We start from the raw sequence: 573454 nt of genomic DNA, 5'->3' as shown, positions 1-573454 counted from the left end.
GGGAGGGGAAATGAGGAAACTGGAGAAATCTGAGTTCATCCCTTGTGGTTGGAGGGTTCCCAGGCGGAAGATGAGGCGCTCTTCCTCCAACCGTCGTGTTGTTATGTTCTGCCGATGGAGGAGTCCAAGGACCTGCATGTCCTCGGTCGTTGAACAGTTCATCAACTTTACTAACACCTTCCATCCCGACCTCAAATTCACCTGGACTGTCTCAGACTCCTCCCTCCCCTTCCTAGACCTTTCCATTTCTATCTCGGGTGACTGACTCAACACAGACATCTACTATAAACCGACTGACTCCCACAGCTACCTGGACTACACCTCCTCCCACCCTGCCCCCTGTAAAAACGCCATCCCATATTCCCAATTCCTTTGTCTCCGCCGCATCTGCTCCCAGGAAGACCAGTTCCAATACCGTACAGCCCAGATGGCCCCCTTCTTCAGGGACCGCAGATTCCCCCCAGACGTGATCGACGATGCCCTCTACCACATCTCCTCCACTTCCTGCTCCTCTGCCCTTGAGTCCCGCTCCTCCAACCGCCACAAGACAGAACCCCACCCCACCTATATTCTGGAATTCCTTCCCTGCATCTTTCTTTGAGAAAGCTCCTAAAAAAAAGTCTCTCTTTGATCAAATTTTTGGCCACCTTTGTATGGTAAAGTTGAAGCATTCATAACAATTTCATTTAGGCAGGCTGAGTGGATGATCTACCTCAAAAGGTGACCAGCATCACAGACGTCAGTTTTCAGCCAGTTTGATTCGCTCCATGTAATATAAACAAATAATTAAAGGCACTGATACTGGAAAAACTACAGCCCCTAACTATACTTAAGCAATAAAACTGAAGACTTATGCTCCAAGACTTGCTGCACCATTCGCCAAGCTGTTCTTGTATGGCATCTACCTGACAATGTGAAAATCGCCCATGTATGTCCTGTGCACACAAGCAGGGTAAATCCAAGCTGGCCAATTACTGCCCCATCAGTCTACTCTTAATCATCAGTAGAAGTTTGGAAGGTATCAGCAACAGTGTTGTCAAGCAGCACCTGTTCAGTAATATCCACGGTAGTGTCCATCTTCAGCTCCTTCATCAATGACCTTCCCTCTGGCATGAGGTCAGAAGTGGGGATATTTGCCAATGATTGTGGAATGTTCAGCACTATTCATGACTCCTCAGATACTGAAGCTGTTCATGTCTCAATGCACAAAGATCTGGTGTGAAAAGTGGCAAGTAATATTTGTGTGAGCAAGCCAATGACCATCTCCAATAAGAGACGATCTAACCATCACTCCTTGACATTAAGTGGTGATATCATCACTCAATCCCTCACTATTAGCATCTGGGGTTACCATTGACAGAAACTCAACAGGACTCCCCACATAAATACAGTGACTACAAGAGCATTCAGAGACTATGAATACCGCAATGAGTAACTCCCCTCTTGATTCCTGAAAGCCTTTCCACTATCTGCAAGACAGAAGCAAGGACTATGATGGAATACTCCCCACTTGCCTGGATGGGTATAGCTTCAACAATGTACAAGATGCACGGCAGAAATTCTTCAGAGATCCTGAGACAGAATGTTCTAAACCCATGACCATTGCTAGCTGGAAGAGTATCAGCAGCAGATACAAGGAACACCCACGACTTCCAAGTTCCCCTCCTGCAGTGACGTGGAGTCAAAATTGTGTAATTTCTTTCCTAATGACAGTATGGGTCTACCTACTGCAAATGGATTCAACTGGCTCAAGAAGTCAGTTCAGCATCACCTTCTCAAGGGTAACTAGGGTCAGAAATAAATGCTAGTCCAGCCAACAGGGCCCACGTGAATAAGAAATAGTAGCAAGCTGTCAAATTTGTTTTCTGACGCTCCTGGCTTGGGCATTTTAACAATGTTATATTAATACAAGTTGTTACGTATGACTCTAATTCTGATCTCAATCTTCCAATTGAGAATTTGCACCTGTTTCTGTGCTAAGGGTTAATGAACACAAAATATGTTGAGGCTAATTTCATGGATAATTTTTAAATTCATGAGCGAGCATGTTTGCACATGCTCGTGACTGGTACTAGATTGGGATATAGACTAACAGTCCTTTCTAGAGGCACTGATAAAAGGTACTTGTACATAAATATTTTTCTCCCCTAGAAGTTGGAAGAACTGCAGAAGGTATGGCAAATCAGTGGTGACAAAATGTGATGAGCCCATTCACAATGTAGTAAAGTGCTAGAAAAAAAACTTGGAGCTTTGTGTCTGTGCCAGGAATGAAGTTGCTACATAAGCCCTATAGTATTTATTAAAGGGAATTATACTTAACTAATGTGCACAGCAAGTAAAAGTAGCAATGTATTACAGTTCTGAATTCAGTTGCAGCTGATTAGCCCCTCGGTCTTCCCTAGTTATTCTTAGAATGTATCTCTTTTAATCCTCCAGCTTAAAGCATTATGTAATGTTCCCAGCCAGGCACAGTGCAGCTTAGATATAAAGTAGAACTCTGAGGACACTGCCTGATAAAATATTCCATGGCAGGTACAGCAAGGGTTAAACTGCATTGTTCCAGCAGTGTGTCCTATCATAGTTTGAGAAGAGTGTTCACTTTTCAGACCTATTCCAATTTTTCTCTCACCCACTGTTCTTTGGTTCCTGAGAGAATTACCAGTTGGTTTGATGTAGGATCAAAATTTGTACTCTCAGGAATGGATTGACAGTTCCAACTCTCAAAATCTCCAAATCCCTTACTGAAAATAACAAATATCTTGGCAATGTAGACTGGATTTAAATAGAGGATTGAAAGGCCACTATCTAATCAATTACAGATTTTGTAAATAACACCTGATTACAACATGGAAATATAGGAAATGTACACACCAAGGGGTATGATATGATGAGAAAACAGGCAATATCTTCACCAACTAAAACAGTTTGAGTAAAACATTGCAATTATGCCATGGCAAAGCTCATAGAGCAAATAAAGTTACTTGTAATGAAGGGCTTTTGCCTGAAAAGTTGATTCTCCTGCTCCTCTGGTGCTACCTGACCTGCTGTGTTTTTCCAGCACCACACTCTTGACTCTCATTTCCAGCATCTGCAGTCCTCACTTTTGCCTGTGATCAGTATGCACGTGATCACTTCATTACAAATCACATATGATGTTGCAATAACCATATTCTGCCAGAAGATGTCAGTTATTCACATTTCTTTGCTACTATCAGATATTTATTGGTACAAATAAAGCCAAATCACTTGTAAGTTTCTTGCCTCGTTGCATACTGTACTAACTCTTGATATCTCATTTATATGATACATGAATATATTACGCTGATTACCCCTTCTAAACCAAAAGTATTTTGTTTGCTTCAAGAACAAACCATACTTTCTTTCCTGTGCTTTGTTTTGATGCATTTTCAAATGGCTATGAGGTATGTGTAAAGCAAATCCCTTTATTCTTTAAAAATAGGCACCTTATGCCATGCAATTTTTGTTCTGTTCTTTAATTATGTTCAGGAGAATTTTCTAGCACAATACGGTCCAATGAGATAGGAGACATTGCTAGATTTGATTCTTAGGAATGAGGTGGGTCAAGTAGATCAGGTCCTTGTAAAGAGCAAAGAATGGTCCACAGAATGAATAATTACCTGGGGAATAGCCAACTTTGATGGGCAAGAACAGAGCTGGGCAGACTAGAGTGGAACTAAAGGTTGGCAAGGAAAACTGTAGCTGAACAAAGAAATGATAGGGGTTCGGGCATAACCGAGGCGTAGACTTTCAAAAGGGGAAGGTAATCCAAACAAATCCAAAGTTATCTGGTTGAAAACAAAGATGGAAATTAAAATTAAAAGATAGAAAATACAACTGAGAACCTAGCTGAATACAAAAGGTTCAGAAGGGAGGTGAAATAAAGAACATAAGCAAAAATAGATTATGAAAAGAGACTGTCAGTAGACATAAAAGAGAATCTGAAAGTCTTCTATAGGCACATAAATAGAAAAAGGTTCTAAAAGATGGAGTAGGGCTGATCAGGGTTTAAAAAGGGATGTACATATGAAAACAAAGGGTGGTAGGGTATAGCTAAGGTATTTGCATTGGTCTTTACTCAGGAAGCAGAAGCTACCCAAGCCATGGTGATCTAGGAGAATTCAGTCACTGGAAGTATTCAAAATTGATAAGAAAGGGATATTAGGTCTGTAGTACTTAAGGTTGACAAGATATCTGGACTGGGTGAGATGCACCCAAAGATGTCGAAGCATGTAAGACTGGAAATTGTGTCAGCAAGGTCTGTGGATGGTACAAAACTTAAAATTTTTGTAAACTGTGAAAAGAACAGTGTAGAACTTCAAAAGGACAGACATGTTGGTGGAGTTGCCAGATGAGTTTAATGCAAAAAAATGAGAACTGATGTATTTTGGTAGAAAAAAACAGGTGACACTTTAAAATCAAGGGTACTATTGTAAAGTGTGTACAGGATCAGAGCTATATTTGTACATAAGTCATTAGAAGTAACAGGACAAATTGAAAAAGCAGTTAATAGTGCATAAACTATCGTAGGATTTATTAAAGGGGGATTACAGTGCAGAAGCAAGGAGAGTTCTGCTGAACTTGTATGAGATATTAGTTACACACAGCTGCATTACTGTCCTGGGTTGCACAGTTCAGGTAGGATGTGAATACATTAGAGACAGTGAAGAAAAGATTTAAATGTTATGACAAGTTAGAACTGAGATGGTAAGAAGGGAGGTTTGGTATAAATTTTCAATATCATAAGGGGTCTGGATGGGGTTGATAGAGAGAAACTGTTCCCACTTGTAAAAAGATTGATAAAGGGCTACACATTTAAAGTCATTAGCAAAAGAATCAAATGCAATGTGAGAAAAACTTCTTTCTTTCAGTGAGTAGTTGGGTCTGGACCGTACTACCTGGAAGTGTGCTAGGGGGCGGGTTCAACTGAGGCTTCAAGAGGGTATTTAATCATTGCTTCTATTCAAATAATGTGCACTGATATGGGTAAAAGGCAGGAGAATAATACTAAGTAATAATGTTCATTCAGAGAGTCTGTACAGACACAATGGATTGAATGGCCTCCTTCTGCACCTTAACAATTCTGTGATACACCCAATAACTATACTTTATAATCTGAGCTCATAGGAACAGTGGACAATTCAAGATCTAAAATGAAACTTGGCTTAGCAGATTGTGTTATTATTGCAATTTGCTTACGGTGATGATCAGTCATTGAGCATACTCAGATGAGGCTGCCAATGTACTTTTAGCAATGGAGCATACGTTTCTTACAGAAAAGAAAAAAATCGACAATTTGAAAATATGTTATCATAAAACAAATAGAAGGATTTAGACCATTTCCCAGCAATATCCTTTAGATGGAATGCCAGTGAAGTATAACTCCTATCTTCAATTTTTAATTTTTTTACTCAATTGCTGATGTTTCTTTTCAGTAACCTTTTGCATATTTACTAGATGTGATTCTCTTTGTAAATGTCTGTCCATGAGACACACAGGTACAGGATAACTCAGTGATTTTTCCTCACAGAATTCTAAGAAAAGTTCACAGTTTTCCCAGTTGTGTCTCGTAGACTGGTAAAGGTTCTCAAGGCTTCTCTCCAGCTGTGTTGGCCCAGAGACTGCATTGTGTGACTGCTATCTGAGCTGAGTAGTTCAGCTGTTTCTTTAGGGCAGCTGGATCTCTCCAACTCTTGGTTACCTTTAACGTTTTCAAGCTCCCTTTAGAAACACAGAAATTAGGAACTAGTTGGTCCTTTGAGCTTGTGATCATGGCCAATCCTCCCCATCAATGGCATATTCCCCCTTTCTCCTTGTAGCCCTTAATGCCATTAAAATCTAAGAAATATCTGTTGTTGTGGTTCTGTTTGCCGAGCTGGGAATTTGTGTTGCAGAAGTTTCGACCCCTGTCTAGGTGACATCCTCAGTGCTTGGGAGCCTCCTGTGAAGTGCTTCTGTGATGTTTCCTCTGGCATTTACAGTGGTTTGTCTCTGCCGCTTCCAGTTGTCAGTTCCAGCTGTCCGCTGCAGTGGCTGGTATCAAGGCCACTGCAGAGGCTCCCAAGCACTGAGGATGTCACCTAGACAGGGGACGAAATGTTTGCAACACAAATTCCCAGCTCAGCAAACACAACCACAACGAGCACCCAAGCTACAAATCTTCTCCCAAACTTTGAAGAAATATCTGTCTCTTTTTTTGAATATACTCTGTGACTTGATCTCCAAAACCTTCTGTGGTAGAGAATTCCATAGATTTACTACCCTTTGAGTGAAGAATTCATTCCTCATGTCAGTCCTGCATCCTGAGACTGTGTCCCCTGGTTCTAGACTCCCAACCAGGGAAAACATCTACCCTGTTTTAGACTACCCAGCCCTCTTAGAAATTTACATGTTTCTCAACTTTCTAAACTCGAGTGAATACAGGATCAGTCAAACCAATCTCTCTTCATAGAACAGTTCCCAGTGTCAGCGTTGTAACCCTCCATTGCACTTCATCTATGGCAATATATCCTTTCTTAGGTAGAATGACCATAATGAACTGACCCGACCAAGACCACCAGGCCTCAGACACATCCTGAGGTGAAAACCAGACCCACAAAACCACCAGAAAGTAAAGAAAACTAGGTACTTACCCAATAGATCCAATACACACCCTATCACATCAGCAGACTCAACCCAAACTGAATAGCCTCCGCCGTCTGAAGTCTTCATCCAGGCTCCCGAACAGCCAGGAATATTTCAAAATGATGCTTTCCTCAGGGATGAGCTGAAACTCCTGAGACCCTCAAATTTCCAACCTAGCTAGCAGGGAGTGGAAGGAGGGTGATGCCGGTGCATTGGGACCCCAAAGCTAGGAATTCTGATTAAAGTTTCTGTAATTAAAACTATTGTTTTTAGCTTCTAATAGTGTTTAATCTAGCCAATTTAGTAATGTCCTGTGTGCAGTTGATTGTGTCAATTTCCCTGTTTATTACATTTACCTATATTTCTTGCATTATTATTACCTTTTGTATTTTAAATAAATTCAGAGATTCTTTTGCCCTGAAAACACCATCTACTGCCTTTTTCACTTCACATTCCCTAAATGAGTGCAGAAGCTCGAGGTGTGAGACTTAAAAAGCAGGAATAACTGCAACCCAGAACCCTATACCACCATTTGCTATAAAATGTGACATGAAAATCTGAACAATTAATAATGTATTAACCACACTGCAGCTTCAGCAAAGAACTGAATGCATGTGGAACTAAGGGAATCAGAGATCAGAAGGACTTGAAAGTGACACCAAATTGAATCCTGTGGACTGGTGTGAGTGAACTGTTTCCCTCGACTATTTGCCTCCCTCCCTAACATCTATGTTTGTTTGTCTGCAACTGCCTGGATGGGTATCAAGGGATTTAGGAAGGAGATATATCTTAAGATAACAGAGTTATAAGTGAGGATCTAAAATTTGAATTTAGGCTGTTGTCAGAAGCAACAAGTATATGTATTTTTTTATTAACCACAAAATGGCTTTTCAATTTAAAATAACACAACAAAATGGCTGAAAGTAATGATTTGACTCTGTGAATTTGTGTTGCTGCTTTGCTGAGCTAAACTAAATAGAAGATAAGAGAATACAATGGATTTTTCATAATATGAATTATAAGACAGTGATTTGGTATTTGAACTACCTTGAACAAGTAAACATAGGGTAATTCTGTGTGTATAACAATCTGTTTCCCAGGAAATATCATTGGATTAGTCTGTTGCCAATAATGCCACCTTATTATATGTGATTGGTCTTTTCTCGTAATTAAGGCTGTACTATTTCTTAAAAAATATATAAATACTGTGTAATTTTCAAATGTAATTGTACCATTTCTCACAGAACACAGAAGCTTTTAACATCCATGTTGCTGGACAAATCTGCGCCAGGCTGCCTTAATTTACTAAACTGGGTAACCTTGCTTTAAACAGACTCCTAGTGATTCTTTTGACCGATCTCGAACCAAGGAGGCCCCTCTGGAGGTGTCCAGATCTTCATAAGTTCATTCATATTTGTTTTCCTGTGGTTAGAGCTGATGCTTTGTAATAAATAAGCACAGGGACATGGTCAGTATTTTCTGTTAACCTGAATCTGTCAGGCAGTAGACTGTTTTGTGATGACCCCGGAATAGTGAGTCTTGAGCATCAAATGTGTCATGATACTGTAACAGTTTAGTGGTGAAATGTACCTCCAACTTTATTGCTTTGAAAGACATATCTTTTGCCTTTTGGGAACAAGAAGGTTATTTGTTTTGCCATACTAAGGCTAAGTTCAATTAGCAAAATTGTTTTTTTGTGTGTTCAAGGATAGCCTCATTACCTCATGATGTTGGCCTTCAAGTTATAATGCCCAAAATGTTCTTAGCTCTAAAGAAGAGTCCATTCTTTCATTAACCGAATGGTTTTGGAGCGCTCTCAAACGTGCCACCAGTTAGCCTTGTTGATGATTTACAAACCCTTCATACAGTGAGACTTCCATGCACACATAATGTAGATGAGGAGCAAAGATGATTCAACAGAAATATTTACAGTAAAATGTGGTGATAAGTTAGTTGAAGAGGAACAAATTCATCTAAAAGCAGTGTAGTTTGCAGTTAAAACACACTGGTATACATGCACACTAATGCACCAGTGTAGCTACCTTTAGTGCACGCTAATGCACTAGGCTACCTTTAGAAATTCTGCTTTAGCTGAACATAGACAGAGGTTGAATTACCTGGATAAATCAGGTTTCAAGATGAAGCTTACATTTTTTTGGCTATGTCTGAATTACATCAAGATTTTTAGAGAGTTTCTCGCTGTGACACCTCTTGCCAAAGCTCACGTCATTAATTACCCATCATGCTCCAATGGCATTTTTCACATCTGATTTCCATCCTACCTTACCACATACTGCTCCTGGAGTAACTCACCACTCAGCAGATATCCACCAAACAAACAACAGCTTCCCTGAGTCTGTTCCATCTTTGAAATTCAATAGGACACCTGCACAGCACTTTCAATCCAGAGCTGCCCTGCATGGTTCCTAACATTTACCATCGACATGGCAGATCATGGAATCATAGAACCCCTACAGTGTGGAAGCTGGCCATTCAGCCCATTGAGTCTTGAGCATCAAATGTGTCATGATACTGTAACAGTTTAGTGGTGAAATGTACCTCCAAAGAGCGTCCCACTCAGACCCACCCTCTACTCTATTCCTGTAACCCTGCATTTCCCACAGAATCACCTAGCCTGCACATCCCTGGACACTATGAAGCAATTCAGTACAGCCAATCCACCTAACCTGCAAATCTTTGGACTATGGGAGGAAATCAGAGCACTTGAAGGACACCCACGCAGATATCGAAAGAATATGCAAACTCCACACAGGTAGTTGCTCAAGGCTGGAATCGAACACAAGGCCCTGGTGCTAACCACTGAGCCACCATGCCACAGATAGTGGGGGAGATCTGTATCCACTTCATTAGTAGGGTCTTGGAGGTCCTGCTGAACAGGTGGTGTACATACGGATCTTTCTCCTCTCCCCGGATCAGTAGTGGAGACCACAACCAGACCATGTCAGTGTAGTCTGAAGCTGCCACGTAGATTAAAGTGAAGAATGCCCACACTGTAGGAAGAAGGTCAATGACCTTCTCCATGCTGCCAATGTATGTGCCACCATCCTCTCTTTGATACCTCCCAATCTCTCTATCGCTGCTCCTGTAGCCTTTGCACCTATGCTCATGCTCTACCAGTTTCTCTATTGCCTGCAACACCTACCTCAGTCTCCCCAACACCAACAGCACTGCTCTCTGTGCTGCCTATCCACTTGCTCAGGACACCTCCCCATCTGCACCAAAAGTAATAGCTGTGCCACCCGCTGTCATCTTTCATATTATTTGTCTCTCTCAGGAGGTAAAGAGTCCAGGGTAGGATAGAAATAGTCAAGACAGCTGGTGGGTTGCCTGACAATTGGTTCCTGACCTCTTAGTTGGAGAAGATCCTAACTCAAATCATCCTGAGAAGGCCATGGACTGGCATCGGAGTCTGCCCTTGACTTCCCTCCTGAGTAAAGGCTATCTCCCTTAGTTTAACTGATTACTGCTGATAACATAACAATATTCCTGGTTTTGTATCTATGCTTCACAGCACCGCAGGACAGCCAGAGTAAGAGGCGGTATCTCTGGTTGAAGGGGCAAGGCAACACGAGGCAGGGGAGCTGTGAGCACCCAGGTAAGCTTAGAGTGAGTGTGCACTACTACAGTAAGTGAAGAGCCCATGGTGCAGCCTGGTACAGTCCAGGAGCTGGGTGTGTGCCCCCAATCATAGTGCCCTTGTTGTGGCACTATAAAGACAGTTGCTGGTGCAGCATCAAGATGCAGAAGTGTGAGCCTGGCACATGTTAAATGCCAATGTCCATGGATGTGGGATGTGTGTTAGTTGATGCTTATGGACTGTGCCCATAGATGTTGATACCCAGTTTCCAACATGGAGATTGTTCAGAGCAACTGTCTTGAGTTTTCCAGTCATCAAGTTTATTCGGCGAGTGTGGTAAGATGGGAGGCTGAATATTAGTAAGACCGGATGAGCTGTAAGCGAGGTGTTTTACAAACAATGATCATCATCAATTGGCAACCCACCATTGGCTGGTGAAAAACTCAGCATGTCGCTTGTGAAGAAACAGAAAATATGTTGTGAAAACCTCCCAATGTCAAAATGGGGCTCACCTCACCTCTTGTTAGATTCTGCTACACACCTCACCACAGCATACGTCACTCAGACCATATAAGATTCTATCTTTATCTTTTCTGCATTAGGCCTTAACCTGTTACACCACGGTTGCTTGTTGATGCTAGTATTACTTGCTGAAAATGTGTTGCTGGTTAAAGCGCAGCAGGTCAGGCAGCATCCAAGGAACAGGAAATTCGACGTTTCGGGCATAAGCCCTTCATCAGGATTCCTGATGAAGGGCTTATGCCCGAAACGTCGAATTTCCTGTTCCTTGGATGCTGCCTGACCTGCTGTGCTTTAACCAGCAACACATTTTCAGCTCTGATCTCCAGCATCTGCAGACCTCACTTTTTACCCGCTAATATTACTTGTGCAGGAAAGTGGAATGGAGGTAAACAGTGAGCCATGACTTTATTGAATGGTGGAGCAGTCCCCCAGGGCCAAATGACCTACTCCTTCTCCTATTTTTTATTGTTTTTCTCATTTCAAATTGACTGTCATGTTTTCTGTGTATGATACATTATATTACATCACTGGCTGCAAACATCTTTAAGATACCAAAGGTGATGAAAACCACCATACAACTGGAAATTACAAAAGTTCCGTTCAATTCAAATCATTAACTCTACTTTTTTATTCCACAGATGCTGTCAGTTCTGTTAAGTTCGCTCCAGCAATTTCTGGAAAAGTAAACTCTTTTGCTATTTTCTGGTCTGTATTGCCTTTAGAGTCATAAAGATGTACAGCATGGAAACAGACCCTTCGGTCCAACCTGTCCATGCCGACCATATATCCCAACCCAATCTAGTCCCACCTGCCATCACCTGGCCCATATCCCTCCAAACCCTTCCTATTCATATACCCATCCAAATGCCTCTTAAACGTTGCATTTGTACCAGCCTCCACCACATCCTCTGGCAGCTCATTCCATACACGTACCACCCTCTGCATGGAAAAGTTGCTCATTAGATCTCTTTTATATCATTCCCTTCTCACCCTAAAGCTATGCCCTCTAGTTCTGGACGCTCCGAACCCCAGGGAAAAGACTTTGTCTAATTATCCTATCCATGCCCCTCATAATTTTGTAAACCTCTATAAGGTCACCCCCCCAGCCTCCGACGCACCAGGGAAAACAGCCCCAGCCAGTTCAGTCTTGCCTTTGTTGAGCTACAGTAGTTTTCAGAGCCCCTTAGTCTGGCAGGGGATAAAATAAGTGCTAAGTCTTGTCAGGGATAACTGTCCAGTGATTGATGTACATACGTGTATGTCCAGATGTATCACCCTCTCCAGACATCCCCAACAGTACCCTTCCACCGACACTCTCATTCGTTTGGCTGAACTGGTCCTCACCCTTAACAATTTCTCCTTTGAATACTCCCACTTCCTCCAGACCAAAGGGGTAGCCATGGGCACACGTATGGGCCCCAGCTATGCCAGTCTCTTTGTTGGCTACGTAGAACAGTTGATCTTCCGTAATTACACCGGCACCACTCCCCACCTCTTCCTCCACTACATTGATGACTGCATTGGCGCCACCTCGTGCTCCCGCGAGGAGGTTGAGCAATTCATCAACTTCACCAACACATTCCACCCTGACCTTAAATTTACCTGGACCATCTCTGACACCTCCCTCCCCTTCCTGGACCTCTCCATCTCCATTAATGATGACCGACTTGACACTGACATTTTTTACAAACCCACCGACTCCCACAGCTACCTGGATTACACCTCTTCCCACCCTATCTCTTGCAAAAATCCCATTCCGTATTTCCAATTCCTCCGCCTCTGCCGTACCTGCTCCCAGGAGGACCAGTTCCACCATAGAACACACAAGATGGCCTCCTTCTTTAGAGACCGCAATTTCCCTTCCCACGTGGTTAAAGATGCCCTCCAACACATCTCATCCACATCCCGCACCTCTGCCCTCAGACCACATCCCTCCAACAGTAACAAGGACAGAACACCCCTGGTGCTCACCTTCCACCCTACCAACCTTCGCATAAACCAAATCATCCACCGACATTTCCGCCACCTCCAAAAAGACCCCACCACCAGGAATATATTTCCCTCCCCACCCCTTTCCTCCTTCCGCAAAGACCGTTCCCTCCGTGACTACCTGGTCAGGTCCATGCTCCCCTACGACCCACCCTCCCATCCTGGCACTTTCCCCTGCCACCGCAGGAACTGTAAAACCTGTGCCCATACCTCCTCCCTCACCTCTATCCAAGGCCCTAAAGGAGCCTTCCACATCCATCAAAGTTTTACCTGCACATCCACTAATATCATTTATTGTATCCATTGCTCCCGATGCGGTCTCCTCTACATTGGGGAGACTGGGCGCCTCCTAGCAGAGCGCTTTAGGGAACATCTCCAAGATACCCGCACCAATCAACCACACCGCCCCGTGGCCCAACATTTCAATTCCCCCTCCCACTCTGCTGAGGACATGGAGGTCCTGGGCCTCCTTCACCGCCGCTCCCTCACCACCAGACACCTGGAGGAAGAAAGCCTCATCTTCCTCCTCGGAACACTTCAACCCCAGGGCATCAATGTGGACTTCAACAGCTTCCTCATTTCCCCTTCCCCCACCTCATCCTAGTTTCAAACTTCCAACTCAGCACTGTCACCATGACTTATCCGGACTGATCCAACGCCTATCTTCTTTTCCACTCCACCCTCTCCTCCCTGACCTATCACCTTCCTCTCCTCCCCCACTCACCCATTGTACTCTATGCTACTGTCTCCCCACCCCACCCCCCTCTAGCTTATCTCTCCATGCTTCAGGCTCACTGCCTTTATTCCTGATGAAGGGCTTTTGCCCAAAACATCGATTTCGCTGCTCGTTGGATGCTGCCTGAACTGCTGTGCTCTTCCAGCACCACTAATCCAGAATCTGGTTTCCAGCATCTGCAGTCATTGTTTTTACCCAGATGATTGATACATTTATTTATTGTCACATATTTATTAAAGTGCTGTCACCACTATTCAGCACCATCTTAAAAACATAGAAAATAAACCAAAATGTAGAATATAAAGGTAAAATAAGACATAAAGTTAAAAAGTTCAATATTACAGTTCTTCTTGTTAAAATATTTTATCTTACACTCATCAGACAATTCACAAACACATCAATGCAAAGGGGAACAACATGCTAACACTGTATGAGAAGAAAGTGCTGTTGAATATAAGAACATAAGAACCAGGAGCAGGAGTAGGCCGTCTGGCCCTTCGAACCTGCTCTGCCACTCAGTAAGATCATGGCTAATCTTTTTGTGGTCTCAGCTCCACTTACCCGCCCTCTCACTATATCCCTTAATTCCTTTATTGTTCAAAAAAAGCTATCTTAGCTTTAAAAATGTTTTCTGAACTAGCATCGACTACTTCACTGAGCAGGTAATTCCATAGATTTACAAGTCTCTGGGTGAAGAAGTTCTTTCTCAATTCAGTCCTAAATCTGCTCCCCCTAATTTTGAGGCTATGCCCTCTTGACCTAGCTTCACCTGTCAGTGGAAACATCCTCTCTACTTCTATCTTACCTATTCCCTTCATAATTCTATATGTTCGTATAAGATCTCCCCCCTCATTCTTCTAAATTCCAATGAGTATAATCCCAGTCTACTCAGTGTCTCCTCATAAGCCAACCCCCTCAACTCCAGAATCAACCTAGTGAACCTCCTCTGCACCCCCTCTAGTGCCAACACATCATTTCTCAAGTAAGGAGATCAAAACTGCACACAGTACTCCAGGTGTGACCTCACCAGCACCTTGTACAGCTATAAGATTACCTCCCTGCTTTTAAGCTTAATCCCTTTAGCAATGAAGGACAAAATTTCATTTGTCTTCCGAATTACATGAATTACTGATCAACCTTCTGTAATTCATGCACAAGGACATCCAGGTTCCTCTGCATAGCAGCATGCTGCAACTTTTTACCATTCAAGTAATAATCCTTTTATTGTTACTCCTCCCAAAATGGATGACTTCACATTTATTAACATTGTATTCCATCTGCCAGACCTTTGCCCACTCAATTAAAGTATCTATGTTCCTCTGGTTAGCAAGTGGACACAATTGATACATAGCAGATCAGGTTGTGTGTGCAGTACCCTGACTGTGTTTTATACAGTCTTACAGTAACCCCTCTACTGCTATAGTATATGCATCAACCATTAAAGGAAATAATATCGACCTGTCATGCTACCCTCAGGGACTTGTGAATATGCACTACCATTTCTGCCCACCCGACCAGTCCACTGATATCTTCAAGATTGATGTCTTCAGGGTCTTCCATTATTTCTCAGTCGGGAAAGCCAGGAGCTGTTAACTGAACAGTGATGAGCTTTGTCTTAATTTTACATTTTTCTTATTATTATGTATGACTTCTGTCATTGATGTAGTTGCCATGTTGTGGTGACTTATAAAACTTTTCACTGTATTTTTCATTGTAAACGTACACGTGACAATAAATTTCTATTCTATCTTCTTGCAGTTGACAGCTTTATTCCTCATTATTAGCCACACAGCAATTTTTATGTCATCTGCAAAATTCTTAATCCTCCCCCCCCCCATATTAAGAATGTATATTTGATATCAATCACAAAACTGACGTGAACCAGTACTAACCCCATGGGACCCTACTGCAAACAACTTTTCAGCCAAATAAACACCTATCAACCATAAATAAAGGATAACAAGGGAGAAGATAGGACCACTCAAGGATAAAAGAGGGAACTTGTGCTTGAAGGCAGAGGATGTGGAAGAGATCCTAAATGAATACTTTGCATTGGTATTCATCCAGGAAATGGATATGGAGAATAGTAAGATTTGTGTGGAGCATGCTAATAGTTAGGGCAATTTGAGATCAAGAAAGAAGTGGTGTTGGATCTCTTGAAGACCATTAAGGTAGATGAGTCCCCAGCACCTGATGGTATCTACCTCAGACTATTGAGAGAGGTAAGAGAAGAGATTGCTGGGGTCTTGACTAAGATCTTTGTATCTTCACTAGCCACTGGAAAGGTGAGTAGCTAATGTTGTTCCTCTGTTCAAGAATGGAAATAGGGATAATCCAGGAAACTATTGACTAGTGAGTCTCAAATTGGTGGTTGGGAAGCTATTGGAGAGAATTCTTAGGGAAAGGATATATGCACACTTGGAAAAATATGGCCTAATTAGGGATAGTCAGCATGGCTTTGTGCAGGCAGGTCATATCTTACTAACTTGATTAAATGTTTCAAGGAGGTGACAAAGGTGGTCAATGAGGGTAGAGCAGTAGATGCTGTTTACCTGGATTTGGGTAACAATTTCAACAAGGCCCCTCATGGTAGGCTCATCCAGAAGATTAAGATGCATGGAATCCACAGTGACATGGCCACCTGGTTTCAGAATTGGCTTGCCCATAGAAGAGAGTCATGGTGGAATGGTGTTTTTCAGGCTATGACTAGCGGTGTTCTGCAGTGGTCTGTACTGGGATCTCTGTTGTTTGTGATATATATAAATGACCTAGAGATGAAAATGTAGATAGGGTGGTCTTAGTAAGTTTGCAGATAATACAAAGATCAGTGGAGTTGTGGATAGTGTAAAAGGTTGTTAAAGGATACAGCAGGATATAGATCACTTGTAGATATGGGTGGAGAAATGGCAGATGGAGCCTAATCCAGGTCAGTGTGAGGTGCTGCACTTTGGGCGATCAAATGTTAAAGAAAAGTATACAGTTACTGGCAGCCCTCTGAACAATATTGATGTACAGAAGGATCTTGGGGTTCAAGTCCATAGTTCCCTGAAAGTGGCCACGCAAGCAGATTGAGAGGTAAAGAAGATGTATGGTATGCTTGCCTTTAGTGGTCAGGGAATGAGTGCAAGAGTCAGGATGTCATGTTGCAGCTTTAGTAGAATTTGGTATGGCCATACTTAGAGAATTGCATTCAGTTCTGGTTGCCACATTACAAGAAAGATATCGAGAGAGTGCAGAAGAGATTTACCAGGATGCTGCTTAGATTAGAGAGTATAAGCTATAAGGAAAGACTAGAAAAATGCAAATTGTTTTCTCTTAAGCAGTGGAGACTGAGGGGAGACTTGACAGAAGTTTATAAAATGATGAGATGCATAGGTAGGATTGACGGTCAGAATCTTTATCCCAGAGTTGAAACGTCTAATATGCATTTAAGGTGAGTAGGGGCAAGTTCAAAGGAGTTGTAAGGGCCAGATTTATTACACAGACAGTGGTAGGAGTCTGGAATGAGCTGATGGTGGAGGCAGATACAATAAGGGCATTTAAGGGACTTTTAGGTTAGCACATGAATATGCAAGGAATGGAGGGATATCGACCAAGGGCAGGCAAAAGGAATTGGTTTCATTTGGTGTAATGCTCTTCACAACATCAAGGGTCAAAGAGCCCTTTCTTGTGCTGTACAGTTCAATTATCCATCTTCTAAATTCTTGCTTCAGGATCACAAGCAGAATGATTAATTTCCTATGGCACAACTATAACTGACTATTTCATCAATGGCCTCTCTTCATTAGGAGTAAGACTGCTGATTGCATGATATATCAACTCCATTCACAATTCCTTAGAAGTACAGTGAGCTCACACAAATGGTTGAGTTCAGTGAATGCACCAAAAGACCAAATTCCATCAATTACATCAGCACCCTCAAAATCCATTCAATTCACACTCACTTACCAAAGCGTTCTATAAAACAGGACTGATAACTGACCTTTATATGTTTTACGTTACTCACATGGACCCCTGTTGCAAGCCACACACTCATCTCACAACCCACATACACTTCCAGCTATTCTGCTGCAACAGCCATATCACCCAAACAGATTGTATGACACTTACCGACAGAAATCCATACTGACACGTAGACACTGAATGTTGTTTTGGTCCTTGCAAGGCACTGGAAACACTCAAAACTGCCAGCACACAGAGCTCAAATTTGTACATTTAATGTCTAATCAAGAGTGGTTATGTCAAGATTGGAGCTATATTATGTACCACTTCTGTTCCCAGGCAGATGGTATGACATTCCTCAGCTCTAAAGACCTAACTTGTTTACTTCTAATATCTTCCTATCTACCTCAGTGTCATATTTTGTTTTATAACATTCTTGTAAAACACCTTGGGACATTTTATGACACCAGATGCACTCTATAAATATAAATTGTCAATGTCCTTTCCTGCTCTGTTTCTGCACTAGATGCTATTTCAAGTGTATTTTCAGTCACAAAATCAAATTGAACAAACTTTCATAGTTAACAGCTTTACAGTTTCTTTCCTTATTAGGCAATGTGTGTGGTGTCACTTTCTGACTTGGCTGTTGATCAAGTCATTCAGTATCATGGAATAACAGAAGATTCTTCACTCACAGCAGATGCAGGTAGTTTGGCCATCTGTATACCCATTCCACTTTCATTTCTAATAGTCAGTGATAACAGCACCTCCTTATCTAATATTGACCTCATGATGTGATTAACTTTTGAATGTAATGGTCTTTTTTCCCCATTAGCAGTTCTTCTAGGATGAAGCAGGGTCAATTTGGATATAAAGGAGACGGTTGCTTGACAGATTGTGAGAAGATACAAAATGTCACCAAAGGGATTGATTAATAGTGATAGGTGGAGTATAATGTGGGAAAATATGCACGAAAAACAAAAAAGCAGAATATTTCTGAAAAGGAGAGGGATTGCAGGGTCCTGCAGTATAGAGGAACCTGCATGTTCTTGTACTTGAATCACAAATGCACATGCAACAAATAATTAAGAAGTGAAAATGGCAAGTTAGCCTTTTCATAAGAGGATGGAGTATAACGTTAGGGAAAACAAGTGCACAGGATATTGGTGAGACCACACTATAGTGCAGTTTTGGCTTAAGGAGTGTTCAGGACTGAAAAGCATTGTGGGTTGAAAAGCACCTCACACTTACCCGGATTAAACTCCATCTGCCATTTGTCCACCCTGCAGCTCAGCAGCACCTCTCAAGGACAACTATCCAGCAATTTCCAAGTCCTATGAATGATTTAACATATTGCACTTGCACTGGAAACAGGTTCACAAGGCTGATTCCTGGGGTAAGGGGTTTGTCTCATAAGGAAAGCTTGAGCACCAATAGGCTTAAACTTAGTGGAATTTGGAAGAATGAGAGGTGATTGAATTGAAATGTATAAAATCTTGAATGGGCTTGAGAGGGTAGATAGGATTATCCCACTCATGGGAGAATCTAGAAATCAGAAAGCTGTAGCATGAGGGTCATTAAGTACAGATGGACACAGTGTCAACTTGGGAATTCAGGGAGTAATGGAATTTTAACGGGTTTTGAATTGTTAGGAAAAATTAATCTCTCTCTAACATCGCAACAACTTTGTGCTTAGCATTAACCTACCATTTACTGTTAAAATTAATTTCCTCTCAGTTGAAATCTAGGATAAACAAGTTTCATTCTCTAAGGGTTGCTGCAGTTAGTTAATTAGTTAGCCAGTCATAATTGTCCAGCCACAGATGATTAGATTAGATTACTTACAGTGTGGAAACAGGCCCTTCGGCCCAACAAGTCCACACCAACCCGCCGAAGCGCAACCCACCCATACCCCTACATTTACTCCTTACCTAACACTACGGGCAATTTAGTATGGCCAATTCACCTAACCCACACATCTTTGGACTGTGGGAGGAAACCGGAGCACCCGGAGGAAACCCACGCAGACACGGGGAGAACGTGCAAACTCCACACAGTCAGTCGCCTGAGTCGGGAATTGAACCCAGGTCTCAGGCGCTGTGAGGCAGCAGTGCTAACCACTGTGCCACCGTGCCGCCCAACTAGATGCTGCTAGAAGAAAATATAGGTATACAGGGGTTATAAATGCAAAATAACAGAATCATTAACATAAGCTGCTATCTTAAAAAGTCACAGCAGAAGTTATGACTTGAGCTATTTGAAACTTAACAGGATTAAAAAGCTCAGAGGAATCACAACTATAGCACCAACAAAAGTAAGAAATACTTTTTAAAAGTCTGGAGGAATCTATCGGTGTTAAATTCTTTTCTTCCAATCTATTCAGTTCTTTGGACAAGACAGACCTGTTGGCAGAATAAGGTCTAGAATATTCTATTTAAAATCAAAGGTCATTTGCAGTGAGGGTGGGGGAGTAACCACTGTTGTCGTCAATCTCAATGCCTTTCAGAGGACAAATGCCAGGTGCCTCCTGGGGGAAGTCCAGAATTGGTCTGAGGATATGAAACAAGCTATTTAAACAGCTTTCATCAGGCATGTCACAGATACTGAAGGAGGGAAGGAGAGAGAAGAAGCATCTTGTGCCAACATTTTGATGATTCCAGCTGTCTGTAAATGACTTTGATGTGACATCACGTTGAGCTGAAAGAGACTTAAAAATGTTTAGGTCTTCAGCTTAATCCTGCTGTGAGGGCTGGCTGGTTCAACCTTTTGAAATGTGTTTCCATACTACAAGATTTCCTGGGACATGTATATTTGAACCCGATGGTCTGTGCAGTTTTGAACATGTTAGCCTTTGAGAAAACATTCCATATATCAGAGTTCAGAGAGTGCAGGAACTTGGATTCAATGCTCCCAAGTTGTAAGGAGAGATCCACAGAATTGAACTGATTCTAGAGAATAGATGGATGATGGAGACATGATCCCAGTTATTTTGGTATATGAGAAGAATGTGAATGCAAGTAAATGATTTAACTGGGTCTCTGAGCACAAAGCAAGAGAACAGATTCTAAAATTAACAAGCACTAAATATAGCATGAAGATTAGAAGGCCTTTTCTGTCCCCACAGACCAACAAATGGAACAGACTCTCAGATAAACTAGTCATTACCATGTCAGTTAACAATTTCAGTGAAAGATCTAGATTTGCATCTAATTAGTAATTGATGGCATAAGAAGAATACAAACAAAAATGCTTAAATATCGTGCAGAACATGTACTTTGGTGGCAAATGTTCCTTGAGCAGTTTCCTATGCAAAACCTTGAGAAGTTTCAATATGCCAGAGGTACTTCTTAATTGCAAATTTTTGTTGCTCTCCTTGTTACTGCTTGGAAGATAAAGATGTTGAGTCAAAAGCAAGAGTCGATCCAAGGTAAATCATACAGGCTGCAAAGTTAGATTGGCATCCTGAAGTTATGCTTGACCTGAATTATTTTGCCACTCTTCACTGTCACTGGGACGAAATCCTGAATAGCTTTCCAAACAGCTCTGTGGTTGTGCACGTATAGTGGTTCATAAGACAATACACTGCACCTTCTCAGGAGAATTAGGAAAATGCTGGCTTGGCAAGCAACTTTCACCTTTCAAGAATAAATTTTAAAATGATTCTCTGGAGTTTTGCAGAATCTTCCTTATGAGCAACAATAGGTTGTCATAGCATCCAGAACATTGCAGGTAACCTGTGGAATAATTAACTTATCAATATTTCTGTAATTTAAGCTTCATTCTATGTTGCTTAAAATACTGCCTCTGTTTGTCAGCAAATTTGGAAATCTGTCTTTCTTTTCCATCATCTAAGTCATTTTTAAATGTGGTGAACAGCTGAAGCCTCAACTCTGTCAATGAAAGTACCTGCCTTATATGGCTCCTCTGCTCAGGATAGCTATATATCTGGACTAGAAATCCAGAGCTATTGGCTAATACTTTAGGGATGCTGGTTCAAATCCCACCACAACAAATGGTGAAATTTGAATTGTTACTAAATTTGGAATCAGAAAAGCTAATCTGATTGTCACCATGCAGCTACTGTTAATTGTTGTAAAAGTCCATCAGGTTAATCTGGGACATTTGGCTTGGTCTGACCTACGTGTGATGTCATAGAGATTTACAGCACAGGAAAAATGTCCTTCAGCCCATCATGTCGGTGATCGTCAAACCAAAGCACCTAGCTGTTCTAGTTGCAATTTCCAGAACGTGGCCCATAGCCTTGACATTGCATATAGAACAGTACAGCACAGTACAGGCCCTTCAGCCCATGATGTTGTGCTGACCATTTATCTTAATCAAAGATCAACCTAACCTAGACACCCCTCAACTTATTGCCATCCATGTGCTTGTCCAGCAGTCGTTTAAATGTTCCTAATGTCTCTGACTCTACTATCACTGCTGGCGGTGCATTCCATGCGCCCACCACTCTCTGCGTAAAGAACTTACCTCTGACATCTCCCCTATATCTTCCTCCAATCACCTTAAAATTATGACCCCTTGTGACAGCCATTTCTGCCCTGGGGAAAAGTCTCTGGCTATCTACTCTATCTATGCCTCTCATTATCTTGTTCACGTCTATTAAGTCACCTCTCTTCCTTCTTCTCTCCACTGTGAAAAGCCCAAGCTCAGTCAACCTCTCTTAATAAGACAAGCCCTCCAATCCAGGCAACATCCTGGTAAATCTCCTCTGCACCCTCTCTAAAGCATCTACATCCTTCCTATAATGAGGCAACTAGAACTGGACACAATATTCCAAGGGTGGTCTAACCAGGGTTTTACAGAGCTATAGCAAAACCTCATGGCTATAAACTCAATCCCTCTGTTAATGAAAGCCAAAACACCATACGGCTTCCTAATAACCCTATCAGTTTGGGTTCTAAACTTTTCTTAAATGTTGCAAGGGACTTTGCCTCTATCAAGGCAGCAAGTTCTAGATTCCCCCCACCCTGTTTTTCCTCACATCTCCTCTAGACCCTCTGCGTCTTACTTTAAATTGATACCATCAATCACTGATCCCTCCATCAAGAGGAAAGGATTCTTCCTGTATACCCTATTTACGCCTGTCATAGATATACATCTCAGTTATGTCCTCTCTCAATTGGGAGTTGGTTAGCTCAATTGGTTGGATGGCTGGTTTACAATAAAGCACACTGCCACCAGTGTGTGTTCAATTCCCATGAAGGACTCTCCTTCAAAACCTCTCCCCTCGCCTGAAACCTGGTGTCACTTGGGTTAAGCCACCACCAGTCTATTGGATAGCTTTCTTCTATGGTGATATTACTTAGGGGTGGCATAGTGGCTCAGTGAGTAGCACTGCTGCCCCAGAGCACCAAGCACCCAGGTTTGATTCCAGCCTCAGATGACTGTGTGAAATTTGCACATTCTCCCTGTGTCTTCATGGGTTCCTCAGGGTGCTCTGACGTCCTCCCATAGTCCAAAGCTGTGCAGGTTAGGAGGATTAGCCATGGAAAATGCAGAGTAACAGGGGTAGGGTGGGGGTTGGGATGCTCTTAAGAGGGTAGGTATGGACTCAATGGTCCATATGGTCTGATTCTACAATAATTCTGTGGTAATTACTCTTCTCAATCTCCTCTCCTCGAAGGAAAATAACCCCAGTCTGTCCAACCTGTCTTCATTACAGAAACTGTCTATCCCAGTAAATGTCCTTTACCCTCTTCAGTGCAGTTACATCCTTCCTAAAGTATAAATTCCAGAACTGCACACAATATTCTATCTCAGGCCTACACATTTTATACACTCCTAGAAGAACCTCTCTGCTCTTAAACTTTATGCCTCAGTCAATAAAGGCAAATATTCCATATGCCTTCTTAACCACTTTGTCCACCTGTCTTGAAACTTTAAGAGATGAGTTTACATGCACACCAAGGTCCATCCGATCCTCAGTGTTTCCTACGGTCCTATTGTTCACCATATATTCCTTTGCCTGCCCAAAAACATCACCTCACATTTATCTGGGTCAAATTCCTTTTGCCACTGATCAGCCCCCACACTGCTGATGAATCAGTACTCCTCCGAATTGAACACTGTTGTAGGAAGCACTGAGGTGGTGGGAAGAGCATATAATATACTCAAGGTGGAGGACTTTAAGCCATCACCAAGAGTGGCTTAATAGTATCCCTACTAACTGAGCTGTTCTAAAAGATGCAGCTATGAGACTGGGTCTGCAGCAGATGCTGAGGAAACCAAAAAGAAATAAAATCTACTTGACCTCATCCTCATCATCTACCTACTGCAGATGAGGCTGTCCATGACAGTATTAATGGATGTAACCACTGCACAGTCCTTGTGGAAGCTCTCTCCTCATATTGCTCTGTTACAAAATGGAGCTTTACCACTGCACTCAATATTATAGATTTCAAATAGATCTTAAGCTGGGCTTTTATGAGGTGCTGTGTGCTATCAGCAATAGCAGCACTGTATTCAAGCACAATCTATAATCTCATGGCCCACCATTTCCCCTGCTCTACAATTACCATCATGCTAGAGAACCATCAACCTTCATTCAATGAAGTGTGCAGGAGGGCATGCCAAAAGGAGCACCAACTACATCCGGGTTCAATTCCCGCCTCAGGCGACTGACTGTGTGGAGTTTGCACGTTCTCCCCGTGTCTGCGTGAGTTTCCTCCGGGTGCTCCGGTTTCCTCCGACAGTCCAAAGATGTGCAGGTCAGGTGAATTGGCCATGCTAAATTGCCTGTAGTGTTAGGTAAGGGGTAAATGTAGGGGTATGTGTGGGTTGCGCTTCGGCGGGTCGGTGTGGACTTGTTGGGCCGAAGGGCCTGTTTCCACACTGTAAGTAATCTAATCTATACTAAAAAATGAGATGACAATCTGATGAAGCCACAATACAGGATGACAAGCGTGCCAAACAGTGTAAACAGCATGCAATCTACAGATTAAACAATCTCACAGTCAATGGATCAGATCTATCATCTGCAGTTCTACCACATCCACTCCAAAATGGTGATAGAGAATTAACAACTAACCAGAGGTGGCCTCTATAAATGTCTCCATCCTCCATGATGGGGGAACTCAGCACGTCAGTGCAAAAGACAAGGTTAAAGCATTTTGCATCCATCTTCTGCTAGAAATGATGACCGGATGATCCATCACAGCCTCATCCTGAGGTCCCCAACATCACACAAGCCAGCCTTGTCCCAGTTCAATTCATTCCACCTGGTAACAAGAAACAGCAAATGTATGCATTTGTGATAGTTCATTGAACAGTGGGACTTGATTATCAATCTTCCTGATTAGGGCTGTGACATGCTGAGAAATTAACTGGACTGTAACTCCTTGGTTTCCTAACCCTTGTGTTCCTTAAAGAGTAGAGTGATACTCACAACTATCCAATCTATACCAATGGTTCCCAAATCAAGAGAACTTTGGAAGATTTTAGTTATACTGTCTATGATGTTCTTACCTACTCGCTTTAAATCCTTGTCACACTTTGGTTCCATCTGTTATTCTCAGTACATTTACATCATTTATGTCAATTTTGGTGTATGCCTATCTCTCTTTCAATATTAGTTCTCATCTGTTGAATGGCATGCACACCTGTTTCCAAAACCAGGAATACAAATGCAATGTCTAAAATTATACAGCATGTATAAAATTATATAGCATGTACATGGTTTGATGAAGCAGCTGAAAATGGTTAGAAAATGGTAGAACAGTACCCTGATGAACTCCTGCAGAAATGTCTTGGACCTGAGATGACTGACTTCCAACAATCACAATCATCTTTCCACGTGCCAGGTATGACTCCAACCAGTGGAGCGTTTCCCCTGATTCCCATTGACACTAGTTTTGTTAGGGCTTCTTCATGTCACACTCAGTCAAAGGTTGACATGATGTCAAGAGCATCATTCTAACCTTACCTATTGAGTCCGGCTATTTTCCCCATGTTTGGACCAAGACTGCGATGAGGTCAGAAGCTGAGTGGCTAGTTTTCCTTGGGAAATGCTTCTTGATATTACTATCAACAATCCCTTTGTTGGTGGTCAATGATTGGCTGATGGGGCAGAAATTGGTTAAATTGGATTTGTCATACTTTTTGTCACCTTTCCACATTGTGAATATTCACTTAGCCAGATAGGTACCGGTGTTGTAGCTGGTTTGGAATAGTTTGCTTAGGGGCGTACCTTGTTCTGGAGCGCAAGTCTTCACTATTGCAGTTGGGGTGTTGTCAGGAACCCTAGCCTTTGCAGTATCCAAAGCCATCACACAGTTCTTTAGTCAGTGTGAATCAAACTGGCTAAAGACTGGCATCTGTGATCTGAAGGATCTCGGGAGGAGACTGAGATGGATCATCTGCTCAGAACCTCCAGCTTAAAATGGCTGCAAATTATTCAGCCTTGTCTTTTGCACCTGATCGCCAACCCATCATTGAGGGTACAGATATTTTCAGCCTTATACTCTGGTGGTTTTTTTTTATTCACCTCATAGGCCTGTGCCAACATTTATTGCCAATTCTGAGATGCCCTTGGGAAAGTGGTGGTGAGCTGCTGCAGTCCATATGCTCCACAATGCCCTTAGGGGGGAATTCCAGGATTTTGACCAAGTGACAAGGAAGGAATAACGATATATATATTTGCAGGTCAGGATAGTTCATGGTTTGGAGAAAAACTTGCAGGTGGTGATATTCCCATGTTGTCTGCTGCTCTTGTCTTTCTAGATTGAAATTATTGTGGGTTTGAAATATCTGTGGTGCATCTTGTAGATAGTACACACTGCAGCTACTGACTATTGGCGATGGAGGGAATGGATGCTTGTGGATGCAGTGCCAATCAAGTAGGCTACTTTAGGGAAATGGGTGAGATTAAATGGACCTATCGTTCCCAAAGCACTGCATCAGAAAGTTTCCTCACCTCGTGACTGGATCTGGAAACAAAAGCAATTATTATTAGTCAACTTCTCCAATATCTTTTTATCATGTCACTAACTAGGACATCAAGTAAAGAAAAATTTATATTTCTAAGAATAGTTATTTTCATCATCACTGGATGTTTCAACACACTTTACAGTCAATACCATAATATGTATTCACTTGTTGTAATACAGAACACACTTACTTTCCACAAAGGAACTCCCAAAACAATAACCAGATGATGACCAGATAATGACTAGATGATCTTTTATTATGATGTCAATTGAGGGGAAAGTGTTGGCAAGGGCACCAAGGGTCAGTCCCATCTCTTTTTCAAAATCATGACATAGAATTGTTCACATCCACCACAAAAGACAAACTGTGCTTTGGCGTAACATCTCATCTGAAAGGTAACACCTCCAACAATGCAGCACACACTCAATATAGTTTTTGAGTGCCAGCCTTGAATGTAGTGCTCAAACCTTGTGAATCATGGGCAGGAGAGCTGACAGATGAACTAGATAGACCTTGATCAATTTTCACCTTGGAATTCCTTTCTTCCTATTGGAGTATCGTTAAGTAGGACAAAGGAAGAGGAGGCTCTCCAGTTTAGTCAGTCTGTGCTGGTTATTGTGAACAGCGATCCTATCAATCCCATTCTCATTCTTTTTCCAGTTGCTGTAACTTTTTTTCTCTTCGAAGGAAACTCTTGAATCTATATCTATGATCAATGTATTCGAAATCTGAGCCACTCATTGTGTAAACAATTTTTTCTTCATGTTGCTTCTGGTTGTTTTGTAAATCCCTTAGGTTTGCACTCTCTTGTCCTTCAACCAGTGAAAACATTTTCAATTATTTCCCCTGTTTAAGGCCATCACGATTTTAAACACCTCCATCCAGTCTCCTCTCAACTTTGTCTGTTCTGAAGAGAACACCTGCAGTTTCTTCACACATGTAACTTCGCTGTGGGCGGCACGGTGTCACAGTGGTTAGCACTGCTGTCTCACAGCGCCTGAGACCCGGGTTCAATTCCCAACTCAGGCGACTGACTGCATGGAGTTTGCACGTTCTCCCCGTGTCTGCGTGGGTTTCCTCCGGGTGCTCCGGTTTCCTCCCACAGTCCAAAGATGTGTGGGTCAGGTGAATTGGCCATGCTAAATTGCCCGTAGTGTTAGGTAAGAGGTAAATGTAGGGGTATGGGTGGGTTGCGCTTCGGAGGGTCGGTGTGGACTTGTTGGGCCGAAGGGCCTGTTTCCACACTGTAAGTCTAATCTAATCTAATCTAATCTAATCTAATCTAACAGCTGCTTTCCAAGCAAACCTGGTATCAGTCTGCCCTTGGTGAAAGGGAAGGAGCATATAGACAAAATTGTGAGGCAGCCTGAGTCATGCGGTGGAACAAATAGATTTAGGGCAGTCTGAGTGAACTGCTATAAAAGTAAAAGGTGGGCACAGTCTAAGAGAGCAGCTGATACTAATGAACCCTAGAAGGGTATCAACAGTAGAAGTAAATTCGGAATCATTTTATACAACATGCAGTGAATTCTGTAACATAACTAAAGGCAGTGGTAATTTATGGACAACAAGATCCCATAAATTGCACTAAATTGATTTTTTAAAAAAATAATTCAAGAGATTTGGGCGATGCTGGCTGGGTGGTATTTTATTGTTCATCCCTACTTGCCTTTGAGGAGGTGGCAGTTTTTCCTTGAAGTATTGCAGACCATCGAGTGTAAGAATGACCACAGTGCTCTTATAGAGGGAGTTGCAGAGTTTTGACCCAGCGATACCGAAGGAAAGGTGATACGTTTTCAAGTCTGGATAGTGGTCTACTTGGAGAGGAACTTGCAAGTGGTAATGTTCCCATGACTCTGCTGCATGCCCTTCCAAATGGTGAACTAAATGTTTGTGGATGTGTTGCTAATCAAGTGGGCTGCTTTGTCCTGGATGATGTGCAGCTTCTTTGTGTTGCTGGAGGCTGCACCATCCAGGCAAGAAAGGAGTATTCCAAAGCACTCCTGACTTGTGCCTTTCAGATGGTGGGCAAGTTTGGAGTGAGTATGTTGCTGCAGGATTCCTAGCCTCTGATCTGCTTTTGGTAGCTACTCTTTATATGGCTAGTCCAGTTCATTTTATAGTCAATGGTAACCTCAGGATATTGATAATGGAGGAGTCAATGATGGTAATGTCATTGAATGTCAAAAGTTAGTTTCTGTCATGTTGCAGATAATCATTGCCTGGCACTTGTATGACTCAAATGATTCTAAGACTGGAAATCATCCATTTGGATATGGATTGCTTCAGTACTTGATACATGCAATCATCAGTGGACTTTCCATTTCTGGAGAGAAGGTCATTGCTGAAGCACCTGAAGATGGTTAGGCCTAGGACACTACTTTGAGGAACTCCTGCAGAGATGTCCTGGAGCTAAGATGACTCACTCCCAACCACCACAACCATCTTCCTATGTACCAAGTATGACTGAAAACAATGAAGAGTTTCCCCCCTCATTCCCTTTGACTCCAGTTTTGCTAGAGGACCTTGATGCCACATTCGGTCAAATGTGGCCTTAATGTCAAGACCAGTCCCTCTCACCTCACCTCTGGAATTAAGCATTTTTGTCAATGTTTGAACCAAGGTTCTAATGAGGTCAGGAGCTGAGTGGCACTAGTAGAACTCAAACTGAGCATTGATGAGTAAGTTATTGCTCAGTAAGTCTTACTCGATAGCAGTATTGATGACATATTTCATCACTTTACTGATGATCAAGAGTATATTGACAGGGTGATAATTGGTTGGGACAATTGGCAACTCCTACAGAGATGTCCTGGAGCTGAGATAAATGATCTTGAACAACTATAACCATCTTTCTCTGTGCCAGATCTGACCCCAACCAGCATAGAGTTTGTCCCCTGATTCAGATTGATTCAAATTTTGCTTGGGCCCCTTGATGCTGCAGTCAGTCAAGTGTGACCTTGATGCCATGATAAACTCCCCTCTGGAGATCAGCTCTTTTGTCCATGAAGTGAACCCAGGCAAGTATGCGAGAGGTAGTACCACTGTGATATCAGTAATGCTGCATTGGTAGCTGCTATGAAGTGACAGATATTGATAGCACATAAAACATTTAATGGAAAATCTTGGTTTGGAACTGTCTGCATGACAGTCTTGTGCAGTGGCAACCTTACTACGCTGATTCACACTCAGAATAATGTGAAGCATTGAGTAGACACTGGCAGATACCCTGGAAGAGACCATGATCATTTATCCTCTTGTACCTGGAATAATGTTCTCTTGAATCATCCACCTCTGCTGTCCAGGCTGCATTTGTCAGTTGGGTTGGCTTCATGTAGCCATCCACATAGAAGAGAGTTTCCCTTCTCCTGGATAGCCTTCAGGAGGCATTGTTAAAATGTGTTGTTGTTTTTTGGACTGATCTCTAACATCTCCGGTTTAGGGTGGTGGTGATGAATAGAGGTTGAGTGATGCTCCTGCAATGCAGAAAGTGAGGTGCTACAGGTGCCTTCTAAGTATAGTACCTGGATGTTGGAGACTAGAAAGTCCCTGCCCAAAACACTTGGCCAATTACCACATACAAATATAAAGAGCTGAGAACACAAAACGTGCAGGAAAACCCGTCATGTCCTTGTGTGGAATTCCTTCCCATTTTTACACATACCTCAACACAATCTCAAAGAAAAGTTCCACTGACAGTATCCCCAAAGGATGGCAATTTGAGAGCTCAAACTCCCTAAGTATCAGAATTGCTAACCTAGATTATGTAATTAATTCCTGGAATCAGATTTAACCCCACAACCTTTTATGCAGAGAGGTGAATATTATAAACCAAGCTAATCCTCATTGTTTAGTCTTACCTGAAATGTATGACCAGAAAATACCAGAAAAGGACTGTTTGAACTGTGGAATTGTACCCTACTGTCTATCAGAAGAGGAGGGGACAAAAAGATTTTTTTAAAAACATATGTTATTTTGTCATGGTTGCTGTTTGTTAAATCTAGTGGGATCGGAAGAGACTGTTGTAACGATCTGGATTGGGACTTTGTCATCTCTGCGATTTGCCGACTCAAAGTCTTTTCTGTCCTGAGACTGATCAGTAACAATGCAAAGTCTAGCTGCTTTTTATAGCAACAGATGCTTTTTCCATTTATAGTGAAGGCTTCATTGTCAGGCCTGGAATGTATGGAGAAATGATACCGTGGCATGCCTGAGACAGCTGACCAGAGATAAAAGATCTCTGTTCCAGGCATCGTGTGCCCATTCTCTACTCAACCTCTGTTCCTTCCCCTTGTGGTCTTCCATCTCTGACTGACACTCAAACATGGCACCCAAGAAACCTGACCCTAAAAAAGAGGAACCAAAGAAGGAGATGAAGCCTGTGGAGCCAGAGGTTCCCAAAGAGCCAGAGTTTGACCCCAAGAAAGTAACTGTGAGTACACCTCCACCTTCGACATGACATGTCTTGGGACTGACAAGGGAAAGTTACAACAAAGAATGAAAAATTTAAGCATGTTTAACATCTGAAATTAATGATAATGAAACTTTCAGGGAGAGGTTTTTTTCGTTTGGGTGATATGCTTTATTGCAAAGGTTGGAAGGGGCCAGGTTACAAGATTAGGATAAGGTTGGCGTGGTGGATTGGTAGTAGGAGAACTTACTGAGGAGTGGTAGCGGTAATGTTTAGTGGGTAATATAGTAGGGCAGCTACGGTATTGAACTAACTGGAACTGAATATAAGAAATTGGATAACTTGTAATAGTAAGATGGACTTTTGATCTTCTCGTTTAATATTTCCTTTGCTGTGAATTTAGACCTGAAAAACATATCATTAGGTCTGTCAGAATGTTGTGACCTAGCAGGGAGGGGAACCATGTGACAGAGAGCTCCAGTTACGGGTTTTAACAACAGCAGTGATGAAATAGTGGCAGAACTTTGCAGGGTTGGAAATACTATGTGGTTTTCTATTACTATAGTGTAATGTGAGTTCTCAGGGCACTCCATTACTTCTTCTATCAGGCAGCACAACTGTGAGTTACATAAGGACTTATCAGCAAAGAATAGATATTCACGTTGGCTAGACTCCCTATAATATCTAAGTTGTTGTAGCAATTTGTACATCAAACCTAGGACGAACTGATTTGTTTGATGCTATGTGCTAATTTTAAAGGAACATTCCAAAACTACACATGCTAATGTGGTGGCAGCATTAGCCACAAACAAAGTCTTAAAAGTAAAGTCTGTCTTGAACAAATCATGAGAAATTTGAATGCTAAAGCAGTACTAAATAACTATTCGTGCCCCTTGCTCTTCCTGTTAGTTACTTTGGAATGTTTTATTACAAGGTTTAATCAAAAGTGTGGCAAGGCCTATAGCATTTGATGGGTTGATGCCAGGGGATCTTTATTCAGAATCTAACTTGTACTATATCTGACCTGACAATATTTGCTAGAGCAGTATGGAGAAAGCTTATCCTGTTACCAACACTTCCAGTTATGTTTTAGGAGAGTTTAGTGCTGCCATGAATCAGATATGTTCATATGCTTCTGTTTGTGAAATGTAACAGCTAGACCCTGGTGAGCTTCCGCAAGTGACAATGGTTTCAGATGGGGTACTGCAAAGCTGTCTGGTGAGGAGGGAGGAACTGGCTCCCTTTCTTTATTCAACAAACCCTTTCATTGGTCAGAACACAGTGAAGTTATTAGTTATTAAATGTGAGATGAAATAATAATGCAACACATATAGCCCAGATTTGAAATTAGAATTGAATACAAAGAAAAGACAGAAGTTGAAAAGAAATGGATCATTCTCTGAGTCATTCATGAAGAGTAGTTAGTGAACACTGACTGTTACAGTGGATGTTACTGCTAGCCTTGATGTTATGGTTAAACTTTGCAGGTTGATTGAAATTCCTTTGTCCTGGTTTCTCTCATCAGTGGTTGACTGACAGCAGTCAGACTGAGAGAGTCCTTTTTCATACTGTTATTTTCTCATTTTCATTTTCCATTCTGTTTTCCCTTTATCTGACTTGCTAGCTCGCTGGTTACGAGCACTCAAAGTAAGTGACAAACTTCCCTTTCTTTACCTGCATTGTAGGTATGTTAACTGGCTATTCTCAAAGCAGTGATCTTCACAGTGTACTAGGATATGAAGCTGCTAACACATAGAGACCAGAGTCGAAACTCACTGTGTATTCTTGAAAGAGAAATTTGTGTCCTGCTGTCCTTTTCAATCATGATATTTACTGTCCGAGATATGCAGAGGGCATTACAGTTCAGTTTACAGTAGGTTTTGTTTCCTATATAAACTCCATCCCTTTGAAGTTTTCTTGACATTTCAGGGCTCCTCTCTTTCCAAACAGCATCTGAATTTCCATCTGCAGTCATTTTGGCTGTATTAATTCTCTTTCAAAAAGCACACTTTTAAATTAAAGTTCATTGTATCCTTAAGTAATCCAGCGTCATAATCCATGGCCTTGGCAGAAGCAGAAAATCGACTTAAAACCTACTTTGAACTAACCAACAGATTTAGTTTTATTTTACTCTTTAACTGAAACAGCTAATTAATTCATCACCAATTTAACTTCTCTCCAATTATAAACAACAGCTTGCACATATACAGTACCCTTAATACAGTAAAATGTGCTAAGGCACTTTATTTGACCATTATCAAGTAAGATTTGGCATCAAACTGCATAAGTAGACATTGGGTGAGGTGACCAAATAAAAGGCCAAAAGCTGGACATTGAGGATGATGTCAAAGGAGGACAAAGGGAAAGAGACATGAGGGAGTTTCCAAAACTTGTTGTGCTGGTAGTGGGGGTAGATGAAACAATTCACATATTAGTAACAAATTCAGATACATAGCTGGTGAGATCGGAAGGATTTTGAAGTCTTTATTAAGATTGAATTGAGAACCTTATGTTGAAAGATATTGCATTTTTTAAAAAGCACTTTATAGCAAATTCATCAGATTTTCAAGATTTGTCATATATATTCAAATGTCTCAGCCAACCTGTGTACAGCAAGATCCCAAAAAGTTTATTTGATATCCCGTATTGATCACTCTTTGTATGAGATAGTTTTTTCTGAAATTATACGTAAGATTGTTTCACAACTTTGAGTTGCATCCTCCTGACCTACTTTCACGATCTACTTTAAAGTGATTATGTGAATAATCACCTTTTCCATTCCCTGAAATATCTTGTCTACCTCTATATAATGACCTCCTTTCTGAATTGAGAATGGGAACATGATTAGGCCATTTAACCCACTCAATGAGATAAATTGCGACCTGTATTACTCCTTAGGGCTGATTCTTCTGCTTTTTTTTTCATGAAGTGCCAGTTTTGAAAATTTTTTGGAGGGTTTGTTTTCAGAAGGTCTAGCAGGTTTCTTGCTATATCTCACCAACATCATCTCATTAACTACCCAACCCTCTTGTCCAATTATCGCCCTGTCTTATCAAATGTCATTCCAGGAACAAGGTTTGTGAAGGTTTGTAGCTCAGGTTGAGGTTTAGGGTGTAGGTTTGCTCGCTGAGCTATAGGTTTGATATCCAGACGTTTTATTACCTGGCTAGGTAACACCATCAGTGGCAACCTCCAAGTGAAGCGAAGCTGTTGTATCCTGCTTTCTATTTATATGTTTGTCCTGGATGGAACCCCAGGAACCCCATCCAGGACAAACATATTAATAGAAAGCAGGAGACAACAGCTTCGTTTCACTTGGAGGTCACCACTGATGGTGTTACCTAGCCAGGTAATGAAACGTCTGGGTATCAAACCTACAGCTCAGCGAGCAAACCTACATCCTATTCCAGGAACAATTCACCAATCTTGGAATTGACTAGCATTCCTGGCTTCAGTGACACTTTTAAAAGGTCATTGTGTACCTGGACAAACACTGCCAGTTTGGAAGTGCCCTGCACAGTTCCTGACATTTGCCCTGAACGTGGCAAATAATGATTTGGTGCCCTGCTTTGCCGGCCAGGATCTGGAAGTCCTGCTGGCCTGGCTCATGCACACGCAGCAGGTCCTCTTCCCACAGGGCGGGTAGTGGAGGCCATGGCACCTGAGTGTGCCAACCCGGGCTAAGGTTACTACTCAGGTCAGTGCAATCTCAATCATCTGGATAAATGCCCAGCACTGTAGGAAGAAAATTCAATGAAAAACCTCCCACTGCCCCCCCTCCTCCAAAACCCTGCCGCAGCAAGTGCCACCATCTTCTCTCCAACATCTCACACTCACTCATTCTCTCTCTCTCTCTCTGTGTGCTCCAATACCCACCTCCCGTCAAAGGCTTAAGCTCTACCATTCTCATCATTGCCTGCAACATCTTCCCTCCCTCTCTATGACCCATCTCAACACACTGACAGCAGTGACCTCCGAGCAGCCTACTCACTCACTCAGGACACCTCTACATTGCTGTGCCACCCACTTTCATCTTCTTTAATACCTTCCTCTCTAATTCCATGAGGGAAACAGACTGCCATACCGCAGAAAGAGTTAAGATGCTGGTGGGTTGCTTTGGGTCCTCATGCCCTCTATCTGAAAGGGATCTTGGCTCTGATTGCCCCCAACTGGCTGACTGACCATGACCAAGCCCCTGGGCTGGTTTCGGAAGCTGCCCTTGGTTTACCCCCTGAGTAAAGGCTTGACTTGACTGAGGACCACAAACAACAATGACAAGCTTCTTGGATTAGTACCTAACTAAATGGCAAGGCAAGACAGCAATACTATGAGCGTGGCACCTTTGGTGGAGGTGACAGAGAAGAAAAAAAGATAAGGCAAGGCAGAGATGCTGTGAGCATCCAGGTGGGCTCAGAGTGAGCGAGCATTTTGACAGCAAGTGAATACTTGAGACAAATCCTTGCAGGACAAAACAAAAATCTCTCCATCCTTTCCTCATAACTCAGAAACCTGACAGAGAGTAGGGCATTGGGAGAAGTGGGTTTGCTGCTGGAGCAGGGAAGATTGTGAAAGAGCAAAGAAAGCAGTCAACCTTACAAATTCATCTCTTTAAGAACTTGAGAAATAGAAGCAGGTATAGGCAATTCTGTCCTTTGAACTTGCTCTCCCAGTCAATAAGATTATAGCTGATCTTTTTCGAGAACTCTACTTTCCTACCCTATTCCCATCTTTCTTGATCCTCTTTGCATTCAAAAATCAATCTATAGCTTCTCTGTTTCTTGTTGACCCACTGCCCAAGAAGTTAGTGTTGAGGGCCACAAGAAGGAAGACATTATGGGGAAAAAGATTACAAGGTAAATTAGGCAGAGGGGAGGATGGCACACAGGTGTATGTATTGAAACCCAGAAAACAATTCAAAAGCTAAGAAGTTCTTTTCAGTTGACAATTGGGAGATGCTGAAGCCATGCCTTAACGTACAGTCTTCTCATCTCCCTGCCTCACTGCTTGTAGATATAAAAGTTTGAATTCACTTAAGAACTGATTCAACAATGGCTCCTTCCCTGTTGCTATCAGACTTTTGCATGGACCTCTCAAACATTAATTCTGATCTCCCCCTCTCTGCATTTTCTCTGTGTCTGTAACTCTGTATCCTGCCCTCTGTTCTGCTACCCTGTTGCACTTTGTATGATACAATCTAATGGTACAACATGTAAAACAACACTTTTCGCTGTATCTTGGTACATGTGACAACAACAGATCAATCAATCAGTCAATCCAAATCAAGCAGCCATGAATTCGAGCCTTATTTAAGATTGGAACATGTGAGCTTGATTAACACTTGAGTGCAATTCCAAAGGACTGCTGAACTGTCGAAGAGGTGCTGCGATCAGCTGCTAAACCAAGGCATTGGTATGTCTTACGTGGCTCAGTATCAAATGTTATTTGGATGGTTTATTACATTACAGGCATTAAATTAACATAGTTGTTGTTATGAGTCCAAGACAAAGAATACCATTGTGGTTTTTCTGATGTTTCTCATTTTTATAAAAGGTTGACTTTTGGAGAAATTTCTACCTGACACGTATATTTTCTTTCCATTCCAGCTTGAATTCACTGCTGATCAGATTGAAGGTAAGGATGTAAACAATATCAAGCCCGTAAGACCATAAGACATAGAAGCAGAAATTAGGCCATTCAGTCCATCGAGTCTGCTATCCCATTCAATCATGGCTGATGTGTTTCTCAACCCCATTTCCTGTCTTGTCCTATAACTCTTGATTACCATACTGTTTAAAAATCTGTCAATCTCAGCCTTGAATATATGTAACCACTTAACAGCCCTCTGCAGTAAAGAATCCCAGAGATTCACTGTCATCTAAAAGAGGAAATTCCTCCATGTCTCTGTCTGAAATAGTGACCCTTTACTCTGAGATTATGCCCCCTATCCTTGACTCTCCTATTAGGGGATATAACCTCGCAGTTTCTCAGCCCCCTGAGAATCTAATAAACTACAATAGGGTCTCCTCTTACTCTTTGAAACTTCAATGAGTACAGGCAAATCTACTCAACCTCATCTCTTCAGAAAAATCTCTCTGTACTGGGATCATCTAATGAATATTCTATAGACTACCTCCAATGCCAGCATACCTTTCCTTAGACAAGGAGACCAAAGTATTCTATTTTAGTGAGTTTAATTAGTACCTTGCCTAGGTTTAGCAAGTTGACCCTGTTTTCAGACTCTATTCTATTTGTAGATAAGTGCTTGATGACTGGTACAGTCACAATGGGCTGAAGGGCCCCTTACCATTCTGTAAAATTCGATCACAATGACTCTATGACTAATTTTACCTTCCCCCAACGTTGACAAGGAACTGACTTTGAACCATTGGCATTTTGCATCAACATGGCTAAAATGAGTATCTCGGAGGTGAACAGGAAATCAGAAGGTTTCACAAAATGTTTTCACGTGGCATTTCTTCCCATTCTTTTTCTTTCAGATTTCAAGGAGGCATTCACCCTGTTTGACAGGACACCCAATTCAGAGATGAAGATCACTTATGGCCAGTGCGGTGATGTTATGCGCGCTCTAGGTCAGAACCCAACCAATGCAGAAGTTATGAAGGTCTTAGGAAGACCCAAACAAGACGGTAAGTGAGTGAAAGGAAGAGCATAGATAGACACAGAAAAGCAAAATAACCCTGTTTGGTAAAAGAACAATCATTGTTCTTTTTGAGGAGGGTGAGAATGATTACATTAAGCTCAAATTTGACTAAATATGGCACTAAAGTGTTCATTCAAAATTGAATTCAATGGGAATTGAGGGGAGGTGAGGAACAGTTACTCCTTTCATTACTAGTTACACCACGGCTGTAATTTGTAATATGTAACTGCTGCAGTCCATATGACAAGAGATTCCCACAGTATTGATCATAGTCCTGTTCATTAAAAATGTATTAATCACACATAAAGTTAGAACATTCTCTGCTGGAATGGATTCTATAATGATATGAGCATTTATACATCCTCCAACCTCAGTTAAATGCCAATGTTTTAGCTTGAGCTGCCACTTAACAATCAACAATGGACAATATATCATTTAGACAACTGGCTAGGTTTAGAATGGACTAGATGTGGAGTGGCTGGTGTTGCATTGGGGTGGACAAAGTTAAAAATTACACAACACCACGTTATAGTCCAACAGGTTTATTTGGAAGTACAAGCTTTCGCAGCGCTGCTCCTTCATCAGGTAGCTAGTGGGGCAGGATCAGAGGACACAGAATTTATAGTAAAACATCAAAGTGTCACGCAACTAATGCGATGTATTGATCAAACCCAGATTGCTGTTAAGTCTTTAATCACTTAGAATGAGGTTGCAGGTTTTAATTCATTAATATGTAAATCCCAGAACTTCTTTCAAGGCACAGTCTTGAGATAACTTAAGATTTTATAAAAAACAGACATCTCGCTCAGAAAATGTATTAAAGATGTGAGGTTAGTGTTTATCTGTACCCTAACCTTGAATCAGACTGGTTTTATTTCCAAAGTAGGAATTGATAAGATGCCACATGGACTGACTGCCTACAGATTGTGTGCTTTTTGAACAAAATGGAAGGTATTTGCAAATACAGATTCATCCCATAGACTTACATGTGTGTGCGCATGTGAGGGAGAGAGAGTGAGAGTGTGTCTGTGTGTGGGAGAGAGGGAGAGAATGTGTAAATGTGTCTGTGAGAATGTGTGTGCTTGACAGAGTGCATGCGAATGTGACAGAGTATATGCCTGTGAGAGGGCAGGCGCGTGAGTGTGAGTGTAGCTGTGTCTGAGAGTGCGTGTATGAGACAAGGTCTGTGTGAGTGTGATCATGTGTAAGCGTGTGTGAATGTTTGCTTGTGTGTGTGAAGTTTATAGTGTAGTGGGGTCACCTGTAGCGTGACATGAACCCAAGATCCTGGTTGAGGCCATCCTCATGGGTACTGAACTTGGCTATCAGCCTCTGCTCAGTGACTCTGCGTTGTTGCATCGCATCAGTTGTACAACAGTTCAATTTTTTACAATAAATTCTGTCGTATGATCCTGCCCCACTAGCTACCTGATGAAGGAGCAGCACTTCAAGAGCTAGTACTTCCAAATAAACCTGTTGGAATATAACCTGATGTTGTCTGATTTTTAACTAGAATGGACCGTTAAAGCAGCATTAGAGGGCTGTATGTGAAGTAGTCTGAATCTTAATGAAGTAAGGATTACCATTTAATGTTGAGTGTTTCAGCTACTCAATGACTAATTCAACCTCAAAACTAGCCAGGAGATTGTTAGCTAACTGTACATCTGTGGAGGAAAACATCAGTTGTGTCTGATGCTGTTCAATAAGAGCTTAGATTTGCTGAATAAGCAGCGATATAGAATCCAGTTAGGAGGCAAAAAGTTATTCAGCATCATTAGGAATGTCTCAATGTGGGCTGAAAATCAAGATTTGGAATGGCCCTGAGTTTAAGGGAAGATAGAATGAAAGCAGAGGTATCTGTCCGTGGGAAACCCAGAAATATGGAGAAATATTAGATATCCTGTCAGCTTCATTGGGAGGATCTGATTAGAATATTTTAGATTGAGTTATTGATCTTGAAGTAAAAGGAACTAGCCGAGGGCCATTTGGAATGGTTTGTGACAACCAAGAAGATTGAGGATTGTGGAGACTGAAGGGGTGAGTCCTCAAAACGTGACAGAGAGGCAGGAAGGAGCGATCATAGTGTTTTTGTAAGAAATCACAATAAAGAAAAGATCATAGAGGGTTTCAGGGTTGATTGGGAAAGCGATCATGAGGATATAGCATAGAGGAAGATGTAGCCAGGCGGAATTGATCCAAACAGGCAGATCAGGAAAAGGGAAGAGGCCAAAGGGGCAAGTTAACAGGAAGTGTTTTGGAAGGAGACTGCTTTTAAATACAGGGAGGAGAGATCAGGAATGGATTGATTGCATCGATAGATAAATCTCTGGAAGGGTGCTTCCAGGAGGTGATTGTGTTGGAAAGATCGTAGGAATATAGGGCTTACAAGTAGAAGTAGGCCATTCAGCCTTTCAAGCCTGCGCCATCATTCATAAGGTGGTAGTTATGGTTCCAGTTGTACTTTCCTGTTTTTCCTTATAACCCTTGATTCCCTTGATAGTCAGAAATGTATTTAATTAAATCTTAAGTAAGTTGAATGACCCAGCTTCCACTGCTCATTGGGGAAGTGAATTGTACATATTAACAATCCTCAGAGATAAGAAAATCTCAATTCCATTTTTAAAATGAGACATCTTATTCTTTTTTTTAATAGATATTTTTAGTGAAAATTTAACATTTTTATAAGTTTACAAAATTAAAAAAACCCAAGTATAAACATTGATATACAATTAAATCTTAAATAAATAATAACCAAAATTTAAGAAAAGAAAAATACCGAGAAAAAAAAACTGTACTAACTACTAATCTAACCTACAACTAACCAGAGTGTATAATTAAGTCTCTTACATTATTTAAATAAGAGAAAGAGAAAAAAAAACAACGGATAACACAGAAATTGGGTAGTGAGATATCTGCTCAGAATGTATGAACATCAAATGTAACAAAACCCGTATTCGTGCGGGATTCCTCTCCCAAGTGGCCCCGGACCAGCCAGGTTCGCCATCTCTATTAAGTAAAAGCCCTTGTTAGGATGGCCGAAATATCTGTATTTATATAATTCAAGAAGGGCTGCCATATTTTATGGAATAATTCGCCTTTTGGTGCACCATATTTGTAAGAGAGTCAAGGGGAATATATTCCATAATTAATCTGTGCCAATTTGAAAGTCCAAGGGGGCCCTCAGCCACCCAGTTCACCAAAATATTTTTCCTTGCACAGAAAAAGAGAATAGAAAGTAATCTCTTCCCGTGCATATCCAGAGAGGGTAAGTTCGAAAAGCCCAAAAGGAGAGATACAGGGTCCACTCTAATTTCCGTTCCTAAGATTTCTGTCAGGGTACTTGCTTCTTTAGTCCAAAATCTACGGATCTTATGACAGGTCCATAGGCAATGTACAAGAGTGCCCACCTCTATTTTACATTTGGGACACATTGGAGATGCTCCTGCCTTAAATTTTGCTATTCGGTGCTATATGGGCCCTATGAAGTATCTTCAGCTGAATAGCTTGAGTTCTGTTGCAGATGGTGATTCTTCTGGCATTTTCCCAAATATCATTCCACGTTTCCATAGAGATTTCCAGTCCCAAATCCTGATCCCATGTTTTAAGCAGATTGTCCATATCTCCTCATACTTCATCATGTAGTAAATGATAAATAGTACTGTCAGAAGATATCCCCATTGGCCGTAGCACTCTACATTTTCTATTTGATTTATAAAGACTATCTAGTAACGTAGTCTTCTTCTGTATGTAATCTCAAATTTGGAAATATCGAAAGAGGTCTCCATTAGGTAATCCGAATTTTTGACGCAGCTGTTCAAAAGACATCAGGACCCCTTCTTTAAATAGATCCCCTAAACAAGAGATACTCCTGGATCTCCAGAGTTTGAAAGTGGCATCTGTAAACCCCAATTGAAATCCCCATGCTCCCACTATCGGAGCATGGGGGATGCTTATGTGGGTTGTCCTCACTTTGCCACATTATATTCCAAGCTTTAATTGTGTTTAGTGTTATAGGGTTTTTACAGTGATCTGTGATGATTTTCCTCTTGTCTGAAAATAAAAGGTTAATAAGTGGGCATTTTACTTGAGAAGCCTCTATGTCCAGCCAGATTGATTGTGGGTCAGACAAGACCCAATCAGCTATGTAACTTAATAGGGAACTTAACTGATATTTCCTAAAATCTGGGAAGTCCAATCCTCCCCTCACCTGTGGAAGCTGTAGCTTCTTCAGCTTAATGAGGGGCCGTCTATGATTCCAGATAAAGGAACCGAACCAGCCATATAATTTACGTAGAGCCATCCTCGGCAGCATCACCGGAAGCAGTCTCATAGGGTATAGGAGACGGGGCAGGACATTCATTTTAATTAGTGCTATTCTACCCAGCCAGGAAATTGGAAGGTCTCCCCATTGCTGGAGGTCCTGCCTTATCCTTTCTAGTAAATACACAAAGTTAGCCTTGTATAACTGACCAAATACTGGGGTAATAAAAATGCCTAAATATAAGAAACCCTCCAGGGACCACCGAAAGGGAAAGTGGGATCCGTCCACTAAGTGGGGTATCCTAGCAAGGCCACCCATTGCATAGCCTCCGATTTTGAGAAATTAATTTTATAGCCTGAAAATGCACTAAATGTTTTAATAACTAGGATTAAGCAAGGCACGGAAATCAGAGGATTACTGAGAAATAGAAGAACATAATCTGCATAAAGGATAATTTTATGTTTACCTATACCAATCCTTGGGGCTGTTATATTAGGATCAGCCCATATAGCTTCTGCTAGTGGCTCAATTATTAGCGTAAATAACAATGGTGAGAGAGGACATCCCTGATGGCAGCCCTATCCACACTGAAGCTATCCGAGCCTAATCCATTGGTAACCACAACTGCCTTGGGATTACTATATAATGGTGAGACCCATTTGGTAAACACCTTTCCAATGCCAAACCTTTCCAATGTGTAAAACAAATGTGACCATTCAACCCCATCGAATGCCTTTTCCGCGTCTAATGAGACTACTACGCCTGGTATCTTTCCCTGATACAGGCCTGAATCATATTCAAAATCCTTCTAACATTATTGGATGATCCAAGGCCCTTAATAAATCTCGTCTGATCCTCCTTTATGATATGTGGCAATACCCTTTCTAGCCTCAATGCTAACGTTTTAGAGAGGATTTTAAAATCTACATTTAGCAAGGATATTGGTCTGTATGACGCACAATCTTCTGGATCCTTTCCTTTTTTTAAGGATAAGAGAGATATTTGCCTCTCAGCGAAGGCGGGAGACAGCCCTGACTGTATGAATAGTTATACATGTCCATAAGTGGACCAGCCAATATTCCTGTAAATTCTTTATAGAATTCAGCTTGAAAGCCATCTGGGTCAGGTGCCTTACCGCTCTGAAGTTGCCTGATTGTGTCAAGTGTTTCTTGGATTGTTAGGGGAACATTCAAGACCGATACCTGTTCCGGAGTTAGGTCCGGAAAGGTCAAATTTTTAAAAAATGATTGCATCCTCCTAGTCCTGTCTTCACAATCCTGCGATTTATATAAATCAGAATAAAATTTTCTAAAGATTGCGTTAATCCTTTTATGATCATGAGTCAAAATACCCGTACTTTCCTTGATAGACGTGTTGGTCTGAGGGGCCTCCTTTTTCTTTGCAAGAAATGCTAAGTTTCTACCAGGTTTATCGCCAAATTCATATAACCTTTGTTTTGCAAATAATATTTTCCTCTTAGCCATTTGGGTAAGCGTGGTGTTTAGCGTTGTCCTAAGGGCCGTAATCCTTTGCAATTTGACAATAGAAGATCTGTCAGCGTATGCTGTTTCAGCCGCTTTTAAGCGAGCTTCAAGCAGACGCTGTTGTTATCGCTTTAATTTTTTCTGGGTTGCTGAGTAGGAGATGATCAAACCTCACGTATAAGCTTTGATGGTCTCCTACATCACTGATGGGTTGCTAGCTGTACCTAAATTAATTTCTAAAAAAGTTTTAAATTCTTGAGAGAAGTACTTTACAAATTTACTATCTTTCATCAGGAAGGGGTCCATATGCCAATGCTGGGGGCATGTCTCATTGTTCCTCGCCTTGATTTCCATATATACAACAGCGAGATCGGAAACTGCTATACTACCTATTTTACAGGATGACATGGAATTTTTAAAAATCGAGGGGGCAAAAACATATCAATTCTGGTATGGCATTTATGTGGATAGGACTAAATAGAAAAATCTCTGTCCTGTGGATGAAGACATCTCCATACATCTATAATCCTAATTCTTTGTTCAAATCCACCAATTGTCTAGATCTGGGAGATACTCCTGCAGTACTCTTGGGAATCCTATCTATTTCCGGATCCATAATACAATTCAAGTCTCCCCCTATAATTGTATGATGGGCACCGAGAGCCATCAATTTAGAGAAGACTTCCGTTATAAATTTAAAAGGATGGGTGCCGGGGGGCAATACAAATTTAAAATCCCATATTCCTCTCCATTTATAAGGGCTTTAATCAGAATATATCGTCTAGATTCATCTTTTATCTAATTTAGGATGTTGAAAGGGAAATTCTTCAGAATAAGAATAATAATTCCCCTGCTTTTTGAGCTAAAAGAAGAAAAAAAGGCCTGATCAAATCCATCCTGTCGTAATTTCAAGTGTTCTTTATCCAATAAGTGTGTCTCCTGTAGGAGAGCTATATCAACCCTTTCTTTCTTGAGGTTTGATAATATTTTCTTCCTTTTGACTGGCAAATTACTCCCCTTGACATTCCAGGTGCACCACTTAACCGACTGATCAACCATAATTGTCTGAGCAAATCCAAGGCCCCTCAGGAGGGGAAACCCTAACCAGAACATCCCGAGCATAGAGCATATAAAATTCACAAAAATAAGGGCTCTGTAATATAATAAAAAACTATTTCTAAAAAAAACAATATAAAATGTATTTAAATGGAGATGTTCCCCCTCATTCCCAGGGGGTATCACTTCCTTTCCAAAAGTCCAGCATATCCTCTCCCAACCAGTGCCCCACCCTTGACCCAGGCGCTCCTCAATAGGATGAGGGTAATTCAAATATACTACAGAGCTAGAGTTAACAGTGAGCACCCTACCTCCCCACCCACACTAACACCTGGATATATTTGGTAATGTTAATACCATGTATAAGCATATATAACTATAAAACTACAGCCTCAACAAGTAATAATTCAATATAATAATACAAAATAACAAGGGAAAACAACCCCTGCTCCTAGAGACAGAGATAAAATAGGATAAAGTAACCACCTCCCCCCACCAACATTAACTAGATCCCTCGGTCTATATATATATCGGGGGGGAGAAAATCATTAAGTAGAGAACAAATAAATAAATCCCTCTCCCCACCCCCCCCAGATAATATTAAACAGTAAGGTAAAAAAAGGGGGGAGGGGGGGATGTAAACCAGGGTGGGGGGAAAGCAAACCGACATCAATTATCTCTTACAATTTATCTAAGAGTGTCCAAAAATTCCTTGGCCTTTTCCAGCGATCTGAAGTTATACACGGATCCTTCATGGTTAAAGCATAGTGTTGCTGGGTAGCGCAGGGAGTACTGAATATTTAAATCCCTTAAACACTTCTTCTCCTCATCAAAAGCCTTCCTCTTTCAGACCAGAGCTGGGGAAAAGTCCTGGAATAACATGATCTTGGATCCTTTATAGATATGTCTTAGGGATCTTTTCCAAGATTTCTGGAGGCTTCTAAGAGTATCTGCCTCTCCTTGTAGCTCTGCAGCCGGAACAGGACCGGGCGGAGACGCTGGTTCGAGCCGGGCCCACGTATTGTAACCTGGTAGGCCCATTCCACCATTACCTGGCCTGATCCAGCCTCCAGATTTAAAAGCTGTGGAAGCCACTGTTCAAGGAACGTTATAAGCTGGCCTTCCTCTTCCCGTTCGGGAAGGCCCAGCAAACAAATACTTTTTCGACGACCTCGATTCCTGAGGTCGTCAATGTGATTCTCTAAGGTCCAGACTTGCTGTTCGAGAGTTCAGACCCAATCCACGGCTGATTGTGCTGTAGTTTCGGAGATTGCGGCCTTTAGCTCTGCCCCTCCAACTCTGTGCTCGATTTCTTTGATGTCTCGGTCGTGCTTTTGCAGCGCAGCCGAGAGTGAGTCCCATCAGCTTTGGGATTCTTCAATAAAAGCGTCGATCTTCATATCCAGTTTGGAGATTATTTCCACAAGGCTCGCCACTGTAGTTAAGACCCCCAGGGCGGTTGCACTCGCCTCTGCTACAGCTGGAGAGGGTGGGGGAGGGGTTCGTGCTTGCTGAGAGCTGCGGGCTCCCTTCCCTTTAGTCATTTTTACTGTAGATTAAATTGTTTAAATTCAATACTAAACAACTAATTAAATTAAACAGCTACTTTAAATGATTTGGTGAGTGTGGTGGGAGTGGGTGACCCACTTTGTCCAAGTCTTGGGAGGAGCACTGTAGACTCAGACTTGCTGGGTCGCCGCCATCTTGGATCCCCCGAGACATCTTATTCTTAAATAGTTCTTTAGTTCTAGTCTCACACATAACAGTGTCCAAGTCTCCTTAGGATCTATTATGTTTTGATGAAATCACTTGTCATTCTTCTAAACTCCACTGGATATAGGTCTAAACCTCCCAATCTGTTTTTCATGAGATAAGCCTTTCATCCCAGGAATACATTCAGTGAACCTTCTCTAGATTGTTTCTAATGTAATGACATACTTTTCAAATAATGAGGCCAAAATTGTATACAGTACTCAAAACATGGTCTTATCACAGCCCTAAAGTGTTGCATTAAAACTTCCCAACTTTCAGCTCCATTCCCCTTGCTGTAAAAAGTCAACATATTGTTTGCCTTCCTGACCACTTGCTGTAGCTGCATGCTGTATGTGATTTGCAAGGACAATGAAATTGCAAGATGGAGGGGAGTCTAAGGAAGGATGTTTTTGCCGTATTGGAAGATATTGCAAAGAAGGGAAGATCAAGGAGAAAGAAATCATAGAGAGAGAGATCTGGGGGGAGATTGCAGAGAAGGACAAAATTGCATGGAGAAGGAATCAGTCCAAAAGTTTTCAGGAGAAGAAGAGAGCAAGAGAATACAGGGAAGAGAGATCACAGATTGAGAATAACTGGATTAGATATCATAGGAAATGATTGGAGGTGGAGAGATTGCAAGAAGAGAGATCACAGGCTTAATGACATCACAGGGAAGGTGAGATCATCTGGAGAGTTGATCAAATGAGGAAACATCACAGATTTGTTAAGGTCACGGGAAAGAGGGAGCACAAAGAGTCAGAAATCAATGGGAGAGGTGGATCACAGTAGATAGCAAGTACACATTGTACGAAGAGATTGCTAAATGGGAGAGATGGGGGTGTGGGCAGAGATCGCAGACAAGAAAATAATGCAGGCGAGTGCCCACAGGAAACGATTGAGGAGGAGATGGGCAATATTAGGGATGGTGATCTGGCAGAGTTGGATAGATAACCAGTGCATTTCAGCAGGCTCATGTAGCAGAAATTACAGGATCAGAGAGATCAAAGTAATATCGAGATTGAAGAAGGAGAGATCAAAAGGGAGAGATGACATGGATGGAGTGATTGGATTCATGAAGGGAAAAAATGTAGCAGATTTGTTTAAGGGCCTATGCATGAAATTTCTTTTCCCTTAGTCTATAAGCAAATCAAGTTAAAATCTTGGAACTTTCTCCCTGACTGTATTGTGGGTGTACCTATACCAAATAGACTGCAATGATTCAAGAAGGAAGCTCATTGCCACTTTCTCAAAGGCACAAAGGCAACTAGGGATGGGCACCAAATGCTGGCCCAGCCAGCAATACCCACATGCTATGAGTGAATAAGGAAAAGGAACTCTGGGAGCTTCTGACCCTAATTTGGCTGATGTTTAAGTCTGAGGCACAGAAGCCATTTAAATTGATGATGACCAACTTATCTTTGTCAGAAGTCATACAACACCAGGTTACCCTTGAGAATATGGTGCTGGAAAAGCACAGCAGGTCAGGTTGCATCCAAGAAGTAGGCATAAGTCCTTCATCAGCTCATTCCTGATGAAGGGCTTGTGCCTGAAACGTAGATTCTCCTGCTCCTCAGATGCTGCCTGACCAGCTGTGCTTTTCCAGTGCCACACTCTCGACTCTGACCTCCAGCATCTGCGGTCCTCACTAACTCCAGGTTACAGTCCAACAAGTTATTTAAAATCACAAGTGTTGCTCCTTCATTAGGTGAAGTCACTTCAGCTGACAAAGGAGCAGCACACCGAAAGCTTGTGATTTAAAATTAACCTGTTGGACTGTAACCTTGTGTCATGTGACTTCTGACATTGTCCATCCCAGTCCAACACTGGCACCTCCACATCATTGCTACCAACCTATCTTTGCACAGATAGTTACTCACCAAACAATAAACTCCGTGTGGTTAAACTCAATATAGACATGGTCATGGCACGATGAGTTTGAGCTTCACATTTTTCAAATTTAACTTTGCCCTGGCCTTTGCCCACCTGTTATCGGGAGGAGGCGGAGTCCAAAACTTAACCACAGAGTATCTAGTTCTCAGAGATGTGCAATGCCTTCCCAAGACATTTTCAGGGTTTCAAGTAACTGGGTGTGGAAAGTTTGAGTTATAAAGAAAGGCTAGGAATTTTTGCACTGGAGTGTAGGAGGTTGAGAGGTGACCTGATAGAAGTTTATAAAATAATGGGAGGTATTAAGATGGGGAATTTTAAGACAAAGGGGAATATTTTTAAGGTGAGAGGAGAGAGATTTAAACAAGACATATGTGGCAAAGCTCTTACACAGAGGGAGATTTGAGTGTGGAACGAACATCCTCAGGCATTGGTGGATGTGGGTAATATTACAACATTTAAAAAACATTTGAATGGATACATGAATAGGAAAGGTTTGGAGGGATATGGGCCGGGAGCAGGCAGGTAGGGCTGGTTTAATTTGTGATTATGTTGGGCATGGACTAGTTAGACAAAAGGGTTTGATTCCGTGCTGTGTGACTCTAAGACTCTGTGTAACATTGATTTTTTAAAAAAAACATCCATATGGCTACCACATGGTACCTGTATTCTCTCTGTATTGAAAGCATAGGTCAACCCTCCTGGTTAGAACTTTTGAGTCAAATCTAATCAAACAGCATTGGTCTGATTATATAGTTAATGACAACTGATTTGTTCCAGCTCAGATCCATGACATTTCTCCTTTGCAACATTTTGGATGAACATACAGCATCAGACATTGATTGCTCAGTTTACCAATTCACGTGATTTGACATGCAAGTTGCACCCAGTTATGCATTGTTCTTGTAATTACTTTTAAAATAAAAAGTACTTTTAACTTACTTTATTTTCCAGAGATGAACTCAAAGATGTTGGACTTTGACACCTTTCTGCCAATGCATCAACATATTTGCAAGGTTAAGGACCAGGGCACATTTGAAGACTTCGTTGAAGGTCTGAGAGTGTTCGACAAGGAAGGAAATGGCAAAGTAATGGGGGCAGAACTTCGCCACGTCTTAGCTACATTGGGTGTGTATCTCAGTACCAATTGAGTTCTGGTTAAGTGTCAAAAAGTGTAAGTTCAAAGCCACTTGCCTCATGAAATTCAGAGGCAACAACACAATATTGATTGTCCCTGAACTGGAGTCCTCCAGATCTTAAACCTGTTGCCCATTATTTGTTTGCCACTATTTATTATATTTTCCTTTTGGCAGGATGGGTGAAGAGAGCAGTTAATAAAGCAAACAGTGTTGAATTTGATTATGATGGGTATAGAGTACAAGAGCAAGGAGATAAAGTTGAACTTGTTAAGACTGGAGTATTGTTTACAGTTCTGGTGATACACTGCAGTAGGGATATATACAAACGAGAGAGAATTCAGAAGTAATTTGCAAGAATGGTTCCAGGGATGAGACAGATCAATTCTAAGGACAATTTGGGAGAGGCTAGGACTATCCCTCTTGGAGAAAAAGAAGGCCAAGAGGAGATCTTGGCTATGAGGGGTGGATTGAGTAGATAGGTAGAAACTGTTCCCTCTTGTAAAATAATCAAGAATGAGAGGGCTCAAGCTCAAGTGATTTGCAAAACAAGGGTGGTCACATTGAATGGTTCAAGTCTGGAATGCTCTGCCAGCAAGTATGGTGGAGGCAGGTTCAGTTGAAGCATTTAAGAGGATACTGGATAATTATGAGACTGAACAATGTGCCAAAGTATAGGGAAAAGGTGGAAGAGTGACACAAAGACGTTTTGAGAGCTGGTGCAAACACAATGAGTCAAAAATCCTTGTTCCGCACTATAGCACATTTTTGTTCATTGATGCCAAGTGGTACTTGTCTTTTGAAAGTCTATCAGACATTGGCTATAATTCTCTTGTCAAATCTTTCTGTTACTTCATTATCTTAACAGTTGTTCTATTTGAGCAAGGTAAAATGAGATCTCTGTCAGTTATTAGACCAAAACAAATATCTGAATCGCATAGAAAAGTTGATTATCTTTTTTAGCGTTTTCCACACTCCAATCATTATTCATACACAGCCGATAAAAGAAATATCCCCTTCAGTGTCTTAGGTTAATTTATTAAGTTGTTGTGGTTCTGTTCGCCGAGCTGCGAACTTGTGTTGCAGACGTTTCGTCCCCTGTCTACGTGACATCCTCAGTGCTTGGGAGCTTCCTGTGAAGTGCTTCTGTGATCTTTCCTCCAGCATTTGTAGTGGTTTGAATCTGCCGCTTCCGGTTGTCAGTTCCAGCTGTCCGTTGCAGTGGTCGGTATATTGGGTCCAGGTCGATGTGCTTGTTGATTGAATCAGTGGATGAGTGCCATGCCTCTAGGAATTCCCTGGCTGTTGTCTGCTTGGCTTGTCCTGTAATTGTAGTGTTGTGCCAGTCGAATTCATGTTGCTTGTCATCTGCGTGTGTGGCAAGGACTGCACAAAACACTACACAGGACAAACAGGAAGACAGCTAATGATCCACATCCATGAACACCAACTAGCCACAAAACGACACAACCAGCTATCCTTAGTAGCCACACACACACATGACAAGCAACATGAGTTCGACTGGGACAACACCACTATTATAGGACAAGCCAAACAGAGAACAGCCAGGGAATTCCTAGAGGCATGGCACTCATCCACAGATTCAATCAATAAGCACATCGACCTGGACCTAATATACCGGCCACTGCAATGGACAGCTGGAACTGACAACCGGAAGTGGCAGATTCAAATCACTACAAATGGCGGAGGAAAGATCACAGAAGTGCTTCACTGGAGGCGCCCAAGCACTGAGGATGTCACCTAGACAGGGGACAAAACGTCTGCAACACAAATTCCCAGCTCAGTGAACAGAACCACAACAACGAGCACCCGAGCTACAAATCTTTTCACAAACTTTGAATAATTTATTAAGTTCTTTCATTCAGTCAGGAGTAAATAATCAATCTCACCCTAGATGTTGCTGCCTTTATCAGCTTCTGTCCTATATCTCCTCCCAAGTCTTTCTGAGAATGTTTTCATTAATATTGTCTCCTGCTTACAAGGTGCCTACTGACACTAGCCTGAAGTTGCTTTTAGTATGAAGATATAATTTGTCCCCTACAGTCTAAATGTCACTGCCAACATCATAAGTCTTGCCTCCCCCTGCCCTTAATCCCCCCACTTCTCCCTTTGACGGTATAGCCTGTGAAGGTCCTTCTTCTGACAGTGACCCTGAACTCGAACCACAGGCCTTCACCTGGTGGCAAAAGTAGGTCAGTGCAGGAACTGTACAGCTCCTTGTACTGACCACCTTCTGCCACTAGACAGAGCGTGGTCAACCCAAATATACGGTGAGTGGATTTTTATCTCCTGGATTGCAGAGAGGATAATGGTATGTTGTACAGTATTTCTTTTAAAAGTAATAAGGTGTTCTCTTTTGTAAGTTATTTCAGCTAGGAACGCTGTAATGTATTGTTTGATCTTTCAACTTGTACATTTTTTTCTAAAGACAAAAAGATGTGGAAAATACATTTACATCTGAATGATTCACTTATTTGAGTTTCAGGGACACAGTGACAACTTTAAGTAAGAATTGACTGTAGCTAGATCATATGCTAAAGATGGAATTGCCCTCACTCCAGCATAAATTTCAGGAGCAAGTTCTTCTCTGCTTAGTTGAGTTGCTCCACTTTAACTTTTCAGGCGATGACCCACGAATAAATAGGAAGTGAGGATGAGTGCCCTTCTCCAGGAGCAGGTAGGAGGTTGGAGGGACACAGCAAGCCAGGCAGCATCAGGAGGTGGAGAAGTCAACGTTTCAGGTGTAACCCTTCTTCAGGACAGGAGTAGGAGCAGGTTAGTCAATTGGCTGCACCTCTATACTAGCCACAGGCAATAGGGAGGAAGTGAAAGGAAGAAGAACAGTGAATGTCCCAAAACTCAGATAATTATGTCCGAGATCTTGCCAGGACCAGGTAGACAAGTCCCAGCGAATGATGGAAGTGCATCTTGCTCATGGGCATAGGATTTTATAAGTTTCTATGAGATCCCCCTCTCCCATTCTTCTAAATTCCAGCATGTATAAGCCCAGTCAATCCAGTCAGGCCTGGAGAACTCCAGCCTCTGTGGAGTTATTTCACATTCTAGATTAGAGTGGTGCTGGAAAAGCGCAGCAGGTCAGGCAGCATCCGAGGAGCAGCAAAATCGACATTTTGGGCCCTTCCCTTTGCACGAAACGTCGATTTCGCTGCCTCTCAGATGCTGCCTGAACTGCTGTGCTTTTCCAGCACCACTCTAATCTAGAATTTGGTCTCCAGCATCTGCAGTCATTGTTTTTATGGAGTCATTTCACAGTTCACCAGGGTTTGTGTTGTCCCAGTTTTTCTCTGTTTTCCCACCCTTCCACCTTTTCACTATGTTCCTTTTCAAATACTTGTTGAACTCACCTCTAAATAGCACTATAGATATTTTTCTCAAGGTGCAGATCAGAGAGTTCAGGACTGTTTCTGGGTCAAAATCCTGCCCCCATCTGTGTGGGGGAACTGTCACTCACTTGTTTTGCCTCAGTAATCATTTATGGTTAAACTTTAGTGGGCGGCACGGTGGCACAGTGGTTAGCACTGCTGCCTCACAGCGCCTGAAGACCCGGGTTCAATTCCTGACTCAGGCGACTGACTGTGTGGAGTTTGCACGTTCTCCCCGTGTCTGCGTGGGTTTGCTCCGGTTTCCTCCCACAGTCCAAAGATGTGCGGGTCAGGTGAATTGGCCATGCTATATTGCCCGTAGTGTTAGGTAAGGGGTAATGTAGGGGTATGGGTGGGTTTCGCTTCGGCGGGTCGGTGTGGACTTGTTGGGCCGAAGGGCCTGTTTCCACACTGTAAGTCTAATCTAATCCATTACCATTTAACGAGATGAAATGTAGAATGCAGGTGGATGAACTAAGTTGGGCTGAAAGACCTTATTCATTGTTTGCAACTCAAAAAGTGGCCATTGGATGCATCAGCCTGAATTTTAACTCCTAGTAAGGTTGGTTGTATGGATAGTGAACTGAGTACTATCACTCTAATGCATAGAGCCCAAGAGAGTTTAGTTCCTGGGATTACTCTGCAGGAATGCCATTGATCTGTGGATCCCAGCTTAGGCCTTAGCACCTTTAAGGATTTGGATCTACTCGCTAACAGGTCAATGTCATTTGGGTGCTGTTTCGAAAGGAGGTTTCAAGGAAAAAGCACAACAGTTTCATCTGAGCATCCTCAGACTAAAATTACTGGAGTGCCACGCTATCATCCTCAGAGACTGAGCCGCACATTTTTTTTAAAAAAGCTGCTATTTTAATCAGGTGTCTGGTCCACCTGCTTAAAGGGACAGGGACAAAATGGCAACCCATGGGTCGAGCAGGGTAAGTTGTTGCTTCCGTTTTAACTGCTTATCCATACAAGTCAAAATCAATCCTATTGTGCCAATGTAACTCTCTGCTACAGTCTGAATGTTACTTTAAAAAAGATACGAGTCAAAAGTAAATTTAGAATAGATTCAGAAATAGTTTATTCATGCAAACACTGATAAATGACTGGAAACTCCTGCCTCCTAAGGAAATTGAGGAAGATATTAACATCCGCAAAGGATGCTTGGTTTTGATGGACTTGTCATGGACTTGATTACCTTTTCATGGAAAGGAACTGAGGGAAACAAAACTAATCGGAAGTAGTTAAGAGGCAAATTTGGTCTGTATCACAGTGAGAGACTGGATTCTGTTCCAGGCATCCAAGGGTTTTTCTGAGAGTTTAGCTCATTCAAAAAAAAATCCCCACGACCGTCGAGCAACATACATACTTTAATACGCCCTTGAATGGGCTGAGGGGGGTGCTGTCTCATTCTCTGCACCTGCCTGGGACATTTGCCGACTTACTGGTGGAGAGGGAGGGATGAAGGACAAAAGATGTTTTGGGAATTAGATCAGAAAAACTAAAATAGAAACAGACGTTAAGACAAAGTGACCTCCAACATCATGGATAGGGTGAGAACGGCGGGGGGAATGGGGAGGGGGCTAAGATATTTAATGACTGATCTGACCTTCTCAAATGTTTGGTGAACAGCAGGAGGGTTATGCTTATCAAAAACAGTTTGCTGCAAATGTCATTTTTATTTCCCTCTACCCTACTAAGTTCTAGCAATGTAATAGATTCCAGTATAAGAATACTTCTTTTTAAGGAGAAGAAAATGCTATTGAGTTCAACAAACCTGAGCTTTTCTGATAGATCATTGCCACCAAATCCTTTCTCACTATATTCCTCAATGATTTGTCTTCAGAAACACACTTAATTACCTACTGCCTCCGGCACATTTGGTGCAGCAATAACTTTCACAATCTGACCCCCTTTGCATAGGAAGACTGTTATTTGAAAAGTAACAATGTGCACAGTTACAAGGAGGAGGCAGGTGGATGGCATTAAGTGCGATGCTCATTGAGAGAGCGAGTGCTGACACGATGGGATGAATCTCCTTCCGTGATTTAATAATTCTGAGATTCTGTAGTAAATACAGCAAGGCTTGTCATGTATAAAGCATCCAATGAGTTTTTTTTTCAATGACAGCCTTTTTAACAGACTCCACTGGATCTGAAATGGGATGTAAGAAGCCACTGTGTAAATAATTATTCTATTTTCCTCAGACTGGGATGGGAGCAGGTCTTCCTCCTCAAGTAAAACCCAAAGAATGGTGAGAACATGGAACTCATAGCTCCAGGAAATGGTTGAAATAAATAGTATAGATGCATTTAAGGAGCAACTAGCCAAACACATGAGGCAGAAGGGAGCAGCTGGTTATGAAATATTTCAATGAGCAAAAATGGGAAGAAGTTCAAGTGAAGCTTGAACACCAGCATGGACAGGGTTGGCTGAATGGTCTATTTCTGTGCTTTAAAGCACATGTAACCTGATGTAAATTTACAGTAGGAGCCCGATTATATCTTCAAACTCCAATCTGCTACTAGAGATATTACTATTACCAGCTTCAGGTGGGTAGGTTACAACCTGAGACCCACTTGGATATCGTTTAGTCAATTTCAATTGCCCGATGCCCCTTCAGTGTCAGCAGCTAATTTGATCACAGAGAAGAACCTAATTCCTTCCTGAATCCACACCTGCATATGACCCCATTTTCTAATAAGTCTCATGAGAGTGTGGTTAGGAGCAGAAACCTTCGCCCAAAGGTGCTTAGACCAGTTGTAGCACCATAGTTATTATTCACCATCAGAGAATAGCTGGCTCAGCACACACTAAACCATTTCCCAGTTCACATTATGAACACATGAAGTGTTTGGAGTCAAAACCTTGTGTAATGTCTAAAAGATTTATCCTGCTATGCTCCGCTCTCACTGTTACCAGTATTACTCTGACAATGGTTCATCCTTCATCTTATTCTGCTCAGTATCCATCAGACCTCAGTCAGTGGAAATAATAGACAATAAATCCCGCAAAATCACCATATATTGTTGGCCTAAAATGTGTAAGGGTGTCCAGAAATGTATATACCGCATATCTCTGACTTGAATCACAGCCAGTGAATTACCTCAATGAAGTACAGTCAGCATTGTTCCCTTGTTAAAAACAGCAATGAAATGTATTCTGATGTTCCACAAATAGAAAATGGATGAATGACCTGATAATCAGCAGTTTTTTTTGTTACTTTGGTAAGATTTATGGAGAAATCTCGGCCATGACATGGGAGAATTCCTTTCCTTCAAACAGTGCCAGAAGATAAGTCAACCTGCAAAGACATCAAAAGAGTTTGTCTTTAACGGTGAACTAAACTCCGCGATGAATTAATATTTCAGGCCAGAATGTGTACTCAGTCCATGCTGTTCTTCTACAAAACTTTTAGTTTTGGTTCTGCTTTTAAAGTCTGATGTTTCCAAATTACTTTTGGACTGCTGAAGAAAATGCACCCTATTTGGTCATTTCTTTACAAATCATAAGCCTAAATTTAATGTAGAGGGTTGAATAGAGGGAAATGCAGTCTAAAAAAAAATCCAGACTCTTGCTATAACTCTAAGAGAACACCCCAGAACTGCATATCGTGAGTTCCTGCCAACTCTGGAAGTTCTTGTTTGGCCGTGGATCAATGTGTCAGGCTGAAGTCATCCTATCACTGCTGGAACCATATACCTACTCAGCAGAGCAGATGTCAAGATTCTTAGTGACCTGCTGCATCATGCAAACTCTCACCACTATGAAAGGACAGGGCCTGCCTCCAGCGATACTCTGAATGGCTGAGCAGTAGACAGAGAAGGGAAAATGCAACCTGGATAGCTCCTTTCTATCTAAGCTCTCCTTGACTAACTCACCTGAGTGTGATAACAGTAACCACAATGCCAACTTCCCCATTAACCAACAGGCCCACATTCTCTCTGACCACCACAGTGATCACAGTGCAAAGAGAAAACCCTCCGCAAAATAAACATGCTGAACCTATATATATTCACATATGTAAGAAGTCAACACCTAGAGAGTCATTTTTGAGGTCAGAAGTTAAAGGACAGTTTTTACACAATAATGAGTGGTTGAAATGTAGGCTCATTGGCTGATTGAGGTTATGGGTTTCATTGCAGTGTTTTCATTTATTGCTCATACCTTTTTTTTATTTCAAAAATATACTTTATTCATAAAATAATTTGATGGTCTGTACAGTTGGTCATGCCTTACATATGTAAACATTTACATACAGAGATCAGAATTTATCATTTTTATACAGGTCTGTACATTTCTCGCTCATATGCCCATATATTGAGCTGAGGTGTCAGCAGAGCCCAAATGGCTGCATGGGCCCCCTGATCTTCTTTAGACAGGCAGATGTTACACGGTGGTCTTTCCCCACAGCGCCTTGGCGGCAGCTGCCCCAAGCTTCAGCGCGTCCCTCAACACGTAGTCCTGGACCTTGGAATGTGCCAGTTTGCAACACTCAGTCGGGGTCAACTCCTTCAGCTGGAAGAGCAACAGGTTTCGGACCACCCAGAGAGCGTCCTTCACCGAGTTGATGATCCTCCAGACACAGTTGATGTTTGTCTCGGTGTGCGTCCCGGTGAACAGGCTGTAGAGCACGGAGTCCCGCGTCACAGCGCTGCTCGGGACGAACCTCAACAAACACCACTGCATTCCTCTCCAGACTTCTTCTGCGTAGGCACATTCCAGAAGGAGGTGTGTGACAGTCCCGTCCCCCACGCGGCCACTTCGAGGTCAGCGTGCGGTGCGGCTGAGAGTCCGGGCGTGCATAAATGATCTCACAGGCAGAGCCCTTCTCACCACCAGCCAAGCCATGTCTTGGTGCTTGTTGGAAAGTTCTGGCAATGAGGCATTCTGCCAAATGGCTTTGACAGTCTGCTCAGGGAACCGCTTGATAGGATCCACCCTCTCCTTTTCCCAAAGGGTCTCGAGGACACTATGTGCTGACCACTTCCTGATAGACTTGTGGTCAAAGGTGTTTTTCTTCATAAACTTCTCCATGAAGGACAGGTGATGCAGAACGGTCCAACTACTCGGAGCGTTCCGCGGCAGCGAGGCCAGGCCCATCCTTCACAACACTGGGGACAGGTAGAACCTCAGTACGTAGTGACACTTGGTGTTTGCGTACCGGGGATCCACGCACAGCTTGATGCAGCCACACACAAAGGTGGCCATCAGGGTGAGGGTGGCATTGGGTGTATTTTTTCCCCCGTTGCCCAGATCTTTGTACAGCGAGTCCTTTCGGACCCGGTCCATCTTTGATCTCCATATAAACTGGAAGATGGCCCGGGTGACTGCAGCAGCACAGGTTCTGGGAATTGGCCAGACCTGTGCCACATATAATAGCAATGACAGTGCCTCACACCTGATGACCAGGTTTTTTCCTGCGATGGAGAGTGACCATAGCTTCCATCTGCCCAATTTCTGCCTCACTTTGCTGATACGCTCCTCCCAAGACTTGGCGCACACCCCAGTCCCCCCGAACCAAATACCCAGCACCTTCAGGTGGTCGGTCCTGACGGTGAAGGGGATCGAGGATTGGTCGACCCAGTTCCCAAAGAGCATGGCCTCGCTCTTGCCTCGGTTTACCTTGGCCCCCGAGGCCCGTTCGAACTGGTCACAAATGCACATAGTCTGCGCTTGGACAGCGGATCCGAGCAGAAAACGTCGACGTCATCCATGTACAGGGAGGCCTTAACCTGCAGGCCCCCGCTGCCCGGAATAGTCACCCCTCTCAGGCTCGCATCCTTCCTGATGGACTCGGCAAATGGCTCTATGCAGCACACAAACAAGGAAGAGAGAGAGGGCAGCCCTGCCTGACTCCAGATCTGACTGGGAAGCTATCTGATTCCCACCCATTGATTGAGACTGCACTGAGGATGTTGGTGTAGAGCAGTCTGATCCAATTGCAGATTCCCTTCCCAAAGCCCATTTTGGAGAGAACATCTCTCATATACCTGTGTGATATCCTGTCAAAGGCTTTCTCCTGGTCCAGGCTGATCAGGCAGGTCCAACCCTCTGTCCTACACATAGGCAATCATATCCCTGAGGAGTGCGAGACTCTCAGTGATCTTCCTGCCCGGCACAGCACAGGTTTGGTCAGGGTGAATCACCGACCCCAGAGCAGACCTGACCCGGTTGGCGATTATCTTTGACAGGATTTTGTAATCCGCATTCAACAGTGAAATTGGTCTCCAATTTTTGAGTTCCTCCCTCTCCCCCTTCCGCTTGTAGGTGAGGGTGATGATGCCTTTCCTCATGGATTCACTCATGGTACCTGCCCAAAGCATATTGACATACATCTCCAGCAGGTCCTGGCCAATCAAGTCCCACAGACAGAATAGAGCTCGACCGGTAAGCCATCGCTTCTGGGAGTTTTATTCTTTTCAAAGGACTCAAGGGCCTTGGTCAGCTCGTCCAGAGATAACAGCTGGTCCAGCCTCTCGCGTGTTCTGTCGTCTAAGACCTCCGTGATAGAGGACAGGAACGACTGGGAGGCCGCGCAGTCGGTCCACTTCGCGTCATACAGACTGGCATAGAAGGATTTACTGATCCTCATGACGTCAGCCTGAGATGACGTTATCGAGCCGTCTTCTTCCTTCAGGCTGCTGAGCACAGAGCTCTCTTTGTGCACTTTCTGGAAGAAGAAACGTGAGCACGTCTCGTCCTGCTCCACCGAGCGGACCCTGGACCGGGAGATTATCTTGGAGGCCTCCGAGGAAAAGAGCGAGGCTTGCTGGCCCTTCACCTCCTTGAGGTCCTCCGTGACATCGACCCCTATTGCTCATACCTAGGTTTTTTTTATTTCAAAATATACTTTATTCATTGAAATAAATCTTTGGTACCTGTACAATTTGTCATGTCGTTCATAGATATATACATTGCATGTCTTAACATTACAAAAGAACAAATTGAATTAATCGAATTTACAGTTGTCCTATTTATAGTTCCCTTTATTAACCATCCTGTCTCTTATTATTTAGCTGTGGCTTCAGCGGAACCCACCTAGTGAGTGGGTGCCCTGTTACACGATAGCAAAGGAACCTTCTTTAACCCCCAGTTTATGGTGTTACCATTGTCCATTTGACTGTCCTGTCTCTGGGGTAGCTGTCTGCATCCCCATGGTGAGCTTGAACTGCGGGACCTTCGCTGGGCTGAGGTAGCTATCCAGCTCCTCACTGGGGTCATTTACCCGCTCTGGTGTCATTGAGCCAAGGCAAGGGTCCGCACCGTCCAGTTCTGTGTCTGACAATGGGACTGTCAGAGGATCACAGCTTTCAGTTACCTGTAGTTGTGGGGCAGTGGGTACCCCCTGGTTCTCACTGGGTGGAGGGTGGACTTCGGGGGGTCCGTTGTTTCCTGGTTGGGAGGAAATGCCATCCTCTTTATCTACGGCTCTCTGTCTCTTCTTCTGGTGGTGATGACCTTCTTTGCGCCCGTCTTCCCCATCCGAAGAGCTGGCCTTCTCTCCCTCGTGCAGCTGTCTTTTCCCCCTTCTCTGGGAGACTTTGGGGGGCCATTGCTCATACCTAGTTGCTTGCTACAGTGTTTTAAAAGGAGCCACCACTGTGTCACATTTTGGCCTACATCTGTACCCAGTGAATGTTTTATGATAATCTTTTATTTCATTGTGACTTTTATTGATAGCAGCTTTTATATCTTAAATCTTAAACTCTATTCAACTTCTTAAAATATTATGGTGTGATATCACAATCAGGACAAGAGGCCCACCAATAAAAACGCTTGAGACACACATTCACTTTTCTCCTCTTTGTTTACTTCTGTCCCTCTGCGGCTAATAGGTCAGGTTCCTGAATTAACCGTAGGTATTTCCTCTTCACTTACTGGGAACCAAAGGATGTCAGGGACACTTCCCACAAACTCTAATCAACAACTTCCCTCTCAACTGGATCATAGTTCAGGAATAATGAAACAGGGTGTAAAGGAAGAATAAAAGATAAAGGATTGAGTTGGATCCTCCAGCTGTTATTCAAGATGAGAGTTTACTTTTGTTCTTGATGCTAACATCACCATTCATGGCTTTTCAAAGGTGAGAAAATGACAGAGGATGAAGTGGAACAGCTGATGGCTGGACAGGAAGATGCTAATGGATGCATCAGTTACGAAGGTGGGTTTGGTAAAATCAGTGTCAAAAGCTGATGCAATGGATAAAAGCAGTGGCCCTTTTGATCAGAGTCATTCTGTACAGGAAAATCGCTGGTTTACACACCAGGAGTTTGTATTTAGTTGGGAGACTACATTTGATTTCAACACCTTTGGATGATGTAGGGACAAACATTGCCCAGATTCTCAGGTCTGAGTGCTATTGGCAACTCCTGCTGGAAAATGTACTTGTGTGAATCAGGTTTGGCAGTGAAGCTGCTGACATGTCCCATTTTTGTTCACTACAAAAATATCTGCAATCTCAGAATAATGAATATTCATTGTAAATAGTTCATCCATTAAGCCACACTTTTGCTTTTTCTATAAAAAAAGTCGGCGGAAGAAAGAATTCCTCTTTTATAATCTTCGATCAGCTACCACCACAAGGTAGGTGGACCCCCTTTGAGAGTAAAGTAGTTTTCACAAGACATTTGGGAGCTCAGTACTATCCATGAGGCTTGGTTTCCTGTAAAGCTCACTGCTAGCTTTATGGCTATCAATGTCCCTCCAGAAGCTTATGGCCTTACTAGTGAAATAATTAATGTAGGCAGTGTTTAAAATATTGTAACTCCTGACAGATTGGGTACTGATATTGATCAACTGAAAACTAAGACTGTAATCTGATTTCAAGCTAAATTTTCAACATTATTAATCAATTTTTTATTACTTTGCAGCGTTTGTAAAGCACATCATGGCTGGCTGAAGACTAGAAGTGATAGGTAAGCATGTTTCCTTTCCTTCAAATGTCTATTTAATATTGGCTTTGCTGCTGAGGTTGATAACTTGATCCATGGGTTTGGGATTAAATGTCACAGAGTGATCTGGCTTGTTGTTGAAGTTCCCCAAAGGGCATGTAACGGCTAAAGTTTCAACCTCCTGTAAACAAAGCCATTCTCAGCAGAAACTGGGTGGTTACTCTCAATACCGGAATTTCCCAACTCTCACTGGGACCGCCATTTCTTGGACAACAGTACAGTTGGTATAGCTAAATGGTGAAAATGGACAAATCTCCTGAGATTGTTGCCTAGTTTTCCTTACCTGCCTGAAGAAATAAAGGAATTTCTGACCATAACCAATTAGTCTAAGTAAGATACCAGATTGACATCAATTATTTGACTCTAAATGGCTCTTTGAAATGGTCTAGAAACTTCTCATTGTCAACAAGGCTCGCTCACAATTACCAGTGCCAGTGGAATATTTAAATTCAACCTACTTGCAATTGTCCCCGTGGATTTTTAACTTCCTGGAGCAAGCCGAGCTGAAGCTTTCTTTTTATCTTTCAATAATGAGAAGTAAATTTCTCCACAGTGACATTTAAGCTCATTCATGAGACTATAAATCGAGTTGCATAACCATTACACTATTGTAGCCCCCAGCTGTTAGCTAGAAACTGTTTTAGGAAATTGATATTAAAATATAACTTGATCATAATCGTCCTTCAGGAAAGGAAACCAGCTGTCAATGTCTGGTCTGATCTATCCTTCACTCCAGTTTCACATAATTTAGTTAACTCCTAGGGACGTTTCACATGGCTTGTGAAGCTCCCTATTTGAAAAGCAGTAACAAAAAGAAGATCCGTAGACACTTATAGAGGCAAAAGGAGACAAGAATTAAATATAATGCTATCAGTATGGGTCATGACCTTTGAATAAAAATAATAATAATAATAATAATAAAGTCACAAATAGGAAACATACAGAATAAGAGGCATCAATGGACATAAAAGCATTTGGGGAAGCCAAAGCAACTTGGCATCCTGTCCACTGATTTAAACATCCACTCCCTCCCCTATCATTAGGTATTACTGCGACTGCAGTGTGCATTAATTACATGATGCAAAGGGCATAGTCTCAGAATAAGGGGACACCTGACAAAGATGAGGAGAAATATCTTCTCTCAGGGGCTAGTGAATTTGTCGAATTTTTTATCATGAAAAGCTGTTGCAATCTGTTTATAAGTATTTTCAAGGCTGTGATAGAAAAATCTTTAATCACTAAAAGAATCAAGGGTTATGAGGAAAAGGCCAAAATGTGGAGTCGAGGATTACCAGAACCAATCATTGAATGGTGCAGAATATTCAGTGGGCTAAATGGTCTACTTCTGCTCCTAAGTCTTAAGAATGCATTACAACAACTTATCAAGAATTCTTCAACTGCTTTTCCCAATCCTATGACTTCTGTTAACCATAAGGACCACAGCTGTAGGTGCATGGGAATGCCATCACTCCCAAGTTCCACACAAATTGCTAATCATTAAAAGATGATCAGAGAGAGCCAATCCTTTGTCATCCATAGGTTAATATTCTGGAACTGCCAACATAGTGACTTCAGAAAAGTGCCTTGTTGCATGAACTGCAATTGTTCAAGAAGCTTTCACTGTTCCTCAGAGTTTAGATTTCCTACAGTATGGAAACAGGCCACTTGACCCTACAAGTCCACACCAACGCTCCAAAGAGTAACCCACCCAGACCCACTCCCCTACGGTATATTTACCATGACCCAACGGTATATTTACCCTACGGTATATTTACATGCACCCAACCTCAGCATGGCGAAGTCACGTGACCTGCACATCCTTGAATTGTCAAAGGAAACCAGAGAACCCAGAGGAAACCCACACAGACATGATGAGAATGTGTAAACTCCAAGCAGGCAGTTGCATGAGGTGGGAATTGAACCCGTGTCACTGTCATTGTGAGGCAGTAGTGCTAGCCACTGAGCCACCATACTGCCCCAAAGTTAGCTAAGGACAGACACTAAATAACAATGTTACCAGGGTCCCTATATCCCAAGGATTAATCTAAAGAAAGGATTTCCCAAATAGTGAACGAAATTCTTCAACTACAAAAATCACTAAGATTCAAAGTAATTTATTGTATGTGATCATGTTTCTGAAAAAGCTGTATTTCTTTCCATTTTCCTTGTAGTCCATTGACATTTTGCGGATTTGTTTTGTTGTCTTTGTCTTTCTTTATAACAGCAATATCTCTCTTTATTTAATTTTTCAGAACTGCTCCAGCCTCTCACTGAATTCCCTCCTTTTGAATGACAGGACTGTCACCCAATGAAACTGTTCTCTCTTACAGCGTTTGGTGATTCCAAACAGCTCTCAAATCCCATGCAACATTTATATATTTAAAATGTTTTGCTCTCTCTCTATCTGTCTGTCTCTGTAATCCTGTTCAGTAACTAATATCAAGGATTTCCTTGTAACGGCCCAAACGTAATTATTTTCTGAGTAATAAAATCAACCTCTGAAATGGTTTAATGAGATCAGTCATTATTTAAGATGCTTTCAGTCCAAAATGATGTGTTAAAAATAACATACTTGAGGCTAGAAGCTTTTTCTGGGAAGCTGAATAGACAGGTGCACAGTGACAGCATGGAAGAAGGTCCCTCAGCTCTTTATGTCCATGCTAGCTGTCTGTACGGACAACTCAGCCAGACCTATACTCTCACCTTTTCATTGTAGCCTGTATATTTTCTTCTTTCCAATGGTTCCAGTAATTATCCAAAAGTCATCACTGAATCAGTCTCCATCACCCTTTCAGGCAATACATTCCGGATGCTCACCATTTACTGTGTGAAAAATGTGTTTGTCCTCCAGTTTCCTTTTATCCACGTGGTATTCACCTTTAATACATGTCCTTTGGGTGGCAACTTTCAGGTAACTGAAGTCACTCAACAGAGGCCAATATCCCATCACCAAGTTACCCTTTATTTACATGTGCACAGTACATTGGTTCTGACTAGCTTGCTCAAAGAATGAGGAGACTCTGAATCTCTGGCTTATATCTGTCAGCCAGGGCTCCCTGATTGACCCAGGTTAACAACTCAAATCAAAGATCTTGCAGTCAATGAGATCCACCTGCTCCTAGTTCTAATCATTACATTGCGTTACTATTCGTGGTGTAAGCTGTCTGTCCTAACATACCACCTTCAACTCTTGTCTAATATCTTAAATCTTTGTCCCTTTTCAAATAATGGGAATTTTTTTTCTGATTCCTGATGAAGGGCTCTGGCCCGAAACATCGAATTTCCTGTTTCTTGGATGCTGCCTGACCTGCTGTGCTTTAACCAGCAACACATTTACAGCTCTGATCTCCAGCATCTGCAGACCTCACTTTTTACTCGAATTTTTTTTCTTGTCTACCTTATCCAAACCTGCCATTATTTTATACAAATCCATCGTTTCAATATCCTTTGCTCCAAGGAAAACTATCTCAGCTTTTCCAACCTAACTAAATTATCTCATCCCTGGAACTATTCTGGTCAGTCTCTTCTGTTTCTTTTCAAGAGGCTTCATATCTTCCCTAAAGTGTGGTGACCAGATGGAAACCATTTTAAATTTTTGGCATTGCTTGCCTCATTGTCTCTATTTATGAAGCCAAAGATCCCATATGTTTTGTTAGCTACTCTTTCAATATGTCCTGTCACCTTCAAAGACACATATATCCTCAATCCTTCTATTTCTACACACTTGTTATAACTGCACCATTTAATCTATATTGCCTAACCTTTCTGCCAAAATATATCACATTACATTTCTCAGATCAAGTTCCATTTGGCCTCTCGTTCTGCCCACCTGTGCCAGATTGTAAGCAATTGGATCATCCTCACCATTTGCTCCTCCTTCATGTTTCACATCACCAGCAAGTTTTGAAATTCTAATCATTGATCCAAGATCCAAATCACTTATATGTAGCACAAAGAAAATGTAAGATATTAGTACTGATCCTTGGGGAGCACCACTATTTTCAATCTGAAAAATAACCATTTACCACAATGCATTGGATCTGCCTTTAAACCAATTTTTAAAAATTATAATAATTGGGCATGGACTTTCCTGTTCCAGGAGCCTCAGTTTTGTTTATTTTGAGGAATTTTGTCAAATATTTCTTAAAATACAGATAGACAATATCCACCACATTCTCTTTATCAACTTTCTCTATTACACCCCTCTCAATTTTCACTATATCCATTGCACCTAATTATTCTGCTTCTGTTAATATTTTTGTCAACTTCTTTCTTAATAAACATGGATACAAATTACTTATTAACTATTCTAGTCTTGTCCATCATATAAGCATAAATATCAGCTCTTTGCAAATGTAAGACTGCCTATCACCATGATAACATCCGTTTGCATGGACAGTGGTCAGAATGCTAGATCATGCAAATATGACTGCATGGTACAATTATTACTTTGGACAAATCCAGTTATTGATCCAGTATGATGGAAAAGAGGGATAGTTTTAATGGGAGCTGGCATCCCATGTTAACTCCCAGACATTGTACTTGGCATTGACAGTGAAAATCAAATGGGTTTTGTGAATTGCCTCAATGGTCATTTTTGCAGCTATTCCTCACGATCTCCCATCTCTTTTCCTTTGAACACATGATTAGATTATATAGCCTTCCCAAAATTTTGCCCAATAGTACAACATGCAGCTACATGGTGAACAGAAAGTGATATCTAGTGTTCCAGGACAGGAGGCCAATTCGGCTATCATGTTTGCCTGACCTTCCAAATGAGCATAATGATGTAATGCCATTTTGTGCTGCATTTTCCCCAAATTCTTGTACATTGTTTCTATTCAAATAAAATATCTAATAGCATCTTGATTCAATTGAACATGTCTCCACCACAATGGCAGCACCTGCATTCCAGATCTAAACCACTTGTCACATGCAAGTGGCTTCTTTTGAATATCATTCTAAATCTATAGCCCCTCATTCTCAATGTTTCATGAAACGGCTTCACCTTACCTACTCAATCCAGATCTCCATAAATATTGAAAATTTCTGTTAAATACTCACTTAGCCTTTTCCTTTCCTAATTCTCCACTCAATCCTCATAGCTGAAGTTTCTAATCCGTGAAACCATTCTTGTAAATATCTTCGGCCTCTCTCCGATGTGTCCACATCTTCCTATAATGGGGTGCCCAGGACCTTATGCATGAATTGTACAAATTGGGAGCAAAAGTCAGCAATTTGGCGCGTCAATCTGGTTCCACTAGATAATAAGATCTGTTTGTGTTCTGAATTCCACATTCCCAATCACTCCCAATAACCTGTGATTCCCCAACCTAACAAGAATCAATCTACCTCCATATTAAAAATATCCAATAATCCACTGCTCACTGAAGCAGAGTTCCAACTGTCCCAAAAAGGTAACCCTTAATTTTAAAACAGTGGCCTATAGTTCTGCATTAGCCATCAAGTGTAAACATTCTTTCTATATTCACTTTAAACTTCAATCAAATCATCCCTCGCTCTTTAGAACCTGAGTGAAAATAAGCAGTGGTTAGCACTGCTGCCTCACAGCGCCAGGGACCTGGGTTCAATTCCCGCCTCAGGCGACTGACTGTGTGGAGTTTGCACGTTCTCCCCGTGTTTGCGTGGGTTTCCTCCGGGTGCTCCGGTTTCCTCCCACAGTCACAAAGATGTGTGGGTCAGGTGAATTGGCCATGCTAAATTGCCCGTAGTGTTAGGTAAGGGGTAAATGCGGGGGTATGGGTGGGTTGCGCTTCGGCGGGTCGGTGTGGACTTGTTGGGCCGAAGGGCCTGTTTCCACACTGTAAGTAATCTAATCTAATCTAATCTAAGCCCAGCCTGTCCAGTCTTTCTTCAAAAGTCAATCTGCTCATTCCAGGTGTCAATATAGTTAACCACCTCTGAAATGTTTCCAATGCATTTACACCCATCCTTACATAAAGCGATGATAACTGCACACAGTATTCAAGATGTGGTCTCACTAGTACCTCAAATAATTGCAGCATAATATCTTTACATTTATGTTCAATTCCTCTTGTAATAAAGGGTGGCATCCAATTAGCTTCTTCATTGTTGGTCATATCTGCACATTAACCTTTTATAACTCATGCACGAGAACACCCAGATCCTGCAGCCATTTTTAAATTCTGCAGCCATTTTTTATTTTACTACCATGCTTCTTTACTCATTCTGTCAAAATAAACAACTTCACATTTTCCTGCCTTGGACTTCACCTATCAAATTTTTCCTCACTTGCTTAATGTTACTATATTGGTCTGTATCTTCTTTATGTCATCTTCAAATGTAGCCATATAATCTTCAATCCTCTATCTAAATCATTGACATACATTGCAAAAATTTGAATGCCTAGCACAGACCTCACTTGACACATGCTGCCAACTTAAAATCCCATTTAAGCGTATTCTGTTCTCTGATGACCAGCCAATCTTCTTAACATATTACTACTGACATGATGAATTCCTAGTTTGCACAATAACTTTTTAAGTGGAATCTTGTCAAATGCCTTCTGGAAACCAAGTACAGTACATTAATGGGACCTTCCCTTTATTCACAGTTCGTGTTGCTCCTTCAAAGAATTTCAGTGAATTGGTTAAACATGCTATCCCTTTCTGAAAGCTATGTGGACTCTTCCCAAATGCCTCAGCTTTTCAGGAGCCTCGTTATAACAACCTTAATAATTTTGTTGCAATAGATGTCAAGCTAACTGGCCCATAGTTTCTGTTTTTCTGCCATCTTCCTCTTTTGAATAGAGGGATTATATTTGCTATATCCCAGTATAATGGAACCTTTCCAGAATTCATCACATTTAAAAAATTAATATTAATGCATCTACTACCTTATTATCCACTACTTTTAAGACTCTGCGATGAAGTGCATTAGGATCTGGAGATTTATCAACCTGCAGCTCCATCAGATTGCTTAATGCCAATTCCTTTAAGGTATTATACTTTTATCTTAATGATTATCCATAATTAATGAGTTATGAATACTACATTTACCTCTAATTTGGTTCATTCCACCATTTCTTACTAGCCACTTACTATTCATGAGCCAGTAGAAGATTCTTGGGTTACCTTTTATGTTAACTGCCGTTCTAGTTTCATTTTCCTCATCATCTTCCCTCTCAATCTATTGTATCTGACCTTGTTCTTAGAATTCATCTGACATGCATCTCACACTCTCTTTATTCCTTATAATTTTCATCTCCCTTTCCATTTTCATCCCTAAATGTCCTGAATTATAACAGTGGCTACACTTCCAAAGTACTTCATTAGCTGTACAGTAGAAACATTGAATATTCTGTAGAAATAGGCCATCCAGCCCTTTGAGCCTGTCCATATTTAATGTAATCATGGCTGATCATCCAACTCAGTACTACGTTCCCATTTTCTCCCCATATCCTTTGATCCCTTTAGCCCGAAGAAATACATTTAATTTCTTCTTGAAAACTGGTTTTATTGGAACTGGTGTTGAAAAAAGTCGTATCAAAAGGAACTCTTTCTTTTATCTCTGCAGGTTTCTTTCCAGATGTCTATTCCCACATAACCGTGCCATTAATATCTTGTTGGTTTGGTTGAAATTTGGCATAGGAGTGGAGGCACTTTGATTTTCGAGTCAATAAAATACTTCTGAATGTAGCTGCCAATTTTCACACAGCAAGCATCCACAAATATTAATAGTTACTAGATAATCTGTTTTAGTGATGGTGGTTAGCGATGTTAGTTAAGAGATAAATTTGTCAGAAAATTACTGCTTTCATTCTTGAAAATGGAGCTGTGCGATCTTGTAAATCTAACTGTGCATGCAGCTGGTATCTAATCTGAAAGATTGCACCTCCAACAACACAACATTCATTCAGTTTGGGACTGAATTGGTAGATGTGATTATGTTTTCAAATCTGTACCATAGAACAAAAGACATAGAAACATAAAAGACAGGAGCAAGCGGAGGCCATTCGGCCCTTTAAGCCTGCTCTGCCATTCATCATGATCATGGCCAATACAGTCATAGAGTCATAGAGAAGTACAGCACAGAAACAGATCCTTCGGTCCAACTCATCCATGCCAAACAGATATCCTAACCTAATCTCGTCCCATTTGCCAGTTCTTGGCCCATATCCATCCAAACCCTTCCTATTCATATGCCCAGATGATGCAATTGTACCAATCTCCAGAGGCATAGATAGAGTCGATAGCCAGAGACTATTTCCCAGGGCAGAAATGGCTAACATGAGGGGTCATAGTTTTAAGCTGGTTGGAGGAAAGTTTAAAGGGGATGTCAGAGGCTAGTTCTTTACACAGAGAGTTGTGAGGGAGTCCTGATTGTGAAAGTAAGCTCGGAGGCAGAGACAGCGAAAGAAGTGTTCGACGTCATGGTGTGTATTAAATTCTTTGATGCGTGGGCGGAGAGGCTTGAAGGTGAGCCCTTTGCTGAGGACTGATCATTCGTCCTCAGTGAGGGGGAGGTCTGGAGGGATGGTGAAGACTTGGCAGGGCTGGGAGCTGGGATCTGGTGTGGGTGTGGTGCTTGGAGTGGGGGAGCAGAGCCTGTAACTGGAGTGGGTGTGGTGGTGGGGGGAATGGGGGTAGCGTCAAGGGGTGGTGTTCCCCTCAGGGTTCTGGGGGGCGGGGATGGTGACAGTGGGATCTGTGGGGAGCATGTCAGCAGAATGCAGGTGAGTGGCGCTGGTGGGGGTGGAAGTGGTGGCAAACACGGCAGTATGGGGGGGGCGGATGTCACTGAACATGTGATATCAGTGATGATGTGAGGGCGGATGTGATGTCATGTGTGGTGCATGAGGAATTGCGAGGGGCGGAAGTAAGGTCATCAATCAGCGTGGTGATGTTGGCTGCACCATCCGCATGGCTAATGGCATCCGAGCAGTTGATGGTGGCTGCACCAGCCACATGGCTAATGGCATCCAGTCCTCCAATGCATCTCATCCACATCCCGCACCTCCGCCCTCAGACCCCACCCCTCAAACCATAACAAGGACTAAACAACTCTGGTGCTCACCTTACACCCTACCAACCTCCGCATAAACCAAATTACCCGCCGACATTTCCGCCACCTCCAAACGGACCATCAGGGATATATTTCCCTCCCCAGCCCTTTCCACCTTCCACAAAGACCATTCCCTTCATGACTACCTGGTCAGGTTCCACGCCCCCCGACAACCACCTTCCCGTCCTGGCACCTTCCCCTGCCACTGCAGGAATTGCAAAACCCGTGCCCACACCTCCTCCCTCACCTCCATCCAAGGCCCCAAAGGAGCCTTCCACATCCATCAAATCCATCAAATTTTACTTGCACATCCACTAATATCATTTATTGTATTCTTTGCTCCCGACGTGGTCTCCTCCACGTTGGGGAGACTGGATGCCTCCTAGCAGAGCGGTTTAGGGAACATCTTTGGGACACCCGCACCAATCAACCACACCGCCCTGTGGCCCAACATTTCAACTCCCCCCCCAACTCTGCCAAGGACTTGGAGGTCCTGGGCCTCCTTCACCGTCGCTCCCACACCACTAGATGCCTGGAGGAAGGACGCCTCATCTTCCACCTCGGAACACTTCAACCCCAGGGCATCAATGTGGACTTCAACAGTTTCCTCATTTCCCTATTCCCCCACCTCACCCCAGTTCCAAACTTCCAGCTCAGCACTGTCCCCATGACTTGTCCTACCTGCCAATCTTCCTTTCCACCGATCCACTCCACCCTCCTCTCTGACCTATCATCTTCATCCCACCCCCAACCACCCATTGTACTCTTTGCTACCTTCCCCCACTCTCCTCCCTGACCTATCACCTTCATCCTCACCCCCACTCACCTATTGTTCCCTATGCTACTTTCTCTCCACCCCTACCCTCCTCTCATTTATCTCTCCACCCTTCAGGCACTCTGCCTGTATTTCTGATTAAGGGCTTTTGCCCAAAACGTCGATTTTACTGCTCCTTGGATACTGTCTGAACTGCTGTGCTTTTCCAGCACCACTAATCCAGAATCCCTAGCATTAAGTGTATGAATCCTGCTCTGATTTGCTTTTCCAAAACACAGCACCTCACATTTATTTAAATTAAACTCCATCTGCCACTCCTCAGCTCATTGGCCCAACGGATCAAGATCCTGGTGTATTCTGAGGTATCCCTCTTCACTGTCCACTACAGCTCCAATTTTGGTATCATCTGCAAACTTATTAAATATACCTCCTATGTTCACATCCAAATCACTTATATAAATGATGAAAAACAGTGAACCTAGCACCAATCCTTGTGGCACTCCACTGGTCACAGACCTCCAGTCTAAAAAGCAACCCTTTACCACCACCCTCTGTCTTCTACCTTTGAGCCAGTTCTGTATCCAAAAGGCTAGTTCTTGTATTCCATGAGGTCGCTGATTGTCCAACTCAATAGCCTAATCCTGTTTCCTCCCCATAACCTTTGATCCCATTCATTCCAAGTGTTATATCTAGCCACCTCTTGAATACATCCAGTGTTTTGGCATCAACTACTCCCTGTGGTAATGAATTCTACAGGCTCACCACTCTGGGTGACGAAATGTCTCCTCAGCTCTATCCTAAATGGTCCACCCAAATCCCCAGACTATGACCCCTGGTTCTGGATGCACCCACCATCAGGAACATCCTGCATCTACCCTGTCTAGTCCTGTTAGAATTTTATAAGTCTCTGAGATTTCCCCTCACTTGTCTGAACTCCAGTAAATACAATCCTAACCTAGTCAATACGTCAGTCCCACCATCCCTGGAATCAGCCTGGTAAACCTTCACTGGACTCTCTCGAGAGCAAGAACATCCTTCCTCAAAACTGCACACAATATTCTAGGTGTGGCCTCACCAAGGCACTGTATAACTGCAACAACAGATCCCTGCTCCTGTACTCGAAACCTCTCACAATGAAGGCTAACAGACCATTTGCCTTCTTTACTACCTGTTGCACCTGCATAGGTATCTTCAGTGACAGGTGCACAAGGACACCCAGGTTCTGCTGAACAATCCCCTTTCCCAATTTACAACCTGTCGGGTAGTAATCTGGCTTCTTCCTTTTATTTCCAAAGTGAATCGCCTTGCGTTTACCCAAATTATATTGTATAGGCCATTGATTTGCCCACTCATCCAAGTTGTCCAGATCATGCTGAAGGATCTCTGCAGTTCACCCTCCCACTCAACTTGGTGTAATCTGCAAACTTTGAGATGTTACATTTTGATCCCTCATCCAAATCATTACTATATATTGTGAAAAGTTGGGATCCAAACACCGATCCCTGTGGCACCCCATTAGTTACTGCCTGCCAATTTGAAAAGGACCCATTAGTTCATTCTCTTTGTTTCTTCTCTGCCAAATAGTTTTCTATCCGTCTCAATACACTTCCTCCATCCCATGTATTTTAATCTTGCATATAATCTCTTATGCGGGATTCTGTCAAACACTTCCTGAAACTCCAAATATACCACATCAACTGGCTCCCCCTTGTCAACCCTACGAGTTACACCTTCATAGAATTTGAACAGGTTCGTCAAGCATAATTTCCTCTCCATAAATACATGCTAACTCTGTCTGATTCTGCCACTGCTTTCTAAAAGCTCCATTGTGGAGTCCTTGATAATGGGTTCAAGAATGTTTCCCACTTCCGAATTTAGGCTTACTGGTCCATAATTCCCTGGGTTCTCTCTGGAGTAACATTAGCTATCTTCCAATCTGCAGTGATTCTTCCAGATCTATGGAATCATGGGAGATGACCACCAATGCATCCATTATTTCTAGAGCCACTTCCTTAAGTATTCTGGGATGTAGATTATCAGGCCCATGGTATTTATCCACCTTCAATCCCCTCAATTTTCCTAGCAGCATTTCTGTACTAATATTGATTTCTCTCAGTTCTTTCCTATCACTAAATCTTTCATTCTCCAACATTTTTGGTATCTTACTTGTGTCCTGTTTTGTGAAGAGAGAATCAAAGTATGTATTCAGTTGCTCAGCCATTCCTTTGTCCCCTATTATACAATCCCCCATGTCTGTCTGAAGGGGACCCACATTTGTCTTCGCTAATCTCTTTCTCTTCATGTACTTATAGAAACTCATCGTGTCAGCCTTTATATTCCCTGAAAGCTTACTTTTGTACTGTATTTTCTCCAACTTAATCAATCTCTTATTCCTTCTTTGATGAATTCTGAACTGCTCCCAATCCTCAGACCTATTGTTTTTCTTGACCAATCTGTATGCTTCTTCCTTCGATCAGATACTTTCTGACAAGTACATTACCACTGAAATAGAAGTTAGGAGTGTGATGGAATACTTCCCACTTGCCTAATGAGTGCAGTTTCAACAACATTCGAGAAGCTTGACAATATCCGGGACAATACAGTCCGCTTGATTGACAACACATCCACAAACATTAATTCCTTCTCCCACTGACACTGTAGCAGCAGCATGCACTATTTAAAGATGTACTGAAAAAATTCACCAAGATTCCTTTGACAGTGCCTTCCAAACTCAAGACCACTCCTATCTAGAAGAACAAGGCTCGCAGATACATGGGAATACCACCACCTGCAAGTTTTTCTCAAAGCAACTCAGCTTCCCAACTTGAAAATATATCATTGTCACTTTACTGTTACTGTGTCAAACTGTAATGGTTCAAGATGGCAGCTCACCACCACCTTCTCAAGGAAATAAGTCCACATTCCATGAATGAATTTTTTTAAAAACCCGGAACTCCTGGTTCTTACAACTCTGGTCTTTTGTTCATCTTCCAACACGTCCTTCCCTCCACTGACTAAGCTTTCAGTCATAGAGTCATAGAGATATACAACATGGAAACAGACCCTTCGGACCAACCCGTCCATGCCGACCAGATATCCCAACCCAAACTAGTCCCACCTGCCAGCACCCGGCCCATATCCCTCCAAGCCCTTCCTATTCATGTACCCATCCAGATGCCTTTTAAATGTTGCAATTGTACCAGCCTCCACCACTTCCTCTGGCAGCTCATTCCATACACGTACCACCCTTTGTGTGAAAACGTCCCTATGTCTCTTTTATATCTTTCCCCTCTCACCCTAAACCTGTGCCCTCTAGTTCTGCACTCCCCCACCCCAGGGAAAAGACTTTGTCTACTTATCCTATCCATGCCCCTCAAGATTTTGTAAACCTCTATAAGGTCATCTAAGCCTGATGTGCGGATATGTTTTCACTGAATATCTTCTTTTTAAGATTCTCCTCAAAATCTACTCCTTTGGCTTGTCTTAGTATATGCCACTGAACTGACTTGGATGTTTTAAGTTCTATCAAAATCCATTTAGTTCATTTAAAAATTAAATTGTTTTGTATCTTTTTCCCCACCAGGTGGCATTTGTGACCCATAATTCAATTGGGTCGATGACACGTACTGAATAGGATCATTTATACAGCAGGTCTATTCACTAGTGTAATGTCTCCAATGCAAAACATTATTCTAGAGCATAGATTAATTCACAGCCACTGCTCCCAGACCTAAGTTAAGATTTTATTTTCATGAGAAACTACAAACATTGGCAGGTATTAGATGGAAAAAATGGAAAGGACTGTTTATGTTAGTTTTCTGTGACAGTTCATGATCAGGAAAGTCACTGGCAGGTAGACAGAGTCCCAGGAAAAGCCATAAGAATTGGCCATTACACTTTTTATCTGACAGTTTGCCCATCTTCTGCTGAAGGTATGGCTGGAGATTAAACTCCATGGAGGTATAGGGGTCACTGTTTAAATTTGCACCTTCATTTAAATAAATTAGCCCCAAATATGATGAAAAATAAACTCAATTTCCAATGAGTAACTGAAGAGAATCACAGAACAAGATTTAAAGTCTTAAGGATTTTACTGCACATGGCAGTAGGCAACAAATACCCCAAACTACAGGAAATACATGTCTTGTCTGCATTTTAATGTACTCAAAAAACATGGGTGACATTTCTGCTTTACAGCTCGTGCCCCATAGAATTGCAATCTTTAAAGGAAACACTCCAAATAAGTCACCAATGAGCTCAACTCTCCTTGTTTCACCAAGTTATAAGATCCAACGACTGTCAGAGATTCTTTCCCTTTGTCTTCTCAACCCAACTTCCATCAGCAAGACTAACCCCAGTGATACCTTCTCCTGGTCTTGATAAGGTAAATCTTCCATTATCTGTAATTTTCTACTGGTCCCTTCCATTTTACGGGAGAACCAGCTTCCACCAGCCTAGCAACTAGCAGAGAACAGTTTAATTCCCCTTTGCTCATTTCTCTCTGTCTTTTTGCCCAGGTAATTTTTAAAAAATCAGATTACCTGGGAGTCTCTTGGTCTGCACAAAGCAAGAAGATCTTCCACTTTGTGTTCAGGTGTGAAAATATGGCAATATTTTCAGTAAGTCTTGACCTGGGCTCCCTGTCCCGATGGTGATTGATATCTTGCTTGTTGTCTGACAGAGTATAATACAAGTCACACCATCCCCTTTTTCAAATGCATCCTGTTTACCTTAAATTAAATGACACGGTCCAAAACTAAACTTTTATAAGGTCTTGCATTTATAACAACACCAGATGTATGTCGGCTAGAAATTAGGGCGCACGTCCCCTAACTCACACAAAGTCCAAGTGTCTTAGAATATTACAGTATGTCAAAGGTATTATAAGAATGCAAGTTGTTGTTGATTTGTTGCCATTGAATGACCATCTGTTTACTGCTTCACGATTCAGTGAACTGTTTCTAAATATTTTATCCAGACACATTTAGCAGCCTCTGGTTATAATAACAGTAGTAGAGCCATTCAGGCTTATCAGGAACACAGTAATTACACCATAACATTAAATAGTAGAGCTGGACAGTGGCCAAAGTTCCTTCTTAGCCTGAATGGGTTTGAATACAATTAAGATGGAGAGAGTTCAATCAAACCGCTGATATATATTTAAAAATAGGTAGTGTGCCTCACATCAGAGATGGACAGAGAATAATAAACAATCCTTTAAATAATCTTGTCATCCTTTGTAAGCTACCAACAGAACCAGCTCTGAACCCAGTATCTAATAATAATAATCCGCTGTTTGACCATTGTCTCTATTTGTGAGTCATGCCAGAGTGTTCTGCATGATCAGTTCAATTGGTTAGACCACTTTTGGCATATTGTGTGCAATTCTGGTCTCCTTCCTAAAGGAAGGGTATTGTGAAACTTGAAAGGGTTCAGAAAAGATTTACAAGGATGTTGCCAGGGTTGTAGGGTTTGAACTACAGGGAGAGGCTGGGGCTTTTTTCTCTGGAGTGTCAGAGGCTGAGGGGTGACCTTAGAAAAGTTTATAAAATCATGAAAGGCGTGGATACAGTAAATAGATAAGGTCTTTTCCCTGGGTTGGAGGAGTCCAGAACGAGAGGGCATAAGTTTAGGTTGAGAGGGGAAAGATATAAAAGGGACCTAAGGGGCGATGTTTTCACGCAAAGGGTGGTGCGTGTATGGAATGAGCTGCCAGAGGAAGTGGTGGAGGCTGGTACAATTACAACATTAAAAGGCATCTGGATGGGTATATGAATAGGAAGGGTTTGGAGGGATTTGGGCCAAGTGCTGTCAAATGAGACTAGATTAATTTCGGATAGCTGGTCAGCATGGACAAGTTGGACCAAAGTGTCTGTTTCTGTGCTGTACATCTCTATCACTCTATGAATCTATAATAAATTCAGTTATCAATTTTCCGTTTGTCAAGAGAACTGAAAAGACTGTTTGATAGTGTCAATTGGGTTAGAATATTGTCCTTTCAGGATTTTTAAGGTTGTTTATCAGATATAGGCATTGCTGGCTAGGATAGAATTTATTGGTCAGAGGGCATTTAAAACTAAACCACATTGCTGTAAAGTCACATGTATGCAAGACCAGGTAAAGGTAGCAGATTCCCTTCCCTAAATCCTAGAATCATAGAATCCCTACAGTGCAGTAAGGGACAATTCAGCCCATCAGGTCCACACTGATCCTCCAAAAAACATCCCACACAGATCCAACCCTTCACCCAATCCCTGTGACCCCACATTTAGCATGGCTAATCCAACAAGTTTACACATCCCTGGACACTATGGACAATTTAACATGGCCAATCCACTTAGCCTGCACATCCTTTGACTGTGGGAGAAAGCCCATGGAGACAAAGAGCAACAAAGAACAATACAGCACAGGAACATGCCTTTCGGCCTTGTAAGCCTATACTGACACATTTTGCCCTTTTATACTGAAACTGTCTTCACTTATAGGATCTATATCCCTCTATTCCCTTCCTATTCATGTGTTTGTCCAGATGTTTTCTGAATGCTACTATTGTATCTACTTCCACCACCTCCTCTGGTAGTGCATTCCAGGGAAAAGACCTTATCTATTTACTATACCCATGCCTTTCATGATTTTATAAACCTCTATCGAGTCAACCCTCAGCCTCTGATGCCCTTTATGTGAAAAATCTGCTTCTCACATCTCTTTTAAATTTCTCCCCCTACACCTTTAATCCGTATTGCTAGTAATTGACCCCTCCACTCTGGGGAAAAAAGCCTTATACTTTCCACTTTATCCATGCTATTCACAATCTTATAAACTTCTATCAGGTCACTCATCAACCTCGCATACTGCAGTGAAAACAAACTCAGTCTATCCAAGCTTTCTTCATAGCTAAAATCCCCCATATCAGGCAACGTCCTGGTAAACCTTTTCTGTACCTTCTCCAATTCATTCACATTCTTCTTCTACTGTGGTGACCAGAACTGTACACATTATTCCAAGTGAAGCCTAACTAATGTTCTTTAAAGTTGCAGCATAATTTGCCCATCCTTATACTCATGGATCCTTCCAATGCAGGCAGCCTTTTCTCCAATTTATCCACCTGCACTGCCACCTTCAGGGATCTGTGGACCTGCACAACTAGATCCCTTTGTATATCAATACTCCTAAGGATTCTGCCATTCGCTGCATAATTTCCCCTGTACTTGACCTTCTAGAATGCATCACTTCATATTTGTTCAGATTAAACTATCTGCCATTTTTCTGCCCATGCCTCCAACTGAACTATATCCTGCTGTATCCTCTGACAATCCTCCTCACTATCCCCAACTCCATCAATCTTTGTATCGTCCGCAAACTTACTAATTAGACCAGCTACAATTTCCTCCAAATCATTTCTATAGACCACAAACAGCAGAGGTCCCAGGATTGATCCCTATGGAACACCACTAGTCACAAACTTCCATTCTGAAAAGTATCCTTCCAAGAATTCCTGAACACCATCAAAGATACCAAGATAGAAGAGGATGAAATGGTCTCCTTTGGTGTTACAGTCCTATTCACATCAATTAACATTGACCTGGCCAAAGAAACACTGGCATCACCACAAGGAAATCCAGGACCACAAACACCAGACAGCACCAACTTCATCAGCAAAGACAACATCCTCAAGCTAGTGGACCTGTGCCTCACCACCCACTTCACTTTCAAGAACAAAACGTACAAACAAGTCAACGGAACATCTATGGCATCACCAGTTTCAGGGCTCATAGCGGAAGCAGTAATGCAGAGACTTGAACAAGCTGCCCTCCCATTATCCAACCCAAACTTTGAGTATGCTACATAGATGACATCTTTGTCATCATAAAACAGAACAAATTAGAGGAAACGTACAATACCATCAACAATATCCTCACAGGCATAAAATTCACAACAGAGGAGGAGAACAACAACAGACTCCCACTCCTAGAGGTGACAGTTCAACATACAGTTAATGGAGAGCTTCAAACCAGTGTCTACATAAAATCAACAAACACAGACCAAATACTTAACGTCAGAAGCAATCATCCCAAAACCCACCAACGGAGCTGCGTAAAGACATTATTTCAATGAGCTACATCACACTGCAGCACCCAAGAATTATAAAAAGCAGAAGAAAACTATCTATAAAATGTTTTCAAGAAAAATGGATACCCAATAAACACAATCCAGCGATTTCTCAGAAACAAATCCAAACAAGCAGACACAACACAACCAAAAACGATAGCCACATTACCGTATGTCAGACATATCAGAAATGACTTCCAGACTACTCAGACTCCTTGGCATCATGGTAGCCCACAAGCCTACCAACACACTTAAACGGGGACTAATCAACCTCAAGGATCCATTTGATACTGCCAGCAAAACTAACATCATTTACAAGATACCATGCAAGAACTGTAAAAAACACTACATCGGACAAACTAGCAGGAAACTTGCCACCAGGACACATAAACACCAACTGACCATCAAAAGTCATGACCCACTATCACTCGTTTATATATAGATACAGACAAAGAAGCACACCGCTTTGACTGGGGCAACACACACATCCTAGAACAGGCGAAACAAAGACACGTATAAGAATTTTTAGAGGCATGGCATTCTAACCAGAACTCCAACAATAAACATATTGATTTAGATCCTATCTATCTTCTCTTAAAAACAAGAACTGGAAATGATATCATCCAAGACATATAAATAGAGAGGCGGGGCTTACCACCAGCGCTTCACTGGAGACTCTCACTGATGATATTACCCAGTGTGATGACGAAACGAATGAAAACAAACCTGCCTGCTCAGCGAACTAAATTACATACTTATCATCAACCTGAGGTACAAATCTTCTCAAAAAAATGTTTATTTTTCACCTTGGCAACTTGTGACCAGTGGGATTCTACAGGGATCAGTGTTGGGAATGCAACCGTTTACAATATGTATTAATGACTTTAGAGAGGGTAGCAAGTGTGGCCAAATTTACACTAATATAGGTGAAAAGGTAGGTTGTAAGAGGGATACAAACAATTTACAGAGAGATATTGATTGGTTAAAAAAGTGGGTGAAAGTTGGTAAGTGGCGTAATATGGTCACTTTGGAAGGGAGAACAAAAGAACATAATATTACTTAAATAGAGAAAAACTGCAGAAAGCTGCAACACAAAGGGATTTGGGAATACTTGTGGTAAAACATAGAAAGCTAGAACACAGTGCATCAGATAATCAGGAAGACCAATGGAATGTTGGCCTTTATTTCAAGAGGATTGGAGTATAAGAGTAAGAAAGTCTTACTGCAACTGTTCAAGATACTGTGAGATCACATCTGAAATACTATGAACATATTTGGTTTCAATATATTTTTTCACTGGAGGCCATTCAAACAAGGTTCACGAGGAAGATCCTCTGTTTAGAGGGATTAACTTACAGGTTGGGACTCCACACATTGAAATTTAGGAGAATGAGAGAGGTTTCACTGAAACGTACAGGATTCTTAAGGGCTTGAAGGGTAAGTGCTGCGAAGATGTTTCCCCTCACGGAAGAATCTAGCACCAGACAGCGTAATCTCAGAATTGTGGAGTGCCAATTTAAGGAGTTTCTTCTCTCAGAGGGTTGTGAGTCTTTGGAACGTCTTGCCAAAGGGTGCTATGGAGGCAGAGTCCTTGTGTATATGTAAGCCTGAGATAGATAGATTCTTGATCATTAAGGGAATTAAGGGTCATGGGGAAAGTGGAGAAAGGTGGATATGAGTAGTGTTGGATCAGCCATGGTCCTTTAGAATAGTGGTGCAGGTACTGGAGTCCAAATGGCCTACTCCTGTTCCTATTTATTGTGGTCTTATGGTCTTAAACAATACAAAGGTGTAGGAAATTGATATAAACTGCTTTGGTGTAAAATAAGGTACTCTTCTCAGGTTGAAACTGAAGTAAATTATTGGGGTAGAGAGGCTGGAATTTTACACTACATCTAATTCATATTGACCTGAATTGGCAATGTTTGATGAGGAAGTACAGAGACAGTGTTGTTAATTTCAAAGCTAACATGCGTTGAACATTACCATGGCATTTTGGTAGAATTGTGTGCAGGGGTTTTTACTCTATATCTTAGCAATGCGGTACCAAACCTGGAGATGTCAACCAAACCCAGAAACTGGAGGACAAAATCTAAGTTGACACTTCAGCATTGTCAAATATATCAGATGAGATGTTAATTCAAGGCATCTCTTAGGGTGCAGCAGTTCATATGGTAGCAGCCACAGTTCTTTCATTCTGCAGCAGTTTTCTGTTAGACTTGCATTTGAACCATGACAGCAAGCCAAAGGGTAGCTAGTGAGTGACATGGATAGCTCCCCTCATGACATAGTTCCCTTCTCTGGTCAGGAAACCATTCATGCAGATGTAGATAGTAGTCATAAAGTGACAGTCATGCTGCCACAAGGAATATTATATAGCACAGTTCTGGAATCATGAAGCAACCTTTCTGTGATCTGGAATGCCCTTCAATACTTAACTAAGTGGGTATTAAGCTTGTGGTAATACATTGCATATGCAGAATCTTTCCATAATGAAGAAACATATCTTACAACCTTCAGCAGAAAGGCCTCAGACAATGGTCTTTCCCCACTGCACCTTGGCAGCTGCCCCAAGCTTTAGAGCATTTCTCAGTATTTGTTGTGGTTCTGTTCGCCGAGCTGGGAATTTGTGTTGCAGACATTTCATCCCCTGTCTAGGTGACATCCTCAGTGCTTGGGAGCCTTCTGTGAAGCACTTCTGTGATCTTTCCTCCGGCATTTGTGGTGGTTTGAATCTGCTGCTTTCAATTGTCAGTTCCAGCTGTCCATTGCAGTGGTCAGTATATTGGGTCCAGGTTGATGTGCTGGAGCACCCGAGCTACAAGTCTTCTCACAAACTTAGAATCCCTCAGTATGTAGTTCTGGACCTTGGAACATGTCAGTCTCCAACATTCAGTTGGGGTCAACTCCTGTACTGGAAGACCAACCAGTTTTGGGCAGACCAAAGAACGTCCTTCATTGAATTGATTGTCCTCCAGGTCCATTTGATGTTTGTCTCGGTGTGCATCCTGCAGAAAAAGTCATAGAGCACAGCATCCTGCATCATGGAGCTACTCAGAATGAACCTCGACAAAACCACTGCATCTTTCTCTAGACTTCTTTTGCAAACACACATTCCAGCAGGAGATGTATGACAGTCTCAACCACCTTGCAGCTGCTTCAAGTGTAGTGTGCAGTGGTGCAGACTGACTAGGTGCACAAGAAGGATCTCGTCACCAGCCAAGCGAAGTCTTGGTGCTTGTTGTAAAGTTCTGCTGATGAGGCATTCTGCCAAATGACTTTGGCAGTTTGCTCAGGAAACCACCCAACAGAATCCATTCCTCTCCTTCTCCCTCAGGGTCTCAAGGATATTACGTGCTGACCAATTCCTGACGGACTGGTGATTGAGGAGGAAGCAGCACAACAGACAATGGAGGAACAGGAAAGAAAACTGTACTTAAATAGCCCCTTTTTATTGCATATGATCAAATTTTTCTTAAGCAATGCCATTAAGCTAAATAGCACATCACAATTCACCAAGGATCCACAGTCCATATCTTTTTTTGATCTTCAACCATATTTGTCTTCTTTTTGATAACAGAACAATGAAACCTACCTAAAAATGCACATTCAAACCCAATGTGTAAGCTTCCTAAATAATGCATACAAAGATAAACTAACAACTCTTGTGCATTCTCTTGGTATTTGATTTACAAGCCTTTGCTGTCCTAGTGCTTCTACAAGGTGTTTCTACAGTGGATGCAGCTTGAATATTGGAATAATTGAATATTGCTGACATTAAGTTGAGGAAAATGCAGAAAGCAATGGAAAATGACCTCAAGTAGCCTTCCAGACAGCACCACTTTGATGTGGGCTACAGCATTCAGGGCTGGCTAGCAGGCTGAAATACTATAACACTGAGCTAGGTCAGCACAGTGCTACTGCCACAGCCTGAGAAAACACCTCCTGCTGTTTTGCTGGGAACAAATTCAAGAACATTGCAGAGTAATTGAAAAATCAATTGGCAGTATTGATTAATAATTTTAATCTTGTTGCATCATCTGACTGCCAGAATAATAGAACTGGAACTGGATGGATCATAGTCTTTTTATATTTGGCAATCCTTATGAATCAATGTTAAGATCTTAGCCAAAGCAGTCATTGGGGTACTGCGACCAGCTTCTTCACCATTGGTAAGAGGTTAGGAAACATCTGCCAGGACTTAGTTCTAGCTGATAAAACCCAGTGAAATATTCAAGTGTATAAGATCGGGTCTACTTGCTATAGGAAACTTGAAAGGACGTAGAAAAGACTTACAAGGATATTGCCAGGGTTGGAGGGTTTGCGCTATAGGGAGAGGCTGAATAGGCTGGGGCTACTTTCCCTGGAGATTTGGAGGCTGAGGGGTGACATTACAAAGTTTATAAAATCATGAGGGGCATGGATAGGGTGAATAGCCAAGGTCTTTTCCTCAGGGTAGTAGAATCCAAAACTAGAGAGCATAGGTTTAAGGTGAGAGGGGAAACATTTAAAAGGGACCTGAGGGTCACATTTTTCATGCAAAAGGTGGTGCGTGTATGGAATGAGAGTATAATAAAAACATTAAAAAGGCATCTAGACAGTTACATGAATAGGAAGGACTTTGAAGGATATGGGCCAAATGCTGGCAAATGGAACTAGATCAATTTAGAATATCTGGTCATCATGGATGAGATGGACCGAAAGGTCTGATTGCCTGCTGTACAACTCTATGATTCTGTGACTCTATATTAGGATCAGCAGTGATGACCCAGAAGTCAAATAATTTGCTAACATTTGTTGCCTGTTGTGCTCAGCAAGAGTATACTGTGCTTATTTAGGAAAGGAGCTGAAATGGAACAGATTAAAAATATGAAGGCATTATGTGTGTCTATGGGAAGCCACCAGGAAAATTCAGTAAGCAGAGGGCAGACTGGTGCTCCTGTGCCTCAGTTTATTTTATATTTCAATCATTTTGATTGAATTATTATTAGCCTGAAGGGAATGTGTGGCTTTAAGCCTGTTTTTGTCAAGTGAAGAGCATTAACAATGGCGAATGCTCTCTGCAAACAAGGACAACATTTCTACTGAGTTTATTCTGCAAAGAAATGGTCACTAGGAACCAACTGCTTTGCAATCCAGCAGTCTAGAGCAGTAAAACTTTTAAATGATCAATGTTTATTATTGTGCAGTGAAGTTTAATGCAAATGTACATGGGCACTGCTTAAACATTGCTCCCATGGGAAGCTCTCAGCATGTTTTATTCAAGCAGAAAATACTGAAAACACTCAGTAAATGAGGCAGCATCTGTAGAGGTACAGCATAATTGACATTTTTTAACTTAATCATGGGACATGGGCATACTTAGCTGGGCCAGAATTTATTGTCCGAACCTAGTTGTCATTGAGAAGGTGTTGGTGAGCTGTCCTCTTGCACTACTGCAGTCCATGTGCTGTAGGTAGATCCATAATGCCATTAGTCACATGACATCAGGTTACAGTCCAACAGATTTATTTGAAAGCACAAGCTTTCAGAGCACTGCTCCTTTCTGAGGTGAAAGCTTGTGATTTCAAGTAAACCTGTTGTACTATAATCTGGTGTCATGTGACTTCTGACTTCGGCACCTCCACATCATAATGCCATTAGAGAGAGATTCCAGGATTTTGATTCATCAACACTGAAGGAATGGGAGCATATTTTCAAATTTGAATATTTAGTGACTTAGAGGGGAACTTGCAGGTGGTGGTGTTCCCAAGTTCCCAAACACCCTCAACATTCATTTCCTTCTTCACCCATTTCCTGTGCCAACAGTTTGTCCCACCTACAGCACATACATCACTAAATTTCCTTAGCAGCACCTTCCAAACACACAACTTCTACCACCCAGAAGACAAGGGCCACAGATACATTGAGCACATCACTGCCTGCAAGTTTCTTTCCAAGCCACATACCATCCTGACTGCACCATTCTGACATGGCCTGCGGCAATTTAAGAAGACAGCTCACCACCACCCTCTCCAGGGAAATTAGGGATATGCAATAAATGCTGGCACAGCCTGCAATGCCCACATCCTGTGAATTGATAGATTAAAAGTAACTTGAACATATAATCTAGGCTGAATTTGAAGTTCCGGAATGAACAAGTTATATTTGTAGATGAGACATTAAACCAACATCTTGCTTGCCTATACCGTGGTACAGAGGAGAAAGTGAGGTCTGCAGATGCTGGAGATCAGAGCTGAAAATGTGTTGCTGGAAAAGCGCAGCAGGTCAGGCAGCATCCAAGGAACAGGAGATTTGATGTTTCGGGCATTAGAAGGGCTGCTTTTCCAGCAACACATTTTCAGCTCTATACCATGGTACAGGCAACTTTTTAAGATTCACAGTTTGTAAATGAAGAGCAGAAGGAATCTGACTTTTTCTGTGGCTGACTTGCAACCTCTTTGACTATCACTGAGTGGAAACTGGTTGCAGACTCAGGGTTAGATCATAGTGGTGGAACTCTCTGTTAAGTCAAGCTAACCCATTGCTGTTTTTAAAGTAAGACTGCAGCAGATTATGACATGTTTACTTGAATAAATATCAATCCATAATTGAACAGTATTCTCTCAGTACTCAAACATGATGGAGCTGACAAATCTTCATTTTCCCCAACACCTGCGGAAAATCCTAAGAGAAAGCTAACTTCAATCTCCACCCAGTTTCAATTTATAAATCTGCAGCATAAAATTATACCTTTGTAACACTATTGCTCATCTCCATTATAACAAATTTAGTAAAATGCAATTAATCGCATTCATTAATAAAAATCATAGCGTTATTTCTGACATTTGAAAATTGTTAAAAGATAGGCACATTTTGTGAAAGCTTTATCATCTTACACTATTAAGGGCAATCACAAGAAATACTAAAGTAAATGAAAAGCAGCTTTTATACAAGGCTTGAGAAGAATATATTGATTTTGGCATGTGGACTCTGATCGGTAGAGATTTAGCCCTGAAGAATGAAGCAGTTAAATGATGAATGACAGTTAATTACTGAGCTTGTTTAAATTTAAACCAGGTAGATTGACTGTGATTGGTCAAGGCATTGCTCTGGGTACGGCCAGTGCCTTGTTTTTTGTAAACATCCAAAGGGATATGCTATTTGATATGATATATACTAGTCTAGGAATTCACAGTTTGCCTTCTTAGCATCATTCTGGCACTCAATTTCATAGACTGCGTTACTCATTTGTGTGATAGGTGGGACATCATTTTAGCTTGATGGCAGCATTTTGTTATTGGCAAATACCATTTGTTTTTCTCAATCATGTGTTTCTAAAATCTTTGAGATACCTTTCCCTAGTCTGACATAGACAGGACAAAAATGGCAGCCTGAGACCTGTTCATAAGTTTGTATGATTGAGAAACAATCTGACCAAGATAGCCATTACCTCACTGGATAGATTTGATGTGCTCTATTTCAAAATCTAACTTGCATGGTGAACTAATGACGTACGCCTTATTTATGAGTTTGCCAAGAAAACTAATCTTGTACAAATTGGAACCTTAGGAATCCCAATGTGTTGACCAGCTGTTTCATATAGTAGCAATAGCAGTCCAAGCCATGTTCACCATCAACAGGGTGCAGTTGTTAAACCAAAAAAAATGTTCTGACTAAAACATATGTAAGTAATATGATATGTGAACTTGAGTGGTGATGTGGTGTATGTAGATTGTTCCAATGACTTGTAGATCATATCAAACTGTATATCATTTTGGCTATTCATACCAAGCTAGATACTGACTGTATCTAACTAGCATGTGTGAGCAAAACTCAAAGCACTGCTCCAACATTAGATAAAATTCTGTGATTAGACAGCATTCGCGAAACAATATGAAGGTTTTATAAATTGTGCTGACTAGTAAGTTAAGATTATTAATTGGGCTCACACTTGTGCATAATCGATGTTACATATTTTAGTACTCAAGACCTTGCTCTTTGCAGACTGAAAAGACATGTACACACATTGCATCTGTTTCAACTCAACAATCTAGATGTTAGCCATTCTCTGGTTTATTTCTCAGAGCAATACCATGACCAATCAGAGTCAATTTTCCTGGCTTAAATTTAATCAGCTTGGTAGTTAACTGTAAGTCATCATCTAATTTTGTATTCCCCATGGAAAACCCTCTACCATTTAGAGACCACTAGCCAACCATTTACCACTCTCTTCTCATAAAGGTGTGGTTTTACCATCACATTAGTATTTCTTCCAAATTATCCTGATAAGTGTAACATGAATGAAGTTTTGATGAAGGAAACATTACCTGTTTTCCTCTCTACAGATGCTGCCAGACCTGTTGAGTTTCTTGCTTTTTTTTGTTTCAGATTTCCAGCATCTGCAATTCTTTACCTTTATTTAACAAAATCTGTTTTGTGCTACAAAATGACCATATATACAGCTACAATATATCCACAATATATCTACATGCTTCAAATGAGATGTTTATGCAAGGTGGTGTCTTCCAGTTCATGTAATGGGTTTTTCGGATTCCTGTAAATCAGGAGGTAATTAAAGATCCTATCGTATATATGAAGAAGACCAGATACTTTTCTGCCTTCAACTAACATAATCAAAGGCAGAGTAATTGATCTGACGCTACATTTCTTTGGCATCTTGCTATATTTAGCTGTAAAATACAATTGATTAGTTGTGTGCTAAGTTATTTAGAATATTTCTGAGAAATGTTATACAAATGCAAGTGTTTACTTTAAATTTAGGAAAAGGTCCACAACTTCTTTCTGTGAGATTAAGACAAAATCCATACTGCCCCAATATGGCAAGATTTAGGACGTTCCAAAAAGAAATTTCGTCTTCCAAACAGCCCTTTTGATTTGTGACTCATATGAATAATTTATAGCTCTAATTGAGTTTAGGACCCTTTCCCCCAGAATTGCTGATCGCCCTGAGAACTTATCTGTTTACCAACTCCTTTCAACTTCTTTCATCTGGAATCACATAAACAAGTTAAATCTATAATTTTGATAATAAAGGACATATTGGCATTAATAAGAGGTTCAACGATGAGTTATCTATTGTTTAAGTTTTCTCATTTGCACCTGTAATTTTATAAAGAAACACTGATTGTGTTTTAACTTTAATTAGTGCAGACTTATTTGATTTTTCATTACTGTTCCTCATTTCATCATTTATATTTGGAGAATACAAGAGGTATGGATGGTAAATTTGTGGAATGTAACAAAAACTGGTTATATAGTGGACAGTGAAGAAAGTTTTCTAAGAGCACAATGGGATCTTGATCAACTGGGCCAGTGGGCTGAAGAGTGGCAGAAGGAGTTTAATTCAAATTGCAGTTTGGTAAGACAAACCAGGGCAGTGCTTGCACAGATAATGATAGGGTCCTGGGGAGTGTTGTCAAACAGAGAGACCTAGGGGTGCAGATATGTAGGTCCTTTAAAGTGATGTCACAAGTAGACGAGGTTGTGAAGAAGGTATTTGGCACACTTGCCTTCATCAGTTAGAGCATTGAGTACACAAGTTGGAATGCTGTGTTACAACTGTACAAAACATTAGTAAGGCCGTATTTGGAGTAATGCATACAATTCTGGTTGCCCTGCTATAGGAAGAATGTACTAAACTGGAAAAGGTGTAATAATTATTTACAAGGATGTTTCCAAGACTGAAAGCATTGAGTTATAAGGGAGGCTGGATAAGCTGGAATATTTTTCCTTGGAAAGTAGGAGGCTGAGGGGTGACCGTATAAAGCTTTATAAAATCATGAGGGGCATAGATAAGGTGAGTAGCTAAGTTATTTTCCCCAGCGTAGGGGAGTCCAAAACTAGAGGATATAGGTTTAATGTGAGAGGTGAAAGATTTAAAAGAGACCCATGAGGCAACTTTTTCACACAGAAGGTGAGTGCATGTATGGAACAAGCTGCCAGAGGAAGTGGTAGAGGTGGGCACAATTACAACATTTAAAAGACATCTGTACAAGTACATGGATAGAAAATGTTTAAAGGGATATGGGCAAATAGGACTTTAGAAAACTGGGTCAACACGGACAAGTTATATCTTGTTTCATGCTTGCTTCATGACTCTATGAATTAACTGTTTCAATTTATCTTACATTTAACATTTAATTTCCAACCAAAGTGTTTTATTTATATAACTAAACATTATACCTTTAAATCATGTGGATGATGGATTTAAATATTTGGAGCAAGTTTTGTTGGAATGTTTCTGAAAAATATGATAAGTTATTGAATATGTCACTTTTATCCCTGTTTAATCTAGAAATGCCAAGTAATTAAGAACTTTGATAGTTAAAAAAGAGTCTTTTATGTTTTCAGGGTGTTCCAAAGTACTTAATTATCTACAAAGTGTAATTAACGTTAGACAATTTGTGCACAGTGGGTTCCTGTAAACAGCAATGAGAAGAATGACTGCATTATTTATTTTAGTGAGTGACATTGGCTTTATGATAGCTGTTAGGACATAAAAGAACGCCTCTGAGTAGACAGTTTAATGCGTCATCTCAAAGACCAAAATCCCCAAGTGCTATATTGAAATACTATGGACAGTTGTTGTACCTCAAATATAGTAAGTGGGTCATTACATTGACAAAGTCTTTTTTATGAAGACATATAAAAAAGCTAGGTTCACAATTACTATTTGTTGGCGATATATCCAGATTTAGCAGAGGCTAGTAGAGCCAGTACAAAGTCATTTGAGGATTTTTGGTAGAGTATATTTAGAAGGTTATCATAGCTAAATGCAAAGAGTCCTGGGAAACTTGAGTTTATGTTAGAAGTATGAGTTTAGTGTAGAATATTGACCAAGTCTGTAAATGTTTATCACAATATGAGCTAACTTTTGCAAATATGTAAATATTGAACATTGATGTGATGTCCAGGTGTTGTACTAATGTTACACAGCTGTCTACACAAATACCAAGTCACAATTGTGGTTTCCTCCTCATAGTTTAATGATGCTCTGCTCAAAGCTAATGTAATGTATAGAATGCTAAATACAGATAATTCTTGGATAATGCGCATTTTGGCTGCACAATTTGCTTATAACTTTGCTAAGGAATTAAGGAACAGTATTTTCGAGAATAGCGGTGATCAATTTGCATGTTTTGTTCTACGCATGTGCCGAAATCTCCGTGCCAGCCTGCATATGTGCCAATGTCAGCTGCTGACACTGCACCTTTCTGTGAGAGGTACTGTACAATGATATATATTGAGCAGCTTCCTGTGAAAGGTACACTAGGCAAAGGGACAAGAATGTTAGCAAGAAGTGTCCTGGTGATAAAATTGCAGATGGTGAACACAAAAGAAAGGCAGTAAAACTGGAAGAGAAGCTAGATATTGTAAAGTATTTTGAGCATAAGGAGAGAATGTGTGATATAGTTCACTTAACAGGAATGAGGAATTTACCTTATGCAACGTGATCACCCTCTGACACTGCATTAATGATATTTTTCAGATGTCGTGTGTCAAATTTAGTTTTGTTTTGTTGATAAATTTGATTTATACCTTCATTCAGGCAGTGCTATACTTTGTGTTGGACTTTTGGATGATTTTTTGAGCGATAGTAAATAATATTTTTTTGCTGGTCTACCCCAACTCCACTTTTCCCATTGGCCCATTATTTCTGTTAAGCAACTTCCTTTTAAGCGAGGTTTAACTTGAATACAACTACAGTGTTATAAGAGAACTACCTGTAGGATTTAAGCTACTCCTTTGCAGTGGTTGCATGGTGAATCCGGACACACCAGGAAGTGTGGGGCCACATACTACCATGTGAACTAGGAGACGAAGACAGGATATGAATCTGCATGTACACTAGAACAGAGCCCAGAACAGAAAGTAAACAGATCTGGAAGGAAGTGTGTTTCTGGAAAAGCACAGCCAGTCAGGCAGCATCTGAGGAACAGGAGAATTGACATTTCAGTCCAGAGCCTTTCATCAGGATGCTGCCTGCCCTGCTGTGCTTTTCCAACAACACACTCTCGACTCTGACTTCCAGAATCTGCAGACCTCACTTTCTCCTAGATATGGAAGGAATATGGCCTGTTGCTGCTGGGACCTTTCTGATATATTTCCAAATCTGGATAGTGAGTGTCTTGGAGGGGAACATGCAGACTGTGGTGTTTCCATGTATTGCTGCCATTGTTCTTCTCAATGATGATGGTCATGGGTTTGGAAGGTGCTAAGGAGCCTTGGTGCTGCTATTGGGTGTCAACAGTGGAGGGTCTGAATAATTGTGGATGTGATGCCAGCAGAGTGAGCACTTTGTAATGAATGGTGTCCTGCACTCATCCAGGCAAGTGGAGGGAATTCCATCACATTTCTGACTTGTGCCTTGTAGATCGTGGGCAGGATTTGGGAAGTCAGGAGTTGAATTGTTCACCGAAAGATTCCTAGCTTTCTACCTGGCCTTCCAGTCACAGTGCTTATATGACTAATCCAGTCCAGATTCTGGTCAATGGTAACCTCCAGGATGTTGATAGTGGGTGATTCCATGATGGTAATTGAATATCATGGGGTAATGGTTAGATTCTCTCTGAGATAGTCACTGCCTGGCATTTGTGTACACAAATGTTACTTGCCACTCTTCAGCCCAAACTTGGATATTTTTTTCTTCAGGTTTCTTGCATTTGAATATGGACAGCTTTGGTATGTGAAGAGTTGCGAATGGTGAATATTGTGCAATCAACAGAGAACCTCCTACTTCTGACCTTATGGTGGAGGGAAGGTCATTGATGAAGCAGCTGAAGTTGGTTGAGCCAAATACACTACCCTGAGGACTCCTGCAGAGATATCCTGGGGCTGAGATGTCTGATCTCCAACCACCGTAACCATCTTCCTATATGCCAAATATGACTGCAAACAATGGAGAGTTTTCCTTCTCATTCCCATTGACTCCAGTTTTGCTGGAGGTCCTTGATGCCACATTCAATCAAATGTGGTCTTGATGTGAATAGCAGTCACTCTCACCTCACCTCTGGAATCCAGCTCTTTTGTCCATCTTTGAACCAAAGATCTAATGAGTTCAGGAGCTAAGTGGCTCTGGTGGAATACAAACTAAGCATCAGTGAGCAGCTTGTTGTGAAATAAGTGCTGCTTGATAGCACTGTTGATGTCATGTTCCATCACTTTACTGATGACGAAGAGTATATTGATGGGGTGATAATTGACTGTGTTGAATTTATCCTGCTTTTTGTGTACAGGATATATCTGGGTAATTTTCCACATTGTTGGGCAGATGCCAGTATTGTAGCTGTATCGAAACAAATTGGCTCGGAGTGCACCAAGTTCTGGAGCACACTTCTTCAGGACTACTTCTGGAATCTTGTCAGGGCCTGTAACATTTGCAGTATCTAGTACCTCCAACATTTCTTTGTATCACATGGATTGAATCAAATTGGCTGAATACTGACATCTGTAATGAAGGGAACCTTTGGAGGAGACTGTGATGGACCATCCAATCGGCACTTTGGCAGAAGATGGCTGCAAATGCTTCAGTCTTACCATTTGCATTGATTTGTTGGGCTCCCTATTATTAAGGTTGGAAATATTTGCAGAGCTTTCTCATTCAATGATTTATTTAATTATCCACGACCATTCATGACTGGATGTGGCAATACTGCAGAGTTTAGATTCAATCTGTTAGTTGTGGAAATTCTTAGCTTTGTCTATGATGGGCTGCTTATGCTGATTGATGGGTTCATCAGGTTGAAACCTCATTTTTTGATATGCTGATCCTGGCATGCCTCCTACACTCTTCATTGAAGTAGGGTTGGTCCCCTGGTGTGATGCTAATGGCAGAGTGGAGAATAGGCCAGTCTGTGAGGTTGCAAATTGAGTCGGAATACAATTCTGTTACAGATGGCCCATAACACATCCTAAATGCCCAGTATTGAGTTGCTCAATCTACTTGAAATCTATCCCATATAGTACTATGGTAGTACCACACAACACAATTAAGTATATTCTTAATATGAATATGGGATTTTGTCTCCACACAAACTATGCAGTGGGAACTCTTACTGATACTGTCATGGACAGATTCATGTGCAGTGGGCAGATTGATGAGGATGAAGGTCAATTATATTCTTCTCTTTCATTAATTCTATCACCACTTACTGAGACCCAGTTTAACAGATACATCCTTTTGGACTAGACCAGCTTGATCAGTAGTGGTGCTGCCAAGCTATTCTTGGTGATGACTAGTGCCAAAATTAGGAGATCTGTTTCATAGACTAGGCAAAAGTGAGGACTGCAGATGCTGGAAATTAGAGTCTACATTAGAGTGGTGCTGGAAAAGCACAGCCGGTCAGGCAGCATCCGAGGAGCAGGAAAATCGATATTTCGGGCAAAAACCCTTCTTCAGGAATGAAAGGCTTTTGCCCGAAACATTGATTTTCCTGCTCCTTAGATACTGCCTGACTGGCTGTGCTTTTCCAGCACCACTCTAATGTAGACTCTGTTTCATAGACGAGTCAAGCAACAGTCAACATAGTTATACTATCTGAATCATATCTAACGAGATGCTAGACAACACCATTACCACCCTTGTGCATGTCCTGTCCCACTGATAGACCCAGAAGAGGTCTTGGCATTAACCAGAAACTGAACTAAATTAGCTATATCAATATAGTAGCTATGAGGGCAGATCAAAAGCTAGGAATCCTGCAGTGAGTAATTCACTTCCTGACTCCCAAAGTCTGTCCACTATCTTCAAGGCACAAATCAGACATGCAACGGAATACTCCTCACTTGCCTGAATCAGTGCAGCTCTGACAACACTTCAGAAGGTTCAATAGATGCAGGACAGAGCAGGCTCAATTGTTTGGCACCACATCACAATCATTCATTCCCTCTACCACCAATGTTCAATAGCTGCAGTATATACTATCCATCAAGACTATTGGAGTGCACTTTCTAAGCCCACGACCATGACCATCTCAGAGGACAATGGCAGAAGACAGGGCAACACCAAGCCATTCACTATCACAACCCTGAATTGTATTGTCATTTTTTCACTGTTGCAGAATCAAAATTCTAAAACCCATTCCATACCAGCTCTGTGGGTGTACCGGCATCAAATGGACTGCAGCAGTCAAGGAGGCAGATCACCACCAATTTTTCCAAGGCATATAGAGATGGCAAATAAATGTAGGCCCAGCCAGTGATGCTCATATCTTTTGAATAAATAAAAGTACTCAGTTACAGGCTGGAATTGGCAGACACTTTAGAGTTTTGTCACCTGTCCTGTCAGTCTATAATAAAAAGCAACACTGAGAAAGAGAGAGAGAGAACAAGAAAAACAGAGAGAGAGACATAAAAGAAATTAGAGAAAGTTGTCACGATAATGATTTAACAATTCTGCAAGAACTATTAAACTAATACCACCTATTTTACTAATGGAGCTTTAAGAAAGTACTTTTTTAAATAAGTTTCAAAGTGGATCTTTGGTGCCTGTTGAGAGAATCCCAGAGTATCTGGGCAGCTACCAGTTCTTTCCAGTTTGTCATTAGATGTTTGTACCATGTTGCATGCACCCATTCACCAGCATGTTATTTCTGTGCTCTATGCTAATAAATATCATATGTAGTGATAACATTGCTTTATTTTTGGAGCTGACGCTGTCTTTCTGAATTTAGGGCGGGAGGTCTGTACTAATGTTCTTGAGACTATCAGGAGTGTATTAATCTTTGTAGGATCCCAATCCTAACTCAAACTGCAGAAATGTTTGAAAAAAAATCATTGTGCAGATGTGAGTTGAAAACAAGATTAGGCTCAGCTGTTTTTGGCAACTGCTCTGAAAGGCTTGTTAGAAACTCAATGTCAACGCTCAAAATACCACCAGCACATTTGAGAGAGGAGTGGTGCAATTAGCAAAGTTAATCTCAGCCTTTTTTGAATATCACTGTAATCAAACTTCTGTGCAGCTTTGTCTGTCAAAATTTAGCATCTCTTTGACATTTTCATTTAATAAAAAGGATAAATCCACTATCCAAAGTAACATTGACACATATCCAAAGCTGGGAGTTTCCACTTTGGATTCACGTCTATGTAAATTACCTTTGCAATGTCTGAGTGTGTAGAAAGGACGGCCCATGGTCTGTATTCATACATGGGAAGACCATTTCACTGAGTAGCAGGTGATAGCAGTCACATAAGCTCTTGCTCAGCTAAACTAAATCATTTAGGTGCCCACTCAGTAGTCTGGATGGAGGCATTGGAGTAGGCCATTCAATCTCTTATTTTGTTTCTCCTGGTTAAGTGAAATTTCACAGAACTGTTAAAGTGCAAAAGAGGTCATCACGTCACACTAGCTCTCCAAATCAGTAATTCACCTAATACCCTGCTTTCTCTCTGTAATCCTGCACATTCTTCTTGCACTCCTGCACAGTGTAATTCAGGATCCTGGCAGCCTATTGCATGAAAAAAGGTTTTCCTTCGGTCAGTTCTGTTTCTTTTATCAATTACTTTAAATCTGTGCTGTCTCATTCTTGATCCTTTCACAATTCTGTGTCTGTGTGCTTCCCTTTACTTCAGCTGATGAAGGAGCTGTACTCCAAAAGTTTGAGATTCCAAAAAAACCTGTTGGACTATCATCTGGTGTCATGTGACTTCTGACTTTGTCCACCCCAGTCCCACACCGGCACCCCCACATCATGGCTACCACAAACTGCCGGCTCAAAGTGGAGAGGATCTCCAAGAAGATTGAGCATATTGACACAGACATCAAGTTCCTGCAGAGAAGATCGTGAAAAGACTACAGATCACAAACCCACTCAACTCAACCTACAAAAGAGACTTCACTGAGAGACTCTGCCATCGTAACACTCACACACTCCTTAACCATCTCGTACACCAGCTCTACAGCAGATGCTGTAACCTTAAAATTGAGATAGAATCCATATTCTCAGCGAGCACTCAGGACATAGCAAATTAACTATGAGACACTGCCAAGCAGACAAAGCAACGGAACTACACCACCTACGAGCATACCAAGAGCAGGAAACTTGAGAAACTTGGCATCACCACCAGCAGTAACCAAGCATTCCCAGATACCATGGCTGAAACTGGTACCACCACAGGGGAGTCCAGCGTCAACTTGCCTAACTGCAGCCTTTAACTAGACGAAATCAAAATTCTCAGCCGTGGTCTCAGTTTCTGCTCCACCACCAAAATAGAGCTCATTGGTCTCACTGCAGGCACAGAGGAATTCATCAGGTGAATGAGTCTCCAGGAATTCTTCCACAAACCCCAAAATATCAGTAACGAGTTCAATGAGACAACCAATGAACTGGAACAGTTGACAGAAAGATCCACAGTGCAGCAAACAAAGAAAAAAGTGTCAAATTGGACCCCTCACCTTTTCACACAGAGGGTGGTATGTGTATGGAATGAGCTGCCAGAGAAAGTGGTAGAGGCTGGTACAATTGTAACGTTTAAGAGGCATTTGGATGGGTATATGAATAGGAAGGGTTTGGAGGGACATGAGCTGGGTGCTGGCAAGTGGGACTAAATTGGGTTGGGGTGTATGATCAGCATGGATGGGTTGGACCAAAGGGTCTGTTTCCATGCTATACATCTCTATGACTCTATGACGATGACACTGCCCTAGACTCGACATGTACACTCAAGTCATCAGTGGATGCATCAATGCCAGATTCATCAGCTGCACTCACAAGATAGCCCAGAATGTCACCCAAATACAACACAATACCATCCATGCTCTCAAAATCAACCACAACATCGTCGTCAAACCAGCAGACAAAGAGCCATTGTCAAATTCTGTGCCTGTGTGCTTCCCTCCACTTCACCAAACAAAGGAGCAGCACTTCAAAAGTTTGTGAAAACAAATAAACCTGTTTGTCTATAACCTGGTGTCGTGTGACCTCTGACTTTGTCAACCCCAGACCAACACCAGCACCTCCACATTATGGCTTTAGCAAGTGGGAACAATTTCTCCACATGTACACTGACCAGAACCTTCATAATTTTAAATGAGTCTATCAAATCTTCTTTCAACTTACTCTACTTAAGAGAAAACAGATTGGAGAGATTAGGACTACCTTCATAACTGAAGCTCCTCTTCCCTGGAATCATTCTCATGAACCTGCTCTGTCCAACTCTTCATAAATGTACTGAGGTTCATCACCCAGATCTAGATGCAATAGTTTAGCTGAGGCCAAACTAGTATTTTACATAGAAGTTTGACATAATCTCGTTGCTTGTCCTCTGTGTCCCTGAAATGGACTTGCTCTGATTTTTTGGTTTGAGGACTGTGCTTCATAACTTGCTCAGATCAGTAGGAATTGAGGTTGCCAGTATGTGAGATTAGAATAGCTAACCTGGGGATTCAAGAAGGCAGCGACCCAGCAAGTCTGAGTCTACAGTGCTCCTCCCAAGACTTGGACAAAGTGGGTCACCCACCCCCACCACACTCACCAAATCATTTAAAATAGCTTTTACTTAATGTAATTAGTTGCTCAGTACTGAATTTAAACAGTCTAGTTTCCTGTAAAAATGACTAAAGGGAAGGGAGCCCGCAGCTCTCAGCAGGCAGGAACCCCTTCCCTACCCTCTCCAGCTGCAGCAGAGACGTCCGCAGCTGCCCCGTGGGACTTCCCTACGGTGGAGAGCCTCATGGAAATAATCTCCAAACTTGACACAAAGATCGACGCCTTCATTGAAGAGTCCCGCAGCAGATGGAATTCACTCTCGGACGCGCTACAAAAGCACGACCGAGACATCAAGGAAATCGAGTGTCGAGTCGGAGGGGCGGAGCTAAAGGCCGCGACCTCCGAGACTATAGCAGAATTGGCCGTGGATTCATCCAGGTATTGGTGTGGGTGGGGGGTAGATGGGGGTAAAGTACTCACTGTTAACTCTAGCTCTGTAGTATATTTGAATTTTCTTTATCATATTGTGGGATGCCTCAGTCAAGGGTGGGGCACTGCTTGGGAGAGGATATGATGGGCTTTTGGATTTTCGAGGTCGTCGAAAAAATATTAGTTTGCTGGGCCTTCCCGAATGGGAAGAGGAAGGCCAGCTTACAGTGTTCCTTGAACAGTGGCTTCCACAGCTTTTAAATCTGGAGGCTGGATCGGTCCAGGTAAGGGGGGAATGGGCCTACCAGGTTGCAATACGCGGGCCCGGCTCGAACCAGCGTCTCCGCCCGGTCCTGTTCCGGCTGCAGAGCTACAAGGAGAGGCAGATGCTCTTAGAAACTTCCAGAAAATTTGGGAAAGATCCCCAAGCCATGATTTAAAAAGGATCCAAGATTATGTTATTCCAGACTTTTCCCCAGTTTTGGTCTGAAAGAGGAAGGCGTTTGGCGAAGCGAAGAAGCGTTTAAGGAACTTAAACATTCAGTACTCCTTGCGCTACCCAGCAACGTTAAAGTTTAGCCATGAAGGGTCCGTGTACTACTTCGGATCGGCAGAGAAGGCCAAGGAATTTTTGGACTCTCTTAGATAAATTGTAAGGGTTAATTGATGTTGTTTTGCCCTCGTGCCACCCCAGTTTACCCCCTCCCTTTTTTTTATCCCTTTCATTACCTTACTGTTTAATATTATCTCTGGGGGGTGGGGAGAGGGGGTTTTATTTATTTGTTCTTCACTTAGCGATTTTCTCCCCCACCTTTTCTTTATATATGTATAAGGCGGGGGTAGGTGATTACCTTATCCTATTTTATTTCTGTCTTTAGGAACAGGGTTGTTTTCCCCTGTTATTTTGTATTACCATATTTAATTATTATTTGTTGAAACTGTAATTTTATAGTTATATATGTTCATACATCGTACTAACATTACCAAATATATCCAGGTGTGGGTCTGGGTGGGTGGGTAAATGGGTTGGGATAGGGTACTTACCGTTAACTCCAGCTCTGTAGTATATTTAAATTTTCTTTATCCTATCGTGGGGTGCCTCAGTCAAGGTGGGGCACTATTTGGGAGAGGATATGATGGGCTTTTGGAAAGGAAGTGACGGCCCCTGGGAATAAGAGGGAACATCTCCATTTAAATACGTTTTACATTGTTTGTACTTAGAAATAGTCTTTTCTTATATTGATGTGAGTGTATTAAAGAGCCTTTATTTTTGTGAATTTTATATGCTCTATGCTTGGGATGTTTTGGATAGGGTTTCTTCTCCCGAGGGGTCTCGGACTTGCCAGGATGATTATGGTTAATCAGTTGGTTAAATGGTGCACCTGGAATGTTAAGGGGAGTAATTCACCAATCAAAAGGAAGAAAATATTATCAAACCTCAAGAAAGAAACGGTTGATATAGCTCTCCTCCAGAAGACACAATTGTTGGGTAAAGAACACTTGAAATTACGACAGGGTGGATTTGATCAGGCCTTCTTTTCTTCTTTTAGCTCAAAAAGCAGGGGAGTTGTTATTCTTATTCTGAAGAATTTCGCTTTCAAAATCCTATATATGATAAAAGACGAATCTGGACAATATATTCTGATTAAAGCCCTTATAAATGGAGAGGAATATGGGATTTTAAATTTGCATTGCCCCCTGGCACATTCTTTTAAATTTATAACAGAAGTCTTCTCTAAATTGATGGCTCTCGGTGCCCGTCATACAATTATAGGGGGAGACTTGAATTGTATTATGGATCCGGAAATAAATAGAATTCCCAAGGGTACTGCAGGAGTATCTCCCAGATATAGACAATTGGCAGATTTGAACAAAGAATTAGGATTATAGATGTATGGAGATGTCTTCATCCACAGGGCAGAGATTTTTCTTTTTACTCCTATCCACATAAATGCCATACCAGAATTGATATGTTTTTTGCCCCCTCGAATTTTTAAAATTCCATGTCATCCTGTAAAATAGGCAGTATAGCAATTTCCAATCACGCTGCTGTATATATGGAAATCAAGGTGAGGAACAATGGGACATCCCATCGGCATTAGCGTATGGACCCCTTCCTGATGAAAGATAGTAAATTTGTAAAGTACTTCTCTCAAAAATTTAAAACTTTTTTAGAAATTAATTTAGGTACAGCTAGCAACCCATCAATGATGTGGGAGACCATCAAAGCTTACACGTGAGGTTTGATCATCTCATACTCAACAACCCAGAAAAATTAATGGGTGAACAATAGCGTCTGCTTGAAGCTCGCTTAAAAGCGGCTGAAACAGCATACGCTAACAGACCTTCTATTATCAAATTGCAAAGGATTACGGCCCTTAGGACAGCTCTAAACACCACGCTTACCCAAATGGCTAAGAGGGAAATATTATTTGCAAAACAAAGGCTACATGAATTTGGCGACAAACCGGGTTTCTTGCAAAGAAAAAGAAGGCCCCTCAAACTATCATGTCTATCAAGGAAAGTACGGGTGTTTTGACTCATGATCATAAAAGGATTAAGGCAATCTTTAGGCAACTTCAGAGCGGTAAGTCACCTGGTCCAGATGGCTTTCAAGTTGAATTCTATGAAGAATTTATAGGAATATTGGCTGGTCCACTTATGGATATGTATAACTATTCATACAGTCAAGGCTGTCTCCCACCTTCGCTGAGAGGCAAATATCTCTCTTATCCTTAAAAAAGGAAGATTGCACATCTTTCAAATAAGAGAAAAAGGGAAGATTGCGCGTCAAACAGACCAATATCCTTGCTAAATGTAGATTTTAAAATCCTTTCTAAAACGTTAGCATTGAGACTAGAAAGAGTATTGCCACATATCATAAAGGAGGATCAGAAGAGATTTATTAAGAGCTATAGATCATCCAATAATATTGGAAGGGTTTTGAGTATGATTCAAGCCTGCCATCAGGGAAAGATATCAGGAGTAGAAGTCTCATGAGACGCGGAAAAGGCATTCGATGGAGTTGAATGGTCATATTTGTTTTACACATTGGAAAGGTTTGGCTTTGGAAAGTTGTTTACCAAATGGGTCTCAACATTGTATAGTGATCCCAAAACAGTTGTGATTACCAATGGATGAGGCTCAGATAGCTTCAGTGTGGGTAGGGGCTGCCATCAGGGATGTCCTCTCTTGCCATTGTTATTTATGCTAATAATTGAACCACTAGCAGAAGCTATATGGGCTGACCCTAATTTAACAGCCCCGAGGATTGGTACAGGTGAACATAAAATTACCCTTTATGCAGATGATGTTCTTCTATTCCTCAGTAATCCTCTGATTTCCGTGCCTTGCTTCATCCAAGTTATTTATATATTTAGTGCATTCTCAGGCTATAAAATCAATTTCTCAAAATCGGAGGCTATGCCAATGGGTGGCCCTGCTAAGATACCCCACTTAGTGGACGGATCCCACTTTCCCTTTCGGTGGTCCCTGGAGGGTTTCTTATATTTAGGCATTTTTATTACCCCAGTATTTGGTCAGTTATACAAGGCTAACTTTGTGCATTTACTGGAGAGGATAAGGCAGGACCTCCAGCAATGGGGAGACCTTCCAATTTCCTGGCTGGGTAGAATAGCACTAATTAAAATGAATGTCCTGCCCAGTCTCCTATACCCTATGAGAATGCTTCCGGTGATGCTGCCGAGGCTGGCACTATGTAAATTATATGGCTGGTTGGGTTCCTTTTTCTGGAATCATAGACGGCCCCTCATTAAGCTGAAGAAGCTACAGCTTCCACAGGCAAGGGGAGGATTGGACTTCCCAGATTTTAGGAAATATCAGTTAAGTTCCCTATTAAGTTACATAGCTGATTGATGGCAGGCCAGACAAGACCCAATCCGGCTGGACATCAAAGCTTCTCAAGTAAAATGCCCACTTATTAACTTTTTATTTTCAGACAAGAGGGAAATCATTACGGATCACTGTAAAAACCTTATAATACTAAATACAATTAAAGCTTGGAATATAATGCGGCAAAATGAGGGCAACTCACATAAAACATCCCCTTATGCTCTGATAGTGGGAGCATGAGGATTTCAATCGGGGTTTACAGATGCCATTTTTAAACTCTGGAGATGCAAAGGTATCTCATGTTTAGGGGACCTATTTAAAGTAAGGGTCCTGATGTCTTTTGAACAGCTGCGTCAGAAATTCAGATTACCTAATGGAGACCTCTTTTGATACTTCCAAATTTGAGATGACATACGGAAGAAGACTACATTATTAGATAGTCTTTATAAATCAGACAGAGAATGTAGAGAGTTACGGCCAATGGGGGTATCTTCCGTCAGTACTATTTATCATTTACTACATGATGAAGTATCGGGAGATATGGACAATCTGCTTAAAACATGGGATCAGGATTTGGGACTAGAAATCTCTATAGAAACGTGGAATGACATTTGGGAAAATGCCAGAAGAATCACCATCTGCAACAGAACTCACGCTATCCAGCTGAAGATACTTCATAGGGCCCATATAGCACTGGATCGATTGGCAAAATTTAAGACAATTCACATGAAACATCCCCCTATGCTCCGATAGTGGGAGCATGGGGGTTTCAACTGGGGTTTACAGATGCCACTTTCAAACTCTGGAGATCCAGGGGTATCTCATGTTTAGGGGATATGTTTAAAGAAGGGGTCCTGATGACTTTTGAACATCTGCATCAGAAATTTGGATTACCTAATGGCGATCTCTTTTGATACTTCCAAGTTCGAGATTACATATAGAAGAAGACTACGCTATTAGGGGATAGTCTTTATAAATCAGACAGAGAACGTAGAGTGTTATGGCCAATGTGGGTATCTTCGGTCAGCACTATTTATCATTTATTACATGATGATGTATCGGAAGATATGGACAATCTGCTTAAAACATGGAATGAGGATTTGGGGCTGGAAATCTCTATAGAAATGTGGAATTACATTTGGGAAAATGCCAGAAAAATCTCCATCTGCAACGGAACTCAGGCCATCCAAGTTGAAGATACTTCATAGGGCCCATATAGCACCAGACTGATTGGCAAAATTTAAGGCAGGAGCGTCTCTAATGTGTCCTAAATGTAAAATAGAGGTGGGCACTCTTGTACATTGCCGAGGGACCTGTCATAAGATCCATAGATATTGGACTAAAGTAGCAAATGCTCTGACAGAGATCTTAGGAACGGAAATTAGAGTGGACCCTGTATTTCTCCATTTGGGTTTTTCGAACTTACCCTCCCTGGATATGCACAGGAAGAGATTATTTTCTATTCTCTTTCTATGCAAGGGAAAATATTTTGGTAAACTGGGTGGCTGAGGGTCCCCCTGGACTTTTGAGTTGGCACAGATTAATCATGGAATATATTCCCCTTGACTTCCTTACAAATATGGTGCATCAAAATACCAAATTATTCCATAAAATATGGCAGCCCTTCTTGAATTACACAAATGCAGATATTTCGGCCATCCTAACAAGGGCTTTTATTTAATTGAGATGGTGAACCTGGCTGGTCCGGGGCCCTTTGGGAGAGGAATCCCGCACGAATACGGGTTTTGTTAATTCCGAGCATGTATCTCACTATCCAATTTCTGTGTTATCCGTCGTTTTTTTCCCCCAAATAATGTAAGAGATTTAATTATACACTCTGGTTAGATTAGTAGTTAGATGAGTTTTGTTTTTTTTTCTCGGTATCTCTTTTCTCTATTTGATAGATTTTGGTTATTATTTATTTAAAATTTAATTTTATATCAATGTTTATACTTGGGTTTTTTTATTTGTAAACTTATAAAAACATGTTAAATTTTCAATAAAAATATCCATATGAAAAAAAGAATAGCTAGCCCATTACCCCAATTTTAGCATGCCCACAAGTGGCTTTCACTTTGCCCCAGTCTTCAAAGTGCTGCCTTCTCTGCAGATTGCAGAGAATGGCACAGCACTGTGAAGAATCTATATGCTCCAAATATTCTTCCCTTCTTCATTGCTGCTTCCATAAAATGGGAAGTTGCAGCAATGTATTGCAGGCTACTGATTAATCATTTCATGACTGCATTCGAGGAGAATGAAGGCATCTGTGAATCACATCTTATGTCCATCTCACCATCCATTGCTCACATTGCTCTAGGACTTAGGTTTCCCTTCAGAAAAGTGAATAAATGCCAAAGTGTTGGTAAATGAGATAGATTAAGGCTATACAAAGTCCAATTGAAGTCTGACTTGTCTCAACTGATGGTAGTTGGGGTAATTATGAATTTACTTGTGGAAGAAGTTGATTTAGCCCTGTAAGTTATATCTACACATATAGTCACAGGAATTCCAGATTTTGGTTATTTTTCCATTGTGTATGGTGTCCAGAGCAATGCTAAACAAAATCCATCATCTGAGGTCACAGAAGTATTGCAAAGAAATGTCAGGGTAGCTAAAACTCTATTTAAGAATGAGGATAGTTCAAAAGAAGTATTTAACACACCTTCATTAGATAAGGCTCATGAAGCAGATACAAATCTAAGTACATTAGCGCAGACAACACTGAAGTTGAGGCTGAAAGAGTTCCAGAGTGCTATTACATCAAAAATGGAGTTGTGACGAGGAAGTGGACCTGCAGATGAAGAATGGACAGTTGTTCATCAAATAATGGAGCTGCTCAGATATCGCAGGGAGATATTGGAAGTAGTACATGAAATTTTTATAATGGGACATATTGGAATACGGAAAAGGCATGCATTAATCAACAGGCCAAGAGTTCATAAAGACACAGAGCAGTTCTGTAAACATATCATTTATGTCAGGCTGTAGGAAAACCCAGCATACAATTAAAACCAACATGTTTGATATTCATATAATACTGTGAACTTTGCATCAGCCTTCATGTTGGAAGATATCAATAGCATGCCACACCTTCATCAGTCAGCCTCATCTCAGCAAACCTATAGCTGTTGGAAATGGTAGGTACTTCAGCCAAGCACTTGTTGGCAATATGCCTCTCGTGCAGGAAGTGAACCACAAAAGGAGGAACACCAAAAGGATTATTAGAAGACCAGTTTCCCTCAGCACCCTTGAGAAGATGGCATCTATGAGCACCAGTACTGCATAGCCAGTAGCATCCAACTATGCCAAGGCTATCCAGGATGAAGGCAAGTTGTTGACTAATGCATCTTCTCTAATCACTCCTCGCCTTATTCTGAAAGACGCAATGAAATGACATCTCCAGATGGAATGATTCTGGGCCCGATGTTTTTCCTACCACCCTCCCTTCATCCTGGGAATTGTCAGCTGCTCAGTCACTCCAGGCAAGAGCAATAGAAGATATTAGAAAAAGAAGCACCACAATTTGTTTTGACACTCGTAGCCACCAGCTCAGATGCTGGAACTGCATAGATGTTAGAGGCTAGTATAGAATTAGCATCTGCATATGGTCAATCAATGTGCTGTAGTTAGGAGAAGTATAGGTCAGCTTGAGAGTGAACTGCCTGGAGGGAATAAGTTATATGTAGGGAAACATTCTCTGCAAACCAAAGGAATATGTTCAAGCCTTGTTCTTCTTTTGAATTATGCTGGAGCTAGTTGAGTTTATCATTTTCCCTTGCTTTCTTCATGGCAATGCATCAGCCAATCAGAGTCAACCTGCCCAATAATAAGCACCTTTGCTTCCCGTTATAAACTATAGATTGCATGAAACGTGTCATTAATACATTTCTCTCTGATGAGCTCCAGATAAAAAGCTTCAGCAACATGCTTCTCTTCTCAGCAATGGGCTGTCACAGAATTATTACAGTGCAGAAGGAAGCCATTCTTCCATTTGTGCCAGCAGCATCAGGTCTATTATCTACTGCCAATCTCCAGCCTTTCTCCCCCCCATATACCAGGGCAGGATTTGAACCTAGGTCCCTAGAACATTACCAGGGTCTCTCAATTAGTAGATCAACAAAAATATCACTAGGCCACTACCTCCCCTGAAACGAATTTGAAAGGATTAAAGCAAAGTAATTTTGATTGGTGGATATGAGCATTAGAGGGTGGAACCACATTAAAACTCTTAGAGAAACTATTCTCTTAGAGAAATTTAAAAACTCATCACCATGCATAATAAGAACCCACGTAGAGGACTAAAAAATTGCAATTGCTAGATGGACAGCATTAATAAGACCATAGGACCATAAGACATAGGAGTGGAAGTAAGGCCATTCGGCCCATCGAGTCAACTCCGCCATTCAATCATGGTTGATGGGCATTTCAACTCCACTTACCAGCATTCTCCCCATAGCCCTTAATTCCTCGAGACAACAAGAATCTATCAATCTCTGCCTTGAAGACATTTAGTGTCCTGGCCTCCACTGCACTCTGCGGCAATGAATTCCACAGGCCCACCACCCTCTGGCTGAAGAAATGTCTCCGCATTTCTGTTCTGAATTGACCCCCTCTAATTCTAAGGCTGTGTCCACGGGTCACAGTCTCCTCGCCTAATGGAAACAATTTCCTAGCGTCCACCCTTTCCAAGCCATGTATTATCTTGTACGTCTCTATTAAGTCTCCCCTTAATCTTCTAAACTCCAATGAATACAATCCCAAGATCCTTAGCCGTTCCTCATATGTTAGACCTACCATTCCATTGGCTGATGATTATGAGCTAATCCATAAAACTAATTTTTTTTTTCTGTTATACTCATAAATTTGAAAGAGATAGAAAATATGAGAGTGAAAGGAAGGTAAGTAGTCAGTGTAAAGAATGGATAGCTGGATTGTTCCAAGACTATGACTTGAGATCATAGAGCTAGGTTCTGAGGTGGATGTGAAAATTGGAAGCCAATGTGTTTCCATTGTAATAAGGTGAGAACATTTGAACAGAATGCTGAACATTACAAAGGAAACCCATGAGACTTATTGGAGCTCATAAGAATGATTCCAAAAGGAAAACTGAAAAAGAAAAGGCCTTTAGTCAAATGCAGCTTTAACAACAAATGAGAGACTGGAGGTAAACTCTGCTGTGAGTACAGAAGTACATGGAGTAGATGAAAGATATGAAGGGTTTTTCTCTAAAGGAAAGATAATCTGCTTTTCATCAAATGGAGCATCCAAGCCATTACTATATTAAGCGGTAAAGGATCCATTCAAAATTTCTTGTTGGAGAGGGACTTAGGTTTCCCTTCAGAAAAGTGAAAAAAACCCCAAAAATTTGGTAAATGGGATAGGTGGAGACTACACCCTGAGGCCATTGTACAAAGTCCAATTGAAGTGTGACTTATTGTTTAGACGAATAGTAGTAGTCATGAATTACTTGTGAAAGGAGTTGATTTAGTCCTGGTGAATGATTTAGTGAATTGAAAGTTATACCTACACCTATAGTCACAAGTTCATAAGATCATAACACATAGGACCAGAAATTCAGCCCATCGAGTCTGCTCCACCATTCAACCATGGTTGCTAAGTTTCTCAACCCTATTCTCCCATAACTTTTCATCCCCTTGACAATCAAGAACCTATTTATCTCCATCTTAAATGTACTCAATGACCTGGCCTCCACAGCCTTCTGTGGCAGTGAATTCCATAGATTCACCACCCTTTGGCTGAAGAAGTTTCTCCTAATCCCGGTTCTAAAAGGTCTTCCCTTTACTCTAAGGCTGTGTCCTCGGGTCCTAGCCTCTTCTACAAATGGAAGCATTTTCCCAACATCCACTCTGTCAAGGCCATTCGGTATTTGTCCAGATTTTGCTATTTTTCCAACACGCGTAGTGACCAGAGCAATGTTAAACAAAGTCCATCATCCAATGTCACAGAAATATCACAAAAAATGTTAGGGTATTTGAAACTCTAAGAGTGAAGATAGTTCAAAAGAAGTGTTTAACATGTCTTTATTAATTAAGGTTCATGAATCAGATGCAAAGCTAAGTACATTAGCGCAGACAGTTCACACTGAAATTGAAGCTGAAAGAGTTCCAGAGTGCTATCACATCAAGAATAGAATTCTGATGAGGAAGTGAACCTGCAAATGAAGAATGGACAGTCGTTCATCAAAGAATGGAACCACTCAGATATTGTAGTGAGATATTGGAAGTAGCATATGAAATTTCTATACTGGGACATATAGTAATATGGAAAAGGCAGACATCAAGCCCAAAACCTCGATTTTGCTGCACTTTGGATGCTGCCTGAACTGCTGTGCTCTTCCAGCATCACTGATCCAGAATCAACTAAAAGGCCAAGACATCATAAAGATACAGAACGGTTCTGTAAACATGTCATTCATGTCAGGTAGTAGGAAAACCCCAACATGTAATTAAAACCAACAAATATGATATCTATTTGATACTTTGATACTTTGCATTAGTCTTCACATTGGCATACCAGAACTTCAAGAGAAAAGGTGTAGTGCCCATCATTAAGGAGAAGGAGAAGCTGAAAAGTCTGGAGTTGGATAAATCACCCAGACTGAATAGATTACAGCCCTGAAATGGATAGCTGAGGAGATTTTGGAGGTATTGATGGTGATCTTTCAGAAATTACTGAAGTCAGATGGGGCTGGAGGGGAGGTGGGGGAAGTGTGTTGGATTCCAGATGACTAGAAAGTAGCTAACACTACATTACAGCTTAAGGTTAGCCTGACCTCGGTCACTGGTAAGATTTTAGAATCCTTTATTCAGGATGAGATTGCAGAGTACTTGGAAGCCTCTGGTAACATAGGACTGAGTCAGCATGACTTCATCAAGGGGGTGTCATTCCTGCCAAATCTGTTAGAATTCTTTGAGGAGATAATGAGCAAGTTATCCAAAGGAGAGCCAGGGACATGATTTATTTATATTTCAAGAAGGCCTTTGACAAGGTGCCGTATAGGAGACTACTCGATAAAATAAGAGTCCATGGTGGTATGGGCAAGGTACTGGCATGGAGAGAGGATTGGCTGACTGGCAGAAGGCAGGTAATGGATATAAAGGAGTATTTTTCAGAATGGCAGTGGAGTTGTGCAAGGGTTAATGTTGGGTCCACAACTATTCATATTATTATTGAGGGCGGCATGGTGGCACAGTGGTTAGCACTGCTGCCTCACAGCGCCAGGGACCTGGGTTCGATTCCCACCTCAGGCGACTGACTGTGTGGAGTTTGCACGTTCTCCCCGTGTCTGCGTGGGTTTCCTCCAGGTGCTCCGGTTTCCTCCCACAGTCCAAAGATGTGCGGGTCAGGTGAATTGGCCATGCTAAATTGCCCGTAGTGTTAGGTAAGGGGTATATATAGGGGTATGGGTGGGTTGCGCTTCGGCGGGTCGGTGTGGACTTGTTGGGCCGAAGGGCCTGTTTCCACACTGTAAGTCTAATCTAATCTAAAAAATTATTTGGACGAAGGGACAGAAGGCACTGTTGGTAAGTTTGCCGATGACACAAAGATAGGTGGAGCGACAGGCAGTGTTGAGGAGATAGGGAAGCTCCAGAAGGACTTGGACACGGTAATTGAGTGGACAATGAAGTGGCAGATGGAATACCATGTGGGAAAATGAGAGTTTATATACTTTGGTTGGAAGAAAAATGTAAAGATTATTTTCCAATTAGGGAAAAACTTCAGAAATCTGAAGCACAAAGGAACTTATAAGTCCTGGTTCCGGATTCTCTTAAGATTAACAAATAAGTTCAGTTGTCAGGTAGAAGGCAAACAAAATAATAGCAGTTATTTTGAGATGGCTAAAATACCAGGGCAGGGGTGTACTGTTGATGCTGGATAAGGCACTGGTTAGCCCGTTTCGGAATTTGGTGAGTTTTGGGCCCCGTATCTAAAGAAGGATATGCTCGCCTTGGATGCAGTCCAGAGGAGGTTTACAAGAATGATTCAGCATGAAGGGCTTATTATATGAGGAGCTGTTAAAGATCTGGGTCTGTAATTGTTAGAGTTTAAATGGATGAGAGGCTATCTCTCTGAAACTTACAGAATACTGAGAGGTCGGACAGAGTGGATGTGGAGAAGATTTTTCAACTGTAGGAGAGACCAGGATGTGAAGGCACAGTCTCAGAGTGAAGGAATGACTCTTTAGAACTGAAATGAGGAGGGATTTCTTCATCTTGAAGGTGGTGAATCTGTGGAACTCATTGCCACAGAAAGCTATGGAGGTCAGAATGTATTTAAGACTTGATTAGTAAGGCGATCGAAGGTTATGGGATTGAGAAACATATCTTCCACGATTGAATGGTGGAGCAGAATCAATGGGCTGAATGGCCTAATTCTGCTCCTATATCTTATGATCTTACGGTTATTACAGTTTTGGAAGAACTGTTCAGTTGAGTGTTAGTAGATTGTGAAGGACCATTCCAAGGACCATCAGTGGTCTATATAAATTAGTTAGGAGGGTTATTAAAATTACTTTTCTGATCAATTTTTCTGATTATTGGAGGAAGAATTGGTTATGTCTCATCAACAGATTGAAAAGGTGTCATCATTTGGAAGGGAATAAAGAGAAACAAATGTGTCAGGTAATAAAAGTAATGGAGAACGAGAGATAATAAGTGTGAGGTGGAAAGAGAGACAGATAGTTTTCCAAGTGAATCTCCTAATATTCAGTGAACTAACATAGAAATTACTGGTACAGTTAGACACTGAGTTCTCATATTTAGAGAAAGAACAACAGGAGGATCTTGTCATTTAGAATGTACAAGATAATCTGTAGCGATATACTGGATATACTATGCTATGGAATCACAGAGGTCCACTGTACATAAAAAGGACTTTTGTGCCATTCAGTCTACACTGGTAAAAAATAACCATCCGACTATTCTGATCCCATTTTCCAACATTTGACCCATAGCCTTCTATGTCTTGGTATGGCAAGTGTACATCTCAATATGTCCTAAATGTTATTAGGATGTCTGTTTCTACCTATGTCAGGCATAACGTGGAGAGTCAAGACTGATTAAACAGCATTGTCATTGGTTGTCCAGAAAACCAAGCTCAATGGAAAGAGAGGTTCAATACATGCTGGAAAACTATTTGATTTATCCCAGTTACAACAGTTAGAGCTCACCATTAATATTAGCTCCTAAATTGGATGGATCAACCAGATTCTGTATAGATTATAAATGTTATCACAAAGACAGAATTGCACATTTAGAAGACTGTATTGATAGGCTCACCAGTATTTCACTCTTTTCCAAGTTTGATTTATTGAAGGCATACTGGCAAGCACCATTAAAGCAAAGGCAAATTGATTATACAAATGTTGAGGGATGCCAGTTGGATTAAAGGATATAACAGGTACATTCCAGCAGCTTATGAATCAAGTCATAGCTGAGATCCATAACTATGTAACTTATTTAGATAAGTCGTATTACATGAGAAGAACATATGAGACAAGCAGAAGACCTTTTTACATTTAGCTAGCTTACTAATAAATATAGCCAAAAATGAATTTGGAAAGGTAAGAAGAATTTGCCTCGGATACTTGTGTAGGACAAGAACAAGTGTTAGCAAGACCAACAAAAGTGAAGACTCTAATTCCCTGTTCCTAACACTGGACAAAAAATCATGAGCTTTTTAGCAATATATGGGTTTTGCCACAAAAGTGTGCATAATGTCAGCCCAACAGCTATACTTTTAGTAAATTTGTCAAAGGAACAAACAAATGGAGTATGGTTAGCAGAATGCTATTTAGCTTTTGAGAATCTGAAGGCATCCTAATAAATGAACCAGTACTGATCAACCCCAATTTTCTAGATCTTTCAAAATGGAATTGATGTTATTGACTGGTAGGAGCAGTCTTGTTTCAGTTAAATGAGTTAGGAATAGAGAAGGAAGTGGGGTACTTCTTTAAGGAATGAGCATCAAATTTGGAAGATGTACACTACCTTGGAAGAGAAGCATTTGAGACTGTCGTTGGCTCTTCAGCATTTTGAAATCTCTGTTTGACATAGGAACAAGGAGACATTGTTTTAAACTTTAGTAATCCAATGGCATTAATTGAAAAGTTTTAAAACTCAAAATGCAAGATTATTCGGATGGAAACTTTTGTTTCAACCATTTCAAGTAAAGGTTATTTACATGGATGGAAAAGATAATATCGTTGCAGATGCATTGTCCTCAGCATAAAATATTGGGATAACTTTAAGGTTTAAGAAATATTAAGAAATAAGATTGTATAAGGGAGAAGGTTAAATGAATGTGAGCCTTGTGTTTTGTTATTTACATATTTGTGATGAAATGTACTTCTGAAATTTCATTTTATAAGGGTAGAGACATGTAAATACCATAGCTTTTATTTTTCTGTATTTTTAATTGTACACTGAAATTGGAAGAGGATATTGGAGGGACTGCAACAAAGGCTTACCAGTACTTCTTGGGATGGCAGGAATGAAATGTGAAGAGACGAACTGGATCAGTTAGAACAATATTAAGACAATAATTTAAATGATTGGGCATGGGGATCAGGCAGGGAGAGCAATTTCATAGAAACCATCTGCTACTGACAGAAATTCACATTCTTTATTTAGCTATTCTGTTACAATTTGATTCAACTGAGTTATTGCTAGGATTTTTCAGAGAACAGTTCAAAGTTAACCACACTTTGATTTGCTACCTTTTTTGTGGTCAACAAAACTCTCCAAACTCCTCCTGTAACTTTTATGTGTAGCTTTATCATAAAAAGAAATCAACTACAAATTGAGTGATATTTAATCAACAGAACACTCCCATCTTATTTTGTAGCATTTACCTCAGTTGATTTACTTATGTCAGAGATGCAAATCCTTCAAGCCAAACTATTACCTTGTAATTTGCTGAGTTTAAAGTGAATAGTTTGCTATTTGATCTGTAGAGGGGGACACTCCTACCTAATATAAGGCATTGTTTCTATGACTCCACAAGTCCATAGTAGTCCATACTGAAACCCGAAAATGGAATTGACTACAAAGTGGCCTTTGCCTGATCCTTGTAGGGTTTACTCTCACCATGGTACTTCAAAAACCTTTCATTCAATGTATGAGGTTTGTCATAAGAATTTGTGATTTCTCATCCCTTGATTCAAAGGATGTCTCCTGACAGATTACTTAGCAGATTTGCTTCATATTAACACCAAGATGGATAATGAGTTGCAGGTGAATGATGGAGTGCTAAATGAAGTGCAGCACAGATGGTTTCATTCAATTTGAGGGTTTTTGTAAATTGGTGATGTGTGCTAAGGATGTTTGTGAGGAGTAGAAGCCAGAGGAGAGGATTCCAATGATGGTACACATTTTTGCATTTAGTAGTCCAAAAGATATGTGTGTATTAGCTTTTTCCAGCCAAGCCTACGGTAGTCTGCTAAAAACTAGGATTGAAGTGAAACAGGATAGCCTGAATCTACAAAAGGGAACATTAAGGGTATGAAATGCAAGTTGGCACTGATGGTTTGGGGAACCTTACTCAAGGGCTGGCAGTGTATAGACAATGACCAATATCTAGGCAACGTATTCAAGAATTACAATAATTATTCAATCCTGTCTGGTGCAAAAACAGGAAATGTAGCTCAACAATGGCTTACAAAAGAAATTTAGAGATATTATTAGATCCAAGGAGGAGCATAAAAAAATGCCAGAGAAAAAAGCAGCAAGTTTGAGGACTGGGAGTGATTTAAAATTCAGCTCAAGGGGACAAGAAGATTGATCAAGAGGGAGCAAACAAAGTATAAGTGTGAACTTGCAAGGAGCAGTAACAAATGGCAATACAACTTCTACAAATATGTAAAGAGAAAAAGATTATTGATGACAAATGGAGGCCGCTTACAATCAAATACAAAATTAAAATTGGGAACAAAAAAAGGGAGGAGAATTCACAAGAGGACACAAGCAATTTTCCAGAGGGAACCAAGGGTCTAATAAGAGGGAGGAACTGAAGAAAATCTGAATTAGTAAAACAAAATTGGTAATCGGGGAAACTAATGGGGTTAAAGGCTTACATCGCCAAGGGCCTGATAATTTGTATCTGAGAGTATTGAAGGAGGTAGCTCTGAAAATATGAGATACATTGGTGGTCATCTTCCAAAATTCTATAGACTCTGTAGTGATTCCTGCAGATTAGAAAGTGACAAATGTAACCCCACTATTTGAAAAAGGAAGGAGCAAAGAAATAAACAAAATTACAGACCTGTTAGCTTAAAACTTGTATTGGGAAAAATACTAGAGTCAATTGTAAAAAGTATCACAGTTGAACACTTGTAAAGCATCAGTGGGATTAGACAAGATCAGCATGGGTGTATGAAAGGAAAGTTATGCTTAGTTAATCTACTGGAGTTTTTTGAGAATATAACTAATTGAATAGACAAAGGGACACCAATGGATGTGGTGCATTTAGATTTCAGGAGGCTTTTGATAAGGTTCTGTGTAAGTGGTTAGTGGGAAAAGTTAAAACATTCAGGATACAAGCAAGGATTAAGAATTGATTGACAGGCAGCCAAGTATGAATGAAGGATTTTTTTTCCAGGTGGCAGGCAGTAACTAATAGTGTATTGCAGGGATCAGTGATTAGACCTCAGCTATTCATGTTATATGAAAATTAATCTTATGAATAAACCAAATGAAATATTTCTAAGGTTTATGATTGCACAAAACCAGGTAAGATTGAGAGTTGTGAGGAGGATACAAAGAGGCTTCAGCATGATCAATACAAGTTGACTGTGTGGGCAAACAGGCAGCAGTATAATATTGACAAATGTGAACTTATATGCATTGATGTAAAACAAAGACAAAGTATTATTTAAATGGTGATATATTGGGAATGTGAATGCACAAAGGAACCTATGTGTCCTTTGAATACCAGTTAATTAAAGTAAAGAGGCAGGTGCATTAAACAATTAGGAAAGCAAACGGTATGTTGACCTATTCTTCAGATTGAGTTTAGAAGTAGGGATGTATTATTGCAGTAATTCTGGGCCTTAGTGAAGCTGGGCCTTGGGTAGTATGTATAGTTTTGGTCTCCATATCTAAGAGAAGATATATTTAACATGGAGTGCAGCAAAAGTTCACTAGGCTGATACGAGGAATGTCAGGTCTGTCGTATGAAGAGATTTTGGCTTTGGTGAGCCTGAATTCACTAGAGCTTAGAAGAATGAGAAGGGATCTTTATACAAGATTCTAACAGGGCTAGATGTACTAGATACAGAGAGGATATGGACGAGTTGGAGTGAAGGGTCTGTTTCCGAGCTGTACATCTCTATGACTCTATGTTTTCCTGGCTGGGGAGTTTAGAATCAGGAGTCACAGTCTCAGGATTTGGGGTTGGTCATTTAGCCCTGGGATGAGGAAGGATTTCTTCATTCAGAGGATGGACAACCTTTGGAACCCGATACTACAGAAAGCTGTAGAGGCCAGGTCAAGGAAGAGATTGATACATTTTTATATATTAAAGCATTAAAAGGGCACAGAGAGAAATCAAGAGTATAGCATTGAGATAGAGGATCAACCATGATTATGTAGCATTACGTAGAGGCATTGAAAGACCAATGGAATACTGCTGCTAGTTTATACGCTGAGCTGCAGGGTGTAATGGCAATAGCATCACATGTGGATTCGGCAAGTTTGTTAGTAGATCATTTCTAGGTTTTGACCTTTGCTATTTTCTTCAGATATTCAGGGAAGGACAAAGTCATTTTTGGAGTCACTCCCAAATATGTTGGGTTGGGGGTCATTCTTTAATCTCTGGCCATCTGCATAGATATGCAATTCTTTCTTTTAGTATTGTCGGGGTAGAATATACAGGGTATGATTTGGAGAGATTTGTTGTGAGCTGTCACTGTTATAACAGTTAGTTAACTGTGTAACATCTTTATTAAGTGTCTGGTGCAGAGAACTTGAATGGCATAACAGATGTGATCAGCATTGATGAACTTTCCAGTGTGTGCTTGTTACCAGATCAATCATATATATGTTTCATGAATGAATAAGAAAGACCTTGACTAATTTTGCTATCTAATAATACTCAGGTCAGGCACCATCTGTGGAGAGATTTAGCATTTGATACAGATGATTTGATATTTTATTTTGGTTTAGCATCTGATTCCAACAACATCATGACAATACACTTTCAAGGTCTTCCAGGGCACTGGGGACATGCCTGCTAACTGTTTGTGGCAGTGTTATGTAAATGAACATTGTATCCAAGTTTTAATTAGAACATATTGTTTTTGCTGCATGCATTCCTAAACTTAAACATCTACTGATTATATCACTAATATCAGAAGATGTGTAGTTACCTGATACCTGAGTCTTGCATTATGGGGGGCGGGGCGGGGGGTTCCTAATATCCTGGGTGGGAAATTTGCTGGTGCTATTCAGGTAGGGTTAAATTAGCTCAGCAGGGGGATGGGAACCTGTGGTGCAGCTCCAGTGCAAAGCAGGATGAGAGTAGAGAGGACATGGACAGAATTTCCTGGTCACAGGAGTGTGCTGGCAGACAGCAAGCTGATTTGAAGTGTGTCTATTGCAACGCCAGGAGTATCAGAACAAGGTAGATGAGCTTGAAGCATGGATAGGTACCTGGAACTTCGATGTTGTGGCCATTTTGGAGACATGGATAGAGCAGGGTCAGGAATGGATGTTGCAGGTTCCAGGGTTTAGATCTTTTGTTAAGATCAGGGAATGTGGTAAAAGAGGGGAAGGTGTGGGTTTGTTAGTTAAGGACAGTACAACAGTGGCTGAAAGAACTTTTGACGAGGACTCGTCTACTGAGGTGTTTATGGGTTGAGGTTAGAAACAGGAGAGGAGAGGTCACACTGCTGGGAGTTTTTTATAGGCCTCCACATCCAGGGATGTGGAGGTGAAGATTGGCAAAACGATTCTGGGTAGGAGTGAAAGGAACAGGGTGGTCATTGTGGTGGACTTTAACTTCCCCAACATTGACTGGAAATGCTATAATTCTAGTATGTCGGGCGGATCACTTTTTGTTCAATATGTGCAGAAGGGTTTCCTGACGCAGTATGTTGAAGGGCTGACAAGAGGGGAGGCCACACTAGATCTGGTACTTGGTAATGAACCAGCCAAGTACTTGATTTAGTGGTAGGTGAGCACATTGGAAAGAGTGATCATAGTTCGGTTTCATGTAGTTTAGCGATGGAAAAGGATAGGTACATGTGGGCAAAGGCGAGGATGCTGGAGATTAGAGTTGGGAGTGTGGTGCTAGAAAAGCACAGCAGGTCAGGTAGCATCCGAGGAGCAGAAAAATTGACGTTTTGGGGAAAAGCCCTTCATCAGGAACGAGACTGGGGGCCTTGGGGGTGGAGAAATAAATGGGGTGGGGTGGGGCTTCAGGGAGGTAGCTGAGAGTGCGATTGGTGGATAGAGATGGGATAATGGTGATAGGTCAGAGGAGAGGGTGGAGTGGGAAGGAAGATTGACAGGTAGGTCAGGTCTTAGGGTGGTGGTGTGCTGGAAGGTTGGAGCTGGGATAAGGTGGGGGGAGGGGAAATGAGGAAACTGGTGAACTCTGCTTTGATACCATGGGTTTGGAGAGTCCCAAGGCGGAATATGAGGTGTTCTTCCTCCAGGCATTGGGTGGTAAGGGAGTAGCGATGGAGTAGGCCCAGGACCTGTATGTCCTCAACGGAGTGGGAGTTGAAGTGTTAGGCCACGGGGCAGTGGGTTTGGTTGGTGCGGGTGTCTGATGTTCTCTGAAGTGCTCTGTGAGTAGGCATCCTGTCTCCCCTAATGTAGGGGAGTCCGCACTGGGAGCAATGGATAAAGTAAATGACGTGGGGAAGTGCAGGTAAAACTTTGATGGATGTGGAAGGTTCCTTTTGGCCTTGGACAGAGGTGAGGGTGGAGGTGTTGGTGCAGGTTTTGCAATTCCTGCGGTGGTAAGGGAAGGTGCTGGAAGGGGAGGGTGGGTTGCTGGGGGGGCGTGGACCTGATGAGGTATGTGATGAGGGATAGGTACTTGCCACAGGGCAAGAGTTATAGATTGGGGAAGGGCAATTATAATGCAAATAGTCAAGACTTAGGCATAGAATGAGGTAGCAAAATGCGGGGGATGGTGACGATCGAAATCTGGAGCTGGTTAAGGAACATATATTGTGTGTCTTTGATCGGTATATACCTATCAGGCAGGGAGGAAGTGATAAGGTAAGGGAACTGTGGTTTACTAATGAAATTGTATCTCTTGTTAAGCGGAAGAGTTCTGTGCCGCTCAGATGAGGTGATGGAGAGTTACAGATTAGCTAGGAAGGAGAGAGAGTTAAAGAGAGAGAGTTAAAAAGAGCAAGGAGGGGACATGAGCAGTCTTTACCAGGTAGAATAAAAGAGAACCCTAAAGCTTTCTATAGGTATGTGAGGAATAAAAGGATGACTAAGGTAGAAATAGAGCCAGTCAAAGACAGAAGTGGAAAGTTTTGTGTGGACACTGTGAAGATCAGAGAGGTGCTAAATGAATATTTCTCATCTGTTTTCACTCAGGAAAAGGGGAATATCGTAGAGGAGAAGACTGAGATACGGGCAATTAGACTAGAAATAATTGCGGTTAGTAAGAAGGAGACATTATCAATCCTAGAAGGTGTGAAAGTAGCTAAGTCCCCTGAGCCAGATGGGATTTATCAGAGGATTCTCTGGAAAGCTAGGAAGGAGATGGCAGAGCCTTTGGCCTTGATCTTTGCGTCATCATTGTCTACAAGTTTAGTACCAGAGGACTGGAGGATTGCAAATGTTGTGCCCTTGTTCAAGAAGGACAGTAGAGATGACTCAGGTAATTATAGATCAGTGAGCCTTGCGTCTGTTGTAGGAAAAATTTTGGAAAGGATTATAAAGTAACAATTTGACTGGGGATAGTCAACATGATTTTATCAAGAGCAGGTTGTCTCACAAACCTCATTAACTTTTTTGACAAGGTGACCAAGCATGTGGATGAGGGTAGGGCAGTTGACGTGGTGTACATGGACTTCAGTAAAGCCTTTGATAAGGTTCCACATGGTAGGCTTTTGGAGAAAATGCAGAGTTATGGGATTGAGGGTGATTTAGCAATTTGGATTAGAAACTGGCTTTCTGTAAGAAGGCAGTGAATGGTGGTTGATGGAAAATATTCAGCCTGGAGTCCAGTTACTACTGGTATGTCACAAGGATCTGTTAGGGACCACTGCTGTTTGTCACTTTTAGTAAATGACTTGGATGCAGGCATAGGTGGATGGATTAGTAAATTTGCAGATGACACCAAAGTCAGTGGAATGGTGAACAGTGTGGAAGAATGTTGCAGGTTGCAGTGGGCTTAGATAAACTGCAGAATTGGCAAATACAGTTCAATGTAAATAAATGTGAGGTGATTCACTTTGGGGAGAATAACAGGAAGGCAGAATACTGAGTCAATGGAAAGATTCTTGTTAGTGTGGATGTGCAGAGGTGTCCATGTACATAGATCCTTGAAAGTTGCCACCCAGGTTCATAGTGTTAGTAAGAAGGCATACGGTGTGTTAGGTTTTATTGGTAGAGAGATTGAGTTCCGGAGCCATGGTGTCATGCTGCAACTTTACAAAACGCTAGTGCGGCCTCACTTGGAATATTGTGTACAGTTCTGGTCGCCCCATTACAGGAAGGATGTGAAAGCATTGGAAAAGGTGCAGAGGAAATTTGCCAGGATGTTGCCTGGTCTGCAGCAAAGGTCTTATGAAGAAAGACCAAGGGATTGGGTCTGTTCTCATTGGAGAGAAGAAGGCTAAGAGGGGATTTAATAGATACATACAAGACGATTAGATAGGGTGGACTGTAAGAGTCTTTTTTTCTCTAGGATGTCGGCTTGTATGAAATTTGTATGAAAACTGCAAATTGAGGGGTGATAGATTTAAGACAGATGTCAGAGACAGGTTCTTTACTCAGAGAGTGTTAAGGGCGTGGAATGCCCTGCCTGCCAAAGTAGTTAACTCATCCACATTAGGGACATTTAAACAGTCTTTGGATTAGCATTTGGATGATGTTAGGATGGTATAGGGGGATGGGCTTAGCTTAGTTCACAGGTCGGAGCAATTTTGAGGTCTGAAGGACCTATTCTGCACTGTATTGTTCTATGTTCTACTACATTATATATCAAGCCAAATCCATGCCTTAATTCACTTGTTGTTCTTAAGGATTGGAATAATGGACATATCTTATGTGCCCCATATGTTCTGTTAATCATTTATTCACTCTTAGATTTACTGTGTGGATTTTCTCCTTGGCCCTATCTACCCTTTTTGGAGAAATGTTAGGTGAAGTTGGTTGGGCGGGACATAGAGATTTCTAGGAGGGTTTGAGACTTTTATGATCTATTGAATACATATAAACTATTAATCTTTCAACTTTCTGGCCTGTTTAAAATTCAAACCAAGTAATTCGGTTGGATACAAATCAAAAAAATGCTCTGAAAAGGAAACTGAGCTATAGAATACATCTCCACCCTAGAAAAACAAATTAAAAATAACTAGTACTGATACAGTACTGCCTTTGTATGTTGTATACTATTTTTATGCAAAAATCATTATTTATACAGCTTATCCTGTTTATTATTTTAACTCTTTACTTTTTAAAAATTATATTAATTATAAAGGAAAGGTTGCTGCACCACAAAATATTAAAGTGCCCTTAAGGACTGATGTAGTGCAACAAGCAATGTTGAACGTTTGAATGTACCAGGTACTGCTAATCAAGTATTTCCTTCAATAATTCATTTTAAAAATAAACAGGATGCTTTGCTGTTGCTTATTTGACAAATGTACTGTTTAGCGTCAAACTGGGGAATACAGAGCAGAAGGTTGTTCCATTTGATTGACGGTCAGGTTGAGTTAATTGATTGCAACCAAGATGCTACAAATGAACTTTGCAGCAGGAATCAGTGAGGATAAGGAACATTAGTCAGGTTGTCATAGACTCATAGAATCATACAGCATGGAAACAGACCCTTTGGTCCAACCAATCCATGCCAACCATCCCAAACGAAACTAGTCCCACCTGCCTGTGCTAGGCACATATCCCTCCAAACATTTTTTTTTAATCCATGTACTTATTCAAATGTCTTTAAAACATTGTAACATGTACCTGCTTTCATCATTTCCTCTGGAAGTTCATTCCACACACGAACCACTCTGTGTAAAAAAAAGTTGCCTGTTTTGCCATCTTAAACTCTTTTTCTCCTCTCTCCTTAAAAATATGCCCTGCAGTTTTGAAATCCCCAAATCTAGGGAAAAGACACCTGCCAGTCACCATATCTATACTTCTCATGATTTTATAAACTTCTATGAGGTCACCCCATAACCACATATGCTCCAGTGAAAAAAGTCTCAGCCCACACACACTCCCCTTATAAGTCAAACCTTCCACTCCCAAGAACATCCTGGTAAGTCTCTTCTGAACCCTCTCCAGCTTACTAATATCCTTCCTGTAAGAGGGAGACCAGAACTAGACACACTACTTCAGAAAAGGCCTCACCAATGTCTGATTCAACCTCAACAGACTTCTCAACTCCAATACTCAAAGGTCTGAGCAATGAAGGCAAGCAAGCTAAACACCTTCTTCACCATCCTGCCTATATGTTACTCAAACATCAAAGAATTATCTACCTGAACCCTGAGGTCTTTCTGTTCCACAACACTTTCATTTGTTATTGTTAAGGTCTCAAAAAGCCCTGTTTGTCCACCATCAAGTCGAATGAGTGGTTACTGTGCATTCATCTTGCTTACTATTTGATGAACCCAGTTAGAAAATGCATATGATGTTACGGTTGAATGAATGTGGCTACGTTTTTCTCCACAGTAAATAGCTGGCTAACATTCTTTATGTACCTTCAGATATAACATAGCCATTGGAGTAGATGCTGGAGGTGGCGTGGCACGTGAAAAAGAAGCATTTTATCTAAAAACAAATAAAGGAAAAGTGAGGTGATCACAATTTTTTCATATCATTAATAAAGCAAGGCCTTTCTTTTTGCTTTATCATATTATGTAGAGAGGCTGGAAAGTGTTCAACTTCAAAGGCATTCGGGTGTCTTTGTTCCCAAGACACTGAAAGTTGACATGTTGGTACAGCAAGCAATTAAGAAGGCAAATTATGTGATGGCCTTTATTACAGGAGGGTTTGAGAATCAAAGCAAATACATTTTCCTAAAATTATATAAAATCTGGGCAAGACCACAGTTGGAGTATTGTATATAGGTTTGGTCTTACTTATAGAAAGATGTATTTGCCATAGAACAAGTGAACATTCACAAACTGATTCATAGGATAGAAGGATTATCCACTGAGAAATTATTAAATAGTCTGGACCTATATTCTCAGGAGTTAGGATTGAGTCATGATATCATTCAAACATACAAACTTTTTACAGGGCTCAACAGAATTAATGCAAGGGTGTTTCCTCTGACATGGGAAAGTTGGGAGGGATGCTCCTTTGGGTACAATATCAGGATAAATAGTATCATTTGGGACTGACCCAAGGAAGAATTTAGTCAAAGGATAATGAATCTTTGGCATACTCTGTCAGTTGTGAAAATGTTGTGAATATTTTCACAACTGAGTTTGACAGACGTTTATGTATTTAAAAAGAAAAGCAAGGGATATAGAGACAGTACAAGGAAATAGATGAGCCATGATCTCATTGAATGGTGGAGGGGTTCTAAACAGCTTACTCCTGCTCTTATTTCTTATCTTCTCAGGAAACATCTTAAAACATGTAGATTGTAGTCATCAGAGGATTACTAACCATTATAGCACAAGATAGCATACCCCGAGTTCTCAGATGTTTTAGAGATTTGGCACATTCTGTTAGTATTATTTTGCAAAACACTCAAGCCATCTCACAAACTGTCCCCTCAACCCTACACCTAAAAAAAATCACAGTTTTAAATGCAGTGATTGTTATGTAAACGGGTATAATCGCTGCTTACTGTACATGGGATGATCTCATAATGAAGTATTTGTGGAACACTTTTTATTTTCTGTGGCTCCAAAACCAAGACTCCTTCAAGTAATTCTTTAAGATTCTGAGTAGGCTCGTGAAATAAAAATTTGAACAAAATGCCACAAACCAACAGTATTTTCCATGTTGGATCTATTTTGATTTCTCTTTTTGTTCAATTGTTTGATGGAATGTACTATTATGCAACTATATATTTTCCAATTTTCATCCCACATTCTGTGACAATGACTCATGTTGTGGTATGGTTCCACCATTACATTGATAGCTCTTGTTTACATGGAAAACTACATAGGTCTGTGTAAAAATCAGTATTGGTATTACGGTTACAGGGAAAATGGATAAATCAGGGTACTTTTTAAATGGTCCGAAGTTAATTATAGTGGATGTCCGAAGAGACTTGGGTGTTCAATGCAGATCTTTAAATGTCACAAACAAGTGCAGAAAATAATGGAATGCTGGCCTATATTTTGAGAGGACTGCGAGTATAAGTGTGGAATTCGCTACCCCCAAGTGCAGTGAGTAAATTTAAGAAGGAGTCAGACAGATTCTTAATTGGTAATGGGTCGTAGCGTTATGGGGAGAAGGCAGGAAAATGGGAGGAAGGAACATATCAGCCATGATCAAATGGCAGAGCAGATTCGATGGGCTGAATGGCCCAATTCTGCTCCTGTATCTTATGAACTCATAAGGATGTAAAAGATATGCTGCAATTATACAACACTCTGGTTCAACCCTACTTGGACTATAGCCTATCTCGGCACCATATTTTAGAAAGGATTATATTGGCTTGGAGGGAGTACAATGTAGGTTTACAAGATTGATATCTGTACTTCGGGGTTATGAGGCGAGATACCAACTATGCCTGTTTTCCCTAAAATTTAGGAAGTTGGGAGTGATCTGATTGATGTTTTCATGATATTAACAGGAAAAGATAGCAGATAAACTATTTCCACTGTTTGGAGATTCCAGAAATAGGGGCTTAGACTGAGATGAGGAGAAATTTCTTCACCCGGACACCAGCCAGTCTGTGGAATTCACTGCCACAAATGGTTGAGGCCAAAACATCACATATTTTCATGATGGAGGTAGATATAGCTCTTATGGCTAAAGGGTTCAAGGGATCCTGGGGAGAGGACAGGATTAAAGTAGTGACCTCAATGATCAGCTATGATTATTATTGAAGGGCAGAATAGGGTCAAGGGGTCAAATGGCCTACAGCAGCTCCTAATGTCAATGTTTCTATGGAAATTAGGGCCAGAATGTTCATAAGAGATATTAGGATAAACGTCTACACCCAAAGGGTGATAGATGTTTGGAATGCTCTTTCACAAACTGCAATGGTTGCTGGATAAGTTGTTAATTGTCAATCTGAGGTATACATTTTTGTTAAACAAAGGTAGGCCACAGAACAGCCATGATCTCATTGAATGGCAGAACAAGCTCAAGGGGCTAAATGGCCTACCCCTATTCTTAGGTTCATATCACTTGAGGCTAATTGTATTCTCTTGTCTACACATACACACAAATGAGAACAAGCTTTTGTGGATTAAATAGGTTTCTTTATTTCACCTTTGTTTTTTTGATTTACATTTAATGTAGCCAAACTAAACAGAGTAGTGTAGGTGCAATAAGTCTGAAACGAAAACAGAAATTACTAGAGAAACTCAACAGATCTGGCAGCATGTGTGGACAGAAAGCAGAGTTAATGTTTCGAGCCCAGGGTCATTAAACTTGAAATGTCAACTTTGCTTTCTCTCCACAAATGCTGCCAGACTTGTTGAGTTTCTCCAATATTTTCTGTTACTGTTCCAACAGTCTTTTATTTTACTATTGGAGATTGGTGATTGAAAGTGCTGCTATACCAATGACTTAAACCAATCACTAGTTGATTTAGACATGTGATTTGATATTATATCCATGACCACATTCCTTTTACATGAAGCAAATGATGTACTGTTTATTTCACAAGATGAACACAAATGACAAATCCTGCCCAAGCATCTGGTCACTGTATCCCACAATTTCTTATAGGATTCCAGAATTTTACCTCCAACTCTTTGCTTAGAAGTCCATTTGAAATTTGAATTCTCTGACTGAAGAATAACGCTGATGTTGTCTCCAAACTTATGTCTCAAATACCATTAATTACTAATACCATATAATGAAGCAAATACATTTCACAGATTGTCTGTTGTATAAGAAACCACTTTAAAGCAACTTTCTCTGTATAATGTGAATTGTTAATATATCAAAATTTATCAGTTACGGGTCAACTTGAACAACTTGAATACATTTCATGGGATCCAGAATGAATTTTGATTGCTTCCTTGGCAATGCCTTCCTGATAATATAATTCAGTGTCCCTATTTGGCTGGGAAGTGGCCAATAAATGGTTAAAGGAACAATACTTAGGTGAGGATAGACAGGCTGCCCAAAGTCTCATCTGCTTCCCAACCCACACAGCCAATGAGTTGTAGCCAAGTGGAAAAGTAGCTGAAAGATCTTGTGGAAAATCTGACAAGTTTCTTCACCAGCAAACCAGACAGCAAGTACCAGTAAATCCTTTTAGTCCCAGTAGACTCACCACCTCTTGCTATTCACATGTTGGTAGAAGATGTTTTTGGATTCCTTTTCATATTATCATTCTGTTATCATATTCTATACCAGTCCTTTTTAACCCTTCACTTCCCCTCAACTATGATATTTGATCTGGTTTTCACTTCAAACACTTATGCAATACTAATCATTTACGTTTTATATCCTCATTCTCTACATTCCTCATCAGTCAAAGTGCTCTGGCTTAGGTTTCCCTCCCTTTCACCTCACTTCTACCCAAAATATCTCCTCCTCAAAGAACACCCACTGTTCTATGAAATGTTCCTGTCTGCCTTTGGCTCCAATTTACCATCAATACAACCCTTCTAATTCTATACAAATCAGTCTTCTTCCATTTCAAATGTTCTACTTCGATTACTCCATGCACTAAAAACTATCTTTCTTCTTGACATCTGCATTGCTGCACCTGAACTCCCCCAAGGACTTGATTTTTGGCCCTTCACCTGCTGCAGTCACAGATCATGCTCCATTCTAAGGTCGAAACAAAGTGGAACAGCTCTACATCTACATAATGTTTTTAAGCTGAGGGTTGGAACATTAATTAATTACATTTGGATGTCCCTCTCTGGTTACATTAATTTCTTCAGCTCTATCTGATGTATCCCTGACTTTTAATATCTTGTCTCTCTTACTGAATACAATAATTTTGTGCCAGTAATCAAAAGATGGCCAAAACACCACAACTCATCTATAAATAAAACCAGAAAATGTGAATGTGTTCCACAGGCCATGCAGCATCTGCTTTGTTAAAAGTTGGTTGACCGGATACATTAATGGTATTTCTCTCTGCAAATGTTGCTTGGCATGCTGAGTGTTTCAGAATATCCTGTTTTCACTTCGGGTCTCCAGAGTAGTTTGGTTTGGTTCTATAACTCATCTGCAAATAGTTCTTATGCAGTTATAGCCAGTTAATTCATCAGCAAAACCAGTGCTGCTCATTTGTTTTTTTTCCCCAAGTACCATGCTGAACGCCCTAGTGGAGATGAATTAATGAACGTGTCATCCAGAGGCCAAGGAATCAAATTGCTAGTCATAGAGATGCACAGCATGGCAACAGACCCTGCTAAATAGTCAAAATCTTCTTTTTATTTGAAGCTATGTCTCTGTCCTCCTGAAATTTCCATGGTTGCTAGAGATAAATCAATTTTATATTTCTTCCTTGATATTCACCACCCCAGGAAAAACATGCTGATTCTTTCGTGTAGAGAATTGGAATTTTTACTAAAGAAAGGAGATGTGGGCAATGGGAGCCATGGTTTGGAGGTGCTGGTGTTGGACTGGGGTGTACAAAGTTTTAAAATAAATCACACAACATCAAGGTATATTTAGAAGTGCTAGCTTTCGGAGTGCTGCTCCTTCATCAGGTGGGTTGTGGAGTGTAAAATCGTAGGGCTTGAGAGCAAAATAGAAGAATTTATAGCAACAGTTTAGTGTGATATAACAGAAATGATATATTGAAAAAGACCTGGATTGTTTGTCGGGAGAGATCGTAAAATCAGGCCCAACTTCACAAACAGAAGGGGCAAGGAAGGAATCTTGATTTAAAACAAACGGACTTCAAAGTTATAAGACAGACTAGTGAATGAATTTATAATGTGATTTAATCTCTCTCATTATGTGCTGCAAATGGTTGGACTTGCCACTCTGATGGATGTCTATTTTCCCTCTGAACCTAATTTGCTGCAGCTTCAGCCTGAAGCCCCGCCCCTCTCCCGCTGCTCGGTGCAAACCTCTCGACGCAATTGGCCACCCCGCATCACAATCCGGCATCACCAAACCCTGACGCAGGAAGCAATTGGTCAGAGGTCCTGGCAATCAAACCCTGCGTCATCGTATTAGGTTGAGGAGAGGACCTTTAGCGGTCGCACAGATTCAATTTCCAAGGCTGAAAACGACAGTAAGGAGAGACATTAAAAGAAAGTTGTAGGACAAAAAGAGTTTTACAAATATACAGTAGCAAGATTTCCAGTCATCAAAACGTAAGTCGATTTCGATAAAATAACAACTTTGTTGGCGGAGGAGGGGGGGTTTGGTATGTGGGGTAAAGAAATTCCCTCAGCAGCGATTCGGGGTGGTGCCTTTCCCGTCAACATAACCTGTTAGCGGAAGTCATGCCTTTTTAACCTATTGGCACGACGTCGGGCACGGATTGGATGTGAGGCGCGAGCTTATGTGCCATTCCCTGCACCGATTGGCTGATTGGCCTGTCCATCAGGCGAAGTAGAGGCGGGAGAAGGTGGCGACGGTTGATCAGGTTTGGTTGAGATTGCCCCACCCCCTTTCATCAAGCTGACTAACTTTGCAGCGTTGACTTGTCTGTTTGGTTTTACCCGTATATTTTAGAGTTCATTATATAGCTATAAAGGTTATAGCTGTAATTACCGACTTTAGCACAATAGTTACAGGAACTGAAACCGAAATCAGGTAAAAGGACAAAGAAGCTCTTCAAATAATTCGCTAATTTCTTTTAAATGTGTCGCTTGGGGCATTATATGAGGGCGTGATGTTGTGTTAGTGATCTGTCAAAATGTGTGAGTGCATCTTTCAATTCAGTTAACTTCATCACAAAACGTTTTTAAAAAAGTACATGTAGCCTTTTCCCCCCCCCCAAAGCCCATAATATACATCACTTTCGAATTGGGATGCTTTCGTAGGCTGATGTTTATTTATTGTATTATGTTTGTTTGTTATATTTGTTGTAACTTTAGACTTATGAGAATGTGCAGTGGTTGTAATGGGATGGGTGTGGCAACACAAGCATGGTGCTCGGCCATCTAGCGTAGACTAATGAATCAAGTGTACCAATTCAGTGGATTAAGGTGAATGTTATGGAGGAGATGCTGAAATAATCCACTTTTCTTTTGTGAAGTCATGGAAGTGTGAGTAATTTAAGAAATGTAGAAATAAAAGTGGAAGGTGAGTAGAGGTGAAAGTGGCCACCCATTGTTTCACCTTGAGTTGTGCTTGTGTGTCTCAGATCAATTTGCTTTCCCTTTTTCATCAAATTTTAATTTTACACATGAATCTGCATGGAGAGAGTTGAATAAATCTGATTTTCATGAATGTTTCAAATTGTATTCATGTTGGTGTTTGCTTTGTTGTAGTAGAATTGTTTCTGTGGCTTTGTTCCTTCAGAGTGTGGGTGTTACTGGCTTGGCCAGCATTTATTGCCCAGTTCCTCTTGCCCTTAAGAAGGAAGTAGTCAACTTTCCTGAGCTACTGCACTCTATGTTCTGTAGATAGACTTTAAATACCAATAGGGAGGGTGTTCCAGAATATTAAATCAGTAACACAAAGGAATGATATATTTTCAAATCAAAATGGTGAATGGCTTGGAGGAGAACTTGTAGATTGTGTAGCCATGAGTCTTGTCCTTCCAATTGGAAGTTGCTGTGATTTGGAAGATTTTATCCACGATACCTTGGTGCAGTGCATCTTGTAGATGGAATACACTTCTACTGAGTGCTGGCGGTGAAGGAGTGGATGTGGTGCCAGTTAAACTGGATGCTTTGTCCTGGATTATGGACAAAGAAACTGCAGATGCTGGAAGCCAAAGTAGACAGACAGGAGGCTGGAAGAACATAGAAAGCCAGGCAGCATCATGAGGTGGAGAAGTCGATGTTTCTGGTGTAACCCTTCTTCAGGACTGGGGTGGGTGTAGGGAGAGCAGCAGATAAAATGGGTGAAGCAGCTGGGTGGTGAAGTGGGGATAGGTGAAGACAGGTAGAGGGTACGATCTGGTTGATTTAATGGGAGGAATGAATCAGTTGATAGCAGGGAGGAGTGGAAGGGAGGGAGAGGGGATGGGAAGGGAGGTTCTGTGAAACTGGAAAACTCAATATTGAGTCCTCTGGGCTGTAGGCTGCCCAGGTGGAAGATGAGGTATTGCTCCTCCAATTTGCGGTGTGGTTCAGTTCATTGTGGCAATGAAGGAGGCCAAGGATGGTCATGTTGGAAAGGGGAGTTAAAATGGGCAGTGACTGGGAGGTCCGGTCAGATGATTGCATTGGTTCAGTGTCCTGCACCCAGGCTGAACTGAAGCAGTTCATTGACTTGGCCCACAACTTCCACTCCGCCCTCATTCACTTGGTCCCTCTCAGACACCTCCCTCCCCTTTCTTGACTTCTCCATTTCCATCTCCAGTGACAGTTTACTACAAACTCTCAGATTCCCATACTACCTGGACTACACCACCTTCTACTCAGTATCCTACAAGAATCCACCCCATTCTCCCAATTTCTCTGCCGCTTCTGCTCAGACAATGAGACATTCCACTCGCGAGCATCCCAACTATTTCAAACAGTGTGCTTTTCCTCCCTCTGTCTCCAGACAGCCTTCCACTGTACCACATCCATTCCACTGTTCTAAACGGCCTCCCCAGTGTAATAAAGACAGAGTACCCCTTACCCTCGCCTACCGCCCCACCATTCTCTGCATCCAACGCATCACCCTTAAACACTTCCACTGACTCAACATACACCTCATCACCAAGAACGTCAACCCCCCCCCCCCCCCCCCCAACTTTCTCTGCCTTCTGCAAGGAGTATTCCCTTTGACAGTCTTTGGTTTGTCCCACTCTCCCCACCAACCCCCCCCCATGAACCTTTGGTACCTTCCCCTGCAACCAGAAAAGATGCAAAACCTGCTGGTACACCACCCCCCTCACATTCTTACCCAAACAGTCCTTCCAGGTGAGACAAAGGTTTACCTGCCTCTCTTCCAACCTAGTTTACTGCATCGGGTGCTCCTGGGAAACCAAACGTAAGCTTAGGGAACAGTTTGCTGAGCATCTCAGCCAGGCCCACAGAGGCTGACTGGACCTCCCATTTTAATTCCCCTTCCAACTCCCTTTCTGACATGACCATCCTTGGCCTCCTTATTGCCACAATGAACCACACTGCAAATAGGAGGAACATCTTCTCATCTTATGCCTGGGCAGCCTACAGCCTGGAGGTCTCAACATTGAGTTTACCACTTTCACAGAACCTCCCTTCCCAGTCCCTCCCTCTCCCTGCCACCAACCAGATTCATTCCTCTCTTTGACCAACCAGGTCGTAACTTATACCTGTCTTCACCTGTCCCCACTTCAACCTGCCCTTGCCATTCCCTTTATCTGCAGCTCCCCCTACACCCACCCCCAGTCCTGAAGAAGGGTTGCACCCAAAATGTCAACTTCTCCACCTCTTGATGCTGCCTGGCTTGCTGTGTTCTTCCAACCTCTCCTCTCTACTTTGTCCTGGATTATGTCATATTTCTTGAATGTTGAAGCTGGGTTTATTCAGGCAAGTGGGAAGTATTAATCACCCTCCTGACTTCTGCCTTTGTAGATTGTGGATGTGATTTGGGGAGTCAGGAGGTGAGTTATTTGCAACAGGATTCCTGGCCCCTGATTTCCTCCTGTAACCATTTTACTTGTATGACTAGTCCCATTCAGTTTCTGGTGAATGTTAATTCCCAGGATGTTGTTAGTGGGGGAATTCACGAATGGTAATGCTGTTGAATGTCGAGGGACAATTGTCAGATTCCCTGTTGTTAGAGATGGTCATTGCTTGAAACTTGTCACATGAATGTTACTTGCCACTTTTTAGCACCAACCTGTAGATTGTCCAGGTTATGTTGTTTGCTGATGGATTGCTTCAATATTTATCTGAGACGTCACAAATAGCACTGATCATTGTGCAAACATCTCTACTTCTGAATTTATGATGGAAGAAAGGTAATTGAAGCAGCTGGGTATTTTTCAGACTGAGGATACTACTTCTACAGTGATGTCCAGAGGTGTGCTCACTGACCTTCAACAGGATTATCATTGTTTGTACTAGGTATGGCTCTAACCAGTAGAGTTTTCTTTTGACTTCTCTTATGCCTTGTGATTTAGTTTGTTTTACCTCTTATTTAAAAAAATTGCCTTGCATAGCTTGATGATATCCCATTGTTCTAGTTGAAACTTAAAGTTAGTATTTAGGAAAACCACAAGGATGAATTAGTAGGATTGTATTATATCCTTCCCATATAATCTTCATACTAAGAAAGCAGGTGCCCACTGTAGCATTTGGGAAGGTTGCAACTATAGGTTATTCAGTGCTGCTCCAACATGTTGAATTAATTTTCTGATGCTGATTGATGGGTGAATGTTACCCTGGGTGTTCTGTTTGATTCATGACAGTCATTGAACCACTTGTGTGCAACTATTAACAAGCAGTTCTGAAGTGATTTTTTTGGCAGAGGTGTAATGCAGGCCTTCAGTCAATTTCAATCTGAGAAGAGGAATAGTAGGAGTAGTGAAAGAGGAAGCAAGAACCAAACAAATAAGGCATTGTGTATGTAGAGGTTAAGGTTACAACTGAGTAGTCTATAATGTAATGTGTGGTGGAATAGTAACTAGCATTTTAAAACACAATTGCTCATGATTGCAGCTGTTAAAAGGATAGAGGGGTAGTGGTGCTGCTGCTTGTAACTCTTGAAGTATGTCTCATACCATGACTAAATGTACTCAAAATGGCACTCTTGGTTTTTCCCAAAATTATTGTTACACTTATTATGTCGAGTGTCATGTTGTTCTGCCTTGTGGTGGGAAGTGTGTGAGCAGCATAAAAGGCGGAAATACACTGGACTTGAGGATCTTAACCCTTCTGTGCCACATGGAATCCTAGGCTGCATTTTGTCCAGATGTTTCATCAACTGAATTGTACTTATTATTTATTAAATCATATATCACTCAAATAGTGAAAAGTGACTTGTCACCATAACCCGTTACCATTTTGAGTTTCAAAAAAGAATAAAAACAAATTACATCGATAGAATTAATCTTTTATATAAGGAGTCTTCAAACACAGCTCCAGTGTTTCTGCAAGATGTCCTGGGCCTCTGAGTCTCTGTGTTTCGTGTTTACTGCAGCTAGGATTCCTTGCTCCCGGCACTATCTCCACCACAGCAACCCGCTGCTAAGAGCCCACTACTCTGGGCAACACCACTGCTGAAGATATGACCTGTTGAGTCCATGCTTCTGGCCTACTGCAGCCAGGAGTCCTTACATCAGGCACTGCTGCCAGTGCAATCGAAGACCCGTCAAACTCATACTCCAGGTCTACTGTATCACCGTCACTGCCAAGTCTATGCTCTGGGCCTCACACAGCTAGGAATCCTTGCTCCAGGTTCTGCCACTGCTCTGGCTTCCATGTGACATCAGAAGATGAAGAAAAGGGGAGAGAGAAGGATGCAGATGGGCTCAGGAGCCCAAACACTACCACTGCTGTCATCTTGGAGACATTGTACTATTTACACGATTTCTGCTCAATTTAAGAGTACTCCAGGCATACTCGTACTTAAATAGATACAAAATGCATATCAAGCTGTGAAAGGTGTATAATTATGTAAAATAACTAGTTTCTGCTTGTATAGGGTCACTTGTAAAGACAACTTTTTTTTTAACTTGTGAAACTCACTGATAACTAAAGCACTGACCACTGCTTTTCAGCGAGAATTCATTTTTGCAAGAATTTAAGGCATAGAAACAACCCACTTGGCTCAATTTATCTGTATTATATAAGGCACTTCACACTCTACTTTATCTAACACTAAGGCTATGCTCTTCTCTTTCTTTCACCTTTCATATACCTGTCTAGCTTTTCCTTGAATGCATTTATGCTGTTTAGCACAATTGGCCCCTATGGTAGCAAACTTCAGATTCTAATCACTCTTGGAAAAATGTTTCTTTTGCATTAGACACACGTGAATAACTTAGCTCTAGATTAATCCGTCCTCCTGTTTAGCTTTGTGTGGTTGGTGTATAGTTCTACAGGTGGATTGTTTCCAGTTGGTTCAGACAAGTCTTTTAATGTTCAAGTGTGTCTGAATGACAAGAGACTCCTTCTGAACCATTACCTCTCTTGGCCTAATAAAACTACAGTACTGGAGAAGCAAGGTGGGCCTGGCAGCATCTGTGGTGAGCACATCTATCCCCATCCTCAATGATTAAGAGCCTAACACATCAGTGAAAACTTTAAGGCAGAAGCATTGTAGCAGTCTTCAGCCTGAAGTGTTGAATGGATGACCCATTGCAGCCTTCTCCACTAGTTCCCAGCATCAAACATGCCAGTCCTCAGCCAATTCAGTTCACTCCATGTGATATCAAATTAATTGGAGACACTGGATAGTACAAAGGCTGTGGCCCCTGTTGATATTTCTGCAATAGGCTTTAAGACTTGTTCTCCAGAACTCGCTGCTCCCTACGCCAGTATAGTTACAACATTGGCATCTAACCAACATGGTGGAAAATTGCCCAGGTATGTCAAATCCAACTGAGCAAAATACTGCCCCATCAGTCTATTTTTGATGATCCAATGAATTGATGAAAGGTGTCCATCAGCAGTGCTATCAAGCAGCACCTGCTCACTGAAGTCATGTTTTGGTTCTGCCAGCTACTAACCTCATTACAGACTTGGTTCAAACATGGACAAAAGAGCTGAATTCCAAAGGTGAGGCAAGAATGACAGCCTTTGCCATCAAGGCCACTTTTGACTGCATGTGGCATCAAAGAGCCTTAGCAAAACTTGAATCATTGAGTATTGGGGCAAACTCTCTCTGCTGGTTGGGGTTGTACCTAGCATGTAAGATGATGGTTATGGTTGTTTTGTATGTTACTCATTTCTGCTCCAGGGCAGGAGTTATTTTGGTCAATCTGCTTGGACAGATGTGACACACTTGGGCATGTGGGATTTGAATTCCTACCTCCTGGGTCAGAGATAGGGATGTTAACACTGCACCACAAGAATTGAACTTCCCTCATGCATCCGTCTTTCTCTCCTTTTCTCCTTTCTTCTGCTGATGTTGTGGGCAAGCCAGAACAGTGCTTGGTGGGTTATTGGTTACAGTAGTGGTGGAACCCAGAGTGAAGACTCATGGCAGCAACAGGCCCAACTATTTTCAGCTGCTTCATCAAATACCTTTTTGTCAGTCATGGAGTCAGAAGCAGGGATGTTCGCCGATGATTGCTGAGGATTGCACATGTACGACCCTTCATACCGAAGTAGTCTTGTTCAAGTGCAACATGATCTAGATACTAGTCAGGCTGGGGCTGACGCGGGGCAAGTCACATTTGTGTCTCTCAAGTGCCTGGCAAGCAAACAATCTAATCGCTGCCTCTTGATATTTCAGTAATGTTACTGTCACTGAATTCCCCCATTCTCCATATCCTTGGGGTTACCATTTGACCAGAAACTCAACAACTTGCAACCAAAGCAGTTCAGAGGCTAGGAATGCAGTGGTGAGTAACTCTCTCCTGCCCACCCCCACCCCCACCCCCAAACCTATGTATCATGTACAAGACACAAGTCAGGAGTGTGATTGAGTACTTCCCACTTGCCTGGTTAGGTACAGCTCCAACAACTCAAGAAACTTGGCTTCATCCAGGACAGCAACCTGAATAGGCACCACATCTACAAACATCCACACTCTCTATGCTCAGCAGCATAAGTGTCTACTGTCTACAAAAAATAATTATAAATTTCCCAAAGATCCTTATCTGTACCTTCCATCTAGAAGGGCAAAGACAACAGATACATGGGAATACCAACACCTGCAAGTTCACTTCCAAGCCACTCGCCATCCTGACTTGAAAATATGTTGCTGTCCCTTCTCTCTTGCTGGTTCAAAATTCTAGAATTATTTCCCTAATACCATTGTGGGTCAACCAATAGCACATGGATTTTAGTGGTTCAAGAAGGCAGCTCACCATCACCTTGAGCAACTAGGAGCACGCACAAAGAAAGCTGACCAGCTAGCAATGCCCACTTTCCATGATGTGGGAAGAAGGAAAATCTCAGGAAAGTTTGCTGATTCTCAAGCCCCACTAACCAGTGTTTTAACACAAGTTAATGATTGAATCAAAGCACATAAAGTCCCAATTTACCTGTCTGATGGACACATTTTATAGAATTTTTTACAGCATCCCTACAGTATGGGAACAGGCCATTTGGCCCTACCTAGCTGATGGACTAGGGTGAACAGAAAACACTGACCAGATTCTTGTACTTAACAAGATTGGCAGTTTACTTATTTGTAATAAATCACAGCTATAAACAATCAACCTATTATTCTAATTAAAATCACATTCCCATTCTTAAAAAAAATCTGCACACCTATAGTCAGACAGGATAAATTAGTGGAGGAAAAGTAACTGGGGGACTGCAGTTCAATGGCACTAGTCTACAAGCAAAGATACTCATTTCCTTCTTTTAACCATCTCTTTTGAAGTCCCTTTTTCCAGATTTTCTGTTCTTTGCCAGAGATACAAGATGTATAAGCTGTTGCCTCTAACTAGTGTACATCAAATAAACAGAACGACCGATGTCTTTGATCCCAAAACAAAAAATGCTAGAGAAATACAAAGGTCTGGCAACATCTGTAGAGATGTAGGGTCACTGGACTCAGTATAATTCTGCTTTTCTATCTATAAATGCTGCCAGACAAGTATTTTTTGTTTCAGCTTACAGAAAATGGTGGAAGAGAATAAATGACTGCCTTAAGACCTGAGTGTGATATCGAGCAAGCCTGTTGCTTCCAATCTGGAAAATCTTCTCCCATTGCCACATTTGATTTACATAGGTTCTGAGACAGCTCAACAGCTTATCGGAGTTGTTGTCAGGCTTGTGACCTTTTTGATTTGTGCAGTTGTATCCATTTAGAATGCCAGTCCACACTCTATTTCCAGCTGAATCTCACGTTGAAGATTCACATCCAGTTTTCTGTCTAAATCTTACCTCTCCCACTCAATGAGTTTTAGTAACTTTTGGAAAGTGAAGCAATTACTTCGATAGTCATTGATTTTAAAACAATAATTTTCCTATTTTAGACCACAATCAAAAATACAGAAAAATAAAGATGTGGACTTGAGTCCAAAATGACTCTTTGGAAGAAAAGTCATAATGAACTCAATAGTAACTCTGCTTCTGTGTCTGCAGATGTATCAATATCTGAGTTTCTCCACTTTTATTTCGGTCTGCTGTACCTGTCTACCTTTTTTTAATTGACTGTTCATTTTTTCAGATGAAATTACAACTGATGCAAAACCAATTTTCCTTGTCTCCGTCCTGAAGCCTGGATGTAGTATTTATTATACTTTTTGATTACTAATTTTTTTGCTTTGTTAACACAACCAAATATTAAAGTTTGTAGATGATGTTGATAATGTGTAAATTGTGTGAATGGGAGTATGAAATTTGAAGAATTATTGGTAGTTTGAGAGGTATCAACATTTCTAGTTTTGCTAGGGTTATTCCATAGCAATCTCCTATTTCTCATTATCTTTTGCCCTTTTGTGTAACATTTAAAAACAAAACTGATAGAACTGTTGTCACTTATTTTGATTTATGGGAGTAAAGGTTGAAAGGTCTCCAGACCTGGTAGTCTGCATCCTTGGGTTCTGATTAAAGTGATTGCAGAGATAGAAAATGCATTGGTGGTACTCCTAACTAACATATTCTCCAACTTCTGGAATAATCTCAGCAAATTATAAATGCCACATTTGTAACACCACCCTTCAAGAAAAGAGGGAAGCAAAGTAGGATAATGGGCTATCTAACCTAACATCTATTATTGAGCAAATGGCATATCCCATACTCTTCCATGACTTTCAAGCCAGAAGACGACTATGGCTCGCTGAAAAGTACAGGAAGGCATGCCAGGGTTAGCAACTTGATGAATTTCACATAAGCAATTTCATAATCAACAGATTAGCTCTAAGCTGTGTAATTCTGCTGCATCCTGAATGGTGGTGGACGAGTAAACTAATTGTAGATGCTGTAAAGAGCTTTGAACCATGACACAATTGTAGCCATGGCACTAACAACTTGTGCAACAGAACTTGCCATGTCTCTAGCCAAACTGTCCAGCACAGCTACAATATTGGTCTCTACCAGACAATGTGGAAATTTGCTCAGCTACGCCCTGATCACACACATCAGGACACATCCGACCCAGCCCCATCTGTCTGCTCTTGGTCATCAGTAAAGTGATGGAAGATGTCATCCATGCTTTCAACAGCATTTGTTTTGTAATAACCTGTTCATTGAGTTCCACCATGATCACTTGGCTTCTGACCTTGTTACAACCTTGGTTTAAAAATTGACGAAAGAGCTGAATTCCAGAGATGATGTGAGAGTGACTGCTCTTGATGTTAATGATGCATTTTTACCATAGAAACCTGGAATCATAAGGTCAGAAGGGGCAATGTTCATTGTGAGCAGTTAATGTTCAGCATCATTCACAACTCCTTGTAGCAGTCTGTCAATGCTACAAGACCCACCATAGTATCCCAGGTTTGGTCAAACGAGTAGCAAGTAATATTCGTGCCACAAGTGCCAGGCAATGACTATTTCCAACAAGAGAATCCAACTGTTGCTCCTTGACCTTCAGTGGTATTACTGGCACTGCATCCCCAAGTATCTATATCTTGGACTTACTATTGACCAGAAATTGATCTGGTCTGCCAAATAAATACTCTAGCTACTACAGCAGGTCAGAGGCTAGGAATCCTACAGAGAATAAGTCATCACCTGACTCCCAAAGTTTGTCCACAATCTGTAAGATACAAGTCAGGAGTGTGATGGATTAATCTCTACCTGCCTGGATGAGTTCAGTTACAAGAAAACTGAAAAAGCTTCAGGCTATCCATGCCAAAGCAGTCTGCTTGTTTAACATCGGGTCCACAAACATTGACTTCCTTGTTCACTGATGCTTAGTAATAACGATATGCATTATCTATCATATAGTCTTCATCTTAAGACAGCATCTTCCACCTGGTAACCACTACCATATAGAAGGACTGGGCAGCAGCTACGAGGGAATACCACAACCTTCAAGTTTCTCTTTACATACTGTCAAACTTGAAATAAGGTTCCTCTCTTCCTATGTCACTGGATTAGAACCCTTGAATTCCATCTGTAATGGCATTGTGGATGTATCTTAAAAATGGTGATGATGGACTGCACCAATTTAAGGGCACATCCATGACCATTTTGAGGGCACAAAGGGAATGGAAGTAAATGCTGGCTGGCTCAATGAATAATGCCCTGTCCTTTCAATGTATTTTTAAAAATTGATCTGTAAATCCCCAAATCTCTGACTAGATTCTAATGCAAAGTTTCCTACTCAGGTTCAGCCCTGAGCTTTTCGCTTCATTGGGGTAGCATGCTGAAAATCAAACCCCACTATTTATGAAATCATGAAAGTTTTTAAAGATTTTGGAAATAACTCTGATTTCCTCTATTTACCTGTCTTTGAGTCCGGTTGATTAGGCTTGTATCAAATTTCTGAACTTAACAAGAATTGCAATTTTGTTAAAATAGACTGTGTAGCTGCAGGTGAACAGTTTATGAACTGTCAGCATATAATGCCCCCCCCCCAAAAAAAAAATAATGTAGGAATTCCTATCTTTGTTTTGCGTCACCTTTACTTCATTGTCATCCCTCTCATTTCCTTTTCTTATATAACCACCTATAAACCTCTGTTTATTTTGCTTTCCAAGTCTGGACTTTAATGCATCCCTGTTGCTTCTGTTGCTTAAGCCCCCTCAAGCTCTGATTCTCTCCTAAAGTTGTCTCAGCCCTTTTTTCCTTAAGACACTTCTATTTGACTAGGCTATTGATCACCACCTATCCTTCCTATATATCTGCTTATGTGGTTTAGTACAAATGTGTTGGAAGATTCTATCGTATGAAGGTTCGTTATAATATTGAATTTGGCTTCTAAGATGGGAAAACACGTGGCTTGATTTTTTTTTTGTTTTTGGTAATGGAGAGAGTATATTCTTAGTTTCATTTCACATTTGTTGCAGAGTTGTGTGTAGTGTCTGGAGATTTGTTTGCATGCATTTTAATGAGATCTTTAAAGCCCTTGAGCTGAACAGTTCAGTGCATCAGCAGAGAAGCAATGGAAAGAAGTTTTAAAAATGCAGTTGCCTAGGGACAGGAGTCTAGTGAGACAAAGTGAAGCTTCAAAGAGAAGAGGTCGTTCATAGCAGATATGCTGTTCTCAGTAATCCATACAATTGGGGCGAGGCAAACAAAAAACCAAAGCTCCTTTTTTAAGTTCCAGAAACACAGCCTGTGAAGATATTGGAGGAAGGATATGAGTTAGTTCAAGCAACCATGTCAGCCACTATGAGCCAAGTTTGTACCTTAAGGTGAAGGTAGAAAATAGCATCAAATGAATACATCAGTTTGCTTAAAAGGTAACTGTGAAAGCTTTCTCAGCCGAACAAGAAGTTTAAGATGGATGACAGTTCACTGAGGTGCCTGTAGAATTGAATGGAATCAGATTCTTTCTGATACTTGAAACACATCTGTTTCAAATGTGTCTTGTATTGTTAACATTAGTTTTGTTTTCTTTAGTTTGTTGAAAGTGCTTTGACAGCCTTGTGAATATTGTCAGGTGACTTAGGTGCTAAGAAAAAGTAAAGCTTACGATCCGTCAAGCTTCATTTTGGGATCTGACTTGTCCGTTACTAGCATCAGTTGGATCATCACAATCCTCACTGAAGCCTGTGAACACAGAATACAGTACTTGGCTGTGATACTAAGGAAGTGACTTATTATTGTAGTGATTTCCTTTTTAGAAAAGCTGTAAAGTTCCCACCTGCTTGCTGAAGTTGTTAAAAGTTGTAAGGTGCCATCTAAAGAAGAGTAAGATGTTCTTTTGGCCAAAGCCTTTAATTCAGATTAGCCACCTATCCTGTTTGTAATCTTGCTATACATAAAATCTGATTTTTTTTTTAACTTGCAAAATAACAGTTGGTGTTAATTTGTATATTAAATTGTATTTATTAGATATATTCAAGTATTGGACATGAACTGGAGTTGCACTTCTAGCAGATTGAAACAATGATTTTTGGGTTTTCAGTGCATGTTTTTAATGTAAAAATAATGATTAAATAAAAACCCATTCTGTTCTTGTCTGATGTTAAATGTGCTGTCCAGCAGTGATGAGAGGATATTCACGAAGGAGTAACTGTTTGTGCATTAACTAATGGAAGAAATGTGAAGGTGCTTTTCTTGTTTATTGGATTTGTGTTCATTTGGCAATGTAAATCAATTTAGAGCTGATTGTCCAGCCCTCCTTTGGAAATGGTATTTCTTCAATGTGCTAATTTTCCCTTTGCCTCATGTTCCTTTTCTGCTCCAATTTTTTATGTAGAAGTTGCCTAGGTGAGCTGTTGCTAATTACCATGAATTAGAAGAATAACTCGTTATTCCATATCTTAGCTATGCTTTTTTCAAAAAAAACATTAAGGCCATATTTTAGCTCAGCATCAACCTGATGCAGAGGAGTTCAGTAATATCTCTTAACAGGTTGAGAAAAATATTTCCAAATGCATTTTTGTGTAGTTATTGTCTTGAAAGCTTACCTTCGCCACCACCACAGTTAACCTAAATCTGTGCCTGCAAGTACTGATGTCCTATCTCAGTTTAGAATAATATCATGTTCATGTAATCAATAATCATTTAATATATTGATAGCTTCCTTTCCTATTGCTAGTCCACATTCTAAAACTATAGTGCTAGAATTTATTCTAATCTATCCTTTATCTTTTTCCTTTGAGGTTTCAGAGAATATCAATTATAATGTAACTGTATCAGTTTTCGAGGTACAGTAATGAAAAGTCTACACAGTAAACTGACCTAAAGTTCAGTCAGGTGCAACACTGTTAGAGGAATGCAGAACAGACTACATAACCAGATTATTGATCTAATTGTGTATCCAATGCTTTAAACAGAACAGTACAGAATTTGTTTATTCTATTGCTTCTACCTTGACATTTTAACAGAGAATCTACAAGGTGCCATGCAAGATTATTGCGGAAAGTAGAAACTCTTGGTGTGGTGGGAGAAAGTGAGGACTGCAGATGCTCGATAGCAGAATCAAAAGTGTGATACTGAAATAGCACAGCCAGCTAGGCAGCATCCGAGGAGGAGGTGTAGTCCAGGTAGCTGTGGGAATCTACCCGGTTCAACCCCCCCCCCCCCCCCCGAAGTCCAGGAACTCCCCACATATGTTCAGGAGACCACGCATGTCTCCCCCCCCCCCCCCCCCCCCCCCCAATAACTTTTGTTTCCCTGGCCCCCAATGTCTCACCTTTACCATGGACATCCAGACCCTATACACATCTATCCACCATGACGAAGGCCTCCAAGCCCTCCATTTCTTCCTCTCCTGTCATCCCCACCAGTACCGTTACACTGTCACTCATTCATTTTGCTGAACTGGTCCTCCCCCCTCAGTAATTTCTCCTTTGAATCCTCCCACTTCCTCCAGCCCAAAGGGATAGCCATGGGCAACTGCATGGGCCCCAGCTATGCCTATTTGTTTGTTGGGTACTTGGAACAGTCCATCTTCTGTAGCTACACTGGCACCATTCCCCACATTTTACATGGCTACATTGACTGTATCAGCACTACGTTGTGCTCCGGTGAAGAGGTTGAACAGTTCATCAACTTCACAAACGTGTTCCACTTTTATGTTAAGTTCATGTGGATCATCTCGGACGCCTGCCTTCCCTTCCTGGACCTCTCCATCTCTATCAATGGTGACCGACTTGACCTCTACAAACCTACCGACTCCCACAGCTACCTTGATTAGAACACTTCCCACCGTGCCTCCTGTAAAATGCTATCCCTTGATCCCAATTCTCCCACCTCTGCCACGTTAGCTCCCAGAAGGACCAATTCTACCACAGAACGTACCAGATGGCCTCCTGTTTCAAAGACCGCAATTTCCCCTCCCACAGTCTGTCTTCCAGCGCATTTCCTTCCCTTCCAGCTCCTCTGCCCTCAAACCCTACCCTACCAATCACAAGGACAGAACCCACTTACCTCCGGATACATTGCATCATCATTCACTGCTATTTTCGCCACCTACAAACAGACCCACAACCAAAGATATATTTCCCCTCCCCGTCCCTATCCACAGTCTGTAAAGCCCATTCCCTCTGCAGATCTGACAAGACTGTCACAACTCACAATTCCCATTCCCTGGCACCTTGTCCTGCCACCGCAATAATTGTAAAATCTGCACCCACACCCCCCTCCCCCTTACCTCTATCCAAGGTCCCAAAAGAGCCTTCCACATTCATCAGAGATTTACCTGCACTTCCACACGCCATTTACTGTATCCATTGCTCTTGATGTGGACCTCTCTACTTTTGTGAAGACAGGACGCATACTTGTGGAATGCTTCAGAGAACATCTCTGGGACACCTGCACCAACCAACCCCACTGCCCTGTGGGTGAACGTTTTAACTCTCCCTCCCACTCCCCCTAAGGACATTGTAGATCCTGGACCACCTCCATTGCCAAACTCTTATCTCCTGGCGCCTGAATAAAGATCACCTTATCTTCGGTGTTGGGACTGTCCAACCACACAGGATCAATTTGGATTTCACCAGTTTCCTCACTTCCCCTCCCTCCATCTTATCCCAGCTCCAACCTTCCAACTTGACACCACCTTCTTAAACTGTCCATCATCTTTCCCATCTATCTGCTCCACCCTTTTTCTCTGACCTATCACCTTCATCCCCACCTTCATCTACCTATTGCATTCTCAGCTACCTGCCCCACCTCCCTCCTGTTTATCTCTCAATCTCCTTGACCCAAAAACCTCATTCCTGATGAAGAGCTATGCTCAAAATATATATTCTCCTGCTCCTTGGATGCTGCCTGACTGGCTGTGCTTTTCCGGTACAACCCTCTTGACTTTTGGTGTTGTGGCCACCTTACTTGCATAGAAGATTGGCTGGAAGAAAGAATGTGCATGGATAAGTTTTTGTGGTAGAGTTCTCAATATTTTATGATTTTTATCATTGAATTGGATGAGGGAACAAAAGTACGGTGGCTGAATTTACAGATGACCAAGACTGGAAAGAATGTTGTGAAGGGGGCATGAGGATGCAGACAGATATGGACTCAGCAAGTGTGCAAGCATCTGGCAGATTGATGTAATATGTTAAGTTCAATTTTTTTGGCAGGACACTGACAAATTACTAAATGGAAAACAAGTGCAGAATTGAGTTATGAAGGGATTGTAGTATAATGCATGAGACAAAAAGTTACTGTGCAGATACAGAATATAGCTGAAAATGTGTTGCTGGTTAAAGCGCAGCAGTTCAGGCAGCATCCAAGGAACAGGAAATTCGACGTTTTGGGCAAAAGCCCTTCACGATGAAGGGCTTTTACCCGAAACGTCGAATTTCCTGTTCCTTGGATGCTGCCTGACCTGCTGCGCTTTAACCAGCAACACATTTTCAGCTCTGATCTTCAGCATCTGCAGACCTCACCTTTTTACTCGAAGATACAGAATATAGTTGAGAAACATAGCCTGCTTCTGCTCCCAGTTTCTATCAGTCTTGTGAGCCCGCTTTGCCATTCAATATGACCACAGCTAATCCATTCAACTCACCAATTTGTTCCCACTCTTTCTTCCCATACCCTTTTTGATTCCTTTAACCTTCGGAACTTATACACACTTTTTTTTCCAACATTTTGTTCTGTTGCGTAGAGTTCATTTTGTCGTTTTGCTTGTAAAAGGCACTTTCTACAATAATGGGAGTTGCTATTAAATTATTGTGGCAGAAATAAACTTTCTGCCAATCTAAAAATTAGTACAGTACTGAACCTTTCAGTGTGACAGTTTTCTGATGATCTTATGACTGGGTACACATCTTCAAATGTATTGGTAATCTCTCACTGACTCAAAATGTAGAAACAAATGACAATGTCTGTCAATGTGCTCTCCTAAACAACTTAATATCACATATCCACCCACAAGCATTTATGTTCAAGGCCATTGAGTTTCCTCTAAAATTGGAATAAATATGGTTCTGTTCGCTGAGCTGGGAGTTTTTGTTGCAAACGTTTCGTCCCCTTTCTAGGTGACATCTTCATGCTGGCGGAATCAGCACAGAAGCGCTTCACAGGAGGCTCCCAAGCACTGAAGATTTCACCTAGAAAGGGGACGAAACGTTTGCATCAAAAACTCCCAGCTCGGCGAACAGAACCACAACAACGAGCACCCAAGCTACAAATCTTCTCACAAACTTTGGAATAAATATGATTTGCTGTATCATTTTGTTTTCTCTCATTTGACTTTAATTTCCTAAGGTTTGAGGTCTCATCCTTTCTTATTTGATGGTCTCTTATATTGTAAAGAGCGTTTGTTTTGGACTATGAAATAAAATATAGAAAAAGAAATAGGGTAACAAAGAAAATGTACTTTTAAGGCTAGTACTGGAACTCTGAGTTATATCTACAGTGTCGCCTTATTTAAGCAGTAGGAGAGGGTGCTAGACACATCATCTGTAGGTATATGAGACAGTGATAAACAGATTGGTTTTGCAATTAACCAGTTGAGAATTCAAGAGAACAACTTTATTGTTTCCCATGAAAGTGGCAACAACCTTTGTAGGTGGGCAATAAGGCAAGCTTCTAGCCTCCGAACAGGACACATCAAAATCTCTATTTTTAATTTCTTCTGTGTTGAAGTAACAGAACATCTCCTGGTAGCTGTTTTCACTTTCCAAATTTTTGTTAACCAAGCTCTTTGCAGTTGTTTGTTGAAAGGAAAAAGAAAATAACTCTTCAGCGATAATTGGAGGGAAAAATTTTCAAGTAATAGTGAATGAAAGACCACGTCAGTGTGCAACCTCATGTCTTCAGCAGAGAACTGAAAAAGGAAAAGGGAGGAACCAAAGAAAGCAATTCACTTCTGTGGTCAGATTTGTGTTCCAGAACTGTTTCTCCCTTTTATTCCATCCTTAATATCATTTGTCTGTTTTGTAAATGTAGGAACTTTCCAAAAGGTTGGTTTGTAGATTACAGTTATAGATTAGACATTCCTGTTTCTTTCATTGTAATAAGAAAACTTCAATCAATAAATTGTTATTTTCTTAATGAAAAATCTGGAATGCAAATTTTCTTGAATGGAGTTAGATAAGTAAAATTGGTGTGTTAAATCAGATTTTCATCTTTTTATGACTCTGGGGATAGTGAGGTTTGATTTCCAACGTGCTACCCCTGGAGATTGTGGAATTGAAGTTCACTTTATCATCCAATTTTCCACTTCCTTTGTTGTTTTTCTTATTCCCAGCATATTTTATGTACAGCTCTGGTCTGCCTACTCTTGCACACTGAAGTGTAAGGTTGCAGTCTTACATTTTCTTGCACATAAATGTAATAGAAGGCAAATTAACTTCTGGGTTCATTTCCTGCTCCTTCTCGTTCTTATTATCTTTGGTTGAAAGTTCTATTATCTAACTATGCTATTTGGTTTATGTTCTAGTTTTGGTATTCTTAGCCATGGTGTCTTGAATTTTGAGTCTTGCCCTACCACTTGATTTATTAATCCCTTTAGACTGTAAACTGCTTGACACTACTTTTAGTGCACTCTTGTCTTCAATCTAAATCTCGACTGTTTGAAATCCAAGAAGAAAATGACATCGACCTTGCTTGTGGAATTTCAGCATATAGATGATGTCATCTCAGCTTTCTTGGAAGAAAATCTTGAAGCCCCTCAAAATCTTTACAGAAACATACCGAAGAATTGGTCTCCACCTCCAATCTCAAGACTCTAGTACTTAACCAGTTTGTCCTTGGGCAAGTCCTGGTCCTCCCCTCCATTTAAGATCAATGGAGAAATCCTCCCAAATGTGAAATATTTTCCCTATCTGGGAGTCACCTCTCACCTAAAGGCTGACATTTCGATGTGGAGATCCAACACCTCACGTATTCTGCAAATGGCACATTTAGGTGCCTAAGGGCCCACTCTTAGACTGTCATGTTCATGTAGCTTCCAAGAACCTTGGGCGCAAGGCTGTCTAACTAACATCAGCATCCTTGAAGGAGCCACTAGCACCATTGTAAAGGTCATGATTGTCCAAAACTAAATCTGCTGGACCAGCTGTGAACTTGGGATATCTGAATTCTGACTACCAAAGCAAATCATCTTCACCAAGCTTCAGGTACGCAAACAAGACACCAGACTTTCAAAAATTCTGAAGGTTTCCCTCAAATGCTGCATAGATGTCAACATGTGGGAAATTTCTGTTCAGAAGAAACATGTTTGAAAGAACCTTGTATATGAAGCGTCACTGGTTAGCAAGAGTACAAAAAAGGCCTGGAGAAAGGAATGCTAGTGATGTCAAGGCCATAGGACCAGTTCCACCTTCTGGAAACAGCTGTTTCCAGATTTAGTTGGAGATGCAGTTCTAGGATTGGGCTCATTGTCCCATAGAACATATGACCACTGGCACAAAATTTTACTAGGTGAACAACCAAGCTCATTAGCAAATGATTGTGGGCCACTTATTTTTTTTCTTCCTTTCCACCAGTGGTCCATTTTATATCTTTGTACAAATGGGTTTACTTCAACTGAACAGGCACTCAGTGGGCAGATTGTGTGTGTCATTCATTTGTCTGTCTTTATGTATAATTCAGCAATGGAGTGATAGTTTATAAAGAGGCCTATCATTTTGTATAAAAATTTGCAGATGACAAGTTGTCGGTTCCAAGTTTTTCTGGTTTGTTAAATTGCTTTAATAGAAATTGTCACACTTTTTTGTATTCTGAAAGGAACCTTCTAAAGAGAAATTGCTGCATTTATGCCAAAATATTGCATTGGCTTCCTGGCCATCCAAGACATTGGATACTGAAGCAGTCAGTGTTCAGGTGCAGCGATCTAGATGATATCGAGGCTTGGCCTTACGAGTGGGGGCACATAACATTTGCATCATATAAATGCCAGGCAATTAACATCTTCAATAAGAGACCATCTGACCATTGTCCTTTTGGCATTTAATGGTTTTGTTACTATCGCTGAATCCCACTATCAGCATACTGGGGGTTGCCCTTTTGACTACAAACTCAACTGGACTCTCCCCTTAAAGACGGTGGCTACAAAATCAGGTCAGAGGCTAGGAGTACTGCGGTGGGTGACTGTCTCCACCTGACTCCTCAAAACGCATCCATTACTTACAAGGCACAAATTAGGAGTATGATGATGTTCCTCACTTGTCTGGATGGATGCAGCTCCAACAATACTCAAAGCTTATCACCAGGATAAAGCAGCACTTGATTGGCACTGCATCCACTCCCTCCATTGACATTCAGTAGCAGCAGTGTATGTTAGCTACAAGAAGCACTGAAGAAATTTCCCAAAGATCCTTAGTACGTTCCAAGCCCCATTACCACTTTCATTAGAAGGACGCAGGCAGCAGATACATGGGAACACCATCACCTTCAAGCTAAAACCTAAACTCCAGTTTTCAGACTGGTTGCATGTTTAATTAACTTGTAGATATTATCAATGTCTGCTAATTATGTCATTAGAAACTTGGAAACAGAAGCAGGAATTGGATAATTAGTATGCAGGTACAACAGGTAATATGGAAAGTAATTGGAATTTTTTTAGCATTTATATACTCTTCGTAATAAAAGTAGGAAAGTGTTGCCCCAAGTGTATAGTCTTGCTAATGCCTCATACAGAATGTTCCAGACACAATGTTTTGGTCCCCTTACTCAAGGAATATAGTTGTTTTGAAGGCAATCCAGAGGAGGTTCACCTAGATATGATTCCAGAGATTAGGGGTTTGACTTGTGAAAGATTGAACAGTTTAGGTCTACACTGGCTGGAGTTTAGAAGAAGGAGAGATGTAATCGAGGTATATCAGATGCTAAATGGGATTGACAAAATAAACATAGAAAGGATGGCTGGCTAGAAATGAAAGGGTATTTTGCAAGAGGGATAGCAGATTTAAAACATGAGAAATTCACTTCTCTTAAAGGGTTGTGAATCTGTGGACTTCACTACCCAGGTTGTGAAGAATGCTGGGACATTGAGTAAATTTGAGGAGAGAGCCAGATTTTTACTTGGAGATGGGTCATGGAGATCGAGCAAGAAAGTGGAGTTGAGACTGAGATGAGATCAGCTATGATGGCAGAGCAGGCTTGGGGTTGAATTGACTACTCCTAGTTCTGTTCTTGTGGTTTTGTGCTGTTGTTTGCCCTATTAAGCCTGCTTCACCACTCAATATGGTCATGTCTGTTATAATGCTTGACTTTTTTCTCCTTTCTTTTCTTTCTTTTCTTTTCTTTCTTTCTTTCTTTTCTTCTCTCTTTTCTTTTCTTTCCTTTTCTTTCTTTCTTTCTTTCTTTCTTTCCTTTCTTTCTTTCTTTCTTTCTTTCTTTCTTTCTTTCTTTCTTTCTTTCTTTCCTTTCTTTTCTTTCTTTCTTTCTTTCTTTCTTTCTTTCTTTCTTTCTTTCTTTCTTTCTTTCTTTCTTTCTTTCTTTCTTTCTTTCTTTCTTTCTTTCTTTCTTTCTTTCTTTCTTTCTCTCTCTCTCTCTCTCTCTCTCTCTCTCTCTCTCTTCTCTCTCTCTCTCTCTCTCTCTCTCTCTCTCCCCCATACCCCTAATATCTTCTATCTATACAAATGTGTCTAAGTATTTCTTAAATACCACTGACTTGTGCTTCAGCTATTCAGGGAACTGGAGACACCACTCCTGGAGTACCGTGCACAGAATTGGTCATCTTTCTTAAGAAAAGATGTACATGTGTTGGAGGCAGTTTACGAAGGTTTTCTATTCCAATACCTGAAATAGGGGTTGTTTTTACGAGGTGAGGATTGAATTTGTTTGACATTTGAAGAGTAGGGTGTGACTTGATTGAATCATGCAAAATACTGGGGGATCTGGATGTTTCTTTAAAAAAAAAAGTCATCTATTTGATGTGTTTTTAATTGTTTACCAGAGGGTTGGTATTTTTTTGAACTCCACCTTTCTGAAAAGGTGGTGGAAGCAGCATTCTCAAATGTTTTTAAGCCAGAAGTCGATAGACAGATAGCTGTTAAGGCAGGGAATGAAGTTATCGAGAATGCAGATTTTAGGAAACAATTTGATCAGCCATTATCTTAATGAATAGAAGGGCAGGTTTGATTGGATGAATGGCCTAATACTCTTCAGTTCCTATATCATAGAATTCCTACAGTGTGGAAACAGGCCCTTTGGCCCAGCAAGTCCACACCGACCCTCTGAAGAGTAATCCATCCACATCTATTTCCCAATTACTTTGCATTTATCCCTGACTAATGCATTTAAACTGCTCCTCCCTGAACACTGTATGGGCAATTAACAGGCCAGTTCACCTAACCTGCACATCTTTTGGACTGTGGGAGGAAACCAAAACACCTGGAGGAAACCCATGCAGACATGGTGGGGGGGAGGGAAATGTGCAAACTCCACACAGTCGCCCGAGATGAGAATTGAACCTGGGTCTCTGGCGCTGAGAGGCAACAGTGCTAATCCCTGAGCCACCATGCCAACCATGTTCAAAAGATAGAAAATTTCACAAGTTCACTGCCATAAGTGAAGATCTTGACTTCTTGGCTCAGTCCTAAAATGATCTGCCTCATACTGAGAATGTGGCCCCTGTTCTAAACCTCCAAGACAGGAGAAACATCATTCAATTAATTTAGTCTGTCCATCCTGGCTAGATTTTTTTTAAACTGGAGATTCCATCTTTTTAAACTGCAGGCCTAGTTAACATAATCTGTCCCCTTAACAATTCTGCCATCCCAAAATAGTTTTTGGTGAACCTTTTGTTTGTGCACCCTCTGTGGGAAGTATATCCTTTTCTTCAAGGACACCAAAACAGCACTGTTTCAGGTGTGTCTTGTCAGACATCCTCTCTCCTGCATTCACATTCTCTTGTGATAAAGGTCACCATAGCCTCTGCCTTCCTAACTGCTTACTGAACCTGCATGCTTGCTTTCAGTAACTGATGAATAAGAACACTTGAGTCCCTTTTTTCTTAAATATTTCCCAATTTATCACCCAGTTTAAGTTATACTTTGCTATTCTGTTTTCCTATAGAATGGGCAACCTCTTAGTTGCCCATGTTATATTGTATCTATGATGTGTTTGCACACTTGCTTAATTTGTCTACATTGTCTGAAGCCTTTTTCATCATCCTCAGCACTCTAATCCTGTGTGTCTGTGTTGTTGTTGGAAATGTTACATTTTATTTTCTCAATCAAATTATTGACATGTTATTGTAAATGTCTAAGGTCTAAGTAGTGATCCCTGCAGTACTTGCTAATTATTGCTTTCTGCTCTGCAGGCACCCATTTATTCCTAATGCTTACAGTCTACTAACTACTCCTCAGTCCACACCAATATATTACCCCCAATTTCATATGCTTTAATTATGCTCATGCAACCTCTTTTATGTGGAACTTTAAAACTCTTTGAAAATACAAATGCAGCACATCCATGGTCTCCCTTAATTAATTCTTCTAAATATTTGCTCAAAACTCTAAGTTTGTTGAATATCGTTTCCCTTTCATAAAACCATATTAACTTTGTCTAATTCCATTGATATTTCCCAAGTGCTTTTAATCATAACTTTTATAATACTCTCCTCATTTCCTTTAATGTGGACATTAGGCTATCCAATCTGAAACTTCCTGTTTTCTCCGTTCTCTAATTTTTATAAATAGTGGGTTTACATTTGGCACCCTCTAATCTGCTGGGACTGTTTTTTAAAAAATTCTGAAAGATGACAGCCAGTCCATCTATTATTTCTACCTGGCCATTTGCTTTAGTAGTCTTGGATGTAGATAATCAAGCCCTGGGAACTTTTCAGCCTACTAGCTTCTTCAGCACTTTATTGAAATAATACTAGTATTATACCATATAAAATCCCTCAATTACGAAACAATTGCCTCCTGCCATTCTATTGTATTCACTGCTTAAAGTCTCCAAAGGAATGAAACTGGACAGGCCATCTGGCATCAATTTAAGGTACCAGAAATGACAATGGCAAACTCAGCCCTGACTTTACAAAACATTACAACAGATGGGCCAATGGGCTGAGAAGTGGCAGATGGAGTTTAATTCAGATAAATGGGAGGTGCTGCATTTTGGGATAGCAAATCTTAGCAGGACTTATACACTTAATGGTAAGGTCCTAGGGAGTATTGCTAAACAAAGAGACCTTGGAGTGCAGGTTCATAGCTCCTTGAAAGTGGAATTGCAGGTAGATAGGATAGTGAAGAAGGCGTTTGGTATGCTTTCCTTTATTAGTCAGAGTATCGAGTACAGGAGTTGGGAGGTCATGTTGCAGCTGTGCAGGACATTGGTTAGGTCACTGTTGGAATATTGCGTGCAGTTCTGGTCTCCATCCTATCGGAAAGATGTTGTGAAACTTGAAAGGGTTCATAAAAGATTTACAAGGATGTTGCCAGGGTTGGAGGATTTGAGCTATAGGGAGAGGTTGAACAAACTGGGCCTCTTTTTTCCCTGGAGTGTCTGAGGCTGAGGAGTGACCTTATATAAGTTTATGAAATCATGAGGGGCATGGATAGGGTAAATGGACCAAGTTTTTCTTCCTGGGGTGGGGGAGTCCAGAACTAGAGGGCAAAGGTTTCGTGTGAGAGGGGAATGATATAAAAGGGACCTAGGGGCAACTTTTTCATGCAGAGGGTGGTATGTGTATGGAATGAGCTGCCAGAGGAAGTGGTGAAGGCTAGTGTAGTTGCAACATTTAAAAGGTATTTGGATGGGTATTTGAATAGGAAGGGTTTGGAGTCATATGGGCTGGGTGCTGGCAGGTGGGACTAGATTGGGTTGGGATACCTGGCTGGCATGGATGGGTTGGACTGAAGGGTCTGTTTCTGTGCTGTGCATCTCTAGTACTCTATCTGTGGGCTAATGCCAAAATTGGAAGCACTGTCTCAGACTAGTTGTGCAGCAGCTTGGCATATTCATACAATCAGAATCAAAGCTTACAATGTCACAGATGCCACCATCCCCATCCCTGGTTCTATTGTGTTCCAACAGCAGGACAGATCCAATAGCAGTGGTGGCATCGTGCTCTACATTTGGGAGGGACTTGCACTGGGAGTCATCAGCATTGACTTTTGCCCTGAATTGACATGGACCTGCTGATTTACCATATACCATCCCCATCTCAGCTGATTAATCAGTACACTGATAAACACCACCTAGAAGAAAGTGAGGATGCAGAATACATGAGGTGAGGCACTTCACTATCTGTCTCCAAGAGTTTTAGCAGCATCTCTAATGACTGAACTGGTAGAGACCTGAAGGATGCAGTTGCTAGACTGGGTCTGTAGCAGAAGATGAAGGAATCAACAAGGGGAAAATATGCTTGCCCTCGTCCTTCCTAATCTATATAATCTGTGATAGTATTGATAAGGGTAACCACAGCGCAGTCCTTGTAAAGACACAGCTCTAGGAGATAACCCTACTCATCTTGTGTGACACTCACTAGACTTGCTTGTGCTTTTTCAAACTCCACTCTATCCCCCATTGCCATACTTGGAACAAATCTAGTAACTCATTAGGCATCAATGGGTTGCTGTGGGGCATCAACAGAATTGTACTCAACAAAAACTGCAATTTTGAGATCTGGCATATCCCCCTACTCTGACCTTACCATCAAGTAAGGGGGATGCTGGGTCAGTGAGTATAGCTGGGTATGCCAGCAGCAGCATTAGGCTGAGCTGTCAACATGTGAAACTATAAAATTTGTATTTTGGATTAGTGGTGCTGGAAGAGCACAGCAGTTCAGGCAGCATCCAACGAGCAGCGAAATCGACGTTTCGGGCAAAAGCCCTTCATCAGGAATAAAGGCAGAGAGCCTGAAGCGTGGAGAGATAAGCTAGAGGAGGGTGGGGATAGGGAGAAAGTAGCATAGAATACAATAAGTGAGTGGGGGAGGGGATGAAGGTGATAGGTCAGGGTGGAGTGGATAGGTGGAAAAGGTGGTAGGCAGGTAGGACAAGTCATGGGGACAGTGCTGAGCTGGAAGTTTGGAAGTAGGGTGAGGTGGGGGAAGGGGAAATGAGGAAACTGTTGAAGTCCACATTGATGCCCTGGGGTTGAAGTGTTCCGAGGCGGAAGATGAGGTGTTCTTCCTCCCAGGCGTCTGGAGGTGAGGGAGCGGCGGTGAAGGAGGCCCAGGACCTCCGTGTCCTCAGCAGAGTGGGAGGGGGAGTTGAAATGTTGGGCCACGGGGCGGTGTGGTTGATTGGTGCGTGTGTCCCAGAGATGTTCCCTAAAGCGCTCTGCTAGGAGGCACCCAGTCTCCCCAATGTAGAGGAGACCGCATCGGGAGCAACGGATACAATAAATGGTATTAGTGGATTTGCAGGTAAAACTTTGGATGTGGAAGGCTCTTTTAGGGCCTTGGATAGGGGTGAGGGAGGAGGTATGGGCGCAGGTTTTACAGTTCCTGTGGTGGCAGGGGAAGGTGCCTGGATGGGAGGGTGGATTGTAGGGGGGCGTGGACCTGACCAGGTAGTCATGGTGGGAACAGTCTTTGCGGAAGGTGGAAAGGGGTGGGGAGGGAAATATATGCCTGGTGGTGGGGTCTTTTTGGAGGCGGCGGAAATGTCGGCGGATGATTTGGTTTATGCGAAGGGTGGTAGGTGAGAACCAGGAGTGTTCCGTCCTTGTTACGGTTGGAGGGGTGGGGTCTGAGGGCGGAGGTGCGGGATGTGGACGAGATGCGTTGGAGGGCATCTTTAACCACGTGGGAAGGGAACTTGCGGTCTCTAAAGAAGGAGGCCATCTGGTGTGTTCTGTGGTGGAACTGGTCCTCCTGGAAGCAGATACGGCCTAGGTGGATGAATTGGGAATATGGGATGGCATTTTTGCAAGAGGTAGGGTGGGAAGAGGTGTAATCCAGGTAGCTGTGGGATTCGGTGGGTTTGTAAAAAAAAAAAGTCAGTGTCAAGTCGGTCGTCATTAATGGAGATGGAGATATCCAGGAAGGAGAGGGAGGTGTCGGAGATGGTCCAGGTAAATTTAAGGTCAGGGTGGGATGCATTGGTGAAGTTGATGAATTGCTCAGCCTCCTCGAGGGCGCCAATGCAGTCATCAATGTAGCGGAGGAAGAGGTGGGGAGTGGTGCCGGTGTAATTATGGAAGATCAACTGTTCTGCGTAGCCGACAAAGAGACAGGCATAGCTGGGGCCCATACGTGTGCCCTGTTAAGGGTGAGGACCAGTTCGGCCAAACGAATTAGTGTGTCGGTTGAAGGGTATTGTTGGGGACGTCTGGAGAGGAAAAAACGGAGGGCTTGGAGGCCCTGGTCATGGCGGATGGAGGTGTTGAGGGATTGGATATCCATGGTGAAGATGAGGCATTGGGGGCTGGGGAAATGGAAGTCTTGGAGGAGGTGGAGGGCATGGGTGGTGTCTTGAATGTATGTGGGAGTTCCTGCACTAGGGGGGATAGGACATGGTCGAGGTAGAGAGGAGTTCAGTGGGAGAGGAGCATGCTGAGACAATGGGTCGGCCAGGGTGGTCAGGCTTGTGGATCTTGGGAAGGAAGTGGAACCAAGCAGTGTGGGGTTCCTGGACTATGAGGTTGGAAGCTGTGGGTGGGAGATCTCCTGAGGTGATGAGGTTCTGTATGGTCTGGGAGATGATGGTTTGGTGATGGGGGTTGGGATCGTGGTCGAGGGGGCAGTAGGAAGAGGTGTCCTCGTTGGCGTTTGGCTTCAGCGGTGTAGAGGTCAGTGCGCCAGATTACCAGAGCGCCCTCTTTATCCGCTGGCCTGATGGTGAGGTTGGGATTGGAGCAGAGAGGATGGTGACATCCCCAACAGTACCCTTCCACCGACACACACTCATTCGTTTGGCCGAACTGGTCCTCACCCTTAATTCGATTTTCTCTTCGAATCGTCCCACTTCCTCCAGATCATGGGTAGCCATGGGCTCATGTATGAGCCCCAGCTATGCCTGTCTCTTTGGCTACGTAGAACAGTTGGTCTTCCATAATTACACTGGCACCAACCCCCACATCTTCCTCCGCTACATTTGATGACTGCATTGGCGCCACCTGGTGCTCCCGCGAGGAGGTTGAGCAATTCATCAACTTCACCAACACATTCCACCCTGACCTTAAATTTACCTGGACCATCTCCGACACCTCCCTTCCCTTCCTGGACCTCTCCATCTCCATTAATGACGACCGACTTGACACTGACTTTTTTTACACACCCACCGACTCCCACAGCTAACTGGATTACACCTCTTCCAACCCTACCTCTGGCAAAAATGCCATCCTGTATTCCCAATTCCTCCACCTCCGCCGTATCTGCTCCCAGGAGGACCAGTTCCACCACAGAACACACCAGATGGCCTCCTTTAGAGACCGCAAGTTCCCTTCCCACGTGGTTAAAGATGTCCTTCAACGCATCTCGTCCAAATCCCGCACCCCCTGCCCTCAGACCCCACCCCTCCAACCGTAACAAGGACAGAACGCCCCTGGTGCTCACCTTCCACCCTTCCAACTTTTGCATAAGCCAAATCATCCGCCGACACTTCCGCCACCTCCAAAAAGACCCCACCACCAGGCATATATTTCCCTCCCCACCCCTTTCCGCCTTCAGCAAAGACCGTTCCCTCCGTGACTACCTGGTCAGGTCCACGCCCCTCTACAACCAACCCTCCCATCCTGGCACCTTCCCCTGCCACTGCAGGAACTGTAAAACCTGTGCCCACACCTCCTCCCTCACCTCTATCCAAGTCCCTAAAGGAGCCTTCCACATCCATCAAAGTTTTACCTGCACATCCACCAATATCATTTATTGTTTCCGTTGCTCCTGATGCGGTCTCCTCTACACTGGGGAGACTGGGCGCCTCCTAGCAGAGCGCTTTAGGGAACATCTCTGGGACACCCGCCCCAATCAACTACATCGCCCCGTGGCCCAACATTTCAACTCCCCCTCTCACTCTGCCGAGGACATGGAGGTCCTGGGCCTCCTTCACTGCCGCTCCCTCACCTCCAGAAGCCTGGAGGAAGAACGCCTCATCTTCTTCCGCCTCAGAACACTTCAACCCCAGGGCATCAATGTGGACTTCAACAATTTCCTCATTTTCCCCTTCCCCCACCTCATCCTAGTTCCAAACTTCCAAATCAGCACTATCCCCATGACTTGTCCGGACTTGACCTACCTGCCTATCTCCTTTTTCCCCCCTATCCACTCCACTCTCTCTTCCCTGACCAATCACCTTCATCCCCTCCCCCATTCACCTATTGTACTCTATGCTACTTTCTCTCCACCCCCACCCTCCTCTCCTTTATCTCTCCACCCTTCAGTCACTCTGCCTGTATTCCTGATGAAGGGCTTTTGTCTGAAACATCGATTTCACTGCTCCTTGGATGCTGCCTGAACTGCTGTGCTCTTCCAGCACCACTGATCCAGAATCTGGTTTCCAGCATCTGCAGTCATTGTTTTTACCTATAAAATTTATATGCTAAATAGCAAGTGATAGACCGGGCTAAGCAATTCCATAGCTAATGGATCAGATCTAAGCTCTGCAGTCATGTCACCTTTAGCTGTGCGAGTGGACAATTAAACTGCTGTAAATCGGAAACAAAAATAGTTTGCTGAAAAGCTCAGCAGGTCTGGCAGCATCCATGGAAAGAAATTAGAGTTAATGTTTTTAGTTGGAGTTCTAAGGATCACTCGACTCAAAACGTTAACTCTGATTTCTCTCGATGGACAATTAAACAATTCTGCTGGAGGTGGCTCAAATGTGGAGTGATCTCCATCATCTCAGATACCATACTTCAGCCAATTTGATTCACTTTACATGGTTCCAAGGCAGGAGGCACTGGGTACTGCAACAGCCTGAAAAGTCCTGATAATAGTACCATTGATGAATGCTCCAGAGCTGGCCAGGCTGTTCCAGTATAGCTACAGTGTATTTTTCCAACAATGTGGAAAACTGCCTAGTTATGTCCTATATACATAAAGCCAGACAAGCCAACGAGGTCTATTGGTCTGCTCTCTATTGTCAGTAAAGTGATTGGGTCTTGACTTCATTATAGCTTTGGTTCAAATGTGAATGAAAGGTGATGGAAATGTAACCTTAACATCAAGGCTACACTTCACCAAGTGTGGCGTCAAGGAGCTCTAGTTAAACTAGCCAATGAAATTGGCAGAAACCTCACAGCTGTTTGGAGCTATACTTGGCCCAAAGGAAGATGTTTGTCAGTTGTTGGAGGTCAGTCATCTCCGCTCCAGAGCATCTCTGTAGTTGTTCCTAAGAGTAGATATTTTCTAATTGGCCTGTTCAGAGATAGTATGAATCCTCTGGAGCATTGGGATATGAATCCGGGTCTCCTGGCTCAGAGGTAGGGACTTTACCACAACTTCTTGTGAACTCCTAGTTCCACAGGGTAGATATTTTCTGATCAACATGTTCAGAGATGTTATTACACACATCTGGAGCAGGTGGAACTTGAACACTGGCCTCTTGGCGCAGAGGTAGAACAACACAAGCCCTTGCTTCCTTGGAATAGTGTCACTGCCTCAACCATCTTCAACTGCTTTATCAATAGCCTTCCCTCCGTTGGAAGTTCAGAAGTGGGGCATGTTCACTGTAATTCTCAGTAGCATTTTTAATTCCTGAAGCTGTCAATGTCCAAATGCAGCAAGACCTGGACAATATTCAGACTTGGGCTGACTAGTGGCAAGTAACATTCACACTACACAAGTCCCAAGCAATGATCATCTCTGACCAGATTGAATCTAACCATCACATCACCCCTTGACATTCAATCCCCTGTTATTAATATCCTAGGTGCTGACATTAATCAGAAATTGAACTGGGTTAGCACTATAAATACAGTAGCAACAAGAGCAAATGAAATACAAGGAACCCTGTAGTGAGTAACTTGCTTCCTGACTCCCTGAAGTTTATCCCCCATCTGCAAAGCACTAGTCAGGAATGTGATTGAATAATTCCAATTGTTTCCTGGATCAGTGCAGATCCCACTATACTCCAGAAGCTTGATGCCGTAAAGATCAAAACCTACTTGTTTGGTACCACCTTCAACCCCGCCCCCCATTCAGCAGTAGTGTGTGTCATCTATAAGATGCCCGCAGAAAATCTCTAAGACTCCTCAGACTGCAACTTCCCAGATCATGGCTATTACTACATAGTAGGGTGAGTGCAGTAGATATATGCAGTAGCTACCACTTGCATGTTTCCATCTAAATCACTCACCATGCTGACTTGGGAATATATCACTGTTTCAATGTTAAGTTCTTTTTCTTGAGATTCTTACACACTTGATGTAACTGCAACATGCTAACTTCTGTGAACAACCAAAATTTTATTAAGCACAGTACAGTAAATCATCCCTTATTAATGGTCAAATCTTTCTTTATAACTATAGGGTGCAGACAGAATTTTAGTTGCAATGTTCTAATTTATTCTAAATAAGTGATGATGCAAATAGCTCTGAATGGCAAGGGATGACTATGTAAATTCACTTGCATTCGATCTGTAGAACAGAGACATCCTACCCCGCCCCTGGGGCATTCAATTTCTTGCAGGCCAGCAGTGCAAATTAACTTTTAATATCTCACCATCACTGTTATTGGGTCTATATCCTTCCCTAATGGCATTTTGGTATACCTACAGTGAATGCACAGTCAAGGTTCACGAATGTAGATCGTTACCACTTCAAGTGCAACTGGGGACGTGCAATAAATGCTGGCCCAGCCAGTGATGTTTATATCCCATGAATGAACTTAAAGCATTGTGCTCCGCTTTGGTGAGACCAAGCCTGAATACTCTGATAGAAAGATGTACTTACCTTGTAAATCTTAGCTGTAGTGTCTCATAGTCCTTGTGATGAAAGGACTGAGTAAATTGTATTCATATTCTCTGAAGTTTAGAAGAATGAGAATTTTTTTATAAGGCCAATATCATAATCTGGAATACCTTAATAAGGCAGGTATTCATATTTAATTACCCTGGTGGGAAATTCTAAAAGTGGGAGCGAGACCTGATCAGGTGTATCCCAGAAGCAAGGGAAAGGTTGTGGGGCCCTTTGCAGAGATAATTGTATCATCAATAGTCATGGGTGAGGTGTCAGAAGACTGGATGGTGGCTAACCTTTCACTCTTGTTTTAAGAAAAGCTGCAAGGAAAAGCCAGAGAACTATGGACTGGTGAGTCTATCCCAGTGGGTGTGTTGTTGGAGGAGGATTCTGAGATAGAAGGGATTTTCATGCATTTGAAAAGTCACGGATGAATTGGGATAGTCAGCAAAGCTTTGTGTGGGAAATTACGTCTCTCAAATGGAGTTTTTTGTTTGAAGTTACCAAGAAGACAGATGAAAGCAGAGTGCAAAATGGTCTTCAGCAAGGCCTTTAATGAAATCTTGTATGGTGGACTGGTTAGTAAAGTTAGAGCACATGGGTTTCAGGAAGTGAGAGCCAGTTGGATACAGAATTAGCGTGGTGGTGGAGGAGGAGGAAGAGCGGGGTTTATTTACAAGTGGTGTGCCACAAGGATCGGTTCTGGGTCCACTGTTTGTCATTTATATCAAGGATTTGGATAAGCATAAAAGGAGGCACGGTTAGCAAGTTTGTAGATGACACCAAAATTGATATTTTAGTGTATTGTGAGAGAGGCTATCTCAGAACACAACAGGACCTTGATCAGATGAGCCAATTGGTTGAGGAGTGGCAATTGGAGTTTAATGCAGATAAATTAGGAAATGCGTTTCAGTGAGTCAAGCTAGGACAAGACCTAAGGAGTTAATGGAGACCTGGGGAGTGTTGTTCGACAGAGGGGCCTAGGTTGCAGGTAGACAGTGTGGTGAAGAAGGCATTTTGCACACCAGCCTTATTAGAGTATTGATCAGAAAAGATTTACAAGGATGTTGCTAGGGTTGGAGGATTTGAGCTATAGGGAGAGGCTGAACAGGTTGGGGCTATTTTCCCTGGAGTGTTGGAGGCTGAGGGGTGACCTTATAGAGGTTTAGAAAACTGAGGGGCATGGATATGGTAAATAGGCAAAGTCTTTTCCTTGGAGTGGGGGAGTCCAGAACCAGAGGGCATAGGTTTAGGGTGAGAGGGGAAAGATGTAAGAGACCTAAGGGGCAACTTTTTCACACGCAGGGTAGTACGTGTATGGAATGAGTTGCTAGAGGAAGTGGTGGAGGTTGGTACAATTGCACCATTTAAGAGGCATTTGGATGGGTATATGAATAGAAGAGGTGTGGAAGGATATGGGCTGGGTGCTGGCAGGAGGGACTAGATTGGGTTGGGATATCTGGAGGCATAGACTGGTTGGACCGAAGGGTCTGTTTCCATGCTGTACATCTCCTATGACTCATAAGAGTTAGGATACCATGTTGTTGAGGCTACTTTAGAATACTGTGTAAAATTCTGGTCGCCCTGGTATAGGAAAGAAGTTCATAATCTAGAAAGGTACAAAAAACGTTTTGTAAGTACGTTGCTGGAATTGGAGAGCTTGAGTTATAAGGAGAGGCTGGATAGGAGCGGGCTTTTATCCCCAGAGTGTTGGAGGCTGAGGAGTGACCTTTTTATGGAGGCTTATAAAATCTGGAGGGCCACATATAAGGTAAACAGCTACGGTTTCTTCCCTAGGGTGGGGGAGTGCAAAACTAGAGGTTTAAGGTGAGAGAAGAAAGATTTAAAGGGACCCAAGGGGCAACATTTTCAGAGGGGTGGTATTTGGAACACGCTGCCAGAGGATGTGGTAAAGATAGGTACTGGTTTTTTTTTTAGATTTAGATTAGACTTACAGTGTGGAAACAGGCCCTTCGGCCCAACAAGTCCACACCGACCCGCCGAAGCGAAACCCACCCATACCCCTACATTACCCCTTACCTAACACTACGGGCAATTTAGCATGGCCAATTCACCTGACCCGCACATCTTTGGACTGTGGGAGGAAACCGGAGCACCCGGAGGAAACCCACGCAGACACTGGGAGAACGTGCAAACTCCACACAGTCAGTCGCCTGAGTCGGGAATTGAACCCGGGTCTTCAGGCGCTGTGAGGCAGCAGTGCTAACCACTGTGCCACCGTGCCGCCCAATTGTTGAGTTCATTTTCCTGAGATTCTTACACACTTGATTCAATTGTAATGCACCAACTTCTGTGAACAACAACCAAATTTTATTAAACTAATACAGTACAAGCTGTGGAGAAACTCTTAGCAATGCTTGTGAAGCGTGCCGAGAGATCTCCCTGAACAAAGGAAACAGACCTTCCTTTATACAGTACAAGAGTTTCACCTTACAGTTAGTAACACCCACAAGACAACCCTCAGCAATTACCCCACAGGCATATGCCACTCAAAACGCATTGTAGTGATCATATAATTTCTAGAAATAACATAATGTAAATCATCTCTTAATGATCAAATCTGTTGTGAATCATTTTTAACTACAAAGGAGTCCTAATTCCAACTGTATTATTCTTATTGATTTTTGAATAGGGGACGATGTAAGTAGTAGGAGATGACAATGTAAATTGGCTTCTGAATAACTAGGAAATGGTCATGCAACTGGCTCTGAATGGCAAGAGATGGGAATGTAATTTCCTTACGTTCTACCTGTAGAACAGAGACATCCAGCCCTAGCCTTGGGACAATCAATTCCCAGCAGGTCATCAGAGCAAGTTAACCCTATAATATCTCTCAGGGAGGTCATGTTGTGGCTGTACAAGAAATCAGTTATGTCACTATTGGAATATTGCGTGCAATTGTGGTTTCCCTGCTATAGGAATGATGTTGTGGGACTTGAAAGGGTTCAGAAAAGATTTACAAGGATGTTGCTAGGGTTAGACGACATGAGCTATAGGGAGAGGCTGAATAAGCAGGGGCTGTTTTCCCTGGAGCGTTGGAGGCTGAGGGGTGACCTTTATAGAAGTTTATAAAACAGAGGGTCATGGATAGGGTAATCGACAAGGTCTTCTACCCTGGGGAGCCTAAAACTAGAGGGTGTAGGTTTAAGGTGAGGGGAAAGATTTGAAAAGGAACTAAGGGGTAACTTTTTCACATGCAGGGTGGTGCATGCATGATACGAGCTGCTAGAAGTGCAGACTCGCATCATTTTTAAAAAGCAACTGGATGGGTATTTTAATAGGAAGGGTTTGGAGGGGTATGAGCCAAATGCTAGCAAATGGGGCTACCTTGGTTTAAGATATTTGGTCGGTATGGATGAGTTAGACTGAAGGGTTTGTCTCAGTGCTGCATATCTGTGACACTCTGACGCTGTTACAACATTTACATGCATTTGGACAGGTATATGAACTGAAAGGGTTTAGAAAGATAAGGGCCAAACAGGCAAATGAAACTTTTCAGTTTAGGATACCTGATCAGAATGAACGAGTTGGACTGAAAGGTCTGTTTCCATGCTATATGATGCTATGGGTAAAGCTTCAAGATTTCTCCACCCAAAATTTTGTGAAACATTTGGAATTTTCTAGCCCAGAGTAAGGATGTGCCCATTATTGAGTATTATGCCCATTTCTGGGCAACATACTTTCCTTTTTAAATTGGAGGATGCAAATGGTTTAACGACCGGGAATGATTTTCCGGTTGACTGCATTCATTTACCCTGAGATTGGACAAGCTAGAGTTGTTTTCCTTGGAGGAATGAGATTTAATTGAATTGCTCAGTCATGGTGGGTCTCGACAGCGTAGATGAAGCAAAACTTCCAATTTGCAATTGCTTGAGAATTACATGGCACCAATTTTCAAGTGATTGGTGAAAGAGCCAAAGTTATTGAAGGAAAGCCTTTTATGGTGAGTGGTTAGGATGGTGCAGGCTTGTTAAACCACTGCTTTCAAAGGGAATTGGATATATATCTGATGTGGTGCAGAGCTTGTGGAAAAGACCATATAATTTGCCCCAGCTAGGAGTAGGTTCTTATTTGGAAAGAGCTGGCATTGACATGATTGATTAATTAGTTGCTTTCTATGTCAGGACCCTTTATGATTCTTCTCATTGATATTGTGTGAACTGACCTAACTAAGGAGCGTTGGACGATAAAATCTCCAAAGTGAGACATCCAATCCCTACTTCAGTGGTGATGTTAGTCTAATTGTTAAATCTTTATAGCAATCCCTAACAAACGGTATAAGGAAACAAATGGCAAATAATTATTTAACGGAGCTGAGCTAATAAATATAGGATGCTAAGGTGTGTGATAATCAGTGGCAGCTGAGTTTTTTTTGGTAGAATGTTGAAGTAAATAACTTTTTTTTTCCTTCTGCATTGAGGTTGTTAATTTCTTCCTGTATTGATGCTATGAACATTTTTTTAAAAAAGTCAGTTCCCTCATGGTATATGCCAGTGGAACCTGAAGAGGAATATGCCTCCAAGTTATGGAAAATAGGGGCAGTAAGTTAATAGAATAGTGAAAGAAACTAGAGATTTTGTCATTTTAAATACTAATTAAAGAGTGAATTTTCACATGGCTAGCTGTGTTCAGTGTCCATTAATTGAATATTAGTGTACATATGAGCACACTAAAGCAACTTAGGTTCTGAAAAGATGTTACAGGAGGATTTATAGTTTTTTTTTGCATGAAGTGTGTAAGTATTGTTAGGGCAATTATATTCAAAGTTTTTGATGAGGAAGTGTGAATTTTTCACTAGCTTCACTAGATTTTATGATCATCTGGCACCACTCTTTCATCATACTTAGAGTTCCAGAGATCTTTAGCATAGAAACAGACCCTTTGGTCCAACTTGTCCACAATAGCCAGGTACCCTAAATTCATCTAGTCCCATTTGCCAGCACTTGGCCCATATCCCTCTAAACTCTTCCTATTCTTAAAAGGCATCTAGATGTTTTTTAAATGTTGTAAGCCTCCACCACTTCCACTGGCAGCTCATTCCATACATGCACCACCCTATGTGTGGAAGAAATTGCCCCTTAGGTCCCTTTTAAATCTTTTCCCCTCTCATCCTAAATGTATGCCCTCTAGTTTTCGACTGCTCTACCCCAGGGAAAAGACCTTGTCTATTTACCCTTTCAATGACCCTCGTGATTTTATAAACCTCTATAAGATCACCCCTCGGCCTCTGATGCTCCAGGGAAAATAGCCCCATCCTCTCCCTACAGCTCAAACCCTCTAACCTTGGCAACATCTTTGTAAATCTTTTCTGAACTCTCTCAAGTTTCACAATATCCTTTCTATAGGATGGAGACCAAAATTTATTACTATACACTGTCACTATGCTGCAATGAAATAGTGCTTAAGCTAGTTAAAATACTTTATCCTTCAATAGCACTCCATAACACTGCACAACTGTATTTCCACCAGTGGTATTTCACTTTATTGCACTGTTGTAGTTGTATTTTCAGACATGACTAGGTTTGAAAAAACAAAATCTGTAATTGTACATATTTGTAAGGAATATTCATTAGTTATGATATGGATATAAATACTTCGTATGAAATGATAATTGCTGTTCAGTGGGTGGACCAGTGACACTTTGCACACTGGATCTTGCAGACTATACCAACTCCTTTCAATTATTAAGAAAATAATGGTACTAAAGTTTGATATCCCTGAGCCAAATGCTGTATGCGTCAAAGAATGTTAATAATTTGTGAATACTTAACTGAAATTTTCTAAAGTTCTCTTGGTCTGACAACTGTACCTTTTAAACATTGGAAAATTTTCTTATACGTAAGATGAGAAAGGAAATTGTACACTAGTTGCCAAACATCTGTTGCCAGGAAATTGATTTGGTGAAAGTTGAAGCTCATGGAATTAAAAGCAATTACTTGATTAAAGGGAGGCAGCGTTGAGATGCTGATTGGCACACATGACACATGTGATGGACCATGATCCTATTGCATGGTGGAACAAAGTTGAAGGGCTGAATGGCTGCTACTCCTGTTATTATGTTTTGCCTTTGTCCAACTTGAGAGTATAGGTGGTTCTTCTATAACATGATGGTTGTGTTCTTTTGCAACCCCACATTATAGAAAAATTGTGTTTTAGAAACCGCATTAATAGTGTTACAGCCAGCATGTTTTAGAAGTTTGTGCTTCAGAAACATCATCCCCGATTCATCGATCACGCTACAGCAAATTCACATTAACGAAATGCGCATTAGAGCAGAACAACTTGGAGTAGTGAGTCAACTTTGTGGGTGTGGAACCAGCATCCCATGGATATGACAGACCTGGAAAAGATCGGAAGCTTCCTTTCCTATTAGATACTTGTAATGCAGATGGTTTAAGCCCATCTGATACCTTTTTTTTAATGGTCAAATTTTAAAAATTGGTATCCTCTTTTTAATTTCCAGTTTCTAAAATTAACATTCTTAAATGGCAGTGGAGGTAATTTCAAAATGAAGGTTACATCTACCAGCTTTGTTTCCTTTTTTTTAAAGTCATTTTCAAAGAATCCCTCTGAAGAATGCTATCCTTTGAGATCTGAGATTTCCTAGAGCAGTGAAACTCCGTCCTGTTCTCTTGTTTCTTAGTCTACTCATAACTACTGAATAATTTTGCCCCGACCAAGCATGTGAATTGTTTCCTTTCAGACATTTCTCGTGCCCATTTTTACATGGGCATTAGAATTGTCATTCAGGATACAGATGAAATGGGATTACAACTTAAATTGTAACGTTTTCTTTGCTGCTGACAACTGACTTGACAGTTTTACTACCTAATGTTTCTGCATCATAAGCAGTAAGTGAAGTTGAAAGTAACTTTTATTGGAAGTTTAATGCTCAGTTTGTTTTAAACATTTCTATACAATTCATTTAAAACTTGACACTTTAGCCCAGGTAACAGCAACCTAACGGGTGCGTTACAGGTATATGAAATGTATGAATAGGCTTTTTTTTAAAAAACGAGGCCCATTATTCTCCATACTAATCTTGTTTTCCCAAGCTTTTTGAATTTGAATAAAGTAGATGTGGGGGATTCCCCTTTTTTGTTCTTTATTGAAGGTAAAATTCAACTGTGTGAAAACCTTTTACTACTTGGTTGTAGCAGCCAAGCTTTTTGCCAGGTATATGGGCAGATAACTGGTTGAGGATAAGATATTAAAGAATTAATTTGCTCTGTTGACCTGAAATAAATTGAGTGCCCAGGGATAGAGTGGTATGTCTCTGTCTAACAGATTGAATGTAAGGAACTTACATTGTCATCCCTTGCCATTCAGAGCTATTTGTATGGTCATTTCCTAGTTATTTACATTGATACTGAATGGCAGGAGATGACTATGAGAACATTGCAACTAAAATTCTGACCACATCCCATAGTTTTAAAATAAAATTCACAACAGATCTAGCCGTTAAGGGATGATTTATGTTACATTGTTTCTAGAGATGATCATGCTTTGAGTGTCATGTGACTGTGGAGGAGTGGCTGGGGTTGTCTTATGGGCATTACTGACTGTGATGTAAAGATTTTGTATGAAGGAAGAACTGGTCCCTTTGTTCAGAGAGACCTCCTGACAAGGCTTTGCAAGCAAGGGTTTCTCCACAGCTTGTACTTAATAAATTTTGGCTGTTCACAGAAGTTGGCATATTGTAGTTGCATCAAGTATGTAAGTGTTATGAAGATATGGGTGTACTATTCATTTCATTTTAAAAGAATAAAAATGGCACCAAGTGTTCTCTATAAGATACAATGTAACATGTGTTCCAGATACTGGGGTAGCTAGTTGCCTGGAAATGACAAAATAGATTCCAATTAGGCCAGTCAATTTAAATTCTACTCTGAAAAATACCAAATACCAATCAAGTTTGAATTGAATATTTTATAATCTTTAAAAACCAATGACGCAACCTAATGCTTTGGGGTATAAGACTGGGGAAAATTGAACAGTTGAGAGGAGAACTGCCATCAGGCCAACATCTGTAGACTGCTATTCAGAATTCTGAGGGGTGTCTGTCTAGAGAAGGATTTTGCACAGAAAAACCTCAACACTGACCTGGAGAGCCAAATAACTGACTAAGATAAAGAGAAGATTCGATTGCTGGCTGGCTTTAAAATTTGGATTTTTCTGTAAATCTTAATTCGGAGCTTTATTGGACCAATACTATAGAAGAGAAGGTAAAAGATTAGAGGAAGGAATTGTAAGTAGTTGTTCATTAACTTTATTTCTTAAAATAGGAATAATTTTTACTTAGCTCTTGGCCAATGTTTACAGATTACTGCATGGGATAAATCTTTACTGTGATGCTGGTTTTAAATTTAAGCAGTAAAATTTTGAGAAAGAACCTAACAAGGAATCCACCTGTGCTCATTGGTCAGTTAGCTACTTCATATCCAATTCTAGAGCAATTTTATATAGCTTTCGAATAATATCTTTGCATAAATGTGAAATTGACCACTGAAAAGACTTTGAAATGAGAAATTAGTATAGAGAAAGAAAAATCAGAGATTGCCTAATTGTTTCTAATAGATTTATACAGCATGGAAACAGATTCCTCGATCCAACCAGACAATTGCAAGAACTAATTCAAATGTCTTTTAAATGTTGTAATTATATCCGTATCTACCACATTCTCTGTTCGTTCCAGACACAAACCACTGTGTAAATTTTAAAAAAAACTTGCCTATCATGTTCCTTTAAATGGTGAGAGGAGAAAGATTTAATATGGTCTCTAGTTCTGAAGTCCTCCACCATCACTAACCCCTCCTCTCTCCCTCCCCTTTCATGCCTCAACCCTAGCGAAAAGCTCAATGCATGTGAAAATGTTTCATACAAAGCATGGGTGGTTCAAGACAGTTGACAACACTTTTGTGTTCAATGGTGGGATGTAATCCGTATTCTCTACACGACATGTTTCATAGGAACATTATACTTGGGAGCAGAAATAAACCACTCAGTACCTCAAGCCTGCTTTGGCATTTGATACGATGATGGCTCATATCCTTGTGGTCTCCACTCCATCCCTCATCTTAATTTTAGATTGGAGAGCCCTTATAGAGTCATAGAGACATACAGCATGAAAACAGACCTTTTGGTCCAACCCATCAGCCTCTCCTGTAAGTGAAAACATGCTGTCACCATCCACCCTGTCAAGTCATTTTAGGATCTTCTGTATTTCAACCAGATTACCATTTTCAAACCCCAATGGGATAAGGATCACCTTTCTTTATAAGCAGGGACAAAGGGCTTATTTGATCTTTTTAGATAGAAGGATAGGGCTAGAAAGAGGTTCAGTTCAGAAGAAAAGATCCATACCAGCAAAAAAAAAACCTATTTAGCCTTTTAAAAGTTGCCTGGAAAAAAGCCTTTTTGTTTTCTTTTTGGGGTTCAGATCTGAGAGCCTGTGTCTATATCCCAGGGATACGTTATAATGGCGCAATTCATATTTGGTCAATGTGCAGAAGTTTGCCAAAAGGACAGTTCAAAACCTCAACAATAACACAAACTCAGCAGGTCTGGCAGAATCTGTGGAGCGAAAGCAGTCAATGTTTTGGACCCTGTAATCTATCTTCAGCACTATTCTGAAGAATGGTCACTGAACCTGAAGCAATGTTTCTGCTTTCTTTCCATAGATGCTGTCAGACCTGCTGGGTTTCTCCAGCAATTTGTTCTTGTTTCAGATTTCCAACATCTGCAGTTTTGTTTTTTTTTCTGTTTGGCAACCTTGAGTTGAATTTTAAAAAAATTTAAATGAAAAATAAGAGTGGCATTTAGTCGATTCTGTCTCAGTAAAGAATATTGCAGGAGGGAAAAGGGTTGAATCTCTCGTTGTTTGAGAAAAGCCTCTTCAAAATGTCTATAGTTTTGGTTGTGTTCTTTTGTTCAAAATACATTTGCAGCCTTCTGTGAATTGTGTTCAGTGATTCACCATCCTAATGACCAAATTGTGAAAAATGAAACTCCTGGCCAGTCAAGGTGGATTTCACTTTGGGATCTGACTTGTCCAAGGTTCTGATGTAGCTGAGATCCTAATGCCCCCTTGTGTAGGACATGTTTTTTTTTAAAAAAGTGACACCGAAATTGTTTGCAGTGATGATGAGGGTGGCAACTGGTGTAGGGTGTCGTATTCTAAGTATGTGGTGGTTCTATATTTCATTGCCTTGAAGATGAAGATGGAATTAACTTTTTATGTAATGAAAGGTAGTTTATCTTGAAGAGCTTGCAGGTGATCTAATAGATGTCTGCGAATTACTTCCCTGGCAGCTTAAAAGTTGGTACTGTATAATTTCATTTCAACAAATTAACTCTTCATCCAGCAGGGGCAAGTCAGACTCTTAAGTGAAGGCTTATCTGAGCCAGGATAGGGATATACTGGTATTAGTTTACATTTGAGCATTATTCTATATTTAGCTGAAAGGACAAATGTCACTGTTCAAGCTGTGCTGCTTGTACTGGAACATAAAGTGGCATCTGCTTGACTGTTCACTTTGGTTGCTGCTAAGATGAGCAAGTCAATGTGCATGTGCTGTTCTTGGTAGATCCAGGCATCTGTACCCTAGCTGCTTTACATACATAAGGTGATTGGATTTGGTATCATGATATTGCAGGAACCTGAGAAATTTTGTTTTTTTTTTGTTGTAGTAATGAGGGAGGATGGTGATAGAGATGGAAAGCATGGCTTAGAGGAGTAAAGCAGGAGCAGACTTTGTGAACTGTGATTTGATTTTGGTTACAGCATTGAATGTCACCTTTAGGGGAGGCTTGGAGTTCACTTTTCCCTGCTGTATAATTTCTAAACAAATAAGCGCACATTTGGTGTTTGGAATGAATTAACAATTCACTTTTTTAATGCTGCTGTTCAGTAGCATTTTATAAAAGTTGAAGGCCCCCTCCCCACCCCCCCACCCCACCAATTGTGTATTAGTCAGTCAATTATTGCATGGACAGAGACAGTTTTGCCAACTGTTAAGTCTATTTGCATTTCGTTGACTACCACTTAATGTAAACTAAGATTTTTGTCTTTTTAAAGCCCATCCTGATTGGCCTTGTGAAGGATATAACTACTTCCCTTGGTATTGCTGTAAAATTGTATACAGGTCAGTGAAATGTGTTGCATCCGAAAGGTGGGCAGGAAAGCCATGTCAGTACTTTTGGTTTGAGATTGCTATCACCTCGTGTATCCAGACATATCGATGTAATAGCGATTTTGTTTTGAGAAGATTTGTAGCTCCAATTGATAAGCATGTAAGTTAACTTGCTGAGCTTAAAGGTTTTGTTTTCAGGCATTTCATCATACTAGGTAACATCAGGTGAGAGCTGCAAATGTGTTGCTGGTCAGAGCACAGCAGGCCAGGCAGCATCTCAGGAATAGAGAATTCGACGTTTCGAGCATAAGCCCTTCATCAGGAATGAGAGAACGTCGAATTCTCTATTCCTGAGATGCTGCCTGGCCTGCTGTGCTCTGACCAGCAACACATTTGCAGCTGTGATCTCCAGCATCTGCAGACCTCATTTTTTACTCTAACATCAGGTGAGAGTCTCTGGTGAAAATGCTGGTGTGTTTTACATGTGAGTTTGAAGGTTGCAGTATCAAACGAAGGCTTGATTGTGTAATCAATGCGACATTTGTTTGGAGGTTTTTGTTCTTGGACGTGCTGTGCTGGACAAAATAAATCTGTCTACCTGTTCCAAAGACCAAGTTCTCCCAGTAGATCAACCTCTTACCCCTCTTCCCCCGTCGCTGTCTATTTGCCATGAATTAAAGCTAAAATCTCTTCCCACTTAATAACTATTTGCACCGAAGTCCAAGTTCAATATTTATACAGTAACTTCATATCTAGAAAGACTCTACAAGTATAGTGAACACTACCTACCACTGCTCAAAAATTGCACTGTAAATTGTGTGTATACTCATTTCATGTTTAAAGACTGGTTACTTAGGTGGAATAGTAGAAGAGATTCCAGTGATGCACGCACAAATTGGAATTGGAGCAATTGTAACTCTAAACATTTTTTTAGTGTAATGAAATTAATTGGCTGTGAAAACTTAATAGATGCTAATAAGATATGATTCCTGTTGGTGATCTAGCTGACCCCATAGGCGTTAACGTTGTTTACTATGCTTAGTCAGATTTGTTGTAACTAAATACCTACTTCTGTCAGAAATGAGAGACAGCATGTCAGTTGTGTACTTAATCCCTCAAGGACTTGTTGCTGAGAATACCGTGATGATAGTTTTACTTAGTGTGAGGTTTTATTCATTGCTTTGGGACGTGGATGTTACTGACGCAACAACCTTTTTTTTTCTAAGCTCATTCTTAATGGAAATTAATGGTATGCTTGGGCTGTTAGGGATGGGATAAACTACATTGTGTGAGGTTCAATCAAATAGATGTGAAACTGCTGTTCCAGGAATTATTGTGTAATACGGGTGTGAAAGCCTCTGGGTATTTTTATTGAACTCTGAGCTCAATTCACGAGCATTGTTTTGGCATCCACTTGTAAATGCGAAGAGAGAATAATTTTAAAGATGAGTTAAACCTCTTGTCATAGCCAGATGGCCAGTAGTGGAGAGGATGTTGGCTTAAGTAGATGCTGTATCTTGGGTATTGAGCAGGTACATCAGTTGGGTTCCTGGCTAGAATCCTGCCTGAAAATTAAGGAACTGGATTATCTTGGCTGTAATTACTGTGGATAGGTAGCTTGCTAGCCTCTCAAGACTGACAGGAAAAATAACTGTTAGTGCTGTGACCATCATAAGTTGGTGTCATTAGAAGAATGGACTAAATTTTGAGTTTAGAAGCCGGTCGAGAGAGTGTGCGTGCCCTTGCAAACGAGGATTTTGTGTGCAATGCCTTTGAGAATTATGCTTCGTCCGAGAACTTTAGTAACATGACCTAACTGTCAATTACTTGCATTACCCAGAGCTTGGAAACAGACTCTGGATGAGCTCCAGTAATTGTACAAATGAGTTACTGAGTTGAGTCCATCCTGAAGTGAGCATATTCTGACACTGACTTATACTCGCTGCTATTTGTTAGCACAGGCAGGAAGTTCATGGTGCCAGCATTTTAGAAACCGCTTCTGACGCGTATTACTTTTATAGAGTTGAGACTTTAGCTGTTGGAGCAAGGAATCTTTGTCCTAATTTTAAGGTTTAGTGTTTTTGCTTGAAGGCCTTTTTGTATCAATTTTGTTAAAATCCAAACTTCTCCAGTACAATGCAAGTCCACTTCAAGTATATTTTATTCTAATGGTAAATTAGAGGTAGTGCAAAAGAAACATTTCACTTCTGATCTTTAAAGATATGCCCTCTGATTCCACTGTCCTGTTTCCTTAAGTTTTATTTGTTGGGATATGAATATTGCTGGCTAGTCCAGTTTTTATTGCCAATCCTAGTTGTCAGAGTGAAGTTAGGAGTGAATCTCATTGTGCTTTGAGTCATGTGTAGCTAAGGATGGAGATTTCCTTCCCTGAAGAACATTAATTATCTAGGTGGTTCTTATGTGAGTCAACATGGTTTCCATTTAAGCCAGGTATTTTCTTTCCAGGTTTTTATTGAATTTAAATTTTAGCCTCTGTGATGGTGGATTTGAACTTGCAGATTTGCCTGGATATTACCACTACAACACTGCTTCCTCCAAATTTCCATGATTAAAACATGGGAACATAAGAACAGGGGTAGGCTACTCCTCCTAACAAGCCTGCTCTGTCATTTAAAATTATAATAGCTGATTGAACACTTCATTGTCTCTTTTACTGACACTATCCTCACAATTCTTTAGACCATTTGTAATCAGAAATCTGTCAATCTGTACTTTTAAATATACTTGAAGCCTGTGAAACCTCAGTCTTTCTGGATGGAGAATTTGAGTTCACCACCATTTGAATAAAATGTCCCATCTTAGTTTCAAATGGCTTCCCCCTTATTTTTAAATTGTAACTCCTGGTTTTAAACCACCCACCTAGAGGGAGCAACTTACCTGCATCTACTACTACTATCTGTTTTTTAATTATTTTGAACATTTCAATGAGATCACGTCTTTTTGTTTTCATTTTTTAAAAATCCAGTTAACACTGGCCCAGTTAGCCCAATCTCTGTTTCTGTAGAACAGGCCCACCACACCAGGAACAACCACGGTGAATCTTTGTTACACTCCCTCTATGGCAATAATATCCTTTTTTGGAGTAAGGAGACCACACAATGCACATAATCTAGTTGGGTCCTTGTCAAACTGCTCTAATTAACCAACCACTCCAATGAACATTTCAACTGACCTGACTGGTAACTTTTTTAAAAAGATTATTTGTTCCTCTTAGAATAAGTATAAAAGAATAAGGGCTTTTGTCGCACAGTGGTATTGTCACTGCCTGGTTCAAGTTCCACAAGCATGTCCTAGCATGTCTGAGAAGGTAGTTCCTTTACTTAAAAAAAACCCCCTGAAATTGCTATTTTAAAAAAACTATGAAATTTACTTGGATTCATAGATATACAACATGGAAACAGACCCTTTAATCCAACTCGTCTGTGCCAGATATCCTAAATTAGTCTAGTCCCATTTGCCAGCACTTGGCCCATATCCCTCTTAAACCCTTTCTATTCATGTATCCATCCAGATGCTTTTTAAATTCTTTCCCCCTTTCACCTTATACCTATGCCCTCTAATTGTGGACTCCCCCACCCCAGGGAAAAGATCTTGTCTATTTATTCTTATCCATGCCCCTCCATGATTTTATAAGCCTCTGTAAGGTCACCCTTCAGACTCCAATGCTCCAGGGAAAAGAGCCCCAGCCTATTCAGCCTCTCCCTGTAATCTGAGGTAACCTTCTACGCTGTCCACTACACCACCAATTTTGGATGTTGTCTGCAAACGTACTAACTATACCTGCTATGTTCTCATCCAGATCATTTATAGAAATGACGACCAGCACCAATCCTTGTGGCACACCACTGGTCACAGGCCTCCAGTCTGAAAAACAACCCTCTGTCTTCTACCTTCGAGCCAGTTCTGTATCCAAATGGCTAGTTCTCCTTTGTATTCCATGTGAGCTAACCTCACTAACAGGTCTACCATGACGAACCTTACCTTCAGCCTTACTGAAGTCCATATAGATGACATCCACTGCTCTGCCCTCATCAACCCTCTTTTGTTACTGCTAAAAGAAACTCAATCAAGTTAATGAGACATTATTTCGCACTCAAAAGCCATGCTGACTATCCCTTGCCTTGCCAAATACATGTAAAACCTGTACCTTGGGATTCCCTCCAACATCTTGTCCATCATTGATGTCAGACTCACTGGTCTATAGTTCCTTGGCTTTTCCTTACCACTTTTCTTTAAATAGTGGCACCACGTTAGCCAACCTCCAGTCTTCTGCACCACCTTTGACTATCGATGATACAAATATCTCAGCAAGGGATCCAACAATCGCTTCCCACAGACTTCTAGGGTACATCTGATCAGGCCCTGGGGATTTATCTACCTTTATGCATTTTAAGATATCCAGAACCAACACCTCTGCAGTATGGGCATTTTAAGATGTCATAGGGAGAAAGTGAGGACTGCAAATGCCGCAGATTAGAGTCCAAAAGTGTGGCGTTTGAAGACGACAGCAGGTCAGGCAGCATCTGAGGAGCAGGAGAGTCGATGTTTCGAGCATAAGCTCTTCATCAGGAATGTGGTGGTGTTGGGGGAGGGATGTGAGGCAAGGAGGCTGAGTGAAAAATGAGAGGAGTGTGGGGCTGGGAGGGAAGGAAGCTAGGAATGCGATAGATAGATGAAGATGGGGGTGATGGTGATGGGTTGGAGTGGAGGGTGGAGCAGTTAGGTGGGAAGGAAGATGGACAGGTAGGACAGTTCAAGAGGGCAGTGCCGAGTTGGAGGGTTAGATCTAGGATAAGTTGTGGGGTGGGAGATAAAACTGGTGAAATTGACTTTGATTCCATGTGGTTGGAGGGTCCCAAGGAGGAAGAAGAGTTGTTCTTCCTCCAGGCATTAGGTGGCTAGGATTTGGCAGTGGAGGAGGCCAGGACTTGCATGTCCTTTGAGTGGGAGGGGGGTGTTGAAGTTGTCAGCCACAGGGCAGTAGGGTTATTTAGTGCGTGTCCTGGAGATGTTCTCTGAAATGTTCTGCAAGCTGGTGTCCTGTCTCCCCAGTGTAGAGGAGACCACATTAAGAACAACGGACACAGTAGATGAAGTGTTTGGATGTGGAAGAAAATCTCCACCGAATGTGGAAGGATCCTTTTAGGGATTTGGATGGAGGCAAGGGGGGAGGTGTGGGCGCAGGATTTATGCCTCGTTCACCATCTGTTTCCCCACAGTCTATATTTTCTAAATCCTTCTCCACAGAAAACATTGCAAAATACTCACTTAGTATCTCCCCCATCTCCCAGCAGTTCCATGCATAGGGTGTCTTGTTGATCTTTGAGGGGTTGTTTTCTTTCTCTAGTTACCCTTTTGTTGTTAATGTATTTATAAAATCACTCTTGATTCTCCTTAACTTGGGTGGAGGAGGGAAATCTATATTACAATCCCTTTTCTTATTTCAATTCCAACCAAATAACTTCCATGGACTTACTCACAGGAATATCCTTCCTAAGTACAGCTGTAATGTTATCCCTTATCAAAAACGCCACTCCCCTTCCTCTCTTAGCCCTTTCTATCCTTCCTCTACAGCATTTGTATCCTGGAACATTAAGCTGCTAGTCCTGTCCATCCCTGAGCCACCTTTCAGTAATTATTATGATATCCCAGTTGCATGTTCCCTAACCATGCCCTGAGTTCATCTGCCTTCCCTGTTAGGCCTCTTGTGTTGAAATAAATGCAATTTAATTTAAGTTCTACCTCCTTTCTCTGCTTTGTTCCTGCCTGCCCTGATTGTTTGTTTGACATACTCCTTTTCCCAACTGTATCAATCTGAGACTGATCTGTTTTCTCAGTTATCTCCCTGTGTTCCAATCTCCCCTTTATTAGTTTAACACTTTTTCCGAGCAGCTCTAGCAAATCTCGCTGCTGCTATATTAGTCTCCTTCCAATTTGGGTACAATCTGTCCTTTTATACAGGTTGCTTCTACCCCAGAAGAGTTTCCAGTGATCCAAACATGTGAATCCTACTCCCATACACCAGCTTCTCAGCTACTTATTCATCTGCTCTATTGTCCTATTCCTGCCCTCACTAGCTCGTAGCACCGGAAGTAATTCAAATGTTATTACCCTCAAGGACTTCCTTTTTTTAAATTCCTGCCTAACCTTCTGTATTCTCCTTTCAGAATCTCATCCTTTTCTAGTCCAGTATGTACAACGAACTCCTGCTGGTCCCTCTCCCATTTTGAATGTTCCGTGCACTGAGATATATCCTTGATCCTGACACCAGGAAGGCAACACATCATTCTGGTTTCTCGCTGTCTGTGCCTCTCCCTAGAGAGACCCTTATCACAATCGATTGCTAGAAACCTGATGTACCCCTTCATTACATTAGAACTAGTCTTGGTATCAGAAACCTGGCTGCTCGTGCTACATTCCGTTGAGAGTCCATCACCCTCTACGTTTTCCAAACCAGCATACTTGTTCGAGATGGGGGTAGCCACAGGAGATCCTGCACTTCCTTCCTGCCTACCTTCCTTCCCTACCTTTTCCTGGACATAACTGTCTACCTGACTGGTTGTTCACTCTTTCAATAACTGCCATCCATCACATCCCCAGCTCCTGTAAATTCCTCATTGCCTTTAACTGCTGCTTCAACCTATCCGTGTGATCTGATAGGATTCACAACCAAACACACATGAGGATATAATGGTCAGTAACATGGAAACTTCTGCTTAATCTTCCACATCTGACAGTAGGAACACATCACTCTACTAAAGACCATCTCCACACTTGAAAAATCTACAGGCCCAGAAAATAGCACAGTCTTTGCTTATATATATATATATATATATATAAAATCACTGCTCCAGGCTAACTTTTTAGTTTTATATTTTTAAAATTTAAACAAGAAACAGATCTCAACAAAACGTGTAATCAAAAGTGAACCCATTCTACTTACTAATATTGGTTTACAAAGAAGCACACTAAGATTACACTTAAAACTATGTACTTAGCTGCTCCTTTGCTGTGAGCTATCCCACTTCAGGTTCCTCCAAGGTCAGCTGTGAATTTTGTGATTTGTTAATTTTATTTAGACTCACTCTGATATCCAGATATACTTTAGTCATCAAAGACAGTCGCTCTGCAGATTCACTGCTGTGTCAGACAGCACTGTAGGTTTCTTTCCCGTTTTGATTTGCTGACTGTGTAGCCTCTGCCTTTGTCTTTCTTTTTCCTCCTTTTTAAAGTGCTGTTGTTTTGATCTTCTTTTCCCCCCCAAAGTTCCAAACAATGCAACAGCTTATAAAACAGTACCTACTGCTCCTGGAATTCGAGGAAATCCGCTCCAACACCCAAGATACCTTTTTTTTTAAAAAAAAAAGCAACTCTTGCAGCCACAATCTTTTTTCTATCCTCCACCTTGGATTACCCAAAATCCTTTTGCTTGCATTAACTTTATTTCCTTTTTGCATATTTTATTATTTTGTTTTCGCTTGATTTAACTTTGTTTCCATTCTGGTTATGTTCCTTATTTAAATCCAAGAGCCCATGGGATCCAAGGAAGTTTAGAAAATTGAAACCAGAATTGGCTGATTGGCAGGCAGCAAAGAGTGATGAATGAAGGGTGCTTTTATGATGAGAAGTATGTGGCCAATGGGGTTCTGCAGAGATCAATGATCAAACCTTGCTGTTTGTGTTTCATATAAAAGATTTAGGCTTGAATGCAGGAGTGTTGATCATTAAATTTGCAGATAAGAGAATTGGTGGAATGGTAAATAATGAGAGGGATAGCTTTTGATTACAAGGAAATATAGGTAGGCTGGTCAAATGGGCTGATCAGTGGCGAATGGAATTCAATCTGGCTAAGTGAGAGATGATGCACTTGGGCAGGGCAAACAAGGCAAGGGAATACACAATGAACAGCCAGACCCTGAGGAGTATTAAAGATCAAAGGATCTTTTTGGTCTGCATGCGTATCAGTCCTTAAGAAAGCAGGATGTAAGCATTTTGATTAGCACACTATAGTAGAAACCAGTTTTTTCTCAAAAAAAATTAAGTCTTTTGTTTCATATTCAATTCTACTAAATAATGCTTGCTTAGCATTAACTTACTGCTCTGGGTTATGCCAGTTTCCCAGTTCCTGACCACACTGCAACCGAGGTTCAAACATAAGCAAATGAGCTGAATCCAATATGCAGTAACAGATACTGACTTAAGAGAGCATTCACCAAGCTTCTTCTAAAAAAAATCATGGGATGTGGGTATCACTGGCTGGACTTGTATGTATTGCCTGCTGCCTGTTTGAACTGCAGTCCATTGTGGAAAAAAGTCCAGGATTTTCACCAAGTGAACTGATGGAATGGCAAGATATTTTGAAATCAGGACGATGAATGGTTTGTAGGTGACGTTTATGTGGTGTAGCATCCCTACACCTGCTATTGGGTCCTCCTCGATTGTAGTGGTCATGTGTTTGGAAAGTGCTGTTTTAGGATAGTGTTTTCTGGATCCTTGAGGGGGAGGGGGAGCAGTCCCAAGTCATGATCCACATAGGCACCAGCGACGTAGGTAGGAAGAGCAATGGGGATTTAAAGCAGAAAGCAGAGCTAGGATGGAAGCTTAGAGCTAGAACAAACAGACAAACTTGTCTCTGGTTTGTTGCCCATCTCACGTGCTAGCGAGACAATGGAGAGGGAGAAGTTGAACATATGGCTGCAGGGATGGTGCAGGAGAGAGGGATTTGGATTGCTGGATAATTGGGGCTCTTTCTGGGGTAGGTGGGATCTCTACAAACAGGATGGTCTTCACCAGAAACAGAGGGGTACCAATATCTTGTGGTGGCGGGGGGGGGGGGTGTTTGGTGGGGAAGAGACATCTGCTAATGCTCTTCAGATGGGTTTAAACTAATTCAGCAGGGGGATGGGAACCAAATTGTAGTTTGAGTACTTCAGGCTGAGGTTAGAAACGGGAAGAGAGGTCACCATGTTGGGAGTTTTCTGAGGAGGTTGAGAGTAGTGAGGTCAGAAATAGGGTTTCAAGGTTGCAAGTGGGCACTGGCAAGCAAGAAAATGGTTTGAAGTGTGTTTACTTCAATGATAGGAGCATTCGGAATAAGATGGCTGAACTTGCCGCAAGGTTTGGTACCTGGGATTTCTATGTTGTGGCCATTTCGGAGACCTGGCTAGAGGAGAGACAGGAATGGGTGTTGCAGGTTCCAGGATTTAAATGTTTCAGTATGAACAGGGAAGATGGAAAAGAGGGGTGATGTGGCATTGTTAGTCAAGTACAGTATTACAGTTATAGAAAGGATGTTTGAGGACTCCTAAACTGAGGTAGTATGGGCTGAGGCTAGAAATGGGAAAGGAGAAGTCACCCTGTTGGGAGTTTTCTATTGGCCTCTGAATAGTTCCAGAGATGTAGAGGAAAGAATATCAAAGATGACTTTTGATAGGAGCAAGAGTGACAGGGTAGTTGTTGTGGGGACCTTTACCTTTCCAAATATTGACTGGGAATACTAGAGTTCAAGTAGTTTAGATGGGTCTGTTTTTGTCCAACATGTGTAGGAGGGTTTCCTGACACAATGTAGCCAAGCCAACAAGAGGCGAGGCCACACTAGGCTTGGTACTGGGTATTGAACCCGGCCAAGTGTTAGATTTGGAGGTAGGTGAGCACTTTGGTGATAAGGACCGCAGTTCGGTTATATTTACTTTAGCGTAGGTATATACCACAGGGCAAGAGTTATAGTTGGAGGAAAGGCAATTATAATGAGATTAGGCAAGATTTAGAATGCGTAGGATGGGGAAGGGAACTGCAGGGGATGGGCACAACTGAAATGTGGAGCTTATTCCAGGAACAGCTACTGCCGGTCCTTGATAGGTACGTGCCTGTCAGTCTGGGAGGAAGTTGGTGAGCACGGAAGCCATGGTTTACTAAGGAAGTTAAATCTCTTGTCAAGACGCTTATGATTGGATGAGATGTGAAGGCTTAGGGTGTGTGAGAGTTGAAAGATAGCCAGGAAAGACCTAATGAGTGAACTAAGAAGAGCCAGGAGGGAATATGAGAATTCATTGGTGGATAGGATCAAGGAAAACCCCAAGACTTTCTATAAGTATGTCAGGCATAAAAGAATGACAAGTAAGATTAGGACCAATCCAGGATAGTAGTGGGAAATTGCTCAAGGAGACCGAGGAGGTAAGGAAAGCACTAAATGAATATTTTTCCTCCGTATTCGCACTAGAAAATGACAATGTTGTTGAAGAGAATACTGAGGTACAGGCTACTAGAATAGATGGGATTGAGGTGCACAAGGAGGTGTTAGCAATTCTGGAAAGTGTGAAAGTAGATAAACCCACTGGGCTGGATGGGATTTAAACTGGGATTGTCTGGGAAGCTAGGGAGGAGATTGCCGAGCCTTTGACTTTGATCTTTGTCATCATTGTTTACAGGAATAGTGCCAGAAGACTGGAGGATAGCAAGTGTTGTTCCCTTCTTCAAGAAGGGGAATAGAGACAACCCTGCCAATTATAGATCAGTGAGCCTTCCTTCGGTTGTGGGCAAAGTGTTGGACAAGGTTTTAAGATACAGGATTTATAATAATCAACTTAATCCTTTCTAGGTAAGGGATAGTCAACATGGTTTTGTGAAGGGAAGGTCATGCCTCATAAACCTTATTGAGTTCTTTGAGATGGTAACCAAACAGGTGGATGAGGGTAAAGCGGTTGATGTGGTGTATTATAGGTTTCAATAAAATGTCTGATAAGGTTCTCCACGGCAGGTTGTTGCACAAAGTACGGAGGCATGGGATCGAGAGTGATCTTCGTGGTTTGGATCAGAAATTGGTTAGTTGAAAGAAGACCGAGGGTTGTGATTGATGGGAAATGTCCATCCAAGAGTTCAGTTACGAGTGATGTACCGCAAGGATCTGTTTTTGAGTCCACTGCTGCAGGTCATTTTTATAAATGGCCTGGATGAGGGCGTAGAAAGATGGGTTAGTAAATTTGTGGATGATACAAAGGTTGGTAGAGTTGTGGATAGTGAGGAAGGATGGTGGAGTGCCAGTGGTCTTGAACTTAAAATACTCCTTCCTGGAGCTGTACTCAAAGACAAACGAAGAAGATTGCATGGCACATATCAGATTAGATATGTGATAGAACAATGATGAGTCACTCGTGTGCCTTGAATGCTATTTACCATTTATGAAGATTGAATGTTATTGAAATCTGAGTGCATTGACTACTTCAGTTTCTGAAGTAATGAATAGGATTGAATGCTGCATCTCCATTTCTCATGATTGAAGGGTCGTCATTGAAATAGCTTAAAATACCACCCTGAGGAACACCTGCATTAGTTACTGTTAGGTCTGAGGTGCTTGGCCTTAAGCATGATCCACCATCCTTTGTCTCCAACCAGCTGTTATTTATTTGAAGTCAATGGGTATAATAAGTACACTAGGACTGCTGAATTCCATATTCTGTAAAATGCTGTCTTGATGTCAAAGGTAGTGAACTCTACCACGCCTCAGTGCTGGAATTTAGTTCATTACTCTGATTGAACCAAGCCATGAGATCTACAACTAAGTAACCCTTGGGGTAAACCAAACTGAGCATGTTAGAACATATTGCTGAGTAGGTGTTGCTTGATAACACTTTGATATGTTCATCATTTTGAAAGTAGGTGTACTGATATTTGTATACATCTACTGGATAATTTTCCACTTTTCGCCAATGATTTAGCCATATTGGATCTGGTTGGTTGAGGTGTGATTAGTTTATAAGAAATAGCATGAGAACATAGTGAATCAATGCTATTTCTTATAACTAAGGTACTTTGAGATATGAATGCTAGCTTGAAAATCTGATCTTTTAAGGGAAAGTAAATACTGCTTTTTCATGATTTTTATCCTGTAGTAGCTGCTAAGTGTTCGAAGGTAATAAATAAATGAGCAGGTATATGATTAGCAAGTTTGAAGATGTTCGCTACATGAGAGCAATTGTTTGTACTAATATAGAAAGGTTTGTGTATTGCAACTGATCTCTGAAGAAGGGTCACCAGATCTGAAACATTAACTCTGCTTTCTTTCCAACAGATGCTGGCAGACTTGAGTTTTTACTGTAATTTTGTTTTTGAGTTACAGCATCCACTTTTGTAAATGTTGCATTTTGTTTATTAACAAACTATATAACTAGAAATAGCAAACTAGAAAAATGTTGTGGTTTTGTTCGCCATTTGTGTTGCAGACGTTTCGTCCCCTGTCTAGGTGACATCCTCAGTGCTTGGGAGCCTCCTGTGAAGTGCTTCTGTGATGTTTCTTCCGGCATTTATAGTGGTTTGTCTCTGTCGCTTCCGGTTGTCAGTTCCAGCTGTCCGTTGCAGTGGTCGGTATATTGAGTCCAGGTCGATGTGCTTATCAATTGAATCTGTGGATGAATGCCATGCCTCTAGGAATTCCCTGGCTGTTCTCTGGCTTGTCCTTTTAATAGTAGTGTTGTCCCAGTCGAACTCATGTTGCTTGTCAACTGCGTGTGTGGCTACTAAGGATAGTTGGTCGTGTCGTTTCGTGGCTAGTTGGTGTTCGTTCTTCTCACAAACTTTGAAAACTAGAAAAATGTAACCACTGTTAGTTGTATTAGTGTTAAATTTTGGGGGCTAGAGGCACCAGTGAATGAGGTAAGAGTAGGGGGGAAATTACAGAATTAAAAGCTCTTTATCTGAACTTGTGCAATTTTCATAACCAGAAGAATCTATAGCACAACTAGAAATGAATTAGTGTTTTTTTGTGTTTGCGGGCTGTGCGAGTCACTGGCTCGGTCAGCCTTTATTGTCCATCCTAATTGCGCAGAGGGCAGGTAAGAGTTAATCATATTACTGTGCTTGTGGAGTCACTTGTAAGTCAGCCCAAACAAGCATAACAGATTTCCTTCCCTCAGAGATTAGTGAACTAGATGGGTGAACTTGCAGTGTGATGTGACTATTGCTGAGACACACACATAAAGGAAATTAACATTTTACAGAGACAGGAAGTTGGGAGTGGATTCTGTTTAATGGAGGATGAAATCAAGTAGAGTAGTGAGAAATCATCTTTATTCAGAGGATCAAATATGGAATCAGTTTGGGTGAAGATGATAAATAGCAAAGGAAAGAAATTACTGGTGGGAGTCATTTATATGTCTCTGATTCCTACACTGGAGGGCAGAATATTAATCAAATAACTGGGGCTAGTAAGGAAGGTGCTACAAAACTGAATCAAATTGGTGAGCTGAGCCTGGAAAATTAACTCATCAATATAATTTGGGGCAGCTTCCTGGAACAATAGATTCTGGAACCAGTGATGGAGCAGGCTACTTTGGAACTGTAATGTGTAATGATGCAGGATTAGTAAATGATGTAAAGGATGCTGTAATAAAGAATCACCATGCATGATAGGATGTTGCATTCCGTTTGAGGGTGAGAAATTTTAGGTTGGAAACTGGTGACTTTGAAGTTGAATAAAACTAATTACATGTGATAAATGTTTGATCTGGTTAAAGTGTGCTGGAAAAATAGATTAAAAGGTTCAACAGTAAAGAAACAGTGGTAGGCCTTGAGAAAGCTACTTCATCTTTCTCAGCAAAGGCATGCACTATCCATGGGTAATTACAAAAAAAGGATGATAACATTGAAAAGGTATGCAGTGCTGCAAAGATATTAGTGGTAACCCAGAAGATTGTGAAAAGTTTAGAAACCAACAAGAGATGACACCGACTAAAAGATGGAACAATTAGAATATTGAGGTCTAAAGCTGGCAAGAAGTATGAAATGGACAATAAAACCTTCTAAATAGATACAACAAGGAAAGGAATGCCCCAAAATGAACGTTTGATTCCTTAGTTAAAAAAGCTGAAATTGCTGGGAAATCTCCAAATCTGGTTGCATTGGTGGAGAGAAATCAGTTAATGTTTCGGGTTCCAAAGACACTTTCAGAACTTCAGATCCAGTGATTTCTGTTTATGCTCCTGATTTCCAGCATTTGCAGTTCTTTCGGCTTGTTATACGAAGGAATCAAATGTTCGTTTTGGGGTATTCACTTCGTTATTGTGTATATTTAGAATCCTTTATTGTCCATTTCGTATTTCTTCCCAGCTTTAAACATCAATATTCTGATTCCTTAGAACTGAAATTGTGATTTAAGAATGAGAAACAAGGATGTTGCAGATTTGAAGAAATAATATCACCTTAGTAGGAAACACAAAACCATCCCAATAGTGATTGTAAAGGCTGGAGCAAATGTAAATGAAAATAATTGCAATCACTTGGGGAAAAAAAACTTGGGAAGACTCAAAGGGCTAAACATTTGTCAAGAACCCTGGATCTGATGATGTGCATTTTGGGGTCTTAAAAGAAGTGCCACCTTAAAAACTTCCTTCGATTCTGGAAAGGTACTAGCAGAAAATAAGCCATAGAACAACATTATACAAGAGTGAGATATATTATTTGGTCTATAATTTCCTGCATTCTAACAACTGTCATCGACCATAAAACGTAGAAGCATTAGTAGACCATTCAGCCCATCACATCTGCTCTGTCATTCAGTGAGATCATGGCTGATCTGATGATCCCACCTTTACTTTACTACCATTTCACTATTGCTTTTGATTCCCTGACAGACTTCAAACTCTACCTCATCCTTGAAAATGCTAAATAACCCAGTCCTTTACAGCCTTCTGCAGTAAGGAATTCCAATGAATCTCTATCCTTTGAAGAGAATAAACTCTTCCTTATCTCCCTAATGTTGTGACCCCCTTTGGCCTTTGTTTCGCCCTGTGGGAAAATCTATCTCTATGTACCCTGTCAAGTCCCCTAAGAATTTTGTAGGTTTCAATAAGGTTGCCTCTCGTTCTTCTAAATTTCAGTGGGTAAAAGTTCAACCTCTCATCATGAGATAAACCATTTATATCTGGTATCAGCCAAGTAAACCTCTGGGCTGCCTCCTATGCCAGTACATCTTTTTCAGTAAATAAGAGGCCCAAAATTCTTTGCAGATTAGAAAAGAGCAGTTTGTTCAATGCACCATGACATGATGTTTCAGTATGGGTATGACTAGTGCCTTGTATAGTTCTTAGCAAAACATCCTATTTTTTACTGTATTCCCTTGGAAAAATAAAGGTTAACAATCCATATGCCTTCCCTATTACCCACTGAATGTGGAGGTTTTTTTTGTGGTTTTGTACATGAGGTCTTCCAAAGCACTTTGTTCTGTATCTTTCTGCAATCTTTTTCCATTTTGAAATTATATTTCATTACTGTATTCTTCCTGCTGTCAAAATGCACGGCCATACATTTCCTGGGATTATTTTCTGTCTGCCAAGTTTTTACCTACTTTAATCTGTTCTTCTGCAGACAGTCATCCTCACCACTTGCAGTCTAGCCTTTGTTTGTCATTTGCAAATATGGCAATAATGCATTCACATTCCTGATCTACGTCATTGAAAGCTTTGTAAATTATTGTGGCCACATTGAAAATTGGGGACAATATATTGGAAAATAGAGTAATTTCTTTAAGAGGCAGGGCATTCGGATGGCCATAATATAATCAAGCACTGTGGTTTTATGAAAGGCAAATTTTGACTTTATTGGCGTTCTTTGAGAATATAACGAGTGTGGATTACTACTAGTGCCACATGCTAGTCTGAGTAGAAATAGCAGGATGTGTCGGATGAATATATGGCTGGGGAGATGATACTAGGGGGTAAGATTTCAGATTCTAGGGACATTGAAGGAGATGGGGCCAGAACCAATTGGAAAGAAGTATTTGCTAATGCAGTTAGGGATGGTTTTAAATTAAAATGGCAGGCAGATACGAACTTATGCAGGAAGACCAAGGGAAATGAGGGCAAAACAAAAGACAAAATAAGAAAAGTGATAGGCTTGAAGTGTCTGCCTTAGTACAAAGTAATGTGAACTGTACTGAAAATCTTGAGAATAAGACTAGAGGCCATGTGCCCTAACATAGAAAAATTGAAAAATAGGGGCAGGAGTAGGTCATTAGAACCTTTTTTTTGAACTTGCACCATCATTCAATACGATCATGGCTGATCATGCAATCTCAGCATCCCATTCCTGCCCTCCCCCATTCTCCTTAATCCCTTTAGCCGCAAGGGCCACATCTAGTTCCCCTTGAATATATCTAATGAAGTCGCCCCAATAGCTTCACTCGGCAGAGAGTTCCACAGGTTCCCAACTCTGAAGAAATTCTTCCTTATTCAGTCCTGAGCGGTTTACACCCTGTTCTTAACTGGACCCCTTATTCTGGACTTCACCAACATTGGGAACATGCTTCCTGCGTGTAGCCTGTCCACTTCCATCAGAATTTTATATGTTTCTGAATAAGACAGCTCGATGGTGAATTTATACTCCTTGCAGGGAAAAAAAACAGGCCATGTGTTGCCCAGATGTCAAAATGTATCAGCAATGCGTTTGCTCTGGTGTGGTCAGTTCAAATCACATTAAGCAGGCCGAAACTAATTGCATCACCTGAGAAAATCGAAAGGGGACAAAAAGCCATTAGCACTCAGCCTTGCCTTCTCTGAGGATTGAACTCAGGACCTTCAGATTGAGACTGACGTATTGCCTATGGTGCTGAGAAGGCAACTGCTTGCAACGCTGCCACACAGCATATCCAAATAGGCTGGTTTTTAAGGTACTGCAAACCACAGTGCAACCATTGTCAGAAAGCTGCAGCTCAGGAGAGGGCAGGATATCTGCTTCCAATCCACAGTCACGCACATCACCCGTTAAATCGTGGGCTCTGGCCCGTGCAGAGACATAGCTGGCTGATTTGTGGTGCCTTGGGATCTGTGACATGGAAGTTGGCAAAGCATTTCATTGCTTTATCTTGATGGCTTAGCTGCTGGAGCACCACACCATAGCACACAAAGATCCTTTGCTCAGCACTTGCAGACAAGAAGGGATGTGTTTTCTTTTACAAAAAGAGGTGGTTCCAAGCAACATGTTGCTGAAAAGCAGTGCTGTAAAATTGTTGGATTGCCATGTCAGGGTCAAGGTGAAGGAGCCCTCCTTTCCTGTCTGAAAATTACTTGTGGACGTCTCTTCTTTCCTTCATGAAATTCAACCTGCACGGGGTGTGCCATTTCCACAGTTGCACATGTTGAACAGCAACACATCCAAGCAGGGCAGCACGGAGTTGAGTGAAAGAAGTGTCCTTCTGGTCAGACAGGGCCTGTGAGTGCTCCTTCTGATTTGTGGCGACTGCTATTTGTGTGTCTCCTTGCTTGGTGTCTGCATGTGATGGCTCGTATCTGAAAGCAGCACTTTGCTGAACCTGACTGTGGGGCTGCAGCTTAGGAGGAGGATGGGAAAGCCTTTATCTTGTCTCAGAACAGCCTGAAGAGTTCTCTTTCTCCAAAATATATTTTCTTCAGCAAATTGTGCCTCTCCCCATTGTGTGACATGGCCAGATTTGATCCAGTCTTTCCTTGTATGTCAATCCTACCATCCCAGTAATCACTCTGGTGAACCTTTTCCGGTGGTAAGAAGTATTTCTTAAAATTCATTCATCCAATAGCAAGAATGTCCTTCCTCAGACTAGGAGACCAAAACTGCACACGATACTCTGGATGTGGCCTTACCAAGGACATGTACAACTGCAGCAAGACATTCTTACTCCAATCCTCTCGCTGTGAAGGAGAACATGTGATTAGCTTTCCTCACCACCTGCTGGACCTGCATACCAACCTTCAGTGATTGTTCCACCATGACACCCAGGTCTCATTGCACCTCACCTTTTTTCCCAAACTACTATCATTCAGATAATCTGCCTTCCAGTTTTTTTGTGACCAAAGTGGATAACCTCCCATTTATCCACATTATGTTGCATTTGCCAAGAATTTGCCCAGTCAGTCAGTAAGTCTGAACAGATCACCTTACAGCCTCTTAGCATCCTCCTCACAGCACATACTGCCACCCATCTTTGTGTCATCTACAAAGTTGGAGATATTGTGTTCAATCCCTTTATCCAAGTTGTTGATGTATATTGTGAACAGATGGGGTCCTAGCAGTGAACCCTGAGGCACCCCACTCGTCATTGCCTACCACCCTGAAACAGACCTGTTTATTCCAACTCTCTGCTTCCTGTCTGCTCACCAGTTCCCTATATCCATGCCAATACATTACCTCTGATACCTTGAACTTTAATTTTCCTTACTAATCTCTTGTGTGGAACCTTGTCAAAATCTTTTGAAAGTCCTGTTATACAATGTCTGATTCACCCTTGACCACTCTACTGGTCACATCCTCAAAAAAAAAACTCCAGAAGATTTGCCAAGCATAATTTTCTCTTTAGTGAATCCATGCTGACTAGGACCGATTCTGTCCCTGCTTTGAGTTATTGCATCCTTAATGATTTGACTCCATCATTGATGTCAGGCTAACTGGATTATAATTCCTTTTTTTTCTCTCAATCCTTTTTTTTTGTAAAAAGGAGTGGGTACAAGAGTAAGCTTGTGTGTAGTATACCTATAGAAACTTTCATTATTAGTTTGTATATGAAGAGGAAAAGGTTGCTGGAGACAAATATAATCCCCTTACAATCAGAAAAACAAAAAGTTATTAAGGGGAAAGAAGATGGCAGCTGAGTTAAATACACATTTTGATTCTGTCGTGACAACCCTTGACATTAATATTGCATTTTACTGTGTGGCATCAGAGCCTTAGCAAAACTGGAATCATTGAGCACTGGGGGCAAACTCTGTGCTGTTAGGAGTTATACTTGGCACATAGGAAGATGGTTGTGGTTGTTCATAGGCAAGTCATCCAGGAAATCCGCAAGAATTCATCAATAGTTATTTTGATCTTTCTGCTCGGACAAGCTATGATGCACTGGGGCTGATGGAAATTGAACTCCTGCCTTTCTGAGTCAGAGGTAGGGACTCTACCACTGCACTACAAGAATCTCAGTTCCTCAGAGTAGTGTCCTAGACCTAATCATCAGCTGCTTCATCAATGATCTTCCCTCTATCGGATCAGAAGGGGGAATGGTTGCTGATTGCTTATTGTTCAACACCATTCACAACTCCTTAGACTGAAGCAGTTTGTATTCAAATGCAATACGATCTGGATAATTTCTAGGCTAGGACTGACAATGGCAAGTCACATTCACAGAGCACACATTCCAGCCATCTCCAAAAAGAGTTCATCTAACCACAGTCCCTTGACATTCAGTGATGTTAGCATTTACTGAATCTCCCCACTATCAACATCCTGGGGGGTTACCAATGACCAGAATTTCAACTGGATTTGCCACATAAACACAGTGGCTACAAGAACCGGTAGTTAAGAAAGTGGCTGTATAAATAGTGGATGCATTGGTCATCTTTCAAGGTCCTCCAGACTCTGAAGCAGTTCCCTTAGCTTGGTGGGTAGCTACTGTAATGCCACTATTTAAGAAAGAAGGCAGAGTGAATAGTATTATAAATCAGTTAACCTGACTTTAGATTAGATTACTTACAGTGTGGAAACAGGCCCTTCAGCCCAACAAGTCCACACCGACCCGCCAAAGCGCAACCCACCCATACCCCTACATTTACCCCTTACCTAACACTATGGGCAATTTAGCATGGCCAATTCACCTGACCCGCACATCTTTGGACTGTGGGAGGAAACCGGAGCACCCGGAGGAAACCCACGCAGACACGGGGAGAACGTGCAAACTCCACACAGTCTGTCGCCTGAGTCGGGAATTGAACCCAGGTCTCAGGCACTGTGAGGCAGCAGTGCTAACCACTGTGCCACCAAGGCCCCCTTTAGTAGTGGGGAAAACGCTAGAGTCAATTATTAAGCATCTAATAGTAGAGGACTTGAAAAAAGCCCTTAATTGACAAATTCATTGGAATTTTTCAAGGATGCAATGAGTAAAGTTGATTAGGGAGAACCAGTGGATGTGGTTTACTTTTGAGAAGGTGTTTGATAAGGTCCCGCAAGAGGTTAGCATGGAAAATTTAAAGCACCTGGGATTGAGGGTAATCTACTGACAGAGAATGGTTGGCAGACAAGAAACAGGAATACACTGATCATCTTCCAAGAGGCAGCTAGTGACCAGTAGGGTACCATGAGGTCGTTGGTTGGGCTCCAGCTATTCACAATGTTATATTTAGTTCCCTAAACTAAAATCATTAAATATCTCCAAATTTGCCAGGACTGCAAAGTTTGGTAGAGAGTGAACATGTAAGACAGATGCTGAGATTCTTCAGTGTGAATGAGTTGAGTGACTGGGCAAAAGCATGGCAGATAAAGTATAATGTGGAGAAATGAGGTTGCCCACTTTGGTAGCAAAAACAAGAAGGCTGAATGTTGATAGATTGGGCAAGGTAGAGGTGCAGTGTCCTTGTACACCAGTTACTGAAAGTAAACATACAGGCTGTAAAAGTTGCAAATGTTGGCCTTTCATTTTAAAAAAAAAATTGAATCTAGGAACAAGATAGTTTGCTGCAGTTGTACGGGGAGAAAGTGAGGTCTGCAGATGCTGGAGATCAGAGCTGAAAATGTGTTGTTGGAAAAGCGCAGCAGGTCAGGCAGCATCCAAGGAACAGGAAATTCGACGTTTCGGTCATAAGCCCTTCTTCAGGAATGAGGAAAATGTGTCCAGCAGGCTAAGATAAAAGGTAGGGAGGAGGGACTTGTGGGAGGGGCGATGGAGATGTGATAGGTGGAAGGAGGTCAAGGTGAGGGTGATAGGCCGGAGTGGGGTGGGGGTGGAGAGGTCAGGAAGAAGATTGCAGGTTAGGAAGGTGGTGCTGAGTTCGAGGGATTCGACTGAGACAAGGTTGGGGGAGGGGAAAATGAGGAACTCGGATTTTTCCTTTTTCACCTCCTTGTTCATAGTATAATGATGCGGTGGGAGAATGTTAATAATCTGCTTTCCGTGGCTTTTTTGCAATTGAAAAGCATTTGACAGAAGATCCCGGGTGCAAAGAATGAGGGTAACGATTGACTTAGGATTTAGTTGGACTGGCAGTGTGGTACGTTTATCTACTAGCAGTTCCATGTACTAATACACAGGACGCGGGGTCCTTCATTTCTGCTGCTGCCCACATCCCCGTTCTTCCAAATTCCAATGAATGCAATCCTGACTGACTTGATCTCTACTCGTACATTAGTCCAGCCATCCTGGAAATCAATATAGTAAACCATCTCTGCACTCTTGATAGCAAGAACATCCTTCCTCCAATTAGGGAGACCAGAACTCTGCACTATATTAGAGGTGTGGCCTTACCAATGTCCTGTATAATAGCAACAATGCATTCTTGTTCCTGAGCTTGAAGGCCTGTCGTAACTGTGTCCCTTCGTTACTGCCTACTGTATCTGTGAATTTATTTTCATTAACTGGTGTCCTTGTACACTAGTTATTGTTGAACATTCTCTTCTCTCTATTTAAAGCCAGTCAAGTAATCGTCTGCCTTTTTATTTTTGCTACCAAGTGGATAACCTCTCACTTATCAACATTATACTGCATCTGTCATGCATTTACCACTCTCTTAGCCAGTCAAAAGCACACTGCAACATTTCTGAATCCTCCTCACACCTCACCCTTTCAGCCAGCTTTGCAAAATATTCATATTTGGAGATATTGCATTTAGTTCCCTCCTTTAAATCATTAACATATGAATAGCTGGGGTCCTAATACTGGTCCTTGCAACATCCCATTTGTCACTACTTGCCATTCAGAAAAAGACCCATTTATTACTACTTAGTTTCCTGTTTGCTAAATAGTTTTCCATCCGTCTCTGTACACTATCCAATGCGAATTCCATGCACTTCAATTTTACACATTCATACCTTGTGTGGTACTTTGTCAAAAGCCTTCTGAATGTCCAAATGAAACCACATCCCTTGGCTCCCCATTCAACTCTAAGTTACATCCTTGAATTCTAGTAGATTTGTCAAATATTGATAATTTTCCCCCTCTTTTAAAATCTCCATGTTAACTATGTCTGATTCACATTAAGTACTCTGCTGTAAAATCCTTGAAAATGGACTTTGGCATCTTCACTGCTAACGTCAGACTCACTGATCTATAATTCCTGGTTTTCTTTATCTCCCTCTTTTTTTTAATAGAAGGTTACACTTGGCTACCAATCTATAGGAGCTGTTCCAGAGTGTAAAGAATCTTGGAAGGTGATCAACAATCAATCAACTTGCCAATCAATCCACATTCTGCTTTCATGTGTTTATAATTGGTATTCTTATGAATTCTCCTTTTGAGTGCATGACAAAATGTTGGCCTTTTCAGCTAAACTAAACCTGTATTGGGAGGTGGTTGTTATTGTGCCTTTATAGCTTATGTAAAAAAATTTTCTGACAACCCCCCGCCCCCAATAAAACCCAGCACTCTGTTCTCATGTTTATGAACAATGGCTAAACAAAGCAGTTGACCACAAGCATTTTTAAATGACCAAAAGAATCTCTGAGTCCCTCTCCCACTGAACTCCCAGGTCATTTCTTCTGCCCTGAAGCTCTTCAACCATGTCGTGAAACAAACTTGCTACCACAGTCACATTTGCTGCCTCAGTGCCTGCATCCGTAACCAATTCATCCCACACGGACTCCGGACCACCTTTAAACCAGCAGAGTTTGGACCTGAACAGGACAAACAGTACAGACTACAGATTCAAAAACACCAGCAACAGTTCTCCTTCAAGATCCTCTGCTCCATGCTCGCAGCAATGCACTGGCACCTAACCTCTCTACAGTCATCCCTGCCTTAGCTGAGGGCCACACTCTCTCAGAATTGCAAAGGACCCACTCTGTACTACATCCTCAAGAAAATTCATACTCTCAACAAACAGTATTTCAACTCCATCTCAAACATCCAAAACTGTAAGTATACAAACTTTTATCTACCCACCTCCATAACCAGCGCTCCTCAAACATTCCAGAAGATCCCCCTGGCCTTGGAAACTACTCAGATGCCATTAGCCATGCGGCTCATGCAGCTGCCACCCCCACGCTGATTGATGATGTCACTCGCACCCCCATCATGGCCACTCCCACAACCACTTCCACCCCCCCCTCAATTCCTCATACATCATACGTGACATCACTTCCGCCCCTCTCATCATCGCTGATGTCACATGCTCAGTGACTTCCACCACCCCTACTGCCGTGGTCACCACCCCCATCAGCGCCACTCACCTGCATTCTGCTGACATGCCCCCCACAGACTCCACTGTCACTATCCTCACACCCCCCAGAACCCCGAGGGGAACACTACCCCTGCTCATGACTCCACCCCCATTCCCCACACCACGCCCACTCCAGTTACAGGTTCCGGTCCCACTCCCAGCTCCCAGCCCTGCCGAGTTTTCACCATCCCTCCAGACTTCTCACTGAGGACAAACAATCAGTCCTCAGCAAAGGACTCACCTTCATCCCCCTCCGTCCACGCATCAATGAATTTAATACACACCGTGACGTCGAACAATTCTTCCTCTGCCTCTGAGCTTGCTTTCACAATCAGGATTCCTGCCCATCTTCCGAGGAACCCTTTGCCCACCTCCAACACACTGCATCCACCTCGACACCCCGAGCTAGCCTATTACCTGCCCTTGACCTCTTCATTTCCAACTGCTGCCGGGATATTAACCGCCTCAGCCTGTCTACCCTCCTCTCCCCACTCCAACCCCTCACCCTCACAATGCACAGCCCTCCAATCCCTCTGCTCCAATCCCAACCTCACCATCAAGCCAGCGGATAGAGGGGGCGCAGTGGTAGTCTGGCGCATTGACCTCTACGCTGCTGAAGCCAAATGCCAACTTGAGGACACCTCTTCCTACTGCCCCCTCAACCATGATTCCACCCCCCATCACCAAACCATCATCTCCCAGACCATACAGAACCTCATCACCTCAGGAGATCTCCCAACCACAACTTCTAACCTCATAGTCCGGGAACCCCACACTGCCTGGTTCTACCTCCTCCCCAAGATCCACAAGCCTGACCACCCTGGCCGACCCCTTGTCTCAGCATGCTGCTGCCCCACTGAACTCCCCTCTACCTACCTCGACACTGTCCTATCCCCCTTAGTCCAGGAACTCCCCACGTTCGTTCGAGACACCGCCCATGCCCTCCACCACCTCCCAAGACTTCAGTTTCCCTGGCCCCCAACACCTCATCTTCACCATGGATATCCAATCCCTCTACACCTCCATCCGCCATGACCAGGGCCTCCAAGCCCTCCATTTTTCCCTCTGCACACGTCCCCAACAGTACCCTTCCACTGACACACTCATTCATTTGGCCGAACTGGTCCTCACCCTTAACAATTTCTCCTTCGAATCCTCCCACTTCCTCCAGACCAAAGGGGTACCATGGGCACACGTATGTGCCCCAGCTATGCCTGTCTCTTTGGCTACGTAAAATAGTTGATCTTTCGTAATTACACCAGCACCACTCCCCACCTCTTCCTCTGCCACCTGGTGCTCCCGCGAGGAGGTTGAGCAATTCATCAACTTCACCAACACATTCCACCCTGACCTTTAAATTTACCTGGACCATCTCTGACACCTCCCTCCCCTTCCTGGACCTCTCCATCTCCATTAATGATGACTGACTTCACACTGACATCTTTTACAAACCCACCGACTCCCACAGCTACCTGGATTGCACCTCTTCCTACCCTACCTCTGGCAAAAATGCCATCCTGTATTCCCAATTCCTCCGCCTGCACCGTATCTGCTCCCAGGAGGACCAGTTCCACCATTTAAAATCTGATTGAAGATTTGTAGCTCGGGTATCCGTTGTTGTGGTTCTGCTCGCCGAGCTGGAAGTTTTTTGCTGCAAACGTTTCGTTCCCTGGCTAGGGAACATCATCAGTGCTGTTGGAGCCTCGTGTGAAGCGCTGCTTTGATGTTTCTTCCGGTATTTATATTGGTTTGTTCTTGCCGCTTCCGGGTGTCAGTTTCAGCTGCAGTGATTTCCACCATAGAACGCACCAGATGGCGGCCTCCTTTAGAGACCGCAATTTCCCTTCCCACGTGGTTAAAGATGCCCTCCAACGCATCTCGTCCACATCCTGCACTTCCGCCCTCAGACCCCACCCCTCCCAACTGTAAGAAGGACAGAACGCCCCTGGTGCTCACCTTCCACCCTACCAACCTTTGCATGAACCAAATCATCTGCCGACATTTCGCCACCTCCAAAAAGACCCCACCACCAGGAATATATTTCCCTCCCCACCCCTTTACGCCTTCCGCAAAGACCATTCCCTCACTGACTACCTGGTCAGGTCTACGCCCCTCTACAACCCACCCTCCCACCCTGGCATCTTCCCCTGCCACCGCAGGAACTGTAAAACCTGCGCCCACACCACCTCCCTCACCTCTATCCAAGGCCCTAAAGGAGCCTTCTGCGTCCAAAGTTTTACCTGCACATCCACTAATATCATTTATTGTATCCGTTGCTCCCGATGTAGTCTCCTCTACATTGGGGAGACTGGGCGCCTCCTAGCAGAGCGCATTAGGGAACATCTCCGGGACACCCGCACCAATCAACCACACCGCCCCGTGGCCCAACATTTCAACTCCCCCTCCCACTCTGCCGAGGACATGGAGGTCCTGGGCCGCCTCCACTGCCGCTCCCTCACTTCCAGATGCCTGGAGGAAGAACGCCTCATCTTTTGCCTCAGAACACTTCAACCCCAGGGCATCAATGTGGACTTCAACAGTTTCCTTGTTTCCCCTTCCCCCACCTCACCCTAGTTCCAAACTTCCAGCTCAGCACTGTCCCCATGATTTGTCCGGACTTGTCCTACCTGCCTAGCTCCTTTTCCACCTATCCACTCCATCCTCTCCTCCCTGAACTATCACCTTCATCCCCTCCCCCACTCACTTATTGTACTCTGCTATTTTCTCCCCACCCCACCCTCCTCTAGCTTATCTCTCCACTTCAGGCTCAGGCTCTCTGCCTTTATTCCTGGATGAAGGGCTTTTGCCCGAAACATCGATTTCACTGCTCCTTGGATGCTGCCTGAACTGCTGTGCTCTTCCAGCACCACTAATCCAGAACCTGGTTTCCATCATCTGCAGTCATTGTTTTTACCTCAAAAACAAACATGTGTCTGAAATATTAACATTTTGTATTGAAATTAGACTGAAATTTTCACTGATTCAATGCTTGAGTAGAATCTTGGCAAAAGAACTGAACTATGAAATAACAAATACTCGGGCAACTATGAAGTGGCATTAGCTCAGCCTTGCAAATGCTGTCCTTGTCCTGAGAAACGTAGACATGAGCATAGAGTAGTGTTGGCAGATATTTCAATTGCATTCTAATCTTCATTGCAATCTACTGACTGCTGTTTGACTGTGATATTCAATCTTCTCATAATCAGATGCTGTAGACACGTGTAGAAGTAGCTTAATCAAGAAGTCTACTTAAGGGAGATATTTGAAAGAGAAAGTTGGGAACTGTACTCCCAGCATGCAACACTGAATGCAGGGGGTTAATGGAGAGGACATGATTTTTCAGAGAGCTGGAGTGCAGAGTGGGGTGGCACAGAAACATAGAACTTCTAGTCATTAGTTACCTTTTTTTCTGCCACCTTGACTGTGGTCTGCTCTACATTGTGGAATTCCTGGAAGGTTATGAAACAATTTGAGAGCCACTCGACCAATTTAGTGATTTCTTTTGTTGCTCACTAGAGAGTTGGTGGCTCATGGTTAGATTATGAAAGCAGCTATTGCATTTGGTCTAATCCTGTTGAGTTTGAGGAGGGAGGAGGTAGGGATTTCTGTTTACTTAATTATTATACTGTACACAATAAACAACAACTTATGGTGCTATGAGCTCTAACTTCTCAAATGAGGCAAAATAGATTGGGTCAAGCACCAAAAATGAACAGTCACTGTGATTATAATGTAGATCGCCTAACAGTTGGAAGCAAATGGTAAAGCAAATATAAAGGCAGATTCCTGAAATGCGTACTGAACAGGGTGGTCATGGTAAAGGATTTGAACTAACTCAATATTACCTAGGTAGTTTTAATGTGAAAGAAATTGAGGGGTTGGAATTTTTGCATTTGGGAAAAATGTTTTAGTCGTTATGTCGTAAGCCCAGCACATTGGATTTAGAGATGATGATGGGCTTGCAGGATGGTAGTGGTCATAATTCAGTTTGTTCTTTTCAATAATTATTGTAAAATTAAGAGCAGGAGTTAGTAAATTTGACCTTGTCCTATTTTAGAATTCTAAGTTGAGGTATTTAACAAAAATTGGTTAGAAACCGCTACTTGAAGATAAATCCCTGTCAGAGTAATAGAGATGATTAAAAGGGTATCAAAGGGATAATTTAAAGGATTTTGGCGCAAACCTGTTCCCATAAAAAAGTGGGACAGCCATATCTAGAGCTCCCTGGATAACGAGTTTAGAAGTTATGAGTCAGAGAAGGAAAGCTAATGTCTAACAATGAAAGTTGAGAGAAATCAACGAAATGGAAGGGAGGAATTAAAAAATTAATTCAGAAAGCAAATGGATGGCTTAAAGGAATGTTAGCAAACAAATTTTAAGATGAACTCCCAAGGTGTTTTATCAATACAATATGAGTACAACTAACTAAGGAAAGAGTAGGGGTCATGAAAGACCAAAAAGGAAACCTGTTGTAGAAGTTAAGCTGTTATTTGGTTCTTACTGAGTAATTTGCACCTGTTTTAAAGGGGAATGATGCAGATATTGTAATTAGGTGTAAAGTATTGGATGTGATAAACATTAGAAGACAGACTGTTGGTATTTTTTTTGAAAGTAGATAACTCACAAGGATTGAATTTGAACTTCTATTTAAGAGCACTTTGGTAGAAAAGGGTGGAAGGTCTGACAGCTACCTCCATTTTCCAGTCCTTGCTGGATACAAGTGTGGTGATGAAGGTTTGGAGGACTTTTAAATCTGTGCCTTTGTTTAAAAAGGGAATGTGGATACTAAATAATTACAGGTCAGTTGATCTTTCCTCAGTGGAAAAGCATGGATTAATCAATAATAGTTGGCTTAAGTTTGTTAAGGGAAGAACCTGTTTGACTAACTTTTCTTGAAGTAACACAATTGATAAGGGCAATGCACTTGATGTGGTCTACATGGAATTTAGCCAAGTTTTTGACATTCCACATGAAACTTTGGTTTTTTTTTAAAAAAAAATTCCTGGGGAATGTAGCAAGTGGGATGTTAAAATTGGCTCATTGGCAAGAACTCAAGGGTGATTGACTGGCAGTTAAACAACTAGAAGACTACGTCTAGTGGGGTTTTGTAGGACTTACCATGTCCCTTGCATTTTATGCCCAAATCATTAATACGTACTACAAAAATCACTCGTGCCAAGAAGTTTGAAGACAATGCAAACTAGTGTGTGGTTGATAGCGAGGGCGATAACTTACAGCTATCAATAGACTGGTCAGAAAAGGTGGCAAATAGAATTCAATCTGGTGAAGTGAGAGGTGATGCATTACAGGGGCTAAGTAAAGCAAAGGAATACTTATTTAAAATATGGAGAGAATTATAGTAAGTGAGAGACCTTAGAGAGAATGTCCACAGATCTCTGAAGCAAGAGAGGCTGACAATTTGATTAAGGAGGCATGTGGAATACCTTTTGTCGAATAAAAATTGTATGTTGGAACTATATGCATTAGTTAAACCATAATTGGAATATTATGTGCAGATCTGATAACCATGCCATAGAAAGAAGCTAATTACTTGAGAACGGGTACTAGAGATCTTGCAGGGACTGGAAGAATACAATTGAGGAAAGTTTGGGTCAGCATCGGTTTGTTCTTGGAAGAAAGGAAGCTGAGTGGACATTTTGATTTAAGACTGGTAACCTCTTTCTTTTAAAAATTGGATGAATATGTGAAATGTCATGATCTTCAAGGCTATGGGCCCAGTACAGGAAGGTGTATGTCGTGTTCATCTGGCCGTAGAGACTTGATGAGCTGAAGATCCTTTTATTCAATTATTGGGATTCTATGAACCTAAATACCACTTGACACACACCATTTGTGGCAGTGCAAATAACCCAATTTAAATTCTAAATTATCTCTGGTTCCTTTGTTTTTGGGTTACAGGAGAAAGTGGAGGGTATGGGATCTGGGTGGGATGTTCTTTGGAGTGGTGTGCAGACTTGATGGACCGCATAGCCTCTATCTACACTTTGGGTATTCTGTAATTCAATAGTAGTGCCCCTACTTCTGAACCTGGAGGCCCTAATTCAAGTTCCACCTGCTCCAATGTAAAATAATATCTATGAGCAGGTTAATTAGGAAGTATCTACCAGAGAAACTGATGATTTTGCCACATTGGCAAGCAAGTGCTTAAAGTAATTCCTCTCACTATTTGAAGTGCATCATGGGTCTTTGGTATAATCAATTACTGGGCTTTTCACTGCCTTGTGTAATCAACTACTCATTCACTCACTACTTCAATTTTTATATTGAAAGCTTTGTGGTGGGAATGTTGCCAGACCAAATGGTGGGTGGGTTGCATGTGTGTACATCACCAAATAGCCAGCATTTTGTGTGATTGCAGGCACTGGATTTTTTTCTGTTGGAACCAGAAATGTGTATTTCTTCTTGAACAGCTGTGTTTTTTCTTGGGTGCACTCCCAGAGTTTCTCAAATGTTTGCTCAAAAGTCAGGCTGTGGAATTCTAAGGTCAAGTAGCTGCTATGCAGCTTACCATCTTGAGATTTTTTTTAAAAATCAGTATGCTACTTTAACTTGCAACCCTCCTTTTGTAATGTTTCCAGTTCTTGCACTTTTCGAAAAGTTATTGCAATAAAGTGAATTGTTTGAGAATCTCCTGATGGTGTGATGACCAAGGTGAGCTAACAGTGAGAGCAGCAGCAGATGATTTTCTTCACTCATGATACTCCCCGAGTAAGTGCTTTGCTTTAATCCATAGCATGGATATGAGCCTGTACTTCTGCAAATCAGTTGTTCTTTAGCATATTTGTATTAATTCACACAGTGAAGCACATGACAGTGACTTCATTGTTTGCTCGCTGCTTTGTTTTTTTTAAACATGCCCATTCCACTTAATTGCTACCACTTACAATTATGTCTAACCCATACTCCATACTTGTATTGTCCAGCTCATATGTTTTCATGTCTCCTGAAGATTGCTGCTTGAGATTATTGAATCAGTATGATAGAAGACTAGTTTATATAGCCAATTGTAAGCTGGAGTCTAACTAGGAAAGTAACACTTTTTCCAGACTCGATTGTTCATTTGGGCACTTCTGTCAGACCTCATTTTTGTTTCCACAGGGTTGTTGATCAACATTAATTGGAATTTTGGTGTGATCTGGTACCTCTTACCATAAAAATATTATTCCACAGTTAGTTCCTCCCAATCCACACAACTGTTGAGGGCTGTAATCCTCAAAGGAAATATTGTATCATATTGCAAATGAATCTTTGGACTCTGATCTTTCTTTCCTTTTTTTTTGTCCTACTTTAGCAGATTATTATTCTTGAATTTTGATACTATCCTTATCAGGAACTGAGAAACAATGGTTGCTGGGAATGTTTTTCCACTTTGGTGGTGGTAATTTTATGATTGTTTCAATTCACTTTTAATACTTAATTAGTTAAAGTACAAAGTCTTGGTGTCATAGCTGGATTGTCATGTACTAGTACAAATTTTCAGTGGATTGTATTTAATATTTAACAAAATGTCTAGAAGCATCCACTATATTTCAACTAGCTTAATTAATTACTGTGTCGATTAGCCAGACATGCTTAGAGTTGGGTTTGCTACTCATTTTGCTGCACTCATGCAAGAACTCATCGGGTAAGTAAAACCTTCAAGTTTATCATCAAGCTTTCCAATTATGGAGGGAAATGCAGCCAATTCTTTGTCTCGCTGTTTCCCAACAGGAAGCTTGAGAACCTTTCTCTGTATTTCCTCTGCTTGCGTTCTTCCCTCCTCCTCCCATACACCTTGGGATTCGTTTGATCTGGTACAGGCTAGTGAACAATCTTTTGAAGTAGGCTTCACCAGCTCGTGACCTCCTTCAATGTCTCTGCAAACAAACTTTCCAACAGGTACATGTATACATCATAGCGGTAGTGGGAGTCTCCTCCACCTTCTGTAAACAGTGCAGCATACTTTGGGAAGTTAACAATGTGAAGGATTGAAACTGCAAACTGCTTCCCTGCAAGATATGTACTAATATTCCATTTTTAATGTATATGAGGGTATTTGCAAAAGCAGGTTATTTTAGAAATTTCGAATGATGACGTTCTAAACTAGTTTTTATTGGGAGTATCTTTTTTTTTCTGAAATTGATTTTTTTTTAGTTGGTGTTAGTTAGGCTTGCAAAGTTTAACTCTTTATTTAACCTAATATTTCTCATCAACCTGTCTGGAGATGTTGTTAGACACCTTATGGATCAGGTGAGACATGAAGCCAAGCCACATGATTAGTGAAATAATATTGTACTTTTTTAAAAACTTGCAATATTCTTCTGTCTGTTTGTAAAATGAGTTGTGCGGATTGAGACTAAAAGAGGCTGTTAAGATTTAGTTGGCTAATCCAAAATTCAACGGTTTACATGCAATAATTCCTCAACTGTTCTGCATCTACTTCCTATGATAACATCCTATTGTAGATTTGGGCAAGCTAGAATAACATTTCAGTGGAGTACTACTTGGCTGAGTTATTAAACACAGTTCCTGTGTATTTATCCTTGTAGGGTGAAAGTACCTATAGGCACTGTACCAGTATCCTGGTTCTTGAAGTATAATTGAATATTGCTTATGTGGCCTTGCTGCTATTTCATTTTCATTTCATCAGTAAGCCACATTTATTTTTTGAAAGACATTCTTTCAAAAATTTAAAAATTCTGTTTAGGGGAATAGTAATTGGTTTTTAAACCTTATTTTCCTTTCTTATGCTGAGGGTACCTTGGTGTAGGTTTTAAGCTGCATATGTTCTTTACTATTTCACCCAGCTGGTTGTTTTGTGAGAACTTGAAATAGCTGTTGGTTTTTAAAAAAGAAAACATGATATTTCAGCTGGATCTCCATCCATAAGTTTGCCTCTTCTCACACTAGCAACCCTCCTACCGCTCAATAAAAAAATGTCTAGAGAATTGAGGCATGCAGATTTCCCAGCTGAACTGGCTTTGATAGGTATCAGAACTGAAATTTGATATGTTTCAATTTTGCCTTTTGCAAACCAATAGTCACAAAACAGTTGTAGCTTCATGTATTGGCTGACTCATTGCTTTCATTAAACTAAATATTCATGTGGGTTTACATAGCCAAAACTTTTGTAGTATTTCTATAAAACGAATAGGTCATTCAGCCCACTGAGTCTGCTGTGGCATTTAATATTAATATGGCTGATTTGAGCGCTTCAATGCCTTTTACCCAGACTATCCATACAACTCTTTCTTTATATGATTTAATAAGCAAAGATTTATCAACCTCTGCTTTAAATTTACTTGATATATTGAGCTACCGTAGCCCTCTGTGGTAGAGAATTCTGAAGATTCATCACCCTCTGAGTCAACGAATTCTCTTCCCCTCAGTCTGAAGTGGCTTCTCTCTTGTTTGCATCCTGGTTCCAGACTCCCCACCTAGGTGAAACATCTTGTCTGTCCTGTTATCCGTTTAATAATGTGCCGTAATGTACCATTTAAATTTGGCTTGAGGAAATAACATCTGATTATCATCCCCCAGAACTACACCCATCTGGAGTTACATCTGATGTAGTAAAGAACATTGACTGGTGCCTAATTTGAGTTTGTGTTCATCTGTGCTGAACATTTGCTTTTTTGGGAGGCACTGGAAAAGCTTAATTGTTTCACTCAATGGAGTATACGCAGTTCTAAATGATAGACTTCTGTAGTTGCAGAATGTAATTGCCCTGAGGCTGAGAACAAGATTATAATGGGTGTTAGCTAATACCTTGCCAGGTGACCAAACTTGCTTTGTGAGCTGAGATAGTGAGTATTGTCTGGATATTTAGCAAGTGGCATCACAGCTGAATTTAATCTACGTACAGGTTGTTCTGCTATAACGTGTGCTTCGTTAGCACGATTTGCTATAACACAATTGGCAAATTAGGAAAGCGGTTTCTAAAGTGCAAAGTTTTCAAGTATGTATTGTGTATAAAACTATTCAGGCTCTATTAGTTTAAATGGTTCTGCTATTGTGCAAATTTCTTATAAAATGGGATTGCATGAGAATGGAACTACTGTGATAGCAGAACTGACTGTACCTGCAAATCATAGATTATACATAAAGACCCCTCAGAGTGTGGAAATAGGCTATTTGGCTCATTGAGTCCACATTGACCCTCCTCAGAGCATCACCCCCAGATCCACAGCATAATAGTTGACTCTTAATGACCCTATGTGGGGAAAGAAAAGTGAACGAATACTGCTATCCCATGATTTAGTACAAATTTCTTGTTCGCTTTCAGTGTCCTTTTGCATAAGGGCACCAAGTGTCACTGTCTAAGAAATACTCTGCACCTTCGGTCCTCGTACTAAAAGTGGATAACCCCACACTTCTGTTTCATCTGCCATGCTGACTGAGAGGGTGACAAGAACATGTCTCTTCTTCAAACCTGAGAATTGAATAGGCCTGAACATCTAAATCACTAATTCAGATTGAGTGGCTACAGGACATTCTTTGTGGGGAGGGGCACAGACAGAATTGCTTCATGCAAATTACTTTGTTGGGAAGGAGGATGTGGTCCTGAAATCAGAATTTAGTGATCTAGGTGGAACTTTAACAAGCAGGACCTCAAATGTTTTAATCTCTAGATTGCTTCCTGTGCCACATGCCAGAGAGTACAGAAATAGGATAAGGCAGACAAATGTTTGGCTGTAAAGATGCTGGTGTTGTCGGGAGGGCTTTAGATTCCTGGGGAGGTTGGTAGCTGCGCAAGCTGGAAACATTGCACCTAAACAAAGCTGAAATTCTGATCTTTGAGGGCACTTTGCTAATATCATTGGGAGGGCTTTAAACTAATTTGTGTGTGAACCAAGAGGATATTAGAGGTGAATATCAACACTCAAAGTATTTTGTATACAGCTGCTACTAATGTATAACATAGTAAGGTAATAGATGAAGTCAGAGCAAGGGAGAAAGTCCAAAATGGTGTTAATGTAAAATGCATGGATAAGGTTTGGGAGTTAGATGCCGATTGCAATGTGGAATTATGAAGTTGTGGCTGTGATGGAGACCTGACTGAATGGCAAGATGGGTGTTAAATATTCCAGCGTATAAGTTGTTCAGGAAAGATGAGAAAAACTGGAAAGGATGAGGGTAGCTGTGTTGTTTAAGGAGAACATTGCAGTGCTGGAGGAGGGGGTGTGTTTGGGAGAGTTGAAGGCTGAAGTCGATTTTGCCAGAACTATAGAAGTTAAGAAATGTATTTATGTTAGTTGTTGTAGTGTACAGACCACAAACTCGTGAAAAGGGGATTTAAGAACTATATACACAGACATTGGAAGTACTAACATTATTGAACAGTGATAATGAGAGACTTTAATTACCCAAATACAAATTGGGATACTCGTAGTGTGAGGGGCAAGTGTTCCTGGATTGTGCTCCGAAGAGTTTCCTATGGCAGTATGTGTCCAGTCCAATAAGAAAGAATGCACTGTTGCACATAGTACTTGGAAATCAGGAGGGTCAAGTGTGAGTGGGGGTGCATTTAGGAGACTGTGGTCACTATATCAGAAGGTATGTGTTGATGTTGGGGAATGATCTGCAACAGTTCAGAACAAGAAAAATCAATTTGTGGAGAGCTGGCTTCAGTGGGCCAGACCAGAGCTGAACAGGATTTTTTTTCGAATAAGAGGTTGTTGGGAAGTTCAGTAACAGTATGAAAAGTTGGAGTATAAAAAGAAGCTGGATAAGCTGAGACTCTTTACTGGAATGTAGGATTTTTGAGAGGTAAACTTAGAGGTTTATAAAATTTATAGGGTGTATTGATAGGATTAATAGTAGGTGTGTTTTTTTTTCCCCAAGAATGGGGAATTTCAAGACCAGGGAGCCTGTTTTCAAGGTGAGGAGAGAGATTTTAAAAAAGAGGGGCAAAGTATTCCACATGCAAACACCCTGTATAATCCTGAGGAAGTGGTGGATGTGGGTAACATTACAATGTTTTAAAAGGCATTTAGATGGATACACGAATAGGAAAAGTTTGGAAGGATATGGGCCAGGAGCAGGGCGAACTAGTTTAGTTTGGGATTATGTTGGTCATGGACTGGTTGGACTGAAGGGTCTGTTTTTGTGCTGTATGACTCCATGACTATGACAGTAACTGAACAATGGGTCACATTCAAGGAGTAGATGATTTGGGTATAGTTGAAATATATTCCCTCTAATAATAGAAAGTTTAACAAATCATCTAGAGTTCCCTAGATGAGAATGGAGGTAGAAATTAGCATTGGAAAGAAAAGGTGCCTAACACAAGGGTAAGGCAGAAAATACAGTTGAAGAATGATAGAATCCCTACAGTGTGGAAGCAGGTCATTTGGCCCATCAAGTCCATGCTGACACTCTGAAGAACATCCCATCCAGACCCACCCCTTACTCTATCCCTGGAACCCTGCATTCCCCATGGCTAATCCATCTAACCTGTACATCCCTGGACACTATGGGCAATTTAGCATTGCCAGTCTACTTAATTTGCATGTCTGGATTATGGCAGGAGATTGGAGCACCTAGAAGGAACCCACGCAGACACTGGCTGAACATGCAGACTTCGCAGAGTTGGTTACCTGAGAGTGGAATTGAACCCAGGTCTCTGAAGCTCTGAGGCAGAAGTGTTAGCCATTGCGCCACTGTACCGCTCCATCACATCCCAAGCTTCAACAGGAAAACCAAAAGTTTAGGGGAGAGGTAAAAGTCAAAGAAGAACAATACAAAAGTACCAATAGTTAATATAAAAGGAAATCCCAACATCTATAAATGGGGGCGGGGGGGAATTTAAAGTGGAATAGGATCAAAAAGGGATTTACAGGGAGAGTAGAGAGGTGTGGCTGAGCTATTAACTGAATATTTTGCATTTATCTTTACAAAAGAGGAAGATGTTCCATTGGAAGGGTTCAAAATTAATCAGGAAGATGTCTTGAATCGATTAATTGTTTTTAAAAGTTAACAAGGCACCATGATTGAATGAGGTGCACTGAAAAAAAGTGAGAGTACAAGTTGAGGAGGTACTGTCCATAGTAGTTCATTCTTCCCTGAGCTTGGGAGGTGCCAGAAACTTGGAGAATTGTCAGCATTATGGCCTTGATCAAAAAAAGTTGTAAGAATATTCTAACTTTCAATAGCAAAACCTACAAACAAGTCACCGGAGCAGCCATGGGATCACCAATATCGGGGTTCGAAGCGGAAGCAGTAATGCAGAGATTTGAACAAGCTGCCCTCCCATCTATCCAACCCAAACTTTGGGTCCGCTACCTGGATGGCACCTTTGTCATCAAAGACTAAACAAATTAGAGGAAACCTACAGCACCACCAACAATATCCTGATAGGCATAAAATTCACAAGAGGAGAACAACAACAACAGACTCCCACTCCGAGAGGTGACAGTTCAACATACAGTTCATGGAGAGCTTCAAACCAGTGTCTACAGAAAATCAACAAACACAGACCAAATACTTCAGAAGCAATCATCTCAACGCCCACTAACGGAGCTGCATCATGACATTATTTCAACAAGGTACACCACACTGCAGCACCCAAGAACTACAAAAAGCAGGAGCAAAATATCTATACAATGTTTTCAAGAAAAACAGGTACCCAATAAACTGATTCCTTAGCAACAAACCCAAACAAGCAGACACCATGCAACCAAAAACTATAGCCAAGTTACCTTCCAACAAAGACATCAGAAATGACTTCCAGACTACTCGGACCTCTTGGCATCATGGTAGCCCACAAACCTACCAACACACTTAAACGAGGACTAATGAAACACCAAGATCCATTAGAAACTACCAGCAAAACTAACATCATTTACAAGATATTATGCAAGAAATGTTTTTTTAAAAAAAAAACACTACATCGGACAAACTAGCAGGAAACTTGCCACCAGAATACATGAACACCAACTGGCCACCAAAAGACATGACCCACTATCACTTATTTCTATACATACGGACAAACTTGGGCTGGGACAACACACACATCCTAGGACAGGTGAAACAAAGGCACTCACGAGAATTCTTAAAAACATAACATTCCAACCAGAACTTCTCCAATGAACACATCACTTTAGATCCTATCTATCTTCTCTTGAAAACAAGGACTGGAAATGACATCACTCATCTTAAGAAACCAAGACCTATAAATAGAGAGGCGGGACATACCACCAGTGCTTCACCGGAGCCACTCACTGGTGCTACCCAGTATGGTGACAAAACATTTGGGGAAAAATAACCTTCAAGCTCCGCGAGCCAACTTGCATACTTGTGCATTAATTATTTAAATAAAAGCAAACGTTAACTTTTTTCTTTCTCTTCAGATGCTGCTAGACCTGCTGAGGTTCTCTAGCTTTTTGTTTACTGTTTAATTATTTAAAAACTATCCATTTGCTTATCTATTTATTTTTCCTATCCACACAGCCACCCTCCTCCTTGATCCTTGGTAATTGGCCATCTTTAGAATTTTGAACTTGTTTCAGGTCTAATTACATCTCTTTCAGGCTGAAGAAATTCAGTCATAATATGGTCACCATTCTTTTAAAAGGTTTCTTCAATGCGTGATTGTTAATTGGCTTTTTCTCATTGTATAATACTTGTGCCCTAGTTGGTTTCTCAACATTTCCACTGAAAAAAAATTATTTAACACACTCCTGCAATTCTTCTTCTAGAATGTTGATGCTCATTGGATTAACCTAGTCTGTATGTAGACTGATGTCTTCCACGGTTATGTTGTTTAAACTTCTATCAACACTAGCAAATATTATCACAGGGATATTTGGTTCCATTCCTGCTAAGGTGTAATTTATCATTTCTGTTCGGGTTCCAATTTTCCAGGCATGTGAAGCCTTCTCTCCTGCACCATTAGTTTGGGAGTAATCCTAAGATTGCTTACCTGCTTTCAAGTTTCTTGCCCATCTTCCATCAAAAAGGTCCCACAACCTCTGTGACACCCTGAACCTGATACTAGGGAGGTAACATACTGTCCTGCTGTCATGTCTATGTCCACCCAGAATCCTTGTCTGTTCCCCAAGCTATTGAATAGTCTTTTATCATTGTTTTCCACTTGCTGCAGTAGCATTCTGTAATTAAGATCAGATATTCTCAGTTACCTGAAGTTAGATTTGAAAGAGTACCATCTTCTAGGTTGACAGAAAACATGGACTAGATTTCAGTTCTGAGCAAAAAAGTGCTATTTATTACATTTTGGTAATTAGACTGTAGCTACAGGTAAACAATTATGAACTGTTTGCATATAATTCTACAAGTTTAAAAACTCTAATCCCATTATCGATCTGCCTTATACGTGCACACAGGTTTGAAAAAAATCATGAATTGGGAATTGAGGAAAAAGCAGTTTGGTGGTTCCTATTCACTAGGATTGCTGAGTTGATTCTTATTCTTGTGCTGGTCAGTTGTCCTTCTGGATGCTTTTGTTGGTTTGCAGGAAGCATCGCGTGGCTAGTTTGAGGGGTCCACCAGATCACTCAGTCAGTGACCATTTTAATTCTCCTCCTTTCCAACGTGACCATCTTTGGCCTCCTCCATTGCTGCAATGAACCAAACTGCACATTGGAGGAGCAACACCTCACCTTCTGCCTGGGCAGCCTACAGTCCAGAGGACTCAATATTTGAGTTCTCCAATTTCCAATAACCTCCCTTTCCAGTCCCTCTCCCTTCTTTCCACTCCTCCGTGCCACCTACCATTTCATCCCTCCCATTAACCAACTAGGTCGTGTCCTCTACCTATCTTCACCTATGCCCACTTCACCATCCTGCCCCTGCCACCCCCATTATCTGCAGCTCCCCTTATACTCATCCCCAGTCCTAAAGAAGGGTTACACCCAAAATGTCAACTTCTCCACCCCCACCTTGATGCTGCCAGGCTTGCTGTGTTCTTCCAGCCTCCTGCCTGTCTACAATAAAAAGTCTCTGGCTTATTAATTAAAGGTCACAGTTTGCAGCATCTACTGAAGGAACAGTACTGGTTTTCTTTAGGCTTAAAGTGATTTCTGCTGGAGGTCCAAGGGCTTCTCTCATTCTTGTTCACAGCTCCACAGCTGTTTTAGCTACCTGATAAATCTCAATTGTTGGAAGACCGGCCTTTGTCACGAGGCCACAAACCAATCTGCTACTTGTTACGAACCGAATCTCCATTTATAAACAGCATTTTAGCTCCAGTTTGACTGTAGTCACTGCTGTAGTCCATCAGTGTTTGTAATGAATGACATGTTACTTGCTTTCAAACAATGCAGCTTGTCTTACAAAGATTTTGAATTATTTTCTCATTTGAGTCCACAATCTTAAAAAAACAAGAAACCAAAATAGAAACAAACGGCATTTAAAATCGTGAACGTAGCCGCAACTCGAGCATTAAAATCCTAATCTGAAGTTTTCTGTTCGTCTTCTATTGAAAGAAGGCTGATTTAGAAGATGGTGCAATAAATGGTAAAATAGAAGTTAATATGCACTTGATAGTCTACTTCAAGTGCTTTTATTAACTTTCTGTAAGATCCATTTGGGAATTTAACTATCTATGATTTATCCTTTCCAAAAAAAACATGCTGCATAAGAGAAAAGTAGCTGAGCAGTTGTGGGGAGATACAAGAGGTGCCCAAGGCTCATTTTTGGATAGAAGGTAGTTATGGTTTTGCAGTGAGAATATTGTATTTTATTAATTGATTTCTGGATTTATATTTGGTTGGCCAGAATTTTATTCTGGAAGATATTGTCCTTTGATCAAAATGTTATTCTGTTTAGTCAGCCTCAGGATATGGATGTCAATGGGCATTTGTTGCCCTTGAGAAAGTGGTAGTGAGTTGCTGCCCACTGGAACTTGGGGGGTACTTGTGCACGAAATGCAGAAAGTTAGCATTCCACAAATACTCAGAATGCTAATGGAATGTTGGCCCTTCACCACCTCAAAATACTGTACAAGAGGGAAGTTTTACTACAATGGTACAAGGTGTTGGTAAGACCACATCTGGAGTACTAGAGCAGTTTAGAAAATGTTTACTCATGATCCCTAGTATGGAGGGTTGTCTTGTGAGCAAATGCCAAAACGGATTGGGACTCTGGGACTCTACTCACTGGAGTTTGATTCTTAAGGGGCTTTACATGGTAAATGCATATGTGTGGGGGGGTGGAATGAAGGGGGGGTGAGGAGGGGAGTGGTGGTGGTGAGGGAGGGAAAGGGTTCGGGGGTGATGGGGAGAAACTACCATCTAGTCTTAACACAACTGTTTTCTCAAATGCCTGTTATTCAACGTGAAGCAAATTATTTAATGCCTTCTCATTGCTGGAGATTGTTAAGTGAGACAAAATGTAAATTTGTTTTATTTGGCTTTGATATCAAAGTACTAATTTATGCCTTTTACTATGCCTAGCAGTTTTATGGATAAAACTCCTTAGTGGCTTCTAACTGGGGCACTCTTAGTTTCCTTTTTCTATTTATATGCTGATAAACAATTTTGAATTACTTTGACATTAGCTACAAACCTCTCTTTGTACTTCACCTATTTTCTTCCTTTCACTTTTTCCCCCTCTGAATTTTCTGTATTCAGCCTTGTTCTCACTTTATTACCAACCTTGTTTGACTTGCACACCTCTGTCTGCTTAATCTTGAGCTCTATCACTGTTATCTAGGGTGCTTTGGCTTTGTTTGTCCTACCTTTTTTTTTCACCCTCCTGTGGAAATGAACAACTAATTGTACTCAAACCATTTCTTGTCAGACAAGCTGTTGTTCTTTTATAGTTTTGTCTCCCATCTTTGATTCCAGTTTACTTGGGCCACACTTGTTTTATTCCTTTGAAATTGTTCACTCTCCAGGTAGTACATTTTAAAATGTGGATTTATCTTTGTCCTCCTTCATAGCTACCTTAAACTTAATGAGAAAATAAAAATGTTCTCCTACCAACACTATGTCCACCTCATGGCTCAGAATTAGAATCAGAAAATATTTAGTTTGTAGTCCAAATGATTAGAACATGCTCAAGAATATGCTTCAGATACTCTTCCTTCTCTCTGCCCTTATGTTACAATTCCAGCTATATTAGAGTAATTACGATCCCACCATCATCATGATAGATCTATAATTTCCCTGCAAATATTTTCCTTTGCTGATTTTTGACTTAATTAGCAGGTCTATAGAATGCATGTATTAATGCAACGAGTTTGATATTATTTCTTTACAATAACAAAATAGATCTTTCCTTAACCTCTGGGGTGTATCCTATTATTCCCATACTGCAATAATCTCGAGTTAATAAAAGTATTCCTCCTTTTACTTAGCTGAATACTTAAGCATTTTTTTTGTCATTCACTGGATAAAGATGGTTAGGTCAGCATTTATTGCCCATCTAAAATTGCCCAGACGACAGTTAAGTCACCCACATTGCTGTGGGTCTGGAGTCCTATATACGTCAGGATGGCAATTCCCTCCCTAAAGTGACAGTGAACCAGATAGGTTTTTCTGACAGTCAACAATGGTCATCGTTAGGCTGTTAATTCTGGATTTTTAAAAAAAAGCCTGAATTCTGCCATTGAGATTTGAACCCAGGTACCCAGAACATTGTTTGGGTCTCTGGATTAACAAGCCAGTGATTAATACCACTAGACCATTGCCTCCTCGTGTCAAGGCATATTTAATATCCAGCACTCGTCATCCCTTGTACCAGTCTCATTTTGGCACAACATCATGCTTCTATTACAAACTGCCAACTTTATGTAGCATATTCATGTACACTAACTATCTGAACCTAATTTGGCAATCCCTCTTGCTCAGATACCATTTCCTACCTAACACGTTTGTATTCCGATTTAGTCTCTAAATGGTTATGAGTCAGTCACTTCCATTGTGCTCTGCAAAGAATGGTAGTGGATAGGGATTTCCTGAAGATTTTTCCCAAGCTGTGAATGGTGGAATTTTTAAATGGGTTTGGTCAAAAATAAAATTCCATTTACTTCAAGTTTTAAATAAATTGTGTTGATTTAGGTGATCTTGGTTGTAGTGAAACCTAGTATGGTTAGGTTTGAAATCTATGTTTAGTGTATAAGAATGATTTGGATGAGGAAAGTGAATGCACAACAGCAAGTTTGCAATTGACACAAAAATAGGTGGGAAAACAAGTGACAATCATTGGCAAGTCAGCAGTGAGATCTAGACTGGTTTAGGGCAGTTGGGCAAAAGCTTGACAGATGAAATATAATTTAGAGAAATGTGAGGTTAAGCACTTTGGCAGGGAGGATGGTGAAGCTGAATATTATTTAAATTGAGAGATGACAGAATGTTGCAGAGCAGAGGGATTTGGGAGTCCTCGTTTGTGAATCCCAAAAACCTGCTTAATTAGGAAGACAAATGAAATGTTGGCCTTTATTTCCAAGTGAATAGAATATAAAAGTAGGGTCATTTTGCTAAAAGTATACAAAGCACTAGTTAGATCCCGACTGAACTGCTGTGGACAGATTTGGATCATTTGTCTAACGAGATATACTAGCATTGGAAGCAGTCAGCAAAGGGTCACTCGGCTGATACGAGAGATGGAAGGACTGGCTTATGAGGAGTTGTCAAGTTGAAATGTAGAAAAATGAAATTTAGAAAAATGGGAGGCAATCTTATCGAAGCATACAAGATTCTTGGGGGAATTTGACAGGGTAGATGCAGAAAGTTTGTTCTCCCTTGTAAGGGAGATTCTAGGACCGGAGCATACAATCTCAGAATAAAAGATCACATTTAAAACAGATGACATTTTCTTGCCCTGAAGGTAGTGAATCGTAGAATTCTTTACGGCAGCAGGCCATTTGTGGCTGAGTTGTTGAGTATATTCAAGGCTGAGAAACAGATTTTTAATTCAGAAGAGAATAGTTATTTGGGAAAAGGCAAAGTAGAACTGGCTATTATCGGATCATTAATGATCTCATTGAGTAGATTTGGGCTGTGTGATCTACTTTTTGCTCCTAACTGTTGTGGTCTTTATTTGATGTCTTGACCAAACGCAAAATCCAGGGACCTCTCTGCCTCCCTCTCTGCCTCAGCATGAGCTCCCAGACCTTTATAAGAAGACTTTGCAGGTTTGACAGGGTTGCTTATACCATTGTCATTTCTGGTACCTTGGTTAATGCCAGGTGGTCTGTCCAATTTCATTTTTAAGATTTCAGTGATTGATAAAACTTAGTGGTTTGCCAGGCAGTTTCAGAGAGTCAACCACATTGGTGTAGGTCTAGAGTCACACTTAGACCAAATGAGGATGGCAAGTAACTGCATTTTTCTGACAATCCAGCAGTAGTTTAATGTGTCAAAGGCCAGAACATTTAGCTGAGTTTGTGGATTAACAGTCTATCAACAATATCCTGAGGCCGTCGCTTTCTCAACTATGTCATACCCACTTGTATTTACTTGCATGACTAATCTATCTGCTTTAATGTGTATGCTTCACGCTTTAAGACTGAAGGCCTGTCTTTTTTTTAGCATCATTTGTCCACTCATGTTTTTCAGTGTGGCAGTGTTTCATTCTTGTGCTTCAATTCTCTATCAACACTTTTTTTTCTTATTTCTGCTTCTGTCTTTTTGTTTTTTGCTCTTGTTTCCTTCTCTGTCTGCCTGCCATTTTAGCTTAAACTCTCTCTAGCGACACTGGAAAATACTCCCCCAAGGATATCAGTTCCATTCCTGCCCAAGTGCAGTCCATCCACCTTGTCTGGTCCCAATGTGCCAGGAGTCTGAAACCATCACCAACCACACATTCACATGATGCGTCTTGCTATTTCTACTGTGGAGCCTGTGACACTGGCAGTCGTGACATTGTTGCCTCTTGAGGTCCTACATTGCAACTCTCTCTCTCTCTCTCTGTGTGTCTCTCTCTCTCTCTCTCTCTCTCTCTCTCTCTCTCTCTCTCTCTCTCTCTCTCTTTGTGTGTCTCTCTGTCTCTCTGTGTCTCTGTCTCTGTCTCTCTGTGTCTGTCTGTGTCTCTCTCTCTCTCTGTCTCTCTGTTCCCCTTCTGAGTGAAAATGTTTTGAAGTTTGTCCAATGCGGTTGCATTCTTTTCTGTGTGGTATTCTAGATATGGTGTCATCAGTGTCCTGTATAACTGAAGGAGGAGCTCCCTACATCAATTAAATTCCTTTTGCAATTAAATAATACATTCTGATAGCTTTCTTAATTACTTGCTCTACCTGCATATACGCTTTCAAGATTCATGCCTGAGGCCACACAGATCCGTCTGAATCTGAGCTGTGCAATGTAGCCACTTAAGTGATATACTGCTTATTTATCCTTCCTGCTAAAATGTGTAATTTCTCACTTTCCAGACCACAGTATCTGCTAGATCTTTACTGGTTCACTTAATGTCTAACTGTTTTGTAGTCACCTTGTGTCCACTTTACAACTTACTTTCCTATCAATCTGTGTCATCAGCAAATTTATTAATCATACCTTCCATTCCTCATCCAAATCATTTAAATAAATCTTTAGCAGTTGAGGTGCTAACACTGATCCCTATGGCATACCACTTATTTCATTTTGTCCAGGACCCATTTATCCTCCTATGGTCTACTTCCTTTTAGCAAGCTAATCTTCTGTCCATGCCAGTATAGTACTTCTCCATGAGGTTTCATGATCTGCAGTAACCTTTACAATACCTTTATCAAATGTCATCTGGGTGTCTAAGTATCATTCATCCATCAGTTTCCCTTTATCTAGAGCAGATGATAGCTCTTCAAACAATATATTTTTGAGGCAGGGTATCTCATTTTCCATTATTAATTCTGCAATGTCACTTTCTCTATGACTATTTGCTCACATTGCTAACTTTTTCTTATTTTAAAACACTTCTTAAAAATTCTGGTTGGATTTCCTTTGTATGCTTAATGTTTCACTCTTTAATAACTTTTTGTTCTATCTTCTGACGTGCCTCTTGTCTTTGCACAATGATTTTTTTTTCTTTTAATTTGATAGTATCATTAACATTTTTAGTTAACCATGGATGGTGGGTCTGTTCCTTCAAATTTTTCTTGGTTGTTAGAATTTGTATTCTGAAATACCTCCTTAAATGTTTGACCTGTCCTTTAATTTAATTTGCCAGCTCCGCTTTCTTCGTCATAATTCCCCTGTATTTTAGTCTCTGATCCATTTCTCTTTTCTCAAATGGAATGTAAAATTCTGTCATATTTTGGTGGCTGTTAGCTGAGGCAGCTTTCATTTAAGATCACTAATTAAGCCTATGTACATTATCTAGTCCAGTATATCCAGCTGTGTAGTCAGTGTGGTTGACTGAAATATTCAAGATATATGGCGCTTGAAGAACAACTGTGTAAAGATGGCCAGGAGATTGGGCAAACATTAAAGAATAGCTAGTCATGACTAAAAGATTAATAAGGATAAAAAACTGGGGTATGAAAGGAAGTTAGCTAAAAATATAAAGAGAGCTGAGACTTTTAAAATAATTATTTTAAAACATCACTGAGCATTGGTCTTAGAAAATGAGTAGGGAATTATTAATGGAAAATAAGGAGGTGGCTGATAAATTGAATAACTATTTTGTACTGGTCCTCACTATAGAGGATATAACGAATGTCTCAATTGGCTGTCAGTCAGGAGAGAGGAACCCTAAGAGCTTTCTAATCACCAGAACAATAGTACTTAAATTGTCGGAACTATTGGTTCACAAGTCCCTACGTTGTCCTGGTTTTCTTCATGGGATCTTAAAAAATGTAACTAGTGAGATATTTGATGTCTTGTTTTTAATTTTTTAAAACTTGCTAGATTTGGGGAATACTTCATTTGATTGAAAAATAGTTAGCCAAATTCCTTAATTTGTTGCCATCCCTTTCCAAATTAGGAAAGTATAAGATACTTAGTATGACATTTTCCATATGGAAAATGTCATACTAATTGGGAAGTTTCAACATGATTTTATGAAAGGGAGATCATGTTTAACCAACTTAGCAGTGTTCTTTGAAGATGCATGTACTGTAACTGAATTGTCAGAAGATGTTTCATAACATTCTGCATCAGACCTTATTAGAGAAAATAAAGTTCTATATAGAAGATTTGGCTAGTAATAGCGATAAGTGGGTCATTTTCTAGTTGGCAAGACATTCCTGCTGTGCCTTGGGGATTAAGGTTGAGCCTCAACTGTTTAACAAATTATTCATAATTTAGAAGAAGGGATGGAAGTTTGCTAAAATTGCTACTGGTAGGAAAGTAAGTTGTGAACAGCACTCGAGGTACAAAGAAAAGGTTTTTATGTAAGCAAAGATCTGGCAAATGGAGTAAAATATGAGAAAGTGAAAGTGTAAATTGTTTCTGGCAGGAAGAGTAAAGCATATTTTCAAAAATGCTGAGAGATTGCAGAGCTCTGAGATGAGGCAGGATCTGAGTGTCTGTTTATATTAATTACAAAAGGCACAGGTACAAAAATAATCAGGAAAGCAAATAGAATTATATTGCTTATGGCAAAAGCATTTGAATGCAAGAGTAAAGTTATGATTAACTTGTACAGGACATTGAGACCACATCTTGCTAAATATGTATTGGTCTCCTATTTTTAAATTGTAAATGCATTGGAGAAAATTTACGAAAGTAATATTTGGAATAGTTGGGAAAGATTTGAACAGGCTCGGGTTGTTATTCGCTGAAGTCAGTGAAAAGTGAATTAATTGAAACAAAGAAGGTCATTGGGGATTTGACAGGGTCGATGTGGAAAGGCTGGTTCCTCTGCTATGAAAATCTAGAACTAGGAAGGGGTTAGTGTTCTTTTTCAAAAAAGTGTTACCCATTAAAGACTGATAAGGACCCTCCTCCCCTGAGTTATAATGAGACAGGAATAATTAATGATGTCATGGTTAGCGATCTTTCTTGAAAGGAGTGATCACGATATGGTTCAATTTAGAATACAGATGAGGAGTGGGAAGATAAAATCCAATTCCACGGCCCTGTGCTTAAACAAAGATGACAGTAGGAGGAGGGAGGACTTGGCTAAAGTAGACTGGTAACAACGATTTTATGGTGGGACAGTTAGTGAACAGTGGAGGACTTTCAAAACAATTTTTCAAAGTGCCCAGCAAAAATATATTTCAGTGAAAGGGAAGGACTGTAGGAAAAGCAGTCATCTGCCATGGCTGCTTACAGAAATAAGGGAGCCTATCAAATTGAAAGAGAAGGCATACAACGTGGCCAAGATCAGCAGGAACCTAGAAGATTAGGAAAGCTTGAAAGGTCACCTGAAAGCTACAAAATACTATAAAGAAAATAAAGTAGCTCAGAATATAAAGACAGACAGTAAAAGATTTTATAAATATAATAAAAAATGTGGCTAAAGCAAATATTATTTGGTCCTTTCGAGGATGAGAAGGAGTATTTAGTAATGGGATATGAGGAAATGGCCAAGGCATTGAACAGGGGTTTTTGTCTGTCTTCACTGTGGAAGACTCTAATAATGTTATGAAGCTGAAGGCGTGTACTGTACCATATAGAGAGAGAGAGAGAGAATGCTGTTCTGAACTAAGGGTAGACAAGTCTCTTGGCCCTGAGGAATGCATCCCAGGGTGCTAAAAGAGATGGTGGGAGAAATACCAAATGTTGGTAATTTTGGTAATTCTCCAAAACTCGCTGGGCGCTGGGGCAGTTCCAGCAGATTGGAAAACAGTAAATGTGATGCCACTGTTTAAAAAAGGAGGTAGACACAAGATGGGGAATCATAGACTGATTAGCTTAACCTCTGTCATGCGAAAAATGCTTGTCTATTATCAAGGAAGAAATAGCAAAGCATCTAGTCCACAAAGGTTGGCCATGACCTTATTGAATAACGGAGCAGGCTCAAAGGGCCAGGTGGCATGTTCCTGCTCCAATTTCTTCACATTCTTATGCATTGAACCTTCGTGAAATTCTTTCCTAAAATGGAGTGGAGGAAAAATCTTGGAATGTTTTATAAAGCAGCAACCCAGAACCTTATGCCTTGTATCAGTAATTAATCAGAGATAGGGAGCAATACAGACTTGATGTTAGAAGTAGATCAGCCATGATTTTATTGGATGGTGGAGCAGGCTCGGGGGAACTGGCTTATTCCTGCTCTTAGCTCATATATTTCTATGTATAAAAAGGTGAGGAAAGACATTTGAGTTTTATTCATTCACCAGGTTTTTTTGGTTTCTAGTATGGCTATTTTAAAAAATATAATTCTTATCCCATTATCAGTAATTATTTTTGTTGTAGATTATAAATTCCTCTTAATTGTTTTGGCATTTTTGCTTCAAATTACATGGTTTGCTTTGGCATGTTTTGTATTGTAAATATGCCAGCCACCATGTCATGATCTGTACCACAGAGGCTGTCTGTAGAATGCTATAGATAGCATGAGGGCCTAACTTGAGAGGATTCAAGTACTTAATTCTATGCAATTTTCATATTATAACTAATGTAGTTGCTGAACGGAAATACATTTTGTCAAAGCTTTTCATCTTGCTCTCAACAGGGCAGTCTACAAGCATACATGTTTATGGAGAAAACCAATATTTGAATGAGAAGTGTTGATTGGTTGGCTAGTAGGCCAATGGGTAGGTAACCAAGAAAGTTGAGAGTAGTATCAATTTGAAAGAGAGAACATACAATGTGGCAAAGATCACTGATAAACCAGAGGACCAGGAAATTTAAGGGCCAACAAAAGATAACCAAACAATAGAGGAAGAAAATAAACCTGAAGTAATCTAGCAAGTAACAAAGGTGGACAATAAATAATAGCTTTTAAGTAAACAACTAAAGGAAGAGAAAGCAAACTGAGCGTAAGTCCCTTATACAATGATGTTGGGGAAATTAAAAGGGATTCAAGAAGTGACAGGAGTGAAACTATACTTTCACATCAATTTTCTTGGTAGAGAGCCCTAATAGCAATCCAAAAATGCTTTAAAAAAAATCAAGGAGCTAAAATAATGGGAAAGAAAAGAAGGAAACTAATGGATTAAAACCTGAAAGCCCCTGCACCTGATGGGTTTTATCCTAATTTTTTTTAAAGGAAGTAGCTTCTGAGATGGCACTAGTTGTAATGTCCAAAAATCTGTAGATTCTGGAAAAACACTAGAAATTTGGAAAACAACCACTTTAGCATCCTTTTTCAAAAAAGGAGAGTGACAAAATAACCAGTAACTAGTGCAGTTAGCTGGATATGTTAATCTTAATTAGTCTATTATAAACAATGTGATAGTAGAACATTTTAGATGTACATAATGGAATGGAGGAAAATTAGCATGCCTTCATGAAGGGGAAATCATGCCTGACAGATTACTTGTAATTCCTTTTTTGAGGAGGTAGCCAGCAGGATTGGTAAAGGGAAGCCAATAGATGTAATATATATATATGGATTTGCAAAAGACATTCAATAAGGTACCACACATAAGGCTACGTAAGATGCCAGCTTGTGGTGATATCTATTAATATTGGTGATTGGGTAAAAGATTTAGAATATTTAGTACACAAAACATGCCAAAGCAAACCATGTAATTTCAGGACAGGGCGCCAGCTATCAGTGTTGGGCCATGATTATTTATAACACACATTAACGACTTTGAGGGAAGTGAATGTGCTTTTGGCAAATTTATGGATGACACAAAAATAGGTAGGCAGGCAAGTGGTGAGGCTGAGTCTGCAGAGTGATCCAGGCAGTATGAGTGAGTGGGCAAAAACTTAGCAGATAGAATATAGTGTGGGGAAAATGTAACATCATAGTCACTGACAGCAGGTAGCATAATTTGAATACTAAATGAAGAAAGCCCTCAGCTGCAGCACTTAGAGAATTACTACATTAATTTCAAAGCTAGCATGCAGGTTCAGACATTAGGGAAGAAAAATGACTTGGCCTTTATTTCCAAAGGAATTGGGATAGAAATATAGGGAGGTATTGCTAAAGGTACTAGCCTGATCTTCCCTCTAATAGTGTGAACTGTTTTAGTCCCCTTATCTAAGGAAAGATGTGTTGGCATTAGAGGTAATCCAAAGAAGGTTAAGTTGCTTCTGGGTATGGAGGGATTTCCTTGAGGTTGAGTAGTTGGGTTTGTGCACATTTCATTTAGAAGAATGAAAGGGGACCTTATTGAAAAGTAGTCTTATGGGGCTTTAACAGGGTAGATGCTGAGAAATTGTTTGCTCCTGTAGGAGTGTCCAGGACCACAAGTCATAATATCAGTGTAAGGGGTTCTACATTTAAGACCAATCAGGACGAGGCTAATGAATCTGCAGAATTCTTTACTGCAGAGGGCTGTCATTCGTATACTACAAGGCTGAGATAGATCCTTGATGAGTAAGAGAATTAAGGATGGGGATATTCGGTCAGACAGTCATTTTTGTTGAATAGAAGAGCAGAATTGATGTGTTGAACGAATGTCTTCTGCTCTTGTGGATGTCCAAACTGGAGTTCCTAGATCTGTTCAAAATCTATTGCATTCAGTATGATCGTGCTACTCAATGCGTGGTACAAGGTTCATAATTCTTTGTATTCACTTTTGTGGTATAGCGAAAAATAAAACAACTATATTAGCAGTCTGGAAGGAGTACTAGGAACCAAACTTGTCTGCTTGGATATTGTGATGTGGAGGTGCTGGTGATAGACTGGGCTGGACAAGGTTAACAATCATTCAACACCAGGTTATAATCAAAAAAATTTATTTGGACTATCAAAGAGATGGCATTTGGTTCTGATATTTCTCGTTCTTCACTATTGATTTCTTGCTAACCGAAGAGTTGGTTCTCCAGTTTCTTTAAACAGATGAAAATATTAAGAGTGATCGTTATAAAACTTATCAGGTCTGTGTGACTGATGTTGGTTAGGCGAAGAGTCTTGTGTGCAGTTTTGGAATGTGATTGCACTAGAAAGAGTGCAGAAGAGGTTTACCAGGACATTGCCTGCACTAGAAGTTTATGAAGAGATTGGATAAATTTGGGTTGTTTATCTTAGAGCAGAAGAGATAGGATTTGAGATGTATACAATTGAGAGGCATAGAAAGGTTAGATGCGAAGCAACTTTCCTCTTTTGGAGGGTTTAGTGAGTGGGGGCATTTAACTTAGATTAGATTACTTAGTGTGGAAACGGGCCCTTCGGCCCAACAAGTCCACATCGATCCTCCGAAGAGCAACCCACCCAGACCTATTTCCCCCCTACATTTACCCCTCCACCTAACATACAGGCAATTTAGAAACTGGAGCATCCGGAGGAAACCCACGCAGACATGTGGTGAATGTGCAAACTCCACGCACAGTTGCCTGAGGCAGGAATTGAACCTGGGTCTCTGGTGCTGAGGCAGCAGTGCTAACCACTGTGCCACCATGCCGCCTCAAGATTTGGATGTGCTATGCCACACCTGGAGGGCCTTTCTTTTCTGTGCTGTAGACCTCTGAATTTGTTTAGAGGTCCATGCAAACTCTCATCCCCTCACTTTAATGTGTTACTTTCTTTAAGAGAAGCTAAAATTAAGGTTGTAAACTAGCTGGGTGGCAAATGGAGGCATGTTGCTGTCTTTTGCTTTTTAAATCAAAGTTGAATAAATGAGTTTATTTTTAATATTAAGGAAATAGGAGCAGTGACCAGCCATTCTGTTGCTTGAGTTGGAAAAGCACAGCAGATCAGACTGCATCCACTGAGCAGGAAGGTCAACGTTTCAGACCAAAACCACCTTCAGGACTGGGACTGGAAGTATTTTGAAGGAGGGGTGTGAGGCTGGGAGAAGGGCAGGTGGGATGCTGACAGGTGGTTGCAAGTGGAGGGTTGTTGTGACTGATCAGTGGGAAGTGTGGAGCAGATAGTTGAGTAGGAAGATGGACAGGTTAGGTCCGGTCAAGGAGGTGAGAAAGGGGTGGAGCTAGACATGGGATAGGACTTGTGGAGGAGGAACTTTGAAGCTGGTCAAGTTAATGTTGATACCATTAGGCTGAAAGCTTCCCAGGTGAAATATAAGATGTTCCTGCAGTTTCTGTTTGGCATCACTGACAGTGGAGGAGGCCAGGTATGGACATGTCAGGAGAGTGGGAGAGGGAATCAAAATGAATGGTAACTGAAATGTTAGGTTGGTTGGTGCGAGCAGAGTGCAGATGCTCTGTGAGCTGGTCCCTGAGTCTGCATTTGGTCATCTCAATATAGAGGAGACTGCATTGGGAGCAATGGCTGCAATAGAAAAGGTTGGATGAAGTGCAGGTGAACCTCTGTCTGATCTGGAAGGATTGTTTCGTGCCTTGGATGGATGTGAAGGGAAATGTAGGGCCAACTGCAGGGAAAGACACTAGATGCAGTGCAAAAATTGGTGGGGAGTGTAGAGTTGACGAGAAGACTCATAGTGAACAGTCCCTGCAGAAAACTGACAGGGGGGTGGGGAAGGAAATATGGTTTTGGTGGGGTCTGATTGTAGGTGGTGGAAGTGTCAGGATGTTGCGTTGGATTCAGTGTTGCGATGGTGAGGTAGTATGTGAGGATTAAGGAGACTCTATCCTTGTTGGGAGGGAGTTAGAAGGCAGAACTGTGAGAGACTAAGGAGATACAGTTGAGGGCATCCTTAATTACTGAGGAGGGGAAAGTATGGTACCTAAAGTAGGAGGATATCTGGGATGTCCTGGACTAGAATGCCTGATCCTGGGAACAGATGTGGCAGAGACAGAGGAATTGGGAATATGGGGTGGCATTTTTCCTGAAGGTTGGGGTGAGAGGAGGTGTAGTTGTGGGGGTTAGCGGATATCAGTGCTGTGTCCATTTCTGGAGCTGGCGAGGTCCAGAAAGGGAAGAGAGGTGTCTGAAATTGTCCAGGTGAATTTGAAGACTGTGTGGGAGGTGTTGGCAAAGTTGACGTGCTCAAGCTCCTTGTGGGAGCTCGAAGTAGCACCAGTGCAGTCATCGGTATAGTGGAGGAAGAGGTAAAGGAGAGTGCTGGTGTAAGTGGGATTGCTCCATGCCTCCTACAAAGAGGCAGGTGTAGTTCAGGCCAATGTCTACCTATTTTTGGTTTCTAAGAAGTGGGATGAATCATATGAAAAATTGTTCAGGGTGAGGACCAGTTCTACCAGGCAAATGAGAGTTGCGAGGGACTGGTTTATCCTATGGGAGAGAAAGAAGCAGAGGGTTATTAGGCCTTCTGTTGGGGGCAAGGTGTAAAGAGTGTGTACATCCATGGTGAAGATGAGGTGTTGGGAGCTGGGGAATTGAAAGTTTTGGAAGAGGTGGAGGATGTGGGTTGTCTTAATTGTAAGGTAGGGAGTTCCTGGACCAAAGGAGGAAGAACTGCGTCAAGGTAGGAGGAGATGAGCTTGATGGGGCAGAAGCATGTAACGACAATGGGTTGACCAGGACAGTCAGGTTTATGGATTCAGTTGGAGACTGTAGATAAGAATCTTCCGAAGACCTGAAGTTGTTGAGGGTTGGGGAATCGGAGGGAATGGTGGAAGGAGGTGTCAGATTTGGCACCCGGACTTGATGATGATGTAAAGGTTGGTTTGCTGTACTACGATTCCTCTTTCCTCCCCCCACCCCCACCCCCACCCCCCTGCCATAAAAGTGAGATTGGGGCTGGAGCAGAGGGCTGATGGGGAGAGGTTGGAGTAAGTGAGAGGTGGAGAGATCCAAGCAATTGATGTCATGGCAGCAGTTTGAGATGGAGTCGAGGGAGGATAGGAGGTTGGGAGGAGGTGTACAGGAGGATGGGATTCACCAGAGGCAGGAGAAATGGGTCATTTACAGGTTGGGTTGGATGCCTGTTCAAAGAAGTAGGCACGGAGACAAAGGAAGAAGGGCTCCACATCATGCTGTGTGCAAAATTTGTTCACATGTGGAAGCTTTACAACCCAGTGGCCTCAACATCTACTTCAGTAGCTTCAAAATCCCTCCTCTCTCCACCTTATCCCATGTGTAACCCCACTCCTCCTTGTCTCCCTGACCAAACCTGTCCATCTTTCTACTCACCTATCCTCTCCACCATTCCTACTGACCAATCACAACCCCCAACTGACCTCCACCAATCAGCATTCCCCCTCCCTGCCCAAACCTCCAGTGTTCTTCTGGGCTCCCTCCCCATCCCCAGTCCTGACAAATGGTTTCAGTGTGAAATATTGATTTTCCTGCTCCTCAGAGGCTGTCTGATCTATGCTGTTCCAGCTTCACATCTATTGGCTTTGGCTTCCAGTGTCTGCAGTCCTTACTGTTGTCTTCCTGTTGCTTGAGCCTGCTGTGCCATGGAATAACCTCTTAGCTGAGCTTCTACATCAAATCCACATTCTAGCCTCCTTTCTTGTCTCAAATTATTGATCTCCATCTTGTATGTGGCAGCCCTGGGATAGAGAATTACAAAGAACTGCATCTGTGTTTCTCTTTGTCCTGGAGTTCCCAAATAGTGATCAATATCTTTTAACATGGGACTGATCCCTAATTCTAGACTCTTCAGCTAGAAGAACGTATCACTCAGCATCTATCATGTTGAGTTCTTTAGAGTTTTGTAAATTTCGATGAGATTGCTCATTCTTATTTTCAAAGAATATAGGCCCATGTGATGCAATCTCTTAAGAAAATACTGTCACCTCGTCGACCTTGAGAGCCTTTCTTGCAGGTAAAAATATCTTTTTGGCCCCACCTCATTCCTGGTGTGTCTTTATTCCTTAATCTGGTTCTTTAATGAATACTTTATAATAAATGCTAATGTACCATTTGTTTTCCTGATTCCTTGCTTTATATGCATGAAGTTTGATTTATGTACAAGAACACCCAAATTGTCAACCAACATTTTTAAGATTTCACTTTTGCAAAAATATATTTTGCCATTTGCTCCTTCCTAAAAAAAAGTGGATGATTCACTTTTTCTAAACTTCTCATGCCATCTGCCATATTCTCTCCCCTGCTCATTTAACCATGCAGTCATGTTTCTGCAATGTTAATTGTATAATTGTAATTTATCTCTACGTGTGTATGTTTTTTAGATCACTTATCTTGTTGCAAATACTTGTGTGAACTTGGAGTATCCTTCACAACTGACCTTTTGATATAATTTTGCATTTGAAAGAATTCTTGGCTCACCTTTTGTTTTTCCTGTCTTTTAATTTCGTTTGCATTTTTTCTGCTGCTTGTGACCACCTTAACGCCCATTCAGTTTAGAAAGTGAGGCTGCAGATGCTGGAGATCAGGGCTGAAAAATGTGTTCCTGGAAAAGCGCAGCAGGTCAGGCAGCATCCAAGGAGCAGGAGAATCGATGTGGGCTTATGTCCGAAACGTCGATTCTCCTGCTCCTTAGATGTTGCCTGACCTGTGCTTTTCCAGCAACACTTTTCAGCCCTTTCAGTTAGTTTACTCTTCAGATTTCCATCCCCCTGACATGCTAGTTTAAAGCAGCCTTCTCATCACAAGCAAATCTTCCAGTGAAGGTATTAGTCATAGTTACTATCTGAAGGAAAATTTATCTTCATTGACTAGACCAAAATTTATTTTTGTTTATGTTAGAGGTCCCTTAACCTATTGTTCTGAGGTGATGAATCCTTTTTTTATGCTTCTATGCATTAACTGCACTCTCATCCCTGTGATACGGCATTAAATTTTTGTATGTTCTGAGAGATTGACCACATCCTCCAACATATTTTCAAATTGGAATAGATTTTTCTTTATCAAGATTACTTCTGTAGCCTTCATTCTGACACCATGTTGCAGAATCGTGGAATCTTCCAGCACGGAATTAGGCTACTGAGTTTATTTTACCTACATCAGCTCTTTGCTGCTTTTCTTTTCAATGCCTTTAAGGCGTGGATGGCCCACTTATGTCATTGTAACCAGAATTTTCTCCTGATGGTGTTTTGCGAAGTTGCCTCTTTTCTCTGTGTGCCTCTCTCCATTTCTCCCTCGTGTGTCCCTCCTCCCTCCTCCCTCCCATTCTGTCACTTCCTCTCCCCTTTCTTCCCCCTCCCCCCCCCCCTCCCCAAACATAGTCTCTGTTGCCTTCTCTCCCCAACCCCCAATCACTATCCACCAAACCCTGGAGATCTTTGATTTTAAACTATTTTTTGCATAGAATATGAATACAGATAATGCACCCATCAGTGAAATTGAAGGGATCCTAGCATGGATAATTTTACTTGTAAGGTAACAAGGTAGAGCAGGCTTTGCATCACATAATACAAGGTGTATATGGAAAAGGACGTGAATCCATTCTTGGGGAAAAGGTTTAAAATCCTCAATCACAGCTAGAAACACATGATTTATTTCGCTTTAGTCTGTACTATATTAATTTGGCAAGTCACATCTGTTTTTGAGAGAACTTGGATCCATAAATTGCCTTGGAATCAGTGTTTTCTTCCTGAACTTTACATCCTGTCCAGAGTATGTCAGATTTTTAACAGCAGTGAGCAGTAATGTTGGTTGGATTTTTAAAACGATGAAATTGTTGACAGTGTATCGTTGACTGTCTGCAGATGGAAAATATCTTTGGCAGTTTCCTTCTTGACTATGGGGTAGTTAATTTGCTTTCAAGACTATAGGTTTCAAATATTACAAACCAAGCATGCACTATAGCTTTTATACAAATGCAATTGTTTGCTATAATTCAACAGTTCCATTCACAGCTCCTCCAATAATGACTTGAGCAAAATCTAAATCTTGCAGCTATGTATTGTAAAGAAAAAAAATCCAAAAATACATCCCCTTTTAATTTAAAAAAAAGTCAAATCCCTTACCATAAATAAGAATAGAGATTGCTGGAAAATCTCAGTAGGTCTAGCAGTATCTTTGGAGAGAAATCAGAGTCATTTTGGAAGCGGAGGAGGAGGCGACAGGGAGGGAGAGACTGAGGGTGGGTTAGAAGTAGAGACACACTGGGAGAGGGTTGGTGTATGGAGAGAGGCAGACATACGAAGAATCACTTGACCTGAAATGTAAACTCTGATTTCTTTCCACTGATGCTGCCAGACCTGCTGAGCTTTTCCAGCAATCTCTATTTTTTCAAATTTACAGCATCTTTTGTTCTTTTGTTTTTTTTTAATCCCCTACCCTTAACTTTTTTGTGATTAGATCTTTAATTGAACAAGTCATAGTGATACTGTAGCTTATCACCTGCCTTTCTGGACAGAGAACAGAAAGCAGGAAACTCTCTGCCAGTTAGCCTAACATCGGTCATTGGGAAAATGCTAGAATTAATTTCTAGGCAAGGCTTAGAATGTTGTTGGGGACGGAGAGTTTGAGTTGTAAAGATTGGCTGGGACTTTTTTTTCAATGGAGTATAGTAGGTTGAGGGGTGACCACCTCGATAAGGTGAGTAGCGAACTAACCAAATGAGCCATCCAACCACCTTTTACCCCATTCACTATGCTCTGGGAGAAAATAAATTCCTTCACGTCTTAAATTAGGTCTTTACCCTAGGGTGGAGGAATTTAAAACTAGGGGCATATTTTTAAGATGAGAGGGGAAGGATTAAAAGTACATTTGGATAAGTACATGAATAGGAAAGGTTTGGAGAGAAACTGGTCAATAGTAAGTGGGACTAGTTTGGTTTGAGAACATGGTTGGTGAGGACTAGTTGGACTGAAGGGTCTGATTCTATGCTGTATGACTCTAAGTAGCAGGACATTTTACAAAAAAAAGCTTAACACAATCTGCCAACATGGTTTTGTGAAAGGGAAATCCTGTTAAGTAAATTAGAAAATTGTGTACATAACAAGCAAAGTTGATGAAGGATAACTGATCGATGTAGTAAACTTGGATTTTCAGAAAGCGTTCAGTGAGATGCCATAAAATGTTGCATTAGGTAGGAGCTCCTGGTACTGGGGCATGAATTGAGGCTTAGTTAACACATGTAACAAAGAATTGAGCTTAATAATTTTTGCAAGTCGGAAAGACATCTATCTAATTAATGACTTGGAGGTGGCAGAATGTAATGTATCCAAATTTGCTGCTCGTACAGAAATAGGTAAGGTATGTTGTGATGAACATTAAAGAATCTGCAAATGGGATATAAATCGGATGAATATGCAAAAATCTGGCAGTTGGAGTTTAACGTAGGGAAGTGAAAGGGCATGCAATCTAGTAGGAAGCATCAAAAGGTGCATTTATTTACATTACAACTTCAAAAAAAGTGTAATGCAAAAAAATTCGGGTGTTCTTTTGCAAGGAACAAAGTTAGCATGCATGTACAGCAAGTCAAATTTAATTTTGGTGTTTTTTTTAGGGGTATGGAGTTTAAAAACAGTCGAATCTTGTTACAATTATACAAAGTTTTGGTGAGGCTGTGTAAAGTTTGTCTTAAATGCAGGAAGCAATGTACTGGCATTGGAGGCAGTTCAAAAGAGATTCGTGAAGGTGTTAACTTATCAAGAACAGTTAAACCTCTTATTCATTAAAATTTAGAAGAATAAGGGGTGATCTTACTGAAAATTACATGATTCTGAGGGGCATTGATAGAGTAGATGTTGAGAGGATATTCCCACTAATAGGGAAATCTTAAACTAGGGGGCATAGTTAGAGAATAAAATTAGATTTGAAAGAATTTTTTTTCCCAGAATGGTGAATAGGGTAGAGGTGGTTGGTTAGTTTATTTGGCTGGTTCACTATTCAGAGTGATGCCAGTGGTATAGGTTCAATTCCTGCATTGTCATGAAGGATTTTCCTTCTCAACCTTTCCTTTCATCTGAAGCATGCTAATCCTCTTGCTAAACCATCAGCAGTCGTCTCTCCGTATTGAAAGCAGCTAAACAGTCTGCTTTAAGACTGTGGTGACTTCCCATCCCTTTAGTCAATGTCTGGAATTCTCTACCTGAGTTGTGGAAGTTAGTTCACTGAAATTATTTGAATAGATAGGTAGATATTTGAAATATCAGTGAATTGATAACTATGCTGAGCTGGTGCAAAAGAGAAATTGAGGTCTGGGGCAGATTAGCCATGATCTTGCTGGATGTTGGGACAGGTTTGAGGGGCCAAGTAGTCTACTTCGTTGTCTTATGTCTTTTTGACTCCGGTCTGTTCTTTACTACTTGTAAAGGATGAACTGCAGCAACTGCCCAGGTTATCTTTCTCTGAGGCCTCCATTATTCTGAAGCATGAACAACAATGTTAAGGGACTGGTATTGCTTCCATCTTCACCTTGGCTTTAATCATTAGGACTCAGTATGTAAAGGCTACATGTGACTGAACTCAAATTCTCAAAGCAGTCAATGCAAATCTAAAAACTGAAAATGTGTAGCAGATCTGATAGCATTTTTGGAGAGAAATGGTTAATATTTTATGTCGATGATCTTTAATCAAACTTGAAAAAGTTAGGTGTGTATTAGGCTTTGAAGGAATGGAAAGGGTGCAAAAGGAAGATCTATGATCAGTTGAGAACAGGAGAGAATAAATTTTTAAATGAAAATTCTTTGCTTCTCAGGAAAGCTGTATAGTTAGACCATAAGATTAGTAGCAGAAATAAGTCGTTTGGTTCAAGTCTGCTTCGCCCTTCAGTGAGATTATGACTGGTCGAAGTTTTTCTGTCAAGCCCCTTCCCAGTCCACTCCACCCAACTGTGCCCTCATTCCCTTTTAATTACCATAATTTAAATTTAGAATAGTTGTTTATGACCCAAGTTTCTCCCCCTCAAACTGAATGCTAAATTCCACCATGTTATTGTCACTGTTTTTGAGGAGGTAATTTATTAAACTTGTCTCATTCCACAATACCAGGTCCCAAATAACCTGATACTTATTTGCATCCAAAACACGTTACACTAGAAACTGTCCTGAAAATGCTGTTAAGACTGTTGCTGCCAAATTGATTTTCCTAATATAAACGAAGATTAAAATCGCCCATGATTAAATACTTAGCATATTTTACATGCCCTCATTATCTTCTAGGTTTTCTGGTTTTTATAACATAGCTGCTGTTAGGGCTTATTCCCACCAGAGTAAATTCCTGTCATTTCCAGTATCCACTCATATGAAATCTACAGTCTGCCATACAAAATAATTCTTGCTGTTGTGTGTGTTCCATCTTGAACTAATCAAGTACCTCTCTAGCCTTTTCCTTGCTGCTTGTCCTTTTGAAACTTCACATACCATTGATTATTTATTTCATAGTTTTGATCGCCTTGTAACTGTTGCTGTAATACTGTAGGACCATACCCATTAATCTGTACAGGGCCCTTTTACCATCGTTCTGCCAGTGCACTGTAAATGAAAACCCATTCCTTCCATACCAAACTTTGAACCTGCATTTAACTCATTGACTTTATCGACCCAATGCCAGTTTGCGCGTGGCTCGATTTAGTTATCCTGAGATTAACACTTTTTTAAAGGTTCTGCTTTTTACTTTCGCTCCTAACAATTCAAACTCTCTTAGAATCTCCTTTCTGTTACTACAATGTTGTACCAATACGAATGACGACAACTGGGTTCCACTCTGGTTTTTAGGAAATATTCTTGACACTGGCACAAGACAAGCAACACATTGCACCTCTAATAATGCAGTACACTCTCAGTATTGTACTGGAATGATTTATATGTTCTTCTTTTACATCGTTTTATTACAAGTTGGATGCATACCAAATGAAACTTTGTTTTCAATTCACATTATGATTTTAGCTTTCTCCCATTTCCCGCTCCTTCAGAAGTGGTCTTAAAAAGTTAAATGCTCTTAACATTATTTCAAATGTAAATGATTTCCAATCAAGCTGCTTTACATAAAAGTTAATTCATATTGTATTCTGGTCTGTATGTCTGTGAGGAGTCCTGATACTGACATTCACGTACCTTCAGGTTGATTGACTTTGAAATGCTGCTGCCTCGGTCTCCAATTTAGTTTGAGTTTATGTCTGAACAAAATACAGATCACCTTCTTTCAAGTGGCACTGCTCTTTTCCTTATGCAACTGCCTTTATTTTGAGATACTCAAAAACTAACCCTTATGCAATGCAGTAACAGTTTTATCATGAGAATTACAGAAATGAACAGCTTCTGTCAGCAGTTATGGTGAGTAATATAGGAGCAAGTTTGCAAAATGTTGTAGAGGCAAAACCAATAAGCATTAAATGTTTGTATTTAGTATAATTTTCAGTTCTGTTCCTAACAGTTGTGCAACAAATTACTAAAAGTGTATATAATATTGTGGGTCAACACACAGCATGTTGACTGCAGCATTTGAAGAAGGCAGCTCACCCCATCTTTTCAAGAACACTAGGGACATGCAATAAATGCTGACCAGCCAGCGACACCCATGTCCCACAAATGAACATAGAACAATACAGCGCAGAACAGCCCCTTCTGCCCTCGATGTTGTGCATACCTGTGAACTGATCTAAGCCCATCCTTTTACACTATCCCATCATCATCCATATGCTTATCAAAGGACTGTTTAAATGCCCCTGATGTGGCTGAGATAACTACATTGGCAGACAGGGCACTCCACACCCTTACCACTCTGAGTAAAGAACCTGTCTCTGACATCTGTCTTAAATCTATCACTCTTCAATTTGCAGCTATCCCCCCTCATACAAGCTCATGTCATCATCTTAGGGTGTACAGTGAGAGTCTTTTTCCTATCTAATCCTCTAATCATCTTGTATGTATCTATTAAATCCCCTCTTAGCCTTCTCTCCAATGAAAACAGACCCAAGTCCCTCAGCTTTTCCTCATAAGACCTTCGCTCCAGACCAGATCTGGTGTGAATTGTATTTTTTTAACTTCAGGGAGTAGTCATAATTCCAACTATAATGTTCTTTAGAATCTAAATAGGGGATGAAAGCGGTGTAAATCATCCCTGAATGGCAAGGGATGGGAATGTAAACCTCCCACATTCCACCTCTAAGACAAAAAAACACACAACCTTACCCCCGGACATTCAGTTTCTTGCAGGTCAGTAGAGCAAATTAACTCTGTCTCCTCTCCTTTGCAATTTGATGTCCTATCAGTACATTAACATTATCAAGCAGGTACACAAAAACTTTCCTGTCTAAAATTCATGTCTGTTGGCAAGTCTCCCTGAAGTTCAGGCCATCTTCCCCACTGCTACCATGAAATTTAAAGCATTCAGCCCTGTACCTGCAACTTTCACTCTTTTCTCATCTTGACCAGAAAGTTTGCCTTTTGCTGTACGGTGCTATTTTTCCCTCTTGCTAAATTGCCCTCCTCAAACTCACCATTGATCCCACAATCCTTGCCAACTGTTGCCCAACCTTCCTTTCTTTTGCAAAGTTCTTTTTTAATGGGTTGTTAACATAATGACATTTATCAAAGCCTATTCTACAAAGCTGTTAAAGGCAGATGTAGAACAATCTCTTCAGCTTATTTGATTTGTAGGTGGTTTATTTTGAGTGCTTTAGTTCTATTGTATGCAACAGATATTGGATTAATTGAACTGAAGTAGGGTCAACATTTTGAATAATTTGGAGAGAAGAAATGACATCATACTTTCCATTGGGTATTTATTCCGTTCTGTCCATTGTGAAAGCCATAACTGTTTCAGTTTAGGTAGCGCAGTTCAGATTGTGACTGCATGCTGTGTAAAAGAGCAAAGCTTTTCTTCACCTTTTTTTAGCTGTTCTGTTGGTTTCATTTTAAATGCGTCCCCTATGTTTGAGCCTTTCCACCACATGGAACAATTTGTCTGTGCTTCTTCATAGAGAACGAGGAAAGCAATGGAATGAGTTGAATAACACTATTAAACAATTGGCTAGGCAACATTGAGTGAAAGAGTCAGCTGAGCTAAATGGTTCTGAATTGTAGTTACCTTTTTTAAATACAGAAATGTGACAAGGTCACAAATCAAATGACAACTGTAACAATGGAACAATGTAATCAAGAAACTTTCAGTCAAATGATACTGTGGTTTTTTCAACTACCTAAGCAGGTAGAATGTTTTTTTTGTTTAAATGGAAGAATGCCATTACTGACCATGTAGAAAATAGTCAGTCGTGGACAGCTAGAGAGGAGGATTCTACCAGTTGAGCTAAGCTTGCATTTGTTCAACTGGAGACATTTAGCACCTTGTCTCAAGCAAGTGACTAGGTTTTTAAAATTTCCTTATTGGGGTACGAGCATCACTAGCAGTACTGGAATGTTTTGCCCATGGCTAGTTTCGTTGAATTTAATGATCAACTTTGTTTTACTAGGTGACTTCGCAAAGGAAGTGAGAGTCAACTAAGTTGATTTGTAACTGGAGTTTAATGAACAAGTTTGGATGAAAATGGGATTTCTTTCCCAAAATTATTTTAGTTTTTAAATTGTAATTTAGTTGTCCGTCACCTTTTATGGATATCACAATTTTTATTTCCAGATTTTCAAAGTTTTCAAACAACCAGTGGATATTACTGACTTGTGTTTTCTGGAATATTAGTTTGAACTGTTAAATTATCAGTCTTGTAACAAGGTGTTGAAACGTGTGCTTGCACACACTATAATAATCCCACTAGCTCAGCACTGTTGTTCAGGTAAAGAAACTTGTAGCTGTGGCTAGTTCACACTGGCTGTCAAATTCAGTTATCTAGCAAACTGTTCCGTATTTCTCCAATATTGGCCTTCCACCAAGTTCCTATGAATAAGCAACAAATACTGACACTGTGCACATTTTGAAAAATTGCAAAATTTACAAGTCTCTGTATGGTGAGATAAATAGAAATGCATAAGTAAAAGATTAAACAAAAGTCAGCCATATGTGTTTATACTTAAGAGATGGAGGATTTTGGAAATAATCAGAAGTAAATTTTAAAACTGCTCTTAAATTTAGATGTGGAAACAAATGAGAGATTTCAAAAATAAGGCAGTTATGGAACAGCTGTGGGAGAAGGGAAAATGGGAGAAATGTGCAATATGCCTTCATGAGCATATCCCTTTGTCACCTGTATGCTCAACAGATGCATTTGAATTTTGGGGTTTTAAAGCATTATTTTCAATGTTTTTTCAGGAAGCAGGACTGAATGAAACATACCCAGAATGCTTTGAATTAAGGATGATCTAAATCTGGGTTGCCCCATATGTACTCGAGTGATAGTCGAATTTTTTAAAGTTACATTTTAAGGTTAAATTTATGGGGTTGACTATTACATGGACACTACGTTTTGAGGAACTGACATTCATGCCTGTCAAAACTCATACAGTATCATTAGCAGAAGCCCAATTGATATCTAAACGAATGAAGAACAAAAACACAACAAATTATGGTAATACTGAAAATCCGGTGCAGAGTGTGACGGTCAGCAGACTGGAAAACCTGAAGCGGTGTGGGATGACGGGCACACAGACTCATAAATGTTGATCTGTTATCTGAAGAACTAGGGTTGACTTTTACACAAGATATTTGGAAAAGTCCAAATTTTTGACAAAAAAGTCAACTTTTACACGAGATCGACTATTACTCTATGATGAACTTATGGATGAAAACAAAATAGTGTGGAATAGACAATAGGTGCAGGAGTAGGCCATTCAGCCCTTCGAGCCTGTACCGCCATTCAATATGGTCATGGCTGATCATTCCTAATTAGTATCCTCTTCCTGCCTTATCTCCATAACCTTTGATTCCACTATCCTTGAGCACTCTATCCAACTCTTTCTTAAATGAATCCAGAGACTGGGCCTCCACTGCCCTCTGGGGCAGAGCATTCCACACAGCCACCACTCTCTGGGTGAAGAAGTTTCTCCTCATCTCTGTCCTAAATGGTCTACCCCGTATTTTTAAGCTGTGTCCTCTGGTTCGGATAGATAGGCTTCAGAGTGCTTTCACAGATTGGTGCAACATTGAGGGCTGAAGGGCCTGTACTGCGCTGTAATGTTCTAGTATATACGGTACGTAATCTGGAAAACCAGTTACTATAAATTGATATTTAGGGGTTAGTACTGCTGAATTTGGCTACTGTGTTTGGTGGCAAATTCGTTCATGTAAGTATTGAGTCTGAGTTAGCAAGTCATCAGTCTTCTGGAATCTGAATTAAAACCAAGCCAATTTAAAATAAAACTCATCCTTACTGACATAATAGTAAGAGGCAAGAAAGCTTGCTCCATTTAAATTTAGCTCAATGAAACTGGCAATCCTGCAATTAGAAGAGAAAAAAATCTTGTGTTTTAATACTTAAAATACTTGAAAACGTGAACTTGAAAGTTATGAAGTTGTTAGCTTGACATCAACTGTAAGAATAACATTGCAGTCATTTGTAGAGGAAGCAATTGAAAGTTGGGAGGAAATATGATTCCAAGACAGTGCAGATTTATAAAAGGCAGGTCATGGACATCAGATCTGTTGAATTTTTTTTAGGATGTGATTCTGTTTAATGTTTTGACTTTCAAGTGCAGTTCACTAAAATTCAGTCAAATGATTTGAAACTAAAACACAAGCTCAAGGAAATGCTGATATTGTCTAATCAAAAGTGGTGATTGTAAGTTTTTTTTAACATGTTTTAACAATTGGAATGAAGCCATACAATACAAATCCATATTTTTGATGGAGCTTTTAATCATCATTTAAAAGAAAAATGATTTTAGGATTGTGGGGCCATGCTGCATTTAGTTACTGAATGGTAGTGGGTCGAGTTGAACCAGAGTTGGTCCTTGAAATGCTGGTGCTTCTACAATGGTAGGCAATTCTATGATTCTGGGATAAGAAAGAACCCTTGATTGAAAAATCCAAACAAAAATCTGAGCATTTTATCACCAATATCCCCAATATTCTCACTGTATTTTTCAAATAAGAGATGGCTAGTCTGTGGACACATGGTGTACGATCCCTGGGAACTGTCTGATAACTGCATACTACCCCTCCTCTTGTTTCATCCCGGGTTAAATGAACAATTATTTCTGCCCCTCTCCCTTATGTCTGACATTTGATGTAAAAGGATGTTGAAATTGTATATTCAAATTATTTGTGTATTCAGCAAGGTAATAGTGATGGGAGTGGAGAAGTATATTGGTGTGATGTTTCCCTCCCATTTGTGGATCAGACATTGAGCCTTGTATGTTCACTGGTCTGTTCTGGGTAATCACATGCTGGAGTTTTAAAAACTCTGTCTATTAAGAATCTCCATGAGCTGTGGCTCAAAGACCACAAACTGGAAACCTGCCTGATGAATCGCATGCAACTGCATACTGTCTTTATATGTAGAATCCCCACAGCATGGAAACAGGCCATTCGGTCCAACATGTTCATGACAACTCTCTGAAGAGTATCTGACCCAGACCCATCCCCTTATTTTATACCTGCAATCCTGCATTTTCCATGGTTAACGCACCTAACCTACATTTCCCTGGACACTGGATAATGTAGCAAGATCAATCCACCTAATATGCACATCTTTTGAACTGTGTGGGAGGAAACTAGAGCACCTAGCAGAAACCCATGCAGACACAGGGAGCACATGCAAACTCCACACAGTCTCCTGAGGCTGAAATCGAACCCAGGTCATGGCACTGTGAGACGGTGGTGCTAAACACTATGCCACTGTGCTGCCCACATATATCAAACCAAGACTGTGTTACATGTGACGTAGAATCCTTGGTGTAGAGAAAGCCATTTGACCCTTCAAATCCACACTTACTCTTTGAAGATCATCCCATACACACCCATCCCCTACCCTATAACCATGCATTTCCCATGGCAAAGCCACCTAACACGATGGGGCAAGTTCGCATGGCTGTTCCATCTAGCCTCCACATCTTTGGGTTGTGTGAGGAAACCGGAGCACCCAGAGGAAACCCACGCAGACGGTGGGAGAATGTGCAAACTCCACACAGTCACCCAAGGCTGGAATTAAACCTTGGTCTCTGCTGAGAGACAACCGTGCTAACCCCTGAGCCAGTGTGTCCTTGGGGTTTATAGTTGCCCATGAATATTGCAGTGGATCAAAGCCAGGAATCTTTCTATATCAAGTGTTTCAGAAGATTTTTGTGACTTCTGCAAACTCTATTCAACCTCCTCATCCAGGCTGCCAACTTCCAGTTTAATAACGCTGCCCACATCTGTTCAAACTTTGATCCATAACTTTGCCACCTTCAGACAATACTCTCCTGACAACTTCCCATCCTTTATCCAACACACATTGTGTCAGGACTAGAAGAAAATAGTGATAACGGATTTTGGAATTAACAAAAGGTTATTGACCTGAAACTTATTTCTGCTGAGAGAGGGTCCGAATTATCCTGAGCAGCAGAACATTTACAATGCTCTTCTTTTTACCTCATTCCAGCATCTGCAATGTTTCCCTTTTGTATCACAATGTTGTCAATTTCTTCAAAATGAGTTCAGGAAATTGGCAGTTCCTCCAGTCCCTCAAATGTCGCTTAAAAAGGTGTAAATATGACCAGAGCAGTGCTATTGTTGGAGCCAAATTAGCTTGTGGTGTTTTTTTAAAGGGCACATGTAGCTTCAACTTTACATCTTCTGCCGAATTATGATGATATGCAGTCTGGAGTTTCTGTTTTAATGATTCTTAACTGTTCAGGAGGTTACATTACTTAGTGTGGAAACAGGCCCTTCGGCCCAACAAGTCCACACCGACCCGCCGAAGTGCAACCCACACATACCCCTTACCTAACACTATGGGCAATTTAGCATGGCCAATTCATCTGACCCGCACATCTTTGGACTGTGGGAGGAAACCGGAGCACCCGGAGGAAACCCACGCAGACACGGGGAGAACGTGCAAACTCCACACAGTCAGTCGCCTGAGTCGGGAATTGAACCCAGGTCCCTGGCGCTGTGAGGCAGCAGTGCTAACCACTGTGCCACCGTGCCTCCCTAGGTTGCTTGCCATCGTTATGGATTAATCTATATGGTTGCCATGGTACAACTGCAAATTGCTATGTAATTATTTGTTTGATGTCTGTCAGGTCAAATTCAGTTATCCTTACCTTGGTCAGTACAGATAACAAGGAAAGTTGCTTCTAACCAACATCTCACCAGAGTGACTCCATGATCTTTTTCTTTATCATATAGAGTCAGAGATGGACAGCATGGAAACAGACTCTTCGGTTCAAATCGTCCATGCCGATCAGATTTCCTAACCTAATCTAGTCCCATTTGCCAGCATTTGGCCCATATCCCTCTAAACCCTTCCAGCCTCCTCCACTTCCTCTGGCAGCTCGTTCCATACACTCACCTCTGCGTGAAAACGTTGCCCCTTAGGGGAAAAATTCAAAAGGGACCTATCGTCCTAAACCTATGGCTTCTAGTTCTGGACTCACCCACCCCAGGGAAAAGACCTTATCTATTTATCCTATTCATGATTTTATACACAATAAGGTCTCTTACCCCTCAGCCTCCGACACTCCAAGGAAAACAGCTCCAGTTTATTCAGCCTCTCCCTATTGCTCAAATCCTCCAACCCTGGCAACATCCTCAAATCTTTTTGAACCCTTTCAAGTTTCACAACATCCTCCCAATAGGAGGGAGACCAGAATCGCATGCAATATTGCAAAAGTGGTCTAACCAGTGTCTTGTACAGCGGCACCGTGAGCTTGCAACTGCTATACTCATGTCCTGATTGTATTTCTTGATTTAGGCTGAGTGAACTTCTGCAGATTTGGATGTCTGTATTCTGAATCTGTAATAATCCAAAGGGATATGGGCAGACTACATAATGTATGGAAGTGGAAGAAGTTGCTAACATAAATTGTTAATTTAGCACAAATGAGAGTTGTACAACGTGTGAATATTAAATCAGGAAATAGATCTAGGATTGACTGATTTATGAACATTCAAGCTTGGTGTTCATAGGCAGCAGAGAAGACGAGGAGTTGGGGTATGTTGCTGGAATTGTGACTTGGAACTCGGAGGGTTATGTTGACTTTTCACCATACCTGATTAGGTGACAGCCGGTGTTGTATATTCAGTTTTGTAGGAAGCACTTAGTAATACAGGAAGGCATTCAGATGAGATCTGTAAGGTAAATTACTGATTTTACAAGGACTGACATGATGAAAGTTGCTCGGTGGGATTTTTCTTTCTGGAAAAGGAGGATGGTGGTTAATTGTATGCATTTTTGCAACATGGCAATGATTGTAAACTCCCACGTTTTTGTTCCTTCATTTTTGTTTTTGGGCCGAGGGATAAATTTGCTAAGTACACTTGTAGAATCTTGAGGTTTCGGATTTTCCTTTTAATGGATGCCAGATCCATTTGCAAGAGCATCTACTTCCTTCACTGCCAGGATAGTGTGTTGTTATAAAACACTGTAAACACTCAGCACTTGTAGCTTAGGGAATCAAAGTCATACAATCATTTTGAGATAGGGACAGGTGAACACCATCTTCCCCCATATTCCTATCCTTGACTTCAGTGTAAATTGGTATTTCTTCACTCCAACTGAGTTATAATTTTGAAACTTGAGATTTTAGATTGATTTCAAAATTTTCCAACTACAAGGTAATAAAACATTAAAAAGTTTGCCTTTCCTTTTCACCAAACAGTGATAGTAGGACTTGTACTTCCATAATATATTTCATTACTTCAGGACCTCTTTTTTTACATTTCAGTTCTTGTCAGTTGTATACATTTTTGTCATGTAAGTAACGTGACAACATTGTAAACTCCCACAAACGGAAATGATACACAGATCCAGGTCATTCACTTTGTATAGGTTGAGGGATAAATTTGCTAAGTATATTTGTAGAATTCCCCTGTTCTTGTACAGTTGTGGGATCCTGCATATTCCACATTTTTTTTCAAGGCTTTCACAATAATTTGTTTTCATCTCCTTCCAGCACTCGGCAGTTAATTAATGGAGCATGCATATTGCCACCCTTTTGTGAGGCTTTTTCTCCCCCCGCCCTTTGTATCCAAATGTCCCATTTCTTCTGTACTAAGTCCTTAAAGGGTTTAACGATGCTAACATCCAGTGGTTGCACCTTGCTTGTAAGGCTTTCAAGAATCTTTGCAATGTCAGTATTGTTAACTCAAAGTTTACTGATAACACCTTTTTTTTCCCCATTTTGATCTGAACATATCCCAAACCAGTGAGCTTTTTCCCTTTCTACATCCACGTGGTCACATATTCCAGACCTTCTATATGTTTTTGCTCCTATCTTTTCCACAAGTTCTGTTCCTTAGCATAGCAAAATTCATTAGTAAAAAGTGAGGACTGCAGATCAGTGTCAAGAGTGTGGTGCTTGAAAAGCACAGCAGGTCAGGCAGCATCTGTGGAGCAGGAGGATCTGTTTTGGGATTTCCTGATGAAGGTTTATGCCTGACACGTAGATTCTCCTGTTCCTCGGATGCTGCCTAACCTGCTGTGCTTTTCCAGCACCATACACTCAATATCAAAGTTCAATGGGGTTTTGTCCATATTTCCTACATGTGAGAACCTGTACCTGTTTTTCTTCCGACTTCTGATCACAAAGCAATGGGACCATGTTAACCTGCCATTAAGTTCTGCTGGTTGGCATTGGGCAATCTTGGTTTTCTGTCTACCTTTACATAAATGTACTGTACCATCCAGCACTGGCTTTGAAATCCATTTTTTTTTGCTTCATTCTTGGCGCACATTCTTGCACGTTATCGAGTCACTATGCTTCCGTTCTGATGATGCTGAATTACGCAATCAACAATCTTTTTTCTTCTAGTTTTGGCCACTTGTTCAGCTTTCCTCAGTTGGCATACTAATATTTTGGCATAGCCTTTAACTGGATAGCTTTTTTCCTGCAGTCTCTATCAAGTTTTTCAGAAACACAAAACTCCCTTGCAACTACGCAATTATTGTTCTTCTCTGCAAGTTCAATAACTTTTAGTTTAAACTGTGCTGTATACTTGTTTCTTTTGTGATGCCATTTTTTCAGAAAAATTTGGGAGTTTTACAATAAGTTCAGAGTACATTTTGTGTATTTGAAGCAAAAATGTGCAAATCATGTGTTTTTAAGGCTGCATATACAGTCAGGAAGAGACCCCTGAAAAACTAGGGTTAACTTATACTTAAGGTATATGAAACATACCAGATGTTTTGGCCAAAAATAAGGGGTCAACTTATACTCAAGTGTAGGTCAACTTCATGTATATGCAATAAACAATTTCTTGAATGCCTCAATTGAACCTGCCTCCACCAGGCAGTGAATTTCAGACCTGAACCACTTATGATCACACTTTTTTCTTTGGCTAATCATTTTAATCTATACCCTCTCATTTTTGATCCTTGTACAAGTGAGAACAATTGCTCCCTGTCTACTATCTAGCCCCCTGATTTTGTTAAACCTTTCCTTAGCTACCTTCTCTCTCTAACTTCTCATCATTTGAATCATTCTTGTAAAACATCTTTGCATAGTGTACATAGTTCTGGAAGACAATGTACATTATTCTAGCTGAGGTCTAAAGTGTCTGATGCAAGTTCTTCATCACACTTTGGTTGTGTACTCTATATCCCTATTAATAAAATGTCTGATGTATAGGAAATCTAAGATGTTTTCTTTGCTGCTGTCTTCATCTGATATGCTGTCTTCAATGGAATGCACATATACAGTCACATCCTCTTTTAGAATTGTAGCCCTCATTTTATATTGTCTATCTATGTTCTTCCTGTCAAATGCTGCACCCCTCTTCTCTGCATTGACCTTAATGTACCACCTATCTGTCCACTCCACCAACTTGTCCATGTCCTTTTTTTAGGTTTTAATCAGGAAACCCAAGTGCCCCAATACTGATATATGGCGAACTCCACTATAAATGTTCATCCGTGTGAAAAATATCCATTGATCATTAAGGTTTCTTATTACTTTGCCACTTTTGCATCCATGTTACTACTGTTCCTTTCTTTTCTTTATTGAATTAACTTTTCTCGCAAGTTTATGCAGCCCTGTATTGAATACCTTTTGAAATTCCATGCACACCGCATCAACTGCACTACCCTCTCGATCCTTTCTATTACCTTTTCAAAAAAAAACTCTATAGAGGAGTGCTTATTTTTTCCCTTTAGCAATCAATGTTGACTTCCTAATCAAACCACATTTTCTTTTGGGACTAATTTTATCCCAAATATTTGTTTCTAGAAACTTGTATTTCCAGAAGTTAAACTGACTGGTCTGTAATTACTGGACTTATCCTTCAGCTTTTTGAACAAAGCCTCATTAGGGACCAAAAGGTAATTTTACAAGTTGAGGTGATGGTTCAGTTCTCCACTGTTTTGATTCTTTGCTTGAGTCGAGGGAATATTGCTTCCAGTGTCACTGTTTCTTTCAGTATCTATCCTAGGAAGCATCTCCTCTTGTTCCAATGTCTTGTGAACTCTATCCAACATTAATTAGCTTTTGAACCCTTCAAGTGGCAGAGTTTCCTCTTCCTACTGCCCAGGTAGTATCTTCCTCCTTGGTGAAGACCTGAAAAATATATTAGTTAAACACCTAAACCATGTTCCCTACTTCCTTTATGTAAATCCCTTTTTTGCATCCCTAATCAACTCTTCTACTCTATCACACTTACTATTTATACGCCTGTGGAAAAATGAAAGACTTTGGGATTTTTTAGTTTGCTGCCATTCTTTTCTCAATTCCTTTTTGATCCTCTGTTTTTTCACCTCCCCGCTGAACCTTATTTTCCTTGTGGTTCTCAATTGTATTTTGTATTTGACACTGTTCTAATCAAATGGTTTTTCTTAACTTCTATCACTTCGTCATCTAGCAGGCTCTGGATTTGTTTGCTCTACCTTTTTGTGAGGGAATGTACATTGACTGCACCCAAACTAATCTCATCTTTGGTAGCCCATCGCTCAGTTACAATAAATCTTTGGTTCCAGTCTCTCCAGCATAACTGTCTTCTTGCCCCACTGACTCTTCTCCAATTTATTTTTCTTCTGGATTGACCTTTGCAAGTCTCCACCATCATAGTAAATATTATGACAGTGCGCTCATTAACTCTTCAACATTCCTCCACCAAACTCGATCCATTTTCTAAGTACCAGATCTACCTGAATTCTATTGGACAGGACACTCTCTGCAATGGGAAATTCTCCTGAACACAATCCAGGATCACCTGCCCCGGCTCTCCCTTACCTAAATGTAGACTGTGATATTGATAATGTAATTAAAGTCCTCCATTATAACTGTAACGTTGGCATCTCTCTGTAATTTCCTACCGATCAGTTCCTCTATATTCTTGCCACTTATTGATGGTCTATCAACTATACTGAGTAATATTTTTAAGAAAACAACGTTTTAATCTTCTATGTAACCAAATCGGTTTTTTTTCTTGAACTGAGACATCTTTCTCCAACACTGCAATACTCTGCTTGATCAATTCTTTTTGATTAGTTTCTACCCCTTCCTTTTTGTCAATCTTTTCCGAATACCATGTACTCTGAGGTATTTAACATGTTTTTCTACAACTGACAACACTTTACAAAAAAATTAACTTGCAAGGATTCATTACGGGTAGTTTCAAGTTCATGTGAAACTTTTTTTGGGAATAATATCCACAGAAATTTAAGCAGGATCCTCCTTCCTAAATCCTCAAGAAGTCAATCAAGTTAGTCCGGTACTGTGGATCGAATGTTTCAAGGCAACCGTTTTAATATTTAGAATGCCAATTTGGGTGAGGTAAGAGGGTGGCTGAAGCCTGCAAAACGTGAGCAAAAAAGCATTTGGTACCTTTTTTAGCAGAGAACTGAAATGCAACAAATATTTTGGCACAGATGGCTGTGGTACAGGCAAAGAATTTTATGCAGTCTAATGTTTGATATTGACTGAATCTGGCAAGGTGTGGCATAGCCCTGAAAGGATAAGAGGCTTGCTGCATTTCCAATCTACTCATGGTTTGAAGTTGGAGTCAACGTAACAAAATTATTTTTAATAGTTTGGATATAATGGAAGTACAGTTTCTAATGATCAGCACTGTTTTTTTTCCCTCTCCTTTCTCCTCCTCCCCCCTTCCCTGCCCCCTCTTCTTGCCCTCAGCCCAGGCTACTGATACTCAACAAAGTAAGTTGCAATCAACTCTGCTTTCTTCTACTAGAACAATAGTTGAGTGATATCTTTATTTGTTTTTGGCCAAGGTACTTGTGCAAGTATCATATTTTAAGTGTTTTAATGCAAGTTAGTTCTCTTTGCTACATTCCCTGAAGCACAGACGAATGCAGTCAGAAATGAATGCAATGGAATTAATACTTCTGAGCGCTGCCGATAAGCTCTGCTTCCTTTTACAACAAATGTGATTTTTACTGGGACCAGTTATACTGAATACAAGAAAGGAAATATTTAGAAATTTGCATGGTGATCTCCTCATTGGGCTGATCAAACACTGAGTGATTTCCATTCACTTTATGTTTTACGTAGTTATTGTTTCCTGCAAGTATGCAGGTTCCACAATGCACTGTTACAGGGAATGTTAAGCCTTTCATTTTTCCTTCTTTCAGGACACTGCTGTTCTTAGGATGGCTGACTTGGACCTGAATGATGCACTACATGAAAGCACTCTCAATGTCGAGCCAGAAATTAAGAGGGATTTCATTGCTTCTCTGGAGGCAGAGAAATATGATGATGTTGTTGGAGAAAGTGTGACGAAAGAAAGTTATGTTCCACTGCTGGATGATGAGACAAAATCGCCTCCTTCAGAGGCTAAAGAGAATGTTATGGTGCACTTGCATGAAGAGACTGCACCTGAACAAAGTGATGGGGGCCAATTGGCAGAACGTGAGTTTGTGCATAATGAGCTTTAGATCAGGGCAGCAAATAGAAGCCCTCACTGACTGGTATGACAAAAGAACTTGTGAATCTTGGGTATTTGTAAACAGTTTTATGTTATCTAGCATTTGGTTTTCTATTTAAACAATTCCTGTTTATTTATCCGGTACAACTTAATGAGGAATTAGAATGAGAAATGACCATTGTCTGTTTGTTCTACAAATATTTGGTTATTCATTTGGTCATTCAGATTTCTGAAACTAATTTCATATTGAATAATTTCAGCTGTTAGAGATCAGTATAGCAACAGGAAATAGATAATTCGACCTCATAACCTTTTCAAGCCTTTTTGACTTTTTCAGTTAGATTGCAGCTAATTTTTGTATACTGTTGTCATTTTGTACTCCTTAGTGCCCTTGCCTAATTAATCTATTGTGAAACTTGAATTGACCCTGCATTCACAGGCTTTTAGAAACGTGTTCTAAATTTCACTATCATTTGTCAGAAAGTGTTCTGAGTTTATTCCTAGACTTTTAAATCACCTTCAATTAAAATGTAAATAGCTGCTAACCATTGTGAAGATAGTAATGTGACTGTACACTTATTTTCATGAAATCGACTATATTTTCCCATGCAGGAGGAGGGTCACTGGATATGAAACATTTAACTCTGCTTTATCTTCACAGATGCTGCTAAACTTGCTGGGTTTCTCTACCAATTTGTTTTTGTTATATAGATTCTCTTTGTGTATGGTTGCCAATAATTTGCTAGGACATTGGCATCTGTAATAGTTGCTTCAGTGCTGTTTTGTATTTTTTTGTTCTTGTATCCTTCAATAATGGGCATACACTTCTTCTTTCCTCCTGCCCTTGTTCATCTTTATTTCCTGTTCGCCTCAGGCACATGATTTGTGGCATCCCTGTGAGTAGCTCATCCTAATTACGATAAGCTTTTCAGCCTCAACAACTATAGTTGAAAATGTCAAGAGCAGCATTTCGTGAGAGCACCAGCCCATCCAATTCTGTCTCCATCCAGACATATTGAATATGTTTAGCCACTTCATTATTGCTATTAGGTTAGGATTACCAGGATTTTTACCGGATGACATCACATTCTGTGAGGGCTAATTACTATAACAAGAAGCTGAGCTAGCTTTTGACTCATCAGTGGCTCTCTAGAAGCAGGTAGGTATAATGTGTAGTTGGGAATTTAATAAAGAAGGGAAAAAGTGATGCTGCTTTTTTTCTATTTTTTAAATGAGACAGATTCTAGAAATCCTATGTCTCTTTCCAGTAATAGAGGGTAATTTCAAGTAGAGGGTAGCAGTTAGAGTTTGAAGAGCTAGAGAGCCGAGTCTGAATTTTTATTACATTCCAAATAAAAATGGTTACATTCTGGAAAAGAAGGCAATTAGTGTTTTTTTTTCTCTTATCTGAGCTTGGGCATTTCCATCAGGATCAAGACAGTATTAATTAAAATATTACACTTATAAGCAGAGGCAAGAATAAAGGCATGTTTAACTATAACTCCACAAAGGTAGCAAGGCAAGTATTCCAGCTGTAGTTTGTGGATTCTAAAGAATGCCAATGTAATCTACAACAACATTTCCAGTAAGTGCTTGGGTTTCAGCAACTGTAATTAAGATTAAGTGGGTGGTTGAACTTCAAACACTGTGCTACCTTTTAGTGAAATTTGCCCAGACACTGGTCCCCTTAGGATAATGTCTTCCGATTTGGTCTGTGATCGGGAACAATAAGGTGTGCTTGTGAGTGAGGCAGCTATGGAGATTGAGACAGTAGAAGTGGAGGAGGCTCAGCTATTCCAAACAGATTCTAGGTTTTTGAGTAAGAGCTGTAGGAGGTGAATGAGATATTTCATCTTGGCATCCTAGTGCAAGGATCTGTTCATGTAGGAGAAATGAATAGAAACTGTAGGAAACAGTGTAGTTGGGGGATAGGTACAGTTCTGTGCGACTGAGAGTTTGAGTCCAGAAGGCTGTACTGCCCAACTGGTGTCATGGTTTCAAATATCTGCTCTATATCAGAGAGGACCTTGTAGTGGTAGAGGAAGGATCCCATGATCTTGTACCAATGACATCAGACGATGAAAGAAGTTCTGCTCATGGAATGTGAGCAACTAAGGGCTCAATTTTAAAAGCAGAGCCTCAACGTTTAATAATCTTTAGATAATTACTGGAGCCATGAGTAAATTCACATTGTGTAAACAGGAGCACGGTGTTAAATATGTGCAAAAAAATTGACATAAGATAAATAGGTTTTGATTTGTGGAGCACTAACATCAGTACTGGGAAAAACTAAGAACTGAATTGTTGGGCGGCTTTCATCTGAACATCTAAATGGTCCCAGCATAATGGTGAGTCATGAGGCATTCTTGCCATTGTCCCTCAAATAATTGTATATGTGGAAAACTATACATTCAGCCAGGCATTAGGTGATAGCTATCATAAGGATAGTTTTGTGTACATCTGTACCCATGTTTCATGCAGGTCACTGAATATGATAAATAACCTCACCACTAGCACAGGAGCAATAATTTATGTAATTATATAATGAATATAGTTCCACCACTTCAGTTGCCCTACTGTTGTTCTGTATGTCACTATATCTTGCAGCAGTGTTAAGATCTCCACACAACTTAATGAATTTAGGCTCATGTTTCCACACAGCCTGCTGAACAGTTTGAGTAACAAATTTATTTTCATAAAGCACTTCTAACTTGCTTGGGGGAAAAGATAAAAGTTGGGCAGAACAGTTTGGGAAGGGAGCGCCAGTATTTGATATAGACAGCTTATTTTTGACTTAATGGTGAGATAAATGCACAAGTCAAAGCTCTGCATTGTTCTAAATCTGAAGGTTTTTGGACAGGAGAAGGTTATTGGAATAGGTATCAGCAAGCGGAATTTTACTGTGTAGCCTTGCACTGAGAACTATGCTTTGGTGTGATAAATAAAGAAGATGTAGGCAAGGATCGGAAGAGATTTGGGAGGGTGGGGGGGGACAGGTTTTGGAGGAGCTGAATATATGAAGGTGGGAAGAAATGCCAGAAGAGCATTTCGGTCTGTAGGGGTAAATGAGGGATTTGACAGATGGACAGAAACGAGGTTGGCGGTGATGTAGACCATAAGCTGAACTTCCGATTCTATGTTCTGACTCAACAGTCTGACTCAACATTGGGTATTGTCCCAAGGGGATGATGGAATCAATAATGGAATTTGAAAAAGATGCTCTGGCCCTCTTACTGTTTAACTAGGGAAACTTTAGCTGAATCAAGGATAGCATAAACAAAACACTGTGGAGAAAACTTTCAAAGGCATGATGCATTTCTCCTATTTATATTTAGGTTTACCACATTTGAATACACCAGGTATGGGCAAGGGAACATATGGCTGTTAAGGAGAAAAAGGAGTGCAACTGATTTTGATGTCAAAGTAGAATTGGACTGAAGGCCACCTAGCAAACCAATGTCAATGGTAATGCTTAAAGGACAATAGCTTGACTGTTTAAGGTTCTTCATTAAAGTACCTTCAGTGCAGGTGGAACTGGAGACATCTCAAGAAAGGGAACAGTAAATGGAGGACACATGTAAATGAGAAAATAATCAATAATCCTGTAGACGGGACCACGGTGATTGCATACAGGGAGGAAGTTGAAATTACATGGACCATTGATTTCTTCTGATACCATGCTTTATCATATCGGTTGTTATAATTATCTTAATTTCTCATGGTCCTTGATAGCAATCTCTGTCTTGGTGCTCAAAAATCTTATATTTGCTTTGCTTTCTAAATTGTCATTGTCTTCCTTGCTTTTGTTTTTGTCCCAACTATTTTACTAATCCAATACCAGATATTCTTGTTTCTTCATATACATGCCCAAGTTGTACCTTGGTGATTTTGAAGAATTTGTTCTCGTGCGTCAACATTATTCAACATTTCTTCATTAGCTGTGTGCAGTGGTATTTTGGTTTGAAAAAAAAACTGCTCATAGAATCCCTCTAGTGTGGAAACAGGCCTTTTGGCCCCTCAAGTCCACACCGACCCTCTGAAGAGTATTCCACCCAGACCCATTCCCTTACTGCTGTACATTTACCCCAGTGAACATCCTGAACACAATGGCAATTTAGCATGGCCAATTCACCTAACCTGCACATCTTTGGATTGTGGGAGGATCTTTGGATTGTGGAAGGAAACCAGAACAAACCTACGCAGACATGGGAGAATGTGCAAATTCCACACAGGCAGGCACCCAAGGCAGGAATTGAACGCGGGTCCCTGGCGCTATGAAGCAGCAGTGCTAACTACTGCACAACTGTACAATCATATTTCTAGAGATCTCGCATTATTGCAAATGTTTGTTGCAAGTGTTGTGTGCCTCAGTCCCTTTTTACCATAAAATGCCATTGATTACAAAAAGTGTAAAATTGTTTAGAAATTAATCATGACGATAAAGATGATATGCACTTTTTTGTGAACACGTAAGTTAGCTGGAACAGGCAATTCAGCCATTCGAGCCTGTTCTGCCATTTCACATGATCATGGCTGATCTTATCCTGGTCTCAAATCCACTTTCCTACCTGCTCCCCATCGACCTTTTATCTGGCTTTTCATCAGGAACCTACCTGTTTCTTTCTTGAATCTGTTGATTGATTCTGCCTCTGAGTTCCACAGATTCACAACCCCTTGAGAGATGTAGTTTCTCCTCATCGCAATTTTGAACCTACCTCCTCACATTGTATATCTACAACCTCTTGTTCTCAACTATCTCACAAAGGGGAACATCTATTTAACGTATATCTTCTCAATACCCTTTAGCACACATTTCCTCAATCTGATTCCCCTCCTTTTTCTGAACTCCAGCAAGTATAAACCCAAGCTTTTCAACTGCACTCTGTATGACAGCCTTTTCATCCCTTGAAGCAATCTGGTGAACCTCCTTTGAACAGCGTCTAGATTCGAGTGGTGCTGGAAAAGCGCAGAAGGTCAGGTGGCATCTGAGGAGCAGGAAAATCGACGTTTTTGGCAAAGACCTTAATCAAGAATGAAGGCAGGGAGCCTCCAGGGTGGAGAGATAAATGGGAGGGGATGGGCTGGGGAGAAGGTAGCCAAAAGTGCCATAAGTAGATGGACCTGGGGATGAAAGTGATAGGTCAAAGAAGAGGGTGGAGCGGATAGGTGGAAAGGAAGATTGGCTGCCAGGTAGGACAGGTCATGAGGATCGTGCAGAGTTGGAAAGTTGGAACTGGGGTAAGGTGGGGGGAGGGGAAATGAGGAAACTGGTGAAGTCCTCATTGATGCCCTGGGGTTGAAGTGTTCCGAGGTGGAAGATGAGGCATGCTGCCTTCAGACGTTGTATAGTGAGGGAGTGGTGGTGGAGGGGGCCCAGGACCTGCATATCCTCGGCAGAGTGGAAGGGGGAGTTGAAATGTTGGGCCATGGGGCGGTAGGGTTGACTGGTGCATGTGTCCCAGAGATGTTCCCTAGAGTGCTCTGTGAGAAGGCGTCCGGTGTCCCCAATGTGAAGGAGACTGCAACTGATACAGTAAATGGTATTGGTGCATGTGCAGGTGAAACTTTTGGTGGATGTAGAAGGCTCCTTTGGATGGAGGTGAGGGGGCGGGGGGGGAGGGAGGAGAGACGGGGGAGGTGTGGGCGCAGGTTTTGCAATTCCTGCAGTGGCAGGGGAAGGTGCCAGGAGGGGAGGGTGGGTTGTTGGGGGGCATGGAACTGACCAGGTAGTCACAGAGAGAACAGTCTTTGCAGAAAGGGTTGGGGAGGAAAATATATCCCTGGTGGTGTGGTCATTTTGGAGATGGCGGAAATATCCGCGGATGATGCGGTTTATGCGAAGGTTGGTAGGGTGGAAAGTGAGGACCTGGGAGGTTCTGTCCTTGTTACGGTTGGAGGGGTGGGATTTGAGGGCGGAGGTGCAGGATGTGGATGAGATGCGTTGGAGGGCATCTTCAACCACATGGGAAGAGAAATTGCAGCCTCAAGTGCTACCAGATGCTCTCTCAAGTAAGCAGGACAAAACTGGACACAATGTAGTCTCACCAATACCTTCTAATTGCAGCAACATTTTTTTTACATATATAATCCAATCCTTTTGCAATAAATGCTGAGATTCCATTTGCATTCCTTATTATCATATGCTGCACCTTCATACTCATTTTCTGCGATTCATATTTAAGGGCACCTAGATCCCTCTGCACTAGTGCATTTTGAATTTGCCATGTAAATAATATACCCTTTTATTTTCTAGCCAAAATGGATAACCTTGTACTTATCCACATTAAACCTCACCAGCCAGATTCTGGCCTGTTTTCCTAGCCTATCAATGTCCATCCATAAATGCTTTATCTCCTCATGATAGTGTGCTTTCCCACCTATTTTATTATCATACACAATGTTTTCTATGTTACACTCTGTCCCTGCAGACCATTTACATATATTGTAAATAATTGAGGTCTGAGACCTGAACCCTGCTGCAACCCATTAGTTATAGCTTGCCATCCAGAGAAGGACCAATTTATCCCAACCCTCTGTTTCCTGTCAGCCACCCAATCCTCTATCTAAGCCAATAAACTACCCTTAACCCTCCAGGATCTAGCTTTCTAGATCAGTCTTCTATGTGGCACCTTGTCAAATGCTTTCTGGAAATCTAGATGTACTATATCCACCTTAAACAGTTCCATACTTGTAAAGTATACTTGTCCTTCATGAACCCCTGTTGCCACTGGTGAACTAAGCTTTGTTTATCCAAGTGTTCAGTTATTTCCTCTATGATTGATTGGGTCTAGCAACTTGGCTACAGAGGTCAAACAAACTGGCCCATAGTTTCTCACTTTGTGCCTAACTCCTCCTTCGAATAAGGATGTCACATTAATGGGTTTCTAATCTATTGGTATCTTTCCAGAGTCCTGGGAATTTTGGAAAATCATAAGTAATACATCTACTCTCTGTGTTGCCACTTCCTTTAATACCCTAAAGTGCAGACCATCAGGCCTGGGGACTTGTCTGCCTTTAATCTCATTAGTTTACTTTATACCTTCTCCCTAGTTATACTAATTTCACCAAGTTCCTCTGTATTAACTGCAGTTTTTGGGAAGAAATTAATATTTTCCACTGTGGAAAACCTGGTTGTTCCAGCATGCCAATGTGTTCCAGAAACCCTTTTTAATAAAAAAACTAAATTTGATTTAGTTAGCAGCAATAAATTTAATGGATGGTGGTTCCTCATAATTCAGAGCTAATAATTCAGGACTTGCTAGTTGTAACATGTTGATCTGGCCCAGAACTTAAAATATACTGGCCATGGAATTGTTGGAGGACAGAGCGAAATATTATGGTAACTGAAAATCTGAAATTAAAATGAAGTGCTGGAGAAATACAGCAGGTCTGGCAGCATCAATGGAGATACAAATAGACTTAATATTTCAAGTCTGATATGACTCTTCGAAGCTGATAGTCATATTGGACTTGATGTGTTGGAGGAGCTATGCATGGTTGTTAATTGCTCTTGAACTTCTAGCACTTCCAGAACCAATAATAGACTGGTCCCCTGGTCCTTGACAGACAGGTGGTTATGTAACTTTTTTTGCGCTCTGGAGCTAAGAGTATTCTGAATTATGTCATTTGTGTGTAGTGTCTGACTACTTTGTATGTTATTCCTGTAGGCCCTGGGGCAACTGAACAGGAATCAGCAGAGTTACCCAATGGAGAGCATGGTGTCGGAAAAACTGACGGCATGGGTAAGGTTGAAACAAGAACTTTCTGTATCTCTACTTACTGCAGAAATTCAGATAGGAATCTTTGGTAAAAGCTATGATTATTTTTGGATATGATTTCTTCTGTTTGGACAAAGAGCTTATTTTTCAAAAATGAAGGAATTCCTTTCTACTGAGGACTTGATTCTCAAAGGGATAAGCGTTAACAGGTGCGACATTCCCTCCTAATTAGTGATTCTTGAGCATTGAATGATTAGAAAGTTTTTGTTTCAATTTCTCAATATCATAGTTGGTCATAATGCACTCCTCACTACTTTTCTGCATGTTCACTTTCCAGTTGTGCTTACCATGATTCCTGGATAGTTCCAGGAACAGTGTAGAGATATCTAGCCAAGGAATATAAGCAATTTGGCTAAGTCAGTGTGAAAAATCCTTTCTTTATCCCACAATCACGTACTGGAGATCGCAGTGGGTCAGTCAGATTTCATGGAGAGAAAACAATCTAACGTTGAGTTTAGAAGAGTCATCTAGATGATCTCTACCTTTTTTTGTTTTCAGTACAGATGCCACCATCTGCAGTAATTTGCAGATTGCTCAGTCATGAAACATTTTTCTCTATCTGGTAATAGTTAAGAATACAGTCCTGTTGCTGCTGTTTTAGAAGACCAAGATGTTTTAAAGTTACAGGTCATTGATTTGAGGCAGGAAGGCTATGTGATGAGCAGATCTTTTTTGATGAAGTTCTTTCTAAGCAGCGGGATGAAAGTGAAGAAACCATTTAGAATCACCCCTCGTCTCAGTGTTTGTTTGTTTGGGGAGAAGCCTATAATCTCATAGATATAGTAACAAAGAAACATAAGAAAATGGTTGTGGTTGTTGAAGGTCAGGCATCTCAGCTGCAGAACAACTCTGCAAGAGTTTCTCGAGTAGTGTCCTAGACCCAACCACTTTCATCTGTGTCATCTATGACCTTCCATCATAAGATTAGAATTGATATATGCTCACAAACTATTCAGCATCATGTGCAACTCCTTGGATATTGTCCAAATCTTGTTTCAAATGAAACAAGATTTGGACAATATCTAGACTTGGGCTGACAAGTGGCAAGTAACATTTGCATCTCACAAATGCCAGAAAATGACCACTTTTAATAAGTGACAATCTAACCACCATGCCTTGACACTCAATGGTGTTGCCATCAGTGTGATTCCCTTTCATAAACCTATTTGGTGATAATACCTTTGATTAGAAACTCATCTGGACATTCAAATACAGTGGGTACAAGAGCAGAACAGAGTCTAGGAATATTGAGGCAAGTAATTCACCACCTGACTCCCCAAAGCCCGTTCTTCATATACAAGGCACAAGTCAGGGGTGTGATGGAATATCTCCCACTTGCCTGGAACGGTGACAGCTCTAACAACGCTCAAGAAGCTTGACACTATCTATGACAAAGTACCCCACTATAATGGCACTACATCCATAAGCATTCACTCCCTTCACTCAGTACACAGTCCTGCAACAATCTACAAGAAGTGTCAAAGTGCAGGACTTCGCTAAAGATCCTTAGACAGCGCCTTCCAACAAGGGCAGCAGAAGGATGGAAATGTCACCGCCTGCAAGTTCCCTTCAAGTGACTCCCCATTCTAACCTGGAAATATATCCCTGTTCCTTCATTGTCACTCAGTCAAAATCCTGGGTCAACCTATTGCACTAGAAGTGCAGTGGTTCAAGGCGGCAACTTGCCACCACCTTCTCCAGGACAACTAGGGGCAGGTGATAAATGCTGGTCAGTCAACATCACCCATGTTCCTCAAGTGAATCTAAAAGAAAATTTGATTCTCCTCATGTCCTTCTGTATAAGAATTTCTAAGAGGAGTTTGGAAGAATGAGACTTGCTAATTATATTAGTGAACTGGAATCACTTCTAATATATATTAGTCAATGCTTGAATCTTTAGGGTAGTTTTTTTATTCGTTTATATATTTTTAATTTCAGGTACTTTTCATTAATTTTTCTACAAAGCAATAAATTGAATAAGATAATGTTGAACTCTATTTATTTTACTATTTGTTTTCCCCTAACTTGAGCTTTGAAACTACTTAGTGGTCCTATTGTTGCATTGGTGAGTTCTTACATTTAAGTAATTATTGATTGAAATGTGCTAACTACCTAATTTCTCTGTCTCTATGACAAAGCTTTGATCAATTAAGTCATTGCTCATGTCTGGGGTATTCCTTTAGGGATAACAATTTTACAAAGCAGATTAAAATTCTGCAAAGCTGGTTGACTGTGTGTGATGTTATTTGAAATGCATATTTTTTCTTAATTTCTAAATTTTGCCTGTAAAATCCGAAACTTGAGACTGAAAAGGATCAACATACTACCCTGTGTTCATAATGATCATTAGGAATGTAGAGGACTTGTACATGTGAAGTAATTACAGTATTAATAGTGCAAAAGATTGAGTTTATGTTCCTCCATCTAATAACTTGAATAGCATAACATTTGAGAATGAACTGGCTCACTTAATCAGCCCCATATAGTTGTGATGCTTTGTGCATAATGATTAGGAAATTCCCTAACCACTTGAAACTAGGTAATGTGCTATGAGAGGCTTTATCCACTTTGTTACGAGGACTGGTGGGGGAGGTTTGTGTGGTGGGGACATTTTTGAAAATGGCTCTTGATGTAAAACAAGTCCATTGTATTACCAATACCTAATTTTTAGAGGATGTCTTTTGCCTCCACTAGAAATAGCTCAGTTTCTTGAAGGAATTCAGCATAATTGATGACTGCATATAAATGCAAATACTTTGTTAAAGCCTCACCATTTCCTTAAGATCAGTTACAATTATTAAGGCACAGAGGAGGCCATTTGGCACATTAAGTTCATGTCTGCTGTCAGGAATAGTTCATTAATTCCATTTTCTCTCACAGTATTCCTGCGATACTGCAAGATTATTTTTCAAATTGATCCGATTTCCTTTTGAAATCATTGGTCGGTCTATGTCACATTATGGGATGTCAGTTTTAGGTTATCTTGTGTTTTTAAAAAAAGCTGCGCATCTTGTCAAAGCCCTCAAGTCTGTGTTTCCTCATTTGATTGGCTAATAGGAACAACTTTTCTTTGATGCTTCCAGTAGACATAATATTTTGTATTTCTATAAAATCTCCTCTTGATCCCTTTTAAGAAGTGTAAGAACCCTAAACTAACCTTGAAAGAAAATCTGTCAATCCTGGGATGGTCAGGTGAGACATGTTTGCAATTTCTGTACAATATGGAAACTTGAGGATACTTCATGTTTTGAAGATCTCCAATGGCACAAGCTTAAATTTTCAAATTTTGAGCCACTTAGAGCAGTGAGGTGGCGAGTACCTGACTCATATATGCTGGGTGATGGTCACACATAAGCAGTAAGGATTCAGTAGCTGATGAATGGCCATCTGGAAGAAGGAGAGGAGATGCAGGCTTCTTATTGTGTATGTAACTCAAGCTTTGCTGTGGGAAACTGTGTAGAAATGATGGTACCTTGGAAAAAGTGTGCTGAACGTTTGACAACCAATGGCAAAGGAGAGTACAGAGAGGTGCAGAAGTCAGTTGATTCTATAGTTAGGTAACGGACAGACCTTCCTGCCTCCCTAGTGCCTGTCGTATATTCTGTCTGAAGAATTATGTGAACCAGAAGTTGTGGTGGATGCTGACGCAAAGATTTTGGGATGACACGGTGGCTCAGTGGTAGCACTGCTGCCTCCCAGTGCCAGGGATCCAGGTTCAATTCCAGCCTCTGGCGACTGTCTGTCTGCGTAGGGTTTGCACATTCTTCCCGTGTCTGCATGGGTTTCCTCTGGGTGCTCCAATTCCTCCTACAGTCTAAAGACCTGCAGGTCAGGTGAATTGGCCATGCTAAATTGCCCATAGTGTTAGATGCATTAGTGAGAGGGAAATTAGTCTGGTGGGGGGTGGGTTACACATCAGAGGGTCGATGTGGACTTTTTGGGCAGAAGGGCCTATTTCCACACTGTTGGGAATCTAATCCTAAGAGGCCAAATATTGAGCGCCTATAGTTTTGAATTTCAAGAGCTAGGGAGAAAGTTTTTAAAAAGTAGGAGTTTGAAGGTAGTAACTTGAATTACACCTGTACATAAAAGCAAAGCAAAAAGAAAACAGTAAGGATTAGCATGTAGCTACAGGTATAATGCAAGGAGCGATTATTACCTGTAAGGATGGTGGAAGTGGAAGCTGTCTGTTATTTCAAAAGGAAATTGAATGGGCACTTGAGCAAAATAAACCTGCAGAGCAGCAGGGAGAATGGGACCGATTTGCATTGGATTAGATTAGATTCCCTACAGTGTGGAAAGTGGCCCTTCAGCCCAACGAGTCCACACTGACCCTCTGAAGAGCAACCCACCCAGACCCATTCCCCTGAATGATGCACCTAACACTACAGGCAATTTAGCATGACCAATTTGCCTAACCTGCACATCTTTGGATTGAGGGGAAACCGGAGCACCCAGGAAACCCACTGGGAGAATGTGCAACTCCACACAGTCGCCCGAGGCGGGAATTGAACCAGGGTCCCTGGCACTGAGAGACAGCAGTACTAACCACTGAGCCACAATTGCTCCACAGAAAGCTGACAGACTAGCTTTTCCAGCAACACATTTTTCAGCTCTGATCTCTAGAATCTGCAGTCCTCACTTTTTCCACAGACTAGCTTGGGCCAAGTGGTTGTCTCCTTGTAATTTCTGTGACACATTCACGATCTAAAATTCTATTTCTCCTTTTTGAATCTAGTTAATGCCTTGTTCGAAGTGCCTTGCTTCCTCCAAACCTCTGTGTTCGTTTCTCTGTAACTCATTTTAAGTTCTTAATGTTCCAGTTCTTGGTTTGAATTAATACCATCATGTCAAGAAAGTAAAAGAATACACCCCAACTAATTAATTACCTGCTGTACACATTATATCTTCTCTTCTTTCTCTCCACCCCCCACCCCCGGCAACATGTTTATGCTCGTTCTGTTCTTGCTGTACTGCCTATCTTCAGTTGGTACCTATGTCACTCCTGTGATGGTGAATGAATGCCAGCTTGCCAAAAAATTTTTCTTTCTTTTTTTATGTGCCTGGCAGCACTTGACACAACCCAAATCTTTTGATGTTAGATCCAGCAGATTTTATAATAAAATTCATTAATGGACAGTCTGTTAACCTGACTCTTGAGATTTATCAAGAGGATCAGCCTAGATACAATGGGAAGTTATGACTTTTTTCCTCTTGAAGTAGTAAGTGGACATATTGCAGAATGCAAACCAGATTGGAATACTCTGCTCATCGTTTTGAAGCTAGAATTGCAATAGTTCCAGATTTTTTTTTTTCCCTTTTTTTAAAATTGGAAGATGAGGCAATGTATTGGTTGGAACACAAACCAAAAAACAGTGAACGCTAGAAATTTGAAACAATGAAAAGTTGGAGAAATTCAAGCAGGTCTGGCAGCATCTGTACCAAGTTCATAACGCTACTCCAATTAACCATCATTCCAAATGTCTCAATCTTAAGGACAAAATAATTACAAGTCTCATAATGGGAGATAATTCCAAAATTGTTTTTGTTCTGTATTTTATGTATACATTTTTATGTGTGTGTGTGTCTCTCTCTCTCTCAGAACTAAACCATTATAAAACATAGCTGTGCCTTTGAATATAAGCCTTTTTATCCCAAAAGCATTCTTCCTTCTGTCAGCATAAGTTTACATAAATCAACCTTTAAGGTTCAGATTAATACAGACCAAATACCACATCAGCCTCTATCCACGAGAGATGGTAACTATTAAGACATGCGAGCAGAAGCAGGCAATTCGGTTTAAGTCTGCTGTGAAATTTATTTGTGATAATGTCTGATCTGATGATACTCAACTCCACTTTTCTGTGACTTCCCTAAACCCTTATTCCTTGCAAACAAAAAGATTTTTAATTTCTACCTTCAGTATCCCATTGACCAAGCCTCAATAAGTCTATGGTGAAGAATTCCACAATTATTCCTCCCTTTGTAGTTGAACATGCTGACTTCTGTTCCTCGACTTCCCCATGAAGGGTCACAATCTTTCTGCATCTGCCTTGTTACGTTTCCTACGAATCTTGTTCCAATAAAGTTGCCTCTCACTCATCGAAAATCCATGAGTACCTGCCCAGTTTACTCAACTCAAGGTAACCCCTCCTTCCCTGTGGTCAATCTTGTCAACGTTCTCTGGACTACTTCCCGTACCAGTATATCTTCCTGTAAATAATAGATCCAAAATACTTCATAGGGTTACAGCTGTGGTCTGACTAATGCCTTGTATAGCTTTAATAAGTCTTCCCTACTTAACACTCCATTCACTTTGATCTCAAGGCAAACATTCCATTTGCCTTCCCTATTATCTGCTGAACTTGAATGCTAGATTTTGAGATTCATCGTTGAGGAGACTCAAATCCTCTGTGTTGTAGTTTTCTTCATTTAAATAACATTCAGCCCCTCTGTTCATCCTGCCAAAGTCTCACTTTCCCCATACTATATTCCATCTGCTAAGTTATTTTTGTTCCTTGCTTAACCTATGTCCCTTTAGACTTTGTGTCATCCTCAAAACGCCCCTATTTTTGACATGAAATATTCTTTCCATATTCAAGTCATTAATAAATTATTATAAATAATTACAGCCCCAGCATGATCCCTGTGGCACACCACTAGTTTGCCACACTGAAAATGCCCCTCTTAACCCAACTGTGTTTTTTGTTAGTTGAACAATCCTCTATGTAAACTACCTCCAAGACCATGGGCTTTTAAGTAGTCTAATGTGTGAAGCCTTATCAAATGTTTTCTAAAAATCCAAATATCACATCCACTACTTCCCCTTTGTCTGTCCACCTCTCAGAATTCTAATTAACTTGTCAGGCATGATTTCCCCTTCATGAAGCTATGCTTACTTGTGATGCAATTCTAAATGATTGATCATATCCTTTGTAATAGACTCTAATATTTTCCCAATGATGGTCATTAAGCTAATCGGTCTAGAGTCATTTCACTTTTTCACCCCCTCACTCTTTGTTTAAAGGAGTTAAATTGATTGTTTCTTCAATCCTGTGGGACTTTACCAGAATTGAAGGATTCATGGAACATTGTTACCTGTCCATCCACTATTGCTGTAGCCTTCCTTGTGTACCAATTTCTTCTTCAGAATGATTGCCCAGTTACAGTGGATCTGAAGATAATAGAAGTTTCCAGTCACTTCCAGTGGAATGGTTTAGTGTGATTGAGATGCAGCACCTTGTCCCAAGACCACAGTTTTCTACACATGGTCAGGGAGAGCAATTTACAGGATTGGTAAATAGTCTTAGTCGTCATACCCAAGTTTCCTTGTGGCCAAATAGCATGACTTTTTCAGTATAAGAGTGCACTCTGTTCAGGATATAAAATGGTTTTGTCTTAAGTTTTAGTGGAGCTTGCTATGTGATCTAATTTACAAAGTACACAACATCCTCCCTTTAAGATAAGATTGTATTCCTGAAAACCAGCATGAAGTATAGCATGGTATCCCATTAAATTCAATGTTAAAGTTAAAATTCTCTTCCAAAAGTAAGCTTTTTTTGCCTTGATAACCACTGTAAATGCTCATTGTGCACTGCTACCTGAAAAACACAAATAAATCTTTGTAAATATAGCATAAATTAAAATGAGGCAGCAGTCACCAATCTTTATCTTTTGCAGTCCTTCAGACATGAGGATGAACTCACTTCAGCTGTGGCTGATGTAACTTCACGGGCAACATCATGAGATTCTTGGCCTCTGTTCCCCTCTGGCCATAATCCCTACCATACACCTTTCAGGCATGTCGACATTGTTTCTTCTAAAGAATTAGTAATTAAGTCCTTTTGTATCCACGGAATCACAAAGTCCCCTATCTGTGCCATAAACTAAGTAAGAAGTCAATATCCATGGACAAAAATTGCGCAATCACAATTTTTAATGAGCTGCTTATTCTTAAATTTCATCATTCCGAGGTTTGCCAGAAAGGAATCCTTGCAGATAAGGAGGAATGGCAATTATTGTTGTCATTGAAGAATTCTACCTGTGCCAAAATTCCTTGTTTGGCACATTTGTGCCATCTGTTGTATTGATGGGTTGTGGGAGAGATTTAAGCCTTGAATATTGCTAATGCTCTCTGAACCACCATGGCTGTAACAATTGGATCATGGGAAAAGCAGCTTTCACATTTTTGGAAATTTCATCAGGGCTGATGGGATGACTTGGGCAGTTATTCAATATGAGTAATATTTTGAACGCCATATTTTCTCTGGCACAGTTGTCTCTAATGATATGCCCTCCAGGCAGGGATGGCAAACCGAAGTTTACTTGATGGAGTTTCCTGTTATCAAAGTTTTCTTGTTAGATTGCCAAACGATGCACAGATGCTTCTTGGAGCAATACCTCAATGCCCTTGGTGACTTGGGCTGGCACCAACCCTACACCCCCCACCACCCCAACCTCTCTTCGAAGGCTTAAACTTAAATTTCTTGCTGCATTCCCACCAACTAAAATAGGCGACTTTTGACCACTTTAAATTCTGGTATTGTCATTCCCTGTTGTGAAGTGCATGTCTGTTGGGCATACATTTTCCAAAAGTGTTTTTTGTTTTGTTTAGTATTGAAAACTTGTTTTGCTGACTGCCTACCACCTTCAAATGGGCAGATAATTCAGTAGCTACTCCTGTATTGGCATTTGTGCCCACATCAGACCATTCTGTTCTGCAAATAAATGCACATCTTGTATTGTGAGAATTCTCTATTATGAGCACTGAAACACTGAGCTTTCATCCTGTTTATTCTGAGAGGTCTCAAATCTTTCTGACTTTTCTTGGAATACCATCAAACTAAGAAGCTGTTAATTTTGGTTTTTTGAGTCAGGAACCTAAACATCTTCCCATGTTCTCCATGCATGAAGCTTCTAGACCAACTTGTCTTGCCACCACTCAAAGGTGGAACCGGAACAAAGTTCTGAAGAAACTCCATTTTGGAAACCTCTGAGAAGAAAACAAATGAAGTTAATCTTTCAAGACTAATAGGGCTAGTCTTCAGAATCCTAATATGATACAAAACATTTTACACACTGCTTGAATTTGCCAGCATTACATGGATAGTTTTCACTATTGTAGGAGACTGTTAGTGTGTTTAGGCTACATTGACAGCTCGTTCTCTTACTTTGAGAGAAATAAAGGGATCTTGTAATGCTTATCCACAGATGCCTCTGGAGGTAGTAGGACTGATTAATTGGAAAGTTAGGAAGGCACAAGAGTCACTTGTCTTGATCAGTTGTAGCATAGATTATAAGAACAGGGAACTTATTTTGGAACTATACAAAATAGTATTTAGATCACAATTGGAATAAATTGTGCAGTTATGGTCACCACACTACAGGACTGATAGTATTGGACTGGAGTGGTGCAGAGGACATTCACCAGGATATTGCCTGGGTTGGAGCATTTTAGGAACAAAGGAACAGGAGTAGGCCATTCAGTGACACCATGGCTGATCTGTGGCCTAACTCCATATACCTACCTTTGGCTCATATTCCCTAATAAAACTTACCAAAAAATAACGATATCTCAAATTTAAAATGAACAATTGATCTGACATCCACTGCCATTTGTTGAAGAGAGTTCCAAACTTCTATCATCCTCTGTGTGTAAAAGTACTTCTGTGCATCTCGTTGTACCCACCCATTGTCCCTACTTTCTGTTGTCTGACATTCAATTAATTTCCCAACCATGTTAGTAATTTGTCCTCCATTTCATGGGCTTCTACCTTAGTTCTCTCTTATGGTACTTTATCAAATGCTTTCTGAAAGTCCATATAAAAACATTCATAGACATTACCTGTCCACTATCTTGGCCACCTCTTCACAAGTTTGAGGTTTGTTAGGCATGACCTACCTGTCAGGAATCCATGCCAGCTCTCGTGACTAACTGCAAATTTGAGTTGTTCAGTTACCTCATCCTTTCTCCAATAGTTTCCCCACCTCAGATGACTACCTCGTATCCAATTGTGTTATGATCACTATTTTATAAATGTTCATGCACAATTAAAGTTATTAATTAAATCCCGTTCATTACTTGTTGCTAAATCCAATATTGCTTGTCCCCTAGATGGGTGCGACACGTTTTGCTGTAAGAAACTGGCCCAGACACACTCCAGAAATTCACTACCTTTCTGACTGATATTGGTCTGCCTCTCCCAATATTGTTAAATTCCCCATTAATGCTACTCTGGCTTTTTATACAATTGCCTATTTTCTGCATTTATACAATATTGTACTTTTGAGCTACTACCAGGTGGCTCTATGCACAACAACTGTTAAAGTTTCAGATCTTTTTGCTGTTGCTCAGTTTTACCCATACAGCTGTAAGTTATAGGAGCCGAATTAGGCCATTGAGTTTGTCAAGTCTGCTCCAACATTCGATCATGGTTGATATGTTTCTCAACCCCATACTCTTACCTTCTCCCCGTAACCGTTGATCCCCTGATAATCACGAATCTATTTATCCCAGTCTTAAATGCAGTCATTGACTTGGCTTACATTGCCTTCTGTGGCAACGAATTCCACAGATTCGCCACTCTCTGGCTGAAGAAGTTTCTTCTCATCTAATTTCCTTCATTCATGGGCTATGCCCTCCACTCCATCCAGGCTTCTGTTCTGCAAGTTTCTTACTCATTTTCTAAACTCAATCATGTACAGACCCAGAGCTCTCAACCAGTCCTTAAATGACAAACTCTACATCCTGAGGTCATTCTTGTAACCCTCCTTTAGATCTCAGATGAGGCCAGCACATCCTTTCTAAGATATGGGTTCCACAACCATTCACAATGTTCCAAATGTGCTGAGCCTCAGCAGTCCATTCCTGCTCTTGTATTTTGGCTCTCTTGAAATGAATGCTAACAGTGCATTTACTGCCAACTGAATCTGCATATTAACCATAAGAGAATCCTGAACTAGGTCTTCTATGTCCCTATGTGCTTCAGATTTTCAAAGCCTTTTCCCATTTAGAAAATAGTTTGTGTCTCTTCTTCCTACCAAAGTACATAGCCTGCCCTTCCCTTTTTAATCTGTATTCTCTCTGCAGAATACTCTGCTAGCCTGTCCAACACCTCCTCCAACCTCCCTGCCTCCTCATTGCTATTCGTCCCTCCACCTTGTCTGCAAACCTAACAATGGTGCTCTTGGTTCCTTCTTCCAGAACTTAACGTATAATGTGAATAGTTGTGGTTCCAATGCAGTCCTGCAGTGATCTCCACTGGTCACTGGCTGCCAATCTGAAAAAAAGCCCTGATAACCACACTCCCTGCTTTCTGCCAACCAGTCAATCAATCAGTCAGTCCTCTATGAAAGCTAGTACCTTGCCCCTAACACCATGGCTGTTATTTTATTTAGCAGACTCTCGTGTTTCCTGAATTATCCTCAGACTGCTGCTCCTCTATCTTCCTTGCGAGGGTCTCTTTCCAGTCACCACGGCATTAGGTTTTTATGGTTACCTTGATTTAATTCCACTACTTTGTACATCTGATTCAGAGCTTCTCCTCTCAAACTGCAGGGTGAATTCTACCATGTTATGGTCACTGTCCCCAGGGGTACCGTCGCCTCTGCCTTCCCCAACCGTTGCCTCATTACACATCACCAAATCCAGAATTGCCTGATTCCTAGTGGGCCCTACCATAAGTTGTTGCAAAACAAAAATCTTGTAGACATTCCACACATTCTTTTTCTTGGGATCCACAACCAAGCTAATTTTCCCAAGCCTTCAGCTTAAAATGCCCTGGTGATTTATTGTGATAATGTCATTCTTACACGCCTCTTTTTTCTCCTCCTAATTTATTTTCTGCCCCACATCCTGACTACTGCTAGGAGGCCAGTACACTACTTAGGTTCCTTAACTCCATGCACAGATTCCATGCCTTCCGACCCTATATGACTTCTTATCTATTTTGTTTCATTTCTTACTAACCATGCAGTCTGCCCAATTGCCTGAGCTTTTGATAGGCCATATATCCTTGGATGTTTAGTTCCCAGCCCTGGTCTTGCAGTGAAAGTCTGTGATACCTACAACATCGTACTCACCAATTTCAATTTGTGCTATAAGGTCATTTACCTTATCTCATTTAGTATATATGCAACATTTGTATAGTCTCCATTTCAGCTACGTAGAGATGCTGGATAGGCTTGGGTTGTTTTCTTTAGAGCAGAGAAAGCAGAGGTGACCTGAATTAAGAGCCATTGGAACAGTGGATGGAAAGCAACTTAGTTGGAAGGTCAATAACAAGGTGGTGTAATTTAAAGGGGAATGGTATGAGGAAAGCCTGTACCCACTGAGGGCAAAGAGAATCTGGAATGCACTGTCCAATAGGATAGTAGAGGCCGGGCTAACACTTGAAACGTAATAATACTCATGGCTCTGGACCAAGTGCTAGAAGGTGAGATTAATATTGATCGGTCACACAGACTTGATGGGCTGAAGGATCTATTCTGTTTTGCATGACTCTGATTCTCAAAGGGGAAACGAGACCTAACCTTAAAATGGTGTTAATATGAAGATATGCTGAACAGTGCAACTTTAAACTGAAGTTTACTAATCTTCATGAGATTAGTAAAACTAAGGAGGTATGTTCTGTGCGGATGTTGGGCCCGACCCAAAAACACCTGAACGAGGAAATGGCCCCAGCGTGGAGCCGGATAGCTAACACAGCCCTGAGAGGGTCCAGCAGTTGGCTGTCACCACAGGGATGCACGCAGATACCCCAGAGAGGCAAGACCAGCAGCAAATGGACACCAGTAACCTCGTAAACTGTTAAAATGGGGGTAAAAATTGACAGCATCTATGTGCGTAGCATCAAATTGGCTACACGATGTGTTTCTACGATGGCCTTCCTGGCCAACATTAAAGCCGACGTCCTGTTTCTGCAGGAGTGTGGGATACCGCACCTCAGCAGCTACAAGAGATGGTCGAGCTTGTGGGCCCATGGGCTGTCAATTTGGTCGGGGGAGCAACGATAGTCGCGCCTCCGGCTTGGGTATCCTGTTGCGAGGAGACAACTTCACCATCTCAGAGGTTAAGGTGGTGGTGGGTGGGCGCCGCCTCGTCACCCATGTCATATACAGGAATGCTCCCCTGAGACTGATTAATGTGTATGCCCCAGTGAGTAAGAGTGCAGCAGCTTGCACTGTTACTGGCTACGTCCAGGCCAGTCATTCTGCCCGGAGACTTCAACTGTATCATTGATGCAGATGGATGATCCGGCGGGGGAGACAGTAAACTGGACGCCATGTCCAGAGCCCTGATGGACGCGGTAAAAGATGCCATGCTGCAAGATGTCTTCAGCGCCCCTGCAGACGGAGCATAGCGTCGATACACCTGGTCACGGGCAGACGGGTCTATCTGCTCAAGGATAGATTACCCGTTTGTGTCCCAAATGCTCTCGGTCAGATCTATCGATGTCGAGCTGGTGTTCTTCTCTGACCACTGCCTCCTGCTGGCCGACTGTCACCTATAGGACGAGCAGCGGGCTGGTAAGGGAACGTGGAAGCTGAACACAAAGCTGTTGATACCAGGAAACATTGAGGAGCTCAAGAGGGACTACGCAGGTTGGAGAACTGTGAAGCCCCTCTTTGAGTCCGCAGTGGACTGGTGGGAAACAGTAAAAGGGAACATCAAGAGGTTCTTCATCCTCAAAGCTGTTCAGGAGGTGAGAGAGAGGCAGGGAAAACTGTCCCAGCTCCAGGAAAGTATGCAGAACCTGCTCCTACTGCAGACGATGGGGGTCGATGTCACAGAGGACCTCAAGGAGGTGAAGGGCCAGCAACTTTTGCTCTTTGCCTCGAAGGTGTCCAGGGTCTGCTCAGTGGAGCAGGACGAGACGTGCTCACGTTCCTTCTTCCAGAAGGTGCACAAAGAGAGCTCCATGCTCAGCCGCCTGAAGGAAGAAGACGGCTCGATAATGTTATCTCAGGCTGACGTAATGAGGATCTGCAAATCCTTCTACGCCAGTCTGTATGACGCAAAGCCGACCGACAGCATGGTCACCCAGTTGTTCCTGTCGTCTCTCACGGAGGTCTTAGGCGACAGAACACGCGAGAGGCTGGACCAGCCGCTATCTCTCGACCAGCTGACCAAGGCCCTCGAGTCCTTCGAAAAGAATAAAACTCCCGGAAGCGACGGCTTACCGATCGAGCTTTATTCCGCTCTGTGGGACTTGATTGGCCAGGACCTGCTGGAGGTGTATGTCAGTATGCTTTGGGCAGGTACCTTGAGTGAATCCATGAGGAAAGGCATCATCACCCTCCTCTACAAGTGGAAGGGGGAGAGGGAGGAGCTCAGAAATTGGAGACCAATCTCACGATTATTGCCAACCGGGTCAGGTCTGCTTTGGGGTTGGTGATTCACCCTGACCAAATCTGTGCTGTACCGGGCAGGAAGATCGCTGAGTCTCCCCACTCCTCAGGGATACGATCGTCTACGTGCGAGACAGAGGGTTGGACGCCTGCCTGATCAGCCTCGACCAGGAGAAAGCCTTTGACAGGATATCACACAGGTATATGGGAGATGTTCTCACCAAAATGGGCTTTGGGGAGGGAATCTGCAATTGGATCAGACTGCTCTACACCAACATTGTCAGTGCAGTCTCAATCAATGGGTGGGAATCAGATAGCATCCCAGTCAGATCTGGAGTCAGTCGGGGCTGCCCTCTCTCTCCTGCCTTGTTTGTGTGCTGCATAGAGCCATTTGCCGAGTCCATCAGGAAGGATGCGAGCCTGAGAGGGGTGACTATTCCTGGCAGCGGGGGCTGCAGGTTAAGGCCTCCCTGTACATGGATGACGTCGCCATTTTCTGCTCGGATCCGCTGTCCGTGCGCAGACTGTGCATATGTGACCAGTTCAAACGGGCCTCAGGGGCCAAGGTAAACCGAGGCAAGAGCGAGGCCATGCTCTTCGGGAACTGGGCCGACCAATCCTCGATCCCCTTCACCGTCGGGACCGATAACCTGAAGGTACTGGGTATTTGGTTCGGGGGGGTAGCTGGGGCTTGCACCAAGTCAGCTATCAGCAAGGTGAGGCAGAAACTGGGCAGATGGAAGCTATGGTCGCTGTCTATCGTGGGGAAAAACCTGGTCATCAGGTGTTGAGGCACTGTCATAGCTGTTATACGTGGCACAGGTCTGGCCTATTCCCAGAACCTGTGCTCCTGCAGTCACCTGGGCCATCTTCAGTTTATATGGAGATGAAAGATGGACCGGGGATGAAGGGACACTATGTATAAAGATCTGGGCAACGGGGGGACGAAACCCACTTTTGTGTGTGGCTGTATCAAGCTGTGTGTGGATCCCCGGTACGCAAACACCAAATACTGAGGTTCTACCTGTCCCCGGTGTTGCAAAGGATGGGACCGTTCCATACCACCTGTCCTTCGTGGAGAAATTTATGAAGAAAAACACCTTTTGACCACAAGTCCATCAGGAAGTGGTCAGCACGTACTGTCCTTGAGACCCTTCGGGAAAAGGAGAGGGCAGATCCTATTGAGCGGTTCCCTGAGCAGACTGTCCAAGCCATTTGGCAGAATGCCTCATCTCCAGAACTGTCCAACAAGCACCAAGACATTGCTTGGCTGGTGGTGAGAAGGGCTCTGCCTGTGAGATCCTTTATGCACGCCCGGACTCTCAGCCGCACAGCACACTGCCTCGAAGCAGTTGCGGGGGGGAGCGAGACTGTCACACACCTCCTCCTGGAATGTGCCTACACAGAGGAAATCTGGAGAGGAATGCAGTGGTGTTTGTCGAGGTTCACCCCGAGCAGCTCCGTGACATGGGACTCCATGCTCTATGGCCTGTTCCCCGGGACGCCCACTGAGATGAACATCAACTGTGCCTGCAGGATCATCATCTCGGTGAAGGATGCTCTTTGGGCGGTCCGAAACCTGTTGATCTTGCAGCTGAAGGAGTTGACCATGACTGAGTGTTGCAGACTGGCACATTCCAAGGTCCAGGACTACGTGTTGAGGGACACGCTGAAGCTTGGGGCAGCTGTCGCCAAGACACGGTGGAGAATGACCACCGTGTAACGTCTGCCTGTCTAAGCACAGGGGGTCGACGTAGTAAGGGGGCTCTGCTGCTCCTCCCAGCTAAATATGTGGATAGTAATCATACAGACCTATATATATGAATGATTACTCTGTCTCTTTATGTAAAGAAATGGAATGTTTATGTATGTATGGCATGACCAATTGTACAGATCATCAAAATATTTTATGAAATAAAGTATGTTTTTGAAATAAAAAAACAGTGTTCAGTTCTTTGCACTACTTTTTGTAGCTGGCATATGGCAAAGATCATTCGCAATAGATCTGGTTTAAAAAAAAACGTACTGTGCTTTTGAGTATACTCCAGTCTGCAAGTAGAATCCTTGCAAATCCCTTTTCTGAAACATTAAAGAATGATTTTCCATATAATTGTTGCAATCTGTGTTGGATGTTTCTTTGTATATTGTGGTGATCCTTACATCATGCATGTCCTGTGGAACAAAACCGAATGTACAGGCGGGAAGGAGGTGATATTGTGTTGATGCGTTATGGACTATTGTGTTTGGAATTCTGAAACTTTCATGGTAGAAAGCTTTCTGCCCTGAAAGAAATCTTTTTATTTAAAGAGTAGATGGATGATTAGTTCACACCACAACATGATGTTAAATGAGAAGATTAAATGTAATTTTTCCAAGTGACTGGAAAGTGATTTAGTGTTGTGTGGGCACATTCATGGCAAATGGAGAATTATGTGGTGAGTGTGAAATTATCACTTCAATAAGCAAAATCGTGACTATTATTAAACGATAATAGATTGGGAAATCCTGACGTACAAATGTATCTGGGCATGCTATATGCTACTTCGTGTTCCCTGAAGTGAATTCACAAGATTTAGTATCTTGGAATTGATTTGTGGTTATTAGGTAAGGGGTCTATTCAAGTTGATCAAGGAATGGTTAAGGTGAGGAGATGAATCCTTATCTCTTTCTAGAAAGATTGACAGGAGCATTTAAAAGCTTCCAGAGGAAGATAAAAGAGACAAGCAGTCAAGCTTATCTAGGACATTTCAAATAAAATGGTAGCATTTTTACCTTTTTTATATAGGATGAACCTCTGAATTTAAGATTCAGTAGTACATACAGTTTACTCTAGGGTATTGTAAAGTGACTTAATCTGGCAGATATTCCTGATCTTAGGAAGAATTTTGTCAGAGAAGGTATTAGTGATCTCAGAGAGGAACATTAGGAACATGGATGTAAGGTGGTGGTATGCTGACAAAGACTGAGAGTATGGGATGGAAGAAGTGTACAGTTTTCAGGAAATGAACATTGGGATCTAATTAGCAGATATGTGGAAAATACTAGGCCACTCGAGATCATCTTGATATCTATCTTCCAAAGTACAAATATACACAAAGATTACTGAGGAAATTTAAGGAGATGTGTAGACTGTGTTAGGACTGAGATGACTAAAAATTTATTTGCAGGATAGTTTTTTCCTGAATATATTTAGGAAAGAAAGATTTCTTGATCTTAAAAATGTTAACTGCGGCGGTGGAGGGGGCGGGGGGGGGGTGGGGGGGAGCAGAAGTCTGGCATTGGGGTAGAAGATCAGCTGTCATCATCTTGAATTCTGGAGCAGGTTCAGTGGACCAAATGACCTACAGTTGACCCTGTTTTGTGTTTTTTTTTAAAAAGTGAAATACCCTTGTTTGACCATGCCATCCATGAAAAATACTAGTGGAATTGAGCATGACTCACAATAAAACAGTTGTTTTTTGGGAAATCGGTGGGATTTACAGTTCACACCTTCCAGACATTATCCCTTTAGACCTAACCCCTCCTTTAAATATTAAACAAGTCTTCTTGAGATCGGGAGGTAAGATTTTAAAGAGGAAAATTGGCTAATTATCTTGAAACTACATCAAGTTTGCTAATCATCTTACAGGTTAAAAATGCTACTACACATGATGAATGCACTAAACTTGGTGATAACTGTGATCCGTGTAATGAAAAAACAAGGATTTGTGAGTTTAACAACGTTGTTGTAATATATTTCATGGTAATGGGAAGGAAAATGGTTTCATGTTGTGTTAACAAACACTGTAGCTAGTTTTAGTCAATCTACAGCAGTAAAGTAGAGATTAAAATGCAATTGTGGACAAGGTGAAATGGATAGGGACTGAACTGGATGTACTGACTAAATTTCAATTGACACATTTGTCCACCCCTTCACCTATCATGCATATCCTATATCTATGTAGGGTTGCTCATGAAAGTATGAGTATTGTGGTAACAAACACAGCAGCACAAAGTATCTTTTTGAAATGAAACGTGTGAAAGAAATCAGAGTAATAAATGTTTCATAAAAATCCTGAACTAACTAAGTTCTAAATTAGACATAGCTGCTCTGGGACAATATTCATTTGCTGAGAAAAGGTATGAATCTAAGCTTCTAGTATGAAAGAAATGGGAAAGAGAAATATTTATAAAAGGGAATAGGTTGAATCCGTCACCAATTGTCGGACTGTTTTGCAAAGAAATACTTACTCTAAGAAATTATTCAAAGAGTAATTCAATTAGAGCATTGAATGTTTTTATAAGAATCTAGATAACATTTTCTTTAAGGTAGTTATTTGTGTGTTAAAGAATGGAGAAATAAGGCATTAATGTTGATTGCATTATAATGTGCAGTGCGGAAAAGAAAAATATTTGATTTGTTCAGAAAAGATTGATACAAATGTTGAATTATAAGTGGCAAATTTATTAATATCTGGTGAATCATATCAAAGTTTTAAGGTTTTTTAAAAAAAACCTTAAGTGAGGCTGTTAGTTTGTGTGTGCATATAATTGCCCATAACACGAGTGTGGAAGGAACTGAAAGACTGATTAGTAAGTTAATTATCTGTAAAGATAAGTGTTTGTTCTCTTGTCTCACCAATTCAGCTGAATCCATTTGATGCAAAAAGGTCAAGAAGGCATTGTCTGTTATCAATGATCTTTCATGATGAAACAGATCATTGATCAATGTCTGCTCTACTTGCATTGAAGTCACCCAGGATGAATTGGCTGTCACTGTTAGGGATGTTCTTCAGAGCTTCAACTATTAAATTGTAGAAATGGACTTTGTCTGCAATGCTGGTATGTTGGTGCATAGATGCTGACTGTGTATTTCCAACGACTGTTGGGGGATCATCGGCGTTCTTTCCATGCTAGTAGATAATGCAATTTGTCTTTGCCAGCTAATCTGGTTTCTTCTAAATGGCAATGTAACCACCAAGCTGCAAAAGCTTATTACTATTCAGGGTCATCTTGGAAACATCTCTTGTGGAATTTCCTTCCTTTTTGCTATATGGCCTAGGCATGGTTTTAGCAGGTGCAGTCTTGCCTAACATGTACCTGCCTCTTTACCCCTCAGGAACGTAGAAATAAGGAGCAGAATAGGCCGATTGGCTCTTTTGTAGCTGATCATTTATTTGGGTGGAACTGAGAAATAAGAAAGGAATCGTCACCTTATTGGGATTGTATTATAGACCCCCACATAGAGGGAAATTGAGAAACAAATTTGCAAGGAGATCTGTTATCTGTAAGAATAATAGGGTGGGTATGGTAGGCGTTTTAACTTTTCAATCATAGACTGGGACTGCCATAGTGTTAAGGGTTGAGATGAAAAAAGAAGGAAGCCTATATCAGGTATAGACAGGATAGATCGAGTGAATCCTTAGGAGAATATAAAAGCAGTAGGAATATACTTAAGAGGGAAATCAGGAGGGCAAAAAAGGGACATGAGATAGCTTTGGCAAATAGAGTTAAGGAGAATCTGAAGGGTTTTTACAAATACGTTAAGGTCAAAAGGGTAATTAGGGAGAGAATAGGCCTCACAATGATCAGCAAGGTGGTTTTTGAGTGGAGCCACAGGAGATAGGGGAGATATTAAATGAGTATTTTGTATCCATGTTTACTGTGGAAAAGGACGTGGAAGATATAGAATGTAGGGAAATAGATGGTGACATCTGGAAAGATGTCCATATTACAGAGGAGGAAGTGCTGATATCTTGAAAGTGGATAAATCTCCAGGACCTGATCAGGTGTACCCTAGAACTCTGGGAAGTTAGAAGTGATTGCTGGGCCTCTTGCTGAGATATTTGTATCATCGATAGTCACAGATGAGGTGCTGGAAGACTGGAGGTTGGCTAACATGGTGCCACTATTTAAGAATGGTGGTAAGACCAGTGGGCATGATGTCAGTGGTGGGCAAGTCGTTGAAGGGAATCCTGAGGGACAGGGTGTACATGAAGGGCTCTGGCCCGAAACATCGAATTTCCTGTTCCTTGGATGCTGCCTAACCTGCTGTGCTTTAACCAGCAACACATTTTCAGCTCTGATCTCCAGCATCTGCAGACCTCACTTTTTTCTCATGTATTTGGAAAGGCAAGGACTGATTAGGGATAGTCAACATGGCTTTGTGCATGGGAAATAATGTCTCTTAAACTTGATTGAGTTTTTTGAAGAAGTAACAAAGAGGATTCATGAGGGCAGACCGGTAGACGTGATCTATATGGACTTCAGGAAGGCATTCAACAAGGTTTCCCATAGGAGACTGGTGAGCAAGGTTAGATCTCACGGAACAACAGGAGAACTAGCCATTTGGACATAGAACTAGCTGAAAGGTCAGAAGATTAAATAAAACGTGGAAACTGACACTCACTGACCTGCACGATTTAATACTAGACTAAGTGATGGAGTTGCCTTCAGCAAAAATCAGAGCAAAATGTAAGATCTGTCAAAGTGTCTTAATTTGATAAAATTGTTCTCCTTGACTTGGAGTTGACTAGTGTGTAATGGCTCATTTACCATAGTCAAATTATGTGGTTCTTCAATTGTTTTCATCTGTTTGTTTGAATCCTTTTAAAAGAGGTTCAGATTGAGTTTCTGTTTTCGTGGCAGATAAATGTGCTTGGGACTCCCATTTATTAACTGGACAGGAGACAGCATGCTACTAGGTAATATTGCACTGATCTATTGAGTGGTTTTGTTTAGTTCAATTGTCCTCATATATTGTTTGTATGCAAAAATATAAATCACAAACAATCACCTGAGTGAACTTATTATTTAATTTCATTCCTTGTTGTCTTTTTGTTCCCAACCCATTTAGGTTGGGTATAAAGTATTCTGATTTTTTTTTTCCCCCAACTTAAATACATTTGTCTTGGTACGGATTCATGTTGTAGAAGAAATAGGCTTGAATCTGAATAGTCTGTACAGTCATGGCTTAATTATTTTGGTTCAGCATGTAAGGAAAAGCACAAGTCAGTCATACAGCGCAGAAATAGATCCTTCAGTTCAACCAGCTCACACTGACCATAATCCCAAACTAAACTAGTCCCACCTGCCTATGTTTTCCCAACACCCCTCCAGATGCTTCATTTAAGTGTGTAAGAATATTTCCCACGTGCCTGGATGTGTGCAACTAGAGAGGCTTGGCGTCATCCAAAGCTTGACATCCCTTCCACCACATGCAACATGCACAATTTGTCATTTACAAGATGCACTGCAGTATCTTGCCAAAGTTCCCCCAAAGCACTTTCCCAACTTGAGGGCACTACCACCTGGAGGAATAAGGGCAGCAGTTGCACAGGAAGATCACTGTGTAAGCACCATCCTTACTTGGAAGCATATTATTGTCAATGGGTCAAAATCCTAGAAATCCCTTCCGAATAATTCTGTTGGTGTCTCGATGCAAGGATTGCAGTTGTTCAAGAAGACAGTCATCACTACTGTTTGTAATGTAATTAGGAATGGGCAAGAATTCTGGCCTAGCCATCAATGCCTTCTATTCTGTGACCTGATTAAAGTAAAAATTATGATGGAATGTTTCGTCTGTGCTGAGTTATGTGACCTAAAGCTGGTAGTAAGAATGTACCATTTTGTCTCTGTTCCTGGCTTTGAGGATGGCAGGGAGTAGTGAAATTCTAGTGTTCCAGAACAAATGAGAATTAAAATCAGTAAAAGCTAAATTTAGGGCTTGTATCAGAAGTTTCTTTGTACATCATTACCAATGTATGAGACCATCTTGCTGAAACAAGCAGTAGAAATAAGAGGTTTGCAAGATCTCAGATTGAAATCAAAGAGCTTTAAAAATCTTTGTGGATGGTTGAACTAAGATGTACTGAAAAGACTGCTTCATCACTAATGACATGCAATAATCTCATGAATCCCTTTGGACTATGTAAGCAAGAAGATTTTGTGCAAAGATTAGGTACATTTGGCTGTGAGCCTTTCCTAATGATTTAGGTTGGTGCCCACAACTTTTTGCATATGTGAGTGGAAATTTAGAAGTAGCAAGCTGCTGAGATATTGTGCCACAGCAGCGATTGTCCCCTTCGACAGGAGATGACACATGTGGATGTTTTCTTTTAAATATCAGTGAATGATGAGTCATTTAGTATTTATACTATTCCTGTCAACTCTGTGCTAAAATAAGTTTTGTAGACAATATGATTCAGGCAACTGAACAAGTTTATTAGAGCTGAATCACTTTTAAAAATAGCAAACTTTTTATACTGCTAGTAAGAGATTAAGAGCAGGCAAAATTTAAATTCAACCCAAGTAAGCTATTGTAACGTACTGAGTAATTTGGCCTTATAAGTATTCCAGGTCTCTCTGTATTCCGAGGTGTTGTATTCAATGACTATATTATGTGAAGATTGAGATTTTGTTAGATGAGAATATTTGCCTTGTAAAGTCACATACCATCTGAACCATGCAGTCCACACAACTCCTTTTTGCTTAAGTGTGTTGGATTGGTAAGGACAAGGAATTAGCATTGGCTTTTTGCTCCTGTGGGTAGAGTGGGGAAAATTTACCAGCTGAAAGTGCACAGTGAATCTCTTTTTTATTAAGCTTTTTAATTTTGATTTGAGGCGCACTCAGGACTAGTGGGCATTGAGTGAAGTTCAGATTGCAGAGCTGCTCATCTAATTGAAATTTCAGAGCAGAGAAAGAAAATTGGTGAATGTTGTGTGGTTTGATGGTTTGTGATCTAACATGTTCCAGATTGCTAGTCTGTTTACAATATCTGCTTTCTACTTCTTTAAACTAACTTCCTGTCCTCTTTTTGCTTCCTTTTCTCCCTTACCTCCAACTATCTGTCTAGCAGCGTAGCATGGAGCTTTTTATCAATCAGGCATTTCTGCACCACACACGAGCAGCTCCAGTGATAAAATGTTTGCACAGCTCGACTCTACAACTCTGAAAGTATCATCTTGTGAAGGTTGTTGTCAATTATTTCCAGTTCCAGTTCCAGTTCTGCCAAGCATCATAGTTCTGGAAAGCATCAATGATTCAAAGAGTATTTTTAAATTTTTAGCCGCTTTTGCTTTATTTTCATAATCTTTTGAAATCTGCTGGACTGGTGTAGTGAATTATTGATCTAGGGTTTTGTGATGATTAAAGAATTAATATATTATTAATGTAATACTTGTGCAAATAACTCAATAGCTTACCCAGTCACTGGAAATCTGCACAGTTTTTGTTATAAGGCTGTAACTTTGTGTATGAAGAGGGATTGCAGTTTGTATTGTACACCACAGTTTTCATGTTTTGGACTCTAATGGTTTGCTGACTACTGGTGAAGGAACTGTTGGGTTGCAAAATTGAACTTCTAACCAAATCTTTGTTAATCCATCAAAGTGAATTCTTTTTTTCCTGAAGAAAGGCTCATGCCCGAAAGGTCGATTCTCCTGCTCCTTGGATGCTGCCTGACCTGCTGCTCTTTCCCAGCATCACATTTTCAGCTCTAATGCATCAGAGTGCTCAAGATACTAATTTTGCTTCATTTAATCAGAAGAGCTATCAGTACAGCAATGGCTAGTTGCAATAATTGAAGTAATACAAATACTTAATGTATTTAATTTCATTCTCTCCTCCTCCTCCCCCTGCCGCACTTTGGGGTTAGAAGCATTCAATTTCTGTCATTGAATTTTATTCAAACAAAACATTTTTGTAGCAATTTAAATGTATTTGTATATTGTTTTAAATATTATGTAGATATTTAATAAGTGAATTGGAAGGAAGAGAGAAAATAGTTTTAAAAAATCAGAATTAGCTATCACTATAAAGGACATCACAACATGATGGCAACTTAGTAACATTATTAAGCTGTTAAATATTGTGAATTTTTTTTGAAGAGCAGTGCAACTGTGGATGCTTTTAAACATCGAGTTTCTGTCCTGTGCTTTCCCATATGTCAAAATCTCAGGATTTTCTTTCAATGGCTTGAGAGCTGCTTTAGCTTAGAAACTCACTGCCTATCTTGCTTTGCATCTCTGGTGTAGAAACATTCGGGAGCTGAGACATCTGCTTCTGACTGCTTCACATCCAGGTAGCATGAATTTTGGTCCTTTTTCCTTTTATGTAAGACTTTCTAACCTTGGTCTTTTGTCTTTCCTGACTTGATAACATAGTCATATAAATAGCTCTGGAGGTTTAATGTAGGCTCATGAATGTAAGCCTTACATTCCACTTCTAGTCACACTACAGGAGATTTACACTGATTATTGAAATGTAGGGGCAAGTTTTTGGAATGAAGGGGGCTGTGGAGTAGGAATTGTTTGAAATCTGGCCTGTTTGTGGCTGTCTACAGTTCTGAAATTGCAAATTTGATGTCAATATTTCCCTGCAAGATCTCCTTACTGTGCCAAGGACTTGGATGCTGACTAACAGACCAGCCTGTTGCACATCAAGACTTGTCTATTCAAGAAGTTTCTTTTGTAAACAGAAACTTCAAAAGATTGTCCTGATTGTAATATTTCATTTTTTTTTTAAGACTTCTGTTCTTATTGATGATATGTTGTGCTAATCTTAATACCAGTACTTTCAATACTTTTTTTCCTCTCGATGAAATCATACACTAAAATTGAAAATGACTGCAAGTTAATAAAACAAAACTCAGTGCTCCAATGTTTTCAGTACACTCTATATGTGTATATATATGTGTTTTATTGAACTTTCTTTCCAGATGCATATTCTTTAACTTTTTCTTATTTTAATATTTGGTTTGTAAGGTGTTTACTTTCAGCTATAGTGGCTTACCCAGCCATTGATGTTTTGTCTCCAGCTTAGTTGGCCTCCGCTTTATTCTGCAGTTTATGGGCTAGGGACAAGAAAATTTTAGTCTTTGATCCAGCTTCGGATTGTTATATGGTCATCCTTGTTGAATTGTACATTTAATTCTTATCAGAATAAGCTTATTGTCAACAGTATCTTTTCATAGTTAGGTACTATTACAGATGTAGGCTGCTTGGATAAGTTACTCTAGTCTTGTTCCCAATCAAACCATAAACTGACAGGTGCAGCTTCCTCTGAAGAGAAGATTCTCGGTTTAAAAAATGAGTAAGCCAGCTAATCTGTAGACATTTACAACCTATGCTCCATACCAAAGTTAATACAACTGAAACTTATTTATAAATCCTTCCTGGTTTCATTTTCTTTTTCAATTATGAAATTAACCCATTGCATATTGTTTCCTGAGTGACCAAACCTACTGATGCCCACTTTAAGGACAACACCCAGTCCAGGAGATTGCCCTGTTTTCGGAGTTGTATGTGTTGGGCTGTTGTGATACATGTTGAACTTTAGATCATGTTATTTTGATTTTGAGACTTGTACATTTTGGAGTAATATTTTCCAGCCTTAAGTTTGCTTTCCGTTTTGCTGATCATAAGAAATTCACGAGCAATTTTATCATGAGTGCTTACTGTGTTAGGAAAGAATTTTAGAAACTCACTTCATTTTTCCAGTGACTACCAGTCCTAATTCTATAGGTTTTCCATGTGCATTTATGGCACAATCGAAGAAGAATGAGTGGAAAGGTGCTTTACCTAGTGTCCTAATTTGCCATTAAAAATTGAGCAGCTTAGATTTGATCAGATAGCTGTTTGTTTCTAAACTTCATCTCTTGCCCTGCTTATTTTCTCAAATTTGTTGAAGGCTGAAGGGAAGGAACCTCCTCTCAGTACACTAGAGCTAGTAAGTGAAAATCAAGTGTTGTTGCAATGTTAAAGCCATAGTTTAATCTATTGTTTCATGTAACCTCTCTGTATCTGCATGTCCCCCACCCACCCACCTCCATGTCCAAACTTTGAATTCCATAATTGAATCTTTCACTCTGTTTACTTCCTTTGTTGAACTCCCATTACACTTTCGTTGAATGACTGGGGACACTGGAGCAGTATTTTGATGGGACAGTGTTTTCATGAATATGCTTTAGAACACTTCAAACCGGATGAATTCACAATTATGCGACTCAGTTGGAATTGGATTTTTAAGTTAGATGTTTTTGTTATGAGACCACCAGGCGGTATGATGTGACTTGTTGAGACACTGGATGTTCAGACTTTCATAGTTAGTGACTCCAAATGCATGTTTTGCTCCTCAAAAACTTGCTCCATCTTGGGAAATTTATAGTTTCTCCCTTGGGGCAGAAGGGAGAATTAGTGTGAAAAATTTGCAAAGGGGAGTTCTCTTGTTCACCTGGTAAAAATGCAATGTTGCTTTATTTTAATATAATTATCCTCTGACCTCAACTTTGTTCTTCTTGATACTGCACTTAGTGTTGATTTGTTAGGTATTTAACAGAGGCAAGATAGTTTTTCTCATCGGTTGGAGAGCTAGTGAGAGGCCTGCCTCACCTCTACTTAGCTTAGCAGGCCTTTCCAATTATTAATTGGACATTTAACTGGGCAGTGATGGCCCTTCCCCAGAATCAAGGTCACCAAGAAGGAAATCCTGCTTCTTTAAAGAAGCTGGCCAGAGTTGCTCAACAGTGAGAGTGGGATCACTCTAGGCCCAAGATTGCTGAGGGACCTGGGTCATGGGTGAATGAAGGTGGGCTGGAGAGAAGGTCCGCATCAAGTATGGAATTGGGATGACTTTCATCACCCTCTTTCTGATGGAAAGTCCTTTGATCAACGGATCACTTTTTATAATCTTATAACTCCACTCTCCACACCCCCACAAGCCAGGAACCCTACCAGGGTTTGCTTTTGGTCTACTGCATGGCATGTACCTTGCTTGTTATTGGTTAATATCAATTAATTGTCCACTTCAGGCAAATTGGCAAAAGGGTCGAAAGGTCATCTACAGCCTTTCTGTCGAGTACTTAATTGGGACAGAGGTGGGAATGTAGTAGCATCCCCATTGGCCTTTCTCCTGTCTGATTTAAATTTCCACCACCACCAAAGACATCTTGCAGAAGAACATTAAATACAATCCCCTTATTGGAGATTGACAGACTAGCAATCGAAGAAAAAAAATCCCTCATACGTCCTTTCCTCCACCCTCGCTACCAGTACCAGAAGCATAGATTTTATGAAAAGCTAGTCTCGCTAAGCTTGGTTTATTCAAACAAGTGCTAAAGCTCATGGCCACATTTAAGAGAAGGCAAACTTGTTCTTTTTAATTCTAACACTTTTGAAACTGCACTGAAGCTGCTGCTAACTTGTAAATCTGATGTAACATTTGGCTGGCTTGTGTGTGTATTACATTGTAACCTGGGCTAATCTTGTAAACTTCCTCTAATTCTTAACATTTCGTATTGTGTTGAGTTACTCATCTTCAATGTAGTAATGATACTAATAAACACGATTCACTAAAGTGTCAAAAACCTGTCATTTGTTTGTCATTTCATTACAGTTTGTAACTCAGATGTATAGTATAAAAGACACTAGTTGAATCATTATGCAATAAATATTGCTGAAGAAATAAGTGTGTTTATGATGACACTTTTCAGCTACAAGCTCTAATTTTAGAACTTGCACCTAAATATACTGAATAAGTATTTGCCATCATTCAGCAACTAAGGAAGCAAAACACAGAACCATCATGAAAAAAGGCTTGCTCTTGCTTTTCGTCATAACCATCTAACAAATGCATGATAAAAGTCAAGTCCATATCACTTTTGATATGCACACCTGGGGGTTAAGATTATGTGCAAAAGACTTGTTTTACCTATCGCATCTGGATTCCCAATTAGCCATGTGTGATTAAGGTATTAGACAACACAGGAGTCTGTCTTTGGGTTTTTCATGATATGTTAAGGACGGCATAGTGACTCAGTTAGGATGGCACTTAGTTTTAAAGCAATGTAATTTCAATACACATTTCTCTACCACTATGTATCTTAGTAATGATTATTGATATCACTAATAATGAACTTTATGTAAAAAGTATCAAAATGTTTGAGCATGCTTTTGGAGAAAATGGAAACTGAACAGTAGAAGTTGGGTGTAAGTTGATCAGAGTGAACTTGTAAAGTTAGTGAAATCTGATTAGTACTTCTCCCTTGTTCAAAAGGTTAGTGTGTTGAGGTTATTGAGTGTTCTGGGAGTGGTAAAACAGCTAAGTCTATACTATTGATAGAAAAGGAGAATGGAGTAGGAAATTCGGTATAATATGGATATTGAAGTAGGTGGCAGGAATGAAGGTAAGAAGCTACACAGTCATAGAATTGTTACAGTGCAGGAGGGCATTTAGCCCATATCTGCACTGGCTTTCTGAACATTGTCCAGAGGAAAATTTATAGTAAAATGTTATAGGTCAATGATATGAGTGCAGGACAAATATCACAGAGGTCTGTATTTGGTCTTTGGGTTTTTCACCATATTATGGGACAGCATGGTGCAGTGGTTAGCACTGCTGCCTTAGAGGATCAGGGGCTTGAGTTTGATTCCATCCTTCAGTGACTGTCTGTGTGGAGTTGGTACGTTTCCATGTGACCAGACAAGTTTGCAGATAACTAAGTAAGAACACTCAAGTTTTGAAGAAGATCCATTTTAAGTGTGGATGCAGATGGTGTGGGCAGGGTTCTTTAATTGTACTTGATCTCTATCAATAAAGAGGCGTGATGATGCAGACTTCCCAGTTAAAGGAGACTGTTATCTATTAGATACAATAAGCATAACGCAAGAGAAAATATTAGAGGAACTAACATCCTTGAAGGTGAGTAAATCACCAGGACTGTATGGATTATACCCCAGGCTGTTAAAGGAAGCTGTCAAGGAAAAATCACACTCGGAAGATCATTTTTCAATACACATTAGATACAGGCAAGGTACCAGAGGATGATCGGTCTCTGAATGTGGTGCCATTATTAAAGAGTGAGGTATAGGCTAAATAATTATAGTCCAGGTGAGTTTGACATTGGTGGGTAAGTTATTAGAATCAGTTCTGAGACAGGGTAGAGTCTGCTTTATCCTTGTGATGGATGCTATGTAACCCCAAATTTATACCTACACTGATCTTTCATTCCCTTGCTCAGCAAGTATCTACCTATCCCTGCCTTAAAAATATTCAAAGACTTGTCTTCCCCCACCTTTTTAGGAAAAGAGATTTTTCAAGGGAAGGTTTGAGGTGAGGAAAGCTGTTCACTGGAAGAATAACTAGCTCAAAGGACAGTGGTTCTATTTGTTTTGAGATTAATCGTTTTAACGACAGGCTATTAGTATGTAGGTGTTTATCAGGGCAGTTCCTATGTCCACTATCTTCAGCTGCTGCTTTAGTGACTACTAGTCCCCATAAGGCCAGAAGTGGAGACGTTCACTGGTTCTCGGGGTTCGTTTGTTCAGAACTGCATGGATAAGGGATTTGTCCTGCCCACTTGCAATAAGAACTAGACATTATTCAAGTTTTGGGTTGGTAAGTAGCAAGTAATATTCATACCACAAAGTACCAGGCAATTAAGGCCTCCAACTGGGGGATTTCATCTTTGATATGCAACAACATTATCACTGCAGAATTTCATAATTGTCATCATCCTGGAGATCACTGTTGATCAGACGTTGAACTAAACCATATGAAGGCAATTCAGGGCAGGACTTATATATAATGATAAGGTCCTGGGGAGTGTCACTGGGCAAAGATGTTGGAGTGCAGGTTCATTGTTCCTTGAAACTGGAATTGCAGATAAATATGATGTTGAAGAAGGCATTTGGCATGCTTGCCTTTATTGGTCATACGTTGAGTCTGGGAGTTGGGGCGGGAGAGTCCAAAACTAAAGGGTGTAGGTTTAAGGTGAGAAAGGAAAGATTTAAAAGGGGCCTAAAGGGCAACTTTATGCAAAAGGTGGTGCGAGTATGGAATGAGCTGCCAGAGGAAGTGGTGGAGGCTTGTTACATTTACAAGGTTTAAAAGGCATCTAAATGAATACATGAATAGGAAGGGTTTAGAGGGATGTGGACCAAGTGCTGGCAAATGGGATTAAATTTATTTAGGATAGCTGGTCAGCATGGACGAGTTGGATTGATGGGTCTGTTTCCAATCTGTACATCTCTGTGATTGTATGGCAATTATTGCTACAAGGGGCATTCAGTGAGTAACCTCCAGTTTACCCACGAAAGTTCTCTTTCTTTGAGAATTGAGTTAAATTTAAATGGAATACTTCACCACTTGCCTAGATGAGTGCACCATCAGCAACACTGTAGCCTAATGTCATCTAAGTCAAAGTAGCCTGTCTGATTGGCACCTTAAATATTCACTCCCTGCAACTTGTGCAGATGCACTTTAGCAATTTGCCAAGCTTTCTTTTACTGTACTGACTGAATCTGCAATGCTACCAGTTGGAAGTAACACTATTGCCTATAAGTTCCTCTCCAATTCTGACAGCCATTCAAGCTTCTAAATACATCATTTCCCCCTCTGTCACTGGGTCATAAAATATCTCTGCCTGTCTCTACCTACCCAATGCACCAGTTTAAAAAGATGGCGTAATGTTGTCTTCTCAAGCAATTAAAGGTTTGAAAGTCCAGCAAAGAATTTCCTGTGACATTGGAATGTATGAATGTACAGAGAAAATAGTTCAGTAGCTATTAAAGTTACTTAGAATTGAGGGAATTTACATGAGTGTGCGGCATAGTGGTGATGTCACTGCACTAAAAACCATAATGCCAGGTTACTATTTTGGGGAATTTGAATCCCACAATGACAACTGGTGAAATTTTAATTCAGTGAAAATCTGGAATGAGGAACGAAAGCCTAGTGACAGCTACGTAACCACTGCAGATTGTTCGTAAAAACCCATCTGGTTCACTAATCCCCTTTTAGGGAAGGAGCTCTGTCCTTATTTGGTGTACGTCTCCAGATGTGGTATATTCTTCACTGCCGTCTTGGCAATTAGGGTGTTGTAATAAATGCTAGATGGCCACCTCCTGTGAATTAATAAAATAATTATAAGGCAATTAAAGATTAAAATTCAGAGGCACATTTTTTTCATAATGATAGGTTAAGTGAAATTTTCATAGCCAAGATGGATAGGCTTTCCTTCAGCAAAAGTATCAAGGGACGTTGATCAGCATTGGGTAAATAGTATCTTGAGCCAGACAGACGTTGAAATTTAGTGACTTGGCAACAGTAAGGATGGCAGATTAGATTAGATTAGACTAGATTAGACTAACAGTGTGGAAACAGGCCCTTCGGCCCAACAAGTCCACACCGACCCGCCGAAGCGCAACCCACCCATACCCCTACATTTACCCCTTACCTAACACTATGGGCAATTTAGCTTGGCCAATTCACCTGACCCGCACATCTTTGTGACTGTGGGAGGAAACCGGAGCACCCGGAGGAAACCCACGCATAATTCGATGCTGGAAGTCAGAATCGATAGATGTGAGGCTGGAAAAGCACAGCCAGACATTGAAATTTACATCTGCTTCTGGTAGGATATTTTGATTACAGCAGGGTTACTCATGAAGAAATACTGCCTTTTTTTTCCTTCGGCTCCTTCAATCTTCAACTTGTCTTAATTTCTTTCTCTGTCTCTTTCCTCCTCTCTTCCCCCCCCCCCCCACCACCAAACAAAGTCAGTCTGCAGCAGCACAACCATCCAATGAGAAACCATTAAATTTTATAAAACCTGATGGAATGTTAAAAAATGCATATTGGAAAAAAAGTTACATTTTTAAGACATGGCAGGTGTGACTTTCTGTACGTTTTCACAAGGTAGGCCACGTTACCAAACCTAATTAATTTTTGGCAGCATCTGTGGAAAGAGATACTGATTTTTCCAGTTGGTGACAAATTGCAAGAACTGAGAGACTGGGAACAGCAAAAGAAGGGATCAAAGAACAAAAAGGAAACTCTAATCATTATTGTGAATCATGATAGGGTTAGTCTTGTCCTGAGACTCAATCCCATATCCTTAACATTTAACAGGTTATTATTCACCAGTTCTGACACTTCCAGCTAATACAGTTTCATGCTCATTATGCCACCTGCTCTGTAGTTGAAAAGATCAAATGCTGATTGGCTGACAACTCCTTTAAAAAAATCTCATTGTTTGCAAGTGTGATCCTGAATTTCTAGCTACCTATCACTTTAATTTTCTGCTGCACTTGCACTTTGACTTTTTCAGTTTTGACATTATTCCTGATGAAGCTTAATTTGAACTTCAATTTTAGATTAAGCACTGTACAGTTTTCTGAATCTTGGATGGAGTTCAGCAATTTCAAATCAAAGCCTCAATACCTCTTTTTTTTTTCCCCTGCTTTAGAATCGCAACTGTTTGTTTTGTATTCCCCAAATGTTTCACTTGCCCTATTAGCTACCATCCTTTCTAGCCTTTCACCATCATTACTTTTGCCATTTACTCTGTCTTGCCTTCCACCATATCATAGGTATCACAGTTCTTCCACCCCCTCTGCTACATCATAAAGACCTTTTGAAAAGATTTGTGCAATTTATCCACAGCATTTCTCTGCTTCTGGGTCTTGCACTTCAATGAATTCAATAAGGTTGGTGAAGTGTGGCTTTCTGTTTAGAAATATTTTCTCACTGTTCTTTACTATTTTTAGTTCCTATATGTTTTTCAGTTATTTCCTACACCTAGGGTTTTATCTATCAAGTTTTTGCCTTGCAATTTAGAGGCTTCCCTTTACCTTAAATGCCTTTATCATTTTGGTCTCTTCTAATATTCCAGAATCATAGTACAGAAGAGGCAATTTGAACCATTGAGTCAGTATCACCAAACCAATGCTAAATCTACATTAGTCCTACTTCCTAGCATTTGGCCCATAGCATTTTGTTTTGACTTTTGAGGTTGTGAGATTACCCACCTCAACCTCCCTCACCGGGCAGTGCATTTCAGGCCCCACCCTCTGTGTGAAAAAAGAATTTCCTGAAATCCCCTCCAAACTTCCACTTTCTACTTTAAAAGTGTGCCATTTTGTTATCGATCCTTCAAGGGGAAAAACTGACTTCTAACCACTATGTCCATGACCCCTCAATCTTATGCACCACCTATCAGGTCCCTGCCCTCTTCTCAAACTTCTCTAATTGAAAGACAATGACCTCCTATCCACCCTCTCCTCTTTTAGCTAAAGAGCCCCATTCATTCAATGTTCTGGTGAACAGCTGGTGCACCCTTTCCAGTACAATTGCATCCTTTCCTATAAAACAGTGACCTGAACTGCTTGCAGTACTTCAGCTGTCACCTAACCAAAATTCTTTACAGCTCAAACATAACCTTCCTACTCATTAAAATATATGCCTTGACTGATTAATAAAGGCGATAATCTCTATGCCTTTTTACTCTAATATCCTCAATTAATGAGCTCTGCCACTTTCAGGGATTTATGGACAAGGGACGCCAGGATCTGTCTGTTCCTCTGAGCTTTCTAATGTCCTACCATTCATTGGCTTACACCCTTGGCCTCTTACTACTTTAAAAGTGTGTCACTTCACATCAGGGTTAACTGATGTGCCCACCTGACCTATCCGATTATATCCCCCTGTAATTTAACCTCCATTCTCTTCTCTGCCTGCCACCGTTCCCCCCCCCCCTGCCATTATCATCCATATCAATTACATATGAACAGTAAGGGACCCATCATTGATCCCTGTGATAAGTTTCTGGACACTGGGTTCCAGTCACACAGCCTTCCAGTCACACAGCCTTCTACTACTAGTCTTTGTCTCCTGCCAGTAAGGCAAATTTGGATCCAACTTTCAAGTTATCCTGGATCTCACTTCCTTTTACCTTATTTATCAGTCTCCCATAAGGGATCTTGCCAAAGGCTTTGCTGAAATCCATATAAACTACATCAACTGCACTATCTTCATTGACACACCTGGTCGTCATCTCAACATATTTGATGAAATTTGTTAGCCATGACCTCCCTGTGACAAAGCCATGCTGATTATCCCTAATCCAACCTTGCCCCTCCAGATGGAAATTAATTCTTTCCTTCAGAATTTTCTCCAAGTTTCCTTGCCACTGATGTGAACTCACTGCTCTGTAATTTCGAGATAAACCATTCTTGAAAAGTGAAACCACATTAGCTGTCCTGTAGTCTTCTGACACCTCTCCTGTGGCAGAGAGGAATTAAAAATTTGGGTCAGGGTCCCAGTGATTTTCTCCCTCATCTCCTGCAGCGGCCTGGGATACAACTCCTCTGAACCGGGGGATTTGTTCAATTTTAAGACCACTAAAACCACCAATACCTCTGCATCCCCTATATCAATGTGCTCGAGGATCTAACAATCCAGTTTCTCAAATTCTGTATCTATGTTCTCCTTTTCTTGAGTGAACACACATGTGAAGTATTCATTTTGCAGTCTCCTAACGAACTCCAGCTCCATACAGGTTTTCCTCTTGGCTCCTAATGGGTCCTATTCTTTCCCTGGTTATTTTCTTGATACACATGTAAAATTTGTTTGGTTTCTCCCTAATCTTGCTCCCTAATCTTGTTTCTTCATGCCCTCTCTTTCTTCTAATTGATTTCTTAATTTCACCTCTGCACTTCCTACACTCTGCAAGAGCCTTAGTTGATTTACTCCCTTTTGTACCTTTCATAAGCCTCTTTTGTTTTCTTTCTCCTTTTGTTATTCATTCCTGAATATTCCTGATTATCTGACCTTGTTGCTCCTACGTTTTATCTACAGGCAACATGTTGAGTCTGTCTCCCCCCAATTACTTTTTGAAAGTCTCCCACTGTTCTGTAGATTTACTCCAAAATAGCTGTGCCCTGAAGAAGGGTTACACCCGAAACGTTGACTTCTCCACCTCCTGATGCTACCTAGCTTGCTAAATTCTTCTAGCCTCCTGCTCGTCTACCTTGCTTATCTACTTTGGCCAAGTTCTGCCTTTATTTTACTAAAGTATGCCTTCCCTCAATTCAAAACCCTTTTGTTTGCAGTAGAAAAGGAGAAAGATGGTTTGCAGAGTTATATCTTATGGCATTGTGGTCAGTATCATTAAAATGATTCCCCATTGCCCCACAGACACCTGTCTTGTTTCATTTCCCAGAGTTAGGTCCAGCACTGCACTGTCACTTGTAGGGCCGTTTACATGTTGATTTTAAAAAATGCTCACCTGAATACACCAAGAAATCTGCTTCCTCTAAACTATCTGTGTTGTGATTATCCCAAATAAGGATGGGAAGTTGCAATCCTCAAATATAATTGCTTTTACACACCTCAGTACATTGTTTTCATATCTGCCCCTCAATTTCCCACTAACTGTTTGGGAGCCTATAATGCATTCCCAGCAATGTGACTGCCCTTTTTTTTATTTATTAAATTTTACTCAACATTCATTTGACGAGTCCTCCAAGGTATTGGAGAGAATGCAGAGTTATGTTTTGGGTCTGGTGACACCTATTCAGAACTTCAGTTCTGTAGAAGGATCACTGGACCTGAAATGTTTGTTGTGCTTCCTCTCCTCAGATGCTGCCAGATCTGCTGAGCTTTTCCAGCAATTTCTTTACTCATTTCCGACTTCCAGCATCAGCAGTTCTTTATTTTGCTTCCAAAATATCATTAGTCCCTCACTGCAGTAGCTGACTCCTTAATTAATAATGTGACACTACCTCCTTAATGCACCCTTCCCTGCCCGGCCTGAAGATCCTAAACACCAGATGTTGAGTCCTGTACCTCCCTCAATCACATCTGTGATCTCAGCAACATTGGAATGCCACATGTCAATCTATGCCCATAAATGTTGTGTCTAACCTATAATAATTCTAGCATTAAAGTAGAGGCCATTCAGCCTCGCCTTACTTTCTCAGTACTCAACATGCCTGTATTTCCTCTGCCTAGGTGTCTTTGCTAAGGTATGATTTAGAGATGCCGGTGTTGGACTGGGGTGTACAAAGTTAAAAAATCACACAACCAGCAGGTTATAGTCCAACAGGTTTAATTGGAAGCACACTAGCTTTCGGAGCGACGCTCCTTCATCAGGTGATAGTGGAGGGCTCGATCGTAACGCAGAATTTATAGCAAAAATTTGCAGTGTGATGTAACTGAAATTATACATTGAAAAATTGATTTTCCTAAGGTGTGCTGTGTTACAAAGAACAAATGCTGTGTGTCCCCTGCCTCTGTTGAATTAATTTAATCTTCTCTCAACAGCACTAGCCAACCTCACTCAGATGCACTTCCCACTTGTAGAAGCCTCCCCTTCCTTCCACAAACGTGCTCCCAATGATTCAGCAGTCTAAACACACCTGCACCAATTCTTGAGCCACACATTCATCTGCCCTACTCTCTTGTTTCTGTACTTGCTACTTCGTCAGACTGGAGTAATCCAGAGATTACAACATTTGAGGTCCTTCTTTTGATCCATTGCAAGGTTTCCTGAACACTCCATGCAAGACCTCATCCGTCATTCTGCCTTTTTCATTGGTACTATATGCACCATGAGTGATCTCTGTCTTATCATCCTTATATTGAGGATGCCCTGCTGCTGCTCCGTTGTATTCTTAACTCTGGCATCAAGGAGGCAACACACAATTCTGTAGTCCTGTGTTCGGCTGTAGAAATGCCTGATGCTTCACCTAACTAACCAATCCCATGTTACTATCTCTCTTCCTTTCACCTTCCTCCCCTCCTGTACATTCAGGCCACTTTTATTGCCAGGAGCTTGGCTCTTTCTGCACTTCCTCGAGGAACCAGTTTCTGTAACGAATGTAATGGGACCTCAGAAGTTTCCTTAAAGTTTGTGCCTGCTGGGTCAGTTTGGCAGGTAAAATAACTAAGGAAAATTAGTCAACCTGTTTTCTCATCTGCTATGATTATTATGTATGTGTGTATTTTTTTTCTTAGTTTTGCATTTGTTATTTTGTAATTGCTGTTTGCTGTCCTAAATATCTATATTGAATACCTACATATCATCCTCTGGGGTGACTATCTACTTAATGTTTGCTCTTTTCTTCAATTTTAATCTTGTCTTTTCTATTGGCTAATTATATATTTTTAAAAAAACGCTTCTCCTCAATTCTTGGTTGAACCTTTTTAAATATCCTCCACTGCTGTCTTGTCTTTTGACTTGGTTTTTTTGTATTCAATTTACCTTCCTCGTTCTATCACCATCATCTGAATTAGTTTTTATCCAATCTATTGCTTTAATCTTTAGTCAGTGCTACTGCATTGCAGAAATTGTAGATTTTTTTTTCAGTGAATTAGTGGTTAGTGGCCATCTGAGAACCTAATAACCCTCTTCTAAAAAAACTTCTTATTGCTGATACATGCAATTAATAAAAACGAGAGAAACTTAATTAGCATGGAGTCCAATGTAATCTTCAGTTTTGAACAGTCTTATTTAACTTGCAACCTAATCCTTGTATCTCACTTCATACTGCTGGAACTACTGAGTATTTTCAGCACTTCCTATTTTTATTTCAAATTTCCAGTAATTACACCTATGTTGCTAAAAAGTCAGTGGAAAGGTGGGAGGAAATGTAAGCTGGAAGAAGACTATGATCTTGCTTCCAGACATAAGAGATGCTCAGCAACAGTGTCTAATTTAAAATGGATGTTGCACAAAATGTACTGTTGAGGCAGAATAGAGGTTCATTGCTAATTGCTATCCTGTATGGAAAACATATTCCTAAAAGGCAAGTGATTAATTTAAAGTTAACTTTACAATGTAATTTGTAACAATGTCAAAGTAATTGAAAAGAGTGGTTATTTTAAAGGTGCAAATTTAAATACGAGTAAATACTGAAAATACACCGATCTGATAGCTCATGAGGCATAGGTTGAACTTTCACCAGTAATCTGGCCATTTGTTGAATCGGAGTACGGGTATGTAAGCCTGGCCTTGAAGGAGTTTGCAGCACCTTTAAAATAGTCAATTTGTTTTATGCTAACTGTTACACAGGGAAGCCAATAGGGCATTGAGAAACATAGAAGTGATGCAAAGCTTATAATAAAAAAAATTGAATGTTTTTGGATGCCAACTTTAGGAAGGATGTTAATACTAGAAATGATGCACAGGACTTGCATTAAGATGAAATCAAGAATGAAAGATATTAATTCCCAGAAAAGTAATGGTTATTTTTATTAAATAGCAAGAATCTAGCAGAAGTATATGCCATAGGTTTTCAAAATTATGAAGGGCATTGATAGCTTAGAGCGAAAACAATTTCATTGGTTGTTGCATTGGCTACTAAAAACTGTAAATGTAAGATCTTTGGAAGTTAAAGAAATGTTTAGGAGATGTCCTGGTTGTGAGGATATAACATTTCCTACCAGAAATAGTAGTGGAAATAGAATCTGAGAAGTAAACATTTGAGTAAGAGAACTTTTAAAAGGGCAAATGGAAAACCGAAGCATTGCATACATATATTGCATTCCATGAACTTGCGAGTTAATAAGACTGAACAAGCAGAAAAAAAAATTGCATATCATTTTACCTGACTGTGGCCACTGAACCCCCTTTGCAAGAAGCACCACAATTTTTGCAAGTATTACATGTCCCCAAAAGAGAGTTTGCACATAACAAGCTACTACGAATAGTGAATAGAGGAGGCAAAATTCTGATGGACCAAATAGCCCACTTTTGCTCATAAGATTACTTGATTTAGGTCTGTCATTTAAGGTGCAACAGTATTTCTGAAGTAGCAGTGTGGTAAATTCAACGTTGTTTGAAGAAGGGATGCTGGATTAAGTTAGCAAAAAGATTGTGGATATCTCTTGTGACTTATTTTATCTCTAGCAATATCGTGCTTCCTTAGTACTGTATTAAATGTCAGTCAAGATTGTGTTTATGCCGGAGAGCTTAACTTCCCACTTGGGTTGGTTCAATTGATTGTCTGCATAAAATATCTTATAGGCAAATGAGCAATGAGGGTCAGTATTTGGTCATGTCTAGCCATTATCCTGTGCTAGCTGACTTGCACCAATGTTGGAGCACACATTTATGTTTATGGGCTATGGGAGAACTGGAAGATATGGAATCGAATTGAAGTGTGTTTTTATGCTTTCATCTACCTTCAGCTAACAAAAAAAAGCCAAATGGTTTTGGAGAAAAAAAAGACCAATCTTAGGAAGATTAACAATTCGGTTTATGGCCTTTAATTGATAGGAAAACTGGGTTTGGAGACACTGGAGACCTCCTGGTTTCCTAGCAAAGCAGATCTCTGCCAACTTCCCAAAGACTCTGATCTAACTTGATTTCATTCCAAATTCCAAATTGAACATCTTCCACAAGTCTACAGCCATCGATTGTGTCAACAAGAAACCTAGTGGACCATGAGAAGTCATGAAATCTATTCTTTATTTACCAACCCTTGACCGACAGTGGTGTTTTCTCTTTTGGTTTTGCTCATTTTTAAAACAGCACCTGTGTAGAGTCTGTTGTCATTTGTGTTGAGGGAGTTCATTAACTCTAGATTAAAAAGGGATATTGTTCTAATTCCAGGTTATCACTTGGTTCTTATCCAGCTTTCTACTTTGTTTTAAAAACTACTTGTTTTATAATAAATACATTTCTTGTGTTCATTAAAGAAGCCCAGTAAAAGTCCCTCGTGGTAGATAGAAATAAATAAGGGAATTAATTGGTCATTTTGGCAATTAAGTGAAAACATTTGTTCTAGTATAGGAGCTTGAATAGCAGTACATTTCTCCCATCAGTGCCTTAATGTTAGCATCTATTTAAGCAATACCTTAATTTTACATTTTCATTGTTTTCAAATCCTTCCTTATGGCTTCTCCTATTACTGTCTTTGTAATAATTCCTTAATGCCACAGTACTCAAGAAATCCCAGTTCTGGTTTCTTGAGCATTCCTGATTAATGTGCAGTGATAGAAAAATAAATGATTATCTGTCTAACATTCTGAGCCCTCCGTTCTGTAATTCAATATTGCTTTCCTCGTTTAAAGATACTACTTTAAATTTACCTCTGACTCAGCTTTTGGTGCTCTTAACATCTTGTATGACTTGCAGTCAAATTTCAGACAGGAATACAGCTTGCTAGATTTTACATGCCAACCCTGCCCTTAAGCTCACCAGGGGAGGAATATACATTTAGCGCTATAGTACACTCACTAAGCATTCATCTAAGTGAAGGATTCACTTAAGGCAAGAACATTTCTTTAAAAAGACTAACAAAAGGCAGCTAAATCGACTTCCCTATAGATGACCTCATGACCTGGCAAATAATTCCGTTAAACAATGCTCGGAGGAAAAAATATAAATAGTCAAATTTAATTTTATTGTTAAGTTTAGTGTTCCGTAGGACTGGTAAGTAGACAATTTTTAGCCCTTCAGGCCTGTTTCATTTCACTTAGGTCACAGCTCAACATTATTAATTAAGTAAATAAATTTTAACGTAGAGATAAAAAAAATCATATTTTATGTAATATGCATGTGAAACCTTTTATTTTATTATGCAGAAGGAACTAAATAACTTGTTACACACTGAATCCCATCAGACAAGAATCTAGGTGTTTTCTAATCCAACCTGTTCAGATATAATATGGCATACCAGGTAGGATGTGAACCAAGGCCTCCTGGTTGAGAGGTAAGGATACCACTACTGTGCAACAAGCCCTATGAAAGCTTTCTGTTCTGTGTGTTTACTCACTATATTTATTTGTTCACCTTTCATATATTGCGCACATATTAATTATTTAGATATGTCATCAGCCTGTTCAGAGATGTAATTGCACACCTCTGGAGCACGGGGAACTTGACCCTAGGCCTCCAGATTCTGAGGTGGGGAAACTTACCACTGCACCACCAGAGCTCTGACAGATCACAGTATACACTGAATCACTTTTATCTCCACATTATTAATAAAGTAAACAAATTTTAAGAGAGTTGAGCTGTGATTTAATGAAATGCGACAGGCTTGAAGGGCTAACTTGTCTACTTAATGGTCCTGTGGAACACTAAACTTAACAACAATAAAATTTAGTTGACTATTTATATTTTTTCCCTCCTAGTATTTCCCTCCTTGTTTGAGGGAAATACTTGCCAGGTCATGAGGCTGCCTAAAAAAGGTTGAGGCAAAGGGTCTTGTTGGTTTAATTGCCTTTTGCTATTCTTTTCCAAAAAAAGCTTGTATTTTTAAGCAAATTTTTCATTTTGGTGAAGCTTAGTGAATATAAGATAGCACTACATTTATACTCCTCGCCTGGTGGATCTGAAGGGCAGAGTTGGCATATGAAATCCAGCAAGCAGTATTCTTGTCTGAAATTTGACAGGGTGGAGAAGGTTCTGCGCAGTGCCCTCCCAGAGGGCGTGGTGTACCAAGGTGGCCAGTTAATGACCTCATCTTGCCCTATTTTAACCAAGACTGAAAGAGACCTCCATCATGTGGGAAACCCTCAATTTAGCAGCACAGGCTGTTATTGGGCAAGGATGTGAAGTGGAGTTGGGTAGAAACTTCCTTTTGAGGACCCTTGCGCCTATCAGATGCAAATTCAAGATTATCCATCCCACTCTGAATTTAACCCTTCCCAATGGCCCTTTCAACTGGCCACCCCACCAAGAAAAAAAAATGTTAACGCAAATTGTCACTGGCTGAATAAACCACAGACCTAGTCTGGGCTAATAGCAATAATGAAAGTGTTTTCAATTAATGTAAAAACCCATCAAGTTCACTAATGTACTTTAGCAAATGAAATCTGCTGTCCTTGCCTTTTCTGGCCTACATGTAGAAAGATAGGAACAGTAGTTATTCAGTTCTGGAGCCCATCCTGCCATTTAATGTGACCATTGCTGATCGAACGTTTAAGGGCCTTTTACACACCGTATCCCCTTAACCTTGTATGTTTCTGGTAATCCATAATGTATCAATTTTTGCATTTAACCACATTCAAAGACTGAGCTTTCGCAGCCTTTTGTTGAGAATTCCAAAGGTTGACAATCTGCTGAGTTTTAAAAAAATTCTGATCTCAGAACTACATGTCACTTCCCTTACTTCAAATTGTTCTCCCTCATTCTACACTCCCGAACTATGAGAATCACTTTACCTGCATTTATTCTGTCTATACCTGTAATTATTCTATCTTCATGCATAGCTGAAAAATGTGTTGCTGGAAAAGCGCAGCAGGTCAGGCAGCATCCAAGGAACAGGAGAATCGACGTTTCAGGCATGAGGAAGGTGTGCCAAGCAGGCTAAGATAAAAGGTAGGAAGGAGGGACTTGGGTGAGCACCTCATCTTCCGCCTAGGAACCCTTCAACCACTAGGAATGAATGCAGATTTCTCCAGCTTCCTCATCCCCCCCCACCTTCTCTCAGTCCCAACCCTCAGACTCAGCACCACCTTCTTGATCTGCAATCTTCTTCCCGACCTCTCCGTCCCCACCTCCTCCCTGGCCTATCACCCTCACCTTAATCTCCATCCACCGATCGCATTCCCAACGCCCCTCCCCCAAGTCCCTCCTCCCTACCTTTTATCTTAGCCTGCTTGGCACACTTGCCTCATTCCTGAAGAAGGTCTTATGCCCAAAACGTCGATTCTCCTGCTCTTTGGATGCTGCCTGACCTGCTGCGATTTTCCAGCAACACATTTTTCAGCTCAGATCTCCAGCATCTGCAGTCCTCACTTTCTCCTAGTTTATCTTCATGCACAGTCCTGCCAGCCTGAGGACAAGACTAATGAATCTTTGTTGCATTCCTTCTATATCGATAATATCTTCCAAAAGCTAAGGAGACCAGTGTGATCTAGAATTGAAGAAAGACTTCCATGTTCCTACACTCAAATCCTCTTAAAGGTTAACTTTCTATTCAGTTTCCTAATGCTTGCTGCACCTGCATTTTAACATTTAGTGACTGATTGGCAAGGGCACCATATCCTTTTGTACATATGCATTCTCTGACCATTTAAGAAATATACTGCATTTCTATTCCTCCTACCATAGTGGCTAACCTCATGTTTATAAACATTATGTACTGTTTGCCATGTTCTTTTCCCACTCACTAAGCTTGTCCAAATCCTCCAGATGTCCGTTTGTATCACCCTCAAAAGATGCATTTGCAGTTAGCTTAATGTCTACCACAATTTAGCAATTTTTTTTAGCAGGGTTGCTTAGTGTTAAATTGCCAATGCTTGGAGAGCCGTTTGCCCTCCATATGAAACAAGAGGTTGGTTAAGTATAATGCCATTGGGCTAGCAATCCAGAACTCCAGGCCAATGCTCTGGGGAAATGGATTCATATCATCTCAGGGCTTATGGTGAAATGTGAATTCAACACAAAATCTGGAATAATAGAGCCATTAGGCTGGTTCCTATAGGAAACTGCGACTTGTTGTACAAACCCCACCTGGTTCACTAATCTTTTTCTGGAAAGAAACATGGCATCTTTACTAGGTCTAGCCTACATGTGACACAATCACCGTGTGATTTACTCTTATCTGGCCTCTAGGCATTTGTGGATGGGCCATAAAAGGTGGCACAGTGGTTAGCACTGCTGCCTCACAGCACCAGAGACCCGAGTTCAATTCCCGACTCAGGCGACTGACTGTGTGGAGTTTGCACGTTCTCCCCGTATCTGCGTGGGTTTCCTCCGGGTGCTCCGGTTTCCTCCCACAGTCACAAAGATGTGCGGGTCAGGTGAATTGGCCATGCTAAATTGCCCGTAGTGTTAGGTAAGGGGTAAATGTAAGGGTATGGGTGGGTTGCGCTTCGGCGGGTCGGTGTGGACTTGTTGGGCCGAATGGCCTGTTTCCACATTGTAAATCTAATCTAAATCTAAATGTTGCCCTAGTCAATAATATCCACATCCCATGTACGAATAAACACTTTTTACTGTGTCACTTTACTGTAGCTGAGCCATTGGAATTGTGGGTGGGATTAAGGCCATTCGACCCATTGTGTTTGTTCTGCCATTCAATCATGGAAGATATGTTTCTCAACCCCATTCTCTCACTTTCTCCTGATACTTGAGCCTATCTATCTCCATCTTAAGTGTACTCAATAAGCTGGCCTCCATAGACTTCTGTGCCAGTGAATTCCATAGATTCACCACACTCTGGCTGAAGATGTTTCTCCTTATCTCAATGTTAAAAGGTCTTCCCTTTACTCTAAGGCTATGTCTCTTCTACCAGTATTCTGTATGTTGTAATGAGATTCCTCTTCCTCCTTCAAAACTCCAGTGATTTATAAACCCAAAAGTCCTCAAATGTTACTCATATGTTAAGCTTTTCTTTCCTGGGACTATTCTTGGGAATGCCCTCTGAGCATACTTCAAGGCCAATACATCCTTCCTGAGATATGGGGCCCAAAACTGTGCACATTACTCCAAATTTGGTCTGAGCAGAGCCTTACTGAGTCTCAGAAGTACATCCCTGCTTTTATATTCAAGTCCCCTCAAAATCAAAACTATCCTTGTATTTGCCTTCCTAACTAATTACACTGGAGGAGAAAGTGAGGTCTGCAGATGCTGGAGAAAATGTGTTGCTGGAAAAGCGCAGAAGGTCAGGCAGCATCCAAGGAACAGGAGATTCGACGTTTTGGGCTTATGCCCGAAACGTCGAATCTCCTGTTCCTTGGATGCTGCCTGACCTGCTGCGCTTTTCCAGCAACACATTTTCAGTAACTAATTACACTGGCACCACTCCCCACCTATTCCTCTGCTACATTGATGACTGCATTGGCGCCACCTCATGCTCCCGCGAGGAGGTTGAGCAATTCATCAACTTCACCAATGCATCCCACTCTGACCTTAAATTTACCTGACATCTCTGACACCTCCCTCCCCTTCCTAGACCCCTCCATCTCCATTAATAACGACCGACTTGACACTGACATTTTTTACAAACCCACCAACTCCCACTGCTACCTGGATTACACCTCTTCCCACCCTACCTCTTGCAAAAATGCCATCCCGTATTCCCAATTCCTCCGCCTCTGCCGTATCTGCTCCCAGGAGGACCAGTTCCACCACAGAACACACCAGATGGCATTCTTTAGAGACTGCAATTTCCCTTCCCACGTATTTAAAGATGTCCTCCAACGCATCTCATCCATATCCCGCACCTCCGCCCTCAGACCCACCCCTCCAACCGTAACAAGGACAGAACGCCCCTGGTGCTCAACTTCCACCCTACCAACCTTCGCATAAACCAAATCATCTGCCGACATTTCTGCCACCTCCAAAAAGACCCCATCACCAGGGATATATTTCCCTCCCCACCCCTTTCCGCCTTCCGCAAAGACCATTCCCTCCGTGACTACCTGGTCAGGTCCACGCCTCCCTACAACCCATCCTCCCATCCTGGCACCTTCCCCTGCCTCCTAAAGAACTGTAAAACCTGCGCCCACACCACCTCCCTCACCTCTATCCAAGGCCCTAAAGGAGCCTTCAACATCTATCAAAGTTTTACCTGCACATCCACCAATATCATTTATTGTATCCGTCACTCCCGATGCGGTCTCCTCTACATTGGGGAGACTGGGCACCTCCTAGCAGAGCGCTTTAGGGAACCTCTCCGAAACACCTGCCACACCGCCCCGTGGAAGAACGCCTCATCTTCCGCCTCGGAACACTTCAATCCCAGGGCATCAATGTGGACTTCAACAGTTTCCTCATTTTCCCCTTCCCCCACCTCACTCTAGTTCCAAAGTTCCAGCTCAACACTGTCCCCATGATTTGTCCGGACTTGTCCTACCTGCCTATCTCCTTTTCCACCTATCCACTCCACTCCCTCCTCCCTGACCTATCACCTTCATCCCCTCCCCCACTCACCCATTGTACTCTATGCTACTTTCTCCCCACCCCCACCTCTTCTAGCTTATCTCTCCACGCTTCAGGCTCTCTGCCTTTATTCCTGATAAAGGGCTATTGTCCGAAACGTCGATTTCGCTGCTCCTTGGATGCTGCCTGAACTGCTGTGCTCTTCCAGCACCACTAATCCAGAATACTGACTCAACCTGCCAGTTTACCTTGAGAGAATCCTGGGCTAGAACTCCCAAGTCTCTTTGCACTTCAGACTTCTGAATTTTCTCCCCATTTAGAAAATAGTCCATGTTCCTAATCTTCCTACCTCACACTTTCCCACGTCGTACTCCATCTGCCACTTCTTTGCCCACTCTCCTAACCTGTCCAAATCCTTCTGTGGCCTCTGTCTTCTCAATATTACCTGTCCCTCAACTTACCTTTGTACCGTCTACAAACTTAGCCAGATTGCTCTCAGTTGCATCATCTAGATTGTTAATGTATAAAATGAAAGTCGTGTTTCCAACACAGCCTTGCGGAACAGCACTAGTCACCAGCTGCCATCCTGGGAAGGACCATTTTATCCCCACACTCTACTTTCTGCCAGATAGCCAAGCTTTTATCCATGCTAGCACCTTGTGTTTGACACCATGGGCACTTATCTTAAACAGTAACCTTTTGTGTGGCACCTTGTCAGAGGCCTTCTAGAAGTCCAGATAGTTAACTTCCATTGGTTCTCCTTGGTCTAACCTGCTCATTACTTCCTCAGAATTCTAGAAAATTTGTCAGGCAAGACCTCCCCTTGATGTATAGGCCTTTGCCCTATTTTGCCATACATATCCAAGTATTCAGAAATTTCATCCTTCACGATGGATTCCAGGATCTTATTCCATGACCAAGGTTAGGCTAATTGTTCTGTAGTTTTCCGTCTTTTGCCTTAATCCCTTTTTAAATTGGGGTGTCACATTAGTGATTTTTCCAGTCCTCTGTGACCCTCCCAGAAACTCCTGCCCTTGCTGCTCCACTGTCTTTCCTGTATACCCCTCTCCCAGTAAATTCTACCCAGCTCCTACCTCATGCCTTCCTTCAACTGTAATACCATTACATAGAACATAGAAAAATACAGCGCAGTACAGGCCCTCCGGCCCTCGATGTTGCACTGATCGAAGCCTACCTAACCTACACTAGCCCAATAACCTCCATATGCTTATCCAGTGCCCGCTTGAATGACCATAAAGAGGGAGAGTCCACCACTGATACTGGCAGTGCATTCCATGAACACTCAACCCGCTGAGTAAAGAATCTACCCCTAACATCTGTCCTATACCAACCCCCCCTTAATTTAAAGCTGTGTCCCCTAGTAACAGCTGACTCCATACGCGGAAAAAGGTTCTCACTGTCAACCCTATCTAAACCCCTAATCATCTTGTACACCTCTATCAAATCTCCCCTAAACCTTCTTTTCTCCAATGAGAACAGCCTGAAGTGCCTCAGCCTTTCCTCATACGATCTTCCTACCATGCCAGGCAACATCCTGGTAAACCTCCTCTGCACCCGTTCCAGTGCCTCCACATCCTTCCTATAGTATGGCGACCAAAACTGCACACAATACTCCAGATGAGGTCGCACCAGAGTCTTATACAACTGCAACATGACCTCAGGACTCCGGAACTCAATTCCTCTACCAATAAATCCCAGTACGCCATATGCCTTCTTCACAGCACTATTTACCTGGGTGGCAACTTTCAGAGATCTGTGTACATGGACACCAAGATCCCTCTGTTCATCCACACTACCAAGTAGCCTACCATTAGCCCAGTAATCCATCTTCTTGTTACTCCTACCAAAGTGAATGACTTCACACTTAGCTACATTGAACTCTTCTTCAAACTTCTCTTTCAAAGTGCAGACTAAATTCAATCATATTATGATCACTGCTTCCTAAGGGTTTCTTCATGTTAAAGTTCCTTATCAAGTTTGCCTCATTGTCCGACACTAAATCTAGTATTGCCTGTTCCCTAGTGACCTCCGCCACAAGCTGCTCCAAAAAGCCATCTCGTAGACATTCCACAAATTCCTTTTCTTGCAATCCACTGCCAAACTGACTTTCCCAGTCCACCTGCATATTGAAATCCCCCATGATCACTGTATCTTTGCCTTTCCTACACATCTTTTCTATCTGCTGGTTTACTTTGCATCCCAGCTCCCCACTGCTGTGTGGAGGTTTGTATGTAATTCCAACTGTGGTTTGTTATCACTTTTGCGGTGCATCAATTCTATCCGCACCGATTAGATGACCTAAAGTGAGGAAACAGACCATTCGGCCCAACAAGTCCACACCGGCCCTCTGAAGAGTAACCCACCCAGTCCCATTCCCATACCTTATATTTACAGCTGACTAATGCACCTAACACTATGGGCAATTTAGCATGACCAATCCACCTAACCTGCACGACTTTGGATTGTGGGAAGAAACTGGAGTACCCGGAGGAAACCCATGTAGACGTGGAGAATGTGAAAACTCCACACAGACAGTCACCTGAGGCTGGGATCGAATTCAGGACCCTGGTGCTGTGAGGCAACAGTGCTTACCACTGAGCCACCATGCTGCCATCTACACCATCTGACCCTACTTTGTTTCTTACAATTAAATCAATAGTATTTTTTATTAATAAGGCAACCCCACCCACTCTGCCTACCTGCCTATCTTTTCAATAGGATATACATCCTTAAATATTCAGCAGCTAATTCTGATCCCCTTGCAGCCATGCCTCAGTGATGTTCATTGTGTCAGACCTGCATCACAAGCTTATTTACCTTAGTCCTTATACTGTGTGTATTCAGGTATAACACCTTCAGTCCTATATTAACCATCCCTCTTCTCAATGTCATTCATTGGCCCAGTGTGCTTGAAGTTTGATTGCTAACCCTTTCCATACACTGTCCTATTTATGTCTGTGCTGGAGATTTTAATAACCTCTCCTGAGTTTTGCACTCTTTCCACCTCCTCTCAATTTGGGTTTTCTAATCTCCCCTATAACTGAAACCAGAATTTGTAAATGAAGGATTAATTCTGCACTTTGTGGCTTTGATATTTTTATTGTCTGTCAGTCACAGCCACCGTGTTCTGTACCCAAGGAGTTAAGGACCATTTGTTGCTTTCTCCCATTAGGCTGTTTATGTTGCACAGCTTGCTTAAGTAAATTAACATCTGAGTCAGAAAGAACCATCAGCATGATTCAACCAATAATTATTTAGATCAAGTATCAGAATTGGACTATATTATGCTTAATAATGCGATGAAGTTGAATAACTTGTTTATCAGAGCCACTAATGTCCTTATGATTGAAATAATTAAATGAGAAAATTATTTCCTCTATATTTCAAACTAGTCATTATCCTTTTGAATATTAACCATTGTATTTTGCTGTATCTTGTCCAGTCTGCAATGTAATTCCCCCCTCCCCTTACTGATTACAATGGTGGGTGGTTACTCTGAATTTGCAATTTATGTTTGGTGCAGACAATCTGATTTGAATACTGTAACTAATTTTTGATAGCTATCGCAACTAAGTCTGATCCTGATCTCCCCTCTCTCTTTTGCCTCCACCCTACAATGCCAATCCAACAAATGCTCCCTAGCAGGGGAAGGAAGGTTATTTGAATGTCAGCAAAGACTTGAAACCAACTTTTATCTGACTAGATGAGATAAACAATTACTTAGTCAAATAGTAGACAGCTGCTAACAAAACTGTACTTCAATTAAGAGCCAGTGCTTTAAAATAGGCTGTAAGAAACTGGTAGGGCGCTTGTGGTGCCGTAGTAGTGAACCTGAAGATCTCGACCCCGAGGGACGGGTCTCTTGGTTCCATGATCGGTCAAAGAAACTACAGGGTTTCGGTCTGCTTCAGAAAGATTTTGCAATTTATTACGACACTGGGCACAGGTTTGTCCAACAACACCGAAATTAGAAACGTCCGGGTTCCTTGGAAAAACTGCACAATTTCACTTGGAACAAAGGCAATTTTTATGCTTTTTTTTAAAGAAACAGTACAGCCTTCATTGCAGAGTAAATCCAAAAAAGTATAATAAAGTGACATAATGGGCAGAAAATGTGTTGCTGGAAAAGTGCAGCAGGTCAGGCAGCATCCAAGGAGCAGGAGAATCGACGTTTCAGGCATTAGCCCTTCTTCAGGAATGAGGAAAATGTGTCCAGCAGGCCAAGATAAAAGGTAGGGAGAAGGGACTTGGGGGAGGGGCGTTGGAAATGCGATAGATGGAAGGAGGTCAAGGTGAAGGTGATAGGCCGGAGTGGGGGTGGGGACGGAGAGGTCAGGAAGAAGGTTGCAGGTTAGGGAGGCGGTGCTGAGTTCGAGGGATTTGACTGAGACGAGGTGGAGCGAGGGGAAATGAGGAAACTAGAGAAATCTGAGTTCATCCCTTGTGGTTGGAGGGTTCCTAGGCAGAAGCTGAGACGTTCTTCCTCCAGCCGTCGTGTTGCTATTGTCTGGCGATGGAGGAGTCCAAGGACCTGCATGTCCTTGGTGGAGTGGGAGGGGGAGTTGAAGTTTTGAGTCACGGGGTGGTTGGGTTGGTTGGTCCAGGTGTCCCAGAGGTGTTCTCTGAAACGTTCCGCAAGTAGGCGGCCTGTCTCCCCGATATAGAGGAGGCCACATCGGGTGCAGCGGATGCAGTAAATGATGTGTGTGGAGGTGCAGGTGAATTTGTGGTGGATATGGAAGGATCCCTTGGGGCCTTGGAGGGAAATGAGGGGGGAGGTGTGGGCGCAAGTTTTGCATTTCTTGCAGTTGCAGGGGAAGGTGCCGGGAGTGGAGGTTGGGTTGGTGGGGGGTGTGGACCTGACGAGGGAGTCACGGTGGGAGTGGTCTTTTCGGAGCGCTGATAGGGGAGGGAAATATATCCCTGGTGGTGGGGTCCGTTTGGAGGTGGCAGAAATGACGATGGATGATACGATGTATATGGGGGTTGGTGGGGTGGTACATGAGGACCATTGGGGTTCTGTCCTGGTGGCGATTGGAGGGGCAGGGCTCAAGGGCGGAGGAGTGGGAAGTAGAGGAGATGTGGTGGAGGGCATCGTCGATCACGTCTAGGGGGAAATTGGGGTCTTTGAAGAAGGAGGCCATCTGGGTTGTACGGTATTGGAACTGGTCCTCCTGGGAGCAGATGCGGCAGAGATGAAGGAATTGGGAATATGGGATGGCATTTTTACAGGGGGCAGGGTGGGAGGAGGTGTAGTCTAGGTAGCTGTGGGAGTCGGTCAGTTTATAGGAAATGTCCGTGTTGATTCAGTCGCCTGAGATAGAAATGGAAAGGTCCTGGAAGTGGAGGGAGGAGTCTGAGACGGTCCAGGTAAATTTTGAGGTCGGGATAGAAGATGTTGGTAAAGTGGATGAACAGTTCAACCTCCTCGTGGGAGCACAAGGCAGCACTGATACATCATCAATGTAGCGGAGGAAAAGTGGGGTGGTGCCAGTGTAGCTGCGGAAGATGGACTACGAAGAGGCAGGCATAGCTGGGGCCCATGAGGGTGCCCATGGCTACTCCTTCGGTTTGGAGGAAGTGGGAGGATTGGAAAGAGAAGTTGTTCAGGGTGAGGACCAGTTCAGTCAGTCGAAGGAGGGTGTCAGTGGAAGGGTACTGATTGGTACGGCGGGAAAGGAAGAAGCGGCGGGCTTTGAGTCCTTCGTGATGGGGGGTGGAGGTGTACAGGGACTGGATGTCCATGGTGAAGATAAGGCGTTGGGGACCGAGGAAGCGAAAATCATGGAGGAGGTGGAGGGCATGGATGGTGTCCCGAACGTAGGTGGGGAGTTCTTGGACTAAGGGGGACAGGACCGTGTCGAGCTATGCAGAGATGAGTTCGGTGGGGCAGGAACAGGCTGAGACAATGAGTCGGCCTGGGCAGTCAGGTTTGTGGATTTTGGGCAGGAGGTAGAAATGGGCGGTGCGGGGTTGTGGAACTATGAGGTTGGAGGCGGTGGATGGGAGATCCCCTGAGGTGCTGAGGTTATGGATGGTCTGGGAGATGATGGTTTGCTGGTGGGAGGTGGGGTCATGGTCAAGGGGGCAGTAGGAGGAGGTGTCTGCGAGCTGGTGTTTAGCCTCAGCGGTGTAAAGATCGGTGCACCAAACTACTACTGCGCCTCCCTTGTCTGCCGGTTTTATAGTGAGGTTGGGGTTGGAACGGAGGGAGTGGAGAGCTGCACGTTCCGAGGGTGAGAGGGGTGGAGAGGTTGAGGCGGTTAATGTCGCAGCGGCAGTTGGCTATGAAGAGATCGAGGGCAGGTAAGAGGCCAGCACAGGGTGTCCAGGTGGATGGGGTGTGTTGTAGGCGGGAGAAGGGGTCGTCAGAGGATGGGCGACCTGGTTGAAGAAGTAGGCACGGAGGCAAAGGCGGCGGAAGAATTGTTCGATGTCTCGCCGCGTGTTGAACTCATTCATCCGAGAGTGTAGTGGAATGAAGGGGAGGCCTCTGTTAAGGACTGATCTTTCATCCTCAGAGAGGGTTAGTGGTGGAGGGATGGTGAAAACACGGAAGGGCTGGGAGCTAGGACCTGGTGTGGGGCTGGAGCTGGGAGTGGGGGCGGGGTTGGGCATAATGGGCAGCAGGTTAACCCCATGATATTTCCTTGGAAACAAAATTGTTTAGCACATTATCTCTCCACCTGCATTTCAAGGTTAGCTGGGATGGTTTGTAATGTCCTATCTAGATTTAGTTAATTCTATATTGTGAAGGGTCCATTGTTGTTCTTTATCTTTGATTCTGTTAACTCAGCACAATAGAATGCAGCCTTTAGCAGGGTGAGAAGCCATTTTAAACATAATGTTAACAAATGGCTTCAGGTGCAAATTATGTTACTTTGTTACTGGCATTTAGAAGCCATTTTGTAGTTAGTAAAAGCATGCATTAAATGGTTGCTCCTGACAACAGCCTGAATCCAGATTAGATCCTCAAACCAGGAATCTGGGTTCAACTTTTATCTGCTGTAGAGGTATGTAATAACATTCCTGACAGGTCTATTCAAAAGTATAAGAAATTAGAGCAGGATAAGGCAATACTGTCTTTTAAGCCTGTTCAGTCATTTAAAAAGGTTGATTGATCCTCCTCACTTCCACTTTCCCAGAAACTTTAGTTGTTTTCTCTTTGGCCATGTATTTGCTCATCTGTTGTAATACCTCCTTTGTATTTTGTGGTTATAATGCCCCTGTGAAAAGATATTTCATTGTATTGAAGTTGCTAAATAAACATAAATTGTTACATTGGCTTCCTTCTACTAGAATTTAGGGACCTCTGCATTGTGGTCCTAAGAACCCTGAGCAGGAATAAGTTATTTAGACCATTTATCCTGTTCCACAATTGATAAGATCACAACTGGTCTGATTGACCTCAACTCCATTTTCTAACACTTAATTCCCTTGTTGATCAAAATCTATCTAACTCTGCCTTAAATATAGAATAATGCTGATGCATCTGCAACTGCTCCAACCACCTCAAAAAAACATGTAAGGGATTTTTCAGTTTTGAGGCCTATTAATTTTCCAATATTTCCCTTTGACAATTTCAATAACTGAGATGCTTGTTCTTTACGACCCCTTGATTTCCTACAATTGCTGGGAACCTTTTGTGTCTTCTGTTGTGAAACCAAATGCAAAGTGTTTGGTTGTAGTCTTTGAATTATAATTTCTTCCATTGATGCTTCTGTGAGCTATATGTGTGTCTGCTTATCTTTTCCTTTTTATGTAACAGTAGAATCTCTTAACAAATTCTGATTTGATATTTTTGCTGGTTTACCCAAGAGAGGAGACAGGTTGCAGTCATTCTCTCTACTGAATGGCTAGATTTAGGTATTATTTTGATGTCTAAGCCGCAAGCTCAGTGAGACGTCAAATCTTATTTTTCTCCGGAATTCAGGCTGCTACTTATGGAGTTCCAGGGCAAATGAATGCGAATGTTGAAAAATGCTGTGCAATGGGAGACTATTAATAAACACTACCTGTGTCATCAGATACATTGTAACAGTATTTAAAGTTCAATTTTGGAAAAGTAGAATAAAATAGTGTCAAACAATTTGGAATCACCATCACAGAATTTAGAATCTCAAAACAATGTTTTGATAGCCAGGCCTTTATAATTGATTTTTTTTGTAAAATCTTTTTATAGAAGACTCTGGACTGTATTTTATTGTGCACTGGGCTGCTGTCTGAGTACTTCAACTGTACTAACCCTGCATGCCTGAGGGTCAGTAGTAGATGGAATGGTAGCGGCTGGAAGTGCATGAAAGCCTGAGTTATTCATATTTGATTCAACACTGCAATATGATTGCAGTTTTGATTTTTTTAACCAAAATTGGTTCTCATTTATAAGGGGCTTCTAAATGTCAGAAATAGCAAGTAGACATCAGTCCATATGTTTTTATTGCTTGTGGGAATTGTATGTAATCTCTGGTAACTGACACATGCTGTCTATGGTTAGTTGCTTTGGACCCAAGCAGTTTTAGTTGCTTTGAGAAGGTAGTGAATAGTCTCACATGACAGGTTGGAGGGACCGTCTGTAGTTTTATAGATACCAGCTACACCAGGAGCTAGGCTTCAAAGTACATTTCTAAAGAATCATCACTGAAGGAGGTCACTCATAAACATTTTTTTTCTTGTCCAGTAAGACTACTATTGTGCTATGCCATATTTAAAAGTTTGTCGTGCACTGCCGTACTGTTAAGGGTTCAGATGGAGAGGAATTTAAGTGTGTATAAGACAGTTTTCTGATTCAGTATGTGGATGTACCTAATAGAGAAGGTGCAAAACTTGACCTACTCTTGGGAAATAAGGCAGGGCAGGTGACTGAGGTGTCAGTGGGGGACCACTTTGGGGCCAGCAACTGTAATTCTATTAGATTTTAAATAATAATGGAAAATGACAAACCAGATTTAAAAGTTGAAGTTCTGAATTGGAGAAAGGACAATTTTGATGGTATTATGCAAGAACTTTTGAAAGCTGACTAGGGGCAGATGTTCACAGGTAAAAGGACGGTTGGAAAATGGGAAGCCTTCAAAAATGAGATGACGAGAATCCAGAGAAAGTATATTCTTGTTAGGGTGAAGGGAAAGGCTGGTAGGTATGGGGAATGCTGGTGACTAAAGAAATCGAGGGTTTGGTTAAGAAAAAGAAGGAAGCATATGTCAGGTATAGACAGGATAGATCGAGTGAATCCTTAGAGTATAAAGAAAGTAGGAGGATACTTAAGAGGGAATTCAGGAGGGCAACAAGGGGACATAGCTTTGGCAGATAGAATTAAGGAAATCCTAAAGGTTTTTACAAATACACTTAAGGACAAAAGGGTAACTAGGAAGAGGATACAGCCCCTCAAAGATCAGCAAGGCGGCCTTTGTATGGAGGTGCAGAAAATGGGGGAGATGCTAAATGAGTATTGTGCATCAGTATTTACTGTGGAAGATATAGACAGTAGGGAAATAGATGGCGACATCTTGCAAAATGTCCAGATTACAGAGAAGGAAGTGCTGGATGTCTTGAAATGATTAAAGGTGGATAAATCCCCAAGACCTGATCAGGTGTACCCGAGAACTCTGTGGGAAGCTAGAGAAGTGATTGCTGGGCCTTTTGCTGAGATATTTGTATCATTGATAGTCACAGGTGAGGTGCCGGAAGACTGGAGGTTGGCTAACATGGTGCCACTGTTTCAGAAGGGTGATAAGGACAAGCCAGGGAACTATAGACCAGGGAGGAGAAAATGAGGACTGCAAATGCTGGAGACCAGAGTTGAAAATTGTGGTGCTGGAAAAACACAGCAGGCCAGGCAGCATCCGAGGAGCAGGAGAATCGACGTTTTGGGCATAAGCCTGAAGAAGGGCTTATGCCCAAAACGTCGATTCTCATGCTGCCTGGCCTGCTGTGTTTCTCCAGCACCACATTTTTTAACTATAGATCGGGGAGCCTGATGTCAGTGGTGGGCAAGTTGTTGGAGGGAATCCTGAGGGACAGGATGTACATGTATTTGGAAAGGCAAGAAATGATAGGGATAGTCAGCATGGTTTTGTGCATGGAAAGCAATGTCTCACAAACTTGATTGAGTTTTTTGAAGAAGTAACAAAGAGGATTGATGAGGGCAGAGCGGGAGATGTGATCTATATGGACTTCAGTAAGGCTTTCGAGGTTCCCCATCGGAGACTGATTAGCAAGGTTAGACCTACAGGGAGAATTAGCCATTTGGATACAGAACTGGCTCAAAGGTAGAAGATAGAGGGTGGTGGAGGAGGTTGTTTTTCAGACTGGAGGCCAGTGACCAGTGGAGTGCCACAAAGATTGGTGCTGGGTCCTCTATTTTCTGTCATTTACATAAATGATTTGGATGCGAGCATAAAAGGTACAGTTCACAGTTTGCAGGTGACACCAAAATTGGAGGTGTGGTGGACAGCATAGAGGGTCATCTCAGATTTCAACAGGATGTGGACCAGATGAGTCAATGAGCTGAGAAGTGGCAGATGGAGTTCAATTCAGATAAATACGAGGTGCTGCATTTTGGGAAAGCAAATCTCAGCAGGACTTATACACTTAATGGTAAGGTCCTAGGGAGTGTTGTTGAACAAAGAGACCTTGGAGTGCAGGTTCATAGCTCATTGAAAGTAGAATCGCAGGTAAATAGGATAATGAAGAAGGCGTTTGGTATGCTTTCCTTTATTGGTCAGAGTATAGAGTACAGGAGTTGGGAGGTCACGTTGCGGCTGTGCAGGGCATTGGTTAGGCCACTGTTGGAATATCGCGTGCAGTTCTGGTTTCCTTCCTATTGGAAAGATGTTGTGAGACTCGAAAGAGTTCAGAAAAGATTTACAAGGATGATGCCAGGGTTGGAGGATTTGAGCCATAGGGAGAGGTTGAACAAACTGGACATGTTTTCCCTGAGTGTCTGAGGCTGAGGGGTGACCTTATGTAAGTTTATAAAATCATGAGGGGCATGGATAGGGTAAATAGGCAAAGTCTTTTCCCTTGGGTGGGGAAGTCCAGAACTAGAGGGCATAAGTTTAGGGTGAGAGGGGAAAGATATAAAAGAGACCTAAGGGGCAACATTACCACACAGAGAGTGGTACATGTATGGAATGAGCTGCCAGAGGAAGTGGTGGAGGCTGGTACAATTGCAACACTTAAGAGGCATTTGGATGGGTATATGAGTAGGAAGGGTTTGGAGGGGTATGGGCCAGGTGCTGGCAGGTGGGACTAGATTGGGTAGGGATATCTGGTTGGCATGGACGGGTTGGACCGAAGGGTCTGTTTCCATGCTGTATATCTCTGACTCTATGACCTACCCAAGCACTGTTAGGGCAGAACTGTCCTGTATTGTTCCTAACACTTGCTCTGAAAGTGGCAGATGGTAAGTTACTGGAGGTGAAGGAACTGGAATTCTGTACAGCATGCAGCAGATGCAGGACATCTTGCTGTTCCAGGACACTAGCAGTGGAGACCATAACTCCAATCTGTGCTAACCTGGTCAGGGGTTGCCATCTAGGTCAATGCAGTCTCCGTTATCTGGGTAAGTGCATGATAGTCCAGGGAAAAAGCCAATAACCACCTCGCTACCAGCATAAGTTCCCCACCATTTCTGTCTGATACTTTGCACTCTATCAGCTATTGTACCCACTTTCCACCAAGGCTTATGCTCTATGATACGCACTACTGACTGTAGCATCTTACCTAATTGCGAAGTTTTTCTTATGCTCCTTTAACCAGCGCTATCGTTTAACCTTGTGTTTTTATGATTTGGAACTTAGATGTAAGATTCTTGAGATGGCACCCAAGAAACTTGGCTTACAGGAACTTTAAATTGATCAGATTTATTTCTGCAAGAAAGATGTAATCTCAGGAAAACAAAGGGAGTTACGCTTGTAGGACTGAGTTAAAGATAGTTTCTTGTAAGAAAAATAGGAGCTTTCCAACAGGTGTTAAACATTAACATGCTTAATTTCCCCCACGTGATACATTACGTGGGAAGGAGGAATATAGTTAGCATGGATCGAGCATTAGTTGACAGCCAGAGAACAGATTATAGAAATAAATTGATCATTTTGAATGGCTGGTGGTGACCAGTGGGTAATTGGTGCAAGGGTCAGTGTTTGGGGCTCCAACTATTCATGATTATGTAGAAATGACTTGGATAAGAGAAACAAATGCAAAATTTCCAAATTTGCTGAAGATGCAAAACTGGATGGAGTTGAGGAGGAGGCAGAGAGGCTTTTGAGGTAATTTAGAAAAGTTGAGTGAGCAAACACATGGCGCGCACAGTGCAATGTGGCTAAATGTGAAGTTATACACTTTGTGAAAAACAGGAAGGAAAATATTGTTTAAATGATAATCTATTGGGAAATGTGGATGTTCAAAGGCTTCTGGCACCAGTCAATGAAAGTAGCCAGACAGATGAAGTAAGTAATTAAGGAGACAAATTATGTATTAGTCTTCATTGCAAGTGGATTTGAGTTCAGAAGTAGGAATATCTTACTGTAGGGAGAAAGTGTGGGCTGCAGATGCTGGAGATCAGAGTCGAGAGTGTGGTGCTGAAAAAGCACAACAGGTCAGGCAGCATCCAAGGACCAGGAGAATTGATGTTTCAGGCATAAGCCCTTGATCCGGAATGAGGCTCTTGATGAAGAGCTTGTGTTCGCAACGTCAATTTTCTTGCTCCTTGGATGCTGTCTGACCTGCTGTGCTTTTCCAGCACCCCACACTCTATCTTATTGCAGTTATACAGGACCTCAGTGAGACCTGGAATATTGTGAATTTTGATCTCCCTTCCTAAGAAGGGATATGTTTGCTATACCGGGAGTGTATGAGGTTCAGTATGCTAATATCAGGGATGATGGGACTCTCCTTTAAAGAGAAATTGGTTCAACTGGGCTTGTATTCATTTAGTATTTAGGATGAGAAGGGAACGGTGATAAAATTCTGTTTGAAGCATGGGTGGATAGCTGAGATGCAGGAATGATGGGCATCTAGAAATGGAATACACTGAGATATGGGGTAGAATTTTCCATGACAGAAATCTGTTGAAGGCCAAATCACTGAATATATTTAAAAAGAGAATTTTTTTTAGATTTTTAATGGCATTAAGAAGCATGGTGACAAAGTGGGAATAAGAGACATTGAGATAGAGGATCAGTCGTGATCACACTGAAGCAGGCTCAAGGGGCCAAATGGCCACCTTCTCATTTGCATATTTTTAATCAACTTGTTCAGGGATGTTGTGATGAATTTCTAGGCCTTAAACATGGGCCTCCTGGCTCAGAATTAGGGACAACCCCACTGCATCAATGCTTTGGGAGCACCTTCAACTGCATGAACCGCTATTTGATTTCAGACTCCTGCCCAACAGCACCTCTGCAAGATTAACATTATTTAACATGAGCTTATATTTGCATTGAGTGATTTTGGATTTGGGATACAATATCTGATTAGGTGGTGGATTTAGATTTAATGGTTTTTAAAAGAGAACTTTTCAACAACTAGAAAGAGGCAAAAAAGTAAGGATTTTGGGAAAGAACTGGTGAGTGTGACAAATAGGATTGCTCTTCTGAAGGATTAGTGCTGAATCAGTGTGCCAAAAACTGCCATTTTCTTTAAATCATTCCATCATCTCCCCTTTTCTCAGAGCCATTTTGTGCCTTTGCAGGTGTCATAGGATGTGCATGTAGTCAGAATATCTTGCCTAGACTCGTGACCTGGTATTTGTTTTTGATTCATTAATGCCTTTAATTGTGAATACTGTCATACTTATTCACTGCTTTCATCTGTTTTGCATGAAGATGATACCCACTTTTGTACAGTTAGGTATAATAAAATGTCATTGCCAAGTGGTATTCTTGATATGATTTAGCTTGAATGTGAAACATTGTCCACTTGTTTCAGCATTCTTGTTTGAGTTGAAAAGTTAGTAATTGGGTTGGGGTTGAAGCATTCAGGTTTGAGCACGTTATCTGGTTTGACACTCCATTAAAAATGAGTGAACGCACTGTTGTCAGAATACCATGCTTTTTACATGAAGTCTTTTTTGCAATACATCAGATCAGTGGGTTTTATGAAGCATACATTGTTTGCCTAATTTGCTTGAGTCCTTCAAGTGTGCAACGAGCCCTGTGGATAATGGGGATCCTGTAAATGTAATATACCTGAAACTCCAGAAGGCATTTGATAAGGTATCTCAAAGGTTATTATACAAGGTAAGATCACAATTGCTTAGGGATAATGAGTCAGCTTGGATAGGGGATTGGCTAACCAACAGAGTCGGGATAAATGGCAGAGCAGGCTCGAAGGGCCAAATGACCTTTTTCTTTATGGTCTTGCCTGGATGGGAGCAGTTCCAACTAAACCCTTCAAGGTAGATGTAATCCAGGACCAAACACTTCACTTGATCCAATCAACACCGTTGAAACCTAACACACAGCTGAAGACCTCCAACAGAATGTAACACTCTGGAGAAAACTCCCACATATCTGTGAATGTCAAAATAAGGACAGAGCACACTGTGCACACAGTGTGTAATAACAAAAGGGTATAGTGCAACAACTCACCAAAGATTTTTTGACAGCTCTGTCAAACTACAGCTTTGTTCTCATGATAAAATTCTAAAATATTGTGGTTCTGTTCGCCGAGCTGGGAATTTGTGTTGCAGATGTTTCGTCCCTTGTCTAGGTGACATTCTCAGTGCTTGCGAGCCTCCTGTAAAGCGCTTCTGTGATCTTTCCTCCGGCATTTGTAGCTGTTTGAATCTGCCGCTTCCGCTTGTCAGTTCCAGCTGTCCGTTGCAGTGGTCGGTATATTGGGTCCAGGTCGATGTGCTTATTGATTGAATCTGTGGATGAGTCCTTGCATGGGACTGCACAAAACACTACATAGGACAAACAGGAAGACAGCTAACGATCCGCATCCGTGAACACCAACTAGCCACGAAACAACATGACCAGCTCTCCTTAGTAGCCACACGCAGATGACAAGCAACATGAATTTGACTGGGACAACACTACTATTAAAGGACAAGCCAGAGAACAGCCAGGGAATTCCTAGAGGCATGGCACTCATCCACAGATTCAATCAATAAGCACATCGACCTGGACCCAATATACCGACCACTGCAACGGACAGCTGGAACTGACAACCAGAAGCGGCAGATTCAAACCACTACAAATGCCGGAGGAAAGATCACAGAAGCGCTTTACAAGAGGCTCGCAAGCACTGAGAATGTCACCTAGACAAGGGACGAAACGTCTGCAACACAAATTCCCAGCTCGGCGAACAGAACCGCAACAATGAGCACCCGAGCTACAAATCTTCTCACAAACTTTGAAAATTCTAAAATATTCTATGTTAAACTGTTTGTGATTTTCCTTCACATGACCATACAGTTTAGGAATGCAGCCCATCAACACATTGTCTAAAGGAATGGAATTGCTGTGTTGAAAATGGACTAAAGACTATATTTTAAAATTTGTTTGTATTTTTCATTTTCAATTCAAGCATTAATCTTTGGAAAATTGGCAAAAATAATTTGGCATTTCTAGAGTTAAAGTATTCCAGAGACTAAGATCCATCTTCCCTCTGCATTCATTTACTGTGGAAGTTTTCAGGTCATCTTTGCACTACTATTTTTAGAATGCAATTTTCTCTGACTTTTTTTCTCCCCCCACTGAGGGCTTTGTGTAATACAGCAAAGCTTGTCTGCAGTGGCTGATTTTGCTTTAACTGATTGAGTACTGAAATCCTTTAGCAGCTTTCAATTTTATTTCCTGCCTTATGCAGTATTGTTAGGTATCCAATAAATTGGAATTATTTATAATTGCAATTATGTTTATTGACCCTCCTAATTGGGGTGATATCTTGAAAATGCTTTGAACTTTATAACAGCACAAGCAGTGGAAACTTGGTGATAATAGATCTGTCGAAGGGGACAAGGTTAGAAGAATTTGAGATAAAGATCATTGGAAAGCAAATATATTCCTTACAGGTTTAAATGTGATTTATGTGTAAAAAAAAATCCTTTTGCACAATTGGCATCAATGTGCTCAATGAGACTAGTGATGACAGAATTCTTTGACATAAAGATTTTCTATTTTGGGTGAATTCTAAATGTGTGTCTGTCTGTGTAACAACTGCAAATGAGCTGCTTTGTCCTTATTTTGACATTCACAGATATGTGGGAGTTTTCTCCAGAGTGTTACATTCTGCTGGAAGTCTTTAGCTGTCTGTTTGGTTCAACAGAGCAGTAGAAAAGCAATATTTTTGCTAATGTATTTTTTTGATGCTTCATTCCAGGAATGGTATATGCTACTGTAATGGTAACGTTTGCATATAATCATTGCTTGCTAGTTGCAAAATATAGGTTGAATTAAAGTGCTGCTGGGCTTAGACCAGTTGTGATTATTTTTAGGATAAAGTAATGGAAGAACTAACTGAATACTCATATGTCTCAAAGGACTTAAATGATTAGATAACAGGATGGAAAGTCTGTTAAGCATTGGGAAAATCTCTAGCCTTAGGTTTGTCCTTTTTTTAATTGGTACAAATGCTGCAGAAACCAATTTAGTTAGAAGTTTTGCTTAGTGAAATACCAATTACATTGAATAAAAGTTACTATTGATAAGTTAACAAAATGATGGAGTTAATAAAAAGTAGCTCATTAAGGAAAACTAAAGTTTTTTGATAAAATGCAAGTTAATTAAATCTTTGTTATGCAATTGTATTTTAATGTTTTATTTAGTTACATAATGCAGAATTGTGTGAATTGTAGTGTAGATGGAGTGATGTGGAGGGAGTGAGAAAAATGTATTAGTTAGCTTTTATAAACATTTTTGGATTCATAAGGCATAAGATGCTGAACTTTCAACTGTGACCATATTTAATGTTTCAAAAATCTGTCATACCATAATACCTCAGTATGAATGGTCTCTTGCTGAGAACCTTGTGCTAAAAATCAACCACCAATCACTAAATCTGATTATTATCACATTGCTTTTATTGGGATCTTGCTGAATCTTTGGAAATATCTACCCCAGAGGGCTGTGAAGGCCCAATCAGTGAATATGTTCATATCCAAGATTGATAGATTTTTGTTTTGAAGAAGTAATATCAATCTCAAAATATTAACTGTTTCGCTCTTCACAGATGTTGCCAGATCTGTTGAGTTTCTCCAACATTCTGTATCTGAGAGATTTCTAGTTAAAGGCATTAAGGGAAATAGACACAGTGTGAGAAAATGGTGCTGAGGTAGAACATCAGCCATGATCTAGCTGAATTGTGGAATAAGGATTGAATGGCCTACTCCAGTTATTTTCTACGTTGGTCTTTTCTACATTAAAACCAGGGCAGCACATCAAGTTACTCCTCTAGCTGTAAAGCACTATGTGACATCTAATGTCATGAAAGACTTATGAGTACTCGTCTTCATTTTGTTTGGTATGCTACTGTAACACAGGTTAATTAGATTGTATATAAAAAAGTAAAGCTCTGGGATTAATTTGTAAAGGAACATAATTGAAAACCAGAGATTTTACAGTCAACTTGTATTGATCTTTGGTCTTATCAAATATTGGCCAGCTATGTATATTTATGGTCTCAATTTATAAAGGAATATAGTGACGTTGTAGAATATCGATAAAAGATTTGCAAGCATTGAAATAAGAATCCCATAATTGTTACAGTGTAGAAGGAGGTCATTTTCTGTGCACCAGCTCTCTGAGCGCGGGTCAGGCAAGGCTGAACATGCTATGAGGGCTAACCTAATGCACATCTTTAACTTTATGAATGGACTTAATAGAATAATCATAAGTATGAAAAATTGCAGAAGGATCAATAAACGCAATTGGAAACTCAGGAGAAACATTTATTTTGCCCCCCTGAAGCTTGGTAAGAACATAGAATTGACTACCATTCGGGATGTTCAATGCAGATAAAAGTTTAATTTTAATGGAAAGTAAATAAGTATATGAGAAGTAAGAAATAGAAATATATTCTGGAACGATGAGAGGCAGCTTGTATGTATCATAAACATCAGCATGGACCTGTTGGGTTGGATATCCTGTTGTAAATTCTATGCAGCACTTCAGACTTCAGTAATCCATAATACACCTTTAATAATACCAATTGAATTAATATACTGACATTTTGTGTAAACCTTATCATTAGTTTAGCATCATTTAAAAGATTAAACAGCTAATAAATAACTATACAAACTTGTGAAGAGAAGGATGAGAAAAGACTAACTAGCCCATCAAATCCCTTACATCCCTAATGTATGCAATCTTGTATATTGTTCGTGTTACATTCACGCACTATGTTCATGTTCTTTCCTGTAAGAATTCACTTTTAAAGTTGGTGTGAGTGTCCAATCCTGTGTTTTCAATTCCAATAGAATGGGTTAGTTGTAAAGGAACTGACTTGCAATTAACTTTCAGTATTCAAATCCTTGATGAAGTGCTGATGCTCGAAACATTGATTTTCCTGCTCCTCGGATGCTGCCTGACCAGCTGTGCTTTTCTAGTGCCATACTCTGACTCTGATCTCCAGCATCTGCAGTCCTCAGTTTCTCCTAGTATTCAAATCTATGGCAAGTTATGGAATTGAATTCAATAAATCATACTAGAAGAGATGATCATGAAAACTGTCATTGCTTTATTTAAAATAAAACCCACTGCCACACCAATGCACTTCAACGAAACAGAAACTTAGGAATAAGGAAGAGGAGTAGGCCATTCAATTCACCTGAGTCCAGTTCATTCAGTATGATCATGGCTGATCCTGTATCTCAATTTAATTATCCTCTCTGCCTATAGCTTTTGATAACCTTTGTTGTCTAGAAATCTTACCTATTTCTTTCCTAAATGTTTACAATGACTTACTACCCACAACATTTGATAGAGATTCCACAGATTCACCATCCAAGTGATGATTTTTCTATTTATCTCAACCCTATCCCATATCCTGAGAATTGTTCCTAGGGTAGGATGGATTGAAATAAACATGTGTTTGGAGTCCCCATAGGTTCAGGGAGAGCTGGAAGCTAGGGGTGACCTTCGAATAAGCAAGTGGCACTGTGTGATCTTTTGTTTCCAGTTTAGTTTGAAGGCAGAACGGTACTGTTACTGCAAGTCGCTTTCGTGGAATTATTACACTTGGTGGGGAGAAGATCATCGCTGATTTTGCCCTGGAAGGAACTGGGACCCAGACTGCATAATTTTCTCTTGGTCCGACACCCCTCTAGGAATGGCTCTGCCCTTAGTTCTAGAACCTCAAGACAGAAATCGTCCTTGCATCCGGTCTGTCTATCCCTACCAGAAGTTCTACACATTTCAATAAAATTCCCACCTCATTATTCTAAGCTCTCAGGATCAGTCTGATAGATCTTTGCACCTCCCCTCAGACAAGAATACCTTTTTCTATTCTTTACATAAGAGCAAAACTGCTCACTGTTCCAGGTGTGGTCTCTCCCTGGCCGTACGCAGCTTTAATAAAACCTTCTTGTTCCTCATGTAATAAAGACAAATATTGTTAGGTTCTTTTTTTGAGATTCTTACACACTTGATGCAACTTCTGTGAATGACCAAAATTTTATTAAGCAAGTACAAGTTTTCTGGAGGAACCTTTAACGCACTTCACAGGGCTTGCAGAGTCGTGTCAAAGATCTCTCTGAACAAAGGAACAGTCCTTTCTTTACACAGAATCTTTACATCACAGTCCGTAATGCCCACAAGACAACCCCTGGCCACTCCCTCACAGTCACATGCCAGTCAAGACACAACGCTGTGACCTCATCTCCAGAAACAACATAATATAAGTGATCACTTAATGGCCAAATCTGTTGCAAATCGTATTTTAACTACAGGGTGTGGTCAGAATTTTAGTTGCAATGTTCTTATTGATTCTGAATGGCAGGAGATGACAATGTAAATAGTAGGAGGTAGCAATGTAAATTCATCTGGTAAAACTAGAAATGGCTCTGAACAGCGAGAGATGAGAATGTAAATTCCTTACATTCTACCTGTAAGACACAGACATTAACAGGCAATCAATTTTTCAGTGTATAATTTCAGTTACATCACACTGCAAATTTTTGCTATAAATTCTGTTACGATCGAGCCCTCCACAATCACCTGATGAAGGAGCGTCGCTCCGAAAGCTCGTGTGCTTCCAATTAAACCTGTTGGACTATAACCTGGTGTTGTGATTTTTAACTTTGTACACCCCAGTCCAACACCGGCATCTCCAAATCATATATCAACTACATTATTAATGGAACTAATAAATGGCATATTAAGATATTAAAGGGTTAAGTTGCTCTACTGACCTGCAGGAAATTGGACATCCCAAGGGTAGGATGGTATACCTGTGTCTTAGGATGGTAGAATGTGTCTTACAGGTAGAGTGTAAGGAATTTACATTCTCATCTCTCGCTGTTCAGAGTCATTTCTCGTTTTTCCAGAGTGAATTTACATTGCTACCTCCTACTATTTACATTGTCATCTCCTGCCATTCAGAATCAATAAGAACATTGCAACTAAAATTCTGACCACACCCTGTAGTTAAAATACGATTTGCAACAGATCTGGCCATTAAGGGATCACTTATGTTGTTTCTGGAGATGAGGTCACAGCATTGTGTCTTGTGTGGCATGTGACTGTGAGGGAGTGGCTAGGGGTTGTCTTGTGGGCATTACTGACTGTGATGTAAACTTGCAACATGTATTAATGTTGTGAATAGCTGGGGCTGAAGCATTTGTGCCTCCTGTACCACACTAGTCACCACCTTCAATACTGAAAGAGACCCATTTAGTCTGCTAACCAGTTCTCAGTCAATACAAGTATATGGTTCACAATGCTTTGTGCTTTAAATTGAGCACTAACCTGTTAAGGAATTTATCAAAAGCTTTCTGAAGTTCCCAATACACTACATATGTTAGTTCTGCCTTACCTATTACATCATCATCTTAAAAACAACTGGTGGGTTTGTCAAACATGATTTTTCTTCATAAATATATTTTGACAATCTATTCCCAGTAATGGTTTCTAAGTGCCCTGTTACTGCATCTTTTATAATAGATTGAAACAGTTTACTACTACTCATATTGGGCTAATTGTGTCTGTAATTCACTTTCCTCCCTCTTTTTTTTTAAAATAGTGGGGTTACATTGTCACTCACTAATGTGTCAAGATTATTCCAGAATCAATAAAATTTTTGGAAGTTGACAACAATGCATCCTCTATTTGCATGACAACCTCTTCTAAATACTTTGAGATGCAGGTTATCAGGTTCTGGGCAATTCTCAGGTTTTAGTCTCATTAACTTCTGTATCACTTTGTTCTTTAGTGATACTTATTTACTTCAGTTGCTCCTTCCCAGTGGACTACTGCTTCCCTAATATTTCTGAGAAGTTGTAACAGAACTAAAGTAATTGATTAATTGCTTTGCTGTTTTGTTGTTGTCCTTTATAGACTCTCCTGTTTTGTACTGTAAGAAGGCTTTCACTTGACTGCTCTAACCTTTTTTTTCTAAATATCTAAACAAGCTTTTATATTGACTTTTATGTTCCTTTTCTCGTACAATTTTTTTCTCATCTTTAATCAATTTTCTGGTCCTCCTTTGAAGTTCAAACTGTGCACAGCCCTCAAGATTGTTACTTTTCTTGGCAACTTGATGTGACTCCCTGGTTGGGCCATTTTCACTGTTGCATTTTTGCACGAGAAAGGAATATATAATTGTTGCAATGTATGGATTAGTTTCTTTAAATATTATCCATTGTACATCCATGCCTTTGAACAAAATTGACCAGTTTCTTACAATCAACTTATGTTTTACACCATTGTGGTTTCCTTTATTTAGGTTTAGGGTCCTAGTTTTGGAGTGAGCGACATCACTGCTCTATGACATGAAAAATTTATCATAGTCAATTTTCCTTCAAGGACCCAGCGCAACAAGATTATTAATGAACCCTTTATTGCACAATACCAGTCCTAGGATAGCCTGTTCTCTTGCTAGTACCTCAACATACAAACCCAAAATAAATCTCGTAAACTATCTAGGAATTCATCCATATTGCTTGCTCAGTCTGTGTAGTCGTTTAAATTCATGCATATAAAAGCCAGTCTGTGTAGTCGTTTAAATTCATGCATATAAAAGCCAGTCTGTGTAGTAGTTTAAATTCATGCATATAAAAGCAATGGAGTGAGTGTGTTGGAGATCTAAAATAAGTGTCAGAAACACAGCAAGTATGGCAACACCTGTAGAGTGAGGACTGAAAACATAGAATGAGAGTCAATGTGATTTATTCAGAACTTTTAAAAAGAAATTTGTTCATGGGCAGTTGTCCATACTTAATTGCCAAGTGCTGAAAATGTGTTGCAGCAGGTCAGGCAGCATCCAAGGAGCAGGAGAATCGACGTTTCGGGCATGAGCCCTTCTTCGGGAATGAGGCAAGTGGGCAATTAGACTGAACCGCAGGTCTGGAATTGCATGTAAACTGGGCCAGGTAAGGAGACCAGATTTCCTTCCCTAAAGGGAATGTCAGTAAACTGCATAATTGCCTTACACAAATTTTAAATCCTAGCTTAATGTTCCAGGATACAAATGCTAAAGGAAGGACGGAAAGGGAGGCAAGAGAGGAGGGGTTGTGGCACTTTTTGATACGGGATAGCATTACAGCTGTGCTGACGGAGGATATTCCCAGAAATACATCCAGGGAAGTTATTTGGGTGGAACTGAGAAATAAGAAAAGGACGATCACCTTATTGGGATTGTATTATAGACCCCCTAACAGTCAGAGGGAAATTGAGAAAGAAACTTGTAAGGAGATCTCAACTATCTGTAAGAATAATAGGGTGGTTATGGTAGAGGGTTTTAATTTTCCAAACATAGACTGGGACTGCCATAGTGTTAAAGGTTTAGATGGAGAGGAATTTGTTAAGTGTGTACAAGACAATTTTATGATTCAGTATGTGGATGTACCTACTAGAGAAGATGCAAAACTTGTTCTGCCTTATTTCCCAAGAGTAGGTCAGGTGACTGAGGTATCAGTGGGAGAGCACTTTGGGGCCCATGACCATAATTCTATTCGCTTTAAAATAGTAATGGAAAAGGATAGACCAGATCTAAAAGTTGAAGCTCTAAATTGGAGGAAGGCCAATTTTGACGGTATTAGGCAAGAACTTTCGAAAGCTGATTGGAGGCAGATGTTCGCAGGTCAAGGGACGGCTGGAAAATGGGAAGCCTTCAGAAATGAGGTAACAAGAATCCAGAGAAAGTATATTCCTGTCAGGGTAAAAGGGAAGGTTGGTAGATATAGGGAGTGCTGGATGACTAAAGAAATTGAGGGTTTGGTTAAGAAAAAGAAGGAAGCATATGTCAGGTATAGACAGGATAGATCAGTGAATCCTTAAAGAGTGTAAAGGTGGTAGGAGTATACTGAAGAGGGAAATCAGGAGGGCGAAAAGGGGACATGAGATAGCTTTGGCAAATAGAATTAAGGAGAATCCAAAGGGTTTTTACAAATATATTAAGGACAAAAGGGTAACTAGGGAGAGATTAGGGCCCCTCAAAGATCAGCAAGGCAGCCTTTGTGTGGAGCCACAGAAAATGGGGGAGATACTAAATGAATATTTTGCGTCAGTATTTACTGTGGAAAAGGATATGGAAGATATAGACAGTAGGGAAATAAATGATGACATCTTGCAAAATGTCCATATTACAGAGGAGGAAGTGCTGGATGTCTGGAAACGGTTAAAGGTGGATAAATCCCCAGGACCTGATCAGGTGTACCCAAGAACTCTGTGGGAAGCTAGAGAAGTGATTGCTGGGCCTTTTGCTGAGATATTTGTATCATCGATAGTCACAGGTGAGATGCCGGAAGACTGGAGATTGGCAAACGTGGTGCCACTATTTAAGAAGGGTGGTAAAAACAAGCCAGGGAACTATAGACCGGTGAGCCTGACCTCGGTGGTGGGCAAGTTGTTGGAGGGAATCCTGAGGGACAGGATATACATGTATTTGGAAAGGCAAGGATTGACTCGGGATAATTAACATGGCTTTGTGCATGGGAAATCATGTCTCACAAACTTGATTGAGTTTTTTGAAGATGTAACAAAGAAGATTGAGGGCAGAGCAGTAGATGTGATCTATATGGACTTCAGTAAGATGTTCGATAAGGTTCTCCATGGGAGACTGATTGATTAGCAAGGCTAGATCTCATGGAATACAGGCAGAACTAGCCATTTGGATACAGAACTGGCTCAAAGATAGAAGACAGAGGGTGGTGGTGGAGGGTTGTTTTTCAGACTGGAGGCCTGTGGCCAGTGGAGTGCCACAAGGATTGGTGCTGGGTCCTCTACTTTTTGTCATTTACATAAATGATTTGGATGTGAACATAAGTAGTACAGTTAGTAAGTTTGCAGATGACACCAAAATTGGAGGTGTAGTGGACAGCGAAGAGGGTTACCTCGGATTACAACAGGATCTTGCCCAGATGGGCCAGTGGGCTGAGAAATGGCAGATGGAGTTTAATTCAGATAAATGCGAAATGCTGCATTTTGGGAAAGCAAATCTTAGCAGGAATTATACACTTAATGGTTAGGTCCTAGGGAGTGTTGCTGAACAAAGAGACCTTGGAGTGCAGGTTCATAGCTCCTTGAAAGCGGAGTCGCAGGTAGATAGGATAGTGAAGAAGGTGTTTGGTATGCTTTTCTTTATTAATCAGAGTACTGAGTGCTGGAGTTGGGAGGTCATGTTGCGGCTGTACAGGCAATCGGTGAAGCCACTGTTGGAATATTGCGTGCAGTTCTGGTCTCCTTCCTATCGGAAAGATGTTGTGAAACTTGAAAGGGTTCAGAAAAGATTTACAAGGATGTTGCCAGGGTTGGAGGATCTGAGCTATAGGGAGAGGCTGAACAAGCTGGGGCTGTTTTCCCTGGAGCGTCTGAGGCTGAGGGGTGAACCTTTATGGAGGTTTACAAAATTGAGGGGCATGGATAGGCTAAATAGACAAAGTCATTTCCCTGGGGTTGGCGGGGGGGGGGGGGTCTAGAACTAGAGGGCATAGGTTTAGGGTGAGAGGGGAAAGATATAAAAGAGACCCAAGGGGCAACTTTTTCACACAGAGGGTGGTACGTGTATGGAATGAGCTGCCACAGGAAGTGGTGGAGGCTGGTACAATTGCAACATTTAAGAGGCATTTGGTGGGTATATGAATAGGAAGGGTTTGGCGGGGTATGGGCCGGGTGCTGGCACGTGGGACTAATCTGGTAGGCATGAACGGGTTGGACCGAAGGGTCTGTTTCCATGCTGTACATTTCTGTGACTCTGACTCTAGATTTTAGCAATTTCAAATTTCAGCAGCTGCTGTGGTGGGATTCAAACCTATGTTGCCTGAACTTTAACAAACGCAGATAATGTAGGAAAAGGTCACAAGGTGTGGCAGCATCTATGGAGAGAGAAGTGGAGTTAATGTTTGAAGTCTGGTATGACTCTTTAGAGCTGTGTGGAAGCTGCCCAGCTTGTACAGGTTCCATCTTCCCGGAATCAGTCCCAGTGCCACAGGAATCTAAACCATTCCAACACCATTTCTTCAACCTTGCACTCACCCAGTCTGATCTTGTTCGTGTGTAACATAAAAATGCTTTACAAAACATTTTTTAGTTCCCTGTATTTTGCTGCTGGACCTAATTTTTCTCTGTATTAACATCATTAGTACAGATATGGAGTACAGCTTTAAACTGTTCATCCTCTGTTTTCAGAATATCCTTCAGACACTCAAGAGACGTTCTTGACTCTGGCAGTAGAGCAGTAACAGTATCCTGATCTCTCATCTGTAACCTTAGAAACATCTATTCCCCTCATGACAGAATCTCTTATCGCTATTGCTTCCCCACCTCACTTCCAGAAGCATAGCCAAAATGATTCACATGCTTCTTGGGACATTTGCCCAATGGTGTTCAGCATAGAAAATTTGTTAGATGGTCCAGTGGACTCCTGTTTTTGCTATGTTGGAAGTGGGTACTGCAGATGCTGGAGATTAGAGTCAAGATTAGAATGGTGCTAGAAAAGCACAGCAGGTCAGGCACAGAGGAGCAGGAAGATCAATGTTTTGGGCAAAAGCCCTTCATCCTGTTTTTGCTATGTCTACTGGTCACCAATTCCCTTTCCACCTGTTTGTTCTTTACTTGTGTTGTGACCACCTTACCGTTCATGCTATCCATAAAGCCTTGCACACTCCCCATTGCTGATCCAGCTTACACTATTTCTGACTTTCCACATTGCATAGGAGTAATATTTCATGTGACTGAATTGCCCTGCCATGACTAGCCCTTAAATTACTCCCTATGTATTTACCATCTCAAGTTTAAAACATATAGTCTAGCTTCCTAGCTTTGCTACTTACGCTTTAGATTAAGTGATATTCAAAAACCCACAGCAGTTGCTCAACAACCAACTTTGGGTGGCACAGTGACACAGTGGTTAGCACTGCTGCCTCTCAGCACCAGGGACCTGGACCTGTCTGTTTGGAGTTTGCACGTTCTCCCAGTGTCTGTGTAGGCTTTCTCTGAGTGCTCCGGTTCCCTTCCACAATCCAATGATGTGCAGGTTAGGTGAGTTGACCATGTTAAATTGCCTGTAATGTTCAGGGATGTGTAGGCTAGGTGCATTAGTCAGGGGAAATGTAGAGTAATAGGGGAATGGGTCTGGGTGGGATGCTGTTCGGAGGGCCAGTGTGGACGTGCTGGGCAAAATGGCCTGTTTCCACACTGTAGGGATTCTATGATGAACTCCTGATTTTCCCATTGTCATTCTTGGATTTGTTTCAATCTGAGCGCAGCAGTCTGATTTGATCAGCTATTTCTCTTCTCTAACTGCAGACTGTAACAAAGTTGTGGCAATGGACTTGAGGGTATGTGATAAGGAAAGATAACCTTGCATTTTGTCCACAAGGCAACTAGACTAGTGCACCTCTCAATGTATGCAAAAGTGAAAATGTTATTGTGGACAACATAATGGAGAAATAGGCTAAATTCCAACTGGCAAATTCCCCCTCAATGTCAATGGTGAATTTAAAATTGTATGTGAAAATGAGTATGGTATTAATGAACACATCATGGATCAACTCCTTAGAACAATCTAGCAGTTGAAAAGGAAGAACTAAGAAATCTCCAAACTGAACTTTTGCAATCCTGTACATAGTTTAAGTTCTACTGTATATTCTTCTGTAGAATGAATATCTATCCCGCTTTCTAAATTTACCAGAGTCTGATCATGCTTTTTATGCATGTTATAGGCCATCCTTCTTCATTAAGTTTCATGTGATTTCAGAACCTCCCCTCAGTGTCCAAATCTTGAGTCTCTGGTTCGGTGAGCACTTAATCTGTTTTTCCTTCTAGTAGGGTGGCACAGTGGTTAGCACTGCTGCCTCACAGCGCCAGAGACCTGGGTTCAATTCCCGACTCGGGCAACTGACTGTGTGGAGTTTGCACATTCTCCCCGTGTCTGCGTGGGTTTCCTCCGGGTGCTCCGGTTTCCTCCCACAGTCCAAAGATGTGCGGGTCAGGTGAATTGGTCATGCTAAATTGCCCGTAGTGTTAGGTAAGGGGTAAATGTAGGGGTATGGGTGGGTTGCGCTTCGGCGGGTCAGTGTGGACTTGTTGGGCCGAAGGGCCTGTTTCCACACTGTAAGTAATCTAATCTAATCTAGAAACCAGTAGTTCCAAGGTATTACCATGCTTTTTCTAGTTAAAGGCATAATTCATGTCTACTTCATTTTTTTTATTGATTGTAAAGTTCAGCTTCACAGAATACCGATGGGAAATTGTATCCCAACATTTTGTACTTGCTTTCAGCCACATTTCTCCAATGTAACTCCAGTTTAAAAATCTTTTAGCTGAAAAAAACAAAAGTCTTATCCTCAAATTGTCAACTTTAGACAACCAGTCTCTGTTGCCATTGTTAACATATTCCAAGCCAGTTGGTGAAATTTTGAAGCCAAGTTTATTGACTTCCTTGGGTCTTACTCCTGTTATCGCCCACTCCAGCTGTACAGCTGCTCCTTATGCTCAGACATGTGAGAACTGCCAGCTGTTTTTCTTAATGTTTAATAACATTAAGACTAACAGATTGACAATGTGACATTAATAACAATAATGCTAACAGATTGACAATGTGGTTAAATAGATATTAACGATAAGGGCCTTTGCACAAAGGCAGTGTACCTTTTATTGCTAATTTTGCAACAATTCAGAGAACTAAACTAACACCTCTTTTGTTATCAGAATTTGACCAAATTGATTTCTGCAAAATTCAACTTCTTTTAGAGCTTATAAAGGTATAAACCACTTTGCTTTCCCTAAGTACTATGAGCTCCTAGTCAACTGCTGTTGCAAAATAAGATGGCAGACATTTTGGGTTTCAAGCATTTATTTGCATAAATAGTATACTCTGATAACAGCTTGTTAATATTGGATGTCTTTTGATGAGGTTCCTGTGGTATACTTTCAGAATTTTGGGGAATAGACTTTGCCATCTGTATAAGTTGACCAATCTTATTTGAGAGAAATATTTGTAAGTTGCTTTTTGCAGCATTAATGCCCTTCCTGATGATGATATAACATGCTCACATTAGCTTGGGAGTAACTTATTTTCTTGAATTGAGACAGTGGAGTTACTGAATCTAAAAGTAGAGAAACTGGGAACTATTTTTAATAAAAGAAGTTGAAGTTATCTGCAATTCCAAACTTCCGTAATTTAGTTTCCACTTTCACAATACTAAACTGAAGGAGGTGGACATAGATTTGTGAAAAGTTTGACTTTAGTGCTGTTAAGATTTTGAGGTTGGAAATCATGGAATGTCAATGGAGTATGTCTCCTGAATTTCCTGCTTTTCGCTACTAATGAATAAAGATTCTAGGTGTCTGAACTTCCTTGACGAGGCATCAATTTGAAATTGTTGCATAATGTTTGAGAAATCTTTTGTTTTGTCGCTGAGAGAATGAATGGTTGAAGTAAAGGTTGTTACATCTATTAAGGAAACTTGGAGAAGTATTTGAAGCAGAGGGATCCACTAGACTGTTGAGGCAGACCAAAACAAAGCAATTAATTTTAGACTGATTTGGAAATGCTGGTGTTGGACTGGGCTGACAAAGTTAAAAATCACATGACAACAGGTTGTAGTCCAACAGGTTTAATTGGAAGCACTAGCTTTTGGAATGCTCCTGGTGTCATGTGATTTTTAATTTTAGACTGCACTAGCAAAAATTTATGTCCAAAATATGGTGGACTAAATGGTGGCTTACTGTAACGAGCCAGATGGTGGTCTTGTGCTGAAAACCTCTATGGTTCTGTGGTCAACAAGTTTATTCCCCTAAAGAGAGTTGCAAGCACCACTTAATTATTCATCTGAATTGTGTTGAAGCAAAATATAAGTGATCATAAAAGATCATTAACACAGATGAAAAGTATGCAGTGACATCAGATAGAAGGCTGAACTCTTTTCTCTCCCAACTGCAAGATCACTGCATCTGTTCTGTAAAACTGATGGAAATTTTATCCCTTAAATTTTTAATTGTTCCCTTTGTGGTTTGGAAGTATGAAAATACAAATCAGTTTGAATTTGTTGGATGACACTAACTTATTACTTCTGTCCTCTTAACAATTGCAGCCTGCCCTTCTTTTAAGAAAGTGGGTCAACATTGCTGCTAAATGCATGCTGGTTCCTGTCTGTAAATGTTTCCATTCTTAGTTTTCTCTGTAGTTAACCTTGGGCCTTGAAAGATGCTGTGCCCTTTTTGCAGCTTGCATTGGAGTTCATTGGAATATTGAAGGAGGCGAAGGGTAAAGTGGACACCAGGGAAAGAACTGAAATTGTAGGTGGGCAGAACACTTCGGGTCACACTTGAGTGGAAGTTGTCTGCAAAGCAGTGATCCAATCTATGTTTAGTGCCTGTTTTGCACATTGGAGACCATATGGAATGAATGTGGTGTACTAACTTGACAGCAATGCATGTAAATTGCTAATTTGCCCGGGAGACATAGTTGGGATCTTTGATAAGAAAGGCAGAGGTAAAAAGGCAGATTTTCTTTTAAATTCATTTATGGAATGTAAGTGTCTTTGGCTGGGCCAGTATTGATTGCTCATCCCAAATTGCCCCTGAGAAGGTGCTAGTGAACTATTTATTTGAATGACAGCCGTCCATTTGATGTAGGTTGACCCATAATGCTATTAAAGAAGGATTTCCAGGAATTTGACCCAGTTGCCACTGAAGTGCTATCAAATTGGGATGGAGAATGGCTTGGAGGGGAACTTGCAGGTGACAATGTTCCAATGTATCTGCTACTTCCTTCTAGAAGGCAGTTGTATTTGGAAGGACTTGGTGAACTTCTGCAGTACAACTTGTGGATGGTATATACTGTTGCTACTGAGCACTTGTGGTGGAGGGAGTGAATGTTTGTCGATGCAGTACCAAATATAGGGGATGCTTTGTCTTGGATGGTATCAAGCTGCTTAAATGTTGTCAGAGCTGCACCCTCACCCAGGCAAGTGAGGACTTTTCCCTCGGGCTCCTGACTTCTAGATGGTGAGCAGCCTTTGGGAGTCAGGAGGTAAGTTGCTCATTGCTGAATTCCTAACCTCTGACCTGCTCTTGTTGCCACTTTTCATATGGCTAGTCCAGTCCAGTTTCTGGTCAATAATAGTGCTCAGGATATTGGTAGTGGGATATCCAGTGATGTTTATGCCATTGAATGCCAACAGTGGTTGTTTGATTCCCTCATTGGAGGTGGTTGTTGCCTGGCACTTGTCAGTCCAGAGCATGATGTTGTCCAAGTCTTCTGATGTGGATTACTTCAATGTCTGAGGAGTCGCAAGTGTTACTGAATGTTATGCAATCATCAGCAAACGTCCCCACTTTTCACCTTTTAATGGAGAAAAGGTCATTTTGGTAAGAAGAATAAAGAGAAGCATGAAGAGACCGGAGGTTATATGTACACAATTACATTATTGTAATTAATGAACAATAATAAACATAATTGAATATGGCAAGCACGTTGAGAAAAGGGATAAAAAGATATACAAAATCTTGTGCTTTTATAAAGAGCAATATAAAAGCAAAGAAGTTGTAAACTTATGAATTTCTAGTTTAGCTTCAAATGGAATATAGTTTGGATTCAGTGCATTACACTTTAGAAAGGACGTAAAGGCTTTAAAAAGTGTGTTTACAACAATCATTCCAAGTGTGATGGACTTTAGTTACTTAGATTGGAGAAGCAGCTGCTCTATGAACCACTGTTTCTCTGTGAAGATCTGATGGCGATCAGAATCGTGATGGACCTCAACAGATTAGAAAGAAACTCTTCTCAGAATTCTTGAGCACCAAGAGGTCACTGTTTTATTGTGAAATAACTGAAGATGGCAAGGGCTCATATGTACTCTGGATGGAGGACATAAGTGTACATCGCCAAGAGTGGCTTTGTAACGGCATGTCTGGTCGGACTGGTCTGGTTCTAAACTACATTGCTGTTGGACTGGATCTGTGGCAGATTGTGAACAAACCAACAAAGGGAGAAACATTGCTGACCTCATCCTCTCCAATCTGCCTGTGATAGCTGCATCTACCTTTGTCTGTATTGTAAAAGTCACCATGGTTACCAAAATCAATGTGCAAAGTCCCACTTTCACTTTGATAGTATCTTACATTGTGTTGAGTGGTACTTCCACATGCTGCATGGAAGACACTTTGAACAGATCGAACAGCTCAAGGCTTGATGTCCATGAGGTGGCATGGGCTCATCAGAAGAATTGTTTTCTAGTACAATCTGCAACGTCATGGCCTGGGAGTATCACCCGTTCCTTTGCCTTCAAAGTAAAGGATCAACCCTGATTCAATGAAGAGTGTAGGAATGCATGCCAGGAGCAACACCACTCATGTCTAAAGTAAATGACGAAGCTACAAAATAGGCCTATGTGTGAACCAAAATGCATGAGCACAAGTGATACTGCTAAGCAATTACACAAGCAACAGATCACATTTAAAACCCGACCTACTGCATTCTCTTGTGAATGGTGATGGGCAATTAAACAACTTACTGGAGAAGGGTGCACCATAAATAGTGCCATCATTAATGGGGGTCTCCAGGATGTCAGTCAAAATAGACAAGGCTGAATGTTTGATTCATTTCCATCTCCTCCAGAGGTCCCCAAAATCATACAATGCCAATCTTTAACCAATTACATTCACTCCATATGATATAAAATAAAAAGGTTGGAAGCACTGGATATTGTCAAGGCTCTGGGCCCTAAACCTTTTGGCAATAGTACTGAAGATGTGTTCCAGAACTACTTGTACCCTTAGCCAAACTATTCTAGTACAGCTACAACATTGGCATTTGCCCAATAAGGTGGAAAATTGTCCGGGTGTGTCATGTACAAACAAAATAAGACAAATTCAAATGGTCAGTTACTGTCCCATCATTCTACTGTCACACATCAAGAAAGTGATGGAAAATTGACTTTCCCTGAACCCTCTGAGGCAATAAGGAATAAAAAGGGAACAGTTACATTGTTCATTGTAATCTGAAGTCTACAGATCATCATCTGTTGTAAACAATGTAGAGGATCAAATCTGCAGCTACAGTAAGCTGATAGAACTGTTACAGCACTGGAATAGGTCAGAGGGGGTGCTATCAAGCAACACCTGTTCAGTGACACTCAATTTGGATTCTGTCAGGGTCACTCCAGTTCTTTACCTCCTTACAACCTTGGTTCAAACTTAGACAATAGAGCTGAATTTCAGAGGGGAGGCGAGAGTGACAGCCCTTAACATAAAGGGTGCATTTGAGTATGATGTTGACTCCAGTTTTGCTAGGGTTCCTCAATGGGAATTGGGTGGTAGGAGAATACTTTCTGCAGGTTGGAATTGTACTTGCAACAAAGAACAACGGTTGTGAACTTTAGTCGTCATCATTCCAGGTCATGTCTGCAGGCATTCTACGGGGCTGTATTATAGGTCCAACCATCTTCAGCTGCTTCATCAATGATCATCCCTCCACCATAAGATTAGAGTTGAAGATGTTTACTGATGATTGCACAATATACAACACTATTCTCCATTCCTCAGATACTGAAGTAGTGCATGTCTAAACACAGCAAGACTTGGGCAATAACTAAGCTTGTGCTGATAAGTGGCAAGTAACATTTGTGACTCTCAAAAATCAGGCATAACCATCTTCAACAAGAGAAAATCTAGCTAATATCCCTTGACGTTCAATAGCAATGCCATCACTGAATCCCCTACTATCAATACCTTGGGATCACCATGAACCAGAAACTGAACTGGACCAGCTATATGAATACAGTGACTTCAAGAGTAGTTCAGAGGCAAGGAGTCTTGTAGTGAGACTATCTTCCTATTCCCCAAAGGCTGTCCACAATCTGCAAAGGCATAAGTCTGCAGTGTCATGGAATACTCCCCCACTTGTCTGGATGAATGCAACTCAAACAGCACTCAAACCTGACATCATCCAGGAGAACCCAAAAGAGAATGTTGGAAAATCTCAGCAGGTCTGGCAACATCTGTAAGGAGAGAAAAGAGAGCTGACGTTTCGAGTCTAATTGACCCTTTGTCAAAGCTGGTCACAGCTTGTTCTTAGTTTCTCTTTTATTCACATACACATACACATGCGGACATGAATTTCCTGTCAATGTGGCTGATCAGTGCGTCAATAATGCAGGCTTCAATTTGTGGTTGTCCTTCTTGCTCTTGGCCCTGGTTAATTTAATGGAATGTTTTGCTGTGCTTTGGCATGGCAACTACTCTTCCCAAGACTGAGAAACTAGAGTTATGAACACAGCCAGTTCATCACGCAAACCAGCCTTCCATCCATTGACTCCATCTATACTTCCCATTGTCTTAAGAAAGCAACCAACATAATCAAACACCCTTTCCACCTGGTTATACTCTCTTCCATATTCTCCTGTCCTGCAGAAGATATTAAAGTTTGAATACATGTGCATATATGATGGTGAAAACATCCTGCTTATGTGCCATAAAACCTCTAAACTGAAACTAGGTCATTTTCACCTGCTGCTAAATGCAGAAAATTGCTTGTAGAGGAGAGTTATTCAGTTGCATGGATTGTTGTATATGACATGGATTTCTCATTATCCTTCTTTCTGATTTTTTTTAAAATATGATTTTATAAATGAATAATGATCTGAATCAAATATCTTTCTTCTGAATTGTCAGTCTATGCTTTATGCTGCAGTTGGTCCACTGATGATTTGAAATGCAATTATTTTCTAAGCCTCTAAATGTACCCTTTGTAGGAAGCCGTGAATAGCAGAGGTAATGCAGGTATATCAGCAATGAGTAAGACAAGTTAATGCTTAATAAAGATGTCTGCTATTAGCATTAATGTTGGAAAGTGTTTCAGACTATTCTCCACAATGTCGATGACTGAGAATTAGTCTGACTTTAAATTTGCAGCTTGCCGCAGATCCCTGATTTGTTGCAATGCTTTTCAGCAGTGACAATGCACTAAAACATAGAATTGTGCAGTAATGGAGCAGGCCCTTTGCCCACCATGTCCCACGCATTACTTGAAACAAAACGGTGTTTCAAAGAAGTTTGGATCCAGCATCTGAGATTTATAGATTTAATCTCGTACATTACTGTGGCATTAGTAGAGGGAGTCAAAATAAAAGCATCAAATTTAATGATTTTAAAAGGAAGGAAAAGTCCTGTTAGGGATAATTAATGCTGCAAAGTAAATTTGAGCACCTCATAAGTAACTGGTAGAACTATACCACATCGTTTCAATTTGAAACAAAACTTAATGATTTTAGAGTTAAATATCAAGCATGATTAATGCTATAGTTTGTACTGTGCTACTTATGCAATGAACTCCGTTTCACCTTTTTTACTTTCTCCTGTAATCATCCAACCCCCACCAAAAATTCTCCTTTACGTTAGAAAAGTCTTGAAAGCTTGTTCACTTCCATAGGGTCCAAGTCAAAGGGTTTTTCACAGCCATCCAAATTCACTTCAATTTGCCTTGGTGTCCAACTATTTTGAGATAGATGTTTAATGAAACTTTTTTTAACCATTCTGCTTAAATGATCTTCTGATTTTATTTAATACCTCATTACTGTCGATTCTTAAGCTGTGTATGCTGCTGTTGGAGTCATGGTTGTTAATTTGAAAGGGGTCCCTTCACTTGCTTTCCCAGATACAAATGAATTATGTTTTTTAAAAAGGCCAAATTTAACCAGGAGTTCCTGAATTAACAAAAAGATTGAGCTTGTTAATTACAATAAAACCAGAAGCAATACTAACTCCACACCCACATATACAGACTTCATGATCTTTAGTTTTGCAGATTAGGTGAGATTCTGTACTTCTGATCATAGAATTTCAGCATTCGATGTGAGAGTCTTTTATTTTCTTGTCCTGTTCCTTTTTAATTGGTTCACAGCATTTGGATGGCTTTTACCTTCAATAGCTAGAGATGGTTCTTCAACTGTGACTGTCACGAGTATTAACACTTCAGCTGAGGCTGGATGAATGAGTGTTCAGTCCTACTTGCTGATTCCAGTAGGGTTGAAACTGCCTTTTTAATCCCCGTCTTCATGTATTCCTTAAAGTTGAAACAGATGCCTCTAAGTGGTGACTCTATGCCAAGAGGGGCAAGAGTCCTTTCATTGTCACTTTTTGTTTTTTCCTGTTGAAGTTTTCCTGAAAGTTTATATGCAATATTCCAGTGGCTTCAGACAGGACGTTGCCAAACTCTACATTTTGGAATTGTAAGTTTAAAAAATAGTCTTTAAATAGTTCATTATGTCATGTATAATGAAATAATTAAAACCACTCAGTGTACCCTGTTTCCAGTCAATGTCTTTAATCTGTTTTTCTAATCAACCTGTTCAGAGATATTACAACACAGCTCTGGAGCAGGTGGGACATTGAATCCTGGCCTCCTGGTTCAGGAGAAGGAACACTACCACTGTCACTAGAGAACCCCAGCAAATTTTTAAAAAAGATTAAGCTATTTTTCCTAATACATCTGTTTAGAGATGTAAACGTCGCACCTCAGGAGCAGGTAGGGATGTTACCACTGTGCCACAAAAGGGCCCCAGCCAATTTTTTTTTTGGCATTATGTATAATTATTTCCTACTGTTGACTATGATATTATTATGAAATCTCTAATCCATTTGATGTTTTTGTCACTTTATCTACCCTTGCATTTTCAAGACATATATTTGGACACCAAGTGTCTATCTTTGATAATATGCTGCCAGTGCCTAGGCTCAATAAGTTCCATCAGACACCTTTCAACTGATATAGTACTTTTTTTTAGGCTTGCATCTTGAAATCTTCATTGTAAATTAAACCTATTGTGTGTTAATATTGTGTTCTCTACTGGAGTCTGAAATCTATGTTGAGGCCCTAGTGGATCCAGCATTTAACTGTGGTATGTCACTTCCTACGTTTCTCCAGTCTCAGCAAAACTCCTTCCTGTCGATATGCTTTTTTTTAATATTCGTATCTCTGATGTGAACACACTGGCAAGGCCAGCATTTGTTGCCCATCCCTAATTGCCATAACATTGGCTCCTGTTAACTTTTCAGATGCACTGTTGCTCATTGAGAGCCCATCTATTATTCAGTTAACAATGTCAGTGCACCATACATATGATTCTAGTTATTTGCAGTGGTTCTGTTGCATGTGTAATTTGAGAAATTCATTATTGCTAGATACTGAAACCAAGCATTCCTGTGACCTAACACTTCTTCCAGAAGTATGAAAGAACTTCTCTTGTAATCACTAGTGTGATATCCTGATAGTGTTGTTTGCAGAGTTTCTAAATTGCCAGGTTTTTACAGACATCTGCCAGTTTTCTATTTTTGTCTTTTAAATGCTCCATTTTAATCTCCCCAATTGCTGTTTCTAAAGACACTGCATATCTGATCCAGATTGATTACACGGTCTGTATTCAAATGCTGAGCTCTACTAAGGTTTCTGATTTAGGTCAAGGTGGGAATAGAGCCCCTGTACTGGTGAAGGGAAATTTTTCAGAATTCTTGCAACCTTTGGAAATACGTAAAACAGCAGGGTTGGTGTGGTGGGTGATTTTTAACTTGCCCTATATTAACTGGGACTCACTTGTGCTAGGGGCTTGGATGGGGCAGAATTTGTAAGGGCCAATCAGGGGACAGGTTATACTGGAGCTGGTTTTGGAAAATGAGCCTAGCCAGCTGAATGAAGTTTCAATGGGGGAACATTTCAGGAGTAGTTACCATAATACCGTGAGTTTTACAATACTCGTGAGTAAGGATAACAGCAGTCGTCGGGTAAAAGTGTTAAATTGGAGGAAGGCAAATTACAATGATAATAGGCAGAAGCAGGAGAATTTTGATTGGAGGTGGCTGTTTGAGGGTAAATCCATATTGGACATGTGGGAGTATTTCAAATGGCAGTTGATAGGAGCTCAGGAATGGCGCATTCCTGTGAAAATGAAGGCTAGGTATGGCACATTATATGAACCTTGGATGACCATGGATGTTATGACTTGGATCAAAAAGAAAAAGAAAGCGTATGCAAGGGTAAGAGGATGGGAACTGACAAGGCCCTTAAAGTATATAAGGAAAGTAGGAAAGAACTCTTTTTAAAACAAAATGATTAGAAGGGCTAAAAGGGGTCATGGAAAGTTGTTGCCAAACAGGAGTAAGGAGAATCCCAAGGCTTTTATTTAAAAAAAGGTAGCCAGGGAAAGAATTGGCCCACTCAAATACCAAGGAGGAAATCTGTGTGGAGCCAGAAGAGGTAGGTGAGGTCCTAAATGAATACTTTGTATCAGTATTCACTAAAGAAAAGGAAAGATGGAGGATGATCTCAGAAGGGAGTGTAGAATTTCTAAGCCAAGTTGCTGTTAAAAATTGAGATTTGTGTCTTGACAAGTCCCTGGGTCCTGTTGGGATCTATCCCAGAATATTGAGGGAGGCAAGAGAACAAATTGCTGGAGAATTGTCAGACATCTTTGGCTACTCTCCAGTCCTCTGGGATCTCGCCTGCCAAAGACAATGCAATGTTGTCCTACAGCTTAACAAATATAGCAGGGATAATCCAGGAAATTACAGGCGTGTAAGCCTCACTTTGGTCGTAGGGAAATTATTGGAAAAGAGTCTTAGGGATAAGATTTATACACCATTAGAAACAAATGGATGTATTGGCAATAGACAGCATGGTTTTGTGTGGGGGAGGTTATGCCTCACCTTACTTGATAACATTTCTTTGAGGGGGTGACGAAGATGATTGTAGGAAAAATGGTTGATGTTGTCTACGTGGACTTCATTAAAGTCTTTGACAAGGTCCCTTGTGGCAGACTGGTACGAAAGGTGAAGTCATGTCATATTAGGGCTGAGCTGGCAGATGGTTACAGAACCGACTTAGTCATACAAGACAGAGGGTAGCAGTGGAAGGATGCTTTTGGAAATGGAGAGTTGTGACCAGTGGTGTTCCATAGGGGTCAGTGCTGAGACCTATGCTGTTCGTGGTCTACAGAAGTTATTTGGAGAAAACGTGGCTAGTCTAATCAGTAAGTTTGCAGACAGTGCAAAGATTGGTGGAGTTGAGGATAACAGGATATAGATCAGTTGGAGGCATGGGCAGAAAAACGGCAAATGGTGTTTAATTGGACAAATATGAGTGTGATGCATTTTAAAAGGTCAGGTACAGGTGGACATTATACAGTGAATGGCAGACCTTTAGGAGTATTGATATGCAGAGGAATCTGGGTGTGCCAGCCCACAGATTACTGAAGGTGGCAGCACAGATAGGTAAGGTAGTTGGGTGATGTATATTTGTCATTCATGCTAATATTATTGAGCTCAGTCATGGTGTTCTGCCTACTGATTAATTAGTTGTTCAGCCGATCTTTATAATGGGTGAAATGTAGATCTTGGCCAATATTTTGGAGGCTGATCATGTTTAAAAATTCCAGATTGAGTTGGTTCACAAGACTGATCCCAGGAATGAAAGGCTTAACATATGAGGAATGTTTGAGGACTCTGGGACAGTACTCAGTGGAGTTCAGAAAGATTGGGGGGGTGGGTGGGGAGCGGTCGGGGCAGGCGGGATCTGATTGTAGCTATTGCAGCCTAGACAGAGTGGACTTTGGGAAGTTGTATCCATTTACAGTGTCGACTATGACCCAAGGGCACAGCCTTCGAGTAAACAGAAGACCCTGTGGAATGGAGATAAGAAAAAACTTCAGCTAGAGTGTGGTGAATCTGTAGAATATATTGCCATGGAAGGCTGTTGAGGCCAGGTCGTTGATTATATTTAAGACTGAGAGAAATATGTTCTTGATTGCCAAGGGGATCAAAGGTTACGGGGAAAAAAAGCAGGAGAATGAGGGCAAGAAAAACTGTCAGCGGAGTACACTGAATGGCCTAATTTCTGTTCCGTTATCTTGTCGTCTTTCTGTATTTGGAGGAGAGAAAAGAAATAACACAAAATAGTGAACTCTGTGATATATGGAGTGAATATTTATGGATGTAGATGATCTCACACAATATCCATTACAAGTTCATTGTCAAGATAAAATAAAAATAAAAACAGCTATTGCATGCTGCTTCACTATTTAGGCGTATAATGAGCTAAAGGAAATGCAATTAGTAATTAAAGTATTAACGTTGATTTTGATGTGTTGAAGGAAGTTGAGCTGTTTTGATATGTATGAATAGTACCACAGACTGCGTGCAACAAATTCAGTTTACAAAGGATTAACTATATTTTCATGCTGATCACTTTTGGGTGATTTTAACCTTAATTTAGCTAACAACAGTGATATATCAGTCTAGCTTGCAGTGAGACCTCATCTTGGAGTCCTGTAAACCATTTTGGTCTCCTTATTTGAAAACTGATATTGGATGAGAAGCATTTCAAAGAATGTTCAGTCACATCATTCCTGCCTTACGAGGAGAGGTTGAACAGGTTGGGCCTATATCAGTTGAAAATCAGAAGAAAAAGATTTTATTGATCGAATTCTTATTAACTGGAGATGTCTTGAGGACTCATTGGTTAAACTGACTGCTCAAGTGTGTGATGAGATTGACTGACAGACAAGGCATGTACAGGGTCCACTGCTGATAAGGCTCCATCAATGTTCAGAGTAAGAAAATCTCAGTAGCTCTGAGCTATGCAGGAATAAAATCTATTCATTCTGCTTGGGGCATCAAGTTTTGTTACCAAACCTCAAACTAGGTGTGAACACAGTCAATGAGCAGCAGACTCTACTCTCAATATGGTTATTAATTTTCATATCATTTGGGAGCCATTGGCAGCACAAGCAACTATTGTCCACCCCTGATTGCTCTGAGAAAATTGTATTGAGTTGATTTCTTGAACCACTGCACGTATTGAAGTGTCAATCCATTGATGGTGCTGTTCTGAACGTTGTTCCAGAAGTTTGACCAAGTAGTAGTGAAGAAAAAAGAATGGTGTGTTGCTTGGAGGGGATACATGTAACTGCTATCACTGTCCTTGTGGTAGAGCGTGCTTGTTTTAAAGGGGCAGTTGAAGGACTCTTGGTGAGTTTCTGTAGTGCATATTTTAGATGATGCACGATGCTGCCAATGTGCAAAGATGGTGAAAGGATTAATGTTGAATGAAAGTGATGGAAGGGGTGCTAACCAAGTGGGCTGTTCTGTTCTGCATGGCATTTAACTTCGAGTGTTATGGACCAGACTCAAACCCCCTTCAGATATACAAGGTAGATAAATAGAAGTTAAGTTCTAGGCTTATTTAAAGGCAGGTGTAAGGTGCTGTGTTCTAGATGTAAGTTGATTAGCCACACTACTCGTCTTCAAGCAAGACACATTTTCTTCTTACACTTGGTTAAAATACAAAAAGAATGCAGAATTGGTATAACTTTGTTGGCAAACATAACAGACCATTTAATTACTAAATAGCAATTGTTCCAATGTAGTAATATCCCACAAGCACACATTTGGCAAAGCCAACTTCGGTAAAATAGATTGTTTCATATATGATGTTTCTCCAGTCCAGAACAAAAGAACACCAAGCAAAAATTCTGGCAGTGAGAGCGCGCTCCAACTTTTTGCTGTTCTCTGGCAGAGAGCGATGAAAATGCTTTCACAGCCAACTTTAAAACCCCCAACAACTGAAACCTAGACTGAAACCCTCATTCTGTGGCAACCTGACTCCATCTATTCAAGCTGCTTCTATTTTAACATTTTATAAACCAAACCCAAGGTGCCTCAAACTTTTTATTAACTTGGAAAAGGCAACTCAATATCTCTGATTCAAAACCTCTCTTCAAAAAATAAAAGACAAAATACGCTTCTTAAAGCGATAAGTGTTATTGATCGCAAGTGTTATTGAAGCTTCAGCAGGTAAATGGAAAAGATTCCATCACATTTCTGGATTGTGTTGGGTATTATGTCAGCTAGCCAAAAATTTTTCCGCAGACTCGCATTGACCCCAGTTTTGCTGGAGCTCCTTGATGCCACACTCTAACTGCCCTTGACATCAAGGCATCATGTGACACTATCGGCTAACTTGTGTAATTCATCACTTTTGTTCAATTTTAGATCAATACTGTAATGAGGTTAGGGGTCAAGTGGACCTGGTGGAACCTAAGCCCAATCAGTGAACATGTTTGATGCTTTGCAAATGATACTTTAGAGCACTGTCAATGATCCACCCCATTGTACTACTGATAACCACCAGTAAACTCATCGACAGTATTTGGCTGTATTTGATTTGTCCTGCTTTTTGCATACCTGATATACCTGGGTAATCTTTTCATTGTTAGGTAGTTGCCAATGTTGGAGCTGCATGAGTGCAGCTTGGCTAGGGGTGCAGCTAATCTGCAGTACAGGTTTAATATATTGCTGGATTGGTGTCAATGCCAGTAGACATTTACAACATCCAGTGCCTTGAATTGTTTCGAGATATTGTGTGCAGTGATTTGAATTGGTTGAAGACAGGCATTTGTGGCTTTTTTCAGAAGGAGATAAAGATGGATCATTCTTCTAGCTAAAGGTGGGTGTCAGTACTTCAGTCTTGTGTTTTGCTTGTGTGCTGGGCTGTCCCAACATTAACGATTGGAATATTTGAGCAGCCTTCACTTCCTGCTAGTTGCTTAATTTTTCACTACTTTTCATGAATTAGTGTGGCAAGTATGCAGATCTTTTTGGTCGCGTGATTGGTTAGCCCTCTCTATTGCAAACTGGGATGGTTGACATGAAAGCAGTCTTTTGTATTATAACTAGAGTAAATATTTAAATAAAATCTGAAATGAAACTTTTTTAAAATGCTGGAAACAGGTCAGGAAACATCTGTGGAGAGAGAATTAATGCCTTGGGTTGATGGCCTATCATTAGAACTTTTAACTTGTGTGTGTATGTATATTTAAACCCATCATCACGGTCAATAACTTGCATCGATTGATTTGGTTCTATACCCCTGGAAACTTCAATTAGCATGCCTCTAGTCCTTTTGCTTTATGGAGTTTCCCACTCATCTCATGTACCTCTTTAAGCCTAGCATATATATTTAAGGAAAGCTTTGTTCATTCATTTGAATATTTACCATGGTGACTTAGAGTCATAGGGATGTACAGCACAGAAGCAGACACCTGGGTCCAAATCATCCATGCTGACCAGCTATCCTAGCCTCATCCCATTTGCCAGCATTTGGCCCATATCCCTCTCAACTTTTCTTATTCGTATACCTATCCAGAGACCTTTTTTGAAAAAAAACGTACATTTGTATTGACAAAGGTTTTTTTATATTATGTTATGTTACAATACAAAACAAAACAATTTTAAAAATTTAAACAGCCTTCATGTACAAATGTATAAATATATAAAAATATATTTAAAAGACTCCAACTAACTGCTTAACTAAATAAATAATAACTAACAACAACCTAATAAATAGTAATAATACAGCTCAGCAAACAAAATACTAACTCTTGAATATCAAGAGCATTAATTTTCACATTCATACATCCGCAGTTCCCCCTCTTTGGATATTGGACTCGTAAAGCACAATCGTTACGACTATATAAAGCCCTTTTAGAGTAGCAGACAAAACTGTGTTCAGGTAGTCCAAAAAGGGCAGTCATGTCTTATAGAAATTCTCTTTTGTGGTGTACCTTACTTGTTAGAAAATCCAAGGGGATGTGCTGCATAACCATCGTACACCAACTCGTCAGGCTCGGGGGATTTTCGGACACCAAACCGAACAAGATATTCTTTCTTGCGCAGAAAGTGAGGATGTTGAAACGTTTTTCTTTTGCGCATCTACAAGAAATAGACTGAGCAGGCCAAGGAGAGGAGAGATCAGGTACTTTTCCACCCTTACACTCAAAGTCCCCTCCATTGCACCTGCCACAGCGCTCCAGTATGTTTGAAGCCTACCACAGGACCAGAAACAATGGGTAAGAGTATCAGTTCTAACCTTTATACTTGAGCATGTTGAAGATCGCCCTGGTTTAAATTTTGACAAAATGATTCGGAGCCAAGTGGACCCTGTGGAGAATATTCAACTATAAAGCATGGGTTTTTTTTTAGATTAGATTACTTACAGTGTGGAAACAGGCCCTTCGGCCCAACAAGTCCACACCGACCCGCCGAAGCGCAACCCACCCATACCCCTACATATACCCCTTACCTAACACTACGGGCAATTTAGCCAATTCACCTGACCCGCACATCTTTGGACTGTGGGAGGAAACCGGAGCACCCGGAGGAAACCCACGCAGACACTGGGAGAACGTGCAAACTCCACACAGTCAGTCGCCTGAGGCGGGAATTGAACCCAGGTCCCTGGCGCTGTGAGGCAGCAGTGCTAACCACCGTGCCACCTTGCAAATTGATATTTTTCTGGCCAAATATCTTCCCATACCTCTGAGGAGATCTCAATGCCTAGCGCTCTCTCCCACACTCTGCAAAATCGATCAAACTCATCTGAGGGATCCCCCCCCCCGCCCCTCCAATCAAGACAGAAAGTCTACTCTTAGCACTGAGCACCCTCTCTCTGTCAGATTTGTAGGGATCAGTCAAAAGTGTAGTTTTTTTAAAAATAAAATCCCTAACTTGAAAAAAACAAAAGTGGTCACTGCTTGATAGCTCGTATTTCCACGCTAACTGATCAAAGGATATCATTTTGTCTCCCTCAAATAAATCACCTGTGCAAGACACACCCCTAGCTGCCCAATTATTGAATCCTGAGTCCATTATCCCTGGTTAAAAACCCAGCATAACCCTTATAGCTGTAAGAAAAGATATTTTGCCAATATTGCCTTCCCCCTGTCGAATTGCCGTCTATGCTTTAACAGTATTGATAACTTTTCATTATGGCAATATTCCTTAACTGTCTTCATTTTGTCCAAAAACAGCAAGCTTGTAACGGGCCACCCTGTCTGAGAGGTTTCGATATCGAACCGTATTGAAAAAGGGTCCCTACAAGCCCAATCACTCATGTAAGATAAAAGTGAGCTTAGTTGATGGTTTTAATGTCCAGGAGATTCACTACCTCTTTCCCCCCCCCCCCCTCCCAGTCTGTGAGGCAATTGCAGTTTAGCTAATTTAATAAGGGGCTGCTTACGTTGCCAAATCAAAGAGCTGAACCAGCTGTTTAGTCTTCTGAATGATTGCTTATCGAAAATCAGGGGGAGCATCCGTATAGGGTACTGCAAAGAGGGGACCTAACCATAACACCAGAAGCACCCCCTATCCTTGAAGGTCCTGTTTGATTTTGTCGAAATAATTGAACAAAATTAGCTTTAAACAATCAATCATTTACTGGAATGATGAATGTACCCAAATAATAAAACCCCCTGGCGACTACTTAAATGGGAATCGAGATTCACCCTCAAGACCTCACACTTCATAAGACACCTAAAGGGGTGTCTTGTAACGGGCCACCCTGCCTGAGAGGTTTTGATATCGAACCGTATTGAAAAAGGGTCCCTACAAGCCCAATCATTCATGTAAGATAAAAGTGAGCTTAGTTGATGGTTTTAATGTCCAGGAGATTCACTACCTCTCCTCCCTCCCCCCCCCCCCCCCCCCCCACCCTTTGATTTTGCAAAATTTATTCTTATACCCAAAGGCACCAAAACTGCTGGATTTGACAAAAACAAATGAGAACATCGTCTGCGTGCAACAAAATTGTATGTAATTTTGACCCCACTTCTGGAGCCGCTGTATTGGGATCCCTATGAATGGTCACCGCCAATGGTTCAATCACCAATGTAAAAAGCATGGCAAAGGGGGACAACCCTGTCAGCTGCCCCTAAAATGCTAAAATTCCTTGATTGTACCTCATTGGTGATGACCGCAACGAGAAGATTACTGTAGAGAACCATTCCTTATCTTATAAAGGCTTCTCCCAAGCCAAACTACTCTAGAGTATAAAAAAGGTACGGCCTCTCAACTCTATCAAACGCCTTCTTTGCATCTAGAAAAATCACCAATTCTTGTATTGACTGTTGTTGATATGCTTGAATTACATTAAGCAACCTCCTAACATTATTGGAGGATCTGTGGACCTTTATGAAGCCTGTCTGGTCCTCTTTAACAATAGAAGGTAACACAATTTCCAGTCTTAATGCAAGAGTCTAAGGGAGGATTTTAAAGTCAACATTTAAGAGTGAAATGAGCTGTAAGAAGCACAGTCCTCCGAGACCTTCCCTTTTTTAAGAATAAGCGAAATATTGGCTTTTCAGAGATGACCGGGAGACTATCATGACTGTATGAGTCATTGAACATGTTGCCATTAGGCTTGACGATATGCTTTTAAATTCCTTATAGGATTCACTGGGACGTCCATCAGGACCGGGCACTTTCCACTCTGAAGCTGCTTCACAGCCTCCTGCACCTCTTGCACTGATAAGGGAGGCATTGAGAAAAGACTCTTAATCGGGGGTCACACCTGGAAACTCCAGATCCTTGAAAACGGACGCCATCTTGGCGCGCCCCCCCTCACAACCCTCCAATTGGTATTATTCAGAATAAAATCTCTGGAATGCCACATTAATCTTTTTGGAATCACATTAGGACCCCAGACCTTTCCTTAATCGACGTAATGGCTTGAGGGACACATTTCCTGGCAAAAAATGCGAAACTTGCGCCCACACCACCTCCCTCATTTCCCTCCAAGGCCCCAAGGGATCCTTCCATATCCGCCACAAATTCACCTGCACCTCCATATACATCATTTACTGCATCCAATGCACCCGATGTGGCCTCCTCTATATTGGAGAGACAGACCGCCTACTTGCGGAACGTTTCAGAGAACACATCTGGGACACCCAGACCAACCAACCCAATCACCCCATGACTCAACACTTCAACTCCCCCTCCCACTCCACCAAGGACATGCAGGTCCTTGGACTCCTCCATCGACGGCTGGAGGAAGAGTGCCTCATCTTCCGCCTAGGAACCCTCTAACCACAAGGGATGAACTCAGATTTCTCCAGTTTCTTCATTTCCCCTCCTCCCACCTTGTCTCAGTCAAATCCCTCGAACTCAGCACCGCCTTCGTAACCTGCAATCTTCTTCCTGACCTCTCCACCCCCACCCCCACTCCAGCCTATCACCCTCACCTTGACCTCCTTCCACCTATCGCATTTCCTCCCAAGTCCCTCCTCCCTACCTTTTATCTTAACCTGCTGGACACACTTTCCTCATCCCTGAAGAAGGGCTCATGCCCGAAACGTCAACTCTCCTGCTCCTTGGATGCTGCCTGACCCCTGCGTTTTTCCAGCAACACATTTTCAGCATAATATTTGCAACAACATCATGCTTCAGTTGTCTCGAGCCATTTCTCGTCAGTAATGCATGAGAATTGGACCAGAATGTGCTGGGGCATGTATCGCTCAAGACTAAAAAGTTATGAATTGAAGTGTTAAATTGATAACTGCAATGAAGACAAATGTGTGGGACATTGATGAATGATAGCACTGACAGTTTATCTTAACTAATGAGAGTAAAGGTTTGAGAAATAAACTGCAAAAGAGCTATAGGGGATTGAGAGAGGATAAACCCAAAATCAAATCTGACATAGGAATAGAGTGTGAATGGAAGATGCCAATTAGCAGTAAGAGAAATCAGAAGCAAAACACATGGAAATATTTCAAATTAAAATTTTCGTAATCTCCAACTTAGGAACAGGAGTAGGCCATTCAGTCTCTCTCTCCTCTTCCATTATTCAGTGAGACCATGAGACCATGGCTGTTCAGTGGCTGAACTATACATACCTGCCTTTGGTCCATATCCCTTGTACTTTTTGCATAGCAAACATTTATCTATCTCAGATTTAAAGTTAACACTGATCCAGCATCCACTGTCATTTGTGGAAGAAAGTTCCAAACATCTGCCATCCTTTTTGTATGAAAGTGCTTCGCGACAACTCTCTTGAATGGTCTGTCCATAATTCTCAGACTATGACCCCCAGTTCAAGAATACCCTACCTGTGAAAATAGTTTAGTTTTATCTACCCTGTCTTTTCCTGCTATTATCGAGTCATACAGCACAGCAACACTCTCTTTGGTCCAACCAGTCCATGATGTATTACTTCTGTTAAGCAGTTAAGTAATCTTTATTGAAAAGTTACTCCCTTATTTCTCTCTCATGCCAGGCATGACTAAGATATTTGGTCTGTAATTATAAGCAAAACTATTCAATCTTTGAATGAGTGACTTGTATCATGATAATCCTCTTAAGGAGTTGAAATTGCTTTGTGTTGCAGAGTGCAGGATGCACTTTATTTTAAAAATCAAAAATAATGTCCCCTTTTATAGTTGAATCTACTAGAAGCTATAAATATACAGGCATTTGTATAAGCAATATAGTGCATTGTTTACCTGAGAGGTTAATGGAAACCGCCAATGACTGGCCAATTAGTCAGCATCCTCATCTCCTGCTGTGTAAAATGTCCTTTTTATGAAGTCAGATTCTTGCATCCTACTTCAGTTGTGTGCAAACTGGAAAGCTTCAACTTCTTTTCTCCTTTTAGCAGTGTTTAAGCAGCTATCAGTGAAAGCACTCCTATAATTGCCTCTCTTCTCTCTTTCTGACTCTAATTCAAGTACAGTTAATGCAGTCACTTTGTTCTGTTTAGAATCTTGTGCACAGACCAAAAATGTCAGTGGTATATTCTGTCAGGTGGTTGGAGGGCTTGGGGTCCTGTTCAGATTATTACATGGTACTGACCCAGGGGGACAAACCTAACTCAGGACATGAAGCTTTGATGCTGGTGGTACTTCTTCATCTGAGGACACCCAAGCTGACTCCTCCAAATGTGGAATCCTTGAATCATCAATGCTGAAGGGGTACATTTGCCCTGCCATCTCAGTGCTGTTTTGTTTCCTCAGCTGTCTAATTCACTCCAACTCCAGACTTTTCATCACAACTCTTGAAAATTAGTCATTTCCAAATACGTTCAATTTCTGTTTGTTTGAAACTTACGATGGAGTGTGATTCTACAACCCTTTTGAGATCGCAGATTCTACAACCTAACACCTTTCTGTATGAAAAATATTGTTCTCGGTTCTGTTGTCAATTATTTTAAATTCATGGCTTGTGCTTGCTGACCAAATTGCCAATGGAAATGATTTCTCCCCATTTGCCTTTCTCCTGATATGTCCTAGTCCCAGTTCGATCAGTAGAGGTGCTGCCAAGTTCATCATTCTTGACGATGGACATTGAAGTCCTTCACCAGAGTACACACTGCACCATTGCCATCCTCTGTTTCCTACAGATAATTCATTTTATGACAATCCACAACAGTCATCATTGGACTTGTAATTCCTGATATTTGTTAGATTCAAATGTTGCATATGCAGTGTGGAAGTCAGGTCCCCAGGATATTACCTGAGTCTTTGGATTATTAGCTTAGTGACAATCCCACTAATGCATTGCTTCTCTCATATCTGGTATCATCATAGAGAGTGTGGTCAGATACAGAAATACGTCGTTTGATGAATGTGTTAATAATTGTTGATTTTGTAAAGTTGTGTAACTTTAATCATTGGGGGTCAGTGTCACTGTGTTCAGGGAGATGATACATTCATTTTATTCTCCAAACACCAGCTTGTATTGGGGTTTACTTTGTAACCACTTAAAATCCATTTGGTGTTTGAATCAAACAGAAGATACATTGATTTTGTTGTCAGTATCTACTTTTAATAAAATTTGCCATTTATGGCTCTGTAATGAAGCAAATTAGTGTTGGCACTATGATTACTGCTATATAATTTAAAAGATTGAGAAGTAAGTGGAGGAAAGAGTGAGAAAGGGATTTATTAAGGAAACAGCAAGAGATATCTTTAAAATCATTTGTGCTGTTTTGTACAATGCCTTCGTAAACTTCAATCTTGTTGCATCTGAACTATCAATAGACTGTAATCAGTCCTTTCCCTCTGTGTGAAACAAAAAGAGATAATTTGGCGCATTTGAGGTTTCAAATCAATGTTACAGCCAAAATGTCAGCACTGTTGTAATGTGGGAATGTAGCAGTTAATGTGCAAACCGCAAGGATCCAAAACAGCAATTTTTTTTTTGTTCTTCTCTTCCTTGTTTAGTCCTGTGTGGGTTTTCAGATTAGCAGGATATGGCTGATAGGGCAGTTGCATGTTCCTCCTGCAGAATGTGGCAGGAGAGAGACACGACCCGTGTCTCTGCGGAAAATGCACCCAGCTCCAGCTCCTTGAAAACAGGGAACTGGAGTTGGATGAACTGTGGATCATCTGGTAGGCTGAGAGAGAATTAGGGAGGATGTATAGGAAGGTGGTCACTCCTAAGACACAGGATAAGAACAGCTGGGTTACTGTCAGGGGGAGGAAAAGGAACCAACAGATAGGGCAGGGATCCCATGTGACTGTTCCCCTCAGCAATAAGTATACAGTTTTGGATACTGCTGATGAGGATGGCCTACTAGAGGAAAGCCATAGTTGTCAGGTCTCTGGCACTGAGGCTGAGAAGTGAAGCGGGGAAAATAGAAAACCGCTAGTGGCAGGGGACTTAATAATTAGATGGATTGACAGGAGATTTTGTGGTCGGGAATGGAACTCCCAGAAGGTATGTTGCCTCTCTGTTGCCAGGATCTGGGATGTTGCCGATTGGATTTATAGGATTCTGAAGGGGGAGGGTGAGCAGTCAGAAATTGTGGTACATATTAGCACCAATGATATAGCCAGGAAAGGGATTGAGGATCTGAAAAGCAATTATGGAGAGATAGGTTGGAAGCTAAAGAGCAGGACATGTAGAGTAGTGACCTCGGGTTTGCTACTGGTGCCACGAGATTGTTCCTCACCTCACTGTCAGCAAATGCAGCTTAACACGTGGCTGCAAAGCTGGTGCAGGAGGGAGGGCTTCAGATACTTAGACCATTGGGATACCTCCTGGGGAAGGTGGGACTTGTACATGAAAGACAGGTTGCACCTGAACTGGAGGTGCCTTTGATTATATCGAGGGCTACTGTAGGCTGCAGCGCGACATTAACAGGATGCAGAGCTGGGCTGAGAAATGGTGAATGGAGTTCAACCTGGATACATGTGAAGTGGTGCACTTTGGAAGGTCGAACTGCAATGCTGAGTATAAGATTTAAAGACAAGATTCTTGGCAGTGTGGAGAACCAGGGGGATCTTGACATTCAAGTACATAGATCCCTCAAAGTTGCCACCTAAGTGGATAGGGCTGTTAAGAAAACATAGTGTTTTGGCTTTCATTTAACAGAGGGATTGAGTTTAAGAGCTGTGGGCTTTTGCTGTAGCTCTATAAGACACTGGTGAGACCACACTTGGAATATTGTGTCCAGCTCCTGTTATAGGAAAGATGCAGAGGCTTTGGAGAGGGTACAAAGAAGGTTTCCTAGGATGGTACCTGGAATGGAGGGCTTGTCTTACGAAAAGTGGTTGACTAAGCTTAGACTTTTCTCTCTGGAGAGAAGGAGGAAGAGAGGTGACCTGATTGATATATACAAGGTACTATCACTGAGTCACAAGTGATATCTAGTACCTACAATGCTGAAAACCTTTTAACTTGCCACAATTGAAAACAGTATTTTTTTTATTTGTTCATGGGATAGGTGCACCTCTGCATAGCTCATCATTCTGAGCCCAGTGCTAATTTTCCTTTGGAATGGGAAGGTGAGCTAGCGTTTTGACCACTGCAATACTTTGGGTTTAAGGGCATGTGCAATGCAGTTAGGAAAGGAGTTCTAGGATATTGCTCCAGTGATAGAAAATGAATAGTGATATACTTCTACCACCTAGAAGAATTAGAACAGCAGATATGTAGGAACAAAAAGGTTCCTGTCTGACATTCAGTCTTGGATATTATGGTTTGGAAGATGTTATCGAAGAAGTCTTGGCGAGTTGTTGCAGAGCATCTCAGTTTTTATTGCTGCCGCTGTGTCTGTGTTGAAAATGAGGTGCACATCAAATTGAAATTGCTGGAAATTCTCAGCAGGTTTTGCAGCATCTGTGGAGAGAAGTCAGACTTAACGTTTCTGATCCAGTGACGCTTCGGAACAGTGAAGGTAAAGGAGAGACAGACAGACCTTAGCAGTAGGGTGAATTGTGGAGTTGGTATGTGGTAAATGATTTTATTGATGCATGCATTTAGAAATTCAAACTGAAGGACTTTAGGCTCAATCTACAAACTTATTTTCTTTTATGTGTGAGCCAAGTCCTGCGTGCTCTTTAAATAAAGCAATAGGGAAAAATATTTAATCTTACACTTTTAGTTTTATTCTATCAGTAAGTGGATAAAGTATACAGAGCTCTGGGTCTTAACCTTTCTGTCCCTGACAAACTACTAAGTAAGTCAGTTCACAAAGAACAAAAGACGTATGTCTGTCCCTGACCCAGTCTTTAATACCATACAAAACATCATACCATCACTCAAGTGAAATTGTCTTCTAATTGGCTGTTGCTCTGACACCATTCCCCGCCTCCTCGCATTCCCGGATGTCCGATCCCACGTGACCCTCCTTTGTCTCTGAAAAGGAGCACCACGCAGCCCCTTTCGGGCGCGAAACGGCAGACTCGCACACTTCCGGGGCGCGAAACGGCCGATCACGTGACCTCCCGGCACTCTTCCGGAACGAGAAACAGGGAGACCACGTGACCGCGCCCGCGTCTCGGAGCATCACGTGATCATCCTCTGCGCACGCATCAGAGGACCACGTGACCTCCGAACGCCGAGGACACGCCCACTCGAAAGTTTACCAGTAAGCTATCTTATTCTTACAAAACGCATTTTGATTCACTCAGCTAACTAGTACTGGGCTGGTGATGCTTTCTGCAGACTTCCAATATGCCTGTAGTCTATTCTAAGTATGAGGACAATGGAGAGATGATTTTACATGGCTCAGTTTGGTAGGGAATGTTTGTTTCATGACCTTTTTAAAAGTTATAGGCATAGCAATAAATTCTAATGTGACAATAATGCCAATATCTGTGAGTTGTTAATTTTAAGAAGTCTATGCGACTGGCTGGATTGAACTAGTTGTCTTCTCATATCATTCATGTTTATGTTCTTTGTCTTATTAGTATGACCTTAATTGTGATTTTGTGTTCCTTTGCTATTCTATGAAAATACTTTTAGTGCAGACTGCCGTAGCTTGTTATTGTTGCTATTGATAATTCTGCCCATTTTTTAAGGACTCTGCTACAGCATTTGCTGTGTCCTTGATTGAAAATAAAGTTGTCAAGTTTGATGCATTGCAGATTGTGGATGTCTTATTTACAAAGCTAAATTGGTAGGTGTCATTAGGATTTTGAACAGGGTGTACCTAACTCTGTTGGAGGTGGGTAATTTCTGGTGAACCTTTTTAATTCCTGCTATTAATGGGTGCATGGCACAACCCAAAACTGGAAGTGTTTACTTTTACCATAAGTGAGTGTTGCCCACTGGACACAGACATATATTCTCTACTAATGTATGTGGTATTTGCCCTGGGAATGTTTAATGGAAGAATGTGTACAAGGAGCTTACTGTATCTTACCTGTGCTGTTCCTGACCTGGGACTGCATCATGGGTCAGTGGAGTAGCATCCTTCCTTTTTGTCAAGTCCATTATTTCTGACCTTGGAGCATTTTACAGTGGAAACTCGATTATCTGAACGCAATGGGCGGACACTATTTCATTCTGATAATTGATTGCTCAGAAAATTGATTCCATGCCTTTTCTCTGGGGCTCGGAGTTTTAAAGTTTGCTCCTCATTCAGGAAACGGCAGCAGCACAGCATGCAGGACCCCCCCCCAGTTGTCCGACACCACCCCACAATCCGGTCCAACCCCACCCCCTAAACCCCTTTCAACCCTTCTCCCAACCTGGTTCCCCCCGGCCGTCTGGGGCATCCAGACTTCATGCCAACAACAAGACTGCTGCTGCCTTTGTGGGGTAAGTCTCCAAATACCCCACATACTCACAACCATAGCCACACACAACTTTTTACTGCAAATTTTTGACACGTTTCATGTTTGCCCTGCGCAGGACAATGTCGGAGAGATTATTCCTGGGAAGTGGAGGGGGGGGGGTGGTGGTGGGTGGTTAGGGTACACACCTATGTAGAACTCCATGGAAAGTGGGGAGAGAGAGGGAGGGCGGGAGGTCAGTCATTTGGAGGTGGTGCCTGTTTAATCACTGTCAACAAAAGACACGATCACTGTTGGAAACACGTCTTTGATGTAATGTTTCTATCGGAACCTCGAGATCTCCTTCGGATAGTCTGGTTTTCGGATAATTGTATTCGGATAATAGAGTTTCCTCTGTAATCGGTAATATTTTCCAGAATTGTTTAGTAATTTATGTTGCTCTTATTCCTCCATTCAGTTTCTCCTGATTCACTGCAATACAAAACCTTATGTGTCTATTTAAGAATATGCAATTGGTGTTTTATTATTTCCTTGTTCACAGGCTCTGGTGCTTTGGTTACTTCAATAAAGGCATTCAATGCCTTTGGTGAGCACCTTAATAGTGGAACCTGATAGCTGCAGGGTTAGCAGGAAATTTGCACTTGTGAATTTGAAGGAAATGTACTCCTGTTCTATCCTAATAAGCTATAATAATTGTAACTTCTAGCAACAAACAACTAGCTACGTTATTTTAACTCTGATAATGGATTGGTTTGGAATGCAGTTATTATTTTAATGTAGTTATGATCATCTCAAGTAAAATAGAGATTGTAACCAAGATTTTGTGGTGATAGTTTTGTGAAATTACTACCATTACAATCAACTCCAAATGAATGCGCTGTTTTATCTAATTTGCTTTTATACAAAGAATATGTCGCTCTTATTGGCAAGTAACGTTTACTTAGCATTACACAGAAATTATAATGCAGAGGAAGCACATTCTTGCTAACCAGTATTACTCAAACTCTCATAATCCAAATCTTGTATGCCCAGCTGTTTTTAATATTCCTTTATCCCAGTTTTCAACACTCTTTTCAATCTGGTTTTAAGTTGATACAGTCTCGTTTTAATCACTAACTGCAGTCATAGCATCAAAATCCCCCCACAAAATGGATAAGGCTTTGAAGTTACAATAGCATAGAAATTTAGTCCCCTAAAGTTTTCATCATAGTTAATGTAAATTGTACAAAGCTACTTCCAATAAATTGTAAATAATGGGCATTGCTGAAGAAGGTCACTCATCCATCGAACTGGGCTCTCTGAAAGAGCTATCCATTTGGTTATCCTTACTTTCTATTTCAACAAAATGGATTGTCTTTATAAGGTAAATTGTTTCCACCATTTGTTGTTTATTTAAATTCTGCACAACTTTCTTCGCTGATCCCTTTTGTTATTTTGCTGGCAATGTTAAATTTATGTCCCTTAACTGTTAATTTGTCAACCATTAGAACAATACAGCACCCAGGAGGCAGTTAGATCTTCAAATTCATGGCTGCTGTTTCAAACAGTTACCAGTTAGTTCTACCCGACCTCTCCACATACCCAGAAATTTTTCCTCTTCCTATATTAAGTTATAAGTAAGAACTAGGAGGTGGTCGTTCGGTCCCTTGAGCCTGCTCGGTCATGAATATGATCATGGATGATCTCATCTCTGCCCTAACTCCCTTTTTTTCCTGTCTGCTCTCCATGACCCTTCAACCCATTATTAATTTTTAAAAATCTATATACTCCTTAACTTTGTTTTGTGTCCCAAAGCCATTCCTTTTGGAAGTTACTGCATTTTGCGTTTGCTTCCCACATCTTGACAGGCCCTGCGTGCAAGCTCATAGCAACTCATTGTTAAAAGCAATCTAACTTTCCCTAATTCAAAAATAATTTAAAATACAAATAGTTTTATAGTTAGTATCTTACCAAATATGTTAATTTTAAATGCCTTTTGTTACAGTACCTCAGGTTGTTTGTTTATATGGCTGGTAGCTCAACACACAAACCGTCCATGTGGGAGCACAGGAAAGGAGGTTGTGCTTAGGGGAATGAACATTATACATGAGCACATTGCTGGAGTACACAAGAATGTTAAGTGCTTTGGAAGTAGCATTGTTCATTTTAATTAACAAATTTCACATTTTATACATTTTATGTGGAAGAGAATTTCAGTTTTGAATTTTCCTATTGAGTGACTTCTGTTGGATATTGACTGTTCGGTTGTGATGCTACCAACTGTTTTCCCCCATCAGTGACAAACTTTGTCAGCATTGTTGCCTCTCTAAGTGTTTTGTAGCTGCCTGCCCCTTACATTGAAACAAATTCACTGGTTTATACACTGTGTATAACTGTATTGGTAGATCTAGCTAGGTACAGTTAGTATGTGTGATTAAGCTTTAGCTTATTCTTATGTTTAGCTGTTAATAGCAAATGCAAATACCAAAGATCTTATAGGTCAAACCTAGCTACTAACATCCGGCTTGAGCTTTCAATCCTTTAGAAATATCTCTGATTCTTTTGGACAAAAATGGTATTAAATTGATATGTGGGGAGAATCTGAAAGTGGCTCTGAAGATTATGCAATAGCTGAACTAATGTAATCATCTGTGGTTAACTGCAATATGAAGAACTGTTTTGTGAGTGTATACATAGACTGTAGTTATCCAGATAATATGTAGATAGAGAATGGATTTGCGTAGGTTTCTTTTTTGAAAAGCACTTTTCCCAGACACACTATTGATATGACACGTGGTTAAATTACTTGCCAACTTTCTGAAGAGATCCACTCTTGAGGCGCATTCACTGCAGAGGCTGCAATAGAGCATATGTTATATTTGTAAGGTAAGAAAAGTTGGGGCAGGCTAGGCTTGCCAAAGTTCAGAAGGCTGAAAAGGTTTTTGCTTAAAACATAATCCTAAGAAATTTTGACAGGGTGCATGTTTCATTGTGTGAAGGAATTTGGGACTATGGATAATTGCTTCAAAATACATAGTCACCCATTTAAGACAGATGAGGATAATTTATAAATTCAAAATTTTAGAATTTTGAGCCTGGACTTTCAACATGGACTGTCAAAAGGTCGTGGAAGCAGAATTCTTGAATGCTTTTAAAGGAAAGGTAAATATATTCTTAATGATCAAGTGGGTGAAAGATTATTGGGGTTTTCAGATATATTTATAGTAATTAGATTAGCATGTTCTTATTAAATGGCAGAGCAGACCTTTTGAGGGCCATTTGTCCAGAGGGAAGTCAGTCTTGGAGGACAAATGCTTTACTCCTGAAGTACTTTGACATGTCCTAAGGTTTTGGTGGTGATGCTAGATTAAAAAAAAACTGTTATACAGGAAAGGAACAGGGCTGAATTGCAACACATCCAAGCTGAATTATGAACAGAAATCCATAAATATGTAGTGTAGCAGGTCTTAGTGCACAGCGTGGAATGAAGCAGGTGGCAGATAAAATTTCTGAGACTCGGGCATTTTCCTGTGGGGATGACGGATTAGTATTGTTACCAGTGGTAGGAGATCCCTTCAAAGCCAAGTTTAAGAACTAGTCTCCCTCAAGTTGAGCCAGGTAAACTATTTGGTAAAGATGCTGGATAGGGAAAAAACTGTATTGTATATATCATCTGAACATGTTGAAACCTTAATATAACCGAGAGAAGGTACTGGAGGAACAGGTGTTAGTGACTGCCCTGCAGAGTGAGAAATCAAATACAGATGTTGTAGAGTTTGATGTACATCGAAATGTGTTAAACAATGAGGAAGTCTTTCAGGAGAGAGATAGGTGAGCAAATTATCTATCTCAGGAGCAAAGAACGCAGTTGAAATGTTTATTACAGCAATATGAGAACATATGCAAGAATAAAATGGGAAGACTAATGGTATTCGGTGTGAGATAGATGTAGGAAATGCTGTTCTGATAAAACACCACCCCTACAGACTTAATCTTTTCAAAGCCAGACAAATCCAGAAGGAAATGGAAGCGATGCTCAACGAAGATATCATTGAACCGAATCAGGGCAAGTGGCGTTCCCCGAGCATGTTTGTTCCCAAACCTGATGGGACTCGATAATTTTAGTGTGGACTATTGGAAGTCAATGCCGAAACAAAATCGGACTGAATAGAGAAAATTGGACAAGCCAGTTACATCACAAAGTTGGACTTATTGTGTGGTTGTTGGCAGGTACCTTTTTATGAGAAAATGCGAAATAAATTTCTGCATTTGTAACCCCAAATGGACTATATCAATTAAAGTGATGCCATTTGGAATGAAGAATGCACCAGTCACATTCCAAAGACTCATTAACAAAGTGTGCAATCTATCTCGACGATGTAGTGATCTTTAGTGAGTCATGGAAAGATCACATGGCCCAGTTGGCAGAGCTGTTTGAACGATTACAACAAGCAAAACTGGTGATAAATTTACAGAGAACCGAATTCGCGAAAGCAGAGGTGTGACATTCTTGGGATATAACATCGGTCATGGAAAGTTGACCTCCAAGGAACGCAAAGACTAAGGCCATGAAGGAATTTCCACAACAACCTCGAAGGAAGAGGTGCTTTGTTTTTTGGGACTGAGCGGAGTCTACGAGACGTTTGTTCTAAACTTCAGCAACTGAGTGGCACCATTAACAGATTTCCTGAAGAAGAACACAAAATTTTGATGGACAGAACAATGCCAGAAGGCATTTAACAATTTAAAAACATTATTAATCACTGCACCAGTTTTAGCTACACCAGACATTTTGAAACCTTTCAAAGTTGAATTTGATGCAACATAAGAGTTGGAGCTGAACTGCTACAGGAAGATGATGATGGAATTGAACTGCTAGTTGGTTACTTTTCAGAGAAATTCAAACCCACCAGAGAAAATACTCGACCATTGAAAAAGAATGATTGGGTTTGGTGTGATATTAAAAGAGTTAATTTGCTCTGCTGACCTGCAGGAAATTGGATGTTTCTAGGCTAGGGTGGAATGCCTCTGACAGGTAGAATGTAGGTGAATTTACATTCTCATCCCTTGTCATTCAGCCATTTACATGGCCATCTCCTATTATTCAGAGATAATTTACATTTACATCATCCTCTATCAAAATGAATAAGAATGTTACAGTTGCAATTCTGACTATTCCTTGTCGTTAAGAAAAGATAGGCAGCAGATTTGACCATTAAGGAATGATTTACATTGTCTCTGGAGGTGATTAGGTTACTGCATTGTGTCTTGAGGAGCATGTGACTGGGGGGGGGGAAGTGGAGACTAGGGGTTGCCTTGTGACCATTACTGACTGTGATGTAAAGATTTTGTATAAAGAAAGGACTATTTCCTTTGTTCAGGGTGACCTCTCAACATGCTGCGCAAGCATGGCGAAGGGTATTAAGAGTTTCTCCACAGCTTGTACTGTATTTGCTTATTAAAATGTGGTTGTTTACAGAAGTTGGTGTATTGCAATTGCATCAAGAACCTAACATTGTTCATGACATAAAAATTAAAACGTTGTGAGGCCAGTACCAATGTTATGTACATGGATCACAATCCTTTTACATCCTTGGAATGCTTTAAAGACAAGAATATAAGACTATTTCATTGGAGTCTTATGTTACAGACTTTTAATTTACAAATTGTACATGTGGGAATCCAGTGTTTTGGGGAATAAAGCAGGCATTCTGGCCAGTTAACCAGAGAAAGAGTATCTTCTGCCATTTGACAGATTGCCTGAACACCCTTTCTCAAAAGATATCTTTTTTTCATACGAAAACGTTTTACAGCAGAAGAACGAAGAAAACCCAGGGAGATCTACAAACAGAGGAAGATCTGGTTTTGAAAATTGATTTGCTGTAAACTTAATAGGGGATTTGTCGGATCAGTATATTGTTATAGAGTGGGAGGTAGATAACAAATCTTTGAGAAAGGAGGCTTAGAGTTCTAAATAGTTGTTATTTAGTGTTCACTTTTGGAGTTAAGAAAAAATAACCATTTTATTCTTTTAAATAATGGAATTTAAGGTAATTCTCTGTCACTCATGCTTTAACAGATTGAGGCAAGGTGAGTTTTTTTGTGTTTGGTTTACTTAGCAGGAGGGTTCACCGCTTTGTCGTAACACCAGCTAGCAAGAATCAGTAGGCATAAGTGGGTCTTTTTCAGGTTGGCAAAATATTACCAGTAATCTGCACATGAATCCGTACTCAACTGTTGATAAATGGATGAAGGGTTGGAGGTCGAAGAGAAATCTCTTCGCCCAGACAGTGGTGGGCCTGTAGAATTCTCTGCCAAAGTATGTGATTAAAGAAATATTGAATGTTTTCAAGGAGATAGCTTTTAATTGCAGTAAAAGAGATCAAAAAGAATATGGAGCGAAAGTGGTACACAGTACTGAGTAGGATGATCAGCTATTATCAAACTGAATGGTAGAGCTGGCTTGAAGGGCTGAATGACCTACTTTTTTGTACATTTCTATGTACGATTATCGAATTTGCTGACAAAAAGATAGGCAGAAAAGCAAGTTGTGAAGAGATTGTAAGGAGCTACTAAAAGATAGTTTGTGAGTGAATGTACTCCATTTACCAGATATTCAATGTGTGAACTTACCTGTTGCCTGTCATCTAAATGATGAGAGAATGCAGAGGGATCTGAGTGTCCTCATGTGTAAATCACAAAAGGTTAGTATGCAGGTACAACAATTAATTAGATAAGTTGATAAATTATAATGTTCTATCATGAATAGAACACAAAGGGAAGGTGATGTGTCTGTTGTACAGAGCAATGGTGAGACAAATGAAGGGCTTATGCTCGAAACGTCGAATTCTCTATTCCTGAGATGCTGCCTAACCTGCTGTGCTTTGACCAGCAACACATTTGCAGCTGTGATCTCCAGCATCTGCAGACCTCATTTTTTACTTTTTTAAACTCTAAAATACTATTGGTCACCTCATTTAAGAAAGGTTGCAAAGCCAGTTTTTAGGTTAATATCTGTACTAATGGGATGGGGAGGGGGAAATATTTTCTGGGCATGTATCTTCTAGAGTTTAGAAATGTAGGACTGAAACATGATTTGACTGAAACACGATCCTGATGGATAGATGTAGAGAGCATATTTCCTTTTATGGGGAAATTTAAAACTAGAGGTCTATTTAAAAGTCCAGGGTTGCTCACTTAAAACAGAGAAGGCAAAATCTTATTTGCTGAGGGCTGAGTGTCTTTGGAATCCTGGAAAAAGTGATGGGAGCAGAATTCCTGAATGTTCTTAAGATGGGCTAGATGGATTCTTAAATGCTAAAGATCTGAAACAAAATCAAAGTGCTAGAGAAACTCAGCAGGTCTGGCAGCACCTATGGAAAGATGAAGGTGCAGTGTTTAGTTTTTAGCAGAGTACATATAATTTGCAGAGTAACCTAATATAAGAATTTTTTTTGGATATCACACAATAAAGAGTTGTATTGTTTATCTTTTGTATAATGAAAGTTAAGGAAAAATGTTATAATTCATATACATGTAAAACTCCTGTTACTTTGAGCATAGCATCTCAAGGATGTTCCACCACTGTATTAAGTACTCATGAAATATAATATATGCACACAGGACACCCATATTCCAGGGATGCCTCATAGTGAGTTGAGACGAATAACCAGTTAGTTTGCCTGTCGTCATGCAGACTAAAGGAGGAATCTTGAGTTAAAACAAGTGACTAACTGCCCGCTTTTAGAATGGATTTATAGAATTTTCATGTCCTGCAGTGCAGTAGACATTATCTTAGTGTTACAGTTGTAGATCTATTCCCAATGCTTTTAACATGTTCATTGCTTAAAAGGGGAGAGTCCATGAACTGACAAATGAGAGAATTCTAGCCTACTCTATCCCTGTAACCTGCATTTCCTATGGCTAATCCACCTAACCTGCACATCACTGGTTATTATATGGGAATTTAGCTTGGCCAATCCACCTAACCTGTACATCTTTGTACTGTGGGAGGAAACACACTCAGACAGGGGAGAATGTGCAAACTTCTGGTCAGTCGCCCGAGGTTGGAATCAAAACTAGGTCCCTGGCATTGTGACACTGCAGTGCTAACCACTGAACCAGTGTGCCACCTTATTACTGTCCTGTGATTTGAAACTTGCACCTCTTTTAAGTCATATGAATTGGGTACTGGAAAATAGAACTAATATTTTTAAATCAACACAACTGACCACCATGTTTTTCTGTTCATTCAAAGGGTGACAACTTCTATGTGGTGACATTTAGCTTGAATTAGCAGGAATATGATGTAATTAATAAGGGCAGCAAGACACTGAGAATAGTAAAAGCAAACCTCAAGATTTTAAATTTGCAACATTTTTCTAACATAAGTCTTGAAGATTATTCTGTAATGCACAGATTTTTGTAGACTTCCTGGCATGAATTTCAGGTACTGGTCAAAGAAGAAATTGTGATAAAGATTTGACTTGGTCTTTTACTTCACAAATCCAAATTAGCCAATATGAATTAATGTGAAAATGATACATTTACTTGAAGTGGTCAATACAACAAAAAAAACATGTGCAACTGCAAGCATTGCATCATTTTCTGCACAGATATGACACTAAGGCTACACAGTTCCACAAAATGCTGTACTTTGTTTCCGCAGAATAGTCAAGAGTCCTATCCGAAACACCTTGCACCTTGAGTTTCTTCGATGAGATTATCATCAAGGCGTACTTTTATGAGCCTTTTTGTCTTCCCATCAAACAGTGCTGATGTGCTTTTTCTTCATCTGACCAACTAGGAGCATACTGATTCCAGATTTGTCCAATTCTGGAAAAACAACTAATTATCTCAATTATACATACAGCTTTTATGTTTTAAACACTTTGCAATGTACCTCCAAGAGCTCCCATCTCCTTTTCTGATCAATACAAAATTGACCTTTCCTGAGTGATGTGTTTCTTCTCTTGAGAATCCTCCTTATTCCTGTTTTTGTCTCTGCTTTCTAATATGTTTGCATTGTATATGGATACATTCACCTTCCGACTCCTTTACTTGCAACTTTTTCTGAATATTTCCTTTGCATACCCTACCCACACAGTCACTTTTCTTTCATTGGTACTGTTTCTAGATCAATAGTTGCTATGTCACATAAGCTAATATTTCTTCCTTTACAATTGAAGCAAACTTTTAAAGGTCTTTTTCAAGTATTCCTTTGAAAAATCAAATATTCTAGACTATTTAAACAAATAACAATTTTTTATACTGTGTCTGGGTGAAATTTATCATTATAGTACTACTAGTCTGATATATCCTTTGTCAACTTTGGATATGATTTGAAAATGCAGTTTTTTTTAAAATGTTCTCTGGTCAATTGCCAACCCTCAGAATAAAACGAGCTTTTAATCAAAATATGTCGAAGAAGTATGTAGGATAACTCGAACAAAAAGTGAGCACCAAGTCAGAAGGAGAACTCCAGAAAGTATGGTCAGAATTTGGTGTTGTGCAATGAGGCAGGCTTAATAAGGGAGCTTAGGGTGAAGGAAACCTTAAGAGGCAGTGATCATTGAATTTAATCTGCACTTTGAGAGGGAGAAGTTAGAATGAGAGGTAATGGTATTATAGCTGAAGAAAGGCAACTACACAGGCATGAGGGAGCTGGGTAGAATTGACTGGGAGAGGATTCTAGCAGCAAAGACAGTAGAACAGCAGTGGCAGGAGTTTCTGGGTGTAATTGAGGAGACACAGCCAAGATTCATCCTGAGAGAAAAGAAACATGGTACAGGGAGGATGAAGCAACAATGACTGATTAGGAAAGTCAGGGAATAGCATAAAAGCAAAGAAAAAAGCATATAATGTGTGGGATTGGGAAGCTCACAAAGACCAACTGAGGGCAGAAAAAAAAGGAGTAGATAAAATGAGGGTAAGCTAGCCAGTAATATTAAGGATTACTGTAATAGTTTCTTTGGATAACTAAAGGACAGAAGTGGACATTTGGCTGCTGGAAAATGATACTGGGGATAGTGGTGGACAAGGAAGTGGACATAGGACATTACAGCGCAGTACTGGCCCTTCGGCCCTCGATGTTGCACCGACCTGTCATACTAATCTGAAGCCCATCTCACCTGCACTATTCCATGTACGTCCATATGCTTGTCCAATGACGACTTAAATGTACTTAAAGATGGCGAATCTACTATCGTTGCAGGCAAAGCATTCCATAGCTGAAAATGTGCTTATGCCCGAAACGTCGAATCTCCTGTTCCTTGGTTGCTGCCTGACCTGCTGCGCTTTTCCAGCAACACATTTTCAGCTCTGATCTCCAGCATCTGCAGACCTCACTTTCTCCTAATAGCATTCCATACCCTTACTACTCTCTGAGTAAAGAAACTACCTCTGACATCTGTCCTATATCTATCACCCCTCAAATTAAAGCTATGCCCCCTCGTGCTCACGGTCACCATCCTTGGAAAAAAGCTCTCCCTGTCCAACCTATCTAAACCTCTGATTATCTTATATGTCTCTATTAAGTCACCTCTCAACCTTCTTCTCTCCAACAAAACAGCCTCAAGTCCCTCAGCCTTTCCTCATAAGGCCTTCCCTCCATACCAGGCAATATCCTAGTAAATCTCCTCTGCACCCTTTCCAAAGCTTCTACATCCTCCTTATAATACAGTGACCAGAACTGTACACAATACTTCAAGTGCGGCCGTACTAGAGTTTTGTACAGCTGTAGCATTACCTAATGGTTCTGGAACTCGATCCCTCTGTTACTAAAAAGCTAAAACACTGTATGCCTTAACAACCCTGTCAACCTGGCTGGCAATTTTCAAGGATCTGTGTACATGGACACAGAGATCTCTCTGCTCATTTACGCTATCAAGAATCTTACCATTAGCCCAGTACTTTGCATTCCGGTTACTCCAACCAAAGTGAGTCACCTCTCACTTGTCCGCATTAAACTCCATTTCCCACCTCTTAGCCCAGCTCTGCAGCTTATCTATGTCTCTCTGTAACCTACAACATCCTTCGTCACAATCCACAACTCCACTGACCTTAGTGTCCTCTGCAAATTTACTAACCCACCCTTCTACACCCTCATCCAGGTCATTTATAAAAATGACGAACAGCAGTGGACCCCAACACTGACCCTTGCGGTAAACCACTAGTAACTGGACTCCAGGATGAACATTTCCCATCAACCACCCACCCTCTGTTGTCTTTCAGCAAGCCAATTACTGATCCAAACTGCTATATCTCCCACAATTCCATTCCTCCGCATTTTGTATAATAGCCGACTATGGGGAACCTTATCGAACGCCTTGTTGAAATCCATATACACCACATCAACTGGTTTACTCTCATTTATCTGTTTGGTCACCTTCTCAAAGAACTCAATAAGGTTTGTGAGGCACGACCTATCCTTCTCAAAACCGTGCTGACTATCCCTAATCAAATTATTATTTTCTAGATGATTATAAATCCTATCTCTTATCACCTTTTCCAACACTTTACCAACAACTGAAGTAAGGCTCACTGGTCTATAATTACCAGGATTGTCTCTACTCCCCTCCTTGATCAGGTGAACCACATTTGCTCTCCTCCAGTCTTCTGGCACTATTCCTGTAGACAATGACGATTTACAGATCAATGCCAAAGGCTTGGCAATCTCCTCCCTGGCTTCCAAGAGGATCCTAGGATAAATCCCAGGATAAGGCCCAGGGGACTTATCTATTTTCACACTCTGCAGGATTTCTAATACCTCCTTGTGAACCTCAATCATCTAGTCTAGTAGCCTGTATCTCAGTAATCTCCTCGACAACATTGTCGTTTTCTGGAGTGAATACTGTTGAAAAATAATCATTTAATGCTTCCCCTATCTCCTCTGACTCCACACACAACTTCCCACTACTATCCTTGATTGGCCCTAATCTTACTCTCGTTATTCTTTTATTCTTTAAACACCTATAGAAAGCCTTAGGATTTACCCTGATCCTATCCGCCAACAACTTCTCATGTCGTCTCCTGACTCTTCTGAGCTCTCTCTTTAGTACTTTGCTGGCTACCTTGTAACCCTCAAGCACCCTAACTGAGCCTTCACATCTCATCGTAACATAAGCCGCCTTCTTCCTCTTGACCAGAGATTCCACTTCCTTCGTAAACTACAAATCCCACATTCTACAGCTTTCTCCCTGCCTGACAGGTACATACTTATCTAGGACACACAGTAGCTTTTCCTTGAATAAGCTCCACATTTCTAATGTGCCTATCCCCTGCAGTTTCCTTCTCCATCCTGTGCTTCCTAAAACTTGCCTAATCGCATCGTAATTGCCTTTCCCCTAGTTGTAAGTCTTGCCCAGTGGTATGCACCTATCCCTTTCGATCACTAAAGTAAACATAACAGAATTATGATTGCTATCACCAAAGTGCTCACCTACTTCCAAGTCTAACACCTGGTCGCGCTCATTACCCAGTACCAAATCTAATGTAACTTCGCCCCTTATTGGCCTGTCTATATACTGTGTCAGGAAGCCCTCCTGCACACACTGGACAAAAACTGACCCATCTATAGTACTCTTACTATAGTGTTCCCAGTCAATATTTGGCAAGTTGAAGTCCCTCATGACAACTACCCTGTCTCTCTCACTCCTATCGAGAATCATCCTTGCTATCCTTTCCTCTACATCTCTGGAACTATTTGGAGGCCTCTAGAAAACTCCCAACAAGGTGACTTCTCCTTTCCTGTTTCTAACTTCAGTCCATACTACCTCAGTTGACGAGTCCCCAAACATCCTTTCTGCAACTGTAATACTGTCCTTGACCAACAATGCCACACCTCCCCCTCTTTTACCATCTTCTCTGTTCTTACTGAGACATCTAAATTCTGGAACCTGCAACAACCATTCCTGTCCCTGCTCTATCCATGTCTCCGAAATAGCCACAACATCGAAGTCCCAGGTACCAACCCATGCTGCAGGTTCACCCACCTTATTCCAGATGCTCTGGCATTGAAGTAGACACACTTCAAACCAACTTCTTGCTTGCTGGTGCCATCTTGCATCCCTGAAACTTGATTTCTGACCCCCCTACTCTCAGCCTTTTCTTTACCCGAACTACAATTTTGGTTCCCATCCCCCTGCTGGATTAGTTTAAATCCACCCCAATAGCCTTGGTGAATTCCCCACCCCCCCCCACCCCCCCGGATATTGGTACCCCTCTGGTTCAGATGAAAACCATCCTGCTTATAGAGGTCCCACATACCCCAGAAAGAGCCCCAATTATCCAAGAATCCAAAACCCTCCCTCCTGCACCATCCCTGTAGCCACGTGTTCAACTCCTCTCTCTCCCTCTTCCTTGCCTCACTAGCACGTTGCACGGGCAACAAACACAATCAGAGACATCACGAACCCTGGCACTTGGGAGTCAACACACCAACCGTGAGTGTGTCTCGTCCTCACAGAACCTCCTATCTGTCCCCCTAACTATGGAGTCCCCAGTGATGACTATTCTGCTCCTCTTCCCCTTCCTTCTGAACAGCAGGGTCAGACTCTGTGCCAGAGCCCTGTACCTCACTGCTTTCCCCTGGTAAGATTCCCCACCCCCACCCCCCCTAACGGTATCCAAAACAGTATACTTATCGTTGAGGGGACTTTGCGCCAGTCTTCACAGTGGAAGACACGAGTAATATCACATATATTAAAAGAGAAGGGGACAGAGCTGAGAATGGTGACCATTACCAAGAGAAGGTGCTAGAAAAATTGAATGGCCTGAAGGTGGATAAATCACCTGGACTAGATGGACTACACCCCAGAGTTCTAAGAAAAATTTAGAGATAGTGGAGGCGTTAGTGGTGATCTTTCAGAATTGCTAGAATCGGGGAGAGTCCCAGACAACTGGAAAATTGCTAATATTACACTTCAGTTAAAAAAGAGAATAAGGCAAAAAACTGAAAATTATAGACAATTAGCTTAACCTTGGTCATGGGTAAGATCCTGGAATCCATTATGAACAATGAGATTTCTGAACACTTGGAAGTGTATGGTGAAATAGGTCAAAGTCAGCACAGTTTCATCAAGGGGACCTTATTCCTGACAAATCTGCTAGAATACTGAATGAGTAATGTGCAGGTTAGACCACAGAGAGCCAATGGATGTCATCTATCTGGACTTCAAGAAGGCTTTTGACACTGTGCTGTGCAGGAGGCTCCTGAGTAAGAAAAGGGCCCATGGAATCAGAGGAAAGGTGCTAGCATGATTAGAAGCTTGGCTGTCTGGCAGAAAGCAGAGATGAGGGATAAAACGGTCCTTCACAGGATGGCAGCTGGTGACAAGTGGTGTTCCGCAAGGCTCGGTTTTGGGAACACAACTTTTCCCTTTTATACATAAATGATCTAGATGATGAAAATGAGACCATTCTGGCTAAGTTTGCAGATGATACAAAAATAGAGGGTAGCATTGAGGTGGCAGGCGGCTGCAGAAGGATGTGGACAGGTTAGATGATTGGGCAAAGAAATGGCAGATGGAGTATAATATGGGAAAGTGTGAGGTCATGCACTTTGGTAGGAAGAATAGAAGCATGGGCTATTGTCTAAATGGGGAGAAAATTCAGAAATCTGAAGAGCAAAGAGATGTGGGAGTCCAGGATTCTGTCTCTGTAAACTTGCAGATTGAGTCAGTAGTTCGGAAGGTAAATGCAATGATGGATTTATTTTGAGAGGACATGAATATAAAAGCAGGCATGTACTTCCGATGTGCTCTAAGGCTCTGCTCAGACTACATTTGGTGAATTGTGCACAGTTTTGGGCCCCATATCTCAGGAAGGATGTACTGGCCCAGCAGTATGCTCGGAAGAGATTTATGAGATTGGTCTCAGGAGTGAAAAGCTTATTATAAGAGGAACGTTTAAGGACTCTGCGCCTATACTTGGAGTTTAGAAGGATGGGAAGGGATCTAGTTGAAACATACAAAATATTGAATGACCTGGACAAAGTGGATGATGGGAAGATGTTTCCATTGCTAGGAGAGACTAGGACCTGAGGGTACAGCCTTAGTGTAAAGGGAAGACCTTGTTAAAATGGAGATAAGGAGAAACTTCATCAGCCAGAGTGGTGAATTATGGTTGCTGGCCCCAAAGTGCTCTCCCACTGACACCTCAGTCACCTGCCCTGCCTTATTTCCTCAAGGGTAGGTCAAATTTTGTACCTTCTCTAGTAGGTACATCCACATATCGAATCAAAAAATTGTGTTGTACACACTTAACAAATTCTCCATCTAAACCCTTAACACTATGGCAGTCCCCGTCTATGTTTGGAAAGTTAAAATCTCCTACCATAACCACCCTATTATTCTTACAGATAGCTAAGATCTCCTTACAAGTTTGTTTCTCAATTTCTCTCTGACCATTAGGGGGTCTATAATTCAATCCCAATAAGGTTATCATCCCTTTCTTATCTCTCAGTTCCACCCAAATAACTAACCTGAATATATTTCCAGGAATATCATTCCTCAGCACAGCTGTAATACTATCCCTTATCAAAAATGCCACTCCCCCTCCTCTCTTGCCTCCCTTTCTATCCTTCCTGTGGCATTTGTATCCTGTAACATTAAGCTGCTAGTCTTGCCCATCCCTGAGCCATGTTTCTGTAATTGCTATGAAATCCCAGTCCCATGTTCCTAACCATGCCCTGAGTTCATTTGCCCTTCCCTGTTAGGCCCCTTGCATTGAAATAAATGCAATTTAATTTATTACTCCTACCGTGTCCCTCCCTGCCCTGACTGTTTGACTCATTTCTGTTTTCAACTGTACCAATCTCAGATTGATCTCTTTCCTCACTATCTCCCTGGGTCCTACCAGAGGTTTCATATGCTGTTGCATTATTCCAAAACAATGCAACAGCATATGAAACAGTAATTGCTGCTCCTGGAATTCAAGGAAATCACCTTCAGTGTCTAAAATACCTCAAAAAAGGAGCAGCTGTTACAGCCAGAAATTGTTCCTGTCCTCCATCTTGGATTACCCTCCCTGATTGTAATTTGTCTTGAGTTCCTCCTTCCCATCTTCTGATTTACTTTATTTAGGGGTATAACTGATGTGCTATAGTGAAAATCCATTGCAAAATGTCTGGTTAATTCACCTCCCATGACCTTGTATTTCATTATTCTTCTCCAACGTGCTGTTTCCCAGACTGACTAAAGGGCCAACATGTACTCATTTACTCGTTTGTTTTTTCATGACCTGCAAAGCTCTTACTGTCTGTTTGTCTTTCTAATTAAGTTTTCTTCTACTGTATTTTTCCCTCCTTGGTAATCTTTCAGTCATTCTCATTTTATATTTTCCCCAATCTTCTGATCTATTGCCCATCTTTACATAGGTCAAAAGAAATTTTGGAACTATCTCTCTAGCTATTTTAGATTCCCTGCAGAGTGGAAACAGGCCCTTTGGCCCAAGCAGTCCACACTGACCCTCTGAAGAGTAAACTACCCAGACCCATTTTACTCTGACTAATGCACCTAACGCTATGGGCAATTTAGCATGGCCAGTTCACATAACCTGCACATCTTTGGACTGTGGGAGGAAACCGGAGCACCCGGAGAAGACCCACGCAGACACAGGGAGAATGTGCAAACTCCACACAGACAGTCACCCGAGGCTGGATTTGAACCTGGGACCCTGGTGCTGTGAGGCACTGTGCCACCCCATTTTAGCAATCTCACATTTGTCCTCATAACTCCCCTGTTTCAGTTTACAATACTTGTCCTGGACCTACTCTTCTCTCTTGTTTACAGCCTAGGAGGAATCTATTTGGCCTAATGTTTCATTAAAGATATGACTACATAAATCCCAAATTCTAGTTATTGGCCTAGAGCAAGTGAACATCTAAAATACTAAAATATTATGAGTTTTTGACTCAATCACTCATTCAGACAGTGAATTTTCCAGATTCCTCCCACCCTCTGAGTTTTAAAAAAAGAATTCAGCATTCCTCTTGGCCTTCTATCTCTTACCATAAATTTATTCCCCCATATTAATGATCTCTTTAACAGTGAAAATAATGCCTTCCTAAGACACACTAAGCTTCTTAATAATCCTATTCACCTCTACCCCCTTTTCATCTTCACTGCTCCAAGGAAAACAATCTCAGCCTACCCGGTCTTTTCTCAGAGGTCAGATCCTCTACCTTGTGCAACATTCTGGTAAATCTCCTCTGTATCCTATCTAGCACATTACAGGAAGAATGTGGTGACCAGAGCTGCAGACGCTACTCTAGTTGTAGGATAACCAATGTTTAATGCTGTTCCAGCATAACCTTTTGATTGTATACCTTGATTAATCAAACGTAAGACTCCAATATTTCTTCTTAACCATCTTGTCTAGTTATGCTGCTAACTTCAGGGATCTGTAAATGTGCACACTGAGGTTCCACTGATTTTAGTACTTTCAACATTTCAACCATTTGTAGTGTGATCCATTACCTTGTTAGCCATCCACCAAGTACATTACCTCTCACTTGAAGGGTTGGATCCATTTGCCACTAATGTACCCAAGTGAGCAGTCCTTTGATACCTTTCCTGAAGAAGGGCTTATGCCCGAAACGTCGATTCTCCTGTTCCTTTGATGCTGCCTGACCTGCTGCGCTTTTCCAGCAACCTTTTTATACCCTCAATTTATGGTGATCTTCCTCAGTATTTACTACCCAATGGACTTTCGTACTCTCCATGAGCTTCTTGATCACACTCCTACATTCAACTCGTTTATAGACATGATAAACACCAAACCCTACAGATCCCTACTGGAAACTGCCTTATAGTAACAAAAATAGCCCGCTGTACAATTGCCCTCTGCTTTGTGCCTCTCAGATAATTTTAAATCCGATATGCCACGATGCCTTGGATCCCAAGGTCACTTTCTTTCTTGATTAATTTGCCATGAGGGACCTTATTTAGAAATCTTGCTAAAGTCCATGTGTACCACACCCTCATCAACATTCCTCATTCCCTCCTTAACAGATCCATATCTCCTCAAAAGCTAATGTATTCTGTCCCTGAGCGTTCTTCCTAATAACAACCCCTACACCAAGGTTAGACTGAGGATGTTGCCAGGGTAGGAGGGGTTGAGCTGTAGGGAGAAGCTGAATAGGCTGGGGCTATTTTTCATCGAGTGTATGAGGCTAAAGGTTGACCATATAGAGGTTTATAAAATCACGAGGGGTATGAATAGGCAAAGTCTTTTCCCTGGGTTGTGGGAGTTCAGAACTAGAGAGCATTGGCTTAAAGTGAAGGGAGAAAGATTTAAAAGGGACCTGGAAAGGCAACTTTTTAATGCAGAGGGTGTTGCATATATCAAATGAGCTGCCAGAGGGAGTGGTGGAAGCTGGTACAATTACCATGTATAAAAGGCATCTGGATGGGTATACAAATAGGAAGGCAGCAAGGTCTGCTGGAGATCAGAGTTGAGTATGTGCTGCTGGAAAAGCACAGCCGGTCAAGCAGCATCCGAAGAGCAGGAAAATCGATGTTTCGGGCCGGCCTGAAGCGTCAATTTTCCTGCTTATCAGGTGCTGCCTGACCTGCAGTGTTTTTCCAGCAACACCCACTCAACACATGTGAATAGGAAGAGTTTAAAGGGCCAAATATTGCCATTTGGGACTAGATCAATGTATGATATCTGGTCAGCATGGACAAGTTGGACCAAAGGGTCTGTTTCTATTGTGTACTTCTCTGTGACTCTATCTTTGTACTGTGGAAAGAAACTGGAGCACCCAGAGGAACCCATTTAGTTGTGGGGAGAATGTGCAAACTTAATACAGGCAGTCACCTGTGGCTGTGAGGTCCCTTGTGCTGTGAGGCAGCAGTGATAACCACCTGGTCATCGGCTTTTCCCAATGCTGCAAGACTGACTTCATCCAGAAGCTTTCTTCATCCATTCCTCAATTTCATCTAAATGTTTTTGTTACCCTGCTGACCTGGGGGTGATTTGGTCATCAAGCATTCTTTGGTGCCTTAACATTTTTCATACAAGAGCTTTTTTGCCAAAATGATACATAACTTTGGAAGTTTGCCAGGAAAAAATAGATTAACCACAAATGCTGGAGAACTGTGCCCCAGAAAAATCTTCAGGAGAGGGGTTAAATAATAAGGAACGTTAAAGAGTAATTTTTTAAAAGAAATTTTTTCAGCAATACTTAGTCAGGGTGTAAATGTTTACTTTTTGTGTGTTATGTTTACAGAAATACACAAAAGACCTCTGGGTATCGATCCACTGTCTTTTGGTTTTGATTCTTACATAGAAGGAGCAACAATGGAGACCATTTCACCTTCAGCGCAGATGGGCACAGAACCTCCCTTCAGCACTCCTGGTAAGGACTTTGGAGTCTTGAACTTTGTGCACAAACTCAGCTTCATTTGTGAAGAAAGGAGAAAATGTTAATATTTTTTCTCAGTTGAGGATTGGTAAGAGAGCAGGATTGAGTTATTGAAGTGTAACTGAGTGAACTAGGAATATGGTGCTCCTTGTTGCTTTTTAACCTGCTTTCCCATCCAAGTTCTGCTGTTGGTTATTGAGACCAATAGACCTGTTCAGGAGGTGAAAGGATGGGAAAAAAAATTCTGGACTGTGTGCGCTGGAGGTTCATACTATATTGTTATTTGAGAACTTGGGTTCAAAAGTAAAGGAAAAAATGGATTTTAGATTTTATTCTATGAAGGTCATTACAAGAAGTCAAATAGAATCCATAGAACAAAGGACCAGGAGTAGGTTAACTGGCCTATCGAGCTTGCTCTCCCATTTGTTATGATCATGGCTGATCATCCAACTGAATAGCTATTTCTACTTTTTCTCCCATATCCTTCAATCTCTTTAGCTCCAGGTGCTATATCCAACTCTTGAAATCATATGGTTTGGCCTCATCTGCATTCCGTGATAGCAAATTCTATAGGGGCACCACTAGGTGAGAAGTTTCTTCTCATCAGCCCTAAGTGGTTTGCTCTATGTCATTAAGAGTGTGACCCCTGGTTCTAGGTTATCCCTGTTATTGGGAACATTTTTCCTGCATCTACCCTCCCCAGTTTTGTTAGAATTTTATAGGTTTCTACATGATCCCCCCTCATTCTTCTAAGCCCCTGCGAATGTAATCCCAACCACTTCAACAACACCTCATGTCAGTCCTGCCATGCCAGGAATGAGTGATAAACATTCACTGCATTCCCTTTATAGCAAGAGTGACTATCCTCAAATAAGGAGACCAAAACTACACACACTATTCCTTTTGTGGTCTCTTCTAATATAATTGTAGCAAGCCATCCCTGCTCCTATACACACACAATCTTGCTATGAAGGGCAATACACTGTTTGCCTTCTGTTCTGCCTTCAAAGACTAGTGTAAGACAACAGCCAGGCCTTATTGCATGTTCCCTCCTCTCAATTTATAACCATTCAGTTAATCTACCTTCCTCTTTTTTTGCTCCCAAAGTGGATAGCTTTTCTCTCATTCATCCACATTCTTCTGCATCTGCAAAGCATTTGCCCACTTGCCCAGGATGTCCAAATCTCTGAAGCATCTCCACATCCTCCTACCCAATTTTGTGTAATTCGTCAATTTGAGGTATTGTATTTAGTTCTTCCATCTAAATCATTTCAGCTGAAGGATTTTAGTTAAATTATCCATCAAATACCTGGGAGATAATTACTTGATCGTTTGTTGACTTGAGTATTAATATCTCCTAAGAGATAAAAAGTAACCAGAAATAGTTTCATGTGGGGAGCAGAGGAGCTGTGATTGATGGTATCCATGCAGTCAAGGCTGAAGAGAAGTCCTGAGTTGCTTAGATGATGGTGGGAAAGAAAATTTCAGAAGCAGAAGACTGTGTAGGGTTGTGAAAGAGGAAGAATAATGTAAGATTGTTGAAAATATTTGTTTTGTGAACCCTTGTCAAGAAGCAATAGTGAAGTAATTAGCATGTTTGAGGGTCTCTGTGAGAGACGTTAACAGGACATTAGTTTCCTTTCTGCTAATTTGCTGCACATTTACTAATGTTGGTTGAACAACAAGCCTGACCATGGAGAAAGAAGTGAGTGTTCAGAGGGTTAAATATTCATAAGAATAGTGCAGGTGTAATTTTTTAATAATGTTTCAAATGAGATTGTAACAGTAATTCTTGTATAGTGTAATAAATTTTTGTTTTTGTTTTGTTAAAAGGCATAGAATAAGGAAAACATAAGGAAGTCTCTATCAATTACCATAGATTGCAGCATACAATTTGTCCTTCCAAAAACATGAGTCAACATGTAAACCAAATATTAAACATGAATGTATTAGTCTTCATTTTAAAGTGACTTAGATGCCAGCAACAATGAAATCAAATGCAAAATATTACATAATGTGTTATGACCAGAGATGTCATTGCTATGGCTTAAAGATCCTACTCTGAATCAGATTTTGATGCTTGTGTTTCAGAATTATCCTTTCACAACAAATCTAATATTGTAGAATCTCACAGCATAGAAACAGGCACTTTGGCCCGCCATGTCTATGCTGAACTTTGATTCAGAACTACTTAAATGTTGCAGGAGTACCTGCCTCCACCACCACCTTGGGCAGCATGTTCCACACTTCCACAACCATCTGGCTTAAAAAAGACCCTTGGATCTCCTCTAAACCACTTGCTCCTCACATTAAATGTATGCCTTCTAGTCTTGAACATGTCTGCCATGGGGAAGAAATTCTCATGATCAACTATCTGTACCTCTCAATTTCGTATAACTCAATCAGATACCTCCTCAGCTGCCTCTGCTCCAAGGAGAAGAGTGTCAGCCTATCCAGACACTCTTCAAAACTGAGACTTTCTATCCCAGGCAACATCCTGGTGAATCACCTCTGCACCCTCTCCAGTGCAACCATGTCCTTGCAATGATGTGGCAACTAGACTGCACACAGTGTTCTGTGGCCTAGCCAATGTTTCATAAATTTGTCACAAGACTTCCTTGCTCCTGTATTGTGAGCCCTGACTAATGAAGGCAGCACCCCGTATGTTGTCTGTACCACTGTTTTTACCTTCAGGGATGTATGGACTTGTACACCAAGGTCCCTTTGTTTGTCAGTACTCTGTAGGGACTTAACATTTATTGTGTAGTCCTTCCTTTACTAAACCTCCCACAATGCATCATTTGCCCTTATCAAGGTTAAATTCCATCTGCTGTTAATCTGGTCAATTAACCAGTTGATCTATATCAGACTGTAGCCTGAGACCATCCTTCTCACTATCAACAATGACACCAATTTTTGTCATCTGCAGACTTTCTAATTATACCTTCTATATTTGCATCCAAGTCGGTAATATATGTAACAAACAGGAAGGGTCCCAGCACCAATCCTTGTGATCCACGACTGGTCATAGGCTTCCAATCACACAAGTAACCCTTTACCCTCAGTCTTTGTCTCCTATTTGTAAGCCAGTTTTGAATCCTGTTTGTCAACTTGCCTTGGATCTGATAGGCTCTTCCCTTTTTGGATCACCCTTCCATCGGGATCTTGTCACAAAATTGTCACTCAAGTCCATGTAAACCACATCAACTACACTACCCTTATCGCATGCAGTACAGGCACATTGAAGAACATAACAATAATAGAACAGAGCAAATAATACAATTTTATGGCTGTAGGGAAGGTGCATGAAAAGTGAGGTTAACATTAAATTTGAGAATCTATAACCAGAGATCAAGCTTATGCCATACGCAGATATTAAAGTTGCATGAAACATTATTTGAAAAACATATCATGTGAACAAGGAACAGGAGTAGGCCACTCTACTGTTTGAGCTGGCTCCATTGTCAAAATGATCATGGCTGATACGTCAACCTCAAATTTACATTCCTATATATCACTGATAATCTTTCACCTATTTGATAAAAATATTCAAAGATTCTGTACCCACTGCTTTTTGAAGATGGAATACCAAAGACACTCAACCGTCAAAAAAAAATTCCTTATCTCTCTCAAATGTTTTATAAATTTGTCACCAAGACTTCCTCGCTCCCATATTGTGTGCCCTGTCCAATGAAGGCAAGCATTTACCACTCTGTTTATCTTCTGGGATGTCTATGGACTTGTACACCCAGGTCCCTTTGTTCGTCAGTATTCCCTAGGGATTTACCTTTCATTGTGTAATCCTTCCTTTACTGAATCTCCCAAAATGCGTCACCTTCTCCTTGTATGACTCCCTAGCTCTGGATTCTTCCACAAGGTAGAACATCCTTTCCAAATCCAACTGATTAAATCTCTTTGAGATATTTCAATTAAGTCACCTTTGCCTCTTCTAAATCCAGAGGATACAGGCCCAACCTGTCTTCCTTTTTCTCATGAGGCAATCATCTCATTCCATGTGTGAGTTTAATGAATCTTCTATGATCGATTACTTAGTGTGGAAACAGGCCCTTCAGCCCAAGTCCACACTGACCCTCCAAAGAGCAACCCACCCAGCCCCATTCCCCTGCATTTACCCCTTCACCTAACACTACGGGCAATTTAGCATGGCCAATTCACCTAACTGTGGGAGGAAACCAGAGCACTCGGAAGAAACCCACGCAGACATGGGGAGCCTGTGCAAACTGCCCGAGATGGGAATTGAACCCGGGTCTCTGATGCTGTGAGGCAGCAGTGCTAAGCACTGTGCCACCATGCCGCCCAACACATCATGTTCTGCTTCGAACACATCACCATACCTATGGAAGGATGTTAATCAGTACTATATTGTTATGATATGGTGATGAACCCTTCTGCTAATTAAACCAAACACCCAGAAAAGCTCACCTTGCCTCATAATCTGTTAGAGTGACAGAGAACTCCTAAATTCCACTATTTTAAGAAAAAGATCAATTTATTCTTTAAAGTGAACATTAAACGACAACTGTTTACAACTTTAAGCCTCCTTTCTCCTAACTGCTTGTTATCAATCTCCCAACTCTTTAACTGTGTACTAGAATATAGAACATTACAGCGCAGTACAGTCCCTTCAGCCCTCCATGTTGCACTGACTTATGGAACCAAATAGTGTTCCTATAAATGCCCCTTTTAAAATTACATCAACTTAATTTTCAAAACCCTGTCTCTGGGATCTGTCTTCCTCTGGCTATCGATCTCCCTGGGTCATCTTTGGTCTTTTGCTGCAAAGATGTTTCATATGCAAAGGTACCTTTGATAGAGAGTGTTTTGCTAGCAGTTACTCTGATGATGGCAGTTGCTCTCTCTGGCTAACTCTCAAAACATCGGATTGTCTCATTGGTTCGATGTTGTCAAAACCAATAAATTCAAACTTGACTGTTTTCGTATCTTGGTGCATAATTTAAGCTAATTGGTCAGATTCGAACAGTGCTCAAAACAACTGAGGTACTCATTTACAGCCAAATGTTACATATTTTCAATTTTCCAGTACACTCTGAGACTGATAGTCGGTCACGTGACAGTTGCTTGCAAGCTGTCAGTGCAAAATAGCTTTCACTCTTTCTTAAAGATATTGTACACTTCTTCATAATAATACAAATACTTCAGATGTAGTCCTTCCAATGCCCTGTTTAAATGAAGCATAACCTTCCTACTTTGCGCTGGGAAGACAGTGGCCTAAAAATATTATTGTTGGACTGTTAATTCAGAGACACAAGTAATGTTCTGGGGACCTGGGTTCAAATTCTACAATGGAAAATGGTGAAATTTGAATTCAATTCAGAATAAATCTGGCATTAAGTCTAATGATAATCATGAATCCATTGCCAATTACTGGAAAAACCCATGTCGTTCACCTATTGTCCTTTAGAGAAGGGAACTTTCGTCCTTACCTGGCTTAGATGGCATGTGGCTCCAGACATGCAAGTGTCTCTTAATGTGGTTAACTCTTAACTGCCCTCTGGGATGGGCAATAAATGCTGGACTAGCCAGTTATGCCCTCGTTCCGTGAACGAATAAAAAGAATTGGTTTCGCTGTAGTAAACTGTAACATTCTATTAGCTTTCATTATTACTTGTGGTATCCTGAAGTGCTTCTGTGACTTATGTACTAGGACACCCAGATCTTGTTGTACCTCTGAGCTCTGCACCCTCTTATCATTTAGATAATTTTTTTTAGAAGAAGTTTCTTGCCAATATGAGCATTTTCACATTTTCCAACATTTTACTCCATTTGCCTGATTTTTTGCCCATTCACTTATCCTATCTTTTTTTCATTTGTAGGCTCTTTTTATATCCTCTTCACAACTTACTTTCTAACTTATCTTTGTCATCGGCAAATCTATCCACCATACCTTCATTGAAATCACTGGTATATACTGTGAAGAGTTGAGGAGCCAGCACCACCCCTGTGGCACACCACTTGTGACATCATGCCAGCCTGAAAATAATGCATCTATTCCTACTCTCTGCTTCCTGTTAGCAAGCTGGTCATCTTCTTTCTAAACCAATATGTTACCTCTAATAGTATGAGCATTTAATTTCTGCAAAAACCTTTTGATGTGACACCTGATCAAAAACCTTCTAAAATCAAATTATAGTGCATCTACTGGTTCTCCTATATCCATAGCACTTCTTTAAAGAACTCCAATAAGTTATTTAAACGTGATTTCCCTTTGATAAAACCATGTTGGCTTATCCAACTGTCCTGTAATAACATTGTTAGTAACAGCTTCTAACATTTTTCCTATGACAAATATCAAGCTAAGTGACCTGTAGATTCCTGTTTTCTGCTTGCTTCCTTTGATGAATAAAGGGATTTACATTAGATATTTTCCAATTTAAAGAAATGATTGCTGAATCTTATTAAAATAAATTCACCAACCATCTCAATAGTTACTACTTTTAAGACCCTAGGATGAAATCTAGCGTGACATGGGGACTTGTCACTTCCTGATTTACAACTATTTCAAGGATGTTACTTTTATGTTCTATAATGAAAACTGATGCAAGTCTCTGTTCAATTCATCTGCCATCTCTTTATCTTCCATTACTGATTCCCAAGACTCCTTTTCTGCATTTCCTTTAGATTTAAAAAAAAAAGTCAAAAGAAAAGTTTCCAGTCTTTGTATATTTTCGGCTAACTTCCTCTTTCTTTTGAACTCTAATTCTACCCCCCCCCCCCCCCCCCCCCCCCCAACCATTGATTAATAATTCTTCTTCGCATTTTTATAACACCCTGTCCAAAGTTTGAGGTTGATATTGCCTCAGACTTTTATAGTTAACCATAGAAATATGGACCATTCCTTAATTTTTTCCTTTCTTGGATGTTTGCCACATCACCTCTATTTGCCTATTCTTTAAAATAAGGTGGTTTATCTTCACTAGCTCTGCTTTCCTGTCTTCATAACTGCATTTATTTATATTCAAAATACCAGTCTAAGACCCACACATCTCTCCCTCAAACTGTATACAGAATTCAATCATAATATGGTTGCTGCTGCCCAGGGGCACTTTCACTATGAGGTCAGTAAATAATCCTATCTCCTTGGTCAAAACCTGGTCAGTTGGTGCCATAGCATGTTGGTCTAAGAAATTGTTGCAAAAAAAATTCAGTGAATTCCTCATCTAGACTACTTTCTCCCATCTGAGTTTTCCAGTGTAGGTCAAAATCCACATGATGATTACTGTACCTTTTTGACAAGCTCTCATGATTTCACCCTTTTGATATCCTGTCCTACCCATGTGGTTACTGTTAAGATGCTTGTCCACAGCTCCCGCAAAATACTTTTTGGCTTGATTCGACTTCACCTCTACACTGACTGCTTCTGTATCCTGGTTTCCTGAATTAAGATAATGTCTCCTTTTGAATGTTAATATCATCTTTAACAAAGCCACTCTTCCATCCTTCCCTAGCTTCCTGTCTTTCCGGATTGTGTCTCACCCTTCAGTATTTAAGTCTCGATCTATTTAAGAACCGAAACTAATATATCCCTTTCTAAAAGATGAAAGACTTTATCTGAATTTATTTAATATATCATTACAGCTCCATGACACTGTAATCCTTTTGCTATAAAGTCTCTCTCTTATGGTCCTACACCACAACCATCTGATGAAGGGGCAGTGCTTCGAAAGCTAATGCTTCCAAATAAATCTGTTGAAATATAACCTGGTGTTGTGTGATTTTTAACTTTGTCTACTTCTTCCTGCAGCCATGTCTTAGTGGCCAATAGATCATATTTAGTTATCTCAACTTGAACCATAAATTCATCTATTTTGTTTCAAATGCTATATGCATTTAAATAGTGCTATATTTTCTTTTATTACTTTTGTAATTTCTAGGTTTAGAGTCATAGAAATGTACAGCACAGAAACAGACCCTTCGATCCAACTTGTCCACACCAACCAGATATCCAACGCTAATCTAGTCCTATTTGTCAGCACTTGGCCCATATCACTCTGAACCTTTCCTATTCCTATACCTATCCAGATGCCTTTGAAATGTTGTAATTATACCACTCTCCACTACTCTCTCTGGCAGCTCATCTCATATATGCACCACCCTCTGCGTGTAAAGGTTGCACCTTAAGTCCCTTTTAAATTTTTCCCCTCTTTCCTAGTGTAGGAGGGAGGACTTCAGATATGTAGATAATTGGGATGCCTTCTGGGGAAGGTGGAACCTGTTCAAGAAGGACGGGTTGCATCTGAACTGGAAGGGGACCAATGTCCTGGGTGGAATGTTTGCTCAAGTAGTTCGATAGGGTTTAAACTAGTATGGCGGGGGGGGATGGGAACCTGAGCTGTATACTGGAGATGAGAGTTGATGAAAATGAGGCAATAGCAAGAAGTAGACCAGCTAGTGGGAAGGATTTTCCTGGCAAGGAACCAAGGTATCAGTTAGTGTGTTTGCTTTAACGCAAGGAATATCAGGAATAAAAGTGATGAACTTAGCACCAGGTACTGATCCATGTTCTATGATGTTGTGGCCATAACAGAGACATGGGTTTCTCAGGGGCAGGAATGGTTGCTGGATGTTCCAGGGTTTAGAGCATTTAAAAAGAATAGGGAGGGGGGAAAAAGAGGAGGGGTGTAGCACTATTAATCAGAGAGGGTATCACAGCTGCAGAAGCTTCCATTGTCGAGGAAGATCTGCCTACCGAGTCAGTATGGGTGGAAGTTAGGAACAGCAAGGGAGCAGTCACCTCTTTAGGGGTTTACTACAGCCCCCCCAACAGCAGCAGGGAGATGGAAGAAAGCATAGGTCAGCAGATTTTGGAAAAGTGTGGACGTGGTAGAGTTGTTGTAATGGGTGACTTTAACTTTTCCTATATTGATTGGAACCTCCTTTGAGCAGAAGATTTGAATGGAGCTGTTTTTGCAAGGTGTGTTCAGGAGGGTTTCCTAACTCAGTACGTTGACAGGCCGACGAGGAGAGAGGCCATTATAGAACATAGAACATAGAAGGATACAGCGCAGTACAGGCCCTTCGGCCCTCGATGTTGCGCCGACCGAATCCTACCTAACCTATACTAGCCCAATAACTTCCAAATGCCTATCCAATGCCCGCTTAAATGACCATAAAGAAGGAGAGTTCACCACTGATACGGGCAGGGCATTCCATGAACTCACAACCCGCTGTGTGAAGAATCTACCCCTAACATCTGTCCTATACCTACCACCCCTTAATTTAAAGCTATGTCCCCTAGTAACACCTGACTCCATTAGCGGTAAAAGGTTCTTAGTATCTACCCTATCTAAACCCCTAATCATCTTATACACTTCTATCAGATCTCCCCTAAACCTTCTCTTCTCCAATGAGAACAGCCCCAAGTGCCTCAGCCTTTCCTCATAAGATTTTCCTACCATTCCAGGCAACATCCTGGTAAACCTCCTCTGCACTCGTTCTAAAGCTTCCACATCCTTCCTATAGTATGGCGACCAAAACTGCACACAATACTCCAGATGAGGCCGCACCAGAGTCCTATACAACTGCAACATGACCTCAGGACTCCGGAACTCAATTCCTCTGCCAATAAAGCCCAGTACACCATATGCCTTCCTCACAGCACTATTTACCTGGGTGGCAACTTTCAGAGATCTGTGTACATGGACACCAAGATCCCTCTGCTCATCCACACTACCAAGTAGCCTACCATTAGCCCAGTAATCCATCATCTTGTTATTCCTACCAAAGTGAACGACTTCACACTTAGCTACATTGAATTCCATTTGCCACATTTCCGCCCAGCTCTGCAACTTATCTATATCCCGCTGTAACCTACCACTTCCTTCCTCACTATCCACAACTCCACCGACTTTTGTGTCATCCGCAAACTTGCTTACCCAGCTTTCAAGTCCTTCCTCTAGATCATTTATAAAGATAACAAAAAGCAGTGGTCCCAAAACAGATCCTTGTGGTACACCGCTAGTAACTGCGCTCCAAGATGAACATAATCCATCAACTACTACCCTCTGTCTCCTTCCAGCCAGCCAATTCCTAATCCAAACCTCTAATGTATCCTCAATGCCATACCTCCGAAGTTTTAGCATTAGCCTACCATGGGGAACCTTATCGAACGCCTTACTAAAATCCATATACACAACATCTACTGCTTTACCCTCATCCACTTCCTTGGTCACCTTCTCAAAGAACTCAATAAGGTTAGTGAGGCACGACCTGCCCTTCACAAAACCATGCTGGCTATCCCTGATCACGTTATTCCTACCCAGATGTTCATAAATCTTATCCCTTACCATTCTCTCTAAGACTTTGCCCACCACTGAAGTCAGACTCACTGGCCTATAGTTGCTAGGGCTATCCCTACTCCCTTTCTTGAACAATGGGACCACATTCGCTATCCTCCAGTCCTCTGGTACTATTCCTGTTGACAACGACGACATAAAAATCCAGGCCAATGGCTCTGCTATCTCCTCCCTAGCTTCCCATAGGATCCTGGGGTAAATGCCATCAGGCCCAGGAGACTTATCTATATTCATCCTTTCCAATATTCCCAAAACCTCTTCCCTGCATATTTCCAGGGCATCCATTCTAATTATTTGTGATTCCATATTCACATCAGCAACAGTGTCCTGTTCCTGAGTGAATACTGATGAAAAGTACTGATTTAATGTCTCTCCAATCTCCTCCGCCTCCACACACAACTTCCCACTACTATCCTTGACAGGACCGATACCTACCCTAGTCATCCTTTTATTCTTGACATACCTATAGAAAGCCTTTGGGTTTTCCCTAATCCTACCAGCTAAAGACTTTTCATGTCCCCTTCTCGCTTTTCTTAGCTCCCTCTTTAGCTCCTTCCTGGCTACCTTATAACTCTCAATCGCCCCTACTGAACCTTCACGCCTCATCTTTACATATGCCGCCTTCTTCCCTTTCACAAGGGACTCCAATTCCTTACTAAACCACGGCTGCCTCACAAGGCCCTTTACACCATGCCTGACTGGTACATACCTATCGAGGACACGCAGTAGCTGCTCCTTGAACACTCCCCACATCTCATTAGTGTTCTTCTCTTGAAGCCTGTTTTTCCAATCCACACATCCTAAGTCATGCCTCACTGCATCATCATTTCCCTGCCCCCAGCTATAGCTCTTGCCCTGCGGCACACGATTATCCCTCTCCATCACTAAAGTAAAAGTCACCGAGTTGTGGTCACTGTCCCCGAAGTGCTCACCTACCTCCAAGTCCAACACCTGGCCTGGTTCATTACCTAGAACCAAATCCAATATAGCCTCCCCTCTTGTTGGCCTGTCGACATATTGTGTCAGGAAACCCTCCTGCACACATTGTACAAACACCGACCCATCTAATGAACTCGAGCTATAGCTCTCCCAGTCAATATCTGGGAAGTTAAAGTCCCCCATAACAACCACCCTGCTACCTTCACTCTTTTCCTGAATCATCCTCGCAATATTATCCTCTACTTCTCTAGGACTATTAGGAGGCCTGTAGAAAACACCTAACAGGGTGACCTCACCTTTCCTATTTCTAACCTCAGCCCAAACTACCTCAGATGGCAAGTCCTCTTCCATCGTCCATTCCACTGCTGTGATACTGTCTTTGACAAGTAATGCCACGCCTCCCCCTTTTTTACCCCCATGTGCCGCCTTCTTCCCCATTCTACCCCCATTCTAGACTTAGTGCTCGGAAACGAGCCGGGGCAGGTATCAGATCTTGTGGTGGGAGAGCATTTTGGTGATAGTGACTACAGCTGCCTCACATTCTACATACCTATGGAGAAGGAGAGGATTAGGCAAAATGGGAGGATATTTAATTGGGGAAGAGGAAACTATGATGCAATTAGACGTGAGTTAGGAAGCATGGATTGGGAGCAATTGTTCCATGATAAAGGCACTATAGACATGGGGAGACTGTTTTTAAGGAACAGTTGTTGCAAGTGATGAATAAATATGTCCCTCTGAGACAGGCAAGAAGTGGTAAGATAAAGGAACCTTAGATGACGAGAGCGGTGGAGCTTCTCATCAAAAGGAAGAAGGTAGCTTACATAAGGTGGAGGAAGCTAGAGGTCAAGCTCAGCTCTACTGGATTACAGGCAGGTGAGAAAGGAGCTTAAAAATGGTCTGAGGAGAGCCAGGAGGGGGCTCGAGAAAGGCTTGGCAGAACGGATTAGGGAGAACACAAAGGCATTTTACACTTACGTGAGGAATAAGAGAATGATCAAAGAAAGAGTAGGGCCGATCAGGGATAAAATAGGGAATTTGTGTGTGGAGTCTGAGGAGGTAGGGGAAGCCCTAAATGAGCTTTTTGTTTCTGGTCTTTAAAACAGAAATGAACTTTGTAGTGAATGAAACCTTTGAAGAGCATGTGCGTATGCTGAAATGGATAGAGATAGAGGAAGCTGATGTGCTGAAAATTTTATCAAACATTAAGATTGACAAATCGCCAGGCCCGGTCCAGATTTGTCCTCGGCTGCTTTGGGAAACAAGAAATGAAATTGTTTCGCCACTTGCGAAGATCTTTTCATCCTTGCTCTCCACTGGAGTCGTACCTGAGGACTGGAGAGATGCAAATGTAATTCTTCTCTTCAAGAAAGGAAATAGGGAAATCCCCGGCAATTACAGACCAGTAATTTGCACGTCTGTTGTCTGCAAGGTGTTAGAAAGGATTCTGAGGGATAGGATTTATGACCATCTTGAAGAGCATGGCTTGATTAAATACAGTCAACACGGCTTTGTGAGGGGCAGGTCATGCCTCACAAATCTTATCGACTTCTTTGAGGATGTGACTAGAAATGTTGATGAGGGTCGAGCTGTGGATGTGGTATATATGGACTTCAGCAAAGCATTTGATAAGGTTCCCCATAGTAGGCTCATTCAGAAGGTCAGGAGGAATGGGATTCAGGAGAACATTGCTGTCTGGATATAGAATTGGCTGCCAACAGACGACAGCGAGTTAAAGTAGAAGGAAAATATTCTGCCTGGAAGTCTGTGGTGAGTGGTGTTCCATAGGGCTCTGTCCTTGGGCCTCTATTGTTTGTAATTTTTATTAATGACTTGGATGAGGGGATTGAAGGATGGGTCGGCAAGTTTGCAGATGACACAAAGGTTGGAGGTGTCGTTGACAGTATAGAGAGCTGTTGTAGGCTGCAGCAGGACATTGACAGGATGCAGAGATGGGCTGAGAGGTGGCAGATGGAGTTCAACCTGGATAAATGCGAGGTGATGCATTTTGGAAGGTTGAATTTGAAAGCTGAGTACAGGATTAAGGATAGGATTCTTGGCAGTGTGGAGGAACAGAGGGACATAGGTACATAGATCCCTTAAAATGGCCACCCAAGTGAACAGGGTTGTTAAGAAAGCATATGGTGTTTTGGCTTTCATTAACAGGGGGATTGAGTTTTGAGTCGTGAGATCTTGTTGCAGCTCTATAAAACTTTGGTTAGACCGCACTTGGAATACTGCATCCAGTTCTGGTCGCCCTTTTATAAGAAAGATGTGGATGCTTTGGAGAGGGTTCAGAGGAGGTTTACCAGGATGCTGCCTGGACTGGAGGGCTTATCTTATGAGGAGAGGTTGACTGAGCTAGGACTTTTTTCATTGGAGAAAAGGAGGAGAAGAGGGGACCTAATTGAGGTATACAAGATAATGAGAGGCAATGATAGTCTCTGGCTATCCACTCTCTTTCCCAGGGCAGAAATGACCAACACGAGGGGTCATAGTTTTAAACTGGTTGGAGGAAAGTATAGAGGGGATGTCAGAGGCGGGTTCTTTACAGAGTTGTGAGAGCATGGAATGCGTTGCCAGCAGCAGTTGTGGAGGCAGGGTCATTGTGGACATTTAAGAGACTCCTGGACATGCATATGGTCACAGAAATTTGAGGGTGCATACATGAGGATCAATGGTCGGCACAACATAGTGGGCTGTACTGTTCTATGTTCTACCTAAATCTATGCCCTCTCTCTCTGGATTCCCCCACCCCAGGAAAAATACCTTGTCTGTTTATCCTATCCATGCCCATCATGATTTTATAAACCTCTATGGTAACCCTCACTTGTCTGTTGATTTGCTCTTTGTCTCCTCTTGTCATTTTCTGCTTTTTGTTTCCCACATTAATTTCATCTTCTGCCATTTCCTCACTCTTCAAACCATCACAACTTCTCAAATTTGGGCCCACACCCCCAATATTTAGTTTATAACATCTCTGCTTTCCTAGGATTTGCAACAATAGAAACCTCAGTGGTTTGGGGTAGATCATCCCAACAGTACAGATCCTACTTTCCCCAGTACTGTGCCAGTGACACTCAAACTGGTACCTACTTCTACCACACCAGACTTTCAACCATGTGTTTGATTACCCAAAGCCACTTTCAGTATTAGTAGTTGAAACTTAACATGAAGGGATCATTCAAAGAAGTATTTGGCATGTCTTTGTTAATTAAGGCTCAGAAAGCAGATCTGGAGTTTAATAAGTTTGCACAGCTCACACTGATGCTGAAGCAGTTCAGGAGTGGTTATTACATTGAAAATGGAGTTCAGATGAGGACATGGAGAGACACCCTCTCAGATCTGCAGACAAAGCACAGATGGTGATTCACTGGAAAGTGGTACAGCCCAGATAGTGTAAGACGACATTGCAAATAATTATCCCAATTGTTAAGTCAGGGCACGTGGGATTAAGGAAAACCAATGATCAACATACATTTTAACTGGCCAAGAGTTCCATAAGGACAAAGCACTGTATTGTAAATCATGTTTTTTTTTATATATATATCAGGGAAACTTCTACACAAAATTAAACTTGCTCTATTTAAACCCATACAAAAGTAGAATACTTTAGATACTTGAAATCTGAAACAGACAGAGAATGCTGGATAAACATATCTGAGAAAAGAGATACAGAATTAATGTGTCTAGTCCGTTATTGACTCTTCTACAGAATTTCGGATAATACGCATGTCAATTTTTGAAGAACTATTTTGTTGAATGCTAGTAGATTGTGTATAACTATTACCCAGAATTAAATCAGGATATCAGTATATTATTAAAATTATGGGTAAGACAACCCATTTTCCAAAACCTATTCATTTCTTCTGTCTGAAGAAACTAGTACAAAATTCAGTAATGTCTCTGGATGGAAAATTTGATGCAGTGGAATTGTTAGTCATTTCAGAGGAAATCAGCAATAAAGTTATCACTTTTTTTGTTTGAAGGAAGAGGTACAAATACTGAATCTGAAGCCCTTGTCAAGGAATGTGGAATGCAGAATCATCATAAATGATAGCAAAAGTCTGTTCTGTTAAGAATATGAAATGACAGTTAAATGTCTGATAGCAAATTCATATTGAGTTTAAAATTTTAGTTGCAATGCTCAGCAAGTAGTAATTTTGTCCAATGCCTTGAAGAAGGAAATACCGGTAAATTCTGTGGACTTAAATGAATGTAATATCATTGAGTATCCTTTAACCATCTCATTCTGTTAATTTTGAAAACTGGCTCATTTTGATGTCTGAAAAGAAAAATGTTGCCCAGGAAAGGGGAAATTAAGCATATTTCGACAGTCTTTGTACAAAAGTAATGCAAAATGGTTATTGAGCCCCTTCCTACAAATTCTCCTTTAGAATCTAATCTGTGAAACTATAGGCAGGAAGTGTTAATATTTTCGACAATGCGTGATATGACTTTGAAGTAAAAAAATCTCTGGCAACTGTTAGAGGACCAAGGACTACATTCAGACAGAAATGGATAAAAATGCATTGGATCTGAACTGTAGAAAATTAACTTTCATTCCGAATCATCAAACTTTGAACTGAAATCTAAAGCAACTGAGATCCAAAATCTTCACACTGTTTCACTGACATTCAGGGAGTAAAAAGATCTGATAGATATGAATTTAATAAAATGATCAGAAAGCTCGGAGCCATTACTTCAGACACAATGGGCATGCTGAACTCAGAATAGTTAGAAATTGGCACCTGAAAATAGTTTTTCAATGTGATGTGATTCAAAACAATAGATGTTTCAGTGAAGTGCTATTATTTAGCACAGATATTGATAAACAATCAAATTCCTCTTCCGATCTGAGAAAATGGACATTAGTGAAGCAACTGTGATAACACAAGCAACTGCAGTTGAAAGTAGGCAAATGGACCTGAAACCAGATTCATGGGAAAATGTTTATAGATCATACTGTGAGGGTTTTAAAACATTTTTTGGAAGCAAGACTGCTAAAGAGTATTAAAGTTAGAATCACAGGATCCAGCCCAAGGGCATTCATCTGAGAACCAGCTTAACTCAACATCATTTAAGGCCGTGACACAGAACAGTAGGGTTTAAGTTAGTTTTAAGTTGGCAATATCAAGAGAGATCTCAGAGAAAATAGCAACTAGGAATCATTCACTGAAGCTTCACTCTTCTGAGACCCCAAACAGCCTCTGACTGCTAAACCTAAAAGAAAATGAAAATCCTGTCTGTTAGAACTGGCTGCTCCCATTCAAGCTAGTTCCATTGTTACAATGTAACAGAAAAAAACCTAAAGCCCTCCTGAGTTGTTTACTTAAACTGTCTTCCATAATCAGTTTAGCTCCTCTGCCTTTACAACCTTTGTCCAAAAACAAAAGTCAGGACAAAATAACCTTTTCAAAGTGGTAGTGATGTCACAGAATGTTTGAGGTCAGAAGCTTTGGGTCAAATAAGATGCCTAGGATATCAAAATTCCAGGTCATCCAACGCAAATTAACAGATAAGTAATATAACAATAAGCAGATGCTGGAAAGGTAGGGAAGTGATAGTGAGGTGGAGCTGGGTGTATCAACATACACAATGAGCCTGAAATACTTGATTAGTTTACAATGTCAGCTAGCAAGGGGACCAGAAAGAGAAATGAGGTTACCAGCAATTTAGTGGAAAATGGGTAGAAGGAGCAGGAGATTAGTTTGTAAATGATAGGGAAAATAACAAAATATGCAACCTCGGATGCATTGGTGGAAAAGCTTTGGATGCAAGATGGCTTGGTACACAAAGCTAAAGAAAAAGTGCAGCAGCTGAGCAGATGGCCCCAGTCTTTGTGACAATGTTGCATCTCATTACATACAATCGATATTCAAGGTCTTTTAGGATGTCCTGGGAACATAAAAAACATCTTACATAATCAAATTCTCGCTTTCATATTCTCACGCTCTCCTTCCCCCTCCCTTCCATCCTCTTACCTGCCTCAGTCTTTTCTATCTCACTCTTATGCTGTCTCTCTTTCACTCCATTATTGTGAAACTGTCAGCTGTCAATCTTAAGAACTGTAGGTCAAACTTATCAACACACATTGACATTTTCCTTTTCGTGCTTGGAAGGAACCATGACATTATCCTGGATTCAAAGAAGATCCATTTAAACAGCTTGAAGTACCCCAAAAGCCTTTGTCATTGTGCAATCATGTTCTGTATCCAGGAATATACCATCAACAGACTGAGATGATTAGCCACATTAGTCTGTTTTTTTTTCTTTGGTTGATATTATGCAGTAGAACCTTAGTCCTTAGTCAAGTTAATGCCAGGGACACTCTTATTGTGATCAAACCTATTAAAGTAAGTTGATAACCTCTCATCTGAGAACAATGCTGCCTCCCTTCTGCACTTCTGGTGACCAAGATTAGATTCCCTACAGTGTGGAAACAGGCCCTTTGGCCCAACAAGTCCACACCGACCCGCCGAAGCACAACACACCCATTCCCCTACATTTACCCCTTACCTAACACTACGGGCAATTTAGCATGGCCAATTCACCTGACCTGCACATCTTTGGACTGTGGGAGGAAACCGGAGCACCCGGAGGAAACCCACACAGACACGGGGAGAACGTGCAAACTCCACACAGTCAGTCGCCTGAGTCGGGAATTGAACCCAGGTCTCTGGTGCTGTGAGGCAGCAGTGCTAACCACTGTGCCACCGTGCCGCCCTAAATGTAGGTCACTTCCTGATCATCTGCCTCTGAAGAAAGAGGGCTTCCAGTTTAGCCAAGCTGAATCTTCTAACAATGTATGCTGTTTTCTGTAGGTATTTTGGAAAGACCTGATACCAAGGAGCTGTTCAACTTGGAAACAGTGTTACTTCCTGAACATGAGATGAAAGGTGCAACAATGTCTTGTCCAGCACTTCAACACCTGAACTCTCTGGTCAAAGTTACAGGTAGGACTGAAAACTATCGTATATGCCCTTGGTTTTATGTTTACTACTTATCATACCCCAATCACAAAATTTTGTTTGGTAGTTTTTAAGTAGAAGATTTTCAGCAATAATATATTGAAAATGTATTGAAAATTGTGCAGTATTGCATCAAGTCATGAAAGATAATAGTAGAAACAGTTGTCGGAGAAACAAATAAAATTCTGTTTGTTGAAGGCAGAAAATGCTAAAAGCAAATAGTAATGTTGTACATTAATTTAGTCATATTATTGAGCTTTGAATACCCTGCTATAAAGCAGATTCTAGCATTTAAATATCTTGGAAGTGTAGCCAGGTCCCGTGTACAGCAATGTTGAAGTGCTAGGTTAGTCTATTTTAATTGTTAGTTGTAATCTTTTCTAGTCACTGGAGAGGACAAACAGTGCCTTATTTAATGTCTCATTTCAAATCTGGTTCCTTAGACAATATGACATTGCACTCTCAGTACTGTATTAGAGTGTTAGCTAACATTATACTCTCAAATCTTTAGAGTGGAACATGTATGACACCTTTTGATTGAGATGAGAGAGTTATACTGCTGTGTTCCAGTTGACAGTCAGGAAGGATGTGAAAGTGGGGTGTATTGACTGGATATTACCAGGAAAGAAGGGTTACATTTGCAAGGAGAGAATTGAGAAACCAGAGTTTTGGAGAGTAAGGACGTCTTGAAATGATGCTGAATGTTTTGAACCTTATTAAAAGATTGCTGTAGGTTGTTTCCTTTCATTGGTAAGATACTAGTGAGAACATATCATTTTGAATTAATCGCCAATACTAAAAAGTGAAGTTAGAAAAAATACTTCAGGTAGAAATTGGTTAAACTATAATTATCTGTCACAAATCGCTGTTGAAGCAGAGGTTTTTTGATGGAACTTGACTATTTCTTAAACATTTAAAAGAAGTGGTGAATCAGAAGAATGGGATTAATCTAGGTTGGATATTACAGGGTATGGGTACAAATAGAAAATGAGATGCTAATCTGGGCAATGAAGGATAGCTGCAACATACATCAAGAGAGAATCAGGCGCTTGTTTCTGTGCTGTCACATTTTTTAGGATTCTACAAATTGCTTTATTATAAGTAAGGTTCCAGTTATCATATTTCACAATGTTAAAAACAACTTAGGCTATTTTCACTGGTATATGTAGATCATTGTTAAAAATGATTGTGATACCAATTGTAGAGTTTTGTTTTCCTAAAGGAGAGAATATGTAGAAGTTACATGTTGGAGGAATGTTTTCTTTCTAACAGACCATTATGTTTCAGAACATTATATTGATATACATAAAAGTCCCCAGTGCAATGTTGAATTCAAATTTAACTTAGGGTTGTGGGTGGGTTTTTCTGTGTGCAGTTGAACTAAACAGACCAAAGGGGATTTGCCTTCACCTCCCCAGCTTGTGTGGATTAGCTGACCACAGCTAAGGTGGCTGTAGAAATGCTAAAACTTCAGAACCTTTTAGCTAGGGATCATCTATTCTATGATTTTATCCCTAAGCTGTGGCTGTATGCCTAAATATTGTGAAAAGAACATGAATCTTCAATTCTTGTCAAATAGCCTTTCGTAGTTTTTGGCCCATTTTACTTATGATCAAACAGAAGGCATTTTTGAGAAGTTCCACAAAGCTTCTTGGATAAACAGGGAGCGAGAGCAGCTAGAACAGCCTGAGCTCAAGATTTTGGAACTTAAACAACAATTGGAGTGCATGGCTGAGTGTTTTGTGGTTATCACATTTCAGAAGATGTCACCTTGCATCTTAGCTGTGTGCAGCTAAAAAAGAAAGAGCTGATCACAAGACAGCATTAGGCATCCAGTGCAGGCATCTGCTGAACAATGTACTCGCTCCCAGCATTGATTTCTGGTTTCAGAGGTTGTTATGTGCGGACCTTGGAAGTCTCTACAGGAGAGAAAAAAAACAATAAACATAGTCCAGAGTGCATCTCATACTCCAACCAATATTCACCATTGTCAATTGTCATTAAAACAATCTAGTTCACTGATGTCCTTCAGAGAAGGAAATCTGCCATCCTTGCCTGATCTGGCCAAATGTGTTTCTAGACCCTCAGAAATGTGGTTGACTTTTATCTTTCCCTTTTAAATGGCTTATCAAGCCACTCCATTCGAGGACATCAGCAACAGGAATGCACACTGCCTTTGCCAGCAATGTCTGCATCCTGTGCAGTAATAAAAGAAAAAGAAAAGCTGACTAAACATAAATGTTATCAGGACTGAATTGGATGCATATTAGAAAGCTGAGGAAGGTAAGAGTGAAAATTGTGGCGCTACTAGCTTTAATTTTCCCATGCCCTTTCAGTATAGGGATGGTGTGAGGGGACTGGAAAAAGATAAACCCAGTAACTATAGGCTAGTCAATTTAATCTCCATGATGACAAATCTTTTAGAAATAATAATGAGTAAAATTAACAGTCGTTTGGTCAAATGAGAATTAAGAAAGTAACATGGATTTGTTAAAGGTGGTTTTTCCTTTTATTCAATTATTGGATGTGGGCATTGCTGGCTGGGCCAGAATTTGTGTCCATCACTGAAGTATAATTGCTTTCATGAACCACTGCTGTCCATCGTACGTAGGTAGACCCATGATATTGATAGGAAAGGTGTTTTCAGGTTTTTGGCCCAATGATAGTGACAGCATGTTGATATATTCCCAGTCTTGATGGTGAATAGTTTGATGGGGAACTTGTACCTGGTGGTGATCCCATGTATTTACTAGTCTTGTTCTTCTAGATGGAAGCAGTTGTGGTTTGGAAGGTGCTGCCTAAGGAACTTGGAATTTATGCAGTTAATTTTGTAGATGGTGTTCATCTGCAGATTGTGTTTAAAGTATTTTATTTTTTGATTTGATACCACAGAGTTGATGTGCGTAATGTGATTGATGTGTACATGTCAAAAGCCTTTGTCAGGCAACCTAATAGATATGCTAGGCCATTAGCATAAAAAGTATACTGTAAGGTATACATTAGTATACATGGACAGCAATAATCTGGAAACGTAATGGATGGTTATATTTTACTGCAAAGTGAATTGAATACTAGAGTAGGAAAGTTATACTTCAGGTATACAGGGCACTGATGAGACAGCAACTGGTGTACAGTGCTTGTTGCCATACTTACGGACAGATGTTAATATCTTGGAAGCAGTTCAGAGAAAACTTACTGGGCTAATACCTGGAATGAGTGGCTTACACTATGAGGAAAGGCTAGACAGACTAAGTCTGTATTCTCTGGAGTTCAATAATCAGCAGAGACTTAACTAAAACTTATAAGGCCCTGAGGAATTTAACTAGCATGGAGTTGGAAAGGATGGTTACTTGAGAGAATCTAGAATTAGGGTTTAAAATTAAGAGGCTGCCTATTTAAAACATAAATGAGCAATTTATGTTTGCGGGTTGAGTGTCTGGAATTTTCTTCCTTAAAAGGCAATGAATGGAGAATCTTTTAAATATTTTTAAATTGAAAGTGGCTAGATTCTTGATTGTCAAGAGAATGAAAGATTATTGGTGATATGCAGGCATGTGGATTTGAAGTTAAAATCAGATTGGCCAAGATGTTATTGAATAGTAGAGCAGGCTCAAAGGACTAAGTGGCTACTACTTGTTCTTTGTTTGCTATATAGTGGCAGCATAGATGGGAACTGATGAATACTGGTAAAAACTCCAAAGTCAAGTGCTGTGGATGTTGGAAATCCAAAATAAAAGCAGGAAGTACTGAAACTGTGCAGCATTGCCACAGAAAGAAGCAGTTGATGTTTTGAGTTTAATGTGACACTTCCTCTGAACTCTGTAATTCTATGACTCTCAGTACTGACATATGTTAACAAGCTAAGAAGGGAGACCCCTCGAAGGAGGGGCACACCATGTAGTGGTACTATGTAGGTAAAAAGAGAACAGCCTTTAAAAAGGAGAAGTATGTGAAAATGATCGAGTGGAAACTGGTTGATTTTTGTCATACTCTTTTCCAAGCAAAAGCTTTTATCCAGTTACAACTGGTAGGTGTTCATGGATATACATGGTGTAATATTGGTTAGGAGAGAATATATAATTGAAGGAGCAATTGATATTAGTTTCTGAGTCGGTTAAATAGATTATGAAGTCTTTTCATTCTCAACTTTTCCATGCTCTTTCTACATTCATGGCTGAGGCCTCAAAAATTACTACAAATTAGATATTAAGTTTCCTGATCTTTGCTCAGTATTACACCATGCTGTTTTAAAAAAACTTAAATGTGTAAGTACTTTTGTGAGCTTGAGACATAGGGATATAGAGGCAAAGTGTTGTTACATCTAATGGAATAGTCTTGAAAATTAATCACTCGTTAATGTAGAAAAAATAAATCCTCCACCCCAGGACTATCCAAAGAAAGCAGCTTCTATTTTGACGTCAAAGTGCAGTGCACATTCAACTGCTCATTCATGTGAATTATATATTTTTGTGTGATAATCATGGAGTTGTCTAGATTTTAATGATGTAAAATGTCCCCCTTCAACAACCTGCAGAAGAGCTGTCATCTGAAGAAAAGAGAACCTCCGAATGCTCCCTAGTTTCTTCTGAAGAGATGGCTCACCCACAAGAACAAATGCTTGATTCCACGTGGCAAGCCACAGGTATACAGTGGTGAAAATTGAGTAAACTTTGTTTATTTGACTTGCTACAGCATAGAACTTGATACCCAAAGTTCTTGGATATTTGCCGAAATGACCTTTACTAAGTTCTTGAAAAATTCAGTTTCTTACTTTTTCAACGCTAATTAAACAAACGGCTGCCATCTTAGTTTTGAAGGCTTTCCTTCAATGTTGTTTCTCTATTTTTATTATTCTTAGCCTCATCAATCTTGCCTTGCCTTAATTAAAGCTTCTATATTCTTCTTTAATCTTGAAGCTATGTCTTACAAACAATTCTGTTCTATCCTTCGATCTAGAAGTCGTCTTGTTAAGAACTTTGAGTACTCTTTAAAACCAAGCCTGTTCCAACTTTTGAACTGCTGCCATATCTTGGAGTAATTTCTTACCTAACAACTGTCTTGCATATCTAGGCAACATGCAGGGAAGAGCCTGTCTATCACATGTTTCACTCATTTCTAGCCTTTTCTTGCTCATGTTGTGACTTTGTGTATGTCTTGTTTCGAGAATGTTGCTGTGGTCCATTCTTCTTCCTGTGCTTTCCTTTCTCATTCTTTGAGACTTTTTGAAAAACAAGCTTGACACCATCTAATCACTACTCCACGATTTGTAACACTTCTGTCATATTTGATACGTGATTTATAGGGCTAGATCTGAATGCTAGCATTTACAGCAATACTTCCTCACAGGATTTATACTTAAGATGTGATTTCAAAATGAACTATCTCAAACAAAAATCCCTTTCAGTCACTTTTGGCAGCAGCTCTGGCTCCAACAATTTTTAAAGACCAATTAATGTCAAAAGATCAGGAAAATACATTTGTCTTAGTGATTTTTCATAGAATTGTAGAATGCCAACAGTCTGGAAACAGGCCCTTTTGCTCAACAAGTCCACAGCAGCCCCCCTGAAGAGTAACCAACCCAGACCCATTCCCCTAATACATTACTGTTCGTTACCCCTGACTAATGCACCTAACCCACACATCACTTGCCATTATGGACAATTTAGCTTGGCCAGTTCACCTAACCTGCACTACTTTGGATTGTGGAGGAAACCGGAGCAACCGGATGAAACCCACGCGCACACAGGGAGAATGTACAAACTCCATACACACAATCACCGAAAACCGGAATCGAACCTGGGTCCCTGGCACTGAGGCAGCAGTACTAACCACTGAGTCACTTCTGTTATCTGTTCATTTATTCCACAACCATTTACATTTCATGGTGAAAATGGCCCTCTGTTTGCTTCCATTGTCCTTCAAACCTAATACCATAATAAACCATTCTGACATTTTACTATCGTATTGATTTACCAAGGAGATTGAAATATAGAGCTACTAAAAGAGCTGGCTGTCCTCCTGTTTTTCACTCTTCCCTACCATCATGGTGCTTCTGGCTGGGATGCAACTGCAGAGCTACAAACATCCCACGCTCACTTCATCCAAGTGGCCATTGTTCAGCTAATTTGTGAATGTCAGGTCATCTGAGAGGAAACTCAAGATTCCATCACTGTTCTTTCCATATATATGCTCTCATATTTTCCAACAAAGTTGATGGTTTCAAATGGGGTATGACCTATTTTAAAATTCCCCTTTGAAGCTTGAGGATGTTGAGCCCAAATGTAACTGGATTGCATTCACAAAGCAGTGCAAGAATTAAGATTGGGACTTCTATTCTGCATTGTTCAGTACTTCCAATAACATTTGAAAGAGGGTTCTTATACAGTTGCATAATTCTTTTCTTGTAACTTACAAGCATTTATTGTACTTGTGCAGATTCCATGGCTACAGTTACAGCACCCTTAGCATTTGAAGAAGACCTTTGGGTTAATCAGGAGGAAGTAACAAATAGCAGCACCACACTTTCACCAGCAGAACAAGAACTGAGTACGTAGAATGAAATTGTAGCAAATGTGCACATGTTGCTGACATATTTTCTGAATTGTTTTGGGATGGAGAGTTCTGGAGACTTTGAAATGACTAATTTTCCAAATGATTGAAGATTGTGATTCATGAATTGCCTAACAGTTTATGGATGTGGCTAGCAAAGATTATTTTAAAAATTACTGTGCTTTAATGATTTATGCTGTGTTAACAGTAGAAGTGCTGCGGTTGGACTTGCGTTTTTGTGCTAAGGATATGGATAAACATTGAAGATATTAGGTATTACTGTGAGTTCTCTTCGTAAGTCTTCATTGACCTCCTTTAAGATGGATTGTTGTTGACTGTATGACTTCGGAGCAGAAGTAGACCATTCAGTTGAGTCAGTCTACTCCACCACTCAATCAGACTGTAGCTGACCTGATAATCCTCCGCTTTGTTGCCTTTTCTCCACAGCCCTAATTCTCTTGCTGATTTAAAAAAAATGTCTATCTCAGCCCTGAATATACTCAATGATCAAGTCTCTATAACCTCTGGGGTAAAGAATCCCACCTATTCACTATCCTCTGAGAAACGAAACTAATCTCATCTCTGTCATAAATAAGCAACTACAAACTCTGAGATTATGCTCTTTGGTCTGAGAATCTTCCACAAAGGGATACAACCTTTCCACATGTACCCTCTTTCCCCCCTGCCCACCCCAATCCCTCTTCTCTGGACTGTCAACAATGCCAGTCTACCCTTCCTTAGATATGAGACCAGAGTTCACAGTATTCCAAGTCTCACGAGTGACTCGTTAGTTACAGCAAGACATGCCTAGTTTTATACTCTATTGCCTTTGAAATAAAAGCTAACATTGCATTTGCCTTCTCCCATTACCCACTGAACTTTATATACTAGTTTCGATGATTCATGCCTTAGGATCACCCATACCCCCCCTCAGATCTTTGCATGCTGTGGCTATCTGCACTCTCCAATTAAATAGCATTCAGCTCTTCTATTCTTCCTGCTGTCAAAGTGCACAACCTCACATTTTTCCTATTGTATACTCCATCTGACCTTTTGCCCACCCAATCAACTTGTTCATGGCCTTCTGTAAACCTTTTGTCAACCCCCTCACTTACCTTGACACCTGTTTTTGTCATCTGCAAGCTTGATCATATTACATTTACATTCGTCATCAAAATCGTCAATATTTATCATAAATAATTGTGGTTCTCCAGGACTGATCCCTTTGGTACTCCACGAATTATAGATTGCAAATCTGAAAATGCATCTTTATCTGAACTCTATCTTCTGTCAGTTACCTAATCCCCATTTCAAACTGATATTATTCTGAATGCCAGAAACTCTCATCTTAAGTGGTCTCATGTGCTATACGTCATCAACGGCTTTTGGAAATCCAGATCATCTATATCTACTGGTTCCTCTTTATCTGTCCATCTTGATACTGCTGTGAAGGCATCTGATAAATTTGTTAGGCATGATTTCCCCTTCAAGAAGTCATGCTGACTCTACTTATATTATGCATTTCAAAATGCTTGTTCATTGTTTATAATAGTCATAAGCACTTTGCCAATGACATGTTAAGCTTATTGGCCTATAGTTTTTAAACCGTTGATTGTCTCCCTTTTTGAATAGAGGTATTAGACTAGCAGTTTTCCAGTCCTCTGGGATTGTTCGAGAATCTAAAGAGTTTTGGAAGATAACTAGCAATGCATCCACTATTTATGTAGCTATTTCCTTCCAAATCCTAGGATGTAAGCCATCTACTTTGCCACATTTGTTTTTTTTCTCTTTCAATTTGAGTATCTTTAACTTACCTGGTTAACCATGGTTGGTTTACTCCCTTCCTAAAATCTTCTTTCCTCAGTAGGAACTATGAACTGCTTTCTTTAACATCTTCTATTGTCCCTCATCTGTTTTTTCTGATGAGCCAATTTCCCAGTCTATTCCAATCAACTTTATCCTCCATTCTTTTGTAATTGCCCTTATTTAAAAGTAATACAATTGTTTCTTACTCAAGTTTCTCACTCTGAACTGAAAATGTGTTGCTGGTTAAAGCACAGCAGGTTAGGCAGCATTCAAGGAACAGGAAATTCGACGTTTCGGGCATAAGCCCTTCATCAGGAATGAGGAGAGTGTGCCAAGCAGGCTAAGATAAAAGGTAGGGAGGAGGGACTTGGGCGAGGGGCGATAGAGATGTGATAGGTGGAAGGAGGTCAAGGTGAGGGTGATAGGCCGGAGTGGGGTGGGGGCGGAGAGGTCAGGAAGAAGATTGCAGGTTAGGAGGGCGGTGCTGAGTTGAGGGAACCGACTGAGACAAGGTGGGGGGAGGGGAAATGAGGAAACTGGAGAAATCTGAGTTCATTCCTTGTGGTTGGAGGGTTCCCAGGTGGAAGATGAGGCACTCCTCCTCCAGCCGTCGTGTTGTTATGTTCTGCCGGTGGAGGAGTCCAAGGACCTGCATGTCCTCGGTGGAGTGGGAGGGAGAGTTAATGTGTTGAGCCACAGGGTCATTGGGTTGGTTGGTCCGAGCGTCCCTGAGGTGTTCTCTGAAGCGTTCCGCAAGTAAGCGGCCCGTCTCCCCAATATAGAGGAGGCCACATCGGGTGCAGCGGATGCAATAGATGATGTGTGTGGAGGTACAGGTGAACTTGTGGCGGATATGGAAGGATCCCTTGGGGCCTTGGAGGGAAGTGAGGGAGGAGGTGTGGGCACAAGTTTTACATTTCCTGCGGTTGCATGGGAAGGTGCCGGGAGTGGAGGTTGGGCTGGTGGGGGGGTGTGGACCTGACGAGGGAGTCACGAAGGGAGTGGTCTTTGCGGAATGCTGATAGGGGAGGGGAGGGAAATATATCCCTAGTGGTGGGGTCCGTTTGGAGGTGGCGGAAATGACGGCGGATGATACGTCGTATACGGAGGTTGGTGGGGTGGTAGGTGAGAACCAGTGGGGTTCTGTCTTGGTGGCGGTTGGAGGAGCGGGGCTCAAGGGCAGAGGAGCGGGAAGTGGAGGAGATGCGGTGGAGGGCATCGTCGATCACGTCTGGGGGGAATCTGCGGTCCTTGAAGAAGGAGGCCATCTGGGCTGTGCGGTGTTGGAACTGGTCCTCCTGGGAGCAGATGCGGCATAGACGGAGGAATTGGGAATATGGGATGGCATTTTTACAGGGGGCAGGGTGGGAGGAGGTGTAGTCCAGGTAGCTGTGGGAGTCAGTCGGTTTATAGTAGATGTCTGTGTTGAGTCGGTCGCCCGAGATAGAAATGGAAAGGTCTAGGAAGGGGAGGGAGGAGTCTGAGACAGTCCAGGTGAATTTGAGGTCGGGATGGAAGGTGTTAGTAAAGTTGATGAACTGTTCAACCTCCTCGTGGGAGCACGAGGCAGCGCCGAAATAGTCATCGATGTAGCGGAGGAAAAGGTGGGGGGTGGTGCCAGTGTAGTTGCGGAAGATGGACTGTTCCACATATCCTACGAAGAGACAGGCATAGCTGGGGCCCATGCGGTTTCTCACTCTGAAACTGATTGACAAATGCTGTGATACTATGGTGATGGTTTCCTAGATAATTTTTATTACTCTGGGGTGATTTATTAAACCTGCCTCATTACACATTGCCAAATCCAAAATCGCTTGATTCCTGTTTGCATCCACAACACATTATTCTAGTAAACCTTCTACCAGTTTGATTTTCCCAATCTACATGAAGATTAAAGTCACCTATTTCTAATTGTACTATTTTTTTTTTACATGCCCTCATTATCTTTCTTTTCTTTCTCTGTTCTACAATGTAGCTGCTGTTAAAGGGCTGTTAGATTAATTCCACCAGTACTTACTTTCCCTTGTTAATTCTTTCCATATAGATTCTAACCTCCCAAGTCAAAATTATTTCTTGCTACTATACTTACTTTATCCATTATTAATGAAGCTAATTCACTATCCTTTCCTTCCCGCCAGTCCTCCTGAAATGTCATGTACATGCAATTATTTGGTTCTCAGATTCGATCACCTTGTAACCATTTATCCATAATGGCTATAAGATCATACACATTAATATTTATTTGTGATATTAATAAATGTATTTTGTTCTGAATGCTAAGCATATTTTAGTAAAATGCCATTAGGTTTGCCTTTTTTTTTACTATTTCTCCCTCTTAAAACCTACTTGTTGCCTTTTTTAAAATGTTGGCATGTTTTGCCCCTTCCTGTCTGGATAACATTACCAAAAACATTGCTCTGAAATGTTGTCATATCCTTATGCTTTGTAAAATCCATCCCTTCTCTCCATTAGTTTGAAGCGCTCTCTACAAACTTTCTAATTCAGTTTGCCAGGGCACTCAACATGGTTGACGTCAGGTCCATCTCAACGGAACATCTCCCTTCCACTCCACTGCCCTGTGAACTGAAAACCATTCATGCCAAACCAATCTTTGATACATGCATTTAACCCCTTGATTTTAGCTGTGAGTAGAATGGTATAGTAAATAAAGTAATAATCTCAATACTGAGATTAATACCTTGCAACTTAGCTTCTAACTATTCAAATCCTGAAAAGATATCCTTAAACCAGGCACCAGGCAAGCAATCTGGAATTCAAGGCTCATGATTGAAAAGAGCAGTACATATCCTCAAAATTATGATGTCCCCAACAACTAATATATTTCTATTTCTACCCTTAACTAGGATTGGTCCCTGTACCATAATGCATTCATCAGTTTGCTCATTCTCCTACAAACCCTGCTTTTGTCCAGAGGCTTGCAAGAATCAAGGATGGTTGTAGGGGCCAAGATTTCTCAGAAGCTACTCTTAGGTCCCCATGCCTTTCTTACCTTTTGTGACATACATCTGCCCCGATCACAGACCAATTTGAATTACCTTGTCTGTGGTAAAGCATCTCAATAGACAATAGGTGCAGGAGTAGGCCTGGGGGGAAAAAAATGTCGAGGTCATTTTACCCCCATCTGATGTGGTATGTGCAGCTCGGACTCTAGCCCCTCAACTCAACCTTCAAACACCTTGTTACAAATATATTCACTCTGGATCACCTTGGTGTCTGTTAGTTCCACATGCCGCAAGAGCAATGCGTCATCTGACCTGCCATCTATATCCTAATGTTATTTTTAATTGATGTAATATCCCTTCTCTTTACACATGGAAAATTTCCCCACTTGTTATACTTTATGGTAATTTTTTTTAACACGCCAGTATCAATTTAAGTTCTTTGTCAGAAAAGGAGAGAAAAAATACGGCTAAAGACCTAAGCACAAACCAAAAGCTTTATTTTTTTATTTAAAGATGAGAAATGCTCATTAATCCTACTCAAACAGTTACTATATTTAGGTAAAAGCAATCAAATATTTTTCTTGTTCTTTTGTTTCATTCCTTGAGACATTAACTCTGGAGCTGCAGAGAGTTAGCTACTTATACATGCTCCCAAGTCAAAGGATCTAACTGAAACATTTAATGTCATCTATAGTTAAGGTGCTCCCTTCCTCCTGCAGCGGGCTGGAGGGCAAGTCCCTATTTAATGCCAAGTATAAATTAAATTAAAGTACATATGTACAAATTTCAGATTAGGTCTTACTCAACAGATGAATGCACTGAGTCCTAGTTGAACTGCGTTTGCTAGTGGAATGATATTGATCTTAAACATGGATGGTAGTGACAATGACGAGGGATCATCAATTTTAAATTGTCAATCCAGTATAAGACTGAGGAGAGCTGTTGGGAGAAATGTTTTATGTAGCAGGTAGACGCACCAAAGGACACTTTGGAAGGTTCAATAAGAGACCATCCTACAATATTATGGGAGTATACATGAATGTTTGAAGCAGTAAAAGGAAGGGGATAAAAATGTAATGTGGATGCTGGGTTTACTCAGTTTTGGCAGAATTTGTGGAGAGGAAAACTGTTTGTGTGAGAAGTTACATGCTCTTGAAAGGGGTGGAAGAAGAAAATATAAAAGGGAAGTGTTTGGAATAGGGTAGGATGAAGGGGAGATTAAGTGGCAACAGTGATGTGGAGTAAAAGGCAAAGGGAATAGTGACGGTAAGTAGTAAAGAGACAAAGCATTTGTCCAGAGTGAATGTATATACCAAATCAATGAACAGCTTTGTCCGAAAGCAAACATATGAATTGCCAAATGGTACTTGACAAAAAAGTCCAAAATAAGGAATGGAACTCCATCTGAAAATGCACACAAAGTAGAATAATTGATTGAGTTTGCAGGATGTGTTGGACTGTAAACCTTTATCTTTTTATCATAAGTTTGGAAATAGTATCACTAATTGACTTGTTTCTCTATGAAGTTAGAAAGGTTTCAGATCTGTTTTATAAATCTACCATCCTGTTTGTAGGCACAGAACTCTCAGGAAATCTGGCTGAAGTAAACCTATGGGAAAAAGAGACATTACTAACTGATTCACCAACCAAACCAGCTCAGCAGCATATGGAGTCTACACAGGAAGTAACAGGTAAGCAGTGAAATTTAACATATAGCATTATATTTGGAATTTAATAGTATCTTTTTGGTAAATGTACTGACCAATTTGTTGCTGAGTCACACATTAGAAAGACCCTGGTTCAATCATATGTTTGTGTTGAGTTATGTATTCTTGAACAGAACAACATTTAATCTTGTTGTATTAGAGAATGGATTAGCTACTAAAATTCCTGGTCTGATGTTTATTTAATGCCTCTAGTTAAAATGTTCTCACCTGATCATTTTTGGCTGCAATCTTCCCGCATTTGATTTTTACCTGGACACTTCCATGAAGAATGGTCACTATTGGGCTGTGGAACGCAATGTCACCCAATCTCTTGAGAGCAACCTCCCCACCCCCTCTCCTCCACCACCCCAAAACCAGGCATGTCTGCCTAATGGAGGAGAGCAGGACATGATTAGGAAATGTAAGAGAAATCAAGTTACCAGCTGAGAGGAGATCTTAAGATTGCTTGCTTTATATTGGAGTATTGTGTGGGGAATAAAGAATATAGACTGCAGTTAGCCCAGGCTGAATCAGGCAATTTTGTTTTTCTGTGTATGTTCTATTTTTGACTAATATAGCTGGAGTGCTTTCTATTACTGCAGTTGCTGTGGATATGTTCACCAGCTCGACACCCAAGCTCAATTAAGGTGACCAAAATTATACACAATACTTCAGGTGTCGTATCTTAAATATCTTGCAGGATTATAGCAAAACTTCCGTGCTTTTATACCCTACTCATTTAACAATAAATACCAAAATTCCATTTGCTTTCCTTATTAGTTGCTGTATCTGCATACTAGTTTCCTGTGATTCATGCATGAGGACAACCAGATCCCTTTGTACTGAAGCACTGAAGTTTCTCCCCATTTAGATACCAAGTTGCCTTTCTATACCTCCCACTAAAATGGAAAGCCTCACACATATCCGTGTTATCTGCCAAATTTTGGCTCATTCACCTAACCTATCCATATTTTTCGTAAATGTGTTAGAGTCATAATGTTGTATAGCATGGAAACAACTTGTCCATGCTGACCAAATACCATCCTCCTTCATATACCCATCCAGGTGCCTTTAAAATGACGTAATTATAGCAGCCTTACCACTACTTCTGGCAGCTCATTCCATACATACACTACTTGCTGTGGGTGAAAATGTTGTCCATTAGGCTCCTTTTAAATCTTTCTCCTCTTACCTAAAACCTATGCGCTCTAGTTTTGGACTCTTATACCCAAAGTTTCTTAATTGCAACTTATTTTCCCGCCTATTTTAGTGTCATCTGTAAACTGGTTGCAGTTCATTCTATTCCTGCATCCTAGTCAATAACATGGACTATAAATAATTGGGGGCCCGAGGACTGAACCATGTGACACCCTACTTAGCTACATCTTGCCAACCAGAAAAAGACCCATTTATCCAAAATCTCTGCTTTCTGTTGGTTAGCCAGTTGTCTATCCAAGCTAATAAATTGCCCCTAATCCCATATAATCTTATTTTTGTATTAGCCTTTTTGTGCAATACTCTACTGTCATGTTACATTTTATAGGATCCCTATGATCAACCTTGCTTGTTACATCTTTGAAGGACTCGTGCAACTCTAGATTTCTAGGATAAACTGAATTTACATTGCCTGGCTATTGTATTGGAATCTGAATGTGTGGCTCCAGATTTTTGGTTGTACTGGACTATGCATCTATACCCTTAATTATAATATTAAACCAGGAATCTAGTAATCATAAGGTCACATTCCACCATGGCAGTTGTACGATTGTGTTCAATTTTAAAGGTCAATTGTAGGTTGACATCAGAAAGTTTACAATAAAAAAACTACCAGGTTGTGACAACCAAACATCTTTGATAGTGTCCTGAAAGGAAGGAAGTCTACCATCCCTATCCAGTCTGATCTGCATGATCTATGCATGCAAAGTGATTGACCACCTGTGCCTTTCCCAGCACAATCTCAGCAATCGTTGTTACTCTGCCACTGTCATTCATATCTTGTGAGCAAAGTAAAAGTAGAAGGTCTTTTATATCATACATCAGTGAAACCATTTCTAAATTCGCATTTATGGGCTAGTTGTGATACATACACTAGAATAATGAAGGGGAGTCTTATGCAACCAGCATGGTGTTTTACAGGATGCTTGAACATTAGTTGTCTCATATTACGCAAAATACCATACTCCTGAATTTGTTTTAAGGCGATTAAACAGAGCTTCTGAGTGATAAAACTATTTAGAATTTGATCTTGTGCATTTTATTCTCTTAGCACTCCTCTTCCTCACTGATTATCCACTGTGATGCTCTGTACGATAATTAATTTAGTGACGTGAGCCTTGTACTTTGCAACTTTATACTTGCCCACAGCAAGTAACCTAATGTGGGGGATGTTTTCTCCTTCTAAATAAGTGATGACATGATTACAACTCTGAAATGCCTGGAGAAGCAGTTTTACTGTCTGACAGGACATTGTATTTTCCAGGGGAGGGGCAATAAACTATTTCCTTTAAAACTTGGGCTTGTTGTTGCAATTAGCAATTGTTTAACTTTTTTGTATCACTTCAGAATCATTGGGGAGAAGTTGCTCAATTTTGTTTGAACATAGAACAATACAGTGCAGTACAGGTGCTTCGGCCCTCGATATTGCGCCAATCTGTGAAACCAATCTGAAGCGCATCTCACCTACACTATTCCATTATCCTCCATATGTTTATCTAAACACCCTTAAAGTTGACCAGGAGTTAAGGAGAAGCTTAATTCAGCAGTGCTTAAATAAATGACTGGCAACAACTTTAATATTGGGGAAGTAGGCTAGTTGAAGGGATCTGGCATTTTGGATACATTTTAATAGGTGAGATAGACGAGAAAACTAGTTTTGGAGATCGAAGGTTTCCAGTTTTTCACTGTGTAGGGCCTATCTCCTTGTCTTATCAACAAACCTCATCTTTGAGCTCCACAATGGTGTGACTTTAAATGCTCTTCTTTCAAAACTGTCACTGTTTCTGATTGTTCTGAATAAACTGAATTCAGCATTTCTCCTCAATCTTTTTTAGAAGCAAGTTTTAAACCAATCTACAGCAGAATTGATTGACCTGACATTCTCTTTTACTGAAGCTTTGCAGTTAACAGGTGGAGGGGGTCGTGTCATGGAGTATATGCAGATTGGGTTCAGTTAGCAATGCACTGTAAAATGCAACAATAAGATGTACCGACCACATTGTCACCAAAATGCACTGAGATTGTTCAAATAAGTGAGGCCTGAGGCAAGCCAGTAGAACTGTGCCTTTCTGGAGGGAGAAAGAGCAAAGTTCATCCTCTTAATTTGATTTCTATGAAGTGACTGCCTGCTAGTATGTTCAAGTGCAGGTGCCTACTGAGCGCTTGTGGAGCATGGCTGTGATGCCTGTTACAAAAGCATAGCTCACCAATATTCGTGCCCAGATACACATGACTTACAGCATTGTGGACAAAATACTAGAAAAGTTGCCAGTTTGAGGAATAATCCTCAACTGTATTTAAACCCCTCAAGGGAAGGCTATTAAGTGGAATGGGAGGGGCCATATGGTTATAGTGCAGTAAATTGGCATTATAACATCCTCTGCCAAGAAGTGAGGTTTGAAGGTTGAAAGCTGTAAGCTGCAATCCTTGTCGTTCAGTCCGTAGATTCAGAATATGAATTAAGCATTGCTGCACCGCCAAGAGGGAAAAAAATGGGCATTGTGTAGTAACATTTTCCAGCCATGGGAAGAACACATCTGACCAGAATCACTGAGGAATGATGATTATTCATTGTGGTTTAAAAATTTGAATTATTTGTTTCAATACATTGAGCACAAGTCTGTAATCTACAATGTTTTTGATTAGTATTGTTATTTCTCATATTTGCCTGCAGTCAATGGTTTGATGAGGGGAGTTGCAGGTATTAATTTCACCCAATGTCTTGAAAACTACCTATAAGGCAGAAATAAAAGATGGAGGGAGCAGGAATATAGGTTTTCAATCATATTATACACTGTGTTCATCTCTTTTGCCTTTCCTTCCCCTGAATTAATGGTAGCTTTGTTGCATCTGGTGTGGCACTAATCCTTAAAGACCCAAAGACTTGAGAATTGTTGCATTCAATGGTCCATTGGGTAAACATACTCCATCAAAATTACAACATGGAAACAGTGCAACCACCTTCATATTTATCTGCCCAGCTCCCATCTCCTCCTAACACAGTTTTTTTTCCCTCATGGAGTCAAATAATCATTGCAGCACAAAAGGCCGTTCAACCCGTTGTGGTCTCTGCTCTCACTCCTAGAAGCGGTGCAAATACTGCCTCTCTCCAATTTAATCTTTAATATTGACACACTCTCATCCTGAGCCAGTAACCTTCGAATCCCATGTCCTCAGTTGCTTGCACAAACCTTTCCTTGACCTTTTTTCTAAAGATACGTCTTGTAACTATGACCCTTTCTGCTTCATTGGAAATATTGGAAAGAATGTGCTGCTCCTTTTGTGTTCCACTTTTTTCTATCTTTTTATAGTCCCATAATATGTGATGTCGGTCAGATAGTCTGGTTTCAGTGAGGATTAGTGAAGAATGTATATATTCCAGGTCACTTGGGAGAGTTTCCTGACTTGAAACCACAGTCTTCTGGCTCAGAAGTGTCTGTGTTATCATGGGCTGTGGCTAACATCATTGTATGAGACTGTGGGTCCTTAGTCCACATGAGTGATATAAAGACATAATCTGAGATTACTGCTCAATACAACAGTGTGATGCTGAAGGAACGTTGCACATTCAGTTGGTGCTGTTGTCGTGGATAAACCACCAAAATGAAGCAGCAGCATCTCTCTCTCGGGTGGACGTGTAAAATCCCACAGTACCATTGCAAAGAGCAAAGGACATAGGAAATTGAATAGGCAAGTCAACCCCTTGAACTTGCTTCACCTTTTCAATTAGACCATAGCATCAAAAATTTGCCTTTATAAACCACCTTTTAAGTTAAAATATGTAATGCAATAGAACATTTGAAGGTATTTCATGTGTTAATTAAAAATTGGTAAAAAGGATATTAGGACAGATGGCCAAAAGTTTATTCAAAGTGGTAAATTTTAAGGAGTCTCTCAGAGGCAGATAAAATTAGGAACCTTGGCAGTTGAAGGCCATGCCCTTCTGTGGTGATGCAATTAAAGTTGACGATGCTCAAATGTAGAGGAGCTCGGTGATCTCAAGTGATTAGATTCCCTATAGTGTGGAAACAAGCCCTCTGGCCCAACAAGTCCACACCAACCCTCAGAAGAGTAACCCACCCAGACCCATTTCCTCTGACTTATGCACCTAACACTACGGGCAATTTAGCATGGCCAATTCACCTGACCTGCACATCTTTGGACTGAGAGAGGAAACCGGAGCACCCGGAGGAAACCCATGGGGAGAATGTGCAAACTCCACTCTCTGTCATCGGCGGCTGGAATCGAACCTGGGACCCTGGTGCTGTAAGGCATCAGTGCTAACCACTGAGACAACAAAGGCTGAAGCCACTGAGCAATCCTTATAAAGAAACGATGAGGGTGAAAAGTTGTACTTCAATTCCATTTACCTACCTGTACACAAAATGATGTACTGCCTAATTTGGATTTTTATATGTCAGTTATACCATACCAAAAATGTCAGTTCAATCAATGGCACAATTTAATATGGCCCAAAACGTCTGATCTGTGATGCCCCTGAGGTAGTTGCCACAGTTTGCAAAGCTAATCGCTGCAATGGCTTTTTCCAAGTTAAAGCTAGGTTTCCAGTCTTGCCTGCAATTTTGATCTGTTGCTGCAACTCCATAGAGAGAAATGATAGACAGAATTACCTGAGAAGCAGCATCTCATTTTTATGACATTAGCTGCTGTGTTCAGGTAAGTTTCTAGTGAGCGAAAGTGAGGACTGCAGATGCTGACGATCAGAGTCCAGATTAGAGTGGCGCTGGAAAAGCGCAGCAGGTCAGGCAGCATCCGAGGAGCAGGAAAATCGACGTTTCGGTCAGGAGCCCTTCATCAGGATACTGCCTGAAACATCGATTCTCCTGCTCCTCAGATGCTGCCTGACCTGCAGTAATTTTCCAGCACCACTCTAATCCTGACTAAGTTTCTAGTGGGACAGGTGAGGGTGAGGGGTTTCCATCGACCGTTGTTAAATGAAGTAAGGTAGAAAATTGTAGATGCCCCAACAAGAAACTTTGAGTTCCCGGTGTTCTGGAGTCATCCCTCTGAATTGGAAAATTACATATGTCACTCCACTTTTACAGAAGAGCAAAAGAGGAAGGTCAGGGAATTACAGGCCAGTTAGTTTAATGTCTGAGATCTCCTTACAAGTTTGCTTCTCAATTTCCCTCTGACTATTGGGGGTCTATAATACAATCTCAATAAGGTGATCATCCCTTTCTTATTTCTCAGTTCCACCCAAATAACTTCCCTGGATGTATTTCCAGGAATGTCCACCGTCAGCACAGCTGTAATGCTATCCCTTATCAAAAACGCCACTCCCCTTTCTCTCTTGCCTCCCTTTCTATCCTTCCTGTAGCATTTGTATCCTGGAATATTAAGCTGCCAGTCCTGCCCATCGCTGAGCCATGTTTCTGTAATTGCTATGATATTCCAGTTCCATGTTCCTAACCATGCCCTGACTTTATCTGCCTTCCCCGTTAGGCCCCTTGCATTGAAATAAATGCAATTTAATTTATTAGTCCTACCTTGTCCCTTCCCACCCTGACTGTTTGACTCTCTTCTGTTCTCAGCTGTACCAGTCTCCGATTGCTCTCTTTCCTCACTATCTCTCTGGGTCCAAACCCCCAACTTATTAGTTTAAATCCTCCCGACCAGCTCTAACAAATCTCTCTACCAGTATATTACTCCCCTTCCAATTTAGGTGCAATCTGTCCTCCTTGTGCAGATCACTTCTACACCAAAAGAGATTCCAATGATCCAAAAATGTGAATCCTTCTCCCATACGCCAGCTCCTCAGTCCTGCATTCATCTGCTTTATCCTCCTATTCCTGCCCTCACTAGTTCGTAGCACTGGGAGTATTCCAGATATTGCTACTCTCAAGGACCTCCTTTTTAAGTTCCTGCCTAACTCTCTGTAATCACTCTTCAGAATCTCAACCTTTTGCCTTCTTCTGTCGTTGGTTCCAATGTGGACAATGACCTCATGCTGGCCCCTCTCATCCTTGAGAACATTCTACACCCTGTCTGAGACATCCTTGATCCTGGCACCAGTAAGGCAACAAACCATTCTGAGTTTTCGCTGTTGGCCACAGAAATGTCTGTCTGTACCTCTGACTAGAGAATCCCCTAACACAGTTGATCTCTTGGAACCTGACGTACCCCTCGTTGCGTTAGAGCTAGTCTCAATACCAGAAACTTGGCTGTGCGTGCTATGTTCCCCTGAGAATCCATCACCCCCAACATTTTCCAAAACAGCATACTTGTTTGAAATGGGGATAGCCACAGAACACACCTGCACTAGGTGCGTACCTCTCTTACCTTTCCTGGAGTTAACCCATCTATGTGACTGTATCCGAGACTGCCCCCCCCCCCCTCCCTTCCTATAATGGCCATCCATCACATACAGTTGCTGTTGCAAATTCCTCATTGCTTCTAACTGTCTCTCCAACCATTCCATTCGATCTGATAAGATTTGCAAAAACAGCATTTATTGCAGATATAATCCGCAGTAACCCTTAAACTCTCTTTTAAACTCCCGCATCTGACAAGAAGCACATATCACTCTACTAAAAGCCATTTTTGTTCCTTTACAACCTACAGGCCCACAAAATAACACCATCTTATTCCCTACAAAACACTGCCCCAGGTTAGATTAATAGTTATGACTTATATTTTAAGTTTAATCAAGAGACATATCTCAAAAACATATAATCAAGAAAGAACCTACTCTACTCACTACTGCAGACTTTCTGTACACCACCTAAAACAATTAACTTATCTGATTCTGTGCTGTGAACTTCACCCAAACAGTTCCTCCAAGATCAGTTATGAATTTCACTTTGTTAATTTTTAAAAAATTTTCCTAGACGCACTCCGATGTCCAGCAATACATGAATTCAAACAGCAAAAGCAGTGTCAGTTTCTTTCTCTCTCTCCTGCACTGACCTCACCATGTGCTTTCTTTATCTATTCTTCTCCCTTTTTAAAACTGCTGTTGTTTTGACTTTTTTTTCCAAAGTTCCAAAAGAATGCAGCAGCATATAAAACAATAATTGCTGCTCCTGGAATTCGAGAATATCACCTCCGGCACCTAAAATAATCCAAAAAAGGAGCAGCCAGAAATTTTTCCTGTCCTCCATCTTGGATTACTCAGAGTCCATGAATTGAGGGTAAATTACAGATATGGCAGGGAAATTAGTTGAGTGGCAGGTGATAAAGTAGGAATAATGGGTAGGTACTCAAATTGGCAGCATGTAACCAGTGATATCCCACAAGTATTTATTTTAGGACCTCAACTATTCACATCATAATGGCATAGGAAGTAATATATCCAAACTTGCTGATGATACAAAGTCAGATGGTATTGTAAACAGTGCAGATGACAACACAAAATTTCAAAGGGGCATTGACAGACCACGTAAATGGCCAAAACTGTAAAGAAATGTTAGGCAGGATTCTGGGTAATCCAAGATGGAGGACAGGAAAGATTTCTGGCTGTAAGAGCTGCTCCTTTTTGTTTTGAGGTATTTTAGCTGCTGGAGGTGATTTCCTCGAATTCCAGGAGCAGCAATTACTGTTTTATATGCTGTTGCATTGTTTTGGAACTTTGGAAAAAAAGTCAAAACAACAGCAGTTTTAAAAGGGAGAAGAGCAGACAAAGGAAGCACATGGTGAGGACAATGCAGGAGAGAGAGGGAGAACCTGCAAAGTTTCCGCCTTTGCTGTTTGATTTCGTGTATCGTTGGACATCGGAGTGCATCTGGGAAAATTAACAAAGTGAAATTCAAATGAGCTGCCAGAGGATGTGGTGGAGGTTGGTACAATTGCAACGTTTAAGATGCATTTGGATGGGTATATGAATAGGAAGGGTTTGGAGAGATATGGGCCACATGCTGGCAGGTGGGATATCCGGTTGACATGGACGGGTTGGACCGAAGGGTTATTTCCATGCTGTACATCTACGATTCTAATTCATCTTGGACTGGAAGAGCTGGATCAGTGTACTTTCTAGATGGTATGAAGTTAGATATATTGGATGTCCAAAAAGACTTGAGGGTTCAGTGCAAAAATCTTTAAAATGCCACAAATAACTCCAGAAAATAGTCAAGCAAACTAATGGAATGCTGGCCTTTCTACCTCAAGAACTAGAATTCAAGAATGCATAACTTATGCTGCAGCTGCGCAAAACTCTGGAGTATTTTGAGCAGATCTAGGCAGCACACCTTGGGAAGGGTATATTGGCCTTGGAGGGAATACAGTGTAAGTTTACAAGAATGATACCATGACTTCAGGACTAAATTATGCGGAGAGATGATACAAATTAGGCCTGTTTTAGAGTTTAGAAGATTAAAGGTGATTTGATCAAAGTCTTCAAGGTGATGACAATAACAGACAAGGTAGTTAAAGATAATGTATTGCCACTGGTTGGAAATTCTGGAACAAGGGAGCATAATTTTAAATTAGGCCCAGAATGTTAAGAAGAGATGTTAGGAAGCACTTTGACACACAGACACACACACACACAGACACAGACACACACACACACAGACACAGACGTGTTTGGAATTCTCTGCTACAAATGGCAGTTGATGTCACTGAATTGTTCATCTGGGGCCACAGGTAAATGTTTTAGGGAACATGGATTTTAATTCCACTGTACAGCAGATGGTAAAATCTGAATTCGATTTTTAAAAACAAAATCTAGGTTTAAAACTTAGACTAATGATAAACATGTAACAATTACTGTTAAAAACCCATCTGGTTCACTAACATAGGGAAGGATATCGGCTATCTTTTCTTAGTCTGGCCAACATGTGACTCGAGACAGCATTATAATTGACTCAACTGTTCAATAAACTAAAAAGAAACAGTCACTTTTAAGGTCAGTTGAGAATAGGCTGCAAATGTTAGACTTGTCAGCAATACCAACATCCCATACAAGAGCAAGTCAGAGGCTAGAAATCCGACGGTGAGTATCTCGCCACCTGACCTTCCCCTCACTCTCAAAAGTCTGTTTGGCTTCTACAAGGCACAAGTCAGGAGTGTGATGTAATTATTCCCCACTTGCCTGAATGAGAGTAGATCCAACAACACTCAAGCTGGATTCCATCCAGGACACAACAACCTGCTTGATTGGCATCACATCCACAGTAATTATTCTCTCCAAACTAGTAGTGTATGCCATCTACAAGATGTCCTGCAAAGATTCAAGAACGCTCCTTAGGCTGCATGTTACAAGCCCACGATCACTTCCATGTAGAAGGCCAAGGTCTGCAGATAAATGGGAATGCAAATTTTCCTCCAAGCTACTCACCATCCTGACTTGGTATTTTGCAGTTCATTCACTCTCACTGGGTCAAAATCTTGAATTCCCTCCTTAAAGGTATTCTAGGTCTATCTACAGCACATGGACTGCAGCTGTTCAGAAGGCAGCTTACCACCACCTTCTCAAGGGCAACTAGGGATGGGTAATAATTACTGGCCCAGCCAGTGATGCACTCATGAATGAATAAAAGAGAAAAAATAATAAAAGAGAAACAGAATGGGAAGTGCTAAGGAGATGACTATCTTATATAGAATTATCACTGTGCCTTAAAACTCTTAAGTACAAACAAATTCTGTATGGAAAAGAAGAAATGTTTGCTCTGATCTGGGGACCTGTGGTGTTCACCTACCTTTAGCTCCTTTGTTTTCTCCATGTGCACAGCCATGCAAAAATTTTAAACGGAATATGTAATCATTCCTGAATACAGTGGATGTAGATTTTAAAATTTATTTTTCCAATGCAAAACTATTTGAATTTCTTCCCCCTCCCCTCTGGAATTTATAATATTTTAAGGATGGGGATCCATGGGTCTTGGATGCTCTCAAGTGACTGAACTATTGAAGTGTTATGGGACTATTGTAGCCAAACATACTTTTATCTTCATCGCTGTCTCAGCTCAGGTATTGAAACTATTTGTAACCCTCAAATTGAAGTTAATGACTAGCTACACACTAAATATTGAACCTGGACCTTACTAGTTTGTGTGACTTAATATTGTACAAATCAGTGCTTCTGCTTGTTGAATTATTACAATGCTTCTATTTTTAAAATGGTCAGTAATATTCATGTTTCTCTCTCCTCCACACCCCCCACCCAACCAAGAAAAATAACTATTATTACAAGGAAGGGAACATGTTCTTAATAGGAGAACAAAATTGAAGTGTTGAAGTTGCAAAAATCGGAGTGCTTTTTAGAATTGATAACTTTGTATTTAGATGCTATTTTTCCCTTGTATATAGAAGAATTTGGTGTGCCATTCCTCAGCCTGCATCAAGCTGAATCATCTTTCCACCCTGTAGACCGTTGTGACCCAGATCTGAGTAGCACTCGCTTAATGGATGATCGTTCGCCAGTTTCAAACATAGCCAAGACCACTGCTGCAGTTGATACTGTACTGCAGACGCCAACAAAATATTCACCAACCAGCCCCCAACAAGAGAATTTGAGCTGTGAGGCAAGACTTCCTCCATCCACGGAACCATTTTCACCAGCCTGTGGGAATTTTGATTCATCAGTGGGTGCTGTGGATCTTACTAACAACACCACAGAGATTGCTGTCTTACCTACAAAAACCGTGTTACTAGATCGAACCCCTGGAAAAGTTAAGCTTGCAGAGGCAACTTCAGAAATCGCACAGAATATAGAATCTCCAGTTGTAAAAGTGGCTGTGGAGAAGAAAAAGAAAAAGAAAAAACGCTCACATCCAAAAGGAGCCCAACCTCCTGCAATGGATATGCATGCTAAAGCCAAAGAAGTTCAAGCAATTGTTTCTGACCAGCGACTAGAAGGGCCACCTAGAGGAACAGGGGAGCATAAGGAAAATGTGTTGAACAGTGAGGGGTCATCTAAAGAGGCATCAGGGTTACAAGTAAAAACGCAGGTGGCTGGGGGTGTGCCAAGTCAAAGCAGTGTTTGGGCATCTGAAAGCTCAGATAGTGAACTAGCACATCAGCCACTGCACCACACTAAAACACCTTCAGAGAGCGATGTAAGAGCTGTTGTTGAGAGCCAAAGAAGCGAGGCAGCTCATGCAGCTAACCAGTCACAAATGGAGAGAATGTCAGAAGTGGAATGGACACACAACACTCTGGATTGTTGGAGCAGAGAAGTTACCGCTTCTGAGTTCCTCCAAGCATCCAAGATGGAAGAGAAAGTAGAACATCCTTTAGAACTTTGGGGTGAAAATATCATTTCACCTAACTCTCAGAAAAAGACTGAAGTAAGCAGGGTAGCACCACTGACTCCTCTGGAATTAGATGGTCAAGAATATACTCCCCCTCAGTCAAAGGAAGTACCTGAAATGAAGGTGAAGGAAGGGCCTTATCTAGCACATATAAGTAAAGAACCTACTTCCCCTGGGTCAAAGCAAATGTTTGAGGCGAATGAAATGACAGTACGTGAGGATAGCCAAATTACTGTCTTTAGGTCACAATTGCCCTTTGAGGTGAAAGAAGTGGCAGACACCCTGCTGGAAAGTAAAAGTGGAGGAAACCATTCCCCCAAGTTTCAGCAAACATTTGAGGTAAAAGAAAAGACAGAGCCCCTTACAGAAAATGCAGATAGAGAACCTTCTCTCCTTGAGTCATTGAAAGTGCCTGAGGGAAAGCAGAAAGAGTCTTCGCCAGAGCATGTGGCTGGACTCGCTCCATCCCATCAATCAGGGGAAATGTCTGGGGTGAATAAGATGGCAGAGGCCCCTCTCAACCTTGTGGATACAGAAGCAACTTCCCCTGAATCAAATAAAATATCTGAAGTGAAGATGATGACACCGATCCCTCTGAATAATGAGAGTAGGGAAACCAGTTCCCTTGGGTTAAAACAAACCCTTGAGGTGAAAGAGATGGCAGAAACTTCTCTTGCACAATTGAGTACAGAAACTGCTCCCTCTGATTTAGACATTTCTGAAGTGAAAGGGGTAGTTGCTATTTCTCTAGAAAATTGTGAGAGTAAAATTGCCCCAGTTGAAGAACAGAAGTCTGAGGGAGAAATATTGGTTGAAAGTACGCTGTGTTGGAACAGAGAAACTGCTCCCTCTGAGTTGCAGCAAATGCCTGAGGTAAATGAGGTGGTGGAGAAACCTTTAGAATGTTGGGACAGGGAAATTTCTCCTCCTGACTCTCAAACATTCAATGTGAAGGAATTAGTGGCAAGCCCTCCAGAAGGTCCAAATAAGGAAACTGGTTCCCCACAGCTGCAGCAAACGTCTGAGATGAAGAAGGTGATGGAGGTTTCTCTGGAATATCCAAATAAGGAAACTGGTTCCCCACAGCTTCAGCAAACATCTGAAATGAAGGAAATGCTGGAGAGTCCTCTGGAACATCCAAACAAGGAGACTGACCTCTCAGAGGCTCAGCAAGCATCCGAGGTAAATGAGATGGTGAAGAGTCCTATGGAATATCAAGAGGGTTTTCCAAAGTGCACTGACCAAGTCACTTCGTCTTCTCCAAAACAAGGAACACTCAAACTGCTGGATGATACTGAGGAAAAAGGTTCCAAGGCAGTCTCGAAAAAGGAAGCAGGCCCGAAAGTCCTCCAAAAACGAGGATTCCCTAAAGGTACTTTGCAAAGAGAAACTGGAGCAAAAGTGTCTTCTGACCAGCAGAGGGCTACAAAGACATCAATGCAACCAAAAGTAATGAAGGTTCCCAATCAGCGCCAGAGAGATGTTAAACAACTTGGGTCAGAGAAGATTGGCGAAATAAATGTACAGTCTGATCAGGAAGGACATCTGGATAAGCATTCTCGACAAGATGAAGGTGTGTTCCACCAATGATAAGAGTGCCATGTTCCCTGCCCCTGATCCACTTCCCCTAATGCTTCAAATTACATAATTCTGGCTCAGGATTTTGATCTGACTGGATTGGCATGGCATGGTATCTGCCTTTGGCTCACTAAAGCACATATCATCTTGCATGTACCATTTCTGCTGAGTTTATAACTAATCTAATGCTTACTAACCACAAGATTCTTTTGGCTGAAACTAGCAACTTATGTTTTCTGGATATCTGTTTAACCCACTGCATGACAGTTGGTTGGTTTCAAAGGGATTTTGAAACAATTGCTGTGGTGGTGGTAAATTCTTATTTATTTGGAAAAAGAGGCACAGGTAAAAGAAGAATAAGAAAGGTAAGTGCTGGTGTTAAGCTGGATGTGGTATGCTTTAATATTGAAAGCTAGAATTGTCTGTGTTCTAGTCATCTTAAGAAACCAGTATTTGGGAATGCAATATAACCTTTGTTGCCTTCCACAATGTAAGTCTTTTTTCCTTTGTCAAAAATTCTCAACCAATGAATTAGAATAATAATACCTTAGATATGTGAATGAAGATAACTAAGTGAAATATTAGCAGATAGTGGGGAAATATCACTTGACAGATTACTGTATGAAAGTCCCAACTATTGGCTAGAATAAGAAATGTGATTACTGACTCTGCTCTCCACTAAAACTTATTTACTGTTCACCACAAAACATACTTTCCATAAGCAAAGCTTACAAAAAATATCAAAATCTGTATTGAGATTAGGTTAGCTACTCCACTTTCATAAATACACCCTAATCGTAACCTGACTCATTCACTGAAGAGTCGGTGAAAGAGTTATCATTTTAAGATAGTCAGAGAGACATGAGAAATTAAGACAATTTGCAGGTACTTGGAATGTTTGTCTCTGGTTCAGTGTTGACGTCTTGTGGGGAAAAATGCATGAGGCACTTATAATCATCTGTCACTTTTAGTAAATGGCAAATAGCTAGTTCAGGCTAAAACAACTTAAAAACAAACTTAGTTTAAATATTACATAAAACCTTGGCTTGCCATAAAATTTCCAAAAATCTGATACCATAAAATAGATAAAATGGATTTAATTCAAAAGGCCATTTGTCTGTTTTAAAAAAAAATTCATTTTGTGAAAACAACTTCCTTTGGGGTCTGGTAAGTTGCAGTATGTTTGAATGAATCAGTCACCTTCTCAGGTTCGTTGATCTTTAAGATATATGGGCAATGCAAGGTTCATTTTATCAAGAACTCTGGTTACTTGCCAGGACCAAAGCTGAGAGCCCAATGATTATTCATAATATTACCTTTTTCTAAACAAATTGTAAATTTAATTGATCTCGTGTAGTTTTGAGATGTTCATGGCTGGATATTTGACCTTCCTTCTATTTCTTTTAATGGCTTTACACCTGATGTGATTAGAATTGTCCACTGTTCCTCAGCTGCTGGTATAATTACCTTAATGTGCTCAGTGATAGTTCTCAGTCTTGAGTGTTTCTTTTGCAAACAGTATAAAATCATATCAAGAGGACTAAGACCATTCTTGATATGAGCATAACGGATTACATCCAGTTTAACTGCCAGGAGCCTTTGAAAGTGCTTTGGTTTAGAACAAAAAAAAGTGTGATGCAAGAGAGTATTCTCAATACAATATGTACTTTATTATTTTATTTTGGTTCCTCTTTTTAATGTGTTTGTCTTAAATACTGGGCTTGAATTGAAAGGAATGGGCTTAATGGAATAATATATAACAATCGGTTTAAATTTGTGGGAACGCCCTGAAAATATCACCCTTGCATTTATAGAATCATCTAGTACAGACAGATGTTCCTGTCTTAACTCTTTGAAAGAGTCACCTAATTAGTTACACTCTCTGCTGTTTCTCTGTAACGTTAAAAATTCTTCCTTTTCAGACATATATTAATTTCCGTTTTGAATGTTGAATCTAATTGTACCACGTAGTTCATTACAAAACAGAAATTTGTTGAGTTTAACAATTGCCCTTGCTCTATGGTCTGGCCAAACGTTACCACACTCTACTAAGAAGTGATTTCTTTGAAATATTTGCTTTTCTAGGGTCGAATATTCAAATGTCTGCATGAGCTTTTTGAAGATAAATAGTAGTGTCATTAAGTTATTAAATACACAATTATTGCGACATGGCATTTGATGTGTTACATTCAGCTCTCAGGCAGGTGGAAAAATCATGTCCTTTTGTGAAAACCTAGGATGTATATGGGTAAGATTGCCTCACTAACGCCGCTGCCTTCTTGGTGAGTTTGATCACAAGTTTATTTTATCTTTTTGTTTTTCTGTGAAGTCTAGTGACAACAGATGTTTTTCTCCTTCTGTCGTCATTCACTACAGTTCGTGCCATCCACTGTGTTCTGAATATTAAACGGCTCTGTTACTGTTTGAATAGCAAATGAGTAATGGGCAACTGTGCATGCAAGTCAGCTCACCAATCCCCTTCAGCTTTCTGTTTTGTTTCTGTAACTTTGGAATTTTCTGGAAGAATTGTACACTGGTAGATTATACATCTTTCTGTGAAAGTAATTGAAAACATTTTTATTTAAACATTATCATCCAAAGCTGAATTCTGAAATATAGGGGAGCAGTAATAGTGAGTTGCTGTAATAAATTTATTTCTGGAGCAGCGCTCCTCAAGTTGTGCTGCAGATTTGGTGATATTGATCCGTAAACAATTTTATTCCTGCTTGTGCTGAAATATTGAGAATTTTCTGGTAATTAGATTGAACTTTGTATTGTTATCTGTAAAGAAAGAACAAAAGGAAGGTTGCATTGAAATAGCTAGCACCTTCAGGACATCCCAAAGTGCTTTAAAGCCAGTGAAGCACTATTAAAGTGTAGAAATTGCTGTAATGTAGGTAAAGATCGAATCTCGTTTCTGTCCTGCTTTTCTCAGTGACTGAATTTATTTAAAACCCATAGCAGGCAATTTAATTTCATTGCTGGAGAGGATATAGTTTACACATTTAGGAATATAGAATTCAGTTATTTATTTATTTTGTCATCTTCTTCTTTGTCTCCTCAATCTCAAAACCAAATTCTAGCCACCAAACCATTGGAATTCAAATTAGATTCTAACACTTCAGCCCATTTCTTGGATCTATTATTCTGTACGATATAGATCCCATCAGATTTCAGTATTTAAATTCAGATATTGATGGTGTATTGTATGTAAAATTCAGTATCGGGGGCATTTTTACAAATTAATTGTAAATACCTGTTCCTCTATACACTGTAAAGAGTACATTAAATGTAGCATATAGTAGTTGCTATTTAATTGTGATAGGGATGCCTTATGACTAGGAAATCTGGTCGCTGGGCTCCCATGCTTCTATATGTGCTTTCTTTTCTTCAAATGACCTCATTATTTTAACAATTCATAGATCTAACAATATAACATTCAAAACATTGCTTGTTTTTCAATAATCTTTGGTACTGGTTGAATTCTTTTCCATGTCTTTGAATTAAATTTTTCAGTTGAAGGCTTAGAAGCGTGAAAAGCTTAGACTTGATGTTTTGCCCAGAGCTGTGACTAGAGAGTTGAATTTGGTTTACACAATCTGATGCATTAGGCAAGAGGATTAATCATATCTGTAGCAATCATCAATAGTTTAACATATCAATCAATTACAAAAATCCCTAAATGATGGCATAATACAATAGTTGACTATTGACGACTATGTCTGTGATACAAGAATCCATTATGCATCTGCTCTTAGGATTTTATTAAAGCAAATTGATATCAGTAAATGTGGCCACTGTGAAGGGGTTTATATATTTAAGTTTTTGACTGTGAAATGATTGTTATTGGATTAGTATTCTAATAGTTTGGAGAATTCTAGAGGATATGAATATAACTCACATCATGGAGGTTTGATATTAGAATCAGGCAGTATAAGATGCCATCTGGATCATTGTGCTAGTCACCTCTTTGATAGAGCTGTCCAATTAGCCCCACACATCAATATTTTCACTCTTAATTTACCCTAGGTTGCAATGATTTAAACTGAGGCACATGGTCATCAAGATAGTCATAGAGTTTCTACAGCATGGAAAAGGGTCTCTCTAGCCTAAATGTCCTCATATCAAACATCAATCTATTCTAATTTCAATTCCTTGCACTGGGCCCAGAGCTTCATAAGTGGTTTGCTTCTAGATAATTCTTAAATGTCTCATGAATTCCTGTCTTTGCTGCCTGTGAGGTTCAGATACCCCCAACCGTTTGGGTGAAACTTTGCCTTCCTTAAATCTCCTTTACCTCCTGCTTCTTACCTTTAAAACTATATACCATGCACCACGATTACTGAGCACTTTACTATGGAGAAAAGCTTTTTCCCATCTACCCTGTCATGACCAGCAGAACTTTGAATGCTTCAATCAGATTGCCCTTCTTCAGTCTTACCTACTTTAAGGAAAGCAACCACAACTAGTAGTCTCTCCTCGTAGCTGAATCATCCAGCCCAGCAACATCCTAGTGAATCTGTTCTGCACCCTCTCTGGTGCAATCAGATGATTACCAAGGAGTGTGGTGACCAAAACTGCACACGGTACAGCAGCTGTCGCCCAACTAATGAATATAAAAAACTCCATAACGTCTTTCTCCCAACACGACCAATTTTTCTTTAAGATTTCTATTTGAATTTGTTTCCACCATTCTTTGAGTGCATTCCAAATCATAACAGTCCTCTCTGTATAAAGGTTTCTCCCCATGTCCCCTGTTGCGTTTGCTATTTATTTTACATGTTCACGTTATCAACTTACCTGCCACAAGAATTGTTTCTCCCCATTTACTCCATCAAAACTCTTCGTAATTAGGCCTAATTCTATTAGATCTCTCGCTGCTCTCATATCTGTTATCATCTTAGTAAATCACCTTTTGTAGTCTTTTCAAGACTTGATTCTTCTTAATCTTAGTAAATCAGTTAGGGAGGTGCACAAAGATTAGTCTGTGCTGTTCATCCAGATCAGCACCCAACCTTGTTTTTCTCAACAATCTGGGATGCATCCTATTTGGTCAGGAGGACTTTTTTTCTTTTCAGAGTTCATCTATTCTAATTTCACTTTCTAGCACCGAGTGACTTTTTTATTTAAATCCGGGATACAATTTACTTTAGAGGTCCACCACAGTCTACAATTCTAGGTAGGTTTTTAAAATCAAAGTGTTGAGAGTCGTTATGACATACCTTCAAGGTGGGACTTGAACTCCTAGCTCTGAGGTAGCAACATTACCACTGTGCTACAAGAGCCGTCTGGAGGACTTGTTAGCTATGAATGATCCCAATCTATTTAGTATCTCCTTTTTCTATCCTATCAAACATCTCTGTGGTCTTCTCCACCTCCGTCTTGTGTGTGCAGTCCCACTTTACAGCAACAATCAGCTGGGTACAAATTCAGACTTATTTTATCTGTCAGTAGCTCAGTGGCACTGAAGCCAATTAGTGTGCCCCAGTTGTTGCTGTCAGCTAACTCCGGAGCAGTCTTGATTTATTTGGCTCTTCAGTGAACTATCAGGGGAATGACCTAAACGGAATGGATGTTTACCTATCCGGGTTCTCTACATTTCACTAGACATCAACACTTTTACTTGTTCCTTTGTTATTTCTTTTGCATCATATTTACATATGTACAGTTGTGAAAATGTAAGGTAAAAACAATGACTGCAGATGCTGGAAACCAGAGTTTAGATTAGAGTGGTGCTGGAAAAGCACAGCAGTTCAGGCAGCATCCGAGGAGCAGTAAAATCGACGTTTCGGGCAAAAGCCCTTCATCAGGAATACAGGCAGAGTACCTGCGGTGCCTTTCAGGCACTCTGCCTGTATTCCTGATGAAGGGCTTTTGCCCGAAACGTTGATTTTACTGCTGCTCGGATGCTGCCTGAACTGCTGAGCTTTTCCAGCACCACTCTAATTTGAAAATGTGAGGGGTAATAGTAATATAGTTAACAAGATCATCAGGAAGCAGCTGTAACTTTCCATTATTTACTTTCAAATCCTTCTTTTAGCTCCACTGGGGCTTTTGACTGGCTTGGGACCCTGATTTACATGGGTTGCACATTCTTTATCACCTCAACACTCAAGCAAACATTCATGAAAGCTGTCTCCCCTTTTCCTTATTCCCCATCTCTCCCCTTTATGGTAAACTTGTTTTTTATAATCTTTTAGAACTACAATACCTCATGACCTTTCTCAAATAATATATCAACAAGAATATAGTACACTTCTGCATTTTACCTTTTCACAGATGTTCGGCTGTCTGGTCTGGTCTCTCTCCAGGAATTGCAGCAAATGTATAATGTGCTCTGTCAGCCAGTTGAAGTGGAAACACTGCATGCACCTCAGGCTCAGTCTTAGTCTGCCTTTAACAATCTCGAGGACAGCAGGTCAGGCTTGATGATGTGCTGGCACTTCCTGTTGTGTTGTTGTCTTTGTTAAAGTGCTAGGTGGCATAATTTTGACAGACTGAGCCAGTTTATTTTTCATTGCCAACCCCTCTCAGCTTATCATAAAATACCATGAGCCCTTCTTTCAGAAATTGAGAAGTTTACAAGCAAAAATGTAATCCTCCACTGTTTAGTGAAAGGTTTTGCCAACATGTTTCTTGTTCCGTTTTCTTTCTTTGTATTCATCTATCAGATTCAGATTTCACTTCTGAGGCTACTTCTTGCTAGAGTTTGATACCACGGGTATGTTATGTCCATCAATCCACTGGCTCTCCATGTCAAAGCCTATACAGTATGTTTTAACGAACCATTGGAATTAGTGCAATGCATCACAGCAGAGCTGTTTGTGTCCTCACCTTGCCTGTTTATTCTAGCATGAATTAGTAGATATGCAATACCTGTAGGATATTGTGATAAAGCGTGGGTCTACATAACACTGCAGCAATGAATTGAGGCGAAACAAATATCTTCTGTCCTACCAATGAAATTCATTGAAGCAGTTCAGTAGCTGTTGGAAAAAGATGAGTAAGTGCATTTTCAAGTAGATCTGGGAATAAGGAATGTTGTTGAGCTAAGAATGAAATGCCATGATGAAAGATTCTGCCTGATTTGACCATTGGTCACTTCCAAAGTATTTGCAGCTAGTTGCTGAACTGCATCCACAGAAAATTGAGAGCAAATTGTTCAGATTCTCAAAGTAATTGCATTAAAAAGTTCCATTTGTCTCTATGTAGCCAGTTGTTCAGTTCACAGCCTAGTTACCTTGGTGCTTGTACCAGCCATACTTTTTTTCCACTATATTTGAGGACTGAAATGGCAAAAGGACTTATTGTAGGTGCTGTTTGCATTGTTTACTCAACTAGAGGGAGAGGTTTAGTTACAGATGAACTGACATCAGGGACTTTGTACAAAATGAGTACCTGATTGATCTGTGGAGTGACAACCTTATTCTCTTCCTTCCAGTCCTGTCTCTTCATTCTCTCCCCTGGACCCTATCCTCATTCTGTCCCAGCTCCCTTTTTCTCTTCCCTTCCACCATGCTAAGCCCATTTCAAAGTTGCATTTATTCTCCACGCATGTAAATTATGGCCTTTGCATATCATGTCATCTTATGGCAGACCAGTTGAACACATGCTTTGAATCTGTCCTCACTAAAGAGGACACCGATAACCTTCAGGAAATGCTAGAGGACAGAGGGTCAAGCATGAAGGAGAAACTAAAGGAAATCCTTATTAGTCAGCAAATGATAATTGGGAAAATTGATAGGATTAGAACCTGGTAAGTCCTCAGGGCCTGATTCTCTGCATCCCAGAGTGCTTAAGGCAGTGGCCCTAGAAATAGTGGATGTATTGGTGATAATTTTCCAGCATTCTGTATGGACTGGAGAGTAGATAATGTAACCCCCTCTTTCCTTTGTAGAAAAAGGAGGGAACAAAAAAAATGAGAAATTATAGGCCGGCTAGCTTGACATTCACGGTGGGGAAAATGCTGGAGTCAATTATTAAGTATGTCATAACTGAGCATTTGGAAAGTGCTGACCTAAATCAGTCCTAGTCAGCATTTTGGAATTTTTTTGAGAATGTGACCAGTAGTGACAATGGTGAATTAGTAGATGTTGTTTATCTGGGCTTTCAAAAGGCTTTTGACAAGAGGTTATTATGGAAAGGTTGAATTAGAGGTAATGTACCAACATGGATAGAGAACTGGTGAGCAGACTGTTGGAAGCAGAAAGTTGGAATAGACGGGTCTTCTTCAGAGTGGCAGGCAGTAACAGGTTGGGCAACTCTGGGTTCAGTGCTGGGACCCCAGCTGTTCACAATATACAGTAACAGTTTGGACGAAGGTATTGAATGCCTTATCTCCAGATTTGCAGATGACACTAAGCTGGGTGGCAGTGTGTGTTGTACGGAGGATGCTAAGAATGCAGGGTGACTTGGGTAGGCTGGCTGAGTGGGCAAATACTTGGCAAATATAATATGGTTCAAAGGTTCACCAGACTGATTCCTGGGTTGGCAGGACCGACATATGAGGAAAGACTGGATCGACTGGGCTTGTACTCGCTGGACTTTAGAAGAATGAAGGAGTATATCATAGAAACATCTAAAATTCTGATTGACTGGACAGGCTGGATCCGGGAAGTAGGGATCACAGCTAAGCATTAGAGGTAAGCCATCCAGGACTGAGATGAGGAAGAATTTCTTCACACTATTGTGAATCTGTGCAACTCTCTCCCACAGGAAGCTGTTGGGGCCAGTTCATTAGATATATTTAAGAGGGAGCTGGACATTGCCTTTGCAAATAAAGGGATCAAAAGGCACGGAGAGAGGATGCAAATGGATTATTGCGATTACATGACCATATCAAATGGTGGTGCAGGCTCAAAAGGCCAAATGGATTAGTCCTGCACCTATTTTCTATGTTTCTATTTTCTATCTCATCAACATTTTACATTGAAACATAACAAGTGTGGAATCGTGCAAATGCACGTTTCCGGGTTAGAGTGTATGTGAAGTTGCCCACAGTTGCATGTGTCAAAGTCTTTCTGCTTGCCAGAAACTACAATCAGCTCCCAGGTAGCTGAATAGCTTGTGAAAGAGATAGCCAGAAGCCTTCAGACCTCTGTAAAGGATGCTGCTAGCTCTGTCTTTGTAGTTTTTAAAAAAAAAAAATCTGAAGCCTGAAGGAAGTCAGTTCATTTTCCCTCACCAGTTGCTTTAAGCTGTGACTTTAAATGAAAAGGTTAGAAACCTCATAATTTGCAAACCAGTTGTTCACTCCTGCAAGGAATAGAATAACCACTGTAAAGAGAGCAAGATCAACAAACAGCGAGTCCTGACAGGGCAAAAAGATCATTTCAGCAATCCCTGCGGATAGAGACCAATGAACTGCTTTTCAAGATTTTTCCCTCCACCCACAACACACTTTCGCGCGTGTGTGTGTGTGTGAGAGTGTATGTGTGTGAGAGAGAGAGAGAGAGAGAGAAGAGGAATAGAATAATGGAGTTCTTTGTCAGCAGTTCATACTTGTTTACCTACAGCTAGAATCTATCTATTTGTAATAAATTGTCATTCTTGTTGGCTAGAACAGGCTTCTGTACTTACCTGTTAACCTGCATCCAAAAATAATGGTGACTAGGGAAATTTTGTATACATTTAACTTCTATGGCAACTCAAGAAGTAGCAGGGCTTGATTTTCTGTGCACTACTCCAAAGAGGCATGGCATGTAGTTTCATTTGTTTCAACCCTAGCCTGACTGAATCATTCAATGGGGGGGACAAAAGAATTTTGTTGATCTCTGACAGATCAGCCAGATGCAACATGGATATGAGAAAAGAAATTCTGCTTGTCAAGTCTACTGGAATTCTTCAAGGATATAATTATTACACTTTTTGTGTACACTATTACAATTGGGTGTAATTTATTTCTACTTTCAAAAGGCTTTTGATAAGGTCCCACAAGAGAGGTGCATGTAAAGTTAAAATGGATGAGATTAGGATTGTTGTACTGACATAGCTAGATAGCTAATTGGCAGAAAGAAAACAGTAGGAATAAACATGTCTTTTTCCAATGACCCAGCCAGTGACTTGTGTAGTACCGCAGGAGTCAATACACTGATTCTAGCTTTTCACGATATATATTAATGATTTAGATGAGAGAACTAAATGTAATATCTCCAAGTTTACAGGTGGCACAAAGCTGGCTAGGAGGATGAGCTGTGTGGAAGATGCAGAGTTGCCTCAGTGTGATTTGGACAAGTTGAGTAAGTGGGAAATGCATAGTGATGAAGCACAAAATGTAAGATTATGTACTTCGGTAACAAAAACATGGAGGCAGATTATTTTCTGAATGGTGAAAGGTTGGAAAGGAAAGAGGTGCAACGAAACCTGAGTTTCCATGTACACCAGTCACTGAAGGTAAGCATGCAGGATTAGCAGGTAGTGAAGTAGGCAAAAACAGTATGTTGGCCTTCGTAGTGAGAGAGTTTGAGTACAGGAGCAGGATGGTTCACTGCAATAATGCCCTGTATAAATGAGATCACACCTGAACTGTCATGTGCAGTTTTAGTTTCCTTGTTGGAGGAAAAATGTTCAGCAAAGGAGGGAGATCAACAAAGATTTACCAAACTGATTTCTGAGATGGCAGGATAATATGAGGAGAGACTGATTTGGTTAGGACTCTGTTCACTAGAGTTTAGAAGAATGAGGGAATGTCCTAAACAAATTTATAAAGTTTTGACAGGACCAGACAAGATAAACATAGGAAGAATATTCCCAATGAACAGGAAGTCTAAAACTAGGAGATCACATTTTACAGTCACATTTTGGACTCATGAAAAATTTCTTCACCCAGAGAGTGGTAAACCTGTGGAATTTTCTGCCACTGAAAGTGATTGCTGCATTGAACATTTTCAAAAATGATTTGGATATAGTACTTGAAGGTAAATAGTTTAGGGGAAAAGCTCATTTAAATGTTCTGTGCTGTACATACTTGCATTGATTAAAAAATAAATCAAGTTATGAACTCTGCAGCCAAGAGCAAAAGTCCCAAAGGATGTGTTGTCCACCTGGTGCTACAGTTTAAAAGCATTTCATTGCAGTTATAGAGAAACTTGGAAATGGGAGGTGAAGGATCCACCTGTTGATTGCATAGGCACTAACAATGCATTTAGATAAGTAAAGAGGCTCCTCTGCATATTTAACATGGCATCAGAGTACGGCGGCTGCTCGCGGGCTCTTGCCTGGGGCTCATCTGCTCCTGCATGCTTTTGTTATTTTATTTTCTTTCCTTTTACTTCTCTCTTCCATTTTTTCTCTTTTGGAGCCTTTTGTGGTGGGTTAGTCAGTGAAATCAATGGGGCAGCTAGAACTAGCCGTGCGTGGCATGGCAGTTCCTAACAGCAGTTGGAGCTGGTGGTGGACGTAGCTCCTCACGGCACCTGGTGGCAGCAGCAGCAGCAGGGGTATCCTCTTGGTATTTTTGAGGCTGATGGTGACAAAGCTCATCCAGCAATAGCGGAGTCTTCAAGATGGCACCAGCAAGACAACATCTTGGAGGAGGATGATTGGATTGGAACTCTTGGTGACACAGTGGTGATAACCTGGTCTGGCAGTGGAGCCAGGGGCTCATGGTTGCAATAGGCATAGACCAGGAACTCCTGGCATTGCTGAGGTGGTGGCTGCTGCAGCAGCAGTATGATAGCCTAAGCTGGGACTCCTGGTGTCATTGCACCACGTTATGGGGTTCAGCATGGGACCCAGCTTTGATGGCATGGGCGAGGTGAGCACAGTGGCAGAGAGATGCTGCCTAAAGAGTGGTGACTCCTACGTTGATGGATTGGGCACAGGGAGTGGTGAGGCAGTGGAGGATGATGGCACAGGTATTGATGAGTCTTATCTGGGCATAGGACTCTGTTTTGGTTATATTTTTTATCCTCACTCTCTCAAATTGTTCAAAATAGTGTTGAATTGTGGCGACTGTTTGAAGCTTTTCACTATTTTACTGTATTATTCACTGTAAAATTGCATATGACAATAAATGAATCATTCCAAAGAGATAAAAACATGTTGGAACTTAATTAAAGGAAGAACAACAATGTAACAACCCTAGACTACACCTAAATTTGAGTAAATTTGACATAAGAAACAAGATCAGAGTTAAATGCATGACGCAAAAATTGGTGTAGGAGGAATATTTGTTGATTCATGGGGCAATGGCAGCAGTTTTGAGAAAATGGAATTTGTACTGTTGAGTGTGTTCACTTGAACAATACTGTGACTGGTTGACTGGTGTCATGGTGAATTGTATATCTAGGTTGTGGAGAGAGTTATAAAGTAAATACTGGAATAAGAGTATACACCAAGGGAACTCCGAGAAAGCACAAAGCTAAGTATCAATACATGCAATGATAACCAGTGTGTGACAGGAAAAATGAGAACTTAGAAACATAAGAGTACACTAGCAAGTAAGATCAGAGAAGGAAAAATGATAGAATCAAAAGAATTAAAAATTCTATTTGAAGCTTGCTGCATTCTTATCATATTTGGTGGTATAAATTTAAAGTTTAATCTGTACAACATAATGACAGTTAAAGAGACATGGTCCAAGATGACCAAGGCTAGCCTGAATATTCTATGGTGTTTGACATTTCAGAAAGACAGGAAAAAAAACTGAAGGAGGTGGGATAGCTCTATAAATAATGAGATCAGTGCAGTTATGATCTTGATCCAAGATGTAGAAAAAAGTTTGAGTGGAGATTTTAAAAAAAGAGGTATAAGGTCATCAGGGGAAAAGGTCTTTTAACAGCAGCTACATTGAAAGGCTAAGTATAAATTCATAAATGTAGGGTTTTTGGGAAAAGTACTGTAATAACCGTGGATGATTTTAATTTTTATATGGGTTGGGCAAATAATTTGAGTTGGTAGCCTGGAGGATGAGTTTGTGCATTTTATGCAGGACGGTTTCTTTTGAGCAATGTAACCAACCAAGAATTAGTCTAAAATATTAGACCTGATAATGTACATTGCAACAGGATTAGTTGGTGACTTCATTGTTCTTGTCAAGATGATCCTTTTCTATGATAAAATAGTGGAAGTCACATTCAATTTGAGGGAAAGAAACATGGATCTGGAGTTATTCGCAAGTGTTTGAAGACTATGTTTAAGTGGACTGGGAAAATAGATTAAAAGGTAAAACAGTGAAGACGTGGTGGCTTGCATTTAAAGGGATAATTCATAGTGCCCAAAAAAAATCTTTCCATTGAGAAAGAGAGGCATAGATGGAGCGTCCTTCGTAGTCTAAGAAAGTTAAAGGTGGTATCAGATAGAAAGGAAATACTGTGAAAATTAGCAGTGAGCCAGAAGTTTGAGATATTTTGAGAAACTAACAATGGATGATTAAGGAAATGGAAGAAATTGGAAGATGAGAGAAAATGCATAAGAAATATGAAAGCAGATAGTAAATGCTTCTACAGGAATGTAAAATAAAAGGAGAATATTGGTCTTCTACAAGATGGGAGAATTAATAATGGAAAATAAGGACAAGGCAGAGGCTTTGAACAAGTATTTTGTACCTGTTATCACATTGGACAATAAAGATATCCCGTTGTAGAAAATATCAGCAAAATAAATGTAAAATGATTATTGGAAAAAATACATTGCAGAAACTAATGGGATTAAAGGCCAACAAATCCTGCATCCTCTGGTCTTCAAAGAAGTGGCAACAGGGATGGTGGAAGCATTGATTATAGGCTTCCGAAATTACCTTTTTATTCTGAAAATGTGTCAGCACATTAGAAAACTGTATAATCTCTGCTGAGGAAAAGAGAGAGACTTTAAAATTCAAACTATAGGCCAGTTCGTCTAATACTCATGTCACTCCTCACTGGGATAGCAATCTCATAATCAAGCCCCACTTTCCTGGGTTTGTCACAAAAGTCAAAAAGCTTAAAGGTGTTATCATAGTAAGCAAAATTCACCAGTTTACCTTTTTATAAAGACCAAAGTCTCTCAAATTAAGGTCCAGATTCTGCACTCAACTATAATTGTCATTTATTAAGATACAAATTCTAGCTGCATGTAAGCAACTATGAACTCTCATTGAGAGGGTCAAATGGTGATGGTTTAATCTGAGGGTGGAGACATGGAGGGGGCAGGGGGCAGTGTAGAGTTTTGAACACAGGGACAAAAATTTTAAAATTAAGGTACTGCTGGACTGGGAGCCAATATAGGTCAGTGAGGACAAGCCATAAATCAAGTGTGGCATCTTTTGTCTCTGGGATTCGCCCTCACAGCACATGCTGAGTCACGGAGGAAGCTCATAAAATGTCAATATGCGTGAATAATCTGTAATTGACTGAAAAATATTCTAAAAAGTAATTGTCTGAAAAACATTCCAAAAGGTTGCCCTTGGCATGGTACTTTTGTGGTACTGTCATCTTCACGTTGTCCTACTTATGAAGACTGACAAACTCCTCTCAACATTCAAACAGATTTAGACTGTTATATAACCAAGGGTATTTGCAATTATGAGCCAAGACAGTTAGCTTTGAGAGTTTAGTTGTTCTCTAAGGGTTGAGGCAAAAACAAATTGCTGTCCTTTAGATTAGATTACTTACTGTGGAAACAGGCTCTTCGGCCCAACAAGTCCACACTGACTCACCGAAGCGCAACCCATCCATACCCCTACATTTACCCCTTACCTAACACTACAGGCAATTTAGCATGGCCAATTCACCTGACCTGCACATCTTTGGACTGTGGGAGGAAACCGGAGTACCCGGAGGAAACCCACGCAGACACTGGGAGAACGTGCAAACTCCACACAGTCAGACGCCTGAGGCGGGAATTGAACCCGGGTCTCTGGCCCTGTGAGGCAGCAGTGCTAACCACTGTGCCACCGTGCCACCCAAATTGCTGTCCTAAACTCCTCAAGACTGCTTCTCCCATTAGGGTGATCTTATTCAAGCCTTCAGTCCACTTTAATGCCTTCAGAATAGATTGATTTTTCGATTAAAACCTAACTCTATCTCAAATGTATTCAATGATCGAGCCCCACTGGGCTCTAAGGAACAAAATTCCAAAGAGTACCAATGTTGAGATGAAATAATTTCTTCTCCTCTTAAGCTTTAATGGGGATGTTTTTTATTTTGAAACTTTGCACCCTGATTCTAAAGGGAGATTACCACATCGTGATCCAGTCTCTCAAGCTCCATCAGAATTTTGTTTCTACACAATTAGAGCTCAATGAGTACATGTTAAACCTACTTAACCTTTCCTAATCCCAGAAACCAACCGAATGAACCTTCTCCGAACAGCTTCCACTGCAAGTGTATTTGCGCAAATGCCATTGTTTTCTTTTGTAAAATTGTAAAATATGAATAAAACTTCTAGTACGTTTGATAGTTTTGAAGGTCTTATCAATGGGATAGTCAATGTCTATTGTTGCTTGCTTTAGTAAAGGTATTCAATTACAGAAATTGCGTATGTCTCGATGTCTAGAGCTGTGTGTAGCAAGTGAGTGCCATTGCTATGGCAACTTGTACAGTCTTTCATGCGAGCAATTGCGTTTGATTCTTTTTTAAAAAGCATTAAATGAGGATGTGTAATGATTTTAGGTGTGTGCTGGCAAAACGTTTTTAATGTACAAAAGTGGCAGCTTTGCAGCTTACCGTTTGAGGAAAGGTAGATACCTCTTAGCTGTGAATTAATTGAATTTGATCCCCCCCCTTGACCACTCAAAAATGCAAGTCATACTTTGTTACATTGGTCCCATTTCAAATCTCAAGATGATAATAGAATTAAGGGAGTCTTTTGACCTATTTTCATCATTCATCTGGTATAAAAGGTATCTTAAAATCATGTTTTCTTTACTCAATATGTTGGTCTTCTCTCCCACTGTGGTTCAATGTTTTTGTCCTTGTTTTTCCAATTTGTCAAGCACCTTTGTACTTCATCTTCATTAGTGTTTCCTGTATAAATTCATGTTACAAGATTGCACTTGCAGAAAAGGCATGATTGAGAGCATGAATGAATAAAGCAGTGTTTGTAGACAGACTGTACTTGGATGTACAGAAAGCATTTGATAAAGTGCTGCATAAAAGGTGGTTACATAAAATAGAGCTCATGATATAATGGTAATATGAGCATGGATAATAAATTGGCTGGCTGGCGTTTTTGATAAAAATATCTCTCTCTCTCTCTCTCTCTCTCTCTCTCTCTCTGAGTTGTGTGCTGGAGCCTCAGTTTTTATAATTTATTTTCAATGACTTAATGAAGGGAGAAATGACAGGATTGCTAAATTTGTAGATGACGCAAAGATTAGTAGGAAACTATGCTGTGAGGAAGACGTAAGGAGGATACAGATGAAAATAGATTGAATGAGTGGATGGAAGTATGGCAGATGGAGTACAACATGGGAAAATGTGAAATTGTTCACTTTGGCAGAAAGAATTAAAAAGCAGAGAATAAATTTAAATACTGAACAAAATTCCAAGTTGCAGAGGGATCTGGGTCTTCTAGTGCATGAGTCACAAATTGTTAATGTGTAGGTACAGTAAGCAATTAAGGTTAAAAGGGGAATTGAACATAAAAGTACGGATGTTATGCTTCCACTGGTATTAGCATACATGCTCTTTCTGCAGAAGTACTAAGAATTCATTAATTTCTACAACTTATTTTATTTGATGTTGCCACATGGGAAATAACAGCAAGGGAGCATTTATTGTCTATTGCTACTTCACCTGAGTAAATTGAATGGTGTGTAATTGAAGTCACATGTAGACTTTTCTCAACAGACTTAATGAACTAAATGGATTTGATTACCCTCTAAAAGTTTTCATGGCTGTTTTTCTCTGCTGCCAGTCAGCAAGTTATCAAAGTTTTTAGAATTCACAATTATCTGGTAGCTTTCAGCTTGTAACCTCTGTGATGATACTTCAGTGCTAAAAGTAGTGTGATATTGCATTCTCTATGCTTTCAGTTAGGCTGCCAAGCAGGTCTTTCACTTCAAAGTCAGTAAAATTAAACAGCTGGCTGTATATCTGCAATAGGTATCTTCTGAATTAATTTCAGAAAGTGCACCAGCAACAGTCAGCTACAAGTGCAGCATTTAGTATTGCAGTGAAACAAAATTTAGCATGTAGGTCATATGAGACAAACACTGGATGAACTTGAAGGTTAACACTAAAGTTAGCAATTCAGTCATCAAGATGTATGCAAACATTCAAGCCCTCCAAAAGAACAGAATATCTCCCACAATAGAGAGGAACATAGTTGTGTTGACATTTGTATTTGGACCAGAAGTAGGTCAATTGGCCCCTCGACGGTGTCTGTTTGTTTTGAATTCCACATTCCCATCTGTACATTATGTTGTGGCAGTCGCTTTAAGAGGTAAGTCACATTAGCACTGTTGAGTTAGTAGCCAAGTTGCAAGTTTGTTCAGACTTATTTTGATATTTTAGATTAGATTCCCTACAGTGTGGAAACAGGCTCTTTGGCCCAACCAGTCCACGCCGACACTCTGAAGACCATTTCCCTCTGACTAATGCACCTAATACTATAGACAATATCCCATGGCAAATTCACCTGACCTGCACATCTTTGAACTGTGGGAAGAAACCGGAGCACCCGGAGGAAACCCACGTGGACACAGGGAAATGGTGCAAACGCCACACAGTTGCCCAAGGCTAGAATCGAACCTGGGATCCTGGCACTGTGAGGCAGCAGTGCTAACCACTGAGCCACCATGCCACCCCAGCCTTCACAGTTATGACATTAAACCTGCCTGTTGGATTGCCTTCTGGTCTTTGGAACATGGACAGAAGAGGATGGAGTATCCTTGACATCCAAGCCACTAAGGAGCCATAGCAAAAGTAGGATCAATGGAAATTGGAAAGAGCCAGATCTCTGGTTTGAGTCATACCTGGAACAAAGAAAGATGTTTGAGGTTGTTGGAGGTCAGTCACCTCTTAAGGACGTCACTAAGCGATTTCCTCAGGTCTGTGGCCTTATGCATAACTATCTCCAAATGCTTCATCCAGTGCCTTCTCTCCAGCATAAGGCTGGAAGTGTGGATGTTCACAAATGATTGCACACTGTTAAGCAGCATTTGCAATCTCGCAAATAACGAAGTAGTCTGTGTTCAATTACAGCAAAACCTGAACAGTATCCAGGCATGGGCTGACAAGTTATGACTAATGTTTGTGCCTGCAAACTGCCAGGCAATGACCATCTCCAGAAAAAGAGAATCTAACTACCTTCCCTTGACTTTTGGTGGTGTTGCCCTTCCTGAGTACACTCAACATCCTGTGGATTACCATTGGCACAAAACAGACAGGACCAGCCAAATACATGTTTTGGCTACAAGAACAGACCAAAAGCCAGGAAACCTTCTGACTCTCTAAAGCATGTCCACCTCCTTCAAGGTACAGGTCACAACAGTAATGGAATGCTCACTACTTGCCTGAAAGAGTGCAAGTCTAACAGTAGTCCAGGACAAAGCAGCCTACTTGATTGGCATCTGTTATGGACCAGTTCAGATCCCCTCTATGCATTTTGAGAAAATAGCCTGCACCCTAACTTGGCTCATTGTTTTAATCAGGTGTAATGTGGATATTCTAGGAGGGACGCAGCTGGTCAAACCACTTAATTTTAAACAAAATAGAATTTATTTACAAATTACCAAATGAAGTGCAAACAAAAGAGAACAGGGCACCAAATAACTTAACTCATCTGAAAACCCAGCAGAGTATCCTAATTTAATGATGCTGTTCCCAATATTTGAAATAATCCCCATAAACACCCCTTAGCACAAAAGGTAAAATCAAACCCAGGGTCTTCACAGGAAAGAATTTAAAGAGGAGTTTCAGCCTGGATCTGCTTCTTTGGGTCCAGCAGCTTTTCAGCACTATTAAGCTAAAACCAAGTGAAAGTGAGAACTGCAGATGCTGGAGATCAGAGCTGGAAATGGGTTGCTGGAAAAGCGCAGCAGGTCAGGCAGCATCCAAGGAGCAGGAGAATCGACGTTTTGGGCATGAGCCCTTCTATTTGTAGAAGGAGGAAGAGAGCTTCTTCAAGGAAGGCATCCTTGCAAGAGGATTCGCTGTAGGTTAAAATCTTCTAGGAGAAAGTGAGGACTGCAGAATGGAAGGGCTCATGCCTGAAACATCGATTCTCCTGTTCCTTGGATGCTCCCTGACCTGCTGCGCTTTTCCAGCAACACATTTCCAGCTAAGCTAAAACCAAACCAAGCTAGAGAAAAGCTGAGCTGGGAAAACTAGCCACTCCCCTCTCATGGTACAAGTGTTTCTATTAAAGACTTAAAAGCCTTTTGCATGAGGCAGTATCTATTCGGTATAATCAAACTGGCCCTTAAACCCATCAACTTAAACTTATTGGAGTCTGTGTCTTTTATGACCTCTCTTGAAAAATAATCCAAGGATAACATAACCTTGTTAAAGAGCAGCTTCGTCACACCTTTTTAAAAAAAAGTCAGCTTGCAAAGATAACTTCATTTTAAAACTCCTTAATCGTAAACTCTTGGTACTCTGTAACACACATCCACAGTACGTTGGTTATAAACGTGCACAATTTTCTACGTTACTCTTGTCAACGAATGCCTTCGTTTCTCATTCAAGCCATGACAATGTATCAGCAATCACATTTTCTCAACTTGCCACATGTACAATTTTCAAACTGAGTGGTTGTAATAAGCAAGTCACCTAAGCAATCTGCCATTTTTATCCTTAAATTTCTCTTAAAAGCTAAATAGGTTATGATCAGTAGATATGATTGTCTCAGAAACATTCCTAGTAACGTAAATATTGAAATGTAATGTCAGCACCAAGTTCAAAGTTCCCTCCCCAACTGTAGAATATGTCTGCTGATGAATATTCAATTTCCTGGAGACATACCCAATATATCTTTCCATCTTCTCATCGTTGTCTTGCTAGAGCACAGCACCGACACCCACATCACTTGCATCGATAGCCACCTTGAATGGCTTTGCGTAATCAGGTGTGGCTAATACTGGGCCAGTGGTTAACACAGCTTTCAGGCTGTCAAACGCCTTCCGATAATCCGCTGTCCACTGAAACCTCTTGCCTTTCTGTAGCAGTTCAGTGAGTGGAGCAACTCACTGCTAAAATTTGGCATGAATTCTCAATAAAATCCACTCCATCCCAGGAACCTTGGTGTTGCATTTTTTGACAATGTGGGAAACTCCCCAATCACCTTTGTCTATGCATCCCATGGGGCCATTTGTCCATGTCCAGTAACACGCGAGGAAGGTGACTTATGCTCTGGCAAATTCACTTTTAGCCACATTCATCACTAAGCCTGCCTTCTGAAGTCAATCAAACGAGTCTGATAAATGTTGCAAATGTTCCTTTCATATATAACTAAAGTTCACCAGGTCATCTATGTCACGACACAGTTGGGTAGTCTAACAATGACCTTAGTAATTAGCCTCTGAAATGTGACTGGCGCATTTTTCATACCAAATGGCATGACTTTAAACTGATACAGTATATTTGGCATTATGAAAGCCAAAATTGCCTTTGCTGTTTCTGACAAAGGCACCTGCCAGTATCCTCTGACCAAGTCCAACTTAAAATTAAAAGTTGCTTATCCTACGTTTTCAGCGCAGTCATCCAAATGTGCAATCTGATATGCATCTGTCTTTGTAAGTGTATTGTTTAGTCCTTTCAAACTCAATGTATGTTTGATCAGGGTCCTTCATTAAACTCCTGAAACATTATCTATAAGCTCCTGGCAGAAGCTCATTTGCACTTAAGATGGCTTTCTTCACCACCTCATACGCCCAGATACCTCTTCTGATAGTGATATGAATATCTCACTAGGTCTACCTACAAGCTGTGTTTGGATCAACAAAACCCACATGGTCACTGTCCACCACATTTGTTTAGCCACATTTTTAAATGAGATGGAAAAGGGTTCCACGTTCTTCTAACCAAAATTAGACAATGGTTGGATATATTTAATAGTTTCTCACTAGGTCTTTGACTACAGTGGGTTTGCTCATCCTCACTCTCCTCCTCATTAAGCTTACCTTCAGCCGAGATCACCATCCTTTTAAGCTGACTTTCCTAAGTTGAAATTGCTGAAGTTCAAGCTCTTGCTCTTGCTCTCTGATACTTTTTTCCCCTCTCCCTCTCGCCCTCCCTCTCGCCCTCGCCCCGTCTCTCTTTCTCGCTCCCTCTCGCCCTCGCCCCGTCTCTCTTTCTCGCTCCCTCTCGCTCTCTCGCCCCGTCTCTCTCTCTCGCTCTCTCGCCCCTGTCTCTCGCTCTCGCTCTCGCTCTCTCGCCCCGTCTCTCGCTCTCGCTCTCTCGCCCCGTCTCTCGCTCTCGCCCCGTCTCTCGCTCTCGCTCTCGCTCTCTCGCTCTCGCTCTCGCTCTCTCTCTCTCGCCCCGTCTCTCGCTCTCGCTCTCGCTCTCTCGCCCCGTCTCTCGCTCTCGCTCTCGCTCGCTCGCCCCGTCTCTCGCTCTCGCTCGCTCGCCCCGTCTCTCGCTCTCGCTCGCTCGCCCCGTCTCTCGCTCTCGCTCGCTCGCCCCGTCTCTCGCTCTCTCTCGCTCGCCCCGTCTCTCGCTCTCGCTCGCTCGCCCCGTCTCTCGCTCTCGCTCGCTCGCCCCGTCTCTCGCTCTCGCTCGCTCGCCCCGTCTCTCGCTCTCGCTCGCTCGCCCCGTCTCTCGCTCTCGCTCGCTCGCCCCGTCTCTCGCTCTCGCTCGCTCGCCCCGTCTCTCGCTCTCGCTCGCTCGCCCCGTCTCTCGCTCTCGCTCGCTCGCCCCGTCTCTCGCTCTCGCTCGCTCGCCCCGTCTCTCGCTCTCGCTCGCTCGCCCCGTCTCTCGCTCTCGCTCGCTCGCCCCGTCTCTCGCTCTCGCTCGCTCGCCCCGTCTCTCGCTCTCGCTCGCTCGCCCCGTCTCTCGCTCTCGCTCGCTCGCCCCGTCTCTCGCTCTCGCTCGCTCGCCCCGTCTCTCGCTCTCGCTCTCGCTCGCCCCGTCTCTCGCTCTCGCTCTCGCTCTCGCCCCGTCTCTCGCTCTCGCTCGCTCGCTCGCCCCGTCTCTCGCTCTCGCTCTCGCTCGCCCCCTCTCGCTCTCTCGCTCTCGCTCGCCCCGTCTCTCGCTCTCGCTCGCTCGCCCCGTCTCTCGCTCTCGCTCGCTCGCCCCGTCTCTCGCTCTCGCTCGCTCGCCCCGTCTCTCGCTCTCGCTCGCTCGCCCCGTCTCTCGCTCTCGCTCGCTCGCCCCGTCTCTCGCTCTCGCTCGCTCGCCCCGTCTCTCGCTCTCGCTCGCTCGCCCCGTCTCTCGCTCTCGCTCGCTCGCCCCGTCTCTCGCTCTCGCTCGCTCGCCCCGTCTCTCGCTCTCGCTCGCTCGCCCGTCTCTCGCTCTCGCTCGCTCGCCCCGTCTCGCTCTCTCGCTCGCCCCGTCTCTCGCTCTCGCTCGCTCGCGCCCGTCTCTCGCTCTCGCTCGCTCGCCCCGTCTCTCGCTCTCGCTCGCTCGCCCCGTCTCTCGCTCTCGCTCGCTCGCCCCGTCTCTCGCTCGCTCGCCCCGTCTCTCGCTCTCGCTCGCTCGCCCCGTCTCTCGCTCTCGCTCTCTCGCCCCCGTCTCTCGCTCTCGCTCTCTCGCCCCCGTCTCTCGCTCTCGCTCTCTCGCCCCCGTCTCTCGCTCTCTCGCCCCGTCTCTCGCTCTCGCTCTCTCGCCCGTCTCTCGCTCTCGCTCTCTCGCCCCGTCTCTCGCTCTCGCTCTCTCGCCCCGTCTCTCGCTCTCGCGCTCTCGCCCCGTCTCTCGCTCTCGCTCTCTCGCCCCGTCTCTCGCTCTCGCTCTCTCGCCCCGTCTCTCGCTCTCGCTCTCTCGCCCCGTCTCTCGCTCTCGCTCTCTCGCCCCGTCTCTCGCTCTCGCTCTCTCGCCCCGTCTCTCGCTCTCTCTCGCCCCGTCTCTCGCTCTCGCTCGCCCCGTCTCTCGCTCTCGCTCGCCCCGTCTCTCGCTCTCGCTCTCTCGCCCCGTCTCTCGCTCTCGCTCGCTCGCCCCGTCTCTCGCTCTCGCTCGCCCCGTCTCTCGCTCTCGCTCGCCCCGTCTCTCGCTCAATCTCTCGCTCGCTCGCCCCGACTCTCTCACTCTCGCCCCGTCGCGCGCTGTCGCCCCGTCTCTCTCTCGCTCGCCCCGTCTCTCTCTCGCTCTCTGCAATTTGCAGACATGTGCCTATGTGGATCATAATGTAAAGGGCACAATTTTGATAAACTAATAACAAAACTTCAAGCTAATTTCCATTGAATGTATTACACTGATACCTAAAAATCCTAAACTGTTAGAAACAATCCCATTGTTCCCAAGTACATTTCAGAGTAACATATATAAATAAAAGCTTGAATCTCGTGAAAATAGTATAAATAGCAACAACAACTTGTGAAGTTAACTTCTCTACTTTTTAAAAAAAAACAACCAATTCAGACATCCTCGGTCAATGTCACCTTGTGTCAGCTTCTTAAAGCCCTGAAATACACTTAAAACTTTAGGGTTGTTTGTGTTACAAAGTATAAGATGTCAACAGACCATTATCATGCTAGCACCAGGACCCCTTTTACTACTTTTCTTGATCATGTATTCCACAATAACATGAGATTTCCAAACAAACCAAATCACCTCCAGTCACTGTTTGGAATTTCAGGATATGTCTTTTGAGTTCACCATAAAAGTACATGTTCCAAGTTTTACTGTTCCAGCTTGATGACCATAAACAATGGTTTGCCTTTGATCAATACATATGAATCTGTGATGATCATTGATCTATGCATACCAACCCTAAACTATAATTGATTAAAAGATACAGTGTAGACTTCGGATAACATGGAGCTAGAAAGGTACACTCGTGTCAAACTCTCCGAATTATTCGGTTACCATGATTATATGATCACAAGCTTTAAATACTAATAAATTACAACCAAGCACATGACCTCATCCCTAAAGCCATGGATTAATGCCTTTCCCAACCCTACAATTGCACATCATTTGAAAAACACTTCTCTGTTCAGCAGAAGTTCAAAACTATTTAATCCACCAAAAGTGGGTCCACAAACTTAAGATATATGTATAGTATTAACCAGCATTCTCAGTCATCACACTGAACTTGCTGTCACATTCCCTATATTTTCAAAACCTGTATACTTAAAGCAAAGTGCTCCAGTGACTGCAAAGTGTTTTAGGCCATAGTCATAGAGATGCGCAGCACGGAAACAGACCATTCGGTCCAACTCATTGACTAAGTATCCTAACCTAATCTATTCCTATTTGCCAGCACTTGGCACATTTCCCTCTAAACCCTTCATGTTCATTATACCCATCCAGATGCCTTTTAAATGCTGTAATTGTGCCAGCCTCCACCACTTCCTCTGGTAGCTCATTCTATACATGCACTACTCTGCATGAAAAAGTTGCCTCCAGGGTCCCTTTTATATCTTTTCACGTTTCACTGTAAACCTATGTCCCCTGGTTCTGGACTCCGCCCCCCCCCCCCCCCCTTCAACCCAGGGAAAACACTTCGTATGTTTATCCTACCCATGCCCCTCACGATTGTATAAACCTCTATAAGGTATCCCCTCAGCCTCTGATGCTCCAGGGAAAACAGTCCCAGCCTGTTCAGCCTCTCCCTGTAGCTCAAATCCTCCAACCCTGGCTACATCCTTGTAAATCTTTTCAAGTTTCACAACATACTTCCTATACCAGGGAGACCAGAATTGCACGCAATATTCCAAAAGTGGCCTAACCAACATCCTGTACAGCCGCAACATCACCTCCCAACTCCTATACTCAATACTCTGACCAATAAAGGAAAGTATACCAAACGCCGCCTTCATTATCCTATCAATCTGTGACTCTACTTTCAAGAAACTATGAACCTGTAGTCCAAGGTCTCTTTGTTCAGCAGCATTCCCTAAGATCTCCTCAAGTTATAAAAGATTCTCTATAAATGCAAATCTTAACATTAATGTTGGCTCTTCTGTGTGCTTTGCATAGAGTTTGAATGATTCTCCTGTGGTTCACTAGCCTGATTGTAATCGTGAGCCTCCGTTCTGTTGTTGATACCATTAAAACAGGCAATTCAGTCAATTTGTAACTATATTTCCAGAACATAATGCAATAGATGGTCATTGTGCGTGAGAAACTTGCATAGGTAAGAGCAGTTGAGCTGTGTCCTTGAATTGCTGCAGTCCATGTACTGTGGTTAAACCCACAATGCCATTAGGGATTTCCACTATTTTGACTCAGTGACACTAATGGAGTGGTGATATTTTGGCTTGGAGGGGAACTTGCAGGTAGTTTGATTCTCATATATCTGTTGCCCTTGGCCTTCTAGATGGAAGTGATTGTGGATTTGGAAGGTGCTGTCTTTGGCGAATTTCTGCAGTACATCTTGTAGATGGTAGTAGCAGTGTATACGGAGCAACAGTGATGGAGGCGATCAATGTTTGTGGATGTGATAAAAAATTAAGTGAGCTGCTTTGTCCGTAGTGACAAGCTTCTTGAGTTTTATTGGAGCTTCACTCACTCAGACATGTGGGGAGTATTCCGTCACATTCCTGACTTGTGCTTTGTAGATGGTGGATATGATTTGGTAAGTCAGTGAGTTACTTGCTGAGTATTCATAGCCTCTGACCTGCTCTTTTAAGCATTGTATTGAGTTTCTGGTCAATAATGATCAGGCAGCATCCAAGGAACAGGAAATTCGACGTTTCGGGCCAGAGCCCTTCATCAGGAATGAGGAGAGTGTGCCAGGCAGGCTAAGATAAAAGGTAGTGAGGAGGGACTTGGGGGAGGGGCGATGGAGGTGTGATAGGTGGAAGGAGGTCAAGGTGAGGGTGATAGGCCGGAGTGGGGTGGGGCGGAGAGGTCAGGAAGAAGATTGCAGGTTAGGAGGGCGGTGCTGAGTTGAGGGAACCGACTGAGACAAGGTGGGGGGAGGGGAAATGAGGAAACTAGAGAAATCTGAGTTCATTCCTTGTGGTTGGAGGGTTCCCAGGCGGAAGATGAGGCACTCTTCTCCAGCCGTCGTGTTGTTATGCTCTGCCGATTACTTGCGGAACGCTTCAGAGAACACCTCTGGGACGCCCGGACCAACCAACCCAACCACCCTGTGGCTCAACACTTTAACTCTCCCTCCCACTCCACCGAGGACATGCAGGTCCTTGGACTCCTCCATCGGCAGAACATAACAACACGACCGCTGGAGGAGGAGCGCCTCATCTTCCGCCTGGGAACCCTCCAACCACAAGGAATGAACTCAGATTTCTCCAGTTTCCTCACTTCTCCTCCCCCCACCTTGTCTCAGTCGGTTCCCTCAACTCAGCACCGCCCTCCTAACCTGCAATCTTCTTCCTGACCTCTCCGCCTCCACCCCACTCCGGCCTATCACCCTCACCTTGACCTCCTTCCACCTATCACATCTCCATCGCCCCTCCCCCAAGTCCCTCCTCCCTACCTTTTATCTTAGCCTGCCTGGCACACTCTCCTCATTCCTGATGAAGGGCTCTGGCCCGAAACATCGAATTTCCTGTTCCTTGGATGCTGCCTAACCTGCTGCGCTTTAACCAGCAACACATTTTCAGCTGTGATCTCCAGCATCTGCAGACCTCACTTTTTACTGGTCAATGATGATCCCCAAGAATGTTGATAGTTGGGGATGGTGTTAACATTGAATACCAATGAGTGGTGGTTAGATTATCTCTTATTGGAGATAGTCATTACCTGACATTTGTGTGGCCTAATGTTACTTGCTATTTTGAGTTCAGGTCTTTTGTTGCATTTGAGTATGGACTACTTTACTAGGGATGGTGCTGAACATTGTGCAATTACCTCAGAAATTTACACTTCTGACCTTTACGGTGGGGAGGTGAATGAAGCAGCCGAAGATGTTTGGGTCTAGGCCCTGATGAATTCCTGCAGAGATGTCCTGGAGCTGAGATGTCTGAACTCCCACAACTGCAACCGTCTTCCTATGTGTCAGGTATGACTCAAATTAGTGGAGAGTTTGTCCTGAGTCCCAGTAATTCCAATTTTGCTAGGGCTCCTTGATGCTTTGGTCAAACGTGAACTTGAGCTCACTACTCCAAAAAGTTCAGCTAGTAATCTACTTGGAGCCCCGAGCTTCACGTTGGGAAGCACTGCAGTGTGCAACACTGGCTGCAATTGAGTAGTTGACAGGGCCAAGTGAGAGTTGGACAGCAGAGGAGAAGTACTGGGGGTAAAATACTGTGGTTTGCTATGTCAAAAGTTGCAGAAAGGGCAAACAGGGATCATACATTACAATTTCAGATGATAATTTATAGCTTTGATTCGGACTATTTCGGTGCAATCACAGTAAAGGAAAACTACTTAGTGATTTAAACCATCATGTTATGAGAAACATAGCTGCACATCTAAATAGTGATTTGGACCACTGTCTAAATCATTTTCATTTCATGTATTTAGGTCACTGTTTCCAAAAAGAAAAGTAATACGTTACTGGAATGATGAGATGCCTTTAATTCTGTATTGATTCTTCACCACTTCTGAACCTGGCAGATAGATGCATTCTTTCTTTTAGGAGTTTTCAGTTAAACTGTGCCAAGATTCTTTTTTGAAGTCTCCAGTGTCACAATTTTAACTGGGTAATAAAGTTTTGTTTTATAACATTCATGTGATTCACATTTTAATTTCCCATTCTCATTTTTGCCCTTTTCAATTCTCATATTTATTCTCTTTTCATCCTTTATCTTTTGCTGTATTTTTAACCTTCCTGCTGCCTATTTCTATTCTTGCTGTTTCTACTACCTCTTTCTCTTCCTGCTTCCCTTTTGCCATTGTCATAGCATCATAGAGATGTACAACACGGAAACACCCTTTTGCCCAACACCTGCATATCCTAACCTAACCTAGTCCCATTTTGCCAGCACTTGGCCCATATCCCTCTAAACCTTTCCTATTCATGTACCTATCCAGATGTCTTTTAAACGTTGTAATTGTACAAGCCTCCACTACTTCCTCTAACAGTTTATTCCATACATGCATGACCTTTGCATGAAAAGGTTGCCCCTTGGGTCCCTTTTAAAGCTTTTCCCTCTCATCCGAAACTTTTGCTTTCTAGTTCTAAACTCTCCCCAATCCAGTCAAAAGAGCTTATCTATCTACCTTATCCATGCCCCTCATGACTTTATAAACCTCTATAAGGTCTCCCCTTAGCCTCCAACGCTCCAGGGAAAACAGTCCCAGACTATTCAGCCTCTCCCTATAGCTCAAATCCTCCAAATCAGGCAAGGTCCTTGTAAATCTTTTCTGAACCCTTTCAAGTTTTGCAGCATCCTTTCTGTCGGAGGGAGACCAAAGTTGCACACAGTACTCCAAAAGTGGCCTAACCAATGTCCTGTACAACTGCAACATGACCTCACAACTCCATGATCTGACCAATAAAGGAAAACATAGTAAACGCCTTCTTCACTATCAATCTACCTGAGACTACACTTTCGAGGAATTATGAACCTGCGCTCCAAGGTCTCTTTGTTCAGCCACACTCCCCTGGACCTTACCATTAAGTGTATAAAAGTCCTACCCTTATTTGCCTTTCCAAAATTCAGCACCTCGCATTTATCTAAATTAAATTCGATCTGCCAGTCCTCAGTCCTTTTGGCCCATCTGATCAAGATCCTGTTGTACTCTGAGGTAACCTTTGCTGTCCACTGGACCTCCGATTTTGGTGTCATCTGCAAACTTACTAATTGTGCTTCCTATGTTCACATGCAAATCATTTGTGTCTCCTGATTCTGATTTCCCCTTTCATCCAGCCCCTACCCTCTATACCTCTGCCCTCTCTCTACCTTTGCAACTTTCCATTTGTAGAATTCCCAAAAGACCTGTACGGAACCTGAGGAAATAAATAATTCTCCTATGGCTTAACATTTAGAAGTCAAGTCTCCATTTCTAAGAAGGCATGCAGCAACTCGTGAAATTCTCTCACTTGTATGCAACTTGTGAAACTGCTGTGGTAAGATGCGTTGCCCTGTTTAATAATGCCCTCAAAATACCAATTTTGCAGCCTGTTTAAGTCTGATGCTTTAAAAAGACTTTGTTCCAAATCTGCTGCAACACTGCAGGAAAAAGATCATGGGAGCCAAAGGCGGAAAAGCTTCTTCCTGAAGGATGACAGAAGAAAACCATTTTGTCATGCAGCAGGGGCACCTGTCATCTCTCTCTACCTCAATTCCTCTTCTCTTAACTCCTGCTCTTGCACTTCAACTATAAGTTACTCCATTTCAGGTCTCATCGTCCTCAAGGTCCTGTTATGGGGAACATATCAGACCACTACAATGTTTGAGACCGTTAGAACCATAGCATTTTACAGCATAGAAGGAGGTCCTTCTGCCCATCATGACTGCACTGGCTCCTGAAAGAGCTTTCCAACTAGTCCGTATAGAATAATATGGAATTTGCAGGAGGGTATTTCAAGGTACCATCCAACCAGCGTCCTCTGAGATTATGATACCCCATCAGTTGTGGATCGAATGCATTTTATAGTCTTGTTGAAAAGAGTGTATGTCCGCTGAGTTCACCCATCTTTGAGATGCTGTAGAGGCCCATACTGCGACACAGATATCAGTGACCATCGCATAACCAGTTGCAGTTTCCTTCAGCACTGATTCTCGGTTATTTACTTTGGCCTATGGAGCCTGTGCTTAGGATAGCGTCTCTTCATGCCCTTTGTTCTTCCCTAGTTTTCTAGTGCCCAGGACTTTGCCTGTCTTGTATGAATTACTGCTCCTTGTGACTTGCACACAAACTAGGTTGATGCTCCTGTGCAGTACTGAAGGAGCGCTGTACTTTTGGAGGTTAGTCAGTTCTGATATAACGCGTTGGTTCCGTTCTCATGTGATTTCACGTTATAAGAAAATCACACAATAGCCGTCCCATTTAAACTAACTGGGTCCGAATTTCATTATGGCCAATACAGTTGAAGAAAGTTTGCATTCTACAAATAACATTCTAAATTCTTCAATCACGTTAAAGTTAATTTGCCTTGAAGAAATGTGCATGATAGCAAAATAGACTATTAAGCTGTGGCTATGTCTGTCCTCTTCACAAAAGAATGATAGCGTTATTTGAAAAAGAACAATTTTTCTGGTTACCTGATCTAAACTAACCATTCCACCAAAGCCTAAAATTGTTGATCTTGGGGATTCTTTTATTACTTTTTGCCAGAGGAGAGATTCCTGTATGCAAATGGCTGCTGTATTTCCTACACTGCACCAATAACTGCACTTTAAAAATACTTTATAGGTTGTAAAGTATTCAGAGTCATTTTGAATTTCAAAGTTTTTTTTTTATAAATGTAACTCATTGCTTTCTGAATGACCCTGAATCTGTGATTGCAGGGCAATGAGCCAAACAATGTCTATAAATATCATTTCAGATTTGCATTTTTTATCAGAGTTAGAGTTGTGCAGAAGGAGGCCATTTTCATACTTGCGCTGGCTATCTCTGCAAGAGCAACTAAGTTAATCCCATAATCCCAGTCTTTCCTTGTAATTTTTTTTTGTTTTCATCTGTTGTTCAAATCCTCTTTGGAAAACCATGACTGAATCTGCCTCCATTCCCACACCCTGGATGCTTACTATATCAAGAGTTTTCTTCAATGAGGTTATGTATGGTCCAGACAGGCATCTGGAACCTAAACAGCCTTTGCTTGCTTTGTCATATCTTAACAATTGCCCCTTTATGGGATTTTATTGTTCCCTTATAATAGCTGTCTGTATGCTTTGGGTGACATCCTCGTTTCACAGCAGCCAGAACTGTTTTGGTGTGCAGCTTGACAGATTATTTTATAGTGTCAATGCACAGTAATATTTGAATACCTCAAATCACACAGGCATCCCCTCAATTCAAGTAGAACAGATCTTCATGACATACAAGGTGATCTCAACCTCACAGTTGACAGTAGAGAAGGTGAATGGGAATTACAATATCGCCGCCTTGTATAGCATTGTTCCGTGTCTTTCTAGCTTTTGGTCAGATTTAATTTTTTTTAAAAAAGCACAGTAAGATTCAGAATATTTCTCAACAAGACTTTGATATTGTATATACCCAATTCACTTTCTTCATTGATAATTGTCAGGTCATCACTATCTTTTAAACTTGTAACCTGTCCCAAGTGGTGACCTGGTAGCTGTTAACAGAAAAAGTGATTGGGGAATTTATAGTGTCAGAGTCTTGTTGAGAAATGCTTTGACTTTGTCTGCCTTTTGTTTAAAAACTTGAAATAAGGTCAAGAGGAGTTTCTCCTCTTTCGGCACTGAGTATTCACGCTAAATAATTGCAAATGGTTTACCAAGGCTGCTAATCTAATATTATTGTATGGTATCAAAGTTCAGCTGATCTGGAGTACCCTGCGTGAAAATGGTTTATCACAGGCATTGTTTAATCCCTGGTAGAACTGGCTGAAGATTTTGACGCATTCAAAATTTCAAATCACCTAACTTTGACATATTGTGATTTCACTATAATGGCAGGGAGGAGACAGATGCTACTTCAGCATACAATGCAGGGAACATTCTGTACAAGACTGTTTGTTCACTCCAGTTTAAAATTTCTGTAATTCTTCAGTTTTGATGTATTGGAGGTGAATGCCTCTGCATTGTTTTAAATTACGTGCTGGTAGCACGTCCTCTGTATCTAGGCAGCAGACACAGATGTTGATATGGGGGAAGATGGAGAGAGGAGAACTCTGCAACAATGAGAAAAGGATTAAAAAAAAATGTCATGAGAGAGTCACACAAGGAGTGTTCCAGCTGAAAGTGTCAGTATATTAAATAATGCACTGCCACATAATGGCTGGTATTGGATATTGTGTGCAATGATTAAATGAGGTGTTGGTACATTATGGTTCAGCATTCAGAGGGTTAATTGCAGGCCAGCTGGCCGTGTCACATTGTTGGCCATCCCATCATCTAGAAAATATAAGAGCTGGCAATTAATGATTTCTTCCTGTATCTGATTTGCATACAATAGCAGTTTAAATGTACAAGTCTCTGCCTTTATCAGAACGCGTTCCTGGGGCATTTGGGTTTTTCAGAGGCTGAAACCAGGCAGACTAATTTTGTTTTTATTGGAGGGAGTGGGGAGAGTAGGGAATGCAATGAGGTGGTGAAGAATAGGAGATAAAGTAAAATGCAGCAACTGAATTTATTTGGCGGAAGAATACAGTAAATTGGAACCAAAAAAATAGTTTGTCGGAGGAATACAGTTGACAGGGGGGGAGGGGGTGGAGGTTTGATGTTGTGATGTCACAGCTTCTCATACTTAACCAGTCAGGCAACCATACACTGCTACATTGCTTGTGCTGTGAGAAGAGAAAGAAAGGGAGCCTGCTGGGATGTCTGTCAGTAATCAGCCGCCTTCTCCTCACACAGACTACAATGATCTCTGCAAAGCTAAGCCTGTCGATTGTTTCACTGAGAAAGGCCCGTGCATGCAGCCTCAAAAAGACTGGAGCCGGTCTGAATGGGAATGGCACAGAGCAGGAGAGCAGCATGAAAATGAGCTGAAAGTTGAGTTGAGCTCAGCAGCATCGCCTCGAGCTAAAGACGGTCTGATTAAGCACGTTGCTCTCACTGACGAGGACAAACTGGGCTTCTTTAGCACATCGGAAGGGGGAAAGGAACAGAAGAACGCAGTCAGTGTGACACAGTCTAAGGAATTCTGCAAGAGCTGGTCCACTTCTCCTACTAATCTCTCTGCTTCTGGCCAATACGTAGGGGAAATGAATCCAGTCACAGGTGAATGGAGTCAACCTACTGTGGGTAGGCAGGTGAATGTTGGGAGTTATGAGATTGGTAAGGAAGATTTAACAAAGAAAAGAACTGACAAAAATGGGGAGCTAATGAGCTGCTCTGCTAATTCCATACTGCTAAATCCATCTGCTGCACTTGGTAATCCTGCCCAGAATATAAAGAATGACAAGATTAGTGTATGGAACCCAAATTTTATGCCAGACAATAAAGTGGACTCTGACTGCAAGCAAATGGTCGATTTTAAGGACAGTGACAAGTCCACTTTGTGTGAAACAGACCTCCATTCAAACTCCATCCCCCCATATACCCTGACTATACAGAAGTCTGATACTCCAATCATGGTGGATTATGAGCAAGATCCTTCTGATACTGGTAACCTGGCACACACCGAAGATGTGAAAGTTGATTTGGTTACGGATAGTATTACCAGCAGGGGTGCCAACCAGAGAAAAATGATGCGGCGTGCCATGTCAGAGTGCTCGCACTTATCTGTTCCATCGAGCCTCAGCATCAGTGAAAAATATCCAGACCCGTCACCGGGTGATTCATTAAGTCAGTCAGCAAACTCTTCTGGCAGCCAAGTCCCAGCTGCTGGTAATAGGAAATACCCAAAGTCACAGATTAAACGATCGATGACTGTGGCAGAAGAGCAAATCCCGGTAAACAGCTTCGACGCTGATCAGACTGCTGCAGAACTGCAGCTCACTGATGAAGGACACAACAAAGAGAGCAGCAATGCACCAAGTGACACTTCAGACATGAAAGGTGGTGCGAATACTGCATTTAATCATGGCAGGCTGGGAAAAATTCCTGAGATTAGCAGCACTAAGATTCCAGAAGAAAAGCTTCATGGCAAAAATGAGCAAACCGGTGTATTCACTGACCTTCAGAGAAACGACTTCTCAGGAGGCTCAGTTCGTCCTTTGAGAAAAGAAACAATTGAGGTCAATAATGTCCAGACATCTCCATTTTCCCAGCTGCAAGAAAAGCCACATGACTCTGTGTTGCTAAATTCTGCTTTCATTGAGACCATCTGCAACAGCAGCGGATTACCTCAAAATATTGAAATGACACATTATGAGCTTGAGCAGGCAGCAGAGCAGCCTCAGGGACTGGCACAGCTGAATCTTCAACATGAAGCAAGGTTTAGGAAAAGTGATGCTAGCTCCTCTTCAGTGCAACAGCCATCCTCGGTGCCCAAAGCTCCCTACAGCCACATTGAGAGCTCGAAGACAGGAGGGGGGAAGTGTTCAGAACAAAGTAAAACTGCAGATCAGAAAGGCAAGGAGCCAAACTCCACTAAATCATGTGACCCTGTCACGGTCACCAACCGTGAATTGGCATCTGCACAAGGTGAGCAGAAGAGGAGCTGAGAAAGTGTGGTTGGAGATAGTAAAGGGTGATATACCAGAATTATGTATGAGGACATTGTTTTTACAAAAAAACATTCAATACACAATGAAAATGTTGTCTTTAGCTATTAATGGCAGGAGTGCAAATTAGTTGCTTCGTCCTTGGTTAATGTTTGTGTTCCAGCAACTGCTGTTGGGATCCATGTGTGTTTGTGTGCTTCTAGATAGGATTGGTTTGTCTGTGATTATCTCTATTGTAGACTCTCCTGACAGTCACTATACGGTGACTAAATAGTTATTTAAAGGAGGTATTAGGACAAGTTGCAGATCGAGAATCAAATTCCAGAAAATGATTGAACTTTGGAGAGCGGGCTTACGGAAATCTTAATCTTGTGCATTGTATTGATGCCCATTGTGTCTGTAATATTCAGTTAGTTCTGCTCCATAATTTTGTGCATTTTAAGTTAATCCTGGAATTCCTCTCCTTTTGTGTGGCAATCTACAGAATGTGAACTGCAGTGGCTCGGAAGGCAGCTCACTACCGCCTTCTCAAGGGCAACTAGAGAGAGAGAGAGACGAATGCCAGTGGCACCCATGTCCCATGAGTGAATAAAAATAAAGTTAATGTTGTGTTCACCAGCTTGAGTTACTACCATTTACCTTTACTTGATGAGTGAACTGCAGCATAATTTCCAAGTGGTAGTCTCACTCCATATTAGGTATGGTGATGCTAATTCCTTTCTAAAATGTAAAGTGATGTGCCCTCCAGAGCACAAGGCTATTATCATACCTCAGAGTGGCAGGAGTTGAGAACCAATATTGTAATGATGTCTCAAGAACTCCTTTAGGCATGCTGCTGTAGTAAATAATTAAGGAAGCAATTCTGAAACATACAGACTATATGCTCCCAACTACTCTTGCTATTTGAGCTAGCTGATTATCTATTGGAGCATTGTTTGGGATTGCAAGAGTGCTAGAAATGGCTCAGTATTCCTTGGTAAGAACTAAAAATAGAATGGACCAGATTCTTGTCCTTTAGTTCTAGGCAGTGTCCTCTGCATGATGAAGGGAATCCGATGAATATAGCATTAATTTGATATTTTCTATCTGCTTACTACGCGTTATCTCCTGTATAGAATAGTTACTTAGATGAGGTATTGATCAGAGTAACAGGGATCTTCAGAGATGGAGGGAAGAAGTCAGCAAGACAAAAATCCCATGTTTATCTTTTTCGATGATATTACCTCTTAACTAAATGAAGCTGTTACCTTTGGTCAAAGTGTTTCTGAGACACTGAGCATATTGAGCTTGAATATATATGGGTCGAGTATAATTATCTACAACTGTCTCCCATATAAATTATCATGGTTTGTTCCAAATGTGATGGGCAGCACTACATTATTCTCTGACTCTCGATTACATGACTGTCAAATTCCTAACCCATTTTTTTAATCCACTTGAATGAGCTTTCTTTGATGAATTCCCAACCCCTCATTAGAGCTGAAAAACCCTTCTGCACTTGATATGTGAAATAAAACTTAACTGTGTGGAATAATCTTGTGATCTGTTATCTAGCCAGTTATGTTGATGAAATGAACAATACAGTAGACTCGCTGTAGTGACAGGTTTAACCATTAGAGTGCAGTCATGATTTTTTTGTTTAACAGACATCTGGGATTTCTTTGTTTCATTGACATAAGTGATTTAAAAATATCAGGTAAATATATTTTTCAACAGAGCATTTCACAGTGATCCATTACTTCCATTGCAATAACTATTGGTGTCATTAAATGGGTGGACTTGTCGAGCAATGAAGTATTTTACCAATTTCTTTGTGTGGTGAAACCTCCACAACAGTTAACATTCTCCTAGAAATTCAGTTTTGTGCAAATTTTAATACTATCTCTGGAAATCCCTTACTTGCCTCATTTGTGTAAATTGATACTGTTAGAGGCATCCATTTCTCTAAACATGTATTGAATCTCTCCTGTACATACGCTCCCTCTATACAAATATTGATGCCTCCAAGGGAACTTGCTCTTTCAATAAATATTGATGAACTGCAAGCATTTCTTCCAATCCCATGAAAACACACAATCTCCCTGGGTAATATTGAAAATTTTCTTCTGAAATATGTTGTGATTTGCTGAAAGAAACAATTTCCATTATTCCAGAGAATATTTTACTATTATATAACAGTGGTCAACAAATCTGACAATGACCATATTAAGCATTTCTTCAAGAGCTTTAATCAGAATATGATTAGAGCTCTTGAAGAGATGCTAATATGGCCATTGTCAGATGGTTAGAGATCCTAATCCTGGCAATCCCAAATGGATCTGTTGTGCTCAGCAAACTGTAATTTGAAAATCTCAGGTTGAGTTGAGAGAAGGTACCTCTGAGCAAGCATCATTAATTGCTTGGAATCAGAGCGTTAATGCTAATTCATTTTGCAGCTTCCCCAGAGTCCATCTTATTCGCTAACGTTCTGCAGGAAAGGAATCAGTCCTCAATACTCATTCTGGTTTCACTCCCACATCGTGGTAGTGCACATTCAACTTCCCTGTGAAGTGAGTGAAAGTGAGGACTACAGATGCTGGAGATTAGAGTCGAGAGTGTGGTGCTGGAAAAGCACAGCAGGTCAGGCAGCATCCGGGGAGCAGGAGAATCGGTGTTTCGCGCAAAAGCCTTTCATCGTCAGGACCTCCTTCCTGATGAAGGGCTTTTGCCTGAAACGTTGATTCTCCTGCTCCTCGGATGCTGCCTGGCCTGCTGTGCTTTCTTTATGAAGTGGTCTGGCAAGTCACTTGGTTGTATCAAATCACTATTTTAAAGGCAACTAACAATGAGGAAGTGGCATTCATATTCACAAAAATTGATTTTTAAAACTTCTTAATTTTTGACTTGGTTCTTGGATGTGAGTCCTTTAACTTTACTACAGAATCATAGAAATTATATTTCAGAAGAACATTGTCAGTAGTGGTGATAACTTTGTTTAGACATCCCCACTGATTTTTTTTTTTGCACAGCCTTCATATCTTTCCTATTCCCCTGTTTCAATTTTTAAAAATTCATTCAAGGGATGTTTGTGTTACCAGTAAATTCAGCATATTTTGCCCATTTGTAATTGTCCCTTGAACTGACTGACAGCTATACCAGTTCAAAGGATTGTTAAGAGTCAACCACGTTGTTTTTAGCTCTGAAGTTACATGTAGGCCTGGCCAGGTATGCGTGGTAGATTTCCTTCCCTGAAGGACATTAGTGAGCTACGTGCCACAATGAATTATTGTATCTTGGTCACAATCACTGGGATTAACTTTAAATTTCAGAATTATTATTTGAATTTAAATTCCATCAGCTGCTATGGTGAGATTAGAACCTAAGTCCATCTTATGCACCAGAGTGCATGAGATGGATTTTATGGAAGCTGCGAAATGAATTAGCAAGAAAGGATCTCTGAGAAGGTGACTGTAAGTGGATCCAAAACAAATAAAAGTGCTTTTAGAGACAGCAGGGAGTCAGGATTACTGCATACTTGAGTTTACTATGGATAGTCTCAAGTAATATTTTCTGGCTCCTGCAGTCTTTAGAAATGATATTTAGTTCTCTCGGGGAATTATCTTTGTAATAATATAGATGTTTTCTTCAAAACCTACTTCTGTACTCTGCATTGCTAGCCCAGTGACTTTACCACTACCTCATCATCTCCCAGATTGCTGTATTTTATGTCTTGGTAGCTATTTGTGGTAAATCCTGGCAAGATATAATAACATAGTGAAACATTTCTTCTTGTCTTCTAATGGTGATTCAGTCAGCAAAAATAACTTTTTCCCTATTATCTTTCCATAACCTGCATAATCTTGAAGAATTTGCTTTCATTCCTCCTCCGTAACACTAACTGCTAGAGAAGGAGGCTCTAAATTTTCTTTCCTTGTTGTAACCTTTCATTCCTAATGTTCTCCTAAATGTGTGCTGTACTTTTTCCATGTTTCTAATCTTTCTAGTACATTGCTAGATGCCAAATTGTACACATTTTCAATTAGATTAGATTACCTACAGTGTGGAAACAGGCCCTTCGGCCCAACAAGTCCACACCGACCCTCCGAAGAGTACCAAATGCTGGCACTTTAATGTCAAATGGTACTCCCATGGCAATGTGTACAATTTTGGATATATATTTTAAATATGTTCATCTCTGGTTGATTTCGAGCTAGTTTTCTTCACTATTGTTGGTAAACCCAGCTACAGCTCCAATCTAACAATTCATTTTATCTCCGAACCAAACTCGCTGACACTGGCAAATGGTTTGGATTCATGTTGAGACGAGAAGTTAATGTTTGTTGCAGTGAATGTGATAACATAAGCAAGTAAGAACCTCCACCATTAGTGTCATGAGATAAAAACTGTATATTGCCAACCCAAAAAACTGTCAACAGCTGAATTTATTTTAAAAATTAACTTTTTCAAAACCGGAGAGGTTATGGGGATAATATTATCAAAGTATTTAAAATTTTATTAAAATGGGACTGGATAGACAGAAAAATCTAGAATGAAGAAAAGAGAAACTTCTTCACAGAGACATGCAAGTCTGTGACATTAACTTCCATGGTTATCTGCCTGAGGCAGAAACTGTGTCAGCATCTAATATTAGAGTGAATAGATGGAAAAAAAAGACTTGCATTTATATAGTATTTTCCTTGACCACCCCAAATTGCTCTTAGCCAATAAAGTATTTTTTAAAATGTATTTATTGTAATATATGAAACTATTTGAAGGAGTACCGAACATTGTGTATAAATTAGAAATGTAAACACCAATACAAATTAATTGGCTGAATAGCCCTATTTTATGTGTTGTCCATATTTTCTACTTCAAAAAATTCGCGTTTACTGAATGAGTGAGAAAAGGAATCTATTGAACTAACACAGCTGAGGCATGAGTCAGGTTCTTCTGTTTGGGGAGAAATTCCAACAGCAAGAGTGAAATTTTAAAATGTTGTAGACTGAGAGAATGATATTTTAAAAATGACTAAGTTGCTGTCCCAATTGATCCACGGTACTTGCACAATCTGTTGAACTGCACCACTATTCAAGCTTCCAGATTCTTGTCAAATTTTGCTTTATGAAGTTGCAGTCTCCCATGCTGGAGAATGCATGTGATTGAGCCTGGTTGTGATGCTTTTCATGGGAAAATCATCTGTGGTGAGGAGCTGAGAAATGAGAGCAAAGAAACTGAGAGGGCCAAGAATTGATTCTCCCTCCCAGATGGTACATTTACACCTGGGTTTATGGCTGTATTTTTTAACTATGCAAAAAAATGTCAGGACCCTTCATTTGGTCATTAAAAACCATAAGATGTAGAAGCAGAAACAGGCCATTCAAGGCATAAATCAGCTTCAGCATTCAATGAGATCACATTTGACATGATGATCTTCAACTCCATTTTCTTGTCTTTTTCTCAATAACCCTTGATTCTGTTACTGAAATACTATAAGCCTGACTATCTCAGCACTGAATATGTCGAATGACCCATCCACTTCAGTCCTCTGCGATAAATAATTCCATATATTAACTACCATCTGATGCAATAAGTTCATCCTCCTCTGTCTTTGATCTTCATTTCCCCTTGCGGGTGAGTCTAACTTTCTGCATCTACACTGTCCAGTGCTCTAAGGATCTTGTTGTGTTTCAATTACGTCACCCCTCATTCTTAATTCCAAGGGATGTAGGACAAACTTATTCAACCTCTCCTCATAAGGCAGTCCATCTAGACCTGGTATGAGCTTAGTGAATCTTCTCTGAACTGCCTACAATGCCAGTATATTGTTATGAAGATGTAAAGGTATACTGGACCTTTAAGAGACACTAGAAGCTGGCACAGATTTAAAGAGGCACAGAGTTCTGAGCAAGGTAACAATGTAACACTTGGTCGAAACAAATAGCAGCAGATGGGTTGCCATGAAACCAAAAACAGATTCAAATTCGGCCAATCAGTTTGTTATGCCCCAAAATACCCAAATCCAATCAAATTTGAATTTAGTATTTTGATAGTAAAACCAATGAAATGATCGGATGTTTTGGGGTATAAAACCGGACATTTTGAACAATTATGGGGAGAATGCCTAGCCACCAATGAGTATAGACTGTTAGTAGAACAGCTGCTTGAAAGGTACCTGTCTATAAGAAGTTTGCATAGCAGAGCTTGAAAAGATGACAGAGGAAAATCTGCAGAGGAAGATACAAAGAGAAGATTTAACATCTGATTGGTTTTGAAAGTTGTATTTTCTTTTGTAAATCTTAATCGGGATTTTTTTATCGGACTAGTATTGTAGAGTGGGAGGTAGAAGATAGGTTTAAGATAAAGGAATTGTAAATAGTTTATTTTAATATTCTGAGTTGGACTTAAAGAATGAAGTTGTTAATTTTTACTTTAAATAGTGACCTCTGGGATAAGTCTTTGCCCCTCACATTTTAACAGATTACAGCACAAGGTGAATCTTTGTGTGTGGCTGGTTTAAATTAGCAGAGGGGTTTACCCTACGTCGTAACAATATCTCTCCTTAGATAAGTGATCAAAATGGTTCAGTTTTAGAGCTGTGGTCTGATTAGTTCATTTTATCATTTCAGTGGAGTTTCCTTATTTTTATTCTCCCACCCCTTTGAAATAAAGGCCAAAATTCTATTTGCCTTTCCAATTACTCACTAAATTTAGATGCTAGATTTTTGTGGTTAATGAATTAATGTTCCTAAGATATCATCTTCTATGATAAATTACGTCCGTTGAGTGGTTTTTATTGATTGATATTATTATTGGATGGAAACCTATTAAAATGCCATTTAATCTTCTTTCTTCTGTATAATTTTCTGCCTTTGACGTGGAGTGGCTTTTCTGAATGAATATTCAGAGCCCAACTTAAGTACTTGATGTTATGAAAGGTTTTAATTAGTTGACACTTAATGGTCAGTCTTAAATGAGGCAGTTTGAATAGACGTTTGAGGAGGATCACGCAGGAACTCGATCAAGGCTTTTTAATTAAAATGTATGTTGGGCCATACGTAAATCAGTGTAATGCATACTGTTTATCATTACTAATCATTGGTGTGAAAATTAGAAAGCAGGAATTTAATATTAACATCTATTCTCTTGTTCCCTCCAGAGTCAATTATTGCAACTATCCCAGCTATCCTTCCATCACCCACCATCCAAAAGCCTGAGTTCTGCAAAACTCTGCTTTCCATTATCTTATCTAGCACGAAGTTTGATTTACTCAACAACTTGTGCTTTCTGCTCACATGAATTTCTGGTCCAATAAAGATTTCAAAACTTCTCGCCCTAGTTTTAAAATTCTTTGTATGTTCAAACCTAACTATCTGTCTTGCTCCTCTGGCCCTATAACATTCCAAGAGCTCTTCCTTTCCACACTCTAGCTTAGTGTACATTTCCCACTTGTTTCATACCATTGAAGCTAGTGTTTTTAGCCATCATGGTCTTATCATGTGGACTTTCTTTCTTAAACCTCTCCTCTTCCTTTTTAAGATCCTCCATAACCATTTCTGATTAGCCCAGGTTTTTCATCTGTTCTAATGATGGAATTACTAACAAAACACTGATGTTACCAAGCTAATAGAGGCCTCCCTTAGTTATTGACATGTTTTCAATCATGTACAAATTACTTTTCCAATTCTGTCTCTTTTTTGTGTATTACATATCCACCTCATTAAATTTGATATCTGTTGTTGATGGATAGCATCTGGAGAATTCCAATTGGAAACTGAGCTGTATAACAGCCAATGAACAAATCACTTATGACTGGATGAAGAAGTGAAATGAATGTTGTTGGTTGGACCTAAGAAATTATACTTACTGTAAATCTAACCTCCACAATGACTTTGCCAGATGATCTAGTGGATGGAAATAAATAGACCATATTTTAAAATTTGCAGTATCCTGTAACTCTAAAGAAAATTGGCTGAAAGCCAATTTTATCTACCTGGGACTGTCTTTTTATTCATTTGTTGATTTTGGGCATTTATTTTGCAGCCCTAAATGCCCTCAAGGAGTTAGTGGGCTGTTGATATGAACCACTGCAGATTATCTGATGAAGGTCTCCTTAATCTGATTAGTTTGTGAGTTCTGGAATTTTGAGAATTTTAAATGTGCAGACCATGGATTGGTTTGAATGTCATAAAGGACTATTCTTTCTTCTCTGAAGAGAGAAGCCAGAAAGGGAATTGTGGGGTAGGGCAGGGAGGCAGTGATGGGGATTTAATGACTATGAAGAAATGGGAATATCATCAGGTTAGGGCTGTGTGCAAATTGGACACACTTGAAAATTATGATGTTTCCATCAATATGCTTCTGTGTGGTGGTAGTTGGCATAAGTTGGTGTAAAATTGTTGATAGTGCAGTTACTCCTGTTGATAGGACACATTGCCACCACTGTATTACATGCACTGATGTTTAAAATTCTCTCTAAATGTTCCCAGATAGAGCAGTAAGGATTTATAGCACAAACTAAAATGTTTGGCCTTTCACTTTCATTAATTGCATTGTGCCCTTTTTTTAAAAATATCTACAGCCAAACCTGAAGAATCATCAGAAGGTATGGTTGGAACAGAAAGTGCTGTAACCTCCAAAGAGCGTCCATTGAGCACAGATGCAAAGGGAAAGGTAGAGATACATTTCAAGTTACAAAATTCTTTATTTAAGCTTTGTGTATTTGATTTGCACCTATATGTCATTTTAAATTTGTTAGTCATGCTGCAGTTTAAAATCTGTGTTTTTGAGACAAAACATTTGTTTTGGCATATCTTTTGATTTTGTATTTAAAATGACAAAATACAGCTGCATAATTTTTTTTTAACTGGCACCCACTGTTATTTGTCACTACCTTCTATTTCCAAGTGGTATTCCCAAACTATACTGAGTATATTGCTGATAACTTGTTTCCGTACTCGAATATGAGAGCACCACAGTACTGGTCAGAATGTGCCAAAATCCTGACCAGGCATTCATGGCACACTTGCTTCTGGAACAAGGCAATGAGATTAACCTGGTGAAAGTGAGGTAGGACATGTGACAGTCTCGTGGGCATATGTATAAACATATTTAGATGCCTGGTAAGATATCTTCCCTCCTTTCCCTTTGCTCCCTCCTCACCCAGCCTGCTGTCCCGTACCTTGCACCTTTTACTTGACTGGCTCCTACTTGTCACATGAAAGGAAACAATGCTATTTTATGATATTTAAACCAATTCTTGACCCACATATAATTAAAACTCTCAAACTCAATTTATTTAACTCAAAATTACCTTTGGCATTTACTTTGTTTTTATTTAGTTAGCTTTTTAATTCCATGCTTCCTTTGGCATTGTCGATTTTTGTTTTATTTTCTTTTGCTAATATGTAAAAGACGGGCACGCCAGCTGCAAAGACCTCACCAACCAAAAGTAAGCCACAGCCACCAGCCTCCCTTAAGCGACCTCCAGCAACTACTACCAGCCCCAATAAAAAACTTGTTACATCCACTTCAGCTACAACAGCAGCTACTACTTCTAAGCGAGTTCCTTCTAATCTGGTGCGACCTTCCTCTGCGACTACCAAAGAGATGAAACCAAAGGTAAGGATTGGTGGAAGGTGTGTGTCAAGTATTAATTTTGTTTTGCTTTTCCTCTTTGGATTTAATATACTTAGCCCTCTCCCTAGAAGTTTTTTTTTGGTAAGTTTGACTTGTTCAGTTGCTGCATAATGCTGAGTGAATTGATGTCTGTTTGCACTGCAAAAGGAATGCAATGCAATGCATCTTCTTTCTGCTTCTTAGATGGAAGTTGGGGATCTTATCTAAGCTTACCATTCCTTTTTTGTTTTGTTTTGTTGGTTCTGACTATGGCATCAATAAAAGACAGTCAGCCTTGATGGTAGTACTCTCAGTTGTTCAATAACTTGCCATCAGCTACGAAGAATTTCATATATCTAATGGATATTTGGAATACTATTAAAGCAAATGTGCCTGTGAAACTATATACCATCAAAGAATACTTATAGAAAAGGTAATGAAATAAAAGGCTGAAGCATTTGCAAGTATCTTTGGCCCAGAAGTGTCAAATGAATGATCCATCTTCACATGATACCAAGAAATGTGAAGTCACTGGATACTGTTAAAGTTATGAGTCCTGACAAGATTCTGGCAGTAGTACTGAAGATTTGTGCTCCAGAATTAACCACACCCCTAACCAAGCTGTCCCGTTGCAGTTCTAACACTGGCATCTACCTGGCAATGCAGAACATTACCCCGCTATATCATGTCCACAAAAACCTAGGACAAATCAAACTTGGTCAGTGACCGCCCTTTCAATCTACGCTCAATTATCAGCAAAATGATTGCAGGGGTTAGTGTTTCAAGTCCAATATGACTTGTCATGTTTTGAAGAAGAGCTGTATTGAATTTGAAATCTAACTTTATTTTAGCTCTGCACAGATACTGCCAGACCTCTGGAGTTTTTCCAGAGTTTGTTTCTATTTAAGACCTCCAGCATTTGCAGTATTTTCATTTTATTTAATGAGGGGGTCATTGACAGTGTTATTAACTGACAACTGCAAATGAATAAACTGCTGAAACATTTAGTTTTGCTTCTAACCAGCCATATGATTGCTCACCTTATACAGTCCCAAATGTGAAAAAAAAGAGCTGAACTCAAGGGAATTTGAGGATGACTACTCTTGATATTTAAATCAGCATTTTACTAAACGGAACATGATTTGTGGTTGTTGGCTGCCAATCATTCAATAGGAGAAAGTGAGGACTGCAGATGCTGGAGATCAGAGCTGAAAATGTGTTGCTGGAAAAGCACAGCAGGTCAGGCAGCATCCAAGGAGCAGGACAATCGACATTTCGGACATGAGCCCTTCTTCATGAAGTGCCAATCATTCAATCCAAGGATATCACTACAGCATTTTCTCTAGGAAATGCTCCAACAAAAACATTTAGCCATGGATTGATAAGTAGCAAGTAACATTTGTACCACACAAATGCCGGGCAATGACTATCTTCTTCAAAACGCAGTCCAAAATTCACCTCTTGATATTCAATAGCATTACCATGGCTAAGTCCCCCAGTATCAACATCTTTGGGGGGGGGAGGTTTAACCATTGACCAGAAACTGAACTAGAACACCCAAATAAATACTGTTTTACAAACATAAGTTAAAAGATAGGAATTCTGCAGCACATAACTCGCTTCCTAACTCAACGCTTGCATATAATCCTCAAAGGGACAAGCCTAGTGTGTGGTGGAACACTGTGCACTTGCCTGGATACATGCAGCTGCAACAGCACTCAAGAAGCTTGATGCCATCCACAATAAAACAGCCCAGTTGATTGAACCCAATCAAATGTTTTAACCTTGACTCCCTCCACCAATGATGCACAGTGGCAGAGCCAGCAACATGCACATTGCAAGAATCAATAAAAATAACAGTGAGCTGTTTGGTGGGTCTTATGGTGGTAGATCAAATGACCTACTGTATCCCTGTTGAAGGGCCAAAGGTGTAGTCCATTTGATTAAAGTTAAGAAACGTTAGTGAAGCTATTATTTTTCTGTGTATATACTTTAGGCCATCAAATTGTGGAAAAGACATACAAGAGGAATTTGCTGTTCAATTACAGAAAGACAAGAACTACAGAATAACAATGATGGATACTTGAATAATAGTAATCATAGATTGAGCTGGTGGAAGTAAAGAGACAGACATTTCTAAAATGTGTACAGGACTATTTCCTTGATCATTGTTTCTGGGCTAACAAAAACTCTGCCACTGCTTCCCATCTTATGTCTCCCAGTCCCACAAGGCCTACTTCTTAAAATCTACAAACTGGATTGCCCTGACAAATTTATGGTTTCAGCTTTCCTGTCACACTTTATTCCTGTCAATTTATTCATTCCTACCTTGACTCTTTCTCTCTTTCCCTCATCTTGTCTCTTTCCACTTACAGTTGTGACTATTTTGAAATTTTACATCAATATCCAGTTCCCGGTGCCAACCCTTTATGTGTCAGTACCACATCAGGATGGTCTAAAGGTTCTCTGCTCCTCCTTTGAAAAGAGGCCTGAATACTCCCCATCCACCTTCGCCCAACTTTGAATAATTTGTCTCTTAAGCAAACAGTAAGGCCTATATCTTTGGGATATGTGCAACATTTCTTGTTCCTGTCTTACGGAGATCCCTTCCCACAACTTTCTCTGGTATATCGATGACAACTTTAATACAACTTCCTGCTCTTGTTCAGATTTGGAAAATTCACCTGAACTTCTGACTCGTCCTTTCCCTCCCTTGACTTCACTGTTTCCACTTCTGTGGATAAGTCATTCACCAGTATCTATTACAAGTCTACTAATTCCTGCAGTTATTTTTAACTTACACTTCTTCCTCATCCGCCTTCCTTTAGCAACTAGATTTCATCCCCTGTTTCTGTCTCTTCACTACTTCTGTTTTAATGATGCCATTTTCCATGGAGTGCTTCTGACATCATCTTGCTTTTTCCTCAGCTGAGGATTTGCCACCATTATGGTTGGTTTCAGCCATATCTGATCCATTCCTACACTTACCCTTTCCCCTCCCTGCCTGAAGATTTATATGGTTCCCCTTGTCCTCATTTTCCACCCCATCAGCTACTGCATTTAGAGGATAATGTTTCATCATTTCCACCACCACCAGCAGGGTGCTATATTGAAACATATCTTCCTTCTTCCCCTCCATTACACTTTGTATTGTTCCTCTGTCACTCCTAACAGCTCTTCACACATCCCTTGGCAACTTCAGACAATTGCAGAAGGTGTAACGCTTGCCCTTTTACCTCTTCTCACTGTCCAAGCCCCAACCAGCTTCTAGATCAAATAGTAGTTTAATTTTACTTCTTTCAATCCGCCCAATCATATTTGCTGCTCACAATGTGATCTCATCTGTGAAGGCAATATTAAACACAAGTTGGGTAATATCTTTCCTGATGAAGGGCTTATGCTCGAAACGTCGAATTCCCTATTCCTGAGATGCTGCCTGACCTGCTGTGCTTTAACCGGCAACACATTTTCAGCTGTGATCTCCAGCATCTGCAGACCTCATTTTTTACTCGAAGTTAATATCTTTGTGGACCTTCCAGTCAGTCGCTTGCAACTTCAAATGCATCAGCTTTCTCTCATGCTAACATTTCATCCTAGGCCTGCAGCATTGTACCAGTGAAGCCCAATGCAAGCTGGAGCAACAGCATCTCATTAATACCATTATCCCTCTGCTACCATTAGCACCTCATTTACCATTTGCTCTGTATACCCTCACCATCTGTTCCGTTTGTCCTCCTTCCCCTTTAACAGCAACATAAAAACAATCATTTTCCAGCTTCCTTCAGTTCCGAAGAAGTTGTATTAGATTCAACATTAGCTCCATTTCCCTCGGCAGAGGTATTGTCAGACTTGCTATGTTTCATGGGAGAAAGTGGGGACTGTAGATGTTGGAGATCAGAGTTGAGTGTGGTGCTAGAAAAGCATAGCCGGTCAGGCAGCATCCAAGGAGCAGGAGAATCGACGTTTGATGAAGAACTTATGCTCAATGTCAATTCTCCTGCTCCTCAGATGCTGCATGACCGGCTGTGCTTTTCCAGCGCAACACTTTCGACTCTTGCAATGTTTCTTGTAGACTTTGCGTTTTTTAATCTCCGATCTTCTGTGTCTGAAGTACTTAACTTTTATTTAAGGAAGAAAACCGTCTTGGATCTGATTCTGGGGAATAAAGTGGGGAAGTGGAAATTCTTCCAGTGGTGAGATTTGAGGAAGAGTGAGTGTAATATTTAATTTAAAGTAATTATGAGAAAAGACAAAAAAAAATCAAAACTGAAATGCTCAACTGAAACAGGTCTAATTTCAAAGAATTTAAATAGGACCCTGTGATGAATTTAAACATTTAGAAACTTTGAGGAGAAAGTGTATATACTCCTAGGAGGAGAAATGTGTAAGGCACCCAAAGCTACCTTCCGTGACTACTGGTCAGGTCCACGACCCCCTACAACCCACCCTTCCTTTCTGGCACCCTCCCCTGCCACCACAGGAATTGCAAAACCTGTGCCCACACCTCCTCCCTCACCTCCATCCAAGGCCCCAAAGGGGCTTTCCACATCCATCAAAGCTTTACCTGCACATCCACCAATATCATTTGTTGTATCTGTTGCTCCTGATGCAGTCTCCTCTACATTGCGCTTTAGGGAACATCTCCAGGACACCTGCACCAATCCAACCCCACTGTCCTGTGACCCAACATTTCAACACCCCCTCCTACTCTGCCAAGGACATGCAGGTCCTGGGCCGCCTCCACTGCTGGCTCCCTCCCCACCCCACACCTGGAGGAAGAACGCCTCATCTTCTCCCTTGGAACACTTCAATCCCATGGCATCAATGTGGATTTCACCAGTTTCCTCATTTTCCCCTTCCCCCACCTCACCCCAACTCCAACCTTCCAGCTCAACACTGTCCCCGTAACCTGTCCTTCCTGCCTATCTTCCTTTCCACCTATCCACTCCACCCTCCTCTCTGACCTATCACCTTCATCCCCACCCCCATTCACCTATTGTACTCTATGCTATTTTCTCCCCATCCCCCTCTCATTTATCTCTCCACTCTGCAGGTACCATGCCTCTATTCCTGATGAAGGGCTTTTGCCTGCTCCTTAGATGCTACTTGACCTGCTGTGCTTTTCCAGCACCACTCTAATCTTTTACCTTTACCCAAAGCCAGTCATTTCTGGGTAACTAAAGATACAGAAGCTAAAATTTAAAAACAAATTTATGATAATTATAAGATTCATAATGCAGTACAGAAACAAGTTGAATGTAGTAAGGACATAGAAGATCAAGAAAAGATGGATTCATGAATAAAAATGGAACATGAGACTAGATTAATGCTAATGTAAAGGGGAATCCAAAAGGCTTTCATAAACAATATATCAAAAGGTACTTTTAACAAAAGGGATAGAACTAAATAGAAAGAAATAATGAGCTAGAGGCATGGCTGAAGTACTAAGAGAAAAGTTAAAATGAAGATACAGCAAGCAATTAGGAAACAAAATGATATTTTAACATTGTATTGCAAAGCTTTTAAATACTGTATGTAAGTAAGGACAGCTCTAGCAATTATAGTGTTATGCTGAGATCAATTTTGAGATTTGTGTGCAGTTTTAATTCCTTATCTATGGAAGGTTATATTTGTTTAGAGAGGTTAGAATTTAGGTTCATTAGATTGATTCCTGGGATAGGAGGTGTTTGAACATGAGTTGATCTCATTGAAACGTAAAATTCTGAGAGATTTTGATAGGTTCAATGCTGAAAGAATGAATTATCTTGCTGGAGGATCTAGGACCAGGATAAAGTATTAGCCAGACCAAGACTAAGATGAAGACAAATTTCTTCATTCTAAAGCTTGTGATTATTTGGAATTTTGATAACTTTTGGCCATTAAGGGAGTTGTCATAAGAGTTGCCGCAGATGTTATCTGGTTCTTCGCAGAATTCTTTTGAAGTAGATTTGGGAGTAGGATTAGTATAATTAGGTTGGGCCTCCTCTGCACTCTGAGTCTCTTTGCTGTCACCAACCCTTGTAATACTCAAGTGGGGTGTACGAGTATTACGTAGCGAAATTGTAGCCTTGAGTAACAAGAGTAGTTTATTTGTCATATTAGTACGATAGTGAGTTAATTCATCTTAAATTTTGTTGATTACATTAGCACTAGGTAAGAGCTATTGTTATTTCTTATGCAATAGTAACTAGAAACCAAGTCTGTGCTGCATGGCTGTAGACACTGGAATAACTAACTATTGTAACAACAGACTATAACAACTGACTGGCTCCTCCCAGAGGCAGTCCTTTAAATATCAGTGGGTTGACCAAATCCAAAGCTTCCAAGATAACTGTCTCAGGTCAACTCTTTGTACAACAGGAACCAAACAATAAAATGCCAGGTGAGAAAGTCCAGTCGTTGAATTATTGAAAGGTTGTATACCCTGGCCCTGCATCTGTTTCTTCGTTATGCACGTGACAATTTTTTCCCTAGAGCAGACAGATGCATTCAAATTGGCAATAAAAGAAGTGCTCGTAGCATTATTAAATTGGGTTAAATTTGAAGAAGAGGATGTACTCCAAATAATTGGTAGATCTCAAAGTAATAGAGTTTCCTGTTCCAGATTAAAATTTAGTGAAGAAAATAATGTGGAAGTTGGAGGATCACAAAAGCTGCCCATCTATTTTAAAAACGGAGTCATATCCCAGCAATATACAAGCCTGTCAGTCTAATATCAGTAATGGGGGAGCTTTACAGACAATATTGTAGAACAAAGATATTTGGTATTTGGGGAAAAAAGGGTGAAGAAATGAAAGTCTAAATGATTTGTTCAAGGCATATTGATTGACGAGCTTGGCTCTTTCACAAACATTGAGCACATGCAGTTGTTTAGGACCTTGCAAATGGTCTATGATAAAATACCCAGTTAGCAAAATTAAAGGTTGCAGGATTAAAGAGACAGAGGCAGGAGAGATGCAAATTTGACTCTGGGACAGAAAATAAGTTTACTTGTGAATGGTTGTTTATCAGAATGGAGGGTGATATACAAGTGGTATTCAGGGGTTTGCATTAGAATTGTTGCTTTTTTCTGAATGTTAATGACCTGGACTGGGATGTAGGAGCAATAAGAAATTTGAAAACTTAATAAACCTTGGTACACAGGAATAGATCTGAAGGACACAAACTGGAAAAAGGGCAGATGAAAATTTAACAGATTTGTAGTAGTATGAAGTGATGCATTTGGTTGGAAGGAGGAGGATAACAATATCAATTAAATTATACAATTTTAATAAACATACAGGAATTGGAGGTGGTTGGTATTGGTATCACACTGATATTACATCTCATTGCTAACAAATCCAAAAGTTGAGCATTGCACTGGGATGCTGGCCTAATGTATCCTCTGAGGTTGTGGAGTGGAAATTTGAAATGCTGATGTTCTCACTACAAAGACAACCACACTTCCAGTGCAGTTAAGGTTATGCTGTAAATATTAAAAAAGGAAGTGCATAGACAGTAATTTGATGTCATTGCCCAGAATATGGATAATCTGTAGGCATTTTTAATTCTTCTGTTTTGTTCTGATGATACTGGCAAGAATTGAGAAACAAGTGTTTGTTTTATCTTTGTTTTGAATACAAACACTAGAAATTCTCAACAATCTGGCAGTCCTTTTGATGTGATTGAAATCACTTGCTCTTCTGTCACCTTTTTTTATTGCTTTGTTTTCGAGTTTTTTTGTCTGATGCAAACATTTCAAACAAGCTGATTGACATTCACAACCTCTTACTCTCAAGATCTCGAGAGCAGTGGCCTGTATATAAGTGGCATAGATAATTTTTTGACTTAACCAAGCTACAGCCTATAATTGAAGAAACATCCTTCCTACCAGCTTTGAATTGAATATTCTAAAATTTAGATGAACATTAAATTGGACATATTGTTGGATAATCAGAGAGTCTGGCTTCAAGGTAGCCCATCATCCCATCTCATGGCAACTGCAGTCTGTTCTGGTTCCAGTTTACAATACCAGACTAATTGAAACCTACGGAACTTAACACTGATCAGCACATTTAATAGTATGCCTGTAGGGTTGTTTGCTCTGGCAGAAGAAAGCTGCTGGGCTTTGAGCTATCATTGTCATTAGAATCAAAGAAAATAGGAGCAGGAGTAGGCCATTCTGCCATGCAACGTCATTATGGCTGATAATCCAAATCGGTGTCCTGGTCCCACTTGCTCCCCATATCCTTTGATCCCTTTGCCCCTAACTTCTATAATTAATTCCTTGAAATTATTCAATGTTTGGCCTCTACTGCTTTCTGTGGAAAAGAATTCCATAGGCTCACCACTTTGGGTGAAAAAGTTTCTCCTCATCTCAGTCCTAAATGCTAGCTTGTATCCTTAGGCTGTGACCCCTAATTTTGGACTAGTTCTGTTAGAATTTTATAGATGTTTCAAGTTCTCTCATTATTCTAAACTTCAGTGAATATAGCCCTAAATGATCCAGTCTCTCTCATATTGTTCTGCTATCCCAGGAATCAATCTGGAACTTTTGTTGCACTCCATCTATACCCAGAAGTATTGTTCCTCTGATAAGGAGACTAACGTTGCACACAGTACTGCAGGCACAATCTCAGAGGCCCTGTACAATTGCAGCAAGATCTTTGCTGCTCTACTTAAATCTTCATGCTATGAAGGTCAACATATCATTTGCCTTCACCCCAGGCATGCCTACTTTCATGAAGAACATTTAGGTTTCATACCACCCCCTTCCTCAATCTGTCACATTCAGATAATGTGCCTTTCTGTTTTTGTGACCAAAGTGGATAACCTCACATTTATCCATATTATACTTTGTCTTCCATTCATTTACCAGTTTGATTCAACTTCACTAACTCATTGTGAAGCATCTTTGAATCCTCCTCCATTCACTCTCCCTTCCAGCTTTGTGCCATCTGCAAATTTGAAGATAATATATTTGGTTCCCTCATCTAAATCATTAAAATATTTTGTAAATAGTTAGCATCCAAACACTGCTCCCTGCAGTACTCTGCTAGGCACTGGCTGGCATTCAGAAAATGAACTGTTTAATCTTGCTCTTTGTTTCCTGTCGGCCAACCAATTCCCTATCTATGTCAGTACATTATGTCCAATCCCATGTGCTTTAATTTAATATGTCTAATGTGGGGCCTCATTGAAAGCCTTCTCAAAGTCTAAGTAAACCACATCTATTGGCTCCCCCTTATCCAATCTACTAGTTATGTCATCCAAAAATATTCCAGGAAATTTGTAAAGCATTTGTAAATGTATGCTGACTCTGTCTGATCTATCATTGTTTCCCAAGTGCTCTACTATTTAAATCCTCTCTAATGAACTCTAACATTTCCTGCTATTGATACCTGGCATGTCATAGCACCATTCATAGAAAAGTATTGGAATTCTCATGATTCTCTGATAATTATCTTTCAAACAATGCCACTAAAACCAATTAACTACTCAATTATTTTATACCTATTTCTCATCAAATTGACTTACCATCACATTCCAACTTTACAACAATGACTGTACCTCCGAACTATTTTATTGTGAAAATTCTGGAACATTCTGCAGATTTGAAAGTATATAAATGAAAGATTGTTCCTTCAATTCGTTTCATTATATACTTTAGCCTAATGAGTCTTTATTTGCTAACTGTTACTCTGCCATCCTTAATTATGACTTGAAGTCATATTTCAAAGCACATGCAGGAGCATAAATCAATTCTTGGGGATGGAGCAGGAAAAGCCAGGAGCAGACAAATGCCAATGATTCAGTATCTCTCACCTTTATATACAGAAATAAAGTTCATGAAGTTTGTACAGAGTAAGGGAATTGAGAACAAGAAAGAGAAACAGGAATTTAGAGTAATTCACCTAGCTACCTTCCAACACCAATGTATTCTACTTCACTGCTCCCTCCCATTGCCCTGTATACTCTGCCTCAAGTGTTTATTATTCCTCTTAAAGATGCAATGACTTTGCCAATCAACACATTCCTTGGTGTCTTAACTCTGAAGAAAGGAAGTTTCCCAACTTACCTCTGATTCTTGAATGTTACAATTGACTACAACATCAATTACAACTTGCATATGAAGCACAAGTCACAAAAATCAGATACCAGGTGAGAGTCCAACAGGTTTATTTGGAAGCAGGAGCTTTTGAAGTGCTGCTGCTTCATCAAATGATGAACTACCTGATGAAGAAGCAACAATTTGAAAGCCTCCAAATAAACTTGTTGGACTATAACCTGGTGTTGTGTGATTTTACCTTTGTCCACACCAGTTCAATACTGGCTCCTCCAAATCAAGTCACAGAAAGCAAGCATGCAACCTCTGAAAGCTTCACACCGGCAGTTAGGGGAAAACCTATCTGAATTTTAAAAAATAGTCAAGGTGCAAGTGTATTTCTGGGTACTTAGAGCACTCTGGGAATTCTTTCTTTTATTTTCATTTTTAAAGTTCTAATCGAGTTAAACCACTATTAAAGCAGTTGACATGAGTTACATTTAACAGTCAGTCACCTGAAACCTGAATAAGGCCACAACAGATGGTGATTACTATTGAAGGTTAACAATTGTGACTCATCTTTGCCCTATTTAAGAAAGGGATTGTTGAAAGCACATAATCAGTAAGTTTTAAACAAGCTCTTGAGATAGAATGTCTCTTGAGTAAAACACAGCCAGAGTTCGTGTATATTTCTGGGGATTTTGAGCACAGTAGAGGTGTTTTATGCTTTTTTTAAAAAACCCATGTCATTTATAGTTTGTAAAGACTATGTTCTATACTAACAAAGGCCAGGCAATAGGATCTGTGAAATAATTGATATTTTATGATGTTATCCATCTTCCAAAAAGTGTAAGTCAAGGCAGGTGAACTGGAAGCTGTAGTCTAATCTTTCTGCTTGTTATAATGCTGGATGAACCCTCCTGCTGAATTTAAACCAGTAACACGGAAAAGATTTATCCCATGCAGTAAACGTGAAAATTAGAGAGGCCAAGAGCTATTTAAAGTAAAAATTAACCGCTTTATTTTTTAAGGTATAACAGAGAATAATTGACTAACAATTATTTACAACTCCTTCCTCTAATCTATCTGTTACCTTCTTTTCTATAACACTAGTCTGACACCCCGGATTTAAGATTTACCAAAAATTCAAGCAAATCAAATGAATAACAATACTGTAGAAGAGGAATTCTCTTGCATGTTGGAATGTAAAGTGGGAAAATGTGAATTTGCACATTTTGGAAGGAAGAACCAAAACACAATATAATTAAATGGAGATAAACTGCAAAACATGTGTGTGCATGAAACACAAAGTACACACATTCAGCAGGTAACCTGGAAAGCTAATAGAAAGTTGACCCTTATTTCAAGGAGTTTGGAGCCTAAAAGTAGGGAAGTCTTCCTGCAATTGTATAAGGTGCTGGTGAGAGTAAATCTAGAGTGTTTGGAGTAGTTTAGATCCCCTTAAAGGAAAAATATTTCATTGGAAGCATTTCAGTGAAGGTTCAGTAGGATGATTCCATTTTGGAAGGATTGTCTTATGAGCAAAGATTAAATAGTTTGGGACTCTACTCTCGAATATAGAAGAATAAGAGGTGATCACATTGAAATAAATGGGAGTCTTAAGGGGCTTGATAGGGTAAATGCTGAGAGAATGTTTCCCTCATGGGAAAGTCGAGGGCCAGAGGGCATGGTCTCAGAATAGAAGGGGCCAATTTAAGATTGAGATGAGGAAGAAAATCTTTCAGAAGGTTGAAAGTCTTTGGAGCTCCTTGTCACAGAGGTGTGGATACAGAGCCTGGTTTAAACTGATAGATTCTTGGTCAGTAGGGGAATAGAGGGTTACGGGGAAAAAAAAACAGGAAAGTGGATGTGAGGAATGTCAGAGCAGCCATGAACCTGTTGAATGGCAGAGGTGGTGGTGCCAACAGCCAAATGACCTACTACTTTTCCCACTTCTTATGGTGTTATCTGGTTTATTTAGACATTCAGAAGGCTTTGATAAGGTTCAACGTAAGAGATTAGTGTGTACAATTAAAGCACATTGGTTTGGGGTAGTGTATTGAAATGAATGGAGAAAAGCTTTGCAGAAATTAAATATCAGGAGTAAACAAGTCTCTTTCTAAATGGCAGGTAGTGACTAGTGGGGTACTACAGGGATCAGTGTTAGGACCTCAGCTCTTCACAATATATAATAATGATTTATGATGTGGAGGTGCCAGTGTTGGACTGGGGTGGACAAAATTAAAATTCACACAATACCAGATTATAGTCCCAACAGGTTTATTTGGAAGTACAAGCTTTGGGAGTGTTGTTCCTTCATCAGGTAACTAGTGGGGCAGGATCATAAGACACAGAATTTTTAGCACAAGATACATGTAACTGATAGAATATTTTGAATGCGCCTAGATTACTGTAAAGTCTTGCATCTTTTAGAATAGGTTGCAGGTATCGATTCATTAATATGTAAATCCCAGAATTACCTTCAAGTCACATTCCTGAGAACTGAAGGTTTTGTAAAAGAAAAGTGACATCTCAGCTCAGACAGTGTATTAAAGGTATGAGGTTGGAGTCTGCCTGTGTTCCACTCTTGAGTCAGACTTATTCTATTTCCAAAGTAGGTATTTCTAATGTCACATGTACTGACTGCCTGCAGATTGTGTGGCCTTTGAACAAAAATTGTATCTGCAAACACAAATTCACCCTATAGACTTATATGTGTGTATTTGTGTGTGTGTGTGTGTGAGAGAGACAGAGTATTACCCTGTGAAGGTGTGCACATGGGTGTGTGTGTGTGGGGTGAATGTGTATGTGTGTCAGCGACAGCATGTGTATAAGAGAAAGCCTGCGTGAGTGTGTGAACGTGTGCTTGTGTGAGAATGTATAGTGTAGTGGGGTCACGTGTACTGTGACATGAACCCAAGGCCCCGGTTAAGGCCACCCTCATGGGTACCGAACTTGGCTATCAGTCTTTGCTTGGTCACTCTGCGTTGTTGTGTATCTTGAAGTCTGCCTTGGAGGACGGTCGTCCGAAGATCCAAGGTTGAATGTCACTGATCCCTGGAGTATTCCCTGACCGGGTGGGATTGTTGCATGGTGTCCATTCATGTTTCCATAGCGATGGCTTGGTCTCGCCAATGTACCATGCTTTGGGACATCCTTGTCTGTTGTGTATATATCAGGCCTTGGTGGGACCACACCTGGAATATTGTGTGCAGTTTCATCATCTGAAGAAGGATGCTCCTGCCATAGAGCGCATGCAAAGAAGGTATTCCAGACTGATCCCTGGTATGGCAGAACTGATGTATGATGAGAGGTTGAATTAGTTAGGATTGTAATCACTGAAGTTTAGAAGAATGTGAGGGAATCTAATAGAGACCAATAACATTCCAACAGGACTAGACAGGGTAGATGCAAGAATGATGATCTCGATGACGAGGGAGTCTAGAACAAGGGATGAGAATTGAAAGATATGGCATAATCCATTTAGGAATGAGATGAGTTGAATGATATTCACCCAGAGAGTGGTAAGCCTGTGGAATTCTTTACCACAGAACATGATCAAGGCTGTAACAAGAGTTGAATATAGCACTTGGAGCCAAAAGGCTTAAAGGATATGGGAGGAATGCAGGAGCAAACTATTGAGTTGGATGGTAATGCAGACTTGGAAAGGTCGAATGATCGTATCATCCAATTTTTATCTGTTTTATATTCAGTGGGTATTAGGGAAGGCAAATGGATGTTGGCCTTTGTCAAAGGGAATTGAGTATGTAAATAGGGATGTATTGCTAAAAGGCACTTGTTAAACCATAATCTAACAAAAGATACACTGGTATTTGAGAGAAACTAGTGGAAGTTCACCATTAAGTGGATCCCATGTATAGAAGGATTGTCTTGAGGAAAGATTGAGTAGATTTGGCCTATGCTGACTGGAGTATAAAAGAATGAGAGGCTTCCGGATTAAATTTTTAGGAGTCCTGACAGGGTAGATGCAGAGTGGCTTTTTTCCTCCTTGTGTGAGAGTCTTGAATCAGAGGGCACAATCTCGGACTAAGGAGTTTTAAACAAAAGGAAATTTTTCTCTTCTGGGGTAGTAGTAAATCTATGAAGTTCTTTACTAGCGTGCACTTTCAAGGCTGATTCACTAATTATATTTAAGGCTGCAATAGACAATTTATTTTTAATTGGTAAGAGTCTAGAGTTATCTGGAATGAGAAGAAAGTGGAATTGAGGATTAAGGATTCTTTTATGATCTCAGTGAATGAAGACAAAACAGATCTGATAGATGGAATGGCCCACTTCTGCCACTGTCTTATGGTCTTATATTCTACATTGTGATTTTAATTTCATGATGTGTCTCCAGGGGCTTCCCAGGAGCATTATAAAACAAGTATGATACCAGTTCACATAAGGAGATGTTAAGTCAAATGATCAAAAGCTGGGTTGAAAAGGTAGTATTTAAGGTGAATATTTAAAGGCATAAAATGAGTTAGAGGGGTGCAGAGATACAGGGAGAATTCCATATCATGGGGGTGCTAGGCAACTGAATACACAATCATCAATGGTGCAGCAGTTATAATTGGGAATGCAAATAGGATGACTGATAAAGGAGCACAGACATCTCAAAACAATATGGTCTTAGAGGAAATTACACAGATAAGGAGAAGAAAGGCATTAGAGGGATTTGAAAACAACAATAATTGTCCATAATACCAAAATGGCCTCCTTGCATATGGTGACACCTGTGATGTCACCTGACCACATCTGGACACGCCACAGGAAGTGATTGTTCATGCACCAGTGATGTCACCATGTTCCATGTGTGCACTGTTTATAAGAGACTGGGGAGGTTAGGGTGGGACAAAAGCTGGCACTGAGAGTCTTGTACTGAGTTGGGGAGCCAACCTCTGTTGATTTGTCTATTCGTGTTTTAGTTTAAAAGACTTAAATACCTGAAGAACCTTTCAAAACGTATAATTTCTTCATTGTCGTCATAGACTATAGCTGCTGTTTTCTGGTGCGCACACACCAATGATGTCAGCTCCCTGTTGCCCAAGCATACTCTGCAGGTAGTGTTTATATGAATTGTAGTCTTAAGAAACTAGAGCACTAATTGTAAAATGAAGGGATTGCTCAACTAGGAGGTTAACCAATAAGCCAACCCAAGGAAATGTTTGATACAAATCCAGCCAACTAAAACCTTATTCATCATTTTATAAATCTCAAATAAACCTTATCTGCTTCAGTGGCAATTGTTTCACTACAGAACATCTTTTCTAACAGCTGCAAATTATAATTCATGATCTCATCTTGTATTAGTTTTTTTATCTATTTTCATGATGTGACACATGCTGGCAAAACCTTCTCTGTTTGCCCTAAAAACCATTCTGATCCTTGGATGGTACTGCTGTGTCTGTCTCAGCGTATTTCAGCATTTGGATTAACAGCAATGGAGAAGAGGCAATTGACAATGGTGTATGACTTAGTGAGACAGTGGCTGATGATGACATTCCCATAAATTGCCCTGATTAGCTGCTTTGGTAGCAGAGCTCTCAAATAGCAAATAGCTTTACTCTGACAACTGTTGTCTGCTTACTTTCACATCTCTTCAATTATATTAACTTTCGCATTCTTTCTGGAGCAAGATTACAATGAATTGGAATGATCCTGAACTGAGCATCAGTAAGTTCCTTATTAGGAAGCAGGTATTTTTTGATGGCAGTATTCATTGCAATACTGATAATTGAGAGGTGACACACAACTGTAATTCTTCATTAGTTTTGTTCTGATCATGTATGCACTTTTCATTGGTTTCTTGACTTGATAAATGTTGGGGAATTTTTAAGACATTTAAAAGTAGGATTACTGAATAGATAGACAGTTAATTCAGTTACAAATGTCCACCATACCTCCATGACCTGCGTACTATTAGGCTGATCAATTTATCCTTCGTCTGACCTAATCTGCAATAGTAAAGTGTTACAGACTGTAAAGGTGCCTTCATTGTGAAGAGGGAGCTGGTCTTCACTCGTCTGTTCAGGACTGTACAGGAACTTGGAATGGTATGATCTAGTTATCATGGTACACATAGGTACCAATGGCATAGGTAGGATGAGGAAAGCGGTTCTGCATGGACAATGAGAGGTCAGGTATAAAATTGCCATGTGGCTCAATCAAAAGGGCAAATAAAATTAATGAACTGAACAATGGCTCAAAGACTGGTGTTGGAGAAGTGGGTTTGGGTTCTGGTTCATGGGGCACATGCAAGAACCAGATAAAGTGAAGTCTGTACTATTGAGATTATCCACACCTGAACTATGTTCGATCCAGTCTTCTTAAACAGTATAACCAGAGAAGTAAAGAGCAGTTTAAACAAATTAATAGGGGTGAGGATCAAGCTTGGTCAGATGTAGCAAAATAAGGTGTATTAGTCAAGGCACAAGAGCAAAATGCAAATGGGAAAAGGCAGGAAGGAACAGGGAGAATAAACCTAAAAACACACTGACAGTAATAGAGTCATAGAGATGTACAGCATGGAAACAGACCTTTTGGTCCAACTTGTCTGTGCCTACCAGATATCCCAACTTAATCTAGTCCCATCTGCCAGCACCTGGCCCATGTCCCTCCAAGCCCTTCCTATTCATATACCCATCTAGATGCCTTTTAAATGTTGCAATTGTACCTACCTTCACCACTTCCTCTGGCAGCTCATTCCATATATGCACCACCCTCTGTGTGGAAAAAGTTGCCCCTTAGGTCTCTTTTATATCTTTCCCCCCTCGCTCTAAACCTATGCCCTCTAGTTCTAGACACCCCCACCCCAGGGAAAAGACCTTTGTCTATTTACCCTATCCATGCCCCTCATGATTTTATAAACCTCTAAGGTCACCCCTCAGCCTCCACTCCAGGGAAAACAACCCCAGCCTATACAGCCTCTCCCTATAACTCAAATCCTCTAACCCTGGCAACATTGTTGTGAATCTTTTCTGTACCCTTTCAAGTTTCACAACAACCTTCCAATAGGGAGGAGACCAGAACTGCCCCCGCACCCCCCCCCGCCCCGCCCCCATGACTATCTTTCTCCTAACTGACTGCACTCTGTGTGCTAAGATCCAAACCTCCCGAGAAGGGTGATGCTGTTATAATCTAATGTACTGATGTAAACATTGCAGAGGCGGAGCACTAGCTCTCAGCTGCCATCTAATGTGTTCCCTTGGGCCACATGAGACCATTGTACCAACAATAGTCACTGACCTCTGGTGATTCTTTTCTCTTCCATCCCCGCCACGTTCCCCCACCCGCATTCCTCGCTGCAAGCTGATAATCCCTCAACTGTGCACAACTCATTGCTACCTCTTCCTGAAAATCCACAAACAGGACTGCCCAGGTAGACCCATTGCATCAGCCTGCTTCTGCCACATACATCTCATCTCTTCCTATCTTGACTCAGTCTTTTCTCTCCTGGGGTCCATTTCCTGATGAAGTAAATCCATGATTCCTCTGACATTTCATGCTAGGTTTGAAATTTCCAGTTTGCAAGCTCCAGCCACTGCTTCTTTACTATGGATGTGCAACCCCCTTACCCTTCTGTCCCCTACTAGGATGTCTCAGGGCTGCCCACTTTTTCCTGGAGCAAAGGCTGAACAGTTCCCACCCACCACCACCACCACCCTCCACTTGGTCGAGCTCATCCTCACCCTCAACGATTTCTCTTTTAACTCCTTTCATTTTCTTCAAGTCAGAGAGGTGGCCATTGGTACTCGCATCGGCCCCAGTTATGCCTATCGTTGGAGGGGTACGTGGAACATACCATTTTCTAGTCTTATTCTAGTCACCACCCACAACTCTTTCCTTGATATATCAATGATATAATTGGTCCTGCTTCCTTCTGTATTCAGGAACTGGAAGAATTCATTGGTTTTGCTTCCAATTTCCACCCCGTCGTCACTTTCACCTGGTCTATCTCTGACTTCTCCCATCCCTTCCTTGACTTCTCCCATCCCTTCCTTGACTGCTCCCATCCCTTCCTTGACTGCTCCCATCCCTTCCTTGACTGCTCCCATCCCTTCCTTGACTGCTCCCATCCCTTCCTTGACATCTCTGTTTCCATCTTTGGGGATAGACTAGCCACTATAAACCCACTGACTCTCACAACTACTTGGGCTATACTTTCTTGTGCCCTATTTTCTGTAAAGACTCCATTCCATTCTCCCAGTGCCTCCCTCTCTATCGCATATGTTCCAATGAGGCCAACTTCGACAAGGGAGCCTCCAAAATGTCCACCACCTTCTCAACCGAGGATTCCACAGCACTGTTGTTGACAGGGCCCTCAACCGAGTCCGACCCATCTCCTGCACTTCTGTCCCTGCCCCTCTTCTTCCCTTCTGTAACAGCGATAGGGTTCTCCTTGTCCTTACCTACAATCCCACCAGCATGTACATACAGGTCAGCTGCCATTTTGCCACCTCCAGCAAGATGCCACCATGAGAGAGAGAGAGAGACACTAAAATAAGACGTATCATGGACAGTGAGGAAGGTTTTCAGAAATTGCAGCAGGACCTTGAACAGCTGGGCAAGTGGGCTGAGAAATGGCAAATGGACTTTAATAAAGAGAAGTGTGAGGTCTTGCATTTTCGCAAGTCAAATCAAGGCAGGAGCTTCATAGTGAGTGGTAGTGCCTTAAGGAGTGGATTGGAACAGGAGACCTTGGTGTTAAGGTGCATGGTTCTCTGAAAGTGGAGTCACGGGTAGACAGGGCAGTGAAGAAGGCTTTTGGCACACTGGCCTTTAGTCAAGGCATTGATTGTAGAAGTGGGTAAGTTATGTGGCAGTTGAACTGGTTAGGCTGCACGTGGAATATTGTGTTCAATTTTCGTCACCTTGCGATAGGAAGGATGTTATTTAAACTGGAAAGAGTGCAGAAGCAATTTACAAGGATGTTGCCAGGACTCATGGGCTTGAGTTATAGGGAGAGGTTGGACAAACTAGGACTTTTCGCTTTAGAGCGTAGGAGACTGAAGAGGGATCTTGTAGAAGTGAATAATATCACAAAAGGCATGGATAGATGAATACAGTCAGTCTTTTTCCCCAGGCTTGTGGAATTGAGGAATAGAGGGCATCAGTTTAAGGTTAGTGGGGAAAGAATAAAAGAAAACCTGAAGGGCAACTTTTTTACACAGAGGATATACACATGTGGAATGATCTACCAGTGGAAGTGGTTGAGGCGGGTACATTAACAACATTTAAAAGGCATTTGGACAAATAAATGGGTAGGAAAGGATTAGAAGCCTGTGACCAGTGGAGTGCCACAAGGATCAGTGCTGGGCCCTCTACTTTTTGACATTTACATAAATGATTTGGATGTGAGCATAAGAGGTACAGTTAGTAAGTTTGCAGATGACACCAAAATTGGAGGTGTAGTGGACAGCGAAGAGGGGTACCTCGGATTACAACAGGATCTGGACTAGATGGGCCAATGGGCTGAGAAGTGGCAGGTGGAGTTTAATTCAGATAAATGCGAGGTGCTGCATTTTGGGAAAGCAAATCTCAGCAGGATTTATACACTTAATGGTAAGGTCCTAGGGAGTGTTGCTGAACAAAGAGACCTTAGAGTGCAGGTTCATAACTCCTTGAAAGTAGAATCGCAGGTAGATAGGACAGTGAAGAAGGCATTTGGTATGCTTTATTGGTCAGAGTATTGAGTACAGGGGTTGGGAGGTCATGTTGCGGCTGTACAGGACGTTGGTTAGGCCACTGTTAGAATATTGCTTGCATTTCTGGTCTCCTTCCTATCGGAAAGATGTTGTGAAACTTGAAAGGGTTCAGAAAAGATTTACAAGGATGTTGCCAGGGTTGGAGGATCTGAGCTACGGGGAGAGGCTGAACAGGCTGGGGCTGTTTTCCCTGGAGTGTCGGAGGCTGAGGGATGACCTTATAGCGGCTTACAAAATTGAGGGGCATGGATAAGATAAATAGGCAAAGTCTTTTCCCTGGTGTCGGGGAGTCCAGAACTAGAGGGCATAGGTTTAGGGTGAGAGGGGAAAGTTATAAAAGAAACCAAAGGGGCAACCTTTTCACACACAGGAATGAGCTGCCAGAGGATGTGGTGGAGGCTGGTACAATTGCAACATTTAAGAGACATTTGGATGGGTATATGAATAGGAATGGTTTGGAGGGATAAAGGCCAGGCGCTGGAAGGAGGGACTAGTTTGGGTTGGGATATCTGGTTGGCATGGACGGGTTGGACCGTAGGTCTGTTTCTATGCTGAACATCTCTATAACTCTAAGGATATGGGCAAAGTGCAGGGAAATGGGATTAGCGTTGATTGACATTTTGGTTGGCATGGACGGGATTGGGTCAAAGGGCCTGTCTCCATATTGTACAACTCTGACTCTGTCTCAGGCTTGCTGCAGTGCCCCAGCGAAGCTCAGCCCAAGCTGGAAGAACAATACCTCACTTTCCACTTGGACCCTACAGTCTTCTGGACTTAGTATGGAGTTCAATAATTTTTGAGGCTGCCTCAGAGGTCCCAGAGAGACTCTTCATACCAATCTTCAACCAATTTGATTCGCTACATGTGATATCAAGCAGTTTGGAGGCACTGGGTCCTGACAATATTCTAACAATACCACTGAAGACTTTGTTCCATAACTTATCACATCTTCATTCAAGCTGGTCCAGTAAGCTACACACATTGTCAGCTAGCTGGTAATGTGTAAAATTTTTCATGTTTAATCTCGTACACAAAAAGCAAGACACGTGGAACATAGAACAGTACAACACAGTGCAGGCCCTTCAACCCATGATGTTGTGCCAAACATTTATCTTAATCTAAGATCAACTTAACTTACATATCTCTAATGTCTCTGACTCTGCTACCACTCCTGTAGACAAGCAGGATGCTGGAAGAGCACAGCAAGCCAGGGCGCATCAGGGAGGTGCAGAAGGCGATGTTTTGGTTGTAACCCTTCTTCAGGCCTCCTGATGCTGCCTGGCTTGCTTTTTTTCTTCCAACCTCCTGCCTGTCTACTTTGGATTCCAACATCTGCAGTTTTTTTTTGTCTACTACCACTGCTGGCAGTGCATTCCACACACCCACCATTTTCTGCATAAAAAATGTATCTTTGACATCTCCCCATACACTCCTTCAAACACCTTACAATTATTACTCCTCGTGACAGCCATTTCTGCCCAGCGGAAAAGTCTCTGGCTATCTACTCTATCTATGCCTCTCATTACCTTGTATATCTCTATCAAGTCACCTCTCTCCCTCCTCCTTTCCAGTGTGAAAAGTCCTAGCTCACTCAGCCTCTCTTAATAAGACAAGCCATCCAAACCAGGCAGCATCCTGGTAAATCTCCTCTATACCTTCTCGAAATCATCTACACCTTTCTATAATGAGGTGACCAGAACTGGACATAATATTCCAAGTGTGGTCTAACCAGTGTTTTATAGAGCTGCAGCAAAACTTCACTGCTCTTAAAACTCAATCTTCCTGTTAATAACAACCAAATCTTTTTAGCAACCCTATCAACTTGGAGGGATCTATGTACGTGGATCCCAAAATCCGCTGCCAAGAATCCTGTCTTTCACCCTGTATTCAGCATTAAATTCGACCTTCCAAAATGAATCACTTTGCATTTATCTAGGTTGAACTCCATCTGCCACTTCTCAGCCCAGCTCTGCATCCTGTCAATGTCTTGCCTGCAAAAGCCCTCAACACTATCTATAACACCACCGACCTTTGTGTCTTTGGCAAACTTAATAACCCACCCTTCCACTACTTCATCTCAGTCATTTATTAAAAACTACAAAGAGCAGAGGCCCACTTGCTATCCTTTTTCAGCCAGCCAATTCTATATCTAGATTGCCAAAATTTCCTGTATCCCATACCTCCTAACTTTCTGAATGAGAGTATCATGGGGAATCTTATCAAATGCCTTACTGAATTCCATATACACCATATCCACTGCTTGACCTTCATCAACTTGCCTCATCATGTCTTCAAAGAGCTCAATAAGGCTTGTGAGGCATGACCTGCCCCTTTCAAAGCCATGCTGATGATCTCTAGTCAAGCCTTTTTTTTTCCAAATAGTCTATTTGGGTGGCATGGTGGCTCAGGTGTTAGCTCTGCTGCCTCTCAGCACCAGGGGCCCAGTTTCGATTCCAGTCGGTCTCTGTGGTGTTTGCACATTCTCCCAGTGTCTGTGTGGACTTCCTCTATGTGCTCCGGTTTCCTCCAATGTGCAGGTCAGTTGAATTGGCCGTGCTAAATTGCCCATAATGTTAGGTGCATTATAGTTGGGGTAAATATAGGGTAGGGGAATGGGTCTGGGTGGATTAATTTTCGGATAGGTGGAAGTGTGGACTTTCTGGGCAAAAGGGTCTGTTTCCATGCTGTAGGAATCTAATTTAATCATAAATCCTGTCTCTCAGAATCCTTTCCAGTACCTTGCTTACCACAGATATGTTACTGACTGGTCTGTAATTTCCAGGGATTTCCCTATTTTCTTTCTTGAAACTGAGGAACAACATTCGCCTCCCTCCTATCATTCAGTACTACTACAGTGGAGAGTGACTGTGAAGATCATCACCAGAGGCGCAGCAATCTCATTCCTTGCTTCCTGTTGTAACCTTGGATATACCTGGTCCGGCCTGGAGATTTATCTATCTTGATGCTTCCCAGAATTTTCCGCATATCCACTTTCTTAATGTTAATCCATCCAAGCCTACTAATCTGATCCATGATGTTCTCACTCTCAACAAGGTCCCTCTCTCCCTAAACCTCATTTCGGGCCTCCTCTACCTCTTCAAACTCCAGGCACAAGTTCCCTCCAGTATCCCTGATTGGCCCTACTCTCTCTCTGATCATTCTGTCATACCTCAGTAATTGTAGAATCCCTTTTGGGTTTTTCTTAATCCTTCCTGCCAAGGCTTTTTCATGCCAACCCCCCCCCCCCCCCCCCCCCCCCCCCCGGGGCTCTCCTCAGTCCATTTTTGAGTTCTTTCCTCTTTATCCTGTAATTCTGTGAAGCTGTGCCAGATTCTTGCTTCCTCAACCTTAAGTAAGCTTCCTTCTTCCTCTGGATGAGATGCTTCTCTTCTCTTGTCATCCTACACTTTACCATTACCTGCCTGTCTCACTGGAACAAAGTTATCCAACACTCCTATCAAATGCTCCTTAAACAGCCTCCACGTTTCTGTTGTGCATTTCCCAGAGAACAATTGTTCCCAATTTATACTCCACAGCTCCTGCCTAATAGCAGTATGATTTTCCCTCTTCCAATTAAATACATTCCCATGATGTCTGTTCCAAACCCTCTCCATGGCTATGGTAGAAGTGAGGAAGTTGTGGTCACTGTCATCAAAATGCAGTCCCACCAAGAGATCTGGCTCATTGTCTAGAGCCACATCCAGTATGGTCTCCCCCTTAGTCAACCTATCTACATATTGAGTCAGGAATCCTCCTGACAAAATCGGCTCCATCCAGATCATCTGCACTGAGGAGGTACCAATCAATATTGGGAAAATTGATGTCACCCATAAAAACAACTATTACATCTGCACCTTTCCCAAATCTGTTGTCCAATCTGTTCTTCCATCTTTCTGCTGCTATTGAGCGGGGCGGGGTGGGGGTGAAGGGGGGGGGTTCTATAAAAAACACCCAATAAAGTGACTGCACCTTTCCTGTTACTGACTTCCACTCTTACTGACTCAGTAGATAAACTGAGCAGCACGGTGGCACAGTGGTTAGCACTGCTGCCTCTCAGCGCCTGAGACCCGGGTTCAATTCCCAACTCAGGCGACTGACTGTGTGGAGTTTGCACATTCTCCCCGTGTCTGCGTGGGTTTCCTCCGGGTGCTCCGGTTTCCTCCCACAGTCCAAGGGTATGGGTGGGTTGCGCTTTGGCGGGTCGGTGTGGACTTGTTGGATCAAAGGGCCTGTTTCCACACTGTAAGTAATCTAATCTAAACCTTCCTCAGCAACCACCTTATCTGCAGCTGTGATGCACTCTCTAATTATTAATGCTACTTCCTCCTCCCCTTTGACTCCCTTTCCTGTACTTTTTAAAAGATTTATACCCTGGAACATTCAGCAATCATGCCCCTGTAAAATCCATGTCTCTGTTATGGCCAAAACATTGTAATTCTAAGTACTGATCCATACTCTAAATTTATCACTTATTGCTGACTCTTAATCTAACCTGATCCATCACCAACCCCATCTATCCATTCTTAACATGAAGCAAGTGGCCCTGTAAATAGTAGATGCATTGATGGTCATCTATTAAGATTTTACACTTATAGGGTACTTAATGTAATCGCATGATTTTTAAGAAAGGGAGACAAAACTGAATTCTAGACTGGCTCGCCTGACATTGGTAGTAGGAAATGCAAGAGTCAATGATAGATTTGATAGCAGATCACTTTGAAAACAGTGACAGGATTAGAGTCAACATGAATTTATGAATGGGAAATCATGCTTCACAAATTTACAGGAATTTTTCAAGGATGTAACTAGGAAAGTTGATAAGCGGGAAACTGTGGGAAGTGGTTTACTTGGATTTTCAGAGAGCTTTTGATAAGGAGCACATAAGAGATAAGAGTATAAAACTAAAGCACATGGGATTGGGTCTAGTGTACTGACATTGACAGAGAAGTAGTTGACAGTCAGGAAACAGTAGAAATGAATGGGTTATTTTACAAGTGACAGCCAGTGACCAGTAGGGTATTGCAGGGATCAGTGTTTACGTCCCAGCTATCCACACTATATTAATGATTTCGATGAGGGACCTAAATCTAAAATCTCCAAGTTTGCAAATGCTGGATGGGAGGTTGACCAAATGAGGATGCAGAGATACTTCAGTGTGCTTTGGACAGTTTGAATATATATGCAAATGCATAGCAGATGAAGTATGATATGGGTGAATGTGAGGCTGTTTGGTAGCAAAAACAGGGAGGTGGATTATTATGATGATAGATTGGGAAAGGAAAGGTGCAACGAAACCTGGGTGTCTGTATGCACCAGTTGCTGAAAGTAAACATATAGTTGCAGCAGGCGATGAAGAAGGCAAATGCTATGTTGGCCTTCGTAGCAAGAGGATTTGAGTAGATGAGCAGGAATGTCTTGCTCCAATTGTATAGGGCCTTGATGATACCATTCCTGGAGTAGTGTATGCAGTTTTTGTCTCCATATTGGAGAAAAGATGTTCTGTCTCTGGAGGGAGTGCAGCAATTTTCTTTTTACTCTCATTCCCTTTGTGACTCTTGCCCAATGTCATATATCTATGTCCTTTTGTCCTTGTTCCAACAGTTAGTGGAAACCGTTTTGTTTTATTGCTTACCTTATCCAAGTTTCATGCACCTCCCTTCAATCTCCTTTGGTCCAAGAAGAGCAACCCATTTCTTTCTAATCTAAAACCCATTTCTTTAATGTAACCTGACAGGGATGGGGATTTTACATATAAGCATTCTGGTAAATCTCCTCAGCATCCTCCCAAACAGACATGTATCTTTCCTGAGGTAATCATAAAACTCTTGTGGCCTAACTAGAGCTTTATAAATATTCAACTTAAATTACCTGCTTTTGTTCTCATTGCCTGTATTTAAGACCCTCATGATCCCACATACTTTGCTGAATGAGCTTTCAAAGGTCTGGTTACTTTCAAAGATTGATGCACATAAACCCTAGATCCCTGTACTAGTCAGTGTTATTTACAGTGATGCCTCCATAGCACATCTGACCAAGTGCATCATCTCCCACTCCTCTTTATTAAATTTCATCAGATCATTCTGCTAGCCTATCTATACCCTACTGAGATTAATTAGTACTATGATGCATGTTAGACTTGATATAAGATAGAAATGATGCAGCAGTTATAGTTAACATCAGAATTTATGTAATGTAGAGATTGAGATGTTGGCAGGAACAGTATTAAATCTGAAGTTTGCAAAGGTGTGGATGAGACAGATAGGATTAGAAAGTCATTAAGCTGTAGAGAATTTGTGCAAAGTCATGTGCTTGACTGACATTTATGTTCAAATACAGCTAGTGAACTTCACTATGAAATGGCACTTGTTATGTCCTAGCATCTCCTAACATTTTTGTTGTCCACTCCATTTGAAAACAAAGTTCAGAATTGTACATCACCTTTAAAAGAAGTGGATCTGATGGACCCAATAATCTATAGCTTCTAGATTGAGAGGTGGAATTGAAGATGGTTATTGATTTAAGGGAGAAGAAAAGTTCTGCAGGTCTGAATTTGCAGTATCTAAGGAGTGTTATCACAGTCCATTGAAGGCACAAAAACTAAGCATCTAGTTCTACAGAACTGTTTTCCCATTGGGTCCAAACTCAAAAGGAGCACAGTCAAAAGTGCATTGCATAGTATCTGATATCTTATAATTTGGCACATTAACCTATGTGAAGTAATTTTATAAATTGAAAATTTGTCTTTATCTTTTGATTTTGCATTTGAAGTTGCATCACCCTCTCCACATCTCCTCTTTATATAAGTTCCTATGTTAACAAATTATTTGACGTTGGATTTTGTAGGGTCTATTGCAATTTGTCCAGGCACAGTGCTGTTTCTCCAGTGTCCCATCCTCTGCTGTGTCTGAAGGTACCAACTTATGTTTTAATTTCATAGATTCCATAACTTACTTATATTTAGCCAAAGTCAGACATCACACAACACCAGGTTATAGTCAATAGGTTTATTTAAAATCACAAGCTTTCGGAGTACTGCTTATTTGTCCAGTTTAGTCATGTAGGTATTCTGCACCCTATGAATCTAGGCCCCACGTGTTGACATGACATTCAACCATGCGAGTCTCACAGTCAAAGCCTCAGATGTTTTTGTTGAAATCAATAGTGTTACAGAGGCTATGGTTAACACACCTGGAATAATAATGAAATATGTAACAGAGATTTGTGGGTTAGTAACCTGATAAATTGGTTTAGTTGGTAGAACATTAGTCTTCAAATCAGAAGACAAATGCTCCAATCCCAATCTGTGCTGGGGGATTTGCCTCATTATCAAAGTTCCTGCTGTTGGATAATTCCCTCCTTATCCTTTTACATAGATTTGAGTACCTAGAGTCAGTATTGTCCTTGATAATCAATTTAATGTATTCTTGTCTGAACAATAACTAAATACCCAACCAACCACAAAGAGTAGTGCGCATTAGCTCTATTTCGGAGACTTGTGTGTAAATATTAGTGAGAAATTATCAAGATGACGTCCATAACTCTGTGTAACCCATGTTTCACAAGTAATTAGAGGGTTCTTTTTTGTTACTTCAGTAAAAACGTGACATCTGTCTTGTATCATTTGTGTTTATGGTTGTTTTCCTGCCAAGTACAACCATACCTCTTATTTTACAGTCGACAATTTATTTCAAATAGTTTGCCAGAAGTGAGAGACTTTGTACATTTTCACACAAGACAGCTACTTCCTATTTGTGCTGCTTAAATTGTGGCCCTGTTGGAAACAATTCTGTGATGCATGCATTCAGAGAACTCCTGTTGTGATAAAAGCATGTGTTTCAGAACCTTTCATCATCAGTGTGGAGAAGGGTTTTGGAGAACATGACAAGAGAAGGCAGGATATGTTTAAAGGGCACAATTTAATCAGTCCTTCCCATGTTGCTTGTTAAAAATGAAAGCAATGTAAAAGCGCATTAATATCCTACAAGTAACCTTAAATGAAACTGGGTTTCATATACATACTAATGATCCTATTATAATATTTGTAGATATTAGTGAATTTCCCATTACGCTCTGCCCAAAAGTCCTTTAACTTGTTATTCATCTCATTGATGTTTGTGGACTCTTCTAAAGGTACCTTATTTATCACAACTTCGTACTTTAAAGTAATTAATGATTGGGAGATGCATTGAGATGTTCTATAAATCCAAATATGCTGTTTTACAAACTGGGGTATCTGAGAGAGCCCCAGTTTTCCTGTAAATTAATACCACAAAACAAGCATTGATGTGGAAAGCTCATTTTGTTTCAGGCAACTGAGGCTAAGAGCCCAGTGAAGCTCCCCTCAACCAGACCATCGTCTGCAAGTGTGACAAAAACAGCTAGCAACACTACTGTTAAGAGCAGTACAACATCATTGCAAAAGATGTCAACTGCTCCTGGGTCCACTCAGAGAAACAACATGCTGTCCAACCCTAAAAGACCAACATGTACGTATTGATATCTTGAAGTCACTGCAATGTGAAAGGACAGTGTAATGAGTTAACTGGCGCTGTACAATCTTTTATGACACGAATTCCAATATGTCCTGCATAGAATATTTATGAGCAAAAATAGTTTCATGTGAAATAAGTTTTAGGAATCATGACAGAAAATGCTAGAAATACTCGGCCAGTCTGGCAATATATCTTTGGAAAGAACATCGGAGTTAACATTTCAGGCAATGACCAGTTGATTTCAGGTTATCAGCCTGAAGCATTAACACTGTTCCTTTTTCTGCCTGACTAGATAAGTGCTTCTTGCATTTTCTTTTTAATTTCTAATTTTCTGTTTAAATGTTTTGGTGGGCATATGTTCGTAATTTTATACTAATTGTTAATTGCATGCGGAAACGTTTCAATATCCCTAGCATGGGAAATGCAAAAATGTTCATATAGTAGAAATAACCTTTTGAGGGGCTGAGATGAGGGAACTTATTGTTGCCTTTGATTATGCCACACTGACTTGAGCGTACCATGTGCCTCAATGAGAAAAAAATTCAAACCTAACATCCTTCATTTTAAATACAAAAGAGGACCTTTCCTTCAGAAATATGCGATCAGTTGTATTAGTCTGATATGCTTTATCCAAATTTTATTATCCATCTCCCAATCAAACAGTGGAATCATAACCTTCTGTGTTAATCTACTTATTTGTCATAATGTAGATGTAATGCATCAAGCAGGTTCATGTGTTGGTAATGAAGCTGAAAGTTGTAGGTCAATTAGGTATTTGAAACAATCTGTTCAGTGTTTTAACACAGTTCTGGAGTAAGTGGGGCTTTAACCTGTCTCTCCTGTCCCAGCAATAGGGGCATTACCATTATACCCCAGAAGCTCAAGATCAACCTCCTTAACCTCACTTCACACCATTTGATCATGTAAGAGAGTCCTAAATGTAGTGGAAGAACCACTTTTCCTGGTAAAGAAAGAAACTTTAAATGACAAAAAGGAGATGGGATATCAAAGTAGCCAGTAGCTGTTAAAGAGCATGTGTCAAGCCAGTAGTAATTAAATTATTGTAACTCTTCAAATTTTTTTTCAGCTATCAAGACTGAACCCAAGTCTGCAGAGATGAGGAAGTCTCTGTCTGCAAAATCACCCTTGGGTAATGTGAATTTTCACTGCTATTAGTTTTGTTATTGCTTTTTGACCCAACTAAATCCAAATTTTGCATTTTCTCACAAATATCCTCCTTTTAACCCTCCACTGAAGCAATGAAATCTTTGTTTTGAATGCTGTCTCATGTGTACTAATTGCCCAACAGTATCTGATCTAAGTGAGCCTGAACAGTGTTTTGGAACACTCTCCAAATCATAGTTGCTATTTACAACTGAATCCAATGTCAATACATGCATGTGTTCCACCACTGTTGCTAGTCAGTGATCAAAAGTCAATCTTGTCTTGCTTTCCCCACCACCCAACAGTGCTAAGATAAGTTGTGCTTCCTTAACTTCCTTAACTTGTGCTATGATCAATTATTGACTATACTTCTCTCCAACACAGGGCCAACTAATAGCAAAGATGAGATACAACCTGAATTCTAATCCTATCCATTGCGTTGCTGAACCATAAAATTAGATGAGTCATTAGAATAGTCTAAATCTGCTTGACACATAGATATATGTCAATTGTAATCAGTGACTTATTAGGAGGTAGATGTGGGGAATGAACTTAGACTTGATTCTTTCCTTGGAACAATATTTGGTTATTTGATGCAATCACTCTTATTTAAATGTCTTCCTGTGCCAAAGCAAAGCCATGTTTAATCCTCAAATAGGCTTAATGATGTCACAAAGTAGAGAGCTGGTGATTTTATCTTTGGTGCAGAACTGATGAAGGGATATGAAATAATATATTTTGTTTAAATTTTGGGATCAAAGTATTCTGCTGTCTTTGTAATACTGTTAACTTGTGGATTAATTTTTTACTTTTTCTTAATCTGTCAGAGACATTTCAAATTTTAGATCAGCTTGGCAAAGGAAGTAGTGACATTTGTTAAGAGAATATCCTGATTTTTTTTTTGTTTTGCCTTAGGTGAGACAGGTCGTCCAAAGACTGCTTCTTCAACCTCTATTAAGAGCACTGGTACTACTCCAAGTACACCAAGCACCCCAATGGGTGCCAGTACCCCTGCAACACCATCATCCAACACCTCTCGGCCACCTAGAACATTGGCATTGAAGACAACAGCTGCTTCAGAGGCAAAGAGAGTTGCACCCATTCCCCGTGCTCCTTCAAAACCCACTGTAGCAACAGCTCCAAAGCAGCTACGACCAACGAGTGCTCCAGCGCCAGACCTAAAAAATGTCAAGTCGAAAATTGGATCCACAGATAATATCAAGCACCAACCTGGAGGAGGGAAGGTAAGAGTTTGTCTGTTTTATTGGGAGGTTAAAAAAACAGTAAGATTTTGATTGCACTGCCTGTTAACCCAGTCTAATTATGGTTATAAGAAAACAAATACTACAAACTTGAAATGAGATAACATGTCTGGTAAATTTAAGCCACCTGGCAGAACAAAAATTCTTTCCTATAACCCACTAATTTCCATGCATGAAAATAAAATGTTGCATTTAAATAATGCCTTTTGTTACCTCAGGATGTCACAAATAATTAAGTGCAATCACTGTTGTAGAAAATTTTGATGTCTGCTGAATTTTATAAATTGTGTATATTTTTACATTATGAACAGTTAAATATTTAGAATAATTTCCATAGCATGAATTTCTTGTCCACTTCCCACTACCTTTTCATTTTTGTTTTGACATGGTGACAAGAATGGTGCACAGTGCAGGTATTCTTAAAATATGCCTGGCGAGTAACCTGTAGATATTTAATTTAATTATACTTATGGAAAAGGGAAGAAAATGATCTTTGTCAACATCTGAAAGAGGAGAAGACCGCATTGGTCTGACATGAAGGCACAACCCTGTTGTGATTACCTTAGACTGAAGACTGGTGAAGGTTATTACTTAAGATGTTGTCTCTTTCCATCCAGACACTGATTTAATCTGCAGCCTTTTTTGGCATTTTCTGTATCTAATTATAATTTAACTGAACTGAGCAGAGTGATGCAACTTGTCATGGCATTATCCTGACACAGAAAAGCTTTGGCCAAGATTGAGGTATATTCACTATTATTAGAGTTTTAAATTTCTTTGAGGTCCCCAAACTTAAATACAGATAAAAGGTTCCAGTGGATTGGAAAAATGCTATGTAACACCCTTTTTTTCAAAAAGGGAAGGAGGCATAAAACAGATAACTGCAGACCAGTTAGTTTAATGTCTATCATTGAGAAATTGTTAGAATCTATTATTGAGTCACAGTCTTAGAAGTCTACAGCATACTAAGAGGCCCTTCAGCTCATTCACTAGTCATTCCCTACACTAGTCAAAAATAACTACCTGACTGTTTGTTTGTTTGTTTTAATCCCACTTTCCAGCACTTGGTCCATAGCTTTGTATGTCTTCATATCACAAGTGTATATCTAAATTCTTCTTAGATTTTATGAAGATTTCCCTACATCGATCAGCCGTACAGGCTGTAAGTTCCAGATTCACACCATCCTCGGGGTGAAAAACATTTTTCCTCTCATCTCTTCTAAACCTCCTGCCCTTTACCTTAAATCTGTGCTCCTTGGTCAGCAATTCCTTCATTAAGTGGAAACTCTTCTTCCTATCTATGCTGTCTGTGCCCTCATTATCTCTCATATCTCAATCATGTCTGCCTTCAGTTTCCTCTGCTCCACAGAAAACAACCCCAGTCTGTCCAATCCACTTATCCAAACATTAAGAAGGAAATATTAGAACATTTGGAAAGTCAAAACACAGCCCATTTGAGTCAGTGTGGTTTTATGACGAGTAAATTGTGTTTGACTAATTTGCTTCAGAGTTCCCCAGAGATGTAACCAGCAAAGTGAATAATGGAGATCCTGTAGATGTAGTAGATCTGAACTTCCTGAAAGCATTTGATAAGGAGCCCCACAAAAGGTTAATATCCAAGATAAGATCACAGGAGGTGAGGGATAATTTATTGGATAAGGAATAGCTAATCAACAGAAAGCAGAGAGTAAGGCTAAATGGGTATTTCTATGGTTGGCAAGGTATAACTAGTGGAATATCACAGGATTCGGTCCTCACGCCTCAACCAGTTGCAATCTGTATTAATGACTTGGATGCAGGAATAGAATGTACTGTAGCCAAATTTGCAGATGGCTCTAAAGAATAGATTAGATTAGATTCCCTTCGGCCCAACCAGTCCACACCAACCCTCCGAAGGGTAACCCACCCAGACCCATTTCCCTCTGACTAGTGCACTTAACACTATGGGCAATGTAGCATGGACAATTCTCCTGACCTGCACATCTTTGGACTATGGGAGGAAACCGGAGTACCTGGAGGAAACTCACGCAGACACAGGGAGAATGTGCAAACTTCACACAGACAGTCGCCCGAGGCTGGAATTGTACCTGGGACCTTGGTGCTTTGAGACAGCAGTACTAACCACTGAGCCACCATGTCGTCCTGTAATTCTCTGTAACTCCCCTCCTGACATCATCTTCAAGACACAAGTCAGGACTGTGATGGAATACTCTCCACTTGTCTGATGAGTACAGCTGTAACAATGCTGAAGAATCTTGACACCGTCCAAGACAAAGTAGTCCACTTAATTGACAATGCATTCACAAACATTCCCTCCTTTCACACCAACATATGATAACAACAGTGTATATTGTCTAAAAAAGTGCACTGCAGAAATTCATCAAGGCTCCTTGGAAAGTTCTTTTCAAGCCCACAACCATCCAGGAGAAGAAAGATCCCCCTCAAAATCATTGACAGTCATCCCAGTGTTCAGTGGAGGTGGATCAAAGTGCTGGAATCCTATCACAAACAGCAATATAAGTATGCAAGATATACTGCAGTGTTCAAGAAAAAGCTCACCCCATTTTTTTAAGGTCTATAGACATAGGTCCAGAAGTAGGTCATTCAGCCTGTTGAACGGCAATGCAGACTCAATGAAATCATGACTGTTCTGCTAATCTTCAACTCCGTTTACCATAGGCCTCAGGAGGGCCTTTTAAAGTTTCCAGAACAAGTAATAGGACAGAGAGTATGGAAATGGTCAGGAATCTAACTTCAGGCACAGCAGATAAGGGGACAACTGTGAGAAAGGGGCAGTCGCTGCAGGATTGAGGATGTTGTACTTAAATGTGTGCAGTATTTGAAATATGTTAAATAAGTTTCTAATGTAGAATTGAAATTGGTGGATACAATGTTGTGGGTGTCATAGAAATGTGCTGCAAGGGGGATCAGGACTGGGAATTAAATAGCCAGGGGTATGCATCCTATTGAAAGGAAGGGCAGAGGGATGGGGGTTGTCTTATTAGTAAGAAATGAAATGAAATTGATAGCAAGAAGCTGTATAGGGTCAGAAGGCATAGAATCTTTGGGGCAGAGTTGAGGAACCATAAAGGAAAAAAAGACCAGGATGGGAGTTTTGTCAAGGCCCTCTCATCAGTAGTCAACATGTGGGCAGAAAATAAATTGGGAGATAGCAAAGACATTTCAGAAGGCACAATTACAGTAAGTATGATGGACTTTAATATTCAGGTGCACTTGAAAAATCAGGTTGATAGCAAATCTTAAAAGGAAGTTGAGATGTCTGTACAATGGTTTTTTTAAGAGCAGATTATGGTGGAACCCACTAGGGAGCAGGCAATTCTGGATTCGCTGATACACAGTGAGGCAGCCTTGATTATGTAGCTTAAGGTGGAGGAATCCCTAAGGGACAGTGACCACAATGTGACAGAATTCATCCTGCAGGTCTTGTGACACTTTAGTAGTCCCAACCCTTTCAATGGGAGGCCCTAGTTCAACTCCCACCTGCTCTCAGATGTGTAATGACACCTCTGAACAGGTTGATTAGAAAGATAGGTTGAAAGGGAGAAGCTCAAATCTGATGTAAAAGCTATAGTAATTAAGTAACTACAAATACTTGGAAGAGGTGCTGTCAAGTTAGAACATAGAAAGATACAGCGCAGTACAGGCCCTTCGGCTCTCGATGTTGCGCCGACTGAATCCTACCTAACCTACACTAGCCCAATAACTTCTAAATGCCTATCCAATGCCCGCTTAAATGACCATAAAGAAGGAGAGTTCACCACTGCTACTGGCAGGGCATTCCATGAACTCACAACCCGCTGTGTAAAGAATCTACCCCTAACATCTGTCCTATACCTACCACCCCTTAATTTAAAGCTGTGTCCCCTAGTAACACCTGACTCCATTAGCGGTAAAAGGTTCTCAGTGTCGACCCTATCTAAACCCCTAATCATCTTATACACCTCTATCAAATCTCCCCTAAACCTTCTCTTCTCCAATGAGAACAGCCCCAAGTGCCTCAGCCTTTCCTCATAAGATTTTCCTACCATTCCAGGCAACATCCTGGTAAACCTCCTCTGCACTCGTTCCAATGCCTCCACATCCTTCCTATAGTATGGCGACCAAAACTGCACACAATACTCCAGATGAGGCCGCACCAGAGTCTTATACAGTTGCAACATGACCTCAGGACTCCGGAACTCAATTCCTCTACCAATAAAGCCCAGTACACCATATGCCTTCCTCACAGCACTATTTACCTGGGTGGCAACTTTCAGAGATCTGTGTACATGGACACCAAGATCCCTCTGCTCATCCACACTACCAAGTAGCCTACCATTAGCCCAGTAATCCATCTTCTTGTTACTCCTACCAAAGTGAATGACTTCACACTTAGCTACATTGAATTCCATTTGCCACATTTCTGCCCAGCTCTGTAACTTATCTATATCCAGCTGTAACCTACCACTTCCTTCCTCACTATCCACAACTCCACCGACTTTTGTGTCATCCGCAAACTTGCTTACCCAGCTTTCAAGCCCTTCCTCTAGATCATTTATAAAGATAACAAAAAGCAATGGTCCCAAAACAGATCCTTGTGGTACACAGCTAGTAACTGCACTCCAAGATGAACATAGTCCATCAACTACTACCCTCTGTCTCCTTCCAGCCAGCCAATTCCTAATCCAAACCTCTAATGTATCCTCAATGCCATACCTCCGTAGTTTTAGCATTAGCCTACCATAGGGAACCTTATCGAACGCCTTACTAAAATCCATATACACAACATCTACTGCTTTACCCTCATCCACTTCCTTAGTCACCTTCTCAAAGAATTCAATAAGGTTTGTGAGGCACGACCTGCCCTTCACAAAACCATGCTGGCTATCCTTGATCACGTTATTCCTATCCAGATGTTCATAAATCTTATCCCTTACCATTCTCTCTAAGACTTTGCCCACCACTGAAGTCAGACTCACTGGCCTATAGTTACTAGGGCTATCCCTACTCCCTTTCTTGAACAAGGGGACCACATTCGCTATCCTCCAGTCCTCTGGTACTATTCCCGTTGACAATGACGACATAAAAATCCAGGCCAATGGCTCTGCTATCTCCTCCCTAGCTTCCCATAGGATCCTAGGGTAAATGCCATCAGGCCCAGGAGACTTATCTATTTTCATCCTCTCCAATATTCCCAGAACCTCTTCCCTGCATATTTCCAGGCCATCCATTCTAATCATTTGTGACTCCATATTCACATCAGCAACAGTGTCCTGTTCCTGAGTGAATACTGATGAAAAGTATTGATTTAGTGTCTCTCCAATCTCCTCCGCCTCCACACACAACTTCCCACTACTATCCTTGACTGGACCGATACCTACCCTAGTCATCCTTTTATTCCTGACATACCTATAGAAAGCCTTTGGGTTTTCCCTAATCCTACCAGCTAAAGACTTTTCATGTCCCCATCTCGCTTCTCTTAGCTCTCTCTTTAGATCCTTCCTGGCTACCTTATAACTCTCTATCGCCACAACTGAACCTTCACGCCTCATCTTTACATATGCCGCCTTCTTCCCTTTCACAAGGGATTCCAATTCCTTACTAAACCACGGCTGCCTCACAAGGCCCTTTACGCCATGCCTGACTGGTACATACTTATCGAGGACACGTAGTAGCTGCTCCTTGAACAATCCCCACATCTCATTAGTGTTCTTCTCTTGAAGCCTGTTTTTCCAATCCACACATCCTAAGTCATGCCTCACTGCATCATAATTTCCCTGCCCCCAGCTATAACTCTTGCCCTGCGGCGCACACTTATCCCTCTCCATCACTAAAGTAAAAGTCACCGAGTTGTGGTCACTGTCCCCGAAGTGCTCACCTACCTCCAAGTCTAACACCTGGCCTGGTTCATTACCTAGAACCAAATCCAGTATAGCCTCACCTCTTGTTGGCCTGTCTACATATTGTGTCAGGAAACCCTCCTGCACACATTGGACAAACACCGACCCATCTAATGAACTCGAGCTATAGCTCTCCCAGTCAATATCTGGGAAGTTAAAGTCCCCCATAACAACCACCCTGCTACCTTCACTCTTTTCCTGAATCATCCTCGCAATATTATCCTCTACTTCTCTAGGACTATTAGGAGGCCTGTAGAAAACACCTAACAGGGTGACCTCACCTTTCCTATTTCTAACCTCAGCCCAAACTACCTCAGATGGCAAGTCCTCTTCCATCGTCCATTCCACTGCTGTAATACTATCTTTGACAAGTAATGCCACACCTCCCCCTTTTTTACCCCCATGTCTGATCTTACTAAAACATTTAAACCCTGGAACCTGCAACAGCCATTCTTGTCCCTGTTCTACCCACGTCTCTGTAATGGCCACAACATCGAAGTCCCAGGTACCAACCCACGCTGCAAGTTCACCTACCTTATTTCTTATACTTCTGGCATTGAAGTATACACACTTCAATCCACCCTTCTGTTTACAGGCACCCTCCTTCGAGATCGCTGCATTATTCATAACCTCCCTACACTCAAGGTCCTGTACCCTAAAGCTACAGTCCAGGTTCCCATGCCCCGGCGGAGTTAGTTTAAACCCTCCCAAAGAGCACTAGCAAACCTCCCCCCAAGGATACTGGTGCCCCGCAGGTTCAGGTGTAGTTGATTGGAAGGGGAGACTAGCAGGGAAGACAACAGCAATAACAGATGCTTTTGAGGGTAATTCGGGAGAAACAGCAGAAATTCATCTAAAGAAAGAAAAAAATAGTAAGGGGAGGATAAGGCAGCCATGGCTGACCAGGGAAGTCAGGGACAGCCCAAAAGCAAAAGAAGAAGCATACAATGTGTAGAAGATTAGTGGGAATCCAGAGGATTGGGAAGCCTTGAAAACCAGCAGAGGACAATTAAAAAAGCAGCGAGTCGGGGGGAAAAGATGAAATATAGCAGTAAGCTTTAGCTAATAATATAAAACCTAACATAACCAATGTTTAATGCAGTTCCAGCATAACCTTTTTATTATATACCTTGATTAATAAAGGCAAGTCTCCAATATTTCTTCTTAACCATCTTGTCTAGTTATGCTGCCAACTTCAGGGATCTTTAAATGTGCACATTGAGGTTCCACTGATTTTAGTACTTTCAAGATTTCAACCAAGATTTTTTTAAAGAAATATAAAAGGTGAGAGAGAGGAAAGAGGACTGCTAGAAAATGTATCTGGAGATGTATGAACTGAATAAATACTTTGCATCAGTCTTCATTCATGGTGGAAGACACCAATTGCATACCAGAACTTGCAAGAGTCGGGGCAAAGATGAGTGCAGTAGCATTTGTTAAGGAGAAGGTCCTTGGAAAACTAAAATGTCTGGATGTCAGACTGGATGGACTATAACCAGGGTTCCAAAGGAAATCGCTGAGGAGATTGTGAAGGCATTAACAGATTTAAATAAGGTCCCTCATGGCATATTACTAAAGAAAGTGACCTTGAGATCCAAGGCATAGTGACATATTGGATTCAAAATTATCTGAGCCACAAAGCAGAGGGCGATTGTATAGCAGGCTATTTTTGTCACTGTGAGGCAGTTTCCAGTGGGGTTCTGCAGGGCTTGGTGTTTGTCATGTCCATAAATGATTTGGTGTTGAATGTAGGATTGTGATCAAGAAGCTCATGGAGAGTAAGAAAATCTGTAGGGTAGTAAATACTGAGGAAGATCACCATAAATTGAGGGTATCAATGGATTGCTCACGTGGACACTTTAGTGACAAATGGAATCCAACCCTTAAAGTGAGAGGTAATGTACTTGGTGGATAGCTAACAAGGTAAGGGATTACACTACAAGTGGTTGAAATCTTGAAAGTACTAAAATCAGTGGAACCTCAATGTGCACATTTACAGATCCCTGAAGTTGGCAGCATAACTAGACAAGATGGTTAAGAAGAAATATTGGAGACTTGCCTTTATTAATCAAGGTATATAATAAAAAGGTTATGCTGGAACTGCATTAAACATTGGTTATGCTACAACTAGAGTAGTGTATGCAGCTCTGGTCACCACATTCTTCCTGTAATGTGACTGCTAGATAGGATACAGAGGAGATTTACCAGAATGTTGCACAAGGTAGAGGATCTGACCTCTGAGAAAAGACCGGGTAGGCTGAGATTGTTTTCCTTGGAGCAGTGAAGATGAAAAGGGGGTAGAGGTGAATAGGATTATTAAGAAGCTTAAAAGTATGTATTAGGAAGGCACTATTTCCACTGTTAAAGAGGTCAATAATAGGAGGGAATAAATTTATGGTAAGAGATAGAAGGCCAGGAGGAATGCTGAATTATTTTTTTAAAACTCAGAGGGTGGGAGGAATCTGGAAAATTCACTGCCTGAAAGAATGATGGAGTCAAAAACTCATAATATATTTTAGATGTTCACTTGTTTTAGGCCAACAACTATAATTTGGGATTTATGTAGTCATATCTTTAATGAAACATTAGGCCAAATAGATTCCTCCTAGGCTGTATACATGAGAGAAGAGTAGGTCCAGGACAAGTATTGTAAACTGAAACGGGAATTATGAGGACAAATGTGAGATTGCTAAAATGGACTGACAAATTAGCTAAAGAGATAGGTCGAGAGAAATGTAGTAGCAAACGTTAAAAAGGGATATTTCAAAATACATAGAACTGATATAGAATGAAGAAAGTTTACAGCCCAGGAACAGGCCTTCAGCCCTCCATGCCTAAGCCAATCCAAATCTACTGTCTAAACCTGCCACCCAGTTCCTAAGCATCTGTATCCCTCTGCTCCCCACCTATTCATGCATCTGTCCTATCACATCTTAAATGAATCTACCGTGCCTGCCTCTACCACCTCTGCTGGCAACGCGTTCCAAATGCCCACCACCATCTGTGTGAACTACTTGCCATGTGTATCCCCCTTAAACTTTCCACCTCTCACCTTGAAAGCATGACCTCTTGTTATTGAATCCTTCAACCTAGGAAAAAGCTTGTCTGTACCAACCCTGTCTCTACCCTTCATGATTTTGTAAACCTCACTAATTCACCCCTCAATCTCCTTTTTTCTAATGAAAATAAACCTAACCTATTCAACCTGTCTTCATAGCTAGCACCTTCCATACCAGGCAACGTCCTCGTAAACCTTCTCTGCATCCTCTCCAGAGCGTCCACATCCTTTTGGTAATGTGGCAACCAGGACTGTACACTGTATTCTAAATACAGCTGAACCAATGTCTTGTACAATTTTAACATGACTTGTCAGCTGTTATACTCAATACCCTGTCCAATGAAGGCAAGTATACTATATGCCTTCTTGACCACTCTATCCACCTGTGCAGCAACCTTTAGGGTACAATGGACCTGCACTCCCAGATCTCTCTGCCCATCAACTTTTCCCAAGGCTCTTCCATTCATTGTATAATTCGCTCTCGACTTAGTCTTGCCTAAATGCATTACCTCACGTTTGTCTGGATTGAAATCCATCTGCCACTTTTTCACCCAACTCTCCAGTCTATCTATATCCTCCTGTATTCTTTGACAGTCATTTATGCTTTCTGCTACTCCACCAATCTTCGTGTCATCTGCAAACCTGATCAGACCAATAGTGCCCTCTTCCAGATCATTTATATATATTACAAACAACAGTGGGCCCCAACACTGACCCCTGTGTAACATCACTGGTCATCTTTTTCCATTTCGAGAAACTCCTGTTGCTCAACCAGTTCTTAATCCACCTAGCTAGAACACTCTGCACACCATGTGACTTCACCTCCATAAGTCTACCATGGGGAGCCTTCTCAAACATCTTACTAAAGTCCATGTATATGACATCAACAGCCTTTCCTTCATCTATCGACATGGTCACTTCCTCGAAGAACTCTATTAAGTTGGTAAGGCACAATCTCCCCACACAAGACCATGTTGCCTATCACTGATAAGCCCATTCTTTTCTAAATATAAATAGATCCTATCCCTCAGTACTTTCTCCAGCAACTTTCCCACCAATTGACGTCAGGCTCACTGGTCTGTAGTTACCCAGAATATCCCTACTACCCTTCTTGTGTAGGGTGCCAAAGTGAGCAACCTTCCAGTCCTCCGGCACCTCACCTGCATTTAAGAATGCCACAAAGATATCTGCCAGGGTCCTAGCTATTTCCCCTCTCGCCTTTCTCTGCAACCTGGGATCAATCCCATCCGGTCCTGGGGATTTGTCCACCTTAATAACCTCTATCCTACCCAACACATCTTCCCTACTTATGTCAGTGTGATCCAGACTAATCAAACTTCTCTCTCTCTCTCTCTAATCTCAAGATTCTTCATGTTCCTCTCCGTGAACACTGATGCAAAGTAATCATTCAGCACCTCACCCATTCTCTTAGGTTTGATGCACAGCCTTCCTTCATTATCCTTTAGTGGACCAATCCTTTCTCTGGTTACCCGCTTCTTGTATAAGAATAATTATATAATAATAAGGAAGCATATGTAAGGTATAGACAGGATAGATCGAGTGAATCCTTAGAAGAGATTAAAGGAAGTAGGAGTATACTGAAGAGGGAAATCAGGAGGGCAAAAAGGGGACCTGAGATAGCTTTGGCAAATAGAATTAAGGAGAATCCAAAGGGTTTTTACAAATACATGAAGGACAAAAGGGTAACTAGGGAAAGAATAGGGCCCCTCAAAGATCAGCAAGGCAGCCTTTGTGTGGAGCTGCAGAAAATGGGGGAGATACTAAATGTGGTTTAGGGTGAGAGAGGAAAGATATAAAAGAGACCTAAGGGGCAACCTTTTCACGTAGAGGGTGGTACGGGTATGGAATGCCAGAGGAAGTGGTGGAGGCTGGTACAATTGCAATATTTAAGAGGCATTTGGATGTGTATATGAATAGGATGGGTTTGGAGGGATATGGGCCGGGTGCTGGCAGGTGGGACTAGATTGGGTTGGGATAATTGGTCAGCATGGACGGGTTGACCGAAGGGTCTGTTTCCATGCTGTACATCTCTATGATTCTAAAATGCATTTGGATTCTACTTAATTCTGCTTGCTAAAGCTATTTCATGACCACTTTTAGCCCACTTGATTCCTCATTTAAGACTTGTCCTACTCTTCCGATATTCCTCCAGGGCCTGTTCTGTTCTTAGCTGCATAGACCTTATGTATGCTTCCCTTTTCCTCTTAGCTAGTTGTTAAATTTCTCCTGTCATCCACAGTTCATGAATCTTGCTCTTCCTATCCTTTACCTTCAATGGGACATGCACTATCTGTAAGAATAATAGGGTAGCTATGGTAGGGGCTTTTAAAATTCCAAACATTGACTGGGACTGCCATAGTGTTAAGGGTTTAGATGGAGAGGAATTTCTGAAATGTGTACAAGACAATTTTCTGATTCAGTATGTGAATGCACCTACTAGAGAAGGTGCAAAACTTGACATACTCTTGGGAAATAAGGCACGGCAGGTGACTGAGGTGTCAGTGGGGGAGCACTTTGGAGCCAGCGACCATAATTCTATTCGCTTTAAAATGGAAATGGAAAAGGATAGACCAGATCTAACAGTTGAAGTTCTAAATTGGAGAAAGGCCAATTTTGATGGTATTAGGCCAGAACTTTCGAAAGCTGATTGGAGGCAGATGTTCGCAGGTAAAGGGACGGCTGGAAAATGGGAAACCTTCAGAAATGAAGTAACAAGAATCCAGAGAAAGTATATTCCTGTTAGGTTGAAAGGGAAGGCTGGTAGGGAATTCTGGATGACTAAAGAAATTGAGGGTTTGGTTAAGAAAAAGAAGGAAGCATATGTCAGTTATCGATAGGATAGATGGATGAATCCTGAGATGAGTGTAAAGGGAGTAGGAGTGTACTTAAGAGGAAATCAGGAGTGCAAAAAGGGATCATGAGATAGCTTTGGCAAAGAGAAATAAGGAGAATCCACAGGGTTTTTACAAATATATATTAAGGACAAAAGGGTAACTAGGGAGAGAATAGGGCCCCTCAAAGATCAGAGCTGAAAATGTGTTGCTGGAAAAGCGCAGCAGGTCAGGCAGCATCCAAGGAGTAGGAGAATCAACGTTTCGGGCATGAGCCCTTCTTCCTGAAGAAGGGTTCATGCCCGAAATGTCGTTTCTCCTGCTCCTTGGATGCTGCCTGACCTGCTGCGCTTTTCCAGCAACACATTTTCAGCGCTCCAGCATCTGCAGTCCTCACTTTCCACTCAAAGATCAGCAAGGCAGCCTTTGTGTGGAGCCACAGAAAATGGGGGAGATACTAAATGAATATTTTGCATCAGTATTTACTGTGGAAAAGGATATGGAAGATATAGACTAGGGAAATAGATGGTGCATCTTGCAAAATGTTCAGATTACAGAGGAGTAAGTGCTGGATGTCTTGAAACGGTTAAAGGTGGATAAATCCGCAGGACTTGATCAGGTGTACCCGAGAACTCTGTGGGAAGCTAGGGAAGTGATTGCTGGGCGTCTTGCTGAGGTATTTGTATCATTGATAGTCACAGGTGAGGTGCCGGAAGACTGGAGGTCGGCAAATGTGGTGCCACTGTTTAAGAAGGGCGGTAAGGAACTATAGTCCGGTGAGCTGACATCAGTGGTGGACAAGTTGTTGGAGGGAATCCTGAGGGACAGGATGTACATGTATTTGGAAATGCAAGGACTAATTAGGGATTGTCAACATGGCTTTGTGCATGGGAAATCAAGTCTCTCAAATTTGATTGAGATTAAAGAAGATTGATGAGGGCAGAGCAGTAGATGTGATCTATATGGACTTCAGTAAGGCATTTGACAAGCTTCTCCATGGGAGACTGATTAGCAAGGTTAGATCTCATGGAACACAGGGAGAACTAGATTTGGATACAGAACTGGCTCAAAGGTAGAAGACAGAGGGTGGTGGTGGAGGGTTGTTTTTCAGACTGGAGGCCTGGGACCAGTGGAGTGCTATAAGGATCGGTGCTGGGCCCTCTACTTTTTGTCATTTACATAAATGATTTGGATGCGAGCATTAGAGGTACAGTTAGTAAGTTTGCATATGACACCAAAATTGGAGGTGTAGTGGACAGCGAAGAGGGTTACCTCAGATTACAACAGGATCTGGACCAGATGGGCCAATGGGCAGATGGAGTTTGATTCAGATAAATGAGAGGTGCTACATTTTAGGAAAGCAAATCTTAGCAGGACTTGTACACTTAATGGTAAGGTCTTATGGAGTGTTGCTGAACAAAGAGACCTTGGAGTGCAGGTTCACAGTTCCTTGAAAGCGGAGTCGCAGGCAGATAGGATAGTGAAGAAGGCATTTGGTATGCTTTCCTTTATTGGTCAGAGTATAGAGTACAGGAGTTGGCAAGTCATGTTGTGGCTGTACAGGACATTGGTTAGGCCACTGTTGGAATATTGCGTGCAGTTCTGGTCTCCTTCCTATCGGAAAGATGTTGTGAAATTTGAAAGGGTTCAGAAAAGATTTACGAGGATGTTGCCAGGTTTGGAGGATTTGAGCTTTAGGGAGAGGCTGAACAGGCTGGGGCTGTTTTCCCTGGAGTGTCATAGGCTTGAGGGGTGACTTTCTGGAGGTTTACAATATTATGAGGGGCATGGATAGGATAAATAGACAGTCTTTTCCCTGGGGTCGGGGAGTCCAGAACTAGAGGGCATAGGTTTAGGATGAGAGGGGAAAGGTATAAAAGAGACCTAAGGGGCACCTTTTTCACGCAGAAGGTGGAACGTGTATGGAATGAGCTGCCAGAGAATGTGGTGGAGGCGGGTACAATTGCAAAATTAAGAGGCATTTGGATGGGTATATGAGTAGGAAGGGTTTGGAGGGATATTTGCCAGGTGCTGGCAGGTGGGACTAGATTGGGTTGGGATATCTGGTCGGCATGGATAGAATAGACCGAAGGGTCCGTTTCCATGCTATACATCTCTATGACTCTACCATTAACCAACCATAGAAAGCCTCCCATATATCAAATATGGGCTTCCCTTCAAATAGCTGTGTCTAATCCACATTTCCGAGCTCCTGCCTAATCTTAATATAATTGTCCTTGGCTCAGTTTAGTACTCTTCCCTTAGGACCACACTCATCTTTTATTTACGAGTATTCTAAAACTTACAGAATTGTAGTCACTGTTCCCAAAGAAATCCCCCACTGCAACCTCTACCACCTGTCCTGGCTCGTTCCCCAGTACCAGTTCTAATATGGCCACTTCCCTCATTGGACTATTGACATAATGCTCTAGAAAACTTTCCTGGATGCTTCTTACAAATTCTACCCCATCCAGACCTCTGACAATCAAGTATCCCAGTCAATGTTGGAAAATTAAAATCTCCTATCACCACTACCCTATTGCCTCTACATCTTCCTATAATCTGTTTATCTATTTGTTGTTGTTCTTCACGTTCACTGTTGGGAGGCCTGTAATACAGCCCCAACAATGTAACTGCACCCTTCTTATTTCTCAGCTCCACCCATAATGCTTCAGTGCCCAAGACCTCCATAGTGTCCTCCTTTAGCACAGCCATGATATCATCCCTGACCAGCGATGCAAATCCCACCCCCCCCCCCCCCCCCCCCCCCCCCAAAACGTCCTGTCTGAAGTGTTTATATCCTGGAACATTTATGGTCAATCATGCCCTTCCTTCAACCAAGTCTCTGTGATTGCAATAACGTCATACTCCCAGGCACAAATCCAAACCCTAAGTTCATCTGCCTTACACAATATACTCCTTGCATTAAAATAGATGCCTTTCAGGCCACCAGTTCTTTTACGTTCATCTGCTTTCTGCCTGCTCTTCCCTTTATTAATGTTATCTTCATGATTCTTACAGTCTCCAGTCTCCACCTCGCTGTCTACTTGTTTTCTCTTCTGGTTCCCAGTGCCCTGCCACAATAGTTTAAAACCTCCCCAACAGCAGTAGCAAAAACTCCTCCAAGGACATTGGTTTTGCTCTGGTTCAGGTGTAGACTGTCCATTTTGTAATCGTCCAGTCATAAGAGGGCCAAAATTGCTCAGTTTTCCTCCCATGGTCTAACTAGTGTCTTGTATAGTTTTAGCAAATCCTCCTTTCTTTTATACTCCAGTTCCTTTTTAACTATTTAGGAATAGGCAATAAATACTGGTCCAGTCAATAACACCCACATCCTCTGAATGAATTTAAAGGAAAACAAACTTTATAGCTGACCATCTAGTTGCTTTTTGTGCTAATTTTTCCCTTTCTTGAGAAATTAATATATTCTGATATATAAGACTTTTGGTATTAAGTACTCTACATATGTTGCCTAAGAAGTAGTTTTCATATATGAGCATCTCAGCACGATATTTGATTTTAGAAGATATTGTAGATGAGCTCAATCCACTTTTTATCTGACATCGATGTAATGATTATAAATCTGGGTTGGGAATTTCCCTTGACCCCTGAAACCGATTACACTAACGTTTTGCTTTTCTGGCTAATATTAGCTTGCTTGCTTGTTTTCTGTGTATATTTGGTTACTGCAAAGCTAAACAGCACTTTTATCTTCTAAGTGATGGATAAGTAAAATTACATGCTATATTTGTGTGATCTGTTGACAGCTAAAGCCTAGCTAGTTGCCAACTCTGCCCAATATTAAGGTCTGGTTTGCTTTAATGCATGTGCTTCCTGAATTCTTTTTGCACTGACTAAATAACAGTATATAGGATTTTAGGATGGCTTAAGAAAATGTTTTCTTCTAACTCAAATTGTTTGACATCTGTAGAAGTTGTTGAGAAGTTGAGGAATAAGGGTGTGGTAGACATTAATTTAGAGTACTTCCATTAAGTTCAAGCAAAAGGAAAATCATCTCTGCCTTAAATTGAGATTTCCCATTTTCGGTTGTTCCTTTATTTATAATCCTGGTTCTGTTAAACTTCTATAGAGAAAATATGTTTTGGAACATCAGTGAATAAACAACTTTTGAAATCAAGTAAAGCCATAAGGAAAATGAAATGTTGTACGACGTCCTGTAAAACCTTGTCCTGTTACACTGTGTGATCTCTCTTTAATGTTAATTGTGTTCTCTGGGATAATTATTCCATTTCATTCCAGGACATTTTTCTTCATTACATCTGTCTGTGTGCTTGTTTTTTCTTTCTCCATCCCTTTTATTGTGCATTTAGGCTAAACCAGTAGAGAAAAGACCTGAACCGGTAAGATTGAGCCGAAAAGCTGAATCCAGCACTGTGACTCGAGTTACTAAAACCACAACCATGAAAGATAGCCAAAAACAAACCAATGGCAAAGTGAGTGAATGAAAACATCAGTTTTGATTTTGCATTCATTTCTAAGTTGAATATGTGTTTCTGCATTTCAATGATTTTTCCATCATGATCCCTGTCTACATAAATGAAGATTGTTCATAACATGAAAGGTTCAGTGGAATACTTGCCTGTTGGAAACTGAGTCAAATAAAGTGAACACTGCTGTATTAGTCTGAACAATGACAATTTTTATTTACACAGCACTGTTAAGACAGAATTCTGGCTGTGCCTTCCTTCTCACTCCTTCCAGTCATCTTTCTCATTTCCTTTGCACATTTTCACTCCATCTTTCCACCTCTCTCCTTTTCCCTTTCCTGTCTCTTTCATGTTTTCTCATTCTGCCAAGTTCATCTTTTATTTCTCCTCTATTCCCTTCTCAGTTCCACTCTTCTTCTCCCCTCATCACCCCCATCATTCCACTCCATTCTTCTCATTTCAAACCTACAGTTTCATTTATTATTCTCTCCCCTCATTTCCCCTTCTGCTTTCCTCCCCTTCCCACCTCCATGTTCTCTGTCTCCTCTTGTCATCAGTGCAGGCATGTTCAGAAGAGCATCCAACTGCGATATAACAATTCTGTGATTTTTCTTAACCCTGTCTCCCTCTTTTTCTACATAATTCAGTAATCCCTATTCATAGAGTATGTTGTGTACTGCTCAGGATAGTGCTTGATTCTCCTTCTCCAGATGCTAGTAAGGTACTAGGGAGTGTTGCTGAACACAAAGACTAATTCCTTGAAAGTAGAGTCATTGATAGATGGGATAGTGAAGAAGGTATTTGGTATGCTTTCGTTTATTGTTCTTAGCATTGAGTATAGGAGTTGGGAGGTCATGTTGCAACTGTACAGGACATTGGTTAGGCCACTTTTGGAATATTGCATGCAATTCTGGTCTCCTTCCTATCAGAAGGATGTTGTGAAACTTGAAAGGGTTCAGAAAAGATTTACAAGGATGTTGCCAGGGCAGGAGGATTAGAAAGCTATAGGGAGAGGCTGAATAGGCTGGGGCTGTTTTCCCTGGAGTGTCGGAGCTGAGGGGTGATCTTATAAAAGCTTTTATAAAATCATGAGGGGCTTGGTTAGGGTGAATAGACAAAGTCTTTTCCCTAGGATGGGGGGAGTCTAGAACTAGAGGACATAGGTTCAGGGTGAGAGGGAAAAGATATAAAAGGGACCTAAGGGGCAACTTTTCCACGCTGAGGGTGGTGCGTGTATGGAATGGGCTGCCTGGGGAAGTGGTGGAGGCTAGTGCAATGACAGCATTTAAAAGCCATCTGGATGTGTATATGAATAGGAAGGATTTAGAGGAATATGGGCCAAGTGCTGGCAAGTGGGACTAGATTAGGTTAGGATATCTGGTCAACATAGACGAGCTGGTCTGAAGGGTCTGTTTCTGTGCTGTACATCTCTATGGCCCGATGCTTGCATTTGTTTACAGAGGTGAAAATGTTTTGCTGGTTAAAGCGCAGCAGGTCAGGCAGCATCCAAGGAACAGGAAATTCGACGTTTCGGGCAAAAGCCCTTCATCAGGAATGAAGAAAGTGTGTCCAGCAAGCTAAGATAAAAGGTAGGGAGGAGGGACTTGGGGGAGAGGCGATGGAGATGTTATAGGTGGAAGGAGGTCAAGGTGAGGGTGATAGGCCGGAGTGGGGTGGGGGCGGAGAGGTCAGGAAGAAAATTGCAGGTTGGGGGGGCGGTGCTGAGTTCGAGGGAATCGACTGAGACAAGGTGGGGGGAGGGGAAATGAGGAAACTGGAGAAATCTGAGTTCATCCCTTGTGGTTGGAGGGTTCCCAGGTGGAAGATGAGGCGCTCCTCCTCCAACCGTCGTGTTGTTATGGTCTGGCGATGGAGGAGTCCAAGGACTTGCATGTCCTTGGTGGAGTGGGAGGGGGAGTTAAAGTGTTAAGCCACGGGGTGGTTGGGTTGGTTGGTCCGGGCGTCCCAGAGGTGTTCCCTGAAGCGTTCTGCAAGTAGGCGGCCCGTCTCCCCAATATAGAGGAGGCCACATCGGGTGGAGCGGATGCAATAGATGATGTGTGTGGAGGTGCAGGTGAATTTGTGGCGGCTATGGAAGGATCCCTTGGGGCCTTGGAGAGAGGTAAGGGAGGAGGTGTGGGCGCAAGTTTTGCATTTCCTGCGGTTGCAGGGGAAGGTGCCGGGAGTGGAGGTTGGGTTGGTGGGGGGTGTGGACCTGACGAGGGAGTCACGAAGGGAGTGGTCTTTGCGGAACGCTGATGGAGGGGGGGGGGGGGGGGGGGGAGGGAAATATATCCCTGGTGGTGGGGTCCGTTTGGAGGTGGCGGAAATGACGGCAGGTGATACGCTGTATATGGAGGTTGGTGGGGTGGTAGGTGAGAACCAGTGGGGTTCTGTCCTGGTGGCGGTTGGGGGGGGGGGGGCGGGGCTCAAGGGCGGAGGAGCGGGAAGTGGAGGAGATGCGGTGGAGGGCACCGTCGATCACGTCTGGGGGGAATCTGCGGTCTTTGAAGAAAGAGGCCATCTGGGCTGTACGGTATTGGAACTGGTCCTCCTGGGAGCAGATGCGGCGGAGACGAAGGAATTGGGAATATGGGATGGCGTTTTTACAGGGGGCAGGGTGGGAGGAGGTGTAGTCCAGGTAGCTGTGGGAGTCAGTCGGTTTATAGTAGATGTCTGTGTTGATTCGGTCGCCCGAGATAGAAATGGAAAGGTCTAGGAAGGGGAGGGAGGAGTCTGAGACAGAGGCACAGGGTGACTGGCTTGCACATATTAAGGTTTGACTTCTTAGTTAAAAGTCACAACCTCGCAGCAGTACTGAAGAAAAATGTACTGGCTTTCTTCATGTTAGTGTTTTTTTTCTCTGCAGGGAATAGAGACAGCTCCTGAGTTTACGGAGATCTGATAGCTTATCCCTATCTTGTTCACAGCTCAGAGTTGTTCAGCTGCCAGGAAGCTAATCACATAGTTGGTAGACAGAAAGACTTTATCATTGGGCTGTGAACTATTGACCAGTTATCAATCAGCTGCTTGTTACCAGCTGAATCTCCATTTGTACATTTCCCTCCATTTGTAAACCTTCTAGTACTGCATGAGCCAGCAGTTGTGCGAAGATTCCACTTACTTGCTTTCCAAAAGTGCACCAACCCCTGAATGATTCTTGTGTTTTTAAAACCATTCTTTTCCCATTCCATTCACAAGCAAAAATACAAAAATATTTTTAAAAGTAGTCTTTATAGGTCTTCACCCTTAATAACAAGATGATTTTTTTTATTAACAATGCATTAACGATTTTTCTTGGCATAGGACACTGTTTCAACATATATAAATGCTGTGAAACATGAAATTGTGGTAAAATGATGCAAATAATAGATTTCAAAACGACAGGATTGGTGGTATGATTGCTTATTTGGCAGTTAAAGTTCAAGGCCGAAACGTATAATGTATTTTGGTATTTAAAAAATCAACTGTACAAGCTGAGTGGTATAATTTCAAAGTGGATTCTTGGAGTATTTGTACACAATTCATTGAAGGTTAACTAAACAGCTTAAAAATGTCTGAGATCTTGGACTTATAAACAGAGGTGTTGCGTTCAAAAGCAGGAAAGTTGTGATAAATTTATATAAAAGTACTAAATCAGCCTCAATTAGATAACCAATATATGTCTAATTCTGAGCATCATATTTTGGAAAAACACAAAGGAATTAGAGAGGGTATAGAAGAGAATATACTGATATGTTTCCAAGTATGAGAATTACAGTTATCCAGGAAATACAAGAAAAGCTGGAGTTCTGCTTCAGAGAGGAGAGGAGGGTAAGAGAGTATTTGGTGGGGTGCTTTAGACATAAACTGTTTCCGTAGCCAAAGGGCACATTTTAAGTTGATATGAGGAAAATCATTTTTGTGCAGAGTGTGGTTAGGATTTGAAATGTATATCCAGATAGGATGGTGGACATCGATTCAGTAATAGCGTTCAAAGGAGAATTGAATAAATACTTGGAACAATAAAATGCTGTGGAGGAAAATGGGCAAAGAGCAAAGAGGTGGGCTAGCTGAATTGTTGTTTTGAAAGAACAAAATCAGATTTGATGTCCTTCCTCCGCCCAATGATCTTTGAGAAGTGGCCTGTTCAATCCCATGAAAACCCATAATAGAAACCGCCAACCCTGAGAACTCTGACAAGATGTCAACCTTAAATAAAGGAAGAGCTGATGATGGCAACAGTTCTATAATTCCTTCCTTTGCCCAAATCTCTACCTCTAGTCTGAAAGTACTGTATGTTTCCCTCATCACCTGTTCATTTGTAAACCTTATAGTACTGCATGAGCTAACAGTTGCATGAAGCAAAGTAAGCAATGACATTGAGCAGAGCATATGCATGCCTGCGATTGTGAAGCTAGCATGGATGCATTCATTCTTTATTTGATAGACACCATAAACTAGAGCTGAGGGAACAAAGACAATGGAGGCTGAAATTTGCTGAGAGATCCGCTTTGTTGCCAGTGGATGTGCTTCAAACCTTGCCATAATGCGAAAGGAAATAAAATCCTTTGGTTTAAAACAAAATGTTATTCAGACTCTAATTATGCTGTTTGCTGTTGATCCTTTTTAAAATGGTATAGTTAATGCTTAATGTTAGGGTTACAAGGAGTAGGATGTATTTGTGTTGCAGTGATTCACAGATTAGAGTTTGAAGGTGACAGACCTGTCTCTCTCTGCTCTCATTCGCCTGATTTGACATGACAACGTCTGTGGGGGGAAGGAGCAGAAAGAGAAGTTGTCAGATGGTGCCTTAGCGGAAATGTAATAATCATTCAGACAGAAGCTAAGTTAGTGATGGAATCTGTTGTTACTGCTGTAATGGAAATAAGGCAGAGCTCTGCATATAAAATTATATACCACACTGCAGACTTCTATTTAAATGACAGTGCAATTTAATGAGACTGTAATTAATATTTGTTATAGATGAGCTATTTTTAGCATGGAGATAGGGAGAAAAGACTGGAAGAATATGGAAAATTGGTAGGAAACATTAGTATTTGTGGGAACAGATATCATGAACGTGGGCGAGTTGTTGATGTAGAATAATAAGTAGCTACATGTGTCTTGATCAGAAAGTGGGGATAGAAGGGAGCTAAGGCATCCCCTCAAACATGATCTGGTGCAACGTATTAGGAATTGACTTGATATTAAAGTTCTGATAGCTTGTTGAGCTTACCTGGCCTGCTATCTAGGGCAGGTTTTATTCATTCGTGTGATGTAAGTATTGCTGGCTTAGCCTCCAGTTATTGCTCATTCCTCATTGCTCCAAAGAAAATGAAAGTGAGCTGCTGTCAGACTATGATAATCAATGGGATGTAAGAACACACACATTCTGTTAGGAAGGGGATTCCAGGAATTTTGCCTCTGTGACAGTGAAGGGATGACTATGCAATTTCCAAATCAGAATGCGTGGCTTGGTGGGGTTCCTGTGCATTTGCTTCCCTAGTCCAATAAGTTTGGAAGTTCCAGTTAACTGAGCCTAATGAGTTGCTGTAGTGCATCCAAAAACGCACTACTGTCACTGTTCGCGGTACAGGGAAGGAATGTTGAAGGTGGTGATGGGGTGCAACTCAAGCAGCTTGCTTTGTCCTGGATGACATTGAGGTGCTTGAATTATAGTGGATCTGCACCTATCTAACTAAGTAGAGAGTTTTCCATTGTGTTTCTGATTTGTTCTTTGTAGGTGGCATTCAAGCTGGATTGGAGATAGTTGCTCATCAACAGCTGCAACCAACCTCCTTTGTGCCACATATGACTCCAAACAATGGAGAGTTTTCTCCTAATTCTCATTACTGTAGTTTTGTTAATGCTCCTTGTTGCCCTTCCTGGTTAACTGCTGCCTTAATGTCAGCTTTGACTTTGGCATGCATCGATTTTGTCCATGTTTGAAAAAAGCCTGCAGTGAGGTCAGGTTCTGAGCGGTCCTGGCAGAACCCAAACGGAGAATCAGTGAGGAGGTTATTGCTAAGCAAGTGCTGTTTGACAGCACTGTGACTGACACCTAGCTGCTGTGTCTGGTGCATATAGTGAACTGCAGCTGGCCTCCATATATCTTCATTGACGCAGACTTAGATTAACTATTCAAGCGAATGAGGGGGCAGAACTGAGTATGGTGGCCACCACCAAGGTGAAGGTGCTAGAAAAACTGAATGGCCTGAAGGTGGATAAATCACCTGGGCCAGTTCTAAGGGGGATAGCTAAAGAGGTAGTGGGGGCATTAGTGGTGATTTTTCAGAAATTGCTAGTGTCAGGGAGGGTCTCAGACTACTGGAAAATCACTACCTTGACACCCATGATTAAAAAGGGAGTAAGGCAAAAGATGGAAAATTACAAACCAATTAGTCTAACCTCATTTGTGGGTAAGATGCTGGAATCCGTCATGAAGGATGAGATTTCTGAATTCCTAAAAGTGTATAGTAAAATAGGACAAAGTCAGCATGATTTTACCAAGGGGAGGTCAAATCTGCAAGAATTCTTTGAGGAAGTAATGAACAGGGAGATCAAGGAGAGCCAATGGATTTATCTACCTGACCTTCAAGAAGGCCTTTGACAAGGTATTGCACAGGAGGCTACTGAGTAAGATAAGGGCCCAGGGTGTCAGAGGCAAGGTGCTAGCATGGATAGAAGCCTGGCTGACTGGCAGAAAGCAGAGAGTGGGAATAAAAGGGCCTTTCTCAGGATGGCAGCCGGTGACAAGTGGTGTTCTAAAAGGCTGTGTTGGAACCTCAACTTTTTACTTTATACATTAATGATTTAGATAAAGGAACTGCTAGCATTCTGACTAAGTTTGCAGACCATACAAAGATAGATGGAGGGCCAGGTAGCGTAGAGAAGACAGGGAGGCTGCAGAAGGATTTGGAAAGGTTAGGAGAGTGGGCTAAGAAGTAGCAGATGGGGTACAACGTGCAATAGTGTGAGATCATGCACTTCATTAGGAAGAATAGAGGCATGGACTATTTTCTAAATGGGGAGAAAATTCAGAAGTTTGAACTTGGGAGTTCTAATCCAGGATTCTCTCAATGTAAACTTACAGGTTGAGTCATTAATTAGAAAGACAAATGCAATGATGGCATTTACTTTGAGAGGATTTGAATATAAAAGCAAGGATGTACTTCTGAGGCTCTAGAAGGCACTGCTCAGACTAATTTTGAGTATTTTGTGCAGCTTTGTCCCCCATTTCTTGGGAAGGATGTACTGGCCCTGCAGCATATTCAGAGAGGTTCACCAGAATGGTCCCAGGAATGAAAAGATTAACATATGAGGAACATTTGAGGACTCTGGGTCTCTACTCTGTGGAGTTTAGAAGGATGAGGGGATATCTAATTGAAACTTACAGAATACTGAATGGCCTGGACAGAGTGAATATTGGGAAGATGTTTCCATGTTAGGAGAGACTAGGACCCGAGGGCACAGCCTTAGAGAAAAACAATGATCTTTTAGAATGGTGAAAGAAATTTATTAGAGTGTGGTGAATCTATGGAATTCATTGTCACTGAAGGCTTTGGAGGCCAGGTCATTGACTATATTTAAGACTAAGATAGGTTCTTTAGTATCGAGGGTTACGGGAAGAAAGGAGATTGGGGTTGGAAAACCTATCAGTCATGATTGACTGGCAGAGCAGACTTGATGGGCTGAATGGCCTAATTTATGCTTCCGTGTCTTATGACCTAACCACTTAAGGATTACATAGTTCCTATGTGGAGTGTTCTCCTACCCTGAGGTAGTTAACAATGTTATTGATCAACTGCCATCACCTTGCAAATCCTTTGACACACTGAACCACTTCACTGTGCATACTGGTAGAATTATAACACCAAAGAACCCATTGCTGGAAAGCATAAGTGCTGGATTTGTAGTAAGTAGCACATTTAACCAAATCTGTGTGTCAAAAGCAATTCTGTAAAGTAAATGTACTTTCAGATCACTATTTAATCGTTTTCCAAAACCTCTAAATCCAAAGTTAAAAATCATACAACACCAGGTTATGTTCCAACAGGTTTAATTGGAAGCACACTAGCTGGTTGTCCAACTGAAGAAGGAGAGGTGCTTCGAAAGCTAGTGTGCTTCCAACTAAACCTGCTGGACTATAACCTGGTGTTATGTGGTTTTTAACTTTGTACACCCCAGTCCAACACCAGCATCTCCAAATCAGGACTACTCTAAATCCAAGTAGAACAACCAACCTCGATGGATTTGTTTTCTTAAGATTTTGCTGGGATTGTGCTACCTGCAGCATTTTCTGCAATTGTGAGCATAAACTATGCTTAGAGCTCTGAAATGATGGATCACAAGAACATGACGTTTGAGGCTCAGGAAGACATTGACCATGCTCAGTTTTCAAAGAACGCTCTCAGCCACTTCTTGCCATAACTCCTCAATTAATCTATCTTGAAAATTAATCTAATTGCTTGCAAGTCTGTTTTTCAGTTCATATCCCTTCCCCAATCTCTCAATTTGGTGTCAACTACAGCTCAGTGGGAGGCACAGTTGCCTGTGAGTCAGAATTCTATGCTCAAATTCAAAATTTGAGTATAAAATTCTAGATTGACAATCTAGTGCTATACTGAAGGGGGATGAAATGATGAACTAGGTTCCTGACCACTTTCTCAACTGGAAGGAAAGGATTTTGTGGCACCAGTTTTGAAGAAAAGTAATTCTTGGTGACCTGCCCAATATTTATCCTTCAATCAGCACTGCTAGGAACAAAATTATTGATCATTTCCAAGTTTGCTGTTTTGGAAATGGACAGTTGCATTTTCTACATTACAACCGTGACTGTGCTTTGTGATGTCTTGAGTTTGTGAAATATGCTATAGTAACTGCAAGCATTCCCAATTTTTAAACAGATACCTGATTATTTTGGAAGTTTCTTGTTCAGATGGTTCATTTGGGTGTGTTGTGTAAGCAAGTCTCCTGTCACACAGAAAACTTTGGAGTTGACCCATCAGTCATTTACCTAAAAGAATTCTATTTCGATCCTCAATTCTTCCAGTTTCTTTACCTAATAGAAAACCAGATTAGGCTGGTTTTAGGCTCTAGATAGAAGCAGCTGCACCCTACAGATCCTGATGTGAAACAGGACAAACTGAGGCAAACATGGATCTAATTTACTGCTCTAACGCAAGCATGATTATAATGAACAAAAAAAGGCAGCTACTGGAAATACACTGACCTGAAAGGCATAGCTAATGACCTCTTATCCTCTTAGATGCTAAGAGGTAATCATTTCTGATGAAAGGTATCATTTGAACATTGCATTTGTCTCTTTTGGATCCTGCCTTGCTGCTTGTCTGTCATCAGGCTGATTTGCATTTGTACAATGGCTTATTACTTAGCAGCAATGTGGTGTTACACTTAAAAGTAAATTATTATGAAAACAGGAATTACTACATGAACAAAAATTGAGGTTCATCAAATTTAATAGGTAGATAATAGAATGTACTGGTATGATACAATAATAATGGATTTGTTTATAATTGTAGCAATCACTCTGTATCAATTCATCTACAGCAGACTCCCAAATTGAGAAGAAATTCCTAGTGGTAGCAAAGTTTTGTAATCATCAGGTTGAAGTCATCTATTCCTCCTCAATATCCAGCACTAACCTTTTAGATCACTCATACTATATTGTGAAATGTAGAGACTATTGTTGTCTAGGCAAACTTCACCATGAGCTGAATGACCTGATTTAATGATATTGACTAGAATGCTGGAACAGGCATCTCTAGAATGCAGCACCAAAGAAGAGCAAGTCCAAGTATGGTCCTGTTTCTCATCTCTCTACCTTCTCCCTCTTTCTATATCTCTAGCTGTAACCTCAATTTAGCGTCCTGAATAGGTTTCTTTTTACCAAGTTCAGGCAGGAGTGGGTTCAAGATGTGTGTTCTGATGGTTGTTTTCTTGCTAACAAAATGTAATGGAAGACCAGTATTGCTGAGAAACAATGGCAAAGGTTAAAATCACACAACAGGTTATAGTCCAACAGGTTTAATTGGAAGCACACTAGCTTTAGGAGCGACGCTCCTTCATGGACAATAACCTGGTGTTGTGATGTTTTAACTTTGTACACCCCAGTCCAACCCCGGCATCTTCAAATCATGGAAAAGGTGTTTAATTGACATGCTGTAATGTTTCACATTTGGGTTATTTTGAAATATATCAGGCCATCGGGCTGAAACTAGCTATGGAGCTCCTGAACTTTAAATAGCCGAAGAACTGTATTCAGAAATTTGGACAAGGAGGGACAGTTTAAGCATGAATAGTAGAATGAAATATGTTTTTAAACTGTTGATTACATTTCATTTTTGAACTTTGCTAACCACCTTACGCAAGTGTTTTTTTTAAATCAAAACTTATGATACTCCTGTTTCTGATATTTGCAAAACATCATTCTGAGTACTAGGACAGCATTTGATATGATCATAACTAATCAGTAACTGATTCTGATTTCTCTACTTAAGCTTCTCTTATTTTAACCTTTAACATTCCTTTAACTTGACATACATGTACTGAAGAGGAGCTTCAAAAACACCTTTTGAATTATTTGTTATCAAGGAAACTGATTTTAAATTAATTTGTTCCATTGTGTCTTAGGTCCAGATTGTGAACAAAAAAATCGACTACAGTCATGTGCAGTCAAAGTGTGGTTCCAAGGATAACATTAAGCATGTTCCTGGTGGTGGTAATGTGAGTTTTGGCTTTTGGGTTCTTTACACTAACTTCCTTCTGTTTCATTGCTGTCACTAGGTATATTTGGTTTACTAGTACCATTATTCTGTCGGAAAGTATTGTAAGTTTTTCCCAAGATGTGTAACAGACAAATTACGTCATTAACCGCCATTGCAAGCACCGCTAGTAAGGGATTTGTGCCTCATGTTAATATTGTCCAATACTTCAAGTATCATCCTTGACCGACACAGCACAAGTTTGAAAAGGCAAAATCTATAGTTGTTGTTTTTTCATGGTTCCAATAGACATGGAAGAAAGTCACTTTCCATTGGGTAAGTGTCCAGCCTACAGCCTTTTGAACACATGCAATCCTTGAATCTGTCAGTCCAGCTCATTAAGTCTTGCGTTTCTTGCTTAACATTGCTCACTCTGTATTTTGTTGGCCTCGTAATATGGAAGGAACTGCCCTTGGTTTTGTGGATAATAGGGGGCAATAGGGAAGGCAAATGATTAATGGCTTTCATTTCAAAGGGACTGGGAGGTTTTGCTGAAATTGTACAAGGCACTAGTCAGACCACAGCTGGAATACTGTGAACAGCTTGGGCCACTTATATAAGGAAAGATTACTGGCATTAGAAGCAGTCCAGAGAAGATTCAATTGGATTATACCTGTTATAGATGGACTGTCTTATGAGGAAAGGTTGAGTAGGTTGGACCTATACTACTTGGAATTTGGAAGAATGAAGTGCGACCTTATTAAAACATACAAAATTCTTAGATAACTTGATAAGGTAGATGCGGAAAAGTTGTTTCCCCTTGTCAGAGTTTAGGGTCAGAGAGCACAATCTCCAGAGTGAAATGAAGATGGGGAACTAATGTCCCCCATTTAACCCAGATGAGGACATATGTTTTCTTGGAGGGTTGTGAATTTGTGGAATTCTTTACATGGAGCATGGAAAACATTGAGACTGGATCATTCCGTATATTCAAACCTGAGATAGACTGATCTTTTAATCAGTAAAGGAATCAAGGGTTGTGATGAAAAGGCAAGAAAATGTTTTTTTAGGATTATCAGATCAGCCATGTTCTCATTGAATTGTGGATCAGACGAAATGGGCTGAATGGCCTACTTCTGCTCCTATGACTTATAGCCTTATAAATCCTACTTTTGAATCAATAACTCTCCTAAAAAGTCAGCATAGGGATAATATTCTACTTTCTGTGCTGTGTATCGTCTTAAAATTCATAAATTAAAAGAAACATAGGTTTATATTTATGGCACTGATGCTCTGTGGTATACATGCAAGTATTCCACAAAGACTTGCTTTAATATTGCTGTTCTAGTAAAATACAGCTGACGCTATATTTCCATGCTTAGCTGCTGTATGTTATGATGCAAATGTATGAACAGGGTGAGGACATGGGAGGATAACCTGTTAAATCTTACTGATGCCTTTTAAAATGTCTGCCTCTAATCTAAAAGTATTTTCTTCACTACGATTACTCTGGATTTAAACAGTTTGTCTCTAGCAGCATGGGAAGAATTATACGTTGGAAAGAAGAGCGAAGTACATAAAAACTTAAGAACTAGGGACAGAAACAGGGAGTTCAGCCTCCCGAATATGTTGAGCAATCTCATATCAACATCAACTCCACTTTACTGCCTGCTCCCAATAACCCTTTAACCCATGCAAGTCAAAATCTGTCTATCCCTTAAATTTATTCAGAGTCCCGGTGTGCACTGCATTATGGGGTAGTGAATTGCACAGATTGTTGTGGTTGGCAACAAAATCTCTGGATGCCTCATTCATGTTGAGCGAGTTAATCATGGTTATGTTAGCTGTGCAGGAATGTTACTGCTTAGTGCACTGCAATCTTTCACTGGGCAATTGTTTGTGGAGACAGGATCAGTTGCAAATGAATGTATTTATTCCAGACAGTGACCTACTTTAAATTCACAGAGGAGAATGACGATTTGGAGGAATTTGCTGTCAGTGGGAACTAACTCCAGTATTGCCATTGTTCAGTTACCCACTGAGGAAAAATGAATAACTGAATTTTATAATAATGCTACTTTTGCAAAATTAGCAGTAAACTAAAAGTCATGAATTCAAATCATACCAGAGCAAGTGTAAATTGACTAAGTGTTGTTACTTGTGAGTTGATAATGTCCGTCAGAGAAAAGGAGCTGCCATCCTTATCCAAATAAATAGAAGTTGCTGGAAAAGTTCAGCAGGTCTGGTAGCATTTGTGGAGAGAAATCATAGTTAATGTTTCAGTTCTAGTGACACTTCCTCAGAACTCAGGATCCATATAGTTGCCACAGATACTTGTTCCGTTTATCCCACCTTGGTCCCCAGCAACAGATTCAGCAATGCCTCCTTTCCAACTGAATTGAGAACATAGTGGGCAAAGAAATTCTCTTGAACACATTTCAGAAATTCCTCCTTTCCTTTTTTTTAAAAATATTATCCTAGTCACTGTTTGAATGATAAAAGTCCCTCCACATCACCACTCCATTTGTTCTTGCATGCCTATGATTTCTCAGCGGATTTGTGGCATTATCTTTGTACTGGTTGATCGATAGAGTGTCTCCAATTGCATGACCTTAGTTCTTTGATTCTTAACTCTAACCAAGTGGATTCCACTGTTGTCCTTTGCAATGCTACATAAGACCATAAGATATTAGAGTGGAAGTAAGGCCATTTGGCCCATCGAGTCCACTCTGCCATTCAATCATGGCTGATGGGCATTTCAACTCCACTTACCCGCATTCTCCCCACAGCCCTTAATTCCTTGTGACATCAAGAATTTATCAATCTCTGCCTTGAAGACATTTAGCGTCCCGGCCTCCACTGCACTCTGTGGCAATGAATTCCACAGGCCCACCACTCTCTGGCTGAAGAAATGTCTCCGCATTTCTGTTCTGACAATGTGTGGCCTGTGCTTCTCCCACCAATAGTTAGATCCTTGTGGCAGCAGCAGGAGATCCTTAAGTGGGAAACTGCACACTTAAGACCATCAAGTGTCCATCTGGCAGTCATCTAGGTAGGCTTTAATAGGCTCCCTACCTTCAAACCTGCTGGTTAGGGACGTAGAAACTTACAAATTAAGAGAGATTACGCTACATATTCCCTTGAATATATTTTGCCATTCAGGAAGATCATCATTAATGTAAATATTCAATGTTGCATATTCAGCTTATCTCTGATAATCTTTCATACCCTTATGAGGGATCTTTCATAAAATTGCCTTCAAAATATTTAACAATTCTGCCTTTTGAGGAAAAGAATTTCAAAGGCTCCTTACTGTCTGTGAAAAAGCATTTCTCTTCATCTGTCTTAAACAGGTGACTCCTTATTTTTAAACAGTGATTTCCTGGTTCTTGATTTTCCCACAAAAGGAAACATCGTTTCCACTTTCAAATGTCAAATGACCTCAGGATCTTCTATATCAAGTCACTATTTCTTTCAAGCCCATCAGGTAGAAACCTAGCCTGTCCACCCTTTCCTTATAAGACAACTCACACGTTGCAGATACAGTGTGTGTGATCTCAATGCATTATTAATGATGGCCTTAGAGAGCAGTTTGTACATGCATGATGGAGCTCAGGTGATGTCAGTCTCTGTTTCCAATATGCTGCTGTACGCGTGTGGATGACTTCACCGATAATAAAGAATAAGCTGAGATTGTAAAATAATGATCGCTATCAAACAGGGTACCTGGGGTCTGAATGCCAAATAAACCAACAAATTAATCCACATCTGTCATTTGCTCGCTGACCTAAACCCATAGCCACTCATGCAACATCCTAGAGAACTTTAAGCAAAATATAATGCAGCCCATCCATTACCTGAATTGTTGTTTGTATAGGTTCAAGTGCCTCAGTCACAAGATTACTTGCCAAGGGAAGGTAGAGACCTTTCAACCTATGACTTAACCCTTATTAAATTAATGTTTAATTTAGGCAATTGATGTTGTCAACTGCAAGAGAGCCAAATTTAATCATTCTTCTGTCATTGTAGTGGTGTAAGATGTAATAGTGAAGTTGTTAACTAATCCTAGCAATCTAATTCCAAAGTTATTTTCAGGAAACCATTGCAGTTGTGTTCAAATGATATAATAGTAACTTTTATGGGGTGGCTGGCAGGCTGTAATCCGGAGGAGTAAAATCTTTATGGTCAGAATATTTAGCAATGCCAAGGGGATTCTGGAGCTTCTACCCTGTGAATGAGTGGCACCATCTTTTTAACAGGTAAACTACAGCATTGTGGTGACATAGACATTCAACATCCAATTCTACACATGCCTAAGGTGCTCCACCTAGCAATAATATTGCATAAAGCACCCAGTCTGAAGTATTAATTTAAGTAAACCTTCCCTGAGCTGCTTCCAATGCAGTTACGTCCATTCTTAAGTCAGGAGACAGATACTGCACACAATACTTTAGATATTGCCTCACCATTGTCCTGTGAAACTAAAGCATTGCTTCCCTTTCATTTCTCTTGCAGTAAACAATAATGTTGTTCGCCTTCCTAATTACTTGCTGTACTTTATTAACCTTTAGTGGAACATCCAGATCCCTCTGCATCTCCAAGCTCTGTAATCTCTCATCATTTAGATAACCTACTTCTTTATTATTCTTTCTGCCAAAGTGGACACTTTCACGTTATCTCTTTTTGCTACAATTGCCAAATCTTTTCCCACATACTTACCTATGTTCTTTTTTAGCTCTTCACACTTACACTATTACCTGTATTTGCATCATGAACAAATTTAGCAACCAAACCTGCAGTCTCTTCATACAAGTCATTTCTATAAATTGTGAAATATTGAAGCCTCTGCACTACATCTTATTGGCCAGAAATGATTCATTTAGGTCTATTCTTCACCTCTTGTTTGCCAGTGAATCATCTTTCTGCTCCCATTGGTCACCCCTACACCATGATACTTTATTTTCAACAATCATCTTTACTGTGCCCCTTTTCAAATGCCTTCTGGAAATCTCAAGTACATACGTCTACTGGTTCCTTTCATTGCAAGCTATGATACTTTATCCAATAACTCTACAATAAATTGGTTAATCACAATTTCTGCTTCACAAGACCTCCTTCTGAAAATCTTGAACTTATCCAGGTGCCCTGCCTGCTCTACTATCTTTAATCATAGTTTCTAACATCTTCCCTCTGCAGATGTTAAGCTAATTAGCCTGTAGTTCTACTTTGTCTGTACCCCTTTTTGAATGAAGGATTTACCTTTGCTCTTTTCCAATATAATGAGATTTTCTACAACTCTAGGGAGTTTTGGAAATTTAAAATGAATGCACTATTCTTAATAGCACTTCTTTTAAGACCTTTGGATGAAGTCTATCAATACTCAGGACTTGTCAGCACGCAGCTCCAGCAATTTGCTCAGGATCACATCTCTGGTGATTTGTTAATTTCCCCTCTCCCTTCTATCTCCTGAACAAGTGTTAAATGAGGTACATATTTTCCATAGGATTAATATTAAAATCCATTCTCAGCAGTTCTAAATTACCTAACACTTGTATTCTTTTGGACTTTCTGACCCTATCATCTACTGTTTGTCTGGGTTTACACAGTGGGTTTAGATAGCCATTAAATCCAGACTTTGGATATTATTCTTAGTGTAGGTATTTTTTAACTAACCAGTTCAGACATGTTACAATACATGTCTGGGCCAGATGGACTTTGAACCCAGGCCTTCAGGCCCAGAGATCGGAACACTGCCACTCCACTACAAGACCATTTTTAGCTCGGGTGAAATTTCGTGAATTCATTACAGTGATGTAACTAACTCCGCAAGAGCAATTTCATTGAGAAACAATTACCCGAACACCCCTTGAGAACATAGATTGGGTTGATTTGTGTGCAACGGTCATCAAGACGTTTTAAAAATTAGTTCTCAGGGTATGTCTGTCACTGATAAGGTCAGTATTTATTGTCTGTGCCTTGTTGCCCTGAGAAGAAAGCAATGGGCTAACTTTCAGCTTGATGCATGTGAGTGATTTGCTTAGCCATTGTCATTCACGTTGGTGTGACACTGGAGTCTCATAATCCAGATTTGGCTTTTTCCTAAAGGATTTAGCAAACCAGTTGTACTTCCATGATATTCGGACAGCCCCATAGTCTCAATGTTTACGCTGCCTACTTTAACTGAATTCAAATGGTGAGATTCGAATCTGGCCATATTGCATTACTGGTCCAGTAACAACACTACTCTTATGTCTTCAACTGTACCCAGATTATGAAAGATAAAACAAAAAAAAACAAATTACAGCTGACCTGGCAGCCTATGTGGGAAGGAGGCAAATTTACGTTTTGAATCCAATGACTTTTCATCCAAAAAAATTCTTGAATATTTTTAACACTGATATGGATAGCTACTTAATCAGGAAGGATTTGTGAAAGCCAATCTCTTTTTTCCATCATAATCTTTTGACTGCAGTTTTTTTACTAGTGCTACATCATTTGATAAATTATGCAAACTTTCATCACTCTTTGGATAAAAATGTAATTCCTGACGGGTTTATTCTTTATGCCCAGGGCCTAGTTTCTTGTTTTAATTGGAAGATAACATTCTGGTTTTACATTCTGCAGTTTAATATTTTATACGCTTTAATGAAGTACATCATTTGCTGACACAACTCTCATTTCTTCCTCTTCTTCGAAATGTTGAAGCATTGACGTGATTACATGTTTAAACTCTTTTTAATCTTTAGGTGCAGATTCCAAAAACTAAGCTGGATGTGAGCCGTGCATCGTCCAAGTGTGGATCCAAGACAAATCTGAAACACAAAGCAGGTACTATTAATATATTCATTTTTAAACCTTGCATTTAAGCAAGATCTGATCATATCTCTCCTATATATCATACAACACTATGTTAAGTAGGATAGAAAGTTGAGAAAAGGACACCCAGGAGATTATGAAAAGGTAGACATCAGTTAAGTGAGTGACAAAAATAATAACAAATGAAATATAAAGTTGGATAAAGTTCAATGATCCATTTTGGCAGGAAGAATAAAGAAGCAGCATCTTATCTAAATGGTGAGAGATTGAAGAGCTCTGAAATGTATAGGGATCTGGGCGTCCTTGTACATGAATTGCAAAATGTTATTATGCAGGTACAGAAAGTAAACAGGAAAGCTAATAGAAAGTTATGATTTATTGCAAGGGAAATTGGATGCATAAGTAGGGAGGATGTGCTTCATATTATCCAGGGCGTTGGTGAGACTCCGTCCAGAGTCCTGTACACAGTACTGGTTAATTTATTTAAGGAAAGGTGTAAATGTGTTGGAGGCAATTCAGAGAAGGCTTACTAGACAAATACCTGGAATAGGAGTGTGCTGTTTTCTGAGGAAAATTTGGATATTTTGGGGTTATATCTGTTGACGAGTAAGAGGTGACTTAATTAAATCATTCAAGATCCTATGGGGTCTTGACAGTATTGACGTGGACAGAATGTTCCCTCAGATGAGAGAACTTAGAAATAGGGTCACTATTTAATAATCAAGAGTCATCTATTTAAAATAGGGATCAGCTGAAAGTTTTTCCTTGAAGCTGTTTCCATGCGTCTTTGCTTCCAATATTTCAGGGAGAGAGTTACAGAGTCCTTGAATATTTTTAAGGCAGAGGTGGATAGATTCTTCAGTAGGTGAAAGGAGAAAGGTTGGGACTGAATGGCTTAGTCCTTCTTATTTAGATGTTTATATGTATTGGAAATGTATTTGCTATTCTGCAGACAAATATGGTTATTTATATTCCCACACAATTCAAAACATAGCAGAGTTCATTGAAGTATCATAGCTGATAAACTTACAGAAGGAATGACATGGAGAGCGCTCTCTCAGCCAGAGCTGTGGGGTTTTGCTTGGTCTTTCTGTTTTGGATGAAATATTAAACAGTTAATTATGCAACTCACTCCTCTAATGTTTAGGAGGCTTTGATCAAAGTCGTGGATGTTCACATCACAGATTTAGATTAGATTAGATTCCCTACAGGATGGAAAGAGGCCCTTCGGCCCAACAAGTCCATATCGACCCTCCAAAGAGTAACCCATCCAGACCCATTCCCATATCCTGTATTTCTCTCTAACTAATGCACCTAACACTATGGGCAATTTAGTATGGCCAATTCACCTGACCTGCACATCTTTGGACTGTGGGAGGAAACTGGAGCATCTGGAGGAAACCCACACAGACACGGAGAAAATGTGTAAAGGAGGCCATTCCAAAGATCCAATTTTCCAGCTCTTGGTCTGTAGTTTGGAAAATATGGCAAACGAATATTTAAATGCTGCTTAAATGTTTCAAGAGTTTGAGTCAACTACTGTTTCAGGCAATCAGTTCAGACTCTCACCAGTCCCCTGAGTATAAACATTTCTCCACAACTTAGCCTTTTACCTTAAATCCATGTCCCCAGGCAATTGACTTGTCTACTAATGGCAAAGGAGCTTTGCTGTTTAACTATCTATGCCCCTCATAATCTTATTCACCACTGTCACATCCCTCATAGTTCAGACCCTCCAGCTCAGGCAGTAACATCTTCTCTGAAGTATCTGTAATGTTATCACATCCTTCCTATAATGTGGTCACCAGACTTGCATGCAGTACTTCATTTCTGGCCTAACCAACATTTTATACAGTTACGCCATAATCTCCTTGTTCTTCTGTGCCTCGGCTGATGAGGCAAGTATTTCATATGCTGCCTTAACCACCATATCTACCTGCCCTGTTAGCTTCAGGGATCAGCTGATATGCACACCAAAGTCCCTCTGAACTTCAGTACTTTTTCAGGCAATTCATAATGCCATGCTTTGTTAGCTGTCCCCAAAAGCTTACATTTTTCCAGGTTGAACTCGACTTGTCATTGCCCAGCCAAGCTGAGCAATTTATTGATATGCTCCATAATTTACTGCTATTCTTCTTGCTATTAACCATCCTACCAATTTTTGAATCATCTGCGAACTTCTTCATCATACCATCTATGTTTAAGTCCAAATCATTAGTGTACGCCTACAGCAATAAGAACCCCAGCACTGAACCCTGCAGAAACTGACTGAAAACAGACTTCCAGGCACTCCCACAGCAACGTCCTGTGCTCCCTGCCTTATGGCTAATTTTGGATCCAACGTATAACTTTTTCTGGCTAATCTCTGATCCTTTTCTCTCCAAGTGCAGATATAATCAGTCCCTTAGAATTCTTTCAGATAACCTCCCCACGACTGAGGTTAGACTGAGCAGCCTATAATTTCCTGGTTTTATCTCTTTTTTTTTAAATAATAGTAGGTTCCTTGTAATGGAGTGTGAGAAAAGACCTGTTTGTCTTAGTTCCACTCCAGCAACGTGAACAGTATCACTCACTGAATCTAGAATGGATTCATTAGCAATGACTGTTTATTTTTCCTAAACCAAAATATATCTCTTCATCAGTAGATGCTCTATTTTCCTCTCACTTCTCCTTAGGGTGTTGATTTTGTGTAAAGTAGTTTGTCTTTCACTAAAGTAGCTAATCATGTGAATTTAACGTCAAGATGACATTTGACTGCGTGGAAGGCAGCACATATAATACTTCTCTCATTTGCACTTCCTAACTGGTCTCCTCGTTGAAATTGTCCCCAGCTCTTCAGTATACTCATATTGCTTACCTGCTACCTTGTAAGTTAATTCATTTGCATAGACTTTGGTTTAAAATTAGACCCTTGAGTCTTTATAATTTAGAGCCACAATGGATGATGGCTTTATGTAATTAACCAATAGGGATCTGTAACATGGTGTGCCGTGTTGGAGCAAGTATAAGTTTGCATCACCCTTATTTTGAGTGCCTAATTGCCTTGTCAAAACATTGTTTCAGGATTTTTCTAATATTTAAGATGTTTTCCTTTGAATGTGAAATAAAATTCAGATCCTATTTGTCTGTTTCACCAGTTAATTTGAAGGAATGCAGGACATTTTTGTAGTGTACTAGCCAACAACCTCACTCATCAGCATCAACAAGACACTGTTGATTGTTCTCAGCGGCTTGGAGACATTGATAAAATGTGGAGCTGGAAAGGCACAGCAGTTAAGGCAGCTTCAGAGGACCGGCGAAGGGTCCCAACTCAAAATGTCGACTTTCCTGTTCCTTTGATGCCGTCTGACGTGGTGTGCCTTTCCAGCTCCACATTTTATTGTAAGTCCATTGTTCTGTTAGAGATTCTGGAATCCGGCTCATGCAAAGGGTTTTTATGCCCTTCAAATATAATTTATTTGAAAAGATGTAATACAGATGCAGCCAGTGTAAATTGAATTCACCTCTCCATCTCCCAAACTACCTCTTTCCAATGCTCCCCCTCTCTTTCCCACCTCCCCTATACAACACAATCTGTCTGAACCTTAGACTTATGTTGAAGAGTAAAACAATTGTTCACAAAATTCATTCATTCTTATAAACTTAGGTGGTGGGGATGTGAAGATAGAGACCGCTAAGACTGATTTTAAGAACAAAGCAGAGTCGAAAATTGGATCCTTGGATAACCTCAACCATATTCCAGGAGGAGGTAACGTGAAGGTGAGGGAGAGGAAGGGTAGTTGAACTGCGTTTTAAAGTAATCGACTGATCGCATAAGCTGTGAGCAAGGACTGTGAAACTTGTTCTCCTGTCTCTCGAAATTCTCATAATCTTTGCTCTGCCACCTTTCTATGTTTTTTTTCCCTATCTTTCTCTTCCCCATAAGGTTATTGATGGTCCATGCTGGATTTGTGGCTTTGTAGATGTTGCTGAATCTTTGGTATCTCACAAAAACACCCCCACTAAAATCCCCTCAGGTGCACTTCCAACAATTGAAAGTAATCAGGATCACTGGTAATTTGTTCTTTCATTTCCCCAACCTCTTAATTAAAAGGTGTCAAGACTAAATGCATTGTCCCAATCATGACCCAGCTGAAATCAACTAGCCCATCGGATGTTACCTAATTTAACTCATTAATGATGTCTTTACCAACTGATAGGTTTAGAAATAATTATTTCTGTACCACCCTGCCTCCAGCTGCCTTAATAGGCTTTCGAGAGCGTGTACCACTTGCAATGAGCAAGAAGGAAGCATAAGATAGAGAAGTTACTTTTGGCCTTTGTCAATCAAGAAATTAGATGCTACTCTGGAATCATTTGCTCACTGAGTTTATCACCTGGTAATAGCTTAACCATCTGATTCTCAACTATTGGTTGCCCTAGCTATGGTATGTATTTTCTACACACCATATGAGAAAGGAACGTTGCAGTTATTAGAGACTGATCATCTCAGCTGACATGTATTTGATGGTCTTGAATGGCCTACTTCTGTGCCACAAAGTCTGTCTTTGATACCATGCTTCTATACTCCTTTCTACTTCCCTCTCAATTTATCCTTTTATTAATTCTTTGAATTGTCCTTTAATCAAAGGGTTTTCAAAGTAGCATTTTGCCCTCAACCAACTACTGATTCTTTATCTGTCTGATTTTTCCTTATTATTATTACTTGACAGTACCTTGAAGTGTTACCTATAATTGGGAACTTCAGGTATAATAAATTTAGTAGTGATTAAGAGGAAATGTTCAGGTGGTGTGACAGAGGGGAACATGCACTGGATCGTTGGCAACCAATCACTGTATCCCTGGTACAGGGTTCCAGCCAATCATCACTAAGCTTCCTCCATCATATATCAGTTTGCTAATCACTCGAGTGTTCTGCATCAGTAATAGTTCCAACAGTTATGCAATGGCTAATGTCAATCTACAGCAGGGTATGGGCAGCATCCTGGACTTAAATGATAGAAACTGCTAAATTGCATTCGTATAATAACACCTCAGACCGTCTGCCCCATCTGCAATATTCCATAAGACATAGGAGAAAAAATAGGCCATTCAGCCTATTGAGTCTGCTGTACCAATTAATGAGATCATGACTGATATGATATTCCTCAATGTCATTTTCCTGCCTTTCCCTCATAACCCTTGGTTCCCTTACTGATAAAAATTTTGTCAATCTGAATGTTAATATACTTAATGACCCAGACACTACAGCCATTTACAGTAAAGAATTTTGCAGATTCCCTGCGCTCTGAGAAGAAGTTCCTCCTTATCTCTCTGTTAATTGGGTGACTGAGATAATTTAATCTGGTCTAAACGCGCTCTCAGGAAAAAATCTTTTCGGAATCTTCTGTCCTGTTAAGTACCCAAAGAATCTTGCATGTTTCAGTAAGGTTTCCCCTCATTCTTTGAGCAGTACAGGCCCAGCCTCCTCAACCTTTCTTCATAACACTGTCCATATCATCCGGGATCAGCCAAGTGAACCTTCTGTGGACTGCACTCTCTGCTGTTTATCTTTTCTGCGATAACAGGTCCAAAACTGTTGACTATATTCTAATCAAGAATGTAATTGAATTATTGAGTGAATACATTGGCCCAGCAAACTGCCCAGTTGTGACAACCACTAGAAAGTCTCAAAAATAAACCTCTTTGACCACCTGGCATCAAACTCGGCACTGGAAATGACAATGACCAAAAAAAGCATTCAATTATATAAAGTCTTCCTCATTAACATTTGGACAATGTCCCAGAAACTACCATGACCATTCCTGGTAGGACAAGCCCAGAAAAGATGGTGGCACAGTGGTATACATTTAAGGAGGGTTTTGTCATGGGAGTCCTCAACATTGACTCCAGACTGCATGAAATCGCCATCAAACACCAGGTCAAACATGGGTCAGGGAACCACCTGCCGATTACCGTGTGCCATCCTCCCTCAGCTGACAAAATCAGTACTCCTCCATGTTGAACAACATTTAGAGGAAGCACTGAAGTTTGGAAGGGAGCAGAATGTATTCTGTGTGGGGGATCTCAATGTCCATCTTCAAGAATAACTTAAGGAGTAGCATTACAGTTTGAGCTGCTTAGGTCCTAAATGACATTGCTGCTCGACTGGGTTGATGACCAGTGGTGAGGGAACTAACAAAAAAATATAATTGACATCATCCGCACCAGTGTGTCTGTTGTAGGTGCATCTGCCCATGACAATATTAGTAAGAGTGACCGCAGCACAGTCCTTGTGGAGACAACGTTCTGCCTGCGCATCGAGAATATCCTTCATCTTATTGTGTGGATCAAGGACATTGAAGATGTCAAGGGCGCTATATTGGATGGATACCCAGAAGATGGCTGCTCTTATGGAGGAGACTAAAATGTTCTTTAAAGATAAGATACCTCCCTTTTGAGAAAATGATGGGGAGAATCTGTTTTCTCTGAAGCCATTAAGATGTGAAACTTGCATACTTGAAAAGGAGTGGAGATTAGGTCTTTAAGTTTATTCAAGGTTCAGTCCTATCCTCCTTTAAATTAGGTTTCGGTTATAGTTAGAATATTTGTATTTCCATGTGATAGTCTGCACCTGTAACTCACCAATCTTATTTACCAAACTTTGTGGATTTACATACAGGCACAGTAACCCTAATTTGGATTTTAATTTTTCCCCCTCACTATAAATCCATATAACAGCTTGATATTCCCTACTGCAGTGTGCTCTCTCTTTTCCAGTATTCTGTTTTCCTTCGTATTCCTCTCTGGTATTACTTCCTGATTCTCTCAAAGCTTGCCAAGTGGTTTGAACACTTCTCAGTCGTACTTGGACATTGCCACAGAAGGATCTTGTGCTCTGTTCAGATTAGACACAACCCATCTAGCTTCTCCAGGTCCAATCTTCCCCTAGTTTGTCCCAATATTCCAGCAATCTAAAGCCGCCGCCCCCACCCCCACTGCTGAACTATCTTTCCAGCTACACATGAAGCTATTTTATTGCCTATTTCTATATTCACTTGCCTATGGTACTGGAATGATTTGAGGTTACCATGATTGAGGTCCTGCTTGCTAATTTCCTATGTAGCTTTCTAAGTTCTCTCAGTAAGACCACATCCCTCTTCCTGGTCCTGTTTATCACTACTTATTCACCTCCCCACCAAATGTTTTTCTGAAATGCAGAAATCAGATGAACATGGGATGGTTTTGAATATGGTTGAAATGGCTGCTATTGCTTCCAAACAAAGCTAAGCCCAATGGAAGTACTTGTGTGCTTTCGTGCACTTTCAATCCAACAACAGTTTGTTCAAGGTAGCAGGGAAGAAAGAAAGCTGCAAATTGAAAAGATTTTTGTTTTGGAGGCAGGGATACTAAATTTTGCCCAGTGTTGGTTGTGTAAATGCTCCACCAGTTTTCCTTTATTTTTGTCACCAGCCCCTTGCTTTACTTCTTTCCCTGTTAATGTTTTTCCCATCTAACACAAAGCCATACCTTAGCTGATTTTGCAGAATGCAGCAAATTGTAAAATTTTACCACTTGTTTGGTACAAACGTACCTCCTTTCCTGCTGTGACATCATTATTGATCACTTACTTTCAGAATTTTTTTTGTTTGTTCAGTACAGCAGGCGTATCATTTTTGTAGGTTGTAGAGCCGTGGGATAACGGTAGAATTATTATTCATCCATTTGATAATTTAGTCATTAAGGGGTTTCACTCCCCTCCTCTAGTCTGAAGTCATTGATACATCCTGGAGATGGCCCAACAATGAACCATCACTTGGTGTTAGCCTCTCAGCAGTAGTACTGTCTACCATCATTTCATTATCTGGTTTTTTGACTTACTAAGATCTGTATCACAAGGTAGAAACAAGTTATTTTCTTCTCTTTATGCCCCAACCCTCTCTTTCACTATTGGTTCTGTGGGTGAATACGTTACATTCAACCTCAATTGCTGTTCCTTACTAATATTGCTGATGAAAGTTATGCAACAGCCAGGGAGCTACCTAGTTTCAGTTCCCTGGGTAAGGAGGAGATTAAAACATTTCTGCCTCTCATCAAGGAAACATCAATGTTTAAAAGCTGAATATAATCTGGAGCTGATGAACTTGCTGATACATGCGCTTAAATATTGGAAACTTGGGCAAGGTTCCTTGAGAATGATAGGTACGTATATAGCTTCAAATCCAAACACGAATCCCACGTTCAGTAGGGAAGAGTGCATTTTAAAAGTTGCTGAAAATATTGGGTGGGGAAGAAATATGATATTACAATCCTCCATATTTAGGTTTCCCATTTGCCAGTTGTTTGTTGAGCACTCCTGATATATTAATGAATATAGAAATGTTACCATCTTGATGTGCCATAGTGTTGTCTGTTTAATTACAGTCAATGTGACAGCATTTTATGTTTCTGCACAAAATCTGTGTCTGCTTAATTTCACTTGAGAAATTAATGTACACAGAGGAAAGAGAATGGCTTGAATTTTGATCTTGTCTGTTGTGTTCCTTGTTTTATTTTCCCCTTTTTGTTGGTTTTTGTAGTACTCTGAAATGAAGTTGAGGAAATGAAATGCACTGGAGGACTTGAGTGATAGGAGACCATCACGCACCCACACATTTTAAGCTGACATAAACAGAGTCTTGCAGCTCTGGTAGTCCCAAAGAGTTCGGCCTTTTTACTGAAAGAATAAGCCTCAAACTTCCTCTATCCATTACATTTCTTGTCTCTGTCTCAATGACTTAAATCACTGCTGTATCTGCCTGGAAAAGCTAAAGCATTATTGGTTCCTGATTTGTATCGCTATAACTTCCTATTATTCAAAGATTATCCAGGAAGGTAGAGATACTTTAGTTTAGCTAAAGGAAAGGTTTAGGTAAACACATAAAGGCAAAGTTTATAAAAGCATTGAGAGCCATAGATAAGGTGAATAGCTAAAGTCTTTTCCTCAGGGTAGGGGAGTCCAAAACTAAAGGCATAGGTTTCTGGTTAGAGGGGAAAGATTTAAAAGGGACCTGAGGGGCAACCATCTATCCGTTCTATCCATGCCTCTCATAATTTTGACAACTTATATCAGGTCACCTCTCAGACTTCAAAGTTAAGGTGAAAACAAGCCAAGTTCATATCACCTTCCAATCCAGGCAACATCCTGGTAAACCTATACTGTATCCTCTCCAAAGCCTCCATGTCCTTCTAGAGGTGTGGCAACCAGAACTATACACACCATTCCGAGTGGGGCCCAGTGGAGGCTTAGTGGGCTGAAGGCCCTGTTTCTGACCTGTACTGTTCTTTGTAGGAATTGTACTCATATGGTAAGTGATGGTTCTCATTCTGAGATGGGTCCAGAGAAGAAGTTTTATACATCTGCAACATAACTTATTAATTTTCATACTCTCTGCCATGACTGATGCCATCTTGGCCACATTATCCACATGTGCTGCCACTTTCCGGGAACTGTGGACCTGTAGGTCTAAGTCCCTCTCTATGTCAAAGTTTATAAGGGTTCTGCCATTTACTGTATGCTTTCCTTCTTCATTCAACCTTCAAAAATGTATCACCTCCATGTTTGTCCAGATTAAACTCCATCTGCCATTTCTCCACTCAAGTATCCAGCCTATAATATCCTGTCCGAATTTTCTGGCAATCCTTCTCACTATCCACAGCTCCCACAGTCTTTGTGTTGCTGCAGAGTTACTGATCACCTATGCTGTCCATGTGGAACAGCACTGGTCACAGACCTTTAGTTGGAAAACAACCCTTCCATGGCTTTTCTCTCATCTATGACCAACACAATTCAATATCTACCCAACCAGTTCACTGCGGATGCCATGTGACATCACCTTCTGTATCAGCCTGCCATGAGGGACCTTGTCAAAAACCTGTACTATACTGCTGAACACCCAGTTTCCCCTTACTGGCTCCTGTTATTACTAACATTATCAATGCTTTGGAGATGCCAGTGTTCGACTGGGGTGTACAAAGTTAAAAATCACACAACACCAGATTATAGTCCAACAGGTTTAATTGGAAGCACACTAGTTTTTGGAGCAAAGCTCCTTCATCAGGTGATAGTGGAGGGCTCGATCGTAACACAGAATTTATAGCAAAAATTTACAGTGTGATGTAATTGAAATTATACATTTGAAAAATTGATTATCTGTTAAGCCTTTCATCTGTTAGAATACAGTGATAGTTTCACTTCTTTCATGTGTAAATCATAAAACCCATCACTTTTTTTTTAAGAGTTTTACATAAATTCATGCCGTTTTTGAGCTCAGAGTTCTACATGAATGTATGCAGTCTTTGAGCAAATTGCAATGTAACTCTGCAAGTACAAATTCACCACACAAAATATGTGTGTGCATGTGGGTCTTTGTGTGTGTGTGTCGTGGGTGCAGAGTATCTTAAGTCTGTGAGAGGATGCATGTGGGTGTGTGGGGGTGTCTGTGTGCATGTCTGTGTGTACCTGTGTCCGTGTGTGTGTGTGTAGGAATATCTGTGTGTGTGTGTATATATTGCAATGGTGATCACCTATAATGTGACATGAACCCAAGGTCCCGGTTGAGGCCCTCCCTATGGGTACCGAACTTAGCTATCAGCCTCTGCTTGGCCACTTTCCTCTGCTGCCTGTCCCGAAGTCCACCTTGGAGGATGGTCACCCGAAGGTCCGAGGCTGAATGTGCTGGACCACTGAAGTGTTCCCCAACTGGGAGGGAACCCTCTTGTCTGTTGATTGGTGTGCGGTGCCCATTCATCCGTTGTCGTAGTCTTTGCTTGGTTTCCCCAGTGTACCATGCCTCCGGGCATCCTTGCCTGCAACGTATAAGATAGACATTGGCTGAGTCACATGAGTACCTGCCATGTACAAGGTCGGAGGTGTTTCCACGCGTGATAATGGTATCTATGTCCACACGCTGCAAGACGTGTCAGATTGTGGACATAGATACCACTATTACGCATGGGAACACCTCCCACCTTGTACATGGCGGTACTCATGTGACGCAGCCAATGTTGTCTATCCAATGCAGGCAAGGATGCCCGGAGGCATGATACATTGGGGAAACCGAGCAAAGACTGCGACAATGGATGAATGGGCACCGCACAACAATCAACAGACAAGAGGGTTCCATCCCAGTTGGGGAACACTTCAGTGGTCCAGGACATTCAGCCTCGGACCTTCGGGTGACCATCCTCCAAGGTGGACTTCGGGACAGGCAGCAGAGGAAAGTGGCCGAGCAGAGGCTGATAGCTAAGTTTGGTATCCATAGGGAGGGCCTCAACCGGGACCTTGGGTTCATGTCACATTACAGGTGATCACCATTGCACTACACGCACACACACACACAGATATTCCTACACACGCACACGCTCTCTCTCGCTCTCTCTCTCTCGCTCTCTCTCTCTCGCGCTCTCTCTCTCGCGCGCTCTCTCTCTCTCTCTCTCTCTCTCTCTCTCTCTCTCTCTCTCTCTCTCTCTCTCTCAACCCCCACCCCAGACACACACACCGACAGACAAAGACCCACATGCGCACGTATATTTTGTGTGTTGAATTTGTACTTGCAGAGATACATTGCTCAAACTGCATACATTCATGTAGAACTCTGAGCTCAAAAACTGCATGAATTTATGTAAAACTCTGTTATCTCACTTTTTAGATTAGAATCAATCTAAACTTCAGGTCATAGACAGAGAACACAGGGGGCTAACACCTTCAACATATTGTCTAGCTATCACCATTGTTAACAGCTAACCCGAGAATGCAACTTTTTATATAAAAACGGCTTTTGTGATTTACACATGAAAGAAGTGAAATTATCACTGTATTCTAACAGATGAAAGGCTTAACAGATAATCAATTTTTCAATGTATAATTTCAGTTACATCACACCGCAAATTTTTGCTATAAATTCTGTGTTACGATCGAGCCCTCCACAATCACCTGATGAAGGAGCGACGCTCCGAAAGCTAGTGTGCTTCCAATTAAACCTGTTGGACTATAACCTGGTGTTGTGTGATTTTTAACATTATCAATGCTGTCTTCAAACACCTCTGTAAAGAGAAAAACTTTAACTCCTCTATCTTTCCGCTGCTGGCCTATGTTCAACCTCCTTTTCCTCACCAATCAACAACACCTTGTATTCAAAGTTAAAAATCTCACAACACCACGTTATAGTCCAACAGGTTTAATTGGAAGCACATTGCTCCGAGAGCGACGCTCCTTCATCAGGTGATTGTGGAGGACTCGATCGTAACACAGAATTTATAGCAAAAATTTACAGTGTGATGTAATTGAAATTATACATGGAAAAATTGACTATCTGTTAAGCCTTTCATCTGTTAGAATACAGTGATAGTTTCACTTCTTTCATGTGTAAATCACAAAACCTTTTTTTAAAAAAGCTGCATTCTCGGGTTAGCTGTTAATAATGGTGATAGCTAGACAATATGTTGAAGGTGTTGGCCCCCTGTGTTCTCTGTCTGTGCCATGATGCTTAGATTGATCCTAATCTAAAAAGTGAGATAACGGAGTTTTACATAAATTCATGCAGTTTTTGAGCAAAGTACAATGTAACCCTGCAAGTACAAATTCACCCCACAAAATATGTGCGTGCGTGTGGGTCATTGTCTGTCTGTGTGTGTGTGTGTGTGTGTCTGTCTGTCTGTCTGGGTTGGGGTTGAGTGTGAGAAAGTGTGTGTGTGTGTGTGTGTGTGTGTGTGTGTGTGTGTGTGTGTGTGTGTAGTGCGTGCAGAGTGTCTTAAGTCTGTGAGGGGTTGCATTTGTGAGTGTGGGAGTGTGTCTGTAAGGGTGTGTGTGCGTGTATGTGTATCCGTGTGTATGTGAGAGTGTGTGTAGGAGTATCTGTGTGTGTATAACGCAATAGTAATCACCTGTAATGTGACATGAACCCAAGGTCCCGGTTGAGGCCCTCCCTATGAGCTATCAGCCTCTGCTCGGCCACTTTTCTCTGCTGCCTGTCCCGAAGCCCACCTTGGAGGATGGTCACCTGAAGATCTGAGGCTGAATGTCCTGGACCATTGAAGTGTTCCCCAACTGGGAGGGAACCCCCCTGTCTGTTGATTGTTGTGCGGTGCCCATTCATCCATTGTCGTAATCTTTGCTCGGTTTCCCCAGTGTACCATGCCTCCGGACATCCTTGCCTGCAATGTATAAGATAGACCACGTTGGCTGAGTCACGTGAGTACCTGCCATGTACAAGGTGGGAGGTGTCCCAATGTGTAATGGTGGTATCTATGTCCACACTCTGACACGTCTTGCAGCGTCTACCGTGACAGGGTTGTATGGAGTTGTCCTGAGAGCCAGGCAGCTTGCTACAAACAACGATCTGTTTGAGGTTTGGCAGTTGTTTAAAGGCAAGTAGTGGAGGTGTGGGGAAGGTCTTGGTGAGGTGCTCATCCTCATTGATAATGTGTTGCAGGTCACGAAGAACATGGTGTAATTTTTCAGCCCCTGGGAAGCACTGAACAATGAAGGGTACCCTGTCAGTTGCAGCACGTGTCTGTCTCCTGAGGAGGTTATTGTGGTTCCTTGCTGTGGCGCGTCTGAACTGCCGGTCAATGAGTTCAGCATCGTACCCCATTCTTGTGAGGGCATCCTTGAGTACTTCCAGGTGTCCATCACGTTCCTCCTCCTCTGAGCAGATCCGGTGTATGTGTAAGGCTTGTCCATAGGGAATGGCTGTTTTAATATGTTTTGGGTGGAAGCTGGAGAAATGTAGCATTGTGAGGTTGTCTGTGGTAGAGTGTGGTGCTGAGGTGTCCGTCCTTGATGGAGACGCACGTGTCCAAGAATGAGACAGATAGTCGAGAGTAGTCCATGGTGAGTTTGATGGTGGGATGAAACTTGTTGATGTCACTGTGTAGATTTATCAGTGACTCCTCGCCATGGGGCCAGAGGAAGAAAATGTCGTCTATGTACCTGGTGTACAATGTTGGTTGGAGATCCTGCATGGAGAAGAAATCTTGTTCGAACCTGTGCATAAAAATGTTAGTATATTGGGGTGCAAACTTGGTCCCCATGGCTGTTCCGTGTGTCTGGATGAAGAATTGGTTGTCAAAGGTGAAGACGTTATGATCAAGGATCAAGCGGATGAGTTATAGGGTGGTGTTTGGAGACTGGCAGTTGGTGTTGAGTACTGAGGCTGTTGCCGTGATGCCATCATTGTGGGGGATGCTGGTGTAGAGTGTGGAAACGTCCATTGTGACGAGGAATGTTGGTTCGACTGGTCTGTGGGTGTTGAGGTTCTGTAAGAAATCCGTAGTGTCGCAACAGAAGTTGGAGATCCCCTGTACAATAGGTTTCAAGATGTCTTCCACGTAGCCGGAGAGATTCTCACATAGGGTCCCATTGCCCAACACGATGGGACGTCCCGGTGTGTTGGCTTTGTGTACCTTTTGGAAGGCAGTAGAAGTCACCTACATGAGAAGTATGTGGGATGAGGGCACATAGGGAACTCTGAAGGACTGGATCCAAAGTTCTGATCAGTGTATTTAATTCTTGGGTGTGTTCTTTGGTCGGATCAGCTGGTAGTTGCCTGTAGTGTTCCTGATTGTTCAGTTGTGGGTACACTTCCTTGCAGTAATCTGTTCTATTCTGAATGACAATGGCTCCTTCTTTATCTGTTGGTTTGATGACAATGTTGTGATTGGTTTTGAGAGCCTGGATAGCATTGCACTGTGAACGGGTGATGTTTTGCACTATACACACGCACACACTCACATGCACACAGACACCCAGCCACACCCTTACAAACACACACTCCCACACTCTCACATGCACCCCCTCACAGACTTCAGACACCCTGCACTCACTACACACGCGCACACGGACACACACTCTCACAACCCCCAACCTAGACAGACAGACACACACAGACAGACAAAGACCCACATGCACGCACATATTTTGTGGGGTGAATTTGTACTTGCAGGGTTACATTGTACTTTGCTCAAAAACTGCATGAATTTATGTAAAACTCCGTTATCTCACTTTTTAGATTAGAATCAATCTAAGCATCATGGCATAGACAGAGAACACGGGGCCAACATATTGTCTAGCTACCACCATTGTTAACAGCTAACCCGAGAATGCAACTTTTTTTAAAAAAGGTTTGTGATTTACACATGAAAGAAGTGAAACTATCACTGTATTCTAACAGATGAAAGGCTTAACAGACAATCAATTTTTCAATGTATAATTTCAGTTACATCACTGTAAATTTTTGCTATAAATACTGTTACGTTTGAGCCCTCCACTATCACCTGATGAAGGAGCGTCGCTCCGAAAGCTAGTGTGCTTCCAATTAAACTGTTGGACTATAACCTGGTGTTGTGTGATTTTTAACTTTGTACATCCCAGTCCAATACCGGCATCTCCAAATCACTTGTACTCATATTGCACTTTTTAAAATAATAAGTTTTCCTAGGCCTTTTCATAGTCATTACAAGACAATGTTTGACATCAAAACACAATGCAATATTAAGGAAAGTGAGGGGAGAGGAACAGAGTTTTAGAATGGGAATTCAAAAGCTTAGGATTTAGCAGCTTACCCATAGTCACCGATAATGGAGTGGTTAACATTGTTGGAGGATTACTGATAGTTTGCAGGATACTGGTGCCCAAGGAAATTAGAGATAGAAAGGCTTTTTTTCCCTGCCATAGTACCAAAATGTCTCTCAACATCCTAGTTGACTGTGACAATGGTAAACTTTCTCTGCTTATCATTCTTGACCTGTTTAGAAGCTGATCACAAATTTCTATTCCAGTGCTTCACCACCATTGTCTGGTAGGTTGGGTCTGCACTTATGGTTTTATTCTTAAGTGGCCAGAAATAGAATCGGTTTCTGTTCCTGCTGCTATGCTGTTACCTTGGGAGTCCTTGTGGATCAATCGTGGCTTTTCTCCCTACGTCTCATTTACTTGCCACCTCTTCAAAACATCATCAGTAAACAAAGTATGAATTTCCACATGCCCAACTCTACCTCACCTCTACCTCTGTCAACCCTTTCACTATCTCTCTATTGTCTGATTGCTATCCCAACATCTAGTACTAGCTGAACAAGAATTTCCTGCAACTAAAGATTAGGAAAGCAAAAACAATGGTCTTTGGTCTTCATCCCAAACACTCATTCCCTTGCCATCAACTCTCTCCTTTTACTTTGCAGTTATCTGAAGCTGAAAATCTTTTTAAAGCCATGGTTTCCATATTTGACCCAAGATCATACCATCCACAATCCACACCGTCACTAGACCATCTAGTGCATCACCATCTACACACTAGCCTAGCCTCACCTCACCTGATACTAAAACCCTAATTCATGACTTGACTACTGGCTTGTAGAATTGAGTGCCCCCTCTAGTTCTTCTTTCTGCAAACTTGAAGCAATTGAAAATTGTGGACCGTGTTCTATCTTGCATCATGACATATTGTCACTATACTCACTGATTTGAATTGGCTCACTGTTAAGCAGCATCTTCATTTCAAAGTTTACAACCTTCTTTTCAAATCCCTTCATGGCAAGACTCTTCTCTGTAACTGTAATCTCTGGTACTAAGATCACCATCACCCTCATTCCCCAACCCTGCTTCAGATCACCACACAATCTATTCTGAGTTCTATACATCCCTGACTTTTAATTGCTTCATTATTTCTTGAGCTGCAAGGCTTAAGCTCTCCGGTTCCACCCCTGTCTTCCTGCGTCTTCCTGTCCACATCTTTTCTCCTTTTACAAGGTCCATGAAACCTAACTCTTTGACCAAGGTTTAGACTCTGGTCTAATGTCTCCATGCATGGTCAGTGCCTAATTTTATTTGAAAACTCTCCTTAAAGTGGCTTGGAACATTGTATTTCATAAAAAGTGCATTAAAAATATATTATAGGAAACGCAAGTTATTGTGTTTCCATTGAACTTTCAACCCATTTCCCTCTTGAGCTCCAAATACCAAGTGCTCCAGGGCAGCTAGGGACTAGCAATAAATGCTGGCCAACCAGTGACACCCACATTCCACAAATTTATTTAAAAATTACCCTGTAGCAGCATACCTCTGCACTCTAAAGTTCACTACTCCTTTGCCTGTTTCCTTTTTATTTCTCTTACTCATTCTCTTACATTCTTTCTTACTCTCTCTCTACCCAAACCAATCCCTCAACTAACCTCAGAACCTTGTATGATTAGCTTTTTGTTAATGAACTGTTGCTTCATCTCCTGTTCCTCCTCCCAATCAACCCTGCCCACATCCCCCACCCCCACCCGTTTGTTCCAATGAAAATCTCCGGTTAGAGACTGAAAAGGAAATTGCTACAGTTACCACTTGCTGCATAGAAAACCCGCGGCAAAGTGAACTTTTAGAAATCAAGTGAGAACAGAATTGGGATCAGCTTTCATACCTCACATGATCACACTGTTCACCTACAAACTCTGCCTATCTAAAGAAGAGCCAGTCCATATATATTAGAATGTCATTGATATTCTGGGGTGGGGAAGGACAGAAGCATTATTGTTGTTTTGATCTGTGCCTTTACTTTCTATCCTTAGAAAAATCTAGCTCATTACTTTGGAGGATGTCTCTTTAGTTACCAGAAGATTACACTCAGTCCATTAGTGCATTTAATTGTTTGACTCCTGAACATTTTGTTTCTTTTCAATTTCTCATGTATATATTTTGCATTTCATTTCATGCCCTTCTATAATAATGCACCATTGTACCCCACCCCACAATTTTATTTTTAGAATGAGGGTGAAGAAGAATCAGAGTCAGCAACGATCAGTCAGATTCCAGAAAATGGGGATCTGACAGGACAAGCTGAGAGTGTGACACAGCAAAATGGAGTAGGGGAGGACCCCACTGCCAGGTCTGCCGAAACTCACAGCCAAGAGTTACAAATACAGGAGACATGTAAGTGAAAGTTTGGCCTGCGTGGGGTGTGTAGTTTTGTGAAAAATGATGATAGTCGGGAATTCGGTGCAAAAGTGGATTTGATGATGGTCATTAACTCTGAGAATCAGCTTCAAATCGCAGCCATACTGGTGAGTTGAAATATTGTCTCTTTTCTTTGGGCAGCCTCATGCCACTTCCTAAAGGGTTCAAGAGCACAAAAGAAAATTCCCCCTTGTTCAGTCACAAAATTGCCTGACAATCTGAAACAATGTGTGCAGCTTATAATAGCAGCTTTTCTTAGTTTGCAGCTGCAGAAAATTATTGACTTGTGTAGGGGGAGCAGTTTATGTGACAGTGATGGAATTGATTGATGAGGTGTGATGTAAATTAATCTTTACTCTGTATCAAATTGAAGGTTTAGCTGTCCTAACTGCGCAAGGTACAGTATAAAGGGTGTGTTACTCTATACTTTGGCCATCCTTTGCTTAAACATTTCTGATTCTGTTTATGGAGCTTTTGATGAGACAGTGTGAAGGAAACTTAATCAGCAATTTAGTTGAAAGAAAGGGTAGATAAGATTAACTCCTTTCCTCGATTGGGGATTCTGGAACAAGGGGTCATAGTGTGAGAATTAGGGCCAAATTCTAGGAGGCACTTCTTCACACACAGGCTAGTGGAAGTTTGGAGTATTCTTCCACAAAGACACTGTGCTAGATCAGTGATTATTTTTAAATCTTCAATTGATACACTTTTGTTAAGAAGAGATATGAAGGGATGTGGGCCATGGAATTAGGCCACAGATCATTGGTGATCTTATTGAATGATGGTACAGACCCGAGGTACTGAATAGCATACTCCAGTTCCTATCTAACAAATGCTCCTGGGGAAGGTACAGTGTAAAGTCAGCTTTACTCCGTTTCTAACTCATGCTGTACCTGTCCTCGGGAGTTTTTAAATGGACAGTGATGAAGAGCTGGTACGTGCAAGGCAGGCTTTAAGCAAGGTTTAGAAAAGGTGGTATTTTACTTGAACTTATTTTGGAAATTTAAATAAAGTGTGCATTTTATCTTGCACCCTACAACAGGATAAATGGCAGTTGCAAACTCTACCTTATCAGATGTCTCCATTCTCATGGTATCCATGATTTTATTTAAAATCATACAAAGTGTGACCAAATGTAGAAAATCACAGGATTTCAAGCCCCAACAGTCACTTCCTCTTTCTATGAATTTATAAATTTGATTAATCGTCAGATTGTGTGATTGATACATGTTAGCTATTTTTAGCTAAAACACCAGTTCCTATTCTCCTATTAATCAGAAAGCTCAGCTAATAGTTTGGGGACTGAGTTCAAAATCTGCCGCAGCAAATGGTGGTATTTAAATCAGTAAGATAGCCTTCATTGGTCAGAACATTGAGCATAGGAGTTGTGATGTCATGTGGCAGCTATATAGGACATTGGTGAGGCCACTTCTGGAAAATTGCATATAATTCTGGTCGCCCTTCCACAGGAAGATTGTTGTTAAATTTGAGAGTATGCATAAAACACTTAGATTGATGCTGCTGGGACTGAAGGGTTTGAGTTATAGAGAGGGGCTGGGGCTTTTTTTCCTTGAAGTGTCAGAGTTTGAGGAGTGACCTTACAGAGGTTATAAAATCATGAAGGGTATGGAAAAGGTGAATAACCAAGGTCTTTTTCCTCGCATGAGAGAATTCAAAACTAGAGGATATTGGTTAAGGTGAGAGGGAAGAGATTTTAAAAAAAAATCTTAAGGGGTAGCTTTTCCATGCAAAGGGTGATGCATGTATGGAGTGAGCTGCCCGAGGAATTGGTGGAGGCTGGTACAATTACAACATTTAAAAGGCATCTGGATGGGTATATAAATAGGAAGGGTTTGGAGGGTTATGGGCTCCAACACAATCTGCAACCTCATGGCACAGCATATCACCCATTTAACCATTCCCATGAAGCCAGCAGGTGTCAATCTAATGAAGCTACCAAGCACAAGTACTTGCATGCCAAACACTATAAGCAGCAAGTGATCGACGAAACTAAGCAATCCAACAACTAATAGATCATAAATAACTCTATCCTCAATAATGACGGAGCCCAGTGCATCCAGTACAAAAAATAAATCTCAAGCATTTGTGACAGTCTTCAGCCAGAAGTGCTGAGTGAATAATTCTTGGGTTGTCCAGAGGTCCTGTATCACAGGTGTCAGTCTTCAGCCAATTTGACTCACTCCACATGATATCAAGAAACAGCTGGAAGCACTAGAAATTACAAAGGCTATGGGACCTCAATAATATTTCAAAATAGTACTGAAGGTGTGCTCTAAAGCTTGCCACCTCCATAGACAAGCTGTTCCACAGCCACATCACTGTCATTTAGCCAACCATGTGAAAAGTTGTCCAGGTATGGCCAATATACAAGTAGTAAGACATATCCCACCTGGCCAATTACTGACAAATCAGTCTAATTGCAATTATCAGTAAAGTTATGAAAGGAATGAGCAGCAGGCTATCGAGTGAAAATTGTTAATTAAATAACCTGCTCGCTGGCACTCTGTTTGGGTTCCACCATATCTCCTTAACTCTTGACCTCATTACAGCCTTGAATCAAAAATGAACAAAAGTGCAGAATTCCAGAGGTGAAGTGAGATGACTGTCCTTTTTGACAAGGCCACATTTGACTGTGTGACAGCAAGGATTCTAGCAAAACTGGAGTAATTTGGAATCAGGAGAAAACTCTCCACTGGTACAAAGGACGATAGATGTGGTTTTTGGAGGTTAGTCATCTCACCTCCAGAATACCTGTACATGATGTCTTCCAGGCATATGTCACTTACCCTATCAGTTAAAAATTCATCAGTTGACATTCAGGACAAAGCAGTCTGCTTGATTGGCACCCCAAACTTAAACATTCAGTCCCTACTCCTGCCTCCCACTAGCATAGTATGCGTCATTGACAAGATGCGCTGCAGATGTTCAACAAGGCATCTTAGCACCAAGAATGGGGTATTTTTTTTCTTTGTAATTCATTTGACTTCAAATTTCAGGTGTGGTCCCTTACAGTAGGACAACTTTGAACTGATGGTCTCAGTCTAAATGGCAAGACCCATAATGGATAAGGAACATAATTATTTCAGTCAACTTTGCTCTTTAATTAAAACATAACAGTTTAAGTGGAATATTAAACAGAATAAAATTACCCAAAGCACTCCACAGCAGCATTATACAACAAAGTAGGAACTGAGCCACAGAAATATGATCGATAACTTGATCACGTGAGGTAGGCTTTAAGAAATATCTGTCTTTAAAAGAAAAGTGAGTTAGGGAGGTAGAGGTGTAAGAATGATGTTCCAGAGCTTGAAGCCTAGGCAACTGAAGGCACAGACACAGGGTAAGGATGAGGAAGTTCTTAACTCAGGTTTAAGAATTTTTGGAATTCTCTTCTCTTCTGCAGAGAATTGTGGATGTTCAGTCATTGACTATGTTCAAGGATGTCATAAGAGTTTTGGATTGTAATGGCTTTGAGGATATGGTGATCAAGTGGGAAAATGGAAGCGAGGTCAAGGATCAGGCTTTAAGTGATGGAGCAGGCTTGAGGACCTGTACATCCCATTACTTTTCCCCTATCCTTTTGTGTCCACTCTCTCAATTTCAACCAAGGTCACTAGCTGATTCATCTCTGAAGTATGGGAACACAGATACTCTTGTTCCTAATGAGACTTACCAACCTCTTTCCTCTTTTTCCACAGATTGAATCTCGCAAGTTGACGTTCCGTGAGAATGCCAAAGCCAGGACAGACCACGGAGCAGATATTGTGTACAAATCCCCCAACGTTTCAAACAATACCTCTCCTCTCTGCAGCATGTCACTGACAGAAAGCCTCAGTTCCCTTGGGTCACCGCAGCTTGCTACTCTCACTGAAGACCTGTCTACCGTTCTAGCACAGCAGAGCTTGTGAATTTTTCTTTCCTTCCTTCTTGTTCTTTTCAAACTACATTTAACCAAAACAAGAAGTTTAGCCTCATTAACAGGATTTGTGCTTTTAAAAAGGATTTGTTCCTATTGAGTTATTTCGGGGCTGGGTAGCTTTACTGCAACCTTTTATCTTAAACATCCATAACACAGGTGTGAATTACCACTCCCTACGGGACATTGTGAGCAATAACTTACATGTTTGTGTTCTTTTGGGGTGATAGCCTAGCTCATTGCTTTGATAGAGAAACCAATGTCTGCTACAACAATTTGGAGACTGAGTAGTGGAGTCTGCTGGATCATCTGTTAATCAATGAATAATGTTCAAGGGTGCTACTTCTGGTTAATTCAAACACCCTAATCCAACCCAAATATAAAACTTGCCTTCCCAACAGCCATTTAACTAAATTAAAAGATTCATCTGTAGTTTTTATCTTTATTCTTCTCCAAACTGTACTTTTGTTTAGTACCCCCATCCAGTAAATTCTAAAAGCAGTTCTAAATTAACATTTAAAAAAACATTTTGCCCTTCTGTTTGAATTGGTAACAACTTATGAAAATTCTAATTCCACGTTCTTTTAACAGTCACTGCTTTCCAAATTCTTCCTTTTCCTTCAAATAAATAATCAATATCATTAGAGTAAATATTAAGAATAAGTTGAGTTTACTTGCACATTGAGAAAGGAAAGAGGAGGGCTGGAGAAGTACAAAGATCATTTTGATTTTAAAGAAGGTGTTTGGGATGAATACTGGCAAGAAATTTTCAAACCTTAAAGGTTTGTTTAAGAGCTTTCTTAAAACAAAGCACCAATTTTATTATTGTATAGAATGATGCACCATAGAAAGTGGCTATTGATTACTTTCCCCTTGTGAAATTCTGTAATCTCTTGGCCATGTTTCTCTCTGTGCTACTTGCTAGATTCCTATACCATGAGAACTGTGGTTTGAGAATTGTTCATTGCTCACTTCCCTTTTAGGCATTTTAATGGAATCATAGAATCTTCCATAACAGCTCTGCCAACTCCTTATAGAGCTTTACCCCTATTACTCTCTCTCTTTCCCCAATACCCTTTACTACTTGTTTATTTTCAATTTCTTAGTGGGTCAACATTTCCACCTCTGGCTGTGAAATACATTAATTACACACTCATTACTGAGTCTGGTGTTTAAGTGCAAAATGATTTTATTGTCAGTCGGACATCTACACCCGGTGAAATGGATATTTCAGCCATAATGAGAACTGAGGGGGATAAAGGTCAACCTGTACCTGAACCACTTGAAATTGTTTGGAGGTTCAACTGAGTTGCAAGTATTCAGAGCAAGCTGGTTTGATGCTCAGTACAATAACAAGTGGGTGCTCTTTAAAACCAGCACTCTTAAGTCACATTGTTCGAACTGATCTTGACTGAGGATAGATGGGATAAAAATAATTGAAATGTAAAACCATGAACCTGCAGAGAATGGTTATGGATACTTTTGCAGTCCAGTGTGTGCACTGCATAGAGATCTATTGAAGCTGTGGGTGCTGAATCCATTCACTCAAACCCAATTTCTGCAGTTTCCTAATTCTTAGAACCTCAAGCCATGGGCTTGTCCCTCCCAGTTAGCATTCTGCTTTTGGTGAATAGAGTATGGCAAGGGAAAAGTGAAGAAACAGAAGTCATTATATCCAAGATGCTGGAAATACACACCGGTTTGTCAGGACCTTTGCGCACGCAGAGGTAGTTAAGTTGAAATGTTAATTCTGCCTTCCTCCTTCAGAGGTGAGGTGCTGTGTTTTGACTCTTCTCCTCCTTTCAGTTGAATGTCACATCCTTAGAAACCTTCTCCATCGTAAAAAAAAAAGTATAGTTAAAATGTTCAATCCTCCAGTGTGGTCTGATTTTATTTTTAAGCACCTCTTAGCCACTTTTAAGAGTGTTTAATTTAAAGCACATCCCCAAATGATACTAGGTTGTAAAGGGATTGTATTGCTTTATTTTTAGCATCTTTGGACTACATGTACAATTGTGTTAGAGGCACCTTTCAAAATGTGTACTTGCAGTAAAGTTGAAATATCTCAATACCACCCTTCAATCCAATTAAAATAAGCCTCAGGGGTAATCTATCCAGCCAGAGAATCCTGGTGGAAGGGAAATTTGGTTAGGGGGAGGAATGCGGTCACAACTGGATTTTTCAGTATAGTGATTCAAAGCCATTACCTGCTTTTCCTGCATTAAGAACAAGTCCTGTTAGTAAATAAAACAGAGGCCTCTTTCCCCTCACTCTTTGCAGCTTCTCGATTTCCGCATGGGTGTTTAAATCTGTTTTTAAAAAAACTGTAAATTGTTTTAACTTGTAGATTTCTTCAAAAGTTAATCTTTGGTGATGAAGTACTGACTATTGTAAAATGAGTGGTGATTTAAAAATACAATTAACTTTGTTTTCTAAGCAATATAATCTTAAAGGTTGTGTCCAGTCAAGCACCAAGTTATGAGGAAGTGTGGTTTCGGGCAGGATAATAGACTGGTTTAGTGTCATCCAGGAAAGTTTGTTTGGTATAGAAAGCAGGCAGGTGTACGTGGACGTGATGTTTGTGCAGTTATATGAAATGAAAAGCAAGGAAAGAGACTTTTAAAACAAATCTTGGTCATAAAGCAATGTGAAGTAATGAGCCCAATTTTAATGGACAATGACATTAAAGTTAGTCACACGTTGGTAGCTACCATGACCAATGAGTGGAGATCTGGGCCTTTGTGCCTTTTGTGTGTATTTAATTTTGAAAAACATGCATTTGCATGATTCATGATTGGTGAGAGATATTGTGTTCAGTAACTGCCCTCCAAAGATGAAGATCAGACCATAAACTACTGAGATTGTCTTCACCAGCACAAAGTATCTGTCTGAACAGCGCAGAGATGAAATTCTGCAGAGCAACTCCAGAAATGTGTGTCACATTGTTCCCCTGCACAGAATTTTAAAATTTGCATGAGCTGAGAAGGAAGTCATGAGCTACAGATGTCTCCTTCAGTTTGTGAAAGGACAGTACAAAGTCAACAAGTGAGACCTGGGTGTCACCATAGGCACTGAGTTCACCACCTCTCCTCAATAGTATACTATCTGTAGTGGGAGGTGAACACATAAAGTTTGGCTTCCTTATTTGGGATACAACTGAGAGATGTTTCTGTTGGTGAGTTAATCTCTGCCTAATTTTGGGAGGTAGGGCCAAACTGATAAATGCAGATGAAGGTAGGGTTAACAGTGAAAGATCATCCGTGAATCTGGATTTTACAACAGGACTTTACTTTTCATGTAAAGTTGATTATTCTAGTGTAGAATTAATGTTTGCTTTATCAAGATTTGGTAGACAATATTAACTCTGGTGTTGCCATTTGTCGTGAATTTACTGCCTCTGCTCTTATCTGTCCCAATACCATCACTGCTTCTCTCCAGCCTTGCAATGTATTTGTATTCGTAGCTGCACTTAGCCTTTTAAACACTATTCAAAATAGCTCGTGTTTAATATAGAAATATATTTTCTGTTATTGTTTACACTTAACTCAAAATAGCTCTAGAAGATGGCTGTTTATAACAACAGTTTTATTCTCTGCACTAATGTTCAGGTGTGTGTTGAGAGATTGAAAGGACTGTGTGGCATTTTGAGTTATCTTTTTTAAAGACTAAAGTTTGTTTTGTATGTGTGTGTTTTCAGAACTTCACCAGTGGAAAGATAGCAACCTCACTTTGACTGGTCCTTAGATCAATGACTTCAGCATTATGATAGTACAGTTTGTGCCCAAAAGCAGTTTTATTTTTGTGAATGAGGGTGGGTATAAGAGCTATCTAGGAAAACCAAGACTCCAGTGAATTACTGTCCTGGAGTTACTGGAAGTTTAGCATTGTTCATCCTTGTCTAATATGGATATACTTTTCATACATGTATTGTCAGGTTTGTTTTTCTTTTCTCATCCGTTACAATCATCCTCACTTCTTGAAGGAGGACTCACGTTGGGGCTGTACTATTTTGTTGGTGAGGTAATTCTGATTTGCTCATCAATGTGGCCATTCCCAATAAACTGTAAGTATCCCAATGCATGTGTCTCTAACAGAACACATTGTATAGCAAACAGGAACACCTCTCTAGCTGGTCAGATCATCAGTTTAAAATTGTGTTCCTTGAGAATACTGTAGCAAGTCTTCAGAATTTACACTAGGAACAGGAGGGGGAGTTCCTAGTTTTGGAAGCTTTTCTGCTGTTAGCTTATCTCAGTAGATTCATCAAGTAGTTTAGTGTCATTGGCTGTAGTGGATCCCCCAGATTATTGGTTATCTTTCAGATCACTTTGTTCCCAGTGCATCTTCTATTGCAGTTTCACATGTTGTAGCGGGCTGATAATGGGATCGCCTTTGCTGTTTAAACCAGTCTTATTGGATATTCTGTACACAATGTCTGGGGAGAATTAAGGAGCCCCAGCAAAAGTTTGTGCCCTTCAGGAGATGGAAGAGTAGAAATTAGCAAGAGATGTTAAAGAAATGGAGAGGTATTAATGACATTTATTGGGGTTTTGTATTGGCTTTTAGAAGCACCTTTGTTGTGAATCAGTCTGCTTTGTCCTTTCCTTCCAACTTCGTAATAGGGGAAAAAAAATGTTAGGACAAGTGTTTGGTGGGCCATTCTCTGTTTGCAATAACTTGCTAAAAATCTATTGCGAAGAGCCATTGCTTTTCACCTTTGTTACATTTACTGGTGGAATTAGATTAGATTCATTTCAGTATAAGAACATACATTTGAACAGAATTGATTTTAGGACAAAAGTGGGATTGCTGTGGGCATGAGAATCCCATGACAGATTGGTTAGGTTTACAATTGTGTTGAAAAATGCTATCAAAAACGTTTTGCATCCAACCGTTTGTAAAGAATTGTACAATCCGCTCAGTGCGAGTATTTCAGATGTTATGTGCATGTGTATTTGTTTCCAGGATCAATTTTAATGTGATGTTCGTGCTGCTGTGATTGTGATTATTTCCTTTTGCGTCGACTTTGCCTTTGTGTGGCTTAATGTGAATTGGTCTGTACCAGGAGCAAGTGATTCTTAGACCTCATCTGAATGCCATGTGTGTTTTTAAAACCACCATACCACTTCCCGGTATCACCTGGAGTAGAAAGATATTGTTGTAGTGGGATTATGGGTAGTCAAGACAAACTGAGGAAACTGTAGTACTTCCACAACTGGCATCAGCACCTTCTAAGCTGAGAGGGGGATCTGGAAACCAGCTTGGGCTGTCATTTCTAATGGCTATCCCGAATCTGACTCTGGTACTAATGTACCTAATTGATGTCCAGAGCGAAAAAAAAGAGTTGGTTTAGACTGCTTCTGTAGACAAATAGCTCACCCAGACTTGCATGCAATGATTAGTCACGGGCAAGATGCTTACAAAAGCAAAGATCGAACTCTTTAGTACAAAGGGAGGTGGGGAAGAACCTGGTAAACCATTAAAATGTGGTCGTTACTGAGAGCCACTTTAGGGAATGTGTAAATGGTATTTCAATAATCAGTGTGACTTGATTCCAGAGGTAATGTTCAATTTGACTTGTAATGTCCTCCTCATCTTGACATCGCCCTCCCCTCTCCTACTCCCCACCATCCCAAAAAATTATCCCTGTAACTGACCACTGTGACTCTTGGCCACACCAGGTCATCTCCAGAATGAACATATTTGCTTGTGAAATGTTCTTGAATTAATAAGCAAAATTTTTTTTGAATCTGCATGTGCTACTTAGATTTCGTTTTAAAAGTTCCTCTATGGAATTGTAGCAGTCAGCTTTATTTGGTGGGGAGGGGGAAAGCAGTCAAATATTCAGTTCACTGGTAGTTTGCACTCCAGACTGGTTACCACGGAGTGTGGAACCCAGTGTGACCTGCATCAGATTCTAGAGCAGGAATGTGAAGTGAGAGACATTTTGATTAATATTTAATAATGTATATTCTGTTCTATATAAATTTTAAAACAAACACTGCAGTCCACTACAAGGCCAATATATCCCTTCACATGCCCTTAAAAATAATTGCTTGTGACCGTTGTGAGACTGGATGACTTGTGGCTAGATTGAAATTGTGAAGAACCAGTGACTGACAGCTGGCATTGAAAATAAATACATCAAGTGTTGACTGTCCTTTTAAAATAGGTTTCATCATCCAAATTACATTTTTGATCTCGAACTATTTCAATTCAAAGGGACTTGGATTCCCCCTTGGCACCGAATTTAAAGTATTGGGCCACCTTCATCAGTCATCTTGTATTCAGTTGATGCTGCATTGTTAAGTGTCTCCTTGTTCATGATTCACCTCCCAGACTTTAGATCAGTAGTTCCTTCAACTAGTGATCCTACCATCACCCAGCCATCAAGACAATTCATACTCAAAAAAACAAATTCAAAAGAAAAGAGAGGCAAGAAAAATACTGATGATATTTAGTGTGAAAATGTGAGGATGAGAAAAACCCATTGTTGTGACAAAAACATCGATTCCCCACCAGTCTATTCTACCTTTCTTCTCTTTTACTTACTTTCCTTCTTGCCCCCTCCTCCTCCATCTCCTTCCCCTTTTCTTTGACTTTACTACTCTCTTTCCTCCTTTCCTTCACACTATCTGCATTTTGGACTGTATAAGCCTGTAGGCAATTTGGTCTTTTCTTTTTCCCGATCATTACATATTTTAAGAGGTTTGTTTTAAATCATTTTCTTTCAATTTTTTTTTGCTTTTTGATGAGACTCTTAACGATCTTGTAATCTCAGTTGTGCCCTTCCAAATTTCTTGTAGCTATTTTAACCGAGCTGTCATTTCCCAACAAAGAAACAAAGCATCATTCCACTAAGGTCACAGAGCACAACATCAAGGCATGAATTCTTTACAGTGAAGGTCTTTTGTTTTGACAATTTGAAATGAGAGAAGCGAGATGTTTTTTAAAAAAAATTGTTACTGAAGATCAAGGAACATGGGTTGACATTTCTGTTTTGAGTTTTTTTGAAACCTATAAATGGATTTTAAACAGAGTAAAATGGCTCCAGCAGTGACTACCTGGTGAGGGTGTACAGTATTTCTGCTGCTGCTGTTGTCAACACATTTAATGTTCCAGAATTTTCTTCTCGCTTTTGCTGTTTGGCTGCTGATAACCAACATCTTTGTGACAGAACTCAATTCCCATTGTTCAGTCCTTATTGTAAAAGTAAAAGTTTGAAATAAAGCTTATATGTTGATGTTAGCTGTGTATGTTTTGTTACATTTTCTGCGGTAATGCCATGTCCTCCAATCCAAAATGCTTGTGTGCAGTAGCTCTGCAAATCGTTGGAGTATATTTCAATGTTTAGCTTCCAACTTTCATGTAGTTCAGGGACGCTAATTTTTCGAACCAACGCTCACCTGGGGTGCTTCTGCTCCTTGTTTTAATGTCTTAATTATAATTCTTTGGAGTTCTGTTTATTTCCAGATATTGTTGGTATCCTGGTTTTCACTTCTGACCTGCTGTCAGTCCTCCATTTCCAGAAAACTCTTATGTAGCCAGTGAATTGGGATTTCCTGGGGGTCCTGGAACACTTCTTTTGGTCATACATCAAAGGGATGTCTGACTATCTGGAGACTGGGAGATCTGGGCCACTATTTACCCCACACTGAATTGAAAACAATTCTGTCCAGCTGACCTGATACTCTAGGTGCTTTCTGGAGTGGTGAGATTAGCCTGAAGTAAAGGGCTGACTGCAGTTTCATTGAAGGTACCAGGAAAGATGTAACCTACACTAAATGACTCTAAACTACTGTTGTGGCTAGGAATTTGTTCATTGCTATGGAGACAGTAGTGTTGGTTGCACACTGGCCTTTCGTATCCAGCTTAAAAACAAGGTAGAAGTTCCCCTAGTCCTCTGACTAGAAGCACATATTGAAAAAATAATTTATATAACAAAATAACAATTCCACACCTCTTGGCCTGTTAGTTTGCAGTGCCACTGTTCTACCATTTGCTAGTAAAATGATGCACCTGCTGGAAATACTAGGCAGCACTAGTAGCATCTGTGGAGAGAGGAGGAGAGAAAGAAACAAAGTTAACTTGTAAAGTCAGTGACCTAACATCAGAGACCGAACATTTTAATCATGTTTTAGCCTCTTCCTTGGCATCTCACTTTGCTATTAGTAAGTTTTATTAGTTCATTGACAGTTGTGCCCTGAAGCTGCCTAACTCTGGAAAATCTCCCTACTATATTTATCTTTCCTACTTCAGATGCTCTTTGAGCAGGTTTTCTGGTCATCCCATTATCATGTTATGGGGCCGTGTCAGATTCCCTTTAATGTTCTTGTGAAGTGTCTTGGCACTTTATTAAAAGCATTCCATAAAAGCAGTTTGTTATTCCACTTATAAAATGCCTTTTGCCACTTTTAAAAATGAAATTTCAAACAAACTGAAGTGCATTATGTCAATGGGACATAGTTGGAATTATGCAAAGCATCCCTTACATCATATTTAACAAACACTGCATGCGAAAGAGGAAGTGACATTTCAGAAAGAACAGATTTGGAAATGTCAAAATGCTAGCAGGTAGGAGCAAATTCTGTCAAATACACTCAAGCCCAATCCAACCTCCTCCCCAGTCTTCATAGCTTTCTTCATGGGCACTTTCAAATTAAAGAAAGGCAGGCTGTGATAAACATACCATACTTGTAGTATCCGTTTACTTTTTAAATGAAATATCCTTTTTTCCCCCAATTTCCCAGCTGGCATTTGAGTGGATCTTGACATTTAAGAAGAAATTCTTCAATTGTGCCAGAAGAAATTATAGTGGCTGACCTTGTGTAACTTCAAAGCCTACTAACAAACTAAGTTAACGTGTGCAACATTGCAGAGTTTGAGAACCCAGCATAATTACACAATTTAGTTTTTGGCTGATCTGAATTTTGCTTTTCATCTGCATGGAGACAGCACCTAAGTGGTCTAAGCTATCTCACAAGGCATTTCTGTTCAGCTGTGTTTCCCGAATAGCAGTAAATCCCAAAAAGCTGTGAAATGCTATGGATGTTCTGAAATAATACAGGCATTTGTATAAATGCAAGTCATTTCTTTCTTGCAACTAGTTACAGAAGAATTTATTTATGCAACCAACGAATACAGGCGGTCAGGTCAAATCATCTCTTCTGAAATGCTTATATCATTAATTAACAACAACCTCTTTGGTCCTTGATTAAAATTTCTTTGTTGTCTATTTTGACTTCACTTACTCCTGATGAATAATGCATCGCCGGTTAAATAGGTTTGGAATATCTTAGTTTGAAAGCAATCCTAACTCCTAGATGAAACAAGATAGCACAGTTACAATCTCTTCTTAAGATACTAGAGCAGAATTAAGCCATCGCATCGAGCCCACCAAGTCTGCTCCATGCAGAGTGGCTGAGTTTTCTTGGCTGCATTCTCCTGGCTTCTCCCTGTAATCCTTGAAGCCCTCACTAATTAAGACCTTATCTAGGTCTGTCTTAAATACATTAAACAAACTGGCCTCTGCAGCCTTCGATGGCAACGAGTTCCACAGGTTAACCACCCTCTGGTTGAAGAAATTCCTTCTCGTCTCATTTCTAAAAGGTTGTCAATTCATTCTGATGTGCCGGTGTTGGACTGGGGTGTACAAAGTTAAAAATCTCTCGACACCAAGTTGTGGTCCAACAGGTTTATTTGAAAGTACAAGTTTTCAGAGCGCTGCTGTATTGTCAGGTAGTTAGTGGGACAGGATCATAGAACACAGAATTTATAGTAACATTGATTAATGAATCAAAACCTGCATTCGATTCATTCTAAGTGATTAAAGACTTAACAGCAATGCATCAGTTGTATGTCACTTTGATCTTTTACTATAAATTCTGTGACCTGTGATGCTGCTCCACTAGCAACCTGATAAAGGAGCAGTGCTTCAAAAACTTATACTTTCAAATAAACCTTTTGGACTATAAACTGGTGTTGTGATTTTCTTTTGTAAATATATTTATTAGCAAAAGAAAACATTTTTGACTTTACAGAAATAGTTACTTAAAATATAACAAAAACAAATACCAGTATAATAAAGAAAATTTACAATACAACTGTCTACTAACTGCTAACCTACCCATTAATACAAAACAACACCATTAAATAACTAAGTGACTAATCAACAAAAGAACACACAACACAAAATAACAATGATTGGTGCAAAGCTCCCAAACAAAAAAGCGGGAACATTGTATATTTACCTGTATTAACTCAGGAATGTCCCCCTCCAGGGCTCAACAAACCTAACAATCCTGGTTAAACAAATGCCCTAGTTCAGGTAATAAACAAATCTGTATTCAAAAACTCACCAAAGGCCTGTTATGCCTTATATAAAAAAATCTGCTGTGTGATGCACCATGTTTGTATAAAAATCCAATGGAATGGACTCCATCATTCCGCCATCCCAACAAGCCTGGTGGGTTCTCAGACAACCAACTCATCAGAATATTTTTTCTGTGCACAGTAAATAAGATTATTAAATAATTTATTCCCATGCCTGTCTAAAGATGATAAATTCGATAGACCTAGGAGGAGAGATATCGGGTCTACTTTAACTTCGGTCCTCAATACCCTCCCTATCTCTCCCACCACAGTGCTCCAAAAAAACATAGAATAATACAGCGCAGAACAGACCCTTTGTCCCTCAATATTGCGCTGACCTGTGAACTATTCTCAGCTCGTCCCCCTACACTACTCTATCATCATCCATGCGCTTATCCAAGGATTGTTTAAATCTCCCTAAAGTGGCTGAGTTAACTACATTGACAGGCAGGGCATTCCACACCCTTATCACTCTCTGAGTAAAGAACCTTCCTCTGACATCTGTCTTCAATCGATCACCCCTCAATTTGTAGTTATGCCCCCTCATACAAGCTGATGTCATCATCTTAGGGTAGACTGTGAAAGTCTTTTTCCTATCTAATCCTCTGATCATTTTGTATGTCTCTATCAAATCCCCTCTTTGCCGCCGCCTTTCCAATGAGAACAGACCCAAATGGCTCCACCTTTGCCCATAGTGTTAAGGGGTAAATGTAGGGGAATAGGTGGGTTGCGCTGTGGCGGGTCGGTGTGGACTTGTTGGGCTGAAGGGCCTGTTTCCACACTGTAAGTAATCTAATCTTTCCTCATAAGACCTTCCCTCCAGACCAAGCAACATCCTGGTAAATCGACACGTTTTCCAATGCTTCCATATTCTTCCTGAAATATGGCGACCAGAACTGTACACAATATTCCAAGTGTGGCTGCACTAATGTTTTGTATAGTTACATGATATTATAGCTCCCTCCAACAATGAAACCTAACACATGGTATGCCTTCTTAACAGCACTAATAATCTGGGTGGCAACTTTCAGGAATCTACGTACATGGACTCCAACATCCCTCTATGCATTCACACTACCAAGAATCTTTCCATTGACCCAGTACTCTGTCTTCCTGTTATTCTTCCCAAAATGTATCACCTCCATATTTAGCTCCATTTGCCACCTCTCAGCCCAATTCTGCAGTTTATCCAAGTCCCACTGCAACCTGTGATATTCTTCCAAACTGTCCAGTACTTCACCGACTTTCATGTCATCTGCAAATTTACTAATCCATCCACCTATGCCTGTGTCTAAGTCATTTATAAAAATGACAAACAGCAGTGGTCCCAAAACAGATCCTTGTGGCACACCACTAGTAGCCGGACTCCAGGCTGAATATTTTCCATCAACCACCACTCGCTACCTTCCTTCAGAAAGTCAGTTTCTAATCCAAACTGCTAAATCACCCTCAATCCCATGTCTCTGCATTTTCTCCAACAGCCTACCATGTGGAACCTTATCAAAGGCTTTACTGAAGTCCATGTATATCACGTTAACTGCCCTACTCTTGGTCACCTTCTCAAAAAAGTTAAGAGGTTTGTGAGACACGACCTGCCCTTGATGAAACCATGTTGACTACCTGAAATCAAATTATTGCTTGCTTGATGATTATAAATCTTATCTCTTATCCCTTCCAAAACCTTTCCTACAAAAGTAAGACTCACTGGTCTATAATTATCTGGGTCATCTCTACGTTTGCAATCCTCTAGTTCTCTGGTACTAAACCTGTAGACAATGATGACTCGAATATCAAAGCCAAAGGCTCCATCTCCTTCACAGCGAATCCTCGGATAAATCCCATCTGGCCTAGGGGAATTGTCTACTTTCACTCCTTCTAGAATTGATAACACCGATTCGCAACTAACTTCAATCCTTTCTAGTCTAATATCTTGTATCTCATTCTTCTCCTCTACAATGTTCTCCTTTTCCTGAGTGAAAACCGATGAGAAATATCAGTTTAGCACGGAGCCTGTGTCATGTCCAGAAACAATGTGTAAGAGTACCTACACTTATTTACATTTGGGACACATTGAGGATGCCCCTTTTTAAAAATTTTGCCAGATAGTCCAGTACCAAATGAACATTGCAGAACTTTCAACTGCATAGCCCATGTCCTATTACAGATTGAGATCTTTCACACATTCTCCCATATGTCCTCCCACATTTCAGAAGAGATCTCCACTCCTAGATCTTGCTCCTAGACCACATATAACCAGCAGGCGATAGAGGGTGCTTGTGGAATGTAGCAACAGCCTCTCTGTATCAGTTTTATGGTCCTTAGTGTGAAGCATAGTCGTCTTCTGGATGAAATCCCTAACTGAAAAGATCTCTGCTGGGCAACCTGTATTTGCAGCTCAATTGCTTGAAAGACATCATAACCTCCCCCTCAAACTCCTCTCGCTGCCCATAGTTTGAACTCTGACTCCATCATCCCTGACCAGAACCCCAGCATACTAACTATTGGCGTAAGTAGTGAAGTCTTGGATAAGCAGCCCTCACTCTAATGCATTGCTCTCCATGCCTTGACTGTACTAATAACAATGGGGTTCTGGTAGTGGTCCATAACTGTCCTCAGCCATAAACAACAGGTTAATAAGAGGGCACTTTGCCTGGGAGGCCTTGATATCCTGCCAAATTGAGCCTGGATCATTACCTGCTCAATCTCACACAAAAGACAGTAGGGAACGCAATTGATACCTCCTGATGATTGAGAAATCAAACTCTCCCACTTCTTGAGGCAACTGCAATTTAGGAAGTTTGATGAGGGACTGCCCATGATGGCAGACAAAGGAACTAAACCAACCCGTAAGTTTCCACAACATTGACCTGAAAAACATTATAGGGTGCACATGCATGGGATAAAACAAACATGGAAGGATATTCATCTTAATGAGGTCTATTCAGCCCAACCATGGAATTGGAATAGCCTCCTATATCTGGAAATCCCACCTAATATTGTCAAGTAGGTGAACAAAGTTAGTCCAAAATAACCAAACATGAGGGTAATAAAAATACCTAGTTATTGAAAACCTGCCTGTGACCACTTAAAAGGGAACCCAGGACCATCTTCAACCTCTGGCACTTCCTTAAGGTCCACCAAAGACATAGGCTCCAACTTTGCAAAGTTGATCATATATCCTGAAATAGTCCCAAATGAATTAATACATTGCATCAGGTGGGTTACGGAGGCCATCTGGTCCAATAAAAACAGAAGGATGTCATCTGCATACAGTGTAATCTTGTGTACTCTTGGTCCCACTTCCGGAATGTTTCTGTGGACATCCTGACGAAAGGCCTCTGTCAGCCGTCTATCACCAACATAAACGACAAGGGTGAAATAAGGCAGCCTCGCCAACTACCCCTGCCAGTCCTAAAGTTCCCAGATTTCACCCTGCTGGTGATGACTGAGGCCAGAGGGTGGCGATCTAAAACCTCCACCCACCTAGTAAAGAAACCCCCCCAACCCAAACCACTCGAAGACATAAAAGAGATACGGCCATTCCACCCTGTCAAATGCTTTCTCTGCATCTAAGGAAATCACCAACTTCTGAATCGATCATTACTGACAAACTTGGACCTATTCAGCAACTTTCTGACATTCTTATGGCCCCTTATAAAGCCTGTCTGGCCCTCTTTAATAATCTTGGGCGACACCTTTTCCAATCTCAGCACCAAGATCTTAGAATCTTGAAATCTGAGTTTAACAGAGATGAGCCTATATGAGGCACAATCCTCAGGAACCGTCTCCTTTTTAAAAATGAGGGAAATATTGGCTTCTCTCAAAGATGGGGATAGACATTCATGCATATAGGAATGTATATTTCCAACATCGGCCCTGACAGAATCCCTATAAACTCCTTATAGAACTCACCCAGGAGACCATCTGGGCCAGGTGCTTTCCCATTCTGAAGTTGCCTAGTGGCCTCCTGTATTTCCTGAATTGTCAAGGGGGCATTAAGGAGAGAGGCCTGGGGGATTTAAGATGGCGGCGACCCAGCAAGTCTGAGTCTACAGTGCTCCTCCCAAGACTTGGGCAAAGTGGGTCACCCACCCCCACCACACTCACCAAATCATTTAAAATAGTTTTTACTTAATGTAATTAGTTGCTCAGTACTGAATTCAAACAATCTAGTCTCCAGTAAAAATGACTGAAGGGAAGGGAGCCCGCAGCTCTCAGCAGGCAGGAACCCCTCCCCCACCCTTTCCAGCTGCAGCAGAGGTGTCCGCAGCCGCCCTGGGGGACTTCCCCACGATGGCGAGCCTCATGGAAATAATCTCCAAACTCAATGCGAAGATCGACGCTTTCATTGAAGAATCCCAAAGCCGATGGGACTCGCTCTCGGCCGCGCTGCAAAAGCACGACCGAGACATTAAGGAAACCGAGCACCGAGTCTGAGGGGCAGAGCTAAAGGCCGCAACCTCCGAGACTACAGCACAATCAGCCATGGATCGGGTCCGGACTCTCAAACAGCGAGTCTGTACCTTTGAGAATCACATTGATGACTTCGAGAATCGAGGTTGTCGATAAAATATTCGTTTGCTGGGCCTTCCCAAACAGGAAGAGGAAGGCCAGCTTACAGTGTTTCTTGAACAGCGGTTTCCACAGCTGTTAAATCTGGAGGCTGGATCAGGGTGGAATGAGCTTACCGGGTTGCAATACATGGGCCCGGTTCAAACCAGCGTCCCCTCTCGGTCCTGTTCCGGCTGCAGAGCTACAAGGAGAGGCAGGTGCTCTGAGAAGCCTCCAGAAATCTTGGAAAAGATACCCAAGCCATGATCTATAAAGGATCCAAGATCATGTTATTCCAGGACTTTTCCTCAGCTATGGTCCGAAAGAGGAAGGCGTTTGATGAAATGTTTAAGGGACTTAAATATTCAGTCCTCCTATTGTTTAATTCTATAAAAGTCTGTGGGTCTAGTTAATGTTGGTGGGGGGAGGTGGTTACCTTATCCTATTTTATCTCTGTCTGTAGGAGCGGGGTTGTTTTCCCTTGTTATTTTGTATTATATTTAATTATTAATTGTTGAGGCTGTAAATTTATAGTTTTATATGTTTATACATGGTATTATCAGGACCAAATATATCCATGTGTTGCTGGTGTGGGGGGAGGGGGGGGGGGGAGCGGGATGGTAGGGTACTCACTGTTAACTGTAGCTCTGTCGTATATTTGAATTTTCTTCATCCTATTGAGGAGTGCCTGGGTCAAGGGTGGGGTACTGGTTGGGAAAAGATACACTGGATTTTTGGAAAGGAAGTGATACCCCCTGGGAACAAGGGGGAAAATCTCTATTTAAATGTGTTTTATGCTTTCTTTTATTTAGAAATAGTTTTTTATTATACTGTTGTGAGTGTATTAGAGAGCCTTTATTTTTGTGAATTTTATATGCTCTATGCTTGGGATGTTCTGGATAGGGTTTCCCCTCCCAAGGGGTCTCGGATTTGCCCGGACGATTATGGTTGATCAGTCGGTTAAGTGGTGCACCTGGAATGTCAAGGGGAGTAATTCACCAATCAAAAGGAAGAAAATATTATCAAACCTCAAGAAAGAAAGGGTTGGCATAGCTCTCCTACAGGCGTCACACTTATTGGATAAAGAACACTTGAAATTACAACAGGGTGGATTTGATCAGGCCTTTTTTTCTTCTTTTAGCTCAAAAAGCAGGGGAGTTGTTATTCTTATTCTGAAGAATTTCCCTTTCAAAATCCTAAATCAGATAAAAGACGAATCTGGATGATATAGTCTGATTAAAGCCCTTATAAATGGAGAGGAATATGGGATTTTAAATTTGTATTGCCCCCCGGCACCCATCCTTTTAAATTTATAACGGAAGTCTTCTCTAAATTGATGGCTCTCGGTGCCCGCCATACAATTATAGGGGGAGACTTGAATTGTATTATGGATCCGGAAATAGATAGGATTCCCAAGAGTACTGCAGGAGTATCTCCCAGATCTAGACAATTGGTGGATTTGAACAAAGAATTAGGATTAGTAGCTGTATGGAGATGTCTCCATCCACAGGGCAGAGATTTTTCTTTTTACTCCAATCCACATCAATGCCATACCAGAATTGATATGTTTTTTGCCCCCTCGATTTTTTAAAATTCCATGTCATCCTGTAAAATAGGTAGTATAGCAGTTTCCGATCATGCTGCTGTATGTATGGAAATCAAGGCGAGGAACAATGAGACATCCCCCTGGCATTGGCGTATGGACCCCTTCCTGATGAAAGATAGTAAATTTGTAAAGTACTTCTCTCAAGAATTTAAAACTTTTTTAGAAATTAATTCAGGTACAGCTAGCAACCCATCAATGATGTGGGAGACCATCAAAGCTTACACGTGAGGTTTGATCATCTCGTACTCAGCAACCCAGAAAAAATTAAGGGGATAATAATAGCATCTGCTTGAAGCTCGCTTAAAAGCGGCTGAAACAGCATACACTAACAGACCTTCTATTATCAAATTGCAAAGGATTACAGCCCTTAGTACAACGCTAAACACCACACTTAACCAAACAGCTAAGAGGAAAATATTATTTGCAAAACAAAGGTTATATGAATTTGGCGATAAACCGGGTAGATACTTAGCATTTCTTACAAAGAAAAAGAAGGCCCCTCAAACTATCACGCCTATCAGGGAAAGTACGGGTATTTTGACTCATGATCATAAAAGGATTAATGCAATCTTTAGAAAAATTTATTCTGATTTATATAAATCTCAGGATTATGAAGACAGGACTAGGAGGATGCAATCATTTTTTAAAAATTTGACCTTTCCGGACCTAACTCCGGAACAGGTATCGGTCTTGAATGTTCCCCTAACAATCCAAGAAATACTTGACACCATCAGGCAACTTCAGAGTGGTAAGGCACCTGACCCAGATGGCTTTCAAGCTGAATTCTATAAAGAATTCACAGGAATATTGGCTGGTCCACTTATGGACATGTATAACTATTCATACAGTCAGGGCTGTCTCCCGCCTTCGCTGAGAGGCAAATATCTCTCTTATCCTTAAAAAAGGAAAGGACCCAGAAGATTGTGCGTCATACAGACCAATATCCTTGCTAAATGTAGATTTTAAAATCCTCTCTAAAACGTTAGCGTTGAGGCTAGAAAGGGTATTGCCACATATCATAAAGGAGGATCAGACGGGATTTATTAAGGGCCGTAGATCATCCAATAATGTTAGAAAGGTTTTGAATGTGATTCAAGCCTGTCATCAGGGAAAGATACCAGGAGTAGTAGTCTCATTAGACATGGAAAAGGCATTAGACAGGATTGAATGATCATATCTGTTTTACACATTGGAAAGGTTTGGCATCGGAAAGGTGTTTACCAAATGGGTCTCAACATTGTATAGTGATCCCAAGGCAGTTGTGATTACCAATGGATTAGGCTCGGATAGCTTCAGTGTGGATAGGGGATTCCATCAGGGATGTCCTGTCTCGCCATTGCTATTTACGTTAATAATTGAGCCACTAGCAGAAGCTATATGGGCTGACCCATATATAACAGCCCCGAGGATTGGTATAGGTAAACATAAAATTACCCTTTATGCAGATGATGTTCTTCTATTTCTCAGTAATCCTCTGATTTCCGTGCCTTGCTTCATCCAAGTTATTGATACATTTAGTGCATTCTCAGGCTATAAAATTAATTTCTCAAAATCGGAGGCTATGCCAATGGGTGGTCTTGCCATGATACCCCACTTAGTGGACGGATCCCACTTTCCCTTTCGGTGGTCCCTGGAGGGTTTCTTATATTTAGGCATTTTTATTACCCCAGTATTTGACCAATTATACAAGGTTAACTTTGTGCATTTACTGGAGAGAATAAGGCAGGACCTCCAGTGATTGGAAGACCTTCCAATTTGTTTAGGAGATCTATTAAAGAAGGGGTCCTAATGTCTTTTGAACAGCTGTGTCAGAAATTCAGATTACTTAATGGAGACCCCTTTCGATACTTCCAAATTCGAGATTATATACAGAAGAAGACTACATTATTAGATAGTCTTTATAAATCAAATAGAGAATGTAGAGTGCTACGGCCAGTGGGGGTATCTTCCGTCAGTACTATTTATCATTTACTACATGATGAAGTATCGGGAGATATTGACAATCTGCTTAAAACATGGGATCAGGATTTGGGACTAGAAATCTCTTTGGAAATGTGGAATGATATTTGGGAAAATGCCAGAAGAATCACCATCTGCAATAGAACTCAGGCCATTCAGTTGAAGATACTTCATAGGACCCATATAGCACCGAATCGATTGGTAAAATTTAAGGCAGGAGCATCTCCAATGTGTCCCAAATGTAAAATAGAGGTGGGCACTCTTGTACATTGCCTATGGACCTGTCATAAGATCCGTAGATATTGGACTAAATTAGCAAGTGCTCTGACAGAAATCTTAGGAACGGAAATTAGAGTGGACCCTGTATCTCCTTTTGGGCTTTTCAAACTTGCCCTCTCTGGATATGCACGGGAAGAAATTATTTTCTATTCTCTTTCTATGCAAGGAAAAATATTTTGATAAACTGGGTGGCTGAGGGTCCCCCTGGACTTTCAAATTGGCACAGATTAATTATGGAAAGTTTTCCCTTGACTTCCTTACAAATATGGTGCACCGAAAGACCAAATTATTCCATAAAATATGGCAGCCCTTCTTGATAGATATTTCGGCCATCCTAACAAGGGCTTTTATTTAATTGAGAGGGTGAACCTGGCTGGTCCAGGGCCCCTTGGGAGAGGAACCCCACACGAATACGGGCTTTGTTATGGTCTGATGTTAACATATTCCGAACATGTATCTCACTACCCAATTTCTGTGTTATCCGTCAATTTTTTTTCTCTTATTTGAATAATGTAAGAGACTTAATTATACACTCTGGTTAGTTGTAGGTTAGATTAGTAGTTGAGTTTTGCTTTTTTCCCTCAGTATTTTTCTTTGGTTAAATTTTGGTTATTACTTATTTAAGATTTAATTGTATATCAATATTTATACTTGGATTTGTTTTTATTTTGTAAAAATATTAAATTTTCAATAAAAATATCTATTAAATAAAAAGGAGAGAGGCCTGTTCCAAGGTTACCGCTGGGAGGTCCAGGTACTTAAAAAAGGCTTCCATCTTGGCCCTCCTATCCTCGCAACCTTCAGAGTAAAAATTCCAAAAAGTCTCATTAATCCTTTTGGCATTTTATGTTAGGACCCCGGTGCTGTCTCTAATTGTAGTAATGGATTGGGGAAGCATGCTTTTTCCTAGTCAGAGAAGCTAAATACTTCCCTGGCCTATCCCCACACTCAAACAGCAAAAACATGTTCTTTCCTTGTGGTTTGTGTAAGTATTGAATTCAAGGCAGCCGGAGGGCCATGGTCCACTGCAGCTTAGTCACCGAAGGCCACCCAAAATGTGCCATCTCGATGACTTTCAACCACACCTTAAATAGATGCTGCTGTTCCCCCTTCTGTCATTTCTGGCTAGCTGAATAAGAAATAGCTAATTTCTTAGCAAAGGCCTTAGCGGTCTCCCATAGTATAGATGGACTACTAGCCACACCTGCGTTGATAGTCAAGAACTCCAGAAACTCCCTCAAAAAGTATTCCACAAATTTGGAATCGTTAAGAAGAATCCAGCCACCAGTGTCGGAAATCCAGTCCCTCACTCTTGGTCTTAACCTCCAAATATACCGCCACGTGATTAGAGATAGCTATGTTCCCAATTTTACAACCCATAATCGAATCCAGCAGGATTGAGGGAGCCAGAAAAATTGAGGCAGCCAGAAAAAGATCAATTCTCATCTGGCATTTATGTGGATTTGAAAAAAAGGTGAAGTACCTGCTGATAGGGTGAAGACATCTTCCAAACATCTACCAGCCCCAACTCCTCACATAAGTTGTTCAAGAAAGGGAGTAGGGATAGCCCTAGTAACTATAGGCCAGTGAGTCTGACTTCAGTGGTGGGCAAAGTCTTAGAGAGAATGGTAAGGGATAAGATTTATGAACATCTGTGTAGGAACAACGTGATCAGGGATAGCCAGCATGGTTTTGTGAAGGGCAGGTCGTGCCTCACAAACCTTATTGAGTTCTTTGAGAAGGTGACTAAGGAAGTGGATGAGGGTAAAGCAGTAGATGTTGTGTATATGGATTTTAGTAAGGCGTTCGATAAGGTTCCCCATGGTAGGCTAATGCTAAAACTTCGGAGGTATGGCATTGAGGATACATTAGAGGTTTGGATTAGGAATTGGCTGGCTGGAAGGAGACAGAGGGTAGTAGTTGATGGATTATGTTCATCTTGGAGCGCAGTTACTAGTGGTGTACCACAAGGATCTGTTTTGGGACCATTGCTTTTTGTTATCTTTATAAATGATCTAGAGGAAGGACTTGAAAGCTGGGTGAGCAAGTTTGCGGATGACACAAAAGTCGGTGGAGTTGTGGATAGTGAGGAAGGAAGTGGTAGGTTACAGCGGGATATAGATAAGTTGCAGAGCTGGGCGGAAATGTGGCAAATGGAATTCAATGTAGCTAAGTGCGAAGTCGTTCACTTTGGTAGGAATAACAAGATGATGGATTACTGGGCTAATGGTAGGCTACTTGGTAGTGTGGATGAGCAGAGGGATCTTGGTGTCTATGTACACAGATCTCTGAAAGTTGCCACCCAGGTAAATAGTGCTGTGAGGAAGGCATATGGTGTACTGGGCTTTATTGGCAGAGGAATTGAGTTCCGGAGTCCTGAGGTCATGTTGCAGTTGTATAGGACTCTGGTGAGGCCTCATCTGGAGTATTGTGTGCAGTTTTGGTCGCCATACTATAGGAAGGATGTGGAAGCTTTAGAACGAGTGCAGAGGAGGTTTACCAGGATGTTGCCTGGAATGGTAGGAAAATCATATGAGGAAAGGCTGAGGCACTTGGGGCTGTTCTCATTGGAGAAGAGAAGGTTTAGGGGAGATCTGATAGAAGTGTATAAGATGATTAGGGGTTTAGATAGGGTAGATACTAAGAACCTTTTACCGCTAATGGAGTCAGGTGTTACTAGGGGACATAGCTTTAAATTAAGGGGTGGTAGGTATAGGACAGATGTTAGGGGTAGATTCTTCACACAGCGGGTTGTGAGTTCATGGAATGCCCTGCCTGTATCAGTGGTGAACTCTCCTTCTTTATGGTCATTTAAGCAGGCATTGGATAGGCATTTGGAAGTTATTGGGCTAGTATAGGTTAGGTAGGATTCAGTCGGCGCAACATCGAGGGCCGAAGGGCCTGTACTGCGCTGTATCCTTCTATGTTCTATGTTCTATGTTCTATAAGTCAGCTGCCTGCTGGGCCTGCGAAGAAATAGTTGGGGCCCCTCTAGGCATCCTGTCCACTATCTGATCCAAAAGGCAATTATATTCTCGCAATAATAATAGTGTTCCAAAGGCTCTCAACATAGAAAAGGCACTAATCAAAAATTTGCAGGGCTATGCTGGAGAACAGTAGACATTTAAAATCCAGATTCCTCCCATGTATTAGGGCCTTAAGTATCACAAACCACCCTTGTTCATCTTTCACCTGCTCTAATAATGTGAACGGAAGATTTTTCTGGACAAGTACTGCCATTCCCCTACTTTTAGTAGTAAAGGATGAAAAGAATAACCTCTCTGTTGTAGCTTCAGGTGTTCTCCATCATCAAGATGGGTTTCCTGCAACAGGGATATCAATCCTTTCCCTCTTAAGGCTAGAAAGCATTTTTTTCTCTTTAAAAGGTGAATGGCTTCCCTTGATGTTCCAGTGCACCATTTAACAAAACACTTTGCCATCTCCCCTTTCAGAGACTCTTGAACCCCTGGGAGGGAGAACCCTGCTTGCAATGCTCTGAGCACAAGTAAATAAAAACTCAGAGTCACAGAATTGTGTATATATAAACTACTCTATCATAACTACAAACAACTATTGCTACCAGAAAAAAACTACAAAGAAAACCAAATATAAAACCTTGAATGGGAGACTCTCCACCCTGCCCATAGAGGACACTCACCCTACTCACCCCCTCATTCACAGCTCCTTCAGGCCCGGACTGTACCCCAGCCTTAGGCAAAAAAAAAATAAGGAGATGGTCCCTAAGTCAACAAAAAAGGCTAAGTCAACAAAAAAGCCAAAGTCAGGATAAGCACTCCGCTCATTCTCAGCTCCGTGACCCCCCCCCCCCCACCCACCATTTGTGAGTAAAAGAGAAAAAGAAAAATGGGGTACAACAAAGTACACCCACATTTCCCATGATTAAATCCAGTTATAAAAATATAATAGGAACAAAATTTTTTTAAAAATTATTAGGGAAAGAGAAAGAAGAAAAAAGGTGTGGGGGGGAGAACAGAAAGGGAAAACAGGGAAAGGAAAAGAGGATGAACATTAACCATGTTCTTCAGACCAGTCCATCTGTTTTAAAGTTTCTACAAAGTTCTTAGTTTTATCCGCTGAGTTAAACGTATAAACAGTCTTCGTGGCTGAAACGGAGTGCTGCAGAGTACATCATGGAGTACTGGATGCCCAGGTTCCTCAGGCTCTTTTTAACTTCATTGAAGGACTTCCTCTTTCAAATTACAGCTGCTGGGAGATCCTGGAAAAATGTGATTTTTGACCCCTTGTGCAGCAGTGCCTGGAGTCTTTTCTCAGTGATGTAGAGGCTTCTATCACTTCTTGCTTGTGCCTGCTTTTTGCAGCAGAGAGCGGCGGGAGCTAGGCGGAAATGAAGTCGGAGCGCAAAGCTGGTCGGGAAGGTAAGTGATTGTTATTTGAGTGGGTGTGTTCTGGATGTTTAAGCAGGAAATTGAAGGGAAAGTTAGAACAAGGGAAGTTAAGAAAGACAATGGTATCAATGAAGCAGAAAACTCAAAAAGGGATCATGCTGTAAGGTTGAGTGAAATAGGAGTTGATGGGAATGGTAAGGGCAGTAACAAATTAAAAATACTATATATGAATGCATGAAGCATTAGAAATAAGATTGATGAGCTTGAGGCTGTTTTGGAAATTGGCAGATATGATATTATGGGGATAACTGAGACATGGCTTCAAGTGAACAGGGCCTGGGAAATGAATATTCAAGGCTACACATGCTATCGTAAGGACAGACTGACGGGCAGAGGGGGGTGGGGTGGCCATGTTGGTAAGGGAAGATATTCAGTCCCTTGCGCGGGGGAACCTAGAATCAGGGGATGTAGAGTCAGTATGGATAGAGCTGAGAAATTCTAAGGGTAAAAAGACCCTCTTGGGAGTTATCTACAGGCCCCTAAACAGTAGTCTGGATGTCGGATGTAAGTTGAATCAGGAGCTGAAATTGGCCTGTAGCAAAGATGTTACTTTAGTTGTTATGGGGGATTTCAACATGCAGGTAGACTGGGAGAATCAGGATGGTATTGGACCTCAAGAAGGAGACTTTGTGGAGTGCCCCCGAAATGGATTCTTAGAACAGCTGGTGCTGGAGCCTACCAGGGAGAAGGCAATTCTGGATCTGGTATTGTGCAATGAACCAGAATTGATCAGGAACCTCGAGGTGAAGGAGCCATTGGGAAGTAGTGACCATAATACAATAAGCTTCAATCTGCAATTTGACAGGGAGAGGGTACAATCGGAAGTGACAATATTTCTGTTGAATAAAGGGAACTATGGAGCTATGAGGGAGGAGCTGGCCAATACCTATGGTGCAATACCTTAGCAGGGATGACAGTGAAGGAATAATGGTAGATATTTCTGTGTATAATGCAGAAGATGCAGGATCAGTTCATTCCGAAAAGGAAGAAAGATCTTAAGAGGAGGCATGGGTGGCCGTAGCTGACGAGGTAAGTTAAGAAACATATAAAGTTAAAAGAGAAAAAGTATAACATAGCAAAGATAAGTGGGAAAATGGAGGACTGGGAAGCTTTTAAAGAACAACAATGGATTACTAAGAAGGAAATACGCAGAGAAAAAATGAGGTATGAAGGTAAACTGGCCAAAAATATAAAGGAGGATAGTAAAAGTTTTTTAGGTATGTGAAAGGCAAAAAAAATGGTTCAGACTAAAATTGGGCCCTTCAAGACAGAAACAAGGGAATATATTACGGGGAACAAAGAAATGGCAGAAAAATGGAATTAGTACTTCAGATCTGTGTTCACTGGGGAAGACACAAGCAACCTCCCTGAAGTAACAGTGGCTGAAGGACCTGAACTTAAGGGAATTTATATTTGCCAGGAATTGGTGTTGGAGAGTGTGTTAGGTCTGAAAAGTCCCCAGGGCCTGATGGTCTACATCCCAGGGTACTGAAGGAGGTGGCTCAAGAAATCGTGGATGCGTTGGTGATTATTTTTCAGAGTTCAATAGATTTGGGATCAGTTTCTGCGGATTGGAGGGTGGTTAATGTTGTACCACTTTTTACGAAAGGTGGGAGAGAGAAAGCAGGAAATTATAGACCAGTTAGTCTGACTTCAGTGGTGGGAAAGAGGCTGGATTCTATTATAAAGGATGAAATTACGACACATCTGGATAGTAGTAACATGATAGGTCAGAGTCAGCATGGATTTATGAAGGGGAAATCATGCTTGACTAATCTTCTGGAATGTTTTGAGAATGTAACTCTGAAGATGGACAAGGGAGATCCAGTAGATGTCGTGTATCTGGACTTTTGGAAAGCTTTTGATAAAGTCCCACATAGGAAGTTAGTGAGCAAAATTAGGGCGCATGGTATTGGGGGCAAAGTACTAACTTGGATTGAAAGTTGGTTGGCTGACAGGAAACAAAGAGTAGTGACAAACTGCTCCATTTCAGAATGGCAGTGATCAGTGCGGGGACTGCAGCTTTTTACAATATATATTAATGATATAGAAGATGGTATTAGTAACAGCATTAGCAAATTTGCTGATGATACTAAGCTGAGTGGCAGGGTGAAATGTGAGGAGGATGTTAGGAGATTACAGGGTGACCTGGACAGGTTAGGTGAGCAGTCAGATGCATGGCAGATGCAGTTTAATGTGGATAAATGTATGGTTTTCCACTTGGTAGCAAGAACAGGAAGGCAGATTACTACCTAAATGGAATTAATTTAGGGAAAGGGGCAGTACAAAGAGATCTGGGTGTTCTTATACACCAGTCAATGAAGGTAAGCATGCAGGTATAGCAGGTAGTGAAGGCGGCTAATAGCATACTGGCCTTCATAACAAGAGGGATTGAGTATAGAAGCAGAGAGGTTCTTCTACAGCTGTACAGGGCCCTGGTGAGACCACACCTGGAGTATTGTGTGCAGTTCAGGTCTCCAAATTTGAGGGAAGACATTCTGGCTATTGAGGGAGTGCAGTGTAGGTTCACGAGGTCAATTCCTGGAATGGCGGGACTACCTTATGCTGAAAGACGGGAGCGACTGGGTTTGTATTCCCTTGAGTTTAGAAGACTGAGAGGGGATCTGATTGAAACATATAAGATTATGAAAGGATTGGACACTCTGGAGGCAGGAAACATGTTTCCGCTGATGGGTGAGTGCTGAACCAGAGGACACAGCTTAAAAATATGGGGTAGACCATTTAGGACAGAGAGGAGGAGAAGAAACTTCTTCACCCAGAGAGTGGTGGCTGTGTGGAATGCTTTGCCCCAGAGGGCAGTGGAGGCCCAGTCTCTGGATTCATTTAAGAAAGAGTTGGATAGAGTGCTCAAGGATAGTGGAATCAAGGGTTATGGAGAAAAGGCAGGAACAGGATACTGATTAAGGATGATCAGCTATGATCATATTGAACGGTGGTGCAGGCTCGAAGGGCAGAATGGCCTACCCCTGCACCTATTGTCGATTGTATGTGTGGAAGTGCACGAAGATTGGGCAGGGACGTTGTACCGGCTCAG

The 573454-nt window shown here is 41.1% G+C and overlaps 2 protein-coding genes across 6 annotated transcripts; both read left to right on the top strand.

The window, feature by feature from the left end:
• Nucleotides 1-30619: 30619 nt before the first annotated feature.
• On the top strand, nucleotides 30620-63889 carry LOC132815047 (myosin light chain 3-like). Its single transcript, XM_060823721.1, has 7 exons — nucleotides 30620-30807; nucleotides 36390-36417; nucleotides 37284-37433; nucleotides 48842-49015; nucleotides 60514-60591; nucleotides 61301-61345; nucleotides 63634-63889. Exons 1-6 carry the CDS (start codon nucleotides 30700-30702, stop codon nucleotides 61327-61329), a joined length of 567 nt encoding a protein of 188 aa, XP_060679704.1. The 5' UTR covers nucleotides 30620-30699; the 3' UTR covers nucleotides 61330-61345; nucleotides 63634-63889.
• A 63642-nt stretch (nucleotides 63890-127531) lies between these two features.
• LOC132815046 (microtubule-associated protein 4-like) lies at nucleotides 127532-554454 on the top strand. Of its 5 annotated transcripts, XM_060823719.1 has the most exons (21): nucleotides 128003-128115; nucleotides 244551-244574; nucleotides 245009-245285; nucleotides 252969-253043; nucleotides 371712-371840; nucleotides 389944-390075; nucleotides 394625-394732; nucleotides 396526-396636; nucleotides 402983-403099; nucleotides 414599-417115; nucleotides 459848-459939; nucleotides 460681-460887; nucleotides 488927-489104; nucleotides 490198-490260; nucleotides 491190-491518; nucleotides 507678-507800; nucleotides 518430-518522; nucleotides 525247-525328; nucleotides 528963-529075; nucleotides 543080-543245; nucleotides 546989-554454. In XM_060823719.1, the coding sequence occupies exons 3-21, from the start codon at nucleotides 245027-245029 to the stop codon at nucleotides 546991-546993; spliced, it is 4899 nt and encodes a 1632-aa protein (XP_060679702.1). In that variant the 5' UTR covers nucleotides 128003-128115; nucleotides 244551-244574; nucleotides 245009-245026; the 3' UTR covers nucleotides 546994-554454. The 5 variants fall into 5 exon arrangements, with proteins under 5 accessions (XP_060679700.1, XP_060679702.1, XP_060679701.1 ...); XM_060823717.1 differs by lacking the exons at nucleotides 128003-128115; nucleotides 244551-244574 and adding an exon at nucleotides 127532-127670; XM_060823718.1 differs by lacking the exon at nucleotides 244551-244574.
• The last annotated feature ends 19000 nt before the right edge of the window (nucleotides 554455-573454 follow it).

Source organism: Hemiscyllium ocellatum, chromosome 4 (genome assembly GCF_020745735.1).
Source record: "Hemiscyllium ocellatum isolate sHemOce1 chromosome 4, sHemOce1.pat.X.cur, whole genome shotgun sequence".
NCBI lineage: Eukaryota > Metazoa > Chordata > Chondrichthyes > Orectolobiformes > Hemiscylliidae > Hemiscyllium > Hemiscyllium ocellatum.
Note: the sequence above shows the minus strand (reverse complement) of the source record. Positions and strands in the feature narration are given on the sequence as shown.

Bases quoted from the DNA above. Each gene is read 5' to 3' on its own strand.
- LOC132815047 (XM_060823721.1), top strand. From the start codon at position 30,700: ATGGCACCCAAGAAACCTGACCCTAAAAAAGAGGAACCAAAGAAGGAG. The intron at 30,808-36,389 runs GTGAGTACACCT...TTTCCATTCCAG, and splicing joins TTGACCCCAAGAAAGTAACT to CTTGAATTCACTGCTGATCA. The intron at 36,418-37,283 runs GTAAGGATGTAA...TTTTTCTTTCAG, and splicing joins CACTGCTGATCAGATTGAAG to ATTTCAAGGAGGCATTCACC.
- LOC132815046 (XM_060823717.1), top strand. From the start codon at position 245,027: ATGGCTGACTTGGACCTGAATGATGCACTACATGAAAGCACTCTCAAT. The intron at 245,286-252,968 runs GTGAGTTTGTGC...TTATTCCTGTAG, and splicing joins TGGGGGCCAATTGGCAGAAC to GCCCTGGGGCAACTGAACAG. The intron at 396,637-402,982 runs GTACGTAGAATG...TCCTGTTTGTAG, and splicing joins ACCAGCAGAACAAGAACTGA to GCACAGAACTCTCAGGAAAT.